Here is a 488,316-nt window from a genome sequence, read left to right as displayed (position 1 = left end):
TGAGGAGGGATGGGGGAGGGTGAGGAGGGGTGAGGAGGGTGAGGAGGGATGGGGGAGGGTGAGGAGGGTGAGGAGGGTGAGGAGGGGTGAGGAGGGTGAGGAGGATGAGGAGGGTGAGGAGGGATGAGGAGGGGTGAGGAGGGGTGAGGAGGGATGAGGAGGGGTGAGGAGGGATGAGGAGGGTGAGGAGGGTGAGGAGGGTGAGGAGGGGTGAGGAGGGTGAGGAGGGGTGAGGAGGGTGAGGAGGGTGAGGAGGGATGAGGAGGGGTGAGGAGGGTGAGGAGGGATGAGGAGGGTGAGGAGGGATGAGGAGGGTGAGGAGGGATGAGGAGGGTGAGGAGGGATGAGGAGGGGTGAGGAGGGTGAGGAGGGGTGAGGAGGGTGAGGAGGGTGAGGAGGGGTGAGGAGGGTGAGGAGGGTGAGGAGGGATGAGGAGGGGTGAGGAGGGGTGAGGAGGGGTGAGGAGGGTGAGGAGGGGTGAGGAGGGTGAGGAGGGTGAGGAGGGTGAGGAGGGATGAGGAGGGGTGAGGAGGGATGAGGAGGGGTGAGGAGGGATGAGGAGGGATGAGGAGGGTGAGGAGGGTGAGGAGGGTGAGGAGGGATGAGGAGGGGTGAGGAGGGTGAGGAGGGGTGAGGAGGGTGAGGAGGGTGAGGAGGGGTGAGGAGAGTGAGGAGGGGTGAGGAGGATGAGGAGGGTGAGGAGGGGTGAGGAGGGATGAGGAGGGGTGAGGAGGGATGGGGGAGGGTGAGGAGGGGTGAGGAGGGTGAGGAGGGATGGGGGAGGGTGAGGAGGGTGAGGAGGGTGAGGAGGGGTGAGGAGGGTGAGGAGGATGAGGAGGGTGAGGAGGGATGAGGAGGGGTGAGGAGGGGTGAGGAGGGGTGAGGAGGGATGAGGAGGGTGAGGAGGGTGAGGAGGGTGAGGAGGGTGAGGAGGGGTGAGGAGGGGTGAGGAGGGTGAGGAGGGGTGAGGAGGGGTGAGGAGGGGTGAGGAGGGGTGAGGAGGGGTGAGGAGGGTTGAGGAGGGTGAGGAGGGTGAGGAGGGATGAGGAGGGTGAGGAGGGATGAGGAGGGTGAGGAGGGATGAGGAGGGTGAGGAGGGATGAGGAGGGGTGAGGAGGGTGAGGAGGGGTGAGGAGGGTGAGGAGGGTGAGGAGGGGTGAGGAGGGTGAGGAGGGTGAGGAGGGATGAGGAGGGTGAGGAGGGGTGAGGAGGGGTGAGGAGGGTGAGGAGGGGTGAGGAGGGTGAGGAGGGTGAGGAGGGTGAGGAGGGGTGAGGAGGGTGAGGAGGGTGAGGAGGGATGAGGAGGGTGAGGAGGGGTGAGGAGGGGTGAGGAGGGGTGAGGAGGGTGAGGAGGGGTGAGGAGGGGTGAGGAGGGGTGAGGAGGGTGAGGAGGGGTGAGGAGGGTGAGGAGGGTGAGGAGGGTGAGGAGGGTGAGGAGGGTGAGGAGGGATGAGGAGGGTGAGGAGGGGTGAGGAGGGTGAGGAGGGTGAGGAGGGTGAGGAGGGTGAGGAGGGTGAGGAGGGATGAGGAGGGTGAGGAGGGTGAGGAGGGTGAGGAGGGTGAGGAGGGTGAGGAGGGTGAGGAGGGTGAGGAGGGGTGAGGAGGGTGAGGAGGGTGAGGAGGGTTGAGCAGGGTGAGGAGGGTGAGGAGGGTGAGGAGGGTGAGGAGGGTGAGGAGGGTGAGGAGGGATGAGGAGGGTGAGGAGGGTTGAGGAGGGTGAGGAGGGTGAGGAGGGATGAGGAGGGTGAGGAGGGTGAGGAGGGATGAGGAGGGTGAGGAGGGTGAGGAGGGGTGAGGAGGGGTGAGGAGGGTGAGGAGGGTGAGGAGGGTGAGGAGGGGTGAGGAGGGTGAGGAGGGTGAGGAGGGGTGAGGAGGGTGAGGAGGGTGAGGAGGGTGAGGAGGGATGAGGAGGGTGAGGAGGGGTGAGGAGGGGTGAGGAGGGGTGAGGAGGGTGAGGAGGGGTGAGGAGGGGTGAGGAGGGTGAGGAGGGTGAGGAGGGGTGAGGAGGGGTGAGGAGGGTGAGGAGGGTGAGGAGGGTGAGGAGGGTGAGGAGGGGTGAGGAGGGTGAGGAGGGGTGAGGAGGGTGAGGAGGGTGAGGAGGGGTGAGGAGGGTGAGGAGGGTGAGGAGGGTGAGGAGGGTGAGGAGGGTGAGGAGGGTTGAGGAGGGATGAGGAGGGTGAGGAGGGTGAGGAGGGTGAGGAGGGTTGAGGAGGGATGAGGAGGGTGAGGAGGGGTGAGGAGGGATGAGGAGGGTGAGGAGGGGTGAGGAGGGATGAGGAGGGTGAGGAGGGGTGAGGAGGGGTGAGGAGGGATGAGGAGGGGTGAGGAGGGTGAGGAGGGTGAGGAGGGGTGAGGAGGGTGAGGAGGGGTGAGGAGGGTGAGGAGGGTGAGGAGGGTGAGGAGGGGTGAGGAGGGATGAGGAGGGATGAGGAGGGTGAGGAGGGGTGAGGAGGGGTGAGGAGGGTGAGGAGGGGTGAGGAGGGATGAGGAGGGGTGAGGAGGGTGAGGAGGGTGAGGAGGGGTGAGGAGGGTGAGGAGGGTGAGGAGGGTGAGGAGGGTGAGGAGGGTGAGGAGGGTTGAGGAGGGATGAGGAGGGTGAGGAGGGTGAGGAGGGTGAGGAGGGATGAGGAGGGTGAGGAGGGTGAGGAGGGTGAGGAGGGGTGAGGAGGGTGAGGAGGGGTGAGGAGGGTGAGGAGGGTGAGGAGGGTGAGGAGGGTGAGGAGGGTTGAGGAGGGATGAGGAGGGTGAGGAGGGGTGAGGAGGGATGAGGAGGGTGAGGAGGGTGAGGAGAGTGAGGAGGGGTGAGGAGGGGTGAGGAGGGGTGAGGAGGGATGAGGAGGGTGAGGAGGGTGAGGAGGGGTGAGGAGGGGTGAGGAGGGGTGAGGAGGGGGTGAGGAGGGTGAGGAGGGGTGAGGAGGGGTGAGGAGGGGTGAGGAGGGATGAGGAGGGTGAGGAGGGTGAGGAGGGGTGAGGAGGGGTGAGGAGGGGTGAGGAGGGTGAGGAGGGGTGAGGAGGGTGAGGAGGGTGAGGAGGGTGAGGAGGGGTGAGGAGGGGTGAGGAGGGTGAGGAGGGATGAGGAGGGTGAGGAGGGTGAGGAGAGTGAGGAGGGGTGAGGAGGGGTGAGGAGGGTGAGGAGGGTGAGGAGGGTGAGGAGGGATGAGGAGGGATGAGGAGGGGTGAGGAGGGGTGAGGGGAGGGGTGAGGAGGGGTGAGGAGGGATGAGGAGCGTGAGGAGGGATGAGGAGGGATGAGGAGGGGTGAGGAGGGGTGAGGGGAGGGGTGAGGAGGGGTGAGGAGGGTGAGGAGGGGTGAGGAGGGGTGAGGAGGGTGAGGAGGGTGAGGAGGGGTGAGGAGGGTGAGGAGGGGTGAGGAGGGGTGAGGAGGGTGAGGAGGGATGAGGAGGGGTGAGGAGGGGTGAGGGGAGGGGTGAGGAGGGGTGAGGAGGGGTGAGGAAGGGTGAGAAGGGATGGGGGAGGGATGAGGAGGGATGAGGGGAGGGGTGAGGAGGAGGGGCGTGGGCAGGCACAGCATGGCAGCGCACCCCATGCACATGGGCCCAGGGTCACTGTAAGTCACTGAGTTCATGTGAAGACAGTGCTGGGAAGTGGGCGGCCGCGGTGGGGGAGGGGAGGGCGGCCCGTGGGGGGAGGGCAGCCCGCGGTGGGGGGAGGGGGAGGGCAGCCCACGGTGGGGGGAGGGAGGGCTTGCACTTGGCTGTGTAGGGATGTGCCCCCTGTGGGCCCTCTCACGGTGAGGCTGAGCCCGGGGGTGGTGGACTTGAGTGAGCACCCTGCCTTAGTTTCCTCTCCTGGAAAGTGTCATGGGGGGGGGGGAGGGCTCCCAGCAGGCCGAGGGGAACAAATGAAGCGTGGCTGCCTGGCTGGGGGTGGCAGCCACGGGAATGTGTGGGTGGGTCCCTGGGGAGGAGCTGAGGGTCAGGCTGCGCTCACCCTGACCTCCTCAGGCAGGGACTGAGAGGAGAGGAGCCCAGGCCCGGTGCCAGGCCAGGGTGCAGCTCACCCACCCACCCACCCACACACACACTACAAATCACAGGGAGAGCACTTAGCTAGATTTGGAGGCTTGGGTCTGAAATCCTAGCGCTTGGGAGGCGGAGGATCCTGAACCCCGGGCAGCTCGGACAGCACAGCAAACCCTCGGGGCAGGGTGGGTGGACAGGCACAGAACGTCCCAGCCAAGGGCAGAGAACCGGCCGTTCTCAGCCGTACACCGACAGGCGCCAGGGGTTCTGTGGTGACTGAAATTACAGAATGTGATCTGGCCCCCACAGATGTAAGACTCCCAGGAACAACACACCTAGGAAAACCCACGTACGCAAACCTCACCACCCGCCTAATTCCACGGAACAAAGCAGCAATGGCAGAGGAAATTTGATATGTCTAAGCTAACCACAGAGAAAACCCTTCTCACAGTGGTGGTGGAAGAGCTGGCACCCGGGTGTTGTTCCGACTATCTACAAGGAAGGAATTTCCCTGTGTAACATACACGTCAGTAAATTCGGCCTGGCTGCGTGTTGGTGGTGGCAGAGAATTGCAAGGCTGTGAGTTCCACACTACGAATGAGTAAATCCTGACTTGTAAAAAGTTTGTTGGAGCCGGGCACTGGTGGCTCACGCCTGTCATCCTCGCTACTCAGGAGGCTGAGATCTGAGGATCACGGTTCAAAGCCAGCCCGGGCAGCAAACTCCGTGAGACTCTTCTCTCCAAGAAACCATCAGAAAACTGGAAGTGGCGCTGTGGCTCCAGTGGTAGAGCACTCGCCTCGAGCTGATGAGCTGAGGGACAGCGCCCAGGCCCAGAGTTCAAGCCCTACAACTGAACAGAAAAAAAAAGGTTGTTGGAAGCAAATAGGGTACAGTGGTACACACTCCTGTAGTCCCAGGCAGGGGGGTTGCTTAAGCCCAGCATGGAGGGAACAGGCCGAATGCCAAGGCCGATCACGGTACACAGTGTAAGCTTATTCCCCCCTATTTTGGGTTGCCAGCTTTCACCCTGGGCCATTCACAAGCCAGGCCCGGACACAGATGGCTATTCCCACGGCCCGGCTGTGTCAGCCACGCTGCCGGATGCCAGTGCCGGCCACCCTGGTCTCCAGCGTATGATCACAAGGTGCCAGCTATAGAATGGATTGTATCCGCTCTAGGATGTTTTCCCTGCCCTGGCTGTCCAAGAGCCCCAGTGTCAGCTCTGACTATGAAGCTTTCCTGCCCCAGTCCTCTTCTGCCTTCCGACTCCAGGCACTCTATCTACCTCCACAGCTGCGAGAGCAGTCCCGCGAGAGACAGCCTGCCAGCCTCTAGCTGACATTAAACCCTTCTTTCTCCTACGTGGCTGTGTGTCCCAGTGGTGTTCTGGGTGGGCGTTTACACAAGGCCTTTACTTCAGGCTGCGGTCCTGGGGTGCGTGCACGGCGAGCTGTGGGAGGTGTCCGGAGCTGGCACACGGCTCCAGTCCCCAGCCGCCACCCCCAGGTGATCTTCCTTGTTGGTTTCCGGGCACCACTGGCTTCCTGTGACCCCCCACCCCACCCCCCTGGGCTGCCAATCTCAGCCCCAGGCTACTGCTGGCCTTTTCACTGTGTGAGGAAACGCACACACACACACACACACACCCTTTATTCTTTGACTTTTCGCATGAGCAGATCTGTTGCTCGCAGGCTACCTGCGGACCTGCTGAGAACTTGGATAAACACTGATTCTGCTTCCGCGCTAATCCGATGAGGCTGGCCTCGGGCAGCAGGGCCACAGCTGCCGATGGCGGCTTCTGCTCTGGCCTCTGCACGCCACCCCCTCCCAGCAAGGAGGCGCAGAGGCCTGTGGGGCTGGGGTGGGCCTTGGAGGGGCCTCTCTCCCTCGGCGGTGGCAGAGTTAGTTTCCGTGACCACCGCGTCCCCAGGGCTGGTCATCTGGTCCACTTCAGGGGCACTGCTGGCCCAGCGGGTACAGAGCCCCACCTCTCCCATCCTCTGGGGTCCCAGGGTGGGGGCCGTGGGCAGGACAGGCCAGGACTCACAGGAAGAGCTGGACAGAGCAGCCGGAGCCCAGGGCAGGAGTCAGCCAGACTCCCTCCCTGTCTCCCTGCGACCAATGAACCACCCTGGGTCCCAACAGAGAGAATCCTGGGAGCTGGGGAGTGGTTGGGAGCCGCCAGGAGAGGCTGTGGGGCATCGCCACAAGAAAGGCGGATGGAGGGGAAAGCCCGGGGCTCTCATGCTCCCCCACGTGGCCTGCCCCCCTCCCCAGGGCCGCACGCACCCTCGGGAGCTGCTAGGGGCAGGCCACGCCACCCAGGCCCCTGCCAGCCTCAAGCTCCCCACACCCAGCGGTCTGTCCTGCGCCCGGCCCCGCCGCCAGCACTGCCCGGTGCTGACTTGTGTGGCCCCGGGGTGTCAGCGAGGACTCAGGGTGTGGGGCAGGGCAGTCCCAGGGGGAGCCACCAGCTTCCGAGGCAGGAAGAGCTGTCCCCGGACCCACCACGCCCTTTCACCGAGTCCCAGGAACAGCGTCCGGGCCGCATGTCAGGCACCCTAGAGCCTTCACCAGAAGCGCCCGTCCCCTGCAGGACTGTGGGGCCACACACATCCCAGGCGGGCACACCCTTGTCCCTACATGGTGCCCAGCCTTGGGGACAGACCGGGGTCCGCAGCCAGCATGCTGCGGCCACCCAGCCAGCTGCCCTGTGTGGCGCGCGGCCGGCTCATTAGCGGCTCACGGCGGCCCGTGCCAGGCCCCCCGGGGCTGTTACCAGGCTTCCGCCTGTTGACAAGATGTGGCGGCCCCAGAGGGAAGACATCGCGCTGATTATGCCACTAATGATGCGTTCATTGCTGGCAGTAATTCCTTCAACGGGTGAAACCTGTCCACGGGCCACCTTCTGTGGGCCGAGTCCCAGCTCTCATGGGGGCTGGGTGGGGGCATGCGGGCACGCATGAGCACACTCACGCACAGGCCGGGGGCCACGTCATTGTGCAAACACACACAAGCCGGCGGCCATGACGTCACGCGTGCACACATAAACACTGATGAACAGCTACGTATGACGTTGCAGGCCCGTAATCCCTGCATGAAAGCCACCCACGCTGTACCGCCCGGGCCACAGAGCAAAGCACTGCTTCAACAATAAGAATGAGGCCAGGCGCCGGTGGCGCACGCCTGTAATCCTAGCTACACAGGAGGCTGAGATCTGAGGATCGTGGTTCAAAGCCAGCCCGGGCAGGAGAGACCGTGAGACTCCTATCTCCAATAAACCACCAGAAAACTGGAAGTGGCGCTGTGGCTTAAGTGGTAGAGCGCTTGCCTTGAGCTGAAGAGCTGAGGGACAGCGCCCAGGCCCAGAGTTCAAGCCCCACGATCGACAAAAGAAAAAAAAAATGATAAGGTCACAAAATGGAGCACATGCACAAAACACATGGAGAGATGAGCGGGCAAAGACAGCTTCGCCTTCAGCAGGGCATGCGGACGTCCCCGCAATGCAGACACACACCGTACACACAGGCGCCGGCCGGTCCCACGCTGCATCCTCACAGCAGCCACTTCCACTGCTGCTGCCCCACAGGCCCACCGCGGCCGTGACGCTCTGGACGCCGACCTCACGCAGGCCGCTGCCTGGCAGAATCCCTGCCTGTGGCGCCCAGGCGGGCACAGCGGCTTGGCCCCGACCCACCTGGTCCCCACCGCCGCTGCGGGCCCCGCAGTGCCTCCCGCAAAGCCCACCTCCTGCATCTGCCCTCCAGGCCCACGGGCACCTGGAACGGGGGCAGCAAGGCTGGGCTGGGTGTCCGAGGCATGCGTCCTGCAGAGCCCCAGGGTACCTTCCCCAGGAAGAGGCTCTCGCTGCAGAACCCCAGGGTGACCTTCCCCAGGAAGAGGCTCTCCCACCAGTGGTCCTCACGGGGTCCTGGGTGGGGTGGCTCTATGTACAACAGCAGGTGTTGTGGGGAGAGGAGCTGGAGCTAGACTGCCCACGTTCAGGACAGGGAGAAACCACTCGCAGGGGAGAGGGGGGACACAGCCCCCCCCCCCCGCAGGGGAGAGGCTATGCACATTCAAACCTCAGAGTTCTGGTCTCCAGAACTGTGGGAACAGATCTCTGTGGTTCCACAAACCCGCACCTGACCCTGTGGCACAGAGGCCTCGGGACGGCGCCCGCAAAGCTGTGGCCAGCCCGGGGAAGGGGCAGTGGCGGGCACCAGGGCCCTGGGTCTGCCACCCAATGGCCCGTGGGTGCTGATGGGCACCTCCAGGAGTCCCAGCAGTGCACAAGGAAGTGAGGCACACGGGGAGCCCCAGAGCACCCCGGGGTCCGTGCGCACAGCCCAGCACCCCCAGCTGACCATGGGGCTGCCCTTCCCCTCACCGATGAGTGCTCTTCCCAGGGTCACGGAAGCGCACAGTAAATACACACTAATGATGATGATGAAACCATTTGCAAATAGAAGCCAGGGGACCCGGAGGTGCAGGGTTGGCACCGGAGCGGAATCTGCAGGGAAATGAGTTAAAGAACCAACCCCAAGGGGTTGAGAAGTTTGGCCCAGAACAGCGGAGAACTTGCTCGGGATGGGGGGGTGTCAAAAACCCCTGGTCCTGTTTTCTGAACTGGTTCTGAGACTGAGGTGCCGCTCAGTGGCAGAGTCACTGCCCAGAACTCAGAAGGCCCAGGGTTCAACTCAGCAACGCAGCAACGCAGCACGTGCACGCGCGCGCGCACACACACACGCACACAGTGTGCACACACCACATACACACACGCATTAGCTCACAAGAGTCCTCCTCTGGGAATGGAAGGTCGGCACGGGCATCTGGTGCTCACTCAGGACACAGAGGGTGAGCTGCAGGTTTCTGGTTCCACTCTGCCCTCGGTGGTTTTATGGAGATACAAACACTGTACCTCCTGTCTGTCAATGCGCACAATCGTATGGGTGTGTTTTTGGCATACAGCTTCTCCCTGACTTTTTGGTACCAGTATGAAGGCTTGAAGTCAAGGCTCCTCATCCACAGCAGGCACCCTACCACCTGAGCCAAGCCCCACACCTGGCTTTTTGTTGGTTGACTGGAGATGAGAGTCTTGGGGATTTTCTGCCCAGACTGGCTTCAGTCCTCGGATGAGCCTGGATGAGCTGGATGAGCCTTCCCCGTTACTCCTCCTACCCACACCCACCATGCAGCTGGGTTTACGCAGGTGACCCCATACCCAGCTTGCTCTCTGAGCTGCAGGCACCCTGACTTTTGGCTCAGGCTGACTTGGAACTGAGCTCCTTCGGGGGCTGGATGATAAATGTGAGCCACTCCCTTTACTTGCGTCCTTTTACTAACAATGAGATTGTTCAGATGGTGGGCACAGTATCTCAGACTCCACTTGGGCACCACCAAGGCAGGCCTGGGCAGTGCCAGATGCCCACTGGCCTGGGGGCTGCCAGAGCTCCAGCTGGGAAGAAAACTAGGCAGGAGGAGGCAGGGGGAGGAGGCAGGGGGAGGCAGGGGGAGGCAGGAGGAGGAGGCAGGGGGAGGCAGGGGGAGGCAAGAGGAGGAGGCAGGGGGAGGAGGCAGGAGGAGGCAGGAGGAGGAGGCAGGAGGAGGCAGGGGGAGGCAGGGGGAGGCAGGGGGAGGCAGGAGGAGGCAGGGGGAGGAGGCAGGAGGAGGAGGCAGGGGGAGGCAGGGGGAGGAGGCAGGAGAAGGCAGGGGGAGGCAGGGGGAGGCAGGGGGAGGAGGCAGGGAGAGGAGGCAGGGGGAGGGGGCAGGGGGAGGCAGGAGGAAGAGGCAGGGGGAGGAGGCAGGGGGAGGAGGCAGGAGGAGGAGGCAGGGAGAGGAGGCAGGGGGAGGCAGGGGGAGGCAGGGAGGAGGCAGGAGGAGGCAGGGGGAGGCAGGGGGAGGCAGGGGGAGGAGGCAGGAGGAGGCAGGGGGAGGCAGGGGGAGGCAGGGGGAGGCAGGGAGGAGGCAGGGGGAGGAGGCAGGAGGAGGCAGGGGGGGAGGCAGGGGGAGGAGGCAGGGAGAGGAGGCAGGGAGAGGAGGCAGGGGGAGGAGGCAGGGGGAGGAGGCAGGAGGAGGCAGGGGGAGGAGGCAGGAGGAGGCAGGGGGAGGAGGCAGGGGGAGGCAGGGGGAGGAGGCAGGGGGAGGAGGCAGGGGGAGGAGGCAGGAGGAGGAGGCAGGGGGAGGCAGGGGGAGGAGGCAGGGGGAGGAGGCAGGGGGAGGAGGCAGGGGGAGGAGGCAGGGGGAGGCAGGGGGAGGAGGCAGGGGGAGGAGGCAGGGGGAGGAGGCAGGGGAAGGAGGCAGGGGGAGGAGGCAGGGGAGGAGGCAGGGGGAGGCAGGGGGAGGAGGCAGGGGGAGGAGGCAGGGGGAGGAGGCAGGGAGAGGAGGCAGGGGGAGGAGGCAGGGGGAGGAGGCAGGGGAAGGAGGCAGGGGGAGGCAGGGGGGAGGAGGCAGGGGGAGGAGGCAGGGGGAGGAGGCAGGGAGAGGAGGCAGGGAGAGGAGGCAGGGAGAGGAGGCAGGGGGAGGAGGCAGGAGGAGGCAGGGGGAGGAGGCAGGGGGAGGAGGCAGGGGGAGGAGGCAGGGGAAGGAGGCAGGGGGAGAAGGCAGGGGGAGGCAGGGGGAGGCAGGGGGAGGCAGGGGGAGGAGGCAGGGGGAGGCAGGGGGAGGAGGCAGGGGGAGGCAGGGGGAGGAGGCAGGAGGAGGAGGCAGGGGGAGGAGGCAGGGGGAGGAGGCAGGGGGAGGCAGGGGGAGGAGGCAGGGGGAGGAGGCAGGGGGAGGCAGGGGGAGGAGGCAGGGGGAGGAGGCAGGGGGAGGCAGGGGGAGGAGGCAGAGGGAGGAGGCAGGGGGAGGCAGGGGGAGGCAGGGGGAGGCAGGGAGGAGGCAGGGGGAGGCAGGGGGAGGAGGCAGAGGGAGGAGGCAGGGGGAGGCAGGGAGGAGGCAGGGGGAGGCAGGGGGAGGCAGGGGGAGGAGGCAGGGGGAGGAGGCAGGGGGAGGCAGGGGGAGGAGGCAGAGGGAGGAGGCAGGGGGAGGCAGGGGGAGGCAGGGGGAGGCAGGGGGAGGAGGCAGGGGGAGGCAGGGGGAGGCAGGGAGGAGTCAGGGGGAGGCAGGGGGAGGCAGGGAGGAGGCAGGGGGAGGAGGCAGGGGGAGGAGGCAGGGGGAGGAGGCAGGGAGGAGGCAGGGGGAGGCAGGGGGAGGCAGGGGGAGGAGGCAGGGGGAGGCAGGGGGAGGCAGGGAGGAGGCAGGGGGAGGCAGGGAGGAGGCGGGGGAGGCAGGGGGAGGCAGGGAGAGGAGGCAGGGGGAGGCAGGGGGAGGCAGGGGGAGGCAGGGAGGAGGCAGGGGGAGGCAGGGAGGAGGCAGGGGGAGGCAGGGAGGAGGCGGGGGAGGCAGGGGGAGGCAGGGGGAGGAGGCAGGGGGAGGAGGCAGGGGGAGGCAGGGGGAGGAGGCAGAGGGAGGAGGCAGGGGGAGGCAGGGGGAGGCAGGGGGAGGCAGGGAGGAGGCAGGGGACGGCAGGGGGAGGAGGCAGGGGGAGGCAGGGGGAGGCAGGGAGGAGGCAGGGGGAGGCAGGGGGAGGCAGGGAGGAGGCAGGGGGAGGAGGCAGGGGAAGGAGGCAGGGGGAGGCAGGGAGGAGGCAGGGGGAGGAGGCAGGGAGAGGAGGCAGGGGGAGGCAGGGGGAGGCAGGGAGGAGGCAGGGGGAGGCAGGGGGAGGCAGGGGGAGGAGGCAGGGAGGAGGCAGGGAGGAGGCAGGGGGAGGAGGCAGGGAGAGGAGGCAGGGGGAGGGGGCAGGGGGAGGCAGGGGGAGGAGGCAGGGGGAGGCAGGGGGAGGAGGCAGGGGGAGGAGGCAGGGGGAGGCAGGGGGAGGAGGCAGGGAGAGGAGGCAGGGGGAGGGGGCAGGGGGAGGCAGGAGGAAGAGGCAGGGGGAGGAGGCAGGGGGAGGAGGCAGGAGGAGGAGGCAGGGAGAGGAGGCAGGGGGAGGCAGGGGGAGGCAGGGAGGAGGCAGGGGGAGGAGGCAGGGGGAGGCAGGGGGAGGAGGCAGGGGGAGGCAGGGGGAGGCAGGGGGAGGAGGCAGGAGGAGGAGGCAGGGGGAGGAGGCACGGGGAGGCAGGGGGAGGAGGCAGGAGGAGGAGGCAGGGGGAGGCAGGGGGAGGAGGCAGGAGGAGGAGGCAGGGGGAGGAGGCAGGGGGAGGAGGCAGGGGGAGGAGGCAGGGAGAGGAGGCAGGGGGAGGAGGCAGGGGGAGGAGGCAGGGGGAGGCAGGGGGAGGCAGGGGGAGGAGGCAGGGGGAGGAGGCAGGGGGAGGCAGGGGGAGGCAGGGGGAGGCAGGGGGAGGCAGGGGGAGGAGGCAGGGAGAGGAGGCAGGGAGAGGAGGCAGGGGGAGGAGGCAGGAGGAGGAGGCAGGGGGAGGCAGGGGGAGGCAGGGGGAGGAGGCAGGGGGAGGAGGCAGGGGGAGGCAGGGGGAGGAGGCAGGAGGAGGAGGCAGGGGGAGGAGGCAGGGGGAGGAGGCAGGGGGAGGAGGCAGGGGGAGGAGGCAGGGGGAGGAGGCAGGGGAAGGAGGCAGGGAGGAGGCAGGGGGAGAAGGCAGGGGGAGGCAGGGGGAGGCAGGGGGAGGAGGCAGGGGGAGGAGGCAGGGGGAGGAGGCAGGGGGAGGAGGCAGGGGGAGGCAGGGGGAGGAGGCAGGGGGAGGCAGGGGGAGGCAGGGGGAGGCAGGGGGAGGAGGCAGGGGGAGGCAGGGGGAGGAGGCAGGGGGAGGCAGGGGGAGGAGGCAGGAGGAGGAGGCAGGGGGAGGAGGCAGGGGGAGGAGGCAGGGGGAGGAGGCAGGGGGAGGAGGCAGGGGGAGGAGGCAGGGGGAGGAGGCAGGGAGAGGAGGCAGGGGGAGGAGGCAGGGGGAGGAGGCAGGGAGAGGAGGCAGGGGGAGGAGGCAGGGGGAGGCAGGGGGAGGAGGCAGGGGGAGGCAGGGGGAGGAGGCAGGAGGAGGAGGCAGGGGGAGGAGGCAGGGGGAGGAGGCAGGGGGAGGAGGCAGGGGGAGGAGGCAGGGGGAGGAGGCAGGGGGAGGCAGGGGGAGGCAGGGGGAGGAGGCAGGGGGAGGAGGCAGGGGGAGGAGGCAGGGGAAGGAGGCAGGGAGGAGGCAGGGGGAGAAGGCAGGGGGAGGCAGGGGGAGGCAGGGGGAGGAGGCAGGGGGAGGAGGCAGGGGGAGGAGGCAGGGGGAGGAGGCAGGGGGAGGAGGCAGGGGGAGGCAGGGGGAGGAGGCAGGGGGAGGCAGGGGGAGGAGGCAGGGGGAGGAGGCAGGGGGAGGAGGCAGGGGAAGGAGGCAGGGAGGAGGCAGGGGGAGAAGGCAGGGGGAGGCAGGGGGAGGAGGCAGGGGGAGGAGGCAGGGGGAGGAGGCAGGGAGGAGGCAGGGGGAGGAGGCAGGGGGAGGAGGCAGGGGGAGGAGGCAGGAGGAGGCAGGGGGAGGAGGCAGGGGAAGGAGGCAGGGAGGAGGCAGGGGGAGAAGGCAGGGGGAGGAGGCAGGGGGAGGCAGGGGGAGGCAGGGGGAGGCAGGGGGAGGAGGCAGGGGGAGGCAGGGGGAGGAGGCAGGGGGAGAAGGCAGGGGAAGGAGGCAGGGAGGAGGCAGGGGGAGGAGGCAGGGGGAGGAGGCAGGGGGAGAAGGCAGGGGGAGGCAGGGGGAGGAGGCAGGAGGAGGCAGGGGGAGGAGGCAGGGGGAGGAGGCAGGGGGAGAAGGCAGGGGGAGGAGGCAGGGGGAGGAGGCAGGGGGAGAAGGCAGGGGGAGGAGGCAGGGGGAGGCAGGGGGAGGAGGCAGGGGGAGGAGGCAGGGGGAGGAGGCAGGGGGAGGCAGGGGGAGGAGGCAGGGGGAGGCAGGGGGAGGCAGGGGGAGGCAGGGGGAGGAGGCAGGGGGAGAAGGCAGGGGGAGGAGGCAGGGGGAGGAGGCAGGGGGAGGCAGGGGGAGGAGGCAGGGGGAGGAGGCAGGGGGAGAAGGCAGGGGGAGGAGGCAGGGGGAGGAGGCAGGGGGAGAAGGCAGGGGGAGGAGGCAGGGGGAGGAGGCAGGGGGAGGAGGCAGGGGGAGGAGGCAGGGGGAGGAGGCAGGGGGAGGAGGCAGGGGGAGGAGGCAGGGAGAGGAGGCAGGGGGAGGAGGCAGGGGGAGGCAGGGGGAGGAGGCAGGGGGAGGAGGCAGGGGGAGAAGGCAGGGGGAGGAGGCAGGGGGAGGAGGCAGGGGGAGAAGGCAGGGGGAGGAGGCAGGGGGAGGCAGGGGGAGGAGGCAGGGGGAGGCAGGGGGAGGAGGCAGGGGGAGGAGGCAGGGGGAGGAGGCAGGGGGAGGCAGGGGGAGGAGGCAGGGGGAGGCAGGGGGAGGCAGGGGGAGGCAGGGGGAGGAGGCAGGGGGAGGCAGGGGGAGGAGGCAGGGGGAGGAGGCAGGGGGAGGAGGCAGGGGGAGGAGGCAGGGGGAGAAGGCAGGGGGAGGAGGCAGGGGGAGGAGGCAGGGGGAGGCAGGGGGAGGAGGCAGGGGGAGGAGGCAGGGGGAGAAGGCAGGGGGAGGAGGCAGGGGGAGGAGGCAGGGGGAGGAGGCAGGAGGAGGCAGGGGGAGAAGGCAGGGGGAGGAGGCAGGGGGAGGCAGGGGGAGGAGGCAGGGGGAGGCAGGGGGAGGAGGCAGGGGGAGGAGGCAGGGGGAGGAGGCAGGGGGAGGCAGGGGGAGGAGGCAGGGGGAGGAGGCAGGGGGAGGCAGGGGGAGAAGGCAGGGGGAGGAGGCAGGGGGAGGCAGGGGGAGGAGGCAGGGGGAGGCAGGGGGAGGAGGCAGGGGGAGGAGGCAGGGGGAGGAGGCAGGGGGAGGCAGGGGGAGGAGGCAGGGGGAGGCAGGGGGAGGCAGGGGGAGGCAGGGGGAGGAGGCAGGAGGAGGCAGGGGGAGGAGGCAGGGGGAGGCAGGGGGAGGAGGCAGGAGGAGGCAGGGGGAGGAGGCAGGGGGAGGAGGCAGGGGGAGAAGGCAGGGGGAGGAGGCAGGGGGAGGAGGCAGGGGGAGGAGGCAGGGGGAGAAGGCAGGGGGAGGAGGCAGGGGGAGGAGGCAGGGGGAGGCAGGGGGAGGAGGCAGGGGGAGGAGGCAGGGGGAGAAGGCAGGGGGAGGAGGCAGGGGGAGGAGGCAGGGGGAGAAGGCAGGGGGAGGAGGCAGGGGGAGGCAGGGGGAGGAGGCAGGGGGAGGCAGGGGGAGGAGGCAGGGGGAGGAGGCAGGGGGAGGAGGCAGGGGGAGGCAGGGGGAGGAGGCAGGGGGAGGCAGGGGGAGGCAGGGGGAGGCAGGGGGAGGAGGCAGGGGGAGGCAGGGGGAGGAGGCAGGGGGAGGAGGCAGGGGGAGGAGGCAGGGAGAGGAGGCAGGGAGAGGAGGCAGGGGGAGGAGGCAGGGGGAGGAGGCAGGGGGAGGAGGCAGGGGGAGGAGGCAGGGGGAGGAGGCAGGGGGAGGAGGCAGGGGAAGGAGGCAGGGAGGAGGCAGGGGGAGAAGGCAGGGGGAGGCAGGGGGAGGCAGGGGGAGGCAGGGGGAGGCAGGGGGAGGAGGCAGGGGGAGGCAGGGAGGAGGCAGGGGGAGGCAGGGGGAGGCAGGGGGAGGCAGGGGGAGGAGGCAGGGGGAGGAGGCAGGGGGAGGAGGCAGGGGGTGGAGGCAGGGGGAGGCAGGGGGAGGAGGCAGGGGGAGGCAGGGGGAGGAGGCAGGGGGAGGCAGGGGGAGGAGGCAGGGGGAGGAGGCAGGGGAAGGAGGCAGGGAGGAGGCAGGGGGAGAAGGCAGGGGGAGGCAGGGGGAGGCAGGGGGAGGAGGCAGGGGGAGGAGGCAGGGGGAGGAGGCAGGGGGAGGAGGCAGGGGGAGGCAGGGGGAGGAGGCAGGGGGAGGCAGGGGGAGGAGGCAGGGGGAGGCAGGGGGAGAAGGCAGGGGGAGGCAGGGGGAGGAGGCAGGGGGAGGCAGGGGGAGGCAGGGGGAGGAGGCAGGGGGAGGAGGCAGGGGGAGGAGGCAGGGGGAGGAGGCAGGGGGAGGCAGGGGGAGGAGGCAGGGGGAGGCAGGGGGAGGAGGCAGGGGGAGGCAGGGGGAGAAGGCAGGGGGAGGCAGGGGGAGGCAGGGGGAGGCAGGGGGAGGAGGCAGGGGGAGGAGGCAGGGGGAGGAGGCAGGGGAAGGAGGCAGGGAGGAGGCAGGGGGAGAAGGCAGGGGGAGGCAGGGGGAGGCAGGGGGAGGAGGCAGGGGGAGGAGGCAGGGGGAGGAGGCAGGGGGAGGAGGCAGGGGGAGGCAGGGGGAGGAGGCAGGGGGAGGCAGGGGGAGGAGGCAGGGGGAGGCAGGGGGAGGAGGCAGGGGGAGGAGGCAGGGGAAGGAGGCAGGGAGGAGGCAGGGGGAGAAGGCAGGGGGAGGCAGGGGGAGGCAGGGGGAGGAGGCAGGGGGAGGAGGCAGGGGGAGGAGGCAGGGGGAGGAGGCAGGGGGAGGCAGGGGGAGGAGGCAGGGGGAGGCAGGGGGAGGAGGCAGGGGGAGGCAGGGGGAGGAGGCAGGGGGAGGAGGCAGGGGGAGGAGGCAGGGGAAGGAGGCAGGGAGGAGGCAGGGGGAGAAGGCAGGGGGAGGAGGCAGGGGGAGGCAGGGGGAGGAGGCAGGGGGAGGCAGGGGGAGGAGGCAGGGGGAGGAGGCAGGGGAAGGAGGCAGGGAGGAGGCAGGGGGAGGAGGCAGGGGGAGGAGGCAGGGGGAGAAGGCAGGGGGAGGCAGGGGGAGGAGGCAGGAGGAGGAGGCAGGGGGAGGAGGCAGGGGGAGGAGGCAGGGGGAGAAGGCAGGGGGAGGAGGCAGGGGGAGGCAGGGGGAGGAGGCAGGGGGAGGCAGGGGGAGGAGGCAGGGGGAGGAGGCAGGGGGAGGAGGCAGGGGGAGGCAGGGGGAGGAGGCAGGGGGAGGCAGGGGGAGGAGGCAGGGGGAGAAGGCAGGGGGAGGCAGGGGGAGGAGGCAGGGGGAGGCAGGGGGAGGCAGGGGGAGGCAGGGGGAGGAGGCAGGGGGAGGCAGGGGGAGGAGGCAGGGGGAGGAGGCAGGGGGAGGAGGCAGGGGGAGGAGGCAGGGGGAGGAGGCAGGGGGAGGAGGCAGGGGGAGGAGGCAGGGGGAGGAGGCAGGGGGAGGAGGCAGGGGGAGGCAGGGGGAGGCAGGGGGAGGCAGGGGGAGGAGGCAGGGGGAGGCAGGGGGAGGAGGCAGGGGGAGGCAGGGGGAGGAGGCAGGAGGAGGAGGCAGGGGGAGGAGGCAGGGGGAGGAGGCAGGGGGAGGAGGCAGGGGGAGGAGGCAGGGGGAGGAGGCAGGGGGAGGAGGCAGGGGGAGGAGGCAGGGGGAGGAGGCAGGGGGAGGAGGCAGGGGGAGGCAGGGGGAGGAGGCAGGGGGAGGCAGGGGGAGGAGGCAGGGGGAGGCAGGGGGAGGAGGCAGGGGGAGGAGGCAGGGGAAGGAGGCAGGGAGGAGGCAGGGGGAGGAGGCAGGGGGAGGAGGCAGGGGGAGAAGGCAGGGGGAGGCAGGGGGAGGAGGCAGGAGGAGGAGGCAGGGGGAGGAGGCAGGGGGAGGAGGCAGGGGGAGAAGGCAGGGGGAGGCAGGGGGAGGAGGCAGGAGGAGGAGGCAGGGGGAGGAGGCAGGGGGAGGAGGCAGGGGGAGAAGGCAGGGGGAGGCAGGGGGAGGCAGGGGGAGGCAGGGGGAGGAGGCAGGGGGAGGCAGGGGGAGGAGGCAGGAGGAGGAGGCAGGGGGAGGAGGCAGGGGGAGGAGGCAGGGGGAGGAGGCAGGGGGAGGAGGCAGGGAGAGGAGGCAGGGGGAGGAGGCAGGGAGAGGAGGCAGGGAGAGGAGGCAGGGGGAGGAGGCAGGGGGAGGCAGGGGGAGGCAGGGGGAGGCAGGGGGAGGAGGCAGGGGGAGGCAGGGGGAGGAGGCAGGGGGAGGCAGGGGGAGGAGGCAGGAGGAGGAGGCAGGGGGAGGAGGCAGGGGGAGGAGGCAGGGGGAGGAGGCAGGGGGAGGAGGCAGGGAGGAGGCAGGGGGAGAAGGCAGGGGAAGGAGGCAGGGAGGAGGCAGGGGGAGGAGGCAGGGGAAGGAGGCAGGGGGAGGCAGGGGGAGGCAGGGGGAGGCAGGGGGAGGAGGCAGGGGGAGGCAGGGGGAGGAGGCAGGAGGAGGCAGGGGGAGGAGGCAGGGGGAGGCAGGGGGAGGAGGCAGGGGGAGGAGGCAGGGGGAGGAGGCAGGGGGAGGAGGCAGGGGGAGGAGGCAGGGAGAGGAGGCAGGGGGAGGAGGCAGGGGGAGGCAGGGGGAGGAGGCAGGGGGAGGCAGGGGGAGGAGGCAGGGGGAGGAGGCAGGGGGAGGCAGGGGGAGGCAGGGAGGAGTCAGGGGGAGGCAGGGGGAGGCAGGGAGGAGGCAGGGGGAGGAGGCAGGGGGAGGAGGCAGGGGGAGGCAGGGGGAGGAGGCAGGGGGAGGCAGGGGGAGGCAGGGGGAGGAGGCAGGGGGAGGAGGCAGGAGGAGGCAGGGGGAGGAGGCAGGGGGAGGCAGGGGGAGGAGGCAGGGGGAGGCAGGGGGAGGAGGCAGGGGGAGGCAGGGGGAGGCAGGGGGAGGAGGCAGGGGGAGGAGGCAGGAGGAGGCAGGGGGAGGAGGCAGGGGGAGGCAGGGGGAGGAGGCAGGGGGAGGAGGCAGGGGGAGGAGGCAGGGGGAGGAGGCAGGGGGAGGAGGCAGGGGGAGGAGGCAGGGAGAGGAGGCAGGGGGAGGAGGCAGGGGGAGGCAGGGGGAGGAGGCAGGGGGAGGCAGGGGGAGGAGGCAGGGGGAGGAGGCAGGGGGAGGCAGGGGGAGGCAGGGAGGAGTCAGGGGGAGGCAGGGGGAGGCAGGGAGGAGGCAGGGGGAGGAGGCAGGGGGAGGAGGCAGGGGGAGGCAGGGGGAGGCAGGGGGAGGAGGCAGGGGGAGGAGGCAGGGGGAGGCAGGGGGAGGCAGGGAGGAGGCAGGGGGAGGCAGGGGGAGGAGGCAGGGGGAGGCAGGGGGAGGAGGCAGGGGGAGGAGGCAGGGGGAGGAGGCAGGGGGAGGAGGCAGGGGGAGGAGGCAGGGGGAGGAGGCAGGGGAAGGAGGCAGGGAGGAGGCAGGGGGAGGAGGCAGGGGGAGGCAGGGGGAGGAGGCAGGGGGAGGAGGCAGGGGGAGGAGGCAGGGGGAGGCAGGGGGAGGCAGGGGGAGGCAGGGGGAGGAGGCAGGGGAAGGAGGCAGGGAGGAGGCAGGGGGAGAAGGCAGGGGGAGGCAGGGGGAGGCAGGGGGAGGAGGCAGGGGGAGGCAGGGGGAGGAGGCAGGGGGAGGCAGGGGGAGGCAGGGGGAGGCAGGGAGGAGGCAGGGGGAGGAGGCAGGGGGAGGAGGCCAGGGGAGGCAGGGGGAGGAGGCAGGGGGAGGCAGGGGGAGGAGGCAGGGGGAGGAGGCAGGGGGAGGAGGCAGGGGGAGGAGGCAGGGGGAGGAGGCAGGGGAAGGAGGCAGGGAGGAGGCAGGGGGAGGAGGCAGGGGGAGGCAGGGGGAGGCAGGGGGAGGAGGCAGGGGGAGGCAGGGGGAGGAGGCAGGGGGAGGCAGGGGGAGGAGGCAGGAGGAGGAGGCAGGGGGAGGAGGCAGGGGGAGGAGGCAGGGGGAGGAGGCAGGGGGAGGAGGCAGGGAGAGGAGGCAGGGGGAGGAGGCAGGGGGAGGCAGGGGGAGGAGGCAGGGGGAGGCAGGGGGAGGAGGCAGGGGGAGGAGTCAGGGGGAGGCAGGGGGAGGCAGGGAGGAGGCAGGGGGAGGAGGCAGGGGGAGGAGGCAGGGGGAGGCAGGGGGAGGAGGCAGGGGGAGGCAGGGGGAGGCAGGGGGAGGAGGCAGGGGGAGGAGGCAGGGGGAGGAGGCAGGGGGAGGCAGGGGGAGGCAGGGGGAGGAGGCAGGGGGAGGAGGCAGGGAGAGGAGGCAGGGGGAGGAGGCAGGGGGAGGAGGCAGGGGGAGGAGGCAGGGGGAGGAGGCAGGGGGAGGAGGCAGGGGGAGGAGGCAGGGGGAGGCAGGGGGAGGAGGCAGGGGGAGGAGGCAGGGGGAGGAGGCAGGGGGAGGAGGCAGGGGGAGGAGGCAGGGGGAGGCAGGGGGAGGAGGCAGGGGGAGGAGGCAGGGGGAGGAGGCAGGGGGAGGCAGGGGGAGGAGGCAGGGGGAGGAGGCAGGGGGAGGAGGCAGGGGGAGGCAGGGGGAGGAGGCAGGGGGAGGAGGCAGGGGGAGGAGGCAGGGGGAGGCAGGGGGAGGAGGCAGGGGGAGGCAGGGGGAGGCAGGGGGAGGCAGGGGGAGGCAGGGGGAGGCAGGGGGAGGCAGGGGGAGGCAGGGGGAGGCAGGGGGAGGCCGGCTGAATCCAGGCCCAGCCCCCAGGACGTGATCAGCCCTGAGCTGATGCCGCTAAGCCAAGGCCGGGCCGGGCCCATAGAGGAGCCAGAGCCCACCGCAGCCCCGAGGCCTGTCCACAGACAGACCCACCGCAGCCCCGAGGCCTGTCCACAGACAGACCCACCGCGGCCCCGAGGCCTCTCCACAGACAGACCCACCGCGGCCCCGAGGCCTCTCCACAGACCCACCGCGGCCCCGAGGCCTGTCCACAGACAGACCCACCGCGGCCCCGAGGCCTCTCCACGGACCCACCGCGGCCCCGAGGCCTCTCCACGGACCCACCGCGGCCCCGAGGCCTCTCCACGGACCCCGCCGTCCACCCGCGCCGGGCAGGGGCGGAGGCGCCGGCCGGCGAGGTCTCCTTCTCCTCAGACGGCGGCGGGAGCCCAGTCTGGGCACAGCTTGGGAGCCGAAGCCAAACGGGGCCCGGCACGCGTGAGGCCCGGGTTCAACGCCGAGAACCGCGCGCGCGCGCACCTGACACGCGGTCCCGCGCTGCTCCCCCCGGGCCGCCGAGCTCCGGGCCGCCGAGCTCCGGGCCGCCGAGCTCCGGGCCGCCGGCGCAGGGCGCCGAGCTCCGGGCCGCCGGCGGAGGGCGCTGAGCTCCGGGCCGCCGAGCTCCGGGCCGCCGGCGGAGGGCGCCGAGCTCCGGGCCGCCGGCGGAGGGCGCTGAGCTCCGGGCCGCCGAGCTCCGGGCCGCCGGCGGAGGGCGCCGAGCTCCGGGCCGCCGGCGGAGGGCGCCGAGCTCCGGGCCGCCGGCGGAGGGCGCCGAGCTCCGGGCCGCCGGCGGAGGGCGCCGAGCTCCCGCCCCCCGGGCCCCGGGCCGCTTTACGGCCGTGCGCCGCTTTCCGGCAGCGTGGCGGAAGAGCCCCGTCGTTTAGCGCCATTGTTTAGCGCCATTTGGCGACACGTGCGCCGGGCGGCGGCGCGGCCGACATGGCGTCGCCCTTCAGCGGGGCGCTGCAGCTGACGGACCTGGACGACTTCATCGGGCCGTCTCAGGTGAGCCGGCCGGGGCGGGCGCGGCGCCGGGGCGGGGGCAGCCGCTCCCAGCTGCGTCTTCCTGGCCGGGGCTTCAGATAGCGCGGCTTCCGTCCTCCTTCCGGGGAAACTGAGGCCGGGCCGGCCGGCCAGGTCGCCGTGCCCCGAGATGCCCCGCGGGGCCCTCGGAGCCGTGGGAGGGCGTGGGGTTCGCAGGCAGGCCCCCGGAGTGGGGGTCCCGCCCCGCCGCGGGGACACCGGTGGGAGGGCGCGGGGGCGGGGCGGGGCCGTCAGCGGGGCGGGGCCGTCAGCGGGGGGCGGGGCCGTCAACGGGGGCGGGGCCGTCAGCGGGGGCGGGGCGGGGCTGTCAGCGGGGCGGGGGCCGTCAGCGGGGGCGTGGCTGCCAGCGGGGCGGGGCCGCCAGCGGGGGCGGGGCCGTGAGCGGGGGCGGGGCTGTCAGCGGGGCGGGGCCGTCAGCGGGGCGGGGCCGTCAGCGGGGGGCGGGGCCGTCAACGGGGGCGGGGCCGTCAGCGGGGGCGGGGCGGGGCTGTCAGCGGGGCGGGGCCGTCAGCGGGGGCGGGGCGGGGCTGTCAGCGGGGCGGGGCCGTCAGCGGGGGGCGTGGCTGCCAGCGGGGCGGGGCCGCCAGCGGGGGCGGGGCCGTCAGCGGGGGCGGGGCTGTGGGGGGGAGGGGGCTGTCAGCGGGGGCGGGGCTGTCAGCGGGGGGCGGGGCTGTGGGGGCGGGGCAGGGCCGTCAGCGGGGGCGGGGCTGTCAGCGGGGCGGGGCTGTGGGGGGAGGAGGGAGGGGCTGTCAGCGGGGGGCGGGGCTGTGGGGGGAGGGGCGGGGCTGTCAGCGGGGGAGGGGCTGTCAGGGGGGAGGAGGGAGGGGGCTGTCAGGGGGGCGGGGGAGGGGGCTGTGGGGGGTTGTTGGGGGCTGTCAGTCGGGCCTGGCCGCCGTTCCCCCCATCCCCCACCCCACCCCCACCCCCGCCCCCTGCCTGCAGAGGTGGAGGGCCGGTGCTGCTGTCCACACTTAGGATGGAGGTCAGGGTAGGCAGTGCTTTGGCAGGCAGGCGGTGTGTAGCCTGGTCCTCAGGCTGACCTGGGCATCCATGGTGGGCAGAGCTTTGGCGGGCAGGCGGTCTGTAGCCTGGTCCTCGGGCTGACCTGGGCATCCGTGGTGGGCAGAGCTTTGGCGGGCAGGCGGTCTGTAGCCTGGCCCTCGGGCTGACCTGAGCATCCGTGGTGGGCAGAGCTTTGGCGGGCAGGCGGTCTGTAGCCTGGCCCTCGGGCTGACCTGGGCATCCGTGGTGGGCAGAGCTTTGGCGGGCAGGTGGTCTGTAGCCTGGCCCTTGGGCTGACCTGGGCATCCGTGGTGGGCAGAGCTTTGGCGGGCAGGCGGTCTGTAGCCTGGCCTTCGGGCTGACCTGGCCTCAGCCCTAGCCTAGGATGGTTTCAGCCGCGGGGGGCGCTCCCTGTTTGCGGCCCTGGGGCCACTGCCTGGTGCCGCCTGGCCTGCACGCAGCCTGCTTGGAGCCCAGCTTCCTCCCTCACAGGCCGGGCCTGGGTCTCTCCCGGCACAGGACTGCATCAAGCCCGTGAAGGTGGATAAGAAGCCGGGAAGTGGCGCGGCTAAGATCCACATTGAAGACGACGGAAGTTACTTCCAAGTGCATGCTGTAAGCTGGGGGATCTGAGACACTTCCAGGACCTCGTCGGGTGACACATGTGACCCTGAGTCTTCTGCTTCCCCCGCCAGTCCCTTCTCCCACCCAGACCTCAGTTCCTGGCCCCTCACTGACCAGGGGTGGGGGCAGGGTAGGGCAGGCAGACCTGTCTGCCGCAGTCCTAGATTTTCTATTCCGGCACCAGGACACCTAGTTCCTTCCTAATTAAACAATCATAAGATCTGGGTGTGACAGTGTTAAAATTCACCCCAACTGTCTTCACATCTGAACTCTAGGACCTTGACTCCAGGGTCTGTTCTGTTCTGTTGAGTCTGACACTACTGTCCACGCCACCCTCTCTCCTCTCTTGTCCACCCTGGCTTGTCCTCTTTTCTCATAGCCTGAGTGCACACCCAGGGGGCTGGACGGCCCCCAGACCCTTGAGTGAGCGAGTCCACTTTTCTGCACTGACTTAATCCACGCCCTCCCTGGTCGCATCACTCAGATATGCTAATGAATGTGACATTGATATGAACACCTAGGATGTAAATTTAACATTTCCATCATAAGTATGAAATTTTTTAAAACATCGAGTCAGGGTTGGGTACACGTGTGAAGTGACAGGCACCTGCCCAGCAGGTAGCAGGCCCTGAGTTCAACCCCTCCTACTATCTTCCACCTCAAAGGAAAAAAAGAAAACGATCGAGTAGCAGGGCTAGGGACTTGGCTCAGTGGCAGCGTGACTTCCTGGCACACATAAGGCCAAGTTCAATCCCTAGCACCCCAAAAGTAGAAATGAAAATGGAGTGGCAAGCAGCTCAGACAGCTGCCGTGGCAGCTGTTTATAAAAGGAAGACAGGTCCTGCTGAGCCCAGGCCTGTGGGCTCTGAGCCCCACACAGGACCTTCCACCCGTGTTCTCCTCCGCAGGATGGTGGGACCCAGAAGCTGGAGAGAGCCAAGGTCTCGCTCAATGACTGCCTGGCGTGCAGCGGCTGTGTCACCTCCGCAGAGACCGTCCTCATCACCCAGCAGAGCCACGAGGAGCTTCGGAAAGTTCTGGATGCTAATAAGGTAAGCCGTGGAGATGGGCCCCCGCAGCCCGCCGTGTTTCCGCCAGGCACCTCGTCCCGGCCGCCCACCCTTTTCCAGGAGACTCGTGGGTCTCCAGGGCACTCCCCTAGCATGTCTGCACGCTCCACCCGTCAGTCCCGGACCCTGAACTTTGGGTTCTGAGTGTACCTTGCTCTCTGGAGCGACGGCGCCCAGCTACGGCAGGCTGGGCACTGGGGATCTGCACCAGGCTTGCGGGGCCAGAGGCCTTCCTCCCTTGCTTTGCAGACAGCAGCGCCCGGTGAGCAGCGGCTGCTGGTGGTGTCAATCTCTCCTCAGTCCACGGCGTCCCTGGCAGTGAGGTTTCAGCTGGATCCCACAGACACTGCCAGGAAATTAACTTCGTTCTTTAAGAAATTAGGTAGGCACAGAATGCTGGGTGCGTCACCGCCACAGAACAAAAGGGCATCTGGGCCGGGGCCTCTTCCCACCGGAGTCACGCATCACTCCCTGTGAACCCCACAGCAGAGACTCGGCTCCAAGTCTGACTTCAGCCTGAAGTTTTGCCTGATGGCTGAGGGCAGGGTCTCGGGAGAAGCCCTCTGCATTCTGGTTTTGTGCTTTGCCTTCCCTGTTGTACTTTGGGGGTTCTCATGTGGTTTGGGAGGTTGTTTTGTTGGCTTTTTTTTTTTTTGTAGTGAAGTTTGAACTCGGGACCTCGTGCTTGCTAGACAGGCACGCTCCCACCTGGGCCAGACCTCCCACCCAGACCTCGGCAGGCACGCTAACTTGGGCCAGACCTCCCACCCAGACCTCGGCAGGCACCCTCCCACCTGGGCCAGACCTCCCACCCAGACCTCGGTTCCCGCCTTTAAGGCAGTTCTGCGGCACTCGGCCTGGGCCGGCCCTGGCTGGCTCTGTGCTGGGTGCTGGGCTGCAGGAGGACGTGGGTGCTGTGAGAGGCGACCCCTGTTCAATGGGCTCCAGTCTTCCAGCCGCCGGCAGCCTGCCCTGGCAAGGGGCCAGGGGCTGGACGTGGCGCTCACAGCCCAACCACAGGACACTGGGCCGTGGGATCCAGCTCCCTCAGGAGCACACTGGTGCTATGGCTGGTCTGGTTTGTGGACTTCACAGTGCTGTGGCCTCACCCAAGTCCCGGGCACCCCAGGGACCCAGACCTGATTCCGATGGTGACAGTGGGTACAGTGTTACCTGGCACGCGAGCTCCGGTGGAGCTGGGGGCAGGGACTCCTCTCTGCACATCCTGTGGGAGCTGCATGTGGCAGCCAGGCTGCGCATGAGCCCAAGGCATCTCAGGGACAGGGCCGTGGGCACCCGGAGTGGGCCGTGTAAGGTAGGCATCTGTGGGAGGAACGTTGTCGCGGGCTGAGCTCACTTCCAGTGACGGGATGCAGAAGAGCCCGTGGGTGGGTGCTGGGGAGCAGGTGAAGCGGGGTCACCGCTGTGCGCAGCGTCTTCTGGTGGCTGCTGGGGAACAGAATCTGCGCCCCACTGTTAACGGTTGTCCTCCTGTGGGAACAGCGTGTCCCACGGTGCCAGCCCCCTGCCCCGCTGGCTCCTGCCACGGCGAGGTGTCAAGCTCCCCCCTCCTTCCACTTCCACTTCCAGGGGTGCACTACGTATTCGACACCGCCTTCTCCAGGAACTTCAGCCTCCTGGAGAGCCAGCGAGAGTTTGTGCGGCGATTCCGACGCCAGGCTGACTCCAAAGAGGCCTTGCCCGTACTGGCTTCTGCCTGCCCAGGTGTGCGTGGGGCGGAGGGTGGAGGTGCCCCAGGGGTCGCCCGCTGTTGCCCGCCCCGCAGTGCCGGCTGCCTGGAGCGGGCGCTGCCTCGTGACAGCGGTGACACTGGGGGAGGGGCCCGCCCCCAGAATGTCAAGTCACTGCCAAGCTGCTAAAAGCCCCCCTGCTGCCCCGCGTCCCCGACACCGCCAACACCCGTTTGCTCCTCTGGCTCAGGTTGGATCTGCTACGCCGAGAAGACGCACGGCAGCCTCGTCCTCCCCTACCTCAGCACGGTGCGCTCTCCCCAGCAGGTCATGGGCGCCCTGGTCAAGGACTTCTTCACGCAGCAGCAGGTAGCGGCCTGGGCCGTGAGCTGGGGGTGGCGGGGCCAGCTGCCAGGGAACCCCACGGTGGCTGCTGTGGACAGTCTTGGTTCTCCGTCACCCCCGCTGCCCAGGTGTCGCCAGGGGCCAGCTCTGAAAAGGAAGTGCTTGTCACTTGCCCAGAGGTGGCCGGAGCCCACACAGGCCGCTGGGTAAATACCGCCTGGCTCTGCCTGAGGTCCTGGCCAGCGGGGGCTGGGAGGGAGCCACTCACGCAGTGCCCATGGCCGTGTGCACAGCTGGCCTTCCGCAGGTCGGCCTCGTGGCATCCACGTGCACAGAACCTTCTGGAAAACTTGGTCTCACAGCTGACATCCTGGGCAGCCATGGGTCCCGCCTCTCCTGTCACGGCCAGGCCGTCCGAGGTGGTGATACCCCCCACTCCCTTGTTCCCGCAGCACCTGACCCCGGACAAGGTCTACCACGTCACGGTGATGCCCTGCTATGACAAAAAGCTGGAAGCATCTAGACCCGACTTCCTCAGCCGGGAGCACCTGGCTCGGGAGGTGGACTGCGTGCTCACCACAGGTGAGCCTCCAGGGCCCGCCCCCGCCAGTGTGTTGCTGGGACGCCCCCAAGGGTCCCGCAGCCCCCCGCTGTGTCTCCTTGTGTGTGTTGGGGGACAGGCAGCAGATCCCTGGGCTCGACCTTCACCCCGCTTCTGAGCTGAGCAGCCTGCATCGCCCGGCAGGGCTGAGGCGGCCCTCCCAGAGTCCAGGGGTCAGCCGGGCTCCCCGGACAGCTTCGCGCTGAGCTGTGCGCTGTGGTTCCGCTGCAGGGGAAGTCTTCCAGCTGCTGGAGGAAGAGGGGGTCTCGCTCTTGGAGCTGGAGCCAGCCGCTCTGGACAGCCTGTGAGTCTATGCAGTCACTGGGAACGTTCACTTCGGCTTCCTAATGGCCTGGGGGCGGGGGGGTTGGGTCCCTGTCCCACCTCTCTGCCTTCGCACACTGTGGCCTGCTTGGGCTAGGCAGGGGCTGCGTCGGGTGTAGCTGAGTCCAGCCTTGTAGCTTCCAGGACCTTGGTGGTGTGGGTGGGTTCTGCCACCCTAGAGCCCCGAGGCTCGACGGGAGGCAAGGCTCAGCCCGGCTCAGCCCAGCGCAGTGGCTGGCGGCTGGAGGGGGGGGTGCACTAACACGCCCTTCCCCCAGGACCGGCGGCACGTGTGAAGAGCCCACCAGCCACCGGGGCGGGGGGTCCGGAGGGTACCTGGAGCACGTGTTCCGCTACGCAGCCCAGGAGCTCTTTGGGATCCACGTGGACGAGGTCACCTACAGACCTCTGAGGTGAGTGCCGCGCGCTGCCCGCCGGCGCCGCCCCAAGGTGGGCGGGGAGACGGACCCCAACCCGAGAGGCCGGGCCGGACCCCGCCTGCTGCACTCCATCGGTGCAGTTAAGGAAGCCAAAAGCCGGATGAGGTTCTGCTGTACCGGATGTGGGGGGAAGCTGCCGGGAGCCAGGGACCCCAGCAGGCCTCCCCAGGGGGCCGGGTACCCGCAGGGGAGGGGGCATGGCGCAAGCCCAGCCTGTGCCACCAGGAACAAGGACTTCCAGGAGGTGGCCCTGGAGAGGGAGGGCCGCGTGCTGCTGCACTTCGCCACGGCCTATGGCTTTCGCAACATCCAGAACCTCGTACAGAAGCTGAAGCGGGGCCGCTGCCCCTACCACTACGTGGAGATCATGGCCTGCCCGTCAGGTAGCCGCCTGGGCACTGATGGATGGCCTTCCACCAGTGCGGGGGGGGGGGGGGGGGGAGGCGGTGTTGGGAATCCCCGCCTGGCACTCTCACTACCCTACCCCTGCTCTGCTCTGCCCCAGGTTGCTTGAACGGCGGGGGCCAGCTCAAGGCTGCGGACACAACCAGCAAGCAGCTTCTCCTGCAGGTGGAGAAAAAGTACAGCATGGTCAGGACACGGGCACCAGAGGACATACCTGAAGTCCAGGAGTTGTACCAGCACTGGCTGCAGGGTGAGGGCTCAGAGCTGGCTGGCCGCCTGCTGCACACTCAGTACCACGCAGTAGAGAGGCCCAGCTCAGGCCTCAGCATCCGGTGGTAGGCGCCTTCCGGTCGGCGAGGCCACACACCCTCAGCCGCGGGGGCCTTCTCCAAAACTCAGAGTGAGCTGCAGGACTGTGCTGGGCCCCGGTGGCGCTCACCAGGGGCCACCTCGCACAGACGGCCTGCACACACAGCCCGTGCACGGATAGCCTCGCTCAGACGGCCCACACACACGGCCCGTGCCTCCGGACTGGCCCTGCTGGGATGGGGCAGCCAAAGGGAGCTTCCAGAACCTCCTTCTCTGGCCAGAACTGACTTGCAAGAGCGCCGACGCCCCACTCCTGGCTGTGATGACCCACTCCTGGTGAACCCCATTCCTGCTCTCCAGGGTCAACCCTGAAGCCGGTGCAGAGGGCCACGGGGCTGGACTGCCCCACATGGGGCCTGGAAGGGAGGGGTGCCTGGCGCCCTCAAACCAGGTGTGTGTGAGGAAGATGGGGGCTGGGCTGTCCCCAGTCTGGCCCTCACCTGGTCCGGCCTTGTCCTAATAAACAGATGGCATTTGGCATGTCACTGAACCAGGCTTTGAGTGCTTTATTTACAGTACAAAGCCCCTCCCTGCACCTGGCGGCCTCCTGGAGCAGCAGGCCAGGGCTGAGCAGCAGCCAGCCGAGCCCAGCAGGAAGTCCCAGGCCAGGGACTGGCAGAGGCCCTTGTCCCTTGCTAGGGGAGGGGAGGACCCAGAGGGGGGTCCTCGGGCTCACTTCTGCCGGAGTGCGCTCAGAAGGCCCCACTGCAGAGCCAGGAGAGCCCGGGCCTGGGGCTGCGGCGGCTCGGACGTGTGCTGGAACTTTGCCCGCTCCCTGCAGAGCACCTCCAGGACCTGGGCCGGGGCCGTCTGGCCTGTGAACTGGCGTACGGGCCCCTCCCTATAAGGGAAAGCAGGTCTGGCTGGATGCCCAGGAGAGCGGGGATGGGCAGGCCAGGGGATGACAATGTGCCTCCCGGTGACAGGGACATTGAGCACCCGCCTAACTACCCCAGTGACTGCCACGGGGGCCCCAAGGACAGCGGGACACCAGCCCTGGCCAGCCCGTGCCGCAGGGAGCCCCGGCGGGCCCCGCCGCAGCCGTACTCACTCAACTCTCAGGAAAGGGTTGTACAGGAGCTCCTCGCCCAGGGTGGAAGGCACAGTGGGCACGTCGTCCTCCTCCCTCTTCTGCAATGACACAGGCCCTCGCCACCACAGGACGCCTCTGACGGCCACGGGCCATCCAGCGCCGCCCAGGACTCCAGCGCTGGGCAGCGAGTCCCAGGCCCACGCCACTACAGCCACTGGTGGCAGTGGTGCCAACCCCTGGGGCTCTGCCCCTGGGTCCCTGAGGTCAAACCAGGGCAGTGCCCCCACAACACCCTCCCAGGGAGAAGGGGACGCAGAGCGGCCATACCTGAGCCCAGGCTAGTTTGGTTCTCACGTGGTCATTGCAGGGCTCCACTTGCTGTGCAAACTCCAGGTTGCTTAGCGTGTGTTCGTGCCCACAAAACACCTTCTGCGGAAAGCGGGTGCTCCATGGCACAGGGATGTCCGAGTGCTCGGGGCCTGGCCGGGGTCCATGCCGGGTCACTGCGTGCAGAAACCTGGTCACAGAACCAGGGCCCACTCACCGTCTCGGGGGGCAGGTTAGCCAGGATGTCTGTCAGGCTTTGGTACATTTGCTGAGCTGTGTCCTCCAAGCGCCAGCCACAGCCAGCCACCGACAGGGCGTCTCCTGGGGAGGAAGATGGGTCAGAGAAGGTGGGCAGTGTGCACGGGAAGGGGTGGCAGGTTCCCGCTCACAGGGCACCTGAAAAGAGGGCAGGTGGATCCAGGCTGTTGTCCTCCCACAGGAAGTAGCTCATGTGGCCCGACGTGTGGCCCGGTGTCAGAAGGCAGCGCACATGTATGGCCCCAAACTGCAGCACCAGAGTAAGGGACGTGAGGGCCTGAGGGTTGGCAAGCAGCCCGGGCAGCCCCTGGGCCCAGGCAGCTCTCTGGCCAGGGCAGCTCCCTGGGGTCCCGGCCTGGACACCTCCCGGCCCTGCGCAGGCTCACCAGCAGCTCCTCGCCGTGGGCCAGCCTGCGGGTGAGCGCGCAGATGCGCTCGTCGGCTCCCAGCACGGCCAGCCCGGGCAGCAGCCGCGCCAGCTCCGCGTTTCCCCGGGCGTGGTCCCTGCGGGGGAGCCCAGCCGGTCACACTGGGCGCGGGCGGCAGCGGCGGCCCCGGGCGCCCGGCCCCACGGCGCTCACCAGTGGTGGTGTGTGGTCAGCACCGTGGTCAGGGACACGCCCTCTCGGCCCGCGATCTCCAGCAGCTGGAAGGAGGGAGTCCGGGTGGGGGGGGCAGCGGGGGGCACGGGTGGGGGCCGGGCCTGGGGGGACCGGGAACCGGGCGCTGGGGGGCCGGGCCTGGGAACCGGGCGCTGGGGGGGCCGGGAACCGGGCGCTGGGGGGCCGGGCCTGGGAACGGGGCGCTGGGGGAGCCGGGAACCGGGCGCTGGGGGGCCGGGCCTGGGAACGGGGCGCTGGGGGGGGCCGGGCCTGGGGGGACAGGCCTGGGGGGGCCGGGAACCAGGCGCTGGGGGGCCGGGCCTGGGAACCGGGCGCTGGGGGGGCCGGGAACCGGGCGCTGGGGGGCCGGGCCTGGGAACCGGGCGCTGGGGGGCCGGGCCTGGGAACGGGGCGCTGGGGGGGGCCGGGCGGCGCGCGCAGGTGCTGGGGCACAGAGGGGCGGGGCGGGGCGGGACCAGGTGGGGTGGGGGGGCCTGGTGGGGTGGGGCGGGGCCTGGTGGGGCGGGGCCTGGTGGGGCGGGGCCTGGTGGGGCGGGGCCTGGTGGGGCGGGGTCTGGCGGGGCAGGGCCGAGCCGAGCAGGGCGGGGCGGGGCCGGGCTGTGGACGGGGCCTGGTGGGGCGGGGCCGAGCCGGGTGGGGCGGGGCCGGGCCAAGCGGGGCGGGGCGGGGCGGGGCCGGGCGGTGGGCGGGGCCTGGTGGGGCGGGGCCGAGCCGGGTGGGGCGGGGCCGGGCCAAGCGGGGCGGGGCCGGGCCAAGCGGGGCGGGGCCGGGCGGTGGGCGGGGCCTGGTGGGGCGGGGCCGAGCCGGGTGGGGCGGGGCCGGGCCAAGCGGGGCGGGGCGGGGCCGGGCGGCGGGCGGGGCCCTCACCCGCGTGGGCACGGCCGCGTCCACGGCCACGGCCTCCCGCGTGCGCTCCTCGATGACCAGGTACATGTAGTTGTCCTCCAGCACCGAGATGACCTTGACCTTCATGTCGCGGGGCTCAGACCCCGGCGCCCCGAGAGGGCGCGCCCCCGCCCGCCGCCCCGGAAGCTCCCGGAAGGACCGCGGCTCCCCGGGCCCGGCCCGCCGCCCGCCGCCCGCCCCCCTCCTCCGGAGGCCCCGCCGGCAGCCCGGCCTCTCCGTTCACCGCACCGGTGCGCAGGCCAGGACGGGCGGGAGACCTGGGCGACGGGGACGGAGGACGAAGGCGGTCACGGCCCCGACGCCGGAGCTGCGCTGGCCGGCCGCTACCCCGCCTCCCGGCCGGAACCTCCGCAGCGGGAGGCAGCGCGCACGCGCGGCAGGGAGCGCGCCGGGCGGGGCGCATGCTCAGACCCTTCCTCGGGCGCCCACAGCCCGGTCCCTCCGCGCGGGACGCCGCGAGCCCCGCCCCCTGAACGCGGGACGCCGCGAGCCCCGCCCCCTGCACCTGGGACTCCCAGAGCCCCGCCCCCTGCACGAGGGATGCCCGGAGCCCCACCCCCTGCGCCTGGGACTCCCAGAGCCCCGCCCCCTGCACCTGGGACTCCCAGAGCCCCGCCTCATCTCCCAGAGCCCCGCCCCCTGCACCTGGGACTCCCAGAGCCCCGCCCCCTGCACGAGGGATGCCCGGAGCCCCACCCCCTGCGCCTGGGACTCCCAGAGCCCCGCCCCCTGCACCTGGGACTCCCAGAGCCCCGCCTCATCTCCCAGAGCCCCGCCCCCTGCACCTGGGACTCCCAGAGCCCCGCCCCCTGCACGAGGGATGCCCGGAGCCCCACCCCCTACGCCTGGGACTCCCAGAGCCCCGCCCCCTGCACCTGGGACTCCCAGAGCCCCGCCTCATCTCCCAGAGCCCCGCCCCCTGCACCTGGGACTTCCAGAGCCCCGCCCCCTGCACGAGCGCTGCCTGGAGTCCCGCCCCTGCACGAGGGATGCCCGGAGCCCCGCCCCCTGCACCTGGGACTCCCAGAGCCCCGCCCCATCTTCCAGAGCCCCGCCCCCTGCACGAGCGCTGCCCGGAGCCCCGCCCCCGCCGTCCACACACACACACACACACACACACACACACACGTGCTCAGGTTGGGTGCGGGGACAGAAGGCCACTAGGAGTGGGTGACCTGGCCCACGGGCACAGGGCACGGAGGGCGGCTGGGCGTTTCCGTGCCCCTCGCTTTCCTCTCGACCTCTGTCCCCCTCAGCTCCCCTCGCCCCCTCCCCCCAGCTCCCCTCGCCCCCCTCCCCCCACCTCCCCTTCCCTCCCCTTCTTCCCCCCTCGCCCCCCCTCCTCCCGCCTCCCCTTCCCTCCCCTTCCCTCCCCTTCTTCCCCCCTCGCCCCCCTCCCCCCGCCTCCCCTTCCCTCCCCTTCCCTCCCCTTCTTTCCCCCTCGCCCCCCCTCCTCCCGCCTCCCCTTCCCTCCCCCCCCCCCACGGCAGCCAGCAGGGAGGGCCTTCACACAGGGGCTCCACCCAGAGCGCCCCCCCAGCCGCTGCCCGGCCACGGCCAGCCCGGGCCTCCTGGGCGGGGCAGGTAGGCCCGAAGACCACAGAGGCCTTGGCAACCAGGCCAGTCAACAGCCACCACCCGGCAGGAGCCGGGCCGCCCTGGGCACAGCTCTAGGAGAGGAGCCGCCTAGAGCCATGGAGAAAGTGAGTCTCCCCAACACCACCCTGGGTCTGGCTCTTTCCCTCAGAGGCCAGGGGGTTGTGCAGGCCCCACTCCTCTCCTGGCCAGGGAAGGGCCGCCTTGGCTGGGTGTCCAGAGCCCAGGCCTCAGACCCACTGGGGCCTGGGGTGCTGCGGCCTCCCCAGGTGCCAGGGGCTGACAGCTGGTTGCTGGGAGAGCCTGGGGACACCCCCGCATGGGCCGGCAGCCTGCAGACGGAGCTTCCGGCCGCCCGGGAGCTGAGTGAGCAGCAGCAGCTGCAGGTGGATGGGGAACCCCGGAGCTCCCAGTTGGGGAGGGCAGCCAGGGGGCCCAGAGGCAGCGCCTTTCAACCTGGCACCCGCAGATCTCCAAGGAGTTGGTTGACCTTCAGATCACCACCCACCGCCTGCAGGAGCAGCACGAGGCTGAAGTCTTCCAGCTGCGGAGGGAGGTGAGCGCCTCCGCCAGGCACCACCTGGGCTGTCCCTTGTGAGCTGTGTGGCCGTGTCTGTGCCCAGATACATGCGTGCCCACGCTGGGCAGTCCAGCAGGCAGCTGCCCTGTTGCCTCCAGGTCCTGCGGCTGGAGAGTCGGGTGCTGGAGCTGGAGCTGCACCACGATCACGCCAGCCACAAAGCCCCAGCAGACTCTCACCAGGGGTGCTGCCCAACACCGGCACAGGAGTTCAGCCACAGAACTCAGGGGCCTGAGCCCCAGGAGCACCAGAGACCCCAGGTCACCGTGAGCACGTGGAGGGCTGGGTGCGGGGTGCTGGTGAGTTCCACGGGGGCGCGGCCAGGTGGAAGCTTGCTCACCCGAGCCTCAGTCCCGTCTGTTCTTCCCTGGGGATGCAGCCCAGGGACACCTGGCTTCTGAGCAAGAGCAAGTCAAACTGGGGAGCAACGGGACCACACAGCCCCTAACGCAGGGCTTCGCTCCTGGGGGGCCGCTGGGGGTTGGGTCTGAACAACCAGCTCTGTGTACCGTACAGCCGCCGGGAGTCGGGGGATACCTGCGGGAAGATGGGACCTGGGTGCAGCAGGCCCTGCAGGAACGAGTGTGAGCAACCCCCCCATCCTGGACCGGGAGGGCCCAGCAGGACAGCACTGATCCTTCACCCTGGCCTGACTGAGCCCCACGCTGTCAGCAGGGCAGCCCTGGACCGGCAGCTGCAGGGAACCCAAGAAGAAGCCAGGGCGGCTGGGCAGCGACTGGCCACACAAGCTATGGTGAGGCTCAGCCCGCCGTACACACGTAAGAGGTCTGGAGGACGGGGCCTAGAAATGCAGCAAAGGTTCCCGTCTTCCCAGGTACTGTCCACCTGCCAGGCCCAGCTCCGCCAGGCCGAGGCCGACAACGCCCGGCTGCAGCTGCGGCTGAAGAGACTGATGGAGGAATATGCCGCACGGCTGCAGCACTGTACGCAGCAGGCGGTGGTGAGCAGCCCTCCTGAGGTCCGGGCAGATGCTGAGCCCTGGCCGCTGGGCACCACCGCAGGCAGAGTACCCAGCTGGCCGGGACAGGGGAAGAGGCGGGGCCCAAGTAAGCTCCGCCCCATCCCCCCAGGAACAGGCCAGTGGTACGGGCCAGGCTTCCCTGCGGACATTCCTGGAAGCCACTCTGGAGGACATCAGGGCAGCGCACCGCAGCCGTGAGCAGCAGCTGGCACAGGCCGCCCGGACCTATCGCAAGCGCCTGGCAGACTTAAGTCGTAGGCACGAGTTGCTGCTGACCACTTGCAGGTAGGCCCCATCCTGGCTCGGGTTCATGGGGTGGGGTGAGCCCCATGTGACCTGGAGTGCGGCTTAGTGTGCAGCAGGAACGGCCCCAGGCACCGACGGACCCCAGCAAGGCACTGGAGACCCCCGGGGCCACCTGTGCTGCCAAGCCTGGCCACCCAAGGGATGATAAGGTGAGACAAGCAAGCCCAGGGCCTCTCCCCGCTGCCCAGCGCTGCCCTGGGACAGAACTCCAGGGCTCGGCAAAGCCCGGGGGCCTCTGCGCGGCCTGCGGAGGGTCCTCGTCATGTCTTACAGTGCCGCAGCCTCGGGACCTCACTTCTGGGCCCAGAGAAAGGACCTGGTGAAGGCTCCCAGGGGACATCACGGCCGCTGTGAGTTGGGCAGGGTGGGGGCAGGAGGAGAATGGAGGAAGAGGCAGAGCACAGAACCCTGCAGCCGCCCGGCCTTCATTTATTCCTGCTACCCCTGCCCTGGCATCTCCTGGGGTGTCTGGGAGACACTAATCACAGGAATAGTGAAGTAGCTGCTCCCGCTAAGCAGCTTGCAGACAAAGAAGAGGGACCTGCTAGAAGGAGGTCAGAGAGAGCCCGCCCGAGGTCAGAGTGGGCGCCGACCGCCTGTGACCAGGCAGGCCCCTGGCTCAGACCTCCCCCTTCCCGGCTGCCCGTGAGCAGGGCCCGTGAGGAAACACCTCTTAGGGTTTGGGGAAACAAGAACCCAATGGGCCTGGGTGGGACCCCCCCGCGGAAACCGCCCTTTTGTCCCTCTGCCAGGGGCCTGGCCACTGTGTCCTGGGCCGAGATCCACCAGAAGCTCCGGGACTTCTCCAGGAACACCCAGGTAGTAGGCAAGGCTGGGCAGGGGCCCCGCCGCACCCCATGCCCTGGCTCACGGTGTGCTTTGCTGCCAGGCGGAGCTGGAGCGTCAGCAGGCCCAGCTGCTGGTCCGGGCCACGGTGGCGGAAGAGCAGCTTGCTGAGTTACAGGAGTACGTAGACCAGCATCTAGGCAGGTGGGCCAGGCATGACCCAAGGATCTCGGCCCCAGAAGAGGGAAGAAAGCCCACCACCAAGCAAGCAACTTCACCCAACCTCTCCTCCAAGGTATAAGCAGGAGATTCTGAGACTGCGGACGCTGGTGGGTTCTGAGGACCCCCAGAATGGAGAGGCCCTACCTCCAGCCAGGCCCCAGCATCCGAGCACACGCAGCACCCGCTAGCCGGTCTCCGAGGGCAGCCGGCGTGGAGGAGCCTCCCCAAACCCCACCCCGGAAAATCAGCCCTTCTCTACCAAACAAGAGTTGGGGTGGGAGCTGCAGAGTCTTTATTGTGTCCAGCCAGCCTGTATGGTGGGGGTCCTGGGGACTGGGGGAGAGCCCAACCCTGGGGTGGCCTCGCTGGGCACTCCCAAGGAGGACACAGCAAACCCAGCGCCAGGGATGTCGTAGGCCCAGACGCAGTCCTGGCCCTCTCCCGCCACGGCCACAGGCTGCCAAGTAGGGAGCGGGAAGCGCCCCGCTACCACGCGAGCCCCAGGGGGCAGCTCTGCCCGAAGCTTGTCCTCCAGCAGGGGCAGCTGTGGGAAAGAGCAGGGGATGGGGCGGGCGGGGTCGGCTGTCAGCGGGCCCAGTACCCGGGCCCAGGCCCCAGGCCGGCCAACGCCGAACACGGCCCGACCTCCCGGCAGAGCAGCAAACCCCCGACCTACCACACTGGGGGCCAGGAACACAGACACGTTGTAGCAGTCCTTCAGGCTCACCTGCGCAAGACCCGAGCGGAGATGAGGGCTAGGGGCGTGCGGGGAGGGCAGCCGAGGCCTGGGGTCCCAGGGCTCCCCAGGTTACCTTCCAGAGATCCTGGCGGTAGTAGTGGACGCGGCCTGCGCAGCCGGCCCTCCACGCGTGCAGGCGTGCGAGCCCCACCAGCCATGGGTTCAGTTCATAGCCCACGGCCGGCCGGAGCCCGCACCGGTGTGCCGCCAGCACCTGCGGGAGTCGCGAGTGTGAGCTGGTGCAGGGGAGGGGTCCGTGGGACACAGGGATGAGCACGTGTGCGCGTGCACACACACTTACAATCCTGCCGTCCCCGGAGCCCAGGTCCACCGTCTTCCCGGGGCGGCCTCGCAGCAGCAACAACACGTGCTCCACCTGCCGCGCACTCGCACCCACGTAGGGCACCTGGAGAGGAGGTGCGGGCGCTGGGACCAGCGGCAGGGAGGCTGGGGGGCTCCCCCGGTCCGGCCCCCCGCGCCCCGCACCTGCAGCCGCAGCGGCACCCCGCGGAAGCCGGGCTGCAGCAGCAGCGCCCACACGGCATAGGCCGCCAGCCCCGAGCCTGCTGCCAGCTGCAGCAGCTCCACCGCCCGCAGCCGCCTGGCGCGCAGCCCCAGGAACGCCTCAGCCGGGTCTTCATGCTCCATGGCTGCGGGGCCAGAGGCCTGGGAAGACTGGAAGGGGCCAGGCCGCCTCTCACCGGGGTTCCGGGTGGTGGCTCTGGCAGGCGGCCGCCAGGCTGTGCCCTGCTCAGGGTTTGTCCGGCCTGACCGCTGCGTCTGGATGCCGGCCTCTGGAGCCAGAAAGGGGGGCAGGGGGCAGGCTCAGGCAGGGCCGGGCAGCGGCCAAGCTGGTGCGACTGGCCCGTACCCCATGTGACCGCCGTCCTCAGGCTCATGGACCCATGTGACCGCTGTCCCCAGGGCTCACCAGCCAGGACTTCCTGGAAAGCTAGCCAAGCCCAGGGCAGGTCCCACAGAGACTCCCTGAAGTCCCTCTCCCCCACCCCCTCCAGGACAATTAGGGGGAGTGGATGCCTGGGAGCCGGTGGGGGTCATGGGAGGGATGATAGGGAGAGACAGATGTTGGCTCTGGAGGGAGAAGCTTCCGGATGTGAGCTTGGCCGCTGGCAGCTGGCCAAACGTGTGTGTGTGGGGGGGGGTAAAACAGCCCAACAACCAAGGAGAACAAAAGGGAAGAGTTGTTCTGGGCAAAGCCCTGGTCCAGGCTGGGCTGACTACTCACGCCGCTGAGGTCTGGCTTGTCTGTGTGGAGAAAGGCCTGTGTCCCCAGCTCCGGCCTCATCCCCTTCGGCCAGCCAGTGCCCATGATCACCACGCCTCCCGGGAGCAAGGGCCCTGCTGGTGCTGGCACACTGGTCCCAGTCTAACCAGTCTAACCGGCAGGCCTTCCACGGGCCACAGGAGAGCCTTCATTTGCTAGGGAGGAGGTAACCTGCCCTCCCAGCTCTGTGTCCAGCCTCCTCAGGGGCTGTAGTTGACCCCCTCCCGGGGCAGGGCGTCAGCAAACTCCAGACAGGAGTGCTTACACACACCTGGTCTCAGGACTCCCAGTGTCCAGAGCACCTGAGGCGCTCAGCAACGTCAGACCAAGGGCACAGGTGGGCCTGTGTGTCTGCACCCCGTGACAGGTTCAGCTGGCCCACAAGAGGCCCCCGGCCCGCCTCCCTTAGCTCCAGACCACACGCTCGCCCACACTTAGCCTGGCTGCCTCGCCTCCCATGCCCCCACCCGTCTGGCCATGTTCTGGGGGTACACGGGGTTCTCTTGGCCCTGCTATCTGCAACCTGCCCTGAGCACAGGCCGAAAGCAGGAGCTGTCTCTGGAAGGCCGTGCATTGGGGTTCTGGCCCTTCCCGGAGCATGTGAGCAGAGCACGTTTAGCAGCCCGGCCTGTTGTGTTCGGGTGGTCTGGGGCTGGTGCTCAGCCAACGGCCATGCCGTGTGGAGGCCAGGCAGTGGGGACCGCTCTTAGGTAGGTTGTGGGGAGCTGGCTAGAGGATCCGGGCAGGTGCCAAAGGGAAGGGTGCTGCTCAGCCCTGGTGGCAAGGCCTGGGAGACCTGTCTGGACCATCTCCCCAAGGTAACTGAGGAGTGGAGACACACAGGGCTCTCTATTCCTGGTGATGCTGGGGTACAGGGTGCTGGAGCCAGGGATGCAAGGGCCTGGCATCCAAGATATGATCCGGGCTGGGGGTGAAAAAGTGAGAGGAGTTGAGAATGTGGTAGAGTGCTCACCTAGCATGCATGAAGCCCTGGGTTAGATTCCTCCGTACCACATACACAGAAAAAGCCAGAAGTGGCGCTGTGGCTCAAGTGATCAAGCACTAGCCTTTAGCAAAAGCAGCTCAGGGACAGTGCCAAGGCCAAGTTCAAGACCCAGGACTGACAAAAAAAAAAAAGTGAGGGGGGGCTGGGAAGGTGGCTCAGTGGTAGAGCGCTTGCCTTGCATGCATGAGGCGCTGGGTTCAATTCCCCAGCACCACATAAGCAAAAAGAAAAAGCCAGAAGTGGCGCCGTGGCTCAAGTGGTAGAGCACCAGCCTTGAGCTGAAGAGCTGAAGGGCAGCGCCCAGGCCCAGAGTTCAGGCCCCAAGACCAGACCCCGCCCCCCCAAAAAAAGTGAGGGTCTGAGCCTGAGCACACAGCCTCCAATGGTTGGAAGTTTAGCTGATGCATGGAAGCAAGGAGCCCAAGGAGCTCCGGGGAAGAAACCTCCGTCCCCACTCAGCCTCATCAGCCCAGCCTAGGGGACACAAGCCAAGTAAAAGTGAATGCCTCTTCCCCTGCTGTAGACGCTTCAGGACAGCCACTAGAGTGACCGAGAGTGCCGGCTCAGGGTGCAGGGTGCCGGCTTGGCATAGGGTGCCGGCTCAGGGCATAGGGTGCCGGCTCAGGGCGTAGGGTGCTGGCTTGGCATAGGATGCTAGCTCAGGACACAGGGTGTCGGCTCAGGAAGTAGGGTGCCGGCTTGGCATAGGGTACTAGCTCAGGGCATAGGGTGCCGGCTTGGGGTGCAGGGTGCCGGCTTGGCATAGGGTGCCGGCTCAGAGTGTAGGGTACCAGCTTGGCATAGGGTACTAGCTCAGGGCATAGGGTGCCGGCTTGGGGTGCAGGGTGCCGGCTTGGCATAGGGTGCCGGCTCAGGGTGTAGGGTACCGGCTTGGCATAGGGTATTGGCTCAGGGCGTAGGGTGCCAGTTTGGCATAGGACGCTAGCTCAGGGCATAGGGTGTCGGCTCAGGAAGTAGGGTGCCGGCTTGGCATAGGGTGCCGGCTCAGGGTGTAGGGTGCTGGTTCAGGGTGTAGGTGCCGGCTCAGGGTGTAGGGTGCTGGTTCAGGGTGTAGGTACCAGCTCGGGGTGTAAGTGCTGGCTCAGGGTGTAGGTGCCGGCTCAGGGTGTAGGTGCTAGCTGAGGGTGTAGGTGCTGGCTGAGGGTGTAGGTGCTAGCTCAGGGAATAGGTGCTGGCTCAGGGTGTAGGGTGTAGGTGCTGGCTCAGGGTGTAGGTGCTGGCTCGGTGTAGGGTGTAGGTGCTGGCTTAGGGTGTAGGGTGTAGGTGCTGGCTCAGGGTGTAGGGTGTAGGTGGTGGCTCAGGGTGTAGGGTGTAGGTGCTAGCTCAGGGAATAGGTGCTGGCTCAGGGTGTAGGGTGTAGGTGCTGGCTCAGGGTGTAGGGTGTAGGTGCTGGCTCAGGGAATAGGTGCTGGCTCAGGGTGTAGGGTGTAGGTGCTGGCTCAGGGTGTAGGGTGTAGGTGCTGGCTCAGGGTGTAGGGTGTAGGTGCTGGCTCAGGGTGTAGGGTGTTGGTGCTGGCTCAGGGTGTAGGGTGTAGGTGCTGGCTCAGGGTGTAGGGTGTAGGTGCAGGCTCAGGGTGTAGGGTGTAGGTACTGGCTCAGGGTGTAGGGTGTAGGCTCAGGGTGTAGGTATAGGCTCAGGGTGTAGGTGTAGGCTCAGGGTGTGGGGTGTAGGGTGTAGGCTCAGGGTGTAGGTGTCGGCTCAGGGTGTAGGGTGTAGGTGCTGGCTCAGGGTGTAGGTGCTGGCTCAGGGTGTAGGTGCTGGCTCAGGGTGTAGGTGCTGGCTCAGGGTGTAGGGTGTAGGTGCTGGCTCAGGGTGTAGGTGCTGGCTCAGGGTGTAGGGTGTAGGTGCTGGCTCAGGGTGTAGGGTGTAGGTGCTGGCTCAGGGTGTAGGGTGTAGGTGCTGGCTCAGGGTGTAGGGTGTAGGTGCTGGCTCAGGGTGTGGGGTGTAGGTGCTGGCTCAGGGTGTGGGGTGTAGGTGCTGGCTCAGGGTGTAGGGTGTAGGTGCTGGCTCAGGGTGTAGGTGCTGGCTCAGGGTGTAGGGTGTAGGTGCTGGCTCAGGGTGTAGGTGCTGGCTCAGGGTGTGGGGTGTAGGTGCTGGCTCACGGTGTAGGTGCTGGCTCAGGGTGTAGGTGCTGGCTCAGGGTGTAGGTGCTGGCTCAGGGTGTAGGGTGTAGGTGCTGGCTCAGGGTGTAGGTGCTGGCTCAGGGTGTAGGGTGTAGGTGCTGGCTCAGGGTGTAGGGTGTAGGTGCTGGCTCAGGGTGTGGGGTGTAGGTGCTGGCTCAGGGTGTAGGTGCTGGCTCAGGGTGTGGGGTGTAGGTGCTGGCTCAGGGTGTAGGTGCTGGCTCAGGGTGTAGGGTGTAGGTGCTGGCTCAGGGTGTAGGTGTTGGCTCAGGGTGTAGGTGCTGGCTCAGGGTGTAGGGTGTAGGTGCTGGCTCAGGGTGTAGGGTGTAGGTGCTGGCTCAGGGTGTAGGGTGTAGGTGCTGGCTCAGGGTGTGGGGTGTAGGTGCTGGCTCAGGGTGTAGGTGCTGGCTCAGGGTGTAGGTGCTGGCTCAGGGTGTAGGGTGTAGGTGCTGGCTCAGGGTGTAGGTGCTGGCTCAGGGTGTAGGTGCTGGCTCAGGGTGTAGGGTGTAGGTGCTGGCTCAGGGTGTAGGGTGTAGGTGCTGGCTCAGGGTGTGGGGTGTAGGTGCTGGCTCAGGGTGTGGGGTGTAGGTGCTGGCTCAGGGTGTAGGTGCTGGCTCAGGGTGTAGGGTGTAGGTGCTGGCTCAGGGTGTAGGTGCTGGCTCAGGGTGTAGGTGCTGGCTCAGGGTGTAGGGTGTAGGTGCTGGCTCAGGGTGTAGGGTGTAGGTGCTGGCTCAGGGTGTAGGGTGTAGGTGCTGGCTCAGGGTGTAGGGTGTAGGTGCTGGCTCAGGGTGTAGGGTGTAGGTGCTGGCTCAGGGTGTGGGGTGTAGGTGCTGGCTCAGGGTGTAGGGTGTAGGTGCTGGCTCAGGGTGTAGGTGCTGGCTCAGGGTGTAGGTGCTGGCTCAGGGTGTAGGGTGTAGGTGCTGGCTCAGGGTGTGGGGTGTAGGTGCTGGCTCAGGGTGTAGGTGCTGGCTCAGGGTGTAGGGTGTAGGTGCTGGCTCAGGGTGTGGGGTGTAGGTGCTGGCTCAGGGTGTGGGGTGTAGGTGCTGGCTCAGGGTGTAGGGTGTAGGTGCTGGCTCAGGGTGTAGGGTGTAGGTGCTGGCTCAGGGTGTAGGTGCTGGCTCAGGGTGTAGGTGCTGGCTCAGGGTGTAGGGTGTAGGTGCTGGCTCAGGGTGTAGGTGCTGGCTCAGGGTGTGGGGTGTAGGTGCTGGCTCACGGTGTAGGTGCTGGCTCAGGGTGTAGGTGCTGGCTCAGGGTGTAGGTGCTGGCTCAGGGTGTAGGGTGTAGGTGCTGGCTCAGGGTGTAGGGTGTAGGTGCTGGCTCAGGGTGTAGGGTGTAGGTGCTGGCTCAGGGTGTGGGGTGTAGGTGCTGGCTCAGGGTGTAGGTGCTGGCTCAGGGTGTGGGGTGTAGGTGCTGGCTCAGGGTGTAGGTGCTGGCTCAGGGTGTAGGGTGTAGGTGCTGGCTCAGGGTGTAGGTGTTGGCTCAGGGTGTAGGTGCTGGCTCAGGGTGTAGGGTGTAGGTGCTGGCTCAGGGTGTAGGGTGTAGGTGCTGGCTCAGGGTGTGGGGTGTAGGTGCTGGCTCAGGGTGTAGGTGCTGGCTCAGGGTGTAGGGTGTAGGTGCTGGCTCAGGGTGTAGGGTGTAGGTGCTGGCTCAGGGTGTAGGTGCTGGCTCAGGGTGTAGGTGCTGGCTCAGGGTGTAGGGTGTAGGTGCTGGCTCAGGGTGTAGGGTGTAGGTGCTGGCTCAGGGTGTGGGGTGTAGGTGCTGGCTCAGGGTGTGGGGTGTAGGTGCTGGCTCAGGGTGTAGGTGCTGGCTCAGGGTGTAGGGTGTAGGTGCTGGCTCAGGGTGTAGGTGCTGGCTCAGGGTGTAGGTGCTGGCTCAGGGTGTAGGGTGTAGGTGCTGGCTCAGGGTGTAGGGTGTAGGTGCTGGCTCAGGGTGTAGGGTGTAGGTGCTGGCTCAGGGTGTAGGGTGTAGGTGCTGGCTCAGGGTGTAGGGTGTAGGTGCTGGCTCAGGGTGTGGGGTGTAGGTGCTGGCTCAGGGTGTGGGGTGTAGGTGCTGGCTCAGGGTGTGGGGTGTAGGTGCTGGCTCAGGGTGTGGGGTGTAGGTGCTGGCTCAGGGTGTGGGGTGTAGGTGCTGGCTCAGGGTGTAGGTGCTGGCTCAGGGTGTAGGTGCCGGCTCAGGGTGTAGGGTGTAGGTGCTGGCTCAGGGTGTGGGGTGTAGGTGCTGGCTCAGGGTGTAGGGTGTAGGTGCTGGCTCAGGGTGTGGGGTGTAGGTGCTGGCTCAGGGTGTAGGGTGTAGGTGCTGGCTCAGGGTGTGGGGTGTAGGCTCAGGGTGTAGGTGCCGGCTCAGGGTGGACACAGCACCGCCAGGCATCATCAGCTGGGTTTGGAGCATGGGCCCTGTGTGTGGTCCTTGTGCACAGCCTTGTCCTCTCCCAGCTTGTCCTGGCCTGAAAGGTGAGGCTTCCACCCATCCTGACAGGGCTTCCACCCCCATTCGTTCTCTTGGTGGTCGGGGAAGGGGGAAAGTCTGTCCTCCTAGGAGCACGGTTTAAATAGTGCAGCAAAAGCACGAGGTCCTGAGTTCAAACCCCAGTATTTGGGGGTTGGGGTGGGGAAAAATAAGGAAGGAAGGAAGGAAGGAAGGAAGGAAGGAAGGAAGGAAAGAAGGAAACCAGTCAGCCGTTGCTGGGCAGCCTGGGATCCCCGGCACCTCAATGCGAGCCCACCAGGCCTTCAGCGTGTCTGGCAGGGCCCCACCGGCTCTTTATGCGGCCAGGAGGCCCAGGAGAAAGGCAGGGACAGTGACAATGGGCCAGTGGCGGGAAACGGCCCTTAGAGATCCCATTGTGTGCCCCTCCTGCCGGATGCAGCCGAGCAGGACCCACAGTGGAGCTCCCACACCCGCGGCGCCTGGCCGCGTCTGCATGCCTGGCACGTCCGAAGGGCCTCTGGACAGAGGGGCCCGTTCTTCCCCAAGGGTGAGACCTGCCCGACGATGGCTCCGGGGCTCACGATGACCACAGAGGAAACGCACCCTGCTGGAGTGCGTCCCCTCCCCTGCCAAGGCCAGCTCGGGGTCTGAGGTGTCCGCTGTCCCTCGCCGGGGCCCGGTGAGGGACCACAGCCACCCCAGGCACCTTTTCCACTCCCACTCTGAGCCCCAGAAAGACTCAAGACAGGGAGGCCGACGGGAGCCGGCCAGAGCAGAGGTCAGGCTAGGGAGCATGGGAGGGACAGCAGAGAGAAGTCAATGCGGGGAGCCCAGTCCAAGCCTGGGCTTGACCCAAGAGACCAGGTCTGCGGGAGTCAGTATGAGCAATGTTCTTATTGGTGCCGCCTGTCAGCTCAGGACGCCTGTCAGCTGGTCCTGACAGCTGGACCTCCAGCCCCCCACCCTCCTGCCCCCTTGCCCAGGAAGGTCCCACTGGCGGTCCCCAGTCCCCTCAGTCCAGTTTCACCTCGCAGGGGTGGGTATGGGCAGCGTGGGCAGCAGCGTAGGCACGTCTGAACTCCTGGGAGCGGGGGGCACAGCCCAGCCAGGCCTGGCCAAAATGGCGCCAGCCCATGAAGAGGAAGGTGCCTGGGCCTGGGCGGACACCGCACTGCAGGGGGGTGTGAATGGAGGCCTGCCCCGGGCCCTCGGCGCTGCCCACTGGCAGCATCGGGCGGAGAACACGCGTGGGCACCACGGTGATGATGGACTCCTGAGACTCCGAGTCGTGGGTGACCCCGTGGATGGTCCCGTTGATCACTGCAGGGAGGTGCGGCGGCAAGGGTGAGGATGTGGAGGGAGAGGCGGGCCCCGGGCTCCCTCTGCTCAGGGGACACTCACGGAAGTCGCTGGTGCACGCCGCCAGGAGGAGCTCCGCGTCGCTGCAGGGTCTGCAGACACCTGTGGAGCAGGGCAGCACGTCAGCCCGTCTCTGCCTCACCCAGGAGCCTGCCCACCGCTCCTCTCAGCAGGAGCCCAAGGAGCAATGGAAACCAGACCCTTCTCCAAAGGGCTGCACCGCGTGTGTGCATGGCCGTGTGGGTCGGGGCCTGCCAGGCACCGACTTGGGGCTGCCTGTTTGGAGCTGGAGTGCCACGCTGCACTCTCGCATGCCCAGCTTACAACTGCACTCCAGTGCTGCGGCCTTCCTGAGCTGCCTCCTGGACCATAGAACAACAGCCGGGCAGGGCGGCAGGGGGGTGGGGGGGGGTCTGGCTGGCCCTGGTTCTAGGGTCCCCAGCCAGAGGTAGCATAGTGACGGTCCCATCTCCGGCAGGGTCAGGCTGGGAGATTCAGGAGAGCCAAGAGCTGGGCCTGCTGCCCTGCACGGGGGGCCGGCTGCTCCTGGTCTCCATGGTGATGAGGCACACTGGACTTTTGTTGGCTGGGCTGGGGGAGGGGAGTGAGGTCACCGCTAGGCCAGGGAGCCCTGGACAGCTTCAGCCACAGCTCTGATTCTGCGCCTCCCTCCCCTTCCCCAACCCTTCTGAGACCACAGCCCCCAGGCTGCCCTGCCGGGCCTACCTGTCTACATTTGCCACGTTTGTCCCCAAGCCTGCTCTTTCTCAAGCCTGCTCTTTCTCTAAGATGAGTTCTGGGTGGGAGGGAGAAGGGAAAGGGCACCCCAGCCGCCACCCTCTGACCTGGTGTGAGCTGCGTTCCTGGCCCCGCATGGCACTGACCAGATAGGCCTCCAGGCCTCAGAGTGCCGAGGCCCGTCTCTAGTTCAGTCATTTTGTCCCACGTGCACACAGATGCTTGTGCACACACGCACATGCATGCACACAGGCACACACTCGTGCAGATGCACACGCGCACACACAGGCATGCACCCGAGCACACACGCATACACAGGCACCCACCTGTGCACAGATGAACATGCATGCACACACAGGCACCCACCCGTGCACACGCACACGCATGCACACAGGCACACACCCGTGCACTCACTCACACACAGGCATGCACCTGTGCACAGATGCACACGTACGCACACGCGCACACACAGGCGTGCACCCGTGCACACACGCACACACAGGCACCCACCCGTGCACACGCACATGCATGCACACAGGCACACACCCGTGCACTCACGCACACGCACACACATGCACACAGGCACACACCCGTGCACTCACGCACACACAGGCATGCACCTGTGCACAGACGCACACGCGCACACACAGGCGTGCACACACGCACACACAGGCACCCACCCGTGCACACGCACATGCATGCACACAGGCACACACCCGTGCACTCACGCACACACACAGGCATGCACCTGTGCACAGACGCACACGCGCGCACACACAGGCACGCACCTATGCACAGATGCACGCGCGCGCACACACACAGAGGCACCCACCCGTGCACACGCACACGGGCACACACTTGTACACAGATGCACACGTGTGCACACACGCGTGCACACACAGGCACGCACCCGTGCACACACACAGGCATGCACCCATGCACACACGCACACACACAGGCACGCACCCATGCACACAAGACCCCGGTCAGGGTCAGCCCGACGCTCACCGTCCACGCCGAGGCCCTGGGCCCGCGGAGGCAGCTCCGGATGCTTGTCTGCTCGAAGCTCAAAGCGGAAGGCGGCCACGCGGCGGCTGATGTCGGGGTGAGGCGTGGCCTGCAGGAAGAGGTCCCGGCGCTGGCCGGGGCCCCAGCGCACGCACCGGCCCCCGGCCCGGCCCGGGCCCTCGGCCAGCAGCAGCTCCAGGGCGCCCCCGGGCCGCTCGGCGAAGACCTGCGCGCCCGCGAAGGGCCGCGCGGGGAGCAGGCAGGCGACGGTGGGCCGCGCGCCCAGCTCGGGGCCGCCCAGGGTCAGGTGCAGCGCCCCGGCCGGGTACAGCCACTCCACGGCGCCCTCGGCGCAGGCCAGGGCCAGGTGCCCGACGCTGCCCGGCTCCTGCGTCAAGCCGCTGGGGACGGGACGAGGCGCTGAGGCGGCGGCGGGCGGAGGCCTGCGCCCAGCCCCCGAGCCCCGGCCGGCTCGGCTGCCCCCAGCCCCCGAGCCCCGGCCGGCTCGGCTGCCCCCAGCCCCCGAGCCCCGGCCGGCTCGGCTGCCCCCAGCCCCCGAGCCCCGGCCGGCTCGGCTGCCCCCAGCCCCCGAGCCCCGGCTGGCGAGGCCTACGCCCAGCCCCCGAGCCCCGGCCGGCGAGGCCTGCCCCCGAGCCCCGGCCGGCGAGGCTGCCCCCAGCCCCCGAGCCCGCGCCGGCGAGGCTGCCCCCAGCCCCCGAGCCCCGGCCGGCGAGGCCTGCCCCCAGCCCCCGAGCCCCGGCCGGCGAGGCTGCCCCCAGCCCCCGAGCCCCGGCCGGCGAGGCTGCCCCCAGCCCCCGAGCCCCGGCCGGCGAGGCTGCCCCCAGCCCCCGAGCCCCGGCCGGCGAGGCTGCCCCCAGCCCCCGAGCCCCGGCCGGCGAGGCCTGCCCCCAGCCCCCGAGCCCCGGCCGGCGAGGCTGCCCCCAGCCCCCGAGCCCCGGCCGGCGAGGCTGCCCCCAGCCCCCAGCCCCCGAGCCCCGGCCGGCGAGGCCTGCCCCCAGCCCCCGAGCCCCCGAGCCCCGGCCGGCGAGGCCTGCGCCCAGCCCCCGAGCCCCGGCCGGCGAGGCTGCCCCCAGCCCCCGAGCCCCCGAGCCCCGGCCGGCGAGGCCTGCGCCCAGCCCCCGAGCCCCGGCCGGCGAGGCTGCCCCCAGCCCCCGAGCCCGCGCCCCTCGCCGCTCCCCCTCCCGCGCCCGCCCGGGCCTCTCGCCGCCCCCCCCCCGTCCCCCGCCTCACGGAGGCCCGCACCTGCCCCGCCAGCCGCAGCCGTCTTCCGAGTAGCCCGCGCGCGCGGACGCGGCCAGGAGGCCGCAGCAGAGGACGCGGAGCAGCGCCCCGGCCGGCATGGCGCAGGAACCCGCCCGCGCCTGGGCTCCGGGCTCGCGGGCGCTGCCCCAGGGCGGGGCGGGGCGGCGGGAGCTGCCCGGGGCGCCGCCGCCGGCCCCGCGCGTCCCCTCCGCCCCGACCGCTCCGCTCGGCCCCCGCCGCGCCAGGGCGGAGGACGGGCCGCCGCTCTCCAGCCAATGGCCGTCGCGGCCGGAACTTTCCGCCAATGGCAGCGGTGCCTGGGGCCTGCCCGGGGCGGGGCGAGGCGTGGGGCGGGGCCTGCCCGGGGCGGGGCGAGGCATGGGGCGGGGCCTGCGCGGGGTGGGGCGGGGCCTGCGCGGGGCGGGGATGTGCGTGGGGGCGGGGCCTGCGCGGGGCGGGGCTTGCCCGGGGCTCGGCGTGCCTGGGGCGGGGCTGTGCGTGGGGGCGGGGCGTGCCCAGGGCGGGGCGGGGCGTGCCCGGGGGCGGGGCGTGTCCGGGGGCGGGGCGGGGCCTGCGCGAGGTGGGGCGGGGCCTGCGCGAGGTGGGGCGGGGCCTGCGCGGGGCGGGGATGTGCGTGGGGGCGGGGCCTGCGCGGGGCGGGGCTTGCCCGGGGCGGGGCTGTGCGTGGGGGCGGGGCGTGCCCAGGGCGGGGCGGGGCGTGCCCGGGGGCGGGGCGTGTCCGGGGGCGGGGCGGGGCCTGCGCGAGGTGGGGCGGGGCCTGCGCGGGGTGGGGCGGGGCGTGCCCGGGGCGGGGCCTGCGCGGGGACGACCCCGGGCCCCAGCGGCTCCTCCTCGTCCGGCCGCTGTTGTCCCCCAGCCCTGGGGACGGGGGTGCGGAGAGGCGCGGGTGGCGCGGCGGGTGCTGTCCTCGTGGAAGACATCCAGGGAGGGGACTGACCTCCCCCCAGGGAGACGGCGCCCCGGGGCCGAGGGTCAGTGCCCTTCCCTCCGGAGGAGCGGGCGGGCGGGGGCGCGGGGCGCGGGGCGCGCGGGCGGGCGGGGGCGCGGGGCCCAGGGCGCGCGGCTGGGCGGCTCCGGCTCCGAGGGGAGCGGCCAGGGCCTCAGCTCCAGCCAGCTCCGTCCACGGGTGGCCGCGCGCGGGGCGGGCCCCGGCCGGAGCCTCGGGCCCCGCGATCCACACCGGCTGAGACTTGAGCCCGGAAGCCCCCAGGTCGGCGGCAGCCCGGAGCAGCGGGGACCGAACGCTCGCCCGGCCCAGAAGCCGGTCCTGGCTGACCAGGGGCCGGCCACCTGCAGGAGCCAGCGCCACCTACTGCGCCCAGCCCTTCCCGAAGCCAGCGCTCTGCCCTGGCCTGGGCCGCCCCAGACAGGAGGCCGGACAGCCCTACGGTGAGAGCCACCGGACCCCGCTGCCTGTCCAAGCGAGACGGTCCAGGACGCTCACAGATGCTCACGCACGTCCCCTTCACAGCCCAAGGGCCTCTCGGGCCAAGAATCAAAACAGTACCAAAATAGCCAGGACACAGAGGCAACCCGCAGTCCTGGGCAGGTGGAAGGATTACAGAGGGTGGTCTACTCACACAATGGGTTATTTAGCATAGAAAATAATGAACTCCGGCTGGGAAGGTGGCTCAGTGGTAGAGTGCTTGCCTTGCATGCTTGAGGGTCTGGGTTCGATTCCTCAGCACCACATAAAGCAGAAAATAAAAAGCCGGAAGTGGTGCTGTGGCTCAAGTGGTAGAGTGCTAGCCTTGAGCTGAAGAGCTGAGGGACAGCGCCCAGGCCCAGAGTTCAGGCCCCATGACCAGACCCCCTCAAAAAAAAATAATAATGAACTCACTGGGGGGCAGAGGTGTGCGGAAGGCCTGCAGGCAGGTGATTATTGAGATCCTTGCTAAAGTGAAATGAGCCGCTCACAAATGATAAAGACGATGTGAGGTCCTCCAGGAGGAGGACCCTAGAGCAATGACATCCACAGAGACAGGGAGTAAAATGAAATCCACAGGAATAGGAACTTTCGGTTACAGTTGAAGTTCCAAACTGACCGCTGGGGAAGAAGACCAGGAGTTAGGGTTTAAATCACTGATTTCAGTCTCGGGAGGTGAAAAACGCTTTAGAGCACGAGACCATGTGCTTACTCCTACTGAGCTATAAGAAAAAAGTTAAAATGGGCTGGAGATTTTGCTCGACGGAGCATATGCCTAGTGTGTGCAGGGCAGTGACTTCAGTCCCCAGAACACACTAACAGCAATAAGCGATAAAACAATCACAAAATATAAAGGGTCCATACCAGTAATCCTAGCTACTTAGGAGGCTGAGATCTGAGGGTCCTGGTTCAAAGCCAGCCCAGGCAGGGAAGTCTGTGAGCCACCAGAAAACCGGAAGTGAGCTGTGACTCCAAGTGGCAGAGCGCTTGCCTTGAACAGGGACAGTGCTCCGGCTTTGAGTTCAAACCCCGTGACCAGCAAAAATTAAACGAAAAGGAAGAGTGTCAGAGCCTGGTGGAAAACTATCAGGTGCTCAAGGCCCTCGAGCACACAGGTCAGCCCCCACAGCCCCGGGGCAGCGGGGCACGTGGGTCAGCCCCCACAGCCTTCCTGGCCAGGGCTGTGGGTGGTCAGCAGGGAAGTGGTCACCAGTCCACTGGGCAGGAGTGGGTTCTGGGCGCCCTCTGGTGGTGGTGAGGCATCACCTGGCAAGCCTCAGGCTCTGACCTCTCTGGGAGGAGTGTTAGGGTTCCCTGAAGACAGGCGCTGGTCCTGAGCTGTCTCCTGGATGCCAGGCCTGCCCTTCTCAGCTTACCTTTTAGCAGCTTCACAATGACACTGGTGCCACAAAGATCTGACAGATGTCACCTCTCACAGCTCTGCATGCCTGCGCGCCACACACCTGGACTCGAGTGCTCAGTCATTACGTGGGAAATGAATGAGCGGATGTCTGACAGCCCAGATCTCGAGCTTCCTGGCTGGCTAAGTTCAATTTGGGGGACCTAGCTCTGGGCTTCCCAATGCCATGATCCCCATTCCACCGGTGTCAGAGGAGAGCAGCAGAAGAGACTTGAGTAAGAAAAAGAAGAGTAGCCTTTGGGGGCCTGGTGTGCAGAAGGCTGCAGCCCCTCTGGGGGTGAGCAGAATGAGAATGGTTGTCTCCCCCCATCCCAAGACTGCTGGGCTCAGACTAACTGGAGGCGGACATCCCAAAGCCCCGTGACCCAAACAGGGCAGCTGGAGAGCCCATCCCGAGGTCCAGCTCCTGTGCTGGGCCTTGAAGGTCCCTCCAGTGCAGGCCTCCGATGCCATCGGGGGTGTGCCCTGGGGCTGCTCACCTCCAGGCTCGGCCCTTCCTCCTGCAGCTGGAGTTCTAGCAGGATGAGGTGCTGCGTCCACGGTGTTGGGTCCTGAGCAGGGCTGGGGCAGGCAGCTCAGGGGAGATAGTGGCAGGGAGGCAGCTAGTCCGAAGGGCAAGTTATGGTGCTGGGGCAGAAGCACTCCCAACCAAGTTAGAGGCTAGGCTAGCGGGAACTCCCAGGAGACACCACCAAGAGCCAGGGATGTTCATGGGAGACCCAGTGCTGAAGACCCCACATGGTAGAACTTTGAGTAAACCTGGACTACAAAAAGTAGATGGTGAGCCGGGCGCTGGTGGCTCACGCCTGTCATCCTAGCTACTCAGGAGGCTGAGATCTGAGGATTTTGGTTCAAAGCCAGCCCGAGGGCTGGGAAGGTGGCTCAGTGGTAGAGCGCTTGCTTTACATGCATGAGGCCCTGGGTTCAATTCCTCAGCACCACATAAGCACAAAAAGCCAGAAGTGGCGCTGGGGCTCAAATGTTAGAGCGCTAGCCTTGAGCTGAAGAGCAGAGGGACAGCGCCCAGGCCCAGAGTTCAGGCCCCATGACCGGACCCAAAAAAAAGGTAGCTGGTGGGTTGTGACCAGGCCCAATGGTCAAGGCTGAGTTTGGGCTCGATAGAACACGCCAGTAAAGAAGCAGAGAGTGCTCAGGTTCCCCCCTTGTCCAGGACCTCCCTACGCGGAACTCAGCGTCTACCAGCATCAGGTGAGCAGCAACGTGGGTGGCTGGTGGTCGTCCCGGCCGCATCCCTGAGCCCGTGGCACCTCCCACTGGCCACATCTGCTACTCAAGCTGGTCCGGAAGAGGCCAGAAGCCTGGGAAGGGGAAGGCGGGTCCTCCGCTAAGGACGGAGCCGCCAGGACGCTCCCAAGCACTGGCCTGGCCACCCTGCTGACTTGGCCTGTGGAGGCCTCAGGCAGGACATGGTCCTGGCTGTGACCTCCACGTGGCCTGCACTTCCTCCGGGTCCCTTCCCACTGCTCCTCCATCTCGGCCCCCGGGCCAAGGTTCCTACCTCTGCTCCTTTTGTCTCTTTGCCTAAGAAGCCCACCCCCACACCTTGTGTCTCTCAAGAAGCCCAAAATGCAGCTGCCGATTGATTTGCAGCTGAGCTAAAAATAGCTGCTGCTCCAGCCAGGGCTGGGAAAATATCCATTGCTAGGAGACGGCCGTTGCTAGGAGACCAGACCGCCATCACTAGGCTACGCGCGTTGCTGCGGTGACAGCTGGGCCCTGAGTCATCCTCAGCCTTGACAGGGGCAGGTCAGGCCGGAGCAAGGGCTGAGGGCGGCGGAAAGCCCCCTCGGCCGTGGTCAGCCGACCACACGCACAGCAGTGGACACCAGTTCTGGTGATGGACAGATCCAGGAAGCCAAACACTCAACCCGGTGTACCACCTGCTGCCCCAGGCTCTGCTCTGGGCAGCGGCAGGGTAGAGTGAGCAGTGGGCCCATCTGGCCCAGGATGAACCACTTTGGTCTTTCCTGTTTTTGCCAGTTGTGGGGCTGGAATACAGGGCCTGAGCGCCGTCCCTGAGCTCTTCAGCAAAAGGCAAGCGCTCTACACCTTGAGCCACAGCACCACTTCTGGCTTTTTCTGTGTATGTAGTACTAAGGAATTGAACCCAGGGCTTCATGCGTGCTAGACAAGTTCTTTACCACTGAGCCACCTTTCCAGCCCTGTTTTTATTATCTGTTGTTGTTACAAAGGGGTTTCAACAAATCTGTGTTGTTGGTTTTTTTGTTTGTTCCAGTTCTGGGGCCTGAACTCAGGGCCTGGGAGCTGTCCTTGAGCTTCTTTTGCTCAAGGCTAGTACTCCACCACTTGAGCCACAGCACCACTTCTGGCTGCTTTTTTTTTTGTCGGTCGTGGGGTTTGAACTCTGGGCCTGGGTGCTGTCCCTCAGCTCTTCAGTTCAATGTGAAAGCTCTACCATTTGAGCCACAGCACCACTTCCGGCTTTTTCTGTTTGTGTGGTACTGAGGGATCAAACCTAGGGCTTCATGCGTGCTTGGCAAGCACTCTACCACTGAGCCACATTCCCAGACCCCACTTTGGTCTTGAAAGGAGCCCCCCCCATAGGGAGCAGACCCACTTCCCAGGATGGGCTCAGCGAGGGGGGATACCTGAGGGCCCCCGAGAGTCCCACCCGGGCACCTGGCTCTGGGCACATATTCTACTCCAGAGTCCCCCCAGACACACTTTCAGTCAGTCCTGTGTCCCCACGACATACACGCCCACGGTATGGGGTGCTGTTTGTTCCCTGATGTGACTGTGTCCCCCTTAAGCCCTCTGTCTCCGCAGGACCAGACCTGGCAGCAGCCCTGGGCCTCCACCATGTCTGTCCTGCAACATGATAGACCAGGACGACTCCTCGGACACGGGGTGCTCCGGGGAAGAGCGCTCTGGGAGGAGCGCTCCATGTGGAGGAGGGCCGGTCCTCCACCTGAGAGGTGCTGCAGCCGTGAGGATGCCACAGGTCAGGGGTGACCTGGTGACGGGCCCTGACTGAGATGCTGCAGCAGCCCCCCCCGCAGGGACGGGGAAGGGAGCCGGGCTGAGCAGCCCCATGTTCCCCAGGGAAGACTGGAACCACACCAGAGCAGCTTCTTGAGGGACATCAGCATTTCTCCGGAGACTCCTTCCCACCCAAGGGGGTCCGGACCGGCTGTGGGCAACCTCTCCTGCTGCCGCACTCCCCACCGATGTGCTGAGGGCCCTGTGTGCCGTGCTGGGCAGCTATGTGCTGCTCAGAGCCGCTGCCCAGCCACGGGTGCAGGCTGGGAAGGACAGGTGTTTGGGGAAGAAATGGTCTTGGTCACAAGACTTTGGCAAGGCCAGGAAGGTGGCTCAGTGGTAGAGCGCTTGCCTCACATGCATGAAGCCCTGGGTTCAACTCAGCACCACAGAAGCAGAAAAACCCAGAAGTGGTGCTGTGGCTCAAGTGGTAGAGCGCTAGCCTTGAGCTGAAGAGCTGAGGGACAGCGCCCAGGCCCAGAGCTCAAACCTATGAAGAAAAAACCAAAGACTCCGGCAGGCATGGCACAGCTGAGCAGGTGCAGCGTGTGAGGCGCTGAGTTCCCTCCAGGTGACAGGGTCTCAGGTGAGGGGTGTGGCCCTGCGGCCCACCGTGCCAGGGACTTCAGACGTCAGGGACAGGGACAGGCTGAGGCCAGGGACCAGGTACCAACGCCAGACGCTTGGGGCTTTGCTGGAGAGTGGGCAGGGCCCGGGGAGAGAGGAGACCCTGCCTGCATCACCCAAAAACTGCTCCCTGGGGGAGGGCGCGAGGGAGGGGAGGTTGGCAGGTGCGGGACGCGGGTGGGGCGGAAGAACAGGACCTCGGAACCCGTTGGCTGTCCTCCTCCAGTGCTGTCCTGGCCCACCCGGGCCCAGGCCTCCGCCCCGGCCCAACCGCAAGCCTGCCTGAGGCTGGCTGAGGCGCTCGCGTCCACACCGGCCGCCCTAAGACCAGCGGAGGTGGGCCAGCCCCGTCCCGCGCGAGCTCTGCGCGGCCGCATCCAGCGCCCGCCGCACAGGGCCGCGCGCTGGCTGTGACAGGCCGGGCCGGCCGCGCACCGCCCCGGCCCCCGGCTCTACCCGCCCGGCCGGGCCCGCGCCCAGCGCTCCGTGCGTCCCGGTCCTCCCGGACCCTGCTCCGGCCTCTGGACCTCGGGTCCCTAACGCGGCTCCCGGGAGACCCCAGACCCCAGACGGGGCCGCCGGGCCCGCGTCCGGCCCCGCGCTCACCGGGAGCCGGACGCGCCGGGACCGCGGGGCCTTTGCGCTCTCCGCCCCAGGCCTCTTCCGCCGCCCGTGGGTTCGGGCCCGGCTCGTCGGGTCCTCGGGTTCCGGCGGCCCGGAGCGCGGGGCCGGCGGTCCGGCCGGGTCGGTCCGGCTCCGCGGGCGCCGGGCGCGCCGGTGGGCGGGGCCGGGCCGCGGCGCCCGCGCGGATTGGGCCGGACGGCGGGAGCGCGCGCGGGGCCGGGCGGCGCGGGCCGCGAGGCGCGCGGGGCGGCGCGCGGGGCGGAGGGCGCGGGGAGGGAGGAGGCGGCGCCGCTCCGCTCCGGCTCCGCGGCCTCATTTATCTGGGCTCGGCCTCCCCGGTGGGAGGCTCGGGCGCCCGGTCCTCTCCCACCGGGGAGCTCCGCTCCGGGCTCGGCCGCGGGGGCCCGGCCAGGCCCGGGCGCTCGGGGCGGGGCGCGGCCGGGCCCTGCTCGCCCGCCCCGCGCCCGGACCGGAGCCGCCTCCGCGCTCCGCGGCGCCCGCGCCGGGCTGCCGGGGACGCGAGGCCGCGCGGCGGACCGCAGGGTATGAGCCAGGAGCCCGCGCCCAGGTGAGGCGCGCGCGGGGCGGCGGCGGGGCGCGGGGAGGCCGCGGGGCGCGGGGAGGCCGCGGGGCGGGCGGCGGGGCGCGGGGAGGCCGCGGGGCGCGGGGAGGCCGCGGGCGGGCGGCGGGGCGCGGGGAGGCCGCGGGGCGGGCGGCGGGGCGCGGGGAGGCCGCGGGGCGCGGGGAGGCCGCGGGGCGGGCGGCGGGGCGCGGGGAGGCCGCGGGGCGCGGGGAGGCCGCTCCGGTCCGGGCGGCGGGGCGCGGGGAGGCCGCTCCGGTCCGGGCGGCGGGGGGCCCGGGCCGCCTTACGTAACCGCAGCCTCCGCCCGGCCCCGGCCCGCCGCCCCCCGCCGCGGGGCCCGGCCTGCGGGTGAGCGCGCGGCCCCCGCGCCCCGCCAGCCGCCGAGCTCCGGGCGCCCCCGGGCGGGGTCCCCGTGGGCTGCGCCGCGCCCGCACGCGGCCCGGGGAGCCCCCGCGGGCAGGCGGGGGAGCAGGCGCGGCGCTCGGGCGGGGCCTAGGCCTCCGGGGAGGTTGGGCGGGCGGCTGAGGGCGAGGAGGATGAGGAGGGTGAGGAGGACGATGAGGAGGAGGAGGAGGGTGAGGATGAGGCGGATGAGGATGAGGAAGATGAGGGTGAGGAGGGTGAGGATGGTGAGGAGGAGGATGAGGGTGAGGAGGAGGATGAGGAGGATGAGGAGGGTGAGGAGGGTGAGGATGAGGCGGATGAGGAAGAGGAAGATGAGGGTGAGGAGGGTGAGGATGGTGAGGAGGAGGAGGAGGAAGATGAGGGTGAGGAGGATGAGGGTGAGGAGGGTGAGGATGAGGAGGGTGAGGAAGATGAGGGTGAGGATGAGGAGGGTGAGGAGGAGGGTGAGGATGAGGGTGAGGAGGAGGGTGAGGAGGAGGATGAGGGTGAGGAGGAGGATGAGGAGGGTGAGGAGGGTGAGGGTGAGGGGGAGGGTGAGGAGGAGGGGGTGAGGATGATGATGGCAAGGAGGAGGAGGACGACAAGGATGGACCCGTCAGCTCTCAGGAGCCCAGTGCCCGGCTGGCCCAGCCGCTGGACAGCGCCACCCCCAGCCCTCCCCTCCCCTCCCCTGCCCCCCTGCGGGCTGCCCTTCCCCACCCTCGGTCCATCCTCAGGCCTCGCCCCCCCCCCCCCCCCCCCGCCCAGCTGTGCACAGGGGGGGGGGTGGGGGGGGAGAAGGGGGGCCCATGCCCTGCCACCCTCACGCCGTGGACTCAGACCCCAGCTGAGGCTCCCCCATTTTGGAGGCTGGAGCCGGTCCTGCCCCCACCCGTGCAGGGCAGCTGGCCGTGGCTGGCGGGGAGCGCCGGCCTGGGTGGAGGGCCGAGAGGAGGCCGCAGCAGAGGCTGCTGCCATTCCAGCCCCCGCCCGGAAGCTGCCCAGGGCCCTGGCACCGGCTGGGCCCCGAGAGCTGGGGTTCAACATCAGGAGGGTGGAGATGAGCCGTGGCATCAACTCCAGTCTCTCTCAAAGACCCCCCCAGCACCCGGGGCCGTGGGCTCCCATCCCGTCACCCCCAGAGCATTCTGGCCGGGGGTGGGAGGATCGCACTGCTTCTGACACTTGCGCGGTGGCCGGGATGTGGATGTGTCTGAGTCTCAGGGCTGTCAGAGTGCGTCTGCCCGTCAGCCCAGCCCCGTTCGCAGCTAGGACCGGTGTCACCGGGTCACTGCCTCAGCAGGCAGGAGGGGCTGGTCAGCCTACAATGCGGACGGGGCATCAGGAACAGGGAGAGAGATCTCAGACTGGTGGCAGAGGGGCAGGGGTGCTAGTGGAGATCTAGCCGCCAGCCTCTGGCAGGAGAGCAGAGGTGCACGGCAGAGACCCCGCTGGGTGAGGCCAGTGAAGAGAGACTAGCCAGAACACAGGGGCCGCCGGGATCCTGGAGACGCAAAGGACAGCGGGAGAGGCAGCATACAGGGCAGGCCAGCTCCGAGCACTGGGCATCTGACAGCCTGGGCGGGCGGCTGGGCCCTGTCGTAGTTTTGTGTGACATGGAAAAATCTCTGTCCACACTTTGCTTTCCCCGCTCCCAGTCAGCCAGGGCAGGAAGGGGAGACCTCCTCCTCCCTGCCTTCCCCTGGTAGTGGGCGGGCAGCCAGCTTGCTTCGCCCTGCAGCTCCGAAGGGGAACTTAGCCGAAGGGGAACTTAGCCAAAGGGAGACGCAGGTGTCTCCACCCCAAGCCCCCAGGGCAGAGCAGTCTTCCCCGTGACGGCACTAACCCAGTCCCAAGCCCAGTAGGTTCCCTCCCCTAGAAACACTGGCCCCTGTCATCCTGAGACTTCAGTGCTTGAGCTGTGCCGTTGACCACACCTCTAAGATGTGGCCTGTCCTGGGGCTCCTCGGCCTGCTGTCTCTCACCCACTGTGCAAGCAGCAGTCAGAACCTCCGTGGTGGCATCTGTTCTCAAGGGGGAACAGAGGAGACCAGGAGAGGCAGACGCTGTCCCGGGGGCTGGCTTCCCAGCAAGGGCCGGAAGGCATGTGCCTAGGGAGGGGTGGGGGCCGGGGACTGGCGGAGTGGGGTCGGCCCTGGGGGTAAGGTTGTGATGCTGGCCCACGTGTGGAGAGTCAGCCCGGAAGCCGTCCTGCTGGGCCAGGGCATCTTCCCTAAGTGACCCTGGTCTCCTACGGGACGGGGCTGACCTTTCTCCCAAAGCCTCAGTCTTGGGCCATTCTGTGCCGCGTGGCAGGGGTTCTCCGGGTGTTAAGTGGTCAGGAGTGACCAGCACGCTGGATGCGAGGTGTGGGAGCAGCAGGGACTGTGGCTCGAACCTAGGGTGTGGGGCTGAGCCGGACATTGCGGCCTCCCCTCCGTGTGCGGGCTGGCCCACAGAGGCCCTGGGTGTCCACGTGCAACCCCCTCCCCGCCGGGCAAGCCACGTGCGCCCCGCTCAGCACCGCTCTTGGATTATTTCTCCCCTGGCGCCGCCTCCGCCACCTCCGAGGATCCTTCTCGGGCTTCTCAGCTCGGCTCCTCTCCCCTCCCCTCCCCGCCGAGCCGCTGTCCTCGGTGCCGCCAGCCCGCGGCCCCCAGCATGCCGCTGTCCATGGTGCTGCGCCCGGCGTGGGGAGGGGGGGGGTCTCTGCTCTGTGGACTGGGGCGGGGGGAGTGTTGAGGCTGGGATCGCCTCTCCATCCCCAGGAGTGTGTGTCTGGGATGTGGGGGTCGCAGGCTTAGCCCTGCTGTTTCTTTTCTTCCCTGGTGCTCAGGGAGCTGGGGTCACCCCTGGCTTCAGCCTCCTCCGCGTTGGGACACAAACTTAAACTCCCCTGAGCCTCAAGCTCGTACCCCACACAGGGCTGTCACAAGGCTGAGCTAGATGGTTTCCCCAAGGCGCGAGGGGTGTGGGTGCCGGCCAGCCGCTGCCTGCGTCCACCAGCGGGCATAGCAGAGGTGCAGCCAAGGTGTGGAAGAGAGAGAGGTAGCACCGAGGGCCTGGCCAGCCTGCGGGGACAAGAGGGCTTGCAGCTGGGGAGTAGAGAAGGACCTTTGGACCCAGGGAGGTCTGACAGCCACGAAGCCCGGTGATCTGCACACGCTCCAGGGCCAGTGTGCTGACAAGGACGGCCTCCCCAGGGCTCAGCCTCTGGGGCCTGGTGGTGGGGAGAGCAGGGCTTGGTCCCTTCTCCCGGTGGCTCCCGCCTCCGTCCCAGCTTGCTGAGCCCTGGGGGCTCAGAGGGAGCCTCAACCGCAAAGGAGACGTGAGCGCCTCTCTTCTGAGGGCCTGCCTATTCCCAGGCCCACGGTAGGGGCTGGGAAGACCTCAGGAGCCTTTCAAGACACCCCTTGGTGGCTGTGTGAGGCCACGGTCCGTAGCCAGAGGAAGGAAGGGAGCCTCTGAAACTCTGGCACGGGAGACCAGGGACCGGAACATGGGCTCCGGCCCAGCCCTGGGAAGGCAGATTCTGCTTTACTCTGGGACACGAGTAACCCCCAGGTCACTTTCCAAGCCAGGCTGTGAGTCAGGCCCCGGTGACCAGCTCTGCCACCAGAGGAGGGAAGTGGCTAGCCAAGGCCACACACTCAACATGAAGCCCTCGTGGGGCCCGAAGTGTGGGGCTTGCGCCTGGGAAGGCTAGACTCCCCCTCTCAGAGCCCTGCCTCCTTCCTGCATGCTGTGGAGAGGTGGAAACAAGGAGATCTAACCGGAAAGGGAGACAGATGGTGCAGGCACCATGGGGCCCACTACCCTCTGTGCGGCCTGCCATCCACGGGCAGGCACCAGACCCAGCCTGGGGGTGCATGGCCCTGCCTGGGGGGACCCCTCTAGCTTCTCGGCCCACGCCTGTCCAACCCTCAGCTCTACCGCTTAGCTGTCTGATCTGATCAGCAATGCACCTGGTGTCCGCCTCCATTTCCTTTTCTGGGCGGTGGGTGCATTTAGCACAGCGCTGCCTGGTGCTGGTGGGAGACTGACGGCGGCGCCCACGGTACCCTTTCTCAGGGTGAGTCCTGAGCCTCTGTGGGTGCCACGGTCCTCGGGAGCTGCCACGTGACTCTCAGACGAGATGCCTGAGCCCCTCCAGGGGGCCAGGGGAGAAGCCAGCGACTGCCGTTGGCCGCTGCCAGGCAGGGTGCATTCGTGCAGCCACAGCGTGTAAGCACGGGCCTGGCCCCTCGCGCGAGGGGCGCCCCGCACCTGGCCGTGGACACTGTGCGGTCAGGAGGGAGTGGCAGGAGCCGTGGGGGGCGGGAGGGGAGCACACAGCTCTCCGCAGCCCCCAGAGACCAGCAGACTCACTTCCCTCTCCCCACCTGTCTACAGAAAGTTCCAGGAAGATGTCCAGCCCGGGTGTCGACGGTGACCCCAAGCCTCCATGCTTGCCTCGAAATGGCCTGGTGAAGCTGCCCGGCCAGCCCAATGGCCTGGGGGCAGCCAGCATCACCAAGGGCACGCCGGCCGCCAAGAACCGCCCTTGCCAGCCGCCCCCTCCCACCCTCCCCCCGCCCAGCCTGGCTGCCCCGCTGTCCCGGGCCGCTCTGGCTGGGGCCCCCCCCGCAGAGCGGCCACCACTGGCCACAGATGAGAAGATCCTCAACAGCCTCTTCTGGTACTTCTCAGCATGCGAGAAGTGTGTGCTAGCTCAGGTGTGCAAGGCCTGGCGACGCGTGCTTTACCAGCCCAAGTTCTGGGCCGGCCTCACACCTGTGCTGCACGCCAAGGAGCTGTACAATGTGCTGCCCGGCGGGGAGAAGGAGTTCGTGAGCCTGCAGGGCTTCGCCGTGCGAGGCTTCGAGGGCTTCTGCCTGGTCGGTGTCTCTGACCTGGACATCTGTGAGTTCATCGACAACTACGCACTCTCCAAGAAGGGGGTGAAGGCCATGAGCCTCAAGCGCTCCACCATCACCGACGCTGGCCTAGAGGTGGGTCTCCAAACCGGCCAGGAGGGCAGGGGGTAAGCCGCAGACGGCAGCCCTGTGTGTGGGGAGGGACGAGGCCCAGCTCAGATGGGTTAAGGAGAAACAGTGGCTTTGGATGGGGAAGCCCGGCTGCCACATGAGATACCTCACACCAAGCTGAAATCCCTGCTCAAAGACGAGTAGGATTTTCAAGGCAGGAATGATACGGCGGGTGGCTCAAACCTATATCCTAGCTACAGAAGTGGCTGAGATCTGAGGATCAAATCAAAGCCAGCCCAGGCAGACAAATCCTCCAGACTCTCCTATCTCCAGTTAATCAGCAAAAAGCCAGAAATGGAAGCATGGCTCAAGCCATAGTGTGCCAGCCTTGAAACTGTATGTGTGCTGCTGTGTGTATGTGCCTGTACTGTGTGTACTGCTGTGTGTATGTGCGTGTACTATGTGTACTGCCGTGTGTATGTGCATGTGCTATGTGTACTGCCGTGTGTATGTTCAGTGTGTAGTGCTGTATATGTGTGTGTGTGTACTGTGTGTACGGCCATACGTATGTGTGCGTACTGTGTATACTGCCATGTGTGTGTGCATGTAGTGTGTGTACTGCCATGTGCATGTGCATGTACTGTGTGTACTGCTGTATATGGGTAAGTACTGCTGTGTGTGTATTGCTGTGTATGTGTGTGCACTGTGTGTATGTACTGCTGTGTGCATGTGCATGGAGTGTGTGTGTGTACTGCTGTACGTGTGTGTGTACTGGGGCTTGAACTCAGGGCCTCACCCTCATGCAGCTTTTTCTGCTTGTGGATGGTGCTCTGTCATTCACTTGAGCTACTTCTGTGTCTGGCGTTTTACTGGTTAACTGGAGGTCTCCCCGTTTTGACTGCGTTGGCTAGTTCCAAACCACAGTCCTCCTATCTCAGCCTCGTGAGTGGCTGGGATGACACGCATGAGCTGCAGGCGTCTGGCTTTGAGCTGTAATTCCAGCATTCAAACCAGCTCCGAACTGGGCCTGGCTTCTGGGCCTCTTGTGCTCCCTCTTCTGGAGCGTTGTTGAAGTACAGCCCTGCAAGCAGCCCTGCAGACCCCTGCCCTCCGGCCTCCCCTGACGGCCTCCCTGGGCCCTGTGAGGGACGTGGGGCAGGGGCGAGCCAACCTGGCGGACTCCTGAACCCCCCCCCCACGCAGGTGATGCTGGAGCAGATGCAGGGAGTGGTGCGCCTGGAGCTGTCCGGCTGCAATGACTTCACGGAGGCGGGCCTGTGGTCCAGCCTCAGCGCGCGCATCACCTCGCTGAGCGTGAGCGACTGCATCAACGTGGCGGACGACGCCATCGCCGCCATCTCCCAGCTGCTGCCCAACCTGGCCGAGCTGAGCCTGCAGGCCTACCATGTGACGGACACGGCGCTGGCCTACTTCACGGCCCGCCAGGGCCACAGCACACACACGCTGCGCCTGCTCTCCTGCTGGGAGATCACCAACCACGGCGTGGTCAACGTGGTGCACAGCCTGCCCAACCTCACCTCCCTCAGCCTCTCGGGCTGCTCCAAGGTCACCGACGACGGCGTGGAGCTCGTTGCGGAGAACCTGCGCAAGCTGCGCAGCCTGGACCTCTCCTGGTGTCCACGCATCACGGACATGGCCCTTGAGTACGTGGCCTGCGACCTGCACCGTCTGGAGGAGCTCGTGCTCGACAGGTGTGTGCTGGGGCCAGGCTGGGGGGGAGGTGCGGGGAGCGTGTCGAGCCGGGAGCCCGGGCCTGGGTACCACCGTCCAGTGTAGAACTCCCAGAGTAGCTCGTCGGCTAAACTCCATCTTGGGGAAGGAGGGAGGCAGCTTGCAGGGCTTGGTTCCTGTGAGGGAAGAGGGGTGGGCGCCAGTGGCTCTCTGGGAAAGGGGGTGGAGGGAGGGATACCAAGTCGGGCAGCTCTCCCCTGGCCCAACCACAGGTGTGTTCGCATCACCGACACCGGCCTCAGCTATCTGTCCACCATGTCGTCCCTCCGAAGCCTTTACCTGCGATGGTGCTGCCAGGTATGGGGGTCGGGGCCAGGCGGCAGGGTGGGGGACGCGGGCAGACAGCCCACAGTCCCGGCCCTGCTCCCACACATCCCCCAAGGGCCCAGGTCCCTCCACACCCAGCAGCCCAGTCCTAACTCACGGGGGCTGGGGAGTCTCACCCAGGGCCGCCTCCTCCCCTCCAGCAGCCCCGCTCACTCACTCCCACCCTCCCCAGGTGCAGGACTTCGGGCTGAAGCACCTCTTGGCTATGAGGAGTTTGCGTCTCTTGTCTCTGGCAGGTGAGACTCAAAGTGCCCCCCCACCCCCGCCCTCGTTGGGGCCCAGCTTCACACCAGGGTGATGGTGATGGCTTGCCTTGTCCCAGGTCCCAGTTAGAGGCAGGCTTTGGGGCGTCCAGACCGGTCCCGCACACGCAGCCCCTGAGCCTGCCCCCGGGCACACCTACACACCACCTGGCCCTGTGCGTGCCCTGCCCCTCACACCCACCCTCTGCAGCTTGGTGCTGAGCGGCTCCTCTGCTCCCACCGGCTGCAGGCTGCCCGCTGCTGACCACCGCAGGGCTATCTGGCCTGGTACAGCTGCAGGAGCTGGAGGAACTGGAGCTGACCAACTGCCCCGGGGCCACACCCGAACTCTTCAAGTACTTCTCCCAACACTTGCCCCGCTGCCTCGTGATCGAGTAGCCCCCGGGAATGCGGCGCACCGTCCAGCCTCTCTCCCAACGCCGCTGGTCCCGCACCTGGCTTGGTGGGGGAGGCGGGCTGAGCCAGGGATGCCCCGCGCCTCCCCCACCCCTCAGCGCCTCTCCCAGCCCCGTTCGGGGCAGGGGGTGGCGGACCCAGCCCCACGCACGCACGCACACACACACACACACACACACACACACTCGGGGACTTTGTGCATGCCCCTCGTGCCCGCACTGCACGCCCGCCTTCCACCATGCCACAGCCGCCGCCATCACTGCCCGCTTCGGCGGGGCGGGGGCATGGCCCTGGGGTGGGGCGGTGTAGCCCGTACCGCCTCCCCCCCACACCCTGCTTCCTGCTGCTCCTCCTTTCCCCCCATCCCGGGCAGGGCCCAGGAGGATGGGGTCTGGGTCTCCTGGGGTCAGAGGTCTACATGAGCCCCAAGGGCTGCCCGCATCTTCCACCGAACCACCCCTGGAGTCCTACCAGGGCGTTGTGAGGTGACACAGGCCACTGCCAAAGCCATGGTCCATGCCCCTTCCCTGGCCGCCCAACCCGAGCGGCCTCCACACCCCTGCCCTCAGCACTGTGTAGGTCAACCCCTCTTCACTCCCCCCCCCCCACTGGCCTATGAAGCACTGGACACAGGCCAGGCTGGGACAGCATCGGACGATGGTAGCCCTGGAAGGGTCAACATTCATCTAGCAGGCCCCAGTCCAGACCTGCGCCCGCGGGACAGTCATCTAAGACAAGCCAGAAATGCCCTGGAATAGCCAGCCAGGTGCCACACCTGGCTGCCCGGCACCAGCTGGGCTCAAGCCTCAGCAGTGCACTGCATGTGCCCTGGTTAGGCCTCAGGTGGAATCTGCAGAGGGGCTTGGCCAAGGGTCAGGTTGGCACTGATCTTTCAGTCCCCAGCACCCTGCACCCCCTTACCCCCCCCCCCCCCCCCCCCCCCCCCCCCCCCCGTGAGCTCTGACATCTGCAAGTCCAGGGGATGCTGGCACACCGTGCACTGCTGAGGAGGGGGCAGGGACCCCTTCCAACCCAACCCTGAGCCCCAGAAGATAATATGCCCACACTCAATCTTGGGATACCCCTATCTGGTTGGAAGAGAGTAACCAGAGAGCCAGAGACTGACAGGGGGGGGAGGGAGGAGAGAGAGAGGAAAAGAGGGAGAGAGGGAGAGAGAGAGAGAGATTGGATGGTGGTGAAGTAGAGGGCAGGCTCGGGCTGAAGTGGTGGGAACCGCTCTTCAGCCCCTCCTCCCACAGCCCCTGACAGGGAGGGGCAGCTGTCTTATTTGCCCAAAGTATTAACGCAACTGAAGCTGTGACACTTCCAATGACTGTCGAGGAAAATTCAAGGGGAGAGAGGAAAACACCAACCAACCCCTAAAGTCATTTTCTTACTGTACATAACGACCTCATTCTCCTGTATATGCGGAAGATATAACCTTATATTTGGTAAGTGTTTCTTGTGCTATTTTATCACGTGACCTGTTTATAAAAATATATATTAAAAAAGTCGTAAAAACGAGAGCGCGATTGCTTCCAGCCCCCGTCCCCAGGCCCCAGCCCCCGTCCCCAGGCCCCCGTCCCCAGGCCCCCGTCCGCCCGGCCCCGCAGGCCCCGTCCCCCGTCCCCAGGCCCCCGTCCGCCCGGCCCCGCAGGCCCCGGCCCCCGTCCCCAGGCCCCCGTCCGCCCGGCCCCCGTCCGCCCGGCCCCCGTCCCCAGGCCCCCGTCCGCCCGGCCCCCGTCCCCAGGCCCCCGTCCGCCCGGCCCCGCAGGCCCCCGTCCCCAGGCCCCCGTCCCCAGGCCCCCATCCCCAGGCCCCGCAGGCCCCCGTCCCCAGGCCCCCGTCCGCCCGGCCCCGCAGGCCCCCGTCCCCAGGCCCCCGTCCCCAGGCCCCCGTCCCCAGGCCCCCGTCCGCCCGGCCCCGCAGGCCCCGGCCCCCGTCCGCCCGGCCTCTCCTCTGCTTTCCCGTCCCACGGCCTGGCTCTGGGCTGCTTCTGCTCCCGGCGGGCGCCCCCCCCCCCCCCCCCCGCGAGCCACCGGCCGCCGGTGCCGGGGCGAGGGCCGAGCCCAGCGCTCCCCGACCCCAACGCCCGGACCGCCAGCGCCGACGGGGGGTGGGTGGGGTGGGGTGGGGGGGGGGCTGAGGACCGGGGGGGGGGGGGAGGCTGAGGACCGGGGCGGAGGGGGGAGGCTGAGGACCGGGGGGAGGAGGTCCTCAGCCTCCCCCCCCCCCCCCCCGCCCCGCCCCGCCCCGCGCCGCCGCCCGCCCCGCCCCGCCCCGCCCCGCGCCGCCCGCCCCGCCCCGCCCCGCGCCGCCGCCCGCCCCGCCCCGCCCCGCCCCGCCCCGCGCCGCCGCCCGCCCCGCCCCGCCCCGCCCCGCCCGCCCCGCCCCGCCCCGCGCCGCCCGCCCCGCCCCGCCCCGCGCCGCCCGCCCCGCCCCGCCCCGCGCCGCCCGCCCCGCCCCGCCCCGCGCCGCCCGCCCCGCCCCGCGCCGCCGCCCGCCCCGCCCCGCCCCGCGCCGCCCGCCCCGCCCCGCCCCGCGCCGCCCGCCCCGCCCCGCCCCGCCCCGCGCCGCCCGCCCCGCCCCGCCCCGCCCCGCCCCGCGCCGCCCCGCCCCGCCCCGCGCCGCCCGCCCCGCCCCGCCCCGCCCCGCGCCGCCCGCCCCGCCCCGCCCCGCCCCGCGCCGCCCGCCCCGCCCCGCCCCGCCCCGCCCCGCCCCGCGCCGCCGCCCGCCCCGCCCCGCGCCGCCGCCCGCCCCGCCCCGCGCCGCCGCCCGCCCCGCCCCGCGCCGCCCGCCCCGCCCCGCCCCGCGCCGCCGCCCGCCCCGCCCCGCGCCGCCGCCCGCCCTCGGAACGGCTGACGTACTTCAAAGCATAAATAAAATCTCGTTTCCCAAACACCCCGGCGCTCGGGGCGGGGCCGGGGGTCGGGGGTCAGGCGCCGGCCGCGGCCCCGCCGCGCACGCGCGCCTCGGCGCCCTATCCGGGTCCTCCCCTCGGGCCCCACCGGCGCAGCTACCTGACCCGGAACCTTCACGGCGTGGCCCAGCGTCGTCCGCTTCCGGCGGGGCGAGAATTAGAGGACGACTTCCGGCGGCGCGCGCGAGCACGCAGACGCCGGGGGCGGGCCCTCGCCGCTCAGTTCCGGTCCCGTGGCGCCGCCGGCCGCTCGCGCCGGTCCCGCTCCGGCTCCGCTCGAGCGCGTTTGCGCCCGCAGGCCCCGGGCGGGCCGGGACGTCCTGCGGGAGCCCCGGGGCAGGCCCGCGGCGGCTGTGAGGTCCGGGAGGCCGGCGGGGCCGGCCCGGCGGCGGGCGCGAGCGCAGGGGCCCCGCGGCCCTGACCCCGCGCCGCCGCCGCGCCGGGGCCATGGAGAAGATGCCGCGGGTGGGCGCGGCCCTGGGCAGCGGCGCCCTGACCGGCCGCACCATGCACTGCCACCTGGACGCGCCGGCCAACGCCGTCAGCGTCTGCCGCGACGCGGCCCAGGTGGCGGTGGCGGGCCGCAGCATCTTCAAGATCTACGCCATCGAGGAGGAGCAGTTCGTGGAGAAGCTGAACCTTCGCGTGGGCCGCAAGCCCTCGCTGAACCTGAGCTGCGCCGACGTGGTCTGGCACCAGATGGACGAGAACCTGCTGGCCACGGCGGCCACCAACGGCGTGGTGGTCACCTGGAACCTGGGCCGGCCATCTCGAAACAAGCAGGACCAGCTGTTCACGGAACACAAGCGCACGGTGAACAAGGTCTGCTTCCACCCCACCGAGGCCCACGTGCTGCTCAGTGGCTCCCAGGACGGCTTTATGAAATGCTTCGACCTCCGCAGGAAGGATTCCGTCAGCACGTTCTCCGGTGAGGCCCACGGGGGGGCCGTGGCACCAGAGGGCCCCAGAGGGTGGACGCAGGCCCTGATGGCAGAGAGGCAGCTGCTGAGACCGGGTGGCCTCCTCAGTCTCAGCCCAGCCGAGTGGTGCCACTTCACTGGAGGAAAAAGCCCACCACTTGCCCCTCCCCGGGTCTCGGTCCAGGGACTTCAAAAGGGGTAGGATACGTTGTCTACCTCCCGCGGGGGCCCCTTTCCTAGAAGGCCCAGCTTCCTAGTGGACAGTCCCGAGCCACCTTGGTGAGGCTCCGTGAAACACGAAGCCCAGCCCTGGGGCCATGGAGAGCTTCAGGACGTGAGGCCCGCCCGCCTGTGTCAGGAAAAGTCTGGACACTGCTCCGTAGCTGTTGTGGTTCTTTAAGGTGGGCCTGGTCTTGGAGCCCTGCAGTCTGTAGGGGCTGGCCAGGCAGCTCTAGCCCAGGGCTGGGCTGCTGTGTCCTAGCTACCTGGAGGTCTCTGGCAAGCCTCAGCTGCCAGGGGAGCTTGAGCCAGACAGCCAGGTGCACTACTCCTACAGCGACCGACCCGTTTCTCCTGAGCTGGATCACAGCTATGCCCAAGGCTGATGCAGTAAGAGCAGCACACAGGGAGGGCTGAGAGCTGGAAGTGTGTGGGAAAACCACCCACTTGACGCCCAGGTGTCACTCATCCTAGACAGACCCCTGAGTACCCCCCCTCTACCCTCTGACCCCCCCCCCCCCCCCGGGCCCTGGCCACAGGCAGGTGTGTGATCTTGTAGTCACCTCACCCCCAGGGCTCCCCAGCCCCAGTGGGCCAGCCCCCCTCACCTGTCTCTGTTACTGCCCTGCCCACAGGCCAGTCCGAGAGCGTGCGGGATGTGCAGTTCAGTATCCGCGATTACTTTACCTTTGCCTCCACCTTTGAGAATGGCAATGTGCAGCTCTGGGACATCCGCCGTCCTGACCGCTGTGAGAGGATGTTCACGGCCCACAATGGGCCGGTCTTCTGCTGCGACTGGCACCCTGAGGACAGGTGTGATGTGGGAGCGTGGGCGAGACTGAAGCTGGGGAGCGCAGGGTCTCCAGGGGAGGGAGGTCACCGAGGTAAGGGCTGGGGTCTCCTCTTCCTCAGGGAAGGTCACCGAGGGCTGGTGGGGCTTTCCTGCAGGGGCTGGCTGGCCACAGGTGGGCGTGACAAAATGGTGAAAGTCTGGGACATGACCACTCACCGTGCCAAGGAGATGCACTGCGTGCAGACCATCGCCTCGGTGGCCCGTGTCAAGTGGAGGCCGGAGTGCCGGCACCACCTTGCTACGTGCTCCATGATGGTGGACCACAACATCTACGTGTGGGACGTGCGCCGGCCCTTCGTGCCGGCTGCTATGTTTGAGGAGCACCGAGACGTCACCACGGGCATTGTCTGGCGCCACCCGCATGACCCTTCCTTTCTGCTCTCTGGCTCCAAGGACAGCACACTGTGCCAACACCTGTTCCGTGATGCCAGCCAGCCTGTTGAGCGCGCTAACCCCGAGGGCCTCTGCTATGGCCTCTTTGGGGACCTGGCCTTTGCTGCCAAGGAGAGCCTGGTGGCTGCCGAATCGGGACGCAAGCCCTGTGCTGGTGACCGGCGCCACACCATCTTCTTCAAGCGCAAGCTGGACTCCGCCGAGCCCTTTTCAGGCCTTGCCTCCAGCGCCCTCAGCGTCTTCGAGACGGAGCCTGGTGGTGGCAGCATGAGCTGGTTTGTGGACACAGCCGAGCGTTATGCTCTTGCCGGCCGGCCGCTGGCTGAGCTCTGTGACCACAATGCAAAGGTGGCTCGGGAGCTTGGCCGCAACCAGGTATGTGGGACCAGAGGTGAGGGGATGACCAGGAGTCGTGACCCTGGGGTAGGGGCTGGCTGCTTTGATTCTGGTCAGCAAAACCACCAGCCCTGGGCTGGGAAGGTGGCTCAGTGGTAGAGCGCTTGCCTTATATGCATGAGGCCCTGGGTTTGATTCCTCAGCCCCACATAAGCAAGAAAAAAGCCGGAAGTGGCGCTGTGGCTCAAGTGGTAGAGCGCTCGCCTTGAGCTGAAGAGCTGAGGGACAGCGCCCAGGCCCAGAGTTCAGGCCCCATAACCAGACCAAAAAAACCCAAAACACATAGAGCACTTGCCTTGAGCTGAAATGCTGAGGGACAGCGCCCAAGCCCCATGAACAGAGTTCAAACCCCATGACCGACAAAAGAAAAAAGAAAAAACTACCAGCCCTTTGCCCCAGTGACAAGCTGTGAAGATCATGCAGGGCAAGGGAGGGCCACGCCCCGGGGCCATCCTCAGAGGAGGGGCCTGGGGCGTGGGCTGTCCTCCTGCCTCACTCTTGGCTTTGAACTTGCCTTCTGCGTCTCTCTGCCATCAGCTGCCTCCCAGTGTAGTTTTCTCTGCACTCTTCCTGGATGGAAGCGGGAACTTTGGTCTCTCTCACAGGCGGCAGTTTACCCAGGGGGTGGGGTTAGGACATTGGGTCCCCAGAGGTACTGAAAGTTGCTACGTGACTCTGACGGGGTGCCTGCCCCCAGGTGGCGCAGACGTGGACCATGCTACGGATCATCTACTGTAGTCCTGGTCCGGTGCCCTCTGCCAACCTCAACCACAGTGTGGGCAAAGGCAGCTCCTGTGGCTTGCCACTCATGAACAGGTAGACGCCTTGGGTCGGCACGCCCCGGAGGTGGACTGCTGGAGGCCATCCGCCAATGAGCCTTTCCCGCCCTCAGTTTCAGCCTGAAGGATATGGCCTCAGGGCTGGGCAGTGAGACACGGCTGGACCGAAGCAAAGGGGACACACGCAGTGACACGGTTCTGCTGGACTCCTCGGCCACCCTCATCACCAATGAAGGTGAGGCGGAGGGTGGGCGGGGACTCTGACAGGAGTAGGTCTAGTGTGAGCCATGCTCAAGTGCCCTCCCTCCCCGTGGACAGATAACGAGGAGACTGAGGGGAGCGACGTACCTGCCGACTACCTGCTGGGCGATGTGGAGGGAGAGGAGGAAGAGCTGTATCCCCTGGACCCAGAACACGTGCACCGTAAGTGGAGCCCCGAGCGGCCCAGCGGTTGAGGCTGAGGCTCCGCATGCATTGGGAACGGGTGGTGGGTGCCCTTTACTCAGGTCTGCCTCTGCTGGGCCCTCACCCTCAGCTGAAGAGCCAGAGTACGTGCTACCACAGGAGGCCTTCCCACTGCGCCACGAGATTGTGGACACGCCGTCGGGGCCTGAGCACCTGCAGGAAAAGGCTGACTCGCCACATGTGAGTGGCAGTGAGGCGGATGTGGCCTCCCTGGCTCCCGCAGACTCCTCCTTCTCCCTCCTCTCCATCTCACACACGCTCTACGACAGCCGTCTGCCAGCAGACTTCTTCAGCGTGCTGGTGTGCGACATGCTGCGCTTCTATGCGGAGCAGGGTGACGTGCAGATGGCTGTGTCTGTCCTCATCGTGCTGGGCGAGAGGGTGCGGAAGGACATCGATGAGCAGACTCAGGTACGCACGGGTGGGAGAGCAGGCCCCGACCCACGCCTGCCTGCTTGAGCCTGGCTCCTCCCCCTGAGCCCGGCAGCCCTAACCTCCTGGACTTCTCCTCCCTATCCCTAGGAGCACTGGTATACATCCTACATCGACCTGCTGCAGCGCTTCTGTCTCTGGAACGTGTCCAACCAGGTGGTGAAGCTGAGCACCAGCCGGGCAGTCAGCTGCCTCAACCAGGCCTCCACCACCCTGCACGTCAACTGCAGCCACTGCAAGCGGCCTATGAGCAGCCGGGGCTGGGTCTGCGACAGGTGGGACCGCAGGGGTGAGAGGCCGGGGCCGGGGGTCCCCCGGGAGACCCCGGCTGAGCCACCCCCCCGCCCGCAGGTGCCACCGCTCCGCCAGCATGTGTGCCGTCTGCCACCACGTGGTGAAGGGCCTGTTCGTGTGGTGTCAGGGCTGCAGTCACGGAGGACATCTGCAGCACATCATGAAGTGGCTGGAGGGCAGCTCCCACTGCCCTGCGGGCTGTGGCCACCTCTGCGAGTACTCCTGACCCGCCCGCGTGGGGCCACCGCTCCTACGCCCGTGAACCCAATAAAAGAGAGCGAACCAAGCGTGCCTGGCCGGCTGGGGTCGGGCTGGGCTCAGGGCGGGCGGCGGGCGGCTCCGGGGGGCCGGGCTCTGCCTTCCGGAAGTGCTCCCTTCGAGGGCGAGGGCGGGGCCGGGGCGGCCAATCACGGGGACGCCCGGCGTTGCCAGGACGACGGGGCCGCCGGCCAATCGCGGCCGGGCCGGCGCGGCGGGCTCATGGCGTGCCGGGCGCTCCGCGGGCTGCTCGCGCTGGCGGCGCCGGGGGCTGGTGAGCGGCGCGGGCGGCGGCGGCGGGGGCGCGGGGCGGGCGCTGACCGCGGGGCCCGGGGGCCGCCGCCGCGGAGCGGGAGGAGGCGCAGGAGCAGCGCTGCACCGTGGAGCGGCGGGCCGGCCTCGCCCTCGCCGAGTTCGTGCAGCGGTATGTGCCCGCCGCCGCCGCCCGGCCGCCCGAGCAACCAACCCTGCCCTCTCCCCGCAGCTACGCCTTCCTCCTGCCGGTCATCCTGCAGGGGCCGCGGACGACTCGGTGAGGGCCCCGCCCCGCCCCTGGCCACGCCCCTGCCGCTCCCGCGGAGCCCCGCCCCTGGCCCCCTCCCGCTGAGCCCTGGCCACGCCCCGTCACTGAGCCCCTCTCCCGCCCAGGAGCCCCGGCCCCGCCCCTGCCGCGGAGCCCCGCCCCTGGCCCCTCCCGCTGAGCCCTGGCCACGCCCCGTCACTGAGCCCCTCCCCGGCCCCGCCCCGCCGCCAAGCCCCTCCCCCGCCCAGGAGCCCCGCCCCTGGCCCCCTCCCGCTGAGCCCTGGCCACGCCCCGCCGCCGAGCCCCTCCCCGGCCCCGCCCCACCGCGGAGCCCCGCCCGCCTCGGCAGCGGTTCCGGGCCCTGTGCTCCCGAGACAGACTGCTGGCCGCCTTCGGGGACAACCGCCAACACCTACTCCTACCGGAAAGGTGAGCCGCCGCCGCCGCCCCGGGCCCCTCCCGCAGTGGACCTGCCCTTGCAGGAGTACGTGGAGCGGCTGCTGCACCCCAGGACCCCGCCTCTCTAGGCACCGGTGAGCCTCACGCGCAGAGGGCCGGGCGCCTGCGAGCCCGGGTGCCGGGACCGCGCCTCTGCGTTCTCGGCCGGCAAACAACTTCACCGAGTGGGAATCGCTGTTTCGGCACTACACCCCGTCTGCTCGGAACTACTGCATACAGCTTTGGAATTGCAGGCAGGCTCCAGGCCAGGGGTCGGCCAGGCCGGCGCAGAGCTAAGTCTGTTACCCCACAATCGCCCACAGGAGCTGGCTCCGGGGTGCCCTTCCACTGGCACGGGCCTGGGTTCTCTGAGGTGATCTACGGCCGCAAGGTCAGTACAGAGCGGGGCTGGGGCTTAGCGCCCACACCGTGGAAGGGTGACTTCTATACTTCTGTTCCCAGTGCTGGTTCCTCTACCCACCTGAGAAGACACCCGAGTTCCATCCCAACAAGACCACCCTGGCCTGGCTGCGGGACACCTACCCGGCCCTGGCCCGGTCGGCACGGCCCCTGGAGTGCACGGTCCAGGCTGGTGAGGTGAGTGGGAGGCAAGAGGGAGCTGAGCCAGGCTGAAGGACCCCAGCTAACCCTCCTCCCCACCCCTCCCCAGGTGCTGTATTTCCCTGGCCGCGGGTGGCATGCCACGCTCAACCTCGACACCAGCGTCTTCATCTCTACCTTTCTTGGCTAGCCGGGACAGACTGCGGCCAGCCCACGACACCAGCACGTGTCCACGTAGTGCTTACAGATTTTATTACAGGACAGTGGCAGCAGAGTAGCCTTAGTCCAACCCACCTCACCAGCATTTCCAGCCTAGAAGGGGGATGGGAGGCTCAAGCCCAGCAAGGTTCTACTGAGAGGAAGAGCCGTCCAGAGCCCACCAGCAGAGCTGGCGGGGCAGACCCAGGGACACAGACTTTGTACAGGGCCTGGGGCCTCTGTCCCAGAACCCTCCTGGGCCAGGGTACCAGGCACAACAGGGCAAAGGGGGTCTCAGTAGTCCTCTACCCAGCCGTTCTCAGAGATGAACGCATCGATGACCTCCTTCATGGCCAGGTTGGGGATGAGCTGTTCCTGGGTCAGAGGGCTCCGGGTCACAGGGTCAAAGTGGCCCACACGCTGCAGCAACAACAGGGTTAGAGACTCAATGGCTAGGTCGACATCTTAGCCTTCCGCAATCCATGGGATCATTTTTATTGTTGTTGGCTGTGGGGCTTGAAGCCTGGGTGCTATTCCTGAGCCTCTTTGGCTCAAGGTTAGTGCTCTACACTTTTGAGCCACAGCTCCACTTCCAGTTTTTGAGAGGTTAATTGGAGATAAGAGTCTCGTGGTGATTTTTTTTTCTGCCCGAGCTGGCTTTGAACCGCAATCCTCAAGTCTCAGCCTCCTAAGTAGCTAGGATGGCAGGCCTGAGCCACTTGGGCCCCGCTCCTGAGGGGTCTTACCTGCAGGTGCTCCTCGATGTCTTTACGGTCATAGGTGATACCACTTGGTGTGATGCAAGGCTCCCGCATCAGCTCAAAGCTGATCTTGCCACACAGGTAATCAGGGATGTCTCGCTTCTGCAGCACAGGGGGGCAGGGTCAGGGACCAGGTAGGGGACGCTGCCAGTCCCTGCCACAAAAAGGCTTCCGGAACAGCTGCTTACCTTTCTCTTCTCGTCCACCTGAGAGAAGAGCTCATCCATGTCTGCCATGAATTTGTCCTACAAAGAGTTGAGCACCACATGTGGGCCACTTAAGTCTACTCTGCACAGACACACACACAACGTGAGCTAGGACACCCGTGTGTCACACAGAGGCCCACAGATCACCATGGGCTGGAGCACCTTCATGCCACACATGCATGCACACAGACCCACAGGCCGGGGGCACCCTCACGTGCTTGGCCTCGATGCAGGCCTGCTGGGCCCGGACACGGCTGTCATCCTCGTCACCTTCGTGGTTCCGCTGACACTCTTCCAGCTCCCTGAGGGGGGGTGACCAGGAGCCAGTCAGATGGCTCTGACCAAAAGATACCAAGAGCCCGCCCTACCTCGGGCCTCTTCCCCCGCAACTTCCCAGGTGCGGTGTTGACCTTAAATAAACACCCGCGCTGGCCACTCAGTGTCGGCCTGGGAGAGGGGCCTGGCAGGGCAGGGACCCACCTCTCGCGCTCTGCTGTGATGAGCCTGGTGAGGTACGAGTGCAGCTCGCTCTCCTGGTGGATGCGCCGCTCCTCGATGCTGTTCCAGCGCTTCTTCTTGGCGATGCGCAAAGCGCTAGGGATGTCATCCCCAAAGTTGAGCCTCTGCTCCTTGGCCAGGCTGTAGGCTGGAGGAGTGGAGACTCGGGGTCACCGGCCGGCACGCCCTGCCGGGCCCGGGCGTCCCGCCACCGGCCGCTCGTCAGCCCACCTCGCTGCAGGTTGGCGATGGCCTCGTCGTAGCTCTCCATCTCCAGCTGGCACTGCCCCAGAAAGAAGTGCGCCTTCACGGACTGCCCGTCCAGCTCCAGGGCCCGCCGGCAGTCGGCCAGCGCCGGCTCGGGCTGCTGCATCTTCAGGTAGCACAGCGCCCGGTTGGTGTAGTACACGGCCACCAGGGGGTTCCGGGTCTGGGGGCCGAGGCGGGCGCGTGAGCGGGGCTCGGCCGCCCCCCCACCCCCCCGCCGCCCGCCCCGGCACTCACGATGGCGCGGCCGTAGCAGGCCGCCGCCTCCGGGTACTTGCGGCCCACGAAGAGCCGGTTGCCCTGCTCCTTGAGCTCCTGCGCGCTCGGGCTCTTCTCGGGGCTGCCGCCGCCGGCGCCCAGCCGCGTGCCGCCCTCCTTCTCCTCCTTGCCCTTCATGGCGCCGCGCGGCACGGCTCGGCTCGGGATCCGCCGCGGGCTCCCCGCCTGGCCGCTCTGCTTCCGCAGCCCGCGCCGAGATCAGCTCGGCCGGGTCCCGCGATCCGCCACCGGAACTTCCGGCGTGGGGCGGGGCCGCGCGGCCGCGGAGCCCGGGGGCGGGACGCCGTGACGCGGCCGCGGCGGCTCTCGGCGGGCCCGGGCCCCGCCCCCGCCGCGCGCGGCCCCGCCCACCGCCGGCCACGCCCCCCGCGCGCCGGGCCGCCCCGCAGACCGCGGCTGCAGGCGTGCCGCCCGCGTGGGCCGCGCCGAGGGACGTCCAGCCCCGCCTCAAGCCGCGGACCGAGCTTGGGATGCGGCGGAACCTGGGCGCCAGGCCCCGGCCGGACGCCAGGCCCGCTGAGCCGCCCCCCCCCCTCCCCGGACGCGGCCCCGGGCCGGCGGAAGCCCTCGGCGCCCCCATGCGGTGCGGCGGGGTCCGCGCGGGGCTCAAGACCAGCCTCCGGAGCCCCGGGACGGCAGCGTCGTGTGACGTGTTTATTCATTCTCCAAAAGGCTCAGACTGCAAGTCCCGGGGGCGGGCGTCTGTCGGGAGGTCCGCGCGCCGGGGCCCGCCGCCCTCCCTACCCCGCGGGGCGGCCGGGGCGCCGCACGGGGCGCCCCGGGCCGGTCAGGGCGGCGGCGGGACGTGGGCGCCCAGCAGGTCGTAGGCAAAGACGTTCCAGAAAATGGCGAAGAGCAGGAAGGTCCCGTAGGCCAGCAGCGCCACCCACCAGCCGCACTGGTCCCGCAGGCGCTCCTCGTAGCTGCGCAGGATGGTGAGGCCCATGCTCACCCCCACCACCGCGCCGGCCAGGTGGGCCATGAAGCTGGGCTGTGGGCCCGAGGCGGGCAGCGGCGGCGAGAAGCGGAGCCACACGGCCCGGCCCACCTCGGAGCTCACTGCAGAGGGAGCGACAGGTGGGAGGCGCCCGTCCACGGCCGGCCCCCAGCCCCGCCCCCGGCCCCCTACTCACTGCACACCAGGGCCAGCACCATCCTCAGCAGCTTGTAGGGGCACCGCATCCCGGCCCAGTTCTTTCGGGGCCGTGCAGAGAGAGGGGGGCGGTGAGGAGAGTCGGGTGGGCCCCCCACGCCCCGCCCAGGGCAGCCCCATTACCATGACGACGTTGGCCAAGTGTGCCGAGCACAGGGCATAGACCCCGCCGGAGCCCCCCACCACGGGGGCCCGCATGTCAGTGATGGAGACCGTCAGGGAGCCTGTGCGGGCAAAGGGAGGGGTGAGGGTGCGGCCGGCCGGCCGGGAGGGCAGGGGCGCCCCCCCCCTCACCTGCCAGCACGCCGGCCAGGTAGAGCAGGCTGATCCGAAGCAGGCCGTGCACCATCTCCAAGGGCACGCCAATCATCAGCTGCAGCAGGGCATTGAACCCCAGCTGCTCCAGCCTGGGCACAGAGGGGCACACAGGCGTGAGGCGCGGGGCCGGCCCCCAGCTCCCCCCCACCCCAGGCTGTGCGTTTTGGAGCCAGGGGGCACGGCTCTGGGGCAGGCTCACCCGACGTGCATGAACATGTAGGTGAGGAAGCGCCAGGCCCGGGCGCGATGCCCAGGGTGGTACACCAGGGGGCTCCTCATGTACTCGGGGTGGTAGGTCTGTAGCACCCACTTGTTGAGGCGCGCTCCGTAGCACAGGAACACGATGATCTGGGGACACGGGAGTTAGGGCCGGCCAAGGCCTGGGCGGTGGGAGCCCCCGGGGCAGCGGACGGGCAGGCCCACCTGGGCAAGGGTGACCGAGGCCATGAACACGGGGGGCGGGCAGCTGCGGTGCCGGTAGAAGTACCAGCGGCGGTCCACCTCGCAGGGCAGGATCTCATAGGCCACGTAGCGAACAAACCGCTTGTAGACTCCCAGGCCCGGCTCGTCCAGCAGGCCATCCTGGGGCAGAGCTCGCTGTCCGTTCGCAATGGCCCGCTTGAAGCTGCTGGAGCGCTTACTGCTGATCTGGGGTGGGGTGGGGTGGGGGCGCAGCTGGGCCACGGCGCGCTCCCCAGGCACCGCGTCCTCATCCTCACGGCCCTTCCCAGCGCAGCCCCCGGCCCCAGCCAGGCCCTGTGCAGGCCCGGGCCCCGCCCTCGCCGCCCTGGCCCCGGGGCACTGACCAGCTCTACCAGCTCCTGGTAGCAGACCTGGCCCCGGTCGTTGCTCTGAGCCAGGGCCACCAGCATGTCCAGCTTGGCTGGGTCCAGGGGCAGCTCATGGCTGTGCACCAGGCCGGCGAAGGTGTCTGCCTCGATGAAGCCTGTGTTCTCAGGGTCCAGCTGCTGGGGTCGGGGAGCCGCGGGTCAAGTCCGGAGGGGCCCCAGCCCGGCCCGCCCTCCCGCGCGCCCGGGGCTCCCAGGCCCAGCTCGCGCGGGTGCGGCGGGCACGCACCTGCTCCTGGATGAGCTGCAGCAGGGAGCTCCTGTCCATAGAGCCGCGCGGCCGGGCCGGCCAGGCCGGGCGGGGGCGGCCGGGCCCGAGGGCTGCTCTGCGGACCTCCGCTCCGCCCCGGCCGGCCCGCTCCGCTCGCTCCGCCCGCCCGCCCGGCGCGCGCCCGGCTCCCGCCGCGTCACGGAGACGCCGCCCCGCACGCGCACGCCCCGCGCAGGCCCGGCCCCGCCCCTCGGCGGCGGAGCTTCCCGGAGGACTGCGCCACGCCCGCGGAGCGGCGGCCGGCGGGGACGGCGGCGGGGGGAGATGGAGAGGACGGCGGGGGGGGGGGGGGGGGAGATGGAGAGGACGGCGGCGGGGGGAGATGGAGAGGACGGCGGGGGGGGGGGGGGGGATGGAGAGGACGGCGGCGGGGGGAGATGGAGAGGACGGCGGGGGGGGGGGGGAGATGGAGAGGACGGCGGGGGGGGGGGGGAGATGGAGAGGACGGCGGGGGGGGGGGAGATGGAGAGGACGGCGGCGGGGGGAGATGGAGAAGACGGCGGGGGGGGGGGGGAGATGGAGAGGACGGCGGGGGGGGGGAGATGGAGAGGACGGCGGGGGGGGGGGGAGATGGAGAGGACGGCGGCGGGGGGAGATGGAGAAGACGGCGGGGGGGGGGGGGAGATGGAGAGGACGGCGGGGGGGGGGGAGATGGAGAGGACGGCGGGGGGGGGGGAGATGGAGAGGACGGCGGCGGGGGGAGATGGAGAAGACGGCGGGGGGGGGGGGGAGATGGAGAGGACGGCGGGGGGGGGGGGAGATGGAGAGGACGGCGGGGGGGGGGGGGAGATGGAGAGGACGGCGGCGGGGGGAGATGGAGAAGACGGCGGGGGGGGGGGGAGATGGAGAGGACGGCGGGGGGGGGGGAGATGGAGAGGACGGCGGGGGGGGGGGAGATGGAGAGGACGGCGGGGGGGGGAGATGGAGAGGACGGCGGCGGGGGGAGATGGAGAGGACGGCGGGGGGGGGGGGAGATGGAGAGGACGGCGGCGGGGGGAGATGGAGAGGACGGCGGGGGGGGGAGATGGAGAGGACGGCCGGGGGGGGGGTGGGGGGAGATGGAGAGGACGGCGGGGGGGGGGAGATGGAGAGGACGGCGGGGGGGGGAGATGGAGAGGACGGCGGGGGGGGGGAGATGGAGAGGACGGCGGCGGGGGGAGATGGAGAGGACGGCCGGGGGGGGGGGTGGGGGGAGATGGAGAGGACGGCGGCGGGGGGAGATGGAGAGGACGGCGGGGGGGGGAGATGGAGAGGACGGCGGGGGGGGGGGGGAGATGGAGAGGACGGCGGGGGGGGGAGATGGAGAGGACGGCGGGGGGGGGAGATGGAGAGGACGGCGGGGGGGGGAGATGGAGAGGACGGCGGGGGGGGGGAGATGGAGAGGGCGGCGGGGGGGGGAGATGGAGAGGGCGGCGGGGGGGGAGATGGAGAGGACGGCGGGGGGGGGGAGATGGAGAGGACGGCGGGGGGGGGGAGATGGAGAGGACGGCGGGGGGGGGAGATGGAGAGGACGGCGGGGGGGGGAGATGGAGAGGACGGCGGGGGGGGGGGGGGGGAGTACGGTGGGGAGGTGGGCTAAGGCAGGAACACCGTGCTGTCGCTTTGGCCGCCACCTGGGGCGGCCTGCCTCCTGCCTGGTGGCCGAGGCTTGCCGAGGGGCGGCCTGCCTCCTGCCTGGGGGCCGAGGCTTGCTGAGGGGCGGCCTGCCTCCTGCCTGGTGGCCGAGGCTTGCCGAGGGGCGGCCTGCCTCCTGCCTGGGGGCAGAGGCTTGCTGAGGGGCGGCCTGCCTCCTGCCTGGGGGCCGAGGCTTGCTGAGGGGCGGCCTGCCTCCTGCCTGGGGGCAGAGGCTTGCTGAGGGGCGGCCTGCCTCGGGCGGGCGCTGAGGCTTGCAGAGGGCCTGTGGACGGTGGGACGGGGAGGCTTTCCTGGTGCACAGGGGCAGCACTGCCTCCCCTCCAGGCATGTGGCCCCAGGGCACCCCCACCATGCCCGCGTCCCGGAGGAGGTGTGGCTGCTCCCCCCCAGAAGCCCAGCCACACGCAGGAAACCCTGGACCTCCTGGGGCAGAGGCATACCAGGGTCATTTCCAAGAAAAGTGGGCCCAAAAACCAAAGTCTGAAGGTAAAGGCAAGTGACGTTTAATTGGGAAACCCAATCTTGAGTGTCTGCGGCGGGCGCAGCAGGCCAGGGTCCGAGGTGGATGGACAGGCGGGCGCTGCCCAGCTCCCCAGCCACTCCCTGCTCAACACAGCCCTCCGTCCCCACACACGCACTGGCCATACCCAACTAGGAGAGGTGGAGCCCTGAGAAGGACAGGTCTGGGGTCACAGTCTCCCCTCACCCGTGACCCCAGACCTCAACACACAACATCCCAAAGGTGAAGCCGCGCCAGCAGCCACGGCTGCCACCCAGAGCTCACGCCCAGCCCCACAGGAGCCGGGGTGGGACGTGGAAAACCGCTCTTGCCTTGGGCAGCTGTCCTTCAGAAGTGCAAGTGAGACAGAAAAAAAGGTGCCCTGGACGGGCACCCACACCAGTGCCCCCGAGTCCTGTGGCCACACTGCCCACCCCCCCACGCGGGCCTCTGCAGGGGCCAGGCCGGGCCCAGGGGGAGCGTAGCGGGGATCACCGACTCTTCACCAGGACCCGGTACAGCGAGACGCTGAGGACGGCAGCCATGGCAGCTCCAACAGCCACCAGCACTCCCTTGAGCCAGACGGGGGTGGGGTGCAGCTCTGTGTGGACCAGGTGCCTGTGGGGACAGGGGTGTTTTAGGGTGTGCGTCTGGATGCTGCAAGCCCCTGCAGCCCCAGTTCCTCCTGATACTGGCTCACCCCACGGCAGGCACTGCCCGACCCGCCCCCTGCCCATGGCACTGGTGTGGTACCCACGGGAAGGTAGCCATGGTGGCAAGCCTGGCGAAGACGTCAGTATGGGGCTGGGCTGGACCCACGCAGGAGAAGGGGGTAGGAGGAGGCAGCCGATGCCGACGGCAGAATTCGGCCGGCGACAGGCCTGCGGGGGGAACGCCTTCGGGCAGGTCGGCCTTAGAGGAGACGAAGAGGCAGGGGGTCTGGCCGTCCATGTAGTGGCGCTGCCGGGCAGAGGCACGTGAGGGCTGAACCACTCTGGCTCCAACCCCACAGCAAGGCTCCCTTGGGGCCCAGGCCCTGCCTTGCCTTGTAGACGCTGATGCAGTGTGCAAAGGACCTGGGGTCACTGCCGTCAAACATCAAGCAGGCAACATCACAGGTGGTGTCTGGAGAGGCGGCCAGCAAGCTATCTGCACTCATTTCACACAGCTACAAGACAGGGTGCACTCAGGGGCCTGCCCCTGGCTGGTCCCCCAAGGGCCACCCTGTTGGAGCAGGACATAGGGTCCCCCAGACCTGCCCTCTGGAACAGGGCACACGCCCTTCAGCACTCACAATCAGGTACTTCTCCTGTCCGTTGACCTGCACTGTGTCGATGACATGAACTGGAGAATCTGCAGGTAACTCCTGGGCTTCCTAACACCAGGGGGGAAGGGGTCCCGCTATGCCTGCCCACAGAGCAACCCCCTCCTCATGTCGTTCCCCCCCCATGTCCACAGAGCAACCCCCTCCTCATGTCATCCCCCCCCGTCCACAGAGCAACCCCCTCCTCATGTCATCCCCCCCCCCGTGTCCACAGAGCAACCCCCTCCTCATGTCATCCCCCCCCGTGTCCACAGAGCAACCCCCTCCTCATGTCGTCCCCCTCCCCCCGTGTCCACAGAGCAACCCCCTCCTCATGTCATCCCCCCCCCCGTGTCCACAGAGCAACCCCCTCCTCATGTCGTCCCCCCTCCCCCCGTGTCCACCCTGTGCTCCCTCCAGTACTCCCTCATGTCCATCATCCCCCCCCTCACGTCCCCAGGCTGAGGTTGGGGCTCTGCAGACGCTCACCCCCAGGTGGTGGCCAAGAAAGGCTCGCAGGAAGGCGGACTTGCCCACGCCCCGGGCGCCCAGCACCTTGCACATGAGGACACTGCGCTGCGTCTGCCCCTTCTCCTGGTCTAGCCTCTTCCTCCGGGTGACTGCAAGAAGGAACTGAGATGAGGCATCTTCGAGAAAAGGCCACCCCAGGGCCCGCAAGGAGTACCCACCTGTGATGGCCTGGGCCTGGGAGTCCTGCTCACAGAGCGTGGGGTAGCCCAGGTAGCCGAGGTGTGCCAGGCAGCTCCGGACGTCCAGGTAGGTCACCAGGCTGGGGGGGGCGGGGGGTGAGGACACGGCGTGGGGGCAGGGGCCAGCGGGCTGGGAGGGAGGTGTGGCTGTGCTTACGTCCACTGGCAGAGGTACCCGTGCAAGGGCAGCTGGCCAGCCTCCGTGCGGACCGTGCGTGGGAGCTCAGGGACCCAGGGGGCCACGGGGAACACACTGTAGAGGCTCTGCAGTTCCACAAGAGAAAGGGCTCCGTCCCGGTCCTGCCAGGAAAGTCACCATGGGTGAGGGGAGCCGGTGGGGGTAGGGAGTGACAGGGAGCCCCGTGGGGGGAGCAGGAGGGGTGACAGGGACCCCGTGGGGGGAGCAGGAGGGGTGAGGGGACCCCGTGGGGGGGAGCAGGAAGGGTGAGGGGAGCCCGTGGGGGGACAGGAGGGGTGAGGGGAGCCCGTGGGGGGGACAGGAGGGGTGAGGGGAGCCCGTGGGGGGAGCAGGAGGGGTGAGGGGAGCCCGTGGGGGGACAGGAGGGGTGAGGGGAGCCCGTGGGGGGACAGGAGGGGTGAGGGGAGCCCGTGGGGGAGCAGGGAAGGGTGAGGGGAGCCCGTGGGGGGACAGGAGGGGTGAGGGGAGCCCGTGGGGGGACAGGAGGGGTGAGGGGAGCCCGTGGGGGGACAGGAGGGGTGAGGGGAGCCCGTGGGGGGACAGGAGGGGTGACGGGAGCCCGTGGGGGAGCAGGAGGGGTGAGGGGAGCCCGTGGGGGGACAGGAGGGGTGAGGGGAGCCCGTGGGGAGCAGGAGGGGTGAGGGGAGCCCGTGGGGGGACAGGAGGGGTGAGGGGAGCCCGTGGGGGGACAGGAGGGGTGAGGGGAGCCCGTGGGGGGAGCAGGAGGGGTGAGGGGAGCCCGTGGGGGGACAGGAGGGGTGAGGGGAGCCCGTGGGGGGACAGGAGGGGTGAGGGGAGCCCGTGGGGGGACAGGAGGGGTGAGGGGAGCCCGTGGGGGGACAGGAGGGGTGAGGGGAGCCCGTGGGGGAGCAGGAGGGGTGAGGGGAGCCCATGGGGGGACAGGAGGGGTGAGGGGAGCCCGTGGGGGAGCAGGAGGGGTGACGGAGCCCGTGGGGGGACAGGAGGGGTGAGGGGAGCCCGTGGGGGAGCAGGAGGGGTGACAGGGAGCCCGTGGGGGGACAGGAGGGGTGAGGGGAGCCCGTGGGGGGACAGGAGGGGTGAGGGGAGCCCGTGGGGGGACAGGAGGGGTGACGGGAGCCCGTGGGGGGACAGGAGGGGTGAGGGGAGCCCATGGGGGGACAGGAAGGGTGACAGGGAGCCCGTGGGGGAGCAGGAAGGGTGACAGGGAGCCCGTGGGGGGACAGGAGGGGTGAGGGGAGCCCGTGGGGGGAGCAGGAGGGGTGAGGGGAGCCCGTGGGGGGACAGGAGGGGTGAGGGGAGCCCGTGGGGGAGCAGGAGGGGTGACAGGGAGCCCGTGGGGGGACAGGAGGGGTGAGGGGAGCCCGTGGGGGGACAGGAGGGGTGAGGGGAGCCCGTGGGGGGACAGGAGGGGTGAGGGGAGCCCATGGGGGGACAGGAAGGGTGAGGGGAGCCCGTGGGGGAGCAGGAGGGGTGAGGGGAGCCCGTGGGGGACAGGAGGGGTGAGGGGAGCCCGTGGGGGAGCAGGAGGGGTGAGGGGAGCCCGTGGGGGGACAGGAGGGGTGAGGGGAGCCCGTGGGGGGACAGGAGGGGTGAGGGGAGCCCGTGGGGGGACAGGAGGGGTGAGGGGAGCCCGTGGGGGAGCAGGAGGGGTGAGGGGAGCCCGTGGGGGGACAGGAGGGGTGAGGGGAGCCCGTGGGGGGACAGGAGGGGTGAGGGGAGCCCGTGGGGGGACAGGAGGGGTGAGGGGAGCCCGTGGGGGGAGCAGGAGGGGTGAGGGGAGCCCGTGGGGGAGCAGGAGGGGTGAGGGGAGCCCGTGGGGGGACAGGAGGGGTGAGGGGAGCCTGTGGGGAGGACGGGGGTGAGGGGAGCCCGTGGGGGGACAGGAGGGGTGAGGGGAGCCCGTGGGGGAGCAGGAGGGGTGAGGGGAGCCCGTGGGGAGGACGGGGGGGTTGAGGGGAGCCCGTGGGGAGGACGGGGGGGACGGGAGCCCGTGGGGAGGACGGGGGGCGCCGGGAGCCCGTGGGGGGAGGGCAGCAGCACTGTGGCACTTACCCGGTCATGTTTCTCAAACACCCGCTGCACAAACTGGTAGCCACGGTGGCTGAGCTCCGTGCTGCAGCCAGGGGGCACGTGGAGCCTGCGGATGCCACAGGCGGCTGCCACACATCCTGCAGTCACCTGCTGTCCCTGTGTCGGCAAGCCCTCCCCTCCCAAGACGGGCCAGACAAGGATGGCCCGGCCAGCCCCTGGCTCTCGAGTGTGGATGGCCACACAGAGGGGCTCTCTGAGGGCCCATCCACTTGCCCAGCACAGTGGAGTGTAGGTGAAGGGGAGCCAGTCCCAGAGAGGTCTGCTGAGCAGAACAACCCCCTGGAGGGAGAGCCCCGCGGCCCTGGGCCTCTTGCCGCCTGCCACTCACGGTGGGAAGAGGTAATCAGCCGTCAGCTCCAGCGCGTCGCTGTAACCGAACCGCCGCAGGATGGTCCATGTGGTCTCGTGCCGGCCACGCTGGATGAAGAGCGTGTTCAAGAAGAGGAAGCCTGTGGCAGGGCAGAGTGGAGCTGGCATCCAGCCCGAGCCAGCCCATGACCCCACATACGCCGGAGCCCGGACCGCGTCTAGCCTCACCCTCCAGGGTCAGCCCGTTGTCACGCACACCGCCTTCCACGTTCTTACACACTACCCTCTTCACGTCCTCCAGGGCCTGTGGGGCCAGAGGGTGGCCAAAGCAAGACTTCTGCCTCCAAGAGGAAGTTGCCTCTCATCAGCCAGCTGCCCCAGACTGCCAGGTCTCACCACTGAGGGTGGCCAGTGCCTAAGGGCGGGTACCTCAGGGGCAGGCACACCTGGAAGGCACTGAGCTCCTCGTCGCTGAGCGTGTGGTCCAGGTCCTGGTCCGAGAGTCTGAAGATGCGCGTGAGGGCCTGGATGCATGCGGGCCGCAGCTGCAGGGGTGGGCAGCAGCTCAGCACCAGGCAGCCTCCACCATCACCGTCCCGATGACACCCATGTGGGCACCAGGAGGGGGGTCTGGGTGGAGATGAGGCCCATAGCTCACCTGCTTGGCTTCTGGGTCATAGAGAGGGGCTGTGGGATGCAGAACAGCCTTCTGGGCGTAGTAAAACAGCTCTGAAATGTTCCTCAGTTGCTTGGCTGAACACTGGGAGAACACGGACAAGCATGGGGAGGCACCCAAGAGAGACCCAGGCATGAGAACCACCCCCCTCCCCCCGGAACTGTCCTCACCAGAGCACCGTCTGCTCTCACGTCTCCTCCCTGACTGCCACTCACCTCCACGCAAGTCTCTATCTCAGGGAACTGGCTCATGATGGGCAGCACGGCCTCCAAGGCACTCCCCAGTCGCAGGTCCGACTTGTTGCCCACCAGAATAATAGGCAACCTTGGAGAGAGGTCCAAGGTCAAGAAAGCAGCCCCGCTGGTGGGCCGAGCCGCCTCCATGCCCCCAAGGCTCTGTTTCTCACCTGGACCCCCTCTCAGTCCTTCCATTCACCAGTGGGATCCACTTGGTTCGGATCTAAAAAGCAAAGACTGGCTGTGGTATGAGGCCGCCCAACCAGCCCACAGGTCCTCCTTAGAGGACCCAGACTACATAGGAGAGGAGAGGAGATCAAGGCAAATGAGGACCAAACTCATGGCCACTAGGAGTGGAGCCGGAGGGAGAAAACAGAGTCCACAGGGCCTTGTCTGATCCCAACAGCAGGCCAAGCCCCAGGAGACTCATCACCTCCCCCTGAGGTCTGGGCTCTACAAGGCTGGTCACAGGCAGGAGAGGGTCCGCTGGACACTCAGGAGCAGTCTGCACTGAGGACAGGCAGTGTCCAGGGGTTCAGAGGGAGCTCCCTGCTGCTCACCTTCTCAATGGTGGTTTCCTCAGACACATCGTACACCACACACACCACATCTGCCTGTGGGAAGAGCACCAAGGCACAGGGTGAGTGAAGGCTGGGCATTCACTGCGCACAGCCAAGGTGCTCACAGGCAGGACGGGATACAGCAGAGGCCTGAAACGCCTACCCTTGTCTGGACAAGCCCCTTCCCTGCCTGCTCCCAGTACAGTGACACCAGGGCTTAGTACTGTGGCTCTGGCCACCGGGGCCCCAGGACCTGAGCTGACTTGTCAGGACAGGCATAATCATACCAGAGGACAAAAAGCTGTACTAGAGACCCAGTCTTGGTCTCAGCCCCTTACTTTGATCTCACTACAAACAACCAAAGTGACGGTGGAAGGGGTCTCCCCTGGGCAGCGGTGGCCAGAGCAGGACTGACATAAAGGACACACCATGGGGGCTGTAGTGCACAGAGGTTCTAACAACAGCTAGGCCTTGGTCAAGACAGGATCCTCTGGGACCTGGGGGCCTCGTACAGACTGGACCACAGAGCAAAGTGGAGGACATGGGGATGTTTAAGGCAGGCTGTGATGGCACGCCCCCCCAGGAACGAGTGCAGAAAAGAGATCCCGGGAAGGTGTACTGGGAGCCAAAGGGTCAAGGCAGAATTAGCAGGCCAAGGACAGCCGGTGGACTTAATTCAGTTCCCCAGTGGAGGAAGCGGATTAGGCCCAGATGGTGGCCAATATCCGACCCTGACTCGGGCTCAGCACCCCCCACGCCTGGCCCCGACTCCGGCTCAGCGCCTCACCCTGTGGATCTCATCCTGGAGCTCCTCCTCCGTCTGCTCCGTTTCTAGGGAAGAGAGGAGGCGAGAGCGAGCTGCAGCCAGGCCCCGCGGCCGGCGGCGCCCGGCACGGGCCTACCTGAGTAATCCACGATGTGCGTGGGCACCTTCTCCGGGGTGACGTCAGCGGGGATGGTGATCTCCTCGGCGCGGGCCGGGACCTGGAAGCAGTCGGGGAGGCCTGACCCCGGCCCGGCCCGCCGGGGCCCCCCCAGTCCCCCGCCCCCCGCCTCGCAGGGGCCCCCGCCCCCCATCCGGGCCCCCCCACCCCCCCCGCCGGGGCCCCCCAGTCCCCCGCCCCCCGCCTCGCAGGGGCCCCCGCCCCCCATCCGGGCCCCCCCAGTCCCCCGCCCCCCCACCCCCCCCGCCGGGGCCCCCAGTCCCCCGCCCCCCCACCCCCCCCGCCGGGGCCCCCAGTCCCCCGCCCCCCCAACCCCCCGCCGGGGCCCCCCGCCCCCCACCGGGGCCCCCCCCAGCCCCGCCCTCGCCCTCACCTCTTCGGGGAACTCCTCGCCCACCAGCGACAAGATCAGCGACGTCTTCCCCACCTGGGCTGCACGGGCGTGCGGTCAGGCGGCCGCGAGGTCGAGGCGCCCGCGACCCCCCCCCCCCCCCCCGCCCGCCCGGAAGGCCCGTGCCTACCCTCGCCCAGCAACAGGATGCGCACGTCCCGCCTCATGGCTGCCGCCCGCAGCGCCGGGGCGCCCTCCGGACCTCGACCCCCGACCCCGCACTTCCGTCCCTCCGCCGCCGAGCGCCCGCCCACACTTCCGGCCCCGCCCCCGCCGGGCCAGAGCGGCCGAGCGGCGCCCCCGCGCGGCCAGGAGGAGGCGGCGCACAGAGGCCGGCGATTATTCAAACTGCGCCCGCCCGCCCCGCCCGCGCGGCCAGGAGGAGGCGGCGCACAGAGGCCGGCGATTATTCAAACTGCGCCCGCCCGCCCCGCCCCGGGCGGCAAGGAGGAGGCGGTGCACAGAGGCCGGCGATTATTCAAACTGCGCCCGCCCGCCCCGCCCGGGCGGCCAGGAGGAGGCGGCGCACAGAGGCCGGCGATTATTCAAACTGCGCCCGCCCGCCCCGCCCGCGCGCCCCGCCCCGGGCGGCAAGGAGGAGGCGGCGCACAGAGGCCGGCGATTATTCAAACTGCGCCCGCCCGCCCCGCCCGCGCGGCAAGGAGGAGGCGGCGCACAGAGGCCGGCGTTTATTCAAACTGCGCCCGCCCCGGGCGGCTACCGAGCCCCGCCCCGGGCCCGCAGTCCTCCCGGGCCGTGACCTCCCACACCAGGATCTCGTTGTGCGCGGCGGTGAAGAGCAGCGTGGCGGACGGCGTGAACCTGCACAGGTGCACCAGGTCGTCGTGGCCGGCGAAGTCGCGGGCGGTGCCCGACACGCAGTCCAGAAGCCGCAGCGTGCGCTCTGCGGGCAGCCGACGGCACAGGTGGGGGGGCGTCACCCCGACCCCCGGACAGCAGGCTGACGTCACCCCGACCCCCCGACAGCAGGCTGATGTCACCCCGACCCCCCGACAGCAGGCTGGCGTCACCCCGACCCCCCGACAGCAGGCTGGCGTCACCCCGACCCCCCGACAGCAGGCTGACGTCACCCCGACCCCCCGACAGCAGGCTGACGTCACCCCGACCCCCCGACAGCAGGCTGACGTCACCCCAACCCCCGACAGCAGGCTGTAGTGGGGGGCCCAGCCGTCCACCCCCGACCCCCCCGGACAGCAGGCTGACGTGGAGAGGAGCCCCTGCCCAAGTCTGTGTCACCAGAACTCACCAGCGAAGCCGACGGCCATCAGGCGTGAGCCCGCGGACAGGCTCAGGGACATGGCGAAGGAGGGCAGCGGCGTCTTCACCACCACCTGCGGGCAGCGGGCAGCGGGCAGCGGGCGTGAGGCCGGGGCTCCGCCCGGGCCCAGCCCAGCAGCCCTGCCTTGCTCAGCTGTGGGCGGCACACGTACCTGTTTCTGGCGGAGGCTGTAGAAGAGTACTTCTGTGTGGGCTCCAAGGCCCACACAGATCAGCAGGGCGCGGTCCCAGGGGCAGAAGGCAGCAAGGGAGGGTGGGGGGGTGCCTGGGGCCTGCAGGGTAGTGCGCTGAGTCAGGTGCCCACCCCGCGTCCCACCCACAGTCCACCCGACTTCTTACCTCCAAAGCGGCAGGAGCTGGAAAACTCAACCAGTCCAGGAGTTCACAGTGGTCCCTGGTCCAGTCGGAAACCCAGACGCTCACCCGCTGGTCCCCACTGGCAGCCAGCCACAGGTCTGTGCCCTCCACCCCTAGCTCTCCATACTGGGGAGGTAAGGGTTAGTCATTGGTGCCTGCTGCCCCTGCCCTACCATCTCCCCAGGCTGCACGTACCAGTGGGGCTGCTTTACCTCTTTACTTGTACTCTGGATGGTAGAGATTGGGGAGCCCTGGTGGTCACTGAGCACACGCAAGCTCATCCCTGTGCAGGGGCGACTCACGACCACAAGGCCATCCTTGTCTCCGGAGAGGACAGTCTGACCTGGGCCAAGGAGAACCAGAGCCGTGTCCATGAGCCAGCGCCCGGCCTAGGAGTGTGGTATGGACTGGAGGGGCCCCAGCTGGCCACCCAGCTCTACCGGCTCCTCACCATCAGCGGAGAAAGCAACGGCGGTCATGGCAGCCCGGTGAGGGTGCATCTTGAGTTCCATGGCGGTCTGGGGGATGCTGAAGACACGCAGTGTGCCATCACTGTAGCCGGCCACCACCTTCTGCTGCTCTGGGCGTCTGCAGGATAGGGGGCTCCACGCAAGGCAGAGGCAGCTCTGCAGCCCAGGGGAGGGAACACCAGCATGCCCCAGGGTGCAGGGTGGAGACAGGAGCACCAGTCTCAAGGGCCAGGCCAGAGCCTCAGGAAGCTGGGAACGCTGCTCAGGGGCGTGCCGGTCCCAAGCAAGCCCCCCAGCTCCCCCACACCCATCACATACCTGATTCAGCACCTGGAACTGGATCACCAGCTCCATGCTGGCCAAGGACCACACCCTGACACTTCCATCCTCACCACAGGTGGCACAGTGTGACTCACTGGGGCTGAAGACCACCTCATTCACCTGTGGGGCCCAGCTCAGCTGAGGGTCACCCGACCGGGCCTTCCCAACCCCAGCCTCCACAACAGGCTACCATGCAGGAGTACATCCACTGCCTAAGCCCTCCTGAACAGGCTACCTCTGCGTGGAGGACAAACACTGTTTTTTGCTTTTGTCGGTCATGGGGCCTGGACTCTGGGCCTGGGCGCTGTCCCTCAGCTCTACAGCTCAAGGCAAGCGCGCTACCACTTGAGCCACAGCGCCACTTCTGGCTTTTTCTGCTTATGTGGTGTTAAGGAATCGAACCCAGGGCCTCATGCATGCATGGCAAGCGCTCTGCCATTGAGCCACCTCCCCAGCCCCTACAAGCACTGTCTGGCTGGGGCATCCTAGGGCGCGCATATGCTTCCTTCCCTAGGAGCCTGCCAGTTGGTGTGATCTGGGATTCCACACACAGTGCTAACAGAAATGAAGTCACAGTAACATGGTTTTTCCCCTCCAGCGGGGCCGCTGACGGGAGGCAAAAGCACCAAAGGAACCCACCCCCACCTTGCTGACTTTGGAGTCACAACACTAGTGGTTTTGGTTTTCCCCAGAGTTGAATGCAGGTCATACCATCCCACAGGAGCACTGAACTGGAGATTGTGGAAAAAGAAGGTACAGAAGCCACACACCAAGGAGGTTCAGTAAAGCACTCGGCATCACAGCTGGTACAGATGTGAGCTCAAGAGATACTCCACTTCAGAAGACAGCTCAGGGCTGGGTGGCTCAGTGGCAGTCCACGGACCCAGCATACCAAGGCCCAAGGGCCAGTCCCAGCTTAGTTCATCTGTGAGTCTGACCATGGCCTCAGCCTAAATACTGAGAGGGGCTGAGCTAGGACCCAGATCTCCACGTTCTGGTGGTCAGTGGAACACATGGTCTGCAAGAATGACAGAAGTACTGACACTTGCTACAGCCAGGAAGAAGCTGGTAAGGCGATGCTCACGGAATCCAGGCACAAGGCCAAACGCTGATGACCCATTCAGATGGACTGCCGTGAGCAAGGACATTCAGACAGGAAGCCCATCAGTGGTTGCTGAGGAGCTGGTGAAGGACTGCCAATGGACATGGGTCTCCTCTTAGGGTAGTGGAAATGCTCTGAAAGTGATTCTATTGGAGAAAAACCCTATTTCCTGAGTGAATGAAATACATGGTCTACAAATTATACTTTCCACACAGGAAAAGAACTTATCCATCTCAGACTGCTATTATCTTCAGATAAATAGACATCAATTTTTTTTTCTTCTTTTTTCTTTTTTTTTTGTCTGGTTGTGGGGCCTGAACTCTGGGCCTGGGCGCTGTCCCTCAGCTCTTCAGCTCAAGGCGAGCGCTCTACCACTTGAGCCACAGCGCCACTTCCGTTTTTTTTTTTTTCTTTTTTGCTTATGTGGTGCTGAGGAATTGAACCCAGGGCCTCATGCATGCAAGGCAAGCGCTCTACCACTGAGCCACCTTCCCAGCCCCCCAATTTTTTTTTTAAGTGGTAGCTGCAGATGAGATGTTGTGATACAAAGAGACCCAGTAGTGTTCCTAAGAGTCTGTTCTCAAAAGCCTTGCTTTTTGCTGGGCTGGAGGTGTGGCTCAAGTGGTAGAGTGCCAGCCTAACAAGCACAAGGTCCTGAGTCCAAGTCCAGTACCAAAGAAACTAAGAAATATATATTGTACTTATAAAACTGGGGCTGGGAAGGTGGTTAGTGGTAGAGTGCTTGCCTAGCATGCATGAACCCCGGGTTCAATTCCTCAGTACCACATACACAGAAAAAGCTGGAAGTGGCACTGTGGCTCGTGGTAGAGCATTAGCCTTGAGCAAAAGCAGTTCAGGGACAGTGCCCAGGCCCTGAATTCAAGCCCCAGGACTGCCCCTCCCCCCCCCACAAAGAAAAAAAAAAAGGTAATAAAAACAAAACCAAAAAAAGGCCCTCAGAGGAAGTGCACTGGCACTGAGTGAAGGACAACGGCTCAATACTCTGAACCTGTTCCAAGGAAGCAAAAGTGGCACCCACCTGTGGCTCTAGCCTGTTCTGGCTGCACCTTAGGGGTGGAGCGAATGAGGCCATGTCCTCCCTCAAGCCTGTGGAAGCCTACATAGGAAACCCACTTCCTGAGACATGCTGGTGGGGGCTCTCTTGCCAGGGGCCAGAGACCAGCAACCCCTGCTACTCTTCCCAGCAGGAGGGGGTGAGCCTGCTATTCTTGGAGTGACAGAACATACTGGCCCTGACCTGGTCTAAACACATCCAAACAGAGCCAACCACAACCTTTCTAGATCTGAGCAGACTTGACCCAGCCCAGACTACAGCATGATTAGACTCAATCAGGCCCAACCAGAATCTGGTCTAGTCCTAACCAGAACTCAGCCCACCTGACCAGAACCTGCCTACCATATCTGACCACAGGACCTGACAGATGCCTGTCGACACCCGAAGAGGACCAACAAGCACCTGACCAGACCTGAGCAGAACCCAGCCAGAATGTGGCCCCTCGCTTCTCACGAGGGATCAACCCCATGGGACAGTGCCAGCAGAGCTGGCAGGGGCGTGGGGCGGAGTTGGACACTGGAGTCTGGCAAGTTGCCCAGCAGGGCTCATCAGGCTTGGGCCTTGTGCGGACTCCCTGGTCACCTTGTGATGTGGCAGCTCAAGAGGCCCCACCTTGTGATTCCTAACAGCTACCTGCAACTTCTCTTGGGAGCAGCAGGGAGGGTGCCAGACGGGCTTGCTGCTGGCTTGTCTAGGGTGGAGCCCTGAGATGTCTTCTCTGCTGTGTGGCCTCACCTTGCCCCTGTGGCCGCTGACGAGGCGCGTGCTGGTGCCCTCGGCCCAGCCGATGTACCAGAGTGTGCCAGCCGTGCTGCCTGCCACTCCAATGTCCATGCTGCTGTCGAAGCTCGCACTCACAACAGCCCCGTCCAGGGTCAGCTCCCGCTCCATGAACACTGAGCTGGACCTACATGGTAGAAAGGGCAGCCGTCCCAAAGCAAAGCCAAGATCCAGGTGGGTCACCCACAGGCACCTCTTGGGCCTGGTTGGATCTTCCTAGGCAGAGTCAGCAAGAGCCTGTGGAGTCTGGGAGCTTTGAGCTTTTCCCTATACTCTGCTTCAGGAAACAGAGGACTGCTGGCACGTGCAACCCATTGTAGACCAAGTTCCCGTGTGGCTAAAACCTGAGGGGAGGGACAGGGCAGAGGCCAGCAGCGACTCACCTGGCGCCTGAGCCTTGGCGCCTCAGCCCGGGCACGGCCCCCACCGCCCACAGACGCAGCCGTCTGGTGTTGCTGCCACTGACCAGCCTGGACCCAGAGCACAGCAGCACTCCTAGGAGGCAAGAAACCAGCTGCTAGGCCCAGCCATGTCCCTCCCTCCCTGCACTGTCGAGGGCTGTGCAAGCTGTCAGACACCTACCAATCTCGCCATCATCTGCCTCCCAAGCCAGGAAACAGCGGCCAGTGCTGGTGTCCCAGACACAGACCTGGCCAGAGCAAGCGCCACAGTAGAGCAGCGGGGCAGCCCCGTAGCAGAGCGAGGTCAGCTCGGCCACCCCCACCTCCTCAGGAACTGGATGTCGGTGCACCTGGAAGGGCAGGAGGAACAGCACGTGGGTCAGAAGTGCGCCAGAATCCCTGCTGGATTAAACTGCTGAAGTGGCCCATGAACCTCAACACCTTAGCCAGCGGCCAGGCACCTGGAGGCTGCTGTCTGCGCCATGCTGGTGCAGGAGCCAGGTGACAGCACCAGCGCCCACACAGGTGAGCTCGCCAGTGTCCCAGGGGCTGAAGGCCACATCGTGCACTGGCTCTGGGAGGCGGGTGGATGACAGCAGCTCATAGGTGTCTGTGCTCCACAGGGTGAGGGTCCGGTCACTGTAATCCCCTGGGAACACATGTCAGGGACACATGTCAGGGACAGCCTAGCCATCCCAGGTGCCCAGGAAGCCCTGCCCCTCTACCCACCTACCTAGTGTCACAAGGAACTTGTCATCGGGAGAGAAGGCCAGGGCCTGCACAGCACTGTCGTGGTGAGAAAGGCACCGCTGGCAAAGGCCCCTGGGTATGTCCCAGATGCGGATCTGGCAGCGGGATGCCCCACTGCCACAGCAGGAGGCAGAGGCCAGAGCCTGGCAGCAAGAGGGCAGGCAGTTAGCAGGCACAGGGCGACTTGGCTGGGTCTGCCCTGGCCGTGAACCTCAGTGTGGACGGGGACAAGGACGGCAGGCACCTGAGCACCATGACTGAGAGCCAGCGTGGAGATCTCCTCTGGGTGGCCAAGCCAGTGCTGCTGGGCACCGGAGTGCAGGTCCTCCACCACCACTACGCGGCCACATGTGTAGGCAAAGAAGCCTGCGGACAGAGAGGTTCCTGTTACTAACACCCACAGGCATGTAGAAATGTGGGTATGACAGGTACGGACATAACCAACCCTTGAAGCCCCCAGATGACAGTGGGTCGAGCCGGACTTACCCGTGTCTGGTCTCCAGACCATGTTGGCCCGTCCATTCCCATTGTAACCCACAACAGCCTTCAGGTGCAGCTGCTCACCACCAGTGGGAGGGAAGAAGACATTCTACAAAGAAACAAATCCAGGACACTGGTTCCTGGCACAGCAGCCTGGGCCCCCAAACCCACACAAGACCTGCTCTGGGGCACACACAGACTGGCCAGACCAGGTGTTGGGATGCAGACAGGCGGGTGGCAAGTGTGGCAGCCACAGGTGCTTGCTGCACCTAGAGGATGGGAAGGCCCAAGGGAGGCAGCGGCTGGGGGAGGTGAGAAGGATGAGGACAGCGGCTGGGGGAGGTGACTGGGACACCACAAGGCCCAGTCTGTGCAGCAGGATGGGCAGTGTGGGGAAGGATGGGGGAAAGGTAACTCCTCCAGAAAGTGCCTGAGGAGTGCCTGGAACCCCGTGTTCACAGGGGAGAAATCCTCAGAGACCACTCCACCCTGCAGAGCCGGGGTGCTGCCAACCTTGGAGGGCAGAGAGGTCTTGTAGCGAGCTGTGAAATGCTTGTAGGAATCCGGGCGGACAGTGTGCCAAGCCCTTCCTTTTCTGAGGTTCTGGGCACCTGAAGGGAAGGAAAGGCCACAGGACATTAAACTACCCACAGTCCTTCAGAGACCCCCTCACCTCACACATAGCATTACAGCCTCCTTGCCACAGGAATCTGTGGCCCCATCTAATCTTCTAAGGAGGAGCACCCTGATGGGCAGGAATAGCTGGGGACACCCCTAGGCCACCTTAAACCCTAAGACACCTCCACCCAGGTCCCTACCCACGTCCACCTGCTTACTAGGCTGGCCGTGGTGATGGGGAGACACAGGGGGTCCCCTTGAGCCCCAGGCAGCCCCCAGGGCTCCATCTCCAGCGCCTCCAAGCTCCCTCTCAACAAGCACAGCAGGGCGTGGAGCCTGGGCAAACCCCTTGGGGCCATGGCTCTCCCCACAGCGTCCTTTCTCATCAGAAGTGAAAGTACCTAGAAGCAGAGAGAAAAGGAAGAGGAACCGTGCTGCCTGCTCATCCTGCTGCCAGCTTCTCCATTCCCAGTAACCACTCTGCCCTCCTCTTCCTGGGCCTCCTGGGGTCTCCTTGCCATCTGTGGAGGCCCCTGGTAGCACACACCTACATCCCTGGTGCCCCAGAGTCAGCACACAGGGGCACATGGGACCACCCACACTCACTGGACCCCTCACCAGCACTGTCCTTCGGGGGCCTGGCTCTGACATCCAGAGGAGGTGGAGATATCTGAGATGGCACAGGCACCTGCTGCCGGGGAAGCCCACTGGCCACTGTGTCCTCCAGATGGCCCACGCTCAGGCCTGGGGATGGAAGGAGCCACACAGTGCTCAGTGCTGGGAGTGGCAGAGTCCGTTGAGGGTGGCAGCTGTGGTGGTGGACACACAGGCCACGGTAGAAGCACCACACCGCCCAGTGCAGGACCACCCAGCATCACCTCCAACACCTGTCAGCCCCCACGCACACCCCTTCCATCAGGCACAGACCACTCACCCGCCTCACAAGCTGCGGGGGGCCTAGGCTTGCTTCTGTCACTGACAAAGAAACAAGGTGTTGGGGGTGGGGCCAGAGGGAGGCCCAGGTAGACATGGTCAAGGATAGACACTTGCCTCTCAGGGGCAGCCACGACATCCCAGAGGAAGATGGCGTCCCCCACACTGAGGACCTGTTGCTGGTCAGGGGTGAAAGCCACAGCCTGCACCGGCTCTGAGTGCCCAATGTACACCTGGAGACAGTGAGTGTTGCTCAAAGGGGCTGTGTGTGGCCAGCAATGCCGTTGTATTCTCAGTACCTAGGCCTGGTGGTGAGCTTCACACCTGACAGGTTGGGGCTCAAAACCCGTGTGGTTTTGGGCCTCAGCAGACACACAAAGCCCGGGGGTGGAGGGAGGGGAGGGAGAAATGTCACCCTCTGTACCCTGGTCCCATCCCTCCTTGCCCCAGAATCACGGTTCTGCTCTTCTTCCACCTTCTGTGTCTGTGGATGCTGAGCACATACCTGGTGCCCAGGGTCAGTGGGTGTCCGGTAACCCTGCACGCTGATAGCTCGGCCAGTGGCTGCCAGCAGGAAGCGAGTACTCTCACTGAGAGCCAGGGAGGAGCAGGCCATGGGGCGGACACTGGACAACTGTAACAGACAGAGCATTCCTGGGAGGGTCCACTTGGTACCCTGGAAACCTCCACCCCTCAGACTGTGGCTGCAATCCCTGCCTGACTGGAAGGACTGCCAGAACCAAGGACAGGAAAGCTGAGTGGTTGCGGTGCCAGAGCTCACCTCCCGGACAGTGCGTCCTGATGTTGTGTCCAGCACCACAATTTTATTGGATGATGTGGACAGCAGTAAGTGATCCGGGGCTGCAGGGTCAAAGCAGATGGCTACAGCCGAGCCCAGGTGGCTGCCAGCGAGGTCCAGTGTGCTGATATCAACCCGCAACAGCTGAGGATACAAGTGGCCACTAGCCTCCAACTCCTGATCAAACAGGCACCACCCAGAGCCAGAGAAGGGTGAAGTCCCGGGGTCCCACCTGGCCCCACCTTTCCCACAGGGCGGGAGAGGCCTAAGGGGGTTGAGACACTGAATTCACTGCATCCATGAGGAGGTGACAGGACCTAGGGCCTACCCCGGACTGTAGGGCCTCTCCCTCACCCTGAGACGCCTCCTACTCTTCACCAGCCAGGGGCAGCCCCTGACCCTCAAGACCCCATAGTTACCTCACCCAGAGAGGCTGACTCCATGACTGTCACCATGCCCTTGGAGGGGCCCACGAAGGCCAGCAGGCGGCTGTCCCCGCTGACAGCCAAAGTGTTGGGGTTCGGGCGGGCATCCTGACATACGACGTTGGCTGTAAGAGTAGAGGGCAGGTAGGTCAGCAGGTGGGAAGTGGCACCACCTTCAGGAAACACAGCTCACTCCACAGCTGTCACAGCACGAGAGCAGGAGAGTGGGAGGTTATTGTGGGCCAGTGCTGAGCAATACGAAGTTATAGAGGCACAGCGGGCAGCAGATGCCTTCTAGCTGGCTCTGACCTTTGTCCAGGCTACCCACGTTCTCCCAGGGCAGGAGGGCAGGGAAGGGCAGAGCAGGGCAAGCACAGCCCCTTGCTGGCTTTTGGCTTTGTGGGGCTGAACTCTCAAACCAAAACCACCCTGGGTGGGAGGCAGACACATGGTGGCATGGGCCTCCCCAGCACCTTGGGACCAGCCTGACCTGCTACACGGAGGACGCGGCACTGGGGGACAGCACAGTCGTATTGGACCAGGGAGCCCTGAGAACAAGAGCTGAACAGGAAGCTGCCATCGGGGGTGACGATCAGGCTGGTGATGGCCCCTCGGTGACGCCTGCACCACACGTAAGGACACTGGGCGGTGCTGTCCTCTGAGCTGGCCATCCCCGTACCACCCCAGCTTCCACTGCAGGACTCCCACGCGGCCAGGCCCCCACCAGGCTCGTCGTTGGCTGGGCACTCACGTGTGTTCCACCAGAACCCCAGCATTCTCCAGGCTGAAAGAGCGCACGGCCCCACTGCTAAAGCCACAGAAGAGAGTAGACCAGGTAGGATGGAAGGCGACAGCACACGGGGCCTCCTCAGACGATGTGAAGTCATAAAGCTGAGGAGGAGGGCCAGAATGAAGGATGCACAGGGCCACCAGAGCCCAAGGAACAAGCGTATTCTAGGTGGCCTAGAACATCAGGTTCTAGGCACCTGATGCAAAGACGAAGGCCCTGCGGCTCTCCTGCCCTCCAACCTTTTGGGGTAGCCTGTCCTGTCTGCTACACAGGCCCTCTTCCACACCTCACCTGCCGTAGGGTGGCCAGGTCCCAGATGCGAACAGTGTGGTCTAGGGACACAGTGGCCAGCTGTCTCCGGCTCCGCTCCATGGAGAAGGCCAGTACTGAGGCCATGTGGGAGCGTGCTAGCACAGTGTACTCCCGGGATGGGATGTCGAGGAAGCCCAGGTGGCCCGAAGAGGTGGTGGAGAGCACACGCAGGCCGCCAGGGCTCGCACAGACAGTGCTGACGGGGCCATCGTGCTCTGTGGGAAAGGCAGTCAGCAACGCCCAGGGCTTTGGAGGCACACTGCTCTGCTCAGACACTGGCGTCCTGAGACACAGAGACCCTTTTCCATGGTGCCAAGTCCCCGGATTGAGACAGGCTGGAGGAGGCAGCTTCTTCAGGACCATCACGTCCTGGGCCAGGCCGTAGAGACCTTCCCCTCTACACACCACCCCAATGCCCTTCTGTGAGGCCATTCTACAGTCCTAGTATCGGTAGATTCCCAAGTTTAAGACACACTCCTTGGCTCCACGACTCCCATTGAGCCCAGGGACAGCACTGCCAAAACCAGAGGCAGAGGACCTGTGAAGAGCCAGCTCTCCTAGTTGGATTGGACACCCAAAGCCTCACCTGCCTCCAAGAGCACTGAGGAGAAGTCCAGGGGCCAGATTCGCAGGTAGCCATCCTCAGAACCCACAGCACATGCAGTCGAGGAGACACTGAGGCTGCTGATGGCAATGCCGGAGCCTGGGGAGCCCAGAGGTCAGAGCCTCAGGGTGAAGCCGCCTCCCCCAGGGTGCAGAGGCCCACTTACCTAAGACGAGGGTCTGCTTCTGGGGAAGGGGGCTACCAGCAGTCCGTGAAGGCAGCAGGCGGCGGGTGCACCGCACAGCCATGCGCTGGTGGTCAATCTCCAGGATGTGACCACTACGGCTGCATACATAACTGTCCCAAAGAGGGGACAGGTGAGGCAGGGTCCCAAAGGTGCTGAGTGGGCTGGGTGGTGGGGAGGGGCTAAGGCAGGGCCTCACAGTGTGCGAGAGGAGGGCACCGGGCAGCTCTCCGGGTTCTGTGCAAAGGCGAGGTCCGTGAGCTCCAGCACACAGTGTTCCCCCAGGTCCACGGGGCAGGAGCGCAGGGTCCGTCCACGCAGCCGCCAGAGCCGCACACTGCCTTGCCCACAGGACGCCATCCTGAAGAGGAAGCATCCGGTAGGGAGTGCTGCTCGGGAGCAGAGCGCCCCAGATGCGGTCCCTGCCCCAGGACCCTCAGGAGCCACATCACCTGGTTTCATCAAAATAGGCAATCTGGAAGGTCTGAATGTCAAAGTCAGTGTGTACCTTGGCGACCACACCCACTTCACCACCAGCATCTACTTGGTCTGTACTCCAAACCACTACCACCTGCAACAAGCCACATTCAACTCTAGACATAGACACACGCCCAACGAACCCCTGTGCAACCCTGCCTCACTGGTTAGGCCAGGCTGAACCCCACCAGAGAGCAGCTTTTCCCTGAGACAGAAATCCGCCTCTAGCCAGGTGCCAGTGGCTCATGCCTGTAATCCTAGCTACAAAGCTGGCCGGGACAGAAAATTCCGTAAGACCTTATTTCCAATTACCAACAAAAAGCTGCAAGTAGAGTGGTGGTTCAAGTGGTAGAGTACTAGCCTTGAGCAAAAGAGCTCAGGGACAGCATCCAGACCCTGAGTTCAAGCCCTAGACCCACAACTGAAAAAAGAAAAAGCCTGACGCACCTTGCAGTGAAACATAGTCACTGTAGGCTGGCTTCAGAGGTGCTGTGTGACATGTCTTACAGCTAAGACAGGACCAAGGAGGGCAAGTCAGTCATCTAAATACTGACCTAAAGGAATATCCATTATCCAGAAGACAGGAACCAAAGCGTAGAATGTGAGATAACCTAGGGATCTTCCTATAGGTAGGTACAAGTATTCTCAGGGCACAAAACTGAGGAATACATTTCTGGACGCTTTAGGAAGGAGAAAGGAGATGTCATTTCCTAAATTGGCCTTTTGCTTTTGGTGGGAGATAATGGCTACGCAGCCCAGGCTGGACTTAAAATTCCTTGACTCAAGAAATTCTACTGCCACAGCCTTCTAAGTGCTAGCATTACTGCACACATTACTAAGCCTGGCTTCAGATTTTTTTTTTTTTTTTTGGTCATGGGGCCTGAACTCTGGGCCTGGGCGCTGTCCCTCAGCTCTTCAGCTCAAGGCTAGCGCTCTACCACTGAGCCATCTTCCCAGCCCCTGTGTGTGTGTTTTTTAATAACATAAAAAACATGTTACTTTAGTAAATGAAAACAAATGCTTAAGAAACAGCCAGTAAGCTGCCATGCAGCTGCTCTACCACTGATCCAGGGCAGGGTCATTACCGTCCTCCCGTGGCGATCCTTGCCCACACCGCAGAGAAGAGTCCCACTGCCAGAGAAGCTGTGGATATGGAAGAGGAAGTCAGCAGTGCCCTGAGTGGAGGCCTGCCCCCACCCGACAGAACAGACCGTATGCACTGGGCCCCCTGCACCCTGTCCTGAGTGGAGGCCTGCACCCACCTTAGAGAACAGACAGTATGCATTGGGCTCCGGAATAGGGAGAGGCACCCCCCTGTCTGGAAGTCCCAGAGCCGCACCATGCTGGGGGGCTGGGCCTGTGCTGATGCCAGCAGTGAGTTACTCCTGTCTAGTGCCAGGGCAGAGACCTGGGGAGGCACAATATGATGTGGGCTCACAGCTCCAGGTGCATACCCCTCCTCACCAGGCCTGGGCAGCACCCACCTTGTCTGTGTGGCCAAGAAAGAAGCGCTGCTCCCCAGTGTCTACCCTCAGGACAACAATGACTGCATGGCAAGGGTAAACAACAGCTGCTCCATCCTTGGTCCACAGGGCCTAGCATGAGGGTCAGGGGTCGAGTCAGCAGTACCCCAGGCCTATCTTAGATGCCTAGAGATTAGCAGGGGTGTCCTGGTACACACTTGGCCACCAAGGACAGGACACTGAGACATGTTCCCCATGTCATAAGCATGAGTAGATGGGATGCATGTGCAGAATGAATAACTAAGATATATGCACATCCTCCAGGCCTTGATTCCAATGCAAGAAACTCGGGGATCTGTGCACCAAAACCCAAGGGGTCTATCCAAACCCCTAAAGACTCTTCCTGCACCAGAAAGGCCTGTCAAGTGCCCAGGGCACTTGAGCAGGAGAGAAATGCCATTCCTCTCTAATTGGGGCGCTTCTCTGCAAGGCCCAACTGAAATACCACAATACATTCCACAGGGTGTGTCTGGGTCACAAAAGATCCCCACCTCCACTCCAGGGGCACAATGATACCAGCCAGAGGACTCTGCCTTTGCAAGCACTTGAACCCAGCACTGCCTACAGGGCTTTGCCAGGTGAGTGGAAGCACCAACAGTTGGAAACCAGTGTGCTGAGACCTGAGTGAACAAATGTGGGCAGGATGGAACACCTGAGGACAGGACAAGAGTCTGGAGGGGCAGGATGGGGGCCAGAGGACAGTCTGCAGGGGTGAAGGGAGTAATGGGGCTGGGCATCTCTGTTCCCGCAAGCATTCACCATACTCAGTGAGACAACCTGGCAACAGCTTCAGGACCCTCACCCATTTGGTGCTGTGGCCACCGAAACCAATGACCCCCTTGAGCCTCAGAATTGGGTCCGGGAGGAAGTGCTGAAACAGGAAAACACACAGTAAGACCTCTGGATGGCACACCATTCCCTGGAACTGCCACCCTCAGGCTGGATCCGCAAGAAAAAGTCACTTGAGACTGGGGATGTGGTTCAATGGTCCAGTGTTACCTAGCATGCTAGAGGCCCAGGGCTCCATCCCCAGCATGTGAAGAAAAAAAAACGGAGGGTGGGCCGGGGACAAATGGCACAAATGATAATGACAACAAAGTCCTGAGTTTAAATCCCGGGAACCACCAAAAAAAAGAGGGATTCTTGCTCAAAGCTACACAAAAAGGGATGGTTAGAGTCTCATCTCAACTCCCTTGACTGCAGCCTTGATAGGACAGCCCTTAACCCATCACGCGCACACACACATGCGTGCGCGCGCACACACACACATTCACACACACACACCCTGCAGCCACCTACCTACTCTGGAGCAGGAACTCACCTTATAAGAGCCAGCATTGTGAAGAGCCACAGGCACCCCAGCTGACTTGTGGGCAAGCACATGGCCACCACAGACCACTGTGCGCACATCAGTAGCCTGCACCCAGGTTGAAGGGTCTCGGCCATGCGTACGTAGGTCACCTCCGCTGGACTCCTCCAAATGCCTGTTGGACAGGCTGACCTCTGGGAGGAGCCTGGGTACAGAGAGGGGCTGGCAGGGCTGTGAGGGAACAAGTGACTATCAGCACCCTAGAACTACTCTTCCCCAGCCCTGCCCCAGGGACACTCACAGCTGTGGGGCTGCATGTCTGGGCCACAGCTGACGTGCTATCCTGCGTGAGTTTGCTGAAGGCCTCTGGATAAAGAAGCTGAGATGCAGATCCCAGGAGGACTGCAACGGAACACAGAGCCCAGTAACTGAGCTGAACAGGAGGATGCCTGGTGAGTGGACCAGCAGAACGGGAGGAGCAGGTGGTTCCCAACGCATCCACTCTCAGAAGCCACACCGCAGCAGCTGGACACTCTTCCTGGGCACCTACTCTTCCAGTTAGAAACCTTGGACCCTGCAGTGCCTTCACACAAATCTCCACAGCAGTCCCGGGAGCTCAGATGGCCTGCCAGCTAGCCCTAGACCCTGTGCCGGTCCACGGGCTGCTCTGGGCACATGCTCGTCAGCTGCTGTCAGCACATACTAGGTCCCCTTTAAAGCTTCCACACACTTACCAGGTTGTATATGTCCTGTGGATTTCCCAGTGGCTCACCTGTCTCAGGAGGGGGACTGATCTTCTGAACCTTTCCAGAAGTCTTCAGACTGTCACTCGGAAACCTCAGTGGGTGGTAAACAGAGATAATCAGCATCTGGGGACCAGGAGGCCATCTGTCCTCCTGATGCCCAGTATTCTCAGCAGGGGCAGAGCTGCTCACCGGATGTGGACATAGTGGTCATGCCAGCTCTCTCCCTTTGGCACCGGGAAGGCCATTTCACGAGGCACAGGAGTCACAGGAAGCTTTGCCCGCCGGGCCTCAGTGATGGTGATAGCTAAGACAACCAGGGTTACTCCAAATCTAGGAAAGTCTGACTAGCCTCCTCTCCCAGCACCAGGTGAGACACAATACCAGACACCCACCAGTGTGTTGCCAGCTCACCAGCCCAGCTGCCCCGTCCCTACCCTGTGCTGCCTCCAGAGCTGAGGAGCCCTGGCTTTCAGCTGCACCAAGCGTTTAGTGTCAAAGATAGCATGACACACAGGCATGAACCTAGGGTGTTAGAGGATCTACACACACAGGGAGGAAGCAGACACGCAGACTAAGGCATGTGGCATGGCCTCACCAGGGTCGAAGCACAAATCACTAGTGTAGAGATTCCTGACTAGCAGGCTGGCACACAGCCTGATACTCTTGAGGTGGCCATAGCGCCGGCTCAGATAGACGAGGAGGATGTCCTGGAGGTCAAGCTGCAGGCAAGTCCAGCGGGCAGCAGGAGGGGCAATGCCTGCCATGTCTGTGTGACAGGTACCCCAGGTCAGCACCCACACTCGGCAGACTACTTCCACGTCTGTGCGCCTGTGACTCTCCCAGCTGTCTTTCAGGCCACACAGCCTGAGCTTTCAGCCAAACTGGGCCTGTACCACCTGGCTCTAGGCATCAGGCTACCCCTCACAGAACAGAACAGAACAGAACTCATCCCACCCCACACATCACCTCTATCAGATGTCCTGGCCTGGAAAACGAAGGGGAACTGAAGCCATGTGGCAGAGGACTTAAACTCTTTAAAGAGGTTAGAGAAAGACACACGGATGACCTGGCCGTCCTGTGTGGCAGAGAGAGGCAGTTAGGAGGGGGCAGCAGTGAACTGAGCGCGCTGGTGCACCGCTAAGAGGGGTGAACTGTGAACTCAGCACATGGGAACCTGCACCTCAGTGGACACGTCCAGGTGGATCACGAAGTGCTTAGTGGGCAGGGGCCTGAAGAGCACATAGAGGTACCGCCCCGTCAGCCCCAGGGACTGTGAACTGGTTCTGGGGAGCTGGATGTAATTGCTGGCGGAGACGGAGCCCCGGATGCGGTACACAGTGCTCTTCAAGACTTTATCCTGGGGAAAGAGAAGAGTTCAAGCCACCACGCAGAGCTAAGGCTCCCAAGCACTGATGGGGTGGTGAAAGAAGGAAGAAACCAGCCAGTACCGTCACCACTGCCACATCGCCTTCCTTGCTGGACCGCTTCCACTCATCCACTCGGAAGTGTCTGAAGACATTGAGGAATGGGTGCTGCCATGCTGCCAAGGGAGGGAGGCGTGGAGGCTGAGCCCTGGGCCTGGCCCCAGAGACCCAGGGGTCCCATAGGAGACACAGAGAGTGGGCTGCGGGCTGGACAGAGGGACTGCACCCCAGGGGAGCCTAAGCACCCCACCTCAGTGGAACCGGGCTGCGGAGACCCCCTCAGGTGGGCCTCACAACAGTACCCCACAACAGTACCTCACCTCACCTCACCTCACCTCAGCACCTCACCTCACCTCACCTCACCTCACCTCACCTCACCTCACCTCAGCACCTCACCTCACCTCACCTCACCTCACCTCACCTCACCTCACCTCACCTCAGCACCTCACCTCACCTCACCTCACCTCAGCACCTCACCTCACCTCACCTCACCTCACCTCACCTCACCTCAGCACCTCACCTCAGCATCTCACCTCACCTCACCTCACCTCACCTCACCTCACCTCACCTCACCTCACCTCAGCACCTCACCTCAGCATCTCACCTCACCTCACCTCACCTCACCTCAGCACCTCACCTCACCTCACCTCACCTCACCTCACCTCACCTCACCTCAGCACCTCACCTCACCTCACCTCACCTCACCTCACCTCAGCACCTCACCTCACCTCACCTCACCTCACCTCACCTCACCTCAGCACCTCACCTCACCTCACCTCACCTCACCTCACCTCACCTCACCTCAGCACCTCACCTCACCTCACCTCACCTCAGCATCTCACCTCACCTCACCTCACCTCACCTCAGCATCTCACCTCACCACCTCACCTCACCTCACCTCACCTCAGCACCTCACCTCACCTCACCTCACCTCACCTCACCTCAGCACCTCACCTCACCTCACCTCACCTCACCTCACCTCACCTCACCTCACCTCAGCACCTCACCTCACCTCACCTCACCTCACCTCACCTCACCTCAGCACCTCACCTCACCTCACCTCACCTCACCTCACCTCAGCACCTCACCTCACCTCACCTCACCTCACCTCACCTCACCTCAGCACCTCACCTCACCTCACCTCACCTCACCTCACCTCACCTCACCTCAGCACCTCACCTCACCTCACCTCACCTCACCTCACCTCAGCACCTCACCTCACCTCACCTCACCTCACCTCACCTCAGCACCTCACCTCACCTCACCTCACCTCACCTCACCTCAGCACCTCACCTCACCTCACCTCACCTCAGCATCTCACCTCACCTCACCTCACCTCACCTCAGCATCTCACCTCACCACCTCACCTCACCTCACCTCACCTCACCTCAGCACCTCACCTCACCTCAGCACCTCACCTCACCTCACCTCAGCACCTCACCTCACCTCACCTCACCTCACCTCACCTCACCTCAGCACCTCACCTCACCTCACCTCACCTCACCTCACCTCACCTCAGCACCTCACCTCACCTCAGCACCTCACCTCACCTCACCTCAGCACCTCACCTCACCTCACCTCAGCACCTCACCTCACCTCACCTCACCTCACCTCACCTCAGCACCTCACCTCACCTCACCTCACCTCACCTCACCTCACCTCACCTCCTCACCTCAGCACCTCACCTCACCTCACCTCACCTCAGCGCCCCATCTTAGGCCCCCAGCTCAGGGGTCTGGCCGGGCCGCCTCGGGTCTCCCAGCGAAGCCGAAGGCGGCGGGGCCTCCGCACCGCAGAGCCCGCGGCGGCCCGGCGCCCGGGCGGGGGTCGGCTTGCAGGCGAGGCCCCGGCCCCTCGGCGTCCGCCCCGGAGCGGACGCTCGCGTCCTCACCTCGCGCCATGGCGTCGCCGCTCGAGCTTCCCGCCCGGCGGACGCGCGCCCCACGCACGGCACGCAGAGCGGCGCTTAGCCGCGGTCTCCTGGCAACGGCGCGTCACTTCCGCCGCCACGGCGGCGCCCGGGGCCCACGTGACCGCCGGCCCCACGTGACCGCCTGGGCCCGAGGCTCCTCCTCCGCGGCCCCGCCCCTGGCCCCGCCCCCAGACGCGCGTCGGCTCCGCCCGCCACGCCCGCCCGGCTCCCCAAGGCCTGGGAGACACCTGCGCCTGCGCACTGCCACCGGGCGGGGGGGGAGGGGGGGGGGGCGGAGGCGTCCCAGCCAGGCCCGGTGCTGCGGACCTGGGCCCAGGCCCGGGCCCGACCCCTCGGGGCCAGCCCTGCAACCCCGCGCCGGTGGAGAGGGCGAGCGCGTGCGGCCCAGTGGCGCCCCCGGCAGCGGGGCCGAGGACGAGCGCTGGGCACGAGGCCCCCACACACCCCATCAAGGCCACTCCAAAGACACTTTCTCAACTTTATTGGCCTGGCGTACGCCCTGTTAGCCAGGGCCGGCCCCTGGCGCAGAGAGGATTGAGGTCAAACAGGTTCAGCCCCTGGCCTTGGCAACTGAGACAGCTGAGCCAAGGGAACAACAGGTGCGAAAGTCCCAACGCTGGCACTTCAGGTGTGGCTGGCATGGCGTCAGGCCACAGGCGCAGGCTGGCAGACACCGTAGGCCTCTTCTGGCAAAGGTCTGCAATGGCAGCATTCCGCCCAGGGCAGCTGCTAGGAACAGTTGGTGATTCTAGCCAGGAACTGCTGCGCCCACCATTCATCCAGGTCAATGGGCACAAAGTCTGCAGGAAGAGCAGAGGACTGGGTGCTGGCGCTGCCTCCTCAGCGCCTCAGCGTCTGCCCTCCGGTACTCAAGCTCAGCAAGCCCAGGAAGAGGTCAGGATGAAGAGCCCCCTCCCCAAACCCTTGGGGTGGAGCCTGGGCAGGCTCGGGTCAGGGTGAGCGGGGTGCAGGGCATGGGGGCTCACTCTGCAGCCGGGGGTCAGGGGTCCTTTCCACATACTGCACAGGCCTTGGCCCACTCTCACCGGCCAGGCCGCCATCCAGCTGTTGCTCCACCTGCTGCCATGCTGTGGGGGATGGGCAGCTGAGCCAGGCCCCTGGCACCTTGTCCCACCCCAGGACCTGGTGGCCACCCTGGAATCCAGCCCAGCACAGGAAGCAGACATAAATGGGCAGAAAACCAAGGAAGAAAACCCAGCCCTGAGGCTGCTGAAAGTCAGCCCACAGTGATAGAATCAAGGACCCTTCCCAGCAGCCTGAGCCACACCCTCCAGCCCCTAATTACCTTCTGACACAAAGCGGACATTCTCCTCGTGTGCTAACGTGTAAGTCTCCTGGGGTACCTCCAAGGATGGAGGAGTGGCAAGGGGCCGCCGGCCATTGACACGGTTGAACACCAACCTTGGCCCTGGACTGTGGGAGGAGGAGGACACAGACCTGAGTGGTGCCTGCCAGATCAAGAGCTACACAGCTAAAGAGCAACCTTGGGCCGTGCCTGCTGCCCTAGACCAGGCCAAGTCTGGCGTCCCCTCATGCCACAGGGCAGCCCTGAGCTCAGACGCTCAGCTCTCGCACAGTACCCAGCTCAAGAGAGGCCAGGGAAGGACTCCCAGATCTGTCCCAGACTCCAGGCAGGCCTGCATCCAGGACCCTCCACACTGCCCTGCTCCCCACTAGCTAAGCCTCCAGCAGCCCAGGTTCTGATCTCACCACCATCAAATCTCTGCTCCAACCCCACCCCTAAGCACAGCTCTTCCCAGTTTTCCACAGATGCATGTCCACCTCGATGACACCCCAGTATGGGAAAACTGACCAAACAAGGGCAAATGGCCTTTGCTCTTCCCGCTCCCCAGCTGCACCCAGGTCCTACAGGGATGAACACGAAATGCCGGGAAGGGAAGGGCAGTCCCCAAGTGGGGAGAGCACAGCCCCAGCCCTCTCCCCACAGCAAAAGACAGACAGGACAAGGCAGGCGAGAGGACCCCGGTGCTGCCGTACTGCATGTATGTCCAGAGGGGTGGCTGGGTCACGTCCAGACCGGCAGGCCCAGAGCAAGGCTCGGCCCCCCCTGGCAGTGGTAACTGGCCCTGCACTCATCAGGCCTGGGCCGGGGCCATGGAGGGAATGGGGCCGCACCTACAGCAGGAGGTGGGAGCCGGGGTCCTAGGCTGCACCTGCCACTCCACCAGGCACTCGCCGTCCCGGCCGGCCTGCTCGCCTTCCTGGGCTCAGTGGCCCCTCGCCGGTCTGGGTTCCTCCTCAGGTGAGAAGGGCACTAAAATAAAGAGGAGGGTCTTGAGGGGCACAGGGTCTTGCCAGCCCTGCGGCCGGCAGGGTCTGGTGGATGCAGAAACCACAGGGGCCACGGGCTCCTCCCAAACCTGCTCTGAGGACATGGAAGCTAACCCCCCCCCCAACACATTGCTTTCAACCCCCTCACCCCTGAAGGCTTTACCTCCAGCAAAGCCTGCAGGTGGACATCAACTTTTTTTTTGTTGGTCCAGAGGCTTGAACTCTGGGCTGGGCTCTGTCCCTGAGCTCTTCAGTTCAAAGCTAGCACTCTATCACTTGATCCACAGCCCCACTTCTGGTTTTCTAGTGGTTAATTGGAGTCTCATGTACTTTCCTACCCAGGCTGGTTTTGAAACGCAATCCTCAGTTCTCAGCCTCCTGAGTAGCTAGGATTACAGGCGTGAGCCACGGATACCCAGCCAACTTTTAAAAAAGAAAGAGATCACAGGTAGGCACTGTGAATTGCAAGGGTTCAGGAAGTGACCCTGGAGCTGAAATGGGGCCCAGTAGGTGTGGCATGGCTCTGCCCTGTCCCTGTTCCAGTCCCACTCACTCCAGCTCAAAGACTGTAGTTATGTAAGGCAAAGCTCTGTGGGAGAAAGGGCACCCGCCCGTGTGTACCTGTACCCTTTACACACACTGTACCCTGTGGCCTAGCTGCACTCTGAACTCCCAGGATACTGCTGCAAGCCAGCTCCAGCTTCGGCCACACTACCCCCTCAAAAAAAAAAAAAATTTTTTTTTTTTTTCAGCCTGGAACCTGGACTATGGGCCTGCCTGTGTCCCATCAGGATTTAGCACTAGTTCTGATATCAAAGCCCATATCCCTAGTACCAGCTCCTCTGACCTGGCCCTGCCGGCCACAGCCCTGCCCTCTCCAAGGCGGCCTCCTCTGACCCTGTGCTGGTGGGGACAGGAGATCACATGGCCCCCGGTTATCTGCCTGTCTCTATCCCACTGGAGATGTATCAGAAGCACAGGCCCAGTTGGGTCTGTTCACAATCACAGGTAGCACCCAGACCCAAGTGACCAGAAGAGGAGCCTGTTGATTCCAGGTCAGGAGCTTTGGGAATCTGCCAAGTCCCAGCAGGAGGACAAACAGAGACCTCTGGGTACACACCCACTCCTCCCAGGGCTGGGGGGCAGGTGCTACCAAGAAAAGGAAGATGGAGGAAGGACCAGCAGGCAGTTTTAGGGTCCCCGAAGAAGCTCCCAATCCAGAGATAGAAGCCCTTGGTGTGGGGGCACAGTCTGTACTGCCCGGGTTGCCTGCTGGAGAGCTCCGGGTGCCCAGGCCACATTGGCTTCCTGCAGGCGGGGGAAGACCCTGGGGACCCCCCTGCACTCCCCAGCCACTGAGGAGACCATCTTTCCTCCTCAAAACCACCCCCGAGTTTGTCACAAAGCGACCCTGGCTGTCCCCGTGGAAGGGGCCTTTGAAAAGAATTAGATTTTGCCACGTAAGATATGGTGAGCAGCTGTGGACTAGCCCCATGCTGCTTGCCTGGGGCTGACCACCTGCTGGTACGTGCCTCCCAGGGAAGGGGGCACAGGCTGGAGTGTGCAGAAGGTCCCTTTTGCTCCCTTCCCAGAGGATCAAGCCCCAGCACACCAGCTCGGCCCTGGAGGAAGACCCCTGCTCTGCCAGAACCAGTCTTCCTGCAGGCCCCTTACACCAGGCCTCTTGAGACCTCCTGAATGGCTGCTGAGAGTGGCCACTCCAACTCCCAGCCACCCTGGAGACCACCTGCCCTCAACTTGGAAACCTGCACCTCACTGCGCGGCTGGTGGCCAGGGCCCCGGGCTCTGCTGACAGAGGCAGGACCAGAGTCCAGCAAAGGAACCACAGAAATAAAACTTCTAGCCCTGGAGGAGCATGCCAGGGCTGAGCCCCCTGGGGGCACTGGGCCCAGGGCAGGTTCCAGAAAGTAGGCCCGGGGCACTGCTGGGAGGGAGGGCGGGCTCTGCAGGCCAGGCCCGGGGCACTGCTGGGAGGGAGGGAGGGAGGGAGGGCGGGCTCGCAGGCCCGGGAGCACGTGCGGCTCTCCCGCAGAGACCTTGTACCCTTGAGCACGGCTGGCGTGGCCGGCGGGTCCGGGCGCGCGGCCCAAGGTCGGGCGGCGGGGGGGGGGGGGGGGGGGGGGGGGCGGGCGCGGGTCCCACCGACCTCCCCAAGGTCACCGTGGGCGGCGCTCACCTCGCCGGCGGCCAGGGCCCGGGCGGCGGCAGCGGCGCCGGCGGCCGGCATTTCAGGAGCTCGCCGAGCCTGCTCTCCACCTGCTGCTGCGGGGGACCTGCGGGCGGGGCGGCGGGTCAGGGTCGGGCCGGGGCCCCGCGTCCACCCCGGGCCCGCGTCAACCCCCGACCCCGCGTCCACCCCGGCCCCGCGTCCACCCCCGGCCCCGCGTCCACCCCCGGCCCCGCGTCCACCCCGGCCCCGCGTCCACCCCCGGCCCGCGTCCACCCCCGGCCCCGCGTCCACCCCCGGCCCCGCGTCCACCCCCGGCCCCGCGTCCACCCCCGGCCCCGCGTCCACCCCGGCCCCCGGCCCGCGTCCACCCCCGGCCCCGCGTCCACCCCCGACCCCGCGTCCACCCCGGCCCCCGGCCCGCGTCCACCCCCGGCCCCGCGTCCACCCCGGCCCCGCGTCCACCCCCGGCCCCGCGTCCACCCCCGACCCCGCGTCCACCCCGGCCCCCGGCCCGCGTCCACCCCCGGCCCCGCGTCCACCCCGGCCCCGCGTCCACCCCCGGCCCGCGTCCAGCCCCGACCCCGCGTCCACCCCCGGCCCCGCGTCCACCCCCGGCCCGCGTCCAGCCCCGACCCCCGGCCCGCGTCCACCCCGGCCCCGCGTCCACCCCCGGCCCGCGCACCCGTGCGGCGCTGCGCCACCAGCTTGCTGGGCCCCTTGGTGATGGTGTACATGGTCCGGCGTCGCGCCCGCCGCCCGCCCCGCCACCACCGGCGCCCGACGCCGGCCCAGCTCCGGCCCAGCTCCGCGGCGCGGCGGGCGCGGCCCCTTTAAGCGCGGCGGAGGGGCGCGGCCGCGCACACGCCCCCTGGCCTTAAAGGGGCCGCGCCGGCCGGGATGGCGCCCCAGACCTGCGCTGGAGCGGGCCGGGGCCGGTGTCCGGGCAGGAGCCCTGCCCTGGGCCGGTGGGCCTGGCCTGGCCCCCCACCCCCACAAACGCTGAGCTCAGAGCCGGGGCCCAGCACCGGACACACCTGAGGAGGAAGAGCCGGGGCTGCGGGTCAGTCCTCAGGCCAGGAGAGGGCAGGGGGGCTGGGCTGGGCTGGGCACATCTTCCTGCCAGATCTAGAAAGAAAAGCACGAAGTCCAGGGCAGGGCAGGCATGGCCCCTGCGGGCAGAGGAGCCTGCTCACCCACCTGCTCTCTCTCCCAGGCTACTCCCGAGACCCCAAGGGAAGCGTCTGCCCTGGCGACCCTGGGCAGAGCTGCAGGACAATGGCCTTCCCTCCCCAGCTGCCCAAAGACCCAGGCCTGTGACCCTGCGAGGAGAGACGGGCTGGTGAGCAATGTGGAGAGGGCCTGCCCTGTCCACGGCCCATTCTGCACCCACGGAGTCAAGGCCTGAGCACATCTCTGGGGAAGAGCTGTTCCCTGGCCCTCCCCCACTAGCACCGGAGGAAGCAGCAGGCCCTCCAAGGCCAGCGTGGTCCTGAGTCATCTGTGTCCCGTGTGGCCTGGCCTTTCCCAGCGTCCTTGAGCATGCTCTTCATCTGCCTGGGAGGCAGGATGCCATGATGGGAGCCTGTGGCTGGAGGGCATATTCCCCAAAGGCTGGCGTCTGAGGGCTGGGGAAGGAGTTGAGGAGAAAGGGAGAGAAGGGGTGTGTTGGGCCCTGGTGATCTGGCCCAGTGGATAAATTCCTGTGGGAAGGTGCCCTCTGCACACACACACCTTCCACCCAGTGTGATCTAAATGAAGTGTGTGTAGGGGTGCCTGCGCTGAGTGTGAGGGACTGGCAGCATGGAAGACGCTCTGAGTTTAGTCAGCATCACACACTCACACGAGGCTGGGCACACACCTGGAATCCCAGCACTTGAAGAAAGACAGATTGTGCCTTTGTTTGGGCTACATAGTTATCCTATCTTTAAAAATACAATATCAAGCCCGATGCGGCCAGTGGCTCACGCCTGTAATGCTAGCTACTCAGGAGGCTGAGATTTGAGGATGGAGGTTCAAAGCCAGCCCAGGCAGGAAAGTCCCTGAGACTCTGATCTCCAATAACCCACCAGAAAACCAGAAGTGGTGCTGTGGCTCAGGCGGTAGAGCGCTGGCCTTGAGCTGAAGAGCGGAGGGACAGCGCCCAGGCCCAGAGTTCAGGCCCCACGACCTGACCCAAAAAAAAACACTTAAAAAAAAAAAGGGGAGAGTGCTAGCCTGCTGCTCAGGGACAGCACTCAGGCCCTGAGTTCAAGCCCCATGACTGACCAAAAAATAAATAAACAAAACACCGGGGAAGGGAGCCAAACTGAGCCCTGACACGATTCCAAGCGCAGCACCGACGGCGGCGCCGGGCCCAGGCTGCCCCCGCGGCGGCCAGCGTCCCGGGCCGGGCTCCGAGGCCGGGTCTGGAGCCCTCTTCCACACCGCTGGGAAGATGGGACTTGGGCCCCGGCCATCGCAGGCCGGGCGGGCGGGGGGCAGCCGGGACGCCCGGGAAGGCGGCAGCGCCCGGCCTGGCCGCACCGGCGCACCGGGCCGGGGCCGTCGGGACGCCGGCCGCCGCCGGCCCAGGTCGGCCCTCGGGCCCCCGGAGGCGCCCTGGGCGCGCCGGCCCGGCCGCGGCCCTCAGCTACCTACCGTGGGGGCGTCCGGGCCGGCGCGGCCCTCCGGAGTCACCGAGAAAGGCCGCGCGTGGCCGGCTGCGGCCGCTGACCCGCGCGGGGCGCCGTCCCCGCGGGCCCCGCCGCCGGCCGCGCCCCCCGGCCCCCGGCCCGCCGGCTCTCCAGCGCTCGCGCCGCCGCCCTCCCTGCGGCCGGGCCGGACCCGCGCTCCCCTCCCCGCGCCTTCCTCTCCGGCCTCGGGCAGCGAGAGGCCCGGCTCCGGCCGGCGGCGCATGCGCGGGGGCCGCCTGCGAGCCCGCTTGCGTCACCACACACCTCTTAGGCTTCTGGAACGGCTCGCGTCCCAACAGCGCCGCTGGTGTAGTGGTATCATGCAAGATTCCCATTCTTGCGACCCGGGTTCGATTCCCGGGCGGCGCAGTCAGCCTTTTAGTTTTCCCACCCCGTGTTGAGTCTAAAGACTTAAACCGACTGTCCGCAACCTGAGAACGGAAGGACGCAAGCCAGCTTCGCAGAGTGCGCGTGAGGAGAGGCGGGCGGGCTGCTGCGGCCGGCGGGGGCGGACGCTCGGCCCCGCCATCCCTGCGCGGCACCGCCTCCAGCTGCTGGGAACCCCTGCAGGAAGGACGGGAGGCCCATCCGGGGCGGCCCACGGCGCCCCACGCGGCGGAGAGGCCTACAATTCCCGACGTGCCCCGCGCCGGGGAGGCCTTCAATTCCCGACGTGCCCCGCGCCGAGGAGGCCCAGGGTTCCTCACGCGCCCCGCGCCGCCGATGGGCCTACAATTCCCGAGGTGCCTGCGCCGGGGAGGCCTACAATTCCCGAGGTGCCCCGCGCCCCGCCGTGCTGTCCAGCAGCCGCGATGCAGGTGTCGGCGGCGGCCGAGCGCAACAAGGAGCCCATCCTGAGCGTGCTGCGGCAGTACGTGGACCCCGGGCGGCCGGCCCGCGTGCTGGAGGTGGCCTCGGGCTCGGGGCAGCACGCCGCGCACTTCGCGCGGGCCTTCCCGCGCGCCGAGTGGCAGCCGTCCGAGGTGGACCCGCGCTGCCTGGACAGGTGCGCGCGCGGCGGCCCCGGCGGGCTGGGCCGGGAGGGTGGGGGCGGCCCGCGCGCCCCCTGCGCCCCGCGCCCCCGTCCTCTGCCCGCCGCCCCCCGCCCGCCGCCCCCCGCCCCCCGCCCGCCGCCCCCCGCCCCCCGCCCCGCGTCCCCGTCCTCTGCCCGCCGCCCCCCGCCCGCCGCCCCCCGCCCGCCGCCCCCCGCCCCGCGTCCCTGTCCTCTGCCCGCCGCCCCCCGCCCGCCGCCCCCCGCCCCGCGTCCCCGTCCTCTGCCCGCCGCCCGCCGCCCCCCGCCCGCCGCCCCCCGCCCCCCGCCGCCCCCCGCCCGCCGCCCCCCGCCCCCCGCCCGCCGCCGCGCGCCCCGCGCCCGCCGCCCCCCGCCCGCCGCCGCCCGCCCGCCGCCCGCCCCGCGCCCTCCGCCCTCCGCCCCGCGCCCTCCGCCCCCCGCCCGCCGTCCCCCGCCCCCCGCCCGCCCCGCGCCCTCCGCCCCCCGCCGCCCGCCGCCCGCCCCCCGCCGCCCGCCGCCCGCCCCGCGCCCTCCGCCCCGCGCCCCACGTCCTCCGCCCCCCGCCCGCCGCCCCCCGCCCCCCGCCGCCCGCCGCCCGCCCCGCGCCCTCCGCCCCGCGCCCCACGTCCTCCGCCCCGCGCCCTACGCCCCCCGCCCGCCGCCCCCCGTCCCCCGACCCCCGCCCCGCGCCCCCCGCCCTCCGCCCCGCGCCCTCCGCGCCTCTCAGCCCGGCCCGCGCTGCCTCCACAGCATTGCGGCCACCACTCGCGCCCAGGGCCTGTCCAACGTGAAGGCCCCGCTGCACCTGGACGTGACCTGGGAGTGGGAGCAGTGGGGCGTGCGGCCGCAGTCGCTGGACCTGCTGCTGTGCATCAACATGGCCCACATCAGCCCCCTGCGCTGCACCAAGGTGGGTGGGCGCCGGCGGGGGGGGGGGGGGGCTGCGCGGGACCCCGCCCCCTCCCTCCCTGCGCGGGACCCCGCCCCCTCCCTTCCTGCGCGGGACCCCGCTCCTCCCTCCCTGCGCGGGACCCCGCCCCCGCCCTCCCTCCCTGCGCGTGACCCCGCCCCCTCCCTCCCTGCGCGGGACCCCGCCCCCTCCCTCCCTGCGCGGGACCCCGCCCCCTCCCTCCCTGCGCGTGACCCCGCACCCTCCCTCCCTGCGCGGGACCCCGCCCCCTCCCTCCCTGCGCGGGACCCCGCCCCCTCCCTCCCTGCGCGGGACCCCGCCCTCCCTCCCTGCGCGGGACCCCGCCCCCCTCCCTCCCTGCGCGGGACCCCGTCCCCGCCCTCCCTGCGCGGGACCCCGTCCCCGCTCTCTCTCCCTGCGCGGGACCCCGCCCCCTCCCTCCCTGCGCGGGACCCCGCCCCTCCCTCCCTGCGCGGGACCCCGCTCCTCCCTCCCTGCGCGGGACCCCGCCCCCTCCCTCCCTGCGCGGGACCCCGCCCCTCCCTCCCTGCGCGGGACCCCCGCTCCTCCCTCCCTGCGCGGGACCCCCGCCCCCTCCCTCCCTGCGCGGGACCCCGCCCCCCTCCCTCCCTGCGCGGGACCCCGCCCCTCCCTCCCTGCGCGGGACCCCCGCCCTCCCTCCCTGCGCGGGACCCCGCCCCCCTCCCTCCCTGCGCGGGACCCCGTCCCCGCCCTCCCTGCGCGGGACCCCGCCCCTCCCTCCCTGCGCGGGACCCCGCTCCTCCCTCCCTGCGCGGGACCCCGCCCCCTCCCTCCCTGCGCGGGACCCCGCCCCCCTCCCTCCCTGCGCGGGACCCCGCCCCCCTCCCTCCCTGCGCGGGACCCCGCTCTCTCTCCCTGCGCGGGACCCCGCCCCCTCCCTCCCTGCGCGGGACCCCGCCCCTCCCTCCCTGCGCGGGACCCCGCTCCTCCCTCCCTGCGCGGGACCCCGCCCCTCCCTCCCTGCGCGGGACCCCGCCCCTCCCTCCCTGCGCGGGACCCCGCCCCCTCCCTCCCTGCGCGGGACCCCGCCCCTCCCTCCCTGCGCGGGACCCCGCCCCCTCCCTCCCTGCGCGGGACCCCGCCCCCGCCCTCCCTGCGCGGGACCCCGCCCCCCTCCCTCCCTGCGCGGGACCCCGCCCCTCCCTCCCTGCGCGGGACCCCGTCCCCGCTCTCTCTCCCTGCGCGGGACCCCGCCCCCTCCCTCCCTGCGCGGGACCCCGCCCCTCCCTCCCTGCGCGGGACCCCCGCCCCCGCCCTCCCTGCGCGGGACCCCGCTCCTCCCTCCCTGCGCGGGACCCCGCCCCTCCCTCCCTGCGCGGGACCCCGCCCCCTCCCTCCCTGCGCGGGACCCCGCCCCCGCCCTCCCTGCGCGGGACCCCCGCCCCCTCCCTCCCTGCGCGGGACCCCGCCCCTCCCTCCCTGCGCGGGACCCCGCTCCTCCCTCCCTGCGCGGGACCCCGCCCCTCCCTCCCTGCGCGGGACCCCGCCCCTCCCTCCCTGCGCGGGACCCCGCCCCCTCCCTCCCTGCGCGGGACCCCGCCCCCGCCCTCCCTGCGCGGGACCCCCGCCCCCCTCCCTCCCTGCGCGGGACCCCGCCCCTCCCTCCCTGCGCGGGACCCCGTCCCCGCTCTCTCTCCCTGCGCGGGACCCCGCCCCCTCCCTCCCTGCGCGGGACCCCGCCCCTCCCTCCCTGCGCGGGACCCCGCCCCTCCCTCCCTGCGCGGGACCCCGCCCCCGCCCTCTCTCCCTGCGCGGGACCCCGCCCCTCCCTCCCTGCGCGCGACCCCGCCCCTCCCTCCCTGCGCGGGACCCCGCCCCTCCCTCCCTGCGCGGGACCCCGCCCCCGCCCTCCCTGCGCGGGACCCCGCCCCTCCCTCCCTGCGCGCGACCCCGCCCCTCCCTCCCTGCGCGTGACCCCGCCCCCGCCCTCTCTCCCTGCGCGGGACCCCGCCCCCGCCCCTCCCTCCCTGCGCGGGACCCCGCCCCTCCCTCCCTGCGCGGGACCCCGCCCCCTCCCTCCCTGCGCGGGACCCCGCTCCTCCCTCCCTGCGCGGGACCCCCGCCCCCGCCCTCCCTGCGCGGGACCCCGCTCCTCCCTCCCTGCGCGGGACCCCCGCCCCCTCCCTCCCTGCGCGGGACCCCGCCCCTCCCTCCCTGCGCGGGACCCCGCCCCCTCCCTCCCTGCGCGGGACCCCGCCCTCTCTCCCTGCGCGGGACCCCCGCCCCGCCCTCCCTGCGCGTGACCCCGCCCCTCCCTCCCTGCGCGGGACCCCGCCCCCGCCCTCTCTCCCTGCGCGGGACCCCGCCCCTCCCTCCCTGCGCGCGACCCCGCCCCTCCCTCCCTGCGCGGGACCCCGCCCCTCCCTCCCTGCGCGGGACCCCGCCCCCGCCCTCCCTGCGCGGGACCCCCGCCCCTCCCTCCCTGCGCGCGACCCCGCCCCTCCCTCCCTGCGCGTGACCCCGCCCCCGCCCTCTCTCCCTGCGCGGGACCCCGCCCCCGCCCCTCCCTCCCTGCGCGGGACCCCGCCCCTCCCTCCCTGCGCGGGACCCCGCCCCCCTCCCTCCCTGCGCGGGACCCCGCTCCTCCCTCCCTGCGCGGGACCCCGCCCCCGCCCTCCCTGCGCGGGACCCCCGCTCCTCCCTCCCTGCGCGGGACCCCGCCCCCTCCCTCCCTGCGCGGGACCCCGCCCCTCCCTCCCTGCGCGGGACCCCGCCCCCTCCCTCCCTGCGCGGGACCCCCGCCCTCTCTCCCTGCGCGGGACCCCGCCCCGCCCTCCCTGCGCGTGACCCCGCCCCCCGCCCTCCCTGCGCGGGACCCCGCCCCTCTCTCCCTGCGCGGGACCCCGCCCCCGCCCTCTCTCCCTGCGCGGGACCCCCGCTCCTCCCTCCCTGCGCGGGACCCCGCCCCCCTCCCTCCCTGCGCGTGACCCCGCCCCCTCCCTCCCAGGGCCTTTTCAGAGCCGCTGGACACCTGCTCAAACCCAGTGCCCTGCTCATCGCCTATGGGGTGAGTTACCCCGCAACTCGGGGCCCCCTCGGGCCCCAGGCAGGCTCCGCACTAGCTGGTCTCTCTGCCCCGCAGGCCCTGGGCCGGCCCTTGCCTTCCCCCTTCTTGGGGGCAGGGAGGGGGTGACCTTTCCCTTCCTAGAAACCCAGCCTGAAAATTGGCCCCACGACCCACTGGGGAATGGTCCCGGGACGTGGGACCCACGGCCGCGCTCACCGCCCCACAGCCCTTTGCAGTCAACGGCCAGATCTTTCCCCAGAGCAATGTGGACTTTGACCAGGCCCTCAGAAGCAGGTGAGGGGGGCGGGAGGGGCCTGCTCAGAGGGAAGGGGGAGTGCCCACCCAACCCCCTTGCTTCTAAGCACCCCCTTCCCACCCCCCTGCAGGAACCCCGAGTGGGGGCTGCGGGACACAGCTGTCTTGGAAGAACTAGGCCAGGCTAATGGCCTGCCTCTGGAGAAGATGGTAGGCAGGGTGGACTGGGGGTGGGGCGGCATCCTCCCTGGACCAAGGGCCACTCCAGCAAAGCATTCCTTCAGGTGGACATGCCAGCCAACAACAAGTGCCTGATTTTCCGGAAAGAGTAACCCTCTCCTTCATCCCGCAGCTCTGCTAAAGGCTCCGTGGGGCATAGACCAGACCCCAGGCTTTGCTCCCCTGGGCCAGGCCTTGGGAATAACCAGCCTCATGTAACCTGGGCTCTTGGCCAGTGGCCCTAGGGCTGCCAAGATCCTGGGCCCAGTAGGCCTTGAATAAAGCATTTCCTGTTGGCCAACGGTAGACATCTACCACACACTGTCTCCAGGCACCCCTTATGGGAGTGGATGGACGGGAGGGTGTGGCCTGTGCAGTCAGGGCTTGCAAGTGTCCCGGCTTTGTTCCTGGGGCAGGAACAACCCAGGGATAGTTACTGAGGCAGAATGGATTTGGTCCCTATCTGTGTCCCTGGAGAGACTGCTGTGGATCTAGTGACCTCAGACAGGAGCCAAAGCTCCAACTGACAACCAGACCCTAGCTGGCTGGGCGTGGAGGCATATGGAAGAGCACCAGCAGACCATGAGTTCCACCAGTGAGGGGTAGGTTTTTATTCAGTAGGAAGAAGGAAAAGAGTAAGGCTGGCAAGCGAGGCTAGTCTTGGAAGCGATTGAGCAGATCACAGGTCCTCTTCTCCAGCAGCTCCATGATCTTCTTGATACGCTTCTCACTGGCAGCACGGACATAGCTGCCAGCATCCAGGACAGCCACACCATCACGCACCTCACCCATAATAACCAGCGGCCCATCACCCACGGTCACATTGGGACAGGGGCAGGACCAGTCCATACCATTCAGGGTCACCTCCAGGTACCTGGTGCCCAGGAACTTGAGACCCATCTTGTCATCCTTGAGCACATCGTCGAGGGCCACGCGGGCGACACCCCCTGTGGCCTCAGGCTCCTCCAGCACCTCCGTGAGCCGCCCCACGATGGCAAAGTCACTGCGGCACAGGCTCAGAGCCAGCTTGCTCTGGAGGCGACAGGCCCTGCAAGGCGGCCTGCGTGGCACCGGGCAGGCTTCCTCACAGCTCTCCCGGCTCTCAAAGTTGTTGCTGTTGCCCTCACACCCACTATACATGAAGGGGTGACACTGCTGCAGCAGTGGACTGTAGGCCCAGCGTGGTTCCCAGCCCTGGCATGGCCCCTGCACGGCGGGCAGCAGGCAGGTGTCTCCAGGGCTGCGGGCACAGGCCTGCTGGCAGGCCTCATACGTCTCAAAGCCCTGCATGGCTCCGTCGCATTCGAGGACCGGGAAGGTCATGCAGCTGCCCCTCAGAGGGTCAAAGTGCCAGAGGACGCGGTGGGGCACGGAGAGGCTGGCGCAGGTCTGCGTGTCGGGCAGGCACTGGGCCGGGGCTGGAACTCCCGGAGCCCGGTCCCTGGCCAGCGCACGCTGCACCACAGAGAGGGGAAAGTTGGCACGCAGCAGCCCGGCCGCGTTGCGTGCGGTGCAGGTATACAGGCCGGCATCCTCCGGCTGGGCGTTGTAGAGAACCAGCTGCCCTATGCTGGTGACCACGACGTTGCCGTACATCTGGTCAGGGTGCATGATGAGGTTCTCCCGCTGGTGGCTCTGCTTCTCCCAGGTCACCGTGGGCGGAGGCTGGCCGCTGACATCACAGAGGAGGCTGGCCGTGCCTCCCACGTGCACCACCTGTGGTAAAGGACTGCTGTACAGGGCAGGTGGCATCAGGGTGGCCTCAGGAGTTGGGCGGGCGGTGGTCCCGGGTGGGCCTGGGCTGCTGGGCGGCCAGCTGAGGACGTGCTTGCAGGGCACCACGTGCAGGCGGAGGCCGTGGAGGCAGGCCTCGGCATCCATGTAGCAGCGGTTGTAGTAGGTGAGGCCGTCCGAGGCGCAGGTGAAGCTGGGGTCCTTCTCGCAGCGGTCTCGGCAGCGGCACACGGGCTGCCCACCCCAGATGTCACAGTCAGCACCCTGCTGTGGGCACTGGAAGCCCTCGCAGGAGGCTGCCACCCGCCGCCGCCGCAGATGCCATGAGGCCACCGTCAGGGAAGCGGGCAGCCACGCAGCTCTGCAGCCCACACACATTGGTACAGCACTTCTCAGAAGCCACGCAGTCCTGGGGGGACGCGGACAGCTCAGCAGACATCCTGACTCCCAGCATGGCCTGGGGCCTGGCCCTGCCCCTTCACCACTGCCCAGCGTGCACGTGCACACACACACACCCACACCCCTTCCGCCATGCCCCTCCCCCTCCCAGCACACACACACACACACACCATGCCCCTCCCCCTCCCAGCACACACACACCCCACCATGCCCCTCCACCTCCCAGCACACACACACACACACACACACACCATGCCCCTCCCCCTCCCAGCACACACACACCCCACCATGCCCCTCCACCTCCCAGCACACACACACACACACACACACACACACACCCCTTCCGCCATGCCCCTCCCCCTCCCAGCGCACACGCACACACACACACACACACCATGCCCCTCCCCCTCCCAGCACACACACACACACCCCTTCTGCCATGCCCCTCCACCTCCCAGCACACACACCCACACCCCACCATGCCCCTCCCCCTCCCAGCACACACACACACACACACCCCTTCCGCCATGCCCCTCCACCTCCCAGCACACACACACACACCCCACCATGCCCCTCCTCCTCCCAGCACACACACACACACACACACACACCATGCCCCTCCACCTCCCAGCACACACACACACACACCCCTTCCGCCATGCCCCTCCCCCTCCCAGCACACACACATACCACCATGCCCCTCCCCCTCCCAGCACACACACACACACCACCATGCCCCTCCACCTCCCAGCACACACACACACACCACCATGCCCCTCCACCTCCCAGCACACACACACACACACCCCACCATGCCCCTCCACCTCCCAGCACACACACACACACCCCTTCCGCCATGCCCCTCCCCCTCCCAGCACACACACACACACACACCCCACCATGCCCCTCCACCTCCCAGCACACACACACACACACCCCTTCCGCCATGCCCCTCCCCCTCCCAGCACACACACACCCCACCATGCCCCTCCACCTCCCAGCACACACACACACACACACCATGCCCCTCCACCTCCCAGCACACACACACACCATGCCCCTCCACCTCCCAGCACACACACACACACCACCATGCCCCTCCCCCTCCCAGCACACACACACACACACACACACCCCTTCCGCCATGCCCCTCCACCTCCCAGCACACACACACACACCCCACCATGCCCCTCCCCCTCCCAGCACACACACACACACACCACCATGCCCCTCCACCTCCCAGCACACACACACACACCCCACCATGCCCCTCCCCCTCCCAGCACACACACACGCACCCCACCATGCCCCTCCACCTCCCAGCACACACACACACACACACCATGCCCCTCCACCTCCCAGCACACACACACACACACACACACCATGCCCCTCCACCTCCCAGCACACACACACACACCCCACCATGCCCCTCCCCCTCCCAGCACACACACACACACACCATGCCCCTCCCCCTCCCAGCACACACACACACACCCCACCATGCCCCTCCACCTCCCAGCACACACACACACACCATGCCCCTCCCCCTCCCAGCACACACACACACACACACACACCATGCCCCTCCCCCTCCCAGCACACACACACACCCCACCATGCCCCTCCACCTCCCAGCACACACACACACACCATGCCCCTCCACCTCCCAGCACACACACACACACCCCACCATGCCCCTCCACCTCCCAGCACACACACATACCATGCCCCTCCACCTCCCAGCACACACACACACACACACCATGCCCCTCCACCTCCCAGCACACACACACACACCCCACCATGCCCCTCCACCTCCCAGCACACACACACACACACACCATGCCCCTCCACCTCCCAGCACACACACACACCCCACCATGCCCCTCCACCTCCCAGCACACACACACACCCCACCATGCCCCTCCCCCTCCCAGCACACACACACACACCCCACCATGCCCCTCCACCTCCCAGCACACACACACACCCCACCATGCCCCTCCACCTCCCAGCACACACACACACACACACACACCATGCCCCTCCCCCTCCCAGCACACACACACACACACACACACCATGCCCCTCCCCCTCCCAGCACACACACACACACACACCCCACCATGCCCCTCCACCTCCCAGCACATACACACACCATGCCCCTCCACCTCCCAGCACACACACACACACCCCACCATGCCCCTCCACCTCCCAGCACACACACACACACACACCCCACCATGCCCCTCCACCTCCCAGCACGTACACACACCATGCCCCTCCACCTCCCAGCACACACACACACACCCCACCATGCCCCTCCACCTCCCAGCACACACACACACCCCACCATGCCCCTCCACCTCCCAGCACACACACACACCCCACCATGCCCCTCCACCTCCCAGCACACACACACACACACACACCATGCCCCTCCACCTCCCAGCACACACACACACCCCACCATGCCCCTCCACCTCCCAGCACACACACACACACACACACACCATGCCCCTCCACCTCCCAGCACACACACACACCATGCCCCTCCACCTCCCAGCACACACACACACACCATGCCCCTCCACCTCCCAGCACACACACACACACCATGCCCCTCCACCTCCCAGCACACACACACACACCCCACCGTGCCCCTCCACCTCCCAGCACACACACACACCATGCCCCTCCACCTCCCAGCACACACACACACACACACACACACACACACGTGTCCCCCTCCCCCCCCCACAGGCCTGGCCATGCCCCTTCTCCAGGTGCACAGATGAGACAGAGGTTAAGACCCTGTCTCGTGGCTGCAACCTGCTGCTGCCTCTTGCCTGGCCTGGAAGCACGGCTTCCTGCTGGGTATGAGCTTCAAGACCACTCCTATTCACCTGGTCAAATCCTCACATCCTAGCATCCCTGGTCACCCCGCAGGATGCATCGTGTCCAAGGCACACAGGCAGGACATCTGGATGCAGGCCTTGGCCACATCACCATTACAGTGTCCACACACCTTCCTCCAGGAGTGTGCTGTCCCCCTGGGAGCAGGGGCGTGGCTCAGGGGCGGCCCGGGCACCATGTACAGGGGCAGGTCAAGGGCTGGTGGTCACTCATCCTCTGAGAGTGAGCGGTGTCAGGCAGGGGAGGGGGAGGTTTGGTCAGAGTGCGGGGTGTCAGGCAGGGGAGGGGGAGGTTTGGTCAGAGTGCGGGGTGTCAGGCAGGGGAGGGGGAGGTTTGGTCAGAGTGTGGGGTGTCAGGCAGGGGAGGGGGTGGTTTGGTGAGAGTGTGGGGTGTCAGGCAGGGAAGGGGGTGGTTTGGTGAGAGTGTGGGGTGTCAGGCAGGGGAGGGGGAGGTTCGGTCAGAGTGAGCGGTGTCAGGCAGTGTCAGGCAGGGGAGGGGGAGGTTTGGTCAGAGTGTGGGGTGTCAGGCAGGGGAGGGGGAGGTTTGGTGAGAGTGCGGGGTGTCAGGCAGGGGAGGGGGAGGTTTGGTGAGAATGAAGGAGCTCCTGTCCTTCAGCTAGGTGGAGGTTGTGTCCTTGTGCCCTTCCTACAGAGCATGTAGAGGTAGGGGGAGACCTGGAGGGAGTGGCCCCTGGGAAGGCCCCGCCCCCGCCAGGGAAGGGCTGGGCGTGAGGCCCGTGCTCACCTGGTCCCCGGTGCACTGGCGCTCACAGGTGCTCTGGGCGTCTACCCACAGGTGGGGGCTGAGCTGGTTGGGGCACACACCAGGGTGGCTCCCAGGCTCTGGCAGCGGCCCGGCCACCGAGGCGGGCCCGGTGATGCCGGTGATGAGCAGCAGAGGCAGGAGCAGCTGCGGGGAGGGCATGGGGACCCCGGGGCAGGGGGTCGGGAGATATGGCTGCTGGCCCCTCAGACCCCACAGACCTGGGACTCCCTGCAGGCATCCACCCTCAGGTCTTGGACGGCTGCCCCAGCCTTGGATGGTCCTCCCTTTCCTCGGATGGCTCAGTTCCTGCTTTAGCCCCCCACCCCCAAGTCTGGGGTTTACAGCAGATGCTCCCTCCTTGCACCCTCAAATGGCAGGATCTAGGGCCAAGAGCTCTCAGAGCCTATCTATCCACGGAGCTGCCTCACTCTCCTCAGCCTGGCCCCTCTCCCAACCACTGGGGGTGGGGTGGCTTCCCAGCCTTGGGCAGCACCAAGGGGAGAGAAAGGAGGGCTGGGGAGGGGCCAGAGGCCCTGAAGCTCAGAGCTACTGGCCACAAGGGTCACCAAGGGGCGGGGAAGGGCCAGCTCTGGCCAGGGAAGGGGGGGTGGAAATGCTGTAACTCGAGCCCCTCCCTCCACAAGCCGGAGCCAGGCAAAGATCAAAGTCTTTTCCACAAAGAGAGGAGGCCGCAGTGGCTGATCTCTGCTAGGATCTTACCCAGTGTGGTGGACAGGCCCCCAAAGCAGTCCCAAGTGACCACTGGTCTGAGCTTTCCCCCCCAAATTAAGAAGCTTAGGGCCATTCTAGGGTAGAAAAAGACGGTTCAGCAAGGGGTCGGGTGCTGGTGGCTCATGCCTGTAATCCTAGCTATTCAGGAGATGTGAGTATTGTAGTTTGAAGCCAACCTGAGCAGGCAAATCTCTTATTGCCAATTAATCACCCTACCGCCCCCCCCCCCAAAAAAAAAACCACCCAAATCCTGCAAGCTAGTTGTGGCTTAAGTGGTAGTGCACTAGCCTTGAGCACAAAAGCTTGGGATAGCGCCCAGACTGAGTTTAAGTCCCAGGACAGAGACAGAGGAGACTGACCACACACACAGATGGCTCCTCATGCTGCCCTGCCATGATGCCCAGCACTCAGACGTGGCAAGCGTGAAGGTCCCAGGAGATGGCCAAGCCAGATGCCCGGGTACATTCGCAAAGGAGCACGCGCCCTAGAATTCTTGGGAACAGGAGTCTTTCCCTGTCTTCCTCGGCCCATCTCCAGCTGGACCAGAGACCACTCCCCTGGGGGGAGGGCAGAGAGGGAGTACAGCTTTCAGCAGAGCTCAAATGATCAAAGCTAGTGGCAGGACAAAGGGCCGGCTGGAATCTGCCCTTCCAAACCATTCTGTGCCTTCTGCGGTCCCAGGGGAGTGTTTTTCTCTGAAACAGGATGGAAAATGTCTGAATGACCCTTCCGCTGACCTCTTGAGGTAATAAGAGCCTGGTCTGGCCAGAGTGGAACCGAGCTATGGCCTCCAGGCACCAGTATCTCCCGCTTTTAAGGGGCTGTGGGTGAGTGGAAGGGTGGGGGTGCTTGGGCAGTGTGCACTGCAGCAGCCGGAGAGCCAGGAGGCCCCGCCTTGTGTTCCCGGGGTGCAAGGTGCAGGTCCTCACTCAGGGACCTGACTTCTGAGCACCATACACACCTTAGCCGAGCCGTACAGAGCCCCCGCGCCCCTCCAAGTGCTTTCCTGCTCTAGGTGCCAACCCCAGGGCTCGCTCACAGGGGTCTGTGACAGTTGCTCAGAACGGGGAGGTGGGCGGCCGGCCTGGCCTAACCAGGCCCACACCCTAAGAAAGGCCGTGTGGCTCCTGACTAGTCTCCACCTCAGCCCCTTTGGTCCTCGGTAGCGATGAGACTCCAGCTGCCGGCCGGCAAAGCCAGCCACAGGACTGAGTCCGCAGGACCTGGGGAGCAGTCTAGCAGGAACGAAGCGGTGCGGCTCCTGTGGCGGAGTGTACCACAAGGTACCCCCCCCCCCCCCCACCACCACACAACACATCACAGACAGGTGAGTCTGAGGCTGATTTATACAAACCAGAGAGGTCACAGCTGAAGTACATTTACTGTACAGAGTCCAGGATCGAGTCCACAGCGGCGGAAGTAGTGTTGATGCGCAGGCATGCCTGTCCAGGTCCTCAGAACAAAGTCTCAGTGATTCTGTTCATGATTCCAGAGAAAAGGGCTCTATTGGCAGCAACAGGACAGGTGGGCTAGGAGTGAGGCCATCTGCGGGGCAGTCTCAATGGTGGGGGCTTGGAGGCGATCTGGGCTCGCCAGGCAGTCCCCACGGCCTTTCCTCCAGTGGTGGCTTGACTCGTCTCCCAGCACCACAGACCAGGGTGCTGCGTGTCAACTGGTGCCCTGCTAGCACTCATGGCAGGCCCACTGCTGGAAATCTGCACTGAGAAGTCCCTAATTGGGTTGTGGCTCCTGCTGTGGCGGGGGGCCCAAGGGCAGGAGGTAGAGTTGAGCACCAGTGTGACCAAGGGCTGCATTACCAGGCCAGGGTGAAGTCAGGGGTGACATTCCCACTGAGGGGGGGCTGCCCCAGGCAGATGGGGACCTGTGGAGGATCGGTACATGGCTTCAAGACGGGCACGGGCGGGCCCTGTGAGCTCCAGCTCAGGGCTGGGCTGGTGGTCCCTGAGGAGGGACTCGGGATGGAACCCTGCGGCCCACAGGGTGGCGGAGGCTGCTGCTCTGGGTGGTGTCAGGCTCCAGTGACAGGTGACAGAAAGGCCACAGCCCACCAGAGACCAGCAGGCTGCACCCCACCAAGTACTTAAGGTCTGCAGATGGCTCTGCACGCTCAGTCTGGAGATGCTGGGCTAATCTGTGTATAGTAAACACCACCAGAAGCATCGGGGAGAAGGGGGCACCAGGAAGGGGCGGAAGTGAGGCTCCAGGGCACACCTTCGCCCTCACTCTCCTGGGAGTTGCTGGAGCTCTGGTGTATGGGGGTGGTATCATCCAGAGAGGGCTGCAGGGGATCCATCTTCCCTGGGCCCAGCACACTTGCCACCTGGGTCAGACTGGAAGCTGAGCTGAGTCTCGGCCACCAGTGTCTGGCCCTTCTATTTCCAGAGGGTCTCTGAGCACCCCAGGAGAGGTGCATGCCAGTCCAAAGAACATCCAGCTTTGGTGCTGACCCCCTCCTTCACTGCTCCAAGCCCCGAGCCCCTGCAGCTGGCGTGGCTGTGCAAGCGCAAGCCCACCTCACGGCTGCGCCCAGGCTTCCCTGACAGGTCTGTAAAAATGTACAAAACGCTGAAATGTTCTCCATATAAATGGGGGAGCCAGGCTTCCTCCCAGCTGGAGCCCAGGTAGCCCTGGAATCCGGGCTAGTTCAGACCTGGGCCCCTGTAGCACCAGCGGCCCCTCTGCCCAGGGTGTGTGGGGGAGGAGGGGGGTGTCATCTCCCATGGGACCGCCCCTTTCACCTGACACAGGTGTGGGAAGCCTGGTGCTTCCTGGGCAGGGCTGTGTGGCCAAGCCTTCCAGCACTCGACCGGGAGTGCCCCAGCACGAGCTCCCAGAGTCTGCACGGGCGGTGCCCACCAGTCCCGCTAGGAGATCTTGCAGTTGCTGCGAGAGCAGTTCTGAGGCGGGCTCTGAGGGGGGCGGGTGGACTTGGACCTCTTGAGGCTGTTGCCTTTGCTGGCGCTGCCCCCAGCCCCGCTGGCCAGGGAGTAGGAGCGGCCGTGCATCATGACGGCGTTCATGCCGTTGGCCATCGAGAAGGACTTGAGGTGGCTCTTGATGGTGACTGGCAGCGGAAGCTTGTCAATGAGGTGGACGGGGGTGCAGGAGACGATGGCACGGCAGCAGAGGTCTTGCAAGCTGAAAACTGTGCGGGAGGTTAGACAGCTGAAGGGGGCGTGGGGGCCAAGAGGCCCGCGTAGAGATGCTAAGGGGTGTACAGCCCTCTGACTACCAGAAGAGAACTCTGAGATGCCCCGGGATGGGACTCCCAGGGGACCTGGATGCCCAGTTATTCTACCTCCTGGGAGGTAGAATATTCTACCTCCTGGGAGGGTCCAGTGGGTGGCTCCCTTCTCCTGCCTTCTTCCTACAGGGGAGCACACTGCAAAGTGCTGCTGGGAGACTACCCACAGAAGACTGGAGGAAAAGGTGGCTCATGAGCTTTTGGAGTCATGTCTGCAGTCATTTACCTCAGTCCAGCCAGCAGTCGCTGGCTGTGGGTGGTCTGCAGAGTGTAGCATGAGCCCTTGTGGACGTGGCAGGCCAGGGATCCCGAGGAGGGACTTAAAACACTTTGTTCTTCGTGTGTGCACATGTGCACACACGTGCCGGTGCTGTGGCTTGGACTCAGGACCTAGGTGCTGTCACTGAACTTTTTCCGCTGACACTCTACCACCAGTTGAGCCATAACTCCACTTTGTGGCTTTTTGGTGGTTAATTGGAGATAAGAGTCTCATGGACTTTCCTACCCAGGACAGCATTGAACCTCAATCCTCAGATCTCAGTCCCCTGTGTAGGTAGGTGAGCCACCACCACCCAGTTCTTTGTGTATGCATGTGTGTATTGCACACATGCGCATGTGCATGTGCACTGGTAGAACCTCAAGGTCAAAAGCACGTTTTCGATTAAGAACCTGCACAGGATATGGTACGATGTCACGTAGGGGCTTCTGTGACCACCCAGCCTAAAACCCTGTCTTTGGAACAAGGAGGAACGTACGCATGTGGAGTGTGGGCTCTCCCTGCACCGTGGAGAGAGCTCACCCCTTACGGCTTAGGGCTTGGCACGGCCCACGGTGCCTGCTGCTTTTCAGGAGCCGTTCTGCTTCCATTATTCCCAACATCCCTCCGGTCTCCACCTTTGTCCCACAGAGCTCAGAGCTCTGCCCCTCTGCACAAGGTGAACCCAGACTCACCTCGATTGGGCCTCCAGATCTTCTCCATGCCATGCCTCATGAGCACAATGCGGGAGAGTTCCGTGAAGGACTCGATGACGTTGAAGTTGCACAGGGGGCTGACTTCAAAGAAGGTCATGCAGTTCTTCTCTGCATAGGCACGGGCCTGCTCTGTTGGAACTTGACGCTTGAAGGCCAGGTGCAGTCGGTTCCCGACCAGGATCCGGGGGACCCCAGGTGCGTGCTTGGGATGGGGTCCAGAACTCATCAGGGATAACCCAGCACCCCCACCCCCGCCCCCAACAGTAGGTAGAGTCCTCTCTGAGCATCCCGGGATGGGACAGAGGGGAGGGCAGTCTGAGCCTCGCACACTGCTGAAGGGGCGCAGGCAGGCCTATGCCAGGTTGCCAAGCATGGCTGGGCCTCGTGCCTTCCCGTGGAGGGCCCAGACCCACACCTACCTCATCAATCTCCTTGATCCACCGGTCAATCCCATCAAAGGACCAGCGGTTAGTGATGTCATACACCAGGAGGATCCCCTGAGGAGAGAGAGGCACAGAGGTCACCCACAGCAGGGTCCTTGGGGGGAACTTGCTAGACACAACAGACCTCAGTTCATGGACAGGGCAGGGAACCTGGCCCAGCAGACCCCATGGGTTAAGAAATTACAGGCAAGGGGCTGGGAAGGTGGCTCAGTGGTAAAGCGCTTGCCTTGCATGCATGAGACCCTGGGTTCAATTCCTCAGCACCACATAAGCAAAAAAAGAAAAAAGCCGGAAGTGGCGCTGTGGCTCAAGTGGTAGAGTGGTTGCCTTGAGCTGAAGAGCTGAGGGACAGTGCCCAGGCCCAGAGTTCAGGCACTACGACCGGACCCCCCCCCCCCAAAAAAAAAGAGAGATTACAGGCAAGTAAGAAATGCACCTGCTACCAATGGTCAGTGGGAAGTGGAGTGAGTGGACCATTCCAGCCCACAAATGCTGCACCTCTCCTCTCCTGAGGACTTAGTAGGGGCAGAACCAACTTTTCAACTTTATTCTCCAGGCTGTCACAGTCATTATTCTGAAATTAGTCAAATACCACACAGCTAAGCAACTCCTACCCAGGTCTGGCTACAGGGCTGTGAGGGGCACGGGAAAGGTGGTAGAGGACAGGAGCCAAGTATCCTGACAGTCAGTCAGTGAACTCGGCCCGGGGGGCACCCCTGAGATTTCTGGCCCCAAACTTGTACTGCAGGGTGTCAAGTCACTCCAGGAGCAGTTTTTGTGAGGCTCCCTGAGCTGGGCTGAGCAGGACCTGCTGTGGGGTTCTTCCTGTCATATCCCCTGGAGACCAATTACTCCACTCTGGGCTGTCTCCATGTGCCCTAGATACTTAGCAGCCACACTGCCACAGCTCTCCAGCCACCCACTGAGAACACTGCCACTAGACAGTGTTACATCAACAGTGTTTGTGGTCTCTCAGCCTACTTCTTCAAAAGTGGCTGAGGGTCAAAATCCACCTAGTGAGCAACACTAGGTCCCACAAATCCCCACACAGCTAAGAGTGGGGGGGGGAGGGCTCTGTACGTCAGTCAGGAAAAGAGGAGTCTTAAAGCCAGTCTCCTAAACACAGCCAGCCAAGGTCAGCCCCCAGGGCCTGCTAATACAAAGGTCAAAATGAACAGGGCACCAGCAGCTCACACCAGTGATCCTAGCTAACGCAGGAGGCTGAGAGCTGAGGAGCACAGTTTAAAGACAGTCTGGGCAGAAGAGCTGAGAGACGCTTATCTCCAATTAGCCACTAAAAAGCTGAAAGCTGAGCTGTAGCTCAAGTGTCAGAGTGCCAGCCTTGAGCCCAAAAGCTCAGAGACAGCACCAATACTCACACACAACAAAAGGTTGAAATTACCTGGACCCTAGACCTATGGTTCTTGCCCTTTGGCCAGCAGTCCTGGCTCATAACAGGACAGCGACTTGGGAGAGGCCAGTAGTGAACCCTACCTGAAGCCAGTCCTCTAAGAAGAGCTGACCAATTTGAACCTGAGTGCCAGGAGCTGGGCAAGCTTTACAACAAATGAATATGCGCCCAGGAATGAGCCCCACTGTTGGACACAGAAGCTCTCCTGCCAGGGGAATTAAGGAAAAACAGGAGAAGGAAGTGCAGGGGCAGTGCCACCTAAAGCATTGAGCACACCCTCTGCACAGCAATCTGCTTCTTTTTTGGGGACGGTCCGGTCGTGGGGCCTGAACTCTGGGCCTGGACGCTGTCCCTCAGCTCTTCAGCTCAAGGCTAGCGCTCTACCACTTGAGCCACAGCGCCACTTCCGGCTTTTTTCTCTTTGCTTATGTGGTGCTGAGGAATCGAACCCAGGGCTTCAGGCATGCAAGGCACGCGCTCTACCACTGAGCCACCTTCCCAGCCCCAGCAATCTGCTTCTGAGGAACACTTGAGGGCGCACCAATCCATCCTCTGTCCACCCCAGCATGTTTGTAAGATCAAAGCACACTCAGTGTCAGAACATTTGCCTAGCGTGCGAGAGGTTCCATCCTCAGCAGGAATCAGGTAAAACATCCTGTGTGGATGACCAAGGTTAAGAAGGAGCTTCGGATGTAGCTTAGAGGCACACCACGTTCCCAGCATAAATGAGACCCTTGGTTCCATCTACAGTACCACAGAGAACAATGTCAGAAGCAAAGTGTACTTTACGAGTGCAGCCAATGACCATAGAAAGAGTCAAAGTGAGCTGTGAGATGAGAAACACAGGTCCCACACATTACGTGCATGGTGACATTTTAAATTAAAAACACATACGACACATTGCACAGGAAGTTTATTTTATACAAACAGCAGACCTTAGGAAAGGCCTGGGTGTTTTTCTTTCTTGCTTATGGTGATAGCTTATGCTAATAGCTGTTTCTTCAGGAACCACCATCATTTACGTCATTTTTTTTTTTCTTGGATGTTGGTCCTGGGGCTTGAATTCTGGGCCTAGGTACTGTCTCTGAGTTTTTGTGTACAAGGCTAGTGCTCTACCACTTGAGCCACAACTCTGCTTAAGCTTTTTGGTGGTTAATTGGAGGTTCGAGTCTCACAGACATTTGTGCCCAGGCTGGCTTTGAACCATGATCCTCAGATCTCAGCCTTCCAAGTTAGCTAGGATTATTTATTTACTATTGGTACTGAGGCTTAAAATCAAGGCCTCACACTCTAGCTTGGCTTTTTTGCTCAAGGCTGGGCTCTATCACTTGAGCCACGCCTCCCTCCACTTCTGGCTCTGGCTTTCATGGGTTATTTGGAGATAAAGAGTTTTTATTGGGCTGGCTCTGAACTGTGATCCTCCGATCTCAACTTTCTGAGTAGCTAGGATTACAGGTATGAGCAGAACAGGGCTCAGCCCTGTTTGTTCTTAAAAAAGGTAGGAGAGGGCTGGGAATGTAGCTCAGTGGTAGAGAGCTTGCCTAGCATGCATGAAGCCCTGGGTTCATATAAACAAAAAAGACTGGAAGTGATGCTGTGGCTCATGGTAGCATGCTAGCCTTGAGCAAAAGCAGCTTAGGGAAAGTGTCCAGGCCCTGAGTTCAAGCCCCAGGACTGGGGGAGGGGGGAGGGTGGAAACAGTAGGAGAGCGACAAAAATGTGACCTGTATAGACAGTTCACACCACCAGGGGGTGCAGAGACACATGGCAGTGGAATGGGTGTCTGTACAAGGCCTTGTTACTCTACGCTCCCATTAGTAACCAGATTATTATTCTAGAAAACTGGAAGTGAAGCTGTGGCTCAAAAAGTGGTAGAGCGTTAGCCTTGAGCAAAGGAGCTCAGGGCCTGAGTTCAAGCCCTATAACCAACCAACCAACCCCCCACCCCGCCCGCCGGTCAAGAAAAGTCTTACAGACTTTCCTACTTGGGCTGGCTTTGAACCTTGACCCTCAGTTCTAATCAGGTATGAGCCACCAGCGCCCAGCTTCACCCTTTGCCCTAGCGCTCCTCACAAGCCCTGTGTCTGTGGGCCACCCAGGTTTTATCCTCTGGCTTTCTCTTAACTCATCCTCACCTCTGGTGTCAGACACAGAGTGGTATGAAGCACTGGTAGAAGGAGAATGAAGAGGAAGAGGAGGAGACAGTCAAAGGCCCAGGAGACCACCCATCAAGTAACTTGTTCCTGATCTGTTCCAATGGTAAAGTAACACAACCCCTCCAGAATACCTCCAGGGACAAAGCTAGAATAATGAGCAGCCAAGCCATACTTTTGACAAGGACTGTTTTAATGTGCTTTTTTTTTTTTTTAATCTCCAGCACCCAGTTCATCCTATTCAACCTGAGGCCAACGTCTGCAACTCTGAAGATGGCTGAAGATGTACTGAAGCTGTATTACCATGGTTGTCATGTACGAAACCTCCTTTCTCTGGCCTTCACGACACGCCTCTTTAGTTGGCACATGGATGTGAGCAGACAGATCAAATGTGCAATCTTTGGGCCTGGGGCCTAAAAACCCCGTTCTGCTGACATATGATACAGTCCTGTCCTCCTCTAAAGAAAGTCACAGCCCCAGCAGGCTCCTAAGTCCACCCATGAGGGTTCTGGGCAGACGCAGGAAAGCCACCTTTGCTTCCTAGTGAAGCGGAGAGATGAGCTGCATTTCTGACAGCTCACAGCCAAACCTGGGGCCGAGCACAGCACTTGTGGCATTGTTAGTGGCCACAGCAGCCATGAGAGCAACGGCCTGTCCAGGGGCTGTGGAGCGGAAGCAGTGCACTGTGGAGTCCAGTGTCCCCGCGCACGGGTCGCCTGGGAGGCCGGGCTCCCAGACCCAGAGCTGGCCACCGGAGGATGGGTCTTCTCACCCAGGAGGGGCTCTCACGTCAAGCTACAGAGAAAGGAGTTAAGTACTTGGAGAATTAGATCGGACAGGAGCACATGTTCAGTAAGAGTCAAGAGAAGCATCCCTTTGAAAAACAACAGAGTGGGGCTGGGAAGGTGGCTCAGTGGTAGAGCGCTTGCCTTGCATGTCTGAGGCCCTGGGTTCGATTCCTCAGCACTACATAAGAAAAAAGCCGGAAGTGGCGCTAGCCTTGAGCTGAAGAGCTGAGGGACAGCGCCCAGGCCCAGAGTTCAGGCCCCATGACCGGACCAAAAAAAAGAAAAAAAGAAAAACAACAGAGTGCTGCTCGACTTACCTGGGCGCCCCTGGAGTAGGACCTGAAGATGGTGCAGAACCTCCCTTGGCCCGACGTGTCCCTGAAACACAGGGAGAGGAGAGGGTCAGGCGGGACTGTGGCTGTGGGACCCTTCCAGAGTGCGAGTGAGAGGCTCAGTTCTGTCCTGTTCTCTTCTTTGTAGCTACTCTGAACACTCTGGAGCGGCCAAGGGAGGCAGGCCACCGCAGGAACTGATGGTTATGCCACAGCTGTGCTGACCACGAGGACCACACCCAGCCAGCACCCGGCCAGCACAAAGACAGGCAGCAAGCCCCAAACATGGGCCCAGGAGCCAGGGACACTGTGGAGAACCCATGTCCTCACTTGAAGCTCTTTTCTTTTCTTTTTTTTTGTCGGTCGTGGGGCTTGAACTCTGGGCCTGAGCACTGTCCCTCAGCTCTCCAGCTCAAGGTGAGTGCTTTACCACTTGAGCTACAGCGCCACTTCTGGGTAAAGAGTTTCACGGATTTTCCTGCCTGGGCTGGCTTTGAACTGCAATCCTCAGATCTCAGCCTCCTGAGTAGCTAGGGTGACAGGAGTGAGCCACCGGTGCCCGACTGAAGCTCTTTTTCCTTTTTGTTCTCCTCATTTTTCTGAGGCAGGGTGTCCCTGTATAGCCCAGGCTGGACTCAAATTTTCACCCCTCCTTCTTCAGTACCCTGAATACTCAGATTTCAGACTCAGGCCACCTCCCCCACGCTACTTAATGTGAAGCCCAGGAACAGGCTGAGAAGGGGAGGGGGGCATGCAAGCACTGGGGGCAAAAAGGAGCAGGCCGTATCAAAAGATGTTTACATCCTATACGTTTTGCTCTTTTCGTCATGGAGCAAAACTCACTTCCTACTTGAGCAGGGTCTGCTCAAATGGCTACTACAAACACAGAGTAAGGAGAAAGCCGTCCTGTCTCCTGGCGTGGCTCCCCGGCTCCATCTCACCACGGACTCACCAGAGCTCCAGCTTGACTCGCCGGCCATCCAGCAATATGGTGGTCGTCTTGTAGTCGATCCCTGTGAGCAAGGGGAGGGTTTGGCATCCGTTAGCAGCCAGACGCCCAGGGGCTCTGCTCCCGGCACTGGCATGGTGATCCCAGAGGAACGCTCAGCTCATGCAGCTCTGGGCTGCACTGCCATAGGCCAGACTAGCCCAGCCCAGCCCACTCCCCATGGTAGCCGCAGGGCAGTGCAGGAGCGCAGGTGAAGATATGCCAGCCTTCCTCAGGGTTCTGAGCCCCGCACACCTGGAGGAAGATAGCTCACCCCTACTCTGACCTACTTCAAAGTTTAACTCTCACTACAGCTCCCAGACATCAACAACTAGAATACACTGGAAACACTATCAAGGGGAGTTAAAAAAAATAGCAGAGCAATACCAGACTGTAAGCATTCACACACAGTGAGAGCAAAGGAGGGGACTCGTAGGGGACGGTCACAAAGGCACAAGGCCTAGCTGCCTCTAATCAGATAATACTTTGCAAAATGAACTCCAGGAAGTGGGAATGAGGTTTTTGTTGTTTTTGTTTTTTGTACTGTTTATCTATCTTTGAGAAAGTAAGGGGGGACACAGAAATGGAGGAAACAAAGGGTAAATGGGCTGGGAAGGTGGCTCAGTGGTAGAGTGCTTGCCTAGCATGCATGAGGCCCTGGGTCAATTCCTCAGTACCACATACACAGAAGAAGCCAGAAGTAGAGCTGTGGCTCAAGTGGCCTTAGCTAAAGAAGCTCAGGGACAGTGCCCAGGCCGAGTTCAAACCCCAGGACCAGCACAAAAAAAAAATGTACTCATTACCTGATTTATGTAACTTTTATGACAATAAAACTTGAAATAAAAAAAGATGGAGCCAAGAAGAGCAGAGTGTGAGGCCTGAAGTTCAAACCCATTACTGGCATCACACACACACACACACACACACACACACACACACACACACACACACACACACACACACACGCACGCACCCTGCTGTGACAAGTGCCAAGGACCTACCGAGCCCCCCACCGGCTGAGTCTGGAACCCTCAGTTCCAGATTCCTCAGCACCACATAAGCAGAAAATGCCAGAAATGGTGCTATGGCTCATGTAGTAGAGTGCTAGCCTTGAGCTGAAGAGCTGAGGGGAAGCACCCAGGCCCAGAGTTCAGGTCCCACGACTGACCAAAAAAGAAAGGAAATTTCCTAATGGCCTTCTTGCTCATCTGACACCAGCAGAGTGCTGCCTCTTTGCAGACCCAAACATAATACACCTAACAAGAAATACAAGCACAGTCACTGTGAGATCGGAGTCAGGGACTCTCAGGCAGGGAGATCAGAACACTTGCTCAACTCAGGACAAACAAAGCCATTAACTAGGGTTACTGATTTTTGTCTACCATACAAGCAACAATTTCTTGTTCAAAAATCCATGAGATGGGCTGGGAAGGTGGCTCAGTGGAAGAGTGCTTGCCTAGCATGCATGAAGCCCTGGGTTTGATTCCTCAGTACCACATACACAGAAAAAGCTGGAGCTATGCCTCAAGTGGTAGAGGGCTAGCTTTGAGCACAGAGAGGCTCAAGGATAGAGCCCAGGTCCAGCAGAAAACAAACAAACAAAAAACCATGGCTCATGCCTGCTGTAAACATAGCTACTCAGGGTCAGTGTCTAGGCCCTGGGTTCAAGACCCAGAACTAGCACATACAATTCACACACACACACACACACACACACACACACACACACACTCATCCCTAAGCCCTGCCCAGCCCCAGGAGCAGTGCAGTCTGATCTCTGATCCTCCTTCAGAAAGGATCTCCTCCTCCTCCTCCAACGGCTCACAGGGCATGGCTACCCAGCGCTCTGAGCCTGCGGTCGATGGACCTGTCTCCTTAGAGCCTTGCTCAGATGCCCTTCTATCTGAACATGGCACCCTTGTGTTCCCCTGCTCCCTGCTCCCCAAGCCTGCCTCCTGTCCCTCATCCTGACAGACTGGCTAGAGTGACCTCTGAGGCAAGCATCGGGTTTCTAATCTTCCCCCATATGTCTTGTCTTTTGGTTCTATTTTATAATCAATGTCCTCAACTTCACTTCTTTAGTCCATCTACTGTATTTTAAAGTATTTTTACTCATTTCTAACTTCTAGAGGCTTTGTGGGCCTGGGTGTCCTTGTTCTTGGACTGGGCATCTGCAGTAATGCCATTAGTTGGATGCCTAGAGCTGTCCTGAGGGTCTTGTCTGCCCACTGCGGTCTTACCTACCCGCTGGGGACCTGAAGCAGCCTCGGGAGGCTGCGGCGCTATCCTGACAGGTGGGAGCTGCTATGCAGCAGTGTGTCTGCGTGCAGCAGTGTGTCTGAAGGCCTCTTCTTTGGGGCTGATGGTTATGCAGAAGAGACACAGCTCCTGCCTTGGACTCCTATCTGCTGACACCAGGACACCCTCATTTAGGAGGGACCTCGCTTGGCCATTGTGAGCTCCTTGCTTCCACTTTCCCCCATGCCCAGTGGTGTCTGGCATCCATGTCTCCATTCTCCTAGAGAATACGCCTCCTGTGTCCTTCGCTTGGCTCATGCAGCCTTCTGAGTACCTGCTCTGAGTACAGTCTGTCTTTCTACTGCCAAATTCAGAGAGCTCCCTGTCGCCTCACTCAGCCATGGCAAAAAAAAAAAAAAAAAATCTGCTTCCTTCGTCATCTATCTCTGACCCTATAGATTAATGTGTGTTTTCAAGTATCTTTATGTTAACAGGGGTCTCTTTAAGGAATGGCAATTCACTTAACCCAAGTATTTAAAAGTATTTTTAAAGTGTACAGCACTGCAGGAGCAGCGTCTCCCACACATCTAGCCAGGTACCATTCACCCACAGCTGTTTAGAACCTGTCAGGAAGCCGGGCTCTGGTGGCTCACGACTGTAATCCTATCTAATCAGGAGGCTGAGATCTGGGGATCATGGCTCAAAGCCAGCCTGGGCAGGAGAGACCGTGAGACTCCTATCTCCAATAAACCAACAGAAAACCAGAAGTGGCGCTGTGGCTCCAGTGGTAGAGCGCTCACCTTGAGCTGAAGAGCTGAGGGACAGCGCCCAGGCCGAGTTTAGGCCCCACCACCGACAAAAAAAAAAACAAAAAAAAAAACCTGTCAGAAGGTGTGGGCCAGTGACACCAGCTGGGCCACCATGGATACAATTTCCTGTACCACAAGAACTTTCCTGAATCTTGCAACTGTGGGAAGGCTGTCAGGTTTTAGGCCGCTCAGATGCTTTACACCGTGACCGGCCAGGACCCAACCATGCACAGATGTCCGATCACAACACTGTTTCCCAGGAATGCCCTGCCACATAGTCACAAGAGGCTGTATCTAGTGTGCTCAGGAGTCTGCCAAGAGTTACTCATCGTTCTGGAGGGAAAAAAAATCCCACCACCCACGTAACACTGGCACCAGATACGCTTCACCTGTCACTCTCTCAGCCTCTCGGAGAGCTGAACTCCAACACTTACATAATAAAGTGAGTTCATCACACATCACAGCCCTTTCTTTCTCCTTTACGTTATAAGCAAGTACTGCTGGTATGTAGGTAGAATATATATTGAGTTTCGTCTTTTTTCAAGACAGTAAAGGGAATGCTTCAAATCCCTGTCTGAAGGGTGTGGTGGGCTGAGGGCCATGTTTGCAGGTGACAGCCTGAAGCCGGTGTCCTAAGCCTCCCAAGCCCCGTCCCTGCGAGGCTGGTAATCGTGTCCTGCCCTTTAGAAGTGGTCAAGGACAACAGACAAGGCAAGGAGGGCAAGCACATGGTGGCTCTGGGACTCCCAGGTGTGGAGGGTGCTCTAGGAGGCCAAACAAGCAAGAACACACAAATTACCTAACCTGCTAACTTAGCGGTTCTCCAAACCGCTGAGTTCTTCATGATGGGGATTCAGAGAATGACAGTGAAGAAGTAATGGACCAAATCACTAAAGTGTGGACTTGGGCTGGGAAGGTGGCTTAGTGGTAGAGTGCTTGCCTTGTATGCACGAGGCTCTGAGTTCAATTCCTCAGCACCGTATGCACAGAAAAAGTCAAAGTGGTGCTGTGGCTCAAGTGGTAGAGCACAAGCCTTGAGCTTAAGAGCTGAAGGGACATCACCCAGGCCCAGAGTTCAAGCCCCACGACTGACAAAAAATAAATAAAATAAAGGGGCTGGGAAGGTGGCTCAGTGGTAGAGTATTTGTTTGCCTTGCATGCCTGAGGCCCTGGGTTCGATTCCTCAGCACCACATAAGCAGAAAAAGCCAGAAGTGGCGCTGTGGCTTCAGGCCCCATGACCGACAACAAACAAACAAATAATAAAAATTTTAAAAATAAAAATAAAATAAAGTGTGGACTTTCTGGAATGTGGTTGTTTAACAGTGAGTTAGAGGATTTTCTATAGTACAGCAGCTCTTGCTCATGAAGACCATTTCTCCAGGCGCTGTAAGCGCAACTGCAGGAGGAAGGCCAGGCGCTGGGCAGCAGAGGGGCCGGCAGGATCTGTTTGGCACATGTACTCAGTCTGCTGAGCACGGTCTGCAGGCAGCCACTTCCCTGCAGAACACCGTGGGCTACGAACCTAGTGTTTTTTTTTGTTGTTTTTTTTTGGGGGGGTCTGGTCATGGGGCCTGAACTCTGGGCCTGAGCGCTGTCCCTCAGCTCTTCAGCTCAAGGCTAGTGCTCTACCACTTGAGCCACAGTGCCACTTCTGGCTTTTTTTTCTTTTTGCTTATGTGGTGCTGAGGACTCAAGCCCAGGGCCTCAGGCATGCAAGGCAAGTGCTCTACCACTGAGCCACCTTCCCAGCCCTGAACCTAGTGTTTTTCCCAGTCATAACTTCCCCCTCTATTTGGCTCTCTTCAAAAGGCCTCACTAAGGCAATCAAGTCTGTGAGAATTGGAACAAGATACCACTAGGAAACTACAAAGTACTGAGGTAAGAAATAATAGACATACACAAAAACGACAACCAAAGACTCCTGCGTATCTTCTTGGCTCTCATCTCTATCACTCACCTTTATTTTGAGTGTGTAAAGTAGAAGGCTGGATTTGTTTTTTTTAGGAACTCGTTAAGAGTAAAGATGCAATATGCACAACCCAGCTATTCTGTTCCAATCTGACATACTTAAGTGTGATACTGGTATTTCCCATGCACTTTGGCCAGACTCAACACAATCCCTGGTGAACCAGACAACCCCCAGCACATACAACACACATACGCTACTGTCTCATTCTATCTGAGGCTCACATCTTTTTTTTGTTTGTTTGTTTTTGGTCAGTCGTGGGGCTTGAACTCTGGGCCTGGGCACTGTCCCTCAGCTCTTCAGCTCAAGGAAAGCGCTCTACCACTTGAGCTATAGCACCACTTCTGAGGCTCACATCTTTTATGTTTTGTTTTGGGGCAGTCCTGGGCTTGAACTCTGGGCCTGGGCGCTGTCCCTCAGCTTTTTAGCTCAAAGAGAGTGCTCTACCACTTGAGCCACAGCGCCACTTCCGGTTTTCTGGAGATAAGAGTCTCAGACTTTCCTGCCCAGGCTGGCTTTGAACTGATATCCTTAGATCTCAGCCTCCTGCGTAGCTGGGATGACAGGTGTGAGTCACTGGCGCCGGCTATGTTTATGTTTTGTGGTACCGGAGTTTGAACTCAAAGCTTCATATTCAGTAAGCAGGTGTACTCTATCACTTGAGACACTCTACTAGTCTCTTATTTTTTTTATTTTTATTTTTTATTTGTTTTGGGTTCAGTCGTGGGGCCTGAACTCTGGGCCTGGGCGCTGTCCCTCAGCTCTTCAGGTTAAGGCTAGCACTCTACCACTTGAGCCACAGCGCCACTTCCGGCTTTTTTCTTTTTGCTTATGTGGTGCTGAGGAATGGAACCCAGGGCCTCAGGCATGCAAGGCAAGTGCTCTACCACTGAGCCACCTTCCCAATCCCTGTTTTTTTTTTTTATTTTTTATTTTTATTTTTTTATTTTTTTTTTGGTTGGTCGTGGGGCTTGAACTCTGGGCCTGGGCGCTGTCCCTCAGCTCTTCAGCTCAAGGCGAGCGCTCTACCACTTGAGCTACAGCCCCACTTCTGGTTTTCTGGTGGTTTATTGGAGATAGGAGTCTCACAGTCTCTCCTGCCCGGGCTGGCTTTGAACAGCGATTCTCAGATCTCAGCCTCCTGAGTAGCTAGGATTACAGGCGTGAGCCACCAGCGCCCGGCTTTTTTTTTTTTTATGGGGTGTGTTTATGTGTGTGTGTGTGTGCGCAAGTGTCTGTGTGTGGTGTGTGAGAAAGAGAGAGAGAGAGAGAGAGAATTGGGGCTTAAACTCAGGGTCTAGGCACTATGTAGCTTAGGTTTTTACTCAAGGCTAGTACTCTACCACTTCAGCCACAGCTCTATTTCTGGCTTTTGGTGGTTAATTGGAGATAATAATCTCATGGATTGGGGCTGGGAAGGTGGCTCAGTGGTAGAGTGCTTGCCTTGCATGCCTGAGGCCCTGGGTTCGATTCCTCAGCACCACATAAGCAAAAAGAAAAAAGCCGGAAGTGGCGCTGTGGCTCAAGTGGTAGAGCGCTAGCCTTGAGCTGAAGAGCTGAGGGACATCGCCCAGGCTCAGAGTTCAGGCCCCACGACCGGACCCAAAAAAAAAAAACCAGAATGGTCTCAGGATGTAGTTCGGCATTAAATACTTGCCAAGTATGTTCAAGGATCTGGTTTTAATCCCCAGCACTGAAAAACCAACAAAAAAAGAAATAGAAAATACTAGTATCTATCCTTCCCAGTATTTCAGAAAAGCTACTGCCACCGGAATGCCCAGTTAATGTCCAGGGAAAGGCATGTTGCCCTTCTCGAGTTCCTCTTGTAGTACAACTCTGCTTTCCTGGACCCTAGAAGCCTCCTGGGTGGATATCCACAAAACACCCCACCCTCACAGAGCAGCAAGTGAGGACTGGTGGTCTCCACACCCTCTAATCCCAGCTGCTGATCTCCTGATCCACTTCATAGAAGCACCGTCAAGCTCAGACTCACGTCCATCAAAGATGCAGCACCACGCAGGACAGCTGCTGCTTTCCCATGTGGTGCTCCTTAGGCAAGGAAACCACTCCGGCTGAACGTCCAGAAATGGAGAAAGCAAGGAGGAATACTGTGGTGTGCCACCAACAGAAACAGGCAGCAGGTCACCAGCAGCTCAGATCAGAGAAGGCCCCTCTGGAGAAGAAGGCCAGATAACCCTTCTTCAAAGGACACCAAGCCCAACCTTCACTGTTCAATCCTGAGGTAAGGCCCTAGAACATACCTCTGCCAAAGAAACTACTTGACTCAAGCATGGGCATGGGGCTGGGAGGGTGGCTCAGGGGTAGAGCGCTTGCCTTGGATGCATGAAGCCCTGGGTTCGATTCCTCAGCACCACATAACAGAAAAAGCCAGAAGTGGCGCTGTGGCTCAAGGGGTAGAGTGCTCGCCTTGAGCAAAAGAGCTCAGGACCACACCACAAACAAAAATCTACCAGAACAAAGCAGCAAAAAGAACCTTCTTGAGGAAGTCCCACGAAAAGTATTCAAAGCATACCCCACGACAGGTAAGCCACAATGGTATTGCTGAGGTCCAGGGCAACAGGCACAGGCCTACCTCCGGGAGAGACGCTAAGGCTAATACTTCTGTTACCACAGACTGACAGGCAGTCAGGGTGTTTCAGTACAGAAAGGAGGCACTCGCTGGCACTACACGGAATGCTGGCTTGGAAGTGTGCCTTTGGGTCAACAAAGCCACAACTTCAGAAATGGGATGGGAAGTGGACACAAGGAGCTCCAGCAACCTAGTGGAAATCACCATCACGGACACCCTTTGAAGAGGCTGGACACGGTATGCAATCCCCACCATGTGGGGCCTGGGTAGGAAGATCATCGTCCAGGCCAGCCTGACCAACAAAAGAACCATGAGACCCTATCGGAAAAGCAACGAAGAGCAAAAGGCACTGGAGGTATGGTTCATGTAGTAGAGTTCATGCCTAGCAAGTGGAAGGCAAACTCTCAATAACCAACACTACACACACACACACACACACACACACACACACACACACACACACACACACACACACACACACACACACACACACACACACACACACACACACACACACACACACACACACACACACACACACACCTAGGACTGGGGCAGGAACAAGGTGCTCAAGCTGAAAACATAACAAAACTTGAGGAGTCATTTTTGACGTTGGTTTGGTTTTGATTTAGAAGGTAACACTACGGCTTGGCACTTTGTTTTCTTTGGTCGGTCTTGGGGCTTGAACTCTGGGCCTGGGCGCTGTCCCTCAGCTCTTCAGCTCAAGGCGAGCGCTCTACCACTTGAGCTACAGTGCCACTTCCGGTTTTCTGGTGGTTTATTGGAGATAAGAGTCTCACGGTCTCTCCTGCCCCGGCTGTCTTTGAACCATGATCCTCAGATCTCAGCCTCCTGAGTAGCTAGGATTACAGGCGTGAGCCACCAGCACCCGGCTCAGTTTGGCCCTTTAACCACTTGAGCCATATCTCTAGCCCAACTTTTTTGCTGGTTATCATTATTCTTTTTTGTCCGTCGTGGGACTTGAACTCTGGGCCTGGGTGCTGTTCCTGTGCTCTTCAGCTCAAGGCGAGTGCTCTACCACTTGAGCAACAGCACCACTTCCGGTTTTCTAGTGGTTTTATTGGAGATAAGAGTCTCACAAACTTTCCTGCCCAGGCTGGCTTTGAACAGCGATCCTCAGATCTCAGCCTCCTGAGTAGCTAGGATTATAGACATGAGCCACCGGCACCCGGCTTGCTGGTTATTTTGGAGATGAGAATGTAGCAAACTGTTCTGCTTGATCTGGACTTGAATCACTGTCTTCTAGAATTCAGCCTTCTGAGTAGCAGGATTTCAGGAATGAGCCCCTGGCACCCAGCCTGTGTGTGCTTGAACTGAGGGCTTCATGTTCTTGCTTGGCTTTTTCATTCAGCGCTGGTGCTCTACCACCTGAGCCCCATTTCCACTTCTGTTTGTACTAGTGCTGGGGGTTGAACTCAGTGACTGGGCACTGTCCCTGAGCTTCTTTTGCTCTAAGCTAGTGTATGACCACTTCAGCCACAGCTCCACTTCCGGCTTCTCTGGGGCTTAACTGGAGATGAGTCTCATGGCCTTTCCTGCCCGGGCTGGCTTTGAACAGCAGCGCTCAGATCTCAGCTGAGTAGGTAGGATGACAGGCCTAAGCCACCAGCACCCTACATGGCACCTAGCTTTGTGGTGTTCTTGAGGACCACACATCAGGTTCCTCTGCTCTTGTTCTCTACTGCCTAAGACAGCATCACATTGCCAGGAGCACCGTGGAAACCATCCCATTTTTGCCATTGCATGGAAGGAAACAAGTACTCTCCAATTTCTTTTCCTGGGTCTTGATAGTGTTTCATTTTGTTGCAAACCTGACTCTGTAGAATTCGTCTGGCAAAGGCCACGTGTGCTCACATTTGCAATTCCAGCTACATGGGAGACTTGCAGTCCAGACTGGAGCTGGCCCTAGACAAAAATGTGAGACTCTATCCAAAAGAATTACTAAAGCAAGAAGGGCAGGGGGCTTGGCCACAGACATTATACACATCCTTCACACCTCCTCTCTGCTGCCAGGCTCCCTGTCCTGCCACCGTTCTGTGGTGGGCCTCACCCTGAGGGAGAGTGCAGGGACACAGGCCAGCCCGATGACCACCCCTCAGAGCAAAGCTGGTGGTGCCAGGGTCAATCCGTAAGTGGCTTTAATTCTCAAACACTTTGGCTCCAGGACCACATCCACTGTGGAGACCGAAGTGGCTCTGCTTCACCCTCATCCAAGACCACAGTCTGCTCCTTCCTGAACCCAGCAGCCCTTCTGTGCTCACAGACTCTCAAGGCAGCTGTTCTCCCCTCTGCTGTAGAACGCCTGGCTCTTGGTGGGCTCTGCCACAGGCATCTGGTCACGCCCACGGTCCTCATACTGATGCCCTCTCCACCTCACCTCACCATGGCCCCCACCCCTCCTCCGCCTCCGCAGGACAATGTCCATAGATCAACACTGTGTCTGCTACGCGGATCTCACCGAAAGAGTCACACACGATGGACCTGAGAACTGCCCGCCACAATCAAGCTGAGGACTGAGGCTCTTCCTTCACCTGTTGACGTTCCAAGTCCAAGTCTGTCTCAGGATTACTCGGCCTACTCTGCCACCGTCTTCTAACTGTGACCTCACCGTGCGGGCCTTGGCTCAAGCGGCTCCTTTCCCCACGGGGGCTGGTCCTTAACACCTCTTTCGGTCTGGAAGTCCAGCCATAGCTTTCTCCCAAACAGGATGCTAGGCACTGAGGATTTTCCTTGATTTTGTTTTTTTTTGTTGTTGTTGGTTGGTTGGTTGCTTGGTCGTGAGGCTTGAACTCAAGGGTCTAGGTACTGTCCCTGAGCTCCTTTTTGCTCAAGGCTAGTACTCTACCACTTTGAGCCACAGTTCTACTTCCGGTTTTCTGGTGGTTCATTGAAGGTAGGAGTCTCACAGACTTTCCTGCCCAGGCTGGCTTTGAACCGAGATCCTTAGATCTCAGCCTCCTGAGTAGGTAGGATTACAGGCGTGAGCCACTGGTGTCCCACTTTCCCTGTGTTCTACATGGCAGAGAGGACCATGCCCTGGCTGATTTGGCTCTGGGGCCTGCCATCCATCCTAGGCACTGCCCACAAGAGGACCCAGGGGCAGCTCCACCCTTTTCTGTGCCTAAGGCACTAGCTGCAGGCTCCAGACCCAGCTTTTCAGGAACCAGCAATTTTGCACCTTCCAACAAAACAGGAGGCAAAAGGACATGCCAAGGGCCAGCTCCTCTCCTTCACGTCCTTCCCTCCCACTTCTTGGCTCCCTGATGTAGCTTCCTTCCTGAAACACTGTTAAATTTAGTTCATCACCCAAGCCACAAACAATCACTGCAATGGAAAAGATGATATTGCACATGCGCAAGACAACAATCCCAACCGGGGCTGCACACCCTGCAGAGCTGGCTGGTCTTGCGGCATGCCTGCTACGTAAGCATTCGTTTTGTCATATGGTAGAGCTTATGGCAATGCCAAAATTGACCAAGGGAACCACTTATAATTAAGTATCATACTTTCAGAACTGTTTACTGAAATTTTAGGAAAGGCCATGCTAGTCTAACCTTACAAAGCAGCACAACCGGGCTGGGAAGGTGGCTCAGTGGTAGAGCACTTGCACCTGCATGAGGCCCTGGGTTCGATTCCTCAGCACTACATAAGCAAAAAGAAAAACAGCCGGAAGTGGCGCTGTGGCTCAAGTGGTAGAGCGCTAGCCTTGAGCTGAAGAGCTGAGGGACAGCACCCAGGCCCAGAGTTCAGGTCCCACGACCAGACCCCCCCCACCAAAGAAAAAAAAAAGCAGCACAACCAGCGTGTTGAACTCAACATGGGCACCTACCCTCACCACCTGTCACCTTCTTAGATGGGGCAGTTAATAGTAAGGTTACCAGGAGAAACCTCACTCCATACAGACAAACCTGTATGTGATTCTGCCAACTTGCTCCTATTATTTGTATCTCTGGGCCCTACTCTGCTGGGAGCAGAGAAAGGGCAAAGTGCAGAGAAAGGGAAAAAAGCCAGCTTGGTCCCATGTTACAATGGAACCTGCTGAAAGAGGCAAACAGAAAGTTCTGTTTGCAATTAAGAATTCTTGCAGGGCTGGGAAGGTGGCTCAGTGGTAGAGTACTTGCATGAGTACATGCATGAGGCCCTTGGTTCGATTGCTCAGCTCCACATAAGCAGAAGTGGGGCTGAGGCTCAAGTAGTAGAGCACTAGTCTACAGCTGAAGAGCTGAGGGACAGCGCCCAGATCCAGAGTTCAGGCCCCACAACTGCCAAAAAAAAAAAAGAATTCTTGCTCAAGGGGGTGCTCAGGAGGCTGAAATCTGAGAATCACTGTTCAAAGCTAGGAAAGGCAGGAAGTTCATGAGACTCTAATTACCCAGCAAAATGTCTGAAGTAGAGGTGTGGTTCAAATAGTAGCGCACCAGAAAAAGCCAGGCAAGAGTGTAAGGCCCTGAGTACAAGCCCCAATACCAACAAATACACACAAAAGAATAAGAATGCTAGCTCAAGAGCAGGGCGCTGGTGGCTCACCCCTTTAATCCTAGCTACTCAGGAAGCTGAGATCTGAGGATCAAGGTTCAAAGCCAGCCAAGGCAAGAAAGTCCATGAGACTCTAATCTCCAACTAACTACCAGAAAACCAGAAGTAGTGCTGTGGCTCAAGTGGTAGAGTGCTCTCCTTGAGCTCAGAGAGAGCGCCCAAGCCCAGAGTTCACACCCCACAACTGACCAAAAAAAAAAAAAACTTGCTCAAATCTGTAATCCTGACTGGGTGGAGTAACACAAATCTTTCATCCCCAGTGACACAAAGAAACACAAGTAGAAAGACTGCAGCTCAGTTCAGCCTATGCAAAATAACCAATGCAAGGCTAGGAAGGTGGCTCAGTGGTAGAATGCTTGCTTCGCATGCATGAGGCCCTGGGTTCGATTCCTCAGAACCACATAAAACAGAAAAAGCCAGATGTGGCGCTGTGGCTCAAGTGGTAGAGCACCAGCCTTGAGCTGAAGACCTGAGGGACAGCGCCCAGGCCCAGAGTTCAGGTGCTATGACCAACCAAGAAAAGAAAAGAAAGAACCAATGCAAAAAGAGGCTGGAGGTGTGGCCCAGTTGGTATAATGCTTGCCTAGGAAGCAGCAGCCTCTGAGTTCAATTCCTACTATCCCGGAAAAACAACTCAAAACCCTACCTCCATCAGTCCGGAACAATACTGCTTGTGACTAACCAGGGTGGCCTCTCCCAATCCCCTCATACAAGTCACCCTCTACTACAACAGGGTGACAAGTGGCCCTCCCAGCTAGAGAGGATCTAGTACCTCAGTGATCTCTAACAGCTCCCATGTTTATGAACTGCTGGCCACACCAGCCAATAATGGCTCATGGCCTATAATTATAGCTATACAGGAGGCTAAGATGTGAGGACTGAAGTTTGAAACAAGCCCAGGTTTAGAAAAGCCCAAGAGAGGGCTGGGATGTAGCTCAGTGGCAAAGCGCTTGCCTAGCAAGTGCAACGTCCTGGGTTTGATCCCCAGTACCAAAAAGAAAAAACAAAAAAATATATATATAGTTAAAGAAAAGCCCAAGAGAAGCCGGGCGCTGGTGGCTCACGCCTGTCATCCTAGCTACTCAGGAGGCTGAGATCTGAGGATCATGGTTCAGCCCAGGCGGGAAAGTCTGTGAGACTCTCATCTCCAATTAACTACCAGAAAACCAGAAGTGGTGCTACGACTCAAGTGGTAGAGCACTCACCTTGAGCTGAAGAGCTGAGGAACCGCGCCCAGGCCCAGAGTTCAAGCCTCATGACCGAGAAAAAAAAAGGAAACCCCAAGAGACTATTTCCAATAAATCAGAAAATTTCTGGACTGGAAGTATGGCTCATGTGGCAATGCTGGCTATTAGTGAAAAAGCTAAATGAGTGCAAGGCTATGAGTTCAAGCCCTGGTACCAGCACGCGCGCGCACACACACACACACACACACACACACACACACACACACACACACACACACACACACACACACACACACACACACACACACACACACACACACACTGCTGGCCTTGCTAACTCCTGCCTACTCCAGGACTCACTTCTTTTATCTTCAATAAACACTTTTTAAAAAGGGCTGGGAAGGTGGCTCAGTGGTAGAGCACTTGCCTTGCATGCATGAGGCCCTGGGTTCAATTCCTCAGCCCCACATAAGCAAAAAGAAAAAAGCCGAAGGTGGCGCTGTGGCTCAAGTGGTAGAGTGCTAGCCTTGAGCTGAAGAACTGAGGGACAGCGCCCAGGCCCAGAGTTCAGGCCCCACGACCTGACCCAAAAAAAAACACTTAAAAAAAAAAAGGGGAGAGTGCTAGCCTGCTGCTCAGGGACAGCACTCAGGCCCTGAGTTCAAGCTCCAGGACCAGCACATATACATACACATATACATGTGCGCACATGCACACACACACACACACATACACACACACACAAAGCTGGGCACAGTAATGTAAGCCTATCATCTCTGCTACACAGAAAGTATATATAGAAGATGGTCCAGGCTGACCCAGGCAAAAAGCAAACAGGGCTACGTGACTCAACTGGCAAAGAGCCTGCCTGCCAAGTGTTAGACCCTAAGTTCAAACCCTAGTAACTTTAAAAAAAATTACACTTAGTTGTTTCCTGTGTGTAAACTCACAAAATGATTGAGACGTACATGGAACATACATGTTACAGGAAAATATAACGCAGAGGAATGAATCACCGTTCTCCTTGAATCTACCATCTGGGAGAGAAACGAATTTGAGTCAGATGAGCAGAAACGCAGGGAGCTAGTGGGTGGAGGGTACACACTCTGGCTGGCTTTTGAGTCACTAATATGACACCCTAGCTCTGATTTCACCAAGGGGTACACAGTATGCCAGGAACAGATACACAGTAGCCTCACACTCTTGGGGGGCAACATCATATGGTCTCACAGACATCTCCGTAACTATTACACTCATGGCCAAGCTCCACCTCTGTTCTGTTTTGTCCACAAGCATGTACCTCCCTTCAAAATCCCTGGGCTCAAAGGACAGAGATGTCACTCAGCAGTTTCTATAACACTGATTCCCAAAGGAACACAGAAAGAAATGAAGCAATATGCATGGACTCAACTCATTAAGGATGTGAATCTTACAGGTGATGGGCATAGAAACTATGACAGACTTTTGTCTGTGGAGGTAAGAAGTCACTCGGTGCCAGGCACCAGTGGCTCAACGTCTGTAATCCTAGCTACTCAGGAGGCTGAGATCTGAGGATCGCGGTTCAAAGCCAGCCGGGGCAGGAACATCCGTGAGACTCTTATCTCCAATAAACCACTACAAAACCGGAAGTGGCATTGTGGCTCAAGCAGTAGAGCGCTTGCCTTGAGCTGAAGAGCGCAGGGACAGCACCCAGGCCCAGAGTTCAAGCCCCACGACCCACAAAAAAAAAAAAATGTCCAGAAGTGGCGCTGTAGCTCAAATGGTAGAGTGCTAGCCTTGAGCTGAATTGCTCAGGGACAGTGCCCAGGCCCAGAGTTCAAGCCCCAAGACTGCCAAAAAAAAAAAAAAAAAAAAGTCCTTCAGTGCCCACAGTATAAAGGGAAACAAGGCCTGTGTGCTGTAGTAGAGATGGTCCCTGGGCTCCAGAACAAGCACTCAGCACTCTGCTGTGGGGCTGACACAGACCCACTACCCTAGGGCCACAACACAGAGCCAGATCCACCAGCAGTGCTTATGAGTAGAAACCCTTCCCAGGACACTTGTGTCCTCTTCTGCCAGGTTTTTTTGCCAATTGTGGGACTTGAACTCAGGGTCTGGGCGCTGTCCGGAGCTTCTTTTGCTCAAGGCTAGCGCTCTACCACTTGAACCACAGCATCACTTCCAGCTTTTTCTGTGTATGTGGTACTGAGGAATCGAACCCAGGGCTTCATGCATGTGACTCTGCCAGCTCTAGAATGAGGAATCCATGATGGATTTGCTCTAGCATAGCCCTCTGGACACCCAGGTGGGAGTTTCACACAAAGTGTCCTGTCTCAGAAAGAGTAGATCGTATCCCTGAAAGTACTGCTGCTGTATAAGCCAATTCCCTGGAGGAAGGTTTCCAAGCCTACAGAGATCTGAAGCCTTGGTGCACATCAGGATCTCCAGACAGGAGAGGTTCCCACAGATGTTGGGCCTTTGGTCACAAGCATCACATTGCCAGTGCTTCAGATTCCAGTGCTAATACAATAACATAAAGGCAGTGTGGATGACTCACACGTTTGTGAAATTGTGGACAGTGAAGTTACTCACACACCTAGACAAGCTAGACAAGGCTTTAAGGCAGATAAATAACCCAGCTATGATCAGGAAAGTCTGGGCCATTCGAGCAATGGGGCCCTCACTACGTGGGGACCTTCCTGTATGTGTTAAGCCCTACAGGTTGTGGCTGAAAACAAAAAACTGTAAACACATATGCTGAGGGATTTATTAACGAGAGAGAGAAATATTCAACTCATCTTTATAAGCGAACAAGCTGATGGTTCATGCCTGCAATCCCATCTACTTAGGATTGGGACCTGAGGATCAAGGATCAAATGAAGTCAGTCCAGGCAAGAATGTCCATGAGGCTCTTACCTCCTATTGGCCACGCAAAAGCCACCAGAAGTGGAGCTGTGGCTCAAGTGGTAAAGCACCAGCCTTGACTGAAAAAAGCCGGAAGAGCATCCAGGCCCTGAGTTCAAGCCCCAGCACGGTCACCAGAAAAAAAGGAGAGGAGAGAGGCGAGAAGGGAGAGAGGGGAGCGTGTCCGGAGGCGGCGGGAGGGGAAGGGCGGCACTCACGGTGCTGGAGTGGAGGATCCAGCCCGTTCCCGGCGTTCTCAGACCTACACCCGGGCCCCGTGGAGAGCGCTCCGCCCGCCGGGCCGCCGGCCCTCGGCACACCTGCGCTCGGCCCGGCCGGGCCTCCGGCCAGGAAGGGTGGGAGGGCCCTGGAAGGGCGAGAGCGGCCGCGGGGCCGGCCGTGCGTGCGCGGGCCGAGCGGGCAGCCGGGCCCGGGCCTCGGCGGCGCCGGGGCGCGCCTCCCGCCCAGCCCCGGCCGCCCCGGAGCCCAGCCCGGCGCCGCCGGCCCGCCCGAGCTCCCAGCGCCGGGCCCGGCCAGCAGGCGCTTGACAGGTCCGTCCGGAAGCCGGAGCGGGGGGCCGGGACCGGCCGGGGAGGCGCCGGGGACCCGAACCCCGCGCTGCTCCCCGCGCGACAGCCCCCGCCCGCCATCGCGGGCGGCCGCGCGAGCCCCGGCGCCTTTCGGCCGTGCACCCGGAAGTCGAGAAGAAAAACAACGTCGCGACGGGGTGTTTTCTCCCGGGGCCGCCGGGCGCCGCGAGCCGGGCCGCCGCCGGCGCAGGCCGGGCCCGGAGGCCGCCCGGGCCGGGCCCGCCGCGCGCCGCGCCCCGCGCCGCCCGGCCTACCGTTGCTGTAGGCGTACGGGGACTCGGCCGCGCCGTCCTGCAGGCTCTCCAGGATCTCGCCCTTGCCCACGTCGCTGTCGCCCACCAGCAGGAACTTGAGCAGGTAGTCGTAGCTCTTCACCGGGCTGCCCTGGGTGCCCATCCTCCCGCCCGCCGCCCTGCGGCCCGCGGACCGAGGCCGGAGCGCAGTGCCAGGGGCCCGACACCGGGCCGCGTCCACGGGCGCCGTCCACGGGCCGCCGCCCCCACCGCGCCCGCGCGGCCGCCCCGTCACCGCCCGCCTCGCCTCCCCGCGGCCGCGCCGCCCGCCCCCGCCCGCCCGCTGGCGCCGCGCGGCCCCGCCCCCCGCCCCGCACGCGGCGCGGTCATTGGCCGCCGGCAGCCGACCCTCCACCGGCCATTGGCCCGGCCGCCTGGCTGTCGCGGCTGCCCCGCCCCGGCGTTTCCCACACACACTCGGCGCCGCGGAGCCTCGAGTGGCTCCGCCCCGTGACCACCCTGCCTCGGGCCGTGCCTATTGGCCGGCCTCCGCTCCGTTTCCCACGGCTGTTAGCCCGTTCGTCCGCCCGTCAAATACGTGCCACCCACCCACACACACACACACGCCGGTTTAACTCAGCGTTACGAACACTACGGACGTGCCCACCTCACCGACGTAGCCCCCGGCCTCCTGCCCCCATCTTCCTGCAACCATTGGTTGCTCTACATGTCTATCAGAGCGCCCGAGCTACCGTAGCCCCGCCCCCTGGCCCACCAGGCAGTCCCCGCCCCCTTCCTAGTGCTCTGGCCAATCAGGAAGCTCTAGGCTGCTGGCACTTGTGCCGGCCGCGTACCAGCGGCGGGGCGGCGGCGGCGCCGCTCTTGGCGGGCGGGTCCACCAGGGCCGGGACTCCAGCAAGCTGAGCCGGCTGTTCCCGCGGAGACCCGGAGGAGTGGCGAGGCGAAACGGCCGTCCGTCGGGGGCGCGCTTCCCCGGGGGTGTGGCGGGCCGGAGGCGGGGCTTTCTCCTGAGCGGCCCGGAAGGCGGGCCTTCCGCCTGCTGGGCGCGGCCGACGGCAGCCTAGTCCCGCCCCGACGCGTGCCCGCGGCGGGGGAAGGGCCGGGGTCGGGGACGCGCGCCCGCGGCGGGGGAAGGGCCGGGGTCGGGGACGCGCGCCCGCGGGGGGGGGGGGAGGGGGGTCGGGGACGCGCGCCCGCGGCGGGGGAAGGGCCGGGGTCGGGGACGCGCGCCCGCGGCGGGGGAAGGGCCGGGGTCGGGGACGCGCGCCCGCGGGGGGGGGAGGGGGGTCGGGGACGCGCGCCCGCGGGGGGGGGGGAGGGGGGTCGGGGACGCGCGCCCGCGGCGGGGGAAGGGGCGTCGGGGTCGGGGACGCGCGCCCGCGGCGGGGGAAGGGCCGGGGTCGGGGACGCGCGCCCGCGGCGGGGGAAGGGCCGGGGTCGGGGACGCGCGCCCGCGGCGGGGGAGGGGTCGGGGACGCGCGCCCGCGGCGGGGGAAGGGCCGGGGTCGGGGACGCGCGCCCGCGAGGGGGGCATCGGGGTTGGGGACGCGCGCCCGCGGGGGGGAGGGGGGTCGGGGACGCGCGCCCGCGGGGGGATGGGGGTCGGGGACGCGCGCCCGCGGGGGGGGGGCGTCGGGGTCGGGGACACGCGCCCGCGGGGGGGAGGGGGGGAGGGGACGCGCGCCCGCGGGGGGCCGGGGGGGGGGCCCTCCCCTCTTTCCCTCTGGGAGGCCGGGCCTGCTCCCCGAGCGAGCGAGGCCGGAGGTGTGTGCCCCGCCTCCCCTGCGGCCACACTGTCTGCCAGGAATGGCCATTGCAGGACGCATACCCACGAGACCCACCGCACCCGAGGGCCGCTCTGGTGTCCAGCCGCGGGGAGCTCTCCGGCGAGGGCCGGGCCCGCGGCCAGGGGGGAGACGCCCGCCGGCCCAAGCGGGTCCAGCCAGGCACAGGAGAGGATGTGAACAGGATGTGTGGCAGCCACGTGCCACTGGGCCTCCGCATCTGGCCGCTGGGAAGCTCCAACCCGAGGCCTCTGGACTTTGTGGGGCCCACCTGGACGGTCTCGTCCCCAGTACCACAGCGAGAGGAGCCCATGGGCAGTCTGCAGGTCTGATGGACACTTGGAAATCCAGACCGAGATGGCGCTCAGGGGCCTCTCTAGTGTCCAAATCCTCCGTAGTCTGGACTGGAGGCAGAAATTCCAGCAGCCCCTAGATGCTTCAGGATACTGAGGTTACCAGTCCAGGGACTGCCTGTCCCACTGCAGATTCTGCATACTCATCAGAGCCAGCAACAGTTAGTACCCTATTTCCCCAAGGTATATCCTATCCCAGAAGTCAGCCCCTTATGCCAGGTGAAGTTGTGATCAGAGGCCCTGCAGCCCTGGTTTACCCACCTGCGCCAGGACACCAAGGATCTAAGGCCTGCTGTAGACCACAAACAGGACACAGTCTGCCAGCCAGAGCACATCCTAGTCCTCTAGGAGGTCTCTATACCCACCCAGCCCAGGTACCATGGGCCTCCCCAGACCAGAGTGCATGCTCCATGGGAAAGGCCAAGCTGGCACTCCAAGCTCATAGCAGGTTTTATTGTGAACATGGTAAAAGTCAGGGTCCAGACCCATCCCCACCAGTGCTGGACCAGGGGCTTTGAGTTGCTGAGGTCTGTGGCAAAGGAGTATGGGAAGAAGACAATCCTGAGGCCTACTGGATGAGCAGGACGCACTGCCCTTCCCCCTACGTGGACACTTCCACACCACTTGGCACTGCACCCTCAGCCTCCTCTCCTCACATGGGATCTGGCGATGGATGGGCAGGTAGCCCAGCCACGATCACCCAGGGCAATTCATACTCTGGGCTGCAGAAGCAGGAAGCCAGTGACAGGAGATGGAAGGTCTTACCAAAGGACCTGTCCCAGGGGGACTGGGCAGGGTGGGCCAGCCAGGTGGGCAGGCATCCAGTTTCCAAATAGGTAGCCTGGGCTACCTCACAAGGCCTGGCTCCACACAAAAAGATAGCCACTGGTCTATCAGCAGCTCTCCACAAAGCGACCTCAGGGGAGCACCAACGAGCCCAGCAAGATTCGGGGTGGGAAGGTCTGGTCCACCAGGCCTGGGGGTCAGCAACTGCTTCAATCCCTCAGATGGAGGCATTCCAGGGAGGCATCTGGAAGGCCCCAGGGCCCGTCTGGCCGGTGACCGCAGGGCCAGGGGGACAGTCACGCAGGGGCTGGGGGCTGCTGGGCCCCGGGATAAGAGTGTGTGCCACGGCAGACCTCCTAGAAGCCAGGTCTCCAGGCAGGCGGTACAGGAGGGTCAGCACAGGCTGGCAGGGCCTTCGGAGAAGCCCAGGAGCCAGGTCAGGGATTCGGGAAGAAGGCCCACTCACACAGAGAACAGGGCCATTCTGGTTGGCCCCTGTGTGGGTCCGCACTGTTCCCAAGACCAGTGCCATCTGGCAGAGAAGGATGGCGGCTGTGACGGCTGCCACCAGCAGAGGGATGACGGCCGTGAGCGGAGACGGGCCGCTCAGTCCTGCTTTTCCCCTCTCTGCCTCCAGGGGTAGATAAGCTCTCCAAAGAACAGCTTGCGGCACAGAGAGCCCCAGGAGTGCTTGGGAGGGCAGCCACAGCTGGGGAGGCGGTAGGTGTGCGCCACGCGACTGTAGGGCAGGGGGTTTATCTGGAAGGACAGGACAGTGGTGAGCAGGTGAGTGGTCAGGGTACTTTGGGGCTAGATAGATCCATCCACCCCAGGATCCACTCAGCAGAGACTGCAAATGCCCAAGCCTCTGGGAGACACCACGCTGGGGCAGGCGTCTGCCCAGGAGGGAACTTAAGTTAGCCTCAACCCTGCCCACTCACCCTCACAGGGACCAAGCACCCAAGACAGTCTAGATGACAGGAAACAACGGCACAGTCACAGGCTTTCGCTAAGTTCGTTTCTTTTGGACCTTGAGCCCTGTGGGGCCCAGGACAGGAGACGGAGAATGGAACCAGGTGGGCAGCCCAGTGTGTCTCTGACTCAGAGCTAGAGCCCCTATCCACGGTGGGCACACATGGGCCGCCAGCGGGTCCTGATACTGAGCCGTGGCTGGCTAACCTCGTGGAACCCAATCCCGCTGGACCTTTTTGCTGACACATAACCCCGGGCTGGCATGCTAACACTCAGGCCCCACAGCAGCTGACCCCCAACTGTCCCACACGGTGGCAAAGCCTGGTAGAGCAGTGAGGGGCACGGGAGACCTTACCTGCATCAGGAGGCAGAGAGGTCTGCCTGCCTTGTGCTCCAGGACTCGGAACTTCACTCCAGCTGCAAAGAGAACAAGGTGCTTAAGTGGTAGGTGCCAGCCTCTATCCCCAGTGCTCCACAGAGTGCCCACAGGTCCTGCCATGTGCTGTGGGTTCCTGTAGGCAGAGAACTCTAATGGGAAAGGCCTTGTCAAGCAGCACCTGGGGGGGGCACCTAGAGAACACAGGCCTGTCTGGCCACTCAGGCCTCGCCTGCTTCCCATCCTGATCTGCCTCTATAGAAAAGCACAGAAGACAGAAGAGTGTCCTGCGAGGGAGAGCTGAGGGGCATGCGGGGCGGGGGGCGGGGGGGGGGGGGGGAGGGGGAGGCCCGCAGGCTGACAGTACGTGGATTGTCCAGCAGCACACAGAGCACGTGGATGGCAGCTGCCCTGCTGACTACTCAGTGTGTTGATCAGCTTGGGGACCTATGACAACACAGGCTTGCAGTTAGGGCTCCAAGTTTAGGAAGTCTCAAGGTGGAAGGTTCTTAAACAGGCTGGGAAGGTGGCTCAGTGGTAGGGTACTTGCCTAGCATGCCTGAAGCCCTGGGTTGGATTCCTCAGTACCACATTCACAGAAAAAGCTGGAAGTGATGCTGTGGTTCTAGTGGTAGAGTGCTCACCTTGAGCAAAAGAAGCTCATAGACAGTGCCTAAGCCATGAGTTCAAGCCCAGGACTGGAAAAAATAACAGGAGTGACTGGGCAATGATGATCCACACCTGTAATCCTAGCTACTCTGAGGTCAGAGTTTAAAGCCAACTTGAGGAGAAGTTTGTGAGACTCGAATTAACCAGTAATAAGTTGGAACTAAAGCTGGGCACCAGTGGCTCACCCCTGTCATCCTAGCTACTCAGGAGGCTGAGATCTGAGGATCACAGTTCAAAGCCAGCCCAAGCAGGAAAGTCCATGAGACTCTTATCTCCAATAAAAACCACTAGAAACCTGGAAGTGACGCTGTGGCTCAAGCAGTAGAGCGCTTGCCTTGAGCTGAAGAGCTGAGAGACAGCGCCCAGACCCAGAGTTCAAGCCCCACAACTGACCAAAAAAAAAAAGGCTGGAACTTGATGCTCACTGGGACCTCCTAGATAGTTCAGGAAATCTGTGGGCTCCCAGAATATGTTCAAAGTCAGAAGAGACAAGCCACAGTCCCAAGCCTTGCAGGGACAGGCTCCCTTCAAGGTATCTGGCCAACCCTCAGCTGGTGTCAGAAAGCAACATGAAGCAGGGGATCCGGGGAAAGCCAGGTGCTGAATACTGAGTGAGGCCTGTGCAAGATGCTTCTATCACACAGGGTGTGGCCAGCCACACCCCTCACACAGCCTGTCCCTTCAATGCTGGGGGCAGACACAGCCCACAGTCAGACCAGCAGGTACTTAACACACGGAAAAGAAAAGACAAGGGCAGGGCACCCACTGGCCACTGAGTGATGCACTGGGACTGATCAGGGGCTGAGAGCCTGAGATCAAGGTTTGACACCAGCCCAGGCAGACAGATCCAAGAGACTTAGATCCCCATTTAACCAGCGAAAAGCTGGAAGGGCTCAGGTGCTGATGGCTCAAACCTACAGTCCTAGCTACTCAGGAGGCTGAGATTTGAAGATCGAGGTTCAAAATCTGCCTGGGCAGGAAAGTCTGTAAGACTCTTATTCCCAAAGATAAGCCATGGCTCCAGTGGTAAAGCACCAACCTTGAACACAAAATCTCAGAAACAGCACCCAGGCCCTGAGTTCATGCCCAAAGACCAGCACACACACAAAAAAGCCAGAAGGGAGATGGAGATGTGGCTCAAGTGATACAGTACCCAAAAATAAATTTATTAATTAAAGAGCAAGGGGGCTGGGAAGTTGGCTCAGTGGTAGAGCGCTAGCCTTGACTGGAGAGCTGTGGGACAGCGCCTAGGCCCAGAGTTCAGGCCCCATGACTGACAAAAAAAAATAAAGAACAAGAGCCACACGTGGACCTCAGGGGACCTCCTGCCCGACCTCCCAGGAGGCAGCTGGCTGGAAGCTGGCCGGGACAGTCTTGACAGAAGCTGGGGACTGGGAGGACCTGCCTTCCTGAAGTACTAGAAGCGGCAGTGCAGGTGTGTGTACCTCACTGCCAATGGCCAGCCACAGAGCACACAGCACTTACCTGCCAGCCGGTAGGGCCGGCAGAGCCGAAGGCCAAGAGAGTAGAGAGGCAGCGAGTTGATGAGGTCCACAAGCAGATGAATCAGGCCCTGCACCGTGACCACGAGGAGCCGGAGCTGCAGAAGGTGACATTCAGGTCGCTGGGCCGGGGCTGCACACAGAGCCTAACTGCCTAACTGATCATGTCCATGAGCAGAGCAGCCCAATAGGGTCCTGGGCCAAAGGGTGGCCCAGGGGCTCAAGGACGAAGTGTGGATGAAGTGGGACTAGCAGTCAGGAGGGAAGGAGCCAGGGGCAGGTCAGTCCCTGGACCAGGACAGGGGCTGCACAACGCCACACTGACAGGCCACCTGGGTGCCAGGCACAGCCCAGCCAGCACCCACCACAGGTGCCGCTCTCCCCTGCGCCCAGCCCCAAGCCCAGCAGGGGAAGGTAGGACCCTCATCTGCCTCAGCCCCAAAGGGCCCACCAGAGCCATGGCCCCGAGGGAAAGCACAGACGGTCTGCCGATGCCCCGCTCGTGGTGGAGCCTGCAGCGAGAGCGCAGCACCGACTCTCACCAGCGTGAACACCAGGTAGTACAGGGCGGTGGTGGGCAGCAAGAAGACGAGGATGGTGAAGAGCAGAGTCCCGATGAAGAGCTGCAGAGGAGACGGGACGGCAGACCTGCTGGGCTGGCCCTCCCCTGTGGCTCTCCGCACGCTCCTGCCCCTCCCCCAGCCAGTCAGGTCACTGCAGCTGGGACTGCCAGTCCTCCCAAGCAGCGCAGGGTGGCCCACGCCTGGTGGCACTGAGCAGTGCCACAGAGCGGTGCCCACCAGCACCGTGCACCCGCCGGAGCGCACGGCCGCACACCACACAGTACCAGACAAAGTGGCCGTCACAGGCATGGGACAAGCCCCCGCCACAGGCCCTGCCGAGGGGGTGCAGAGTTTGAACCCACCTGGGGAAAGTCTGTTGGTCTGATGGCACCCCCCCAGGGCAACCCTGCAATCGGAGTAGGCTGCCCCCGGGTGGCACCCCTCTTTGAGCCTTGCAGGTACCTGGTCCAGGTCATAGGAGCAGGAGTCCACACGCTGGCGCAGAACATTCCACTTCTTCCCCCGGAACAGACGCCAGAGAGCGGACAGGCCGTAGATCTTCAGGCAGTAGAGCCTGCAGGATGGAGGCAGGCACGGTGCAGGGCAGCCAGGGCCCTGAACTTCACCCACCCGCCCTCCCGCCATGGCGCACCGGCTCAGAAGCCTTCACTCTCACCTGGCACCGTAGACGTAGAAGCAGTAGATGTGGAAGGTGAGGAGAGCAACGATGTCTGACAGGATGGACAGGGCGACGGTCAGCCCCAGGCAGGCCGAGAGGCCCACGTGCCACAGGATGCGCTCAATGAAGGGGGACATGAGGTGGATGTAGCCTGCAGGGCGAGGTCAGCCCTGAGAGGCGCCCTGGAAAAGCCCGGCACCCTGAGTTGCTCAGTGGGGACAGAGCCCTGAGACCTGGGAAACAGTGCCTGACTGTGCCCAGCCCGGCAGGCTTCACACACCGGAGGCCGGGAGGGTGGGGCAGAAGGGACGGCCCGACCAGCCTCCCTGCCCTCCACGCGGTCTGGCTGGGCCCCTCACTCCACGTCGGCACTCACTGATCCACAGGTGTATGTGGTACAGGAAGAAGCGGCCTAGCACCTGGTCCAGGGCCCGGTTCATCTTGAGCCCGGCCGGAGCTCCCATCAGCCACTGCAGGAGATGCTGGAGCTCCTCGGCTACATGCTGCAGAACATGGTGAAGGGGACGTGGGCAGGGCAAGGGCGGTTAATACTTCCTTCCTCCAGGGTGCGGGGCATTTCAAACGAGTCTGCAGGGACACCCTCTTCACAGAGACCTGCTGAGAGCCAGCTCTCCATCCTCCCAGCAGGCCGTTCACAGCCTGAGCAGCTGACAGTTGCCCTGGTCCCCGGGGCCTGTCCCAGCCATTCCTCACTGACAGCCATCTCCACCTTACAGTATTCCTCTTTCTCCATTTTACCACTTCAAACCCTGGGTGATGCCTGGACAGGGCCCGCCTCAGGCCTGCAGGAGAACCTGTGAGTCTGTGTCAGTCTTCTGGCAAAGACCCAGCCCACCATCAGAGGCCTGGGGCGCCAGGGCAGTGACAGGGGCCTTCCCATGGGGTTTCAGACCCATCAAGGGCCCAGGCAGCAGGAGAATGCTGGACAACAAGCACCCCTGGACAGCACAAGGCCCCCACAGCGAAGTTCTGGGCACCCAGGGGAGAGCTGTTGTGCGTGTGCAGGTCATGTGGTGATGGGGGTGGGTGAGGAAGGTGAGGCCACAGAAACATCTCTGTGCCCCACCCTATCCATCCCAACCCCTGCTACAGCCTCAGCCCGCTCAGGGCCAGCAAGAGAGGGAAGAAAACATTCTTTATAAATAGAGCTTATTTAATATTTAAAGGATAAAAAAGCTTGGTCGCAGGGAAAAACTTCATTTTGAAATTAAATATTTATATTTTTGAGCAATTCTGTAAAAAAGAGGTCTAAGACAAAGTTGGCCACGCGGCAGAATACAGAAACAGCCACGCTCTCAGCCCCTCCCACAGCCTCCTCCCTGCTTTCCCAAAGCCCGTGGTAAGCCCAGAGTCCTGGCCTGGCCACACAGGCTCACAGAGGCCTTCAGGTAGCTGAATACCAGTGGCTCACGCCTATAAACCTAGCTACTCAGAAAGCTGAGATCTGAGGATCACAGTTCAAAGCCAGCCCTGGCAGGAGTCAATGAGACAGACTCCTATCTCCAACTAACCACCAAAAAGCCAGAAAATAAAATAAAGAAAAAAGAAGAAGAAAAAGCTAAAAGTCCAAAGAGAACACCCTGCCCAGGAAGACACTCTCTTAATGGTAGAGTTAGGGTTTGGGATCCAAGGAAGAGAGAGGTTAAAGACTCAGAGTGGATGAGGAGGGAAGGCCCACCCCCAGCCCTGATATGTTGCACCACGGGCCATGAAGGGAAAGCCAGGCCCAGAAGACAAGCTTGTGCCGCTGGCTGTCAGCGTAGGAAGTATGGACTTAGCCCGGGAGTAGCTGGGCCCTCCAGACACCTCTGGGCACCGGGAGGCTCCTGAGGCTGGTGGAGATGAGAGGTCACCAGAAAGGGAGGCAATGAAGATCTTCAACCCTAGCCACAGGGGCCATCTTTGGGAAGACATGGTGAATACTTGGCGTTGAAATACAAGTCTGTGTCCCCCAGGAACTTTCCCTTTTTTTTGGGGGGGGGGAGGCAGTCCTGGGGCTTGAACTCAGGGCCTGTGCAGTGTCCCTGAGCTTCTTTTGCTCAGGGCTAGCACTCTACAACATGAGCCATAGCACCACTTCCAGCTCTTTCTGTTTATATGGTACTGAGGAATCCAACCCAGTACTTCATGTGTGCTAGGCTAACATTCTACCACTAAACCACATTCCCAGCCCCCAGCCCACCCCCGAACTTTCTCTGGGCCATCTCTAGGATAAGGGCAGAGAAGAGCTGCTTTGGCCTTCTGAGGGGCTGCTGCCCGGGGTTCCCCACCTCCATCTACTCACATCAGCCGCAGGCACGAGGGCATCAGCCAGCTGCCCAATTCGGTTATTGCCGTGGAGCCAAGAGAGCAACAGGAGGCCAAGGATCACATCCATGAGCACAGAGATCAACGTGTTGGCCTTCCTAAAAGGACAGTCAGCAAGAGCTGGACACGTAGGCCACCTCAGAAGGCGTGGCAGGAGGGGCACAGTGCGCTGGTAACAGAGAGGGTGGGCAAGGGGAAAGGGCTGGGGCGTGGCCGTCCCCCTTCCGCCCCCCTCCTCCCCGGGGGCAGGCCCATACCTCATCAGCTCCGAGGGGCTCTGGGCCTTCTCAGTGCTGAAAACAAGCGTGAGTTGCTCCAGTCTGTGCCGGAGCTGCTCGCAGGTGTAGAGTTTGCTCCCAATGAAAGGCAGGGGCCACAGCCTCCACAGCCTGGGGGGCGGGCACAAGGTCGACACTGCATTTTCCATCTCCAGCTCCTCCTCCCTGCAGACCCCTCTTTCCTCACAGGGAAGAAGAGTTAACCCAGCAGGACAGAGGCAGTGCACAAGACCCATGGCCCAGCCAAGCACAGGGAGGGCTGGGCTGTTCTCCAGGGGCCCCTCCGGTATGGCCACCCTTAGCCTCAACAAACCTGGAGCACACAGCCCACCAGGCAGGCAGCACTGAGCACCAAGACGGTCTGGAGCGGGAATCAGGTCACCTCCCACCCACCCAGGACTTGCTCTGCCTGCCAGATGGCAGCCCAGAGGCTTGGTAAGGGTCCCCGGGCTGGCCTGGCTCCCCATCAAGACTCAATCTCTCATGGACAAGGGAGACATGGGGACCCTTCCAGATGTCTGCACACTAAGGGAGGTGGAGACGGTGCTGGTAGCAACTCTGCCACATTCACATGGATGAGAGTGGAGATCAGCAAGGTCGGCCAGGAGCCCGTACCCCTGCCCAGGGGCCCTGTGGATCCAGAGGGAACTAGGGACTTCCGAAAGTGCAGCGCTTCAACTAACCCATGCCAGAACCTATGCCTAGAGCTTTGGAGGAAAATTAATGCTTGCCAGCCACAAAGACTGCTCCTACCACCGGTGCAGTGCTCTAGGACTGCAAACTGGCCCAGCGCAGACCAAGGCCCCACTGCATCCTGGAACTGCTTACGGACGGCACAAAAGGGGCACGAGAGCCCAGAGGGCCCACCCAGCCAGTGACACTGACACTAGCCAGCCAACAGCTGCGCTCTTGCCATGCATCAAGGACTTTCACAAACCCTTTGCCTTTTTTCTTTTTCTTTTTTTTTTGGGTCAGCCACAGGGCTTGAACTCAGGACCTGGGCACTGTCCCTGAGCTCTTTTGCTCAAGGCTAGCACTCTACCACTTTGAGCCACAGCACTATTTCTTGTTTTCTGGTGGTTAGCTGGAGATAAGAGTCTCACAGACGTTCCTGCGGGGCTGGCTCTGAACTGTGATGCTCAGATCTCAGCCTCCTGAGCAGCTGGGATGACAGGCGTGAGCCACCACGCCTGGCTGAGAAGCAATCTTCTGCAGGGAGTGAGGCCTGCAGGGACAAGCGGTCAGGGCACTGGGGAAGTGGGCAGCTTCGCTTCCCTGTGACCTCAGAAGGCAGACGATTCCTAGCCAGGGCAGCCAACGATCATTTGGGAACAATATCTAAGTTATTTTGGGGACTTGGGCCATCTGTAGTTCAACCTGTGCCCCTAGGCAGTGGACCTCATACAACCCAGAAGCTGCTGAAAACAGTGGATCTAACCCAGTCAGGAATAAGACACAAGAGCCACGGCCATCCCCAGTACTTCAAGGATGCTCAGGGTGGGAGGATGGCCAGGGTCCTGGGTAGGGTCCCCATGGGCCTCCAGCCACAGTAGGAGGTGAGCCTAAGGTTCTCAGGGGCCTGGCTCTCTACTGTACCCCGCCCGGGCCCCTGGGCACCTACCAGCAAGTACCGGCAGCAGAGACCAGCGAGAGCAGAGAGGCCAGCAGCAGACAGAGGGGCCCCGAGGCCCACTTTGCCAACTCCACAAGGATGCTGCCTTCCACACCCTCTGACTGCCAATGGCTCAGCCGCACAGGCCCTTCATCGTACCGGTCACCGCAGAAGAGCACCTCACTCTGCGCCACTGTGTCGAAGACAGCAGCCAGACCCCCAGCACTGGCTGTGGCATCTCCGGCCTGCTGATCAGGCAGCACCGCAGGCGGATGCAGCCAGGACAGCAGCACCTTTCGCTGGTCGTAGAAAATGAGCATGACCTGGTCCTCGCTGGGGGTGCCCGGGGTGGCAGGCACCTGATGGTGCGTGGCCCTGCAGCTCCAGGCCCTGCTGCCCTTCTCCCGACAGAGCTGCAACCAGGGCTCATGGGTGAAGATGGCACTCAGGCCCTCCAGGAAGTGGCCCAGGCCTTCCTCAGGCTCTTGCTGGTGGTGACACCAGGTGCCCAGCACGGTCACACCGACCCGGCTGGCCTGCTGCACCTGTGCCAGGAGCCGCTTAACCTGGATGGGGATGAAAGGAAAGTGCACCACAGCCAGGACCACAGCACTGCTTTGTTCTGGAACCCACCGACCCACCAGCAGCCCACTGTCTGCTGAGGCACAGCATGTGGGGAAGAAGGCCTTGAGCATCATACCGGGAGCCCTGGAAGGGAAGGAGAGAGCTGGCTGAGAAGTGCTGCTGCTGCTGTGTGAATGGCAGTAGCGGGGCCGCGGGTGGGGACACGGTCTCTAGAGGGCATGTCCGTGCCCTCCGGGGTGGGTTGCCTAGTGGCGGCTGTGGGCCATGGCCTTCCATCTCACACGGGCAGCCCCCCAAGCCAGACCGAGCACAGCAGCACCACGTGCCTCGGCAGGCCAGTGCTGCCTTCCATTCTGAGACAGGCCTGCCCGGGCATGGAGCTGTGGAGCTTCCTTCTTCCTGTAGGTGCGCAGTGGGCTCAACGTGAACAGGCCGCCTCTAGGACTCCCAACATCCCCTCCCCCCCATAACTAAGCAGGGCAGGCAGCTAGTGAACATGCCCACGGGGAAACCCATGCTGGACCCCAGCCCCAGTCAAATCCCCAGGCAGCACCAAAAGCCAAGTTCTCTTCCTGTCCCTTCCTCCTCCGGAAGGCCAGACGCTGGGCATCAGGATGTTATGACAGCTGTTTGGCAATTCTGCTTGAGAGGAGCCCACTGTGGCCAAAGGAGACCAGCCCAGCCAGCCCAGACCAAGCCTTTCCATCTCAGCCTGTCAGGACAGCCCCGACAGTAGAGACCCACCATGACCCTTTCTGGGGAACACCAGACAGCTGAGGGCTGTGGCTGGGGAAGAGAAACACCCTTGGCCCAGCAGTACGCAGAAGACTGGGGTGGCCACCTGGAACGTTCACCTGGGTGAATTCAATGCAATGTGCCCGCCAACCTTTTGCTTTAAAAGCCAACTTCACAAGAAGTTCCTCCCCCATAAGGGAAGAGAGTGGAGGGCAAAGGTCGGCGTTCTGATCCTCAGGTGATGGGGCGAATTCCCAGCCTGGCGCTCACCTGGGCCTCGGCCGGCTGCGCGGCTCGGGGAGCCTGGGAAGGGTGCAGGCGCGGCTCGGGGAGCCTGGGAAGGGTGCAGGCGCGGCTCGGGGAGCCTGGGAAGGGTGCAGGCGCGGGCAGCCGATGGCAGCGGAGGCGCGGGCCGGCAGCAGCCTGGGCGGATGACGGAGCAACCCGGCCGGGCCGGCGAGAGGGGCAGGGGCCAGGGCAACGCTGCGCCGGAAGAAGAGGAGAAAAGGAGCCAGGAACTGAAGCCCGGCGCGCTAGGCCCGGCCGCCCCCGCGGAACCGAAACACCGGCGCCTCGGGCCGGGCGGCGGGCGAGGGGACGGCGGGCGGGCGGGCGGGGGGACGGCGGGCGGGCGGGCGGGGGGACGGCGGGCGGGCGGGCGGGCGGGCGGGGGGACGGCGGGCGGGCGGGCGGGGGGACGGCGGGCGGGCGGGGGGACGGCGGGGGGGACGGCGGGCGGGCGGGGGGACGGCGGGCGGGCGGGCGGGCGGGGCCCAGCGAGGCTGGCCGGCCACCGGTTCCCACACATCCGCCCCCCCCCGCCCTCCCTCCTGTCCGCCCTCCCGTCTGTCTCCCTCCCCTCCCCTCGCCCTCCCTCCCCTCCCCCCCTCCCTCCCCTCCGCCCTCCCTCCCTCCCCTCCGCCCTCCCTCCCTCCCTCCCCCCCGCCCTCTCGGGCTCCGCCCAGGCGGGGGTCAGGGGCGGCGGGGGTCAGGGGCGGCGGGGGTCAGGGGCGGCGGGGGTCAGGGGCGGCGGGGGTCAGGGGCGGCGGGGGTCAGGGGCGGCGGGGGTCAGGGGCGGCGGGGGTCAGGGGCGCGCGGGGGGCGCCGCCGCCGCTCCTCCCGCCCGCGGGGCGCCCCGGCTCCGGGGACCGGGCGGCCAGGCCTCGCCCCCGGCCCGGGCTCCCCGGCCTCCCGCCCTCCCCGGCGCTCACCGGCTGCTGCCCGGGGCCGCGCCCCGCGTGGCGGGAACCGGGCGGGACGGCGGCGCTCGAGGCCTCGGCCCCTCCGCCGGTGCCGCGGACCCCAATCCCATTTCCGCCCGCTCGCCCCGCGTTGCCGCGCGACGGTCCGGCGCCCAAAGGCGCCCGTGCGGCGCTCGAGCCGCGCCCCAGGGTTCCGCGCGCGCCGCGGCCCCGGCCCCGGCCCCGGCCCCGGCCCCGACCCCGGCCCCGGCCCCGGACCCGGCCCCGACCCGACCCCGACCCCGGACCCGACCCCGACCCGACCCGACCCCGACCCCGGACCCCGGCCCGGCCCGGCCCGGCCCCGACCCGACCCGACCCCGGACCCGGACCCGACCCCGACCCCGGCCCGGCCCCGACCCGACCCGACCCCGGATCCGACCCGACCCGACCCCGGATCCGACCCGACCCCGGACCCGGACCCGACCCCGGACCCGACCCCGGCCCGGCCCGGCCCCGACCCGACCCGACCCGACCCTGGACCCGACCCCGACCCCGACCCCGGCCCGGCCCCGACCCGACCCGACCCGACCCCGGACCCGACCCGACCCGACCCCGGACCCGGACCCGGCCCCGACCCGACCCCGACCCCGGCCCCGACCCGACGCGACCCCGGACCCGACCCCGGCCCGGCCCCGACCCGACCCGACCCCGGACCCGACCCGACCCCGGACCCCGGCCCCGGCCCGGCCCCGACCCGACCCCGGACCCCGACCCCGGCCCGGACCCGACCCGACCCGACCCCGACCCCGGACCCGACCCCGGACCTGGCCCCGACCCCGACCCCGGCCCCGGACCCCGGACCCGGCCCCGACCCCGACCCCGGCCCCGGACCCGACCCGACCCCGGACCCGGCCCCGACCCAACCCGACCCCGGACCCGGCCCCGGCCCCGGCCCCGACCCCGGACCCGACCCGACCCCGGACCCCGGACCCGACCCCGACCCGACCCCGGACCCGACCCCGACCCGACCCCGGACCCGACCCCGACCCCGGCCCGGACCCGACCCCGGCCCGGCCCGGCCCCGACCCGACCCCGACCCCGGCCCCGACCCGACCCGACCCCGGCCCGGACCCGACCCCGGCCCCGGACCCGACCCCGGCCCCGGACCCGACCCGACCCGACCCGACCCCGGACCGGACCCGACCCCGGCCCGGGGCCATCAGGAGCCAGCGCTGGTGGCTCACGCCTGTAATCCTAGCTACTCAGGAGGCTGAGATCTGAGGATCGCGGTTCAACGCCAGCCTGGGCAGGAGAGACCGTAAGACTCCTATCTCCAATAAACCACCAGAAAACCGGAAGTGGCGCTGTGGCTCAAGTGGTAGAGCGCTCACCTTGAACTGAAGAGCTGAGGGACAGCGCCCAGGCCCAGAGTTCAGGCCCCATGACCAAGAAAAAAGGATTGCCAGGAGAGTTCAGAGGCCAGAGCCCCGCACACTCACTCAGGGTCCCGAGTGCCCACAGCACTCACAGGCCCAGGCGTGCAGTGTCCCAAGAACAACACAGAAACAGTGTTTATTGAGTCCATGTGCTTTCTTACCTATGTCAGTTTACCCCCATACATCAAGGCCAGGACCCTGAGAGAACCCCCCTAGGCGTAACAGTTAAATCACAGACTCCCAATTCCAGGTGACAGGCTGAGCACAGCTCAGGCTTGCAGGGCCAGGGCCGGCACCGTTTTGTTTTGTGGTTGTTGATTGTGGGGCTTGAACTCAGCCCCTGGTGCTGTCCCTGAGCTTTTCACTCAAGGGCAGCGCTCTACCACTTTGAGCCACAGCTCCACTTCCAGTTTTCTGGTGGTTCATTGGAGATAAGAGTCTGACAGATTTTCCTGCCTGGGCTGGCCTTGAACCACAGTCCTCAGACCTCAGCCTCTTTAGTGGCTAGGATTATAGGTGTGAGCCACCAGTGCCCAGCTGTTCCTGTCTTCATAAAGCCCCTTTACTGGGGCCCAAATTTAACTAACACCTCCCCCCCACCACACACACACACACACACACACACACACACACACACACACACACTTCCCTTCCAGGCCTTATTTCCCTTCAAACATGGGCAGAAAAGCCATGGCATTACTCTTTTTAAGCAGCAGAAGTCTGTCTTCCATGAAAAACTGCCCAGGACAGGCCCCTGCCACCTACCCAGAGCTCTTATAGCTTTTGAATGGGGAAGAGAATACTGAGACTCTAAACCTAGCTAGACTCTTACCCTACCCCCATCACCTCTGGGCTGCCTCTCTGCTGTGCCTACCCCTTACCTCCACTTGGTCCAGAGAAGCTTCTAGAGGCTCAGGAAGGACTATGGGTGTCTGAGAAGCTGAGGGGGACTAAAGGGCCACATCCCTGCTCCAAGCTGCCCACCCAGCCACACCCTCCTGGCCCCCGCCCTCCCTGCCTGTCTCTGATAAGAGGCTGCAGCCGGCCTGCGTCAGGAGCCCCCGCCTTGATCACTGCTTCCATCCCACCAAGAGTTTCAGGCTCCCAGGCCTCCTGGGACTCAGGCCCTTGGGACTTGGGCGCAGGGCAGGGGTGCACTGAACAGAGGGGTGGAAAGGGCCCAGCTCTAGGCTTGTGGGGGAGGCTCGGGAGGCAGCTGATTCATGTGTGGTTGCCGCAAGTTTGAAGCACTTGCCAAGAGAAACACACGAGTGCAGCCAGGCTCAGGCCCTGCAGCTGCTGGTGGGATGGCGGGTCCAGCCACCCCAGAGCCCACTCCGCTGGAGGTACAGGCTTTGCTCACTGGGGCTCCCCACCAGGCCCCAGGTACTGGTATATCTTGATGCAGTTGTCTCCAGCATCTGCCACGACTAGCTGGCCCTGCGGTGCACAGGCCACGCCCAGGGGCCGCTCCAGCCCCTCTGACAGCAGGCAGATGGGAGGCCCAACGCGGGGAAACAGAGTCACCTGACGCCTCCGTTGATCAGCCACAATGACATTGCCCTCGGAGTCAGAGCACACGCCTGCCGGGCGGCCAAAAGTGTGCCCCGTGAGGGCCCCGAGGGAGCCGAGGGGCTGCCGGGCACTGCCGAACAACCACACACTCCCAAACTCCTCCGTCACAGCCAGGCCCCCGTCAGGTCCTGGGCCCACCCAGCAGGGGCCTTCCAGACCCAGAATCACAGCCGGGGCCAGCAGCTCCCGGGCGGGGCCCAAGGTGAAGCTGTGCACAGACCCACGCAGGTAGTCCGCGACCAGGAAGCGGCCAAGGGCATCCACAGCTAGCCCTCTGGGGGACAGGAACGTGCCCACAGTGGCCCAGTGACCTTGCGGGACTCGTCTGGTGTGCTGGAGCGCGTGGACGGCCCCATGGATGAGGTCGCTGACCACCACCAGCCCCGCGGCCGTCACCGCCACGTCCTCCGGAATGAAGGCCCCAGCGCCCTGCCTGCAGCACGGCAGGTGGCAAAGGGCATGTCCCTCCAGGTCCAGCACGTGGACGAAGGGCCTGGACCCTGCTGTCAGGAAGAGCAGGCCATCCGGGGAGCAGTGTAGGCCCCTGAGCTCCCCTGCAGCGCCCACGGGCACTGGGATGCGCCCAAGCAGCCGGGGCCGCGGGGACCCAGGGGGACCTGAGGGGGGATCCAGAGTGAGCCGCAGGCCAGGCCAGGAAGCCAGAGGGCAGCAGGTCGGCAGCAGCCGTCCGCTCTGCTTTTCTGAAACTGCAGGATGGTTGGGGGCACTGTGTGCCGGGGTGCTCGATGGTCCTGGAGTCCTTTCTGGGGGCAGCGTTGGCATCCTCCTATCACAGAGAGGAGGAGCTGGGGCCTGGGGCCAAGGCTAAAGCTGAGGTGGAAGCTGAGGCTGGGGTTGGGAGGAGGCTGGGAGGAGGCTGGGGCTGGAGGAGGTTGGGGTTGGGAGGAGGCTGGGGCTGGAGGAGGCTGGGGCTGGAGGAGGTTGGGGTTGGGAGGAGGCTGGGGCTGGAGGAGGCTGGGGTTGGGAGGAGGCTGGGGCTGGGAGGAGGCTAGGAGGAGGCTGGGGCTGGAGGAGGCTGGGAAGAGGCTGGGGCTGGGAGGAGGCTGGGAGGAGGCTGGGGCTGGGAGGAGGCCGTTGCTAGAGGGGTCCGAGCTGGATTCAAGCTCAGTTCCTCAGTGCTGAATGCCTCTCGCGGGCCCTTAGGCCCAGCAATCACCGGCTGTCAAGGTGCCTGGAGTCTGGGCAACCTGGCCCACCCCTGAAGGTGGAAGGTTAAAAGTTAAAGTTTTTGTGAGGAGGTGACAGATACGTGGCATTTCTCAAACTCACTGTCTTGGGAATGGTCCAAATTCCTGATGACCCCTCACCGCCCCTGTGCACCAGGCAGGGAGAGCTCTGAGCCCAGGGGGTGATGGGCTTCTTCCAGGGCCCCTCCGGGGAGGCCGGCAGTCTCCCAGCTCAGGCCTCTGTTGTTGGAGACCAGCTGGGGAGGAGTCACCACGCAGGTCCCAGGGAGCAGGAGGAGGACAGGGGAGGGGCGTCTGGGGCAAAGCAGCTCCAGAGCACAAGTGCGTCCCGGGCCCTGCCCTGCCAAGCCTTGGCCCAGGTCTCCTCCTCTCCTGCTGCTCCGGCAGGACGGATGCCGAAGCCCCGCTGCCCTCTCCAGGGGTCCCTGGGCCTCCACACTAGAGGCAGCCTTCAGCCTTCCCACCAACCCAGGCAGGACCGCGGGGAAGGGGTTCTGCCGGCTGGGCCACCCTCCTATCCAGGCAGGATGGTCTCATGAGATGAGGGGCTCTAGCCCTGCCTTGGATCAGCACATCACGTCCTACCCCAGAAGCCTCCAGGTGGAGGGCACCCAGCGGGCACCTGTGAGGCCCAGTCAGACTCAGCACCCCAACCCCAGACACCCAGCGGGCACCTGTGAGGCCCAGTCAGACTCAGCACCCCAACCCCAGACTGCCCTAGCGCGTCACCGTGGGGAGCCTGATGCTATCGCCAGGCTGGGAGGCCCACGGCGCAGCTGAGGTCCGGTTCAGACTGGCCCTAGCCCGGCCAGCCCAGCCCACTCGGGAAACAGAACTTACACTTCAGGGACCATGGAGGGTGAGGCCAGCTCCCCGGGGAGGGAAGCGATGAGCTGTGGCTGCAGGCCACGGGCGGCCTCCCGGCCTGCCGCCCCCACCCAGGGCCAAGTCAGGCTGTACTAGGAAGGGGCAGCCAGCTGTGAAGGCCACTGATGCCTATCATGGCTGCAGGGGCTGGCGGGGACCCAGGGAGGCCACACAGGGTGAGCAGCTCAGCCACAGAAACAGGAGGCAGCGGCAGCCACAGGCAACACCGACAGGAGGGCCCTGAGGAGGCCCATCCACCGCGCCCCACACACGCCTCCCTGCCATTCCTCCCAGGGTCTCTGGCAGGTGCCCCCCCCCAGGAGGGCACCAGAGCCAGAGGTGCCCGGGCAGTGGGCAGGCACCTCCTGTGGGAGAGGTTTTCTCTGGAGTGTCCAGGCTCCCGCACTAGGACGGCAATGGAAGGAGACATGTGAAGGCGGCTTCTAGTTTAATGTCCACAAGTGTGATCAATAAATAACCGTGAGCTCACTATTCCTATGTGACCAGAGGCCAGAGGCTCTGCACGGGCGGGGGCGGGCAGTCCACATGCACACGAGACCGAGACCGGAGAGCCCTGAGCGGGGAGCCCAGGACCGGGAGGGACAGGACGGCCAGCTAAGGGGGCTGCACACCAGCAGCCGCTGCCGGGGGGCTAGGCACTCCCGGGGCGTGTTTAGGAGTCTGGGAGGCCCCAGCCCCGAGCCGGGTGCCCCAGCCCCCGGCAGCGTCCTCGGGGGGCTGAAGGAGGAGGCTGGGGGGTGGCACGCTGGAGTCCGCCTCGCACTTGGTGGTGTGGCCAGGGAAAGGCTCAAGGGCTGCAGGACCCAGCGGGCCGGGGCGCTCTGGGGCCCCCGGGGCCGGCACTGGACCTGGCGGGGGCAGCCCCCAGGCCGTAGGCAGCTCTGGTCCCTTGGTGGGCACCCGCTTCACGGAGAGGTCGAGGGGCGCGTCTGGCAGCCGGGCAGCCTGCTCCAGCGCCTGGTGGATGGTGAGCAGCTCGCGGCGGATCTTGCCCAGCTGCTCCCGCAGAGGCCGGGGGGGCAGGCCCCCCGCTGGGGTCAGCTGCCCCAGGCACTGCTCCACTCTGGCAAAGTCACCCAGGGCCCGGGTCAGGTCTTCACCCACGGGCCCCGGGCTTCCCAGCACTGGGCCTCGTGGCTGCTGGGGGAGGGGGCCCTGTGGGCCTGGGGCCTCCGGGCCACCGGGCTCCTCATTCTCAGGCCAGAGCAGGGTCGCGGGCGGCAGGCTGGGGGTGGATAAGAGCTGGTCAGGAGGCTGCACGGGCCCCGCTGTACCCCAGCCCCTGCCTGTGTCCTCTGCCCAGTGTGTCAACCATGCCCCAGGGAAAAAGAATAACACCACAGTCTAGAGCCGGGGTCCACAACGACAAACGGGAAGCCCTCTGAGCCTGACGTGGTGGCATGCACCTGTAATCCTAGCTTCTTGGGAGAAGGAAGTAATTGGAAGCCAGCCCCAGCAAAACGTTTGTGAAGCCCCATCTCAATGGTGGCCAAGTCTGTTACCCCAGCGGAGCTGTGAGTCTGGCTGAGGGGCATAAACACGAGGTCCTACTCACAATGACTACAGCTAGGCACTGGGGGCTCACACCTGTCATCCTGACTACTCAGGAGGCTGAGATCTGAGGATCACAATTCAAAGCCAGCCTGGGCAGAAAAGTCCATGATCCTCTTATCTCCAACTAACTGCCAAGAAGCTGGAAATGGTGCCATGGCTTAAATGGTAGATTCAGGCTGGAAATGTGGCTCAATGGTAGAGCGCTTGCCTAGCATGCGTGAAGCCCTGGGTTTATTTCCTCAGTGCCACATACACAGAAAAAACTGGAAGGGGAGCTGTGGCTCAAGTGATAGAGTGCTAACCTGGAGCAAAAGAAGCTCAGGGACAGTGTCCAGGCCCAGAGTTCAGGTCACAGGACACACACACACACACACACACACACAGAGCAAAGCAAAAAGGGTTAGGGGCAAGACTTAAGTGGTAGAACACCTGTCTAAAAAAAGCACATGAACCTAGCCAGGCACCAGTGGCTCACGCCTGTCATCCTAGCTACTCAGGAGGCTGAGATCTGAGGATCGCAGTTCAAAGCCAGCCTGGGCAGGAAAGACTGTGAGACTCCTATCTCCAATAAATCACTAGAAAACTGGAAGTGGCGCTGTGGCTCAAGTGGTAGAGTGCTCACCTTGAGCTGAAGAGCGGAGGGACGGCGCCCAGGCCCAGAGTTCAAACCCCACGACAAAAAAAAAAAAAAAAGCACATGAACCTGAATTCTAACCCCAGTATTGAAGACAAAAGGAAAAAGGATGCCCTCTTACGTTAGGTCTGTGGTCAGTAATTTCAAGCCTGGAGCCCCGTCTCCCATCCAGCCTCCCCCAAGCCTTCCCCCGGAACCCGCGGCCCTGACACCCACCTGCCCTGGCGCCCGAGCTCCGCCAGGCTGGAGGAGGCCTTCGGGTGTTCTGGCCTGCTTCCTGGCGCCAGCTGCCTTTGGGGGTCTCTCTGAGCCGCCGATTCCAGTTCTCCTTCCTGCCCTGGGCCCCGAGGGGTGCCATGGGACCAGAACCTCCCCAGCCCTGGGACAACAGGCATCTTCAGTAGCCCAGGAGCCAGAGTCCCCGGGAGCCCCTTGGGGGGCCCGGAGGGCTTGGCCGAGGCAGCCCTGCCTGCCGGCAGCCCAAGGCTGTGCTCCAGCAGCAGTGGGTAGAACAGTCGAGGGGTGAGGGCCGGGCGCTCAGGGGTCTGCGGGGCCGCGAAGGCCGCCGTGGGGGGCAGCAGGGGGCTGGCCGAGGCCAGGAGCGGCACGTGGGCAGCCGCGGCCAGGGAGGGCCCCAGGTAGGAGAAGAGGCCAGGGCTGAGGGGGTAGTTGACGCCTAGCAGTGACAAGTGGAGGCCCTGGGCCTCAGCAAACTCTCCGGGGCCGGGGGGAGGGTAGCAGGGGACACTGCCCCCAGGCCCCCCAGGGGCCCCAGCCGCCACCGTGCTCCTCAGGCCGCTGCCCGGCCCTGGCTTCCATGACTCTGCCAGGAGCTCACCACCAGGGCCAGGACCCTTCAGGACATGCCGAGCCAGGGCCGGCAGGGCCCCTGGGGGCCCCTCTGTCCCAGCCTTGGGGGCATGGGGGGGCCCGTCAGTAGCCACGAGGCTGGACACGGCGGGCTGGCTGTCTGGATCCGGGGGAGCCCGGGGGCCCGCGGGGCTGGGGGCCCGGGGCCTGGGCGAGGGGGTCGCCCGGCGGCACGCCCAGTCTGGTGAGTCTAGCAGCAGGGAGAGGGAGTCCTTGCAGAGACTGTACTTCATGTGGTTGTAGAGGTGAGACTTCTCCAGGCACGTGAAGGGGCACTGGAAGCACTTGTAGTTGTAGGGCTTCCCCCACGGCCGCGGGATGTAGTGCGGCTTCTTGGGCTTTCGGGAGCGCACCCTGGCCCCGGCCCCCAGACGGCAGGAGCCAGCCTCCCGAGACATGGCAGCCGCTAGTGGGCAGGCACGGGCACCAGCATGACCACCTGTGGAGGGGTCCACGGTCAGGCCAGCCGAGGCCTTTCTGCTCCCTACGCCAGGCCCGCCCAGGAATAAGAACCCAGGTCACTCCTGCGTCTGCACCTGCGTCTCCCCCCATTCCTCCCATCCCCCCCAACCCCCCACCGCCCCCATTCCCCCCGTCCCCCCCCACCTTCTCCTTTGGCCTTTGCACCACAGATCCCTCATTCTTTTCTTTTTTCTTTTTCCCAGTCCTAGGGCTTGAACTCGGGGTCTGGGCGCCTTTTGCGCAAAGGTAACACAATACCACTTAAGCCACAGCACGGCTTCTGTGTCTGTAGTACTGAGGAATCGAACTCAGGGCCTCAGGCATGCTAGGCAAGCTCTCTGCCACTGAGCCACCTTCCCGGCCCAGATCACTCATTCTTTTTTTTTTTTTTTTGGGTCCGGTCGTGGGGCCTGAACTCTGGACCTGGGCACTGTCCCTCAGCTCTTCAGCTCAAGGCGAGCGCTCTACCACTTGAGCCACAGCGCCACTTCCAGCATTTTTTTTTCTTTTTGCTTATGTGGTGCTGAGGAATCGAACCCAGGGCCTCAGGCATGCCAGGCAAGCGCGCTACCACTGAGCCACCTTCCCAGCCCCCAGATCACTCATTCTTGACCACCTTCTTTTGCCCCAGTCCAGCAAATGGAAACGTAGGGCATTTGGTCAGAGCTGACCCCGATGTCAGCTGAGTTTCTAGTGCAAGTTTGGTCTGGGCTTACCCAGCAGCCCTACACAGATCCCCCAAACAGGATGGCATCCATAGGCAGATTTCTAGAATAATCCTCTTCCACCTAGCTCCCACCCTTCATGCCAGTCTGGTAAGAGACTGGTCTTGTGTCTCTCCAGAGACCCTGCTCCTGCCCAGCCGCTTGCCCCTGCCGGAGGCCAAGGCAAAGCCACTGAGGTGAAAGCAAGAGGTCTGAGTATCTGGTAATGCTGCCTGTGTGTGAGAGCGTGCATGCACATGCCCATGTGCGCGCGCACACACACACACACATGCCTGGCCTGCCCGCGCAGTGTCAGGTGGGCATGCTGGTGGCGGAGGGGGGTCAGGCTGGGCTGGGGGGGGGACAGACGTCATGGCATGGCCCTGTGGTGCGGCCACCTGCTCAGCCCGGCTCCATCTGGGTGGCTTGAGGCAGGTCAGCGACCAAGCCTGCAGTGGCCACGCTCAGCCAAGACCCTCTTCTCCCCACGCCTTACACACTGGGCCGGAGCTTCTCACTCCATCTGGGCCGCCACCTGGCCTCCCGCTGCCCATCCCTCTCGCCCTCACGGGTGCGTGGTGAGCTTTGGGTGTGTGCACGCAGCGTGCAAGACTCCTGAGTAGCCCTGTTCTGTGCCTGAAGAACAGCGCCTGCCTGGCCGAGCCCACTGGGCTCAGGGTGTGCAGCCCAAGCCCCGTGCTGCGGGCACACGCACCTACCCGCCCCTGCTCACCGCAGACACTGCGGGGCACAGACACCACACGCTGCTGGCTGACAGAACACACCCTCCGCAGTCCTGTGTGTGCACAGACACCACACACACGCTCGCACACACGCGTGCAGACACATGCACGCACACACGCACACTCACATGCATGCACGCACACACACGTGCACACACGCGCACGCACATGCATGCACACACAGCACAATGCACACGCACACACACTGCTGGCTCGCGTGTGCGCGCGCACACAGCATTTGCACGCGTGCGTGCACACTCACGGCCGCGGTCCCCTCACCCCAGGACGCGCCCTTCCCGGGAGCCGGGCGGGAAGGCGGCCGGGTCTGGACCCCGCAGGGACTCCGGTGCGGGGCGCCCGCCCTGCCCGCCCCGCGCGGTGACAGACGCGCGAGCCCGGCCGCGCGGGCATCGATCACGCGGCCCCGGGAGCCGCGCAGCTGTGCGTCCCGCGGGGACCGGCGGGAGGGGCGCCCGCGCCCGGGCGGGGCCGGGGAACCGGGGCTGGGCTCCGGGCTCCGGGGTGGGGGAACCGGGGTCCGGGGAGGGGGAACCGGGGTCCGGGGTCCGGGGTGGGGGAACCGGGGTCCGGGGAGGGGGAACCGGGGTCCGGGGTGGGGGAACCGGGGTCCGGGCAGGACGCCAGCTCCGCCCCGCGGCCCCGCGCAGAGCCCCCGACGCAAAAAGCGCCCCAGACTCGGGCCCCGCGCTCCGGGCTGCGCGGGACGAGGGCGCGCGGCGGCGGGACGCGGCTCGGGGCGGCTTCCGAGGGACCGGACCGTCCCGCTCCCGTCCCGCTCCCCGGCCCCGCGCCCGCCCCGCGCCCCGGCCCCGCGCCCGTCCCGCTCCCCGGCCCCGCGCCCGTCCCGCTCCCCGGCCCCGCGCCCGCCCCGCTCCCCGGCCCCGCTCCCCGGCCCCGCTCCCCGGCCCCGCGCCCGTCCCGCTCCCCGGCCCCGCGCCCGTCCCGCTCCCCGGCCCCGCGCCCGCCCCGCTCCCCGGCCCCGCGCCCGCCCCGCTCCCGTCCCGCTCCCCGGCCCCGCGCCCGCCCCGCTCCCCGGCCCCGCGCCCGCCCCGCTCCCCGGCCCCGCGCCCGCCCCGCTCCCCGGCCCCGCGCCCGCCCCGCTCCCCGGCCCCGCTCCCGTCCCGCTCCCGGCCCCGCTCCCGTCCCGCTCCCCGGCCCCGCTCCCGGCCCCGCGCCCGTCCCGCTCCCCGGCCCCGCGCCCGTCCCGCTCCCGTCCCGCTCCCCGGCCCCGCGCCCGTCCCGCTCCCGTCCCGCTCCTGGCCCCGCTCCCGTCCCGCTCCCCGGCCCCGCGCCCGCCCCGCTCCCCGGCCCCGCGCCCGCCCGTCCCGTCCCTTCCCCGCGCCGGCCTCGCGCTCCCCGCCGCCAACTGGGCGCCCCGGCCCCGCGTCCTTACCGCGTCCGCCGAGCCCGCGCCCGGCCGCGCGCCGCGCGGAGGGCGAACTTCCCGCGGGGAAACTGAGGCGGGCGCGGCCCCCGCCCGGCCGCCGCCCGCGCTGCCCGACGCCGCCGCGGCGCCCGCCCGAGTCGACGGCGAGGCGCGCGTGCGCCGGGCGCGGGTCCGGATCGGCGCCGGCGGGGCGCGGGGCCGGGGCGCGGGAGGCGCCGCCCGCGGCCGCTCCCGGAGCGCAGGGGCGCGGGGCGCGGGCAGCGCGGTCCCGCCCGGGGCCCGCGGGCGCCGCCGGGCAGCGCGGAGCGGCGTCTCCCGCCCCGCAGCGGCGCGCGCCGTCCCCGCCTCCGCCGCGCCCCGAGCCCGGCCCGCGGGGCTGGGCGCGCAGGGAGGGGCCGGGCCTCCACGGGGCCACGCGGTGACCCCGCGACCCCTGCCCCGTGTCACACCCCCCCCCCCGCGACCCCCCTGCCGCACGTCCCACCCCACAGTCCCCCATCCCCGGGTCACACCCCCTCTGCCCCGCCCCGTGTCACAGCCCCATGGCCCCGCTGGACCCAGAAAGCACCTGGGGACCACAGCTCCTGCCCCGCCTGTGCGGCTCTCTGAGGGTCTCGGTGCCCCTCTTGGAGACATTTGGGGTGGTGAGGTGCCCAGGAGGGTCTGGGTCCCCAGGCACACCGCAGACCCCAGGTGGCCTCATCAGCACCTCACGGCCAACACTGCAGTCCCAGGGCCACACTTTCTCAGCCACCTGTCCAGCTGGGCCTGTCCAGCCGTGGACACTGGTGTCGTGGGGCAGGGCCAGATGCGGTCTCTCCTGAGAGCTGGCCTGTGACTGAGGGAAGACACTAACCCAGAGACGCGTTCCGTGGCATTTTAGACTTCAGGCTGTGCAGTGAGAGGAGGCTGGGACCTCCCGGCCTTGGAGACGGCTCAGCTCCAGGCTGTGGAGCGGCCGCGGCCGGTGGGAAACAGCTGTGACACGCAGAGGACCCGCTGGTGACTCGGGTTTCAGGCCTGAGCTGCGGCAGCCAGGGGGCGCACCAGACGCAAAAGGCAGAATTGGTCCTTGTGGATGGATACCCAGGGCCCTCAGGAGCTGCGGCACAGCCCATGCGTCTAGCTCTCTCCATCACCATGCGGGCTTCCTATCTGCCTGCCTGGCCAGGCCTGGGGAGACCTTGGGTGACCCACCATCATGCCAACAGCCTTGTGAAACACTGGGACCAGGAGACAGGGCCCTCATCTTGGGCTCTGGCCGAAGCAGCCAGTGGCCCAGGTCACCCTGAGAGTAGAGCTGGAGACTAGGCTTTGGCTCCTGAACCTCAGGGACAGCTCTGTGCCTACGAGAGTCTGGGAAACCCCAGATCCTAGAGCAGACCAGAGGCCACAGCTGCCGTTCAGAGATGCCCTGGTCCGAGGGAGCCCTCATCTCAGCACACACAGAGTAAACTCACAACACCTTGGGTGAGTACGGAGCTCGTGGTTTGAGGACGACAACTAGAGATGTGTAATGCAGTGCTTCAGGGATGGGGTCTGTAGCCGGAGACCCGGCTGCTGCCCAGGCCAGCTCTGTGGAGACAGAGGGGAGAAAGTCAGGAGCTGACTGTGTTTAATGTGGGAAAAGCAGGAGGGAGCTGGGGCCATTCACCTCCACAGGGATGGGCCTTTGCAAAAGGCTGGGTGACAGAAAGAGGCAATGCCCAAGGGACCCAAGGGACATCACCGGGTCACACGTTGGGCATCTGGGAAGGGTCTGCACAGAGTGGGGGTGAGCAGGACCACCAGATTCGCCTGAGGGGTCTGGAGAGCCCCCTGGAGGTGGCAGTTTCCTGTGGGCCGAGGGGCCTCATCCAGCCCCCATGGCCACTGGGCCTGTGCTCCCCACCATGGGGTGACCTCGGTGACCAGCAGTGGGACCCATGTCTTTGGTGCTTGGCCCCCTGTCCTGCTGTGGGACCCCAGCTCATACTCTCTGAGCCACAGAGCTCTCCTCTCAGAAGCGGGGAAACTGGGTGCCTGTAATCTTAGCTACTCAGGAGGCTGAGATCTGAGGATGTAAGTTCAAAACTAGCCCAGGCAGGAAAGTCTGTGAGACTTGTTTTTTTTTTTTTTTTTTTGTCAGTTATGGGGCTTGAACTCTGGGCCTGGGCTCTGTCCCTCAGCTCTTCAGCTCAATGAGAGTGCTCTACCGCTTGAGCCACAGCGCCACTTCCTGTTTTCTGGTGGTTAATTGCAGATAAGAGTCTCACAGACATGGGCTGGGAAGGTAGCTCAAGTGGTAGAGTGCTAGCCTTAAGCTGAAGAGCTCAGGGACAGTGCCTAGGCCCAGAGTGGAAGATCCACAAACAACAACAACAACAAAAAGTTTCACGGACTTTCCTGCCTGGGATGGATTTGAATCATGATCCTCAGATCTCAGCCTCCTGAGTAGCGAGGATGACAGGCGTGAGCCACCGGTGTCTGGCTGTGAGACTCTTATCTCCACTAAACTACCGAAATATAAAAAAGCCAGAAGCACATCTGTGGCTCAAGTGGTAGAGTGCTAGCCTTGGGCAAAAGAAGGTTAGGGACAGCGCCCAGGCCCTGAGTTCAAGTCCCAGGATGGCACAAAAAAAGGGGAAGAAGGATGGAGAAAGCCACGCCTCAGGCAGCTCCCAGCTCCGTGGGACCCTGGACGAAGACGGAGGCCCAACGCCACTCCTGGGTGCAGGCCTTGCCCCCAGCCAGAGCCTCTTTTCAGCCATTAACCCATTTTGCTCCCGCTGCCCCTGGCTGCTGGGCTGTCACCTCCATTAGTGTTGGGGCTGCGTGGACTGTGGGCTCACAGGCTGCTGAAGAACCAGTCTCAGCACTGTCTCATACCCTTAGTGTCGCAGCCAGGGGACAAGTGTGGGCTGAGCTGCCCGCCAGCCCTGGTGGGCAGAGGGAAGTGTGGTGTTGGGGCCCTGGGCAGGCCTGACGCCCACAGTGGGGCTGTCTGTGCGGCGGGAGAAGCCCTGGGGCCCCTGGGCACTCAGCACGGTTGGCCACACCTGTTCACCCTTGTCCCACAGTATAGGACATGTGGCAGCACCCAGAATGGCCCCCGGGGAGGGGTCCCGCTTGGAGCTTCGCTTCCCTGTCCATTCAAGGTGGCCTCAGAGGTTCCAGATTGGAGGGGGGGAAGACAGGCCCAGAGCTTGGCTGGAGGGGACCGGTCATGCTTCAGGGCCCCACACGGGCCACAGCTGCAGACCCTGTGGCTCCGGAGAACCCCAGCAGGGACACAGAAGAGACATGAATGGAGAGACAGGGCGTGGCCTGAGTGGGCAGGGAGAGCCTGGCTTCAGGAGGGCGCAGCAGGGGTATGGCCCTCACTGCGGGCACACACACACGGCCTGGGAAATCCTGCTGGGATCTGTCTAATGGCCCCTTCTGGACACGCTGAGTCACTGGCCAGCCTGGTGTGGACATGGGGCTTCCCCAAAGGACAGCGGGTAATTGGGATGGTCAAGGGGCCAGAAGGTACTGTGGTGGGGGAAGACCTCATCAGGGGAGCTGGGTGACAGGGGCCTCCTGATCCTGGGTGGGTGGGGGAGGCCTGGGCTCCCGGAGCCCCCACCCCGGTTCCCAGCCCGGCTCTGGCGGAGTGCTTGCCCGCGGCCGACAGCAGCCATATGTTGGGGAGAGAAGCTGTGTGCATTGCTCTCGGCCCCCGGGGCCGGCCTTCCCGAGCCTGTCACAGATAATTTTCACCGCCTGAGTGGCAGGCAGCTGGCGGGTGGGGCACAGGGGGCCTGTGAGCTGGCCCCTGGTCCAGGCCCTCTGCTGGCCCCCACACTGGGACTGCCACCTTGTAGGTTCAAGGTGCTGGTTCTGGAAATAACTCCCCCTCTGCCATTGTGGTCACCCCTGCCAATCTCAACGTGGGGGCCCTGGAGAGACCCCTGGCTGGCCAGCAGTCTGAGCCTTCTTGCTTGGACGTGGGCAGCAGCCAGGGGTGCACACGGAATGGCCCTGTGCCCCAGGCAGGAGGCAGGGGGCCCGGGAGCTGCAGCCGGGTCAGCCCAGTGCCCAGAGCTGTGCGCAGGGAGGCAGAGGCTGCAGCTAATTTGTACACTAAGTACTTCTGACAGGGACGCCTCACAAGTGAGAACAGGCCACCATCCACCTCGGGAAGGCCATCACAGCAGCAGGGCCAAGAGGCTAGGGCAGGGGCGTGGGAGCATGGCATCAACAGGGCCACTTTTTGCAGAGAGCCCGGGCTAGGGTGTAACTCTTGGTAGAGGAGATGGGGAGCGGGCAGCTGTGAGGAGCCCCGGAGGCGGGACGCAGCGGGAGGAGAAGCCTCTGCACCTCTGCACCCCGGGGCCCTTCCCATGCAGGGACTCATCTGTTGCTCACTGGGACTCAGGCCGGCCCGTCCCCTACCAGGCAGGGTCAGGCCCCAGCTGCACTGCAGCATGGCTGAGCCGCCTGCACACCCGCTGATTCAGCGGAGGCCTGCAGACACCGCTGGCCCTGGCCAGCCGGCCACCTCATCCTCCTTAAACTTGTGGAGACTGCTCCCATCACCCGGACCTGCCTCAGGTCCACAGTGGCCACTGGGAGCCCTGGCTTCCCGCCCGCACCAGGCTGGTCTTGCCTGTGCATCTCCAGCCCCTCTCTGGAGGCTCCCTTGCCTGGACCCCCGTGTTGGGACCAAGGGGAGGGTCGGTCTTGGCTGGGGAGGGGGCAGGACGGGAGGCCCTGGGGTCCTGGGCCTCGGGCCTGTGCTGTCCTGAGATTGGAGGTGATGGAGGCCAAAGAAGTGGGGGCTGAATGTGGTGGGTCCAGGACCAAGGAAAAGGGTTTGGGGAGGCAGGAGGGGACCCGAACTGCCCCAGACACCAGGGGTGGAGGAAGCCAGCCCGTGCCAAAGCATGGTGGGAACAGATACCTCACCCCCACCCCAGAAGAGGAGGTCCAGCCTGGCAAGCAGCCGCAGAGGGGCAGGGCCGAGCTGTGGGCGCTGAGGTGAGATACATTGTGGCAGCTGCCCCGCCGCCTGAGGCCCGCCTGGAGCGAACACTGCTGGTGGCTTTAATTGCTTTCACATTCGATGGGCTGGCCTGTGACAGGCCTCTTCCGCTGTACACCCGGCTGGCCCTGCACCCTGGCCTCTGCCCACCCTGGGCCCCCTCCGGCCCCCCAAGGGGCCTGGGCTGCCAGCCAGCTGGGCCCAGGGCTTCAGCATCACCTGTGACACCCGTTTGGACCAGGTCAGGGAGGGGTAAGGCAGGGCGAGAGCAACTCTGGTCCCACGCCGCCCCCGCCCCAGCTCCATCTGCTCCTGTCTGGTGACTGATGGGTTCAGACAGGGCACCAAATGCAGGCAGGGAAAAGCCACACATACATCCTGTCCTGTCAGCCTTGAGGGTCCTTCCTGGCTGCAGGGCCTAGCCACAGCTCTGCCTGCCCTGAACACTTGCTTCTTCCCAGAGAGTGTCTGTCCCCCCCAATGCTCCGCCCCCCCCACCAGCTGAGGCTGGTTGCCTGCCCCCCCCCAGCTGAGGCTGGTCTGAGGCAGGAGTGGCCACTGGATCCCCTAGGCAGCCCCACAGCACTATCGAGGGACGCCAGCCACTGGTTCTTGCGACAGCCACCTTCTTATGGGGCCCTAGAGGGGTGAAGATGGACAGGAGGCTCCCTTACGAAACAAAATGCTTTTATTTGGTCCTTGGAGCCTGAGTGGAAACCGCCCATGGAGTCATCAGAACGGGAAGGGACTGGCAGCTGATAAAATAGTCTCTGTGTCTGAAGAGCTGGCTGTATTTACAGTGTTAAAAATATTCACAGCTCGGAGTAAAAGGGGGCCCAGGGGGAGGGGGACTTCTCTCAGTGTAAAAACACTGCAAGCCCCACGGGGGGGCGGGGGGCAGGCTGCTGCCACGGGGGGGGGGGCATGGGGGGGCGGTGGGCAGGAGACTGACAGAGGGGCAGGAGGCCCAGGAAGCAGGCCTGGACGAGCGGCTGGGGGACGCTGGGCGGGTGGGCAGCTCAGCCTCCTGGTCTGGCTGGGGCCGGGGGAGCAGCTGAGCCCGGCTCAGGCCTGGGATGGGGCTGGGGTCCTTCTGTGGGGCTGGCCCGCCTGACCGTGGTCGGAGGCGTGGAGGACAAAGCACCTCTCCAGGCAGCAGGGCCGGGCCAGGCCTGGCCCCCAGCCCCACACCCGGTCATGGCTTCAGTCCTGGCAGGCATTCCGGGAGTTGCATAGTGTCACCGAGGGGCAGCTGGAGGCCTGTCTGCAAGCCTTGGCCTGTGGCCACTGGAACCTGCTCCTGGAATGCGCTGCCTGTGTGACAGGCTCCAGAGACCCCACTCACCGCGTGAGGGCAGGGAGCTGGGCTGGGTAAACTGAGGCAGGAAGCCATGGACCTCAAGGGGAGTTCCAGCTCTCACTAGATTTGGTTTTGTGAACAGAGACCCTGGCTGCCATGCTGGCGGGGAGGGGCACTGCGGTGTGGCTCCAATGCCCGAAGCGGTCTCCAGGGCCGGCAGGTGGGAGGGGCAGGTGCACGGCCCAGCTGGCTCGAGGTATTCTGCTTGGTGGCTGGGCAGCCTGGCCAGGAGGCTGCTGCGGTGCCCGGGGTGGGGTGGGGGATGGCGGGTGGCCCAGGGAAGCCGTGCCCCACAGCCAGTGGGCCCCCCCCCAGTGGGGTCCTGGCCAAGGGGCTGCAGTGCCCAGGGTGGGGGAGGGGGAGGGGGGGATGGCCCAGGGACGCTGTGCCCCGCAGCCAGCGGCCCCCCCAGTGGGGTCCTGAGATTCTGGTTCAAGCACCCTCCTTCGGGGTCTCCCTCATAAAGTGCATGTGGAGGGGGCAGGGGTGGTTTGCACACAGCCCGCCCCGGGTGTGGCCCTCACAGCGGCCGGGGCCCGTGCAGGCCGGCGACCTCGGGGGTGAGCGGGGGACTGTGGGTGCCCCTGGAGGCCGTCCAGTCGCTGAGGAGGGCCTGGGCGGCCTTGCGGTGTGCCAGGCGGTGGGTGATGGAGAATCCGGCGTTGCCCTCTAGCTGGGACAGGATCACCAGAACCTGCCTGGGGGGAGGGCTGGTTAGGACCGGGCGGGGCTGGGCGGGGCAGGGCGGGGGCCGGGCACCCACCTGTGCAGGGGTGGCACGCTGTCCTGCGTGCGCAGGCTGCCGCGCGTGGACACCACGTTGAAGCTGTCGGTGCAGTCGCACTGCACGTGCAGGTAGGACTTGGGGTGCCGGTTCTCCACTACCACAATCAGGCCCGCCCAGCCGTGCGTCAGGTAGTAGCAGGTCATGCCCTCCCGGCCCTGTGCGGGTACAGGGTGGGTGGGGCTGGTGGGCACAGGGCCCGCCCACCGCACTCCCGCCCCCGGGCGACAGCACACCTACCTCGTGGCGCTCACCGCGGCTCTCTGTGAGCAGGATGATGGCGTCCGCTAGTGTGGTCGGCTGGGCCTCGACTGGCTCCACCATAACCAGCCTGGAGCTGTACACCGCGAGCACATGGCCGGGAGGTGCGCCGGCTGAGGGGCCAGGGGCTGTGGGAGGGTGTGGATGAAGGGGGCAGCAGCCTTCCTGGGGCAGGCTCGGAGCGTCAGGAGGCGGGCGGGGGTGGGTGGCCTGGCTGGGGCTATTACCCTGGGCAGCAGTGGGCGGGCCCGGCGGGGCCAGGCTCCAGTGGTTGAAGGCACAGCACACCACGGCGTATTCCCCGGGCTCCAGCATGACGTCGCAGTTCACAAACTTTTTGACAGCGCGTTTACTGTGGGCCAAGAGGCGGCCCAGGCTCAGACGGCCACCACTGCCGAAGGTGGCGCGGAACACCAGGATGCAAAGGTCCAGCAGGTGGCTGTCCACGGTGTCCGAGCGCCTGCCGGTCAGAGCGCAGGCGGGGCCTTCGTGTGGCTGTGGCGGGGGGTGGGGGTGGGGAGGGGCCGGGAGAAGCACCCCCCTGCCTGCCCACCTGCTGCCCTCCTGGAAGAGCGCAAACTCCAGCGAGGCTCGCTCAAGCACGGTGAGCGCCGTCACCCCCACTGGCCGGCTGGCCGTGCTGGGGAAGCTGCCCTGCACCCGCACCTCCTGCCAGTCCGAGTGGACCTTGCAGATGTCCACGGAGTCAAAGTACCTGGGGGTGAGGACGAGGCCTCTGAGGAGAGCCGCAGCCTCAGACCTCTGCCCGGGGCGGGCCCCACCCTGCGGGCCTCTGCTGCCTGGCTCTGGGCACCCAGCAAGGCCCTCGGCTCACGCTGGGGAAAGGCTCTGCTGGCCTCCCTTGGGAGGTTAAGTGTCCCCTCAGAGCTCAGGTGTGTAAGGATTGTCTCCTGCTGGTGGCGCTATTGAGAAATGGCTTGCTCACAAGAGTGCTGGTGTCCTCAATGGATTAACCCACCAGGGACAGTGAGTTCATGTTGAGTGTGTCTTGTTAGAGGAAGGCTGTACCTCACCTTGGTCCCTTCCTGTCTCTCTGCCTCCTAGCCTCCATATGGTGAGCAACTCTACTTGGCCAGGCCCTGTAGGTCGCCATTTCTTCCTCATTATAAGCCTACAGCAAGGGAGCCAGCTACCTGTGCACTGAGAAACCACAGAAACCTTTCCTCTTTCTGCTCATGTATTATTCTGGTGGTTCTGGTATTTGAACTCAGGCCTCCAGCCCTGCTTTCTTTTTCTTTCTTTTTCAATGGAATCTCATGTGCTTTTCTGCCTGAGCTAGCTTTAACTCCTGCTCCACCAGCTCTAGCTGCTGGAATAGCTAGGATTATAGGCACGAGCCACGGGTGCCTGGCTTCTCTCCGGGACAGCAAGCTGACTGACCCGTCCCCCCAAACAACACCAATATGCAGACCTGGGCTCTGCAGTCAGCCCAGCAGGCGTCCTGCCCAGGTAAGTGGGAGAGGAGGGCTGCAGGACGGGTCAGGGTGTCTGGTACCTGATGAAATCGCTGTACTCCATCCAGAATACACCCTCGCTGCTGCCGTGGGGCATGAGCTCGGCCCGCAGGTGCCCTGGCCAGTGTGGCCACTCATCTGACCAGCTGCCGTTCCAGGAGAAACGGCCCCAGGGGTTCCGGAGCCGCAGGAGCCTGTGGACCGCAGGGCTGAGAGCCACGACGGCACCCTCGGGGCTGGGGACCCACTGGCTCCCCACGGCTCCCACCAGGCAGACCACGGCGCCAGGACCCACGACCACTCCCCATGGCTTCCACCCATGTCCACGGCTTGGCTGCCTGCCACTGGGCCCCTACCTGGAGCCCTGGACATCACGGACGTCCAGGATGGAGTAGGCGTGGCGAGGCCGCAGGCCCAGGCTCTCGTAGGCCGTGTCATCCACCTTCATGTTGCCTCCGCCGCAGGAAGCCCCCATGAGGAACCTGTGCAGGAAAGTGATCTTTGCTGATGGACGGGTGGGGAGCAGGAAGAGGCTCCTCGCTGTCTGGGGGCAAGCCCTCAGGACGGGTTCTGCCCAAGCTCGGGAGGCCTGGACCAGGGCAGGTTGACCGGCTCAGGGCCCAGGGCCAGCCGAGGGTGGGGGTCTTGGCAGCCGGGCCTCCTCTCTCAAGCCTCAGGTGGAGGCAGGTCTCAGAACACACCCCCCACTTCACAGGGCCCTTCCGTGTGCTCATCCTGCCCATTTCTCGATCAGGAGACCCTGAGCTCCGGCCCGGGACGGGATGTGGCCTCCCCGAGGTGGGAATAGCCCTGGCCCCGCTGGGGGCCGAGTTCTGGCCAGGCCTCTCGGTTCTGGCCGGCCCGCGCGGAGCTCTGTGAGGCGCAGTCCGAGGACGCGGCCCCCCGCTTCTCCCACCGCTCCGCCTGCCTCGCCTCCCAACGCCGCGGGCGGTGGCAGCGCCCGCCCCTCTTACCCAGCCTCCTTAGAACTCAGCATTTTGGCCCAGATGAGGTCAGTGTCAACGGGCTCCTCGCGGGGGTTAGTGGAGCTGACCTGCAGCGCCAGGCTCTCGCAGGGGGCGCCGGTGAGCGTGGCCAGGCCTTCGATGGCGCGCCCTGCCTGGAGGGCAAAGTAGGAGCCGTGCAGCTTGGCCAGCGCCTTCTCGATGAGAGCCACCCACAGCTGCTTCCGCTGTGCCTGGGGAGAGGGCGGGGTCAGGCCGGCCCCGCCCCCGCAAGAAGAGGGGGCAGCCGGCCCCGCCCACCAGGCCCCACTCCCCGCGAGAAGAGGGGGCAGCCGGCCCCGCCCCCTGCGAGAAGAGGGGGCAGCCGGCCCCACCCACCAGGCCCCGCCCCCTGCGAGAAGAGGGGGCAGCCGGCCCCGCCCACCAGGCCCTGCCCCCCGCGAGAAGAGGGGGCAGCCGGGCTCATCACAGGGAAGCCGGCCCCGCCCCCTGTGAGAAGAGGGGGCAGCCGGCCCCGCCCCCTGCGAGAAGAGGGGTCAGCCGGCCCCGCCCCCTGCGAGAAGAGGGGTCAGCCGGCCCCGCCCCCTGCGAGAAGAGGGGGCAGCCGGCCCCGCCCCCTGCGAGAAGAGGGGGCAGCCGGCCCCGCCCCCTGCGAGAAGAGGGGTCAGCCGGTCCCGCCCCCTGTGAGAAGAGGGGGCAGCCGGCCCCGCCCCCTGCGAGAAGAGGGGTCAGGCCAGCCCCGCCCACCAAGCCCCGCCCCCTGCGAGAAGAGGGGTCAGGCCAGCCCCGCCCACCAAGCCCCGCCCCCTGCGAGAAGAGGAGTCAGGCCGGACTCATCACAGGGCAGCCGGCCCCGCCCCCGCCCGCCCCCTGCGAGAAGAGGAGGAAGCTGGGTTCATCACAGGGCAGCCGGCCCCGCCCCCGCCAGGCCCCGCCCACCTGGGAGAAGAGGAGGAAGCCGGACTCGTCGCACGGCAGCATGTCGTCCACCAGCACCGTGGTCCACGTGCCGTCCTTGCACAGGCGCACCTGGTAGGCTCCCTCGGCGCACAGGCCGCGCGTGACCATCACGCGCTCCACCAGGTCGGGCCGCTCGGCCAGCACGGCCAGCGCACTCAGGAACCTGCAGGAGGCAGGCCGCCTGACCGGGCGCGCGCCCGCCCGCCCGCGCCCGCCCAGGCCCGCGCCCGCCCCCGTGCCCGCCCGCCCGCCCTCCCTCCCGTGCCCGCCCGCGCCCGCGCCCGCCCGCGCCCGCCCGCCCGCGCCCGCCCAGGCCCGCGCCCGCCCAGGCCCGCGCCCGCCCCGCCCGCCCTCCCTCCCGTGCCCGCCCGCCCCCGTGCCCGCCCGCCTGCCCGCCCGCGCCCGCGCCCGCCCAGGCCCGCGCCCGCCCGCGCCCGCGCCCGCCCAGGCCCGCGCCCGCCCAGGCCCGCGCCCGCCCGCGCCCGCCCACCCGCGCCCGCCCCCGTGCCCGCCCGCCCGCCCTCCCTCCCGTGCCCGCCCGCCCCCGTGCCCGCCCGCCTGCCCGCCCAGGCCCGCGCCCCGCCCGCCCCCCGCCCGCGCCCGCCCACCCTCCCGTGCCCGCCCGCCCGCCCGCCCAGGCCCGCGCCCGCCCGCCCGCCCGCGCCCGCGCCCGCTCGCCCGCCCGCGCCCGCGCCCGCCCGCCCAGGCCCGCGCCCGCCCGCCCGTGCCCGCGCCCGCTCGCCCCGCCCGCGCCCGCGCCCGCTCGCCCGCCCGCGCCCGCGCCCGCTCGCCCGCCCGCGCCCGCGCCCGCCCGCCCAGGCCCGCGCCCGCCCGCCCGTGCCCGCGCGCGCCCCGCCCCGCGCGCGCCCGTCCGCCCGCGCGCGCCCGCCCGCCCTCCCTCCCGCGCCCGCCCGCCGGGACCCGGACCCGGACCCAGCCCACCAACCCCGGCCGGAGAACGCAGCCTCACCAACAGTTCCCTAACAGGCCCTGGAGGATGTCGGAGGGCCGGAGGGTGTGGAAGACCGACCACGGGGTGCCGTGGTCCCTGAAGACGGAGCAGTTGATCTCGTGGGGCCGGAGCCACTGCTTGACGCGCTGCTGGACGCTGTCGCCCACCGGGAAGCCCACCGACGCGGGCCCGGGGGGGAAGCTGTCATCCACAAAACTCACGCTGTTCTGCGGGACCACAGCCAGGCGCTCAGACAGGCGGGGCGGGCGGGGCGTGCCGCCACCTCCCCCGCGGGGGCGGCCTTGCGCGGGTGCGCCGCGGCTCAGAGGGACCCCGGCCCGGGCCCCGGCACAGCGCGGGTGGGGGATCGGCAGTCGGCTCTCACCTCCCGGCAGAAGGCCACGATGTTCTCCCAGAGCGCCTTGGCCTCGCCCTCGTCCGTCTGCCTCCGCTTCTCCACGTGCATGCTCTCCCTGCGCCGCAGAGGCGCGCCGCGGCGCTGGGCCACCAGGACCTGGGGCGTGTGGCAGGCGGCGCAGTGCTTGGCCCGCGGCGCGTTGAGCAGCGTGCAGGCCGGGCAGGCCCACTGGCCGGGCCGCTCTGGGGGCGCGCGGGCGGCCCTGGGCGCGGAGGGCGGGCCGCGCCCGCAGCAGCCGCCGCAGGGGCCGGGCTTGTCCGAGCCGCAGTCCGGGCAGTGCGGGGGAGGCTCGCCGTGCTCCTGGAAGCCGTGCAGCTTGGAGCAGCCGCACGCCGAGCACCGGGGGGCCGCGGTGGGGTTCCTGAGGGTGCACTTGGCACAGGACCAGGTGGTGAAGTCGGGGCTGGAGGGGCTGGCCGGGGTGTAGCGCACGGTGTCTCCGGCCAGGTCAATGGTGTCCCTGCAGGCCTCGCCCTGGCCCTGGCCGGGGCTGCCCTCCGGGGCCTCCTCGTCCAGCGCGCTCAGCCGCTTGCCCGACAGCAGCTCTGCCAGGCGCGAGGCCCCGGCTGCCGCCCGGCCTGGGCCCTGGCTGGTGGGGGGCTGCGGCTGAGCGGCCTCGGGCGCGGGGGGCTGCGGCTGGGGGGGGACCTCCCTGCGGCTCCGGGGCACGGGATTGTTCTGCAGGGTGGGTGAGAAGGGGCCGAAGGGCGGGACCTTGGGGGGCTCCGGGTCCGCGGACGGGGGGTCGGTCTCTGGGCCTCTCCCGAGGAGGTCGGGCTGGGGCGGGGCAGGAGCGGCGTGGAAGCCCGCGGGGGCCACCACCTCGGGGACCACCAGGGCCTCCGGGGGGATGCGGGGCAGCGACAGCTTCCGGGGGCCCCCGCAGGCAGAGCAGGAGCTGGCCACCGGAGTGTTGTGCAGGGTGCAGCGCTGGCAAGCCCAACCGCGCCCGGGCTCGGCCGCGGCCTCCTCACTCTGCGGCTCCTTCCCCGCGTCCCGCGCGCCCGCGGCCGGCTCCGCCTCCTCCGGGCAGCTGCCCTTGGGCTCCGCAGGCGCAGGCGCGGCGCGCGGCCGCGGCAGGACGCCGTTGAGGATGGGGAGCAGGGAGGCCCCGGGCACGGGCTCTGGAGTGAAGCCACACACCTCGCAGGCCTCCTTGCCTAGGAAGTTCCGGAACGTGCAGCGGGCACAGGGCCATTTCTGTTCCTCCACGCTGAGCCGCAGGATGTGGTCGAGGTCGGGCTTGTGCCGGGGGGCCTCGCAGATGGAGCACTGGCGCTGGCCGGCAGGGTTCAGGAAGGTGCAGCGCGCACAGGACCACTCCCCGGCTGTGGCCATAGACCCGGGCGAGTGTGTGTGGCTGCAAGGAAAGGGCTGGTCAGCGGGCGCCACAAGGCCGGGTCACACCGCGCTGAGTCGCCGTCCACAGCCGCGGAGCCAGAGACAAGAAGTGCGGGCCACTGGGGTCAGGCTGAGTTCCGCCCGGAGCTCGGGAGGGCAGGGGTGTTGCCATCAGACAGAGGGTCTAACGCATCTGCCCAGAGCGTCCTTGGCACAGTGACACCCCCGTCCACAGCGGGGCATGGGTGCCCCCGCAGACTTGGCACTCCCGTCACACACTGCCGAGCCGTGTGGAGGCTGCCCAGGGTCGGGCACAAGGTCCCAGCTGCGACGTGCCACACCCTTCCTCCCACAGTGGAGGTGGACGTGGAATGCAGTCCCCAGGGCAGGAGGTGAGGGCCTCGGCCCCACCCGGGTGGGTGGGGAGGGGGTTGGGCCTATGTCAGCTGCCAGGGTGAAAACCACCAAGGCATTTCCAAACTCTAGTCTCAAACCAACGCCCACTACTCTGCTTTGTGGGGAAATCAATTGCTTTTTACATGGAGGTACAAAGCATGTGCCTCTGGCCCTCTTGGTTCAGGAAGAAAGAAAACTGGCCTCTTCAGAAGAATCAGTGAAACAAGTTCGACCAAGCACCACAATTGTTCCCGAAGCTGCCTGGGCTGCTCCTCCCATGGTTCGGGCTGAGTGCGGGCAGGAAGGCAGGCAGTCTTCCTTACCACGGAAGACCCAAAGGGACGAGGGGGCTTTCTAAGAGCCTTGGAGCCGCAGTCTGGTGGCTGCACTAGGCTGGGCTCAGCACCTGAACCAGAGGTGGGTCAGGTCTGACTTGGGCCTTTGTACCCAGAAAAGCCCCAAGCCTCTCACCTCCCCCGTACGGAGACCCATTCTTGGTCAAAGCTCCCTTGGAGTCCATGTTATACAAAAACCTCCACCAACACACACGAGCACCTACAGTGGGCCTCCTCTCAGCACAGCCATGCTGGACACCCCAGGACAGCCCACTCCCCAGGAGACGTCTCCAGAGAGAAGACTTGGGCCCCACGTAGTTTCTAGGAGCTCCTCCCGGGATGTACCCTACTTGTTGGCACAGACCTAGGAAGAGCCTCAAAGACGCTGGCAGCTCATGCCTGCCCCAAGCCACTCAGGAGCCTGGGCAGGAAAAGTCTAAGAGACTCTTACCTCCAATTAACCCATGGGAAAGCCAGAGGTGGCGCTGTGGTTCAAAGTGGTAGAGCACTAGCCTTCAGCAAAAAGAGCTCAGGGACAGTGCCCAGGCCCCATGACTGACAAAAACACACAACAACCAACCAAACACACAGCACTGGAAAGGAGAGTGTGCAGGTCCCTACTGACCCCAGGAGCCAGTCTGTGTGGCCACGGCTTCCCCTGGGCCTAGCTGAACTGGGGCATGGTGCCAGCCCACACCTGGGAGGAGGGGAGGCAGGGCACAAATGATCGAATGATTCCGCATGTGGCATGGGTAGATTTCAACCAAGACAGTACCTGATAAACAAGAAACTGCACGGCACTTGATGGCCTTTTCTGCTGCCAGAGGAGGCCGTCATACTAGGGATTCCTACAGCAGCTGCCTGGCTGGCTTTGAGCTGTGGGCCTCTGGGGTGGGCAGATGGGACAGGACCCAGACCTGAAACTCCTAATGCAGCAGAAGGCAAGGCCTGCAAAGCAAAGCCTGCATCTGGAGCTGAAGGATCAGACCAACCTTTAGATAGGTGGCAAAGGCCTTTTTGAATTCTCCAACCAGAGCTAGGGTGTCATTCCCAGGCAGAGTGCCCACCTAGCACGTGTGAGGCACTGGTTTTGATCCCTAGCACCGGAACTGAAGAAACAAAGTTTAAAGATTCTTTACGATTCTTAACACAAAGTGCCCCTAAATCATGACGCTCGTGGAGTCAGACCTGAGGCACCTGCAGGGCAGGACACAGAAGGAATCCACACTTGTGAGTCAACGAAGGCACTGCAGGAGGTCCGCAGGGCGCAGGGCCCTGCTCTGGTGGGCCCACGTCACCTCCAATTCTCAGGGAGGCCGTGAGCTCCTGGCCTACACATCAAAGCCACCTGAGTACCCGGGGAGGGCCGGAGACCTGTGCGCACGGCAGCCCTGGGGACACCTCCCCCTCTGGGAGGAGCCAGTGAGGGGTGTGGTATCCCCCACAGCACCCGCGCAGGACCCTGGCTGAAGCCCTTTCATCTCCCCTGTGGCCAGACTGGCAGGCCATGCCAGGAGACAGGTGCAGCGCCTGTCCACTGCCCAGCCTTTGTCTGACTCACCGTTCTGGAGGGTGCTGCGTTCAGGTCAGCAGCTGCTCCCCAAGGCAGACTGCACCTGAAGTCTTTTCCCGGTGGAGGGCATGTCTTCCTTCAAGGTCACCTTGGGGTAAGGAAGGCACCAAGCCACTCTCCTGGGTGGGGTGTGCCCTCCTCCCTGCTTGCCGATGAGACACCCAGAAGCGGGGCATCAGACACAGCAGGCTCCCGACAGGAGGGCTGGCTCAGGGGGCTTGGGACCCCTGCCGTGGGGTGGGAGGAGGAGGGGCCTGGGCCCTGCAGCCCTCACAGGTGTGTGGGAGAGGCCGGCAGGGCTCCCACCAGCCCGTCACTGCCTGGTTCCCACAGTGCCCGTGTCCATGTCCCAGGTCCAAGCCTACCCGCCCGTCAGCACAGGTGGGCCCAGCGGGCGGCAGGGGGGGGAGGAGGGCCGCGCCGAGCCTTCCCCTCCCTCACTCCAGAAGGACATGTCTGAGGACCCTAGCTCAGGAGTTAAAAGTCTCCAAGTTCCATTTGTACACGTGAACATAGTAAAAGAGAAAGGGAAAACCATTCACCCATGTGACAAGCGAGCGGCGTGCTGGCTGGTGCGCCTCCTTGCAAGGCGACCTTAGCGCTGGCTGCTGACAGCCAGCCACGCCGGGGCCAGCAAGTCTACTTCTAACAGCTTTTCCTGAGGACAGACATGAATGGAAATAAGAAAACATATAAAGGTGGACAAAAACAGGCAAGCTGCTCAGCACGCCCAGCCAGACCAAGGATGACACCACACACCTCCAGTACCGGGGAACAGACTAAGCCAGGCCATTAGAAGCAGCGTCCAGACAGGGAACAGAAACACTCGGACGTTGCCGGTGGAAACAAAAGCGACACAGCTGCCGGGAAAGCGGCATGCAGCTTCTCTGAATGTTACGTAACTCACCACAAATCCAGCAACCCCAGTTCAGGGACCCATCTAAGACCACGAAAACCTATGTCCACGCGAACATTTAACAGGAAGGGTCAAAGAGCTATTTACAAGCGTCTGTGAGCAGACAGTCAAAGGTGGTCTAGCTTCATCCACAGACAAGGAGTGAAATCCACACACATACATGCAACACACTGCGTTAATTCGTCCACCGGAGGCAGAGGGGTGGTGTGCAGCGAACAGGCTCGTGTGGAAGCCACACCTAGGCTAGACACTGCAACTCCCGTTGTGAGAAGTTTTAGGGAAGGCAGACCTGGAGATGAGAAGCAGGCCAGCAAACTGGTGTAATCTCTGTGGGGTGCAGAGGTGTTACCCACTGGCTTGTGATGTTTGTACAGTTAGGAAATAACTGAAAGTGACTGAACTTATAAGAGGTGAATCTGTTGGTTTTTTTTTTTTTTTGGAGTCCGGTCTTGGGGCCTGAACTCTGTCCCTCAGCTCTTCAGCTCAAGGCTAGCGCTCTACCACTTGAGCCACAGCGCCACTTCCGGCTTTTTTCTTTCTGCTTATCGAACCCAGGGCCTCAGGCATGCAAGGCAAGTGCTCTACCACTGAGCCACCTTCCTAGCCCCCGTGAATCTGATGTTATACAAAGCCATATCTCAAAAAAGCTGTTTAAGACATGGAGGGGATTGGGAAGGTGGCTCAGTGGTAGAGTGCTTGCCTAGCATGCATGAAGCCCTGGGTTCGATTCCTCAGTACTACACAAACAGAAAAAGCTGGTAAAGTGGCATTGTGGCTCAAGTGGCACAGTGCTAGCCTTGAGCAAAAGCAGCTCAGAGACAGTGCCCAGGGCCTGAGTTCAAGACCCAGGACTGGCAAAACAAGTAATAAAAGACATGGTGCTGGGCAAGGTGACTCATGCCTATAAGCTTAGCAACTCAAGAGGCTAAACTGTTAAAATCATGGTTCAAGGCCAGCCTGTGTGAGAAGTTTGGGAGATTTGATCTCAGTCAATAAAAACTGGGTGTGGAGCTTGTGCCTTTCACTATAGCTATATAAGAAGCTAAAGTCCAGGGTGGACTCAAGACCTTATCTCCCAAGAAAGCAAAAGGGCAGAAGTGTGAATCCGTGGCAGAGTGCTTGCCTGTTATGTGGAAGGGAAAGTTCAAACCCTAGTACCACACATACACACCAAGGCATTCCTTGGAGCACTGTGGTACCAATGAGAGAAACTGAAGATTAATTTTTAGTATTCCCTCTTCTGTCTCTCTCACACATGCATGCACACGCGCGTGCGCGCACACACGCACTCACACATGGAACAGAGCCCTGGCATCGCGTGTGCATGCACACGCACACACACACGCACTCACACACACGCGCACTCACACATGGAACAGAGCCCTGGCATCACATTGCACACACACACGCACGCACTCACACACACGCGCACTCACACATGGAACAGAGCCCTGGCATCGCGTGTGCACACACACACGCACACACACATGCACTCACACACACGCGCACTCACACATGGAACAGAGCCCTGGCATCGCGTGTGCACACACACGCACGCACTCACACACACGCGCACTCACACATGGAACAGAGCCCTGGCATCGCGTGTGCATGCACACGCACACACACATGCACTCACACACGCGCACTCACACATGGAACAGAGCCCTGGCATCGCGTGTGCACACACACGCACGCACACACATGCACTCACACACGCGCACTCACACATGGAACAGAGCCCTGGCATCGCGTGTGCACACTCACACACAGAACAGAGCCCTAGCATGGCGTGTGCACACTCACACACATGCACACACACACATGCACTCACACACATGCGCATTCACATGGAACAGAGCCCCTGGCACAGCTGTGAACTCTGAACACCCAATGGCTCCCATCTACGTAAGTAATTCAGTTTCTGGACTTTCCTAAGGACTGTGGCCTCCTCCAGGGCCTTTCGAGCCAGGGGCTCAGACCGCGGTGCCCAAGTACTCCAGGAGGCCCATCTCCCACCTGGCACCTCTATGTCTGCCCTTCCCACACGCAGCAGACGGCAAGGGGCCGGGTGGGCCATCTACAGCAGGGGCAGGCCTGGCACCCAGAAAGCAGAGCTACCTCTGCAGACTCTGCCTGGGGCTCAGGCCTCCTCTCCACAGGAGGGAGCCCGGCTGGTGGAGGTCCCCAAAGCAAATGCAGACTCATGCCGCCCTGCAGGCAGCCATGTGGGAGCAGGGCAGACGCAGCCCAGGAGCAGCAGCCCGGAGGACCTGGGACAGCACACCGGCATTCCGGGGTTCACTGACCACAGGGGCCACCACTGGCAGCCGGTGACCTAAAAGGGTCTCCGGACAGTTTTCAGAGCACCACTGGCCGTGGGAAGCACTGCCCAGCGGCGGGCTACGCAAAGCATCCCAGGACGAGGACAGGGTTCCAGATTTGCTGAGCCAATAGTAGAGATAATCCGTTTCTCAGCTCTACCGTACCTCAGGTGAGGAGCGAACTACCAGAGTGGCTGGCTTGAGAAACAGGAATCCTAATTCGAAGCAAACACTGTGCGTGTATGTCGGGCACGTATGTGCACGCACACGCACCAGTACTAGGGCTCAAACTCAGGGCCTCACTCTCTTGCTTGGCTTTCCCACTCAAGGCTGGCACTATACCAGTTGAGCTACACCTCCATTTCCAGCTTTTTGGTGGTTAACTGGAAGTAAGAGTCTCATGGACTTTTCTGTCCAAGTTGGCTTCAAACTGTGATCCTCAGTCCTCAGCCTCCTGAGGAGCTAGGATGACAGGCGTGAGATTCCAGTGCCTGGATTCTGAGCAAGCACCTTGCCGAGGAGGGACCTGCTGAAAAGGAGCCCTCTGTCCAGAGACAGCCCTTCCCGCCTTCTTACCTTCGGGCCCGGGGGGGACGTGTGTGCTGTCTGGCGACCAGGGCACTCCCCCAGACAGTTCCCCCGGGGCCGCTCCTACACCAGCCAGCTGCTGCAGGGGGCCCCGAGTAGGGGGGCCCCCTGGGGAAGCCGTGGTCCGACTCGGTTTCGGCGGCCAGGGAGGAGGCAGAGCTCCCCATGGCCCCGCTGAGAGTGGCCACGCCGAGAGCCAGGCCTGGTCACCTCTGGCCAACTGCGCGCCAACGGGAGCATGGAGAGGGAAGAGTGCCCACGCCGGAGACAGGCTGCTGGCTGGTCGGTGACACAACAACAGAGATAAACAGAGAGAGAATAGAGAGAAGACAGTGTGATTCACAGACCGAGCCCAGAGGCCCTGGGAGGGTGTCCCAGCCTGCCAAGCCACCAGGGGTGGGCAAAGGGAGCAGGGCAGGGGCAGGGGCTCAGGGCTGACCACGAGGCTCAGGTCACCAGGGGGCAGGGGTTGGAGGCTGAAAGTCAGCATCCTCCACAGCGACAGATGCTTGACCCACAGCACACCCGGGGGCCCGGGACACTGCCCCACCTGTCCCAAGACCCACCAACCTTACCCACCAGCGTGGCCTTAGTACAGAGGGAAGGGACAAGCAAGCATTTAGCCAAAGAAAGGAAAAGTGAGGGAGAAGCGGCAGTCTGGTCAGCCTCAGAGATGCCTGGAGCCGCTGAAGGGAGAGGGAAACCCAGGGGCTCGGGGCTGGGAAGGTGGCTCAGTGGTAGAGTGCTTGCATGCATGAGGCCCTGGCTCGATTCCCCAGCACCACATACACAGAAATAAACCTGAAGTGGCACTGTGGCTCAAGTGGTAGAGTGCTAGCAATGAGCTGAAGAGCTGAGGGACAGCGCCCAGGCCCAGAGTTCAGCCCCCACAACTGACCAAAAGAGGAAGGAAGGAAGGAAGGGAGGGAGGGAGGGAGAAAGGGAGGAAGGGAAGGAGGGAAAGAAAGAGAAAGAAAGAGAGAGAGAGAAACCCAGGGTGTCTGGGGCTAAGCTGAGCCTTCCAGATGGCAGCTGACTATGCCAACTACAGTCCATGGCCTGACCCAGACCCCAGGAAATACAAGGGACCTGAGGCTGCCCATGGCCCTGAGCATGGGCCAGGCCTCTTGGTCTCCCTCCAGGGCCTGGATCTCAGCTGGAGTCTCAGCAGGTGGACTGTGTGTGTCGCAGAAATGGCCATTTCACAAAAGCTGACTGTGAGGAACGAAACCAAGCAAAGCACTGAGTCCCTTCACTGGGACTTGGGAAGCTGGCCCATGGATGGGGATCCTAGGTCACTACGGTTTCCTTCCAGGGCAGTGGGCCAAGGTGGGCGTCTGGGCTGCTCTCCCATGGGTGGGTCAGCACTCTATCAGGCTCTGATCAGAGCGGTCCTCACGCTGCTGTCACTCAGCATCAGCCCCTTCTCTGACTCATGAATAAACACCGGGGACAGTCACGCTGGTATCAAGATGGAGCTAGGAAAGGTAGAAAAGGGGCTGGGAGGTGTCCTTGGTGCACAGCAGGCCTGGGAACGCCAGCTCCGGGTGCCTGAGGGGATCAGTGGCACGAATCCCAGGCCTGCTCAATGTTCCCAGTGCGGGCTGTGGGGTCTCGCCACCTGGCTCCAGTTAGAACCAGCTGGGTGCCCTGGGCAACAGCGAATTCACCTGATGGTTTCCTCACTCAGAGTCCGAGGGGCAACTTCTCCCAAGGAACTGGCCGCGGCTGGCCTAGCAACTCTTTAAGACCCTGGCTGCTCAGCTCCCCCACCGACAGAGCAAGACCCGCATGCTGTGGGGTCTGCTGTGAGGACATGGCCATGACTCCGGGGGCACAGACAAGGCAAGTCGGCAGCAACGCCGCTGTCTTGGAGGTAGGTGTGTGTGTGTGGTACTGTCTTGGAGGTAGGTGTGTGTGTGTGGTACTGTCTTTGAGGTAGGTGTGTGTGTGTGGTACTGTCTTTGAGGTAGGTGTGTGTGTGTGGTACTGTCTTGGAGGTAGGTGTGTGTGTGTGGTACTGTCTTTGAGGTAGGTGTGTGTGTGTGGTACTGTCTTTGAGGTAGGTGTGTGTGTGTGGTACTGTCTTTGAGGTAGGTGTGTGTGTGTGGTACTGTCTTGGAGGTAGGTGTGTGTGTGTGGTACTGTCTTGGAGGTAGGTGTGTGTGTGTGGTACTGTCTTGGAGGTAGGTGTGTGTGTGTGGTACTGTCTTTGAGGTAGGTGTGTGTGTGTGGTACTGTCTTGGAGGTAGGTGTGTGTGTGTGGTACTGTCTTGGAGGTAGGTGTGTGTGTGTGGTACTGTCTTTGAGGTAGGTGTGTGTGTGTGGTACTGTCTTTGAGGTAGGTGTGTGTGTGGTACTGTCTTTGAGGTAGGTGTGTGTGTGTGGTACTGTCTTTGAGGTAGGTGTGTGTGTGTGGTACTGTCTTTGAGGTAGGTGTGTGTGTGTGGTACTGTCTTGGAGGTAGGTGTGTGTGTGTGGTACTGTCTCGGAGGTAGGTGTGTGTGTGTGTGTGGTACTGTCTTTGAGGTAGGTGTGTGTGTGTGGTACTGTCTTTGAGGTAGGTATGTGTGTGTGTGGTACTGTCTTGGAGGTAGGTGTGTGTGTGTGGTACTGTCTTGGAGGCAGGTATGTGTGTGTGGTACTGTCTTGGAGGTAGGTGTGTGTGTGTGTGGTACTGTCTTGGAGGTAGGTGTGTGTGTGTGGTACTGTCTTGGAGGTAGGTGTGTGTGTGTGGTACTGTCTTGGAGGTAGGTGTGTGTGTGTGGTACTGTCTTGGAGGTAGGTGTGTGTGTGTGGTACTGTCTTGGAGGTAGGTGTGTGTGTGTGGTACTGTCTTGGAGGTAGGTGTGTGTGTGTGTGGTACTGTCTTGGAGGTAGGTGTGTGTGTGTGTGGTACTGTCTTTGAGGTAGGTGTGTGTGTGTGGTAGTCTTTTTTTTTTTGGGTCTAGTCATGGGGCCTGAACTCTGGGCCTGGGCGATGTCCCTCAGCTCTTCAGCTCAAGGCTAGCGCTCTACCACTTGAGCCACAGCGCCACTTCCGGCTTTTTTCCTTTTGCTTATGTGGCACTGAGGAACCAAACCCAGGGTTTCATGCATGCAAGGCAAGTGCTCTACCACTGAGCCACCTTCCCAGCCCGACTTTTACATTTTTTTTAATGGCTAGAAAAAAAAAATCAAAAGGTAAAAGTTATTAAATTCAAACTGCAGGGTCTAAACACTTTTGTACAATGTGGCCATGCTTGCTTGCTTACATATGTGGCTACTTTCAGAGATCACGTGACCCAGAGCCAGGCCCTTTACAGAAGGGCTGGCAGGGCTGGAAGCTCGGCCAGGCAGCACAGCACAGGTCCAGGCACAGTGGTACACTCTTGCAATTCGCTGCGCTCAGGGGGCTAAGGCCCTGGGCACTGAGGACTAACGAGTTGAGGCTAGCCTGAACTACACAGTTGTCACTTCCCCTGGGCTTGAACTCGGGAGCTGGGCACTGTCCCTGAGCTCTTTGCTCAAGGCAAGCGCTGTACCACTTTAAGCCACAGCACCACTTCCGATTTTCTGGTGATTCACTGGAGATAAGAGTCTGACGGACTTTCCTGCCTGGGCTGGCTTTGAACCAAGATCCTCAGATCTCAGCCTCCTGAGTGGCTAGCATGACAGGAATGAGCCACTAGGCCTAGCTACAAGAGAATTTTGATGTACTTTGTGTAACCCAATATGTCTGCAATGTGCTCTTTCAGTATGAGCGCATTACAAAGGACATTATTGAGATACTGGGTATCCTTTTACTGGTTAGTTCCTCCTCCTTCCCGCCCCCCCCCCCCCCCCCCCCCGCCTCTGATACAGTCTTGCTCCTCAAACTCTCAATCCTTCTACCTCAGTCTCCTGAGTGCTACAATTACAAGTATGTACCACCACTGCCTAGGGCAGCCCAGCTCTTGGGACGGTCTTCCATCTCGGTGTGGACGTGGTATCTCGTGGGCCTCTGTGCCGGGTGGTATTTAAGCAAGCGCAGCAGTGGGCTCCCATGCACACAGCTGCTGTCCCTGGGAGGTGTCCAGCCAGGCCCCAGTCAGGCACGCCCCAGCTCTCGCCAGCCGACACCAGTGCACAACAACCCTGCACTGCTGAGCTTCCCTTGGGAAATGGGCCAGGGCATCTCTTTTCCTGTGTGCGTGCGTGCACTGCTGCTTGAATTCAGGGCCTTGTGCTCTCATTCAGCCTTTCCACTCATATCCCTTCAGCCACACTTCCCTCCCTGCTTCTTGCTGGTTAATTAGCTATAGCGACTGAAGGAATTTTCTGTCTGGGCCAACCAACTTCAAACTGCAGTGCTCAGATCTCAGCCTCCTGAGTAGCGGGGACTGTGGGCTTGCGCTCCTGCAGCATGCCCATGCTCTCTTCTCCTGCTCCCCTGAACAAACGAGGCTGACGGAAGCAAGCAAGCCCCTGCAGGGCAGAACTGCTCCCGGTGGGGGCTCTGAGCCCAGACTCAAGGGGAAAGCAGGAAGCAAGCACTCTGGGGGCTACCTCGCTGTCCTGCTAGGGGTGTGGGTGTGTCCTGCAGTGTGGTTCCCACAGCCCCACCTGCCCTTCTAGCAGCCCAGAGTAGAGATGAGGGCCTCAGGCTGGCTCCTCCTGGCCTGAGATGCTGGCTCTGTGGCAACAAGGAGCCAAGGCCTGTCGGGGAATGACTGTGCCTCTCCTGGGAGGGCAGGGGTGACAGGTTTCCAGTTCCATTCCACATCTGATTTACCCCTCCGGCCTATCTGCCTCGGCAGAGCAGGGCAGTCCCCGGCCTGGGAGACAGGCCCACGCCACTCCCATGCTGCTCCCCACTCTGCTTCTGTGCTGGTGTACCCAGCCAATGCCCTTCCATCTCTGCCCCAGGCCAGGCAACCCACGATGCTCAGACATGGACTTTCTGGCTGCAGCATGACAGAGAGCACCGCAACCACGCCAGCCTCCGGAGTCAGAGGGAAGGGGCAGGGCATGCTCAAGACAAGACACGTGCTGTGAAGGCTGGGGGGGGGGGGGGGGGCGGGGGCGGGGCGCGCACCTGCTCCATCCCAGGACCACAGGGCAGGCGCTCCTCTGCCTTCATTTGGGAACTTCTGTTCCAATTTTAAATTGGGGGCAGTGACCTAGATCCAGGCTCTGCCAGGACAGGGCCCTGGCCGGGCCACAGTGGGGCGTCTACCCAGGACAAGCCCAGCTCGGGGCTTCCACAGGGCAGGCGGGTGTGCCTGGGCCGGGGGCCAGGCCCTGGCTCTGCCGCCCTCAGCCGCGGAGGATCCCGAGGGAGGGCTGGGCTGGTCTCAAGCCCGTCCTGAGCAGGATTCCCAGCACTGGCCTAGGGTACGTCTCAGGTGTTCGGGGCTGGAGACGGGTAGGCAGGATGCATGGTGCTGCTGAAGGGCTGGACACCCACGGTGGGAGGCCTTCTGCCCTCTGCTCTAGCCAAGGACCTCACAGTACAATAGCCAAGACCGCGGACAGCGCCCGTGAAGGCCGGGGCGGGAGGCTGGCTCCCCCGTCCCGGTGGGCTCCCCCTCTGGAGTGCCGGGGACACGGAACGGCCCCACGGGAAGAACAGAAGGGAGCTCCCACACCAAGGGACGCCTCCGTCACTCCTGCCTTTCGTGGTCAGTTTCACGAAGGGCCATTTCAATACCAGGCCATTGTAGCTGCGGCAAACCCAAGACAACTCCCACGGAGACGAGGAAGGACAGAGCAACAAGGCCCGGCCTGACACCAGAGCCGCCCACCACACCTCAGAACGGTGCCCACCAGACCGGGAGGCCCCAGGCCAGACGTGAGGGCTGAAGTGAGCCTCGGCCGGCTGCAGACGACAAGCCAAGGCCTCCTCCAGAGCAAACAGCGGAGGAGCGCAGCTACTGCCACGGAGGGCAGGGCCGTCCCTACCAGAAGCCAGGCCAGGACCCACCCCGGGGAGGGCTTCAGCGCAGGCAACTCCATGTGCCACGGGAGCGGGCAGGGCGGCATTCCCAGGACAGCTGAGCGTCCTCTTCCGGGCTGGGGCAGCCACCCACCGAGCCAGGGCTCCTGCGGCGTGACAACGGGGAGGGCTGGGGGTCACACACACCAGTCCTGCCCCCCCCCACCAGCCGGGGCCACCGGCAGGGTACAGGGGACACCCCAGGTCTGCCCTCAGTACACCCTGAATGACAGGCCCACAGTGACGTGGGCTTTCCCAGGGAACTCAGGCTGGCAGGGTGTGAACTGGGGATCTTCGGGGGCCTTGGGTTTCTTCTTGTCAGAGTACCCCAACCTTGCTACTCTACCAACAGTTCTGCAGCCCAGATACACCTATAGGCAAGCCACAGCACCGGGCAACCAGCTCACCAGAGGCTGAAAAGTGACAAGCTGCCCGTGTGCCTGGAAAGGGGCCTACAAGCAGGCTGGTCGCTATGGCCTCCACCAAGAGGGCCTGCCTCTCCTGTAAGGGTCTAGACTCTGGTAAATATGGCCACTGGGCACCAGGCTGGACTGCCACATGAGCCAGACTACCGCCGACTACCTGGTGGCATGGGGGGGGGGTGAGGGGCGGGAGTTCAATGTTTCACCTCAGCACTATTACCCAGGGACCCGTTCCTTTAAAACCTACATCTGTTCTGGGGCCTGGACTTCATTCCTAACGTCTGTCCTTTGTTGTTGTTGTTGTGGGGCTTGAACTCTGGGCCTGGGCGCTGTCCCTCAGCTCTTCAGCTCAAGGTGAGTGCTTTACCACTTAAGCCACAGCGCTATATCTGGTTTTCTGGTGGTTTATTGGAGATAAGAGTCTCACGGACTTTCCTACCTAGGCTGGCTTCTAACTTCTATCTTTGAGTGGTGGCTAAAAGACTGGGATTGGGAAGTGCTTGGCAAAAACGAAGAAATCTAAAAATTCAGGATTGAGAGCCAGCCACGTGTTGGTGGCTCACGCCTGTCATCCTCGCTACTCAGGAGGCCGAAACCTGAGCCAGCCCCAGCAGGAAAGTCCATGAGACTCCTCCACTTTACTACCAGAAAACTGGTGGCTCAAAGTGGTAGAGCTCTAGCTTTGAGCAAAAAAGCTGGACAGCGCCCAGGTCCTCCCTGAGTTCAAGATTCATAACAGACCAAAAATAAAAAAAAGGAGACCAGGCCTCCTGAGTCTAACTGGCTACTCGCTGTTCTGATCTAGCACATACTAACCCCCCTTCCACCCAATTCGCCTTGTCCAGCGGCCAGGATGGCAGAGATGGGGACTCTAAAAGTTCTTGTCCTAGCTGGGTACTGGTGGCTCACACTTGTCATCCTAGTTACTCAGGAGGCTGAGATCTGAGGATCAGGGTTCAAAGATAGCCTGGGCAGGAAAGTCTGTGAGACTCTTATCTCCAATAAACCATTCAAAACCTCGAAGTGGGACTGGGAATGAAGCCTGGCAGTAGTGCTTGCCTAGCATGCATGAAGCCCTGCGTTCCATTCCTCAGCACCACATAAACAAAAAGAGCTGGAAGTGGTAGTGTGCTAGCCTTGAGTAAAAGCAACTCAGGAACAGTGCCCAGGCCCTGAGTTCAAGCCCCAGTATTGGCAAAACAAAAAACCAAAAACAAAACAAAATCATACCAAAAAACCCCCCAAGAGCCACCCCAAAACCTGTAAGTGGCACTGTGGCTCAAGTGGCACTAGCCTTAAGCACAGAAAGGCTCAGGGACAGTGCTCAAGGCCCTGAGTTCAAGCCCCACAACTGACCACAAAGCAAACAAAACCCTGTCTTGGCCCCACCTCAAGTCAGCTCTACTACAAAGAACAGAACCTGGGCAAGTGCCACAGGTCACCCTCGCTGGCACACTTCCTGGGACTGCCTGGGAAAGACCCATGTGGGGCAGGGCTCAAGCCAAATGGCTGAACACAGGTCCTGGTATCACTGGCCACTCCAACTGCCCACCGGCAGCCCCTGCTTCAGACTCAGCTCTACTTGTCCTGGCACCTGCTCAGCGTGGCAGGTAATCAGGAGGCTGAGAAGGCCCTCAGGCCCTTTCTGAGCCATCTAAGAAACAACACTCTCCTGATCTCAGCACACCCCTTTTTTTTGGCCAGTACTGGGTACTAGGGCTTGAACCCAGGGCCTTCTATTTGGCTTTTTCACTCAAGAATGGCACTCTAACATTTGGGCCCACACTTGCACGTCTGGCTTTTTGTTAGTAATGTGGAGGTAAGAGTCTGTCGAGGCTGCTCTGAATGGAGCTTCTCAGAGCCCAGCCTCCTGAATAGCTAGGATTATAGATGTGAGCACTGGCAGCTGGCAGTTTCACCCCCTCAGTATGGGAACAGTTCCGGGGACCTGACAAGAGAGGCAGGAGAAGCCGCAGGTTCTATGAACAATAAAAAATGCCCCCTAGCAGAGTACGAGACGCCTTGGGAAACCTGAATCCTTTCGCTCTTTCTCCCAAGCAGGAGCTAGCACCAGAAGAGACAGTTGTTCTGACTCTTGAATTTCAGATTTCTCCATTTCTGAAAAGTATTTCCCAATCCCAATCTTTCAGCCACTCAAAGACAGAAGTTAGTTTCAGCCACTCAAAGACAGAAGTTAGTTAAGGCCAGGCCTCAGAACAGAACTGGGGCTGCAACTGCTGGCCTGTTCAGGGTAGCTCTGAGGCTGGACTCCGGGCATCGCCTTCTATGGCGGGAGGAGATAGGTGCCCTCCGAGGCTCAAGGAAAGCAGTCTGGAGGGAGATCTATCTGCACTCACGCTGGTCCTGCAGCCCCCTCAGCATGGAAGGGTGTGTGTGTGTGTGTGTGTCTACCTGGGCTTCTGTGTCTTTGGAGATACACACCACCTTAACGATACATCACAGAAAAGGCAACTGTTCTTCAAAATGGTATTGTCAGGAAAATAGGAACATACTTGGGATATGTTTTTATTCCAGAAGTTCAGTGTTCAATGGAACATTGTTTTTAACAGAGAAAACGGTATAAGACAAGTACTCTCATTTTTGGCATTTCCATCTTTCTTGGAGGCAGGGGGGATTGTAGCCGCACTCCAGTCCTCTGCAGGCCCCAAAGCAAGGCACAGAGGAAGTTGTAAGAATGGGGTCCTGGCTCCAAAGCAGGCCTCAGGCACTTCCTTCCCCACCGAGCACTGGCCTCTCTACCTTCTAGAGCAGAGGCTCTAGCACCTGCAGAGCTCAAAGTCTTTCCCATGAAGATGGGCAGAAGAATTGAGCAAAGGAAAGACAGTCCAAGAGGTTTAATTTGCCTGAGTGATTCTAACTTCAAAGGGCAACCTTTCAAGAGGAGTGGAGGAGGGTGCAAGGACTTTGCTCTGTAGCAATGCATGTTCCTTCTTCCCGAGAAACAGCTGTACCTTGACTTCACACAGTGGGTATCAACTTGTTTATCTAATGTCCAAAGTCCTATCCAGGCACATTTTCCGGCTTGTCCCCCAGGAGGGGGGGACGGCCGCCCTCCAGAGGGGAGCAGGGTATTAAGTATGAAACAGAGCTGACTGGCATTTGCCAGGATACCTGGGGTGAGGTCTGTGAACTTGTCCCACTTGCTTTCATGACATGGAGACTCAAGTGAGCCCAACCTAGTGTCGGATGAGTGGCTGCAAGGGACAGCCACGTTGCTGGCTTGTACAGAAGAAGGCAAAGGGGTGCTCAGGCTCCAGGCCTCACAGCTCACCTTGAGGGCCTGGCCCTGTGCCTCTTGGATCTCTGTTCTGAGGCAGAGTGCCCTGGTGTTCTTGGAGCTCACTCCACACCCTGTCCTGGCTGCATTCTCTGGACCAATGTCACAGTCTCCATTCAGCCATGCTGTGTCCCATGAATGGCAAGGGGTGTAGCTGAGCTCTAAGCCCATCCCCAACCAGCGCTTCCTGTCTTCTCCCAGTAACATGTAGTCAACAGTCACACTCAGAAACAAGCTAAGGTTAGTGAGGCCACCTCCTATTCCCACAGAGTGGGCAGCACTGCCTCTGTGGACCAAGCTGAAGTAATATTCTCACCCAGAGCAGCCTGCAGCAAGGAGCTACCTTTAGATACTCACTGGCAACCTGCTCAGCATGGGGCTGGGTGGAGTTGGGCATCGGGGCCTTCTGAGGAAGAGAAACAGCCTGCCTTCCAAGTGCCTGCAAGTTTTGTGCAGGAGAACCATGTAGGCTTGAGTGCTACTAGCAGACCCCATGGGAGAAGCCAGCATGATGCTGGAGCCCTCCTCGGCCTACTGGACAGAGGAGGCCTGGGGATCAAGTGGATCTATGCATACAGCTGGGTCCCGAGGGAAGAGGCGGGTGGGAGAGGAGGGTGGCAGAGCCTGCGTTCACTCTGAGGAGCTAGGAAGTGAGTTATAGCTTAGGTGAGGAACAGGAACACGCTGTCCTTCAGAATACTCTTACTTCAGGTGCCACAATGGATGTGGGGTGGGAACGAGAGGGGACAGCCAGGAGGTGTGCTATCCAGACCAGACGGAAAGACAGGGAGGCCCCTTTCAGTGCACTGCTCTGGGTCTGAATCCGGAGCTTCAATATTCCATGAAGAGACTAAAGCCAGGTATGCCTCAAAAACCAGTTCAGCTTCCAAGTGTAGGGTAGGCGTGACATGCCAGGAATACACACCGACAGGACAAGCCATGGCATTCCTGGTTTCTGTAGATGGGTTTTTCTTATCACTTGCCTTCTCAGCACCGATCAGCGCTGCTATACTAGGAGAAGCATCACACAGCTCGACCACGGGCTGCCTTGCCTGCCTTCAAGTGCTTTCCTGACCAGCGTGTGAACAGCGTGTAGTTTCTGAAGGTTTTTAGGACATCAAAACCCTTCTTTCCAACTGCCAGGAATGAGGTAGCAGAAGGAGTTCAGAAAGGCAGGCTGAGTCAAAGACCTGGAACTGCAGCTCCATCTGCCCTTCTCCCGCTAGCAACTGTGGTACCTCAAACTTCAGTTTCCTCATCTGCAAGATGAAGATTGCCAAACTACCATGATTTAATTCTCAGAAGTCAGCTAAGGTCAGCAATGTCACAATCAAGGAAAAGCCTGGCTTCCCCGGGGCAGTGGGTGGCGGGGGCCTCAGCTCCCCCCCAGGGCAGGGTGGAACCTCCAAACTGTGGCAGAGTCGGGGCCAGGCTGCTCCTGCTCTCAGAGGCCCGGGCGGTAAACTCCTATGAAGTTGCGCATCTCTCCAGGTTCCAAACGCTCAGACGCCTGTCCTTAGCAGGGCAGGGCCTCGCAGGAAGCGCACCCGCCGCCCCGGGAGAGCCGGCGGCCGAGCCCGACCTCCGCGCCGGGCCGCGCCGCGCCGCGGGGGCACGCTCCGCGCCGGACGCCCCGAGCGGCGGGCTCCCTCCGCAGCCCCCGAGGACCCCCGCCCCGGAAGGGCCCTCCCGCAGCGCCCGGCGCGGAGCCCGAGGGGAGGGCGCTCAAGGACAGGCAGGTGCTGCGGGCGGCCGGGAGCCCCGCACGGCGATCCGCGCGCGGCCCCGGGCCCCCGCCGCCAGGGACACTCACCTCCGCGAGCCGCGGCGCGACTCCGGCGCCCGCGGCTGGGCGCGGCCCCTCGGGCGGCTGACTGACCCGCCGCTGCTCCGGGAGGCCGGCCGGCCGCGCAGCTCCGACGGCCTCCCGCGCCTCCGCCGCGGCGCGCCCGGCCCCGCGCAGCCTCACGCCGCCGCCGTGCTGCCCGCCGGTCCTGCCCCGCCGACCCAAGCGGCCTTACGCCGCCTCCGTAGCGTGGCGCCCGGCCGGGGCCCGCGGCCAAGGCGCGTCGGGGGCGCACGCGGCGCTGGGTGTCCGGCTCCGACTACGGATCCCACAGCGCAGCGCCGGCCCGCGCGAAGCACGCCGGGAGCTGTAGTCTCTGGCGGTGCCGGTTCTGGACCCGCTTACCCACCTCGACCCACCTCCGAAATCCCGCCTCCCGCGCTATTGGAGACGCCCAGGCACCGGCCTCGGCCGGGCGGGCGGGAAGAGGACGGTCCGGACTACAATTCCCAGAAGGCCCTGCGAAGGGGCCCGGGGGCGGGTCCTCCGGCCATGTTGGTCCGGCTGGGAGGAAGGGCTCGAGTTCGCGCAGGCGCCGCTGGAGCTCACGGTAACGTGGATCGGCTCCGGCCCGGAGCTCGCAGGCCGGGCTCGGCTTGCCTCGCCCGATTGGCGGGCTGGAGCCTCGGGGAGACTCCCGGCCGTCCCCGGCGCCTCGGCCGCGCCTGGTCTGGCTTCTTGGGGGCCTGTCTGCCTCGGGTGCGGCGTCCCGCCGCGGTCGCGGCTGTCCCCGGGGCACTCGGGTCCTCCGGCCCCCCATCTGCCGGGGAAGGGGCCACCCCCGCGGGCCCCGGGCCCAGGCGCTCTTCAAGGCCCTTGCTTCCTTGAGATCATTCGTGTCTTGTTTTCTGCAGCCAAGGGGACACCACGGGGCCACGAAGCCGAACAGCACCAGCAAGAAGCCTGGACGCGGAGGGCAGGCCGGGCAGGGGCAGGGGCAGGCCGGGCAGGGGCAGGGGCAGGCCGGGCAGGGGCCGGGGCAGGCCGGGCAGGGGCAGGGCCAGGCCGGGCAGGGGCAGGCCGGGCAGGGGCAGGGGCAGGCCGGGCAGGGGCAGGGGCAGGCCGGGCAGGGGCAGGGGCAGGCCGGGCAGGGGCAGGGCCAGGCCGGGCAGGGGCAGGGGCAGGCCGGGCAGGGGCAGGGGCAGGGGCAGGCCGGGCAGGGGCAGGCCGGGCAGGGGCAGGGGCAGGGGCAGGCCGGGCAGGGGCAGGCCGGGCAGGGGCAGGCCGGGCAGGGGCAGGGGCAGGCCGGGCAGGGGCAGGGGCAGGCCGGGCAGGGGCAGGGGCAGGGGCAGGGGCAGGCCGGGCAGGGGCAGGGGCAGGCCTGGCAGGGGCAGGGGCAGGGCCAGGCCGGGCAGGGGCAGGCCGGGCAGGGGCAGGGGCAGGCCGGGCAGGGGCAGGGGCAGGGGCAGGCCGGGCAGGGCCAGGGGCAGGCCGGGCAGGGGCAGGGGCAGGGGCAGGCCGGGCTGGGGCAGGGGCAGGCCGGGCAGGGGCAGGCTGGGCAGGGGCAGGCCGGGCTGGGCAGGGGCAAGCCGGCAGGCAGGACAGGCAGGCCGGGCAGGGGCAGGCAAGCTGGGCAGGGGCAGTGCAGGCCTGGGGGCTGGCTGGGCAGGGGCAAGCGGCAGGCAGGACAGGCAGGGTGGGGCAGGGGCAGGGTGGGGCAGGCTTGGCAGGCAGGCTGGGCAGAGGCAGGGCAGGCCAGGCAGGCTGGGCAGGGGCAGGGCAGGCCTGGGGGCTGGCCGGGGCAGAGGCAGGCCAGGCAGGGGCTGGCAGGGGCAGGGCAGGCCTTGGGGCTGGCAGGGGCAGGGCAGGGCAGGTCTGGGGGTTGGCAGCTGAGGATTGCAGACTTGAGCAGTGCTTAATTCTGCAGGCTTCCTGTGTAAAGGGTGCAGCCACTGGCCAGGTGTGGCCACAGGAGAGGACCATGAGGACACTTAGTGGTCTCCCAGACTTGCCTGGAAGTCTCCTGGGGGTACTCGTGAGATCAAGGCTGGTGGCTGGTGTGGCTTCCTGGTTTGGGGCCAGTAGACCAGCCAACAGAGGAGCACAAGAACCTGTGGCCTTCCCGCCTGAGAAGCAGCTGGATTTGAGCCTGTTGATTTGGTAGCTGAGGTTTCTGCTCAGCCACTGTAGGGCGGCCAGCTCCACAGCCGGTTTGCTGAGCCAAGCCCTACGTGGGAAGGAGGAAGCAGACAGCAAGGCCTGTCACGGGCGGGGAGAGGCCCACCCAGAGAGGCCTGGCAGTCTCACAGCTGTTGAGGTGGTTGACTCAGGAGAGAAATGGAAGAAACAGGCAAGACCAGGCTCTTGGTCACTGCGATCATCTCAAGTGTTGTGAGACAGCACATCAGGCTGACCACAGAACAGACTGGGCTTCCCAGGCCATTAGGCCCTGCTCTGTGTGAGTGCAGTACTGGCCTGAGAACACAGCCCTACAGGAGGGGACAGGTGCACGTCAGCAGATGGCCCGCGGGAGCTGGGGACACGGAGGGCCCATAGGGACGGAGCAGTGGCTCAGTGGCCAAGTCTTTACTGAGCCCAGGGAGCCCAACACTCTTCTGTGCTTTAGGGATACAAGAAAACAGAGATGGGAGGGAATGATGGAAAAGGTGATGTTAATTAGGAGCCACTGGAGGCAATCTAACTTGCGGAAGTGAAACTCCTCCGTACGTGTGATACTTCACCACCACCAAGAACCCATCACGGAGCTAAGGTTCTCTTGGGATGGCTACCCGGGGGGAGGTGGAATGCCCAGTATGCCGGACGGACCGGAAGATCTGGTCCAAAGCCCAGGTTTTGGTTACCTGCTGTAGGAAATACATGTGCCTGGGTCAGAAAGAGTAATAACTTGATTTAAAAAAAAATAAAAAGGTAGAAGGGTGAGGCTACTGGCCACCATTTGTGCCCCTCTTTGGGTCTCCTTCTTCAGGCCTCTGAACTGCTAGCAGGAAAAAAAGAGGCTGGGCACCATCTTGGAAGCTCCCCTATGTCCAGCCAGGGGCATGGCGTGGGCTTCCTGCTCAGTTTGCTGAGGAGAACCCTGTTACTGCTCTTGGGTAGAACTCTGCTCAGACAGAATTGATTTTTTGTTGTTGGTGTTGGTCGTGGGGCTTGAACTCTTGAGCTCTTCAGCTCAAGGCTAGCACTCTACCACTAGAGCCACAGCACCACTTCTAACTCAGGCAGAACTGACTGGCAAGACAGTGCCAGCAGTTCTGTACAATGTCAGGAGTCACCCACAGCGGAGGACAGGCCTGCTTGCTGGCCACAGCAGTTGCATGCTGTGGCCAGACCACTACCCCATCAGAGGCCGAGGGGCTCTCGCCGGATGGTGCAGGCCTCCTCGGAACATTCTCCAGGCACTCGTCCAGCTCGCCGGACGCCACCTCTGCGGGAGCCCTTCCTGGGACTTTTCTGCCAATGGCTTTTCATCACATGTCCTTCCTCTCGCTATATCCCAGAGGGCCAACAGTACCCTCCCAAGTCCCTGCTGGCGGGAGGGTGGACTGCGAGCCAGTGTCACATCAAATGCAGAAACTAAAGCTGCCTTAGACAGGCATCGGTGGCTCATGCCTGTGCTCTTAGCTACTCAGGAGGCTGAGATCTGAGGATCACATTTTGAAGCCAGCCAGGGCAGGAAAGTCTGAAACTTTCATCTCCAATTAGTCGCCAGAAAAGCCAGAATTAGAGCTGTGGCTCACATGGTAGAGCACTAGCCCTGAGCAGAAAAAGCTCAGGGACAGCACCCAGGACCCGAGTTAAGCTCCAGGACAGGCATACACAAAATCTGCCTGAGAAGTTGCCAGGCCACAGTGGAGATGCTTTCCTGGCCTAGGTGCCAGGCAGATGCTGATGGATGGTGTGAACTAGGTGGAGGAGCAAATCAAGGTCCTGCAGGCAGAAAACCCAGCCGTCTTACCTATGCTCCCAGATACTTTCCTTGGTTCTACCCAAGAGACCAGGGCTCCTGGGCTTGTTCCTTCCTGAGGCCTTGGTGTAGGCCAGCCTGGGTCCCTCTTGTCATCAGCTCTTGGTCAAGGGGTCAGCAGAGTTGAGTCCCCAGCCTCCCTGGACCTGTGTACCCGTGTGTCCGCGTGACAAGCAAGGTAGTCGTTTGTGTGAGGGGCCCTGGAGATGCCCTCTAAAGCCACAAAGTCACCACTGTGGTACTCTCTGTGCTGGCATCTCCTAAAGGATGCATGGCCTTGCACTCCTCATCCCTGACCACAGGGCAGCTTTTCCCAGGCACTATCCCTGCACAAGGGCCCCAGGCCTGAGACTTCTGATAGTAATAGACGCCTCTGCTGAGCTACTCCTCAATGCCCTCCCAGCACTTCTTGGGATGCTGGAGGTCACAGGGGCCTAGATCCTGCCCAAGGAGTAGCTCAGTGCCACAACTGGCCCTCAGGGAAGCCAGCTGTAATCACTGTCTCCTGTGGTTCAAGCTCAGACAACCGTGCTGCCACCCTGGCTCATAGCCACCCCATCCCACGCACAGCCCCTGTGGAGGAAGGACCCGGCCTCCGTGTGCAGTAACAGCTTTAATGTATAGTGGCCGACACATCAGCCTCCCACCCTCCTGCCCCCAGCGCCCCCTCTTGGGGAGCTGAGGCAGGTGTGCTGAGCAGGTTGGTGGTTGGTGTCACCCAGTACCTTTTCAAAGCCCGTTTATGGTCAGCACTGCGGTACACTCGGCAGGGACAGGCTGCAGCCCATGTCACAGGGTTGGGACATCAGAGCAGACCCGCTGGCCTCCCTCCCTGCCGTCCCCAGGGAGCTGAAGCAGGTGCGATGGGCAGGTTGGGGGCTGGTGTCTCCAGTGTCTCCAGGAGACCTGTTTATGATCAGCACTGAGGACAGTCCGCAAGCACAGGCCGCAAGGCCAGGATGTGGGCACAGAGAGGCAGGCTCCGGTATTTATATATTATACATATACATATATATATATATTTTTTTCATGTGTATACACAGATAGTTTTCTCTCTGGAAAGTATTAAAAAAATTGATCAACCTTCAATCTATAAAAAATACCTACTCTACGTGATAGAAAAATCTCTCCTCCAAGTTTACACTGATTTACACCCAAGGCTTTCCCCAAAATGTACAATATGCGGCAACATCTTAAACTGTAGTGTAGAGGGTGGGTGGGGGCAGTGGAGGGATGCAGGCAGCATGTGTGAGCACACGCACACGCACGCCTGTGTGCACACTCATGCTGGCGTGCACACACTCGCACACAGTGGACAGACAGTCTTTGTGGCGGGATTCCAGCCACCCCGGGGCACTGGGGCTGCCGGCCAGGGCCCAGGCCCAGGCAGGTCGAGCAGCTTGTGGGTGATGCCACTCTGGGGCAGTGCAGGGTAGGGTGGTAAGGGCTCCTCTGTCCCTCGTCTGTGTGCAGTCTCCCAGCCTGCCCTCCTACAAAATATACCCTTATGACTTAGTCAGACACCAAAAGGGAAACCTGGTTCCAGAGGCCTGAGAAGCGTGCCTTCACCCAGGGCAGTGATGGGCACTATGCACTATCGGGTGCTAGGCTCTAGGCGGCCAGAGAAAGTCACATCTCTGCAAAGAAGCAGCACCTGCAACTAGAGGCAGAGGGGTCAGTATGTCCACCCATCCGGGAAGGGAGTTCTCAAGTCCTCTGCTCAGAGCAAAGGCTCCTGATGGGCTCCTGGCCTAGGGCCCCACAGGAGGGGCAGAACCTGAGGGAAGAGCAGCGAGGTTCACGCCATCGGAGTGACTGCAAGGCTCTGGGGCCCTGGTCCAGATGTGGCCTGACGGCCGCCTGGTGGACAACCTGAGCCACTCCCAGCCCGACTCACACGCGCCAGCCTTGCCTGCTGTCCTACCCCCACCGTCATCCCCCGTGAGGGCCCAGGGCTCGCATGCCAGGCGTGGGCGGCACCTGTCAGGAGGCCTGAGTAGAAAGCTGCGGGCTCTTCCCATAGGGCCGCATGGCGGGAAGAGGGTCTGCCACAGAGGAGACACAGGGTGGCTCACCCCAGCCTGAGACTGTCCCCAAGCCCACCACTGCTGAGAAGACACAGGTGACTGTGGGCTGGGTGACGGGGTGAGGGGCCCTGGCTCCCCCGAAGGGCGGAGCCAGCAGCAGGCCCAGCCTCGCTCCTTGTCTGCTACCTGGGCTTCCCTTCCTGGCTTCTTACTACCCTCCACCTTCCGCAGCCCGTCTTCACGTGCCCAGCCCGGCCTTGTGAGGGCCTGTCGGCCCCCGGCTCAGCCGGCTGTGGGGTCTGGGGGCCTTAGCTGGGAGTGGTGAGGCAGGGCCACTCCAGTGTACTCATGGAGCCCTGGACCAGCCCAGGGCTCTGCTGTTCTACTTGACCTCCAGGATGGACGGGTTGGTCTCCATGATGGCCACGATGATCCTGTCGATGTAGTCCTGTAGGCGGAAGTTGATCTCTTCTTGCTTTTGGATTGCTTCCATGAGCTGTGTGAAAGCAGGGAGTCAAGATTGGGGAGAGCAAGGGGTTAGAACACGGAGCACAGAGCTCGGGGATGCAGGTGGTAGGGTGTGCTACCTCATCGCGGGAGACGGAGCTGATCTCTGCAGCCAGGGACTCAGAGAAGGCTGTGGAGAAGAGGCTCTTGGCGCCCTGGATGCTGAGGGTGATGACCTGTCCATTCAGCTCGTCATTCTGCTCCTTCAGGTTGCGGTTGTCCTGCAGGACACACGTCGTCACGTTGGGCCAGGGCCCCTGCTAGGGGCTGGCCTAGGGAAGGACCGGCCAAGGGAGACGGTCAGCTAAGGTCCTTTCCCATTCCAGCCTTCTGGAAGCTTCTGCCGGAGTAAGCACAAGGGGCTGAGCCATACCTGTTTGAGCCTTCGGACCTCCTGCTCCAGTTCACTCTCTCGGGCACGGCTGTTGTACTCCTGCAGACCCTGGCTACTGCTGCGGCCCCGTTTTTGTTCTGTCTCCAGCCTGAGGAGCTGCAGATGCTCTAGCTGCTTCCGGAGGTCCTCAATAAGCTATGAGGCAACCAGAGGACAGGCACCTGCCAGTCAGCCACCCACTGCTGTGAGACTTAGCACCTCACATTTCAGAATGCCACTGGTCTTGCCCAGTAGCCAAAAGAATGAAAGGCTCCTCAAGCCTTCCCTAGGTGCCAGGCTTCATCTAACTGGGCAGGAACATGGGCGGAGCAGGCGGCTCTGCTCACCTCCTGCGTTGCCTCCTTGTCTCTCTGGAACTGGTGCCTCTCATGGCTCAGCCTGTCCCCCATCTTCCTCTTGTTCTCTTGCTCTTCACTGAGCCGCAGTGTCAGCTCTTCAATCTCATCCAGCAACTTCTGCTTCTCCTGCAAAAGCAGACAGCAGTGTGGACACGTGGCCTTGCCTCCTGCAGTGTGCCCAAGTGTGCTCTCCCGGGGTGTCTACTGACACAAACACGGGGGCTCAGAGCCCTGTGGTCTATGCACACATAGGCCATAAGGGCTGTTGTTTTTAGCAGGGAGGGAAGGAGTGTCCTTTGGGCAAGGCCTGACACCTACTACTTGTGGGTCGTTCTAGCCTGGCTCCTCTGATTCACATGAGCTGGAGCCCAGGTGGTCTCGGAACATGCTGGTTTTGAGGTGCCCAAAAGGCACTTTAAAGGAATGAAGAGAGGAGGTCTCTCAGCAAATGACTGGAGCGGGGAGCCCACAGCACTGCCTTTGCTTGCAGTGTCCGAGATCGGGGTTGCCAGTCTGCCCTTCAGGAGCATGTTCCAGTGAATTCAGACAAATGGAGCTGATCCCATGGTGGGTCTCTCTGGACCCTGTGCCAGTTTGTGGGAGATCTGGAAACTGGGAAGGATCCAGTGCCACCAGCAGGACACACTGTTCTGCTCCAGAGGCCTGACTTCATGTCCTTGCTGCTACTTGGAATTTAGAGCAGAGGGTGGGGAAAGCCCTTGCGTGGCAGAGCTCTGCCGACTTCGGACAGCCCAACACACTGCCGGGGGTCCGTGGCTCACCTCCTCCAGACGCTCGATGGCGGCCTTCAGGCAGGGCGTGCAGGACCGCAGCTCACTGTTCTCCTCATCCAGCTGCTGCAGCCTGGGGCACAAAGAGGAGGCTCGGACTGAATCCCCAAAAAGGGGTCAAGATCGGGGGGAGCCCTGGCAGGAAGCTGCACTGTGACCGCCACTTGCTGTGGCCAAGGAAAGCCAAAGCCTTACAGAAAGCTTTGAGTGAGTGTGTGTGTGAGAGAGAGAGAGACAGACAGAGACAGAGCTCAGAGCCTCTCGCTCTCTCATTTGACTTTTTCTGCTGACATGCTACCACTTCCCACTTCCAGCCCTTTTCTGGTTAGAGATAAGAGTCTCATGGACTTTGCTCCCTGAGCTGGCTTCAAACTACAATCTTCAGATCTCAGCCTCCTGAGTAGCTAGGATTACAGGTGTGAGCCACCAGCACCCAGCTCTAGACCAACACTTTTCTGTTAACACCAGACAGATTTTAAGTTCACTTTGGGCTTGGGAATAACTTCAGGTTTATAGGGAAGTCACAGGCTTTCCCAGGGTCCCTGCAGGCTCTCTGGTGCTGCCACGGCTCAGACTGTGTTGTGCCACACTCGGCGGGGAGACACTACTAAACACACTCCATCTACGGATTCCACGGCACCACCCTCACATCCCTTTGTTCCCCAGTCGTCCTTCCTGTGAGCTGGACAGTGCCAAGCGCCCTGGCCGTGTCCTCTGAAGAAGGTACCTCACACTGAGTGTCCAGGTTTCTTTGTGGTGAGATGGGGATGGTAGGTTTGGGGAATTTCACTGAAGACCAAGGCCTTCTCACCATACTTACTTGACACCCAAAGGACTCCTACATCACCAGCTGAGTCCAGTCCCCAGGAGAGGGGACTCTATGCCATTCCTTAAAGGCAAGTCTGCACATTCCATTGGCAGTTGCTCTGAGGGGTAGCCTTGAGCCTTCTCCCCGTCTACCCACTGCTCATCTGTGCTACAAAGGCCCCTGGTTTTGCTCCTAACCACTTCACCTCCATATAAGGTGTACATTTCTGTTATCTGGCACCCCTTGCAGAGTGGCCATTAATGTACAAATGGCCACAGCATCAGTTCCATGGAGCCCAAAAGGAATTCTGTAAATTCCTTAAAAAAAACTTAAAATTTTTAAAAATTTTCTTTTTTAAATTTAGCATCTGGTTCTACTACCCATGCTGGCCTTGAGTTCCTCGGCTTGGGTGAACAGCTGAGGCCACAGGCCCAGGCCGCTGCCTGGCTAAGGCTGCTGTGTCGGTGTGGAACACAGAAGGACAGGCGTCGGTTCAGGGACTTTTAGGAAAGGATTGAGGTTCTGGTCTTTACAAGTCCCCCCTTTGCCACAGCGGGGCTCCTTCCCAGGTTGTGGAGGACCTCCCTCACCTGCCTGGAGCCTCACCCACCTGGCCTGCAGGACCTCCCTCACCTGCTGGAGCCTCACCCACCTGGCCTACAGGACCTCCCTCACCCACCTGGCCTGCAGGACCTCCCTCACCTGCTGGAGCCTCACCCACCTGGCCTATAGGACCTCCCTCACCTGCTGGAGCCTCACCCACCTGGCCTGTAGGACCTCCCTCACCTGCTGGAGCCTCACCCACCTGGCCTGCAGGACCTCCCTCACCCACCTGGCCTGCAGGTTTTCAATCTCGATGCTCTTCTCGCGCTCCATTTTGCACAAGAGCTCCTTCTGCTTCCGGGCCTCTTCCAGGACCATCTCACTGGCTCTCAACTCCTGCTCCTTCAGCTGTTCCTCTAAGGCGTTGGCTCTAAAGGCAAAGTAGGGTTCACATGAACATGCCTGCAAGCCTACATGGTGTCTGTTCCCAGGTCCTGCACACGGACAGTGGTAGCTGCTCCTTGGGCTGTAACACATGGCTGGGTTGTCCGCACACACTGCCTCAGAGGGGCCAGAGCGCACTGGGTCCACGGGGTGCCACCCTCTGCAGCTAACGAATGTGACAGCTGGCCACCAACCTTGCAGCATGCAGAGGCAAGTCTGGGTTTCAGCAATGGTGTGTTAAAGTTATGGCAAAGCTTCTAGCCACATCCAGGCTGAATGTGGGGCCAGCTGCCGGGCACGTGGGAACCCCTATGTCTAATGCTACCAAGAAATATGAGCACCACACTGTGAGAGGAAGACAAAAGTAATTCTCAGAAACTAAAACTATGAGGGAGCTGGGTGCTGGTGGCTGTGATCCTAGCTACTCAGGAGGCTGAGATCTGAGGATCATGGCTCAAACTCAGAAAAAGTCAGAAGTGGTGCTGCCACTCAAGTGGTAGAGCACTAGCCTTAAGCACAAAGAGGCTTAGGGACATCACCCAGACCCTGAGTTCAAGCCTCAGGACCGGCAGAAAATAATGAAACTGTGAGGCTGTGGGTTAGGGGTGTGGCTCAGTGGTAGCCCTTGCTTAGCATGCACAAGACCAAAGGGGCCTTCTTCACAGCGAAGGTGACAGACACGTACCACAAGATCCAGATTATTTGTATTCAGATGAATGTGTGGGAGGGAGTCATACTTTTTGTCTAGGATGGCCTCACACTGAGACTTTCCAAAGGAGCTGGGCTTACAGACACAAGGCACCATACCTAGCAAAAGCTTAATTCAACAGAAGAGTTGGTGAGGGAAACTGAAGATTTATCTATTTTATTTTTTGTCAGTTTTGGGGCTTGAACTCAGTGCTACTTGATTGTTTATGGCTGGTATGCTACCACTTGAGCTGCATTTCTAGTCCTTCTTTTTTGGTAGTTAGTTGGAAATAAGAATCTTGTGAACTTTTCTATCTGGGCTGCCTGGCTAAGACCTGAGAACAGGGACAAAAAGTCAAAATCGGAAATTAGGAAAATGAAATGGGAGGGAAGTTTTAGGTTTATTATGATCAAAAGAATTGAAGAGAGATTGAGTAGAGACCAAAAAGGTTCTAAAACTAGAGAGGTAAGTTTCCTAGAGTTATAGGCTAAACTCTAAGCACTAATCATAGAAAACAGTGAGCCTCAACTCACCACATCTAGGATGGGAAACAGGCCACATAGAGGCTGGAAAGAACCAGCAGTGCAGGCTTCTGCACCTGGATCAGCTAGCAGCGGAGCACAGCTCTAAGCCCCAGGAGCCTTACTTCTAACCTGGCACACTGAGCCCTACTAAGCCAGCACCTGCAGGCAGGGTAGAGTGGGGATGAGCATATCTTTTTTTTTTTTTGTCCGTTGTTGGGCTTGAACTCTGGGTCTGGGCGCTGTCCCGCTGCTCTTCAGCTCAAGGCAAGCGCTCTACCGCTGAGCCACCTTTCTCGCCAATTCATTGGATAATTTTTTTTTTTTTTGTTGGTTGGTCATGAGGCCTGAACTCTGGGCCTGGGCGCTGTCCCTCAGCTCTTCAGCTCAAGGCGAGCGCTCCACTGCTTGAGCCACAGTGCCACTTGGATGAGCACATATTTAGACATGCAGATCTCAAACAACAGAGCTTCTATACACCCTTTTCCAGCATCTCTCTGGGGCTGTCCCCTCTGAAAATGAGTACAAAGAAAAGGAAAATACAGGTTTATAAAGAAAATGGGTGGGGCTGGGAAGATGGCTCAGTGGTAGAGCGCTTGCCTTGCATGCCTGAGGCCCTGAGTTCAATTCCTCAGCACCACATAAGCAAAAAGAAAAAAGCCGGAGGTGGCGCTGTGGCTCAAGTGGTAGAGCGCTAGCCTTGAGCTGAAGAGCTGAGGGACAGCGCCCAGGCCCAGAGTTCAGGCCCCATGACCGGACCCAAAAATAAAAAAACATTAAGAAAATGGGTATGCTACCCAAGAGCAAGCAAGCTCACAGGTCTAAGATGATGGAAAGGGAAGGTCATGCGAAAGGCAAGAGAGCAACTGCTTCCGAGTGGACTTGTGTGCAGAAATGGGAAAGAGGAAAGGCTGCACAACACAATGCCCAAGAAGTAAGAGTCCTGGAGAGTGAGCAGCGCTGCACCTGGGCTGGCCTCTCTCAGGAGAACCTGTGGCTTGCTGGAGTGATACCACCTATTTTGGCTGTCTTGAATGTTGGCCTCACGCATGGTCAGGATGACCTAGCTGTAATCCAAACACTGTCACAGACGAGGAAGCGGGGTCGCAGAGGGACAGAACCCTGTGAGAGCCAGGACCTCAGTGGCCTGCCGGAGGGTCCAGTGAGGACCTGGGTTCAGAGGACAGAGTCCTGCCTGTGATTCTACAAGGGCCTCTGAGAGCAACCCCCTCCTCTGTGGTGCCCTGTGGTGCCCAGCTCCTCCACGGGAACTAACGCCCTGCCCAGCTAGTCTCATCCTGCATAAGAAACATGAGGGCAAATGTAATAGGCCTTGTTTGAGCACTCCAAAATGCAGCATTTCAAGGACCCTAGAGCAGGAGTGGGCGCGCCCTACACAGACACAGCCCCACACCGTGTCCTCCTCACAGCCTGTCCAGTGATGACAGCTCACCAACCTATTACCTTCCTTAGTTCTCTGCCACGAAGCCACTCCCATAGGCTGCAGTGCTCAGGGTGGGCTGTGACCCTGCGCATCAGGGTGGCCTATATGTCTGCCAATACCTCCTTCACTTGTTTCTCTAGCACAGGGCTCTGACCTCTGCCCCAAAGCCCCTGCTGCTTTCTCTGAAGCCTTGGGCAAGGACTCACCTGACCTCCCCATGCCCACTTCCTCGTCCGTCAAACAGCAGCATCTGCCTCCCACGGTGAGAGCAAGGGTGAATGAGATGGTACAGGTGGGAGTGTCTGGGAGCAAAGAGCCTCACCCAGGGAGTAGTGCCACGGCCAGATACTTCCTCAGGGTGGGTTCTCAGAAACGGGCGAACAGTCACAGGTCTCTAATAGTTACTGCTGGGTGTAGGTGAACCCTAGGACTCCCAAGCTCTTCCAAAAATCGACTTGGAGAAGCTCTGGATGCACCCACCGTCCAATGAGGAATAATAACGTGTGTAGAAGTCTGTTTTAAACTCAGGATGCATGCTGAGTCAAACCCCCACACTGCCGTCCTATTTTTATTTTTTGGTCCATGCTGGTGTTTCAGCTCAGGGCCTCTCATTCACTCTTTTTGTTTGCTTGGCTGGTATCACTTTTTCTTTTTCTTTTTTTGCCAGTGCTGGGGCTTGAACTCTGAGCCTGGGCACGGTCCCTAAGCTTCTTTTGCTCAAGGCTAACACTCTACCACTTGAGCCACAGCACCACTTCTGGATTTCTCTGTGTATGTGGTACTGAGGAATGGAACCCAGGGCTTCACGCAAGCTAGACAAGCGCTCTAACACTAGGCTACATTCCCAGTTGTCTGCTATTACTTGAGCCATGCTTCCAGCCCTGCTTTTTGCTGTTACCTTTGTAGACAGGGTCTCAAAAACTTCTGCCTGGGCTGGCCTCAAATCATGATGTCCCAGATCTCAGCCTCCTGAGAGCCACCGGCACCCAGACCCCTGCATTTGCATTCAATGGCTCTCAGTCACGAGAGCCCATCACATCGTGTGGTTAAGACTCTTACTCACCTGTGCACTAGCTGGAGGTTCTCCTGCCTCAGCCGGCCATGTTGCTCCCCAGCAGCCACGCTGTCCTTCTCCAGCTCTGACACCCTCCTCTCCAAGAAGACAACCTCAATAATGAGAGGATGGCTTCAGAAGCAAGTACAGAGAGGCAGAGGGGTCCACACCCCACCCCGCCCCCGAGAACCCTGCTCAGCAACTGTTCTGTAACCACACTGCAGTCACCAGGGTGAACACCAAGGGGCCTCCGAGGTGGTGGGGACCAGGAGCACCTTCTGACTGGTACATGGCCCACTGCGGTCAGCACTGCCACCTATTAGAGCCCTACTCTGCTGGACAAAATACATAGAGGAGGCCCAGGACCTATGGGACAGGAGGGACAAAAACCTCAAGTTTTAGCTCCTCCCTCCCTCAGGAACTCTCAGCATGGGAGACAAATACCTGTACAGGAAGAAGGGAAGAAGAGAAAGGACTTCTCTAGTCTACAGAATGCCAGATGCCACAGAGAAGGGGCTTGCCGCAGAGGGATGGTGGGAACAGAGGGAAGCAGGTTGGTGGCCATCCCCTCCAAGGCTCAGACTGCCCCTGGGGAGTGGTCTGACCACCGAGGCCCACTGCCTCACAGCTGTGACTTGAGCTAAGTCCCCAGGAAAACAGCCATTCCTGATGTTGTGGCTCTGTGCCATTTACAGCCAAGTGGCCTGGCTGCTCTCCAATCCCCAGGTACCTGGTCTTGTCTCCATTGGCCCCGGGCAGATGACTCTCTGTTATCCCATTGATGCTGCCGTCCTGAATGGACTCAAAGGTACACACAGGCACGCAGTCATGCTGGAGATGGGGCACCAGGTTCTGTAGATCCCATGCTCCATCCCGTTCCTTTTGGCTGGCTCTGCCCAGGTGCCACGGAGTGCCCTCTTTGCATCAGGGCCACTGGACCCCTTACAGACCTCACTGAGGAGTATCAGGCTGACCCAGAAGAGCTAACCAGCAACTGATGACGCCATGGCTATCTGAGCTGTCCTGACAGTTTCTCAAGGCCAGGGCAAGGCCAAGTGTCCCCAATGGCTGGCAAGCGTCTCAGAGAAACCACAGGTTCTCAGATGCCAGCAACATTCCCAACACACAGGGTCCTCGGCTCCCGTTTCCCATAGCTTACCTTGTCAGCAATGTCTTCCTCTAGGCCCTCTGCGGGATCTGGGGGAGGGTCCTCCAGGGCCTCCATAGTCAGAGCCCCCGACTGGTGCAGGTACCTATGGAAGAGAGTCCGCAGCAGGGGAAAGAATGGGAAAACCCAAAGGACAAGCTCTTCTAATACCAGCACTTCCAAATCCTCCTCAAAAGTGGTTTGCATTATGACAGGGCAGAGGCCTCTACTCCTGGCTGGGGGGCGGGGAGTCTCCTGAGCAAAGCATTGAACGAGAGGTTCTGCAGGTAAGCTGCCTTTACCAAGGGGCTGGAAGTGAGCAGGCTGCACTCTGGTCAGAGTCCTCCCATTGTTCTTTGGACCCTAACAGTACGACCTCCCTCCCCGTCAGCTAATGGGACAAAGGTACTTTGTACTTGGGCGCAATAAAATACATCATTTCTCAACATGATAGAGGCCCATCAAACATTAATTCAGGATTTTGACTCCTGTACAGGACACCTATAAGGATTTTATTTTATTTATTTATTTTTGGGTGTGGCCGTGGGGCCTGTACTCTGGGCCTGGGCACTGTCCCTCAGCTCTTCAGCTCAAGGCTAGCACTCTACCACTTGAGCCGCAGTGCCACTTCCGGCTTTTTTTTTCTGCTTATGTGGTGCTGAGGAATAGAACCCAGGGCCTCAAGCATGCAAGGCGAGTGCTCTACCACTGAGCCACCTTCCCAGCCCAAGGATTCATTTTAAACACACACACACACATAAAATTTATCTGTTTGTTTATTGGTCATGGGGTATCAACTCTGGGCCTGGGCGCTGTCCCTCAGCTCTTCGGCTCAGGACGAGCGCTCTGCCACTTGAGCCACAGCGCCACTTCCGATTTTCTGGTGGTTTATTGGAGATGAGTCTCATGGACTTTTCTGTCCTGGCTGGCTTTGAACTGTGATCCTCGGATCTCAGCCTGAGTAGCTAGGATGACAGGCGTGAGCCACCAGCGCTTGGCTTACTTTTTTATTTTTTGAGTGAGGGTCTAGCGCATAGCCCAGGGTGGCCTCAAACTCACAATCCTACCTCACTCCTCCTCAGCCACCTGAGGGCTGGAAGTATAGGCATTAACCACTTTGTTGACAAGTGCACCCTTGGGCTGTGACAGTTTTGGGTCCTAAGAGAAGCCGTGGGCCCTAGAAGCCAAGATGCACATGTGCTCTACAGCAACAATATCAGTAGACAGGATTTTGATCTACCCAGGTCAAGACGGAACCCTGACCCTGTAGTCCTGCTAATTCTAAGTATTCCCCTGGGTAGGGGCTACTTCCCAGCTGCTGATGTCTTGGCTAAGTGCCCAAACTAACCTCCTCATGATGTTATGGTGTCTAAACCATAACATGGACATACGAATAACAGCAAAGCTTGCATCTTAGGGTCTTCTCATGCCCTGGAAACTCCAATACTAACCCAGGCCCCAAACCTGACAGTCTGAGTCCAGAGTCGTGTGACCCTCAAAAAGCTCTAGCCCTCTCCGCCTTCCTCTTCCTCTCCCTCAGCAGGGAACTTCCGGCAGCCAGTATGAGGCTGAAACAAGAAGATGTTTGTAGACAGTTTTGCTAAGGATGAAGCCCAGTAAAAGAATTCAACTGCTAGTGATAACTACATGAAAATGTCTACCTCATTAGTGAATAGAAAGGAAGGTGGCACCTTTGTTCCTAGAGCCACAAACCTACATGTGCACACTTGCTAGGGGCACCCAGTGTCCCCGGACCTGCTCTGGGCTCCTCAGACTCTTGAAACGGTGCTTGCTGATGGACACTGTGTGGGCCAGTCATCGCTCCGCACCTCCCAGGACAATCAACTCAATGTGAAGCCACTCTCAGGCAGGGAGCTGCCTAGCTCAGACGCAGAGACCACAGGACAGGGAGAGCACACTGTCCCCAACCACTCAGCATGGTTGCCTAGCAGAAGTGCTTTTTTGTTTTTTTAACCCATGAGGAAAGGAGAATTCTTCACTTATCCTTCCCTAGTGAGGAGGCCAACAGGAAAAGGGATTGTGGGAGGCAGGTAAAGGCTGGCAGAAGGATAATGAGGTGCTGGAACTCCAAGACCAATCTTTTGCCTATGGAGTGTAGCCAGTGGCCCTGCTGGGGTCCAACCGGACCTGATCCGTCAGGTGCCTCATGGAGAGCGCCAGTCCATCTCTACAGACAGTAAAGGAACGGTCAGGTCAGGGAAAGGCACACGTTGGTCAGAGACACAGCTGGCACTGCAAAGGCATCACCTCAGCCACAATGCACCTACAAAGAGATGAACGCTTCTGCAAAGTGGATTGTGGAAAAGCTACTTTGTGTTTCCCAAGAATTCTGGGGCTCTTCCCAGAATTCCCAGAAGGGAAAACCTTGGACAGATTAAAATCTGCACACATGTTTAAATGCATTTATGTTCTGCAGGTACACTACAGAATACGCTTCTGCTCTGTAAATCTCACTGTGAATACCCACAAGTTGGGCCTTTTTATACCAAAGGTGTCTGTAAAGGGAAAAGAAATTCTTGGAGAGTAGTTCAAAAGATGTAGTTTGCCAGGCACCGGAGGCTCACGTCTGTAATCCTAGCTACTCAGGAGGCTGAGGTCTGAGGATCACGGTTCAAAGCCAGCCTGGGCAGAAACGTTCATGAGACTCTTATCTCCAATAAACCACTAGAAAACCGGAAGTGGAGCTGTGGCTCAAGCGGTAGAGCACTCGCCTTGGGCTGAAGAGTGCAGGGACAGCGCCCAGGCCAAGAGTTCAAGCCCCATGACCGACAAAAAAAAAAAAAAAAAAAGATGTAGCTCTCTACCACTCAGATTTGCAGAGCCATGAAGCTCCTCTCCTCTTAGCAGTGCATCTCTAGACACAAAGCCGGCCTGGGCCCCAGAGGCTGGCAGGAGATGGCTGGGCTGGGTTCTTACCTTTCTCAGTCCCACCAGTAGCCATGTGTTTGAGGCAAAAGGCTTTGATATAGTGAGCAGCACAGCAGGCTGTACCATTCTGACCCTGACTTTGGTCCTATTACTAAAAGCACAGTGCGACCCTGGCTTCTGCCCCCTCTAGACATCAGCCCTTGAGCAGGCCGTAAGAGCTGCAGGATATGAAGAGGAATTAGGACAAGCAGACCAGGCATGTCAGATCTGTGGGGAAAGACCCATAGAAATGGACAAAACCAGACTCATTATGATCTTTATGATTATATTTATGGTCTTTTTTTTTGGTCGGTGGTGGGGCTTGAACTCTGGGCCTGGGCGCTGTCCCTGTACTCTTCAGGCTCAAGGCAAGTGCTCTATCACAGCGCCACTTCTGGTTTTCTGAGTGGTTTATTGGCGATAAGAGTCTCATGGACTTTCCCCTGCCGGGCCTGGCTTTGAACTACGTCCCTCAGATCTCAGCCTCTAGTATCTAGGAATACAGGCGCGATCCACAGGCATCTGACTTGTATTTATGGTCTTTAGGGATAAAGAAAACATCTGAAAAGCTTCTACAGTGAGAAAAAGTCACAAAGAAACAAAAATTAGAACACAGTAATTTAAGCCTCTTAGCAACAGTCCTAGACCGGAAACCACAGCAAGGCATTCTTACTCCAGAGCAAAGGGCACAAGCAAAGCCCTGCCCGTGGATGGGCATCAGGAGCAGCTTGCATCAGCTGTCCCAGAGGCAGAGGTTAGGAGATCAAGGTTCAAGACCAGCCCAGTAAAAAGTGATATCTCCACCAGGCTGCGGTGGCTCACACCTGTAATCCCAGCTACTCAGGAGGCTGAGATCTGAGGAACCCTATTCAAAGCCAGCCTGGGCAGAAAAGTCCCTGAGACTCTTATCTCCAATTAACCATTCAAAAACCAGATATGGACCTGTGGCTCCAAGTGGCAGGGCATTAGCCTTGAGTAAAAGAGCTCAGGGACAGTGCCCAGGCTCTGAGTTCAAACTCCACAAAAGGAAAAGAAAAAAAAAGTGACATCGCCATTGCAGCAGCAGCAGCAGCAACAGCAGCAGCAGCCGCCGCCTCTAATCCTATTTACTAGGAGGCAGAAGTAGGAGACTCATTTGTCCATGCCAACCTAGACAAAAATGTGAGAACCTATCCAAAAATAACTAAAGCAAAAAAAGGCTAAGGACATGGCCCAAATGGTAAAGCACCTGATTAGCTGATTGGCAAGCATAGGAGTCTAAGTTAAAAACCCAGCACTAGCCGGGAGCTGGTGGCTCACGCCTGTAATCCTAGCTACTCAGGAGGCTGAGATCTGAGGATCACGGTTCAACGCCAGCCCGGGTAGGAAAGACTGTGAAACTCCTATCTCCAATAAAATACCATAAAACTGGAAGTGGCTCTGTAGCTCAAGTGGTAGAGCGCTCGCCTTGAGCTGAAGAGTGCAGGGACAGCGCCCAGGCCCAGAGTTCAGGCCCCACAACTGCCAGGTGCCGGTGGCTCACACCTGTAATCCTACTGAGGAGGCTGAGATCTGAGGATAATGGTTCAAAGCCAGCTTAGGCAGGAAAAGTCTGTGAAACTCTCCAATAAACTATTAGAAAACTGGAAGTGGTAGAGTACTAGCCTTATGCTGAAGAGCTGAGGGACAGCGCCCACAGCCCAGAGTTCAAGCCCCATGACCAGCAAAAAAACAAAAACAAAAAACAAAAACAGTACAAAAGAAAAAAAAAATCACTTACAAGGTCTCAGGAGTTATCACCTGGTACCTCTTTACTCAAGAATCTACAGAAGATGTGCTGTGCAAATAATGTGAAGGAATAAGTAGGGCAAAACGTGAAAGAAGGCAGAGATTCAACCTTGAAACAGAGGAACTTGCAGGTACTGGGGAGACCCGCCCAAGACCACAGCCACAAAGCTGGGGGTGAGCGGGGACGGGAGGGAATGGTTCCTGGGGGGAAATCTTCAGGCCCTACAGAGGCCTGGGCAGCACTGACTCCAGCAGTAGCTTGGGGAAACACTCCAGCATTTTACAGATCCTGAACGCTGACTTCAATGAAGACTCCACTGGACAGCCCAGGTGCCCTCACCTTCAACCAAAACCCAACAAATAGCTTTAGGACCGCACATCACCTCCGCAGAACAGAAACAGGCTGGGCAGCAAAGCAAGACTGACTGGGCTCTGAGAGGTCAGCCCCTCACTTGGTTGTACCTTATGCACCTGGCTGACAGCAGATACAGGGGACGCAGCACGCACAGGAAATATGTAGTACTAGAAGGTATCAAATCTGCCCTGGAAATCCCTCCCATAACCCAATCCTTCAAGTGAGTTTCCATCCCAAACCAGGTAACTTTTTTTTTTTTTGTTAGTCATAGGACCTGAACTCTGGGCCTGGGCACGTTCCCTCAGCTCTTCAGCTCAAGGCTAGTGCTCTACCACTTGAGCCACAGCGCCACTTCTGGCTTTTTATTTTTCTGCTTATGTGGTGCTGAGGAATCGAACCCAGGGCCTCAGGCATGCAAGGCAAGCCCTCTACCACTGAGCCACCTTCCCAGCCCCTAAGCTTTTGTGCTCAGGTCAGAGCTCTAGCACTTGAGCCACAGCTTCTCTCTAGGCTTTTTGGTGGTTAACTGAAGCAGTCTCATGGATTTTCCTGCCCGGGCTGGCTTCACACTGTGATTCTCAGATCTATCTTCTGAGTTGCTACGATTATAGGTGTGAGTTACCAATACCCAGCTAAAATGTTTATTTCGTTTTTAAAGTATAGCTGTCAATATCATCCAGAACATTCAGTAAAAAAGTCGAGGCTCTGCCTACCTTGCCACCTTCCTGCTGGAGAGCCGCTTGGCTGGGCTGTGCAAAAACCAAACAAACAGGAAAATCGTGTCAGGGAGCAGAGAGAAGGGCAGGAGGAAACAGGAAGCGACAGCGGGTTTAAGCATGCAGTCCTGGGTCCCAGGCAGGGCTCTAGGCACAGAACACACACTCAGCAAGACAGCAAAATTCCAGACGGAAGGTCAGGGCTGGGCCCCAAGCCTCCACGTATCTCATAACAAATGGTTCTCAAGCTACACCATGGCCCACCCATACTTGGCCATCAAAGGTTTCCAGTGAAACAAGACACAGGCTGCCTGTGGCAGGAGAACCTGTCATGGTTGGCCCCAACGCTTCATACTCAAAACACCTATGGGACAAGGGATTCAAGAGACCATTCCTGAAGTCAGTCCAATAACACATACATGTTGTCCATCTAGTTTAGCCAAATGTACCTCTTGTTTCTGGATCCCAGAGTATCACCTCCCTACTGAACCAGCAGAAGTCTGACTTATCTCTGAGCACTGGAGCCATGCCTCACCAGCCTCCTGATCTCTTTTGAGAGCCAAATCTATGCTGCGTTGTAGGGTGCGCCAGTCATAGGTTCAATACCTGTGGCCTTGGGTCAAATTCTTAATATTGGCTCTGGGGAAATACAGTGGCACCAGGGACTCATTTTCTGTTGCAATGTTACGATTTACCAGTAGAGGGCACTGGAGTGACGATGCAACCCTTTTAGTCCACTGGGCTCAGCTCTGCAGATGCTCAGCAGCTCAGGAGACAGGAACACTGAGATTGGCAGCCCAAATAAAGCCTTCTACCAAGTTGTACATGGTAGACCTCAATCCTGAGAGCACAGCAGGTATGATGTCTTTGCCACTCAGTTTCTCAGGGTTTTCCAGGTCTGTAGATGCAGATACTGATCGCATTTCCTAAACAATGCGTGAGGGCAGACTGCAGTATATCTGTCAGCCTCTGCATGGGTATATCTCTGCGTAGAAAACTTCAGTTCCTATAAAATTAATTGTTTCCACAGACATTCTCAAGCATCTGCAGACACAGTCCACTAGACATGACTCCAAAGACTCCAGGGGAGGTTTAGCCTAAGCCCCTTTATCATACATGCAGTGTGGCCATGGAGCTACTGTGAAGTGATCCATGGAGACCAGGACACAGGACTCACACTCCCGTTCCTCATGTGGCCTCACAGTCTGCCCACTTGAGCAGAACCTCGTAGGGTGAAAAGCCCCCAGTGGGCTTGCTGCTTGTGCTAAGCCACACCCACCACCCCACAAGGCCAGGCTCATGCCAAGGCAGGTTCTCAGCAGGGCAAGAGATTATCATCTCCATGTCAAAATCTTTGGAGAGAGCTGAGGGACAGCGTCCAGGCCCCACAACTGACCAAAAAAAAAAAAAGTGTTTGGAGAGCAAGAGGTGAGACACGTTCCTTCTTTTATAACATGCTGCACTCCAACAAAGGAGACATAGTTCCTTGCTTGCCCAGAACAGCACACAAAATGCCTAGCTGAACATGTAATAGGAAAACAGGCTTCTCTAAAATGCAAGCCAGGCCGGGTGCTGGTGGCTCACGCCTGTAATCCTAGCTACTCAGGAGGCTGAGATCTGAGGATCACGGTTCAAAGCCAGCCTGGGCAGGAAAGTCCGTGAGACTCTTATCTCCAATAAACCACTAGAAAACCAGAAGTGGTGCTGTGGCTCAAGCGGTACAGCGTTCGCCTTGAGCTGAAGAGCTGAGGGACAGCGCCCAGGCTCAGAGTTCAAGCCCCATGACCGACCAAAAAAAAAAAAAAAAAAGTTAAAAACAAAAAATAAAAAAATTAAAAACAAAAAACAAAAAACTGCAAGCCAGTAAGTCTTGGAATCACCACCAGATTTCCTCAAGCCTTCCAGGGACACCCCTCGATGAGTTTCTGCTTGTTAAGGTGGCCAAGACCTCACTGTACATCAGGATAGTCTGCACAAACTCTTCCACTAGCTCAAGGCCTCTTCTAGGAGACCATCCTGGGCGGCCGCATGAAGCCCACAGCACAAATGCCCGGTGCCTGGAGCAACTGCACAGAGTACCGTGTGTGGCACACCTCCTCTTCAGCCAGAGGCTCACAGGGCCAACACCCGCCAGTGCTGGTCAGCACTACAAGCTAAACCAACAGCATGCCGGGGCATATCAAAGTAAGTAAATGACCTGAAGATCTCATCCAACAGGGTTGTGAAATTGTAGCTCCCTGGAGTGCTGGTTTGTTTGGGCTTAGAGAGAGAACAAAGGGATGGGATACAAACTACCAGGTAAGAAGAAAAACAGAACTGCCAGGGGAAGAGCAGGCACGGCACCTAGGCGTAGCCTTGAAGGCAGAGTAGCCACCCCAGGCCTGCACTGTGGGCAAACTGCAGCCACCGTACAGAACAGAGGCTCCCACAGCACACACCATCTGGATTAGCCTAGTACTGCAGAAAGCTGCTCACACATCTGCTTCAAAGGATTTTAAATTCCCCACTTCTCCCTAATGTGACTCAGTTAAGGAGATTTTTTTTTTTTTTGGTTGTGGGGCCTGAACTCTGGGCCTGGGCGCTGTCCTTCAGCTCTTCAGCTCAAGGTGAGCGCTCTACCACTTGAGCCACAGCGCCACTTCTGGTTTTCTGGTGATTTTGATAAGAGTCTCATGGCCTTTCCTGCCCAGGCTGCTTTGAACTGCAATCCTCAGATCTCAGCCTCCTGAGTAGCTAGGATTATAGGCGTGAACCACCAGTGCTCAGTTGATTTTTTTTTTTTTATTTTTAACTAAGATGCAAGGCGTGACTTCTTGCACACTGGACTGTTTCTTCCCACAAAGACCATGGCTAGCAAGGCTACCACATGCACAGGGGTACGGAAAAGAGTAACAGGCACAGCTCAGGGCATGCAGGAAGGGGCCAGAATGAAGGAAGAGTCCCACTGTCTGGAACCCTCTTTGGGTTGGGCGTTCAGGCTGGTCTGGGTAATCACAGCCAGAGTACCCTGGGTCAGATCAGCATGGAGGCAGTGACCGCCAAAGTCTCCCTCACCCCTAGAACAAAGCAAGGCCGTGCACTAGTGTTACCTATTCATCTCAAGATCATTCAGGCGGGCAGAAAGGTCCTCAAGGCGGTTGATTTGTTTGTGGCACTGGCTACAGTAAAACTCAAAGGCCTCATCAGTGAGGATGTTGCGCAGCTTTGAAGCAAGTGGGTCGGAACTAGAGAGACAGAGTGTAAGGTCATAAGAGGAAAGGGTTTGTCAGGCTATCTGTGCCATGAGGAGGATGGGACAGGTGCTAGACAAAAGCAGGCTGGAAGAGAAGGAGCTGTGGGAGGCTCCCCTACATCCGTCCAAGGAGCCTGTGGCATCTACCATCCCTGGCAGGGCTCTGCAACACCTGCCCTCACAGGTCAGCAAGAGCCTCGCTAGGAAACAAAAACCTGCCTGACCAGAAGGTAAGGAGCACACAGCATTCTTCTCTGCGTAAGTGGATCTATGTGGCAGCAAAGTGTGCCTCCGGGGAGCACTGTGCTTTTGTTGTGGTTTTGAAGACGCTCTCAATACACAGTCCTGGGTGGCCTTGAACCCCTCATTTTCTTGCCTCAGCCTGTCAAGTGTTGGGATTATAGTAACATGCCACAACTCACTGTAGTATTTTAGTTAACTATCTCAGAAACTATCAAGATCAAGAACAATGTCTAGATGGTACACCATCAGCAGATCTGTGTTAAAAACAAAAATAAAACCTTTAGAAGTTAGCTGGGTGCTGGTGGCTCAATATATGTAATCCTAGCTATTTAACATCTATGAAACTGGGAATGTGGCTTAATGGTAGAAGGCTTGCCTAGCATGCATGAAGCCCTGGGTTCGACTCCCCAGTACCACATACATAGAAAAAGCTGTGGCTCAAGTAGTTGAGCACTAGCCTTGAGCAAAAGAAGCTCAGGGACAGCACCTGGGCCCTGAGTTCAGCCCTAGAACACAAAACAAAAACAAAAGACAACTGGGATTTATCCTCTGCGCTGCTGGTTGGCCTCCTGTGACTTCCTACCAATGGGTTCTTGGTAGCATGAGTGCACAGTGATGTTTCTGGTCTCAGAAACCAAGGTCTAGGAGGCAATGCCATCCCTAAGGCACTGGAAGCCACAGACTGTTGGAAACTAATCTGGAAGTTGATTTAAAGAAGGGTGAGAGGAAAACATAATACGTAACAGGGAAATTCTACTTTAGACAGAGAGTAATGAAAAAAAACTAGACAAGAGATAGATAGGAAGCGTGCCACAGCAGGACAGACAGGGACTCAGAATGCCCGTTTCTGTGGAGGAGCCAATGTTTCCCACCAATGTCTCTTCTCAGAAGGGAGAGCAGGCAGGGATGCCTTAGAGGGCTTGCCCACAGCGAACAGCAGCTTGGAGGAGGCACCCGGGTAGGAAGAGGAAGCCTGGCTCAGTTAGGGGCCGGCCTTCTTGGCACTGGCCTCCACAGCTCTAGCCATGACAACAAACAGCAGCTTTACCGATGCTGAGACTCTGCTGCTGAAGAGGATTTCAGGGCCCAGGAGAAAAAGGGAGAAGCAGCAACACAGATGGTACCTCCAACCAGATCTGGGCTCTACAAAGACCTAGGGGCGGTGCAATGCTGATAAGGGCTGGCGACCCAACGAAGCCAAGTAGACTCTGAATTCTGCTATATCTCCTCAGGCATAGCCCGAAGAGAAAGTGATGGTCTTGTTGACTAGATACCATTCAGCTTATTTATTTTTACATTTTATTTTTTTTTTAAAAAAGGCCTGCACACTGTCTCTGAGCTTTTTTATTCAAAGCTAGCACTTTATCACTGGCTTTTTGGTGGTCAACTGGAGATAAACAGTCTGGCTTGAATCCCAGTCCTAAGTAGCTAGGATAACAGGCATGAGCCACCAGCACCCAGTTCATTTATTTAAACCCAGATCTTCCAGAGAATTTGAAGACGTCAGGTAATTACAAGAATATGAATCCAAAATTGGGAGGGAGGGAGGGAAAGGGCGACACTGTCCAAAAAGAAATCTGTTCATTTCTTGATTTATATAACTAACGGTAACCCCTCAGTACTTCACCTTTATAATAACCATAAAAAAAATTTAAAAATGTGAATACAAAGACTGGCTTGCGATTCTACAACCTCCCTCAAAGTCAGCTGTAGACCATGAAATGACCTATGACCAGCACTCAGAACCCCACAGGCTGAGTTCCAAGCATAGCTCTGAGCTACGTGGAAGCAGAGGTCGGCAGTGACTTGGGCATATGACTGGGTGAAAGGGAATGAAGCCAACCTTCACCCCGGCACAAATCAAAGTTTTGAATGTGGTATGTTTAAGGACATGGCATTGAATAAAGCAAGACTCGTCCTACCAACTTGTGAGCTCAGCAAACTCCCGGTAACTAAGACAGAGTGGGAGAAAGACCAAGCACAGTGCAGGGTATCACCTGGGGGTAAGAAAGGAAGGGTCGCTGCAGTCCCGTTCACCGTTGCACATAGTCTCTGGGGACAGCTCTGCTTCACTGCCCTCACCGTAGTCCTCAAAATGCTCTTCTCCGCCAATCACCATCACAACAGCCTGGCCACACGAGCGCGACCTGCAGAGCACAGAGAAGTGACCCCATCAGGAGCGAACTAGGCCAAGTACAGGCCTCAGTCCTACTTCCCAAGAAGCCCCGCTAAAAACAAACAAACAGGAACAAGTGACATCAATCTTAACAACATGTTGCACCTAGCCCCAAACACAGGAAACGGCCCCTTTTTAAGGTGGTATTCCTTTCAGAAAAGGAAGACCCAGGCACTAGAACAACGGCCCCGTCTAGAAGCAGCCAGCAGGGTCAGAAAAGTCTGAACACTTTGATCCCGACCTTCAGTGTTAAGCAGGGCTGCCAGCTCAGTCTCGTACCATGAGACCGTCCCTGGTGGGCCAGGGTGAAGAGCACCTGCAGCAGCTGGTTTAAAAGTGCGGTGGGATGACGTGTGCTGTCATACTAGTTCCTCTTAACTGCAGATTATTTTCAGTGGTCAGCAAAAGTCCAAGATGTATGTATGTATGATGAATGGGTGTATTTTTGTATCAGTCACGGGGCTTGAACTCAAGGCCTAGGTGCTATCACTGAGCTTTTGTGCACAAGGATAGCACTCTACCACTCAAAGCACAGCTCTACTTTCGGCTTTTTGGTGGTTAACTGGAAATAAAAATCTCACAAAAATGCCAGCACTGGTGGCTCACGCCTATATTCCTAGCTACTCAGGAGGCTGAGATCTGAGGATCAAGATTCAAAGCCAGCCCGGACAGCAAAGTCCATGAGACCCTTATCTCCAATAAACCACTCAGAAAACTGGAAGTGGTGCTGTGGCTCAAGTGGTAGAGCACTCGCCTTGAGCCTTGAGCTGAAGAGCGCCTTGAGCCTTGAGCTGAAGAGCGCAGGGACAGTGCCCAGGCCCTGAATTCAAGCCCCATGACTGACCCCCCCCCTTCAAAAAAAAATCTCACAAAAAGCCAAGCACTGGTAGCTCACACCTGTAATCCTAGCTACTCAGAAGCCTAAGGGATCTAGGGATCATGGTTCAATGCTAACCCAGGCAGGAAAGTCTGTGAGACTCCAATACAATAAACTACTCAGAAAAAGCTAGAAGTGGCACTGGAGTGCTAGCCTTGAGCACAAAGAGACTCAGGGACACCACTCAGGACCTGAGTTCAAGCCCCAGGACCATCAAAAAAAAAATCTCACAGAAGGCCAGTGTTAGTGGTTCATGCTATAATCCTAGCTACTCAAGAGGTTGAGATCTGAGAATCACAGTCCAAAAGCCAGACTAGGCAGAAAAGTCTATTACCTCCAATTAACCACAAGAAAACTAGAAGTGGCTCTGTGGCTCAAAGCAGCAGAATGCTAGCCTTGAGCGAAAAAGCTCAGGTATAACACCTAAGCTCTGAGTTCAAGCCCCACAACGGACCAAAAAAAAACTTAAACACAGATCTTCCCTACAACACAGTCCTACCACTCCTAGGCATCTACTCAAAACATTAAGTCAGCATATGGCAAAGATACTTGCGCACCCACGTTCACCGCAGAACTATTCACAATGGCCAAGAGCCATTGTGGGCATCTGGAAAGAGCCCAGATGTGCTACGATACATGAGTGGCTAAATAAAATGTGGTATGTATACATAATGGAATTTTACTCACCCATTAGAAAAAGATTATGTCATTTAAAGAAAAATCTATGGACCTAGATAAAACCATGTTAAGTGAGATAAACCAAGCTCAGACACAAAGGGTACATGTTTTCTCTTATACATAGAAGTTGGATCTAAAATAAAACTTACACAGTTACATAATAATTTACACAGGACTCGAAGACTACAGGAGGATACCCTTAGTGGAGGAACACAAAGGCAAACTCTTCCTCACATTTGTTGTTGTTGTTCATGGGGCCTGAACTCTAGGCCTCAGCTCTTCAGCTCAAGGCGAGCACTCTTCTACTTGAGCCAGCACACCACTTCCAGCTTTTTCTGCTTATGTGGTGCTGAGGAATCGAACCCAGGGCCTCATGCATGCAAGGCAAGCACTCTTCCACTGAGCCAACTTCCCAGCCCCTCCTCCGAACACTTAAAATACTTTTTTTTTTTTTGGGTCCGGTCGTGGGGCCTGAACTCTGGGCCTGGGCGCTGTCCCTCAGCTCTTCAGCTCAAGGCTAGCGCTCTACCACTTGAGCCACAGCGCCACTTCTGGGTTTTTCTTTTTGCTTATGTGGTGCTGAGGAATCGAACCCAGGGCCTTGAGCATGCAAGGCAAGAGCTCTACCACTGAGCCACCTTCCCAGCCCCTTAAAATACTTTTATCAAAATGAATTCCAAGAAATAGAAACATGGTTTTTTTTTTTGGGTCCGGTCATGGGGCCTGAACTCTGGGCCTGGGCACTGTCCCTCAGCTCTTCAGCTCAAGGCTAGCGCTCTACCACTTGAGCCACAGCACCACTTCCAGCTTTTTTCTGTTTGCTTATGTGGTGCTGAGGAATCGAACCCAGGGCCTCATGCATGCAAAGCAAGCGCTCTACCACTGAGCCATCTTCCCAGCCCAACATGTTTTTTTTTGTTATTTTGGTCACTAGGAGTGGTGGTGTTTTTTGTTTTTTGTTTTTTTTTTTTCTTTTAGGGGGAAAAAAAGGAGCAGAAATGAAGGGAGGAAAGGTGAACAATCACGATCATGCTATTGAGTATAAGCTATGTGAAAAATGAGCGATGCAACTGTGCAGGGACAGGAGGGAGACACTGGGGAAAGCACACAGAAGGGTGACATTCCAAAAAGAAGTGTACGCATCGCCTGACTCATGAAGTGGCAGGCCCTCCGCACAACACCCGGGTAATAACAGTAAAATTACATTTAGAAAAGAGTGCACTGGGCTGGGCTGGGCTCGGTGGCAAAGCACTTCCTAGCAAGAGCAGTGTTCTGGGGTTGATTCCCAGTACCAAAAAAGAAAAGGCAAATACAAAAGTGTACAGGGCCCAAAGATACCATACTGAAGAACAAGCTGGAGGTCCTAGGCCAACATGAATCAGCTCAATGCTGAAATAAAGGAAACAGTGTATGGACCCAAGAATGGACAGAGAACAAAGAACATGCCCTCTCCTGCTACCACCATGACCCACGGACACCCCACACCCACCATGACCCACGGACACCCCCACACACCCACCATGACCCACAGACACCCACACACCCACCAGGACCCACGGACACCTCCACACACCCACCATGACCCACAGACACCCACACACCACCATAACCCACAGACACCCCCACACCCACCATGATCTAGACACCTCCATACACCACCATGACCCACAGACACCTCCACACACCCACCATGACCCACAGACACCCCGACACACCACCATGATCTAGAGACCTCCATACACCACCATGACCCACAGACACCCCCACACACCACCATGATCTAGACACCTCCATACACCACCATGACCCACAGACACCTCCACACACCACCACCATGACCCACGGACACCCACACACACCACCATGACCCACAGACACCCCCACACACCACCATGACCCACAGACACCCCCATACCACCATGACCCACAGACACCCCCACACACCCTGACCCACAGACACCCCCACACCACCATGACCCACAGACACCCACACACACCACCATGACCCACAGACACCTCCACATACCACCACCATGACCCACGGATACCCCACACCCACCATGACCCACAGATACCCCCACACCACCATGACCCACAGACACCTCCACACCCACCATGACCCACAGACACCCCCACACACCACCATGACCCACAGACACCCCCACACACCCACCATGACCCACAGACACCCACACACCACCATAACCCACAGACACCCCCACACACCCTGACCCACAGACACCCCCACACACCACCATGACCCACAGACACCCCCACACCCACCATGACCCACAGATACCCCCACACCACCATGACCCACAGACACCCCCACACACCCTGACCCACAGACACCCCCACACACCACCATGACCTACAGACACCTCCACACACCCACCATGATCTAGACACCTCCACACACCACCATGACCCACAGACACCCCCACACCACCATGACCCACAGACACCCCCACACACCCACCATGACCCACAGACACCTCCACACACCCACCATGACCCACGGACACCTCCACACACCCACCATGACCCACGGACACACCCACACCCACTATGACCCACAAACACTCACACACCCACCACGACCCACAGATACCCCCACACACCCACCATGACCCACAGACACCCCCACACACCCACCATGACCCACAGACACTCACACACCCACTACGACCCACGGACACCCCCACACCCACTATGACCCACAGATACCCCCACACACCCACCATGACCCACAGACACCCCCACACACCCACCATGGCCCACGAACACCTCCACACACTCACCAGGACCCACAGACACCTCCACACACCCACCATGACCCACAGACACCTCCACACACACCACCATAACCCACAGACACCCCCACACACCCACCATGACCCACAGACACCCAAACACAAGGACAAGTCTGTTAGACATCCATCTGGGAAAAAATAGCCTCTATATAACATCACACAGAAAAACCAGTTATGTGAATTGAGTTTGAAACTATTTTAAAGGGATTTCAGATACAAACATTTTTCCAATGAAATACAAAAGCACTACTAAGGGGCTGGGAAGGTGGCTCAGCCGTAGAGCGCTAGCCTTGAGCTGAAGAGCTGAGGGACAGCGCCCAGGCCCAGAGTTCAGGCCCCACGACCGACCAAAAAAAAAAGGCACTACCAATAAAAATAAACTACACAACAGTAAAAAATAAAAAACTAAAAATAAGGGTCTGGGAAGGTGGCTCAGTGGTAGAGTGCTTGCCTTGCATGCCTGAGGCCCTGGGTTCGATTCCTCAGCACCACATAAGCAAAAAGAAAAAAAAGCCGGAAGTGGTGCTGTGGCTCAAGTGGTAGAGCACTAGCCTTGAGCTGAAGAGCTGAGGGACAGCGCCCAGACCCAGAGTTCAGGCCCCACGACTGGACCCAAAAAAAAAAGACACTACAAAGTAAAAAGGAGACTTATAGAGTGTAATTAATACAACTCAACAAACCAGGGCAGGCTGAGCCCTGCCACAATCTGGTACTGTAGACAGCTGGGTTTTTGGATACACCCAGCCAGGTCCCTAGTGGTCTATGGCTGCTTCTACATCTCCACAGCGGAGCTGGGAGCTGGGAGCTGCCAGGAAGAAGAAGCAGAAGCAAGCATGCTACTCTCAATGAGATCCTGCTGTCTTCAGACCAGGGGGGAAAGCCATCCAGGGCAAGCAGTTAGACAAGAACAGATCATCTAGACGGGGTGCAACAAAGACATGAACGTGAGCATCATGTCCTCTAGCCCTGGCTTTAAGAACTAAGTTAACTAGTCAACAGGTAATATAGGTTAAACAAAGCAATTTGGAGGAAAAAGGGGAATAAGAAAGAGAGGAGAGAAAAGATGCAAAATAGAATGAATGCCTAAGCTTAGTACTTACTGCTTTGCAATACTATTCAGCCCCATCTGAATGTAAAAACAGAAACAGGAACTTAATTCAGTTTGTACTGTACTGTACTGTAAAAGGAATCTTAGGGACTGAAAAGAGTTAACGCAAATTCCAAATCATACTAGGTATTCTTTGGTCATGGAAGGTTTGTAATGGTCCTCCAAAATGTCAAGTAAACCCATTATTTTCCTTTCTAAAAAAAAAATGAACTATGTTGACAAAACCCAGAAGACTAAGTTGGTCTTATAACTTCTATAAACCTACTGGCATTTCCCAGGTGCAACATTAAAACCTGAGTTTTCTGCTGTCCAGAGGAGTATTTGTTTCCTATGGGGAGATCAGCTGGAAGAGAAACCACTTACACATCTGCCTCCTCTCTGCAGGGCCTATAGCTCCGTGCAGCTAGTTCTCACTGGCATTTTCCAGGAGACTCAAGATCGAGGGCCTTTTCCTAGTTGATTGCACTATTTAAAAATTTTTTTTGTGGTGCTGGGAAGGTGGCTCAGTGGTAGAGCGCTTGCCTTGCATGTATAAGGCCCTGGGTTCGATTCCCCGGCACCACATAAACAGAAAAAGCCGGAAGTGGGGCTGAGGCTCAAGTGGTAGAGCGCTGGTCTACAGCTGAAGAGCTGGCGGACAGCGCCCAGGCCAAGAGTTCACGCTCCACAACCGACAGAAAAAAAAAAAGGGAAAATTTTTATGCTGGTCCTGGGACTTGCACTCATGACCTGAGCCTTTTTTGCTCAAGGGTAGTGCTCTACCTCTTGGGCCACAGTTTCACTTCTGGCTTGTTGGTGGTTACCTGGAGATAAGACTCTCACAGACTTTCCTGCCCAGGCTGGTTTCCAACTTCCATCCTCAGATCTCAGCTTCCTGAGGAGTTAGAATTACAGGTGTGGGCCACTGCCTTTGAGCTTTTCTTTGGTGAAGTGCCTGTCCAGAGACCACGCAGGCAGGTTCAGTTCTGCACGCAGGTAGCAGGTACAACTCGACAAGGGGATAAGAAGCAAGACAGACACAATGTAGCCGAGATCCACCCACTACCCCAGAGGGTCTCCTCCAGGATGCCCATGGTGGGGAGGGCTGCAGGTACCGACCTTCCCGGGAGCAGCAGCAGCGCCCCGTGGCCCGGCTCCTCCGTGGTGTCCAGGCACTCCGAGGGCACGGCCGAGCCGCCCGCGCTGTCGGCGTCCCCCTCAGGCTGCAGCTCAGGGTGTACCAGGGTGCTGGTGTCCTCGTCTGTGAAGGTCTCACACTCGCTGTAGGTGCTCTCAGAGCCCATATATGCGCTGTCCGTCACCTCGTTGGCCTGAGAGAGACCACCAGTCATCCACAAAGACCACACTACAGTGGGGGCATGGCTCCAGCAGAGGTCCACCCCCGGAGACGGCAGTGTTGGCTCTATGGTGGTAGAGCACTTGCTTAGCAAGCATGAAGGCCCCCAGTTCAAATCCTGAGTACCATCAGAAAAAGAGGAAATCAAAATAGGATCCTATCCACATTTCTATTTTTTATTTTTTCTAATTTTTGTGCTTGTACTGGGGCTTGAACTCAGGGCTCATACTCTCATTTGCCCTTTCTGCACAAGGCTAGCATGCCACCACCTGAGCTACAGCTTCACTTCTTTTCTCTGTTTTTATTTTTTTCTAACTACATTTCTATTTTTTTTGTTTTATTTTGTTTTTGGGTCCGGTCGTGGGGCCTGAACTCTGGGCCTGGGTGCTGTCCCTCAGCTCTTCAGCTCAAGGCTAGCGCTCTACCACTTGAGCCATAGCGCCACTTCCGGCTTTTTTCTTTTTGCTTATGTGGTGCTGAGGAATCGAACCCAGGGCCTCAGGCATGCAAGGCAAGCGCTCTACCACTCAGCCACCTTCCCAGTCCCCCATGATATAGGTACATGTATAAAACCAAACAAAAATATGTGGAGGGCTGGGAAGGTGGCTCAGTGGTAGAGCGCTTGCCTTGCATGCATGAGGCCCTGGGTTCGATTCCCCAGCACCACATAAGCAAAAAGAAAAAAGCCGGAAGTGGCGCTATGGCTCAAGTGGTAGAGCGGCAGCCTTGAGGTGAAGAGCTGAGGGACAGCGCCCAGGCCCAGAGTTCAGGCCCCACGACCGGACCCAAAAAAAAAAAAAAAAAATTAAAAAAAATATGTGGAAACCAGGAGCCTATGGCTCATGCCAGTAATCCTAGATACTCAAGAGGCTGAGATCTGACTATAGTCCCAAGCCAGCCTGGGCAGGAAAGTCTGTGAGACTCTTATCTCCAATAAACTTCTCACAAAAAGCTGGAAGTAGCACTGTGGCAGAAGTGGTAGAATGCTAGACTTGAGCAAAAGAAGCTCAGAGACAGTACCCTGAACCAGCAAAAAAAGAAAATAAATAAAAACTTTTAAAAATGAGCTGAGCATGGTGGCACCTACCTATAATTCCAGCACTCAGGAGGTATGAGGCTGAAATCACAACTCTGAAGTCAGTCTACATAGCAAATTTCAGGCCAGGCTAGGAAACTCTCTCAACACATAAATACAGAATTATTTTTAAAATCAGCTAAATAAATATGCCTAAAAACTGGAAAGCACCCTAACATCAGAAATAATCCTAGCAGACTGGGTACTGGTAGCTCCCACTGGTCACTCTAGCTACTTAGGAGGCTGAGATCTGAGGATCATGGTTCAAAGCCAGCCTGGGCAGGAAAGTCTGTGAGATTCTTTTTTTTTTTTTGGGGGGTCCGGTTGTGGGGCCTGAACTCTGGGCCTGGGCACTGTCCCTCAGCTCTTGAGTTCAAGGCAGGGCTCTACCACTTGATCCACAGCGCCACTTCCGGCTTTTTTCTTTTTGTTTATGTGGTACTGAGGAATTGAATCCAGGGCCTCATGCATGCAAGGCAAGCGCTCTACCACTGAGCCACCTTCCCAGCCCCTGTGAGATTCTTATCTCCATTTAACTACCAGAAAACCAGAAGTGGTCCTGTGGCTCAAAGTGATAGAGTACTAGCCTGAGCAAAAGAGCTCAAAGATAGCTCCCAGGCCCTGAGTTCAAGCTCCATAACTGACAAGAAAAAAGAAAAGAAAAGAAAAGAAAAGAAATAATCCTAGCAAAAAAATTTACAATAGCCTATAAATTCAGCCTATTGCTTTGAAATTCAAAATAAAGGTCTAACTACTAAATCAGTCAGTTATCGAGCCAATTTTGTCAACTAGCTAAATGTCTACCTTCCCAACAAACGTTTTGTTCTTACTCTCGTTTAAGAACAAAGCACCTAGCATAGGGTCTAATATGTCACCATAGACAGACACTTCTGGACTATACAGTAATGTTTGCAGAGCATAGATCTAAAGAATCATTGAACAGAACATTTTTCTATTTAGGAAAAGTAGGCAACATCGCATGCTTATAAGATTCTATGGCTAACGATTTACAAACAAGTAAGATTTCAGAGAAGTCACACGTCTTGCAGGAGAAATGTGCCCTTTGCCCTCTGGGTCTGCTATGCAGACTACGAGGACATCTTGTGCCACTTGAGCTTCCAAGACTCATTTGAAGAGACTCAGACCTGTGGAACATAGCTGAAGAGAAACTAGCTCTACCCGGGCCCACCAGCCATATGACCTAAGGTATGTAGCTCAACCCTAGAGCCTCATCTACAAATGAAGCTAGAAATCCAACCTCCCAGGAGAGCCCCTCATGCAAGCAGGGGATGGCACAGGCAGGTGCTTTTCAGGGCACTGGAACAGGACACATGTGACTGGAAAATCCCCGCCGGCCATGAAGAAGTCAGAAGTCAGGAGAAGTTGGAACAACATGGACTGCAATATTCTGAGTATCTGATCATGTCCCTCAGATTTCCAAATGAAAGCTCAAATGTTACCTAGAATCTATAAAATTCACAAGAACTAATTTCTAATTCACAGAAAGCATCTACTTCAAAATCTGAGGCGAGGGACCCATCTGGGCTCTCTAAGTGGAGAATCTTACTACTCTCTTTCACGGCTTTTCACTTTCAAATAAACATATTCTGTTTATAAAATATCAATGTGAAAAAATCTGAAATTAACAAATATACACAAGAGGTCCAGATCCAATGTTATCTTTCACCCTGGCTGGCGGTCTCTCCTGAGTAAGATGGGCCAGGACACACACCAGGGCAGGGCCAGCTCTGGTCTACTTGTGGAAGACTGAGCCAGAGAGACAAGAAAAACATGCAGATCAGGCATCTATGTGGGGCTAGGATGAAGCCAGCAGCAGGACACAGGACTCAGTGTGGGCTTCTAATGTTATGTAAGAAGAGGCTGCTAACAACCCTAACAGCACTGCACACTCCCACGGAAATGTGCTGCCAGAAAGTTGTAGTTACAAACTCACCCGGGGGCATAAGAAAATCCTCCATAGACTCTAAAGGAGGATCTTGAGTTCAAGGCCAGCTTGGGCAAAAGCAGTAAAATCCTGTTTCAAAAACAAAGATACAAGCCAAGGGCCAGTGGCTCATGCCTATAATCCTAGCTACTCAGGAGGCTGAGATCAGAGGATCAAGGTTCAAAGCCAACCTGAGCAGCAATCTCCAAAGAACCACCAGAAAACCGGAAGTGGCACTGTGGCTCAAGTGGTAGAACACTTGCCTTGAGCTGAAGAGCTCAAGGCCCAGAGTTTAAGCCCCGCCACCAACAAAAAAACAACCAAACAAAAAAACCCACAAAGATACAGCTAGTGTTAATGCCAGTGGCCCACACTAGTAATCTCTTCAATACTTGGGAGGCTGATTGTGCTGGACCAAAAGTTCCAGGTACAGCTGAATGCAACTCTAATCCAGTGTAAGAGAAAGGTAAAAAGGAAGATTGTGATTTACTCCCAACAGGTGTAAATGTAAAACATATTCAGCTGGGTGCCACTGGCTCACGTCTGTAATCCTAGCTACTCAGGAGGCTGAGATCTGAGGAACAAGGTTCAAAGCCAGCATGGGCACAAAAGTCCCTGAGACTCTTATCTCCAATAACCTACTCAGAACCAGCTGGAAGTGGTGCTGTGGCTCAAGTGGTAGAGCGCTAGCCTTGAGCAAAAGAAGCTCAGGGTCAGAGCCCAGGCCTAGAGTTCAAGCCCCAGGCCCAAGGGGGGAAAAAAAAAAAGAATTATTCAGAAAAAATAAAATGGTTGGTGGCATTGCTCAGATGGTACAATACTTGTCTAACTAGTACAAGGACCTACCTGCCTAATACTGCCAAACCCACTACTGCCAAAAGAAAAGAAAAAAATCCTAAAACAAAAAGAAACAACACTGCCCCCAGTACACAGAACAGCCACATGGAGATTCTTCCAGCACTTAATTCTAGAATAACGGGAGCAGACGGTGCCGAAGTGCTAGACCCTCACCAGCAGAGCAGTGAGGTCTTCTTCAAAGACCTTAGAGCAGACTAACAAAACTTGGACCCTGGGCTGGAAAGGCGGTTCAGTGGTAGAGTGCTTGCCTAGCATGCATGAAGACCTGGAATTGATTCCCCAGTACCACATACACAGAAAAATTTGGAAGTGGTACTATGGCTCAAGTGGTAGAGTGCTAGCCTTGAGCAAAAGCAGCTCAGGGACAGTGCCCAGGTCCTGAGTTCAAGCCCCAGCCCCAGGACTGGCAAAAAAAAAAAAAAAAAAAACACCACCCTAGCCCCAAAGCATTGTCAATCACCTTACTTATGGTAGACCTCCACTGCTTCTCCTTGGCCATATAGACTCTGTCTTTCCAAAAACAGCTCAAGCTTTTATAGTAACAAACCAGCCTTTTCATTCCCTCAAGCACAGCTCACACAGCCCAGCAGAGTGCTTTTCTTCCCAAGAAGGAAGGAACTCTACACTAGGGTCTGCTCAACCTGTGTGAAAGGTAGTGTCCTTGTGGGTGAAGTAGCCCTGGAGCTTAGGGCTACTCAGGGTGGGATTAACACTCCTCTAACAGGAGAGGCAAATGTGGTGCCTATACAACTCCCACTGAAAGGAACAGGGAGGGTGTCCCAGCCACATGACTACCTGGGACAGATGCAGAAGGCAGCTGCTGGTCCTACCTTCGACTCCTCATTTCTAAAGAGCTGGCCAGTGGTCTCTCCTGATCTGCTGCCAGGTCTCACTGAGGTGAATACAATTTGCACTTACCCTTTAGCCGCTCCAAACTCTAAACAAACAGGGTCGTGGAAGTCCTGTCCGTTAGCACTCACGCACTCCCTGGTGAGTATAGGGCAGTAAAAAGCCCCTGCTCAAAACCACACATCTCCACGTTGCTCACTCCTTGTAATTTATTGGACACAACCACAAAGACAGAAACTCTGCTAGAGAGCCCCAACCAGTGAAGACGGTATGCACTCAAGTGACAGCATGCTGCCTGCCCTCTTCTGAGCTCATCTGGCTGCCTACTATCGAGCACAACATTCTACATAAATGCTAGTGCGCCAATAAAATTTGTTTTCCTAGGCTCTTTCAAGAGAGGTACAAATTACCCTGGAGCCTGGTATTCAGCCACCGTCCACCCATTACAATTCAAAAACAGTACTCAGCAGCCTTACCCTCAGGTTATATCTGCCAGCCACCCAGAACCCAGCTGTGCCCAAAAGCTGAATCTACGTGACCAATTGGCAAAAATTTTACTAATTAACACCATTCAGATGAACTCGTCAATCAAAACTCATTTAGAGCCCTTGATCGTGTGATTAAATCGCCAGTGGACAGCAAGGCCCATGGCTGGATCCAGGGGTGGCCAGCACTGCCTGATGGCCTCCCCCGCCCAGAGGACGGTGCTTTTGTCCCCAAACCTCTCATCCAGGGAAATCAATCCTGAGCACGCGTGCCTTCACGTCTCCTCTTACCCTCTGACGCCAACGGAGCGCCCTCACAGGCTGGACCACACAAAGGCCCCGGAGAGCACGCTCTGCCGCCAAGACGGCCTCCCTACTTACTGCATACCCGAGCTGACCAGGTGCTGGCTTCTCCCGGCTGACTTACCTCCTATCTGTTCATTGCCTTCCTATTTGTTGGTCACGCTGAGGTTTCTATAAAATCCATGTGACCATCTGAAGGTTAAGCACTGCCTGGGAGAAAGTTTAACTTGCTCCCAGACATGCTCTGTTAGGCCTCCCACTGGTGATGGTCAGGGAAGGAGAGGCAAAGTTCAGGAAGTGTCCTTCCTGGCCTTAATAAACAGCGAGGGCTCTAAACAGAGCAGCTTTGTTTTACATTTTATAATCTTTCTGATTACATTTTTTTACAAAAGACACATTTCTCATCAGTCTTTTCTCCAAACCCCAGAAGTGGGAGGAGCAGAGGCACACTGTCTTATGCTGGTCTGTTCATTCTGTGACTTCCCTACTACCTTCCAGCAATGCTGACAAGCAGGCTCTGTCCCAACCCCTTGGCAGCTGCCCAGAATCTCAGCATTTTTTTTTTTTTTTGGGAGGGGGTCCGGTCATGGGGCCTGAACTCTGGGCCTGGGCACCGTCCCTCAGCTCTTCAGCTCAAGGCTAGCGCTCTACCACTTGAGCCACAGCACCACTTCTGGCTTTTTTCTTTTTTGCTTATGTGGTGCTGAGGAATGGAACCCAGGGCCTCAGGCATGCAAGGCAAGTGCTCTACCACTGAGCCACCTTCCCAGCCCTCTCAGGATTCTTAAATAAATGGTGAGTTTTCTTCTCCCCACCTGTGAGAGTCAGCAGCCGACTTTAACCCAGTCCCCCAACTCTTCCCCTTCTTACTGAGACACCGTTAGCAACTCACCCCTGTGAAGAGCTATAAGCACGAAGTTCTCGCTTTGAGCCATAAAGCTTAGCAGTAACTGTTCACCCACATGGCCACCACAACACCAGGCTCAAACAATGGCGTTCCCAGCCAGAAAACATAGGTGTGACAGGAACCACTTTCAGAAAATCAACAAAGGGCCATTTTTCTTTCAAGATCATTGGTGAAAGGGCTCCAAAAAGTCTCTTAATGGAATAGTCTCCACTCATAAGAGGGCTAGACCTCCTAAAATTACATGGCATGAACAGTTTGCTTTTCTTCTTTTTTTTTATAAAGCTATCTCTCTCTAAGTATCGAGTATCTAGTTCCACTTTCCTGAGCATACCATCTAAAAGCTTAAAATGGAAGACAGAGAAGAAACAAATTCATGTGAACAAGAGAACCAGTGTGGAAAGGACGTATCCTGTGAGAATGACCCCATGGAGAGGCAAACCATAAACTCAGGAGAAGACTGCCAACTACCAGCGGCTTGCAGGCTGAGTGGGGGGGGGGGGGGGGGGGGGGGATCATGCTCTCTCAGGCCGTCATGGATACACACACCCAAGCCAGAGGAATCTCCGAGGAAGCTGAGGATTCCAGTCAATGTTCAACACCACCATCCAGGGTCAATGGCTGGTACCCTTCATCTACAGATACAAATGCTCATCATGGAGGTAGTAGGATGGGGTATATGATGACCTTCCGACATTGTTACTGTGAAGTATATTTTTTCCAAACATAAAAAGAGATGTTGCCAGGCACTGGTGGCTCACGCCTGAGATCTGAGGATCACGGTTCAAAGCCAGACTGGGCAGGAAAGTCCATGAGATTCTTATCTCCAACTAACCACCACAAAACCAGAAGTGGTGCTGTGGCTCAAGTGGTAGAGCGCTCACTTTGAGATGAAGAGCTGAGGGACAGCATCCAGGCCCAGAGTTCAAGCCCCATGACCGACAAAAAAGGAAAGAGAAAAAGATCTAATCATTGGTTCCTGGGTGTAGTTAAGAGTGGCCTGTCTTCTTCAGCTATGACTTTTTTCCTAACTATGGTGACAAGGACCCACAATTAGAGAAGCTATACCATGACAACTCCCACTGTATCTGCGAGCAGGAAGCAAGTATTAGTCAAATGTCCCCAAAGACAGAAAGCAATTTCGAAGTTCATGAAAGGGCTGGGAATGTGGCTAGTGGTAGAGTGCTTGCCTAGCAAGCATGAAGCCCTGAGTTTGATTCCTCAGCACCACATACACAGAAAAGCCAGAAGTAGTGCTGTGGCTCAAGACTCAAGCCTTGAGCAAAAGAAGCTCAGAAACAGTTCCCAGGCCATGAGTTCAAGCCCCAGGACTAGGAAAAAAAAAAAAAGTCATGAAAGGGAACCTTCAGTCTTCTGTCTGTTTGAACCTGGCACACCATGGCAGCAGCATCATACTGCGCCTAACTGTCCATCAACCTCTGCACAACATGCGCCAGGGAAGGCTGCCGAGAAAACAAGGAGCAAGCAGCCTTACACCCCGTCCCCAGACAGGCCCCCAGGAGCAGTAGCCTGTGGGGAGCAGAAGCAGACACCCACTGGTCCATCCCAGTCAAAACACCTCAAGGCCCAGAGCCTGTACCTCAGAGACCCTCGGCAACCTACAGAAGCAGGAGGGTGCGGGGCCTTCCCGCAGGCTGTCTTTGAGGATTCAACTGCAGCATCTCAGGAAGCGGATTGCAGCAGAAAGGAAAAGACGAAGTTCAGACGTGAGGGAAAGCACTTGCCTCATAGGTGACAAAGTCGTCAAACTCGTCCACACAGGCAGTGGGACCCTCATCCTGGGCAGGCTCCACACTGTACAGCTGGCCATCGGGATCTGCAGAGAGAAGACCCAGTGTTCAGCAGACCACCAGAGCTGTCCAGACAGGCTGAGGACGAAGATGTAGGTTGAACTGAGACTCCCTGGGAAGACACTCAGAGCTAAGCGCGGTGGGAGATGTGAAGGCCTGGCAGTTGCTCTAGGCAGGGAGTGAGCACACCAGGACAGGAGCAAGAAATTCAAGGGAAGAAACCAGAGGGTAAGACTCGAAGGCCACATCTTCTAGAGAGCATTATAAAATATAAAGAGGAAGACAGAAATCCCTAACAACTCCAAAGCTCTAGCCACTATGGTAGGATTACAAGCATGAGCCATCAGTGTCCAGCTGGGCCGTCTCAAAAAAAAAAAAAAAAAAAAAAAAAGCCAGGTGCCAGTGGTTTACGCCTATAATCCTAGCTAATCAGGAGGCTGATATCTGAGGATCACCATTCAAAACCACCCAGGCAGGAAAAGTGACTTTTTTGGGTCAATTGTGGGGCTTGAACTCAGGGCCTGTGTGCTGTGTCTAAGCCTCTTTACGTTCAAGGCTAGCGCTCTACTGCTTTAACCACAGTGCTACTTGGTTTTTTGTGTGGTTAATTGGAGATAAGAGTCTCTTGAGGACTTTTCTACCAAGACTGGCTTCAAACTGCGATCCTCAGATCTCAGTCTCCTGAGTAGCTAGGATTATCCGCGCCCTCCTCCCCCGCTCCCCGCGCGAGTTCTGGAGCTTGAACTCAGGGCCTGGGTGCTGTCCCTGAGCCTTGTGCTCAAGGCTGGCTCTCTACTACTTGAGCCACAGTGCCACTTCCATCTGTGAAACTCTTTCTCCAATTAACCACAAAAAGACAGAAATGGAGCTGTGGCTCAAGTGTAGAGCACTAGCATTGAGCAAAAGAGCTCGGCCAGCACCTAGGCCTGGAATTCAAGCCCCAGTACTGGTACAAACAAACAAGCAAACAAATACAGGTCACTAACCTGAGTGACCTCACCATTATAATCCTAGCTGTCCAGGAGGATGAGATCTATGAACTGTGATTTGAAGCCAATCCAGGCAGACAAACCAGAGATTCTTTTTTTTTGTTTGTTTTGTTTTTGTTTTTTTTGTTTTTTTGGGGGGGTCCAGTCGTGGGGCCTGAACTCTGGGCCTGGGCGCTGTCCCTCAGCTCTTCAGCTCAAGGCTAGCACTCTACCACTTGAGCCACAGCGCCACTTCCGGCTTTTTTCTTTTTGCTTATGTGGTGCTGAGGAATCGAACCCAGGTCCTCAGGCATGCAAGGCAAGCGCTCTACCACTGAGCCACCTTCCCAGCCCAAACTAGAGACTCTTCTCTCCAATTAACCAGCAAAAATCTGGAAGTAAAGGCATGGTTCAAGTGGTAGAACACCAGCCATGAGAAACAAGCCAATGAGGAGTTAAGAGACCCGAGTTCAAGCCCTAGCATCAGTTGGTACATGTGCACATGCACATAAAATCCAATCCCAAAACAAGCAAACTTTCAAGTCAGGCTGCTATTCTGTGGCTTGGTGGTAGAGCACGTGCTTGGCATGTACAGGGTCCTGTGTTCAATCTCTAGCACCACAAAAATTAAATACATAAACATCAAGATTTGAAAAGAACCTATGCACCAAATGACTGCCAAGGAGCAAAACCTCTCATGTCTGAGGAGGTGTGTACAGAATGAAGTAACACTGCACAACACTGTCCAGGCAAAGGAAACAAGGTGAGTTGTCCTTTTCCTTAGAAAAAAAAAGTTATGGGGATTGAACCAATAGTCTTGCACATTCAGGGCAAGCAATCTACCACTAAAATACATCCCCAGCACAGACTCCCTTTTGCTGTACTGGGGGGGTTTGAACTCAGGGTCTCAAACTTATTAGGCAGACATTCTATTGCTGACCTATATCTCCAAACATCTTTTTACTATATTTTTTCTTTAAACAAAGGGGAGGGGGGCTTAGGAAGGTGGCTTAGTGGTAGAGCGCTTGCCTTGCATGCATAAGGCCCTAGGTTTGATTCCTCATCACCACATAAGCAGAAAAAGCTGGAAGTGGCGCTGTGGCTCAAGTGGTAGAGCGTTAGCCTTTCACTAAAGAGCTGAGGGACAGTGTCCAGGCCCAGAGTTCAGGCCCCACGACAGACAAAAAAAAAAAAAAAAAAGACTGAACTTGAAGGTAACATCTCTTCACATGGACAGACTAAATTCTGACTGGGTGATAATGCTGTCACTTCTCAAACACTCCAAGCCTGGAACATCTGTCATCTCCCTCGGTGGGAACAGCATCGATCTCCACAGCCTCTATAATGCTGGGCCATCAGCACACACCAAGGGCGGGGCATCAGTGACACCTAAGTGACGCTGTGTTCCCAGCAGCCCCTTATTCATGCACTTACTTGAAATACACAGTACTTACAGAATTTGTTATTTATTGAATATCTTAAATGTAACCAATCTAATGTGAGCCACTTAATTTAAAAAGCCCAAGTAGGGGCTGATAAATATGGCTCAGTGGTAGAGTGCTTCCCTAGCATGCATGAAGCCGTGGGTTCGATTCCTCAGTACCACATACACAGAAAAAGCTGGTAAGTGGTTCTGTGGCTCAAGGACAGAGTGCTAGCCTTGAGCAAAAGAAATTCAGGGACAGTGCCCAAGCCCTGAGTTCAATCCCAGGATTGGCCAAAAAAAAAGCACAAGTAGTAGCCAGGATAGGCAGACAAATCTGAGACACTTTTGTTTTTTCCCCTGGTGCTTGAACTCAGGGCCTGGGCACTGTCTCTGAGCCTCTTCGTGCTCAAAGCTAGTGCTCTACCACTTGAGGCACAGTTCCACTTCCGGCTTTTGAGTAGTTCATTGGAGACAGGAGTCTCACAGGGACTTTTCTGCAGTTTCCAACCAGGATCCTTGGATCACAATCTCCTGAGTAACTAGGATTACAGGCGTGAGCCACGGGTGCCTGGCTTCAAATTTGTAATAACTGTGTTTCTACATATTCTTGTGTATGGCTCCACATCTCTAGAGGCTAATACATGCTATTGGATGGTCATTAGTTCATTTTTGAGTGATACTGCACTTTATGCATATCCCAGTTTATTTGCCTGCTTATGAAAGTGTAGGTTGACTATAGTATGCTGTTTTGAATAAAACTGTTATGAACAATTGTGTATAACTATTTATGTGGACATCTTTTTATTTCTCTTGGGTAAATAAGAATGAAACAACTAAGTTGTATGATAAGTGTTTAACTTGACAAGAAACTGCAGAATAGCAACTTTTGAAGACTAAGTCAAATAGAGACCTTCCCTAGACAACTCCCGGGAAAACCACTTTGGAAATGTCATCACTGGCTTCCTTCAGCTGGGCCACCAGAGGCCAGAGAAGATTCCTAGTGTAATCTGGACCTCATGGGGAGAATACTGTCTTGTCACAGCAGGTTCCAAAGGTCTTCTCCACCAGACCTGGGTAACTGGAGAGAAGACATTGGGAAGTGAGAATGAACATCCAAGGAAATGCATTCACAGGGTACCCAGGGCACCAAGATACCTAGACTGATGTCTAGACTTCTTTCAACTTAAACTGAATGATTTGATAGCTGCACAAATTCAAAAATGTATGCATGTCATAATTCAACATAGCTCTCCTCTGTGGCTTTAAGGATCATGGGTTTCTTGCACAGCTAACTGTGGTGTTCGGAATGTGGCAGAGCATTTGAGTCATGTGAACAGTGGCCTGGAGTGAAGGATCTCAAGTGCAGCCTATCAGGAAGGGCTGCCACCACACTCCACCTCCACATAAGCTGCTGTCCTGCCGTAGGAGCCTGGGCAGGAGTGCTTCTCCTAACGCAGACTAGGCACTACCATGGACAGACATCTTTTGGACTGGATTCTGGACCCAAAGCAGACTCTTCCCAGGGTGGTCAACTGAGCCCCAGTTTTTTAGAGGGCTAGATTGTCCTACCAGTTTTTCCACTGTCAGATGTTAACAGGTTTGTGTTTCTAAAACAAACAATCTGAAACTTTTAAAACGCAGTCAAGCATATTGACATGTGGATGTCTACTCAGACTGTGAAAGTAGGTAACAATCGAACAGCTCTGCTTCATGTGGCACTCAGAGAGAAGACATGAACGTACCTGGTATGTTCACATTCCTGACAGGAGCTAAGCATGAATCTTTTATCAGTCTTCTCTGTAAGAACTATAACAATTTTCCACTAAATGGAATTTTTTGTGCATTTATCTTGTCCTTTCGGAGTTCAGGAGTACCTCAGCTCTGTGAGCTACAGCCATGGCCTATTTGGAACAGCTCTGCTTCATCCTATTCCTGAAATAGGACCTATGACTATGACAGAAAAAATTCTCTTTGCACTTTTCTGCAAACTGGGTCAAGACTTCATGCTTCTTACTATGCCACTCCCTAATGCCAACGAAGTCTGACACGGAAGACAGGCTGCTTGCAGTTACAATGGCACACTGCAGGTAAGACCTAAAAGAAAACCCAGTGCAAATGTAGCTCAGGCCGGGCGCCAGTGGCTCACACCTATAACCCTAGCCACTCAGGAGCCTGAGAACTGATGCTTGCAGCCCAAAATCACCCTCAGCACCCTTGAAACTCTTATGTCCAATTAACCACCAAAAAGCTGAAAGTGGAGCTGAGGCTAAAGTTAGAATGTTAGCCTTGACAAAAAAACTCATGGGCAGCAAGTGCCCAGCCCCTGAGTTCAAGCCACAAGACTGGCACAAAAAAAAAAAAAGCTGGGGCCGGGAAGGTGGCTCAGTGGTAGAGCGCTTGCCTGGCATGCATGAGGCCCTGGGTTCCATTCCACAGTACCACATACACAGAAAAATGCTCAGTGGCACTGTAGCTCAAATGGTAGAGTTCTAGCCTCAAGCAGAAAAAACTCAGGGACAGAGTCCAGGCCCTGAGTTCAAGCCCCAGAACTGAAAAAAAGAAAGAAAGAAAGAAAGAAAAAAGGTTTCTTTTGCTTTCTTCTAAGTGCTGTGAAATAATTTCAAAATCATCTTTCTTTCATCCTACTTTTCACTCTTCCTTCCTAATGAAATGTAAAACCAGAAAAGTAGGCTGGGAAGGTGGCTCACTGGTAGAGTGCTTGCCTAGCATGCATGAAGCCCTGGGTTCGATTCCTCAGTACCACATACACAGAAAAAGCTAGAAGTGGTGCTGTGGCTCAAATGGTAGAGTGTTAGCCTTGAGCTAAAGAAGCTCAGGGACAGTGCCAAGGCCCTGAGTTCAAGCTGCAGGACTGGCAAAAAAAAAAAAATCGTTTCTAAAAACAGAAAAGTAAAGTCACTGCCCTCAGCAACAGCAGGAGAATATCCAATATCCACAGCAGGTCCATTGTCACTTTATTCGAAAGAATATACAGGCTATGTCACGGTCCTGGTGAAGGCTAGCACTGGAGCCACGGTCCTGGTGAATGAAGGCTAGCACTGGAGCCACGGTCCTGGTGAATGAAGGCTAGCACTGGAGCCACGGTCCTGGTGAATGAAGGCTAGCACTGGAGCCATGGTCCTGCTGAAGGCTAGCACTGGAGCCATGGTCCTGGTGAAGGCTAGCACTGGAGCCACGGTCCTGGTGAATGAAGGCTAGCACTGGAGCCACGGTCCTGGTGAAGGCTAGCACTGGAGCCACGGTCCTGGTGAATGAAGGCTAGCACTGGAGCCATGGTCCTGCTGAAGGCTAGCACTGGAGCCACGGTCCTGGTGAAGGCTAGCACTGGAGCCACGGTCCTGGTGAATGAAGGCTAGCACTGGAGCCACGGTCCTGGTGAATGAAGGCTAGCACTGGAGCCACGGTCCTGGTGAATGAAGGCTAGCACTGGAGCCATGGTCCTGGTGAATGAAGGCTAGCACTGGAGCCATGGTCCTGCTGAAGGCTAGCACTGGAGCCACGGTCCTGGTGAATGAAGGCTAGCACTGGAGCCATGGTCCTGCTGAATGAAGGCTAGCACTGGAGCCACGGTCCTGGTGAATGAAGGCTAGCACTGGAGCCATGGTCCTGGCAGGCTAGCACTGGAGCCATAGTCCTGGTGAATGAAGGCTAGCACTGGAGCCACGGTCCTGCTGAATGAAGGCTAGCACTGGAGCCACGGTCCTGGTGAATGAAGGCTAGCACTGGAGCCACGGTCCTGGTGAATGAAGGCTAGCACTGGAGCCACGGTCCTGGTGAAGGCTAGCACTGGAGCCACGGTCCTGCTGAATGAAGGCTAGCACTGGAGCCATGGTCCTGCTGAAGGCTAGCACTGGAGCCACGGTCCTGGTGAATGAAGGCTAGCACTGGAGCCATGGTCCTGCTGAAGGCTAGCACTGGAGCCATAGTCCTGGCAGGCTAGCACTGGAGCCACGGTCCTGGTGAATGAAGGCTAGCACTGGAGCCATGGTCCTGCTGAAGGCTAGCACTGGAGCCACGGTCCTGGTGAAGGCTAGCACTGGAGCCACGGTCCTGGTGAATGAAGGCTAGCACTGGAGCCACGGTCCTGGTGAAGGCTAGCACTGGAGCCACGGTCCTGCTGAAGGCTAGCACTGAGGTTGGGTCCTGGCAGGCTAGCACTGGGGTTGGGTCCCCCCCATCACACAGTCATCCCAAGAGCACTCTGCTGGGCTCGATTCACAGACCTGTGCTCCCATAGGCCAAATCCTCTCACGGTGCCATTAGATCGACTGTGTCTTGGCTACCCACACATCGATCTTCTGACCACACACACACAACACTACCGCTTCTCCGCCCTCCCCCAACTCCTATCTCACTGTCTGTAGTCTGTCCCCCACTAGAAGGCCAGCCCCCAGGGGCAGGGATTGGCTCTTCTTGGTCTCTCCCCAGAGCTTGCACAGTCGAGCCCAACAGGACCCCTACTGACAGTCCCCACAAGTCTCAGCTGGAGCCACCTCCACTAGTTCCCATCATCACAGACCTGCTCCCCAGGGGTCCTGCAGGAGGGCAGACCGCCCGCTGCCCAGGCTGGACCCCTCTCAGTCCCCATGCCCATGGCCCCTCCCTTTCTTTGGTCCACCAGCAGACCATCCTTCAAGCACACAGGTCTGCTCAACGGAAGGAGGGGGTGTCTCCTATGATGCTCTTGCACCCCTCAACATGGTATCAGGCAGAGACACAGACCTGAGATGCTCTTGCTGCTAAAGAAGCACAGTCCCACTCTCTGAATCCCAGCAGGGGGGCTGGGAAGGTGGCTCAGTGGTAGAGTGCTTTCCTGGAATGCATGAAGCCCTGGGTTTGATTCCTCAGTACCACATACACAGAAAAAGCTAGATGTGCTGTGCTAGCCTTGAGCAAAAGATGCTCAGGAACAGGCCCTGAGTTCAAGCCCCAGGACAAAAAAAAAAAAAAAAAAAACCACTAAAACTGGATCCAAACTAACTCTGGGACTTGCTGAGAATGTTTTATCCTTTTTTCTTTTCTTCTTTTTTTTCGGGGTCCAGTCGTGGGGCTGAACTCTGGGCCTGGGCGCTGTCCCCCAGCTCTTCAGCTCAAGGCTAGCGCTCTACCACTTGAGCCACAGCACCACTTCCGGCTTTTTTCTTTTTGCTTATGTGGTGCTGAGGAATCGAACCCAGGGCCTCAGGCATGCAAGGCAAGCGCTCTACCACTGAGCCACCTTCCCAGCCCTGAGAATGTTTTAGTCTTAATTAAATAAGAGTGAAAATACTAACCACAAAGAATGCAAGTCAGGTACCAGTGGTTTATGTCTAATCCTAGCAACTCAGGAGGCTGAGATCTGAGGATCATGGTTCAAAGCCAGAATGAGCAGAATTTTTTTTTTTTGGGGGGGGGGGGTGGTAGGGAGCGTTGATTGTGGGGCTTGAACTCAGGGCCTGGCGCTGTTCCAGCTCTTTCACTCAAGATTAGTGCTCTACCACTTTGAGCTACCACTCTAGTTCCGGTTTTCTAGTGGTTAATTGCAGGTAAGAGTCTCATGGACTTTCCTGTCCGGGCTGGCTTCGAACCATGATTCTCAGATCTCAGCCTCCCGAGTAGCTAGGGTTACAGGTGTGAGCCGCCCAGTACACGGTGTCTGTGTGACTCTTATCTCTAATTAACCACCAAAAGGCTACAAGTGGAGATGTGGCTCAAGTTGTAGAGCGATAGTCTTGGGCAAACAAGTTCAGGGACAACGCTCAGGCTTTGAGGTCAAGCTCCAGTGCTTGCACACACACACACACACACACACACACACGCAAAAGTTAGATTAAATCAACCTCAAACAAGAGGAAAGTAAAGTACCTTTACTAATTGGGGAGGGGGAAATATGTCAGTGAGCTAGGTGCCACAGGGAGGCCCACAGCAGTCCTTCACCCAGGCGGAGGCTGGAGGCCCAGAGCAGTCCTTCACCCAGGTGGAGGCTGGAGGCTGGTGGCCCAGAGCAGTCCTTCACCCAGGCGGAGGCTGGAGGCCCACAGCAGCCCTTCACCCAGGCGGAGACTGGAGGCTGGAGGCCCAGAGCAGTCCTTCACCCAGGTGGAGGCTGGAGGCCCAGTGCAGTCCTTCACCCAGGCGGAGGCTGGAGGCCCACAGCAGCCCTTCACCCAGGCGGAGGCTGGAGGCCCAGAGCAGTCCTTCACCCAGGCGGAGGCTGGAGGCCCACAGAAGTCCTTCACCCAAGCGGAGGCTGGAGGCCGCGAGCTGTCAGTTCTCCCCTCAGATTTGAGACTTAGTCTGACCTCACTAAATGTGCAGTATATAGATGAAGCTACAACACTTTATAAAAACAGGAACTGGGCCGGGTGCCAGCGGCTCACGCCTGTAATCCTAGCTACTCAGGAGGCTGAGATCTGAGGATCACAGTTCAAAGCCAGCCTAGGCAGGAAAGCCTGAGACTCTTATCTGCAACTAACTACCAGAAAATCAGAAATGACTCTGTGGCTCAAGGGGTAGAGAGCAAGTCTTGAGGTGAAGAGCGGAGGGACAGCACCCAGGCCCAGAGTTCAGGCCCCATGACCACAAAAAAGACAAAAAAAAAGTAGAAATGGGGCTGTGGCTCAATTGGTTGAGTATTACCTTTGAGTGGAATAATTAATTAGTTAATTAAAAGATCTCAGGGCCCTCCAGAATGGCACAAAAACAACAACAAAAACACACTTGACAGGGCCTGAAGGAGGGTGGGAGTCTATGGGGCAGCAGCAGGAGGGAGAGGTAGGAACACAGGGAGAGACGCACAGGGCGGCCGCAGGAGGGAGAGGTAGGAACACAGGGAGAGACGCACAGGGCGCTGACCTCCGTTTGTGATGGCCATGATCCCTTGGTGGAAGTCCTCGAAAGTGATCACACCAAGCCCACTTGGATCCAAATACTGGGTTAAGTCCTTTACCTGTAATGTACAATAAAAACATGTTACCAAAGTCTTCCCAAGGGGAAAAACACACACTACATGGGTGCTTTTTTTTTTTTTTTTTTTGGTGGGTTGTGGGGCCTTAACTCAGGGCCTGGGCACTGTCCATCAGCAATTCAGCTCAAGGCTAGCTCTACCACTTGAGCCACAGCACCACTTCCTGCTGATGCTGAGGACCTCATGCATGCAAGGCAAGCACTCTACCACTGAGCCACCTTCCCAGCCCTGCAAGGGCTTTTTTAATCTTTTGATTTCTTATTGTTTTTATGAAGGCGAGGTACAGGGTAAGTTACATTAAGTCAGGGAGTGTCACTCACGCTCCCAGTTTTCCCTCCCATTCTCACGCAAAGTTCATTTTCAACATAGTGCATTGATGCTTTTCACCTAAGGGCAGCAGATGGCTCACATAGTGCAAACTTTAAAAAAAATGTTGATTCTTCTGAGCAAGGAGGGAGAGGCAGCCGTAGAAACTCTAGCCAGGGGGAGGAGTGGAGGGAGGAAAGGGATAGTAGGAGAAAAACAAAGGAGGGGTAACAACACTCAACAAATGTGCTCATTGCCTTACTCATGTAACTGTAACCCCTCTGTACAGCATCTTTACAGTAAAATTAAATTTAAAAAGAAAAAGAAACTCCAGCCAAACGTTCTTGCCTAGAGAGTGAAGAGGAACCTGCCCCAGCAAGAAGCTGCCGTTGAGTCTAAGGACTTTGAGCCACAGGGAGCAGGAGCTGAGCTTCTAGAAATACCATCTCAGTGCCCTGAGCCATGCTAACCTCATACCCGTGTGTCTCCTCTCATCTTCTTTTAAAAAATTTGTTCATTGACGGGCTGGGAAGGTGGCTCAGTGGTAGAGCGCTTGCCTTGCGTGCCCTGGGTTCAATTCCTCAGCACCACATAAGCAGAAAAAGCCAGAAGTGGTGCTGTGGCTCAAGTGGTAGAGCGCTAGCCTTGAGCTGAAGAGCTGAGGGACAGCGCCCAGGCCCAGAGTTCAGGCCCCATGACTGGCAAAAAAAAAAAAAATTTGTTCATTGAGATTAAGTGATTACATAAATTTCACAATACTGTGGGATAGTGATACTTAGCTAAAGCCACAAACCCTCCCTCATCTTGTTGGCAAAGGGGTCAGGTTTTACTTGCCCTCTTCTGGACAGAGCCTCCGTGAGGATCTCTGGTGGCTTACTGCTACATCCTTTGTGCCAGCAGCTCAGCAGAAAGGCAGCAGAGTATAGTTAGTTTTTGTTTTGATTTTTGTTGGTCCTGGGGTTTGAACTCAGGGCCTGGGCACTGTCCTGTGCTTTTTTGCTCAAAGCTAGCACTCTACCACTTTGAACCACAGCGCGACTTCTCATTATCTGGTGGTTAATTGGAGATAAAAAAGTCTTTCCTACATGGGCTGGCTTTGAACCACAATCCTCAGATCTCAGCCTCCTGAGTAGCTAGGATTACAGGCATGAGATACTGGTGCCTTGTTGTACTTAGTTTTAATGTAGTTTAAGATAATATGTTGTCAACATATCAACACCAGTATACCAACTTGTACAACATGATTTTAGTGGCTATTAGTTTTTTTAATATGTGAGTTTTAGCATTTGTTGTGGTTTTAGTTTGGGTTGTTTTGCTTTTTGAGACTTGGTCTTACTATACTGATCCAGGCTGGTCTAGAACTAAGCTAATATTACAAGAAGGTACTAGTATACTTTGCACAACTCTTGTTTCATCTTAAACTGAAAGCTAGGACTTGAAAAAAATTCATAACATTAGATGGGATTTTTATTTATTTATTTTTTTTGGGTCCGGTCGTGGGGCCTGAACTCTGGGCCTGGGCACTGTCCCTCAGCTCTTCAGCTCAAGGCTAGCGCTCTACCACTTGAGCCACAGCGCCACTTCCGGCTTTTTTCTTTTTGCTTATGTGGTGCTGAGGAATCGAACCCAGGGCCTTGAGCATGCAAGGCAAGTGCTCTACCACTGAGCCACCTTCCCAGCCCAGATGGGATTTTTATTTTATCCTTTATCTGTCTGTACTGAGACTTGAACTCAGGGCCTCATGCTCAGCTTTTCTTTTTTTTGTCAGTCGTGGGGCTTGAACTCTGGGCTTGGGCGCTGTCCCTGAGCTCTTCAGCTCAAGGCTAGTGCTCTACCACTTGAGCTACAACACTTCCAGTTTTCTGGTGGTTTATTGGAGAGAAGAGTTTCTCGGACTTTGCTCTCGGGCTGGCTTTGAACTGTGATCCTCAGATCTCAGCCTCCTGAGTAGCTAGGATTACAGGCATGAGCCACCGGCACCCGGCTTTCCTGTGTTATTTTTTAAATGTGCATTTATTTTCCAAGTTTCTTGTTGTTTTATAGAAAAGGTTCAATAGAAAAGGTTCTTGACTGAGAAGGTGGCTTAGTGGTATGGTAGAGTGCTTGCCTAGCATGCATGAAGGCCTGGGTTTGATTCCTCAGTACTACATACACAGAAAAAGCCAGAAGTAGTGCTGTGTCTCAGTGGTAGAGTAGTACCCTTGAGCAAAAGAAGCTCAGGGACATTGCCCAGGCCCTGAGCTCAAGCCCCAGGACTGGCAAAAAGAAAAATAAAAGAGAAAAGATTGATTCAAGCTTTATACGGCTTGATTCTCCCACTAGCAAAACATACCTGACCTTCCTCAGTAAGCATCACAACCCTGGCTCCTTAAAGGTGGCTTAGAAATTAAGGTACTGCCGGGGGCTCACACCTGTAATTCTAGCCACTTAAGAGGCTGCGATCTGAGGACTGCAGTTTGAAGTCAGACCAGGCAGAAAAGTCAGCTGAGGGAAGAAAAGTCCCTGAGAGATTCTTTTTTTTAGGGGGGGGGTCTGGTCGTGGGGCCTGAACTCTGGGCCTGGGCGCTGTCCCTCAGCTCTTCAGCTCAAGGCTAGTGCTCTACCACTTGAGCCACAGCGCCACTTCTGGCTTTTTTCTTTTTGCTTATGTGGTGCTGAGGAATGGAACCCAGGGCTACATGCATGCAAGGCAAGCACTCTACCACTGAGCCACCTTCCCAGCCCCCCCCTCCCCGAGAGACTCTTATCTCCAATTAATCACTCAAAAACCAGAAGTGGGGCTGTGGTTCAAAGTGGCAGAGTGCTAGCCTTGAACAAAAGAGCTCAAGGTCAGTGCTTAGGCCCTGAGTTCAAGCCTGACAACGGACAAAAAAAAAAAAATTAAGGCACCAAGGTTGGCGCTGGTGTCTCACACCTTTAATCCTAGCTACTCAGGAGGCTGAGATATGAGGATTATGAATCAAAGCCAGCCTGGGCATAAAAATCCATAAGACTCTTACCTCCAATCAGCCACCAGAAAACCAGAAGTAGAGCTGTGGCCTCAAAGTGGTAGAGCACTATCCTTGAGTGAAACAGTTCAGGGACATCACCCAGGCCCTGAGTTCAAGCCATACACCCAACCACAAAAGAAAAAAAATTAGCAAAAAGCTGAGCTACAGGTGTGGCTCAAGTAGAAGACTCAAATGTGCAACCAAGCTAAGCAAAAGTTCAAGGTCCTTAGCTCAAACCCCAGTACTGGGTGGGAGAGGCAGAGGAAAGGCTTTTATAAACAAATGAAGAAAATACAAGGGATAAGAAATATATGGGTAGAGGAAGAAAACAAACACTTGCAGAGGTGACTTCTGAATCTCAGGGGAGTGACACCAAGAAGAAAAGACCATCACCATTCTCCTTTGTTTAGAGGCCACCCGATGGAGCAGCAGGTGGAAGCTGAGCTCCTACTCACACAGGCCACAAGCTTTCCCTGAAACCCAAACAGACACCTAATAGCTTCTATAGATTACATCTCTGCCTTGGGGAAACACTGTCACCAACACAGAAAAGCAGTCATCTCTCGCTGACTCTTTGTTTGCTTCTTCCCACTGGAGTAGCCCACAAAAAAATACACAGACATCTGAGTCGCATGGTTGCCCACTGTCTTCCTGTGGTCAATTTTCAACTCCTATGAAATAATCACAACCTTCACCAGAATAAGAGGTCTCAAAGTCAAAGTGTGTGCCGCCACTCATAATGCTGCTAACTCGGTGCTAAAGATGCTTTACAAGGAGTCGGGACAGAGATACACTGCGGCAGAACCCAGCCCAGAAACCTCGACTGGAGTACAATGCTCTACAAATGCTATTCCTAGAGCTGACATATTTGTTCACCACACTTGCTTACAGATCAGCAACGAAGACCTCAATTCCTAGCTTAAAAATCCCAGTCACTCTCTTAGTCTGCAGGCCAGGTCACCCAGAGCAGCAGCCCCAGGTGAAGAACAAGAGGCGTTGAGTCCAACAGGTCTGGAATCAACACAGCCTCTCCTGCCAACTATCTTCCTGGTCTTTTCAGAGCTGCCCCCAAACAAGCCCCCTGGTCACTGAGACTCATAAAAGAGGTGCGTCCAACTCCATTCCATGTTGAAGCACTTCCATTTGAGGAAGAATAAAAGTTTATTTCAGAGCCAAGTTCAGTCTTACAGCTGGATTTTGCTCTCTCGCCTGATCCCACCACCACCAGAGTTTCCTCATAATGGTCCACAGTACACCAGGCTCCTAAAGTCAAGTCGATGATGTCCTCACAGGACTCAGGTGAGAAGTTCTGATTGGCACTACTGAAACAGAAACTTAAAGGTTACACACAGCACTTCTCTTAACAAGCCTACAGGTGGTTGAAGGCCTCTAGGCTTGGCAACTGCTGGCTTAAAAGGCTACGCAGAAGCCCAGGCCTGGGAAGACTTTGTTGCACAAAGGAGCCAATGGCCTTGATTAAATTTCTAGTTCCAGCCAAGCGCCAGTGGCATAGGCCTTTAATCCTAGCTATTCAGGAGGCTGAGACTGAGGATTAAGGTTTAAGGCCAAAGACCTGGAAGGAAAGACCATAAGACTCTTATCTCCAATTAACCACCAAAAAAAGCCAGCAGTGTAGCTGTGGCTCAACTGGCAAAGTGCCAGCCTTGAGCAAAAAAGCTGAGAGACAGTGTCCAGGCCCTGAGTTTAAGTTCCAGTATCAGCACATGTGCACAAGTGTGCACAAGTGCACACACACACACACCCCTGAAAGACAGTGGGCCCAGGGCTGATCACACACACCCCTGAAAGACAGTGGGCCCAGGGCTGATCTTTTGGTTTTGGAGAATGAAAAAGCACATCAAATGCATTCGAGATGCCGAGCCCAACAGTGCCAACTATACAACCAGACTTGACAGTGAAACCCTTTACTCTAGTCCTAAAACAGCAGCCTCAGAAGTGAGCTTCCTACACATCAAAGAATCTGCCTCTTCCAGGTGCTGGCGGCTGGCTAAGCTGTCATCCTAGCTACTCACGAGGCTGAGATCTGAGGATCACAGTTCAAAGCCAGCACAGGAGGCAGGTCCATAAGACTTTTTTTTTTTCCCCAATCGAATTCTTTTATTGATTGCATCATGGAAGTATCTGAAACTGGTCAGGATCTAGGAGTCTCCGAAGATGCGTTAACTTAGATCTTACTCATCAGCCTGTTGAACTGTTCCTTTTTCAGAAACATAGATACCATCCAAAAATTTTCTGATATCCTGTTTTAATTGTTGCTGCTTGGTGAATTAAGCAGCTGAGCTTGAGACAAGCTCTGCCATGTCCTTCAAGGATGGATTCATCTTTCCGGGCTTGAGAGACTGGACAACCAACACCCGTCCTCATCCCAACGCTTCGGATGCGCTTCTCACCCAACAAGTTCTGGATTTCAACTGGAGACGCATTCTCCTGAATAACAATGTTGATGGGGAAGTGAGCATACACAGACCTCATCTTGTAACGAAAGCCGAGAGTAACACCCTTGATCATGTTCTGTACGTGACTGCTGATAGTGTGCACACGGCCAGTTCCTTTATCAACCTGGAGCCTCTTCTTTTTCTTTCAAGGAGGCTGAGTTCTACGTTGAGGTGGGTGAGATCCCACGGCAGGGTTCCTCGGGGACCCTTCCCAATCACCATGCGTCCCTGCAGAGTGACTTCGACATTTGCTGCGATGTCAACAGTCTGATTGCTGAGAATAGTCTTTTTTTTTTTTTCGGGGTCTGGTCGTGGGGTCTGAACTCGGCCTGGGTGCTGTCCCTCAGCTCTTCAGCTCAAGGCTAGCACTCTACCACTTGAGCCACAGCGCCACTTCCGGCTTTTTTCTTTTTTCTTATGTGGTGCTGAGGAATCGAACCCAGGGCCTTGAGCATGCAAGGCAAGCGCTCTACCACTGAGCCACCTTCCCAGCCCGAAAATAGTCTTCATTCTCGCAGTAGATGGGGCAAAGAGAGCCCGTGAGATTCTTAACTCCAATTAACCACCAGAAAACCTGAAATGGCACTGTGGCTCAAGTAGTAGAGCACTTGCCTTGAGCTGAAGAGCTGAGGGATAGCGCCCAGGTCCAGAGTTCAAGCCCACAATCAAACAAAAAAAAAAAAAAAGAAGTGAGCTTCCTACCCATCAAAGACTGTGCCTCTCCTGAATTCTTCTAGGAAAGAAAGATGCACCCTTAAATAGAGGAGACAACAGCAGACAGCCTGGCAGCCAAGTAGTTGGATCTCTTCTCTTTCTGCCAAAAGAAAATCCCTTTGGAAATGGAGGTACCAGCTGGCAGGGCCTAGGGCAACACCCATCACAATACCACTTACTACGGGAGGGACAAAGGGAACAGAAAGGTGACACCTAGGCTTGAGACCACTGGTGCTGGGTGGTAAATCGGAGCTCAAGGCAGCAAACTGGCTTCTCCCTCTGCTTTCTACTTTTTGTAGAAAGTAGTCTGTCCCAGAGCTTTTATAGCTATTTGCAGAGAATCTTTCATAAAAAGAAAAAAAAACACAGACTTACTGTCCAGAAACACTGTAAGCACTTTCCAATTTCTTTATCTATGAACTTACAAGGTCATGTAATAGGTAATTTACCAATGATACAATCACATGACTGTGACAGATGTTTCTGTAGCATGCCTGTCTTTAGAAAAATTGAAGATAATGTTAGGTTTTTGTTGTTGGTGGTGGTGGTGATGTACGTGTGTGCCAGTCCTAGGTCTTGAACTCCAGGACCAGGCGCTGTACCTGAGCATCCTCTCCGGGTTGCTGCTCACTCTCTCCCATCCAGCAGCCTTGGCCATGCTTACAATTCCTAACAAGTTCCCCCCCAAAAAATAAAATAAAAAAAAATAAATAATGCTATTGCTGCTGCTACTACTGTCTGCTCTATTCCCTCTAGTCTTCTCCAAACTGAATCTTCTTTTCAAACCCTACATCTTATTACTGCCTTCTCTACTTAAAACTCTGATGTATTCCAATTGCTTTGGGAATAGACTCAGCCCTGGTGGAGCTGTGCCTCCTCTAGGGTCACTGTCCTAGGTCCTCCATGGAGACCTCTAGCCATACAGCCTCTCAAGGGTGGGCTGCCCCTCCAGAGATTCTTCCCTTCTCACCCTTTACCTTATTAATGCTACTTAGCTACCGCTGTTCAGACATCACCTTCAAAAAGAAAAAAAGGGCTTCCCTAAAGGGAACTCTCCAAAGCAAGCCAAGTTCCATTACCCAACCTCACAACGGGCTCTTCTTTCCTTCCTAGTATTTTTAGCAGTCTACAATACTGAAATACCTGTTCACTGTCTTAAAAACAAGAAATAGATAGTCCTGCTCATTCTATCCTCCCCGCTAGGACACTGCCTGGAATATCAAAATGCTAAGCTGACATTAAAAATTCTGATCAAGACAGGTACCCGTGGCTCACGCCTGTAATCCTAGCTACTCAGGAGGCTGAGATCTGAGGATCGTGGTTCCAAGCCAGCTGGGGCTTGACTATTATCTCCAATTAACCAATAGAACACGAAAAGGAGAGCTGTGACTTAAAGTGGCAGAGTACTAGCCTTGAGCAAAAGAGCTCAGGGACAGTGCCCAGGCCCTTAGTTCAACCCCCACAACCAAAAAATAAAATTCTGAGCAAGCACCAGGGGCTAGTGGCTCACGCCTATAATCCTAGCTTCTTAGAAGGCTGAGCTCTGAGGATCCCAGTTCAAAGCCAGCCCAGGCAGGAAAGTCTGTGAGATGCTTATCTCCAATTAACCACCAAAAAGCTGTAAGCAGAGCTGTGACTCAAGTAGTAGAGCACCAGCCCTGAGCAAAAAAGCTCAGGGACAGCACCCAGGCTGAGTTCAAATCCCAAGACACACACATGACCCTGAAGCAACTAAAGATATCCCTAGGAACTGCCAACTCACAGTAGAAGTGCAGTAATTAAAAGCAGAAGATCCTTGTAAATATCTGTATTCCCTTCCATGGCAGACTTTAGTGCTATAGAGCATTGGCCATGCCTACTGGGGCCGTGACTGAGGGCACTCAAAGCACTACATCAGTAGCTGTTAGGAAGTAAGTGCTTACATGACTGAAACAAAACACACACACACACACACACACACACACACACACAGACACACACACACACACACACACACACACACACACACAGGCTTGCTTTATCATTATAACTGAGTGTTTTCAAAAGCAAATGAAAAGGAGACCAATCCTTCTCAAAACTCAATTAATTTCCAACCTCTATCTTTGTGGTGATAGGTCTGTGGTGACTGCAGAGCCTCAATCTTCCGAAAGTTATTAGAGATACTTGACCACCACTACCACCCTGCCCCAAGCCCATGCCTACTGTCTGGGCATAGCTAATTACAAATTTGTTTCGAGAACCACCCAGGCACTGGTGACTCACTGTAATCCTACTTACTCCAAAAGGCTGAGATCTAACAATCAAGGTTCAAAGTCAGCTTGGGAAGACAAAGACAAGAGACTCTAAGTAGTCAATTAATGGAGTTGTGGCTCAAATGATAGAGTGCCAGCCTTGAGTAAAAAAACCTAAGGGAGAACTCAAAGCTCTGAGTTCAAGCCCCAGTACTGGCACACACACATACACATATATACATGTAAGACCAGAAATCTTCAGTCTGGCTGGTTCTTCCTTTCCTGTGACCATTACAATGGCATACATGATACTACCCCTGATCTGCCACTCATGAGGTAATGAGAACCACACACCATCACGATGCTGGCACTGTGAAAGAAAGGACACAATGGCCCTCTGTATTATAAATGGGAGCTGCTCCTATTAAAAATTCAGATAATCCACTTAAATAATTTAAAATGCTACCTTCATAAACAGGTAACATAAAAGATACTAGCAAGCTACCTTTTAAAATCACACAAAGATCAGCTGAGCAGAATGGCTTACTCCTATAATCCTAGCTACTCAAGAGGTTGAGAGCCAAGGATCGAGATTGGAAGCCATGAAAGTCCTTGAGACTTTTTCCTCAAATTAACCACCAAAAAGCTGGAATGGAGCTGTGGCTTAACTGGTAGAACACTAGCTGGAGCACAAAAGCTCAAAATTGGCAGAAAGATTTTTATTTCCAATTAACCACTAAAATTCTGGAAGTGAAGCTATGTTCAAGTAGTACAGCACAAACCTTGAGCTGAAAAAGTTCAGGGACAGAGCCCAGGCCCTAACTTCTAACTTCAAGCCCTAGTACTGCATAAAAATAAAGATTTTAAAAATTAAAGTTAAAAATCTGACAAAAGTGAAGATAATCTAGTTCCTATCACCATAACAGTAATATGACTGATCTGTAATGTAATCAGGATGTTGAAATCTCAAGCTGGAAAGAAGAAAATCCTATAGTCTCCCCCGCTGTTAAGGATATACGCGAGACCATTTACAGATGAAATGATATAATGTCAAAAATCTGCTTTACAGAGGCCCCAGGTTTGACTGGATATGCCTACAATCCTACCACCTGGACGGGTGAGACGAGACTGTAAGACTGGAATATGTGAGTAATACTTAAGCCTAGCTACACAGTTAAGACCGTGCTTCAAAATAAATAAATAAAATTAATTAATTAAAAAAAGAGAAGGCTGGGAAGGTGGCTCGGTGGTAGAGTGCTTGCCTAGCATGCATGAAGCCCTGGGTTCCATTCCTCAGCACCACATACACAGAAAAGGCCGTCAGTGGCTCAAGTGGTAGAATGCTAGCCTTGAGCCAAAGCAGCTCAGGAACAGTGGTGCCCAGGCCCTGAGTTCAAGCTCCAGGACTGGCAAAATAATAAGAAGATAAATAAACTGGGCACTGGAAACTCACACTTGTAATCCTAGCTACTCAAGAGGCTGAGATCTGAGGATCATGGGTTCAAAGCCAGCCCAGGCAGGAAAGTCCTTGAGACTCCTCCTCCAAGTGATAAAAGTGCTAAGCATGAGCAAAAAAGCTCAGGGACACCATCTAGACCCTGAGTTCAAGTCCCAGAACCAGCACAAAATGTTTTTGGTGCTGGTGTGTCAGGTCTATAATCCTAGTTACTATGTAGGCTGAGATCTGGAGAATTGAGATTTAAAGCCAACCCAAGCAGAAAAGTTTTCAGAACTCCATCTCTAATTAACCAGCAAAAAGCCAACTGAAGATGCGACTCAAGTAGTGGAGCACCAGCCTTGAGCAAGAAAGCTGAGCGTATTAGGCCCTAAGTTCAAGCACTGGCAAAGTTCCAAAATGTTTACCTCTCAATACTCCACTATTAGCAAATATTTATTGCCTTTGCTTCTCCAAAATGTATTCTGACACGGAACTGGAAAACAACAAGCCTGAGTCATAATAAAGACTACCAAAGCTTACACAGACTTAACAACCAACCTTTCATTATCCCTTAAATTACCTACTCCAAAATAGTAACTAAGACAGCTCAAAGAAATCAAAAGCTCTCCTCCACAGTCCCAGAAAGCTAGTCCAAGCCAGCTACGTAACACTGCTTTTTCCTAAGGACAGGCAAGAACCATGACCCAGGAGATTACCCTCCACTCTCCATCTCCAGCCCCCTCTAGTCCTGAGTCATCTAGGCCTCTCCCCAATTCTACCAGCAGCTGTCAGAGCAAAGAAGTCTAACCCATTTCTACTTTGTAATTACAAGAACACTTAGCCCAAATAGCAGTCCAAAAGTTTTTCCCACCATAATCAACTGGAGATTATGACAAAAGATGTTTCTCAAATTAATAGTTTGTTTTTTGTTTTGCGCCAGTCTTGGAGTTTGAACTCAGGAACTGGGCGCTGTCCCAGAGCTTCTTTTGCTCAAGGCTAGTACTCCACCACTTGAGCCACAGCACCACTTCTGGCTTTTTCTGCTTATGTGGTACTGAGGAATGGAAATCAGGGCTTCATGTGTGCTAGGCAAGCACTCTACCAGTAGGCCACATTCCTAGCTCACTTCCGGCTTTTTCTGAGTAGTTTATTGGAGATAAGAGTCTCATGGAGTTTTCTGCCCAGGCTGGCTTCGAACTGCAATCCCCAGATCTCAGACTCCTGAGTAGCTAAGGTAACAGGTGTGAGGCATGATGCCGGCTAAATGAAAAGAATTTTTAAGTTGAAACCTGGCAGATATATTCTGAGCAACAACACCTACAGTCTTCTATAGATGAAGAGCCAAGCACCTAGATTTCTGTTTTAGATATGTAGGGCATTTGGAAAGCTATTTGACCTTTCTGAGTTTCCAACTCCTTAACTGTAAATGGAGATTAATCCTGTAAGCCTAGTTACAGATAGAACAGGGGCAATGATCAATGAAAGTATAATGAGCAGAATCAGGTGATGATAAAGAAAAACAAATGCAGTACTGGCCTGACAGGTCCGACAAGGGTAAGGAGACACTTCTAAGTTTGAAAACATATAGTAAAGGACCACCAAGGACCCTCAAGTCAAGCACCAGTGGCTAATGCCTATAATCCTAGCGACTCCAGAGGCTGAGATCTGAGAATCTTGGTTCAAAACCAGCCTGTACAGAAAAATCCAATAGACTTTTACCTCCAATTAACCAATAAAAAGCCAGACTGGCTAGGTGCCAGGGGCTACCCTGGAGGCTGAGATCTGAGGATTATGGTTTGAAGCCAGCCTGGGCAAGAAATATCCATGAGACTTGTTTTTTTGTTTGGGTTTTTTTGGGGTCCGGTTGTGGGGCCTGAACTCTGGGCCTGGGTGCTGTCCCTCAGCTCTTCAGCTCAAGGCTAGCGCTCTACCACTTGAGCCATGGAGCCACTTCTGGCTTTTTTCTTTTTGCTTATGTGGTACTGAGGAATCGAACCCAGGGCCTCAGGCATGCAAGGCAAGCGCTCTACCACTGAGCCACCTTCCCAGCCCCCATGAGACTTCTTATCTCCAATAAACTACTCAGAAAAAAGCTGGAAGTGGTGCCATGGCTCCAAGTGGTAGAGTGCTACCCTTGAGCAAAAGAAGCTCAGGGATACCATACAGGCCCAGAGTTTAAGCTCCAGGAGGCAGGGAGGTTCCTAAAAAAAACTAAACACCTGTGTGCTGGGGCTCCAAGTGATAGAGGGCTAGCCTTGAGTGAAAGAGCTCGGGACAGCACCCAGACCCTGTTCAAGCCCCCAACTGATAAAACAAAAAACCTGAATCTGTAGTCTAGGGAGCTGCAAGCACCTGTACATCCTCTTGGACATAAATTCCAGGGAGCCTTCAGTGCTTAGAACCCAACTGCTCAAGGTGTTAAACACTCAGTACATGGGTCTGTTTACTGCAGCACTGTTCACAATAGCCAAGATATGGAAACAACCTAGATGTCCCACCACAGACGAATGGATCCAAAAATTGTGGTATCTATACACAGTGGAATATTACGCAGCCATTAGAAATGGCAAAATAATGGCATTGCAGGGAAATGGATGGAGCTAGAAGAAATGTTGAGTGAGGTAAGCCAAGAGCAAAGAGACAAACGGTACATGGTCTCCCTGATAAGTAGATGTTAAATCCAAAATACTAGGTGATGTGACAAAATTAACAGGACTTAAGAAACAAAGGACTTCTACTCATCTGGTCGAATCACTACTAAATAACCCCATGCTGCTGATCACATGTATGGTATATATGTGCACACCGGAGGGAAACCGGGAAGACGACACCGAACTAGAGGGAATCAGGGAAAACATACAACAGCGGGACCCATCGGCTGCACTGGACATTGACCAAAATGACCTAAGCAACTCAACGGCAGTGATGGAAGGGAGGGAACAAGTGGGAAAGAGGGAACAGCTGATGCTATGCAAAACAAAAGAAATGTACACATCACCCAATGTGGAAAAAATAACTATTGCAAAGCTCATAGAATTCATAAATGTTATAGACCATGATAGACAATTTGCTCCAGGAAAGTTAGAATGTGTTTGTGACTTTAACTGAGCATCACTATCCCACAATACTATTAAATTTGGGAAACTATGTAACCAAAAAAAAGAATACATAGCAAAAAAAAAAAAAAAAGGTACATGGGTCCTGTGAGAGTTCTTGAAGTCCTGACATTATAACTAGCAGTATGTCGTTTTACCTCATTCTCTTCTTTCTTTTTTCTATTTTGCCAAAATAGAAACTTGCAGTTCGCCTGCCTGGGCCTCCTCAGTACTGGGAACCACAGGCATTTCCCCCAGCTTAATTCTTAAAGTCCTCTTGCCTCAAACATGCCCATGTACTTGAACACCCACTTAACAAATGTGTGTATGTGTGAAAAATGAATAGCAAATGAAAATGAGCAGATCAGCACGTCAGGGATTCCCTGCTGCTAAGTAACTGGCTTTTATTTATTTTAAATAAATTATCTGACAGTGCACCTTGCAACGTGTGTGCTGTCGGTGACGCCCAGACCCACACACAGGCCGCCGTCACCTCCGCCTGAGCTGTGAGCCCGGGGCCAGGCCCCCGCAGCCCCGCTGCCGGTCGCAGGTGCGAACCGGGACCTCCGCAAGCGGGATCCGGCACCACCCATGCCAGGCCGGCACCGCCGGGGGCAGTGCTCAGGCCCGGCGCCTCCGGCCTGCGGCGGGCGCGGCCCGCGGGAAGGACGCGCCCGGCCCCGGCGGAGGGGCGCCCGCCCGCCGCCCGCCGTCACCTGCTCCGCCCCGTAGACGGTGGCGAACTGGATGAAGTCCTCCATGCGGACGAAGCCGTCCCCATCTCGGTCCAGGGCGTCGAACACCGCGCGCAGGCGAGCGCCGTCCTCCGGGCCCGCGGCCGGCCCGCGGCCCGGCGGCGAGGGCGGGCGGGCGCTCCCGCACGGCGCGCCCGGGGCCCCGGAGCGCGGCCCGGCCGCGGGCCCGCCGCACGGCGCGTCCCGCTCCCCCGGCCGGCGGCGCGGCGCGGCAGGGTCGGGCTCCCCGGGCCAGCGCAGCAGCCCAACCGGGTCCTCCGGCCAGGCGGGCGGCGCGGCGGGCTCCGCGGGCTCCCCCGGCCGGCGGCGCGGCGCGGCGGGCGTCTCGAGGTCTGCGGCCGCAGGCTGGGCCCCGGGCGCCGGCTCGCCGCGGCCCGACGGGGAGTCCGGCGGGCCCGGCTCCATGCTCCGGCGCCGGCCGAGCTAGGGGGACGGCGGGCGGCGCGGGCGGCAGACAAAGGCGCTCAGGGCGCGGCGGCGGGCGCGGGCATCCCCGCGGCGGCGCGGGCGGGCGCGCGCGGGGCGCCCGGGCTGCTCGGGCTGGCGCTCGGGCCCTGCTCCGCCCTCGCCCATCTTTGCGCCACGCTTCAGCGGCCCCCGGCCCGGCGGCGCGGCGGGCGCGGGCCCATGGCAGCGGCGCGGCCCGGGGCGGGCGAAGGCCGGGGGAGCGAGCGGCGGGAGCCGGGCCAGCGGGCGAGGGCGACACCGGAGCTCCGGCGCTGAGGGACCGAGCGAGGGTCGCAGGCGCGGGCCGGCCCTTCGCCGCGTCTGACGTCACCGCGCCGCGCCGCCGCAGGCCACGCCCCCTCGGGCTGCTATAACAGCCGGCGCCGGCGTCGCGCGCCGCGGCCGGAGCGGAGCGTCTGCGGGGACGCCGAGGCCTCGCGCCGGGCACGTCCGCGCCCCGGGCTCGGCGCGTGTGCCGGACCCCGAGGCCCCGCGCCGGGCACGTCCGCGCCCCGGGCTCGGCGCGTGTGCCGGACCCCGAGGCCCCGCGCCGGGCACGTCCGCGCCCCGGGCTCGGCGCGTGTGCCGGACCCCGAGGCCCCGCGCCGGGCACGTCCGCGCCCCGGGCTCGGCGCGTGTGCCGGGACGCCGAGGCCCCGCGCCGGGCACGTCCGCGCCCCGGGTTCGGCGCGTGTGCCGGGACGCCGAGGCCCCGCGCCGGGCTCGGCGCGGACCGGCCGGCTGCAGCTGGGCGTGCAGGAAGCTCCCCGCACCCGCGTCCCCCAGGCCGAGTCTCGGTGAGGAGGAGCCCGCGGGGCCGGGGCCAGCCTGGGGCGGCGGGCGGCCTCGCCTCGCGCCCCTCGCCCGCCTGGCTTGCAGGGCCGGCCCCGGGGAGCCGGGCGGCGGCGCAGGACGGCCGGACGCTTCTGGCCACGCTGGGCGTCAGCCCCTCCCGCCGCCGCCTCCTTGCGCCGTCCTTGCGTGCTGATCCAGTCTGGCTTCGAACCAGGATCCTCGCATCTCAGCCTGTGAGGATTTCGAGCCTGGCTACAGAGGCTTACATTCGACTAAATAAGTAAAAATGTGAGCAAACCAGTTCGGCCTCCGTCCGCGGGCGGCTCACGCCTGTCAGCTACTCTGGAGGCCGCGATCGGAGGATCACGGTTCAAAGCCATCCCGGGCAGGGAAGTCCTGGAGAGACTCCTCTCCAATTAACTACTCAAAACCATAGGTGGTACTGGCTCAAAGTAGAGACCCTGTTTAGGCCCCGAGTTCCAGCCCCACAACAGACCAAAAAAAAAAAAAAAAAGGTTAAGGCCAGCCTGGGCTAAGTAGCAAGACTCTCACTCGAAGTATATATGGGCTAGGAAGGTGGCTCAGTGGTAGAGCGCTTGCCTTGCATGCCTGTGGCCCTGGGTTCGATTCCTCAGCACCACATAAGCAAAAAGAAAAAAGCCGGAAGTGGCGCTGTGGCTCAAGTGGTAGAGTGCTAGCCTTGAGCTGAAGAGCTGAGGGACAGCGCCCAGGCCCAGAGTTCAGGCCCCATGACTGACAAAAAAAAATAAAATATATATGCAAACTCACCTATAGTGACAGAAGATAGACCACAGGTCACTGGGGTTGCAGGAGGGGAGAGGGTGGGATTTGCTGGGCAGGAGGAAGTCCTTGGCAGTTACCAGTACAGTCACAAGACTGACCATGTGAAGGATTCAGGGACCCTGACATAAGACAATTCATCACATTATATAAAGAATACAACTTACCACAGATCAGTCCTGTCTCCTCTGTAAACAAACACTGCCAAATACTTACATTTACAGTTTGGAAAACTAGATTTGGTGTTCAACAAGTAAACTGAGCAAGAAGCCAATTTTAGGTCCAGATCACACACCCAGCAGCCTCGTGTAGTCAGGGGCATAGAGCTTGTCTAGTATTTACTGATATTTTATTCAGTGGGAAGGATTTTGTTCTCACCTTCAAATTTGGTAAAGAACATTTCTCAGAGTAAAAATAGAGCATGAGTTTGTAAGGCACAGTTTAATTCTTCCTGACTCAGCCCCAGGTTTGGATGATTTTCTTATTTTAACATCTCACACTGAGCGCAAGCTGGCACCTACTTCCTATCTCCCTACAATGACAGAGTGTCTCCAGCACCCACATTCCACGCCCACCACGCCTCCTGTGGCCGTACACAGCCTGAGGCTGGTGAAGGGGCCCACAGGAGAGATGTTAGTACACCAGTCTCCTCTTCTTAGCATGTACAGTTCATGTCGCCATCCTCTTCTTTGTCCAAATCATAGGACGTGTGGCAGGCTTCAAAGTTAATTCTTTTTCTTTTGTGCCAGTCTTGGGGCTTGAACTCAGGGCCTGGGCACTGTTTCTAAGGTTTTTTTTCTCAAGGCTAGTGCTCTACCACTTGACTCACAGCTAGCTCGGCTTGTTAGGCATGAGCCACAGGTACCCAGCTGATTTTTATTTTTAAAATTTTTATTGTCAAGATGATGTACAGAGGGGTTACAATTACAGTAAAGTAGTGATCACATTTCTTTTTTTTTTTTTGTGGTCTGGTCGTGGGGCCTGAACTCTGGGCCTGAGCACTGTCCCTCAGCTCTTCAGGTCAAGGCTAGTGCTCTACCACTTGAGCCACAGCACCACTTCTGGCTTTTTCTGCTTATGTGGTGCTAAGGAATTGAACCCAGGGCCTCAGGCATGCAAGGCAAGAGCTCCACCACTGAGCCAACTTCCCAGCCCCGTGATTACATTTCTTGTCTAACCTGTTACCCCTTCTCTCATTTTTCTCCCTTTCCCTCCCCATCTCTCCTTCCCTCAGGTTGTACAGATCATTTCCAACACATTGAGTATCCAGCTTATTTTATTGTGTGTGTTGGTACTGGCACTTGAACTCAAGGCCTCACATTCTTGCTTTTTTACTCAAGACTGGTACTCTATCTCTTGAGCTACATCTCCACTTTCAGATTTTTGCTGGTTAATTGAAGTCAGATTTGTCTGCCCTGGCTGGCTTGGAACTGTGATCCTCAGCTCTCAGCCTCCTGAGTAGCTAGGATGACAGGTGTGAGCCACCAGCGCCCAGCTAATCTTTTTTTATTTTTATTTTTTTTTTAGTCCGGTCGTGGGGCCTGAACTCTGGGCCTGGGCGCTGTCCTTCAGCTCTTCAGCTCAAGGCTAACGCTCTACCCCTTGAGTCACAGTGCCACTTCCAGCTTTTTTCTTTTTGCTTATGTGGTGCTAAGGAATCGAACCCAGGGCCTCAGAGGCATGCAAGGCAAGCGCTCTACCACTGAGCCATCTTCCCAGCCCCCAGCTAATCTTTTTATTTCTGCCATCTCACATTTCCCATTGTCTCTTGGGAATACAGGACATACACACACATTTGCTATACCTCCATCCAACTATAGTGACTGGCTCATGTGAAGCAGGGTCCAGAGGGGGTGGTCTGTGAACAGTTTTCCAGAAAACTCCCCTCTCCAAGCCACAGCTGCAGTGAATACTGCTCCATCAACAAGATCTCCTGACAATGAGTTCACTGAACTAGAGCCAGACACCTGACCCAAACGACGAATGCACACCTTTCCTTGGGAGTGGAACGTGAGACAGGAACACTATCTCTACAGGGCCAGGGCGTGGCCTGCCCGGGTGGCAGCGGAACTGGAGTGACCCTGAAGGCTCAGAGGACTCAGGCTGTGTAGGACCTAGGGTCCTCCCCAAACACTCCTCCAGGGATGTATAGGGCAGGACTCCTACCCAATATGTCCCAAAAAAACATCCTAGTAGCCACTTGTATCCCAGAGCTGGGGGAAGTGCCCCCGTGGCCCAGTGCAGCCTGGGAATTCCTCACCTGAAGTCCACCTGTCCCCTGTCCCAGAAGGATGGTCCTACCCCCTGCATGTGCCCAGCCTTGGCACAGAGCCAGAGCAGACAAGATGCTGCTCACCCCTGCCTAGACGTATGCCTAGACACACATTCCAGGGCTTGACCGCCGCAGGGCTGGCTTGCTCTGTCCTGCAGGATAAGGACAAACCGATGCAGAGGACAGAGAACTGAGGAATATCTGCTGGCCTCAAAATATCACAGCTCATCAGGCTCTCCAGGTCTCATGCTGTCACACCCCCCTGCTTCCACTCGGTCATTGGCTTGTGTGGTCACAGGCAGACAGACAACGGGAAGCAGTGGCCACTGGGAACCCCGACAAACCTCCCCAGCCCACAGGTCTGCCCCTTCGCTGCGGGTTCCCATACTTGATGCAGGCACTGCCTTCTTGGTAGGGGAACAGGTGAGGTCACCCTCAGCCTGACTCCTAGGAGCCAGCGACTTGGACCACACAGCTCTCCAAGCTGGGAAGGCCAGATGGACACCAAGCCTGGGAAAACCCAGTGGGGTTCTGGCAGGTGGCAAGTGGGCATTGGCACCAGGGCTGGTAGGGAAGCATACCAGAGTCAGGCTGCTCCAGGTTACCATGGCAACAGAAGTCAGCCAAGTTAGCACTTGTGGGTTTTTGGGGGTTTTTTTGGTGGGGGGAGGGGAGTGCCATTTTAAGGTTAGCTTTCTATATAGACAAAAATGATCACACCCAGATGCTGTGGCATCCCAAAGATCACCTGTGTGGCTCTCATCGGAGTAAATAAGTTGAGATTTGTTTACTGTTTTCATTCAACAAACACAGCATGCAATGTGCATCTGGGCCAAGTAGGGTTGTATATACCTGTAATCTCAGTTACGCCATAAGTGGAGATGGGACAATTGTGATTCTAGGCCATCCAGGCAATAATAATAATTTTAAAAAAATTATCAAGATTCTATCTCAAAAGACAAGCTGGCTGCCAGGCACCAGTGGCTCACACCTGTCATCCTAGCTACTCAGGAGGCTGAGATCTGAGGATCGTGGTTCAAAGCCAGCCTGGGCAGGGAAGCCTGTGAGATTCTTATCTCCAATTAACCACTAGAAAACCAGCAGTGGTGTTGTAGCTCGCCTTGAGCTGAAGAGCTGAGGGATAGCACCCAGGCCCAGAGTTTAAGCCCCATGACTGAGGGGGAGGGGGGGGAAGCTGGCTGATTTGTTGAATTGAAACCCCTTTCTCCAACTATTTAAAGGTACATTTGTGTGTTTTTTTTTAATGAGCCATGGCTAGGAGCTGGTGGCTCACACTCCAGAGTAGCTAGGATTATTCAGGAGGCTGAGATCTGAGGATAATGGTTCAAAGCCAACCCATGCAAGAAAGTCCATGAAACTCTTACTTACTTGCAATTAACCACTAGAAAACCAGAAGTGTTGGGGCCTGGGAATGTGGCTCAGTGGTAGAGTGCTTGCCTAGCATGCATAAAAAGCCCTGGGTTCAATACCTCAGTACCACTTACACAGAAAAATCCAGAAGTGGTGCTGTGGCTCAAGTGGTAGAGTGCTACCTTGAGTCAAAGAAGCTAAGGGACAGTACCCAGGCCCTGTGTTCAAGCTCCATGACTACCAAAACAGAAAACCAGAAGTGGCACTGTGGCTCGAAGGGGTAGAATGCTAGGCTTGAGCAAAAGGAGCCTCAGGGACAGTGCCCTGGTCCTGAGTTCAAGCCTCACAACTGACAAAAAAAAAAAAAATTGAGCCAGGTGCTGGTGGATCATGACTATAATCGTAGCTACTCAGGAAGCTGTGATCTGAGGATCTCGATTTTCAGGGACAGTGCACAGACCTTGAGTTCAAGCCCTAGGACTGGCATAAAAAAAACAAAGAAAAAGGTACAGTGATAGAAGGGGTGAGGTTGATGAGAAACAATGTGTGCATGCTTAAGAATATCACGAAAAGGGCTGGGCAGGAGGCTCAGGGGTGGAGCGCTTGCCTTGCATGCATGAGGCCCTGGGTTCCATTCCTCAGCACCACATAAGCAGAAAAAGCTGGAAGTGGCACTGTGGCTCAAGTGGTAGAGCACTAGCCTTGAGCTGAGGGACAGCGCCCAGGCCCAGAGTTCAGGCCCCACAACCGACAAAAAAAAAATATATATATCACAAAGAAACACATCTGTGTACAACTAATGTATATACATGGGGAAAGAACATTGAGCTAGGGATGCGGCTCAGCGGTAGTGCTTGCCTAGCATGCCTAGAGTCCTCGGTTTGGTTTGATCCCGAGCCACACTCCACAGAGGGGAAGAGCAGAGAGACAATAATAATTTAGTGAATAAGAAATACATCCATGCATAACTAATGTATGCTATTGTTTTGTTTTTTGTCGGTTGTGGGACTTGAACTCTGGGCCTGGGCGCTGTCCCTCAGCTCTTCAGCTCAAGGCGAGCACTCTACCACTTGAGCTACAGAGCCACTTCCGGTTTTCTGGTGGTTTATTGGAGATAAGAGTCTCACAGTCTCTCCTGCCCGGGCTGGCTTTGAACCGCGATCTTCAGATCTCAGCCTCCTGAGTAGCTAGGATTACAGACGTGAGCCACCAGCGCCCGGCTACTAATGTATGCTATTAAAAACTAATATTTTTAAGCCAGGCATCAGTGTCCTAGCTATTCAGGAGGCTGAGGATGAGGATCGCCATTCAAAGCCAGCCTGGGCAGAAAAGTCCCTGAGACTCTTTTTTTTTTTTTTGGGTCCGGTCCTGGGGCCTGAACTTTGGGCCTGGGCGCTGTCCCTCAGCTCTTCAGCTCAAGGCTAGCACTCTACCACTTGAGCCACAGCGCCACTTCCGGCTTTTTTCTTATGTGGTGCTGAGGAATCCAACCCAGGGCCTTGAGCATGCAAGGCAAGTGCTCTACCACTGAGCCACCTTCCCAGCCCCATCTTCTTCTTTTTTTTTTTTTTGGTTCTGGTTGTGGTTCCTGAACTCTGGGCCTGGGCGCTGTCCCTCAGCTCTTCAGCTCAAGGATTGCGCTCTACCACTTGAGCCACAGTGCCACTTCCGGCTTTTTTCTTTTTGCTTATGTGGTACTAAGGAATCCAACCCAGGGCCTCATGCATGCAAGGCAAGCACTCTACCACTGAGCTACCTTCCCAGCCCCTCCCCGAGACTCTTATCTCCAATGAAACACCAGAAAACCAGAAGTGGTGCTGTGGCTCAAGAGGTAGAGTGCTCGCCTTGAGCTGAAGAGCACTGGGACAGCGCCCAGGCCCAAAGTTCAAGCCCCATGACTGACAAAAAAAAAAAAAAAATTTCAGCAGCTTTCCTACCTGAGCTGGCTTTCAACCTTGATCCTCAGATCTTAGCCTCCTGAGTAGCTAGGACTACAGGCATGAGCCACTGGCTTTTGGTTCAGTTTTTGTCAGTCTTAGGGCTTAAGCTGTGGGCCTGGGCACTGTCCCTAAGCTCTTTTGCTTAGAGCTAGTGCTCTAGCACTTTAAAGCACAGCGCCACTTCCAGTTTTCTGGAGGTTAATTGGAGATAAGAGTTTCTTGAACATTTGCATTAGAACTTTTATTTATTTTTTGTTGGTCGTGAGGCTTGAACTCGGCCTGGGTGCTGTCCCTCAGCTCTTCAGCTCAAGACAAGTGCTCTAACACTTGGGCTACAGCACCACTTCCTGTTTTCTAGTGATTATTGGAAATAGGAGTCTCACATACATTCTTGCCCGGGCTGGCTTTGAACCTCGATCCTCAGATCTCAGCTTCCTGATTAGGTAGGATTACAGGCATGAGCCACTGGCACCCAGCTGAATTAGAACTTTTTTTTTTTTTTTTTTGGAAGGTCGTGGGACTTGAACTCTGGGCCTGGGCGCTGTCCCTCAGCTCTTCAGCTCAAGGCGAGCGCTCTACCACTTGAGCTACAGCGCCACTTCCGGTTTTCTGGTGGTTTATTGGAGATAGGAGTCTCACGGTCTCTCCTGCCCGGGCTGGCTTTGAACCGCGATCCTCAGATCTCAGCCTCCTGAGTAGCTAGGATTACAGCCGTGAGCCACCAGTGCCCGGCTCTGAATTAGAACTTTTAAAGCAATTGATATTTTACATAAATTCAAAACATAAGTCAAGAAGTTATTTTACATTTTAATCTGCTGTGGGAAAAAATTCCGGTCTGATTTATTCAATGGGGGGGTCCCCAAAAAGTATGTCAGAGCAGGAATCACCTTGCCTTCTTGAGAAACAAGTTGAGGGGTTCCTGGTGTGGTTAGGGAATCAGAGGATGCTGCAGAGACAGACGCAGGATCTGGAGAGGTGGTCTCTATCCCTGACAGAAACACAGTGAATCTTTTTAATCATCTTCCTTGTAAAGTCTTCTGTAAAGCCCAACACATACGTATTTTATAGTAGTAGTAATTTTTTTTTTTGGTCGGTCATGGGGCTTGAACTCGGCCTGGGCGCTGTCCCTCAGCCCCTCAGCTCAAGGCCAGTGCTCTATTGCTTGAGCCACAGCACCACTTCCGGTTTTCTGGTGGTTCATTGGAGATAAAAGTCTCACAGACTTTCCTGCCCAGGCTGGCTTTAAACCTCAGATCTCAGCCTCCTGAGTAGCTAGGATGAGAGGCGTGAGCCACCAGTGCCATGCTAGTAACTAAAAAACAAAAAAAGCAAAAATACTTTTTTTTTTTTGGTCAGTCATGGGTCTTGAACTCTGGACCTGGGTGCTGACCCTGAGCTCTTCAGCTCAAGGCTAGCGCTCTACCACTTGAGCCACAGTCCATTTCTGGTATTCTGGTGGTTTACTGGAGATAAGAGTCTCAGGACAGACTTTCCTGCCCAGGCTGGCTTTGAACCGTGATCCACAGATCCCAGCCTCTTGAGTATTTAGGATAATAGGCGTGAGCCACCGGCACCTGGAGAAAAATGCACTTTCTGGCAAAACCCTAGGAACGGGGTTCATACAACTGAATAGAAAAGTTGCAAGCTGGGCTTATTGCTTGGTGATCCCAACCTGGGATGGGGCAAAGGGCATGTGTGGCACTTCAAGGAAGGGTTAGTTTGTGGGGCTGCAAAGTTGGGGTCCAGTGCGCTTGGCTTGACTGTAAGCCACTGGAGGGTGGGGGACAGAAGGCCTTGGACGTGTATTTTCTATCAGTTTTATACCAAACCAGTTGTGGTTTATGCTTGTAATTCCAGCACTTGGGAGGTTGAAGCAGAAGGATCTCAAATTCCAAGTCAGCCTAGGCTACATAGTGAGACACTGTTTAAAAAAAAAAACAAAAACAGTTGTGCCAGGTACCTGTGGCTCATGCCTATAATCCTAGCTACTCAGGAGACTAAAATCTGATGAGCAGGAAAGTCCATGAGGCTCTGATCTCCAATAAACCGGCAAAAAGCCAGAAATGGAGGTGTGGCTCAAGTGGTAGAATGCCATCCTTGAGCAAAAAAGTAAATAGAGATTAGTGAACATTCTGGCCGTGAGTGCAAGCTCCAGTTCCATACACACACACACACAAAGTTGTATTCCTCCAGCACCTGCCTCCAACAGCAGCAGGGTTCAGGGTCACTAGAAAAGACCAGTGTTACCTCGCCCGCCTCCCCGTTCAGCCTGGAGAACTGGCTGTCTACCCCCCAGGCAGCACTTTGACTGTGGCCAAACAGACAGGGCAGAGACCTGCCCACAGGGCCACACCTGGCAGGGTGCTGGCAGGGCTGACCCCAAAGGCAGGAACAGCACCTTACCTAGAGCTTAGCAGCGTGGGATTCAAACTCCACCAGCCCCCGGATGTCATTTGGGAATGTCATCCAGCTCCCCCCATCCACCACGAGCACCGTCCCCGTCACGTAGGAAGCCAGGGGGCTTGCCAGGTAGAGCACACTGTGCGCGATCTCCGTCTTGCTCCCCAGCCTCTTCAGTGGGCTCAAGAGACCAGGAGCATGTAACCTGCCTGGGGAGCCCCCAGGAAAACAGCAGCAGGCTCAGGCCCCATGCACCCTGAACCCCAGGGCCCTACCATCCCAGGCAGCTCCTGAACCACAGTTAGTATCTTCAAGGCAAGTAAGAGTGGCCAGGTATGGAGTAATGGAGATGCGGGACAAGGGGCCTGGGTGCCCACAGGCAGTGAGAGTGCAGGAGCCCTCCAAAGTGGGCCAAGCTACCCAGAGTAAGAGGCCAAAACCCTGAGCGGCAGACGCCAGGCAGGGCTCTTCAAATCCTGCGTGGTTCTGGATGCATTCCGGGCTCCTTACCCAGCCTGCGGAGTCCCTCAGTTCCACTGATGGGGCCGGGGGCCAGGCTGTTGACACGGATGTTCCTGGGACCCCACTCCACAGCCAAGTGCCGTGTCATAGCATCTGGGTGGAAGAAAGGCAGGTAGGAGGCTCTGCGGCCAGAGGGGGCTGAAGGCCAAGGCCAGGCCCCTCTGCTGCCCACAGCTAGACTCAGCCTCCAGGAGACTGCGGGCCTCCAGGGATGGTCGGGAAAAACCAGGCCAAAGGGGTGTCCATACCCACAGCTGCCTTGGCAGTGCCCGCATGCACCTGCAACAGCTGTCCCCGGAAACACAGGGTTGCAGTGATGTTTACAATCACCCCTCCATGGTCCTGCAGCACACAAAGGGTGGGCAGTAAGCAGGCAGCAGGAGGAGGGCACCTTCCGGAAGCAGACCCACCTGGCACCTACCCGGAAGAACTTCTCATAGAGCACTCGAGACACATTGAAGGTGCCGATGGTGTCGATGTCAACCACAGTCTTGAAGGCATTGAAGGACAGTGCACCAGCAGGGCACAGGAAGTTCCCGGCTGCACCTGCAGAGTAGTGGACAGCAGAGGAGCTGACACCCTGGGAAGATGGACTTGGGGGCTGAGCTCCTGGGAAGAGGACCTTCATGCGGTGGTGGCAACTCCCAGGCTAGGCCAAGTCCCATAGGGTAGGCGGTACTTGGACAACTCCTGATTAACAGGAATAAAACAAGATGTTAAGTTATCCTCTAAAGAAGTTGAAGTCCGAGGGCTGGGAAAGTGGCTCAGTGGTAGAGCGCTTGCCTTGCATGCATGAGGCCTTGGGTTCGATTCCTCAGTACCACATAAGAAAAAAGCCAGAGCCGGGCGCTGGTGGTTCACGCCTGTAATCCTAGCTACTCAGGAGGCTGAGATCTGAGGATCTCGGTTCAAAGCCAGCCCGGGCAGGAGAGACTGTGAGACTCCTATCTCCAATAAACCACCAGAAAACCGGAAGTGGCGCTGTAGCTCAAGTGGTAGAGTGCTCGCCTTGAGCTGAAGAGCTGAGGGACAGTGTCCAGGCCCAGAGTTCAAGCCCCACGACCGACAAAAAAAAAAAAAAGAAAAAAGCCAGAAGTGGTGCTTGAGCTGAAGAGCTGAGGGACAGCGCCCAGGCCCAGAGTTCAGGCCCCACAACTGGACCCAAAAAAAAAAAAAAAAAGAAGTTGAAGTCCGAATCTTTGGTATCTATGTATGACTGTGATCTTATTTGGAAATAGATTTTTGCAGATGTTATCAAGATGAGATCATACTGAATCAGAGCGAGCCCTAAATGCCATACATGACTGGTACCCTTATGTAGGTGATGAGAGATGGGGAAGTAGCTCAGTGATAGAGCACTTGTGGTACAAGTAGGTCCCTGAGTTCAATCCCCAGGAAGGAAGGAAGGAAGGGAGGGAGGGAGGGGAGGAGGAGACAGGAGGGGAGGGGAAGAGAGAAGAAAGAAGGGGAGGAGCAAAGAGAGAAACAAAGGAGGGAAAGAAAGCCCAGAGATGCACAGAGGAGCTGGGCACCAAGAGCTCGCCCTTGTCATTCTAGCTACTTAGGCTGAGATTGGGAGGGTTGCTCTTCCAGAATAGCCTGGGCAGAAAAGTCCAGGGCATGCCATCTCAATAAAAGAAGATGGACACGGTGGTCTATACTTGTCATTCTAGCCATATTGGGAACCCTAAAATAGGTGGACAGTGGCCCAGGAGTGTATCTGGGCAAAAAATAAGACCCTATCTTAAAAATAACCAGTGCAGGCTGAGTGCTGGTGGCTCATTCCTATAATCCTAGTTACTCGGGAGGCTGAGACCTGAGGGCCATGGTTCAAAGCCAGCATTGGTAGATAAATATGAGAGACTCTTATCTCTAACTAACCAGCCAGAAGTGGAAGTATGACTCAAATGGTAGAGTGCCAGCCTTGAGTAAAAAGCTAAGAAACCATGTGCTGAGTTCAAGGCTCAGGGCTTTTTTTTTTTTTTTAAGTGGAAATTCCAGGACACAAGGACATTCCTAAATTTGGAGCAGTCATGTTCACAAGGCATCTACATGAGCTGAAGCTGTGCTGACCCCTTACCTAAAAAAAAAGAAATGATAAGTTTCAGGTGCGAGGCCTAGAGCCTAGGCCTTGTTTCAGGAAGATGAAGGGACTGTAGCTGAACCCAGGGCAGGCAGCTAGGCTCTCTGATATGCTCCCTATCCTAGGACAAGAGTTCCAGTGCCTCCAGATAGCACCTCCAGCTTGTTCTAAGTTTATGGCCCCATTCAACATGACTCACAGTTAATAAGGATATCAATTTTGCCAAATTTCTTCAGTGCCTGGTCCACGGCAACCATTACAGCTGGGGGGGAACGAACGTCCATCGACAGAGGGAGGCACTGCTGGCCAGTGGCAGCTGCCAGCTTCTCAGCAGCCTAGACACCGAACAGAAAGAAACGTGGCACAGTCCAGCAGCCTCAGCCCAGAGAAGCAGGTTCCAGAAATTGATGTGGGGACTAGCGGTGTGGCCCAACTGGTAAACCATTGCCTACCAAGTCCGTATGGCCCTGAGTTCATCCCTGTAACCTCCCCCAAAACCAAACAAATGAAAACACCTTTGATACTGGGAGCACTAGTTACTTCATTGCTGGAACGTGGAGAGCAATGGCATGCTGCCCCGCGAAGGCTGTAGACATGAGAGATCTGAGGCTCTAGGCCTCAGGGTCTCCCCCAGCTGGAGGCCAGGGAAGGCTTACTCTGTTTGGGACCCAGGTTTGCTGCTACACACCACTCTGAGAAGATGAAGCCTAAAAGTGGTCAGTCCCTGGGACATGCACCTGATGAATCTTGGTAAGATACCCGTGCCCTCCGCCATTTGAAACTTGTCCCACAACCCTCCCTTTACATCATCCTATCATCCCTGGACAACAGAGCTCCCAGCTGGTTTTTTTTTTTTTTTTCTTTGCTAGTCCTGGGGCTTGAACTCAGGGCCTGGGCAAGGTCCCTGAGCTTCTTTTGCTTCTTTTGCTCGAGGCTAGCACTCTACTACTTGAGCCACAGCACCACTTCTGGCTTTTTCTGTGCATGTGGTACTAAGGAATTGAACCCAGGGCTCCACGTATGCCAGGCAGGCAAGTGCTCTTCCTCGGAGCCTTGTTCCCAGCCCCCCACTGGCTTCTGCCCTCAGCTGAAGACCAGAGGCAGGGCGGTGAGACCTCCTCCCAGGTCCAGCTATCCTCCCCGGGGGCAGGTGATGACCCTGATAATGCTGGCGAGCCCAGGGAGCTCTCCTGAGGCCAGGCTGCCTCCCAGCCTGGGGCCTCACAGGCCCACTGCCTGGACTCTGAGCAGAGGCCACTTCAGAGACTCCACATTTGAGAGGAAACAAGGCTTAGTGTTATCATTCCCTGGACCTAAGGACACTACCCCCTCCCTCAACAGCCCAGGCTCATGGTTGCCTGTGGACAGCCACAGAAGCCCTCTCACCGTGGACACTCTCGGGAAGCTCCTGCTGGCAAGGACTGTGTGGCAGCCATGCCTGCAAAACCAAAGACAGGTCAGAGAGGGACAGCAGCACAGCAGTGCACTCCTCCTCCCAAGGCTGCTCAGGCAGAGGTAGGGCTCAAGGACTAAAGCCTGGCGGGCAGAGGGCACAGGGGTTGAGCCGGGCTGAGTACTTCTGCAGGGACCTCAGCTGGATGGTAGGGTTGCCCACTGCTGGGTTTCTGAGTTGGGATATTTTGCGCCAAATACCATGGCCATGGAAAAGGCCTCCAGGTCTAGACACCCATGTCGGTCCCCTGGTGCAAACTCCCTCACTGGGGTGGGTCGTGGAGGAAAGTGCAGAGATCTTATTTCTGAGGCAGGTGTGCTCCAACACTGTCTCTGGAGAAACTCAGTCCCATGGTGACAATGGGGTTACCACCTATTTAAACAGGTTCCAAAGGAGCTGGGGCATATATAACATGTGGAAAGGCTCTGAGCACCGACGGACTTAGGCTAAGAAGTTCACAAGCACTAAGTCACCAGGCTGGAAGATCAGCCCACCTGCAAGGCTGAGCCTTAAAGTCTCTTCCAGGGGGTAGGATTCATGAGGGGCACTAGAGAAGGGCCTTTCTTCCCACACTCATTCTGACAACTGGGTGGCATGTTGATGTCCCTGACCTGGCCACAGAACGTGTGCACAAGAGACAGTTTGTGAGTCTGACATGGTCCATCCTGTCTCCAGTGGTGTGAGGCCTCAGGAGGCCCTGGGTCAGCGTCTCCAAGAACCAGCAAGATTTCAGAGGTGAAGGACAGCAAGGCCTTCCAAACAGTGCTCACCTCATGAAAATCTCAGCAATCCGGAACCCAATCCCAGAACCACCACCTGTGATAAAGGCCACTTTGTCCCTAGAACAAGAAAAAAAGGGGGCTGGGGATGTGGCTCAGTGGTAGAGCGCTTGAGCACAGGAAGCCGGGGACAGTGCCCAGGCCCTGAGTTCGAGCCCCAGGACTGGGGGGGGGGGGGGAGCGGTGCCAAGCCTGTGGCCCAGGAAGGACTTTGATCCCCGACCTCGGCGCCAGAACCCGGTGTGCTTCTGTGAGAAAAGAAAACGCTGTTGTGCACACAGCTTTTCCTGGACTTTCAGGGTTCTCAGGAAAGGTTCAACCTACAGCTCTGAGGAAGGTCATCAAGAGGCACCTGATGTCCAAACGCTTCCTCCCGCGGGCCCTCACCGCTCCCAAGGCGACGCGAGCCCGCAGGACACTCTTGGGCTAGCCACAAAACCCCAAGCGGACCAACGCTCCAGGGGCAGAGTTCAGGCCCCAGGCCCAGCGGAAACAAGGTTCGGGTCCAGCCGTGGCCAGCGCCCCCCACCCCGTCCCCGCGGACGGCCGGCCCGGCCCCGGCCCCCAGGCGCCCCGCCCGGCGCTCACCGGAGCAGGTCCGGGCAGAAGAGGTGGCGGTACTCGGGGAGACAGTCGTCAGCTTCGACGTCCGGCGACGGCGGGGCCATGGCGCCGGGAGCCAGCAGGTCGGGGTGTCGGGGACTGACTGCGCCCCGCCCCGCGCTCCAGCCCGCCCCGCGCTCCAGCCCGCCCCGCGCTCCAGCCCGCCCCGCGCTCCAGCCCGCCCCGCGCTCCAGCCCGCCCCGCGCTCCAGCCCGCCCCGCGCTCCAGCCCGCCCCGCGCTCCAGCCCGCCCCGCGCTCCAGCCCGCCCTGCGCCCGCCCTGCGCTCCAGCCCGCCCCGCGCTCCAGCCCGCCCTGCACCCGCCCTGCGCCCGCCCCGCGCTCCAGCCCGCCCCGCGCCCGCCCTGCGCTCCAGCCCGCCCCGCGCCCGCCCCGCGCTCCAGCCCGCCCTGCGCCCGCCCTGCGCTCCAGCCCGCCCCGCGCCCGCCCCGCGCTCCAGCCCGCCCCGCGCTCCAGCCCGCCCTGCGCTCCAGCCCGCCCTGCACCCGCCCCGCGCTCCAGCCCGCCCCGCGCTCCAGCCCGCCCTGCGCCCGCCCCGCGCTCCAGCCCGCCCCGCACCCGCCCCGCGCCCGCCCCGCGCTCCAGCCCGCCCTGCGCGCAGCCTGCTGGGACCGCGGGCGGGGGGCGGGGTCGCGCGCGCCCCGCGCAGGCGCACTCTCGTCCCTCTCCCTGGAAGCGCGTGGCGGCGGCGGCGGTCGCGGGAATTGCGGCCCCGCGCGGCCCTTCCCCAGTCGGGCTCCCCCCCCTCCTGGGCTGGGGCCGCGGGCTCAGAGCCGCTGCGCACGCCTCGCGTTCCAGCCGGAGTGGAGCCGAGCTGGTTCGCTCGGGGCGGTGCGTTTTAACCTCTCCCCGCGGGCAGCGTCCACCGGGCGCAGCCCCAGAACTTCTCCGGCGCTGGGACGCGCGAGTCCCGGGCGCCGCTCGGGGGCTCGGGCGCGGTGGGGGGCGGTCGGCCCCGGTGCACGATCGCCGCGGCTCCCCGCCGCCCGTGCGCGCTCCGGCTTGGGGACCGCAGCCGGTCTCTGGGCCCTCGGCGGGGCCGCTGCGTGGACGACGTTTCCCCGACAGGCAGAAGTGAGCGTCGGGCGTCCCCGCCGCGATCCGCGCGGCCCCTGCCTCGGGGCGGGGCGGGGCAGCAAACCGCGCGCCGCCGCCGCCGCCCCGGCCCAGCTTTTAATGTGATTAGACGGCGGGCTGCGGGCGGCCCGGGCCCCGCGGAGTCGGCAGTGGCCGTCTGATGGCGGCGGCAGATAGCCAGGTGCGCGTTTGGAATCTACTTGGCGGACTCGTTCCGGTCCGTGCGGCGGTGGCTCCACCGCCCAGCCTCTTCGGCTTGGCCCGGAGCCCGCCTGCCGGTGTGGGCGCTGAGCCCGCCCCCGGCCGCGTCCGCCACGCCCCTCCAAGCTCTCGCCCCGCCTCTGCCGGGTCCGCCACGCCCTTCCAAGCTCTCGCCACGCCCCCGGCCGCGTCCGCCACGCCCCTCCAAGCTCTCGCCACGCCCCCGGCCGGGTCCGCCACGCCCCTCCAAGCTCTCGCCACGCCCCCGGCCGGGTCCGCCACGCCCCTCCAAGCTCTCGCCCCGCCTCTGCCGGGTCCGCCACGCCCTTCCAAGCTCTCGCCACGCCCCCGGCCGGGTCCGCCACGCCCCTCCAAGCTCTCGCCCCGCCCCTCCAAGCTCTCGCCACGCCCCTCCAAGCTCTCGCCACGCCCCTCCAAGCTCTCGCCACGCCCCCGGCCGGGTCCGCCACGCCCTTCCAAGCTCTCGCCCCGCCCCCGGCCGGGTCCGCCACGCCTCTCCAAGCTCGCCCCGTCCGGGCGCCGGCTCCCCACCCAGACGTTGCCGGCCACTGGGGCTAAAACCCCGAAGAACACTCCGTGGTGCCCGCGAACCCCGCCGGGACTGCGCGGTCTCCGCGGCGGTGTGCGCCGGCCCCAAGTTCGAGCCCGGGCCTGGCGAGAAGGGAAGCGCTGGACGTGGAGGTGCGGGCCGAGGCGCCGGGCGGGGGCCGCCGCGCGGAGCCGGCCCCTCTCCGCGGAACGGGAGCCCCGCGGGGGCGCGAGAGGCCGCCGCCGCCTCCGGCCTTGTGACCGCGGTGCTGCCCGGCGTTGCGGGCGTGGTCGGCGCCCCCGGGCCCGGCCCGCAGGTCGCGGCTGCGGGTGGAGCGCGCTCGGCGGTGGGCGGTCGGAGCCCCGGCGGGGCTTTGAGCCCTGGTCTCCAGGCTCGCCCCGAGCCGCGGGGTTGGAGGCGCAGGTCCGCACCCGGGGGCGGAAGGGCGGCACCACCCCGGGCCGCCTCCGGGCGGAGCGCGTCGGGCGCGCGGGCGCCTTCCGGCGCGGGGCCAGCTTCCCCGCGCGCCTGGTGAGGACTGAGGCCCGGCGGCCCGCGGCGACGCGGGAGCAGCCCCCCCCGGAGGCGGCCAGCGCCTCGAGTTCTCGGAACTGTGCGGGGAGCCCCGCAGCTGCGGAGGGCCACCCGGCCCGCGTCCCTCCTCGGCCTCCTGCCATCCAGGCCGCGCCCTCCCCGCGCCCTTCGCGGCCCTCCGGGACCGGCGCTGGCCAGGCGGCCCTCCGGGGTGGCCGAGTTGGACGCGTGGCTCAGCTGCGGTGTCTGCCCGGCAAGCGTGCGTTCCGGTGTCGTGTCACGCACACAATTCCAGGTGCGCTCCGGCCCCCAAGGCCGCCAGTGTAACCTGCAGGCCAGTGCTTCTAGGACGTTCTGTGACATCACCCCCCCAGCTCTGGAAAGGCCAGGTCCCGCTCCTTCTGTAGCTGCCGCCGCGCACGTGCCGGCCCCGCACGTCCGCTGTGTCACGCGCCGTGGTGCGGCCGGCCGCCAAGGGCTGTGCTCAGCCTCCCGCCGCGTGGCTCGGGAGGACGCGGTGGGACCCGTTAGGGCGGCCTGCGCGTGCAGCCACACCGGAGGGCCCTTCCTCCCGGTGCCCACCTCCCGGCCACCGCTCACGGGGGGGGGGGGGGGGGCATGCGTTTCAAGGCAGAGCTGGGCAGAGCTGGGGACAGAGCTGGGCAGAGCTGGGACAGAGCTGGGCAGAGCTGGGACAGAGCTGGGGACAGAGCTGGGCAGAGCTGGGGACAGAGCTGGGCAGAGCTGGGCAGAGCTGGGGACAGAGCTGGGCAGAGCTGGGCGCTGGGCAGAGCTGGGGACAGAGCTGGGCGCTGGACAGAGCTGGGCAGAGCTGGGGGCAGAGCTGGGCAGAGCTGGGCGCTGGGCAGAGCTGGGGACAGAGCTGGGCAGAGCTGGGGACAGAGCTGGGCAGAGCTGGGACAGAGCTGGGGACAGAGCTGGGCAGAGCTGGGGACAGAGCTGGGCAGAGCTGGGACAGAGCTGGGCGCTGGGCAGAGCTGGGCAGAGCTGGGACAGAGCTGGGGACAGAGCTGGGGACAGAGCTGGGCAGAGCTGGGGACAGCTGGGCAGAGCTGGGTAGAGCTGGGCAGAGCTGGGACAGAGCTGGGGACAGAGCTGGGCAGAGCTGGGACAGAGCTGGGCGCTGGGCAGAGCTGGGGACAGAGCTGGGCAGAGCTGGGGACAGAGCTGGGCAGAGCTGGGGACAGAGCTGGGCAGAGCTGGGCAGAGCTGGGCAGAGCTGGGACAGAGCTGGGCGCTGGGCAGAGCTCGGGACAGAGCTGGGCAGAGCTGGGGACAGAGCTGGGACAGAGCTGGGGACAGAGCTGGGCAGAGCTGGGGACAGAGCTGGGCAGAGCTGGGGACAGCTGGGCAGAGCTGGGGACAGAGCTGGGCAGAGCTGGGACAGAGCTGGGGACAGAGCTGGGCAGAGCTGGGACAGAGCTGGGCAGAGCTGGGCAGAGCAGGCCGAGCGCTCCAGGCCGGGCTGGCCGGGACCCAGCCGGGGAGTTCCAACCCGGGTGGGGACCGTGCTGGGCGCGGCCGCTGGGTGGGCTGCGGGAGGAAGCGGAGCGGGGCGGCCGGGGCGCTTCCGGCTGCTTCTGCTCAAGTGGTGCCGAGGACTCGAACCCGGGGCCTCCTGCAGGCGAGGCGAGCGCTCTACCACTGACCGCCCCCCCCCTGGCGGCCCCGACCCCCGACCCCGGCGCCCCCGCCCCCCCGCCCCCGGTGCCCCCGCCCCCACGACCCCGACCCCGGCGCCCCCGCCCGCCCCCGCAGCCCCGCCCCCGGCGCCCCCCCCGCGGCCCTCCCCCCGACCCCGGCGCCCCGACGCCCCCCCCCCGCGGCCCTCCCCCCGACCCCGGCGCCCCGACGCCCCCCCCCCGCGGCGCTCCCCCCGACCCCGGCGCCCCGCCCCGCCCCCCCCCCCCCCGCGGCCCCGCTCCACGCTTCGTCCCCCCGGGCTCCAGCCCCGCGCGTCCCGAGGGCCCCGTCGGTATCCGGTAGATCCGACCCCCTCTGGGCCGGCGGCCCCTCCGCCCGCGAGGCCCCCGGGGGCTCCGAGCCCGGCCGGCTCCCGGCGGGGCGGGGCCTCGCGGGCGGAAGTGCCCGGGGCGCCGGCGGCCGGTGCGGCCGAGCCAGGGGAGCCTGGGTCCGGGTCCGTGTCCAGGTCCGGGACGGCGGCGCGGGGCCCGGGCGGGTAGCGCCGGCGGAGCCATGGGCCCGGCGGGGACCCGCGGCGCGGCGCGGGCGGCGGTGGCGGGGCCGCTGCTCCCGCTGCTGCTGCTGCTGCTGCTGGCGGCCCGGCACCCGCCCGCCGCCGGCGACGGCTGGAAGAGCGGTGAGCGGCGGGGCGGGATTGTGACTCACCCGGGCGCGGCGCGCTCCCCTGGCCGGGGCCGCGGGGGCGAGGGGCGGCTCCGGGGCCCCCGCGCGTCCTCGCGTCTCCCCGCGGCCCCGGCTCCCCCCCCCGCGCGGCCCCCGGCTCCCCCCCCCCCCCCGCGCGGCCCCGGCTCTCCCCCCCCCCCCGCGCGGCCCCGGCTCCCCCCCCCGCGCGGCCCCGGCCCCCCCCCCCCGCGCGGCCCCGGCTCCCCCCCCCCCCGCGGCCCCGGCTCTCCCCCCCCGCGCGGCCCAGGCTCCCCCCCCCCCGCGCGGCCCCGGCTCCCCCCCCCGCGCGGCCCCGGCTCCCCCCCCCCCCGCGCGGCCCCGGCTCCCCCCCCCCCCCCGCGCGGCCCCGGCTCCCCCCCCCCCGCGCGGCCCCGGCCCCCCCCCCCCGCGCGTACTCTCGTCTCCCCCCCGCCCGCGCGGCCCCGGCCCCCCCCCCCGCGCGGCCCCGGCTCCCCCCCCCCCGCGCGGCCCCGGCCCCCCCCCCGCGCGGCCCCGGCTCCCCCCCCGCGCGGCCCCGGCCCCCCCCCACCGCGGCCCCGGCACCCCCCCCGCGCGGCCCCGGCCCCCCCCCCCGCGCGTACTCTCGTCTCCCCCCCGCCCGCGCGGCCCCGGCCCCCCCCCCCGCGCGGCCCCGGCTCCCCCCCCCCCCGCGCGGCCCCGGCCCCCCCCCCCCGCGCGGCCCCGGCTCCCCCCCCCGCGCGGCCCCGGCCCCCCCCCCCGCGGCCCCGGCACCCCCCCCGCGCGGCCCCGGCTCCCCCCCCCCCGCGCGGCCCCGGCTCCCCCCCCCCCGCGCGGCCCCGGCCCCCCCCCCGCGCGTACTCTCGTCTCCCCCCCCCCCCGCGCGGCCCCGGCTCCCCCCCCCCCCGCGCGGCCCCGGCTCCCCCCCCCCGCGCGGCCCCGGCTCCCCCCCCCCCCCCCGCGCGTACTCTCGTCTCCCCCCCCCCCGCGCGGCCCCGGCTCCCCCCCCCCCGCGCGGCCCCGTCTCCCCCCCCCCCCGCGCGTACTCTCGTCTCCCCCCCCCCCGCGCGTACTCTCGTCTCCCCCCCCCCCGCGCGGCCCCGGCTCCCCCCCCCCCCGCGCGGCCCCGGCTCCCCCCCCCCCCCCCGCGCGCCCTCTCGTCTCCCCCCGCGCGGCCCCGGCTCCCCCCCCCCCCGCGCGTCCTCTCGTCCCCCCCCCCCGCGCGGCCCCGGCTCCCCCCCCCCCCCCCGCGCGTCCTCTCGTCCCCCCCCCGCGCGTCCTCTCGTCCCCCCCCCCCCCGCGCGGCCCCGGCTCCCCCCCCCGCGCGGCCCCGGCTCCCCCCCCCCCCCCGCGCGTCCTCTGTCTCCCCCCCGCGGCCCCGGGGCGTCACGGGCCCGGGCGGTGGGGTCGCCGGGATTCCCGCCGGCCTGTGGGGAAGGACCGGCGGGCCGGGCTGCGCCGGGGCTGGAGCGCCCCGACCTGGGCCCGGGAGCCCGCGCTCCGCGGCTCTGCTCGCAGGCACTGCCGCCCTCGTCCCCGTCCGCGGCGCGGGGCCTGCGCGGTGCTGGGCCTGCGCTGTCCGACCCGCCGGGCCCTCCCCTCGCCCAGGCCCGCCGGGGCGGAGGGGCACCGGCAGCGCCTGTGGGTGCGCAGGGTCGGTCTGTGGGTGCGCGGGGTCGGTCTGTGGGTGCGCGGGGTCGGTCTGTGGGTTCGCGGGGTCAGTCTGTGGGTTCGGTCTGTGGGTTCACAGGGTCGGTCTGTGGGTTCGGTCTGTGGGTTCACAGGGTCGGTCTGTGGGTTCACGGGTTGGTCTGCGGGTTCACAGGGTCGGTCTGCGGGTTCACAGGGTCGGTCTGCGGGTTCACAGGGTCGGTCTGCGGGTTCACAGGGTCGGTCTGCGGGTTCACAGGGTCGGTCTGCGGGTTCACAGGGTCGGTCTGCGGGTTCACGGGTTGGTGTGTGGGTTCACAGAGTCGGTGTGTGGGTTCACAGGGTCGGTCTGCGGGTTCACAGAGTCGGTGTGTGGGTTCGCAGGGTCGGTCTGTGGGTTCGCAGGGTCGGTCTGTGGGTACACGGGTTGGTCTGTGGGTTCACGGATCGGTCTGTGGGTTCACAGGGTCGGTCTCTGGGTACACGGGTTGGTCTGTGGGTACACGGGTTGGTCTGTGGGTACACAGGGTTGGTCTGTGGGTACACAGGGTTGGTCTGTGGGTTCATGGATCGGTCTGTGGGTTCACAGGGTCGGTCTCTGGGTACACGGGTTGGTCTGTGGGTTCACGGGGTTGGTCTGTGGGTACACGGGTTGGTCTGTGGGTACACAGGGTTGGTCTGCAGGAACACAGAGTTGGTGGAGTTTGGAGGGCAAGGGCAGCCTCCTCACACGGCTCCTGGGTAGGCTCAGAGACTCTGTTTCCCCTCCTGATCCTGTGCTGGTGGCACTGAGCCCAGGGGTCTCCCATGGCCAACCTTCCCGGCCCTCCCCCCCCCATTCCCCTGGGATGGCCGCTCAATCCAGCAGCTGGACTGTGGGTGTCCAGCCAGGGAAGGTAGGGCTTCAGACCAGGCCTGCAGGGCCATGTAGCCCTGTGAAGTTGGCACCAGGTATCAGGTACCTCTTACCTCTTATGAGCCTGCAGAGAGACATCACTTTTCCCGAGTTTCTCAGGGACTGGGGGGGGGGGGGGGGGGGGCGGAGGGCTTTCCCCTTAGCAGCAAGCTGCACGCAGAGGAAGAACTTTCCCTGCCCAGCTCCTCAGGCTGGGTGTTTGGGTAGCAAGGTAGAAGGAGTCTACCTTGCCCGGGACCTGCGCCCCCTCCTCCCATTCTCATGTTATCCTGAGGGGCCACAGCCTGGTGAAAGGACCCGGGCCAGCAGATACCGAAAAGCCTGGAATAACTCATTGTGGTGGAACTGGCCCCGTCCCTGCTCCCCAGCACAGTTCCAGGCTGCTCTGAGCGCTCTGGCCCTGCCAGCTGACTGCTGTGTGTACGCCTAGGAGAGCGGGGAGTCACAAGGCTGGCCGGGGAACAGCTACTCACCCGGCTCTCCCTCCCTCTTGGGGCCACCGCTCTTCCAGGGGCCAGAGGAAGGCTTCTAGGTGGAGGGCACTCAGCACAGAGGAGCCCAAAGGCTGTTCTTTTTCTGGATGCTCTTTTCTACTTATTAACCTTGGAAAGTGGACATGCTGTCGGCTTTGGCCTTCCCAGGGAGTCTGACCACTAGAGAGGAACAACATCCAAGGGCACACAGAACACCGGCCTGAGCTGTCCCTGGAGATGGGGGGGAGGTCACAGGACGGGTACGCCTAGGAGATGGGGGGGAGGTGTGGAGTACTGAGCAGTCACAGGACGGGTACGCCTAGGAGATGGGGGGTGGAGTACTGAGCAGCCACAGGACGGGTACGCCTAGGAGATGGGGGGTGGAGTACTGAGCGGCCAAGGACGGGTACGCCTAGGAGATGGGGGTGGAGTACTGAGCAGTCACAGGACGGGTACGCCTAGGAGATGGGGGGTGGAGTACTGAGCAGTCACAGGACGGGTACGCCTAGGAGATGGGGGGTGGAGTACTGAGCGGCCAAGGACGGGTACGCCTAGGAGATGGGGGGTGGAGTACTGAGCAGCCGCAGGACGGGGTACGCCTAGGAGATGGGGGGTGGAGTACTGAGCAGTCACAGGACGGGTACGCCTAGGAGATGGGGGGTGGAGTACTGAGCAGTCACAGGACGGGGTACGCCTAGGAGATGGGGGGTGGAGTACTGAACAGTCACAGGACGGGTACGCCTAGGAGATGGGGGATGGAGTACTGAGCAGTCACAGGACGGGTACGCCTAGGAGATGGGGGGTGGAGTACTGAGCGGCTGAGGACGGGTACGCCTAGGAGATGGGGGGTGGAGTACTGAGCGATCACAGGACGGGGTACGCCTAGGAGATGGGGGGTGGAGTACTGAGCGGCTGAGGACGGGGTACGCCTAGGAGATGGGGGGTGGAGTACTGAGCGGCCAAGGACGGGGTACGCCTAGGAGATGGGGGGTGGAGTACTGAGCGGCTGAGGACGGGGTACGCCTAGGAGATGGGGGGTGGAGTACTGAGCAGTCACAGGACGGGGTACGCCTAGGAGATGGGGGGTGGAGTACTGAGCGGCTGAGGACGGGTACGCCTAGGAGATGGGGGGTGGAGTACTGAGCGGTCACAGGACGGGGTACGCCTAGGAGATGGGGGGTGGAGTACTGAGCGGCTGAGGACGGGTACGCCTAGGAGATGGGGGGTGGAGTACTGAGCGGCCGAGGACGGGGTACGCCTAGGAGATGGGGGTGGAGTACTGAGCGGCCGAGGACGGGGTACGCCTAGGAGATGGGGGGTGGAGTACTGAGCGGCCGAGGACGGGGTACGCCTAGGTAGGCCGTTTGTCCCCCTTGGCCCTTGCTTTGTCCTAGTACCACCATGCTTGGGTGAGAGTCCTGGGAGCCCCTGGCTAGCCAAGCTTCTGGACTGGAGTCTTCTCCCCTATCAAGGTCTTTTTCTAGGTAGAGATCTAGCGATGTCCCTGTTGTCACAGTCTAGGGATCGGCCAGATGCTGGGTCTGAGCCTGCACCTGTTCCGCAGGGCTGCTTTGTGGCCATCATGCTGGGTTTGGGGAAGGGGAGGAGAAATGGAGCATTTGCTGGGTGCAAGTAGGGCAGAACCAATATTTGATGGCCATCTAGGAAGAGGGCTGCTGGGCCCTGGGTGGGCCCCTCTGAAGAACCAGTAGGAGAGACCATGGGGCTTGACTGGAAGCCACCACATGAGAAAGCCAGGTCCCTGGGAGTGGGCTGCGGTCCTCCGCAGGGAAGGAACAGAAATTGCTGCCTCGGGCTGGGAAGGTGGCTCAGTGGTAAGTGCTTGCCTTGCATGCATGAGGCCCTGGGTCCGATTCCTCAGCACCACATAAGCAGAAAAAGCCAGAAGTGGCGCTGTGGCTCAAGTGGTAGAGCGCTAGCCTTGAGCTGAAGAGCTGAGGGACAGTGCCCAGGCCCAGAGTTCAGGCCCTATGACCGGACCCTCTCTCCCCCCCCCCCAAAAAAAGCAACAGCTGCCTCACCAGAGGGGAAAATGACTCAGCCTCCAGGGGTCAGAAGGGAGCTGGACCTGGGCCAAGGTCTGCACACGGAGGGGCCAGGCCTCCAGGCCTTGACTGCATCCCCTCCCTGGGGGGCTCTAAGCGGGGTGCTGTGGGGGTTGGATTGCGTCCCGGAGGCAGTGGCTCCTCCGGCTGACGGCAGCTTCTTTCCACAGAGGCTGGCCTGGTCCCCGAACACTTCTCCCAGGCACCGCAGAAGCTGTCCTTCTACAGCTGGTACGGCAGTGTCCGGCTCTTCCACTTCCGTGTGCCCCCAGACACCGCACGGCTGCACTGGCTGCTACATGCATCCCAGGAGAGCAGCCGCGCATGCCCGGACGTGGAGATCACCGTGTAGGTGCCCAGCCCTTGCACACGCACGCACGCACGTGTGCCATGCCTGCCCGAGCATCACGCGGGGCTCCCGCCTGTCCTCTTCCTCCAGGCACTTCCGGGCCGGGGCCCCTCCTGTCATCAACCCTCTGGGCACCAGCTTCTCCAACACCACCTCCGTGCGGGCCTCCTTCCGCATCAGGACCCTGTTCAGCACCATGCTGCTGGGCAATACTTCCGTCAATATCTCCTACCCGGCTCCTGGGGATTGGTTTGTGGCCGCCCACTTGCCCCCCTCCTCCCAGAAAATTGAGGTGAAGGTGAGAGGCAGGGCCTCCTGTGCTGCTGGCTGGCTTTCTCTGGGCTCCGCCAGCCCACTGTCAGTCCAGCCCCATTACCGTTAGTCCTGATGCTCCAGCCTGCCCCCATCCCTCCTCTCCCAGGACTTTGTTTCCACCTGTGCCTACATCTTCCAGCCTGACATGCTGGTCATGCGCATGGTTGAGGTCTCCATCCTGGAGCCCGACGTGCCCCTTCTGAAGACCCTCCTCTCTCGCCCGACCTACCTCAAGTGAGTGGGGCCCTGGGGAAGGCCTGCCAGCCCTCGGCTGGCCGTGTGGGTGAGGAGGCCAAGGAATCTCGCTGGGAAGCGGAAGATCCACAGAACCTGAGCACGGCAAATCCCCTTGCTGCAGGGTCTTTGTCCCCGAGTACACCCAGGAACTCCGGCTGGAGCTGCAGGGGTGTGCATCCAAAGACGGCCCCGGCTGCCCTGTGCAGCTCACGGTGGGCACAGCCGCTCTGCCCAGAAACTTCCAGAAGGTGCTGACCTGCAGCAGCCTCTCCCCCTCCTGCCACGTTCTGCTGCCCTCACCACCCTGGGGCCGGTGGCTGCAAGTGGTAGCCGAGAGCCTGGCGGAGCCACCACTGTCCGTAGCCTTCAGTGCCGAGGCCACGCTCACAGGTGGGCCACCAGGAGCGGGGTGGAGGGGTCCTGCCCAGACCCCTTGTCTAAGTTCCCCGTCCTCTCATAGCCTGCAGGCCCTGGAGGGTGACTCCACACCGGCTCGGGCAAAACAGTTCAGACCAGAGCAATGACACCTCTGCAGACCAGCTCCCACGCCCCGGGCCGCGGGCCCCGGGCCCCTGTGGCCGAGAGTGCGGTGGCCCCTTGCGCCTCCTGAGCTACCCGCTCCTGAGGGAGGACCTGGACGTGCTGTCCGTGCGCTTCCAGCCCCTGGACGGGGTCACGGTGCTGCTGCGCCCGGACTTGCTCTCTGTGATGCGGCTCCACCTCGACACGGGCATGGACAGCGGGGGCTCCTTCACCGTCACCCTGAGAGCAAACAAGGTACAGGCCTGAACCAGGCTGCCTGTGAGGGGCTCCGTGCGGGCTCAGCGTGCTGGGGGACTGGCTTTGCAGGGAGCCCACAGCAGGCTGGACTTTGAGGCAACGGCAGAATGGCAGTACCGGTCAATCTGAGTACGGATGGTGCCCCTCAGGGCAGCCCTGTCCCTGTACGTGGGTCGTTCGAGGCCAGTGTGCGGGCATCCAGGGAAGTGCCAGCAGAGAGTGGCATCTGCCACTTGAGTTGGTGAACAGCAGGGCTGCCTCTCGGGGGGTGTGTGTAAGGAGCCCACTCTCACACCATTCTCCCTTCTAGACAGAGATCACGAACAGCACCCTGATAGCCGCTTGTGTGAATGCCGCTTCACCCTTCCTCCGCTTCAATGCTTCCCTCAACTGCACCACAGGTACGATGGCGGCAGCATCTGGCAGGGAGGGTGGCAGGACCTCCTGGTCCCCTCTGACACGCTGTCCCCACTCCGTGCAGCCTTCTTCCAGGGCTACCCTTTGTCTCTGAACACTCTATCTCCCACGGTCAGCCTCACCATCCCTTACCCAGAGACAGACAGCTGGTACCTCTCCCTGCAGCTTGTGTGCCCCGAGAGCCCCAGGTATGCAAACCCAGGGCTTACGCGGTACGGGGCTGCCGGCGAGTCCCTGCGTTCAGAATCATGACTGGGTGCCCGGGCCTGGTGTTTGGGAGTGACCCAATGTCCTGCCGCCACCAGGACGTCCCTGCCTTCCGTGTGAGGAGCTCTTCCCTTTCCCTCCTTCTCCCCCTCCCACGGCAGTCCTGACAGAGGGAAAGGCTGAGGTGGAGCGCGGCCGGGGGCGTGTGTGTCTGTAAGCTGCTGGCAGTCCAGCCTTGTGGCCCCTTCTCTGCAGGGACTGTGAGCAGGCCCGGGTCCGCGTGGAGACCACCTTGTACCTGACACCCTGTCTGGATGACTGTGGGCCATACGGCCAGTGCCTCCTACTCCGCAGACACAGCTACGTGTATGCGGGCTGCAGCTGCAAGGCAGGTGAGTCCAGGCAGGGCCGTCTCGGCCGCCTTTGGCGTTCCTGCCCTGCCCCCGCCAGAACCGGACGGAGTGCTCCCACAGCGCAAAGCCAGGACAAATGCCGTCCCCCTCCTCAGGCCTTCCATAGTCCACTCACACAGGGAGACCCGAGTATCCCGAGCGAGCCTCCCAACCTTGGCTTGCATCCGTGGCCAGCCCATGCCCGTACATTGGCCCTCACCTGCCCAGGCCTACGCACACTTGCCCACACGTGGCTCCATCTGTCATCATCTGCTCCCCCGCCCCCTGCCCACGCCTGTTCCCGCCTGCTGCGCCAGGCCTTGTTGCCGGCTGTCCCTTCTGTCCTGGCCTGCTCCCACCTGAGGAAAGGGCTCCAAAGTGTCGCAGCCCCTGCCCGCATGCAGGCCTGGTCCCAGCTGCCCCGCTCAGCACCCTGGCTGTTGCGTGGCCTCCAGGCTGGCGTGGATGGAGCTGCACGGATAACAGCACGGCCCAGACGGTGGCACAGCAGAAGGCGGCGGCACTCCTGCTCACCCTCAGCAACCTCATGTTCCTGGCCCCCATCGCCGTGTCAGTGCACCGTGCTTTCCTGGTGGAAGCCTTCGTCTACTTGTACACCATGTTCTTCTCGACGGTAGGCCTGGTCCACGCCTCCCAGGACCGGAGGGTGGGGAGGTCCGGGCTGCCGCTCACCACCCGCTTTGCAGTTCTACCACGCCTGTGACCAGCCAGGGGAGGCCATGCTGTGCATCCTCAACTATGACACACTGCAGTACTGTGACTTTCTGGGCTCTGGGGCGTCCACCTGGGTCACCATCCTCTGCATGGCCCGGCTGAAGACAGTGTTGAAACACGTGAGTGGCCTCTGGGATGAGCTGAGCTCCCAGGACACAGCCCACAGGCAGCATGGGCGCCAGGGCCGCGGGAGAGGGAACAGGACACGGCCCACACGCAGCACGCCAGGGCCACGGGGGAGGGAACAGGACACGGCCCACACGCAGCACGCCAGGGCCGCGGGGGAGGGAACAGGACACGGATCCCACACGCAGCACGCCAGGGCCGCGGGGGAGGGAACAGGACACAGCCCACACGCAGCACGCCAGGGCCGCGGGGGAGGGAACAGGACACGGATCCCACACGCAGCACGCCAGGGCCGCGGGGGAGGGAACAGGACACGGATCCCACACGCAGCACGCCAGGCCGCGGGGGAGGGAACAGGACACAGCCCACACGCAGCACGCCAGGGCCGCGGGGGAGGGAACAGGACACGGATCCCACACGCAGCACGCCAGGCCACGGGGGAGGGAACAGGACACGGATCCCACACGCAGCATGCCAGGGCCGCGGGGGAGGGAACAGGAAGGGCGTTTGGCTTGAGTCTCCTAACAACCAGCTATTCTGGATGGGTGGAGTAGCTCAAGTAACTGAGGGCCCACCTAGCAGGCTCAAGGACTTCAGCTCAAATCCTAACCTCTTACAAAAAAGAAGAGAGAAGTCACATGGTATGTAGCTGTCACTGGAAAAAACCACCAGTAACTGAAGGAATAGGGCAACAAGGGGACATCAGAAGCACGGTGGTGGGCAGAGGGAGCAAGGCTCTACAAGGCCCTCTCCCGTCTCCTTGAGAAACCCCAGCTACGCTTCTGGAATCCCTGGCCCTAGGACATAACAGGGGCTTAGTGTGGCCAGTGGAAATGCTTTGTGGCACTGGTGGATTGTGTTCTCTTGTCTGCAGGGTCTGTTCTGAACTGCAGGCCAGGTGCTGTCCTGAAGGCACCACTGGAGTGTGTGCTGGTCAGGACCCCGTGGTGATGGGGTTCTAGAACCTTGGGGTCCCAGAAGCACCAAGGCTGTATTCATCTATAAGCCATCAGGGGCTTTTCTCCCAGCCCACAGAGCAGGGCAAAGTTAGCTAGCAGCTCTCCGGAGAGCAGGCAGAAGTGCCAAGGGCCATGGCGGTGCACGGCCACCTGCTCCTGGTGAGTCTTGGGTTGGTATAGAGGACCCCAGCTAAACCTGGGGACACACGGCGGTCGCCATGTCTTTCCAGATCCTGTTTGTCCTGGGCACACTGGTCATGGCCATGTCCTTGCAGCTGGACCGCAGGGGCATCTGGAACTTGATGGGGCCCTGCCTCTTTGCCTTCGTGATCATGTCCTCCATGTGGGTAAGGAGCTAGAAAAGACAGATGCTCTTGCCCAGGTTCTGGGAGAAGAGAGTCAGGACCTTTGTTCCAGCCAGGCCCCTAGTCCTGTGGAGAGGGCTGGGGGGCACAGCACTGGCTGAGGGCTGCTAAGGCCAGTAATGCATCTGAGACCCGGGTTTGAGGACTGAGGATGTGTGGCCATGTGCCCTTGAGCCCCTCACCCCATGCAGCCTACCTCATGGTTCTGGCTGCCCAGACCCAGAGGGGCCCCTGCAACCACTGGGCCTAGACAGGTGGAGGCTGCAGCCAGTCTACAGCAACGGATGTGTGTCTGTCTGCTCCAGGTGTACCGCTGTGGGCATCGGCGCCAATGCTACCCTACCTCGTGGCAGCGCTGGGTCTTCTACCTCTTGCCTGGCATCTCCATGGCCTCCGTGGGCATTGCCATCTACACCTCCATGATGACGAATGACAACTATTACTATACACACAGCATCTGGCACATGCTGCTGGCTGGAGGCGCGGCTTTCCTGCTGCCACCCCGGGAGGAACAGGTTGAGCCCTGGGCCTGCTCACAGAAGCTCCCCTGTCACTATCAGATCTGTAGGAATGATCGAGATGAACTGTACACAGTGACATAGGCGGCCAGCTCAGGGAACTCTGCCGCTTGGATGGACTCTTCAGCCAGGAGCCGTCATAGGAACAATTGGTTCCCCACAGAATAAAATTGTGCTGAGACTGCTTCCTCCTACAGCAGAGAGGGCCGCCAGCTCCCGATGAGGCTCAGCTGTTTCTACCATGGCCTCTGGAGACTACCGACACCACGTGTGGGGTGGAGCCCTGTGCTCCGTGGCCCTGGGGATGGTTAGAAGTGTAGAGGACTCCCTTTGCCTTCACTCTGTGTGAGGCTGTGACATAGGGCCTACTGGGTAAGAGAGGCCTGAGCGCCCGGCCGCCGCCATCCCTGGCCGTGCGCTCCCTGACTGCTGGCCCGCCCAGGCCTGTCTCCCGGGGTCTCCGCCTCCGTCTCTCCGTCTCTCCTCTTCTCCTCTGTGGGAACCATACTCTGTGGGCCTGTGTGGCCCTAACTGTTGGGTTGGTCCGAGGAGCTGGAGGTCGCTCTGCCTCACCACCCATCCCGGACGGCCCGGCCTCTGCGGCCCGGGCTGCGTGCTGGGCTGGGCCGGGTCCGGGGGCTGCGCCCGCGGGGCCGCTGTCGGGGGGCTGCGCCCGCGGGGCCGCTATCGGGGGGCTGCGCCCGCGGGGCCGCTGTCGGGGGCCGCTATCGGGGGGCCGCTGTCGCGGGGCCGCTATCGGGGGGCTGCGCCCGCGGGGCCGCTGTCGGGGGCCGCTATCGGGGGCCGCTATCGGGGGGCTGCGCCCGCGGACCCCGTGGCCCTCGCGTCCCAGATGCCGGTGTCCGCAGCCCCCCGGCACCGCGGCCTGAGTGGAGAAACCGGAGCGTTCACAGGGTGAGGGGATCGGAAGGGGTCGAGGGCCCGCGAACGGGGCGCGGAGCTGGGCGCGGCGCTCGGGCTCGGGCTCGGGCTCGGGTTCAGCTCCGCGGCCCGGGCCGCGCCCGGCTGGGGCGGGGCGGGGCGGGCGGGGCGGAGCGCGGTCCTGCGCCCGGCCCGGCGCCGCGCGCCGGCTCGGGGTGACTGACAGGCTCTGCGGCCCATCCGCCCGGGCGGAAGCGGCCCCGGAGCACTTCCGCTTCCGGCGGGTGCCGCGCGTCCGCCGTCCCCCGTGCGCGCCCCCTGGTGCGCCCCGCCGGCCCCGTGCGCCCCGCCGGCCCCAGCGATGCCCCTGCACAGGTTCCCGCGCCACCTGTGGCCGCGCCTGCGGCTGCGGGACGGCATCTGCTCCCGCCTGCCCGCACACTTCCTGCGCTCGCTGGAGGACGAGCGGCCGCCCGCGCCCGTCCACTACCGACCCCACGGGGCCCGGTTCAAGATCCACCCCCGGAGCGGGCAGCGGGAGCGCGTGCAGGACGTGCCGGTCCCCCTGCACCGGCCGCCCGAGGCGCAGCGCGGGCTGTGGGGCGGCGAGGGCTGGATCCTGGGCTACAGATACGCCAACGACGACAAGGTGAGCGCGGGCCCGGCCTCCCCCGCCCCGGCCGCGGCCTCCCCCGCCCCGGCCCCGGCCTCCCCCGCCCCGGCCCCCCCGGCCTCTCCCCACCTCCGGCCCCGGCCTCCCCCCACCCCCGGCCCCGGCCTTCCCCGCCCCGGCCCCGGCCTCCCCCCGCCCCGGCCGCGGCCCCGGCCTCCCCCCACCCCCGGCCTCCCCCCACCCCCGGCCCCGGCCTCTCCCCACCCCCGGCCCCGGCCTCCCCCCACCCCCGGCCGCGGCCTCCCCCGCCCCGGCCCCCCGGCCTCTCCCCACCCCCGGCCCCGGCCTCCCCCGCCCCGGCCTCTCCCCACCCCGTCTCCCCGGGCTCCGGGCGGCCCCCGGCGTGGCGAACCAGCCGGGCACACCGGTTTGCTACGGCGTCCGGTGCGCCAAGGAGGTGGGGAGGAGAACCGCGCGGAAAACAGGCAAACATGGGCCCCGGGGTGTCCTGAGAGGAGGCTGCCGGGGACAGGCCTGGGCCCGGCCCAGCCCCCGGTGGATGGGAGGAGGCGCTGAGGGCCGCTGAGGCCCGCAGTAGCTTGCGGGCTGGGCTGGGCTGGGCTCCGTCGGTGGGGACAGAACTAGCCAGGCAGGCCCGCGTCAGCGGCTCAGCCCAGACCCGAGGACCACAGTTCAGAGCCAGCCAGCTGGGGCAGAAAAGCCCGTGGGACTATCTCCAGTAACTGTCAAAGAAGCTGGAAGTGGAGCTGGGGCTCCAGTGTAGAACTAGCCTTGATCACAAAAGCTCAGGGACAGGGCCCAGGCCCTGAGTTCAGGCCCCAGGACGGGGACACTCTGTCACTCACTCACACATACACAGACAAGGTAGGAAGGGGCTGGGCACTGGGGCCTGAAACTATAATCCTAGCTGTCTGGGGGACAGATCTGAAGATCAGCCTAGGCAGGCATTCTCGAGACTTTTATCTCTAGTTAGTTAGTACAAAGCCTTAAGTGGAAGTATGAGTCAAGGGGTAGAGCACCAGCCATGAGTGAAAAAGACAAGCAAGATCCCAAAGTCCTGAGTTCAAGCCCCTGTACCCAAACAAAAAGAGAAAAACAAGGAAAGCAGAGACAGCCTTGGCAGGGGCAGAGTCAGCCTCTGGTCTCTCTCCTAAGTCCTAGGAGAGGAGATGGTTGGAGCCCCGCCAGGCTTCCACCTTCCTTTTCATGTGGCCCTTGGGTTGCTTATGTTTCTGTCATCTGAGCACTTGGAACACATATCAGCAGGCTTGGGTCAAGGGAAGGAGAAGCCAGCCCTGAGGTTAGCGGCCAGGGTCAGCCCCAGGTCTAGAATCCCACAGCAGTGCGTATGAGGTAGAGCCTCCAGTGGGAGAAGCATGGGTAAGTGGGAGCCAGTGGCCCAGCCCAGGTCCCGTTTGCCCTGGAAGGGATTTACACTGAGGGAGTCTCTGTTGCACCTTCAGCTCTCAGCAAGAGTGAAGAAGGTGTGGAAGCCCCAGCTGTTCCAGCGGGAGCTGTACAGTGAGATCTTGGATAAGAAGTTCACTGTGACTGTCACCATGCGGACTTTGGATCTCATCGACAAGGCCTATGGGTTCGACTTCTATATCCTCAAGGCAAGGGGGCAGTGCATGTATAACAGGGCCTGCGGTCAGATTCCAGGAAGGCTCAGCATCTGGACACGGGCACATGGTTGGTGTTTGCCGTGGCCAGTACAAAACCGTGACCACATCCCACAGCAGCCCAAATGGGTCTTTGCTGCCCGCAGGAGGGATCTGAGTGAGCACAGCCTTCCGCTTCTGGCCTGCTCTGGGCTGGTGGGTGGGGGTGGTGGGGCACTGGCACAGCCCCTGGCCTTATGTGAGCCCCGTTCCAGACCCCAAAGGAGGACCTGTGCTCCAAGTTTGGGATGGATCTGAAGCGAGGTATGCTATTGAGGCTTGCCCGCCAGGACCCTCAGCTGCACCCGGATGACCCCGAACGGAGGGCAGCCATCTACAACAAGTACAAGGTGAGGGCTTCCCCTTGCCCTCCCTGCTGCTCCTGCCTGTTAGACACTGGGCTTCACTGAGCTCTCCGTTTGCCTGGCCAGGACTTTGCCATTCCAGAGGCGGAGGCCGAGTGGGTTGGCCTGACCATGGAGGAGGCTGTGGAGAAGCAGAGGCTCCTGGAAGAGAAGGTGAGCGCCGGGCTGCTGCCACCTTCCAGGTCAAGGGACAGACGGGTAGAGAGAGCCTGGGCTGGGGAGGGCCACACTTGCTGCTGTGTTTCTGTTCCCAAGAAGGGTCCGGGGCCTGTGGGGGCTGTTGGCTCAGGTAGCTGCCTGTGGCATTGGCAGCTAGCTGCCCACACTCACTCCACTTAGTGTGTATCTGTGACCCCAGGGCAGCCAGAGGCAGGCCTGTGACTCCTGTGTCCTTAAGGGAAGAAAGCCACCTGTGTAGGCGGTGCCTTCCACTGCCACAAGCAACCTCGTGTGACCCTGTCGCTGAGCCTGAGGGGCTCATTGGGCATCGACCCCATATCCACTGAGCAGTGGCCGCCAGCTGGTTCCCGCCTTTGCCAGAGCTCTAGCTGCTCTGGGCAAACGTGAGCCTCACTCCTACCCTCTCTCATCCAGGACCCCGTCCCCCTATTCAAGATCTATGTGGAGGAGCTGGTGGAGCAGCTTCAGCAGCAGGTCCTGTCAGAGCCCGCAGTGGTGCAGAAGATAGCCAGTGGGAAGTGACCACAGGGCTCAGCTTCCTCTCGGCCACATCCTGGAGTGGCCGCGCGGGTTCCTGTGTACTGGCCACACGGGGTAGTCTTTTCAGAGGCCCTAGGGGGCATTGGAGACCTGGAACTAAGCAGTGGCCGTCTAGGTGGGTAGATGGTGGCTGGCAGCATTTATTGTGCCTGTGGGTCTGGAAGTGAGTAAACGGAATCCAGCTGCCTGTGTGCTCTTCCTGGGGCTTCTTTTGGTGTTTGTCTTTTTTCTGTTGGAAAGGGGCCTGCATAATTTATAATTTATAATCTAAGGTGTAGCAGAATGGACTCATTTCTTCCCATTACACATACCTCCCTGTCTGTTCTAGAATGTTCTCCAGAATAGGAGAGGCTGAGGCTTGGCTTGCGCCTAGGAAGGTCCCTGTGGTGTCCTGTACAGAACCGGAGGCAGTGGGGCCCAGTGGTCTTGCAGGGGCTCCCGCCGCTGGCCTCTGCCACGCCCCGCCCTTCGGATCCACTCCTGGGCCTGACCTGCCCTGGCGTATCCCAGCCCTTCCCTGGAGGGGAAGGAGGCCCATTCTGGTCTCAGGAAAACAAGCTGTACGTAGGGGAGGAGGTGCTAATCACATCACAGCTGGTGAAAGGAAGATCCCGAAGGATCACATAGCTTCCCTGCCAGGCAGGGAAGGTTAGTAAGAGTCAGGGCCTGTCTTAGGGTCAGAGCCCAGGGAAACACCCACAGTTACCTGTCCATGTTGGTCTCCCAGCCCCCAAGGTCCCAGTACTTCCACATTCCAGTGCCATGTAACCTCCCTGCCATGTGAACAATTATTTTTTAATTCTTTCTTGGCAGTTGTGGGCTTGAACTCTGGGCTCTTCAGCTCAAGGCGAGCGCTCTACCACTTGAGCCATAGTGCCACTTCCAGTTTTCTGGTGGTTAATAGGACGTAAGAGTCCCACAGACTTTCCTGCCCGGGCTGGCTTTGAACTGCAATCCTCAGATCTCAGCCTCTTTAGTAGCTTAGGTTACAGGCATGAGCCACTGGCGCCAGACTAGACAGTTCTTTTAAAATTGTATCCAAAACACTCAGCTAGCTCTTGATGTGGCTCTGATGGCCCACAGGGGTCTGTTAGTTGTCTAAAAGGGTTGGTGTGGTTCTTAGGCCTTAGCTTCACTCCGTTTGGGGGTGTTTTCTTTCTTTTTTTTATTTTTATTTTTTGCCAGTCTTGGGACTTGAAATCAAGGCCTGGGCACTGTTCCTGTGCTTTTTGCTCAAGGCTAGCACTGTACCACTTGAGCCACAGACCCACTCTTGGCTTTTTCTGTGTATGTGGTACTCAGGAATCGAACCCAGGGCTTCCTGTACTTCAAGCACTCTACCACACTAAGCCACCTTCCAAGCCCCAATGGCTGTCCCATTTTTGCTCAAGGTTGAGCCCTGAGCCCCAGTTCCACTTCTGGATTACAGGTGTGACCCACTAGCATCCAGTATCCATTGTTTTAAATTTAAGCCAGTCTTTCCTACCCTTGGGCTTGAACCCCTGGCTCACTGATGGGCCCGCCTTACCTTCTTCAGAGACAAGGCCTAGTCAAACAGGACTTGGAGGGTTTTGTGGTGTGTGTGTGTATTTTTTAAATCATAGGGTCAGCTAAGCTGGCCTCAAACGATCAATTCTGTCTTAGCCTCCAAAAGTGCTGAGATTACAAGCATGTACCTCAGTGGTTGTCTGGGGCCTGGAGTGTCTCTTTTGTCAGCTTTCCAGGGTCTGGCTTAGAGGGAGGGGCAGTAAGAGTGGGGTAGGGGCCAGGCGGGCTGAGGCTCTTAGGTTGAAGACAAGGGCCTCTTGTCTTCCTTGGGCAGTCCTGCTCTGGGCACGTGTCTGTATCCAGTTCCATGCACTCGGGATTGTGGTCCGGCTCTGGGGTGTGGGGGTTATTGAGAGGTGGCCCAGGCTGCCGATGAGATAATTCGAGTCTAAGCGCAGCGAGTCCCTGCCGCTTGCTTGCCTTGAAGCGTGGCATTGCTCACTCTTCTGCGGGGCAGGCGGGAATCGACCAGGCTCTGTCCCCACGGAGGTCGCATCAGTGTTACCACGCTCTCACACACCCCTGACTCAGTCAACATGATGGAGTTCAGTGAATGGTGGGCTCACAGTGGCCAGGATATAGGTGAGGCCCACTGCACTGCTTCTGTCCAATTTGCTCTGTCCCTGGAGCTGTCTGGAGGAACCTCAGCGTGAGGCAGAGGAGACACAGTGTAGGTGCTCACTGAGCAAGCTCGTGTTCACCTGTGGGACTCGGAACTGAGCCGCAGGCCACTGGAGCTAGCCTAGGACGCGCCCTGTCTGCATTTCCCTGCCGGCCATGTGTCCTGCCCTTTTCCCTCCAGGTCTTGGCCAGTCCAGTTCACTGAGCTGCCCTCATTTCTTCCCTACATGGACCACACCTGAGAGTCTAGCGTGAGGAAGGGTTGTGCCTGCAATGGGGGAGGTGTTGACCAAAGCCAAACCAACAAGCCACTGCTGCCCCTGCTGGCTGTGATGGGAGCTCATGATAGTGGAGACACACCTTGTGTCCCAGGGATTAGTTGAGTCCATACGTGACTGTGACAGCAGTCTGAGGTAGGCTTCAAAGTTAAAAGAAGCCGAACGGGGCGCCGTGGCTCACGCCTGTCATCCTAGCTACCCCGGAGGCTGAGATCTGAGGATCACAGTTCAAAGCCAGCCCGGGCAGGAAAGTCCGTGAAACTCTTTATCTCCAATAAACCACCAGAAAACCCGAAGTGGTGCTGTGGCTCAAGTGGGGTAGAGCACGTGCCTTGAGCTGAAGAGCTGAGGGACAGCACCCAGGCCCAGAGTTCAAGGCCCATGACCGACCAAAAAAAAAAAAAAAAGCAGGTAGCCGAACTGGAAAAGATTAGGGTGAGCTCAAGCCTATAACCCTAGATATTCATAAGGCTGAGATCTGAGGATTGCAGTTCAAAGCCAGCTGGCAGGAAGGTTGGTGAGACTGATTATCCACCAAAAAGTTGGGAAGTAGAGCTGTGGCGCAAGTGGTAGAGTGCCGACCTTGAACAAAAAAGCTAGGAGACAGCATCCCCAGTATGAGGACAAAAAAAGATGAAGGTGGACCATTGCTGGATGCGCCTCTCTTGGGGCTGGTGAGACGAGGCCAAGAAGGTAGGTCCTCTGCCACCCATGGCAGGCGTACAGGACACAATTGGCCCAGGCCAGAGCTCTGTACCTGATGCCTTCACCAAGACCCTCACCTGTTCCTGAGCCCCACTCAGGTACTCAGTTGCTGAGGCCTGGTAGGAGAGGCAGGGCAGTGAGCCTGTGGAGTTATCTGGACGCACCTTTGTCCCCATTCTTCCCCCATTTGATGCGGGTGACCAGGAGTGGCCAGAGGCCCACCTGTATGCCAAGCATACCTGTGCAGGGTGCTTGTCTTCATGCTCTTTAATCCCCTTCTCTGTCTGCTACCCTCACAGCTTGCCCACAGCTCAGACCTGAACTCCCGGCATGAGGGGCCGGTTGTAATGGAGTCCCTGGCTCCCTCCCACCCTCAAGCTGGAAGCCTGGTCTCACTGAACACACTGCAGCATAGGCCGCACACCATTCAGCTCCTCTGTAACTCCCCAGGTTCATCCTGTGCTCCAGGATGACCCTTTCCCTCACTCCTGTAGATAAACTAGGCTACCGCGGCCTCTACCCTCCCTCTGCGTGGATTGTCTGTGGCGGCTTCCATAGTACAGCCAGGAGGCCTTAAAGGCAAGGTGCCCATCCCTGTGAAGGAGGATAGCTCAGGTGGCCATGTCTGGAAGCTGGCGAAGCAGCCCAGCTCTACCCATACCTAGTCCTGACCACCTCCAGCCAGACCTGTCCACAGCCCAGATCTACCCATACACTAGCCCTGACCAGCTCCAGCCAGACCTGTCCACAGCCCAGATCTACCCATACACTAGCCCTGACCAGCTCTAGCCAGACCTGTCCACAGCCCAGATCTACCCATACACTAGTCCTGACCAGCTCCAGCCAGACCTGTCCACAGCCCAGCTCTACCCATATACTAGTCCTGACCAGCTCCAGCCAGACCTGTCCACAGCCCAGATCTACCCATACACTAGCCCTGACCAGCTCCAGCCAGACCTGTCCACAGCTGATTCCTGGGAACTAACCCAGCCGGCCCTGAGTCCACTCCCTTAGGCGAGAGAGATCCTAGACTCACGTTCCTCTCTCTCTCACCCACGTGCACGCATGCACGCAGCACCCCTCACCCCTCTGGCTTGGCAGAGGCCTCCTCACTGACAGGTCTTTCCCCTGAAGCTGAGCTCATGCGTCTTGAAACCCTGAGGCAGCTCTTGGCCACATCCTGCTCAGCAGGTTCAGCCTGGGCTCAGGCTAGAAAGTGGGGTTCAGCCTGCTAGAGCTCGGAAGGGGGCTATTCTTGGCTGTCACAGAAACGAGATGTTTCTGCTGAGATGTCTTGGTGTCTGTAGGGCCTAAGGGGTCAGTCCAAGGGGGAGTGACATGTGGCTCTGCTGCCAAGAACCCCGTCTGGACGACCCCTGACAGGGACATTGGGGAGTGCTTTGCCAGGCTGCTGTGGGCAGGCTCTGCGGGCGCAAGCTCTCTGCACACTAGAGGGCGCAGCAGTCAAGGGAAGGACAGGTGCTAAGTCAGGTGTGTGGCCGAGGGCCAATTTGTCTCCCAACCTGGGAACCAGGCTCCAGAGTCTTGCCAGTAGAGACCTAAGGGCTGCAAGAAAGAGCAACACCATGGCCAGCGCCTCGGGAGGCTCTGGGGAGGAGCCTCTGCCTGGTGTTCAGCCCGCAGTGGCCCACACAAGTGTGGTAGAGTGGTTTATGGTCAGAGATACAGCTACAGGCTCTTTTCCATCTGAAGTAAATTGAGAAGTTGACTGCCCACCTGTGGGGACTTCTCCTTTCCCACCACAGTCCCTGCTCACGGCTTCTCCACCCAACTGGGCCCGGCCTCCATCCCCTGGGGCAAGCCTGACCTGAAGTCCTGTCAGCAGGGCTGCAAAGTTCACTGCTCCTGCCGCGGTCAAGGAGTCAGACAGAGCATGGAACAGCCTCGGACAGGCCTGAGGGGCAGAGACCCCCATACACTGGACATGAAGTACACAAAAACGCCGAACGGCTGGCGTGGGAGTGACTGCCGCCCACCCACACCTGGCTACCCCTCTGAGGGCCTGGCATGGGCCTCCTGGCAGCATTGCCTGCTCCCTCAGCAGTCAGGAGTGGCTGGGGGGGTGGCGGTGTCTAAAGGGGCTGGTTGCCATGGCTACCATAGGGTTTCGAGGCCTGTCATCTGGTCCCTGCCTCAGCCAATCGGCGGCAGGAGCCCGAGCTGCAGCCTAGAGTCACGCTTCTGCCTCCCAGCCACACAGTGGCCAAGAGCAGGGACCCGCTTCCTGGAGTGGCTCAAAGTGTTTGGACAGACGGACGGCCAAGCCCACCATGGCGGACAGCAGGACGGTGGGGCACGAGCAGACACACGGAGCCAGGCAGGTGAGGTAAGCCAGGTGGGTGGACAGATGGATGGACAAATAGGTGGACAGGTAGACTTAGGTGGTCCTAGCACTCCATTGTTCTTGTGGTTATAGCCCTGCCCTCAGCCCACCTTAACCTCATGCGCGCGCGTGCACACACACACACACACATCCGCTCCCCTACACCCTGTATCCACTCCCTGCGTTACCCAAGGAAGGGTCAGGAGAGGAGACAAAGGAACGAGCACGAGGCCGAAGGAAGCCCACCGTACCAAGGACCTGAAAACCGCCCTGGTAGGTCCCCCACATCAGATTTCACACACAGGCCCGTCAAAGACCGCGCCCTCCCCCCACCCCACCCCCCCAACTGCATCTGGTCCTGTGTCTAGGCTGGGTAATATGTCGGCACAATTTGCGGGGCATTTTCTTTTGAGAAAGAAAAAAGAGAAGAAAAAGCAGGAAAAAAAATTAACCTATAATGGGAGTCCAGACAGATCAGAAGCACCAAATCCCATTACTCGGGACTTGAGAGCAGGCCCGCCCCGGCAGCTGCGACTAACAGCTTGTCAATGGGGTCCCCTTTGGAGATCAAAGGAGGGCCTGCATGCTGTGAGTGTGTGTGTGCGCGCGCGCGCGTGTGCACGCGTGCGGGCCGGGACCCATGGTGCCGCCCTCCATGGTGCCCACGTCCTTGCTGCTGTGTGTGGCACGCGCAGACGCAGTGTGCTGGGCCGGGCCAGTGCTCACGCTCTTTGGGAAGTGGTCCTAGACAGGCCTCGTCCTCCCCGCCGCTGCCCCCCACTTGGGCCTTCACCATCCTCTAGTATCTAGCCCCTCATGTTCTGCTCGAGGACCTTGGGGGAGCTGAAAATGCAGACGTGCTCCTTAGCAGCACTGTGTGTGAGAAGGGGCTGTGTACAACCATAGCAAGGTCCCCTGCTGCCCACAGAGGCCTTGAGCTCCCAGCTGACCTAAAAAGTGCATCCTGGGGGTTCAAAGCTGCTGTCCATACAATTGTTAGCTTATTAGGGAACTCTGAGAGGCAAATCTTTTAATCCACTGTGGCTAATCCAGTGTACTTTTGTTTGCCACCATAGATTCTACAGCAACAAAGAGACTATGGGGACCCTGGCATACATAATCACATACTTAGAATTTGGCCACAGTGATGACAGGGCTCCTAGGCAGCTGAGAGCCATCTCAGGTAGCAGCAGAGGACACAGGGAGGAGGCGAGGCCTAGGTGGGCTATGGGGGTGGGCAGCTGGGAAGTACCTTGGCTATCAGGACACTGTCTGCCAGCTTGAGTGGTGGCAGCTGGTCTGTGGATGGGATTGCAGGTTTGAGGAATCTCTGGGCTGAGACAGTTGGAATGTAAAATGGTACAGAAGTACTGGGATCTTAGCAGGACAGAGCCTGGCAGGGTGAAAAAAGCCACCTAGGTTAAGTAACAGAGGGACAAAGGCTCCAAGTTAGTGAGGTGGGCAAGTTGGAAATAAGTGGCCTAGTGTGTAGGGATGCACAACTCTTAACTGCTGAGGCCCACAGGGGTGTCACAGGCCCAGGGCCTGGAGGTGGGGTGACCTGCAGGCTCCTGCCTCTTCCAGTGGCCCTTCTGGACACCAGGCCTGGGTCCTATCCAGCAGGCCCTGACCTGCCACCCATGGCTCAAAGTGGTAGAATGCTAGCCTTGAGCAACAAAGTTCAAGGACAAGAGCCAGATCCTGAGTTCAAGCCCCATGACTGGGGGTGGAGGGGGGTAAGTAGCACGAGAGGATGAGGCCCTGAGTTTAAGCCTTACTGCTGGCACAAGAAACAAAAAAAGAGATAGCCAGGCGCTGGTGGCTCACACCTCTAATCCTAGATACTCAGGAGGCTGAGATGTGAGGATCACGGCTCAAAGCCAGCCAGGGCAGAAAAGTCCTTGAGACTCTTATCTCCAATTAACTGCCAGAAAACCAAAAGCGGCGCTGAGGCTCAAAGTGCTACAGTGCTAGCCTTGAGCAAAAAGAGCTCAGGGACAGCACCTAGGACCCATGGGAAGCAACTGTGTCACCCATTTATGGCCCTCTAGCTTTTCTCCTCAGTGCTGTATCTCATGCATGGCTCCTAGTCCTTTATGGGACACAAACAAACTCTTACCTTCTTCCCTGAGCTCAAAGCTTGTGGAAAAAGAAGAAAGGTTGGTGCTGGTAGCTCATACCTGTGATCCTAGCTACTCAGCAGGCTGGGAATGGGGGATTGAAGTTGGAAACCAGCCTGGGCAGAAAAGTCTGTGAGACTCCAATTAACCACTAAAAAGTTGGAAGTGAAGATATGGCACAAGTGGTAGAACACTAGCCTGCAGTGAAAAAGCCAAGTAAGAGCAAGAATCCCTGAGTTTAAGCCCCAGTACTACATATACACACAAATAGAAGACTCAAGTGAGGGCTACCTGGTGCTGGGTTCATGGCTAGAACCCAAACTGACTGGCAGTGGGGACTGTCTAGACTTTATTTGTCAGGACTGGATCACCCAACTCCTTTCTCCTGGGTCCTTCCTCTGGGCCATTTTGGATCCAGACAATTGCCTAATTCAACAGCCAACTGAATGGCAAATAACCCAGTTAAGACCTGTCCAAGGTCTTCATTTGCTATCTATTGCTATAGCCCACAATTTTTTTTTTTTTGTCACTACATATCAGTCACTCTAAGAAGGCAAAAGTGGCTCAAGTGGTATAGTGCTAGCCTTGAACAAAAAGGCTAAATTGACAGTTCCCAGTCCCCAGTACCTACACAAGAAAAAAAGAAAGTCTCCATTAAGTGGATGAACATATTTAAGGCTTCTAAGTCTATTTTATTTCAAAGTACCCCTTTTTTATCTGCCTTGAAGAAAATAACTTCATTTCTGCTTTTGAGTTTTTTTATGTATCTCCTCTGGCTCCTGGAAAGAGCCGGAACAAATGTCATGAGATTTAGAATCCAAGTATAGTGGCAAACTGTTCCCAGCAAAGGGCTTTCGCATTTTAAAGTTCTCTGTGTATGAAAAGAGGATGCAAACTTTTCAGTTTCCCAATGCTGCCTTCCCTGCCTGCTTCTCCTTAAGAGTCTTCCTTAAGGCCTTGAGTAGAGGCTCCTGCCTCTTTATCCACCTCTTTGGCTCTCCTCCCCAGCACCTACACCACATTACCTTAATAGGGCTGCAGATTTTTTTTTTTTTTTTTGCCAGTCCTGGGGCTTGAACTCAGGGCCTGGGCACTGTCCCTGGACTGCTTCCGCTCAAGGCTAGCACTGTACCTACCACTTGAGCCTCAGCACTACTTCTGGCCTTTTCTGTGTATGTGGTACTGAGGAATTGAACTCCGGGCTTCGTGCATGCAAGGCAAGAACTCTACCACTAAGCCACAGTCCCAGCCCTCTCCAGACTTCTTGACTCACTTTCTTTCCCTTCAGGGCAAGGACTCTGAGGAGCTGGAGGCCCAAGGGTCCTGTTCTGGCCCCAGGGCATGGGGATACACACCGCCATGGGCTAGCAGGAGGGTGGACTCATACTCAACTTCAAGACCCTGGCCTGACCGAAGCAGCAGCTCTACAGAACCAAGGCAAGTGTTGGGGTCTGGGTTTGGGAGTGCGGTGGCAGCACAAAGCCAATACCTGAGGGGTCCTGCCATCTGTCCACTCCACCTGGGACTGCCTCATCCTACAGAGGTCTGCTTTGCCACGAGGGCTATCTACTGCCCACCCAGTAGTCATCTACTGTCTCTTCTGAGGCTGAATTTGCCGCCCACTGTTCTGCAGGGGTCTCCAGTGTGTAGCACGTGGGACTTGGGGCTGTCCTAGCTGGAAGCGGGTGTGTGACTCCTGCTACCAGGATCCAGTGGCCTTGTGCTGGCTTCGCTCTATGCTCTGCGGATAGCCCTTTCCCTGACCCGAGGCATGCTGATGGGCCTGAGAGCATCCCTTGGAAGGTTGGGATGCCCCGGTAGGCTGTGAATATGCTGCTCCTTCCCCTCGCATAGCAACCTTGGGCACTCTATACCGTGTCTCTGTAGGCAGGCTGCAGGGGGCTGCGCACCGGCGGGCAGCTGGGTGGGAGTCCGAGGCCAGGATTGCTGTGCACGCCTTGGAGCTGCGAAGGATGAAGGGCTGGGCTCTGAGGGCGGCAGTGCCCGAGAGCAGGCACAGCAGTGACCTGTTACAGTCAATGGCCATGGGTCTCCAGGGCGGGCGGTGACCGCCAGGAGCTCCGGAGGCCAAGGCGGAGGGCGGGCGAGGCGCCGGCCGGGGTGGGGCCCGTGAGGCCCCAGGAAGCCGGGCTGTCGCGGCGCTCGCGGCCTTCCCGGAGGCCGAGGCCGGGGCGGGCCCCGAGCCGCGCCGCCTCCGACAGGCCGGGCGGGGCGCCGCGGCCCAGGGGCAGGACGGCACTGTGGGCATAGATACAAGGGAACTCTAGTCTGGCCCTTAGCTGGTGCTGGGAGAAACCCAGCGCCCCAGCGCCGCCCGCCGCTCTCGGGAGACCGCGGCTTCCGGCGAACGGCACGGCGGAGCATGCGCCTGCGCGCTGAGGGCCGGCCGGCTGGGAGGGCGGGGCTTCCGCCTGCGCGCTGAGGGCCGGGAGGGCGGGGCCTCCGCCTGCGCGCTGTAGGGCCGGCCGGGAGGGCGGGGCCTCCGCCCGCATGCTGTGGACAGGCCGGGAGGGGCGGGGCCTCCGCCTGCGCGCTGAGAGACTGGCCTGGAGGGCGGGGCCTCGGCCTGCGCGCTGAGAGACTGGCCGGAGGGGCGGAGCCTCGGCCTGCGCGCTGAGGGACTGGCCGGAGGGGCGGGGTCTCGGCCTGCGCGCTGAGAGGCTGGACGGAGGGGCGGGGCCTCGGCCTGCGCGCCTGCTGAGGGGCTGGCCGAAGGGGCGGGGCCTCGGCCTGCGCGCCTGCTGAGGGGCTGGCCGGAGGGGCGGGGCCTCGGCCTGCGCGCCTGCTGAGGCGCTGGCCGGAGGGGCGGGGCCTCGGCCTGCGCGCCTGCTGAGGCGCTGGCCGGAGGGGCGGGGCCTCGGCCTGCGCGCCTGCTGAGGGGCTGGCCGGAGGGGCGGGGCCTCGGCCTGCGCGCCTGCTGAGGGGCTGGCCGGAGGGGCGGGGCCTCGGCCTGCGCGCCTGCTGAGGGGCTGGCCGGAGGGGCGGGCACGGGGGAGCGGTCAAGGGGCCAGGGCCGGACGGCCCAGCCCCCGGCCTGCCCACCGACAGCCCCACTCCTGGGAAATCTGTGCAAGTGACGGAGCCTCCGGTTCACGGTCCGCCAGCCGGGAGCCCGGACCCGCGCACCCCAGGCCGCGGGCTAGGCCTGCGGACACCGGCCTCGCGAGTCCGGGGCTGACGGACGTCCAGGTCGTCCTCCGCGGTGTGCCGCAGAGAAACCCTGCCACTGCCTACCGCACGGCCTCGGTTCGTGGGCACTGTCCGACCGCGCCGCTCCCACGCTCCTCGGTCGGAGCCCGGGCCGGGTCCGCCGCGCTCGGGCGTGGCCGTCTTCCAGCGGCCGCCCGCACGGACGGCCTCCCAGCGTTGCCTGGCCCGCGCAGAGGCCCCGCCCCGCGCAGAGGCCCCGCCCCGCGCAGAGGCCCCGCCCCGCGCAGAGGCCCCGCCCCGCGCAGAGGCCCCGCCCCGCGCTCACCCCGTCCCCTCGCTCCCGCCCGCGGCCCCGCCCTGCGCCCGAGGTCCCGCCCCCGCACTTCCGGGCTGCGCCGGCGGGGGCGCTCGGGTGGGTTAGGGCTGCGGGCTCCGGGAAGCGGCCGCGGCCGTCGCTACCTCTGCCGCAGGGGCCCCACTCCAGTCGGGCCGGAGCCGCGTCCCCGTGGGGCGGGAGGTGAAAGCGGGCGGCCGGGCCTCGGCGGCGCTCCGCGGCCTGCTCCGCGCCGCCTCCGGGCCTCGGGCCGCTGAGCCGCCCGCCGGGATGGGGGCCGCCCCGGGCCGCGCCCCCGCCGGGGCCCGCCCGCCGGGCCGCCGCTGAGCGCATGGGCCGCGCCGCGTCGGGAGCCGGGCCCGGGGCCGCGACGCCGCCGCCGCCGCGCGCCGGTGAGTAGTGCGGGGCCGCCGGGCGCGCTCCTCGGGCGCGAGGGCCCGCCGCCCGCGGCCGCCGGTGTAGGCCGCGCTAGGCCGGCGGACGCAGACCCGGAAGACGGGCGCGCGGGCTGCGGGCCGGAGGCGTGTCAGCGCGGGCCGCGTCGGCCCGGAGCCCGCGGGGCGGGTGCGTGCGGGGCGCGGCCGCGGGGGCCTGGCGTGCCGGCGCGGAGGCCGGCGTGAGGGGCCCCGGCCCGGCCTGCCGGGAAAGGGTCCGGACGTCGGGGCGTGCGACGGGGTGGCGGCCCGGGAGACGCAGGTGTGTGTGTGCGCGTGCGCGCGCGCGCGCCTCCGGGCCCCGGGGACAGAAAGTGTGCGGGCCCGGCCCTCCCTGGAAAAAGTTGGAAGGAGGGAGTGAAATCCCCGGACGGTCCTCTCTGGGTCCAGGCTGTGGGTCCCCTGGCTGGACGCCATTGTTCTGACGTCTGCACCCCTTCAGGTTGGTCCTGTCTCTTGGGGTTCTCCCTCCTCCGTTCTGCCCTTCCCGCACACACCCGCCCCCTCCAGTGAAACTAGAGCTGCACACTTGAGCTGGGCGGTAGACAGCAGAGCAGTGATACATCATCCTCTGGGGAGTCTTCTCAGTGCGTTTCCAAGATAACTTATGAAGGGTTCTCACTGTTCTGTGCACCCCTCCTTTTCGCACCCCTCCTTGTGCTGGTTCTCTGGACTTACAGGTCCTGTCTCAATACCTGGGTTTAGTTTTAGGAACTTGCATTCGAGGCTGGGAAAATAAATAAAGCCATGTTTTCGTTTGAGGTTCAGCGCGTTGACTAGTCAGATTTCTTATTTCAGAGACGCTAGTGTTTGCGGGGAGGATTACATTGGCCATTGAAAATTTTATGTGATGAGCATATGGATTATATGTGAAAGCAGTAACCCAGGCTCTTAAATAATTTAACTGACAGACAGTTGGGGAAAGGTCAGTCATGCTGATATCTCTACACTCAATGTAAATCAGAAGCCTCAAGTTGCACAAGTGAAACACATACATACACATAGCTAGAAAGCATCAAACCTGTGGCCCTGGGCTCCAGAGCTGTATGCTGTATCAGATTTATACATTACCTCTATGGAATCAGTTTACAGGTTGTGGTTATAGGTCCAGATTTGAAGTTGTGGGCATTAGACTCTCACCCACTTAGCTTAGCTATTGTATGTGCGATATGTATATGTGTGCCCTAAATGCAGTTTGTTCTCGTGGCAGCCTAGAGGTGTAGGGAATTGGAGTGCTTCAGTAGTTTATGGAGATGTCCATGTGCTTCCATAGACACCGAAGGCCTTCTGTCAGTTGATAGCCAAAAATAGATGTGAAATAATAGGGCATATTTCCTCTGGGTTCTAAAAACTAGTTTAAAACGATTCTGATAGACTTGATTAGCTTATTAAAATGGGAGTTTTGAAGATAGCTGCAGTTCTATAATCAAGGGCTGCTTCTTGGATTTGCTGCTGTTTCTATAATGCAGTAATTTGGCATCTGTGAAGAGCTCATGTTTGGCATCTAGAACTAGTGTCTTTTTTTCGGGGTGGGGTGGAGGGAGGCAGTCTTGGGGCTTGGACTCAGGGCCTGGGCACTGTCCCTGAGCTGCTTTTTTTTTTTTTTTTTTTGCCTGTCTTGGGCTTGAACTCTAGGTCCGGGCGCTGTCCCTCAGCTCTTCAGCTCAAGGCAAGCACTTGAGCCACAGTGCCACTTCTGGCTTTTGCTTATGTGGTGCTGAGGTATCGAACCCAGGGCCTCATGCATGCAAGGCAAGCACTCTACCACTGAGCCACCTTCCCAGCCCCTGTCCCTGAGCTTCTTTTACTCAAGGCTAGTTAGCACTCTACCGCTTGAGGCATAGCACCATTTCTGGCTTTTTCTGTGTATGTGGTACTCAGGGATCGACCCAGGGCTTCATGCATGCTAGGCAAGCACTCTACCACTAAGCCATATTCCCAGCCCCAAGTGTCTTTTTTTTTTTTTTTTTTTCCATATTTTATTTTATTTTATTTATTTATTTATTTATTTTTGGCCCGGTTGTGGGGCCTGAACTCTGGGCCTGGGCGCTGTCCCTCAGCTCTTCAGCTCAAGGCTAGCGCTCTACCGCCTGAGCCACAGCGCCACTTCCGGCTTTTTTCTTTTTGCTTATGTGGTGCTGAGGAATCGAACCCAGGGCCTCATGCATGCAAGGCAAGCACTCTACCACTGAGCCACCTTCCCAGCCCCTGTCCCTGAGCTTCTTTTACAAGACTAGTTAGCACTCTACCGCTTGAGGCATAGCACCATTTCTGGCTTTTTCTGTGTATGTGGTACTCAGGGATCGACCCAGGGCTTCATGCATGCTAGGCAAGCACTCTACCACTAAGCCATATTCCCAGCCCCAAGTGTCTTTTTTTTTTTTTTTTTGTCCATATTTTAAATATTATGAGTGCCCATTGGTCTCAGGATCTCAAGTGCTGAGGGGATTCCACAGCAGTAATTCCCACAGAAGACATGCATACCTTGGCAAAAGTGACAGTGACTAGCCTCCTGTTTGAACATGCTGTGCTTAGCTGCTTTTCAATTTCCATGCTTTGGTTCTTTCTCAAGGCTAATAATGAGCTGCCTTGTAAGGGTAAGGTCAAGTATTTAGTGCCTGTAATGGAACCCTGAACAAGAAGATGGTAGACTGTGCTGGTGTGGTAGAGTGTGCTGGTGTGGGTCTACAGACATCCGGAGTTCCCGGGAAGTGACTGCCGTTGAAGAGAGTCGTGTTGCCCGTGAGCAGCAGAGGGCCTGCAGCCAAGGGAGGGCCTTGCCCCCTTGCCCTAAGTACAGATCTGGTCCTGCTGAGCCTACCTAAGAAGGCATTAGATGCAGAAATGTCATTTGGGGATGTAATTGTGGACTCACTCTGATTCTGCACTTCAGCCACTAGCAGCTGTTGGCAGGTTAAGTAGGTGCAGTGCAAGAACATAGTTGGGTGTGGATTTCATGGAGACCAGTGCCTGTCAATCTGGAGTCACCATTCCTGTTGGCTTTAGAAATTATTTTGTACCCTTTGTTCAGTGCCCAGGTGTGTGACCTTGGTGCATGCGTGTGTGTGTTTTCTCCTTTTGCTTAGGCCACTTGCACCAGGGCAAGTGGTATTGTAGTCTCCCACTTGGCTAGGGTGAGAGGCCCAGCCAGAGCTTGTGGGCTCTGAGGACTTACATAGGCTATAATAGGAAGGAACAAAGACCATGGACAGCATTCATGCATTCATGTGATCTGGTGGACAGAGCTGTACTTTCCCATCTTCTGAGAGAGTCAGTGTTCTGGTTTTCATTTCACAATTAAAGTATGTAAATTGAACGCTTTTTTTTTTTTTTTTTGCCAGTCCTGGGGCTTGAACTCAGGGCCTGGGCACTCTCCCTGAGCTGCTTTTGCTCAAGGTTAGCACTCTTCCACCTGAGCCACAGCGCCACTTGTGGCTTTTTCTATTTATGTGGTACTGAGGAATCAAACCCAAAGTTTCATGCATGCTAGGCAAGCACTCTACCACTGAGCCACATTTCCAGCCCAGTTATATGCTTCTTCAGCTAAAAGAAATAATTGCATTTTGATTTCATTTTTCTATAATTTCTCTGGCCTGAATTTCTAGGTACTTTTTTTTTTTTTGTCGGTTGTGGGGCTTGAACTCTGGGCCTGGGCGCTGTCCCTCAGCTCTTCAGCTCAAGGCGAGAGCTCTACCACTTGCGCTACAGTGCCACTTCCGGTTTTCTGGTGGTTTATTGGAGATAGGAGTCTCATGGTCTCTCCTGCCCGGGCTGGCTTTGAACCGCAATCCTCAGATCTCAGCCTCCTGAGTAGCTAGGATTACAGGCCTGAGCCACCAGCGCCCGGCTTCTAGGTACTTTCACTATTTGCTCTCTGAAAGGACTCTTCCTGTGAGAAGAGGTGTTAGCAACCAAACTCACACCCTTCTGCATTTCCAGGATTGTCTACGTGGATGTAGAGAAGTGATGTAATGCACACTACACTGATAGACCAATTCCTGTGGATTTGAGCCATGCTCTTCTTTTGCTCCCGCTGTGACGTTGAAGGTGACCCATGCTAGCTGCTCCTGCAGGTGTGTTAAGAGTATGCCGCCTGTTGGCTGTGTGCTAGGCATGAAGTGATTCAGTAGGCAGAAAAGACAGGCTTGGTCATGGGAAAGCCGCCGTCTGCCTAGTGCTCCGTAGTATGCCTGTTCACGTCCCGGCCGGTGGGGTAGCTGCTCTCCCGTGTGATGAGCCGGAGCACCCTCCGTCCTCCCGCCTTCTCACCTTGTGCTTTCATTCCGCTCTTTGGCCACCGTGGATGGCCCTCAGGCCCCTCGGTCTCTGTGGGTTCTCATAAAGGACCCCTGGAGGGGAAGTACCCTTTCATGTTCTGTGCACTCACTCAGCATGAGAGGCTTTCCTGTGTTTACAAGTTTTCATAAGTTGTCTCAATGTAGAACAAATTATGGGGTCAACGTGTCTCTGCTGGAAATCTAAACAGTCTCTCCTCCAAACAGAGTGGGAGGGCTCCACTGCGTGTCTTGAGAGAACCTCTGGGTGCATCCATGGACAACTTTTCCTAATCTTTGTCCTCTTAATGGTTTCAACAGGACAGATTGATTCCCTTTGGAGCTATAAGTACTGATGTATTAGGGTCAGCGCTCATTGTTCATTGAAGCAGAGTCCCAAAATGAATATCCAGGAGCAGGGTTTCCCCTTGGACCTCGGAGCAAGTTTCACCGAAGATGCCCCCCGACCCCCAGTGCCTGGTGAGGAGGGAGACTTGGTGTCCACAGACCCGAGGCCTGTCAGCCACAGTTTCTGCCCTGGGAAAGGTGTCGGCATTAAAGGCGATACCTCCACAGCTACCCCAAGGCGCTCAGATCTGGATCTGGGGTATGAGCCTGAGGGCAGCGCCTCCCCCACCCCACCATACTTGAGGTGGGCAGAGTCACTGCACTCCTTACTGGATGATCAGGATGGGATCAGCCTGTTCAGGACTTTCCTGAAGCAGGAGGGCTGTGCTGACCTGCTGGACTTCTGGTTTGCCTGTACTGGCTTTAGGAAGCTTGAGCCCTGCGATGCAAATGAGGAAAAAAGGCTAAAATTGGCCAGAGCCATCTACCGGAAGTACATCCTGGACAGCAGTGGCATCGTCTCACGGCAAGCTAAACCAGCCACTAAGAGCTTCATAAAGGACTGCGTTATGAAGCAGCACATTGATCCTGCCATGTTTGACCAGGCCCAGACAGAAATCCAGTCTACCATGGAGGAGAATACTTATCCATCCTTCCTCAAGTCTGACATTTACTTGGAATACACAAGGGCAGGCTCAGAGAGCCCGAAGGTCTGCAGTGACCAGAGCTCAGGGTCAGGGACAGGGAAGGGCATATCTGGATACCTGCCCACACTGAATGAAGATGAGGAATGGAAATGTGACCAAGATGCAGATGAGGATGATGGCAGAGACTCTGCTCCTCCCAGTAGGCTCACCCAGAAGCTGCTCCTGGAGACAGCTGCTCCAAGGACCTCAAGTAGACGGTACAGCGAAGGCAAAGAGTTCAGGTGAGTTGGCACAAGGTGTCTGTCCCATTTTCTATACTCACCTGAGAAGGAACAAGGGAAAGGTGCTGGTAACAGGTGGCCTTGTCTTTCAATCCAAACTGAATATACTATTCCTATGGTTGAATTATGGTTATGCTCTCTATGATAACTTCACCTCTGATGGTTTGTTTGTTTGTTTATTTATTTGGGTCCGGTCCTGGGGCCTGAACTCTGGGCCTGGGGGCAGTCTCTCGGCTCTTCAGCTCAAGGCTAGCATTCTACCACTTGAGCCACAGAGCCACTTCCGGCTTTTTTCTTTTTGCTTATGTGGTGCTGAGGAACCAAACCCAGGGCCTCATGTTTGTAAGGCAAGTGCTGTAACACTTAGCCACCTTCCCAGCCCAGGTTTATTTATTTTGTGGTACTGGGAGTTGAACTCAGGGAATATACCACTAGAGCTATGCCTCCAACTGGACTTAAAAAACATTATTTGTAAGCCAGGAGCCAGTGGCTCATGCCTGTAATTCTAGCTACTCTGGAGGCTGAGGTCTGAGGATTTCGGTTCAAAGCCAGCGCTGGGCAGGAAAGTCCATGAAACTCTTAACTCCAATAAACCACCAGAAAACCAGAAGTAGTACTGTAGCTCAAGTGGTAGAGTGCTCGCCTTGAGCTGAAGAGCTGAGGGACAGTGCTCAGGCCCAGAGTTCAAGCTCCACGACCGACAAAAAACAAAAACATATTTGTAGTGTTGAGAATAGTCTTGCTGGGTATGGTGGTACCTGCTTGTAATCCCAGAGACTATGGCAGGAGGATTGCGAGTTTGAGGTCACTCTGGGCAACTTAGCAGGATCCTATCTAAAAATAACAAAATTAAAAGGGGTGGGAGTGTGTCCCAGAGAGCACTGGCCTAGCATGTGAGAGGCCCTGGGTTCAAGGCTCAGTACAGATGAGAAGAATAGACTAAGTATATGGCTTTGCGACTCACTAAGAATGACTCATTAAGAAAGAGTACTCGGGGCTGGGCAGGTGGCTCAGTGGTAGAGCGCTTGCCTTGCATGCCTGAGGCCCTGGGTTCGATTCCTCAGCACCACATAAGCAAAAAGAAAAAAGCCGGAAGTGGCGCTGTGGCTCCAGTGGTAGAGCGCTAGCCTTGAGCTGAAGAGCTGACAGCGCCCAGGCCCACAACCGACAATAAATAAATAAATGAGAACACTCGGTCTGGGTGCTAGTAGCTGACACCTGTCATCCTAGCTACTTAGAAGGCTGAGATCTGAACCAACCCTGGCAGACAATCACCAGAGAGTGATCTCCAGTTAACCACCAAAAAGCCAGCAGTGGAGCTGTGGCTCAGATGGTAGAGTGGAAAGCATTTAAGCCCTGAGTTCAAGGCCCAGGACTGTTGAGTGTGCATGCACACGGGCGTGTGTGTGTGTGTGTGCGTGCGTGCTTGCACACACACAGACACACAAAGAGAATTTCTCAGAAGTTATAATGTGGTTCAAATTTTATTATCTTTTTACATAGAAGATGGATTTACCTGGAGACATAATCCTTTGGGCTCAGGAGGAATAGACTTACAAATGTGTTGAACTTTAGAGAGTTCAGTGATTACTTTTGGTCTTCTGGAGATGCCTCCTGGATGTGTCCAAGCACGCAGAAGACATTGTCAGGATTGTGCTTAAAGTTCCAGGATTGATGTTTTCCCGTTCCAGCCAGGTATTGGGACAGTGATGTAGTTAGTCCAGGGATTGCTTGTTCTAAATTATGAGTGAGTGAAGGAGGACTAGCTACAGCATTGACACCTGTTTCTTCTTTTTTCTTCTTTGGGACCCCATGTGGTTACCGGAGGCTTACATATCTGGCTTCCAGGTTAGCAGCTACTGGACCTGTAAGCGGGAAGCTTGCATTTTCTTTTTCTTATTTTTCAGGGGGCAGAGGGTACTGGGACTTGAACTTCAGGCTAGGATGCTGTCCTTTTGCTCTTATTTTTGTTCAAGGTTGGTGCTCTATACTTGAGTTATAGCTCCACCTCCTGCTTTTTGGTGATTAATTGGAGATAAGAACTGTCACCTTCACATCTCAGCCTCCTGGGGGTAGCCACTGGTACCCTCCAGTAGCAAGTGCTTTAGGAAAGAATGTACCCTAAACTTACCCTGTTAAGGAAACCTGGTTAAAACCTAACCTAGATGGAGGAGCTGCTCATGGGCATTCTGTGCACACTGAGACCTCTTTGGAGTAGCGTTCTCAGGACTCACTGCTCTCAGGCCCTGCGGACATCCCAGCTGTCTGGTCATCCCACAGTATTTCCCATAGCCAGCCTCCCTCAGCCTCCCCAGACATCCTGTCAGCCAGGCTCCTCGGTTGCTGGGAGACCCACCCCTGGCAATGTGACTGCCTTGAATTTGGACCCTTTTTCTCTCTCCTGTACTTGTTTGTGTATGTGTGGATGATAAACTTTCTGAAGATGTTTGAAAAGTAAATAGTTGACTTTTTAAGAACAATAACGTAAAAGCATTCGGGTTTGATTAGGGACATTTTCTTTTATTTATTTATTGTGGTACTAGACATAGAATCCAGGGATTTGTGAATGGTAGCCAAATGCTCTACTAGTGACCTACTTGTCTGCTCCAGTTAGAAACATTGTTAAGATAATACTATAGCAGGGCACCCGTGGCTCAAATCTATCATTGGAAGATGAAGGTTTAAAGCCAGCTTGGACAGAAAGTCCCTGAGACTCTTATCTGCAATTAACCAGCAAAAAGCCAGAAATGGAGGTGTGGCTCAAGTGGTAGTTCTTACCTTGCTCAAAAGAGCTAAGTGAGAACACAGGGTCCTGAGTTCAAGCTCCAGTACTGGCACATGTGCCGAGGCCCTCCCCCACCCCCAACCCCACACACACCCCAAGTAGCCGGGCACCAGTGGCTCATGCCTATGATTGTAGCTACTCAGGAATTTGAGCTTTGAGGATTGTGGGTCGAAGCCAGCGTGGATAGGAAAGTCTGTGAGATTCTCCAGTTAATTACCAAAAAGCTGGAAATGGAGCTATGTCTCAAGTGGTAGAGTGCTAGCCTTGAGTAAAAATGCTCAGGATCAGCACTCAGGACTGACACAAAAGAATAAAAACAATAAAGATGATGCTATGGGGGGCTGGGAAGGTGGCTCAGTGGTAGAGCGCTTGCCTTGTATGCTTGAGGCCCTGGGTTCGATTCCTCAGCACCACATAAGCAAAAAGAAAAAAAAGCCGGAAGTGGCACTGTGGCTCAAGTGGTAGAGCGCTAGCCTTGAGCTGAAAAGCTGAGGGACAGTGCCCAGGCCCAGAGTTCAGGCCCCATGACCAGACCAAAAAGAAAAAGATGATACTACAGGTCCAACCATGGTAGCACAGGCCTATAATCCTAGCAAGGGACAGGAGGGCCACAAAGTCCAGGCTGGACTACATAGGAAGTTCTAAGCCAACCTGAGTTGCATGGTAAGACCTTGTCTCATAAAAATAAAACAAGCTGGGCGCCGGTGGCTCATGCCTCTACTCAGAACACTCACCTTGAGCTGAAGAGCGCAGGGACAGGCCCAAGCCCAGAGTTCAAGTCCCACAACTGACAAAAACAAATAAGTAAAACAAAGAAGGTATCTCTGAACTCTTAGGGGAGGAGTCTGAAGGCACACTATGCTTCTGTGCCTCTGATCATATAAAATAATACCTATTGAAATAACTTAAAACCTCTTTTAAGTTTGAAGGCTGGGCTGCAGGGGAAAAAAATATCTCAGTTCTGATTTCTAATTCTAAAAGCTGCTATTCAGTTCTTGGTCATAATAGCAGCTCTGCTGTGTTTTTGTTTGTTTGTTTTGTTTTTGGTTTGTTCTATTTGTAATAAGCCACCTCTGCCATGAAGTTAAAATTGATTGAGGGCTGGGAAGGTGGCTCAGTGGTAGAGTGCTTGCCTTGCATGCATGAGGCCCTGATTCGATTCCTCAGCACCACATAAGCAGAGAAAGCCAGAAGTGGGGCTGAGGCTCAAGTGGTAGAGCGCTAGTCTACAGCTGAAGAGCTGGGGACAGCGTCCAGGCTCAGAGTTCAGGCCCCACGACGAACAACAACAACAAAAAAGAATGTAGAGGAAGTGGAGCTGTAGCTCAAGTGGTAGAGCACTAGCCTTGAGCTGAAGAGCTGAAGGACAGCGCTCAGGCCCAGAGTTCAAGCTCCATGACCGACCAAAAAAAAAAGGTGAATATGGAGCCCAGTGCTGGTTACTCATACTTGTCATCCTAGCTACTCAGGAGAATCCATGAAATTCTTTATCTCCAGTTAACCACTAAAAAGCACCTGGGCCCTGAATTCTAGCCCCAGAACTGAAACTCGCACGTGCGCGTACACACACACACACACACACACACACACACACGGGCATTGTAGGCTGCTTCAATTGGGTGGTACTTACTCAGCTGTAAGGGCAGTGGATAATTGGAGATGAGTATTACGTACTTTTATGCCAATCTGGCTTTGAACTGTGGTCCTCAGATCTCAGTTTTCTAAGTAGCTAGGATTACAGGTCTAAGCCACTAGCCCCAAGTTTTGTTTCAGTGTAACATTTTTGCCGGGTTAATTGGAGATAATACTTTTGTCAACTTTACGGTCGAGGCTGGATTCGAATCATAATCTTTAGATCTCAGCTTTCTGAGTGGCTAGGATTAGAAATGTACTGTTCACTGTAGGAGCTTTGTTGTCCATGAGTGAACAATATCAGGGCACCCATGGCGCTGTCATACACGAACAGTTACCATCAGAGCACCCATGGCGCTGTCATATGTGAACACATAGCATTAGAGCGACCATGGCACTGTCATACACGAACAGTTACCATCAGAGCACCCATGGCGCTGTCATACACGAACAGTTACCATCAGAGCACCCATGGTGCTGTCCTCTGTGAGCAGACAGCATCAGAGCACCCATGGCCCTGTCCTCTGAGCAGACAGCATCAGAGCACACATGGCCCTGTCCTCTGTGAGCAGACAGCATCAGAGCAGATATGATGCTGTCATCCATGAACAGACAGCATCAGAGCACACATGGCCCTGTCATCTGTGAGCAGACAGCACCAGAGCACACATGGCATTGTCATCTGTGAGCAGACAGCATCAGAGCACCCATGGCGCTGTCATATGTGAACAGACAGCATCAGAACACCATGACGCTGTCATCTGTGAACAGACAGCATCAGAGCACCCATGACGCTGTCATCTGTGAGCAGACAGCATCAGAGCACCCATGACGCTGTCATCCGTGAACAGACAGCATCAGAGCACCCATGGCCCTGTCATCTGTGAGCAGACAGCATCAGAGCACCCATGGCGCTGTCATACGTGAACAGACAGCATCAGAGCACCCATGGCGCTGTCATCTGTGAACAGACAGCATCAGAGCACCCATGGCGCTGTCATCTGTGAGCAGACAGCATCAGAGCACCCATGACGCTGTCATACATGAACAGACAGCATCAGAGCACCCATGGCGCTGTCATACATGAACAGACAGCATCAGAGCACCCGTGGCGCTGTCATCTGTGAACAGACAGCATCAGAGCACCCATGATGCTGTCATCTGTGAACAAACAGCATCAGAGCACCCATGGCGCTGTCATACATGAACAGACGGCATCAGAGCACCCATGGCGCTGTCATACATGAACAGACAGCATCAGAGCACCCATGACGCTGTCATACATGAACAGACAGCATCAGAGCACCCATGACGCTGTCATCTGTGAGCAGACAGCACCAGAGCACCCATGGCACTGTCATCTGTGAGCAGACAGCATCAGAACACCCATGGCGCTGTCATACATGAACAGACAGCATCAGAGCACCCATGGCCCTGTCATACATGAACAGACAGCATCAGAGCACCCATGGCCCTGTCATCTGTGAACAGACAGCATCAGAGCACCCATGGCCCTGTCATCTGTGAACAGACAGCATCAGAGCACCCATGACGCTGTCATACATGAACAGATAGCATCAGAGCACCCATGGCCCTGTCATCTGTGAACAGACAGCATCAGAACACCCATGGCGCTGTCATACATGAACAGATAGCATCAGAACACCCATGGCGCTGTCATCTGTGAGCAGACAGCATCAGAGCACCCATAGCGCTGTCATCTGTGAGCAGACAGCATCAGAGCACCCATGGTCCTGTCATCTGTGAGCAGACAGCATCAGAACACCCATGGCACTGTCATACATGAACAGACAGCATCAGAGCACCCATGGCACTGTCATACATGAACAGACAGCATCAGAGCACCCATGGTGCTGTCATATGTGAACAGACAGCATCAGAGCACCCATGGCGCTGTCATACATGAACAGACGGCATCAGAGCACCCATGACGCTGTCATACATGAACAGACAGCATCAGAGCACCCATGGTGCTGTCATACATGAACACACAGCACCAGAGCACCCAGTTCGCTGTTTTCTGAACAGACAGCATCAGAGCATCCATGGCGCTGTCATACATGAACAGACAGCATCAGAGCACTCATGGCACTGTCATCTTTGAGCAGACAGCATCAGAGCACCCATGACGCTGTCATACATGAGCAGACAGCATCAGAGCACCCATGGTGCTGTCACAATACATGAACAGACAGCATCAGAGCCCACATGGCGCTGTCATACATGAACAGACAGCATCAGAACACCCATGGCCCTGTCACAATACATGAACAGACAGCATCAGAGCCCACATGGCGCTGTCATACATGAGCAGACGGCATCAGAGCACCCATGGCGCTGTCACAATACATGAACAGACAGCATCAGAGCCCACATGGTGCTGTCATACATGAGCAGATGGCATCAGAGCACCGACGGCACTGTCATCCCTGAAGGCACAGTGTCTGAGTGTTCACAGGGCTGTCATCTGTGTATGGATGGCACCACAGCACTGATGGTGCTTTGTCCATGAATGGACAGTCTGATGCCATGGCTCTGTGGTCTGTGAATGGACCATGTCAGAGCATAGTGTGTTCACAAGTGGCCAGTGTCAGAACCCCAATGACGCTGTCACCCAGAAGTGAACAGCATCAGGACACTGTCATGATGACACGCGTTACGCCTGCCATTTTCTCTGCATGAGCTGGGTGTCAGTAAGCACTTTAAGAATTTTCTTATCTTGGTCTGCCAGTGCCTGAGGCTGTACGACCTGAAGATGTGGCCAAATCTTCTCACCTGACCCCTCGGTAGAGCCTAGCTGAGCTTGTGTGGCGAGGTTGGCGTGGGCTCCTGTCCCTGGGTCAGGGAGGGTGAAGGCTGTGGGAAGGACGGTGCTGAACCTGGGGAGAAGCTGTGCTCATTCCCTCCAGGCATGGTCTTGCCTCCTGGCTGTGCTCTTCTGGCATGGTACACATTGGTTCTTTGAGCTAGAAACAGCTGAATTTGGTCTGGACAGCTAGTCTGAGGCTAAAGGTGGGCAGACACAATGACCTACAAGCAGTGGGCTGATGAGCCTGGCCCCTGGCCACCCTGCTTCCTAGCAGCAAGGCTGTTCTGCATGTTGCTTCCATGCCAGCTAAGACTGGCCTCACTGCCGCTACCTCAGCAGAAAGCTGAAGAATGTCTTGGACCAGTAGGCTTTTGTTTTTGTTTTTTGCTAGTCTTGTTTTTAGCTGTCCCTGAGCCTCTTTGTGCTACAGGGCTAGCATCATACCACTTGAGCCACAGCCCCACTTTCAGCGCTTTTGAGTAGTTTATTGGAGATAAAAGTCTCAGGGACTTTGCTGCCCAGGCTGGCTTTGAACCGTGATCCTCAGATCTCGGCCCCCTGAGTAGATGGGATGACAGGTGTGAGCAGCCAGCACCCAGCAACTTCCTGGCTTTTAAGCCATGCTGCGTTAGGGTTCTACTGGGAACCACAGTGCAGCCCTACAGGTGTTTGTTCAGGGCACCCATGGCTCACACCTGTAATCAGGAAGCTGAGATCTGAGGATTGTGGTTCAAAGCCAGCCCAAACAGGAATGTCCTTGAGACTCTTTTTCTTTAACTAACCACCAAAAAACTGGAGGAGGAGTTGTGGCTCAAGTGGTATAGCATTAGCCTTGAGCACAAAAGCTCAAGGACAACACCTTAGCCTTGGGACTGGAACAAACAAAAATTATAGCCAGGCTCCAGTGGCTCAGGCCTGTAATCCTAGCTACCCAAGAGGCTGAAATCTGAAAATCACAGTTTGAAGCCCAGTCAGGAAAGTATGTGAGAAACTTTTTTTTTTTTTTTTGTTGGTCGTGGGGCTTGAACTCTGGGCCTGGGCACTATCCCTCAGCTCTTCAGCTCAAGGCGAGTGCTCTACTGCTTGAGCCATAGCACCACTTCTGGTTTTCTAGTGGTTTATTGGAGATAAGAGTCTCACGGACTTTTCTGCCCAGGCTGGCTTTGAACCGTGATCCTCAGATCTCAGCCTCCTGAGTAGCTAGGATTACAGGCCTGAGCCACTGGCGCCCAGCTTTGTGAGGCTCTTATCTCCAATAAACCAGAAAAAGCCAGGAGTGACACTGTGGCTCAAGTGGTAGAGTGCTAGCCTTGAGCAAAAAGAAGCTGGGGCTGGGAAGGTGGCTTAGTGGTAGAGTGCTTGCCTAGCATTCACGAAGCCCTGGGTTTGATTCCTCAGTGCCACATACACAGAAAGAGCCTGAAGTAGTGCTGTGGCTCAAGTGGGAGAGTGCTAGCCTAAGCAAAAAGAAGCTCAAGAACAGTGCCCAGGCCCTGAGTTCAAGCCCTAGCATAGCAAAAAAAAATAAATAAGTACATTGAAATGGCAGTACGCAATCTGTATGTAAACCTTGCAGTATGTGGATAGTATGTGAATGAATTTGCCCCACATTTTTAGAGTGACTATTTTGTTGTTGTTGTTGTTGGCTTGTGCAAGAAAATCATAGGGAAGAGTACTTGCTGTCCAACAGGGAGAAAGAAAAAGGGAGCAAGGTGCAGGTGGCTCAGATGGAGTGAGTGTGAAGAAAGGGGTGATTTTAAAGGCACTGCAGAGTGACTTGTGTGTGCTGTTAGCGGTCCATTGACGCTCACAGGGGCCTGAGCACCAGCTGGTGTTGGAGCAGGTCAGAGGAGCGCTGGGTGCTAGGGACACAAGGCTGCCTGGGCCATTTGGGTGGACGGGGGCATGGGTCTCACAGGCTTGGAGGTCGTGGTGGCAGGTAGGGTTTGAAGATCGGTTTTGTACAAAGTATGAGACATAGGTTGCGGTTTGTCTTTTGGCCTGTGCGTGTGATTAGTTGTTCCGGCCCCCTGGGAACAGCACATAGTGCTGTTGACGGCCATCCTTAGAGGAGAGCCTGCTACAGCCCCTGTGGAGAGCTAGAGGTCAGTCCAGTCAGCTTACAAGCAGAGCCCAGAGGTAAATTCATGTGTGATGTGGCCGAGAGGGGCATTTAGAGTTACGGATTATTTGTAAATTGAAAAGACTCTTTTCTGCATTGGATTGCTTTTGCACTTTTGTCAAAAATCATTTGGAAAGAAATGAATAATGTTAAAGTAGATTGCTTGCATCTGTGAAAATAGAACAATAAAACCTGTTGCGATTGCTTTGGGAAGTAGATTACAGGAGAGTGGTAGAGTAGTGGGTGAGATTGTGAACATATAAGAGAGATCCCCGTCTAATGTAAGCTAATAAAAAACTTCAAATTTGTGTGGACTCCTGTTGTAGTGTGTGTGTGTGTGTGTGTGTGTGCGTGCGTGCGTGCGTGTGCGTGCACGTGCACGTGTTCACACATGTGCATCCTGGTCCAGAAGTTTGAACTCGGCCTGGGCGCTGTCCCCTGTGCTTTTTGCTCAAGGCTGGTGCTCTACCACTTGAACTACAGTTCTACTTTGAACTTTTTTTTTTTTTGCCAGTTGTGGGGCCTGAACTCTGGGTCTGGGCGCTGTCCCTCAGCTCTTCATCTCAAGGCTAGTGCCCTACCACTTGAGCCACAGCGCTACTTCTGGCTTTTTTTTCTGCTTATGTGGTGCTGAGGAATCAAACCCAGGGCCTCATGCATGCAAGGCAAGTGCTCTACCACTGAGCCAACTTCCTAGCCCCTACTTTGAACTTTTTGATGGTTAATTGGAGATAAAAGTCTCCTGGACTTCCCTGCCTGGGCTGGCTTTGAGCTACCATCCTCAGATCTCGATTTTCTCAACTTTTGAGTAGCTAGGCTTACAGGCATGAGCCACCAGTTCTTGGCTCCCTTTGGTTTTTATTTTTAGAAATTTAAAATGAAATGGCAGAGAAGTTTAAAGAGGAATTAAGTGAGCCACATAATGCTGTTTCTCTTTGTGCTTGTGTGCCTGTGTGAACAGCAGAGATGCATGCACACACTGACAGAGACATGCATTCCTTGTACGCACTCACACCTGTGCTCATGGAACATGCAGAAGCATATCCCACACGCGTTGCTGTCAGGGAAACACATAGGGTCCTTGCTGGTTTTCATTGTCCCTTAGGCAGGGTCCTTTGCTACATGCACAGTATTTCCTCTTTTTTTTTTTCTGGTCATGGGGCTTTAACTCAGGGCTTGTATACTATCCCTGAGCTCTTTTACTTAAGGCTAGTGCTCTACCACGTGAAGCCACAGCTCCACTTCTGGTTTCTGGGGACTTTTCTGCCTGGGTTGGCTTCGAATCATGATCTTCAGATCTCAGCCTCCTGAGTAGCTGATGCACAGGTATGAGCCACCCCCCCCCCCCGCCCATTCTGATACCTCCTCGTACAGTCGTTGGCAGAGCGCTTCTGTCATAGCCAAGTGGAATGTTTTTCAGACACTGGGAGGTTGACTCTAAAGTTGGTAAGCAGGCAAGTGGTAGCTTCCCTCTGCTTTCTTTTCTCTCTTGTGAGTCGTCTTCTTCCCTCCTCTTCTGACCTTGGGGCATCTTCTCTACACAGTAGAGTTTGTTCCACATTAGATCATGTGGATGCATGTGGAAGACACGTGTGCCTGTGAGTGGGCAGGGAGGCAGGATGGACGTGGACTCGGGAGGCTCTGTCCTCCTGCAGGGGTAGTCTTGACGGTGTGAAGAACAGAGGGATAGCACCGGGCCCATCTCTCTGTAGTTTTACTTTTGTTGTTGTTGTTGGTTGTGGGGCTTGAACTCAGGGCCTGGGCACCATCCTTGAGCTTCTTTGTGCTCAAGGCTAGTGTCTGCCACTTGAGCCACAGCTCTGCTTCTAGCTTTTTTGAGTAGCTTATTGGATCTCAGCCTCCTGCGTACCTGGGATTACAGGCATGAGCCATCAGTGCCTGGGTATGGTTTTACCTTTTTAATTAAGTGTTTATAGAAAGTGATCAAAGTTTAATTTTTTTTTTTTTTTTTTTTTGGTCGGTCATGGGGCTTGAACTCTGGGCCTGGGTGCTGTCCCTCAGCTCTTCAGCTCAAGGCAAGCGCTCTACCACTTGAGCTACAGCGCCACTTCTGGTTTTCTGGTGGTTTATTAGAGATAGGAGTCTCATGGTCTCTCTTGCTTGGGCTGGCTTTGAACCGCAATCCTCAGATCTCAGCCTCCTGAGTAGCTAGGATTACAGGTATGAGCCACCAGTGCCCGGCTCTTTTTTTTTTTTTTTGGTCAGTGTGGAGCTTGAACTCTGGGCTTGGACGCTGTCCCTGCGCTCTTCAGCTCAAGGCAAGCGCCCTACCACTTGAGCTATAGCACCACTTCCGGGTTTCTAGTAGTTTATTGGAGATAAGAATCTCATAGACTTTCCTGCCCTGGCTGGCTTCAATCCAAGATCCTCAGATCTCAGCCTCCTGAGTAGCTAGGATTACAGGCGTGAGCCACTGGCGCCCGGCTCTTTTTTTCTTTTTTTGGTGCTGGTCCTAAGGCTTGAACTCAGGGCTTGGGTGCTGCCCCTGAGTTTTTTTTTTGGCTCAAGACTAGAACTGTACTACTTGAGTCACAGCTCCACTTCTGGCTTTTTGGTAGTTAATTGGAGATAAAGTCTCACAGACTCTCTTACCCAACCTGACTTCGAGCCATGATCCTCAGATCTCAGCCTCCTGAGCAGCTAGGTAACTGGTGCCTGGCAATAGTAACGGGCACACTTAAGAATAGCTCATAGCTGGGCACCAATGGCCCACACTTTAATTCTAACTGCTCAGGAGGCTGAGATCTGAAGATTGTGGTTCAAAACCAGTCCAGAAAGGAATGTCCATCAGACCCTTCAATCAACCACCAAATTAATCTCCAGTTGATCACCAAAAAGCTACAAGTGGAGCTGTGGCTCAAGTAATAGAGCACAAAAGCTCAGGGACAGCATCCAAACCCTGAGTTCAAGTCCTAGGATCTGTACAAAAAAAGAGAAAGAAGAATAGCACTTAATATGACAACATTGATTGCCAGTAAGTGTCTGTGGCTGTAACTTTTAAGAAGGAATGACTGTCATTTCAAATACATAGAAAGTATTTCATGATACATAAAGGATATAAAGTGTGTGCTGCAGCGTTGTATCTGTCAGGTGGGGTGGGAGGGCTGTAAACTATGGCCACCGAGATCCCCTTGTTCAGGCTGAAGCCGTTGAATGGTGCCTGGCCTGAAGCAGTAGGCGGTAGGTCAGCAAGACCGTCTGACCGGACTGGGCAGGGAGTCACCTTCAGTGGAGAGGTTTCCCATTTGGTGGCATGGGCTTCTGAGCATCTGCCTCCTGAGCAGCAACCATGTTAGCAGGTGGGCCCTGTCCCACCACCGCAGCTTCCCACGTAACCTCCCACGGAAGAAGTCGAGGAGCGCCAGGCGGTGACGTTCTTACACAAGGCCCACGTCCATGTCTGTGGCCTCAGACACTGGTGTCTGTCGGGTGGCACAGAGGTGAAGGCCTGGATTTGGGTTGAAGGTCTGTCTCCAGCTCTGCTGCCTGGCCCAGCTGTTGTCCAGTGTGTCCTGATGACAAGGGTCTGACATTCCTAGATGCCAGTTCCCTGTTCTGTTTAAGGGCCTTTTCAATGTTAGTGGAATTGGGGCTTCTAGAAGATTCTGTTCATGTACATAGATGGCCACAAGGGAGTTTAACACCTTAGAAACAAACCCCTGTCCCTCTCCTTCGGCATCAAAGACTTCCTGCAGATGGTGTCAGTCAGTGAAGACGGCTGTATGACAGCCGCACACCTGGTCACGTGCTCCTGGGAGGGGCCCTGAGCACCATCACAGACCCAGCCCAGCATCCTCACTACCTCCCAGTTGGCGGAAGAAGCAGATGTGCTGGCCAGGGTCATAATTAGAAGACAGTACCTTGCAGGGGGACAGCAGCTAGAGATCATTCTAGTCGATTAAGATGTAGCACTTATTGATGATTGGATATTTAGTGCTAACAACTATCCATTTTAGTGCTGGGGATGAGCTAGATATTACAGGCACACAGCAATGCAGGTAGATGTGATTTTAAGTATATGCTTATATACTTATGTGTATGCATAGGAAGTCCCTGGAGCTAGAGGCTCACATCTGTAATCCTATTTGGGAGGCTGAGAGCTGAGGATCATGGTTTGAAGCTAGCCCAGGAAGGAAAGTCCGTAAGACTCTTACCTCCAATGAACTTCCAGAAAGTTTTGGCTGAAGTGGTAGAGCACTTGAGCAATGCTTAGGCCCCTGAGTTTAAGCCCCAGGACCAACCCCCTCCCAAAAAAGAAGAGCTTGCCAGGCTCACGCTTGTAATCCTAGCTATTCAGAAGGAGGCTAAGAGCTAAGTATTGGTGTTCAAAGCCAACCCAGGCAGGAAAGTCCAGGAAGTTTCTGCAGTTAGCCACCAAAAAAACATATGTATAGCTGTGACTCAAGTTGTAGAACACTAGCCTTGAGTAAAAAAGCTCAGGGAGGGCTGAGAATGTGGCTCAGTGGTAGAGTACTTGCCTAGCATGCATGAAGCCCTGGGTTCGATTCCTCAGCACCTGTAAACAGAAAAAAACAGAAGTGATGCTGTGGCTCAAGTGGTAGACTGCTAGCTTGAGCAAAAGAAGCTCAAGGACAGTGCCCAGGCCCTGAGTTCAAGACCCAGGACTGACCAAAAAGAAGCTAGGGATACTGCACAGGCCCTCAGTTTGAGCTCCAGGACTGGCACGCACGTGCACACACACACACACACAAAATACACTGAATGTAGTGGAGCTTGAAAAGAAAAGTGGACTATGCTTCTAATTTAGGGTGAGAAAGGTCTGCAAATGGTGGTACACGTGGAGTTTGACTCCTTGAGAGGCTGAGCTAGGTCGATGATAAGTTTGAGGTCAGTGTGGACAGTTTAGTGAGACCTTGTCCCCCCAAACATAATAAAAACAGCTGGAGGTATAGCTCAGCAGTAGAGCACTTCGCATATTTGTGAGGTCCTGATTCTGTCCTTAGCTCCTCAAAAAAGCTATAAAGACTGGAAATTATAATTTCATAGAAAGAAAAAGTTTCGTATGACTCAAGTCACCATTAACAAGGTTAAAAATGAAAACTATATTTAGGGAGAAAGTACTTTCCAGCTGGGTACAGGTCACTCACACCTGTACTCCTGCCTATTTGTGAGGCACAGGTCCAGCTTGGGCAGAAAAGTCCGTGAGTTCGGTAGATTTATTTATTTACGTATGTATGTATTTAGTTGGTCATGGGGCTTGAACTCTGGGCCTGAGCGCTGTCCCCCAGCTCTTCAGCTGTAGACCAGCGCTGAGACCAACCTGAGCCACAGCCCCACTTCCGGCTCTTTCTGATTATGTGGTGCTGAGGAATCGAACCCAGGGCCTCATGCATGAAAGGCAAGCGCTCTACCACTGAGCCACCTTCCCAGCCCCGCCACTTCTGGTTTTTGAGTAGTTAATTGGATATAAGAGTCTCACGGGACTTTTCTGCCCAGGCTGGCTTCATACCTCTATCCTCAGATCTCAGCTTCCTGAGTAGCTAGGATTACAGGTGTGAGCCACTGGCACCCAGCTTTTAAGAGTGCTTTTTAAGGAAAGATAGCTGTTTACATTTACATGTGGGGGGGGAGGGGAACAAACCCACGTGATAATCTATAAATGAAGGCTTAGATGTCTTCCAAATAGCAGAACATAGATTTGGGCTTTAAACCACTCCATTGGGTAAGACAGGGGACAGGGGATGAGCCAGTTCTACATTGAAATCCAGATATGTCTGAAAATAGGGATTAAAACAAGAGGATGTGGGGTTGCAAATGTGGCTCAGTGGTAGAGCGCTTGCCTAACATGCATAAAAAGAAAAAGCTGCAAATGGAGCTGTAGCTCAAGTGGTAGAGTGCTAGCCTTGAGCAAAGAAAGAAGCTCAGGGACAGTGCCCAGGCCCTGAGTTCAAGTCCCAGGACTGGAGGATTTTGATCTGCTGCCACTCATGAGCCTTCTTTGTTTACAGGTATGGATCCTGGCGGGAGCCAGTCAACCCCTACTATGTCAACTCTGGTTATGCCTTGGCCCCAGCTACCAGCACCAATGACAGTGAGCAGCAGAGCCTGTCCAGTGACGCCGACACCCTGTCCCTCACAGACAGCAGTGTGTAAGTCCTGCCCCTCCTGACCACTCACTTCTCTGGTCTGTGCCTATCCCGCTACATGGGCTTGGTTCCCCTAGAACGTAGCTCAAGTGCACTTGAAGCCTAGACAAGCGGCTCTGCAGGTGCCGTCATCAAAACTCAGCTGAGGCATGGGATTCTACCCCAGCACCCAAACCACAAACGATAACACAGTCTGAGCACCAAAGTGTCATCAACCACCACTGTCTGAGGCCACAGCTATCCGGAACCCTTGGGAGAGGAGAATCTGGGGCAAAGCTTAGACCGACCCCAGAGCTGCCCTGCAGGAGAGTCTGGCTTCTGTTTCCTCAGTTTTCATAGTCCGGGGCTCAGTTCGATGGTGGGTCAGCCGCTGGATGCGCCATCTCCACAGTAGGTGCAGGACAGAGAATGCAGACTTGGGAAGGCCGCTTGGTTGCACAGGCCTTTGTGAAACTGGTTGCTGTTCTGAACCGGTCCTTTTGTTGTGGTTGTTGTTGCCAGACCTGAGGCTTGAACTCAGGGCCGAGGCCCTGTCTGTGAGCTTCTTTTGCTCAAGGCTGGCACTCTACCCCTTGAGCCACAGCCCCACTTTTGGCCTTTTCTGTTTATGGGTACTGAGGAATGACCCAGGGCTTCATGCATGCTCCCAACCACTCCACCACTAAGGCGCAGTCCCAGCCCTGAATCCGTTCTCTTCATGGACGGCCCAGGGCCTGAGTTACAGCTGAGCCTTCACGTGCCCTCTGTCAGGACACGGGAGCTTGCCTTACAACGTCACCGTCGCAGGTGTGGGGTGGGCTTGCTCCTTCCTGGCCCTGTGGTGTCCCTCTTACTTGTACTGTCCTGGTCTAAGCGTGTGGGAATGGGGTTGCGGGAGGCCCACGTGCGCCTGGCCATGCACAGTCCTCCCCTGCAGGCTGTCTTGCCCCCCTCCTCGTCCCCTTGTAGATGTTTCCGGTCTGAACACTGCCCCTGGTCTTGGCAGTAATGTGAGGTCACAGCAGGCATTGCCACAAGAGCCAGAGGCTTTGCAACTGCATGCAGCCTCTCGCACATTGTACCTTCCCGTTCTTGAAGTGCCTTCAGGAGTCCTTGGCTTGTAGTTGGTTGATCCCAGGTTACATAGGTAAGGCTTGTACGGCCGGACTTTACCAAAATACCCAATAAAATGCTAGCTAGGCAGGCAAACACTCCATGGCTGTGCTTTGCTGTCCCATACGAGTCGCGTGCATGAGCACGTGCAAGCCCGCACATGTGTGGCATCCCAGGCACCTGTACATGGGTGGCACTGCACCTGAGGTATGGCCACCATGACCGACGAGTCACGTTTCACGCCCCTGGCCCTCACTTCCTGTTGGAGCTAACCCGGCCAACCCCTTCCTCTGCACAGGGATGGGGTCCCCCCGTACAGGACCCGCAAGCAGCACCGGAGGGAGGTGCAGGAGAGCGTCCAGGTCAACGGGAGGGTGCCTCTGCCTCACATCCCCGTAAGTACTGCCCCGCAGCCCCATTGCCTGTCTGTGAGTGGACTTTGGTTCCGCCGCTCAGAATTGGCCACGACCGGGGGCTGGGAAGGTGGCTCCGTGGTAGAGTGTTTGCCTCGCATGCATGGGGCCCTGGGTTCAATTCCTCCTCTAGCACCACATATACAGAAAAAGCGGGAAGTGGTGCTATGGCTCAAGTGGTAAAGCACTAGCCTTGAACTAAAGAGCTGAAAGACAGCACCCAGGCCCAGAGTTTTTGGCCACCATGGTACCCACTAGTGGGCGAGGCATAGCCGGTGATCTGGACCTGGATAATCCTGGAGTAGGAGAATGGCAGGTGATAACTGCCTGTGAAAGTTAGTCCAAAGAGCCCCAGACTACACAGCTACACATTCTTCGTGGGGCTTGAACTCGGGGTCTGGGCGCTGTCCCTCAGCTCTTTTGCTCAAGGCTAGTGCTCTACCACTTTGAGCCACTATGCCACTTCAGTTTCCTCATGGTTTAATTGGACGCTTCTGCCCAGGCTGGCTTTGAGCCGTGATCCTCAGATCTCAGCCTCCTGACAGGCATGAGCCACCAGCGCCCTGGCGGACATACCCTGTTTTGTGGCCTAGTAGTGGATGTGAGCCTGTGAACATCTTGGTGAGCCTGGGCTCAGGACTTCACTCAGGACTTCAGCAGGTCACGTGGAGTGTGACAGCAAGCTCCTCCTGTAAAGTCCTCACTGGTGATGAAGAGAGCAGTTAACGTGTTGTATTTTTGTTTTACTTTTGGCGCTGGTGCTGGCACTTGAACTCAGGGACTAGGTACTGTCCAGGAGCTCTTTGCTGGTGCTCTACCAGTTGAGCCACAGCTCTACTCTGGCTGTTTGGTGGTTCATTGGAAATAAGAGTCTCATGATCTTTCCTGCTCAGTCTGGCTTTCAACCTCAGTCCTCAGATCTCAGCTTCTTGAGTAGCTAGCATTTCAGGTACAAGCCACTGGTGCCCAGCTATCAGCATTTTTTAGTTAGAATCTTAGTGGTTTTTTTTTTATTTTTCCTGGTCCTGGGGCTTGACCTCAGGCCCTGGGCTCTGTCCCTAAGCAAGGCTAGCGCTCTACCTCTTGAGCCATAGCACCACTTCTGGCTTTTTCTGATAGTTTATTGGAGATAGAGAGTCTCACAGATTTCCTGCCTGGTCTGGATTTGAACTGCAGTCCTCAGATCTCAGCTTCCTGAGTAGCTAGGATGACCGGCGCCCAGCTCTTCCAATCATTCTTTGGCACGTATTTGGCTTAATCTTGGCACTGATGTTGTCTACTTATCAAAAATGAGTGGTGCTGTGTGTGTGTGTGTATGACTCTGAGTAATTCGGATTACGGATGTGAATAGCTGGCACCTGTTTGCTGACTGGTTTGTGTGTCTGTGTACTGGTACTGGGGCTGGAACTCAGGGTCTGGGTATTGTCCCTTCGCCTTTTCACTCTAGGCACTATATCATTTGAACTATAGCTCCACTTCTGGCTCTTAGTGGTTAATTGGAGATAAGAGCTGGCTTTGAACCACGATCCTCAGATCTCAGCCTCCTGAGTAGCTAGGATGACAGGCGTGAGCCACGGTGCCCTCTCAGAGATTTTCTTATATACCCAGTTTGGTTCCTGTAACAGTCCATGCTGACTCCCCCCACCTCCACGCCTCCCTGCCCCCACCTCTGCATCCCACATCAGCTGCAGAGGCGCCTCAGCACAAGGCATCCCTCTGTGGTTTCTGACGGGATGCAAGTCCTGAAGGTGCTGTGGGCTTGCACCGCCTCAGAACCCAAAGAGCCCGTGCTGTGCCCACGGTAGCCTTGGTGCTCTTTGGGGGTTTGGGGAGGGTTTTTTTGGTCGGTCATGGGGTTTGAACTCTGGGCCTGGGTGCTGTTCCTGTGCTCTTCAGCTCAAGGTGAGCACTCTACCACTTGAGCCATGCCAACACTTCCGATTTTCTAGTGGTTTATTGGAAATGAGAGTCTCACAGACTTTCCTGCCCGAGCTGGTTTTGAACCGTGATCCTCAGATCTCAGCCTCCTGAGTAGCTAGGATGACAGGCGTGAGCACCGGCGCCCGGCTTGTTTTTTGTTTTTGTTTTTGTTGGTTATGGGGCCTGAACTCTGGGCCTGGGCACTGTCCCTCAGCTCTTCAGATCGAGGCTAGTGCTCTACCACTGGAGCCTCAGCACCACTTCTGGCTTTTTCTGCTTCTGTGGTGCTGAGGAGTTGAACCCAGGGCTTGATGCATGTGAGGCAAGCACTCCACCACTGAGCCACCTTCCCAGCCTGCTCCTTTGTTTTTGTGAACAAGTTGGGAGTCCCTTGGTTCAGGACGCATCCGATGAGACCCTGGTGAGTCGTAACGTGTATGGATCATCTCCTTGCCTACTGAGCCCTGACCATCTCTGACTCTGTCCTGGAGACTGAATGCTTAACCCTCCAGGTTGCTAGTTGTGAGAACCTAGAAGGAAACCATCTCCTCTGGGAGAAGAGGAAGAGTGGTAGGGAAGCTGGCACCCAAGTGCGAAGGGAAGTGTCTTTCAGATGAGCCCTCCATGTTTAGTGCTCTAATAGTGCACTTGCTCCCGGTGTGGGGTGAAATCTGCTAAGAATGGCTGTCTCACTGCAGCGCACTTACCGAATGCCAAAGGAGATTCGTGTGGAGCCACAGAAATTTGCTGAAGAGCTCATCCATCGCTTAGAGGCTGTCCAGCGCACGCGGGAGGCTGAGGAGAGGCTGGAGGAGCGGCTAAAGCGTGTTAGAATGGTGAGTGGGCCGTGCACCAGGGCACGTTCCTGTGGCTAAGAAGTCTTGTGTTTAGGGTAACCTGAAGGGGGCTAGGAAGGGGGCTGAGGGGTAGAGTGCTTGCCTCGCATGCATGAGGCCCTGGGTCTGATTCCTTAGCACCACCTATGCAGAAAAAGCTGAAAGTGGCACTGTAGTTCAAGTTGTAGAGTGGGAGCCTACCACAATAGCCCAGGAATAGCACCCAGACCCTGAGTTCAAGCCCCAGGACCAGCACAAAAAGAGAAAAGAAAACTCTGACAAAATTAAAATAAACTTTGTCCAGACAAAGTAAACCTGTACAGAGCTTCCCCAGTGGCTACAGCTGACACCAGGCCCCTGTCCCCTGTGTGTCTGTCCTCCACTGCTCCCAGGAGTCTTCTGTGCTTTTTGTGGCCCAGCCACATTCTAGACCACAGTACAACTCCTGCACCTGCGTTCTGGGTGCACACAGGACCGGTTCTGACAGTGCTGCTCTGTCTCCACAGGAGGAGGAAGGCGAGGACGGAGACCTGCCCTCTGGGCCCCCCGGGGCCGGTCATAAGCTGCCTTCTGCCCCAGCCTGGCACCACTGCCCTCCCCGCTACGTGGACATGGGCTGTGCCGGGCTGCGCGACGCCCATGAGGAGAACCCTGAGAGCATCCTTGATGAGCATGTGCAGCGGGTCATGAGGACACCTGGCTGCCAGTCACCGGGGCCAGGCCACCGGTCCCCTGACAGTGGGCACACAGCTAAGCTGGCACTGCTAGGGGGCGTGGCCTCAGGGCACGGGAAGCACGTGTCCAAGTCCGGGACAAAGTTGGAGTCTGCCGGCCTGCACCACCACAGGCATGTCCACCACCACGTTCACCATGGTGTGTCCAGGCCTAAGGACCAGGCAGAGGTGGAGGCCACCCGCAGGGTCCAGAGCAGCTTCACCTGGGGCCCGGAGTCACACAGCCACGCCAAGCCCCGCAGCTACTCCGAGACCACAGCTGCCACCCCCAGTTCCGGGGACCTGGCCTTCAGGTGAGTTCTCTACGGCCCTGCCACACACACCTCCTGCCAGTACCGTGGTTATGAGAGCAGCCAGAAGGTGGGCCAGGGCATGAGGCCTTGCTCCTCTGGAAGCTTGATCTTCTGTCAAAGTCACAGGAGTCAGGAACATCCAGCAGGGCCCTGGGAGATGGAAAGTGAAGGACAGGGCCCGATCCCACTATTCCCAGCCGCTAATTCTGCCTAGAAGTTTATCTCTTAAGGGTTTGTCTCCCAGTTTTTTGTTTTTTTTTTAAATTCTGGTGTTGGGGCTTCAATTCTGGAAAGCCTGGGTGCTGTCCCTGAGCTGCTTTTTGCTCAAGGCTAGTGATCTACCACTTGAGCCACAGCACTTCTTTGGGCTTTTTCTAAGTTTATTGGAGATAGAGTCTCACGGCCTTTCCTGACTGCTTTGAACCACAGTCCTCAGATCTCAGCCTCCTGAGTACTGAGGATTATAGGCGTGAGCCACTGGCGCCCAGCTCCTCCCAATGTATGGAAGACAAAACAAACCCTAGTTGCTTTTGTTATTGTTGTTGTTTTGGTCGGTCCTGGTGTTTGAACTCTGGGCCCAGGCGCAGTCTCTGTGCTCTTCAGCTCAAGGCGAGCGCTCTACCCCTTGAGCCACTGTACCACTTCCAGTTTTCTTTAGTGGTTTATTGGAGATAAAGAGTCTCACGGACTTTCCTTCCCCCTTCCTCCGGCTGGCTTTGAACCGAGATTCTCAGATCTCAGCCTCCTGAGTAGCAAGGATGACAGGCGTGAGCCTCCGGCACCGGCTTGTTGTTGTTGTTTTGTCAGTTGTGGTGCCTGAACTCAGGGCCTGGGCACTATTCCTCAGCTCTTCAGCTTAAGACTAGCACTCTGCCACTTGAGCCACAGCGCCACTTCCGGCCTTTAGTCTACTTATGTGATGCTGAGGAATCGAACCCAGGGCCTCATGCATGTGAGGCAAGCACTCTACCACTGAGCCACCTTCCCAGCCCACCCAAGTTTTTGCATGTTCAGAGACAGTGACTTTCACAGTGGGGAGTGGGCCCTTCTGTTGGGGTGTGAGGACTCAGGAGACCAAGCCAAGGTGACCTCTAGGCCCTGCTCTTACAGCGGGAAGGCAGGCACGTCCTCCAAAAGAAGTGCCAAGAAGACAGACTCTGGGAAAAACAGCAGTTCTGAGGTGCCAGGCTCCACAGAAGATGTGGAAAAGAACCAGAAGATCATGCAGTGGATAATTGAGGGGGAGAAGGAGATCAGTAGGCACCGAAAGGCCGGCCATGGGTGAGTGTGCTGTCCAGAGCCTGCCCACTCAGGGTGGGAGAGTGGCACTAACCCCTCCCCTTCCCCCCCCCCCCCCCCCCCCCCCCCCCGGCAGAGCTGGCCACCAGAGCCAGCAGCGGAGGCCCTCATGCTTGTGCTTTTCACACTGCTCTCTCAGGAGGGTATCTCTGGCTTCTGGATCAGGTATTTCCTCCTGAGAGTCTTTTACCTGAAAGTTATATAAGCCAACCTTGGGATTGCCTCATAGCTGCTTTTCCCCTTTCCTGAGAGGCAGAGGCCACTCTGGGTGGTGTGGAGCAAGGGTCCCAGGGTCAACCCTACATAAGGCTCCTCATTTGCCTAAACCTTTGTTGTTGTTGTTGTTGGTCATGGGACTTGAACTCAGTCCTGGGTGCTCTTTGAGCTAGTGCTCTACCACTTTGAGCCACAGTTCCATTTCCTGTTTTTGAGTCAACCGGAGATAAGAATCTCAGGGACTTTCCTGCCCTTGCTGGCTTTGAACCTCAATCCTCAGATCTCAGCCTCCTGAGTAGCTAGGATTACAGCTGTGAGCCACCAGCACCCAGCTGCTGCTTTTCCCTTTTTTGAGACAGTCATAGTCTGCAGCCGAATCTGACCTGGAACTTGCTTTGTAGCCCAGGCTTGCCTTGAACTCTGTCCTTGTGCATCAGCCTCCTGATTGTTGAGATTACATAGATGTCTGTTAACAAATTGGCTTTGTTATCAGGAGTGGTCTTTCCAGATTGTTTCCCTGGAACTAGAGTTTTAGTGGCTGACAGAGGGACAGTGTTCACAGACACCCTGGTGGGGCTCTGCCTTCAGGTGGGCTGCACCTTGAGGGCCTGGGGCACCTGGGGTGATGTCATCACTGGCTCCATCACATGTTGGATGATGGGCAGAGGACATGTTTCAGAGTTTATAATGCAGGAAAGACTGAAATACTATGAGGGAAGGCCAAGGAAGTAGACTTGTTTTTCCATGATTTTTGTTTCCTGCCAGTTTTCTTAAGTTTTTGGGGTTTTTTTTTGGTCAGTCATGGGGCTTGAACTCTGGGCCTGGGCGCTGTCCCTCATCTCTTCAGCTCAAGGCGGGCGCACTCTACCACTTGAGCCACAGCGCCACTTCCAGCTTTTTTCTTTATGTGGTGCTGGGGAATCGAACCCAGGGCCTCATGCATGCAAGGCAAGCGCTCTACCACTGAGCCACCTCCCCAGCCCCAGTACATATTTCTTTAGCCAAACAAAAATACTTAAGAGAAGCTCCGGTGGCTCACAGGAAAATCTGTGAGACTCATCTCCAGTTAACCACTAAAAAGCCAGAAGTGGAGCTGTGGCCAAGTGATAGTACTAGCCTCAGTCCTTGAGCTCAAGTCCCAGAACTGGTACCAAAAAAGAGAGGAAGAGACATGTACATGAGGTCTGAGGAGGCTGATAGGCCTTCTGTGGTCAGATCCAGATGTCTGTGGTTATCAGTGCCTTGTTCTTACTTCTGAAGGTCTTCTGGGACCAGGAAGCAGCAGGCCCATGAGAGCTCCAGGCCCTTGTCCATTGAACGACCCGGGGCCGTGCACCCCTGGGTGAGTGCTCAACTGCGGAACTCCGTTCAGCCCTCTCACCTCTTCATTCAAGACCCCACAATGCCCCCCAACCCAGCCCCCAACCCCCTGACACAGCTGGAGGAGGCCCGCAGGCGTCTAGAGGAGGAGGAGAAGAGATCCAGCAAGCTGCCCTCCAAGCAGAGGTGGGTTGAAGCAGGAGGTTACCTTAGAGGTGGCCCCAAGGCCTGCGATCCACAAGGTTGGCTCCTCTTCCATCTAGAGCCACTGAGAAGCCCTACTGGGAAATAGTGGGGGTGGGAGGTCGACAGAGCATGTCCTCAGCTCATGCCAGGGAGCCCTGTGGTCCCCAGTTTGCCGGGGAAGGGACAGGCAGGCACACAGTCAGGTGGCCAACAGCTGCTGGGCAGCCGGGGCTTGTGGCTTCTTGTCCTCCGTGGGGGATAGCCACACGCGGCACAGCCACAAGAGGGCGCGTGGCGGCGTAGCGCAGCCTCTCCTTCCTTCCTTCAGGGTATCAGTGGTTGGACTCATCGCACTGTAGCTCAGCAAAACCTGTTCTGTCCTCAAGAGGAAATTGTGTCGCCCAGGCCACCGGCACCGGGAGACTCCTCTTTTGGGTGGCAGAGTATTTTGTCCAGGCAAGACTATGGTTTTGAGGCTGTTCTACTGGACTTTGTAGTCCACCAGAATTCTCAACTGTTCCTTCAGAAGTTGCTGGCTTCTCTTATCAGCCTGGTCTTATGTGGCATGGTCCTGGGTCCAAACTCGTTTCTCCAAGTTGCTTCTTACGTAGCTGTGCAACCCTGGTCTGCATTAGTGTCCGCCTGTCCATTCCCTCAGGAAGTGTGCTTGTGTCTCTGGTCTGGATTGGTGTAAGTATGCTTGTGTCCCTTGGTCCTCAGTGGTCCTCATGACTTACATAGGCTCTGAGTCTGTAGCAGCTCTGGGGCCAGAACAAGTCACAGCGATCTCAACCCGAAGGCCAGGCCACCTGTGCTCTGTGCAGGAAATGCCTCCCTTCCCCCGGCTGAGATGGGCACGTGTCTGGGGCCCGTGACCTGGCAGGGTTGCACCCCATGTGATGGACATTGCTATGATTTTCTCCCTTTGGCCAGGGATACCAGCTGAGCTACAAGAGCCACTAAGCCCAAGTCTGGGGGCCTGGGCTCCTGCAGGGTTTCAGCTAGTGCCTCCAGCCTCTCAGTTACTGGTTTGTCTTGTCTGAGGTCAGAAGCTTTTATGAGTAGCTACAGGCTCCTGGGATGGCCCCAGGCAGGTCACAGTAGACACTGTTCAGTGTCCCTGAGTAACACATGCAGGTGTGGAATCTGTACAGACAGGCCTCAGTCACGATAACAGGCCCTGATGTCCACATAGAGCACTGCCATCATCCATCGCTGGGTCCACACTGGCCTTCAGAAGTTGATACCCTGGAACCCCATAGGAAGAGCCTCCCCAGGGCGTGGTTGCAGACGGGTCTCTCCAGGAGGCTCTGCAGTGCGGAGATGTCAGCAGGGGACAGAAAGGCAGCTCCTGGCCCCCAGGTCAGCAGTTCTCCTCAGTGTGTTCCAGGGATCACAGAGAGTAAATGTAGGTGCCCTGACCTGGGTGGTGACGTGCTCCGTGGCCGGGCCCTGACCTGGGTGACGAGGTGCTCCTCTGACCTGGGTGGTGACGTGCTCCGTGGCCGGGCCCTGACCGGGGTGATGAGGTGCTCCGTGGCCAGGCCCTGACCTGGGTGGTGACGTGCTCCGTGGCAGGGCCCTGACCTGGGTGGTGACGTGCTCCGTGGCAGGGCCCTGACCGGGGTGATGAGGTGCTCCGTGGCCAGGCCCTGACCTGGGTGATGACGTGCTCCGTGGCAGGGCCCTGACCTGGGTGGTGACGTGCTCCATGGCCGGGCCCTGACCTGGGTGGTGACGTGCTCCGTGGCAGGGCCCTGACCTGGGTGGTGACGTGCTCTGTGGCAGGGCCCTGACCTGGGTGGTGACGTGCTCCGTGGCAGGGCCCTGACCTGGGTGGTGACGTGCTCCGTGGCAGGGCCCTGACCTGGGTGATGAGGTGCTCCGTGGCCGGGCCCTGACCTGGGTGGTGACATGCTTCGTGGCAGGGCCCTGACCTGGGTGGTAACGTGCTCTGTGGCAGGGGCCTGACCTGGGTAATGAGGTGCTCCGTGGCCGGGCCCTGACCTGGGTGGTGACGTGCTCCGTGGCAGGGCCCTGACCTGGGTGGTGACGTGCTCCGTGGCAGGGCCCTGACCTGGGTGGTGGCAGGGCCCTGACCTGGGTGGTGACGTGCTCCGTGGCAGGGCCCTGACCTGGGTGATGACGTGCTCCGTGGCAGGGCCCTGACCTGGGTGGTGACGTGCTCCGTGGCCGGGCCCTGACCTGGGTGGTGACATGCTCCGTGGCAGGGCCCTGACCTGGGTGGTGACGTGCTCTGTGGCAGGGGCCTGACCTGGGTAATGAGGTGCTCCGTGGCCGGGCCCTGACCTGGGTGATGAGGTGCTCCGTGGCCGGGCCCTGACCTGGGTGGTGACGTGCTCCGTGGCAGGGCCCTGACCTGGGTGGTGGCAGGGCCCTGACCTGGGTGGTGACGTGCTCCGTGGCAGGGCCCTGACCTGGGTGATGACGTGCTCCGTGGCCGGGCCCTGACCTGGGTGATGAGGTGCTCCGTGGCCAGGCCCTGACCTGGGTGGTGACGTGCTCCGTGGCAGGGCCCTGACCTGGGTGGTGACGTGCTCCGTGGCAGGGCCCTGACCTGGGTGGTGACGTGCTCCGTGGCCAGGCCCCGACCTGGGTGGTGACGTGCTCCGTGGCAGGGCCCTGACCTGGGTGGTGACGTGCTCCGTGGCAGGGCCCTGACCTGGGTGGTGACGTGCTCCGTGGCAGGGCCCTGACCTGGGTGATGACGTGCTCCGTGGCCGGGCCCTGACCTGGGTGGTGACGTGCTCTGTGGCAGGGGCCTGACCTGGGTAATGAGGTGCTCCGTGGCCGGGCCCTGACCTGGGTGGTGACGTGCTCCGTGGCAGGGGCCTGACCTGGGTGGTGACGTGCTCCATGGCCGGGCCCTGACCTGGGTGGTGACGTGCTCCGTGGCCGGGCCCTGACCCTGGGTGGTGAGGTGCTCCGTGGCTGGGCCCTGACCTGGGTGATGAGGTGCTCCGTGGCCGGGCCCTGACCTGGGTGGTGAGGTACTCCGTGGCCGGGCCCTGACCTGGGTGGTGAGGTACTCCGTGGCAGGGCCCTGACCTGGGTGGTGAGGTGCTCCGTGGCAGGGCCCTGACCTGTGTGGTGAGGTGCTCCGTGGCAGGGGCCTGACCTGGGTGGTGAGGTGCTCCGTGGCTGGGCCCTGACCTGGGTGATGAGGTGCTCCGTGGCCGGGCCCTGACCTGGGTGATGAGGTGCTCCGTGGCCGGGCCCTGACCTGGGTGGTGAGGTGCTCCGTGGCAGGGGCCTGACCTGGGTGATGACGTGCTCTGTGGCAGGGCCCTGACCTGGGTGGTGAGGTGCTCCGTGGCAGGGCCCTGACCTGGGTGGTGAGGTGCTCCGTGGCAGGGCCCTGACCTGGGTGATGACGTGCTCTGTGGCAGGGCCCTGACCTGGGTGATGAGGTGCTCCGTGGCAGGGCCCTGACCTGGGTGATGAGGTGCTCCGTGTCTCTTACTTCCCACCAGCGGCAGCTCCAGTGGGCGGGCTCTTTTGCTGCTGCTCTCCTTGTCCGCTGCCCAGTGTCCAGCAGTGCTGGCTACGGCCTCCTCCCACTGACGTGGGTTGTTCCCTAGGTATGTGCAGGCGGTCATGCAGCGGGGACGCGCCTGTGTCAGGCCAGTGTGCACGCCGGTGCTGAGCGTGGTGCCAGCCGTGTCGGACTTGGAGCTCTCCGAGACAGAGTACGTGTGACCCAGGGTCCTCCCGGTCCCACCACCCGGCCTGTGTCTGTAGAAGCCCCGAGGCTGGGGAAGGCCTCTCCATCAGGAGAGGTGGTGACCAACTGACCCTAGGCCTGTCCTTCATCTGTCCTCTGCCCTAAGTGCTTCCTAGCCATCCTAGACTTACAGGTCCACAAACCTGCCGTGGTACATTGCTCTTCTTTTTTATTTTATTTAGTCAGTCTTTAGGTGGTTAATTGAAGATAAGGGTCTCACGGATTTTCCTGACTTGGAAATGATCCTCAGATCTCAGCCTCCTGAGTAGAATTACAGGTGTGAGCCACCAGCGCCTGGCCTTAATTTGTTTAATAAGTAGCTGTACAAAGGAGTTTCAGTTCCACAGGTCAGGTTATGAGCACAGTGCGTCTTGATCAGTACCCCCCTTCACTGTTCTCCCCCATCTTCCCCTGATTAATGCCTCTCTTCAGGCACAGTCCTCTTGACGTGGTGCCAGTAGCTTGAGATGCACTGATCTGTCGTGAGGTCTGCCTGCCGCCGCTGTGGCCCCATGTGGGCAGTGTGGTCATTGCTGACCGTTCCCTTCCTGAGCTTCTGCTCGAAGGAGGATTGGATGCCCTGGGGCCTTAGGCTTTGTGAGGCTCACCCAGCCCCGAGTCTATAAGCTCTGACCATGAGCCAGCAGCACACTGTGTGCTCTCTCGTGGCCCCAGTCTGCTGAAGAAATAGCTTCCAGATTGGTGCTGCTCTTGTGGCCTCCGTGATCCTCCAAGGGATGGTCCAAGCAAGCCGGTGCCTGGGAGCCTAGCGTGTGAAGTGGACAGTCGTGTGCCGGGGCAGCTTCCTCCATCTAGACTCAAGAGGGTGCCCAGAGGCTGGACCCATGTAAGCCTAGGGTAGTTCCAGGGTCATGGGAAGAGCAGAAGAGACACTGCCCGTCACCTAACTCAGAGCCACGCTGCACTTTAGGCTGAACCCCAAGTTCTAGCTCCATGCCCATGCTAGAGACCCAGCTAGCCTGTGGACTGAATTTGTAGATCTATGCACAACCCCATTGTCCAGTCCCTACCCTTCCGATGTTTGAAAGCATTGGGAGGTTAGACTTTACGAGAGTGCAGACAGTTGGACTACTAGAGTGGTGGGCCCGGTGTCTGGCGCGGCCACGTGAGCAGCCAGCTCCCTGGGGGGTGCTGAGGGGTGTGCTGCTCATCAGCGAGACCTAAGACTCCACCAGGGGCATCAGGCTGGCTTCCCAGCGAGCATCCCGTGGCACTGGGCACCAGATTGGTAACTGGCCTTCAGAGACACAGTGTGAGTGGCGGGGCCTTGGACACCGTGTTCCTCAGTAGAGCTCACTCTGGCGCTGCCCTGTCCTCTGTCGCAGCTGGGGTCTGGGAAAGTGCCCTTTACCTTGACCGTAGCCCGTGTTTACCACTGTCTGCCATAGGGTGAAATCACAGAGGAAGGCAGGCGGCGGCAGTGCCCAGCCCTGTGACAGCATCGTTGTGGCCTACTACTTCTGCGGTGAGCCCATCCCCTACCGGACCCTCGTGAGGGGCCGTGCCGTCACCCTCGGCCAGTTCAAGGAGCTGCTGACCAAGAAGGGGAGCTACAGGTGAGAGGAGGGGCCGCCACCAGTCCCACCCACCTCTTAACCCACTTCTCCCCACCCAGCTGTTGCCTGCCGCTCCAGGCCGGCTGGGCATGTGGGAGAGAGGCTTCCTTAGAACCCAGGCCCTGCAGGCCCCAAGCCTTCAGGTGGCTTGGGCTCCATTTCAGAGCTAAGGAAATAGACCCAAAAGGGTCGATAACCTGCATGTGCTGACTTCATCTCGGCTGGCCGTGCCCTGCCGTGGTTCCCTGCTGGCAGAGTCAGGTGCTCTACCTGACTCCTCCCCCACGCGTGATAGGCCCGGGACTCCTGGAGCACTGTGGGAAAGCAGGAGGTGCCCTGCGATTCTGCAGAGGCTGCTGAACTGGGCCAGAGCTCATTTGGGGTGGTTTCTTCTGTGAAAAGCATGACCATGAGCGTGGCCTCGGTCTTCTGCTGCTTGCTGGAAGGAAGCTGAGGTGGACAGGGCCCCTCGGAAGCCCAAGGCGGCCCCACACACCCCGCGGGGTGTGCAGCCTTGCCAGCAGACTAGGAGCTCGAGCCCCAAGGCGGGCCTGGCGTTATCTCCCGTGTGGTCACTGCACCAACGGGGACAGAACCTTGCCCTGAGAGCGCGCGCGTGCGCACACACACACACACTCCTCTGAGTGGCTCCCTCACCACTTGCCATGTTCTGTCCCTAGATACTATTTCAAGAAAGTGAGTGACGAGTTTGACTGTGGGGTGGTGTTTGAGGAGGTGCGGGAAGATGAAGCCATCCTGCCCATCTTTGAGGAGAAGATCATTGGCAAGGTGGAGAAGGTGGACTGAGCAGCAGCTGCAGACACAGACACACCACCACTGTGCATCACACTCAGAGCCATGTGACCGTCTCGCACTCAGGAGCTTGTGTGTGGGGACAGCGCGGGGTCGTGTCCGGGGAAGGTGTACCACCCACACCCTGCTCCTCCGGGGTGGGTGGGCCAGGGTCCCTCTGGGCTTCTCTGGCCATTGACGAGGGCTCACCCCCATAGCAATACTATAGCTTCCTCCCCAGCAGGGCAGCCACCCCAGTGACCCCCGGCAGCCCCGTGCTGCTGAGCCCAAGGCCCACCCACGGATGCCTCTCGCTTTGGCCCGCGTGCCAGGTCCACCTCTCCCTCTGGGACACTGACAGACCTGACGGGTCCGGGCCTGTAAGTTGTACACGTCACTGAGTGCCTTCAACACAGCTGTACCCTGCCTGCCACTGTGTGAATCCGGCGGTAGGTGCCATAGGCCCTCCTCTGCCTACCGCCAGCCACTGGCTGGCCAGGTCAGCCTGGCCCCTCCTCTGTAAGGGCCCGTGTAAATAGTGTACATTTCTCAGGCCAGGGCCGGCAGGGGCGGCCTCAAGCCCGTTTTTCATGCAATGACTTGTACAATTATCTTTTCAAAGGTACTTGGATAATTATGAAATAAAAGTCTTTGAACCTCCCTTGGCTGTGCGGTGTGCCTGTCTGCAGTTGCCAGGGCTTGGCTGTCGGGGGCATTGCCCTGATCCAGTCCAGTGGTGAAGAAGGCCATCCTGGCCTCCCACGGGCGGAGCACAGGGTCTGAACTTCACCTCAGGCTCAGGAGCAAAGAGCCCACAGTCAGCCTGAAGGGCCCCACAGGCTGAGGTAGGGCCTAGGCAGGGTCCAGGACCAGCCACAGAAACCAGCAGCCGGCCTCGCTCAGGAAACACACAAAAGAGTGTGGGACTAAGTTTTTATTCACAGCACACAGCTCCCTCTGGCACCAGAGAGGCCGACTGCTCCCCGGGCCTGGCCAGTATGGGAGGGCTTGGCTACAGCTCTTCCTTGGACCCCATGGTAGAGTTGGTCAGTAGCTCCTAGACAGGATGGCAGATGTCCCGCTCAGGGCCCTGCCCCCAGCCCTGCCCCGCCAGGAGCCCATCCAGAGGCTGGGGACCTAGGATGCAGTACCCACCGGGAGGGGGGCCGTGGGCTCCTCCGTGGGCGCCTCCTCAGGCAGCTCACCCCCTCTGTCCAGGAACTTGGAAAAGGTCTCCAGGTCCCTGGCACTTGTATATTCAATTACCTGTGGGGGGGCGGGGGGACAGGAGAGCGTGAGGTCCTGTCCCATCCTCCCAGGCCATGCTGGAAAGGCCCCAGAGGAGTGGCCGCCACCCAGCCCACACCCACCTTCTGGCCTGGCCCTGCAGGAAAGAACTTGAGCGTAGGGAAGCCGTGCACGGTGAAGGCCTCCAGCTCGTTGGCTGTGGCATCCAGCTCCGCAATGACGACGTCTTCACGGTCCTTGTACTTCTCAGCCAGTGCCTCCCAGGCTGGGGCCATTTCCCTGCAGTGGCTGCACCATGGGGCATCTGGGGAAGCGTCAGGGCTGGGCCGGCTGGTCCCTCCCTGCCCTTCCCCTCCCCACCCCACCCCACCTCTGCCTGCCACCTTCAGCACTCACAGAACTTGACAAACACGTTCTTGGTTTCATCAAAAGCCACCTGCTCAAAATTCTTGCCCACCAGGGTCTTGACGGGCCGCTGGTCCCAATCGGGAGGTATCTCCTGGCTCAGGAGGTATGGCTAGGGGAGCAACAGGCTTTGCTGAGGGTCCTCAGCATCAGGCCAGCCCCCCCCCCCAGCCTGTCCCCACCCTGGGCCCACACACCTTGATTTCACCATGGAGGACGGCGTGGCAGAAGGCAGCCACGGAAGCCGAGGTGATGGGCTCCCCGCCTGCCCACGAATACTTCTTGGTAGTCTCTACATTGACCAAGCGCAGAGTGGGGGCCGCCTCAGCCTGGAGGCCGAAGTACTGCAGCACGTGGTCATTGTCTGCGGACACGTCCACCACCACGAAGAGCACCTGCGGCGGGAACCCAGGCTGGCGCTCTGCCGCTCAGCCCCCTCCCCCCACCCCCCAGCGCCACGGTACCTGCCCCCGGAAGCCGGCAGCCGCCTCCCCAAAGCCTGCCAGGAGCTCCCGGTGCGGAGCCAGCGTCTGGTTCACAAACAGCAGCAGATGGTTGAGGATCCTGGCAGCGAAGATCTTGGGAGACGTCTGCAGGAGTGGGGGCTCGTGACTTCGCAGGCCGCCTCCCTGCCCCCACCCCCTGGCACGCAGGTACCCGCAGCCTCACCTGGCGGTTGAACTCTGTGACCAGGCGCATGCTGTGTGTGACCAGGAAGCGGGACAGGTCCCCCACGTCCAGGCCAAGCTCCTCGTCTACCGGGAAGTCAGCCCTTCCCTCGTCGAACTGGACGCCAGGGGTGTCAGCAGGAGCCACAGCTCTGGCCCCACCCCCACCTTGCTCCCCACCCACCTTCTTGAAGAGGACCACAGTGTCCTTGGTGAGGCCAAACGTCTCAAAAAGCTTCGGCTGGTCTGTGAGGCCGAAGGTCATGTCCAGGGCATCCCGGGCCAGGGCCAAGAAGGTGGACACATCGTCGTCCTGCAGGTCCTGAGGGCCGGCCCGTGAGGCTGGCAGGCCTCCACACCTGCTCCCACACGGGGCCCCCCGCCCAGCTTACCTGGAAAAAGCCGATCACAACCACATCCCGGGCATCCCTCAGTGCTTGGGCACCCTCTGCGTCCTCCAGGAGAGTGGCGCTGGGCCCCACCCGGCGCCTCAGCCACTCGGCCATGCTCTCAGCCTCTCTGGGCCCTGTGGGGAGTCCCACGGTCCAGCGCCAGCCCCTGCCCCCGCCCCCACCCCCGCCTGCCCCTGCCCCATGCTTGTCCCACACCTGTGTACTCCTCAGGGTGCGTGCGGTTCCCATCATGGAAGAATTTGAGCGTTGGGTACTCCGTCACGCCAAACTCCTTGGTTAGTTCCGGCTCTGCAGGCCCATCCACCTTGGCCAATGTGGCTGGGGCTGACTCGGCTGCCAGCAGAGCAGCTGCCCTGCTGTACTCGGGGGCCAGTGCCTGGCAGTGACCACACCACGGAGCGTCTGGGGAACGAGGCCAGGAGCTCACCAGGCCTCCCAGGTCCCACCACGCCAGGTCCCTCCTTCCACATCCAGTGGGAGAAAGGGTGTTCTCTTCATACCCTCCTCCTAGTCCTCCACCAGAGCCACACAGAAGAGGTTCTCAAACATCCCAGGCTGGCCAGGTGCTGGTGGCTCATGCCTGTCATGTTAGCTACTCAGGAAGGTGAGATCTGAGGATTGCTGCCCAAAGCCAGCCTGAGCAGCAAAGTTCCTCCTGAGACTCTTATCTCCAATGAACCACTCAAGAACTGGAAGTGGAGCTGTGGCTTAAAGTGGTAGAGCACTAGCCTTGAGCAAAAGAGCTCAGGGACAGCACCCAGGCCCTGAGTTCAAATCCCATGACTGACAAAAAAATAATACAGAAAAAAAAAATCCCAGGATCACAGTAAGGTTTGGGAGATTTGACAAGAGCCTCATTCCAGGGTTCCAGAGGACATGTGGCTGAGGCTCACGGTGGCTTTAAAGAGCCACAGAAGTGCATGCCACAGCGACCACAGCCTGTACCCTGAAGGACATGTCACTAGCCACCTGGAGAAGTGTCTCTGAGGTGGGACATCGGTGTCCAGCCGTAGCTAGCAGGGCCAGGGTGTGGGTTATGCATTATCACCATCTGTGTCCACTCAGACTGAAGCAACCCCTGACTCCCGGCCTCAACGCCAGGCCGGCCCGTCCAGGACCCTCCCGGGAAGCCTCGGGTCAAGAGGACACGGATTGCAAGGACAGTCCCGGGGTCCAGGCTGCAGGAGTTTGAGCCTTCCGGCCCTCAAACCTGTGGCCCAAGCACTTACAGAATTCCACCAGGAGGGCCGGGTGCTCCCGCAGGGCCACACTCAGGGTGTGGTGGCTCAGAACCAAGACCCCATCCTCCTTGGGAATGTCCTCCTCAGGGAGACCCCTGGAGAGGTGGGGGACCGAGGCCCCCAGCAGGAGCAGCAGCAGCAGCACGGGCAGGCACTGAGTGTCCATGGCAGTGCTGGGCCCCTGAAGGCTAGAGTAGATAAGGAGACTGGGGACCAAGCAGCAGCTGCCACGTGGCACCTGGCTAGGTCTCGAGGAAGATAAAGCCATGGGTAGGAGAAGGCAGAAAGAGGCAACACAGGGCAGGGCGCCAGACTGGGGGGAGGGGGGGGTAGATAGCGCGGAGGCTATGGTAGTCTGGGCACTGGGCCGGGGGGCGGGGGGGGCTGGAGGTCCTTGTGCAGCTGACATTAGTGGGAGCCCCAGGTCGGCTCAGTGCTTCCAGTCCCTGCGACCTGGAGGCGCCACTCCCAGGACCTGTGGTCGGTCCTGTCGTCGTCCGTGATGAGGGACCTGACCACGTAGGGGCTCCGCTCCAGCAGGCCCGCAGTGCCTCCTCCACCGGCGTCACAAACTGGCTCCAGGGCCCTGGGGCCTCAGCTGCCCACCATGTGGACGGCCTTGTCCACTGTGGGAGGGGGGATATCAGGGGCCAGTGTGGACCACTGTGGCACTGAAGCTGCCCTCTCCACCTCTGCCCGCTGGCCCACCTCGGCTGCCCCCCGCTCCCCAAGCCTCCCCACCCCTCCCCGTCCCCCTTCCCCCCTCCCCTCACAGCGGCCCTGTAGGTGTGGTGCAGACACCTGAGGCCACTGACCATCTCCCTGTGGACCTAGAGGACCAGAGGGCCTGCAAAAGGCCGCGGCAGGCGGGCGCGGTGACCCCCGGGCAGCGCCCACCCTGAAGGTGACCTTCACCTGGTAGTGGACACCCTCCTTCTGGGTGAACACGCGGGTCTTCAGGGCGGCCAGGTCCCCTGTGGGGTGAGAGCCCTGACGTGGGGGGGGAGGGGGGTCGGTAGAGGGAAGGGGGGTCGGCGGGGGGGGGATGGGGGGGTGTCAGTGGGGATCGGTGGGGGGGTTGTGGGGGGGTCAAAGGGCGATCAGTGGGGGGTGTCAGCGGGGGATTGGTGGGGGGGATTGGTGGGGGGGTCAGCCAGGCTTGGGGTCCGGCGGGGCTCAGGCCACGCAGTTACCCATGGGGTCCATGGTGAGGGGCGCAGGCGCCGGCTCTGACACCAGCGTCAGCTGGGTCACCTGCAGAGGGGGAGAGGGGGGCGTGCACAGGGGGGGCTGGAGCCCTCCGACCCCTCCCCGACCCCAGCCCACGCCCTCCGACCCCTCCCCGACCCCAGCCCACGCCCTCCGACCCCTCCCCGACCCCAGCCCACGCCCTCCGACCCCTCCCCGACCCCAGCCCGTGCCCTCCAACCCTGGGGTAGGGCCACGTGGGTGCCCGCTGGGCCCGGGGCGTTGGCCAGGGTCCCCACAGCCCCTTCTGGCCTCCGTGAGCCGCCCGCGCCGGTGGGGCCAAGGAGGCTCCTGGTGCGGGCGGCGGGTGTGGAGGGACGGAGATCACATCCATTGTCACTGACCCTGAGATCTGAGGATCGCAGTTCGAAGCCAGCGCAGGCAGGAAAGTCCTCCGCACTCTTATCTCCAGTTGATCAGAAAACACCTGTCACACAGAGCGCCTGCCTTGGGCAAAGAGGGGCTGGGGGACAGCGCCCGGCCCTGACCACGCCCGACTAGGGGCTGAGGGACAGCATCCGGCCCCGAGTCCACCCCCGACCAGGGGCTGAGGGACAGCGTCCAGCCCCGAGTCCACCCCCGACCAGGGGCTGAAGGACAGCGCCCGGCCCCGACCATGCCCGACCAGGGGCTGAGGGACAGTGCCCGGCCCCGAGTCCACCCCCGACCAGGGGCTGAGGGACAGCACCCGGCCCTAAGTCCATCCACGCCCCTGATCAGGGGCTGAGGGACAGCACCCAGCCCTAAGTCCATCCACGCCCCTGATCAGGGGCTGAGGGACAGTCCCCTCCAAGGGCGTCCTGGGTGAGCTACCGACGCCAGACTGGGACAGTTCCAGCTGCCAGCGCCTCCATGGCTGCTGGCCCGGCTGTCGGGATGGATATCTGGAATTTAGGGGAGTTGCTCTCCTCCCCCCCAAAGGAACCCAGTTCCCAGTCTCTCTTGGGCCTTGACAGTAATAGGAATGGAACCACAGGGACAATGCTTGGCTTAGTCCAAGGCTGCCCCCGAGTGGGTAAGAAAGAGAATACTCTCCCACGGGGTCTGAAGGCCACAACTGGAGCCTAAGGTGGGGCGACCAGGCTGTTAGCAGAGGGACAAAGAGAGGCAGGTCCCCAGCCTGTGGAGGCCCAGGGCACGCGGGCCGGCGTCTCAGCAGACCAGCCCCGGGTGCCAAGGCCACCGGTCGCGGGCAGCAGGGAGGGGGGCAGAAGGGCAGTGGGGCAGAAGGGCAGTGGGGGGACAGTGGGGGGACAGTGGGGGGGCTGTGGGGACCTCTCCCCAGCTGGGAACACCCGGCAACAGCATCACCCGTGCTCAGCAGCTTCAACCGCACCGAGGTACTGAGCCACGCACAGACAGGTCGTGTGTGCGCACGTGTGTGCGTGTGCGCGCGTGTGTGCGCACGTGTGTGCGCGCGCGTGCGCCGGTGGGTCAGTCCCGAAGGTTAATCCTGCAGGCGGCGCGGGCGGGGCCACTCCGACATCCGCCATGGCCACGGCCGGCCGCGCCTCTCCGGGACGGCGACCCCGCGAGCAGAGGCCGGACCTCAGCAAGGTGGGCCGGGCCGCGGCGGGCGGGCCGGGGGCCGGGAGCGGCCTGGATCCCGTCCCGCGCTGGCCCCAGAACCCGGGCCGGGTGCCCCGCAGAGCGGGCGCTCACGGCCCCTCCACGCAGATGGAGCGCGTGGTCGTGAGCATGCAGGACCCGGACCAGGGCGTGAAGATGCGGAGCCAGCGCCTGCTCATCACCGTCATCCCCCACGCCGTGGCTGGTGACGACGGGGCGGGGCGAGCGCCGGGGCGGGGCTGGGCGCTGAGATGGGCGTGGCGAGCGCTGAGGGGGGCGTGGCGAGCGCTGAGCGGGGACTTGCGCCGGGAGCGAGCGCCGGAGGGGCGTGGCGAGCGCCGGGTGGGCGTGGCGAGCGCCGGGTGGGCGTGGCGAGCGCCGGGTGGGCGTGCGGACGGGGACGCCGTCCCGCTCAGGCCCGCTCGCCTTCTCTCCCCGCCGCTCCTCCCGGTCTCTTCTCTCAGGCAGGGACGTCGCCGAGTGGCTGGTCCGGAAGTTCTGTGTCTCTGAGGAGGGTGAGGGCCAGCGGGGAGTCGCAGGGGAGGCGCTTGGCTGACGCCGCCCCGCCCCGCCTCGGGCACCCCGCACCCGGGCTTGGCTGACGCCGCCCCGCCTCGGGCACCCCGCACCCCGCACCCCGCGCCCCGGCGGGCTTGGCTGACGCCGCCCCGCCTCGGGCACCCCGCACCCCAGGCCCCGCACCCGGGCTTGGCTGACGCCGCCCCGCCTCGGGCACCCCGCACCCCGCACCCCGCACCCGGGCTTGGCTGACGCCGCCCCGCCTCGGGCACCCCGCACCCCGCACCCCGCACCCGGGCTTGGCTGACGCCGCCCCGCCTCGGGCACCCCGCACCCCAGGCCCCGCACCCGGGCTTGGCTGACGCCGCCCCGCCTCGGGCACCCCGCACCCCGCACCCCGCGCCCCGGCGGGCTTGGCTGACGCCGCCCCGCCCCGCCCCGCAGAGGCCTTGCACCTCGGCACCCTCCTGGCCCAGCATGGCTACATCTACCCGCTGCGCGACCCCCGCAGCCTGGCGCTGCGGCCGGACGAGACGCCCTACCGCTTCCAGGTGCGCCCCGGCCGGCCGGGCTGGGGCGGCGCGGGAACGCGGGGCTGAGGCGCGGGCGCAGGCGGGACAGCCCCGCAGCCCCGCAGCCAGTCAGTCTTCTCAGAGAGTGGAGAGGGGAGTGGGGAATCCTCAGACCCCGGAGACCTCTGTCCGGTCCCCCAGACCCCTGTCCTGTCCCCCAGACCCCTGTCCGGTCCCCAGATCCCTGTCCTGTCCCCCCAGACCCCTGCCCTGTCCCCCCAGACCCCTGTCCGGTCCCCCAGACCCCTGCCCTGTCCCCCCGACCCCTGCCCTGTCCCCCCAGACCACTGTCCCGTCCCCCAGACCCCGTACTTCTGGACGAGCACCCTGTGGCCGGCCACAGAGCTGGACTACGGTAAGTGTGAGGACCGGTAACCGGGACAGCCCGGGGCAGGGGCAGAGCTGTCCCTGCACTGTCCCTGTCCTTCCAGCCATCTACCTGGCCAAGAAGAACATCCAGAAACAGGGAGCCTTAGCTGACTATGAGAAGGTAGGCCCCACCCGAGGGCGCAGCCTCACTGTCTGCCCCAGAGCAAACAGCCCAGGCCTCGATAGCGCACACCTGTGCTGGAACCCATCCCACCTCCATCGGGGGCCTTAGGTCTGAGAGCCCCGGCTTCCCGGAGCCTGTTGACCTCTGTTCCGGGCAGAGATGACTCGCACACAGGGCAGGTGCGGGGCCTTGTCCCCGAGCTGGACACGCGGGGCAGGGGACACCCACCGGAGTGCTCGCTGCCCCCAGGAGCAGTATGACCAGCTGCACAAGAAGCTCAACCACACGTGGGACCTGGTGCTGATGCAGGCTCGAGAGCAGCTGCGGTGAGTCCGGCCGGGCCCTGGTGTCCCCACGCCGCGGGCAGCCGGCCCGGTTCCCCCGGCCCGGCCCCGGCGCTCCTCACCGCAGCCTTCCTCCAGGGCAGCTAAGCGGCGCAGGAAGGGCGACAGGCTGGTCATCGCCTGCCAGGAGCAGACGTACTGGCTGGTGAACAGGCCCCCGGTGAGCCCGGCCGGGACCGGGGGAGGGAGCCCCAGCGAGGGAAGCTGACAGCGTTCTGAATTGAGGCGCTCTGGGGTCCGCACCCGGCCGCGAGCTGCCTGCCGGGCCCCGGCGGGGAGAGGCCTGGTCTGACCGTCTGGGACACCGAGGGTCGAGGCCAGAGGGGGAGCGGGCGCGAGGGGCTCAGGACCGGCCGGGCTGCCCTGCGCGCCCTTCGCGCTGCGGAGGCTGCGGGCCGTCGGGCGGGTCCGCGGGCCGAGCGCTCAGCTCCCGTTTCCTCCCAGCCCGGGGCCCGCCATGTTCTGGAGCAGGGTCCGGAGAGGGGCGCCCGCCCGGCCAGCCGCCTGCACACGGTAATCCTGGCTCCCAGACACCGCAGCCACCCTCGGCCCGCGGCGGCGGCGGGCAGCTGAACACCCATGCTTCTGCCCCTCCGCTGCAAGCGCCCGCATGCAGCCCCGTCCACTGCCACCCCGCCCTCTGCCACCCCTCAGCCCCCGCCCACTGCCACCCCTCAGCCCCCGCCCACAACGGCCAGCCCCACCCTTAGCCCCTCCCACTGCCAGCCCCGCCCATTACCACCCCTCCCTCAGCCCCTCCCACTGCCAGCCCCGCCCACTACCACCCCTCCCTCAGCCCCTCCCACTGCCAGTCCCTCCCTCAGCCCCGCCCACTGCCACCCCTCAGCCCCCGCCCACAACGGCCAGCCCCACCCTTAGCCCCTCCCACTGCCAGCCCCGCCCATTACCACCCCTCCCTCAGCCCCTCCCACTGCCAGTCCCTCCCTCAGCCCCGCCCACTGCCACCCCTCCCTCAGCCCCTCTCACTGCCAGCCCCTCCCTCAGCCCCGCCCACTGCCAGTCCCTCCCTCAGCCCCGCCCACTGCCAGTCCCTCCCTCAGCCCCGCCCACTGCCAGCCCCCCTCAGCCCCTCCCACTCCCAGCCCCCCTCAGCCCCTCCCACTCCCAGCCCCCCTCAGCCCCGCCCACTCCCAGCCCCCCTCAGCCCCGCCCACTCCCAGCCCCCCTCAGCCCCTCCCACTCCCAGCCCCCCCAGCCCCTCCCACTCCCAGCCCCCCTCAGCCCCTCCCACTCCCAGCCCCCCCCAGCCCCTCACACTCCCAGCCCCCCCAGCCCCTCACACTCCCAGCCCCCCTCAGCTCCTCCCACTCCCAGCCCCCCTCAGCCCCTCCCACTCCCAGCCCCCCTCAGCTCCTCACACTCCCAGCCCCCCTCAGCTCCTCCCACTCCCAGCCCCCCTCAGCTCCTCCCACTCCCAGCCCCCCCAGCCCCTCACACTCCCAGCCCCCCTCAGCCCCTCCCACTCCCAGCCCCCCTCAGCTCCTCCCACTCCCAGCCCCCTCAGCCCCTCACACTCCCAGCCCCCCTCAGCCCCTCACACTCCCAGCCCCCCCTCAGCCCCTCACACTCCCAGCCCCCCTCAGCCCCGCCCACTCCCAGCCCCCCCTCAGCTCCTCCCACTCCCAGCCCCCCCAGCCCCTCACACTCCCAGCCCCCCTCAGCCCCTCCCACTCCCAGCCCCCCCTCAGCTCCTCCCACTCCCAGCCCCCTCAGCCCCTCACACTCCCAGCCCCCCCTCAGCCCCTCACACTCCCAGCCCCCCTCAGCTCCTCCCACTCCCAGCCCCCCTCAGCCCCTCCCACTCCCAGCCCCCCCTCAGCCCCTCCCACTCCCAGCCCCCTCAGCCCCTCACACTCCCAGCCCCCCCTCAGCCCCTCCCACTCCCAGCCCCCCTCAGCTCCTCCCACTCCCAGCCCCCCTCAGCCCCTCCCACTCCCAGCCCCCCTCAGCCCCTCCCACTCCCAGCCCCCTCAGCCCCGCCCACTCCCAGCCCCCCCAGCCCCTCACACTCCCAGTCCCCCCAGCCCCTCACACTCCCAGCCCCCCCTCAGCTCCTCACACTCCCAGCCCCCCCTCAGCTCCTCCCACTCCCAGCCCCCCCTCAGCCCCTCCCACTCCCAGCCCCCCTCAGCCCCGCCCACTCCCAGCCCCCCCAGCCCCTCACACTCCCAGCCCCCCCTCAGCCCCTCCCACTCCCAGCCCCCCTCAGCCCCTCCCACTCCCAGCCCCCCTCAGCTCCTCACACTCCCAGCCCCCCCTCAGCCCCTCAGCCCCTGGCACTCCCAGCCCCCCTCAGCTCCTCACACTCCCAGCCCCCCCTCAGCCCCTCAGCCCCTGGCACTCCCAGCCCCCCTCTCCCCCCTCCCCTGCCCTGGGCCCCTGCACCTCCACCTGCCCTCCTGGTGCGTGTAAGCGGAAAGGCCCCAGGAGAGGGTGCGGGGCTCTCCCTGGGCTGGACAGTGTCAGAGTACAGGGAGATGGGAGGGTGACCACAGGACGACGGCCCGGGAACCTGGCCCCAGCCCTCTCCCTCCAGGGCTTCTGGTGGCTTCCAAACCAGAGAAGGGATGAAGGCAGACAGATGCTGACACGTCAGCCCCTCAAACCCCATCCACAGCAGATCCTATTTCTTACGGCTAATGTCAGCACCCTAACTTTTCTGTACGCGAAGGCAGCCAAAGAGCTGGGGTAAATGGGAAATCAGCAGCGGCCTCCAGTTCAGCTCCGTCTCAGTGTTGGCTGCGGAGGGTTGGGGCCTGGGGCAGCTAGCCGCGGCCTTCTCACTTCAGCCCAGACTTCAGCCGCTGCCTGGGGGAGCTCTGGAGCTCTGAGTTAGGGGGACTTCACACGTCTGTTTAGAAATACTTCTGAGGACAGCACCTGCCCAGCGAGCCCAAGGCCCTGAGTTCAGGTTCCAATGCTGAGGCCCTGGCTTCCAGAGGCCTTGTAGAGGAGAGGGCTCCGGGGGCGAAGGGTGGAGCCACGCTCCACCACATCCCGGCAGGCTGAGGGCTCAGGCCCCTGGGTGCTGGGTTGGTGGGTTTTCCAGTCCCCCCACACCTGCCTGGTAACTGCGGCCTCTGCCTTTCTAGACCCAGAGCTCGGACTTCTACAAGCGGGAGGTAAGTTCTAAGGCTGGGGAGGAGTGTGGAGAAGGGTCTGTCCATCCTGCCGGTCCAGGTCCCAGCTCTCAACTCGGGTCCCGTGTTGCAGATTGACTACACCAGGAAAGCGCTTGGCAGGACCCGGGTGAAGTCCTCTATCTGTCTTGAGGCGTGAGTGTGGGGTACCCTCCCCCCAACTCTCCAGAGCCTCCTCCCCAAGGCCAGTCTGCACTAGCTACTTGTATGTCCTAGGTACCTTAAGTTCAGCAGCCAGCGCAGTTCACACGACCCAATCATGGCAGGGTGCCTGCCCAGCAACCCCTGGATCACAGACAGTGTGGACTACTGGACCATGAATGCTCCGACGTGAGCTCCAAGTGGGCGGGTGGGTGGGCGGCCACAGAGGGGCACCGCCGGCCTGGGCTGGCAAGAGTTAGCATCCCCACCTCTCCCCCCACCCAGTGTGGCCGCACCTACTAAGCTGCGTGTGGAGCGCTGGGGCTTCAGCTTCTGGGAGCTCCTGGGGGACCCTGTGGGCAGGGCTCACTTCATGGACTTTCTCCAGAAGGAGTTCAGTGGTAAGCAGCTCCTACCCCTGCCCTAGGCCCAAGACGGGGGGTGGGGGTGGGGTGGGGTTGGGAGTGGGGGGCCCCACCCAGCCATTGGTGCCCAGTCGGCTGAGGCTGGGCCCCTGATGTGGTGCTTGGCCTCCAGCGGAGAACCTCAGCTTCTGGGAGGCGTGTGAGGATCTGCGCTTCGGTGGCCAGGCCCAGGTCCCCGGCCTGGTGGACTCGGTGTACCAGTGAGTGGGGGCGGGTGGCCCTGCTCAGCGCGCAGGCAGGCCCCAGCCTGGACCCACTGGGCCGTTCTGCCCCCAGGCAGTTTCTGGCCCCTGGAGCTGCCCGCTGGGTCAACATTGACAGCCGGACGATGGAGCAGACGCTGGAGGGGCTGTCCCAGCCCCACCGCTATGTCCTGGATGACGCGCAGCTGCACATCTACATGCTCATGAAGAAGGTGGGTGGCAGCCTCCGGGTCCCTGCTTCGTGGAGCCTTTCCGGCCTATCTCCAGTATCGGTTTTTGTCAAGAACACCTTCCACTTAACCCAGCTTTGGGTAGACTGCAGTGTGTGAAGTTCCACCTCTCTGTCGCATCTTGGTCTATGGGGGCATCGTCCACACGGCACGCCCCTCTGTGCTCCTCCAGGGGCATCCCTTCCCTTACCATGATCAAGAATGGCTTGAGCGGCGTGGTGCCAGTGGTTCACATCCATAAACCTGGAGGACCATAATTCAAAGCCAGCCTGGGCAGCCTCCTGTGAAATCCCCAGCTGGAGGCATGACTCAAGTGGCAAGCCAGGTAGCACAAGGTACTTGAGTTCAAACCTGTGTACCAGGAAAAAGTATCTGGAGGCTTGACTCAAGTGGTAGAATGTCCACCTTGCAAATCCAAGACCCTGAGTTCAAATCCAGCATGTCTACATAGCATTATCAAAAGAGTGTACACTGTATTTCCAATCCAGATTCAGGTTAGAAATTTTTCTCAACCTCTTTGACCTGGGACCTCCACCCACACTGAAATCCTGTGTTGCTTTTGTTTTGTTTTCCTGTCCTGGGTCTTGAACTTGGGGCCTGAGTGCTGTCCCTAAGCTTGTTTGTGCTTAATGCTAGTGCTCTACCACTTGAGCCATAGCAAGATTTCTAGCATTTTCTGAGTAGTTTATTAGAGATAAGAGTCTCCTGGACTTTCCTACCCCAGCTGTGTCTGAACTGTGCGATCGTGAGATCCCAGCCTCCGGAGTAGCTGGGATTACAGGTGTGAGCCATGGTGCCTGACTTGAAATCCTGGTTTTTGAGGGTGCTGATGCAGCTCCTCCTGTCACCTCCTGTCCAGGTGCAGCACAGCACCTGGAAAACAGTTACTTCTTTTTACATGCATTCAACTGGGGAGTTGCCTTAGACAGCTCTGCTGTTACTTTCCCTGCCTGGGAACTGCTGTACAGGTTACAAGAGATTAACTCAGGGCTTACCTAGCAAGTGCCCATTCTAGCCCTCTGTGTGTGTGTTTCTCTGTGCCAGTCCTGGGACTTGAACTCAGCTTCTTTATTCAAGGCTAACACTGTACCACATGAGCCACAATTCTACTTCCTTTTTTTTGAGATAGGGCTTCTAACTTTTCCTGGATTGTCAGTTGAACTTGTCCAATCTCTACCTCCCAAACAGCTGGGATTATAGGGGTGAGCTGCCACACAGGACCTCACGCTTGCTGGCCTCTTACTTGGATGGCACTCCACCATTTGAGCCATGTCTCCATCTTGTCTCTGCCTTTTTGCTGTTTTTTGTTTTCGTGCTTGAAGTTGGGGTCATGCTATCAGCTTTTCCCAGTCATGGCTGGTGTTCCACCACTTGAGCTATGCCTATTTTGGCTTTTTGCTAGTTTACTGGAGACAAGGTTCTCTCCAAAGCTGGGCGTTGGTGGCTCAGGCCTGTAATCCTAGCTTCTCAGGAGGCTGAGATTGAGGATCACAGTTCAAAGCCAGGGGCTGGGAAGGTGGCTCAGGGGCTGGGAAGGTGGCTCAGGGGCTGGGAAGGTGGCTCAGGGGCTGGGAAGGTGGCTCAGGGGCTGGGAAGGTGGCTCAGGGGCTGGGAAGGTGGCTCAGGGGCTGGGAAGGTGGCTCAGGGGCTGGGAAGGTGGCTCAGGGGCTGGGAAGGTGGCTCAGGGGCTGGGAAGGTGGCTCAGGGGCTGGGAAGGTGGCTCAGGGGCTGGGAAGGTGGCTCAGGGGCTGGGAAGGTGGCTCAGGGGCTGGGAAGGTGGCTCAGGGGCTGGGAAGGTGGCTCAGGGGCTGGGAAGGTGGCTCAGGGGCTGGGAAGGTGGCTCAGGGGCTGGGAAGGTGGCTCAGGGGCTGGGAAGGTGGCTCAGGGGCTGGGAAGGTGGCTCAGGGGCTGGGAAGGTGGCTCAGGGGCTGGGAAGGTGGCTCAGGGGCTGGGAAGGTGGCTCAGGGGCTGGGAAGGTGGCTCAGGGGCTGGGAAGGTGGCTCAGGGGCTGGGAAGGTGGCTCAGGGGCTGGGAAGGTGGCTCAGGGGCTGGGAAGGTGGCTCAGGGGCTGGGAAGGTGGCTCAGGGGCTGGGAAGGTGGCTCAGGGGCTGGGAAGGTGGCTCAGGGGCTGGGAAGGTGGCTCAGGGGCTGGGAAGGTGGCTCAGGGGCTGGGAAGGTGGCTCAGGGGCTGGGAAGGTGGCTCAGGGGCTGGGAAGGTGGCTCAGGGGCTGGGAAGGTGGCTCAGGGGCTGGGAAGGTGGCTCAGGGGCTGGGAAGGTGGCTCAGGGGCTGGGAAGGTGGCTCAGGGGCTGGGAAGGTGGCTCAGGGGCTGGGAAGGTGGCTCAGGGGCTGGGAAGGTGGCTCAGGGGCTGGGAAGGTGGCTCAGGGGCTGGGAAGGTGGCTCAGTGGTAGAGTGCTTGCCTTGCATGCATGAGGCCCTGGGTTCAATTCCTCAGCACCACATAAGCAAAAAGAAAAAAGCCAGAAGTGGGGCTGTGGCTCAAGTGGTAGAGTGCTATCCTTGAGCTGAAGAGCTGAGGGATAGCGCCCAGGCCCAGAGTTCAGGCCCCATGACCAGACCCCCCCCCCAAAAAAAGTCAAGGATTTGTCTGCCCAGACTGGCTTCAAATCGTGTGTGTGTGTGTTGGTCCTAGGGCTTGAACTCAGGGTGTGGGCACTGTTCCTGAGCTCTTGTACTTAAAGGCTAGCACTCTACCTCTTGAGCCACAGCTTCACTTTTGACTTTTTGGTGGTTAATTGGAGATAAGTATCTAATGCACTTTCCTCCCCAGGCTGGCTTGTCAGTCTCGAGTAGACAAGATTATGGGTGTCAGCCACCAGCAACCAGACTTGCTGGTTATTCAGGAAGTGGAGTCTGATGGACTTTCCTGCCTGGGCTGGCTTCATCTTGATCCTCAGGCCTCAGCCTCCTGAGTGGCTAGGAGCACAAGTCTGGGGTAGCTAACCTCAACCTCCACACCCTGGGCTGAGGCAGGGGCAGGGTCCCACAATGCGTGGCCGGATTTGGTTGAAGGGTGAGGAATGGAATGTTGGGAGCCCTGTTGTCTCCTGCAGGACTCCTACCCGCGATTCCTGAAGTCTGACATGTACAAGAGCCTTCTGGTAGACGCTGTGATCCCACCAGAGACCAGGCGAAGGTGAGCTCAGGCAGGGCCTTGTGCCTGCTGGCCGGGAAGGTCCATGCAACTAGGGGACCGGGTCCTTTGGCCACCCACCCTCACCGCAGCCTCTCCCCACCACAGAGTGTTCCCGTTCATGCGGAAGCCCCGGCACTCCAGCCCCAGCCCTGCGCTCCTTCCTGGCTCAGGGGAGTCTGCAGCAGCCTCAGGCGGTGATGAGGCCTAGATGCTCTCCTCCGTCACCTCCGGCCACTCTCCTCTTCACTGCAGGGCTGGCCCAGCTGTGACTCCAGGAGGGGGCTAAGCTCAGCTGCAGCAAGCCCTGTCACTAGAGGGCAGGCCGGCAGAGCCCCTCAGAGCCCCTGCGGCCTGTGTTCTTCAGCTCATCGTTGGATGCCCGTCCAGTCTCCAGAACATTAGGTGAGCCAGTGAGGCACACTTTCCAAAAGATAAGTCGGGGCCTGTCTGTGTGCTTGCACCTGCCCAAGACGGCTCCAGTCTCCCGCTGTGACCCACTGTACACGGCACCCGCTCCCACCAGAGCCCTGGCCTCTCCTACCAGATTGGCGTACACGTGACTCAAACCATGAGGCTCCCACCAAGGTGGCAGTGCTGGTGTCACTTGCGTCACCGGTGTTAAGTGCCCCTATGCCTCTTGTATACCAGAATAGGGCCCCAGACTGGCTCCCTCCACACCACCCCATCCCCAGCACTGGCCCCTAGTCCCGCTGCTGCACAGAAATAAAATTGCTGGTCCTCATGCGTTCTGAACACCTCCCAAGGTCCCGCCTGTGGTGTGCACACATGTGGCATGTGGCAAGCGTGTGCAGCACAGGCCTGTGGTGTGTGATGTGATGGGGAGGTGTGTGGAGTCCTGGGCTGTAGGGCTGATGGAGGAACTGGGCCTTCTGGGCCGGATCTGTCCAGACTGGGGGGGGGGGGGGGGGCTGAGGAGCGCACCTGTGCCCTGCCTCCAAGGAAAGTGGGCTGTGCAGGTGCAGAGGGAGCCCAAGAAGCTGTGTGGGAGGGGCTCTGGCCATGGAACCAGGGTCTCCCATGAAGCCTCACAGACTGCCTGCCCACGGCAACCAGTAAACAACTCTCCAGAGTGCACCCCACCTGTCCCAGGTTCTACCTGTTCTACCAGGGCTGCCATCTTCCTGGGGTGGGGGGCATTCTGTCAGGGCCGCCACCTTCCTGGGGTGGGGGGCATTCTGTCAGGGTCACCATTTTCCTGGGGTGGGGGGGCATTCTGTCAGGGCCTCCATCTTCCTGGGGTGGGGGTCATTCTGTCAGGGCCGCCACCTTCCCGGGGTGGGGGGCATTCTGTCAGGGCCTCCATCTTCCTGGGGTGGGGGGCATTCTGTCAGGGTCACCATTTTCCTGGGGTGGGGGGGCATTCTGTCAGGGCCTCCATCTTCCTGGGGTGGGGGGCATTCTGTCAGGGTCACCATTTTCCCGGGGTGGGGGGGCATTCTGTCAGGGCCGCCATCTTCCCGGGCTCGGGGGGGTGGGGGGGACATTCTGTCAGGGCCGCCATCTTCCCACGGCACAGAAGTCCTCATCCTAGAGAGCCTGTGGATGTGGTGTGGGCGCAGCTGGCACACCTACTGGGTGGATATGGGTGGGCGCTTTGCTGTGTGGCCCCCTGGAGTCCACAGTATGGCCAGCCCGGGCTGGGAAGGTGGCTCAGTGGTAGAGTGCTTGCCTTGCATGCTCGAGGCCCTGGGTTCGATTCCTCAGCACCACATAAGCAAAAAGCCGGAAGTGGTGCTGTGGCTCAAGTGGTAGAGCGCTAGCCTTGAGCTGAAGAGCTGAGGGACAGCGCCCAGGCCCAGAGTTCAGGGCCCATGACCGGACCCAAAAAAAAAAAACACACACAGTATGGCCAGCCCCTCCTGGTCACCACTCCCGGTGCAGGAGCAGGCAGATGGCACAAGACTCACACTTGGCCAGTGACAGTGCAAATCATTTATGCTGTTGTTTTCTGCTATGGCGGAGTCAGAGGGCTACTTTGGCTACAAAGCTCGGGCTCCGGTCCGGTACACGGCTGCCCTTGGGCCTCAGTAGCAACAAGGCACAGAAGTGGGTCCTGCTCAGGTGAGCACTAGGAGTGGAGCAGGAGGTGCTCCCCTCCCCTGGGCACAGGGACCTCCTGAGGGGCAGACTGGACATGCACCTGGGACCTTAAGGGCACCATCCACTGCGGTACAGTCCCTGCTCTCCAGAACTGAGAACCATTCTTTTCCTTCCTCACCCAACACCTTCCATCTGTTCTAGGAGGGGCCGCACAGGCGCCAGTTCCCATGATTCTCCGGGTGCCTCCAGGGCTGGCCGCCCCCCCAGGGTGGGGTTGGTGCAGGAGCAGGAGGAAGGGAACCAGTGCCTGAGCGGGGGCGGGGTGCCTCTCCGCCATGGCCCCTCCCGTGAGGTGAGAGGCTAGTAGTAAGGAGGGCACGGAGATTGGGCGCTGCCCAGTGGTCCAGGGAGACAACAGGGAGGCAGTCTGGCCTTGACCCCTGGCTGTAGGCAAGACTGTGGAGGGCCAGGAGGACAGGTGTGCTGGAGGAGGCCCGGGGTGCCCTCCCACCAACCACCCCACACGTCTAGTAAGGCCACAGCTCCCGAGGAGGCTGTCATGCTGTCCGGAGGGAGGGGCCGGCAGGGCGGCAGCGGGGAGTGGACGGCTCCCTGTGCTCCAGCTGACGCCACCTAGGCCGCACTGAGGTACCTCAGCCGGGAGAAGCGGTCCTTGATGGCCCGGTCGCTCTCTGACCCGCCCTCACCCAGGCGGACCACTCTGCTGCCGGGGACCAGGTCTTGCACCTTGTGCTTGGCCACGGAGACCAGGCCAGGCTCATGGGAGCTTGCAGGGCCTGTCAGGAGCACATAGGCAGCATGGCGATTCGGCTCAAACAGGACCACTGTGGGGGACACGGGAACAGCACCTCTCAGTACCGGCCAGCGCAGAGCTGGGGTGGGGAGCAGCCCCAGGCCTGCGGCTGATGCTGTACTCACCGTCAAAGGCAACAACGTTGGCAGACACATTGGCCAGCTCCAGCAGGACACTGGGCAGGGTGGGGTGGAACATGTACAGGCTGTGCCGGGCATCTCGGGGCTCCTGGGGTGGGGACCAGCAACAGGCCTCACTCCTGCTATTCCTGTCCAAGCCAGACCTGGGTCCCAGCCTCGCCCTGGGCAGTGTTCAGGTCACCCCCCATGGATGGCGCTGTCAAAGCGACCACGCCTAGAGCTCTGTGTCAACCTGGTCCAGCCTAGGGGCTCACAAACAGGTAACTTCCTCTCCATACCTACCTGCAACTCCCTCTTCCCCCAACCTGGGCCTGGTTCTGGTCTTCCTGGTATCCATTAGTGCCTGCCCTAACACAGGCCTTCAGAGTCTCTCGAGCTCCCTCTCACATGCCCCAAGAAGACTTCCTCAGGACACACACCCCCTCCCGCCCCCCATCCTGCACTGGCCCAGTCACGGACAGCCTCCAGGAGGGCCCTGGCCTGGGCTCTGTCCCTGGCTTCTGCAATGATGTTGATAGGATCCCCATACCATCACACTGGTGCCAATCAACTCATGGAGGCCCCAGAAGAAGAAGGCTGAGCGGTGGTCTGTGGTCAGCAGGCTGACAGATGGCGGGGTGCCGGGGAAGCTTGGGAGAGCCTGGCTCCATAGGACAGCCCCAGTGCTGAGGTCCAGAAACAGCATCTGGGGAAGGAGGAGACGCTGAGAGACCATCTGTCAGCCCCAGCGTGTGCCAGCAACACTGCAGGCAGCCATGCTCCGAGGACAGCCAGAACCTCCTCACCGCTTCCGAAGGCAGCACTACCAGGGCCAGAATCCTGTCTTCTTTCACAAAGTTTGTCCTTAGACAAGTTAGACTCTAGAGAAAGCCCAGCCCACCTGTCTGTCAATGCCGGTTCCGTTTTCAATGACCACAGCGAGGGTGTCTGGTTTGTAGTGGCCGAGGATGGGTTTTCTAGAAAGAGAGAGAACAAGAGGTCACAAGGGGTCTCCGTAAGGAGTTCTAAGATAAGGGCAATTCCTGGGACAGGTACGACACTCAGTCTTCTGTGGCTTCATCTAGACAGGCTGGGGCTGCCACATCCAGCCCCAGGACAAGGAGCTGGCCCCCAGACCCGGAGGCCAAGGACAGGTGAGATTCTGCCGGTGGAGGTGCCATCTGCTGTGCCAGCGGGCCCGTGGGCTGGGGACTCTGGAGAGGCTGACCCATGTGTGGTCTGCAACCACTGCCCAGCTCTGGAGAAAAACTCTGTACCTCAGGATCCGGGCTCCACTGACGGTCCACCTGGGGGTCAGCTCCTGCCCATCCAGCAGCACGCAGGCCTCGGAAGTCACAAGGAGCACGTCCTGACCAGCGTTCCCTTGGACATTCATCAGGTGGCGGACTTCTCCAGAGCTGGGTGAGGACAGTGGGAGAAAAGTGCTCAGGGACTTTGGGATAAGCCTCGGCGGCAGAGTGGCTTCCTGTGGGGCCCAACGCCACAGCCTTCCCTCCCCGTCCCTATCCTGAGAGCTGGCAGGGGGATGAGGACGGGAGTCCTGTCAGCACTCCCGCCCCTTTGCGCTACCTGGCTTTTATCTACCCACTTCCTGTGGCTGGAGGCGCCGTGGCCTACATCCAGCAAGGCCCAGTGCCTGCTTGGCTGCCCCATGTCCATACAGATCATACCTGACTGAGGCCCATGGCCTGTAGGACGGAGCTCTCTGTGTCAGACCAACCTGTGCAGAAGCCTCCTGTGTTCAGAGGTATTGAGCATGTTCTCCCAGAGGGGGTCATTCGTAAACGGGCCGTCTCTCCCGGTCACCTTCTCATAAAGACCCTTCACGGAGCAGCCACAGAGAAAGCTCACTATTCAAAACACACAAGAGCTAACGTCATCAGTTGTTCCCACTTCCAGGCTCACGCAGTGCCACATGCACCCCGGACCGCCAGTGTGTGTCGACTCTCAACACAGGCAAGGAGCTATGTGGCGCTGGCTCACACTTGTCACCCTAGCTGATCAAGAGGCTGAGACCTGAGGATTTTAGTTCAAAGCCAACCCAGGCAAAAAAGTCTATATCCAACTGACAAACAACAACAACAAAGCAGGACGTAAAGGTGTGGCTCCCGTAGTAGAGCACCAGTCCTGAGCAAGAATGGCAAGTAAGAGTGGGGGCCCTGAGCACTGACAGAATAAACACACAGAACAGAACAGCAGGAGTAGCCTCCCTCAGAAACAGTTTTCTCCCAAGTGCCTGTTAGGTAAGAACAGCACCACTTGACAACACATATAGGGCTCGATACATTTACACATAAACAGACCAAGTATACTTAGGGGAAGTGTGCAAAGCACGACCCTTCTGAATAACTAATTTACCGTTTATTAAAATGAATACCAGGAAATGGAAACATAGCTTAGGAGGTGGGCAAAGTGTGTGTGTGGGGACACACTGTCTGTGTAAATTATGTAAAAAATTAACTATGTAACCAGGGCAAGAAAAAAGAGGGAGGGAACAAAGGAAGGGGTGACACTAACCAAGAGGCATTATACTCACAATTGGAACCCCTCTGTACAACTACTTAAAAAAAAAAAGACCCGCATGGCTTTGATTATTATTATTATTTTTTGGTCGGTTGTGGGGCCTGAACTCTGGGCCTGGGCACTGTCCCTCAGCTCTTCAGCTCAAGGCTAGCACTCTACCACTTGAGCCACAGCGCCACTTCCGGTTTTTTTTCTTTTTGCTTATGTGGTGCTGAGGAATCGAACCCAGGGCCTCAGGCATGCAAGGCAAGTGCTCTACCACTGAGCCACCTTCCCAGCCCCCCACATGGCTTTGAGAGAAAAGTCTGTCCCAGGTGTGTGGCAGATGACGTACCGCAGGGCAGGAGGATGTAGTGTGCACCTGTCCAGGTGATGTGGAGAAGGGCCCCATGGTCTCCATTCACATCAAGGGCACCTCTGTGGCCAATCTGGTGCCCGGTGTTGAGTGAATAGATGTCTCCGCTGACCTGCAGTGATAAAGGGCAGCAGGGGAGAGATAGACCTGGATCCACAGTGGGGAGAGGGGCATTTTAGGAGCTGTCGAAAAAAGGCATCCAATTCTCTTGGTTTTGGGGGCAAGAATGCCTTGAAATAAGAGCGAGTGACTGGGAGCATCTGTGTTGCATACCCTGCTTAGGAGGTAAAGGGAGGCCCTGGGCTAAATCCCGCCCTACTTTCTGGGAGGGCTCACAGCTGCCTCTAGGGACGGGCAGTCCAGTGTACTGTCTGTACAGAGCCCCAGCTGAATGTCCAGACAAGTGGTCAGACACAAATCATCTCTGGGAGGAAGCGGATGGGCCTGGGCCACCTGGGAGGAGAGCCGTGCTGATCCTCACCTTCTTCCCTTCCTGGGTGAGGAGCAGTAGGTCTGGAACAGCATCGCCATCCACATCAGGCACTTGGAGCAGAGGGCTCAGGACGGAGGTGTTCTCGCTGAGGTTGCTGGGGTGGCTCCACAGGGTGTTCCCTGGAACCAGGCACATCACCATTGCTTGTGGCCCTGAATCCTGTGGCAACTGCATGGCAGATCCACCCACAAGCATGCTGCACGCTCAGAAACAGGGTCATTAGCAAGCACAGCTAACGGTCTTCATTGAGGAAAGACAGATACAATACGCCCGAGTGAAAAGCGACTGAGTGCCCACAAGAAAATGGTAGCTGCTAGTCTCTCCTTATTTCGTGTCTGAGTTTCCTATTAGCAGGTCCTGAGCAAGGTCTGTTACAGGAGACTTGGCCAATGACTGCCTGCCTACTCAGGGGACAGGACTTGACCCTGCCAGGGCTAGAAACCCCCAGGAACCTGCCTTGGTTCCAGACACAGGTACATCCTTTAGCTTCAGGAAGGGGAATGCCCCAAAAAGGGCCTAGGGCTGGGAATGTGGGTTCGATTCCTCAGTACCACATACACAGAAAAAGCTGGAAGTGGCGCTGTGGCTCAAGTGGTAGAGTGTTAGCCTTGAGCTGAAGAGCTGAGGGACAGCACCCAGGCCCAGAGTTCAGGCCCCATGACTGACAAAAAAGAAAAAAAAAAGTCTCACGGCCTTTCCTGCCTGAGCTGGCTTCAAACCATGATCCTCGGATCTCAGCCTAGGATTGTAGGTGTGAGCCACCCAGCCGAGACTTTGGTCTGGATGCGTAGATCAGTGATAGAGTACTTGCTAGCATGGATCCCAGCACCACACACACTTGGGCTAATACATATGTAAGCAAAACAACAGCATGTAAGGGAAATACCAAAATCTATAAATCGAGGCACAGAATGCCTTATGGCTCTGGGCCATCTCCAAGTTACTTCTCACGATGCTTTCTTCCCCTGGTGCTCACATACGGCCTGTTAAGGTTCAGCCAACTTGAGCCCCAGAGTACAAGCACCAACAGGGCCAGATTAGCCATTACGCATCTCCTCTTCACTTGTTTGCCCATGTGGGTGATGCCGATGGCCTCATGTAACTGAAACATGCAAACTGGGCATCGTAAGACACGAGTGTGACATGCCAAGCAGCTGGAGGACCTGAGGTGTGTGAATTCCCAGTAGTCACACCTGGAAGTCTCCCCAGTAAGAACATCTTCCTTGGCAGCATACCTGTGAATAGGTCAACTGCAATGAGAGAACCAGGTCTTCCTACAAAGATGCAGGTAGAAGACGCCTCATTGTTTGATGGCTGCAGCACAGCACACTCCACCAGGGCCACGTCTTGGGCCACAGGCCTCTCCCAGAGGATCTCACCATTGGCCCCAGACACAGCAGCCACAAAGGCACAGGGGGTGGAAAAGCCTAGAAGGAAAACCGCAGTGGCCGGTCAGGCTGGCCTAGCCACACTGTCAGCTCTTGTCCTCACTGACCCTGCCTGGGCCAGCACCCACTTCCCTAATCCTCACCTACCTGGGGTAGTGATGGCCTTGGCCCCGTGGGGTGGGGAGGGGAGCCGGCCATCTCACCTCTGCCAGACCCAAATACCATAGAAGGGAGGGGGACCCTTCCCACAGAGAGTCCCTTGTTCAGATAAAGTAAAAATTACCTTCACCAGCACAGGATCTGGTGAAATTGTTACTGCTGTTGGTGTTTTTATAAAGGAAGAGAACATCTTGAATCCTGTCCCTGTTTATGTCCTCCATGGTCAGAAAGTCGTAGATGACTGAAAAAAAAAAATCCAGAGTGTTGCCGAGGGTATGACTGTCTGCGGGGAAGGCCATGCACCACGCACTTTTGTTCTGGAGTCTGTTGTGCATTGAAACCTGTCACCCAACAAAAGCAGCATATTCCTCACTAGGAAGATACATTTTCCAAAGTTTCTCTTCAGAAGTGCAGCAAATCTTCATGAGGATGAAAATGGGAACATCTTCCTTTCTGTGTGCACGTACATGTGTGTGTGCATAACAGAATCTTGCTCTGTAGGCCAGGCTGGTTGTGAACTCAAGATCCTCATCTCCATTGCCTAAGTGCACTACCAAGGAACAAGACAGACATTCTGGTACCATGAAAAGGTCTTTTGTACACCTTTTGTTAAGGAGAGAGTCCTAGGCCTAAGTGCTTGCTGCTTCCTTTCACCAAAAAGACTTAAATGACCACCTTCTGAGATCAGACAAGATCAGGCATATTGACGCTGGTATGGCTATAGATTAAGATCTTGACTCAAAAATAAAAAAAGGGGGCTGGGAAGGTGGCTCAGTGGTAGAGCGCTTGCCTTGCATGCCTGAGGCCCTGGGTTCGATTCCTCAGCACCACATAAGCAAAAAGAAAAAAGCCGGAAGTGGCGCTGTGGCTCAAGTGGTAGAGCGCTAGCCTTGAGCTGAAGAGCTGAGGGACAGCGCCCAGGCCCAGAGTTCAGGCCCCACGACCGGACCCAAAAAAAAAAGAAAACTAGAAGTGGTGCTGTGGCTCACCTTGAGCTGAAGGACAGTGTCCAGGCAGAGTTCAAGCCCCACAACTGATCCCCCCAACCCCTCCCCACCCCGCCGCCAAAAAAGGGTAAGATAACCCATGACATAGAAGAAAGTATTTACAAATCATATGTAGGACAGGGATCACTCTTTGTGTGTGTGTGTGTGTGTGTGTGTGTGTGTGAGGGAGGGGTGGAGCTCGAACTCTGGGCCTGGGTGCTGTCCCTGAGCTCTTTAGCACAAGGCAAGTGCTCTACCACTTGAGTCATGGTGCCACTTCCAACCCAGAATATCTTAAGGCTATCCTAAACAGCAAATTCAGCTATTCAGTTGAAAACTATGTAAAGGATTTGATAAACATTTCTCCTAAGAAGAGATGCAAAGGCCCAGTAGGACATAAAAAGATGTTCATCATCACTAGTAATTAGGGAAATGAAAAAACCTTAAGATATCTTTTCAGACCCATTATGACTCTGTACTCAGGAAAACAAAAACAAAAGCAGAAAACAAATGTTGTTCTGGGAACTCTTGTGCATTGCTGGTGAGAATGTAAAAAGGTGCAACACCGTAAAGAATGTCTGGCAGCTTCTTAGAAGAGTTAATTAGCATGTGTTCCAGACGCTGCGTTCCTTTGGTTCTTATCTGCCAAAATTCAAAGCAAGGATTCATATGACTTGTGTATAGCAGCGTTATCCACAATGGCCCCAAAGTAGAAACTGTCATGTACATTAATGGATGGATGGATAAGCAAAATGTGGGGGCAGATGGCCCTTTGTGTGACTCCACAGATTCAATCAATTTTTATTTAAAATATTCAGAAAAAGGAAAACAGAGCTAGACATGGTAGCTCATCCTTATAATCCCAGATTTTGAGGTCATGCCAGGCAAAAGTTAGTAAGACCCTATTAAAAATCAGCTGGAAGCTGGGCACCAGTGGCTTCTGCTTTATAATCCTACTACACAGAAGGCTAAGCTCTAGGGATCAAAGAACTAGCCTAGGCAGACAAATCTCTGAGACTCTTATGTCCAATTCACTGGAAAAAGCTGAAAATGGAGGTGTGGTTTAAGTGGTAGAGCCAAAATTAGAGTTCAAGACCCTGAGTTCAAGCCCCAGTAGTGAAAAAAAAAAAAAAAAGCTGGTCATAGGGGTACATGCCTATAATCCTTGCTACTAAGAAGGCCAGAGGTAAGAAGATTGCAGTCTGAGGTAGTTCTGGGCAAAGTCAGCAAGAGTAAAAGCAAAATGGGGAAGGGGAAATATTAGCTCAATTAGTAGAGTACTTGCTCTACTAGTAGTAACAAGCACGAGGCCCTAAGTTTAATTCTTAGTACTGTCCTGTAAAAAAGATTCTCAACTATTGATCTAATGCTTTTCATCCCAGGAACCCAGCATTGGTTCAACAAATGTAAAATCAACTAATACTCCATGTGACAGAATACCACATACCTGTAGACATACAAAAGGCATCTGACAAAATCCAATACCCTTTAATGATAAGAACAATCTCTCTGAACTAATAGTGAAGTCATATTTAATGTTGAAAGATCCATAACCTGCAGCCAGGTCATCTTAGCTACTCAGGAGGCTGAGGTCTGAGGATCCCAGTTCAAAGCCTACCCAGACAGGAAAGTCTGTGAGACTCTTATCTCCAATCAATCACAAAAAGTCAGAAATGGAGCTCTGGCTCAAGTGGTAGAGTACTAGCCTTGAGCACAAAAGCTCAAGGACAGCATCCAAGCCCTCAGTGCAAGTCCTAGAACCAGCACACATAGAAAAAAGAGAATATTCTGATATACATTTAATAAAAGATGAGCAAGATGTACACTAAACACCATCAAGCATTATGAACACTAAAAGTCTAGATAAAAGCCAAGTGTGAAGGCACATGCTTGCTGGTTGAGGCAGGGATAGGTCAGAAATTGGGAGGACTATAATTCAAGGCTAGCCTGGACAAAAAATAGTAAGACCCCATTCCAATAGGGCAAGCATGGCGGTGTGTGCTTGTAACTCTAGCTACTGGCAGGCACAGAGAGGAGATGGCAAGCCGGTCGCTGGTGGCTCATGCCTGCAACCCTAATACTCAGGAGGCTGAAGACTGAGGTTCAAAGCCAGCTCAGGCCAGAAGTGGTGCTGTGCTCAAGTGGTAGAGCGCTGCCTTGAGCACAGAGAGGCTCCAGGACAGAGCCCAGACCCTGAGTTCAAGCCCCAGGACCAGCTTACCCCACCAGAAAAGGGAAAGTGTACAAAGATCTGAAACCTCTTACACTCACCATCAGCTTGACTGGGAACATGCTGTTTCCCAGGAGACCAAGTAAGGCCAATTCAATTGCTTTTCTTTCACAAGCACTGATTTTGGGGAAGAGAAAGGAAGGTGCACTTTGGTGCAGTTTTATATTGGCCAGAGCACATCAACGTAACTGCTGCATGTTTTTCACATGTTACACGGCCATCTCTAAATCCTTAGCCATTTGATTTCTTTCATTGAAATGTGAGCAACAGGCCACTTGTGCTGATTTACCCAACCAAGCAGTACTTCCATTGTACTCAGGCTGCTCCACAGTTCCCTAAGGACTGGGGGTGTGTGGCTTAATACTCTGTACTGCCCCCCCAAATCAACAGCTCTCTTTATAAATCCCAGAATGCCTTGGATACATAGTCACCAGTGACTGAGTGATGAAGTACTGCCTGTCAGACAGATCCTGCTGCCCAGGAGAGTGCTTGGAAGCTGGCAAGAGGAGAGACCCTTTGAGGCTCACCGGCAGCGTTGTAATCAATCCTCCACATCTGAAGTGATGCTGGACATGGGATAAGGAATGAGACCACAAACACTACAGAAAGGCAGATAAACAAGGAGAGGAAGAAGGCCACTGCCCGGCAGCGCGAGAGCCTGGACTGCAGAGGCTTGCTTTTCAAATGGTCTTCATTTTTCAACTGATTTTTCAGATTTTCTTGTGATTTTCTGCCTTCATTCTTCAAGGGGTGGTTCTCAGCTTCTAAATCCTTATTGTCCGTCATCCTGTGCATATTCCAAGCATGAACTAATGATCACTGCATCAATAAAACAAGAGGTGGTTAAGGCCAGCTGCCCCACTGCACAAAGCAGCTCTGAACCATCAGCCCCTCAGACAAAAGCTCTATCAGCGGGGCATGGTGGTGTATTCAAGAGCTGAAAGAAGGATTATGAATTTGAGGCCAGACTTGGTAAAGTTAGTATAACCATACCTCAAATCCAAAATAAAGACAAAGGATTGAAAATACATAGTTCAAATGGTACAGTGTTTACCTAACTACCAAGAAGCCTTGTATTCAGTGACTAAATACCACAAGGAAAATAAAACACTATGTAAATGTGTAGGATGGCAGAATCAACAGATTCTATTTAGGGTCTCTAAGGAACGCAGAAGGAAAGGCAAACCAGTTGTGCAGAGCCAGCAGGAAATACTCTACACCTAGCACACTGGTGTTTCCTGCCGGCTTCATCTACATGTGGTAGTTGCAGCTGACTGCAACTCACACATTAATCATTAACTAAGTCATGCCTGCATCTGCTGGGCACATCTGGCCAGCTTCTCCGCAAAAGGCTACCCAAGTAAGAGTTTGGTAAAACCTACATTCTCACACATGGACTTGACGATCAAGGAATCTTAGTTGAAGATGGGTTCTGAGGTCAAGCTTACCTTTAGCCTGTGTGACCTGGGACTGGGATTTAATTTGTCTTTACCTCTATTTCCTTATCAGTAAAAGGGATACAACATCTACTTTTAAGGATTAAATTAGCATGCATATAAACCACTTACAACAGAATCTAACATACTCTGACACTAGCTTTTCTTACTAATGGTAAAAAAAAAATAAAAGGGGCTGGGAAGGTGGCTCAGTGGTAGAGGGCTTGCCTTGCATGCCTGAGGCCCTGGGTTCGATTCCTCAGCACCACATAAGCAAAAAGAAAAAAGCCGGAAGTGGCGCTGTGGCTCAAGTGGTAGAGCGCTAGCCTTGAGCTGAAGAGCTGAGGGACGGCGCCCAGGCCCAGAGTTCAGGCCCCACGACCGGACCCAAAAAAAAATAAATAAATAAAATAAAAATAAAAGACAAATGACAAACGAAAGTATGTTTAAGCAGCCACGGCATGCAGGAGGAAGGTGGTCAGCCACGTGGGACACATACTCTATCCTGGCCCAGGGCCCGCTTGCCACTGGACTGTGGGTGGCTATGGGAGAGAAAATCAAATAGGAAACAGTGCGTGTGTGTGCGTGTGTGTGTGTGTGCGTGTGTGTGTGTGTGCGCGCGCACATGCACTGCTTTACAAGGGTCTCTCGAACTCACAATCCTCGTATGTGTTGGGGTGACATGCATGCATCACATGGTACATGTCTTTTATCACAATTAAAAATAAACCAGTGTGTACTCTCGAATGCTGAGGCATGAGTTTTAATTACTTGAAGGTTGGGAAAGGTGATCCTATCCAAGGTGATGAAGTGAACACAGGAAAATCAAACAATGAGTCATACCAGGAGCCTCATTAAGCCAGCCCTGAAATGGGAATGGCAAGGTGTGGCAGAGGAGATCTGGACCAGGGGACCAGGGGAAAGGCCAGCAGCTACCAGATCTGAAAGTCCAGGGGAAAGGGCCAGGGCTTGGAGGACAAGAGAGCTCTTTAATCAGCAAATCTAGCTACCCCATGTGCAAAGAAGGGACACTTCAAACAGTTAAAGCATCGATGAGAGCTGAATGAGAAGCCAGAAAGCCATCTGTGAACCACCATTACCTAATAGGCTCTCTGGGCCTTGGCTATCTCCAACTGCCACCATTCAGCGTATCTACAGGCAGAAAGGCAACCGCCCTTCAATTTCACGCACTATGCAAGAACACTGTTCCCCCTCCACCCGCTCAGCCCATTCCCCAGCCTTACCTGGAGCACGTCAGCAGGAGCTCCTGACCAGCTGCTGGCACATCTCGTCACTCGGCAGGGACGGGGATCTGTGTCTTCATACGCCCAGGGGATCTATGGGATCAGAAAGCCATTGGCAAACACACCTCAAGCTGCCAGTGAACGAATACGTCAGGTTGTGCCACAGCCGTGCTGCTTCTCAGCCTCGGCTCTACGCTGGGACAACGCCACATCCCAGACTAACTCAAGAGCCCCTCCGTGGGGGCTGGAGGCCCAGGTGCCATCACAGCTCTCCTGGTGACTCCCAGGAGTAGGTGGGTGGAGTCTGCCCTTGTATTTCATGCCTCATCAGCCCTCAGGGATGACTACAGTTCTGGCTTCCAAACCGGTCAGCCTGAAGGGAAACACAGCAGAGGGAGGACAGGCCACCCCCCCCTTTTTTTTTTGATACGTGGGTTCTGGGGCTACCACTAAGGGTCTGGGCCCTTGAGATTTTGTGCTCAAGGCTACTGTCCTACCACTTGAGTCACAGTTCTACTTCCATACTTTTAGTGGTTAACTGAAGGTAAGTGTCTCATTGACCTTGCTGTCCAGGCTGGCTTTGAACCTGGATCCTCAGATCTCCTCAGATCTCAGCCTGGTAAGTAGCTAGAATTGTAGTGAAGCCGCTGGTAGTGTGCAGCACAGAAGCCCCCCCTTTTTTTGTCGGTCATGGGGCTTGAACTCTGGGCCTGGGTGCTGGGAGAAAAGGAAGAGTGAAACCCCAAGTAGAATCACAGGCTCAAATCAAATCAAATGTCATTTACACCAAAAACATACGAAACAGACGGGCGGTAAGGCTGATTCCTCCCTCATGAAACATGACAGTAAACTGCAACTAGCTTTTCATTTCTCCAAAACACCATCTGAGCTAGACATTTTTTTTTCTTTAAATTTTTTATTGTGATTAGTGGTTACATAATTTCCCAAATTTCACATACATTCTAACTTTCATGGGGCAAATTGTCTATCACGGTCTATAATATTTATGAGTTCTATGAGCTTCAGTTATCTCTTCCACATTGGGTGGTATGTACATTTCTTTTGTTTTGCATAGCATCAGCTGTTCCCTCTTTCCCACTTGTTCCCTCCCTCCCATCGCTGCCATTGTGTTGCTTAGTTCATTTTGGTCCAGTGCAGCTGATGGGTCCCGCTGTTGTATATTTTTCCTGATTTGCTCTAGTTCTGTGTCATCCTCCTGGTTTCCCTCCAGTGTGCACTTATATACCATACATGTGATCAGCAGCATGGGGTTATTTAGTAGTGATTTGACCAGATGAGTGGAAGTCCTTTGTTTCTTAAGTCTTGTTAATTTTGTCGTATCACCTAACATTTTGGATTTAACATCCACTTATCAGGGAGACCATGTGCCATTTGTCTCTTTGCTCGTGGCTTACCTCGCTCAACGTGAGTTCTTCTAGCTGAGCTGGATTTCTAAGAGCAAACCCCTGTGAGGGCTATAGGACAGGTAAGGCAGTACTGTAAGACAGGCAAAGAAGCTGGGCATTGGTGGCTCACATCTGTCCTCCTAGCTACTCAGGAGGCTGAGATCTGAGAATTGTGATTAGAAGCCAGTGATGGCAGAACTTATCTTCATTTAACAAGCAAAAAGCTGGAAGTAGAGCTGTGACTCAGGTGGTAGAGAACCAACCTGGAGTGAAAAAAAAAAAAAAGGCCAAACCAATCATGAGGCCCTGCCCTGAGTTTAAGCCAGAAAAAAAAAGAAAGGCAAGCGGTGAGAACTCAACGTGCCCAGGACTGAAGAAAACGCTTTGCAGTCCAGGATGGGAGCGTGAGGCGTGCTGCGCAGAGCCCTGCTATCTCCACGGGCAGGTCTGCATCTTAACTGTGGTGCTGTCCTCACAGAATCTACCTGAGCTGAAGGGCTGTAGGTGAGACTCAGGCCTGCACAGCCCATGTGAACACTGGAGGCTGGGGGAGTAAGGCTGGCCAGCTCCTGCCTCTTACATGTGAACACTGGAGGCTGGAGGAGTAAGGCCGGCCCAGCTCCTGCGTCTTACATGTGAACACTGGAGGCTGGAGGAGTAAGGCCGGCCCAGCTCCTGCCTCTTACATGTGAACACTGGAGGCTGGAGGAGTAAGGCCGGCCCAGCTCCTGCGTCTTACATGTGAACACTGGAGGCTGGAGGAGTAAGGCCGGCCCGGCTCCTGCGTCTTACATGTGAACACTGGAGGCTGGGGGAGTAAGGCCGGCCTGGCTCCTGCCTCTTACATGAGACGTTACCATCCAGGGACAGAGAAGTTGCAAGTAGCTCTCTACTACTTTTGCAGCATCTTTTCATCCAAACAACACTTACAGTAAAAGAAAGTACAGAAAACCTTTAACAAGGGGAAATGAGGTTAGCGGTTCACACCAAGTTCAAGAGGAAGAACCAATCTCCCCACAGGCAGCTCTGGTCAATTCTTCAAAGCCATCTGGTTCCAAACAGAAGAATTCTTTGTTTTGTTTTGTTTTGTGTATTTGGGGGAGAAAATCAGTAATAGTGGAGTTTTGTGGTAACTTGAAGACATACTGAAAGTGGCCAGACCCCTAAAATGCTCTATTTCAAGATAATTACTGGGTTCCTGAAAACTACTCTTTACAATGATGTCCCTTTCTTGGGGGGCGGGGGGAGGAGGGGGGAGAGGATGGGGGGGAGGAGGGGGGAGAGGACGGGGGGGGAGGGGATGAAGGGAGATACAGCATAACTCATTTTTTTTTTTTTGGTCGGTCGTGGGGCTTGAACTCTGGGCCTGGGCGCTGTCCCTCAGCTCTTCAGCTCAAGGCGAGTGCTCTACCACTTGAGCTACAGCTCCACTTCCAGTTTTCTGGTGGTTTATTGGAGATAGGAGTCTCACGGTCTCTCCTGCCCAGGCTGGCTTTGAACCGCGATCCTCAGATCTCAGCCTCCTGAGTAGCTAGGATTACAGGCATGAGCCACCAGCGCCCGGCAGCATAACTCATTTATAATGGTACCCTCCCTTTCTTGAGGGGGCATGGGAATGAGGGGGAAGGGGATGAGGGGGAAATACAGCATAACTCATTTATAATGGGACCCTAAACAGTGCAAAGCAAATGCCAGAGTACACCAAGGCTCACTCAGGCCACACCACATGGTGGTGACTTCTATCCCAAAAGGACAATACTATTACTGTTAGGCATCCTCCAAGGTCAAAGTGGGGTGCATGAGGACTTAACTCAGAAGAGGAAAGGCTTGGGAAATTAAATAGATGATCATAAATCCCCTAAGGCTTACAGGATGCCAAGGTTAAGACTTTCTTCCTAGAAACTCGACTCAGCTAGTAGAGCATAGGGCAGTTACAAAGGTCTCAAGATCAGCACGGCCACAGCTAGCCATTTCACTTTCACTAAGCTTGCAGCCGGCGCTGGTGGCTCATACCGTAACCCAGCTACTCAGAAGGCTGAGATTTGAGAATCACGGTTCAAAGCCAACCTAGGCAGGAAAGTCTGTGAGACTCTTATCTCCAATGAACCACCAGAAAACTGGATGTGGTGCTGTGGCTCAAAGTGCAGAGTGCTACCCTTGAGCAAAAAAGAGCTCAGGGGACAGCACTCAGGTCCTGAGTGTAAGCCCCATAATGAACCCCCCAAAAAAGACAGGTTTAAGGAATTTGCTCATTCATTATGTTTTACACCTCAAATCTTAGCTATTTGGGAGTCAGAGACAGGAGGATCAAGAGTTTGAGGCCAGCCTTAACCACTTGGTTTGACCCAGAGCAAGACCTTGTGTCCAAAACAAACAACAACAACAAAAAAACCCCAAGAGCACTGGAGATGTGTCTTACCTACTCCCAAGAGCACTTAGGGGGGAAAAAATTAGCTCATCGATGCAAAGAAAGTATTAACATTCTCCAAGTACTAGACAACGCTTCAGGTGGCCCAAGCTACATCCCAGCTCCGTTATGGTAAAAACTGTGATGTGAAGGGTGATTTCTATGTATAGTTTTTTTTTTACTACAGACCTATAGGGAAACCACTGGGTCACTGCTCAGTTCAAGGCTACCAGCACTGGCACACCTGTCCTTCAGGGAGCTCACAGGTTAAGTGTGCAGAGGAACAATAAAATTGTGCAACTCAATAAAATTATGGACCTCAATAAAAGGTACCTCCCTTTTCTCCAAGGGTTCTGAGAATAGTTACTGAAGTAGAGAGAACAGATAGTAAAATCCTCATTCTAATTGTTTTATAGAAAAAGGATAAAACCCCCAGGAGGGCAGAATGAAAACTGTCAGAACAAATAACTAGTAATTCCAAAGGTATCTTGGAAGTAGAGGTTCTTTTCTGAACTACAGAAATTTGGTGAAAGAAGTATTTGTGTTTCGCAGTGCTAGGGGTAAACCATTTCGGGCAAGCTCCCTCCCACACCCCCGTCCCTGGTTCTGAGACCGGGTCTCCCGGTGTGTGCAGCCCCGACAGTCCCCCAACCTGCCACCCTCTTGCCTCTGCTCTTGAGTGCTGGGATCACAGGCTTACACAACCACATCTGGCTAAAAACTACTTTTGCAGAAAGTATCACTTCAGGCTGCTTTAATAGTAAATCTTCTCTCCGTTATTAAATTCTTGTTTTTTGGTTTTAAAAATCTTAAAAATTATAACATTCCTTTGAGCTAATTTATGTTTGTAAAACTCAAGGCCAGCCTGGCCTATATAGCAAGTTCAAGGCCACCTTTGGCTCCATGGTGAGTGAGACTTTGAGCAATAGTAAGTGGTCTGGGCCACTGCCAGTGCTGATCCATGCATTGACAGCAGCTGAACACCAGATGCTTGAGACACCCACAGTAACCAAGTAGGATATTTCAGCTTAGCAAGCAGATATCAGACAGTAACAACTACAGTGTTCAGTTGTTTGCAGTGAATAACTATTTCTGGCCTTCACCAAAAATAATCTCAATACAAAAAAGAAGCCCACAATAATTTTTCAAATGAGAACAAATTTTAAGGTCATGGCTCTCTAGAGCCAAAAGTATCACAGTACATACAGTCAGCACAAAAAAACCTCAACACAGTTCCTTTCCTTTACGTAACTGAGACTTTTTTCTTTTTTTATCAGTTCTGGGGCTTGAACTCAGAGCCTGGGTACTGTCCCTGGCTTCTTTTGTTCAAGGCTAGCATATTACTACTTGAGCCACAGCGCCACTTCCAGCTCTTTCTGTGTATGTGGTACTGAGGAATCAAACCCAGGGCTTCAAGCATGCTAGATATGCACTCTACTGCTAAACCACATTCCCAGGCCTGTAACTGAGACTTTTAAAGTAACCAAGGATGGCATCTCCTCAATATAAGCTGGGAATGAACACTGACTGGCATCCAGACGAGCAGCTATTATCCAAAACAAATTTTATAATTTGTCCATGAATAAGTTTCTTTCCTGAATCTAGGCAGATATCACTTATTGTGATGCTCACACTATCAATGAGTCCTTACATTAGACAGCGGAGGAAAAATCTCTTAAGAAGATAAAGTATAACTCTGACTTGACCACTTTTTTTGGTAGTATTACTATTTGAATTAAGGACTCTGCCACTTAAGGCATATCTCTAGCTCCTTTCCGTTTTTCATATGGGGTCTCCAATTTCTGACTGGGTCAGATACGGATCTCCTAGTTATACTGTTCCATAGTTGGGATTATAGACACATCACCATGCCAGGCTTGTTTATTTAAATGGAGTCTGGATAAATTTTTGCCAGCCTGGGCTTGGTCTTGATCCTCTGAGTGTCTGCCTCCTAAGTAGCTGGGATTTTAGGTGTGTACTATCACACTTGGTCTTTTTTCTCTTTGCGCCACTGGTACCTGGCTCCAGCCTTTGTTGTTGTTGTTGCTGGTTGTGGGGCTTGAACTCTGGGCTTTGTACTTTGCTCAACTTTGTTGCTCATGGCTGGAGCCTTACTACTTAAGCCTTTTTTTTTTTTTTTTTTTTTTGTCAGTCGTGGAGCTTGAACTCTGGGCCTGGGCACTGTCCCTCAGCTCTTCAGCTCAAGGCAACCACTCTACCACTTGAGCCACAGCGCCACTTCTGGCTTTTTCTGTTTATGTGGTGCTGAGGAATTGGACCCAGGGCCTCATGCATGCAAGGCAAGCACTCTACCACTGAGCCACCTTCCCAGCCGCTACTTAAGTCATTTTGCACCATGCCTCCCCCTTGTTTTTTTTTTTTTTTGTCGGTCATGGGGCTTGAACTCTGTGCCTGAGCACTGTCCCTCAGCTCTTCAGCTCAAGGCGAGTGCTCTACCACTTGGGCCACAGCGCCACTTCTGGTTTTCTGGTAGTTTATTAGATAAGAGTGTCATAGCTTTTCCTGCTCGGGCTGGCTTTGAACTGCAATCCTCAGATCTCAGCCTCCTGAATAGCTAGGATTACAGGCGTGAACCACTGGCGCCCGGCACCTCCACCTTTTTTTAAACATCTTGATCATCTAACTTTCATGAAGGATTTTACAAATAAGAATAAGTTTGTGAGTTCTGAATAGAAACCAATTTTGAATAAATGTGAAACATCTAACAGGTCCTGTAGGTTCTAACCCATCTATCTCTTCTACCCAGTCCCTCCTTCCATAGCCATTTTTTTTTTTTTTTGGGTCCGGTTGTGGGGCCTGAACTCTGGGCCTGGGCGCTGTCCCTCAGGTCTTCAGCTCAAGGCTAGCGCTCTACTACTTGAGCCACAGCGCCACTTCTGGCTCTTTTCTTTTTGCTTATGTGGTGCTGAGGAATCGAGCCCAGGGCCTCATGCATGCAAGGCAAGCGCTCTACCACTGAGCCACCTTCCCAGCCCCATAGCCATTGTTTTAAGTCATATTGCTAAACCTTCTTACTAGGATTTCTGGAGCCTTCTCCAATCTTCCAAAAATATCTCCTGGTCATGTTACTGCCTTGTTTACAATTCTGGAATGAGTCAGCCCCACTTCAGAACCAAGCCAACACCTAGGTTAATTCTGGGTCTTATGATCCTAGCATCACAGCTCCTGTCTGCCTCTCCAGAGGCACCCTCTCCAGGCCCAGGCTCACCCCAGGCCTCAGGTCTCAGTCCCGCTACCTCCCCCCCCACCCCATACTGCTGTTCTGCACTCTCCACTTCACTTGGCTTCCTTTCTCTACTTGCTCCTGTCTGCAAAGCCCACTCATGGGCTGGGAAGGTGGCTTAGTGGTAAAGTGCTTGCCTAGCTAGCAAGTATGATACCCTGGCTTTGATTCCTCAGTCCCACATACACAAAAAAGCTGGAAGTAGCACTGTGGCTCAAGTTGTAGAGCACTAGGCTTGAGCAAAAGCAACTTGAGCAAAAGCCAACTCATGCCTGATGTCCACTTCCCCTGATGTCTTATGTTCTTCACACGCTGCCCTAGACTCACCGAGTCTGGTGAGACCTACCCCCAGCCTGTGAGGAACTTAAGAACAGACACTTTTCTTTTTCTTGTAGGTTGTGGGGCTTGAACTCTGGGACTAGGCCCTGTCCCTGAGCTTTTACACTCAAGGCTAGACAGAGCTCTATCACTTTGAGCCACAACGCCACTTCCAGTTTTCTAGTGGTTAATTGGAGATAAGAGTCTCCTGGACCTCCTGCCCAGGCTGGCTTTTAACTATGAACTTCACATCTTAGCCTCCTAAGTAGTTAGGATTACAGGAGGGAGCCACCAGTGCCCAGCCAGGCACTTCTTTTTGCCTTTCCTCCTCAAGGACTAAGCATAGTCACCCTGGCAGAAAATAAACATAAGATTCACATGTCTGAATAAATATCCAAATTCTTGATATGGTCCACTGAATGACTTCTTTTGGAAGTCATTTACTAATGTGTTCACTTAAAAAAAAAAATCCACATGCCAGGTGCGGGTGGCTCACGCCTGTCATCCTAGCTACTCAGGAGGCTGAGATCTGAGGATCTCGGTTCAAAGCCAGGCCGGGCAGGAAGTCTGTGAGAATCTTATCTCTAATAAAGCATTAGAAAACCGGAAGTGGTGCTGTGGCTCAAGTGGTAGAGCGCTCGCCTTGAGCTGAAGACCTGAGGGACAGCACCCAGGCCCAGAGTTCAAGCCCCACAACCGACCAGAACAAAAAGGACATAGTTCAACTGTCTCTATCTGACACCCATGCCTTCTCTCTAGCGAAGAGCACCTTGATTTTCTTTGGGGAAATCTGGTTTCCCACTGGCTCGGGCCGTCAGGGGAAGGCCCTTCCCCAGGCCCCGCTATTTATAATCAGACTCACAGGAACCCTAAATTGACATTAGGCCCAGGGCTTCGGGGGGATGACAGGAGCGGAGCACTCTCCTCCCACAGGGTAGAAATTGCTTTTATCGAGTAACAGCAGGAGCAGAACGTCAGAGGTCCAACCGGGGTCACAAAGGGAGGCCGGTGTCCGCGCACAGGCCGCGCCCAGAGGGAGGGAGGACGGGCGCGGGCGGGCGGGGACGGCGGGACCGCGACGGCGGCGCGGGTCCCAGCGGCGGCGACCGCGGTGACCTCTGACCTGGCACATCAGTAGCCCCCCCAGGCACGGAAAGCGGCTGAGCCCTAGACGACGCCCCACCGTGCCCGGCCCGGCCCCACCCCGCCCGCGGGCCCAGCTGCTCCCTGACTTTCCCTCCGTCCTACGGACCTGCTCCCAGGGTCCCTCAGGCGCGCGGGGCCCGCGCCGCAGCCCGCACGCCCGCAGCGGGCCACGCGGGCCCCCAGCGCCCCCGGCCGCGCCCGCCCCGCGGTCCGAGCGGCCTCGCTCACCGCGCCGACCCGCAGGCCTCGCGGGACGCCGCCCGCGCCGCCCGGCACGCACGCCGGACCCCGCCCGGCCCGCGCGGGGCGCCGGCGATTACCTCAGCAGGCTCCGGACGGGCTCCCACGCGCCTGTGAGATGGGGGTGCGGCACCGCCGGCTCCTCCTCAAATAGCTACGGCGGAAGCGGCTCAGCTGCAGCCCGGGAGCCAGCGATCCACGGCCCAGGGACCCGGGAGCAGAGACCGCGCGAGCGCGGCGGCCTACAGCCGCAGGCCACGCCCCTCCCGCCCGGGCCGCGCCCCTCCCGCCCGGGCCACGCCCCTCCCGCCCGGGCCGCGCCCCTCCCCCTGGGCCACGCCCCTCCCGCCCGAGCCGCGCCGCTCCCGCCCGGGCCGCGCCCCTCCCGCCCGGGCCGCGCCCCTCCCGCCCGGGCCACGCCCCTCCCGCCCGGGAGACGCCCCTCCCCCTGGGCCACGCCCCTCCCACCTGAGCCGCGCGGCTCCGGCGGCCCGCCTCCGCCACGGGCCCGCCCCCTCCCAGGTTAGCCGAGCCCCTCGGGTGGCCCCGCCTCCGCCCCAGGCCACGCCTCCTCCAGCCTCAGCTGTGTCCCTCCCTCCCATGAGGACCCGGCTCTTGCCAGGTTCCGCCTTCCTTATGTCACTTCTGGCCTGCGTGGTCTGAGCGGTTCCGCCCGTCAGCTGACGTAAGTTCCGGAGCAGCCCGGGTTGGGCTTGCGGCTCCGGCGGAGCCGCGGGAGCAGCGCCTTCGGCGGCCTCAGCCGCGCGCGCTCCGGCGGTCCCCTCTCCGGCCCCGCCCGCGTCCCAGGCTGTCCTCGGCGGCGGCCGGCCTCGCTCTGGCTGATCCTCTGTTCCAGGCTGCGCATCGCTCCCAGCACGTCAGTTCTTTATTTTTTGTGGGTCGTGGGCCCGATCGCGGCTGGGCGCTGTCCTCAGCTCTTCAGCTCAAGGTGAGCGCTCTACCATGGAGCCACTGCGCCACCTCCGCGTTCCTGGTGGTCTTCTAGTGGTTCATTGGAGATAAGAGTCTCCTGAGGGCTGGGCAGGAGGCTCAGGGGTAGAGCGCTTGCCTTGCATGCCTGAGGCTCTGGGTTCGATTCCTCAGCACCGCATAAGCAGAAAAAGCAAGAAGTGGCGCTGTGGCTCCAGTGAAGAGCTGAGGGACAGCGCCCAGGCCCAGAGTTGAGCCTCCATCCTCAGATCTCAGCCTCCGGAATAGCTAGGGTGCCCGGCGGGAGCCACCGGCGCCTGGCTTCAGGCACTTTTCACTCATGGTGTCTCCTCACAGAATGTTGGTCTGTGCTTTAAGGGTTGCTTTTCATTTGTTTTTGTGCAGGTTCTAGGACTTGAACTTAGGGCCTTGTCCCTGTCCCTGAACTCTTTTTGGCTGAAGTGGGAAATGGGAAAGCACTTACAACTGCTTGAGCCACAGCACCATTTCCGTTTTTTTAGTGGTTTGTTGGAAATGAGTCTCACGGACTTTCCTACCTGGGCTGGCATTGAACCTGCTGCTCTACTATTTGAGCCATGTTTTCACTTCTGGCTTTTTTTTTTTTTTTTGCCTGAGTACTGTCCCTGAGGCTCTCTGTGCTCAAGTTTAGTGCTCTACCACTTGAGCCACAGGGCCACTTCTGTTTCTTTCTTTTTTTTTTGTAGGTCGTGGGGCTTGAACTCTGGGCCTGGGCACTGTCCCTCAGCTCTTCAGGTCAAGGCAAGCGCTCTACCACTTGAGCCACAGCGCCACTTGTGGTTTTCTGGTGGTTTATTGGAGATGAGAGTCTCACGGACTTTCCTGCCCAGGCTGGCTTTGAACCGCGATCCTCAGATCTCAGCCTCCTGAGTAGCTAGGATTACAGGCATGAGCCACCAGCGCCCAGCTACTTCTGTTTCTTTTCTCTTCGATTCTGAGGAATGGAAGCCAGGGCTTTATGCATGCTAGATAAGCACTCGACCACAAAGCCACATTCCTACTCTCCTGTCATTTTACTGGTTAATTGCAATTAGAAGTCTCAGAGTTATCTGCCTGAGCTGGCTTTGAACCTGATCCGCAAATCTTAATTTTCTGAGTAGCCAGGATTAAAGATGTGAGACACTACTGCCCAACTAAGTCTTAGCTTTTTTGCTCAAGGCTGATGCTTTGCCACTTGAGCTATAGCTTTTTGCTGAAGATGAGTCTCTTGGATTTGTCTTCCAGAGCTGGCTTCAAAACCTGGACCCTAGTCGGGCACCAGTGGCTTCCACCTGTAATCCTAGTTACTCAGGAGGCTGAGATCTAAGGATCACAGTTCAAAGCCAGCCTGGGCAGGAAATTCCCTGATACTCTTATCTCCAACAAACCACTAAAAAACTGGAAACGGTGGTGTGGCTCAAGCAGTAGAGCGCTCGCCTTGAGCTGAAGAGCACAGGAAAAGCACCCAGGCCCAGAGTTCAAGCCCCATAACCAACAAAAAACAGAACCTGGATCCTCTGATCTCAACCTCCTGAGTAGCTATGATTAAAGGCATGACCCACTAGTGTCCTACCTCCTAGTCTTAGAATGTCTTTCTTTTTAAACTTCCAATTTCAATGTAACAAAGATGTTTTAATACCAGAAGTAGCACCTAATGGTCTTATCCAGAGTGGAATCCATAGGAGATATGGTCCCACAGGGACCAGATTTCTTAGAATAATTACCTATAGAAAGGAATTCAAGTCTTATTCTAAGTACAAATGGAAAGACATTCTGTAATTGAGTTTGCATTAAAGAGTTCACATGCCCTGCTTTGTGGAGGCAATATTTGTGTATTTTTGGGGGAGAGAGTTGAAAATGAAAATGGGGAAACTCCCTAGCAAACTTGTTCCTGTCTTCAGGTAAAAGATGAAGGTAATGTGGACGGTACAGTAAGAGCCAGACTAACCCAATTCTGTCAATTAACAGCAATATGCCCAATTTATACACCCAGATGCACATTATAGCTCCATTGCAACATAATATTAATTGTTTTCACATTTCCTTTTACCCTCTAAATGGAAGATCATGAACTTACAGAGGGAGTCATCATAGGATCTAATTTAATTTCATTTGCTCTTGCAAAGTCATGAGAGGCCCAGTTAGCACCCTCATTTTATTATTGGTGCCCCTGGCAAAAAAAACCCTGGTTCAAGGTCCTGTCCCTTGCCTTCACCAAAAAAAGAGGGCATAAAGTATAAAAGCGGGGGGGGGGGGATGTTTTTACAGTTTTAGCCAAAATTGGGAAGAGAAACCTTCTCAATCTCTCTCTGCCTTTCCGCAATAGTGCTACAATTTATAGAAACAAAAGCCAGAAACATACATATTCAGAATCAGCTGTGGGTCCCAGTGAGTTGGGCTGGAACAAGTAAGTCACAAAAGCCCACATTTTATCTTTCCAGATTCCAGTGGCAGAGGCAACTTCGGCTCTCGGCATACTATTTCCATTAGGAGCTGGAATTGAGAAGACGTCTCCCTCCAAGAAAACCCCAAGCCTCCTCAGATGATTTTTGTTTTAAAGACAAAGCAAACACGCAAGTCGGGGTAATTTCATGGCTAGCAAGAAAAAGTTGAAGGCTTTTCTTGTCACCAGGACTGGGGTTTTAGCTCCGCCCCTCGGCCCGCCAGCGCCCCACCCCGAACTACATTTCCCGGCAGGCGCCGCGGCGGCGCCACGCACTTCCTCCCGGCACCCTCCACGGCGAAAAGGCCGAGCGGGCTCGCGGCCGACGCCACCAGGCTCTCGTCGTCGCTGCTGCCGTCGTCCACCTGAGAGACGCTGTTGTGGCCGTTCCCGCCGGCCACCATGTCCGCCCAGGCGCAGATGAGAGCCCTCCTCGACCAGCTCATGGGCACGGCGCGGGACGGTGAGTGGGGGCGGCCGGCCAGGCGCGGGGCTGAGGGCGGGAGTGGGACGAGGCCGCCGGGCGGCCTGCGGCGGGGGCCGCGCCCGAGTGCGCCTGCGCCGACGCCGCTGCCCTCCCGCGCCCCCGCCCGCGGGCGCCGGGCCTTTGTGTGAGCGGGTCCGCCTTCCGGGGCTCCGCGGCCGGGGCACCCTGGCGGGCCCCCTCCCGGAGGCCACGCCGGCCGCGTGGCTCCTGCGACTTGCTCCCGGCCGGCGCCGCGCTCCTCCGCGCGCGGGGAGGCGGTGAAGGGCTGGGAGCGGCCGGGCGGCCGCCGTCGGGCGGCGGAACTCCCCCGGCGTCCTCGGGGAAGAAGCCCCGCCCGAGGGGGCCCAGGGCCTCGACGTCCGGGCGCGCGCGCGCGTTCCCCTGCTGGGGAGCCGCGCGCTGACCTGCTCTCGCGAGGGCTCCCGCAGTGTTCACTCTTCCAGCCCCCGCCCCGGCCCCCAGCCACACAGCAGCGGTTAGGTAGGTTACCGTAGGGAGGAACGCAAGATCGCGATGGCCTCTCAGGAGAAAGCCATTGCACCCTTGGAAAACCTTATACCTGCCGTGGTTTGTGTTTTCTTTCCTACCGAAGTAATGGAGTTGTAATTTCACACTGGCACATTCGCAGGGCTGTGCAGATTCTTTGCACTTTATTTCATAGGTGAATAAGTGCTTTTAGCTTTCTTTGTATATGAGTTGCTTTTGAATTGCTTCCCATATTTTTATTTCATACAAACTGAACAATTGTGGCCCCTCTATTTTATTTATAAAGGTTCAGTGTATCTTTGCCTGCCTACATCAATCTGCAAGGGAGTTGCAGAAAAGCCTCATGTTCATCGAGCCGTGAGTCACAACCAATTTCTAAGCTGTTATAACAAAAAAGTGTTTGCTTTTTTCACAAATAACTTTAAAAGTGTAGTTTAGAAAGAAAAAAAACATTTTCAATAAAAAGACACTACATTAATCCTGGATGCTTGCGAGTCCTGAAATATATTCCTCCTTGACTATTACACAGCTCTGTGTCCTATACACAGATTAGCTTTAAAATTTGTCACATACCACTTTGCCTTTACTTTTATGTATCATTCCCCCTGACTTCCTTACTGCAGGTGTGGGCAAGAAAACTTTTCCTTTAAAACTTTTCAACAGCGGGCATAAAATTCTGCAGCTGAGTTCTTGAAGAATGCAGATGGGTACAGTATGTGTTGGAGCTCACAGTGTGTATTGACTAACCTAGTTCTTTTTTTGCCTTTTTTTTTTTTTTTTTTTTTTTTTTGGTGTTGTCTTGTAAAAAGTGACTCCCAGGTGCCAACTTTTTTAAGGGCGGGAATGAAAGGACAGTAGGAAAAATGAATTAACAGTCAGTGATAGAATTTTAAGGCTTTTTTCTTTGTGTAATTTTAAGCAAGATATTGCCCGTGCATTTGTCCGTAACAGAAAATAGCTTTTGTTGGTGGAAATTGCCAGCTATAGGTCATCAGTGGTGATTCATAGCACTGTGATTACATGGGTTTTAGTATATCAATCCCTACATGTGCATTTTGACTAATGGCCTTTTGGTGCTCAGCCTTTTACTTCTGACTCGACTTGTTTGGCACAGTGATGGAGTCAGATCTCATTAAGGGTGATTCTTCTTGATAAACTTACTATTTTAAAAAAAGTCTGTGTTCCACTGCAGTTGTAAATTATCTTTAGATCAGCTTTTCAGTATATGATGGGGAGAAGAAGTGATAGTCAACAAATCATCCAGGTGAATTTTTGTGCCAGACACTCTAATTTGGTTAACATTATAATACTGTCTTATTTAAAACCATAAATGAATTTCAGGAGACGAAACCAGACAGAGGGTCAAGTTTACAGATGACCGAGTCTGCAAGAGTCACCTTCTGGACTGCTGCCCCCATGACATCCTGGCTGGGACGGTAAGGATGTTTGGGGATCTCTTGGGATACTTGGTGTATAGAATAATTGGTACATTTCTTTTTTTTTTTTTTTTTTGTCGGTCGTGGGGCTTGAACTCTGGGCCTGGGTGCTGTCCCTCAGCTCTTCAGCTCAAGGCGAGCGCTCTACCACTTGAGCTACAGCGCCACTTCGGTTTTCTAGTGGTTTATTGGAGATAGTTTCGCGGTCTTTCCTGCCCTGGCTGGCTTTGAACCGCGATCCTCAGATCTCAGCCACCAGCGCCCGGCTAGTTGGTACATCTCTAAAGATTGAGTTCGTTTGATAAAATTTTATGTTATAGAACATTTTTTTTCACTCATAAAGCTCTGTAAAGGTATCTGGTTGGTAGTAATTTATAGTGAGATTGTTCCAATGAAGTAGTATAGGTCTTCTGATGTAGTGAAAAGTGTACTTTACCTCAGCCTTTGTAGATTTGGGTGGTTTGTTTAATTTCAGTTGATTGTATGCTAGATTTTTCATCTAGCCAAGCGCTAGGCCTCTTTTTTTTTTCCCCCCTTCTTTTCCTTCCCCAACAAGGAGCTCTATTCCTCCTCCCCTCACCACCACCCCCATCCAAGCCAGTCCTGGTCCTTGAACTCAGAGTCTGGGCATTGTCTCTGAGCTTCATTTGCTCAAGGCTAGCACTCGACCACTTGAGCCACATTGCCACTGCGGGCTTTGTCTGCTCATGTGATACTGAGGATTTAAGCCTAGGGCTTCATGCATGCTAGGCAAGCAAGCACTCTACCACTAAGCCACATTCCAGCTCCTAATACCTTTTTTTATTTTTTATTTATTTATTTTTTTGGGTCCGGTCATGGGGCCTGAACTCTGGGCCTGGGTGCTGTCCCTCAGCTCTTCAGCTCAAGGCTAGCGCTCTACCACTTGAGCCACAGTGCCACTTCCGGCTTTTTTCTTTTTGCTTATGTGGTGCTGAGGAATCGAACCCAGGGCCTCATGCATGCAAGGCAAGCGCTCTACCACTGAGCCACCTTCCCAGCCCCATACCTTTTTTTAATGCTGGAACTCAGGCTTAAACTAAGGACCTGATTACTGGCTCTTAGTTTTTGCTCAAGGTTAGTGATATACCAGTGAACCACAGCTCCACTTCTGCCTCCTTTTTGAGGAATTGAAGATAAGCCTCTCATGAATTTTCCTGCCCTGGTTGCCTTCAAACCATAGGCCTCAGAATCTTAGCCAGCATGAGCTACCATTGCCCAGCTTTGTTGGGTATTTGGAGATAGTTTTACAGATTTCATTGAGTTAACCTCAAATTACTGTTCTTTGCCTTAGCCACCTGAGTAGATGGGTACCTGGCCCTTAGTTGTTGTTTGATTTTTTTTCAGGTAGCGTCTCATTTTTTGTGTGTGCTAGCATGGAGGACTTTAATCCCCCTGTCTATACCTCCCAAAGAACTGTGATTACAGGTGTGGACTACTATTCCCAGCTTGTTTGTTGAGATAAAGTCTAGCTAACCTTTTGTCAGGGCTGGCCTTGGAACCATTAATTTCCCAACCTCTGCCTTCCCAAGTAGCTGGGACTGGTCTCCACGTCAGACTAGTGAACTGTTTTAGGTAGACTGGTGAGAAAAAGTGTCTCTGGGACCTTTGATAAGAACTCTGAATAATGAAAAAATAAACAACTGTTAAGTTCAGAGGTGTAGTGTGCTACGGGTTAGAAAGAGAGATCAGAGGAGCAGGAGGATTGCTGTTACTGTATCTGGATTGGTATGAGTAAAGCTATGGGAGCAAGTAAGTGAGGAGCCATGGACTGGATAATATCACTCCCGTCTTTGTAATTGGGTAAATACTCAACTCAGCATAGGCTTGGGGATTTTTTTTTTTTTTTTGGGGGGGGGGTCCGGTTGTGGGGCCTGATCTCTGGGCCTGGGTGCTGTCCCTCAACTCTTCAGCTCAAGGCTAGCACTCTACCACTTGAGCCACAGCGCCACTTCCAGCTTTTTTCTTTTTGCTTATGTGGTGCTGAGGAATCGAACCCAGAGCCTCAGGCATGCAATCAAGCACTCTACCACTGAGCCACCTTCCCAGCCCCTTGGGGATTTTTTTGTATTGGTTTTTTTGTTGTTGTTTTCTATTGTGGTAATACTAGAGTGAACTCAGTTCCTTGTGTGCAAGTGGTTTTCAGGGAAGAGGAAGAGAAAAGGCTAGAAGGGAGGAGGAAACCAGGAGATCTATTTGCAGATGAAGAAAATACTTGGTAAATGTGGGAAATAAACAAGTTTTGGGGTTGCTAATGGTTTTAGGATGAGGATTGGGAATTGAGATAGATAATAGACTGCTGAACAAGCACTTCTGAAGCTTCTCTAATTTGCCTCTAATGTTAATGATGTTTATCATAATGCAGAAGTTTTTTGAGCACAGTAGTTTAAGCTTAAAGTTATTAGAATTCCTGCTTTTGTGAGTCTCTCGTGTGTATACGCGCGTGTGCGTGTGGGTGCTTGCGTACTTGCGTGTGCATGTGTGCGCGCGCGCGCACGCATGCGTGCATGCCTGACAGTTCTGGGGTTGGAACTGAGGGCCTGTCCTTGATCTTTTTTTCTTTGCTCAAGGCTAGTGTTCTACCTCTTGGACCACATTTATGTTTCTGCCTTTTTTGGTAGTTTATTGGAGATAAGAGTTTCACACACTTTTCTGCCTGGACTGGCTTTTGAACCATGATCCTCAAATCTCAGCCTCCTGAGTAGGTAGGAATACAGGTCAGGCCCTACCTTTGTTGGGGGGGGAGGCCGGGGGGTAGTTTTGGGCTTGAACTCAGCCTTTGTACCCCTTTGGCTTGTTTGCTCATGGCTGGTGCTGTACCTCCATACCTCCAGCCAGCTTTTTGCTGGTCAATTAGAGGAACCTGGCGGATTTTTCTGACCCAGGTAGATTCAAACCTTGATCCTCCAGGTCTCAGCCTACTACTGAGTAGCTAAGATTACAGCTGTGTGTGACTTGACATGCACCTCTTTTTGGAGGGGGGGGTCTGTTGTGGGGCCTGAACTCTGGGCCTGAGCACGGTCCCTCAGCTCTTCAGCTCAAGGATAGCGCTCTACCACTTGAGCCACAGCGCCACTTCTGCTATTTCTGCTTATGTGGTGCTGAGGAATCGAACCCAGGGCCTCATGAATGTGAGGCAAGCACTCTACCACTGAGCCACCTTCCCAGCCCGACATGCACCTTTTTTTTGGGGGTCCAGTCGTGGGGCCTGAACTCTGGGCCTGGGCGCTGTCCCTCAGCTCTTCAGCTCAAGGCTAACGCTCTACCACTTGAGCCACAGCGCCACTTCCGGCTTTTTTTTTTTTTTTTTTGCCTACGTGGTGCTGAGGAATAGAACCCAGGGCCTCATGCATGCAAGGCAAGCCCTCTACCACTGAGCCACCTTCCCAGCCCCCCAACATGCACCTTTTTGACTGATACTGTGAATCTCAGTATATTCGCTGTTGTATTGTTTAGCGGACCAGAGCATAAGAATGCTTGGACTCAGTATTTTGACATTGGGGCTGGGAAGGTAGCTCAGTGGTAGAGTGCTTGCCTCACTTGCTTGAGGCCCTGGGTTTGATTCCTCACCATCACATAAATAGAAAAGGCCGGAGTGGCACTGTGGCTCAAGTGGTAGAGTGCTAGCCTTGAGCTGAAGATCTGAGGGACAGTGCCCAGGCCCAGAGTTCGAACTCCCAGACAGGCAAAATAGTAATAATAATATTTTGACATTAACACTCCAGACAGGTGCTGATGATTTACACCTATATAATCCTAGCTAATCAGGAGCCTGACTTCTGAGGCTTGTGGTTTGAAGCCAACCTAGGCAGGAAAGTCCATGAGACATTTATCTTTAAAAAGCTGGAAGTGGCACTGTGGCTCAAGTGGTAGAATGCTTTTTTTTTTTTGGTTGGTCATGGGACTTGAACTCTGGGCCTGGGTGCTGTCCCTCAGCTCTTCAGCTCAAGGCTAGCGCTCTAGCACTTGAGCCACAACACTTTTGGTTTTCTGACTGATTTATTGGAGATAAGAATCTCTTGGACTTTCATGCATGGGCTAGCTTTGAAACTCCATCCTCAGATCTCAGCCTCCTGAGTAAATAGGATTACAGTTGCGAGCCACTGGCGCCCAGCTGCTCACCTTTCTTGACCTGAAGAGCTTGAGGGACACCACCCCCGGCCCTAATCACAAGCCCCAGGACTGGTTTACACAAGTGCATGTTTTTGTTTGTTTTGGGTTGGTCTTAGGGCCTGGATACTGTCCCTCAGCTCTTCAGCTCAAGGCTAGCACTCTACACTGGAGCAATAGCACCACTTCCAGCTTTTTCTGCTTAGATGGTGCTGAGATGTGGAACCCAGGGCCTCATGCCATGCATGCAAGGCACTCTACCACTAATCCACTTTCCCGGCCCACATGTGCATGTTTGTGTGTGCGCGCGCACATTCACACAAACACACACCAATAACACTTCAAATCTGGACCTGGTTGTGCACCACTGTAATACCAGCACTAGGGATGTAGAGGCCGAAGGATCGAAGGTTCAAGGCTAGTAGGGGCTGTGAGACTATGTCTCAGAAAATAAAAGAGGAAGAGATTGTAGTAAATTGTTCTACACTTCCGGCTGGAACGCACACACAGAGTAGTAATTCAAACTGATCTTACTAGTACTATGTCATATTTAGTAATACAGCCTTCTGTTTTTCAAATCAGTCAGTGGGTTTATTGTCTATATATTGTCCAGGGGTATTCATCAGGTAAAGAGATAGCTAGAGCATTTATTTGGGTTCTGAATCAGCCACCTATTCTGCTATTTATTTTTGGTTGATTGTGGGGCTTGAACTTGGGCCTGGGCACTGTCCCTGAGATTTTCAGCTCAAGACAAGCACTCTACCACTTGAGCCACAGCGCCACTTCTGGCTTTTTATGTTTTATGTGGTGCTGAGGAATCGAACCCAGGGCCTCAGCATGCAAGGCAAGCACTACCACTGAGCCACCTTCCCAGCTCTCTGTTTATTTTATTTATTTGTTTTTTTGGGGGGAGGGTCCGGTCATGGGGCCTGAACTCTGGGCCTGGGCGCTGTCCCTCAGCTCAGCTCTTCAGCTCAAGGCTAGTGCTCTACCGCTTGAGCCGCAGTGCCACTTCTGGCTTTTTTCTTTTTGCTTATGTGGTGCTGAGGAATCGAACCCAGTGCCTCATGCATGCAAGGCAAGCGCTCTACCACTGAACCACCTTTCCAGCCCCCTGTGTTTATTTAACTATACAAAGAGCTATACCGAAAGCCAAGCGTTAAGTTCTGTGTTGTGACTGCCAAAACCTGACTTACTTTTTTCATTTCTTTTGTTTTTTCAGTTGTGAGGCTTGAACTCTGGGTTTGGATACTGTCCATGAGCTCTTCAGCTCAAGGCGAGTGCTTTACCACTTGAGCCACAGCGCCACTTTAGTTTTCTGGTGCTTTATTGAAGATAAGAGTCTCATGGACTTTCCTGCCTGGGCTGGCTTAGAACCTCGATCCTCAGATCCTAGCCTCCTGAGTAGCTAGGATTACAGGTGTAAGCCACCGGCAGAGTCTATATAAGCCAGACTGGTCTGGAAATTACGAAGGTTCTGCCTCAGAGTCCTGATGTGTGCTCTATTCCTGGACTGTTTGATCAGAATTTTATTTTATTTCATTTCATTTATTTATTTATTTATTTTGGGTCCGGTCGTGGGCCTGAACTCTGGCCCTGGGCGCTGTCCCTCAGCTCTTAAGCTCAAGGCTAGCCCTCTACCACTTGAACCACAGTGCCACTTCTGGCTTTTTGGTTTTTGCTTATGTGGTGCTGAGGAATCGAACTCAGGGCCTCAGGCATGCAAGGCAAGCGCTCTACCACTGAGCCACCTTCCCAGCCCCTGATGAGAATTTTAGTAAACCATAAATTGGTTAAACTTTTTGTTTAAATTGTGTAAACTTTTTGTTTCCCACAGCGGATGGATTTAGGAGAATGTACCAAAATCCATGATTTGGCCCTCCGTGCAGACTATGAAATCGCAAGTAAAGAAAGAGACCTGTTTTTTGAATTGGACGTAAGTTATATTTGGTGTATGTAAAGAATCTAAAAGTGAACTATCAAGAATAACGTACTATTTATAAATTATAAAGAACAGTAGTAAAATGGAAACTTGTAGTCCTGTCATCACTCAAGCTGAGTGCTAGGCTGTGACAAGTAGCATCTTTGGGTCTGTCAGCATATTACTACCCTGAATTTTACTTTTCCCTTTTTTCTGGTGTGCGCGTGTGTGCTTGTCTCATATGCCCGTGGTTGGGTCCAAACTCAGGGACTGTGCCCTGTGTCTTAGCTTTTTTTTTTTGCTCAAGACATGTTAAAAAAGTGTCTGGGATTTGACTGCCCCTCTGGTTTTGAAACAGGATCATTAAATCTCAGGTGCCCTACTTGACTATTTTGATAGTATCAGGGCTTGAATGCTGGACCTTGAACTTGCTAGGCACATGCTATGCTACTTCAGCCTTGTGACCAATCTTTTGTTTGTTTTTCTTTTTCCTTGTGCTGGTCCGTTTTTCCTTTTTCTTCGTGCTGGTCTTGGGCCCTGTTCCTGAGCTTTTTTGCTCAAGGCTAATACTCTACCATTTCAGCCACAGCTCCCCTTACAACTTTTTTGGTGGTTAACTGGACAGAACAGTCTCACAGACTTTCCTGCCTGGGTTCTCTTCGAATCACTGTGGGTGTGGGTTTGTGTGTGTGCACGTGCGTGCGCACACATGCACATATGTGCACACACATGCATATGTCCATATATAGTGAAATATTTGTGCTGCTGGTGGCTTATGTTGTAATCCGCTACTCAGGAGGCCAAAATCTGAGGATTATGGTCAAAGCCACACAGGTAGGAAAGTTGAAGAGACTATTTTTTCTATTTTTTTTTTGTCGGTTGTGGGGCTTGAACTCCGGGCCTGGGCGCTGTCCCTCAGCTCTTCAGCTCAAGGCGAGCGCTCTACCATTTGAGCTACAGCGCCACTTCCTGAAGAGACTATTTTTTAAATTTATTCTTGTGTATATGATACCAAGGATTCAAACCGTGGGCCTCCTGCATGCTATGCAAGCATTCTACCACTTCCCTAGGTCCCCCCCCCCTTTTGGGGGGGGGGGGAGGTCCAGTTGTGAGGCCTGAACTCTGGGCCTGGGCGCTGTCCCTCAGCTCTTCAGCTCAAGGCTAGCGCTCTACCACTTGAGCCACAGCCCCACTTCCGGCTTTTTGGTTTTTGCTTATGTGGTGCTGAGGAATCGAACCCAGGGCCTCATGCATGCAAGGCAAGCGCTCTACCACTGAGCCACCTTCTTAGCCCCTCCCCTGAGTCTCTCTTATTTCCAGTGAGCTACCAGAAAACTGGAAGTGACTTGTGGCTCAAAGTGGTAGAGCACTAGCCTTGAGCAAAAAAAAGCTCAGGGACAGTGTCTAGACCCTGAGTTCAAGCCCCAATTGACATGTTTTTTAATAAAAAAATAAATTATTTGCAGATCTGTGGCAGAAATTTTTGAATTCCAGAATTACATATGGAGTCTGACTCTGACGCTCTGCATTTCTCTAGTTTCTGAGACACTTTGGACCATCCTAAAGCTTTTTTTCTTGCCTGGCTCTGCTTTCAATTATGCTTTTATATAAGGAAAACAAATCCCTGATTACCTCCTAGCTCTCTAGTATCCTTGTAGTCTTGTGGACTGCCATCTTTTTTGTTTCATTTTGCTTTGCTTTTGACTGTACTAGGGTTCAAACTTGGTTATTGTTTGGTTTTTAAAAAGAGGTGGCCGAGTAAGAACAGCACCATGCACGTGGTATTCAGGTAAGGGATAGGTTTATTCATCGTTCCCGCTGACACCAGACCATCTTGGTCCTCCACGCGGTGGGGAAAGGCCTAGGAAAGAGAGAGCTGAGGAAAAGAGCTAAGAGAGCTAGAAAGGAGAGGAAAGTGCTAGAAAAGAGCAGAGAGCGAGCATCTGGGCCTGGGTTAGGCCTTATCTAGGGTATGGGCGGAGAAAGGTGTGGCCACATCAAGTTCAGATGTGTGACCTCAGCAGATGCAGATGTGACCTCTTCCAGGTGTCCCAGTTGCCTAGGTAACGCAGGTACTGGGTGGAGACTTTGCTGCCAGGAGGGTAGAATCTGCTAGCTATCCAGGAGCGGACCTTACAGTTATCATCATGTTTTTCTTGATAGAGCCATATCCCTATCCTTCCCTTTCTGCCTTTTTTTTTCTTTCTTTTTGCCTGTCTGGATCTTGAACTCAGGGCCTGGGTACTGTCCCTAAGCCTCTTTGTGCTCAAGGCTAAGCTCTACCTCTTGACCTACAGCACTTTTTCTGGCTTTTTCTGAGTAGTTTGTTAGAGATGAGTCTCAGGGACTTTCCTGCCATTATATTTCAGGTAAGGTTGATTTCACATGTTTGGAGGCATGGCTCACATAGCAGGGTTCTAGCTAAGCCTCAGATACAGTGTTTGAGTCCTGGTCTCAAGCAAAAAGAAAAGATGGATTTCTCATGTTTACCCATGGCCAGCCTCCAGACTGATTTTATTAGCTGCATAACTAATTACAGATGTACAACTATCATGTCCATATTTTTTGTTGAGATGGTCTTGGTAACTTTTTTTTTTTTTTTTGGTCGATCATGGGGCCTGAACTCTCTGGGCCTGGGCACTGTCCCTCAGCTCTTCAGCTCAAGGCTAGTGCTCTACCACTTAAGCCACAGCGCCACTTCTACCTTTTTCTGCTTATGTGGTGCTGAGGAATCGAACCTAGGGCCTCATGCATGCAAGGCAAGCACTCTACCACTGAGCCACATTCCCAGCTCCTGGTCTTAGTAACTTTTTGCCTCCTCTTGTATAGCTAAGATTACAGCCCTCTGGTATGCCTTCTGACAACTAACGCACTATGGTGTCTATTTTAGGAGACAGGACACAGATCATCACTCCTTAGTTGTTGTAATTGTTTTTGTCTTTTTATCTATTCCCTAAATTTGTTTATTTTTATGCTTATACTGGGCTTGACTTTGGGCCCTTTGCTCAGCTTTTTCAAAAATTCATGGCTGGTCACTCCCCCTTGAGCTACAGCTCCACTTCCAGCTTTTTGCTGGGAAAAAGAATCAAAGACCCGGGCTGGTAAGTTGGCTCAGTGGTAGAGTGCTTGCCTTGCATGCCTGAAGCCCTGGGTTCGATTCCTCAGCACCACATAAGCAAAAAAAAGCCACAAGTGGTGCTGTGGCTCAAGTGGTAGAGCGCTAGCCTTGAGCTGAAGAGCTGAGGGACAGCGCCCAGGCCCAGAGTTCAGGCCTCACAACCAGACCCCAAAAAAAAAGTGTAGTTGCACATAACTACATCTTAATATAAGAATCAAAGATCCTCCTGGATTTGTTTGCCTGAGCTGGCTCTACACTTCAATTTTCAAATGATAGATAGCTTTGTGTATAATCAGGATTACAGGCCCAAACCAATCGGCACATGGCCTATTTTATCATATTTGAGGTGAAAGAGGCTACTTTGCCCTCAAGATGAGGGAATAATGTTCTGTGGCTTACAAAGACTGAATGCATTTCATACAGCCTTTTAACACTGGCCCTTGTTCAACCTTTTCTCTCCCCAGAGAACTGAGTATAGCCAATGTGTTCATTCTCCTTGAGGTTTCTTGGTAAGATTATTGAGGATAGAAATTGTTTTGAAATTAAAGCTATTTTGAGCCACACATTGCTGCCTCAGGCCTGCAATCCTAGCTATTCAAGAGAATATCAGTTTTAAGCCAGCCTAGGCAGAAAATTCTATGGGACTTTTTTTTTTTTTAATTTTTTTAAATGTCATCTTTATTTTGTATTTTTTTCTCTTTGCTTATGTGGTGCTGAGGAATCAAACCCAGGGCCTCAGGCATGCAAGGCAAGCACTCTACAGCTGAGCCACCTTCCCAGCCCCCCATGAGACTTTTTATCTCCAAGTAACCAGCAAAAATGCCAGAAGTGGAGCTGTGGTTCAAGTGGTAGGGTACTAGCTTTGAGTTTACAAGTTCAGAAGTGGTACTATGGCTCAAAGTGGTAGAGTGCTAGTTCAAGCCCCACAACAGAAAGGTATAAAGAAAAGTAACATTGGGTGTCCGTGGCTCATGCCCATAATCCTAACTACTCAGGAGTTTGAGATCTGAGGATTGTGGTTCAAAGCCAGCCTGGGTATGTAAGTCTCTGAGACTCTTATTTATTTTTTTTTTTGGTCGGTTGTGGGGCTTGAACTCTGGGCCTGGGCGTTGTCCCTCAGCTCTTCAGCTCAAGGCGAGCGCTCTACCACTTGAGCTACAGCGCCACTTCCGGTTTTCTGGTGGTTTATTGGAGATAGGAGTCTCACGGTCTCTCCTGCCCGGGCTGGCTTTGAACCGCGATCCTCAGATCTCAGCCTCCTGAGTAGCTAGGATTACAGGCGTGAGCCACCAGCGCCCGGCAATCTCTCTGAGACTCTTATCTCTAATTAACCTCCAGAAAACCAGAAGTGGTGTTATGGCTTAAAGTGGTAGAGCACTATCCCTGAGCTGAAGAACTCAGGGACAGTGCCCAGGTCCAGAGTTCAAGCCCCATGACTGACAAAAAAGAAATAGATTCTGAGATTGTATAAATAGTTACTAATAGCTCTCTCTATCCCCTGAGCTAGGCAATGGATCATTTGGAGTCCTTCATTGCAGAGTGTGACAGGAGGACTGAGCTTGCCAAGAAACGACTGGCGGAAACACAGGAGGAAATCAGTGCAGAAGTTTCGGCAAAGGTATGTCTGGAAGGAAGGAAGGAGTCATTTGCCAGGTGCCAGTGGCTCAGACCTGTAATCCTAGCTACTCAAGAGGCTGAGAGCTGAGAGTTGAGGATCACGGTTCAAAGCCAGCCTGGCAGGAAAGTCCGTGAGACTTAACTCCAGTAAACCACTAGAAAACCCAAAGTAGTGCTGTGGCTCAAGTGGTGAAGTGTTCACCTTGAGCTGAAGAGCTGAGGGACAGCACCCAGGCCAAAGGTTCAGGCCCTACGACTGACCAAAAAAAAGTCTCATGGACTTACGGACTTTTCCTGCCCAGACTGGCTTTGAACCGCCATCCTCAGACCTCAGCCTCCTGTGTAGCTAGGATTATAGGCATGAGCCAGTAGGGGTTGAACTTGGCTTGGGTGTTGTCCTTGAGCTCCTTCACTCAAGCCTAGCACTTGACCATTTTGAGCTACAGCACTACTTTTCTAGTGGTTTGTTGGAGATAAGAGTCTTTCTTGCCCAGGCTGGCTTCAAACTGCAGTCTTCAGATTTCAGCCTCACTAGGATTATAGGCGTGATTTACCAATGCCCAGTACTAACAGCTTTTTTGCTGGTTAACTTCTTAAGATAAAGAGTTGGGGCTGGCTCCAAACATTAGCTCTCAGATTTCTGCAAGTGATAAAAAAAAACTCATGATATTTAAAATGCACATGTGATTATCTGTGGGTCTTAAGATGTTTGGTTTATTTTCAGTGTTAGCGAAAGAAATATGTTGAACAGAGCATTGGCTTATCAGAGGCATAAATGAAGGATCATGTTTTGAAGCCAGCCCAAGAGCTCCATGGCCTTGAGTTTGAGCCTCAGGAATGTGTTGAGAGAAAAAGTTACTTTCCTTGCATTCAAAACTTGGTTTCTGCTGGGCGCTAGTGGCTCAGGCCTGTAATCCTAGCTACTCAGGAGGCTGAGATCTGTGAATCGCGGTTCAAAGCCAGCCCGGGCAGGAGAGACCGTGAGACTCCTATCTCCAATAAACCACCAGAAAACCGGAAGTGGCGCTGTAGCTCAAGTGGTAGAGCGCTCGCCTTGAGCTGAAGAGCTGAGGGACAGCGCCCAGGCCCAGAGTTCAAGCCCCACAACCGACAAAAAAAAAAAAAAAAACTTGGTTTCTGAGGCTGGAAAGGTGGCTTAAGTGGTAGAGTGCTTGCCTAGCATGCATGAGGCTCCTAGGTTCAATTCCTCAGTCACCACACACAACAGAAAAATCTGGAAGTGGTGCCGTTGCTCAAGTGGTAGAGTGCTAGCTTTGAGCAAAAGAAGCTCAGGGACAGTGCCCAGGCCCTGAGTTCAAGCCCCAGGACTGGCAAAACAAAAAACTTGGTTTCTGCTTATTTGAATCTCTCTTCCCCTCAGGCAGAAAAGGTACATGAATTGAATGAAGAAATAGGAAAACTCCTTGCTAAAGCTGAACAGCTAGGAGCTGAAGGAAATGTGGACGAATCCCAGAAGATTCTTATGGAAGTTGAGAAAGTTCGTGCAAAGAAAAAAGAAGCTGAGGTTGGTGGAAAAGTGTCTTAGGAAAGAGGAATGTTAGTGGCTTGGTGTGGTGGCTGCTGCTGGTTATCTTGGCACTCCGGTGGAGGCTAAAGTAGCAGAGTAGAAAGGTGGGGCACTGATAACGGATTATAACAATTGTGAGTTCAATGATAAGAGCAAGGCAGAGATTTCCCTACCAGCCTCCCTCCCATGTTATCAACATCTCCCGTAAAGTAAAGTAGGTTACCATCAGTGGACCTGTGTTGACTCATCATTTCAATTTAAAGGCCAGTTTAGGTTGGGCTTTAGGTTGGGTTGATGCATATTCTACAGATCTGGGAAAGTATATAATAACCCATATCCATCACTCTAACAATTTACAGAGTACTTGTTATCCCTTCTTTCCCACGTATTGATTTCATGAAGGCAAATGTACCAGAGATGGGGTTATGAGGGTATGAATATCTTCCTTGGCGGTAGTCTCTAGGTAGAATGGGATGATCCTACAAAACCCCTTAGCTAAAACCACCTAACCCCACACACAAACTGAGTTGAGTAAAACAATAGGGGTGGAAAGATGAGCTGGAGAAAAGGGAGATGATATGTATGTTTGCATGCATGTATGTACCTGGCTGGTGTAGACCTGTTTCATTGCCACTCCTGGGGCTTGAACTCAGGGCCTGGGCACTGTCCTTGAACTTCTTTTGCTGAAGGCAACACTGTACCACTTGAGCCACAGCACCACTTCCAGATTTTTCTGTGTAAGTGGGACTGAGGAATTGAACCCAGGGCTTCATACATGCTAGGCAAGCACTCTACCACTCCCAGCCCTCAAGACACTCTTGCTTCTCCTCCAAAGGGCTGGGATTACAGGCATGGTGGCACCACCACTTCTGACTTGTCTAGTTGGTTGGGGTTTTTATTTATTATTACTTTTTTGTTGTTGGTCGAAGGGCTTGAACTCTGGGCCTGAGCGCTGTCTCTGTGCTCTTCAGCTCAAGGCAAGTGGTCTACCACTTGAGCCATAACACCACTTCCAGTTTTCTGGGGGTTAATTGGAGGTAAGTCTCACAAACATTCCTGCCCAGGCTGGCTTTCAACTGTGATCCTCAGCCTTCGAGTTGCTAGGATTTCAGGCATGAGCCACCAGTGCCTGGCTTGTTTTATTTTTGCTTATGTTCTTAGTTACTGGTCCTGGGGCTTCAGTTCACACTTGGGTTGCTGAGACTGGTGGTGCTCTACTAGTTAAGTCACACCTCTACTTCCAACTTTTTGGTGTAATTGGAGATGAGTCTTCACAGACTTTCCTGTGTAGGCTGCGTTCAAACTGTAATCCTCAAATCTCAGCCTCCTAAGTAGCTAGGATTACAAGTGTGAGGCATAGGCAACCAGCTTTTTAAGGTTTTTTGAAAACTCACTTTTACTGCCAAATTATTTCCATTTAAGATGTTGATACTATATAGTGGATTCTGGATGTCACCTTCATATCTCTTTTTCTCCAGGAAGAATACAGAAATTCTATGCCTGCATCCAGTTTTCAGCAGCAAAAGCTCCGTGTCTGTGAAGTCTGTTCAGCCTACCTTGGTCTTCACGACAATGACCGCCGTCTAGCAGACCATTTTGGGGGCAAGTTACATTTGGGATTCATTCAGATCCGAGAGAAGCTTGATCAGTTGAGGGTATGTTAATATAGTCCGTTTCTGGAGAAGCCTGAATAAGAGCTTTATGTTCTGGTGCTGGTGGCTCACACCTATCATCCTGGCTACTCAGGAGGCTAAGATCTGAGGATCATGTCTTTGTTTTTTTGTTTTGTTTTCTTTTCCATTTCTAGGGCTTGAACTTAGGGCCTCAGTACTGTCCAAGCCCTAAGCTTGAGCCCTTGAGTTGCTTTTGCTCAAGGCTAGCACTGTAGCTTTTGAGCCACAGCACTACTTCCATCTTTTATTTATATGGTACTGAGGAATTGGACCTGTGCATGCTAGGCAAGCACTCTACCACTGAGCCACATTACCAGCCCTAGGGATCATGGTTTGAAGCCACCTTGGGCAGGGAAGTCCCGGAGATTTTTTTTTTTTTTTTTTTCTTTCTGTCTGTCATGGGGCCTGAGTTCTGGGCCTGGGCTCTGTCCCTGCACTCTTCAGCTCAAGGCGAACGCTCTGCCACTTGATCCACAGCACCACTTCTGGTCTTTTCTGCTTACATGGTGCTGAGGAGTCAACCCAGGACCTCATGCATGCAAGGCAAGCACTTACCACTGAGCCACTTTCCCAGTCCCCAAGCATTCTTTATCTCCAATTAACCACCAAAAAACTAGTTGTAGAGCTGTACTTCAAGTGGTAGAGTGCTGGCTTTAAGACAATAAAAGCTCAGGGACAGTGTTCAGTCCCTGAGTTTAAGCCCTAAGACCTGAACAAAAGAAAAAAAGAGAGGGCTGGGAAGGTGGCTCAGTGGTAGAGTGCTTGTCTTGCATGCATGAGGCCCTGGGTTCAATTCCTCAGCACGACATAAGCAGGAAAAGCCGGAAGTGGTGCTGTTGCTCAAGTGATATAGTGCTATCCTTGAGCTGAAGAGCTGAGGGACAGCGCCCAGGCCAAGTTCAGGCCCCATGTCCTGTAAAAAAAAAGAGAGAGTATCTTAGCCAGGCACTGGTGGCCCATACCTGTAATCCTAGCTACACAGGAGGCTGAGATCTGAGATCGCGGTTCAAAGCCAGCCTGGGCAGGAAAGTCCATGAGACTTATCTCCATTAAACCACTAGAAAACTGAAAGTGGCATGGTGGCTCAGGCAGTAGAGCACTCACCTTAAGCTGAAGAGCTGAGGGGCAGCACCCAGGTCCAGAGTTGAAGCCTGTAACCAACAAAAAAAAAACATACAAAAAAACAGTAAAAATCAGGAAGTAGTGCTGTGGCTTCAGTGGTAGAATGCTAGATAGCAAAAATATTCAGGAGGTTTAAGCCTCAGGACCAGCCAAGTTTCTCGTGTGTGTGTGTGTGTGTGTGTGCGTGCGTGCGTGCGTGCGTGCGTGCGTGCGTGCGTGCGTTTCTCATGTGTCAGCTGTTGGGCTTGATTTCATGCCCTGAGTGCTGACCCTGAGCTTTTTCTGCTCAAGGAGAGCACTTTACCAATTTGAGCCACAGAATCAATTCTGGTTTTCTGGTGGTTAATAGGAGGTAAGAGCCTAATGGACTTTGCTGACCAGGCAGACTTTGAACTGTGGTCCTCAGATCTCAGCTTCCTGAGTAGCTAGAATTATAGGTGTGAACCTGTGTTGGCCGGCTTGTCTCACTTTTATTTGCTTGTTTTTTTAATTCCTTTAGAAAACAGTGGCTGAAAAGCAAGAAAAAAGAAACCAGGATCGCTTGAGGAGGAGAGAGGAGAGAGAACGAGAGGAGCGGCTGAGCAGGAGGTGAGTGTAGGTGGCCAGTAGCCACCGTCGTCCTCCGGCCTGTCAGCTTCTGCTCTGTCTACTGCCATATTGCTTGAAGGAGTGCAGGAATATATTCAGTCCAGTGAAATATAGCACGTGCCTGCCTGAAAGAGAGGTTCCTCCTCCCCATAAGAACCAGCTCCTTTGATGGCTAGGCACATAAGGAAACTGATCTTCCAGCAGCCAAGGTGCTGGGTTTTTTTTGGGTATTTTTTGTTTTGGGGGGGTTTTTTGTCAGTCATGGGGCTTGATCTCAGGGCTGGTACACTGTTCCCGAACAGTTTAGTTTGCTCAAGGCTAGCGTTCTACCACTTTTGAGCCACAGCACCACTTTTCTGGTGGTTAATTGGAGATAAGGTCTCACAGACTTAACTGCCCAGGCTGGCTTTGAACTACGATCCTCAGATCTCAGCCTCCTGAGTAGCTAGGGTTTACAGGCGTGAGCCACCAGCGCCTGACCCACGTTGCTGTCTTAAGCCCCCATCAGGAAAGGGCTTTTGATGGGCTGTGATAATTATTTACTTTGTGATTTGGGAGTACTGAACAGCTAAATGTGAGGGCTGGGGTTTGGATTCAGGATGCCTTTCCACTTTTTTTTTTTTTTGGTCAGTTGAAGGGCTTGAACTCTGGGTTTGGGCGCTGTACCTGAGCTCTCCAGCTCAAGGCCAGTGCTCTACCACTTGAGCCACAGCGCCACTTCCAGTTTTCTGGTGGTTAATTGGAGATAAGAGTCTCATAGACTGGCTCACTCATGGGCTGGCTTTCATCCACGATCCTTAGATGGCAGCCTCCTGAGTAAGATTGCAAGCATGAGCTCCTGGCGCCCGGCCCCTGCCACTCTTGAGAACAGAGCAATATCTCTGAGGGTAGGAGGGGTTCAGATGAAGTTGGTGGCAGTGTGAATCAGGCAAGGGGCAGATGGGCATCTGGGGTAAAGCATGGTATTTGCTTGTTGACCATGTGAAGTGTGTGAATGAGGAAGGAAGCTGCCTTTGCCATTTCTGGCCTGTGATTGCCACTTACTGGAGCAGGGAGGGAGAATGGAGGAGCCCCGTAAAGGGTAAAATTTAGCTTTGTCCATATTCAATTTCAGATGCCTAAGAAAGTATTAAGTCTCCACCTTACGTTTAGGGCCCCATCCCTGCGTTGGCAGTGAATTATGCTTTAGGGGTGTCAATTTGTCTTTTTTTCCCTTTTTAGGTCTGGCTCAAGAACCAGAGATCGCAGGAGGTAGGTTTCTAGATCCATCACAATGTTTAGTTGAATGTCTTATTTCTGAAAGCACTATTGTGGTTTGCTTTTTTTTTGGTACCCCTACTGGGGCTTGAATTCAGGGCCTGGGTGCTGTCCCTTACTTAGTTTTTTGCTCATGACTGGCACTCTACAACTGAAGCTATACCTCCATTTGTGGCTTTTTTGTTGCTTAGAGATAAAGAGTCTCAATAGCCGGGTGCCAGTGGCTCATGCCTGTAATCCTAGCTACTCAGGAGGCTGAGATCTGAGGATCACAGTTCAAAGCCAGCCCAGGCAGGAAAGTCAGTGAGACTCTTATCTCCAGTAAACCACCAGAAAACTGGAAGTGGTGCTGTGGCTTAAGCGGTAGAGCACTGGCCTTGAGCTGAAGAGTGCAGAGACAGCGCCCAAGCCACACAAACGACCAAAAAAAAAAAAAGTCTCAAACGTTTCTGCCCCAGCTGGTTTCAAACTGTAATCCTCAGATCTCAACTTCCTGAATAGCCAGGATTACAGGTATGAACCACCAGTGCCCTGCAACATTTTTCTTGTCAGTCATGGTGTTTGAACTCTGCTTGGGCCCTGTCCCTCAGATCTTCAGCTCAAGGTGAACACTCTACTACTTGAGTCTCAATGCCACTTCAGGTTTTCTGGTGGTTTGTTTATTGGAGATAAGAGTCTCACGGACTTTGCTGACTAGGCTGGCTTTGAACCATGATCCTTAGATCTCAGCCTCCTGAGTAGCTAGGATTATAGGCATGAGCCACCAGCACCCAGCAACATTTTTCCTTTTTTTGGGGGGGGGGGTCTGGTTGTGGGCCTGAACTCTGGGCCTGGGTGCTGTCCTTCAGCTCAAGGCTAGCGCTCTACCACTTGAGCCACAGCACCACTTCCAGCTTTTTTTTTTTCTGCTTACGTTGTGCTGAGGAATCGAACCCAGGGCCTCATGCATGCAAGGCAAGCGCTCTACCACTGAGCCACCTTCCCAGCCCCCAATATTTTTCTTAATACGTGATGTTTACTACTTTATGACTTTTATCTGGGCTGACTTGAGAAGGACATGCTGGTTGGGGCTCAGCACTATAAGAATTATCTCCAAGCCCCAATTCATTCTGAAAGGGAAGTTTTCAAAGGCCTGCAGGCTGACTAGAAGTACCTGGATCCTTCTTTAGAAGACATCATTCAGAGGAACAGTCAGATTAATCCATGGGACAATCACAAACATTGTGTACATTTGCAAGAGGAAGGGGAAACATAGTAGTTAGTGATGCTGTGGACAGAAAAGGAGCCTGAAAGTTAACCTAGTGGGGTTTGTCTCTCATGGAGCTTGGCCCCCAGCACTTCGATTTTTCTCAGGTCACGCTCCCGAGATCGGGATCGACGTCGGAGACGGTCAAGATCTACCTCGAGAGAACGGCGCAAATCTTCCCGGTCTCGGTCCCGAGACAGCCACCGACGTCATCGCAGCCGTTCCCAGAGCCACAGCCGGGGACACCGCCGGGCTTCCAGGGACATGAGTGCAAAATACAAGTAACTACTCTGACTCAGTACCTGCAGTCAAGAGTGAGCTCTTTGTGTTCCCAGGGTCTTGGGAGACTCTCAGTGGGTCCTTTAGCCACATCTAGTGGCCACACAGTTTGTGGGGACCCTGTCCAAGCAACTGTGGGACGCAGGGCTTGAGACGGTAGGAAGGTGTGAGCAGCTCCTGCCTGTCCCTCTGGGTGGTGTTGCACTGAACCAGGATTCCCCTGGTTCACAGACCATCCTGTCCAAGGCTTTGTGTTGTGACCAGGCTGTTGTTTATTTTGGCCTTTTTTTTCCCATTGTAGTTTTACCTAGTGTTTTATGTTCTATACCCATAATTTTGTTGCATTCTCCTTTTCTGTTTTTCTTATTAAAAATCTTTGTAAAGGTCATTTTTCTGTGGCTGCCTAACATTCCAAGTGGTAGGCAGGTAGCCCTAGGCTCTAGTGGTAGCATGACTGACTAGCCTGGTGTTGCTTCCTGAGTAGCCATCCAGAGGGGACAGCAGCCTCCTCTTAGCCTCTGGTTCCCCTTTCCCAGGTTCTCCAGGGAGCGCACATCGAGAGAGAAGTCCTGGGAGTGCGGACGGAGTGAGCGAGGGTATTCTGACTGGAGGCTGGAGAGCTCCAATGGGAAGACAACTTCTCAGAAGTCAGAGGAGAAGGAGGCTGGAGAGATCTGAACCCTAGTCCTGGAGCTGTAAATAGTCTGACAAAACATTCAACACAGCCTAAAGTTATTCTATATTTGCTGAATCCAACTCATCTTTTGTAGTTTAACATTTCTGTTGTTTGGCGCTAGCTGTGACTTCAAGTTGTACAGTTGCTCCTGTGTGTGGGGTTATATTGTATAGGAATAAATAGACCTAACGGGCTGCCTCTGTCAGCTATGCTAGGGTCTCTCTATGTCTTCTACATGAGGCAGTTCACAGGACCTGACCATATGCCAGGGCACTCCTAGAAAACACCCTTAACTGAGCCACATATGTTTGGTCCTTAGTGCCCCACTTGGCTCATGCTCCACGTCTCAGCTATTTATCCCTTTAGTACAGACTGCTGCGTTGTTGCTGTGGGTTGAGGGTGGTGGCTACACTGCAACCCTTTCCTTTAGAAGGAAGAGGAGGCCGGAGATAGGCCTGTAGACAATATCCACTGGACAGCCAGAGAGTCTTTGTGGGAGGAGATGCAGCCTTGGGGCAAACGTCCTGGGGCATTGTTGTGTGGCCCATGCCATAGGTGGGCTGTCGATTCCTGCTTGTCTCCTGCTGCTGCTCACAGGGGACTCATCCCCTTTTATGAAGTATGACTGACTGACGGAAACTGGACGCCCTGTGTATTGGAGGGTAGTCTGGGAGGACACAGATAGAGGACAAAGGCAGTTGTGGTTACAAGTTCATGACCCAGGTATGAAACTTGGCATGAGACAAGTGGGTAGGCCTTTACCTCTTGCAACACCTGGAACCTGTTAAGGGACAGGGTTGCCGGGGCTGCAGAAAGCCTTCCTGCCTCTTGATTTATCTGGAAAGGAGTGTTTTAAGAAACATTGTTGGGCTGGGGAAATGGTTTAGCAGAGTGCTTGCCTAGCATGCCCTGGGTTCTATTCCTCAGTACCACATACACAGGAAGTAGTGCTGTGCCTCAGATGGTAGAGTGCTAGCCTTGGGCAAGAGGCTCAGGGACCATGCCCGGGACTGGCAAAAAAAAAAAAAATGTGTAGAGCTATGTACTGATGGTGGCTTACACCAGCAATCTTACCTCCCAGATGGCGGAGATCTGAGGATGCTGTTTGAAGCCAGCCAGGGCAGGAGAGTCCTTTTGATACTATCTCCAGTAATCAGAAAGCCAAAGCAGAGGTGTGGCTTGTGGTAAAACACCAACCTTGCGTGAAGAAGCCAAGCAAGAACAAGAGGCCCTGGGTTTACTCTAATACTTGCACCAGAGAGAGAGATGTTGCTGTAATTCCAGTTCTCTTTAATTTCCCATGTTGCTCTGGACGGCCAGGGCACCTGAGGTCAAGCAAGCTTCAGAGCCCAACTGCCCTGCATTTGGGGCAGACAGTAACATGAGAGACAGTGCCACAAGCTCGAGCCCCGGAGGACCGGGTGGGGGTTCAGAACACCGGGTGCACGGCAGGCCGACACACAGCCGCTGAGCACACGGTGCTGCGGTGCTGCGGCTGCTGGGGCTCCTCGGGAGGTGCCTGCGGGGGGCGGGGGGCCGCTGCGGGGCGGACGGCCTCAGCCCCCAGTGGCCGCGGGGCTCTAGTCCGAGGCAGGGCGCCATGCCGTCCTCGGCGGGCCGCCCGCGTGCGAGCACGCGCAGCGCACACACACACCGCGCGCGTGCACTCGCGCCTCGGCAGGGCCGCCGCGCGCCCCCTGGGCTCAGCGGTACTCGGAGACCAGCGCCGCCGTCACCAGCCTCAGGAACTTGTCCAGCGAGGCCTGCATGGCGGGGCTGAAGTCCCCGGGGTAGTGCCGGGCGAGGGTCACCAGCAGGCAGTGGCCCAGGAGCTGCGGAGAGGAGCGCGGCCCCGCCGCGGGTCAGCACGCCCGGGCCCGCCGCGGGTCAGCACGCGCGGCCGCGGGCCCATCCGGAAGGGGGCGGGGCCACGCGGCGCGGATCGCGGGCTCACCTGGAAGTGGGCGGGGTCCACGCGCAGCGCGCGCGCGTGCAGGTCGCTCAGGGCGGACAGCGAGCCCGGCAGGGCGTCCAGGGCGTTCACGGCGAGGGTCAGCGCGGCGCCCACCTTCCGGCCGTGGGCTTGGATCCGGGCGGAGCCGCGGCTCAGGTCCCAGTGCGCGAAGTAGGTCCTGGTGGATGGGAAAGCCAGGAAGGTCCTGCGGGAGGAGGGGGGTGAGTGCCCTGGAGTCGGCCCGCGGGGGCCCGCAGACCTGCGCCCGCCGCTCGCACCGCTCCAAGGCCTCGGCCACGCAGACTCCGACGTTGTCGCCCAGCTTCTTCCACAGCGCGCGCACCATCTCGCCTTCCGCCGCGGACAGAGCCATCCCCGCCGTCTCCGGCGGCCCCGCCGCGCGGCTGCGCGCAGAGGCCTCCAGGGGCGCGGCCCGCCTGGTCCCGCCCCCTGCGGCCCCGCCCACGCGCGGCCCGCCTGGTCCCGCCCCCTGCGGCCCCGCCCACGCGCGGCCCGCCTGGTCCCGCCCCCTGCGGCCCCGCCCACGCGCGGCCCGCCTGGTCCCGCCCTCGCGGCCCCGCCCCGAGCGGCCTCGCCCCGCCCCTCTCCGCGTTATCCCAGCTACTCCATAGGCTGAGATCAGAGGCTCGCGGTTCAAAGCCAGCCCGGGCAGGAAAGGCCGTGAGACTCTGGTCTCCAATGAACTACCAGAAAGGCCGGAAGTGGCGCTGTGGCTCAAGTGGTAGAGCGCTCGCCTTGAGCTGAAGAGCTGAAGAGCCCAGGGACAGCGCCCAGGCCCAGAGTTCTGGCCCCACGACCCACAGTAAAGATCTTTTTCAATCTGTTTGTCATTTGGTAGTTACACAGGCTACACTTCTACGCCAGGTTCCCACTCCAGGGCATCTTGACCAGCACCGCTCTCACCCTCGAGGTCAGGGTTTACATCTGGACACTGGGTGTGATGACTGCATGTCTGTGCGTCCCCATGCGTAACCTCCCTCCCAAACGTGTGTCTGTCCTGGGGCTTGGACTCAGGACCTTTAGTAATTTAGCAGAGAAGAGTCTCACAGACTTCCCTGTCTGGGCTGGCTTCAAGCTGTGATTTCCAGCGCCAGGCTCAGTAGATACTCCATTAAGGACAACTGACCCAGAGCACCTGAGATGTCTCTCCAGCATCATAGTAAACTAAACATCCGTACAGCAGTAACTCAATGCCACCTGTATAGTTTGTGAATTGTGAGGTTCACTGAGCGTAAATTGCATCTTAGTCATCTTAAAATTAACAAGTCCAGAATCTTTCATGTACAGAAAAGTTCCCCACCTCCAGCCCCTGGCAGCCAGTACTGGTCTTTGGTTGCCATGGACTTTACATATAAATGGACTCATACAATGTGCAGCCTGCACTTTTCCTATAAACCGATTCATGCAATATGCAGCCTTCCATGTTGTCTTTCCTCCAATCAGGTATGTCGCCATGCCAGCCACATTTTATGAAAACCTCGTTCTGTGTGTGTGAGTCCCTTTGCTTCCCCTCTCCTCCACGGATGCACACTGGCTGAGGCACCCTCTGCCCTTCCTAGTGGAGTAACAGTGCTGCTTGACCCGGAGCTCAGACTAGTTCAGTCTGCCGGGAGCCTTCTCCTCTTTGTCAATGTGGTCCTACGGCTTGAACTTAGAGCCCGACACTGTCCCTGAGCTTTTGTGCTCAGGCCTTGCAAGCTACCACTTGAGCTACAGGTCCACGCTGGCTTTTGGTGGTTTATTAGAGATGAGGGTCTCAAGGAGCCGGTGGCTTATGCCTGTCACCCTAGCTGCTCAGGAGGCTGAGATCTGAGGATTGGGGTTCAAAGCCAGCCCAGTCAGGAAAGTCCATGAGACTCTTACCTGCAATGAACCCCCAGAAAACTAGAAGTGAAGCTGTGGCTCAAGTGGTAGAGCGCTCGCCTTCAGCAAAAATGCTCAGCGACGGCGCCCAGCGCTGTGAGTTCAAACCCCATGACGGACAACAAGAAAAAGTTTCCTGCCGGGGGCTGGCTTTGAACCACGATCCTCACACCCCAGCCTCCCGAGCAGCTAGGATGACAGGCCTGAGCCACCGGCGCCGGCTCAGCGACCTTTCCCCGTGGTTTCCCAGGGGTCCTCGGCTTGGCTGCGGGGGGACTGGGGGGTCAGGGGGCTGGGGGGTCAGGGGGCTGGGTGGTCAGGGGGCTGGGGCTGGGTGGTCAGGGGGCTGGGGCTGGGTGGTCAGGGGGCTGGGGCTGGGAGGCCTGGGGCTGGGGTGTCAGGGGGCTGGGGCTGGGGGGCCCGGGGCTGGGGTTGGGGGGTCAGGGGGCTGGGGGTTCAGGGGGCTGGGGCTGGGGGTCAGGGGGCTGGGGCTGGGGGGCCCGGGGCTGGAGCTGGGGGGTCAGGGGGTGGGGGGCCCGGGGCTGGGGCTGGGGGTCAGGGAGCTGGGGCACCCAGGGCTGGAGCTGGGGGGCCCGGGGCTGGGGTTGGGGGGTCAGGGGGCTGGGGCGCCCAGGGCTGGAGCTGGGGGGCCCGGGGCTGGGGGGTCAGGGGGTGGGGGGCCCGGGGCTGGGGGTCAGGGGGCTGGAGCTGGGGGTCCCGGGGCTGGAGCTGGGGGACCCGGGGCTGGGGCGCCCAGGGCTGGAGCTGGGGGGCCCGGGGCTGGGGCTGGGGGGTCAGGGGGCTGGGGTTGGGGGGCCCGGGGCTGGGGGGTCAGGGGGCTGGGGGGCCAGGGGCTGGGGCACGGGGGCTCGGGGCTGGTGCTGGGAGGTCAGGGGCTGGGGCTGAGGGGTCAGGGGGTGGGGGGCCTGGGGCTGGGGTTGGGGGGCCCGGGGCTGGGGCTGGGGGTCAGGGGGCTGGGGTTGGGGGGCCCGGGGCTGGGGCTGGGGGGTCAGGGGTCAGGGGGCTGGGGGGTCAGGGGACTGGGGTTGGGGGGTCAGGGGGTGGGGGGCCCGGGGCTGGGGCTGGGGCCCCGGGGCTGAGGGTCAGGGGGCTGGGGCTGGGGGTCCCGGGGCTGGAGCTGGGGGACCCGGGGCTGGGGTTGGGGGTCAGAGGGCTGGGGCGCCCAGGGCTGGAGCTGGGGGTCAGGGAGCTGGGGCGCCCAGGGCTGGAGCTGGGGGGCCCGGGGCTGGGGCTGGGGGGTCAGGGGTCAGGGGGCTGGGGGGTCAGGGGACTGGGGTTGGGGGGTCAGGGGGTGGGGGGCCCGGGGCTGGGGCTGGGGCCCCGGGGCTGAGGGTCAGGGGGCTGGGGCTGGGGGTCCCGGGGCTGGAGCTGGGGGACCCGGGGCTGGGGTTGGGGGTCAGAGGGCTGGGGCGCCCAGGGCTGGAGCTGGGGGTCAGGGAGCTGGGGCGCCCAGGGCTGGAGCTGGGGGTCCCGGGGCTGGGGTTGGGGGGTCAGGGGGCTGGGGCGCCCAGGGCTGGAGCTGGGGGGCCCGGGGCTGGGGCTGGGGGGTCAGGGGTCAAGGGGCTGGGGGGGTCAGGGGACTGGGGTTGGGGGGCCCGGGGCTGGGGGTGGGACTGGGCTGCCCAGCGGCTGCGCCGGGCCCAGCAGCTCCCGGCGTGCAGAGCCAGCAGCTGGGCGCAGGCGAGGCCGTCCCCGCAATGAGGTGCCTGGAGCGGGGCCTGGGGAGGCGCCTCCGTCCGCCCGGGGACACCGAGGGCGGGCCGGGAGGGCGGCGCGCCTGCCCCGCGCCTCCGGTGCCCTCTCTGGGCGGAGCCGGGGGCCGAGCGCGTAGCGGAGGACGCGGGAGCGCGGGGCGGACCTGCGGGTCCGGGGAGACGCCGGCCGGGCGGGCTGAGGGGCTCCGAGCCCCGCGCCCTCCGGCCGCGCTGGGAACCCTGTGGATTCGCCTCGCAGTCGCCGCCCTCCCACCGGGCGCCCGTAAACACCGACAGACAGACAGACAGACTGCCGCCACTCAGACTTTATTCATAAGACCAAGAGGGGGTTTGCGAGGGGCGGGGCGGGGCGGGGCCTGGCCGGGGCCGGGGCGGGCCGGGGCGGGCCGGGGCCTGGCCGGGGCGGGGCCGGGGGCGGGGCCGGGCCGGGGCGGGGCGGGGCGGGCCGCCGGGCCCCCGCTTAACGGTACTTGGAGGTCAGCACGGTGCTCACAGCGGCCAAGAACTTGTCCAGGGAGGCGTGGACCGCGGGGGTGAACTCGCTCGGGTGGTGGTTGGCCAGGGTCACGAGCAGGCAGTGGCTCAGGAGCTGCGGGAGGAGACGGGCGGGTGAGGGGCGGCGTGGTGCGGGGTCCCCCCCCCGCCCCGCTCCCGGGGCCCCGCCGACCTTGAAGTTGACCGGGTCCACGCGCAGCTTGTGCGCGTGCAGGTCGCTGAGCGCGGACAGCGCGCCGGGCAGGTCGTCCAGGTGGCCCACGGCGGTGGTCAGCGCCTCGGCCACTTTCTTCCCGTGGCCCTGGACCTGGGCGGAGCCGTGGCTCAGATCGAAGTGGGGGAAGTAGGTCTTGGTGGTGGGGAAGCCCAGGAACATCCTGCGGGAGAAGAGGGCCGGCGGGGCCGGCGGGGTTGGCGGGGTCCGGGGCCCGGGGCGCGGCGGGGCTGGCGGGGGAGAGGGGGCGGCGGGGCCCGGGGCCGGCGGGGGAGAGGGGGCGGCGGGGCCCGGGGCCGGCGGGGCCGGCGGGGGAGAGGGGGCGGCGGGGGAGAGGGGGCGGCGGGGCCGGCGGGGTTGGCGGGGTCCGGGGCCGGCGGGGTTGGCGGGGGGGAGGGGGCGGCGGGGCCCGGGGCCGGCGGGGGGGCCGACGGGGCCGGCGGGGTCCTCACCTCTCCAGGGCCTCCGCGCCGTAGTCGGCGCCATGGGAGCCAATCTTGTCCCAGGCGGCCTTGATGTTGGCCTTGTCGGCGGCAGACAGCACCATGATGGATCCTTTCTGAGTCTGTGCGAGTCAGAAGTGTGGGGGACCCCGGCCGCGCCCGGCTTTTATGCCCCGCGGCTGGGGACACGCCCGCCGCGGCCGCGCCGATTGGCCGACTCGGGGCGCTGCGCGCGGGGTCGGCCGGGAGGGGGCGCCCGCGAGGCGGGCCCGGGCCCGCACGGCGCCCTGCCCCCGGCACCAGCCTTCGCCGGGCATCGCAGCCCCAGCCTGGGCCCACCGGCCGGGGCGGCCGGCTGTCCTCCTCCTCCGCAGAGCCCACGGGCCTCTCTCCGGACCCGGCGGCCGGCCGGGGAGGCCCCAGGGCCCCCGGGGGCAGCCAGCCTGGGCCTGGGCTCCACAGCGCCGCGGAGCACGGCAGGGAGGGCGGGAAGCTCGGCCCCGCGAGCAGAGGCGCCGAGGAGAAGCCCTCGGGCCCGCGCCCCATCGCCTGGGGCGCGAGAGGCCAGCGGGGCCGGAGAAGGGCCCAGGCCCAGGCGCCCTCACCAGGATGGCAGCAGCCGGCCCTGAGCAGGGCAGGACGCGGCGGGGAGGCCTCGTTCGCCCCCACCCTTTGTCCCTTGTTCCCTAGCTGTGGCCCAGTGGCCCTGGTTCACAGCAACAACCCAGCTGTCCACACTGTGCCTTCCAAAGACTTGTCAGTTCAAACATGGTTAATTGACAAAGCAACGGGCTGAACATTAGGGCCGCAGCCTGCAGTTGGGCTTAGGCAGGTTCACAGAGAGGTGTCGGTCCTGGGAAGGCCGAGTGTGTGGAGGAAGGGCCGGGAGCCCTGGGTTTAACGAGAGAACCTGAGCAGGCTTCCTGGGGAAGATGGGGTGTGTGTGTGTGTGTGTGTGTGTGTGTGTGTGCGTGTGTGCGCGTGCGCGCGCACAGGCACAAGGCCTGGGTCTTGAACTCAAGGACTGGGCACTGTCCCTGAGCTTTATTGTTCAAGGCTAGCATTGCACAGCCAGCTTTTTGGCAATTAATTGGAGATGAGTCTCATGGACTTTCCTGCCTGGGCTGGCTTTGCAATGCAGTCCTCAGATCTCAGCCTCCTGAGTGGCTAGGATCACAGGTGTGAGCCACCAGAACCCAGCTAATTTTTTTTTTTTAGACATGGTCTAGACATGTAATCCACACTGGCCTAGACTCATGATCCCCTTGCCTCATCCACTGATCCTTGGTTTACCTCCATTCATATACCACCAAAGCCTGGCATAGTCAGTCTTTTGTTGTTGTTGTTGTTGTTTGTTTTTTGTCGGTTATGGGGCTTGAACTCTGAGACTGGGCACTGTCCCTGAGCTTCTTTTGCCTCAAGGCTAGTGCTTTTCCACTTGTGCCACAGCACCACTTCCAGGTTTTTTTGTGTATGTGGCACTGAGGAATTGAACCCAGGGCTTCATGCATGCTAGGCAAGCACTCTACTACTAAACCATATTCCCAGCCCTCTTCTCAGCCCTCTGAGTAGCTGGGATCAAGCTGGTAAACATCACCAAATTTGACTTGCATCTTAATGTGTAAAGACCTCTTACGTATGAGTAAGAAAAAGAACAGGGAGCTAGTTGTGATGATACACACCTCCAGGTCTAGATGATGTGGGACTGAGGCAGGAGAAATTCTTGAGCCCATCACTTGGAGACAAGTTTGTGTAAGTAGCAACCCCATCATATAAAAAGAAGTACAAGAGGATCTGGATATATCAACTGTGTATGATTGCCTATCATAGGAACAGTGTTGGGTTCATTCCCTAGTGTCACAAAAGGAAATGACATAAATAAAACACAGCTAAGTGAGTGTCAGTGCAGTTGTGCCCATGATTCTTCAGCTCAAATGGAAACCACTGGGCAATATCCTAAACTTCACTTTGGCTTTTTTCAGGATGGAGAGGTAGAGCAGAGGGATTCCCCCTAGTTGAAATCACACACACACACACACACACACAGAGAGCTTGAAAAAAGGTATATGTGAAAATACAGATCGATTCCAGTGTTTTGTTTATTTAGTTGTGGGTTGTTTCATACTTGTACATGAGCTTGAACTCAGGGTCTCGCACTCTTGGCTTTCTCGCTCCAGCTGACACTCTACCAGCTGAGCCATATCTGCAGTCCAGCATTTTGCTTGTTAATTGGAGACGAGTCTCCTGGACTTTTCTGCCTTGGTGGCGGTGGAGAAGCTAGGATTACAGGTGTGCCTCACCAGACCTGTTCCACTCTCTCAACCCAGTCTGTGTCCAGAAGAGACCTTCAGCTGAGAGTGTGGAGAGACCCGGAGGAGCCGCGCGGAGTCTGGAATGAGCCGCCAGTCCTCAGCCCTGCGACCTCCACCGCGACCGAGGCGACTTCAGAGCTCAGGCCGGCCTCAAGGGTTCAGGCTCGGTGCGAGGCCCAGGGTCTGCCAGATCCTGGCCTCCACCAAGGCCGCCTTCGCCGCGGGCTTGAGAGGCTGGGGAAGAGGCCAGGCGGGGAGGGGAAGGCAGGGGCCGAGGCCGCGCCGGGGTCCCGGCCCGGCCCCGGGGGCCTGTGCTGCCCTGTCCACCACAGGCGGGAGGAGCCCGGCCCGCGGGGGGGGGCGGGGGGGGTGAACCGAGAGCCCGGCCCGCGGGGGGGGGCGGGGGGGGGTGAGCCGAGAGCCCGGCCCGCGGGGGGGGGGGCAGGGGGGGGGTGAGCCGAGAGCCCGGCCCGCGGGGGGGGGGGGGAGGGGGGGGGTGAGCCGAGAGCCCGGCCCGCGGGGGGGGCAGGGGGGGGTGAGCCGAGAGCCCGGCCCGCGGGGGGGGCGGGGGGGGGGGGTGAGCCGAGAGCCCGGCCCGCGGGGGGGGCAGGGGGGGGTGAGCCGAGAGCCCGGCCCGCGGGGGGGGCGGGGGGGGGGTGAGCCGAGAGCCCGGCCCGCGGGGGGGGGGGCAGGGGGGGGTGAGCCGAGAGCCCGGCCCGCGGGGGGGGCGGGGGGGGGGGGTGAGCCGAGAGCCCGGCCCGCGGGGGGGGGGGGCAGGGGGGGGTGAGCCGAGAGCCCGGCCCGCGGGGGGGGGCAGGGGGGGGTGAGCCGAGAGCCCGGCCCGCGGGGGGGGGGGTGAACCGAGAGCCCGGCCCGCGGGGGGGGGCAGGGGGGGGTGAACCGAGAGCCCGGCCCGCGGGGGGGGGCAGGGGGGGTGAGCCGAGAGCCCGGCCCGCGGGGGGGGGGGGGGTGAACCGAGAGCCCGGCCCGCGGGGGGGGCAGGGGGGGGGTGAGCCGAGAGCCCGGCCCGCGGGAGGGGGCAGGGGGGGGGTGAACCGAGAGCCAGGCCCGCGGGAGGGGGCAGGGGGGGGTGAACCGAGAGCCCGGCCCGCGGGGGGGGGGCAGGGGGGGTGAGCCGAGAGCCCGGCCCGCGGGGGGGGGGGGTGAGCCGAGAGCCCGGCCCGCGGGGGGGGGGGGGGTGAGCCGAGAGCCCGGCCCGCGGGGGGGGGGCAGGGGGGGTGAACCGAGAGCCCGGCCCGCGGGGGGGGGGGTGAACCGAGAGCCCGGCCCGCGGGGGGGGGCAGGGGGGGGTGAACCGAGAGCCCGGCCCGCGGGGGGGGGGCAGGGGGGGTGAACCGAGAGCCCGGCCCGCGGGGGGGGGGTGAACCGAGAGCCCGGCCCGCGGGGGGGGGGGGGTGAACCGAGAGCCCGGCCCGCGGGGGGGGGGCAGGGGGGGGTGAACCGAGAGCCCGGACCGCGGGGGGGGGCGGGGGGGGGTGAACCGAGAGCCCGGCCCGCGGGGGGGGGGCAGGGGGGGTGAGCCGAGAGCCCGGCCCGCGGGGGGGGGGACGGCCTGCCTCGGTTTCCCTGACGTGTCGGCCTGCCTCGGTTTCCCTGACGTGTCGGCCTGCCTCGGTTTCCCTGACGTGGCTCCCGCGCCCCGCCTCGCGGGAGGCAAATCCTGGCTTCTAGGAGTTTCCCGAAGGATCCCTGCCGTCCCCGCGGGCGGCGGCGGCGCGGCCCGCCGGCTCTCACCGACGCACGGACCGCGGGCTGCGGCCTGGCCGGCGGGGCGGGGCCGGAAGGCCGTGACCTCCGACCTCCAGGAGCCTCCGGAACCAGCCCGGACACACGGCGCGTGCGCGCGCTGAACGTGCCCCGTGCCGCCTCCTCTCCACGGACTCGCGCGGGAGCCCGGAGACCCCGCCGCCCCCGGCCCGGCCCCGCGCAGCCCCCGTATCCCCGGCCCGGCCCCGCGCAGCCCCCCCCCCGTACCCCCGGCCCGGCCCCCGCGCAGCCCCCCGTACCCCCGGCCCGGCCCCGCGCAGCCCCCCGTACCCCCGGCCCGGCCCCGCGCAGCCCCCCGTACCCCCGGCCCGGCCCCGCGCAGCCCCCCGTACCCCCGGCCCGGCCCCGCGCAGCCCCCCCCCCGTACCCCCGGCCCGGCCCCGCGCAGCCCCTGTACCCCCGGCCCGGCCCCGCGCAGTCCTCCCCCCGTACCCCCGGCCGGGCCCCGCGCAGCCCCCGTACCCCCGGCCCGGCCCCGCGCAGCCCCCCGTACCCCCGGCCCGGCCCCGCGCAGCCCCTGTACCCCCGGCCCGGCCCCGCGCAGTCCTCCCCCCGTACCCCCGGCCCGGCCCCGCGCAGCCCCCCCCGTACCCCCGGCCGGGCCCCGCGCAGCCCCCGTACCCCCGGCCCGGCCCCGCGCAGCCCCCCGTACCCCCGGCCCGGCCCCGCGCAGCCCCTGTACCCCCGGCCCGGCCCCGCGCAGCCCCTGTACCCCCGGCCCGGCCCCGCGCAGTCCTCCCCCCGTATCCCCGGCCCGGCCCCGCGCAGCCCCCCCCCGTACCCCCGGCCCGGCCCCGGAGCTGAGACGCGAAGCTCGAGGAGTTGGACGCGCACCACGCGGAGCCGGAGTCGAGCGGCGGCGCTTCGACGTGTGGGGAAGGTGAGGCCGGCGGGCCCCGGGGTCCGGGCAGGGCCCCGGGGGGGGGGGCAGGGCCCCGGGGGGTGGGCAGGGACCGGGGGGTGGGCAGGGCCCCGGAGGGGGGTGGAGGGCCCCGGGGGGCGGGCAGGGTCCCGGGGGGGGGGGCAGGGCCCCGGGGGGTGGGCAGGGACCCGGGGGGGTGGGCAGGGCCCGGGGGGCCGGGCAGGGACGGGGGGGGGGGGCGGGCAGGGACCCGGGGGGCCGGGCAGGGACCGGGGGGGCGGGCAGGGACCCGGGGGGCCGGGCAGGGACCCGGGGGGCGGGCAGGGCCCGGGGGGCGGGCAGGGACCCGGGGGACGGGCAGGGACGGGGAGGGGGGGCGGGCAGGGCCCCGGGGGGCGGGCAGGGACCGGGGAGGGGGTCCGGGCAGGGCCCCGGGGGGGGGGCAGGGACCGGGGAGGGGGTCCGGGCAGGGACCCGGGGGGCGGGCAGGGACCGGGGAGGGGGAGCGGGCAGGGCCCCGGGGGGGCCTGTCCGGGAACGGGCCCCCGGGAGACCCGGCGCTATGGGAGAACCGTCCTCGGCTCCGGGGCACCGGCGGCGCGCGCTCACGCCCCCCGCGCCCTCGCCTCTCCCCCAACACAGCACGCGGGACGCGCTTGGTTCCGAGCTCAGCCATTTATTGGGGATTCGGGAAAGATCCGCGGGCCCGGCGGAGAGGGGCAGGGCGCGGCCCGTCCAGAGGCCGGCGGGTTCAGCGGTACTTCTCGGTCAGGATGGAGGACAGGATGGACATGAACTTGTCCCAGGCGGCGTGGACCTCAGCCGAGAAGTCGGCGGGGAAGTGCGCGGCCAGGGTGACCAGCAGGCAGTGGGACAGGAGCTGCGGGGCGGCGCGGGGCGGGGCGGGGCGGGGCGGGGCTCAGCGCGGGCTCGACCGGCCGGGCGACCGGCGCCCTCCGCTCCCCGGCCCCGCCCTGCGCGAGGCCCCGCCCACAGGCTTCATTCATCCCTCCCGGCCCCGCCCTGCGCGAGGCCCCGCCCACAGGCTTCATTCACCCCTCCCGGTCCCGCCCCCGCCCCGCCCACCGGCTTCATTCATCCCTCCAGGCCCCGCCCCGCCGGCCCCGCCCACCTTGAAGTTGACGGGGTCCACGCGCAGGATGTAGGCGTGCAGCTCGCTCAGCTTGGTCAGCGCGCTCGGCATGCGGTCGATGTGCTGGACGGCCTCGCCCACGGCGGCCAGCACCTTGGCTCCGTGCGCGCGCAGCTGCGGCGACCCCGGGTGCAGGTCGAAGTGCGGGAAGTAGGTCTTGGTCTGCGGGTAGCTGCAGAAGAGCCTGCGTGCGGAGGGAAGGGTGAGGGTCCCCGCGCGCGAGGGGCGCGGACGCGGGCCTGGAGACGCGTGGCTCCCAGGAGAAAGACGCCTCGGTGGTGCTTAAAACGAAGCGAGCCGGGCGCCGAGGCTCACGCTGCCATCCCGGCCACTCGGACCGCAGTTCGAGGCCGGTCCAGGCAGGAAAGCCTGTGAGGCTCTGATCTCCAAGAAACCGCCAGAAAGTGGAAGCGAGGCTCAAGCGGGTGCAGCCCAGCCGTGAGCTGAAGAGCTGAGGGCCACCCAGGCCCGGCGTTCAGGCCCAGCTAAGCTCCATAAAGACACGACTGGCTGGGTTTCCTATTGCCCCAGGCTCACGTGGGCTTGGCCTCCCCTTCCACAGCCCACCATCCCTTCATCCATCTGTCCGTCCACTGCCCACCATCCCTTCATCCACCCACTGCCCACATCCCTTCATCCATCTGTCTGTCTGTCCACTGGACAGGTTTGTCCAGACCCTTGGCCGGGTTCGGGAGGACCGTGCGATGTCTTCCCTGGTCCTGCCCAGTCCTGCCTGGTCTTGCCCGCCTCCCTGTCCTACTCCGAGGCTCCTTGCCCTCCATGATCCTCACCTGCCCCTTTGGTTAGCTTTCCTGCTCAAGGCTTTTCCTCCTCTCCCCACCCAGCTCTTCAGCTCAAGCTCTACCACTTGAGCCACAGCACCACTTCCAGCTTCTTCTGTTTGTGTGGTACCGAGAAATTGAACCCAGGGCTTCAGGCATGCGAGGCAAGCACTCTGCCACTGAGCCACATCCCAGCCCTCCTGCGCCCTTCTGTGTGAGACCCTCCTCACCACTTCCTCATCGTCCCTCCCGACTGTTCTTCCCCACACCTTGTCACCCTCTCCACCTAATCAGCCCTTTCCCAGGCTATCCCGTTTGGTGCTCACCTCTCCAGAGTTTCGGCGCCAATGGCATCAGCCTGTGAGGAGATCTTGTCCCAAATGGACTTGACGATGGCCCTTTCACTGTTAATCAGAGACATGGTGGTGGTGGTGGGGTGGCTGTGCAGGAGCTCAGTGCTCTCCAGACTAGCCTGCTGGGGTTCACTTCCAGGGTCTCTTATATACACAAAGCAGAGACCCTGACGAGCTGTGGCCACTGACTGGGGGCAGCGAGGGGCCACCAGGGTGCGGTTTGTTATCAGACCTAGGGACAATAGGAGTCGGGGCCTGGTGGGACTTGGGCTGAAGGCTATCACTGTTGCCTGCCCTTTGGCCTTAGAGGGGTGTTGGCCGTAGTCTGACACAATCCAGGACAGATAGGGGCCCACCATCCTAGCAGTTCATTACTGTGTTTGAAGTCTAGCTCTATACTGTACCATGCTACCTGTGCCATCCACTTGTCAGTCTCTGATTCTTGGGTTTCTTCCAAAAAAAAGCAAGTATCCTGTATCCCCAGCATAAGGTCCACCCTAACCATCAGGAACAGGTGGCAGGTCAGCCAAAGAGATTTAGGATCGATATTGCAATCCATGAATTAGGGTTGGGGCTGCAGCAGCCCTCCGTACTGGCCATTGTCTTATGAAACAAATCGTCACTTCATTTTTTTTATATATATATTGTGAGTTGTGAGGCTTGAACTCAAGCCTGGCTGCTGTCCCTGAGCTTTTTCACTGAAGGCTAGTGCTCTACCACTTTGATCCACAGCTCCACTTCCCGTTTTCTGGTGGTTAATTGGAGATAAGAGTCTCATGGACTTTCCTGGCCAGGATGGCTTCGAACTGCGATCCTCAGATTTCAACCTCCTGAGTAGCTAGGATTACAGGAGAGAGCCACTAGTACCCAACAGAGGCTGAGCTCTTAGGATCCCGGTTTAAAGCCCGGGAATAAAAGTCCATGAGACTCTTATTTCTAGTTAACTAGTAAAAAGTCAGAAGTGAAGGTGTGTTTCAAATGGTTGAACACTATCCTTAGAGTGGAAAAAGCCAAGTGAGAGTAAGAGGCCCTGAGTTCAGGCTTCAGTGCCAACACGTGCATGTGTGCGCACACACAAGTGCACATTTAACTTTGTTATAAGGAGTTATCAAATTATTATCTGGTAGTTTTACCATTTTGTATCTCATCATCTTTGTCAGCATTTTTGCATTTTAGCTCTTTTTGCAGATGTGTACTAATATGAGCTTTTTACTTCAAACTGCATTCCCTGAACATTAAGGAAGTGGAGGCTATTGCCATGTGCTTTTTGTCATTCATATATCTTAGTGAAATATATAGTTGGGTATTTTGCTCATTTTTAAATTGTGGTGTCTCTCTTTTTCCCCTCCTTCCCTCTCTCTTTTTTCCAGAATCAAAGTTTGAACTCAGAGTCTTGAGCTTACTAACAGTTTGCTTGATTGGCTGGTGCTCTATCACTTGAGCTAAACCTCTAGCCTAGCTTTTTTATGTGTCTGTTTGTCATGAGACTTGAACTCTGGGCTTTGGTGCTGTCCCTCAGCTTTTCAGCTCAAGGCTAGAGCTCTACCACTCCTGCCACAGTGCCACTTCCAGTTTTCTTTTTTTTTATTATTTATTTTTTATTTATTTATTTTTTAAATTTTTTTTTTTTGGTCCGGTTGTGGGGCCTGAACTCTGGGCCTGGAGCTGTCCCTCAGCTCTTCAGCTCAAGGCTAGCGCTCTACCACTTGAACCACAGCGCCACTTCCGGCTTTTTTCTTTTTGCTTATGTGGTGCTGAGGAATCGAACCCAGGGCCTCAGGCATGCAAGGCAAGCCCTCTACCACTGAGCCACCTCCCCAGCCCATTTCCAGTTTTCTGAGTGGTTTATTGGAGATAAGAGTCTCATGGACTTTCCTGCTTGGGCTGGCTTTGAACCGTGATCCTCAGATCTCAGCCTCCTGCGTAGCTAGGATTCCAGGCATGAGCCACTGGTGCCTAGCCCAGCCTAGCTTTTTGCTGGTTATTTTGGAGGGGAATTTCACGGACTTTCTCTACTGGGCTGCCCTCAAATTTTACTCTTTAGTCTCAGCTACCTGAATAGCTTGGGTTACAAGTATGAGCCACCAGGGGCTGGCTAAGATTTTTTTTTTTTTTTTTTTTGGTTATGGGACTTGAATTCTGGGCCTGGGCGCTGTCCCTCAGCTCTTCAGCTGAAGGCGAGCGCTCTACCGCTTGAGCCACAGCGCCACTTCTGGTTTTCTAGTGGTTTATTGGAGATAAGAGTCTCACAGACTTTTCTGCCTGGGTTGGCTTTGAACTGCGATTCTCAGATCTCAGCCTCCTGAATAGTAGGATTACAGGTGTGAGCCAGCAGTGCCCGGCGTTGGTTTTTGTTTTATGCCAGCCTGGGTGCTGCCCCTGAGCTTTTTGCACAAGGCTAGTCCTCTACCACTTTGATTGTGGTACTGGAAACTCCACTTCTGGTTTTCTAGTGGTTAATTGGAGATAAGAGTCTCACAGACTTCCCTGCCTGTGCTGGCTTTGAACTGCTATCCTCAGATCTCAGCCTACTGAGTATCTAGGATTACAGGTGTGAGCCCCCAGCACCCAGCCAGAATTTTTAATTTTTGAGACAGATTCTTACAATGTAACTGAGGCTGGTCTCAAATTCATGGTATTTCTGTCTTTGCCTTCTGAGTGCTAGAATCGAAGGTGTGCAGCACACTGCCTGGTTGCACTCTGTCCCATTGGTCTGTCCTCAATCCTTCACCACAACCAGAATGTCTTGATGGTGGCAGCTTTAACATAAATCATTCCCATAGGAGAGAAAACATTCAATAATCATATCTGATAACTTATCCAAAACTGGGGGCTGAGCGCAGCTCAGTGGTGGAATACATGCTTAACACAAGTGAGGTCTTGGGTTCAGTCCGTAGCACCAAAAAGAAGGAGAACACGAATTAAAGCCCTAGGAGAAGCCACAGCACGCCCACCACAAAGGCTAAAATGAAAGATCAGGAGACCTACCCTAGCAGATGTTTTGCAGTTTGTAGGGCCAGGAAAATGCAAATGTTCCTAGAAGAAACGTGAGCTAGTCAGCTACTGTGGAAGATAGTCTGATGTTATCTGATAATGTTCTTTTTTTTTTTTTTCTTTTTTGCTAGTCCTGGGGCTTGAACTCAGGGCCTGGGCTCTGTCCCTGAGCCTCTCTGTGCTCAAGGCTAGTGCTCTACCTCTTGAGCCACACCACCACTTCTGGCTTTTCTGTTTATGTACTGAGGAATTGAACCCAGGGCTTCATGCATGCAAGGTGAGCATTCTATCACTGAGCCACATTCCCAGCCCGATGTTCTTTTCTAATTACAATAATTCTTCCTCTTCTTCCTCCTCCTCCTCCTCCTTCTCTTTTTCTTCTCCTTCTCTTCCTTCTCCTCTTCCTCCTCCTCCTCCTCCTCCTTCTTCTTTGTTTGTTAACTGGTTTATTGAATTAAGACATCAAATATTAATTAAACTTGGCTAATACTGAAGGTATAAGTATATTTATACAAATATATAAACGTATAATTATATAAACATCAGCATGTATATATTACTATACATTTGCACAGAGTTTTATAAGTTCATAACTGCTATGTCATTTGGGAAACAAACACCAAAAGAAAAAATAAACACAAAATATTTTTTCTTCCTAATTTGCTTTATTGTTGTTTTAGAGGTGACATGCAATGGCCTGACATGCGTCAGGTAGTGAGTATGTTTCCTTTCACGTAGTGTCCTATATTCCCTCAGAAGCTTTTTTGAAAATTTTTGTTATTTTTAAGTAGTTGTACCAAGGTGTTGCCATTCAACAAAATAGTTTATAAATACAGCGTTTCTTGGTCAATGTCACCCTCTCAACAAGATAGTGAACCTTGAAAACACAATAATAGTTAAAAAAAAAAAAAGAACTGTAGGGGCTGGGAAGGTGGCTCAGTGGTAGAGCGCTTGCCTTGCATGCCTGAGGCCCTGGGTTCGATTCCTCAGCACCACATAAACAAAAAGAAAAAAGCCAGAAGTGGTGCTGTGGCTCAAGTGATAGAGCGCTAGCCTTGAGCTGAAGAGCTGAGGGACAGCACCCAGGCCCAGAGTTCAGGCCCCACGACTGGACCCAAAAAAAAAAAAAAAGAATTGTACTCATTACCTGATTCATGTAACTGTAACCCCTCTGTATATCAATTCTACAATAGCAACAAAAATAAATAAAATCCACAGTGATAAAGGGGGATAAAAGTTAAATACAAAGGCTATATGTTATATGACTTCATATGCGTGACCTATCCCGAAGAGCATGGCTATAGTTGTCAAGGCTGGAGGCTGGAGATAGGGAAGAGGGGAAGTAAGTACTGAGCAAGGGGATTTCCTTTCAGGGGATGGAAATGACCTGGGACTAGACTGGGGCAGTGGTTGTACAATACTGTTACTTACATTATTCATTTATTTATTTGTGATGGTCCTGAGGCTTGATCTCAGCGCCTGGGTGCTGTATGTTAGCTTTGTGCTCAAAGCTGACGCTCTACCGCTTGAGTCACAGCTCTACTTCTGGCTGCTATGGTGGTCAATTGGAGATAAGAGCTTCAGGGACTTTCCTGCCTGAGCTGGCTTTGAACCACGTTTTTTGTTTTTGTTGGTCATAGGGTCTGAACTCTGGGCCTGGGCGCTGTCCCTCTGCTCTTCAGCTCAAGGCTAACACTCTACCACTTGAGCCACAGTGCCACTTCCGGGTTTTTCTGCTTATGTGGTGCTGAGGCCCTGAACCCAGGGCCTCAGGCATGAGAAGGAAGTACTCTACCACTGAGCCACCTTCCTAGCCCCCTGGCTTTGAACCTTGATCCTCAGATCTCAGCCTCTGAGAAGCTGGGATAACAGGTATGAACCACTGGTACCTGGCCTGCTTATTTTTAGTATGAAAATGCTGTTGGGCACTTTTTCCAGCTTTAGGCAAAAAAAGCCAAACAAGAATGTGAGGATCTGAGTTCAAGTCCCAGTATTGGCTCACACACCTGCGCGCGTGCCCACACAGGTTAAAATGTGTGCCTATAAGCCAAGATGAAAAAGACAGCTTTGTTTCACTGTCCTGTGCACTTGGCAATAGTTTACACTGGACCATTTGTGTGGCGTGAGTCCAATACCTATGAGGGGTTCCTAATTTCTGAACACAGCATCAAGCCTCTCCATGCTGCACCCGTGGCTCTTCTGTGAAGGAGGGTTTGTTTTATTGCCATTGGATTTGTAAAGATAAGGAAATGGAGGTCCAAGGAGATTATGAACTATGTCCATGATCTATCTTCCTCCTTCCCTCCCTCCTGCCTTTCCTTCCTTTCTTCCTTCCTTTTTCTTCTTTCCTTCTTTTTTCTCTTTCCCTCCCTCCTTTCCTTCCTTCCTCTATTCCTTCCTTCCTCTCTTCCTTCCTTCCTTTCTCTTTTTTTTGGGTCCGGTCGTGGGGCCTAAACTCTGGGCCTGGGCGCTGTCCCTCAGCTCTTCAGCTCAAGGCTAGCGCTCTACCACTTGAGCCACAGCGCCACTTCTGGCTTTTTTTTCTTTTTCTTTTTGCTTATGTGGTGCTGGTGAATTGAACGCAGGGCCTCATGCATGCAAGGCAAGCACTCTACCACTGAGCCTCCTTCCCAGCCCCATCTTATTCCTTTCTTTCTTTCTCTTTCTTATTCCTTCCCTCCTTACTTCTCTTTCTTCTTTTCTGTCAGTCATGGTGCTTGAACATAGAGCTTGCACACTGTCTCTGAGTTTTTTGCACAAGGTTAGTGTTATACCGCTTGAGCCATAGCTCTACTTCTGGCTTTTTGATAATTAGAGATAAGAATTTCACAGACTTTCCTGCCTGGGCTGGTTTTGATCCACAGTCTTCAGATCTCAGCCTCCCGACTAGCTAGGATTATAGATATGAGCTACCAGTGTCCGTGTGTGTGTGTGTTGAAAAATTTGAAATCAGGGCCTTGGTGCTAGCCTGAGCTTCTTTGCTCAAGGTTAGTGCCCTACCACTTGAGCCATAGTTCCACATCTAGCTTTTTGTTGGGTAATTGGAAAAAAGAGTCTCATGGACTTTCTTTGCATGCTGGCTCCAAACTTCAATCCTCAGGTCTCAGCCACCTGAGTACCTAGGACTATAGGCATGAGCCACTGGCTTCTGGCTTGTGTCCACAAGGAATTAGCCTGATGGTTTGGTGGTGTGGGCTAGATGCCATCTGGGCTTGGACCAGGCTTGGTATCTCTGACAGAAGGATCTTGAGTCTGTGCAGGTCTCTGGGCAAAATTCCAAGCTCCAGGCCCATTTTGAGCCCATGGGTGAGGAACTGTGGGAACTCTAAGCTTTTTTTTTTTTTTTTTCAGAGATTAGGACTTAACTCAGGGCCTTGCGCTCACCAGGCAGGTGCTCTTCTGTTGAGTTAAATCCCCAGCCCCAACTTTTTTTAAAAAACCAGTCCTGGGACTTGAACTCAGGGTCTGGGCTCTGTCCCTGAGCTTCTTTGGCTCAAGGCTAGCACTCTACCACTTGAGCCACAGCTTCACTTCCAGCTTTTTCTGTGTATGTGGTACTGAGGAATCAAACCCAGGGCTTCATGCATGCTGGGCAAGCACTCTACTACCAAGCCATATTTCCAGCCCAAACGCTAACTTTATTTATTATTATTATTATTTTTTTTGCCGGTCATGGGGCCTGAACTGTGGGCCTGGGCGCTGTCCCTCAGCTCTTCAGCTCAAGGCTAGTGCTCTACCACTGGAGCCACAGCACCACTTCCAGCCTTTTCTGTTTATGTGGTGCTGAGGAATCTAACCCAGGGCCTCAATGCTTGCAAGGCAAGCACTCTACCGCTGAACCACCTTCCCAGCCCCCAAACGCTAACTTTTAAAGTACCAGCCTCACTGCTTTAACCTTTGTGAGAAATGTTAACCTTAGGCCACATGTTGGCAGGAGGAAGAATCATCTGTTGCCATTACAGCTCAAGGTATGGAGAATTAGATTATTCTCCTTCTCTCTGGAGGGACAGACCTCTGGAGGGAAGCCAGTCCTAGATAGGGTCTGTGCACCCCACCCAGTCCTCTGGTCCTCCAAGTGACAGGACTGATAAGGCCCAGCGCCCAAGCAGTTTCTGACCCACCCAAGGGATTGCTAGGCAGGAGGGAAGCATGTTTCCGAAAATCCAGTTTCTTAAAAACATCATTTAATAAACCAAGTTATTTTCATTTGAAATCAGGATTTAGGGGTGTGGGGTGTTAGGAGTCTGAGGATGTTCCTGCCGGGTGTAGCAGTTAGTTGATAGTCTTCTGCTACGACTCTGTCCAGGAGACACGGTGAGAGCCTAGGAAGAGCCTAGAGCTAGCACTGCACTTTGAGTCTAAATTCTGCTACTGGTGGGGAAACAGGTGCACAGTGCAGCCTGCAGACCCTCAGACCAGGGTGTGACCATGAGCAGCCAGAGATGTGGACAGGGTTGGGTCTGAGGTGGTGGCACTGAGGGTGGCTCTGGGAGTCTCCAAGGCAGGTACTGAGCCCCACGGATCTCTGAGCATGAGAGCTAACCATCTTCCCATGCTTTGCACCAATTCTAATGCTTATTTCTATTACATAGTCAGAGCCAGGCACCGGTGGCTCACACATACAACCCTAGCCACTCAGGGGGCTGGTATCTGAGGATTGAGGTTCAAAGCCAGCCTGGTCAGAAAAGTCTGTGAGACTCTTATTTTCAATTAATCAGCAAAATACCAGAAAAGGAACTTTGGCTTATGTGGTAGAGCATCTTAAGGGATAGTGCCCAGGCTCTGAGTTTAAGCCCCAGTACCAGCACACACACCCTCATACACACAGACACACACACCACACTCATGCACCTCCACACACTCACACCCCACAGTCAGAAAAGTGAACTGTGAGCCCTCCCGGGAGAGTCACTGGCAGGTGTCAGGCCTGTAAGGTGTCAGGGCAGCCCGGAGGCTGCTCTTTAGCTGGGGTACCCTCAGAACGCCCTGGTGGCAAGGGGAGTCAGACAAGCGGAGCTTGAGTCACACTTTGTCCTCATGTCTGGGCATTACAGACCCCATGCCTCTGCAGGAAGGCCTCCCCACATGACTGCCCATTCTCCAGGGACTGATTTCCTCCCAACCTCTCCTCCTCTTTCTGCACCCCAGTTCCTTTCCTTTTTTGTTGGTCGTGGGGCTCAAACTCTGAGCCTGGGCGCTGTCCCTCAGCTTTTCAGCTCAAGGCAAGTGCATGAGTCTCACAGACTTTTCCTGCCTGGGCTGGCTTTGAACTGTGATCCTCAGATCTCAGCCTCCTGAGTAGCTAGGGTTACTTGCATGAGCCACTGGCGCCCTGCTCTCTCTCTCTTTTTGCCAGTCATGGGGCCTGAACTCTGGGCCTGGGCGCTGTCCCTCAGCTCTTCAGCTCAAGGCGAGCGCTCTACCACTTGAGCCACAGCGCCACTTCTGGCATTTTCTGCTTATGTGGTGCTGAGGAATTGAACCCAGGGCCTCATGCATGCGAGGCAAGCACTCTACCACTGAGCCACCTTCCCAGCCCTCTTTCTCTTCCTTCCTTCCTCTCTCTCTCTTTCTTTCCCTCCCTTCCTTAATTTCTTTCGCTTTCTTTTCTTTCTCTTCCTTCCTTTCCTTCTTTCTCTCTCCTCTCTCTCCTTCCTTTCCCTCTCTCCTCGCTTTCTCACTTCCTTGCGTTGTTTCTTTTCTGCCAGTCCGGGGCTTGTATGCAGGGCCTGGACACTCGACCCAGCCCTTGGCCCTCTCACTTCTGTTGCGTGGACACTGCTGGGAAGTGTGGGAGAACGCACATACCTGCATGTAAGACAGGGATAAAGACTGGCAAAATCTGCGACAGACGGAAGGACTGTGTCCCCACTAGACAACGAGCCAGGAGAGCAATTCTGACACTGGCAAGCGAGCAATGTAACCGTTTCTACACGAGCACCCCATAGACAACACTGATTTCTTCTTGGAGTTTCTGGACATTAACACGGGGGGCGCGGCTCAACAGTAGAGGGCTGTCTAGCACGCAGGGGCCTGGGACTCGAACCCCGGGCCCTCCAAACTGATTCCGTTATGTGCAGCTCAGCCTGTGCGCTGCGCTGCTCTGATCCGCCCTCCAGGTGTGTGTCTACTTGGGCTTGAGCTCTGGGCCCGGGCGCGGGCGCTCCACCCCGGAGCCACGGCGCCCTTCCCGCATTGTCTGCGGAGGTGGCGCTGAGACTCGAACCCAGGGCCGGGCGCCTGCGCGGGGCGCTGTGCCCCTGCCGCCTTCCCGCCCCTCCCGTTCTCCAGTCAGGCGCTGGGCGCCCGCACGCTGGCGAGCAGCTCCGCGGCAGCCGCGGCGGATCGGGCACCGCCCGCGCGGTTTTACTGCACGCAGGCGGTGGTGTGTTCGCTGCCTGGGCTGAACGCGGGACGCTGAGCGAGCGCGGACCGGACCGCGAGCGACGCCGGCCGGCGCCGCACCTGCGCACACGGCCCGGGCGCGAGCGACGCCGGCCGGCGCCGCGCCTGCGCACACGGCCCGGGCGCGAGCGACGCCGGCCGGCGCCGCGCCTGCGCACACGGCCCGGGCGCGAGCGACGCCGGCGCCCGGCACCTCGCCTGCGTGCGCTGCCCCGCCGCGCGCCCGCGCCGCTTCCGGGCCGCAAGGCGAAGGTCTCGCGAGCGTGGCGGGAGCGCGTGGGTTCGGGGACTGAGGGCCGCTCGCCGGGCCTCGCCGCGGGCGCCGCCCGGGCCCCCGCCCGCCCGCGGCATGGGGGACAACACCAGTCCCATCAGCGTGATCCTGGTGAGCTCGGGCAGCCGGGGCAACAAGCTGCTGTTCCGGTACCCGTTCCAGAGGAGCCCGGAGCACCCGGCGTCCCGCACCAGTAAGTGGGGCCGCGGGCCGACCGACGGGCCGACCGACGGGCCGACCGACGGGCCGACCGACGCCCCGCCACGCCCCGCCCCGCCCCGCCCCGCCCCGCCACAGGCCTGGACAGCCGAGACGCTTAGAAACCCGCCCCCCCCCCAGCGCGGCCCCCCCCAGCGCGGCCCCCCCCAGCGCGGCCCCTCCCCCCGAGCGCGGACCCCCCCCCCAGCGCGGACCCCCCCCCCAGCGCGGCCCCCCCCCCCAGCGCGGACCCCCCAGCGCGGCCCCCCCCCCCAGCGCGGCCCCCCCCAGCGCGGACCCCCCCGAGCGCGGACCCCCCAGCGCGGCCCCCCCCCAGCGCGGACCCCCCCCCCAGCGCGGACCCCCCAGCGCGGCCCCCCCCCCAGCGCGGACCCCTACCCCCGAGCGCGGCCCCCCCCCCAGCGCGGCCCCCCCCCAGCGCGGACCCCCCCCCAGCGCGGCCCCCCCCCAGCGCGGCCCCCCCCCAGCGCGGACCCCCCCCAGCGCGGCCCCTCCCCCCCCAGCGCGGACCCCTACCCCCGAGCGCGGACCCCCCAGCGCGGCCCCCCCCCAGCGCGGCCCTCCCCCCCCCGAGCGCAGCCCCCCCCCCAGCGCGGCCCCCCCCCCAGCGCGGCCCCCCCCCCCGAGCGCGGCCCCCCCCAGCGCGGCCCCCCCCCAGCGCGGCCCTCCTCCCCCCGAGCGCGGCCCCCTCCCCCCCCAGCGCGGCCCTCCCCCCCCCGAGCGCGGCCCTCCCCCCGAGCGCGGCCCTCCCCCCGAGCGCGGCCCCCTCCCCCCCGAGTGCGGCCCTCCCCCCGAGCGCGGCCCCCTCCCCCCCGAGCGCGGCCCCCTCCCCCCCGAGCGCGGCCCCCTCCCCCCCGAGTGCGGCCCCCCTCCCCCCGAGTGCGGACCCCCCCCCCGAGCGCGGCCCTCCCCCCCCCCCCCGAGCGCGGCCCCCTCCCCCCCGAGCGCGGCCCCCTCCCCCCAGTGTGTGAGTGTGAGTGTGTGTGTGTTTTAATACATATGAAGTAGTTGTCCTTCTGGTAGGGTTTATTTAATTCAACTGATGTTTTACATTCTTGCATGTTTATTCCTTTTTAGTGAATGAGTAATATTCCATGGTGTGACTAGACAGTGCTTTGAAAGCATCGGTTTGAATAGTTTCACAATGCTCCTGTGTTAGAGACCCTCTTTCTTAGCCCTTCTCCCCTTTCTGCCCTTCCTCAGATAAGCCCCGTAGCAGATACGCTGTTAACAACACAGGTGACCATGCTGATGACCAGGATGGTGACTCCCGGTAAGCACTCTGTCACTATGGGCTGGGTCTGGTTCTGCTAAGTCTGGGCAGAATCACTGTCCTAGGGACTAAACTGTTTGTCCCCTGAGAATTCGGGTGTCCCTTTTCTTCATTCATTGGGTATTTCCACCCCCTCCCTGTGCCTCTCCCTTGCTCTGGATTTGAGGGTTACTCAGAAAGCGCTCTTGTGCAAGGAGTTTCCCAGGAAGGCCAGTAGTACCTACTTCCTGAAGTTGGTTTTCAGAGACTTAATGATGAAATGACCTAAAGGATGTTTTCAAGATAATTAGTTCAGTATTTAATATAATGAAGAAGGAAAACCATGGGGTGCTTCTCTTTAGAGTTTATTTTATTAATGGGCCTGGGAAGGTAGCTCAGTGGTAGAGCGCTTGCCTTGCATGTATGAGGCCCTGGGTTCTGCTACTTCTGAATCCCGAGTCAGTGGATGGTAGAGAGTTTGTTTAGATCGGGTGTGAGCTACTGGTACTGAACCAGTGGCTAGCAGAAGTGTTTGCTGGACTTAACTACCACACTGCGGGTTCCTCACACACATGACAGGCCAAGGGGGAAGTGTGGCTTTTGTAGAAAGCCTGTGGTGCTTCCATCTAAGACTCCGAGAGCGAGCATGCTTTGAGGAAGGAGACCTAGGAACTGCCCATGGGTCCTGAAAGCTCTAGAAAGTCTTCAACAAAATTAATGTTGGAAGATTTGACCATACCCTGACTGTACAAGAGACACAGCAGCCCATTCTGACCAGTCTGGTTTGTTTGTGGGTCCAGGTGCCCTACGATGATTGGAGGATCTTGTCAGGTCTGGAGTAAGGCTGGGAAGCAGCATGAGCCTTCCGGGCCTGGAACACCGAGGCCCTCCACCGGCGTGAGGCCCACTTGGGAAAGTCCACAGCTGCTTCTCTTGCATTTTATCCATGTATCAGTTGACATCATCGGGGTTCTTGCTTCTGACTGCCTCCCTCTTAATTTACTTTTTGTCAGTTGTGGGGCTTGAACTCAGGGCCTGGGTGCTGAGCCTGTCTGTGCTCAAGGCAAACGCTCTACCACTTGAGCCACAGTGCCACTTCCAGTTTTTGAATGGTTAAACGAGGTAAGAGTCTCACAGTGACTTTTCATCCAGAGCTGGCTTTGAACTGCAATCCTCAGATCTCAGCCTCCTGAGTAGCTAGGATTACAGGTGTGAGCCACTGGTACCTGGCTGCCTCCCTTCTTAAAGCCCTATTTAGTACTTGGATATGACCCAATGACCTTCTTCCTAGATTTTTTTTTAACCCTAGTTTATCTTGTGTGTGTGTGTGTGAGAGAGAGACAGAGAGACAGAGACAGACAGAGAGAGAGGGAGGAGAGAGGATGTCAGAGTTTCTGAGGCGTGAACTCAACTCATAGCCTGGGTGCTGTCCCTGAGCTTTTGTGCTCAAGGCTAGTTAAAGGCAGGTAACTAGGATTACAGGACGGGAGTCACTGGTGCCCAGCTTACTGTTTGCAATATTTGAGTGGTGCTACAGCTGCTGTTGAAGTTGATCTTCCTGAGATTGATTATTCATTATGATGAAATTAGTCCCCCCTCCCTCCAGTGGACGGCCTCCAGGAGAGAAGCATACTCTAGGAAAGAAGCAGCACACTGAATATCTGTGTCTCGCTGTCCTTTTCAGGATTGTGGACTAAGTAGATCTCCTTGTCTGGGGCAGAGTATGGCCCTAGGGACACTGGAGCCACTTTCCCCTAGACATGATGCCCTCCTGACCTGGGAATTAGAAATGCTTTCTTTGGTGGATTGGTGAACACAGGTCTTTTCCTTCCAGGCCCAAGTCAGTAACAGTTGGGGGGAGTACACCGAGGTGTCCAGAGCAGAGGCCCCAGTCCTTGGGCTCTTGAGATAAGAGGCAGCCCCACACCCAGTGCTCTGCTCCTGCAGTAGGCTCCCTTATCTGGGTCCCCCAGGCTAGGAGGCCAGGCTTACCAATGGGCAGGCTCACACAGAAGCACCTTGGAAGAGCTGAAGGCCTCCCCATATCCGAGTGGTTCCCACTTCCTCACTGCAGCCGGTTCTGTGCATCCCTCCAGTCCTGCAACAGGGCATGCGTTAAATCTGGAAAGCTTTAAGGGTTTGGGATAAGGGAAAGGCTGGGCAGCTGTGCCCTGAGAAAGGCCTTTCTTTAGCAGTCCACACCCATCACTGAGCACTGTAGGACAGGGCAGAGGTCCTGGAGGTTGAGCCAGAGGTTTAGTCCAGCAGCCTGAGTGTTGTCTGCGAGAGGCTCCTCCCCTGAGGTCAGTACCACATTCAGCTGACCCACCTGTCATGCAAGAGATGGCAGCACGTGCCTCCAGCCTGTGCGTCTCCTGCCTTTTACCTGTAATTCTGGTGATTTTACACCCATAACTTGGGGCTTGCTGCAAGAGAGCGATTGATTTTGAGACCTGCCTGCCCATCAGCACTGGGGCAGAGCAGTGCCACCGAGACCCTCCCATTTAGGGGTGTTGGGTGCTAGCATATGTGGTTAGTTTATTGTCATCCTCTGTTTTAATTTTCAGGTTTTCAGATGTTATTCTAGCAACCATTTTGGCAACCAAGTCTGAAATGTGTGGCCAAAAGTTTGAACTGAAGATCGATAATGTGCGGTTTGTGGGGCACCCAACACTATTGCAGCATGCTTTGGGGCAGGTAGGGCCCTTGGGCAGCTGGGATTGCCTGGCCAGGGAGGGCCTGGCCCTGTCTGGCTCTGGGGGCTTCAAATCTGAGCTCATAAGGGCTCTGGCTCATAAGGGCCAGACCCAGCCAGGGCTTGTTACAACTTCATGGGCCACTGGCTGCACCCCCCCCCCCCCCCCCCCCCCCCAGTGCTGTGATCAAACCTAGGGCTTCCTACATCCTAGGCACGCACTCTCAATGCTCAGCTCCCCTCTGACTCCCTGCCAGCTGCCTTTGCCACTCACATTCTAGGTCTCTATTTACTGTGGCTGTCCCTTTTATACATGGGTGTCTGTCTCCTGAGGAGGACAAGAGAATGAGTTTACCAGCATCTTTCAAACCCCTGAATTTAGGACTGTTTCTATTAAATCATCTATGCATAGCCAGTCTTTTTTTTTTTTTTTGGATCTGGTCACGGGCCTGAACTCTGGGCCTGGGCGCTGTCCCTCAGCTTTTTAGCTCAAAGAGAGTGCTCTACCACTTGAGCCACAGCGCCACTTCCGGTTTTCTGGAGATAAGAGTCTCAGACTTTCCTGCCCAGGCTGGCTTTGAACTGATATCCTTAGATCTCAGCCTCCTGAGTAGCTGGGATGACAGGTGTGAGTCACTGGCGCCGGCTATGTTTATGTTTTGTGGTACCGGAGTTTGAACTCAAAGCTTCATATTCAGTAAGCAGGTGTACTCTATCACTTGAGACACTCTACTAGTCTCTTATTTTTTTTATTTTTTATATTTTTTTGGGTCCGGTCGTGGGGCCTGAACTCTGGGCCTGGGCGCTGTCCCTCAGCTCTTCAGCTCAAGGCTAGCGCTCTACCATTGAGTCACAGCGCCACTTCTGGCTTTTTTCTTTTTGCTTATGTGGTGCTGAGGAATCGAACCCAGGGCCTCATGCATGCAAGGCAAGCGCTCTACCACTGAGCCACCTTCCCAGCCCGCATAGCCAGTCTTACCACTTTGCACTTACTAAGCTTTGGATTTATGTTCTCTGATGGAGAACTGGTACCTGAGGGGTCTGTACACCCCAACCTCCAGTCAGCCCCGCACACAGGCAGGGTCAGTGCCAGCATTACTCAGATTCTGAAGGGTTTCCAGGATACACATACTCACCTGCATTTCTACAATCCAGAAATTGTGTGAGGCTCTGTCCTGTGATTTGCAAGGCTTCTCCACAGTTAAGCTCCTGAAAAGAACCGCTGAGGTGTTTAGATGTGTCTGGCACCTTGGAGCACCTCCCTCCTCACTTGTGGTCAGAGGGGAGGGGAGAATTGGCAGTCACCCTGTAGAACTGGGATGGGTACTTCCTTGGGTGGCCGATAGAACTGAAGGCAGAGCTTTGACGCCTCCTAGTGGCAACACTTGCAGTTGGCTTTGTAGAGCTGTGCCGTGCCCTGCGGCCTGCTGCATTTGAATGCTTTGGTGCCTGTGACCCAAGGTAGCTGGATGCAGAAATTGGGAGCACAGAGTAAGGACTTGGCTCTAGGGAGACTGGCTGTCTCCCTCAGGGATTTCCAGGCCTTTGTTGGCTTTTAGCATTTTCTCATCTCTAGATGGTTCTGAGCAGTGGCCATACCTGGCCAACAGCCTGAGTGCTTGCAAGTGGATTCCAGGAATAGCAACAGGGAATGGGTCTGTGGGCTCCTTTCCAGACCTGTCGTGTCTGGGCTCTGTTGGATTACCCGTCACTCCTGTGCACAAGGCAGTTCCTCTAACAGACACACTGGTCACTTCTCAGAGACCCCAGGTGGTTCTTTCTCAAGTTCTCTGGGGCTCTTTCCCAAGTATACTAGCCCTAGATGCCTGTCTTTGTAAAGTCATGCCTCTCAATTTATTAGGGTTATGTCTCTTTTCCAGGTCTCCAAAACAGATCCATCCCCGAAGAGGGAAGCTCCTACGATGATTCTTTTTAATGTGGTATTTGCACTAAGGGTGAGTCTTTGCACATACCCATTTCAGTGACAATCTCGCTGCCTCAGAGCTCAGGCTGTGATGGGGCCACGGTACTCACCCTTAGTGTTTCCCGTGTGTGTGTGTGTGTGTGTGTGTGTGTGTGCGTGTGTGTGCGTGCGTGTGTGTGCGTGTGCGTGTGTGCGTGTGTGTGTGTGCGTGTGCGCGCGCGCGTGCGCGTGCGTGTGTGGTAGTGGTACTTGAACTCAGGGGCTCTAACTCTCTTACTTGACTTTTCCTCAGAGCTGGCACTCCACCACTTGAGCCACACCTCTACTTCCTGTTTCCCTGTAAAATACATGTAATATGGGTTATAATGTAAATGTTATTTATTATTGTATTGAGGATGGAACCTAGGCTCTCAGGTTAGACAAGTACTCTACCATTGAGCTACAGTAAATATTCGGCCCTGTCTTAATCTTTACTGAAGCCGGTGGTGGTAGCACATGCCTGTGATCCCCGCATTTTGGATCATAGACTGAGACGGGAGGATTGTGAGTTGGAGGCAGCCATCATTACTCATCACCACTGTCTAGATCAGAATGCTTTCCCCCTCTAAAAGAAAGTGCCTGAGAACTCGTTAGCAGTTAGCTATTCCTTATTCTCTCTTTGCCTTTAACCCTGGAGTTCACCCGTCTACTTCCTGTCTCTGGGTTCGTTCTGCGTATTTCTTTTTTTCCTGCTTATTTTTTTGGTACTGGGTTCAAACTCAGAGACCTCGTTCTCACTTGGTTTTCTTGTTTGCTGCTGACATGCTACCATTTGAGCCGTGCCTTCAGTTCAAGCCAATTTTTTTCTTTTTCTTTTATTGCTGATTCTGGGGCTTGAACTCAGGGCCTTGGCACTGGCCCTTAGCTTTTCAGTCAAGGCTGGCACTGTACTACTTGAGCCACAGCTTTACTTCCAGTTTTTTGAAGAACTTTCTCCTGCCTCTGCTGGAGGTCTCAGCCTCAAGAGCTTTCAGCCTCTTGGGTAGCTAGATTATAGGGGTTGAGCCCCCAGTGCTCAGCTCCTCGATATTTCTTAAGATAGTTCTAGCTCTGTCTGAGGTTGTCTTCACTAGTTACAGGAAATGCCTTTCCAATAGGCCTATCAGAGTAGAAAGGATACAAATAAACTGTAGTTGAGTGCCAGTGGCTCTAGCCTAAATTCCTGACTACTCAGAAAGCTGAGATCTGAGGATTAACGTTTGAAACCAGCCCAGGTAAAAAGCCCCTGAGACTGTTTATCTCCAATAAACCTTCAAAAAACTAGAAATGGAGCTGTGGCTCAAGAGGTAATGCACTAGTTTGAGCAAAGAAGCTCAGAGGCAGCACCCAGGCTCTGAGTATAAGCCACAGGGCCAGCATAAAGAAAAAAAGTATATCCAGGGTAAGATTGGTTTATATTATGATGGGACTTTGAAATACATAGTAAATAGTAAATTACTGATTATAAAATAATGGAATGCCTTTGAAATACACTATTTAAAATCAAACTAGTAGCTGGGCATGGTGGCTCATGCCTATAATCCTAGCTACTCAGGAGGCTGAAATCTGAGGATCATGGTTCCAAGCCAGCCCAGGCAGGAAAGGCCATGAGACTCTTATCGCCAATAAACCATTAGAAACTGGAGGTGGCTGTGGCTCAAGTGGTAGAGTGCTCGCTTTGAGCTGAAGAGCTGAGGGACAGCGCCCAGGCCCAGAGTTCAGGCCCCATGACTGACCCAAAAACCCCAAAAATCAACCTAGTAGAGAAAAGCTGCTTTTAAGTGGAACATAGTTGTTAAAACTGGATACCGGGGCTGGGAGTGTGCTCAGTGGTAGACTTCCTGCCTAGCATGCATTAGGCCCTCGGTTTACCTCTTCACTACCACACACACAGAAAGAGCTGGAAGTAGCACTATGCTCAAGTTGTGGAGTGCTAGCCTTGAGCCAAAGAAGCCCAAAGACACAGTGCCAGATCCTGAGTTTAAGCCCTGGTACTAGCAAAAGCAGAATAAAACAAAACAAAAACCCACCAAAACACACAAAACTGATGATAAATAAGGGACCAAAATGAATACCAATGCTTTGTCCTGTCTCAGGGTGTAGTTCAGTGGAGTTTCTCGTCCAGCACTGCAAATAAACAGCCCAATCAGAACGCCTTCTCAAATTTGTTACTGGTGGCTGTCCTTGGCCTGAAGGATCGGATGGTGATCTGCCATTGTGCTTGGTCCTCTCCTGCACCCTCTGTATTTTCACAGTATTCTTATATTTCTTTTTTTTTTAGTTTTTTTGGGTCCGGTCGTGGGGCTTGAACTCTGGGCCTGGGCGCTGTCCCTAGCTCTTCAGCTCAAGGCTAGCGCTCTACCACTTGAGCCACAGCGCCACTTCCGGCTTTCTTCTTTTTGCTTACGTAGTGCTGAGGAATCGAACCCAGGGCCTCATGCATGCAAGGCAAGCGCTCTACCACTGAGCCACCTTCCCAGCCCCATTCTTACATTTCTTATATGATAACAGCATGCATATAGCTCAAAAAAAAAAAAAGGAAAAAACCCGAATGAATAAACATACCATAATGAATGCTACACGCGCGTCTGCGCCTGGCCCGGGGCAGCCAGCGGGCGAGAAGCAGCTGTGGGCCTCCTGGTCGGATTCATGCCGGCTCTGATCTCTGGAAAACAGTACTTGGTAACGGAACATGCAGGCCCTGAGACCGAGCAGTCTACCTCTGGAATATTGTTAAGATGACAAACAGCTTCATGATTATGTAGATTTTTTTTTTTACATTGATATGCCTGTCTCTGAGGACTCATACCCGTTAGCTCTGTCTGTTTCTTTTCCTCTCTATCAAGGCAGGTCCAAAACCTGTCTGTCCATTCTTTTATGCTTCAGAACACATCTGTAACAGAATGTATTTGTATTATGCAGTGATACTTTTTACATGTTTGACAAAACTTACAATAATTGGTGGTACTCATTAGTACCTGATTCATTGGAACTACCTGACTGAGAAAATACTACCCCCCTTGGCCTGTCTGAGGCAAGACACCACATAGCCGGCCTGGTGCGCATGTGTGTATGTGCATGCATGCATGTGCGTGCGTGCGTGTGCGTGCGTGCATGTGTGTGTGTGCATGTGTGCAGGTGCATATGTGCATGCATGCGTACGTGTGCATGAGTGCGTGCGTGGGCTTGTGCTCTCCAGGCTCTCTCCTCCCTTCGTCATGTCACACATTCTGTATCCATTGGGCAGATGGCTCAATTGTATTTGTGTCTGTATATCCTGCACACAGGACGTTATCTTTGAAAGCCTGGTTACATTTAAATACAAATGTGAGGTGTGAGAAAGTCTCAGGAGTAACCTTGGTGTTGCTTCCTGTCATGTGAGTAGCTACGGAGATGCGTGCTTCCTTGATCCACTGTAGGTGTAGAAGGAGTATTGAGGCAGGGACGTGGGCCTGAAGCGTGTCTGTTGAATGCAGGCCGTCCGTGAGTGCAGCAAACTCGGTGATAGCTAGCCTGCTGCAGTGAGGGCATTCTTACACAAACGCTAGTCGTGTGTGCTGTCTCACGGCATCGTCTCTGTCCTGTGAGTGCCTCGGTCGTGGTGAAGGCCGTGCCCTGGACCGAAGGGGAAGCATGGCTGCCTTTTGGCATGTCTGCCTCACGTGAGTTCTGGGTGTGAACTTGGGATCTTCTGAGAATTCTGAACACTTCTTCCACATCCAGGTGAACAAGGTATTTGAGCCTGAAGTCTCGATGTGAACCATGATCAGGCACTGCCCTGCCTGATAAAGGGAAGGCAGCCCCCGGGGTTCTTTCTAATCAGTGGTGCCATTTGCCCCTCTCCCTTCCCCACCCCATCACTGTAGTATGACTCAGCATCCCTGTCGGCCTCCAGAAGTCCTGAGTCATGTGGGTTCTGTTATCTGCTCTCTGGCACATCTTCACAGACCCCACAGTGACAGGCTCTACTCTTGGCCTGGGGAGATACACCTGCCTGCTGACTTTGGCCCCTGATAGATTCTCGAGGGGGAAGGGCCACTCTCGCCTGCTCCTTTGACCTTGTCCCCACTCTGGTGTAGAGGGGGCACAGGGCCAGGGACTGACCGGGGCACACTAACCCTGAGTGTGGATTCCAATCCAGGCCACAGAGCATGGTGCTTCTGTGACTGTACTGTGAGCCTGTGGCAATGTGGCTGTTATGACTGCATTCTTATGTACCACAGGCCACTCACACCCAGCAGTGCTCAGGCCAGGCTGTTCTCAGCACGGTTGGATTAGTTTCCCCAACTCAGTCATTGGTGGTTCTTCCTCAGATTAGGACTTGTGACCCAGGATCCCATAGCTTTGGACCTGTGCCCTGCTTACATGTCTGACATGGTGGAGATGTTTCCCACATGGGGCCCCCACAGGGTCATCTCTACAGCCCCCTGGGCAACGGTTCCCGACTGACACCAGCACTTCTGTGAATGCCTTCAGAGGGCACAGGGAGGTTCCATGCTAGTGGCCTGGAGAGCAGCCTGAGCATGTAGAGTGGAGAGGCTTTCTTCATGTTTTAAGTTACTGTGTGTTAGGTCTTCTTCAGCTCTGTGTCTAGCTGTTTGAGTCTGTGTAGGGCTTCTTCCGCCGGCCGGTGCGGGCCGTCCGTCATTAGCCGTCTGCACAGCCTGCCCAGTGCACTGCCCCTGTGCTTCTTCCGCAGGCCGGTGCGGACCCGTCCGTCATTAGCTGTCTGCACAGCCTGTCGAGGCGCATTGCCACCGTGCTGCAGCATGAGGAGCGCCGCTGCCAGTACCTCACGCGGGAGGCCAAGTTGATCCTGGCGCTCCAGGACGAGGTGTCCACAATGGCGGAGGGTGAGTGCGGTGGTGGCCGAGCACCGTCTGGGCCGGCATGGGCTTTGCGGTGGTGTGGAAATCTTTGGAGTAGAGCCAGGTAGTGGCTCTGGACTCTTAATTTTGAAGAAGCATGAGCATTAAAAGATGGTCCCATGAACTGGCCCTCTGTTTCTAGGAACACTTGTCACAAAGGGTGCCCGAGTCTAGAGAAGCACTGTGCCTCCAGAGACCTCCCCAGGCCACACGGCACAGCCATCAGGGGTGAACTACAGCATTGGAGGAACCTGGGATCAGGGACTGTCCCGATGTGCAGGTTGGAAACTGGGTCAGGAGCTATGTGGTTTTCCTCTTGGACTGATAGTACCCTGCATAGGAAGACTCCCAGAAGCCCAGTTTTAGATCCACTTGCCTGAATTTATGTGCCTAAATTGATTTCCCAACTGGAAACATTCTCCTTCCTCAAAAACTGATGTGTGGTCACATTTTACACAGGACTGGCCCTTCTTACTAGTATAGGTCCTGCTGGACCTGTCCTGGTATAGGGAGACTTGGGAAAGTTGAGGTGGGTGGGTTCCATTCTTGGCTTTTAGCCAAATTCCTGGAGCATCTAACTAGTTATGAAAAATAACCTTTGTTGGTGGATCACTGGACAATGTTTGGCATACCCAAAGGTGCCAGAGTATGGAGGGATCCTGCTAGCTAGCTCTACCCCACTTTACTAAGGCTAGCAGCTCCCTACAGAATAGAAAGTGAGAAACACAACTGAAATCAAACTTTGTAGCTACAGGTAAAAGCAGTGATTGTCATACTCAAATTAGCAGAAAAGAAAGAAGCTGGTGGCTCACATTTATAATCCTAGCTGTGCAGGAGGATGAGATTTGAACCCAGCCTGGGCAGAAGAGAAAGTCTGTAAGATTCCATCTCCAAAATAAGAAGCAAAAAATAGGCTGGAGGTATGGCTCAGCTGATTGAGTGCCAGCTAAACTAGCAAACCAGGCAAGCACCAAACTCCATGACTGCCAAAAACAACTCCCCCTCAAGAAAAATAATAAAAACTGTATAATTCAAGTGCATTTTCAATAAAAATTTACATTTTTGGTTTGAAAATTAAATGTTAAAATTTGTAATGTATGACTGAAAGTAGTAGTAAACTACTTACTTAGCATATTCAATGTTCTGGGTTCAGTCCCCAACACCACACACACATAAAGAGATTTTCTGGGGTTGGAGACATGGCTCATGTGGTATAGAGTACTACTCAATGAGTGAAAGCAAGTTTGAGTCCTGGTCTCAGACAAAAAAGAAAAAAAAGACGGGGCTGGGAAGGTAGCTCAGTGGTAGAGCGCTTGCCTTGCATGCCTGAGGCGCTGGGTTCGATTCCTCAGAACCACATAAGCAAAAAGAAAAAAGCCGGAAGTGGTGCTATGGCTCAAGTGGTAGAGCGCTAGCCTTGAGCTGAAGAGCTGAGGGACAGCACCCAGGCCCAGAGTTCAGGCCCCATGACCAGAACCCCCCCCCCCAAAAAAAATAAGAGGCTTTCTGTTTTGGTCAGTTATTAATTATAATTATGATAATTCATTAAAAAGAAAAGATTCTCTTAAAGCCAGGCACTGGTGGCTCACGCCTGTAATTCTAGCTATTCAGGAGGCTGAGATCTGAGGATCCCAGTTTAAAGCTAGCCCTGGCAGGAAAGTCCATGAGACTCTTAGCCTGCAATTAACCACCAGAAAACCTAAGTGGTGCTGTGGCTCAAAAATGGTAGAGGGCTAGCCTTGAGCAAAAGAAGCCCCTGTTCCCCAGGTTAAGCCCCATGACTGACTGGGGGGGGAAAAATTCTCTTTAGAAGGTGAGACTTTTGGGGGCTGGGAAGGTGGCTCAGTGGAAGAGTGCTTGCTTAGCATGCATGAAGCCCTGGGTTTGATTCCTCAGTACCACATAAGCAGAAAAAAAAAGCCAGAAGTAGCGCTGTGGCTCAAGTGGCCTTAGCAAAAGAAGCTCAGGGACAGTGCCCAGGCCCTGAGTTAGGATCCCAGGACTGGTAAAAAAAAAAAAAAAAAGACTTTTTATCACTGGAAGTGAAAATTTCAGTTGAAGTATAAATTTTTTTGTTAGAGATTGATGGAGAAGGATTAATACAGCACTTCGATCTTTCTCTGTGTGTGCAGGTCCTGGGGCTTGAACTCAGCCCAGGCGCTGTCCCTCAACTATCACTCCACCACTTGAGGAACAGCCCTGCTTCTAGCTTTTTTGGTACTTAACTGGAGACAAGAGTCTCATGAACTTTTTTTTTTCCCCGCTGGCTTTGAACAGGTTTGAGCCACCACCAGTGCTAGGCCAATATTGCCATCTTAAAAATGAATTGCATTATCTTGGCACTAGTGGCTCATACTTGTAATCCTAGCTACTCAGGAGGCTGAGATCGGAAAGCTGTGGTTCAGTACCAGCCTGGGAGACTCTTGTATCCAATTAACCAGCTGAAAGCTGCAAGTGAAGGTATAGCTCAAGTGGTAGAGTGCCAGTCAGTAGAAAGGGCCAAGAGTATGAGGCTCCAAGTTTAAGTCCCAGTACTGGGAAAACAGTACGTTCACATACATATAGGAGGAAGATTGAGGTGTAGCCTGGAAATACTTGATCACTAGGACAGAAGATGGAGTCTCAGACAGTCTGTCTAGAGTGACCGGTGAAATTGCCTACTCCTGTCTGTGAGGTTGTAGGGCCATGTATAGGTGGTCAAACAAATCAGGTTAAGTCTGATTTTAATTCACAGGGATGCACATATTTTGTAAAAGAAATGAGAGTTTCCTATTGTTTGGATTAAAGTCATTCAAACCTTTTTGGAATTGGACTGGATTTAAGGATGGTTTCTGTTGGGGCCTACGCATGTTTCCTTGCTTTGGAAGCTCTCATGTCCTTCTCTGTTGTGATTCTTGCAGGAGATGAAGGTCCTCAGTCTCCGTTCCATCACATCCTGCCCAAGTGCAAGCTGGCCAGGGACCTCAAGGAAGCTTATGACAGGTAAGGCACATGGACGTGCTCATTGAGCCTCTTGCTCCTGGTCCAGTCCCTTATGCTGGGCACTGCTGCAGTGTCTCTCTGCTGTGTAGTGCGGTGATTGGGGTGAGAACAGACCAGACAGGGAGGAACAGCTGTGTGGTCCTTCCAAAGGGAAGTGACCTTGGTATACATTTTTCACATGATAGTTTCCACCTGAAGCATCTCCAGGCCTCCCCTCCCCCTTCCAGCACTTGGGTTTGAACTCAGGGTCTTATGCTTGCTAGGCAAACAGTACCACTTGAGCCACAAGCCAGCCCCAGACTTTTCTTAAAAAAGAAAAATGAACCTTAAGTTGTTTGAGAGCCTGAAAGTATTTTTTCTTTTTTTGTCGGTCATGGGGCTTGAACTCTGGGCCTGGGCGCTGTCCCTCAGCTCTTCAGCTCAAGGCTAGTGCTCTACCACTTGAGCCACAGCGCCACTTCCAGTTTTCTGGTGGTTTATTGGAGCTGTGTGCTCCCCCTCCCCTTTTTTTTTTTTTTTTTTTAACTGACCGATGCTTTTATTGTTGTTCCAGTATCCTCTCTTTGCTGGGTGCTGGTGGCTCACGCCTGTCACCCTAGCTACTCAGGAGGCTGAGATCTGAGCATCACGGTTTGAAGCCAGCTCAGGCAGGAAAGTCCATGGTCTTAGGGACAGCATCTAGGCCTTGAATTCAAGCCCCACAATCAACACAAGAACAGAAGCAGTGACACTTAGTGAGATTGGAGATTAGACAGGGAGATTCCAAAGGAATCCTTTTGAATTTGTTACTTTTATCAAAAGCTGAGTAGAAGGCTGGGAAGGTGGCTCAGTGTAGAGTGCTTCCCCTAGCATGCATGAAGCCCTGGGTTTGATTCCTCAGTGCCACATACACAGAAAAGGCTGGAAGTAGTGCTATGGCTCAAGTGGTAGAGTGCTAACCTTAAGCAAAAGAAGCTCAAGGACAACACCCAGGCCCTGAGTTCAAGCCCCCAAACTGGCAGAAAACACATTTAGTAATTGGTTAGTTAGGTTTGGGAGGGATTAGTTTCTTGAGTTTCCTGTATATACTGGATATTAACCCCTTGTCTGATATATTGCTGGTAAATATTTTTTCCCGGTTAGTTGGTTGTTATAGCTTGGTTGCTATAGCTTTAGCTGTGCAGAAACTTTTTTTTTTTTGTCAGTCGTGGGGCCTGAACTCTGGGCTTGGGCACTGTTCCTGTGCTCTTCAGCTCAAGGCGAGCGCTCTACCGCTTGAGCCACAGCGCCACTTCTGGTTTTCTAGTGGTTTATTGGAGATAAGAGTCTCAGCCCAGGCTGGCTTTGAACCATGATCCTCAGATCTCAGCCTCTTTAGTAGCTAGGATAACAGGCATGAGCCACTGGCGCCCGGCTAGAAACTTTTTATTTTTTAATTTTTTTTTTTTTGTCGGTCGTGGGGCTTGAACTCTGGGCCTGGGCGCTGTCCCTCAGCTCTTCAGCTCAAGGCTAGCACTCTACCACTTGAGCTACAGCGCCACTTCCGGTTTTCTGGTGGTTTATTGGAGATAGGAGTTTCACGGTCTCTCCTGCCCGGGCTGGCTTTGAACCGCGATTCTCAGAACTCAGCCTCCTGAGTAGCTAGGATTACAGGCGTGAGCCACCAGCGCCCGGCCCGGCTAGAAACTTTTTATTTTAAGGTAGTCCCATTTGTCGAGTCTCTCTCCAATTTGTTGTGATCCTGGGACTCTGTTCAGGAAGTTCCTGCCTGTGCCTATAAGTTCAAGTGTCTCTCCTACTCTGTCCTGCAGTAGTTTCAGAGATTTCAGGTTTGATGTTAAGATCTTTAATTCATTTTGAGTTGATGTTGGTGCATGGTGATAGGCTGGGATCCACTTTTGTTGTTGTTGTTGGTCATGGGGCTTGAACTCTGGGCCTGGGCGCTGTCCCTGGGCTCTTCAGCTCAAGATGAGCACTCTACCGCTTGAGCCACAGCACCACTTCCTGTTTTCATGTGGTTTATTGAAGATAAGAGTCTCACTGTCTTTCCTGCCTGGGCTGGCTTTGAACTTCGATCCTCAAATCTCAGCCTCCTGAGTAGGTAGGATTACAGGCGTGAACCACTGGCCCCCGGCATGGGGTCCACTTTTAGTTTTCTGCATGTGGCCTCCCAGTTTTCCCAGCACCAGTAGTTGAAGAGGCTGTGTTTCTTCCCCTGTATGTCTTTGGCTCCTTTGTCAAATATCAGCTGACTGTAGGCATGTGGTTTTCTGGATCTTCTATTCCATTGGTCTTCGGGTCTGTTTTTGTGTCAGTATTATTTGTTATTATGGCTCTATAGTAGAGTTTGAAGTCCAGCTTCGAGATCCCTCCTGTGTTGTCTTTTTTGCCTAGAATTGTTTTGGCTATTCTAGGTCTTTCGTTGTTCCATATGAATTTTTGGACTGTTTTCTGTATTTCAGAAATGTACATCATTGCAATTTGCATTGAATTTGTATGTTAATTTTGGCAGTATTGCCATTTTCACTATATTAAGTCTGCCGATCCAAGAGAATGGAAGGTCTTTCCATTTCTTGGTGTCTTCTGTAATTTCTTCTTTTAAGTTTTCATAGTTTTTGTTAAATAGTTCTTTTACATCTTTGGTTAGATTAATTCCTAAATATTTTATTTTGGGGGGTGTTATTGTGAATGAGGTTGCTTTCTTTATTTCCCTCTCTGCTGTACATTGTCAGTATACAGGTAGGTGTCTGTATGGTATTTTCACAATTAAAAATAAAAGGAAAAAACAACAAAAAAACACCTGCGGGTAAAGTTTTGTTTGTGGCAGTGTATGCCTGTGATTTTAGCACCAGGAGATTGTGAGTTGAGACCAGTCTGGGCTATATAGCAAAGAACTTGTCTCAAAACAAGTTTTGTTTGAAGTTTTGATATAGGCCTTTTGGTCCTACCCCTTCCTCTTAGCCTGGCTCGGTGGAGAGCAGGGCAGAGGGAGGGGGCTGCAGAGGACACATGACCTGCAGGGCAGGTCTGTCCTGCGCAGGCCGGCTCCTGCCTGACACAGGTGGTAGGAAGAGCAATGACCAGAGCTGAGGCCAAAACTCAACTTTGCAGTCAGGTGAGCCATGTCGTTAGGAGAAGGCTGGAGGCTGACGGGTGGAGCGTGGGATAAGCTTGTGCGGCAGCTGTCTGGTGTGGGAGGTTGAACCCCTGCCGTCCGTGCCCAGTCATCCTATCAGGACGCAGGGCTCTGGCAGAAGCGTCTATCTGCTGCTGCAGGTTGGGTTGGGCTTCTCTGGCTGTGCAAGTGTTGGATAAGCCTGGGGGCCAGGATTCCTGCAGAGCTTTTTCAGACCAAACAATGAAGCACTCTATTAATAAATAAAGGCAGAAGCTTAACGGGAAAAATTTCAGGGCATAAACTCTGAGAAAACAAGGACAAACCTTACTTTTCCCTTCCTCTTGACAGATTTAAATGTGGCTTCTGGCTTAACTTCTGACCTTGTGGAAAGTTATGTGGAGTTCATTGTTTTCACAGAGATTGCTACCGCAGTCTGAAGCCTCCTTCCCCTCCCCTTCCCATCTGTGTGTGGGTGCTGTCAAGGGAGCTAGGGACCTTGGTGCCCGGGGCAGATCTCTCATGATCTCTCATGATCGTTGACTCCTGGGAGGTCAGGCAGTTTCTCAGGGTTTGATGCGAGCTTTCTGCCATAAAAATCTTGGCTGCAGAGGGTACAGCTCTGTGGGTCTCTTGTTTTCTCAGTCATACTTAGCATTTAAAAGAAGTGTTTGTTCCAAAATCTTGATAGTCACTGAACTTTCTCGTGTGTTTCTTGGGAACACCCTTCACCTGCGAGCCCTACTCATGGCCCTTCTCCTCAGCAGTTCTGAGTCTTGGGGAGTGGCAGGCATGGATTTTCTAGATATCTCTGAGGAAAAGGTAACAGGGTTGTTTGGAGGGGCACAGATGTGTTACATCCTCTTTGCATATTTCCTTTCCCCATCTCTTGTTCCTGCCTGAGAGTAACTCAGAGCTGGTGTTTAGGGAGCTTCAGGGAAGAGGCTGTAGGAATCATCTCCAGCTAAATGCCAGTGGCTCATTCCTGTACTCAATCGTAGCTACCTAGGAGCCTGAGATCTGGGGATCTCAGCCAGAAAGCCCAGACAGAAAGGTCTGTGAGATTCCATCTCCAACTAACCGGAGACATGCTAGACCGAAGGCATAGATCAGGTTGGTAGAGTCCCAAGTGCAAAATAGCTAAAGGAGCGTGACAGACCCTGAGTTCAAGCCCCTAAGCCAGCACACACACACACAAGAGAAAGGAAGAGATCCAAGAGAATTGTCTTTAGTGGGCACCACTGGGGAGGCAACTCTTTCTCCCACACAGCTCCTTCCTCCTGGCTGCGGTTCCCCTGGGAGCGCCTACAGGGACACATGTCCAGTACGGAACTGTGGTCAAGGAAGGGGCTTCCTGGGCGAGAGCGTGCCCATAGTGCCCAGCACGGTTCTCAGATCCCTCTCCTCCATTTGTAACACTTCTCAGAGCCACCACGTGCCTGCAGGTCTGTTTCTGATGAGCCCGTTGTGGCCAGTGTTGGGCAGGAGTCAGGAGTTGGGATGTGGTGCTTGAGTTGAGGCTCGGGTATCTGAGGATGGGGCAGGAAGTGAGATGGGGAGGCATGGGCAGGTCGTGTAGGGCTGCCCCTGTGTGGCAAAGCCTTGAATGGGCTGCCCAGGTGGGAGCCCTGGGCTGCGAGGAGAGTAGACCCTGAGGTTGCCAGGCGTCAACGCCCAGCGCAGCTCCGGCTAGGCCCGGGGAGGTCTGCCTTCCGGGCATGCCTGCTGGTACAGCCTACAGGGTCTACTCATTGTCTGGCCTGGAATGCGGAAGAAGTGAGGAGCCAGGTGCGGCCTGAACGTAGTCTGGAGTCCGAAAGACCCGAGTCGGCCTCACTGAGAGAACAGGGAACAAGAGGCTCTCTCCGTGGCAGTGGAGTCTTGGGGCTGGGTTGACAGCTGCTTCTGTATCCACGGCTTGGTGTCCACAGGCCTGGCACCAGACGCACAGCCAGCACCTGGAGGGGGTGGGGGTGGCAAGGGCACTTTGTGTCTTGTTTTTTCCTCTTTTCTGGTGCTGGTACTCGTGCTTGAACTCGGGTCCTTCCATTCTTTCTTGGCTTTTTCACTCAATTTTGCTGCTCTCCCACTTGAGCCATACCTCTACTTCCAGCTTTTTTATTTGTGAGTTAAAATTGGAGATAAAGAGTTTCATGGGACTTTTCTTTTTCTTTTCTTTTCTTTTTTTTTTTTTTTTTTGGGGGGGGGGTCCAGTCTTGGGGCCTGAACTCTGGGCCTGGGCACTGTCCCTCAGCTCTTCAGCTCAAGGCTAGTGCTCTACCACTTGAGCCACAGCGCCACTTCTGGCTTTTTTCTTTTTTCTTATGTGGTGCTGAGGAATCGAATCCAGGGGCTCAGGCATGCAAGGCAAGCGCTCTACCACTTGAGCCACCTTCCCAGCCCGTCTTGGGACTTTTCTTACCAGATGGGCTCGGAACCATGATCCTCAGATTTCTGCCTCCTAAATAGTTAATGTTATAGGCATGAGCCATTAATGCCCAGCTCGCTTTTATTGTTTGCTTGTTTGTTTCATACAGTTATAACATTCTAGGGGATTTGACACCCCCCCCCCCCTTGCCCTTACCTGTTCTCTCTTTGGTAACAGACCCTACCCTGCCTGGCTGCCTACGTCAGTGCAGGGTAGGCTGAAGACCTTCACAAGGTGCCCTGTGTCTGCCAGGGCCCCAGGAAGGCAGCCGCTGCTGAATTAAATGCCTGTGCTGCTTTAAGTCTGCAGGAGAGATAGAGGGGCTCTCTTAGAGCTGTGACAGACATGTTGGACTACAATCCCAAGGCTCTCCAGAAATTAATTTGTATGTATGTATTCTTTGCGTGTTTTCGTATCTTCACTGTACTGAGATTTGAAAACATGCTTTCTTGCCCTGATGTGGCCATCTGCAGCGTCCTCCGTTCCTAGAACACTGTACGAGGCAATGCCCTTGAGCCAGTGTAGTGATGTGTGCGTGTTTAGAAAGAGTCCATGTGAATGCGTAGAAGTCTCCTGCAGTGATGGTGTCCACTCTCCAACAGCCTGTGCACGTCCGGTGTGGTGCGGCTCCACATCAACAGCTGGCTGGAGGTGAGCTTCTGCTTGCCCCACAAGATCCACTACACAGCCTCCAGCCTGATTCCCCCCGAGGCCATCGAGCGGAGCCTGAAAGCCATCCGGTAAGAAACCCTCCTCCTGCCTTCTTCTCAAGACTCCACAGCTTCTTCTATCCCTCAGTTCTTCTCTTCTTAATGCAAACAATTGTCAGGAAGTGCTCCACTGTTAATAAAAGCATGTTTTTGTTTTTTGTTTTTATTGGGTCCGGTTGTGGGGCCTGAACTCTGGGCCTGGGCGCTGTCCCTCAGCTCTTCAGCTCAAGGCTAGAGCTCTACCACTTGAGCCACAGCACCACTCCCGGCTTTTTTCTGTTTGCTTATATGGTGCTGAGGAATCGAACCCAGGACCTCATGCATGCAAGGCAAGCGCTCTACCACTGAGCCACCTTCCCAGCCCCAAAAGCATGTTTTTTGTATCTGGTTCTGTCCAGAAATGATCTGTCCTCGGTTTCTCCTGGGCCCTTCCAGACTGCTTTGCTGGGTGAGGCCGCTCCCTGCCAGGGTCTGTACCCCATGCTGGGCTGGGCCACTCAGAAGGCTGTGTGGCGTAGTGTGCTGAAAACCCGGAGCTCTAGTAAGTCAGAATATATCACAGGAAGTGGCACTGTGGCTCAAAGTGGTAGAGCGCTAGCCTTGAGCAAAAGAGTTCAGGGACAGCGCCCAGGCCCTGAGTTCAAGCCCCACAAAAGGGGGGGGGGGGGAGAGCTGGGTTGCCAGCGGCGCAGGCCTGTAATCCCAGCTACTCAGGAGGCTGAGATCTGAGGATCGCAGTTCAGAGCCAGCCCAGGCAGGAAAGCCTACCAGAAAACTGGAAGTTGTGCTGTGGCTTAAGTGGCAGAGCTCTAGCCTTGAGCACAAAGAGGCTCAGGGACAGTGCCCAGGCCCAGAGTTCATGCCCCATGACCAAAAAAAAAAAAAAGAGAAATTATTATTATTACTTTTTTTTAATACCCATCCTGGGCACTGTCCCTGGCCTTTTTTTGCTCAAGGCTAGTGCTCTACCTCTTGAGTTACAGCTCCCCTTCCAGCCGTCTTGGTGGTTAATTGGAGATTTGCGTCTCTTGCGTGCGTGTGCTCACACACATGCACACGCACACGCGTGCGCGCCTGAAGCCAGGGTTGTAGCTCAATGATGGAGCACTCGACTAGCAGGCATGAAACTCTGGTTCCAGTCCCAGTATCTAAAGGAAAAAGAAAGAAATGAGATCCTGGCACATTCTAGAACATTTGGAAATCACAGAAAACAAAGCACTGACAGTTCCCTCCCCACCCCCACAATCAGCTCTCCAGGTCAGATGCTTTTTCTCCCATTCTCCCTGCTCAGCGTATCTGTTTATGTCATTCTGTTCTCAGTCTGTGTAGGGGATTTTGCTCTTCCTGGGTTTGGGACCATTACCTCAGGAGGAAATTCACTCTTCTGCAATTAGCAAACATACTAGTTGATCCCAGGGGTAGGATGCGGAATTGGTGAGGTATTCAGTTCTTCCTCTTGTGTTTTGTTCTAATTTCTTTTCCCTGGGAATAACAGTAATTCTTGTAAATTTTCTTTTAAAAAAGTAGTAGTCAGGTGCTGGTGGCTCACGCCTGTAATCCTAGCTACTGAGGAGGCTGAGATCTGAGGATCGTAGTCCAAAGCCAGCCCAGGCAGGAAAGTCTGTGAGACTGAGCTCCAGTTAACCACCAGAAGAAAAGGAAATGACACTATGGCTCGAAGTGGTAGAGCAGTAACCTTGAGCAAAACTCAGGGACAGCATCTAGGCCCTGAGTTAAAGCCCCAACAACAGTATCAACAAAATTAGCACATATGAGTTGTACAAGGAGGATTTCATTGTGATATTGCGTATGTATAGTTTGTCCAGCTCACACTTACCTCTGTCCCTCTCCTTTATCTGTGTGTGTGTGTTTGTGCGCATGGGCACATGCTGGTATTGGAGCTTGAACTTAGGGCTTGGACACTGCCCCTTAACCTTTGCACTCAGGGATAGCCTTCTACCACTTGAGCCACAGATCCACTTTTTTTTTTTTTTTTTTTTTTTTGGTATGGGCTTAAACTCTGGGCCTGGGCGCTGTCCCTCAGTTCTTCAACTCAAGGTGAGAACTCTACCAGTTGAGCCACAGCACTACTTCTGGTTTTCTGGTGGTTTATTGGAGATAAGAGTCTCACAGAAGCCAGGCACCAGTGGCTCACGCCTGTAATCCTAACCACTCAGGAGGCTGAGATCTGAGGATCACAGTTCAAAGCCAGCCCAGGCAGGAAAGTCCGTGAGACTCTTACCTCCAATAAACCACTAGAAAACCGGAAGTGGCGCTGTGGCTCAAGCGGTAGAGCGCTCGTCTTGAGCTAAAGAGTGCAGGGACAGCGCCGAAGCCCAGAGTTCAAGCCCCACAACCGACCAAAAAAAAAAACTCTCTCGGACTTTCCTGCCCGGGCTGGCTTTGAACCATGATCCTCAGATCTCAGCCTCCTGAGTAGCTAGGATGACAGGTGTAAGTTACTGGTGCCCGGCTTGGCTTTTTCCTTCTGGTTAGTGGGAGATAATGAATCTCACATACTTTCCTGATTAGTCTGGCTTTGAACCTCAATCCTCAGATCCCAGCCTTCTGAGTAGCTGCTAGGATTACAGATGTAAGCCATTGGCACTGCCTACTTCTTTATCTTAAAACAATTCTTTCCTTCTTAAAACAATATAAACAGTTCTTACTGTTCCACTTTCATACATGAAAATAAACTACTCTGACTATATATGTATGTATGTATGTATGTATATGTATTTTTTTTTCCTCCTTCTTTTTGTTGGTCATGGGGCTTGCACTCAGGGCCAGGGCACTGTCCCTGAGCTTTTTCATTCAAGATTAGTTTTCTACCACTTGAGCCACAGCGCCATCTTCTGGTGGTTAATTGGAGATAAAGGTCTCAGGGACTTGCCTTCCCAGGGCTGCTTGGAATCCAAATCCTCAGATCTTAGCTCCTGTACAGCTAGGATGACAGGTGTGAACCACCAGCATCTGCCTCATATTCATTCTTATTCATCCCTGCTCCTGCTGGTACCCACTCCTCAAACAGCCTCTGCAGTTCTCAAGGCTCCTGGACCTAGATAAGCCTCTCTGATTCCTCCCTTAGCCTCTCCCGTCCACCATTCAGAGGCACACACCTGTTGCTGGGATGCCTGTGGTTTCATGGACTTAACTCTGTTTCAGCCCGTACCATGCCTTGCTGCTCCTCAGTGATGAGAAGTCCTTGCTGGCCGATCTCCCTGTTGACTGCTCCCCGGCACTGGTGCGTGTGATCAAGACCACGTCTCCTGTGAAGAACCTGCAGCAGCTCTCACAGGACGCCGATCTGGCCTTGCTGCAGGTAGGCCTCTGGGGCCCTGGATGGGCGGATAAAAGAGGTTCTGGGGCATCGAAGCAGGCAGCCCTCGGGTGAAGTCAGGAGGTATTGGGCATTGAGAAGGCAGGCTGCTAGCCCTGTTGCATGCCCAGGGCCCCTGTCTGGCTGAGAGCTTTTTCGTGGACTGTAGCGAATGAGCGTGGCTCTTGGAGTGAGAGTTAAGTCTGGCCTTGTAAGCCACAGGAACTCACTCCTCTGCTGAGGAGAGGTTAGGCACGCTGGGGGATAAAGGAGAGGGTTGCTTCCACGCTGAGCCTGGAGGAGGGATCCTCAGGCTGGATGGGGTGGGTCGGGAGTGCAGGGCACTTAGGGTATCATAGCTGACTCCCATAGCTCATCCATAGCTCAGGGAGCCTCACAAGTAGCTCGTGGCCAAGCACGTGGCCGGTGAAGTCCCGAAGCTTGCCTCAGTCTGAGCACAGCACTATGCTGTGTGTTCATACCCTGGCTTCGGCTGGCTGTGTAAATGCCTGCTTCTTGCTTTAGTGAAGAGGGAGAGGAGACGCAAAGAAGCTCCATCAGGGGTTGGATTGCTCTGGGGTCATCTGTGCGGGGCTGTGAGCCAGAGCCTGTGGGTGGCCAGACCCACCAGACAGTCACCAGGGGGCAGCAGACCCACCCTGGGACTCGAATGAGGCCACAGCATGGTGCAGGTGCTTGTCCCCTTCTGGTGGTTTCTTGGTGCTGTGTTGGGTCTGAGAGGCGGGTCTGGGAAGGGTGGCATGACCATGGTCTGTGCCTAGCAGACTCTCAAGCTGTTTTTAAATTCCTTCTTTCAGAATAGGCGTTCCCTGCTGGGTGCTGGTGGCTCAGGCTTGTAATCCTGGCTACTCTGGAGGCTGAGATCTGAGACTCAACTCAAGATTCAAAGCCAGCCTGAGCAGAAAAGCACCCAGATTATCTCAGATTAACCAGCAAAAAAAGCCAGAACTGGAGATGTGGCTCCAGCCTTGCGAGTGGGAGCATAGGGCCTGAGGTGGAGCCCAGCACCCGCGCCCAAACAACAGGAAGATGAGGATCCTCTTCCCTTTGAGAGAGAGCAGTTGGCAGATTCTGCCTTTGTGTTGCAGCCTGGCTCCTGGGCTGGCCAGGATCCCCTGAGCAGAGCCTGTCCTGCCTGCTCCAAGGCATCCAGACAGGGCCGTCCCGTACTTGCCACTCAGCACACCTGCGGGGTGAGAGCAGCCTTGTTCTCATGGGGAGGCCACAGGGGAGGCAGCCGTGGGCGTATTCACATTCTATGCCAACACTAGAAAGGGGCTGGCCACTTTTTATACTGTGAGCCTGTCTGATGGGGTCTGTGCTGGGTGTGTGACTGTAAAGTCTCTTTGGACAAAGCGTTGATGTCCTTTGATGTCTCCTTCACTTCTTGGCCTTGGCCTTGCCTGGAGGTGGGGAGAGCTGTTTATTTTTTATTTATTCATTTATTTTTTGTCTGGTCGTGATGGCTTGAACTCTGGGCCTGGGTGCTGTCCCTCAGCTCTTCAGCTCCAGGCAAGCGCTCTACCACTTGAGCCATTGCACCACTTCCGGTTTTCTAGTAGTTTATTGGAGATAAGAGTCTCACGGACTTTCCTGCCTGGGCTGGCTTTGAACCGTGATTCTTAGATCTCAGCCTCCTGTGTAGCTAGGATGACAGGCATGAGCCACCGGCGCCCGGCTTATTGTTTCCTTTCATACCTCCCCCTGCTGAGCTCTGTGCAGTCAGGGTTGGTACTGGGATGGCTGTGTGGAAGTCCCTGGGGCCCAGCCTTGCTGGCTCATCTTGCCAGCCTCTGGGACTGCTGCTTTGCTCGATGTCCCTGTGGGGAGCATGGCCTGGTGGTCCTGGCCTTCTGGGGAACGTCTGTATCAGTTACACATGCCACAAAATGACTTAAAGTTACTCGTGTCCATTTTAATCCAGAGAGTAGCAAAGTGTTGTTGTTACAGTAAGTTCTGATGGGCACCAGATCTCAGGAGGCTGAGATCTGAGGACTACAGTTTGAAGCCAGCCTGGGCAAGAAGGTGAGATTCTTTTCTTGTTTTGGTCAGTCATGGGGCCTGAACTCTGGGCCTGGGCGCTGTCCCTCTTCAGCTTAAGTCCTCTACCACTTGAGTCACAGCCTCACTTCCACCTTTTTCTGCTTCTGTGGTGCCAAGGAATTGAACCCAGGGCCTCATTCATGCAAGGCAAGCACTCTACCACTGAGCCACCTTCACAGTCCCAAAAGTGAGATTTTTTTTTTTTTTGGTCGGTTATGGGGCTTGAACTCTGGGTCTGGGCGCTGTTCCTCAGCTCTTCAGCTCAAGCGAGCGCTCTACCACTTGAGCTACAGCGCCACTTCCAGTTTTCTGGTGGCTCATTGGAGATAAGAGTCTCAAGGGCTTTCCTGCCCTGGTCTGGCTTTTGAACTGCGATCCTCAGATCTCAGCTTCCTGAGTAGCTGGGATTACAGGCCTGGGCCATGACACCCAGCAAGGTCTGGTCTTCTCGGCTTCCCTTTGCCTGTAGGTCTTCCAGCTTGCAGCTCACCTGGTGTACTGGGGCAAGGCTGTCATCATTTACCCACTGTGCGAGAACAACGTCTATGTCCTGTCTCCCAATGCCAGCGTTTGTCTGTGAGTATCACTAGTTTCCAGAGCCTGTAGTTGAGGGTAGGAAGGGATGGACTTGGCAGGGCGGTACCCCTGTGGTCCTGTACCCGAAGCCCAAAGCCCTGAGGCTGGGCTCTCGATTTCACCTTAATGCCCAGCCTTGGACATGCCCACATCTGGATTCCAGACTGGCTCAATGCTACACTGTTACTTGTCAGGATCCCCTTTCCTGGCTGAGATGAGCGGGACTTTGGTGGCTGGTGAAAAGGCAGGGTCTTGCTCTGCCTAGCAGAGGTCTGCCAGGATCCCTCGCTGCATCCTGTCCTCATCCGACCGTCCCGGCCTGCCCACCATCCCGTGATTCTCTGCAGCCCCCTGGGAGCCTGTGTTGAGAGCAGCTCGGGGTCAGCTGCCCACTGCTGTGTTCTTGTCCCAGGTACTCACCACTGGCTGAGCAGTTCTCCCACCAGTTCCCATCCCATGACCTGCCATCTGTTCTGGCCAAGTTTTCCTTGCCAGTCTCCTTGTCGGAGTTCAGGAGTCCTCTGGCCCCGCCAGTACAGGAGGTGAGTGAAGAAAGCTCGGGAGTCGGCCTGCAGCCTGTGAGCTCAGGTACCACCTCCTGACTGTCCTGTCCAAGAGGCCTTTCACACTGCCACCCCTCCTGCCTGGTGCTGGCAGCGTTCTGTGCAGCTGCGTGACCCGAAAGCCAGCTGTCAGGTGGCTGCCTGCACACACTTCACTCGTGACCAGTCTGTGTAGTCCCCTTAAAGGTGGAACTGAGGCTGGGTGCCGGTGGGTCACGCCTGTCATCCTAGCCACTCAGGAGGCTGAGATCTTAGGATCTCGGCTCAAAGCCAGCCTGGGTAGGAAAGTCTGTGAGACTCTGATCTCCAATAAACCACCAGAAAACTGGAAGTGGTGCTGTGGCTCAAGTGGTAGAACACTGGCCTTGAGCTGAAGAGCTGAGGGACAGTGCCGAGGCCCAGAGTTCAGGCCCCACTACCAACCAAAAAAAAAATAGTACTGAGTTAGCCTTGACCAGAGCGCACTAGCCTCTCCTGGTCCGTGCTGCTTTCCCACAGATGGAGGGTGCGATGGGAGCTTTTTCGTCTGAGCCTGGGTCCCACCTCCCAGGAGAGCTTGGCACCAGTCTCCTGGCTCCTTGGGGCTCGGCCTCAGGGCCCAGACTCTCCTTATCCAAAAGGACTTTTCAGTGGACCTTCCTGGGACTGCCCCTGCCCGGTGTGGCAGGGGGTGGAGAGGGGGAGAATGACTTCTGTGGGTGGCTTCCCTGTGCGCTTTAAGGTTCTATTGTACAGCCTCTTCCTTGGTGAGAGGAACCTGCCCCTCCCTTCCACCAACTGCCGGACCAGGGGCAGAGCCAGGTAGGACAGGGGCTGGGGCAAACTGGCTGTTTTCACAGCCTTGTCTCCAAAAACAAGGGATCGTTTTCACAGCCTTGTCTCCAAAAACAAGGCATCGGTTTTAACGTATGCCAGATCTCCTGAACTGAGTACTTAAAATTAAACCCTTTTCTTCTCAAACTGTGAATGAGAAAAAGATCCTGGTTTTTCAGTTAATTTAGACCCCGAGTATGACAGAGCCTTTCATTTCTGGGCGCCCGTGCCAGGTGGTACCAGCTGGATAAAGGCCACACCCTGCATCCGCTCTGTCTCTCCAGCTCCCTGCGGCTCTCGGGAGGGGCCAGCGGTGCTCCTGTCCCAGCACAGACTGCCCAGTTGTCTGGTTCATGTGGGGTGAGCAGTCCAGGCCATGCGTGAGCAGTTCCTTAGACCTTGCTGGGGGCTTGGACGCCCTGGCGTTGGTCCTGCCAACTCCGGGGGATGACGTGCTGTGCCGTGCTTACAAAGCTCCTGGGCCTGCCTCCCTTCCTTCCCTTCTCCCTCTTTCCTTCCTTTCCCTTCGTCCCTTCCTTGCCTCCTTCCTTTCTTCCTTTCCCTTCGTCCCTTCCTTCCTTTCCTTCTCTCCTTTATTAGCATACATTAGTTGTACAAGAGGGACTTCATTGTGACATTTGCACACACACACACACACACACACACAAATATCTATGTATTCTGATCACACTCATTCCCTAATCTCCCTTACCCATCCCCCTTCTTTTTAAAACAATTCTGGCATATTTCATTGCTTTCTTTTCATACAAGCAAATAAAACTACTGCAACTGTATCTACCATTCACTGTTTCCCTTCCCCTCCACTGGTACCTCTGTTCAAGAGAATCTGTTTTGCTCTTCCATTAAGTGTGTATAGTTGTGCCAAGGGTTTTTATCATGTAGTTCAGCCATGCATATGTTGTATTTTGCTCAGAACCATCTCCATGCCTTTCTCTGTCTTCCATCCCCCTATTTACAGTTTCATTGAGACTCCTTATTGCTTTCTTCACACACAGATGCAATACATTTAGAAGTTATTCACCCTCCGTCTTTCTGCTCCCCTCCCCCTAAATCCCGCAGGCAGCGTCATGTTCCGTGTGTTCCGTTACACGTAGATAGTTTGTCACCCTCTGGTTGTCTTGGGTTTGGCCAGGGTTAGTATATGCAGCCTCAACCCCACTCCCTTCTGGGCAGTGACTGGGCAGCGGTTCCTCCTAGACCTGAGGTGAGACCACTGGTGCCCTCCAACCAACCGTGAGGAGCTGGGTTAGATGTCAGCCCCCTGCACGCCTGTGGGAGGGAGGCAGGAGGTCCCTGTCCCTAGTTTTCTTCTGAAACCACCTAGGTGTCCGGGGCTGACTTGAAGGCAGACCCAGAGAGAATCTTCTGCTCATGGGCAGCTGCCTGCACCTTTTTTCTGAGCAGTATCTGGGCTTGTCCAAGAGTGCATTGGGGTCTGGGAGGGAAGCATTGTGGGTGACTGGAGGGGAGGCCAGCTCGGAGAAGTGGTGGGAGTGAGTGGAGGTGGGATCCGGGGGCCCTCCTGGCCCTGCCTTTCCTGAGGCGTGGCCGTGAAGAGCTGGCCAGCGTCCGGTGCTCCTTGGCCAAGGTGAGGGCCTCCTGCTTAGGAGTTGGCACCAGCTGGTTCTACCTTGGACATCGGTTTCCTTGTCCCCAGGAGGGAATTGTGTTGGGGTGAGGAAACTGGCTCAGCCCCCACCTCCTGTTCCTCACGCAGACCCAGCTCATCCAGATGGTGGTGTGGATGCTGCAGCGCCGGCTCCTCATCCAGCTGCACACCTACGTCTGCCTGATGGCCTCGCCCAGCGAGGAGGCGGCCCGCCTGCGAGAGGAGGACGTGCCCTTCCCCGCCAGGGTTGGCGGCCGCAGCCTCAGCACACCCAATGCCCTGAGCTTCGGCTCCCCAAGTAGGGTCCCCTTCAGCCCGAGTCCGGTAGTGAGGGAAGTCTGGGGTGGTGGCCAGGAAGCCTGGATGGGCACCTACCTGTCCTCACGTGTACACGTCCCTGTCTCCCTGTACCACCGTGGCTCTTCCGCAGAGCATGACTGGAGTTAGGAGCAGCCTAACCACCATCACAGACAGTTGAGACCCTCTCCGTCTGCTTTCTCTGAGACCCCGTGTCCACAGACAGCAGTGTTGCCATGACCCAGGCCTTTGGCTTGGGGAAGACGAGGGCCTGGTAGGTGTTTCTTGGCCTGAAGTCTGGTGTTGGGCTTCAGGCTTTATGCAAGACACCTACCTACACAGGGTGCTCTGCTCCCCTGACCCCGCCCTTCTCCCCATGAGGTGCTGGGCTCCACCCAGCATGGCTCTGGGTTAGATGTCAGGCCCCCCCCCCCCCCCCACCTCACAAGTCTAGCTGTGCCTCTGGGAGCCAGGGTCCCTGTCACTAGTTGTCTTCTGAATCGACCTGGCTGAGGCTGCGGAACCCAACCCAACCCTGCCTTGGGTGTAGGATGTGCAGCATGGCTACAGAGGACAGCTCCTTGGGTCCCAGGCCTGCCACATAGGAGGACACACTCCCAGGGATGCAGGTTTCTAGGTGCAGGCAGAAGGTTCAGGTAGAGTAACAGGAATCCTTGCTGTCTGACCTGTATCTCCCCTCCTCACTCCCTCCCCCCCCAGCCAGCAGTGATGACATGACTCTCACCAGTCCCAGCATGGACAACTCTAGTGCAGAGCTGCTCCCCAGTGGGGACTCCCCACTGAACAAGAGAATGACGGAGAACCTGCTGGCCAGTCTGTCAGAGCATGAACGGGCAGCCATCCTCAGTGTGCCCGCAGCCCAGAACCCCGAGGACCTCCGCATGTTTGCCAGGTGGGGGCAGAGGGTGACGGGGGGGGGGGGGGGTTTATGCCCAATTCCAGGGTCCTGAGAAAGCAGAAGGGGACATAGGTACATGTACATTCATGGTGGGGGAGGTGTGTTGAGCGCCCTCCTGGGGCAGAGATCCAGGCTTGGATGTGGAACTGTCACTGGCTAAGAGGCAGCAGCTCTGAGTTCTCACCCACAGGGGTCTTGGGAGCAGTTATAAGCTTAGGATGCCCATATGGTGGCCTAATGGCCTGCGGTCTGTCAGACTCACCCTGCCCAGGAAGGGTCAGGGTGTTGCATGTTGGCCTTCGGAGTGACTATGCCCCAGGCATTATGGACTATCTGCAGCTCTTCCAAACAGCTGGTCCAGGATTTTGTGCCAGCCTTAGCTGCAGAAAGCCCCCTGGAGCAGGGTCCCTGCCACAGCAGCACATAAAAGCCTCTTGCAGCCCCCTGCCTGTCAGGTCGCTGGCGTGGGCCATCCCTGGTGGGAGCAGCAGTGCCTCACGGGTTCATTTCAGGCTCTCCGATCATCCCTGGGACACTACCAAGGCACGGGGACGTACGTGTGTGTGTGTGTGTGCGCGCGCGCACGCGTGTGTGTGTGCGTGTGCGCCTCCACCTCTGCTCAGAGTTGATCCTCACTGGTGGCGGTGGGCCTCCGTGGGGCTGCCTGTGGGCCAGGCTCACGCCACCCTCTCTCCTCCAGGCTCCTTCACTACTTCCGAGGCCGCCACCACCTGGAAGAGATCATGTACAACGAGAACACACGGCGCTCCCAGTTGCTTATGCTCTTTGACAAGTTCCGTAGCGTCCTGGTGGTAACCACCCACGAGGACCCTGTCATTGCTGTCTTCCAGGCACTGCTCACTTGAGACCAGGCAGGGCAGGCAGGGGCTGCACACGTATGTCATGAACTGGCACCTCCATTTGGGGTTCTCTCATTGTGGGACCCTGAACCTGCTTCTCTTAAGGTCTGGCGTTGGATGGACAGCCATCCCTGGCTCTGCTCACTGAAGTCCTCCAGACCCCGGTGTGTCTGCTTCCTTGCTGTGGGCTCCAGTCAGGGTCAGCAGTACTCTTGCAGTCCTTGGGCACCTCAGCATCACTGAATTGGAGGGACACATACACAGAGGCTGCACCTTTCTAACCTTGGCTATCTTTGCTGTCTTTTCACCATCTACCCTGGAGAATGGGAGGAAACATTTGCCCATCCTTGCCCATCGGACAGCCGTGGCAGCATATTAGGTCTGAGCACCAGGCCGATCCAAAGCCAACACCACCTCTGTTCACCACGCACTCCCTTTCTCCCATCTTACCATCAGTCTTTCTTGCCTAGCATCACCACAGCATTACATAAACCACCAGCAGGCTTGCCGAGCTATCTCTGTCCTGGTCATCTGAAGGACAAGGGTGGGCATGGGCTGGCCCAAGTGAGCTTGAGTAGCCCTGTCACTCAAGGTTAGCCTGTGGCGGGGTAGCCTGACTGGGAGCACAGAACCCTGGACCTGGGTGTGTGCGTGTGCACACTGGGGCTTCCTGCAAGCACTGGCTGAAGATACGCTCATCTGTCAGCAGGGGTCTATCTGAAATGTAGGCAAGCGTTCCCTAGAAGCAAATATTTATTTGACATTTAAAAAATTAAAAGAACTTGTCTGAGTAGGCTCTATGTCCTGGCCTGTATGTCCTGCTCAGCCACTTTGTCCACCACACTGACCCAAGGGCAGCCCCGGATATAGAAGCGCAGGGGCTTCTTTGTCCACTCCCCCGCCTGACCAATGCCCACACGGGCTGCTGCCACTACAGCGGGTCCACTGGGCTGCGGGGACCCATACTCCAGCCACAGAGCCCCATCCTGGGCCAGGTCCCGCTGGTCAAAGCTCTTGTCAATGGCCAGGGCCTGGCACAGCTTGGAGGGGCCATTGCAGAGCTCCCGGTCTTTGATGGGGCGGCCGGCAGCACCCTTCCGGCATGTGCCGCGAAGCTGTCTCATGGACTCCAGTCCTTCGAGGGGCTCTAGTGCTCGCAGCAGGACACAAGATCCATCTCCTGTGGGACAGAGACACACCTTGAAAAACAGATTCCCCACACCTCCCTGCGCCAACATGCTTTCAGTTCTGCAAGGGTCATGCAGTGGCCTTTCTGCATGTGTATCTGCACTTGCTGCTTCTGGGTGCACCCTGGCAGGAGGATTTTGGAGACACTGAGCTTTCTTGCTCAAGGCTAGCACTCTACCATTTTGAGCCACATTGCCACTTCTGGTTTTCTGGTGGTTAACTGAAAATGAGAGTCTCACAGACATTCCTGCTCAGGCTGGCTTTGAACTGCAGTCCTCAAATCTCAGCCTCCTGAGGAGCTAGGATATTACAGGTATGAGCCACAGGTGCCCAGCAGGATGTATCTTCTACCTGCCTCCCCTTGTCTCCATATCTGCATTCACAAGGCAGCTGAGCCTTCTCTAAGAGCCTCTGGCAGGCAGCAAGACCTTCCACCATTGCATCATGTAACCAACACTTAGCTGTAGAGACTTAAACACAGTGAGTGCTCAGCAGCAGCCTCTGTAGCTTCCTGCCTTCCCCTGGTCCTGTAATTGCCAGTAGCTATGCCCCAGCAAAAGCTCAGAGAGCAAGGAATGCCCACTTTCCCCTGGCCGGTTCCTGGGGGCTCCCCGCCTGCCACGCCCCTCAACACCCCCCGGCCAAACTGGTTCATGGCAGAGCAGCAGCCAGTGATACATGCTGGGAGAGCCCTATCTGTGATTCTGAGGAGAGGACACATGGCGGCAGGAGGTGCCTTAGGGCCCCAGCTTCCTTGGAGTCTCTTCTGGCCCAACCTTCTATCAGACTGGACTACTTCATGGGCTAGAAATGATGGGCTGACACTCTTGGGCCTAGCGGCCTTACAGTGACAGACACCCCAATTCTTCCTGCCCTGTGTGTCTGGAAAGGCCCTCAGGCTTCCTGGCTGAAGACTGATAGCCTGGGCTCTGGCAGAGCAACCCTGACTCCAGTACAGCTGCTCTCCTGGGACGCTCACTGCCACTGGCCTGTGAGGCTCTGGCTGCCGAGGTCCTGGGAGTCACCTGTTAGTCCCTGCTCTTGGGCCTTGACTACAAGATTGTACCTTGTCCCAGTGCCTGTCCAGGGTGGACAAAGCCATGTTCTCCATCCCAGCTTGCACCTGGCAAACAATAGGTTCTTCTAAGTACATGCCATTCAGCTGGCCAGTTTTCAAATGCAAGACAGAAACGACAGCAAGCAAAGCATGAAGCTCCTGGGCTTTTGGCCTTGCTGCTCTCGGCTTCCCACCTGATTCCCTGTGTGCCCAGTGAGGACTGCAACAGGGGCAGGTCCCAGGCCTGTGAGTGTGCACCTGCCCCTTCTGCCTCCCTGCCCTCCCTGCTCCTGAGCCACCTGGGAATGGGCACAGAGAAAGCTTCACCTTACCAAGCCGTCTCCTGTCCTCTGTAGCCCTCAGTGCTCACGCTCTTAAGTCTTAAGTGGCTCCTGGCCCCCGTGTGTGCTGCTCATACTCCCTGAGCCAAATGGACGCTCCTAGAGCATCTGGTCACATGTTCACATGCCAGACCATGAGCCCCTTGCTGGCATCCCTGAGCATCTGGTTCAACAGGCTGAACGTTCAGCAGACCAACGCTGGGACGGGCCAGCTGGACTTTGCTCCTTCAGCAGGATGCTTTGGCCTCAGACCCCGCCCTGTCTCCTGTACCTGGCACCGAGCTACGTGCTCACTGGGCTCCCCTCTGGAACCGCAAGCACGTGGGTAAGCCCTCACAGGTGCACTGAACCTGTGTCTCCACTCATGATATCCAGAGTCAGAATTCTGCGGTGGCAGCTGTCCTGAGTACTGTGGGGTGGCTGTCGGCACCCTCTATCTCCTAGATGACAGAACCCCCAAACACTGCCGAAGAGAACTGTCCCTGGGTGAGAACTGATGGAGACCTCAAAATAGACTAGCGAAGCTCTGGGGTAAGCTCCCATTCCCTACCACCAGTCCCTTCTGCATTTACACCAGCACTCAGCTCTGCGCTGAGACAAGTGGTAATGTTAAGGGAACAATGCACTCTGGAGCCCCTGACCCCTTGAAATATCCTTGGGCCATAACAAGCAACCAGAGTACCTGGTACTGTGACCTGGCCCTGGAGCGGCACTCCCTGCCTACCTCCTCTTGTCCTCCTCTGGGGGGTCCCTCAGTCCAGTGCCACTAACCTTGGCTGGAGACATTCATGCAGAAGTACATGCCATAGATGATGTACACATATAGAGTCCCCGCTTTCATGAACATGCTGCGGTTGCGGGGGGTCTGCCGGCCACCCCTCGAGTGGGCTGCTTCATCCTCCGGCCCCACGTAGGCCTCTGTCTCCACTATGCGGCCACGAAGCTCCGTGCCATCGGCAAGTCGCCGGACAAGGACCTGTGGGCAGTCCCTCTGTTCAGGGCCATAGGGACAGGGTCTACCCCAGCCCCCAGCTCAGACCCCCTGTAGGCTCAGGATATGTGCCAGGTGTCTAGGCACAGTGGGCCTCCCACCCGTCTTCTCCATGCTGCTACTTGTGCTGGCACTGAGCCTGAAAGCTGCTGAGGCCATCTGTCCCAGTGTCGTCCCCCCCCCCCCCCCCACTGGGCTTGAACGCAGGGCCTTGCTCTCTCACTTGGCTTTTTCACTCAAGGCTGGCACTCTACCCTTTGCCATTTCCAAGGCCACCAATCTGCCTGGCCACCACACTGTAGGTCTTGCTCACCAAGAGTCCTGACCACAGGTTGTCATCTCAAACTTCAGCAAGAGGTTGAAGATTCTTGGAAGTTCATTGTTCACTGATGCCACGCCTACTCCAGTGGAGTCTGCTTAGCATGGGAAACCTGCTTTCAGACCTGAGAATGGGGCTTCACAGAGACCTATCTCTGAAATGGGACTTCACCGAAGTCTACCTCAGAGAATGGGGCTTCACAGAGATCTATCTCTGAGAATGGGACTTCACTCAAGTCTACCTCAGAGAATGGGGCTTCAAACAGGCCTACCTCCTGGGAAGGCTGGCAAACCCCAGGGAAAGATGTGTTTCTTTCCCTGCTTTTCTTTTCCTCACTGTATAGGAGTGCCTATTAATCTTTTACTGTTTCTGCTGCTCATTGTGCTTACTCATGCTCAACGTTCCCTTATTCAAAGCTCTTTCTTGAAAGTGTTGACGACTCCAACATCTGATGAGTGTCTTAAAAATATGACTAACTCACCAGAGTTAAGTGCTACCCTGAAAGCCCCTCTTATGGAGGCTAGTAGACAAGTCATAAGTAAATATAAAAGTATTGGGGGTTTCACAACTCACTTCAGCAGAATGAATTGTTTGTAAGAGATTTACAAGAAGCTGTAGGCTCGGCTAGAACAGAAAGAATGTATGGCAATTGCTGAGATAACTACTTAGGAGAAAGAATTTCCTGTTACTCTCTTTCATTTACTAAGAGACTTGCTAGATCTAGGCCTCCGTGGCGCTCACTATTAAAGAAGGAACAGGAAAGATCTTATGGGACAGTTAAGGCCTCTATAAAAATAGGTAATGGAAGCCGGGCGCTAGTGGCTCACGCCTGTAATCCTAGCTACTCAGGAGGCTGAGATCTGAGGATCGCGGTTCAAAGCCAGCCCGGGCAGGAGAGACCGTGAGACTCCTATCTCCAATAAACCACCAGAAAACCGGAAGTGGTGCTGTAGCTCAAGCGGTAGAGCGCTCGCCTTGAGCTGAAGAGCTGAGGGACGGCGCCCAGGCCCAGAGTTCAAGCCCCACGACCAACAAAAAATAAAATAAAAAATAAAAATAGGTAATGGTTAATTGGTGTCAAACATCGAAACCCATTGTATTTCTTAGAGATAAGCCGGAAACAAGTGCCTATCAGGCGACCAGCTGGTGACCACCCAAAAATGAAGCCATGCAGCAAGATTGTGTAACCTTCTGCCCTTTCTTATGGAGACTTTTTGCTATAAAAGTTTGTTATCCTCTGCATTAAATCGCACTCAGCATCCACTCCTCTTGTGTGTGAGTTGTCTGTTTGCCATCTCCCCACCTATTCCAGTTCCTCCTCTAGGTGTCCTCCATTGTCCCGACAGAGCCGGTCCGCGGCACACTGAGTCTCTACTTTTCCATCTCCTCTCAGGATTCCCTTGAGAACCATGCTCAGCATGAAGCCAGGCAGTGTAGAAGGGACAGGGACCCTACTCAACCACCTAGGGAATTCCCAGTCTGTGTCATGTCCCCAGTCTCTGCTGTGAAAGCAGTCCCAAGCTGGGTGCCAGTGGCTCACGCCTGTCATCCTAGCTACTCAGGAGGCTGAGATCTGAGGATCGCGCTTCAAAGCCAGTCCTGGCAGGAAAGACCATGAGACTCTTACCTCCAGTTATTTACCTGATGGCTCGAGCAGCGGTACAGAGCTAGCCTTGAGCTGAAGAGCTGAGGGACAGTGCCCAGGCCCAGAGTTCAAGCAACCACAACCAACACCAACAAAAAGATAAAGGTGAGCTAGATGGTGGTGGCTCACACCTGTAATCCTAGTAACTGAGAAGGCTGAGATCTGAGGATCATGATTTGAAGCCAGCCTGGGTCTCCAGTTAATCACTAGAAAACTGGAAGTGGAGCAGTGGAGAGCACTAGCCTTGAAGAAAAGGAGCTCGGGAACAGTGCTCAGGCCCTGAGTTCAAGCCCCAGGATCACCAACAACAAACCCAGGCCAGGCAGGAAAGTGTGACACACTTTTATCACCAATTAACCACAAAAAGCCTGAAGTGGACCTGTAGCTCAAGTGGTAGAGTGTTAGCCTTGAGCAAAATGCTCAGGGTTGGGATGCAAGCCCCAGAGCTAGTTAAATAAATAAATGAACGAATGAATGAAAAAGAAGTGGGCCATGAAGGTCAGGCTGTGCTTTGGCACCTATGGCGCTTCAGACAGACCCAGCTAACTCTGGCTGTGTACACAGGCTAACAGGTTGGGCCTTCTCGCTTCCTGTCCACCTGGCATAGCTCAGATCCTCACCCTATACTGAGCTGCCTCTGGGGAAACTGCTTGAGCTGTCCCAAGCAACTCTGATGCTAGCAACACCCTGGCAGCCACCTTCAGTCCCAAGTGCCTGAAATGAGCGCATGGTGTCATGCAGACAGGCCCCAGCCAGGGAACCAGCTGTGTGAGCAGACGACACACAATGGACACGCAATGGACTGCGGCGTCTGCAAGTGGCCTTTCCTGAGGAGGACCCCGGGTGGGAGAGGCTGAGGACGCAGCTTGCTGCCGTCATTGCCAGGGCAGGAGCCATTGCTGTTCTCCTTTTTCTTTCCAGCGACCCCAGATAACTGGGACCCAACTATCCAGGAGCTTTTGCGTGAGCGCTAGTGAGGCGCACCTGGGCAGCGGTCACCCCGGGGCGGATGTTACCTGTCCCAGAAATGCCCGGGCGAGGGGGACTGCTGGCTGGTTGAAAAACTCCGTCCCCAGCCGCACACCACACTCCTTTGGACTGGAGAAGTAGACGCTGCGTTGGAGGCCCGGGGTCCGGGGCGGCCCCCAGCGCGGCGCCCGGGGAGGGGAGGCCCGCAGGGTGTCCGCTGGCGACCGCGGCTCTCCCGCCTCTGCCTGCCGCTGCTGCCTTTTTTGCCGGGTCTTCGGGAAAAGCTAAAACCGGAGGGGAAACGGATCTCTAGGTGCGGAAGGCCCGGGGTGTGCCTCGGTTTCCCCGTCTGCAACGGGCAGCGCCCACGCCACAGGTAGTCACGAAGCCAGGGCACCGCCGCGGGGGTCTGGGCCAGCCCGGGAGGCCCCGCACCCCCCGCCGGCCCCGAGGCCCCGCACCCCCGCCGGCCCCGCGACCCCCGCCGGCCCCGAGGCCCCGCACCCCCGCCGGCCCCGCGCCCCCCGCCGGCCCCGAGGCCCCGCACCCCCGCCGGCCCCGAGGCCCCGCACCCCCGCCGGCCCCGAGGCCCCGCGCCCCCCGCCGGCCCCGAGGCCCCGCGCCCCCCGCCGGCCCCCGAGGCCCCGCGCCCCCCGCCGGCCCCGAGGCCCCGCACCCCCACACCCCCGCCGGCCCCGCGCCCCCCGCCGGCCCCGAGGCCCCGCACCCCCCGCCGGCCCCGAGGCCCCGCACCCCCCGCCGGCCCCCGCACCCCCCGCCGGCCCCGAGGCCCCGCACCCCCCGCCGGCCCCGAGGCCCCGCACCCCCCGCCGGCCCCGCACCCCCCGCCGGCCCCGAGGCCCCGCACCCCCCGCCGGCCCCGAGGCCCCGCACCCCCGCCGGCCCCGAGGCCCCGCACCCCCCGCCGGCCCCGAGGCCCCGCACCCCCCGCCGGCCCCGCACCCCCCGCCGGCCCCGAGGCCCCGCACCCCCACACCCCCGCCGGCCCCGCACCCCCCGCCGGCCCCGAGGCCCCGCACCCCCCGCCGGCCCCGAGGCCCCGCACCCCCCGCCGGCCCCGAGGCCCCGCACCCCCCGCCGGCCCCGAGGCCCCGCACCCCCCGCCGGCCCCGAGGCCCCGCACCCCGCGGGGACCCGGGCCTCACCGACGGCCGCCACCCCCCGGAGGTCCGGACCCGCCAGACCGGAGCGAACGGTGACGTGACCGTGGCCGCGGCCTCTCACCCGGCTCGCTCCCCGTCCGGCCCCGGCGCCTTCCGGGCGGCGCGCTCGTCCCGGACGCGGAGGTCCGTCGGGCGCGGCCTCGGGCGCCGGCTCCCCGCGAGCTCGGGCCGCGCCGTGCGCTCGCATCGGGCCGCTCGGCCAGCGCGTCCCGGCCGCCGGAAGCGCGGGGGCGGGCGGGAGTGGGCGGGGCCGCGCCTGCGCGGAAGGCGCCGGGGAAAGGCGCCACGGCCCCGGGTACGGGATCGGGGAGAGGCTCCGGCCGGGGGGCGTCAGAGCGCACGGGGTGGGGCCGGAGACCGCGCCTCCTGTGTCCGGAGGGCCTGGCCCCGCGGTCCGGCTCTCCGCCGGAGCAAGGGGCGGGCGGGGACTCTGCCCCCGCCGCGCACCACCAACCCGCGCTCCCCGCCGCCCGCCCCCCGACCCGAGCTCCCCGCCGGTCCCCGACCCGAGCGCGCCGCCCGCCCCCCGACCCGAGCGCGCCGCCCGCCCCCCGACCCGAGCGCGCCGCCGGCCCCCGACCCGAGCGCGCCGCCGGTCCCCGACCCGAGCGCGCCGCCCCCCGACCCGACCTCCCCGCCGGCCCCCGACCCGACCTCCCCGCCCGCCCCCCGACCCGACCTCCCCGCCCGCCCCCCGACCCGACCTCCCCGCCCCCCGACCCGACCTCCCCGCCCGCCCGCCGACCCGAGCTCCCCGCCGCCCCCCGACCCGACCTCCCCGCCCGCCCGCCGACCCGAGCGCGCCGCCCCCCGACCCGACCTCCCCGCCGCCCCCCGACCCGACCTCCCCGCCGCCCCCCGACCCGACCTCCCCGCCGCCCCCCGACCCGACCTCCCCGCCGCCCCCCGACCCGACCTCCCCGCCCGCCCGCCGACCCGAGCTCCCCGCCCGCCCGCCGACCCGACCTCCCCGCCCGCCCCCCGACCCGACCTCCCCGCCCGCCCCCCGACCCGACCTCCCCGCCCGCCCCCCGACCCGACCTCCCCGCCCGCCCCCCGACCCGAGCTCCCCGCCCGCCCCCCGACCCGAGCTCCCCGCCCGCCCCCCGACCCGACCTCCCCGCCCCCCGACCCGACCTCCCCGCCGGCCCCCCGACCCGAGCTCCCCGCCGGCCCCCCGACCCGCGCTCCCCGCCCCCCGACCCGACCTCCCCGCCCGCCCCCCCGACCCGAGCGCCCCGCCCGCCCCCCGTGTCCGCGGCCCCTCCGTTGCCCGTGTCCGCGGCCCCTCCGTTGCCCGTGTCCGCGGCCCCTCCGCCCCCCCGTGTCCACGGCCCCTCCGCCCCCCGTGTCCGCGGCCCCTCCGCCCCCCGTGTCCGCGGCCCCTCCGCCCCCCGTGTCCGCGGCCCCTCCGCCCCCCGTGTCCGCGGCCCCTCCGCCCCCCGTGTCCGCAGGGCCCCTCCGCCCCCCGTGTCCACGGCCCCTCCGTTGCCCGTGTCCGCGGCCCCTCCGCTCCCCCCCCCCCGTGTCCGCGGCCCCTCCGCTCCCCCCCCCCGTGTCCACGGCCCCTCCGCTCCCTGTGTCCGCAGGGCCCCTCCGTTCCCCGTTCCCGTGTCCGCAGGCCTCCCCCACACCGTGTCCGCGGCCCCTCCGCTCCCCGTGTCCTCAGGGCCCCTCCGCTCCCCGTGTCCTCAGGGCCCCTCCGCTCCCCGTGTCCTCAGGGCCCCTCCGCTCCCCGTGTCCTCAGGGCCCCTCCGCTCCCCGTGTCCGCAGGCCTCCCCCACACCGTGTCCGCGGCCCCTCCGCCCCCCCCCCGTGTCCGCGGCCCCTCCGCTCCCCGTGTCCGCGGCCCCTCCGCCCCCCGTGTCCGCGGCCCCTCCGTTCCCCGTGTCCGCGGCCCCTCCGCCCCCCGTGTCCGCGGCCCCTCCGTTCCCCGTGTCCGCGGCCCCCTCCGCCCCCCGTGTCCGCGGCCCCTCCGCCCCCCGTGTCCGCGGCCCCTCCGCCCCCCGTGTCCGCGGCCCCTCCGCTCCCCGTGTCCGCAGGGCCCCTCCGCCCTCCGTGTCCGCAGGGCCTCCCGCACACCTTGCAGCCTGTACAAATCCTTGAGGTCCTCCTGAACTGTCCCTGACTGTGTGCCCCCGGCTCAGCCCCACAGCACAGCAGCTGGAGTGGAGTGGACGCCATGGCCACGTGCCTGCCACCCTCCCCTGCCTCGGGCACCTGGCCCCAGGCAGGGCCCTGTTCTGCTGCCTGGCTGACCAGCCGGGGCTAGCCTGTGGCTCAGGCCAGGGCCCAGCGTCCACCCCATCCTGGGGGGGGGCAGGGCACCTCTGCATCCTGAGGAGGGAGAGAGGGCATCTCTGCATCCTGAGGAGGGAGGGAGGGTACCTCTGTGTCCTGGGGAGAGAGGGAGGACACCTCTGTGTCCTGGGGAGAGAGGGAGGGCACCTCTCTGTCCTGGGGAGGGACGGAGGGAGGACACCTCTGAGTCCTGGGGAGGGAGGGAGGACACCTCTGAGTCCTGGGGAGGGAGGGAGGGCACCTCTGTGTCCTGGGGAGGGAGGGAGGGCACCTCTGTGTCCTGGGGAGGGAGGGAGGGAGGACACCTCTCTGTCCTGGGGAGGGAGGGAGGGAGGACACCTCTGAGTCCTGGGGAGGGAGGGAGGGCACCTCTGTGTCCTGGGGAGGGAGGGAGGGAGGGCACCTCTGTGTCCTGGGGAGGGAGGGAGGGAGGGCAGCTCTGTGTCCTGGGGTGGAAGGAGGGAGGGCAGCTCTGTGTCCTGGGGTGGAGGGAGGGAGGGCACCTCTGTGTCCTGTGGGGGGAGGGAGGGAGAGAGGGAGGGCAGCTCTGTGTCCTGGGGAGGGAGGGAGGGCACCTCTCTGTCCTGGGGAGGGAGGGAGGGAGGGCACCTCTGTGTCCTGGGGGTGGAGGGAGGGAGGGCACCTCTGTGTCCTGGGGTGGAGGGAGGGAGGGCACCTCTGTGTCCTGGGGTGGAGGGAGGGAGGGCAGCTGTGTGTCCTGGGGTGGAGGGAGGGAGGGCACCTCTGTGTCCTGGGGGGGAGGGAGGGAGAGAGGGAGGGCAGCTCTGTGTCCTGGGGAGGGAGGGAGGGCACCTCTCTGTCCTGGGGAGGGAGGGAGGGAGGGCAGCTGTGTGTCCTGGGGAGGGAGGGAGGGCACCTCTGTGTCCTGGGGTGGAGGGAGGGAGGGCACCTCTGTGTCCTGGGGGGGAGGGAGGGAGGGAGGGAGGGCAGCTCTGTGTCCTGGGGAGGGAGGGAGGGAGGAGGGCACCCCTTTGCTGCTGTTTGCTGCATGTGCAGGGTAGGGGTAGGGAAACTGTGTTCTAAATCCCCGCTGAAGGTCTGGGAAGGTGGCTCAGTGGTAGAGCGCTTGCCTTGCATGAATGAGACCCTGGATTCAATTCCTCAGCTCTACATAAGCAGAAAAAGCCTGAAGTGGCACTGTGGCTCACATGGTAGAGCACTGGCCTTGAGCTGGAGAGCCGAGGGACAGCGCCCAGGCCCCAACTAAAAACAACATCAGGGGCTGGGAAGGTGGCTCAGTGGTAGAGCGCTTGCCTTGCATGCCTCTGAGGCCCTGGGTTCTATTCCTCAGCACCACAGAAGCAAAAAGAAAAAAGCCGGAAGTGGCGCCGTTGCTCAAGTGGTAGAGCGCTAGCCTTGAGCTGAAGAGCTGAGGGACAGCGCCCAGACCCAGAGTTCAGGCCCCACGACCGGACCCAAAAAAATAAATAAAATAAAAACAACATCAACAAATCCCAGTGGCAGAGGCAGGGAGGTCTGGCTGCCCCCCCCCCCCCAGCCACTCTGCCCAAAGATGACTCCCCTTTTCTGTGGGAACAACGCTCCCTTCCCCCTCCCAGTCTGAGGAGCCAGCACCATACCACAGCCCCTGGTGTGGCATGGGCAGCCTGGCCCTGCCCAGGAGGTGGCTGATGTGAGGGCCTGAGCGAGCGTGGGGAAGTGGTACAATCTCTGTCCCACCCCCACTTCCCCCACCCCCACTTCCGGCTGCAGGCTGGCCTGCGGGCCGGGTCTTCCCATAGTGGTCTGCAGGCAGACTGAAGCCCAGTGGAGGCTGAGAGGAAGGGCTTGTCCCTCCTGTGCCTGGTCATGGCTGGCTGGAGGGAGGCTGGCTGGAGGGTGGCTGGGGGTTGGCTGGGGGCTGGCTGGAGGGAGGCTAGGGGCTGGCTGGAGGGAGGCTGGCTGGAGGGTGGCTGGAGGGTGGCTGGGGGCTGGCTGGAGGGAGGCTGGAGGCTGCCTGGAGGGAGGCTGGGGGCTGGCTGGAGGGAGGCTGGGGGCTGGCTGGAGGGAGGCTGGGGGCTGGCTGGAGGGAGGCTGGGGGCTGGCTGGAGGGAGGCTGGCTGGAGGGAGGCTGGGGGCTGGCTGGAGGGAGGCTGGCTGGAGGAAGGCTGGAGGGAGGCTGGGGGCTGGCTGGAGGGAGGCTGGCTGGAGGGAGGCTAGGGGCTGGCTGGAGGGAGGCTGGGGGCTGGCTGGAGGGAGGCTGGGGGCTGGCTGGAGGGAGGCTGGCTGGAGGGAGGCTGGGGGCTGGTGTTGGGGGGTGGGGGCTGCACCCTGGGGCTGGTGTTGGGGGGTGGGGGCTGCACCCCCGGGCTGGTTTAGGGAGGCTGGCTGGAAGAAGGCTGGGGGCTGGCTGGAGGGAGGTTGGAGGGAGGCTGGGGGCTGGTTGGAGGAGCAAGGCTTCCAGGCTGCAGAGGGTTGAAGCCTCCTGCAGCTATGAATGTGTGGCTGTCAGTCCCCTGGTCCAGCAAACGGCTCTGTGGGGTGGGCTGCTAGCTGCTGAAGCAGGGTCCCAGGCCCATGTTCAGAAGGGATGGGCTGCGGCCGCCCCGTCTGGCCCGGCCCTCTGGGATGACGGGGGTCAGCTGTTTCTTGAGGAGAGAGGGCAGCAGCTGCCTAGCAGGCCCAGGAATGGGGTGGGCTGCCATTTCCCTTCAGAAAGCCTTGGTACCCAGGCCACGAGCCCTGGGCCCAGGAAGCTACTAGGGGCCAGGGGAGGGGCAGCTGCTTCGGATGGTCTGTGGCTTCCGGCGTCTGTCTAGCTGGACCCCTTTCGCCAGCAGCTGGTTCCAGGGCCATCCCTGCACCTGCGTGCGCATCTGCTTCCTAGGTGTGCGCAGAAGGCCCCAAGAAGCCGAGAGCCTTATTCTGGAGTGTTCTGTGGCCGAGAGGCTCTGCTGTGGATGCCAGAGTTGCTGTGGGGGGTCCTCTTCCTGGCTAGGGCTCCTAGTGCTCTCTCAAGCCCTGAAGCCAGGTCCAGCCCCAGACACCCACCTGGCAGCCTCAGGTGTATGAGGAAGCTTCATCCGACTCATTTCTCCACAATAAATGAACCCAGGGACCAAGATTCCCTGTGAGGCTGCTTCTCCCACACCCCAGGTCAGCAAGGTAGGCACGAAGTGGAGAGAGTGTGCTGGGGACATGTGCGTTTGCTCTCCTAGCTCACTCTGCCCCATGTCCTTATTCAGGAGATGCCTGAGGCTGGGACTCGCTGACACCGAGATGGGTTTCCC

At 59.2% G+C, this 488,316-nt stretch overlaps 36 protein-coding genes, 2 long non-coding RNA genes, 2 other non-coding genes and 1 pseudogene across 67 annotated transcripts; 15 read left to right on the top strand and 26 right to left on the bottom strand.

Moving 5' to 3' along the window:
• The first annotated feature begins 20,328 nt into the window (after positions 1-20,328).
• On the top strand, positions 20,329-21,216 carry LOC122098169 (proline-rich protein 2-like). The gene has a single exon (XM_042668665.1). It carries the CDS (start codon positions 20,329-20,331, stop codon positions 21,214-21,216), a length of 888 nt encoding a protein of 295 aa, XP_042524599.1.
• On the top strand, positions 21,217-28,724 carry Ciao3 (cytosolic iron-sulfur assembly component 3). 2 transcript variants are annotated; one of them, XM_042668646.1, is made up of 11 exons: positions 21,217-21,324; positions 22,885-22,980; positions 23,898-24,041; positions 24,309-24,441; positions 25,650-25,784; positions 26,001-26,119; positions 26,548-26,677; positions 26,928-27,000; positions 27,299-27,433; positions 27,686-27,843; positions 27,966-28,724. In XM_042668646.1, exons 1-11 carry the CDS (start codon positions 21,259-21,261, stop codon positions 28,202-28,204), a joined length of 1,428 nt encoding a protein of 475 aa, XP_042524580.1. In that variant the 5' UTR covers positions 21,217-21,258; the 3' UTR covers positions 28,205-28,724. The 2 variants fall into 2 exon arrangements, with proteins under 2 accessions (XP_042524580.1, XP_042524581.1); XM_042668647.1 differs by having other exon boundaries at positions 28,031-28,174.
• On the bottom strand, positions 24,322-26,140 carry LOC122098153. Its single transcript, XR_006145679.1, has 3 exons — positions 26,051-26,140; positions 25,233-25,382; positions 24,322-24,405 (listed from the first exon to the last, which is right to left on the bottom strand). It is a non-coding gene; the product is annotated as an uncharacterized LOC122098153 (long non-coding RNA).
• A 1-nt stretch (position 28,725) lies between the features above and the next one.
• Haghl (hydroxyacylglutathione hydrolase like) lies at positions 28,726-31,521 on the bottom strand. Its single transcript, XM_042668648.1, has 8 exons — positions 31,343-31,521; positions 30,434-30,498; positions 30,239-30,356; positions 29,991-30,099; positions 29,812-29,915; positions 29,595-29,696; positions 29,286-29,365; positions 28,726-29,075 (listed from the first exon to the last, which is right to left on the bottom strand). Exons 1-8 carry the CDS (start codon positions 31,445-31,447, stop codon positions 28,907-28,909), a joined length of 852 nt encoding a protein of 283 aa, XP_042524582.1. The 5' UTR covers positions 31,448-31,521; the 3' UTR covers positions 28,726-28,906.
• Ccdc78 (coiled-coil domain containing 78) lies at positions 31,446-36,063 on the top strand. The gene is made up of 13 exons (XM_042668664.1): positions 31,446-32,409; positions 33,170-33,363; positions 33,447-33,533; positions 33,656-33,817; positions 34,074-34,141; positions 34,233-34,311; positions 34,393-34,518; positions 34,649-34,824; positions 34,892-34,994; positions 35,119-35,195; positions 35,598-35,664; positions 35,735-35,835; positions 35,927-36,063. The coding sequence occupies exons 1-13, from the start codon at positions 31,446-31,448 to the stop codon at positions 36,039-36,041; spliced, it is 2,319 nt and encodes a 772-aa protein (XP_042524598.1). The 3' UTR covers positions 36,042-36,063.
• Positions 36,064-36,128: 65 nt separating this feature from the next.
• Antkmt (adenine nucleotide translocase lysine methyltransferase) lies at positions 36,129-37,404 on the bottom strand. Its single transcript, XM_042668653.1, has 5 exons — positions 37,079-37,404; positions 36,894-36,998; positions 36,666-36,806; positions 36,530-36,580; positions 36,129-36,397 (listed from the first exon to the last, which is right to left on the bottom strand). The coding sequence occupies exons 1-5, from the start codon at positions 37,238-37,240 to the stop codon at positions 36,146-36,148; spliced, it is 711 nt and encodes a 236-aa protein (XP_042524587.1). The 5' UTR covers positions 37,241-37,404; the 3' UTR covers positions 36,129-36,145.
• Positions 37,405-44,328: 6,924 nt separating this feature from the next.
• Positions 44,329-47,991, bottom strand: Metrn (meteorin, glial cell differentiation regulator). The gene is made up of 4 exons (XM_042668649.1): positions 47,821-47,991; positions 46,558-46,958; positions 44,854-44,913; positions 44,329-44,772 (listed from the first exon to the last, which is right to left on the bottom strand). The coding sequence occupies exons 1-4, from the start codon at positions 47,916-47,918 to the stop codon at positions 44,465-44,467; spliced, it is 867 nt and encodes a 288-aa protein (XP_042524583.1). The 5' UTR covers positions 47,919-47,991; the 3' UTR covers positions 44,329-44,464.
• Positions 47,992-55,476: 7,485 nt separating this feature from the next.
• Fbxl16 (F-box and leucine rich repeat protein 16) lies at positions 55,477-63,676 on the top strand. Its single transcript, XM_042668656.1, has 6 exons — positions 55,477-55,527; positions 60,319-60,917; positions 62,097-62,605; positions 62,858-62,942; positions 63,145-63,208; positions 63,465-63,676. Exons 2-6 carry the CDS (start codon positions 60,333-60,335, stop codon positions 63,611-63,613), a joined length of 1,392 nt encoding a protein of 463 aa, XP_042524590.1. The 5' UTR covers positions 55,477-55,527; positions 60,319-60,332; the 3' UTR covers positions 63,614-63,676.
• Positions 63,677-66,993: 3,317 nt separating this feature from the next.
• Positions 66,994-71,582, top strand: Wdr24 (WD repeat domain 24). The gene is made up of 9 exons (XM_042668618.1): positions 66,994-67,479; positions 68,326-68,503; positions 68,639-69,311; positions 70,030-70,148; positions 70,225-70,346; positions 70,430-70,534; positions 70,647-70,987; positions 71,099-71,283; positions 71,360-71,582. Exons 1-9 carry the CDS (start codon positions 66,999-67,001, stop codon positions 71,526-71,528), a joined length of 2,373 nt encoding a protein of 790 aa, XP_042524552.1. The 5' UTR covers positions 66,994-66,998; the 3' UTR covers positions 71,529-71,582.
• Positions 71,583-71,782: 200 nt separating this feature from the next.
• Jmjd8 (jumonji domain containing 8) lies at positions 71,783-73,283 on the top strand. The gene is given in 12 exon segments (XM_042668663.1): positions 71,783-71,830; positions 71,911-71,984; positions 72,045-72,076; positions 72,079-72,092; positions 72,433-72,485; positions 72,487-72,512; positions 72,549-72,600; positions 72,653-72,736; positions 72,738-72,775; positions 72,845-72,912; positions 72,984-73,118; positions 73,192-73,283. Coding segments are annotated over 12 exon segments (705 nt in total). The 3' UTR covers positions 73,273-73,283.
• Positions 73,284-73,317: 34 nt separating this feature from the next.
• Stub1 (STIP1 homology and U-box containing protein 1) lies at positions 73,318-75,526 on the bottom strand. The gene is made up of 7 exons (XM_042668625.1): positions 75,250-75,526; positions 74,977-75,175; positions 74,728-74,893; positions 74,462-74,549; positions 74,230-74,286; positions 74,027-74,143; positions 73,318-73,700 (listed from the first exon to the last, which is right to left on the bottom strand). Exons 1-7 carry the CDS (start codon positions 75,406-75,408, stop codon positions 73,575-73,577), a joined length of 912 nt encoding a protein of 303 aa, XP_042524559.1. The 5' UTR covers positions 75,409-75,526; the 3' UTR covers positions 73,318-73,574.
• Positions 75,527-76,073: 547 nt separating this feature from the next.
• Rhbdl1 (rhomboid like 1) lies at positions 76,074-77,977 on the bottom strand. 2 transcript variants are annotated; one of them, XM_042668623.1, is made up of 8 exons: positions 77,840-77,977; positions 77,569-77,730; positions 77,186-77,410; positions 76,962-77,110; positions 76,739-76,851; positions 76,568-76,668; positions 76,425-76,485; positions 76,074-76,350 (listed from the first exon to the last, which is right to left on the bottom strand). In XM_042668623.1, exons 1-8 carry the CDS (start codon positions 77,876-77,878, stop codon positions 76,079-76,081), a joined length of 1,122 nt encoding a protein of 373 aa, XP_042524557.1. In that variant the 5' UTR covers positions 77,879-77,977; the 3' UTR covers positions 76,074-76,078. The 2 variants fall into 2 exon arrangements, with proteins under 2 accessions (XP_042524557.1, XP_042524558.1); XM_042668624.1 differs by having other exon boundaries at positions 76,078-76,350; positions 77,569-77,727; positions 77,840-77,965.
• A 2,018-nt stretch (positions 77,978-79,995) lies between these two features.
• On the bottom strand, positions 79,996-87,631 carry Rhot2 (ras homolog family member T2). 4 transcript variants are annotated; one of them, XM_042668619.1, is made up of 19 exons: positions 87,547-87,631; positions 87,399-87,457; positions 86,984-87,065; positions 86,869-86,912; positions 86,082-86,135; positions 85,692-85,744; positions 85,501-85,609; positions 85,268-85,369; positions 85,056-85,154; positions 84,838-84,946; positions 84,629-84,749; positions 84,262-84,346; positions 82,186-82,328; positions 82,008-82,108; positions 81,808-81,938; positions 81,310-81,390; positions 81,061-81,183; positions 80,773-80,975; positions 79,996-80,633 (listed from the first exon to the last, which is right to left on the bottom strand). In XM_042668619.1, the coding sequence occupies exons 1-19, from the start codon at positions 87,581-87,583 to the stop codon at positions 80,507-80,509; spliced, it is 1,863 nt and encodes a 620-aa protein (XP_042524553.1). In that variant the 5' UTR covers positions 87,584-87,631; the 3' UTR covers positions 79,996-80,506. The 4 variants fall into 4 exon arrangements, with proteins under 4 accessions (XP_042524553.1, XP_042524554.1, XP_042524555.1 ...); XM_042668620.1 differs by having other exon boundaries at positions 84,838-84,913; XM_042668621.1 differs by lacking the exons at positions 85,501-85,609; positions 85,692-85,744; positions 86,082-86,135; ... (2 more) ...; positions 87,399-87,457; positions 87,547-87,631 and having other exon boundaries at positions 84,838-84,950; positions 85,268-85,368.
• Positions 87,632-88,081: 450 nt separating this feature from the next.
• Positions 88,082-106,530, bottom strand: Wdr90 (WD repeat domain 90). The gene is made up of 42 exons (XM_042668617.1): positions 106,487-106,530; positions 104,620-104,711; positions 104,352-104,528; positions 104,138-104,246; positions 103,767-103,937; positions 103,361-103,475; positions 103,198-103,262; positions 102,727-102,827; positions 102,438-102,656; positions 101,919-101,987; positions 101,078-101,188; positions 100,856-101,001; positions 100,679-100,736; positions 99,569-99,687; positions 99,316-99,477; positions 99,099-99,229; positions 98,915-99,031; positions 98,308-98,543; positions 97,978-98,117; positions 97,717-97,847; positions 97,221-97,351; positions 96,784-96,945; positions 96,508-96,636; positions 96,120-96,235; positions 96,004-96,044; positions 95,688-95,813; positions 95,288-95,470; positions 94,965-95,062; positions 94,458-94,560; positions 94,216-94,337; positions 93,955-94,114; positions 93,683-93,870; positions 93,403-93,571; positions 93,204-93,315; positions 92,776-92,947; positions 89,861-89,983; positions 89,524-89,698; positions 89,285-89,415; positions 89,055-89,198; positions 88,868-88,987; positions 88,684-88,768; positions 88,082-88,320 (listed from the first exon to the last, which is right to left on the bottom strand). Exons 1-42 carry the CDS (start codon positions 106,494-106,496, stop codon positions 88,106-88,108), a joined length of 5,484 nt encoding a protein of 1,827 aa, XP_042524551.1. The 5' UTR covers positions 106,497-106,530; the 3' UTR covers positions 88,082-88,105.
• LOC122098144 lies at positions 99,154-111,143 on the top strand. Its single transcript, XR_006145678.1, has 3 exons — positions 99,154-99,163; positions 108,884-108,889; positions 111,071-111,143. It is a non-coding gene; the product is annotated as an uncharacterized LOC122098144 (long non-coding RNA).
• Positions 106,994-113,754, bottom strand: Mcrip2 (MAPK regulated corepressor interacting protein 2). 4 transcript variants are annotated; one of them, XM_042668628.1, is made up of 7 exons: positions 113,670-113,754; positions 112,485-112,657; positions 112,067-112,157; positions 111,039-111,135; positions 108,724-108,824; positions 107,835-107,962; positions 106,994-107,328 (listed from the first exon to the last, which is right to left on the bottom strand). In XM_042668628.1, the coding sequence occupies exons 2-7, from the start codon at positions 112,528-112,530 to the stop codon at positions 107,258-107,260; spliced, it is 534 nt and encodes a 177-aa protein (XP_042524562.1). In that variant the 5' UTR covers positions 112,531-112,657; positions 113,670-113,754; the 3' UTR covers positions 106,994-107,257. The 4 variants fall into 4 exon arrangements, with proteins under 4 accessions (XP_042524562.1, XP_042524561.1, XP_042524563.1 ...); XM_042668627.1 differs by lacking the exon at positions 113,670-113,754 and adding an exon at positions 107,515-107,616 and having other exon boundaries at positions 112,485-112,925; XM_042668629.1 differs by lacking the exons at positions 108,724-108,824; positions 112,067-112,157; positions 112,485-112,657; positions 113,670-113,754 and adding exons at positions 107,515-107,616; positions 111,715-111,844.
• Positions 113,755-114,002: 248 nt separating this feature from the next.
• On the top strand, positions 114,003-114,073 carry Trnag-ccc. Its single transcript has one exon. It is a non-coding gene; the product is annotated as a tRNA-Gly (tRNA).
• A 443-nt stretch (positions 114,074-114,516) lies between these two features.
• Mettl26 (methyltransferase like 26) lies at positions 114,517-119,455 on the top strand. The gene is made up of 6 exons (XM_042668631.1): positions 114,517-114,710; positions 115,467-115,626; positions 118,616-118,675; positions 118,902-118,969; positions 119,062-119,140; positions 119,215-119,455. The coding sequence occupies exons 1-6, from the start codon at positions 114,517-114,519 to the stop codon at positions 119,260-119,262; spliced, it is 609 nt and encodes a 202-aa protein (XP_042524565.1). The 3' UTR covers positions 119,263-119,455.
• Positions 119,456-119,761: 306 nt separating this feature from the next.
• Positions 119,762-125,630, bottom strand: Wfikkn1 (WAP, follistatin/kazal, immunoglobulin, kunitz and netrin domain containing 1). The gene is given in 3 exon segments (XM_042668654.1): positions 119,762-121,190; positions 121,192-121,292; positions 124,946-125,630. Coding segments are annotated over 3 exon segments (1,668 nt in total). The 5' UTR covers positions 125,126-125,630; the 3' UTR covers positions 119,762-119,803.
• A 1,396-nt stretch (positions 125,631-127,026) lies between these two features.
• Positions 127,027-153,353, bottom strand: Rab40c (RAB40C, member RAS oncogene family). Its single transcript, XM_042668655.1, has 6 exons — positions 153,127-153,353; positions 136,015-136,075; positions 135,048-135,108; positions 130,355-130,432; positions 129,915-130,137; positions 127,027-128,864 (listed from the first exon to the last, which is right to left on the bottom strand). The coding sequence occupies exons 1-6, from the start codon at positions 153,266-153,268 to the stop codon at positions 128,584-128,586; spliced, it is 846 nt and encodes a 281-aa protein (XP_042524589.1). The 5' UTR covers positions 153,269-153,353; the 3' UTR covers positions 127,027-128,583.
• Positions 153,354-155,695: 2,342 nt separating this feature from the next.
• Positions 155,696-169,906, bottom strand: Pigq (phosphatidylinositol glycan anchor biosynthesis class Q). Of its 3 annotated transcripts, none has more exons than XM_042668615.1 (11): positions 169,850-169,906; positions 165,038-165,736; positions 163,396-163,527; positions 163,116-163,236; positions 161,187-161,313; positions 160,808-160,961; positions 160,594-160,705; positions 160,111-160,191; positions 159,552-159,666; positions 157,377-157,438; positions 155,696-156,808 (listed from the first exon to the last, which is right to left on the bottom strand). In XM_042668615.1, the coding sequence occupies exons 2-11, from the start codon at positions 165,724-165,726 to the stop codon at positions 156,656-156,658; spliced, it is 1,746 nt and encodes a 581-aa protein (XP_042524549.1). In that variant the 5' UTR covers positions 165,727-165,736; positions 169,850-169,906; the 3' UTR covers positions 155,696-156,655. The 3 variants fall into 3 exon arrangements, with proteins under 3 accessions (XP_042524549.1, XP_042524547.1, XP_042524546.1); XM_042668613.1 differs by lacking the exon at positions 169,850-169,906 and adding an exon at positions 167,560-167,656; XM_042668612.1 differs by lacking the exon at positions 169,850-169,906 and adding an exon at positions 166,619-166,831.
• A 421-nt stretch (positions 169,907-170,327) lies between these two features.
• Positions 170,328-171,326, bottom strand: Nhlrc4 (NHL repeat containing 4). Its single transcript, XM_042668661.1, has one exon. It carries the CDS (start codon positions 171,324-171,326, stop codon positions 170,328-170,330), a length of 999 nt encoding a protein of 332 aa, XP_042524595.1.
• Positions 171,327-173,146: 1,820 nt separating this feature from the next.
• Prr35 (proline rich 35) lies at positions 173,147-176,109 on the bottom strand. The gene is made up of 2 exons (XM_042668616.1): positions 175,044-176,109; positions 173,147-173,864 (listed from the first exon to the last, which is right to left on the bottom strand). Exons 1-2 carry the CDS (start codon positions 176,093-176,095, stop codon positions 173,234-173,236), a joined length of 1,683 nt encoding a protein of 560 aa, XP_042524550.1. The 5' UTR covers positions 176,096-176,109; the 3' UTR covers positions 173,147-173,233.
• An 8,838-nt stretch (positions 176,110-184,947) lies between these two features.
• Capn15 (calpain 15) lies at positions 184,948-210,453 on the bottom strand. Of its 6 annotated transcripts, none has more exons than XM_042668610.1 (12): positions 210,157-210,453; positions 191,162-192,554; positions 190,795-191,003; positions 189,804-189,987; positions 188,874-189,097; positions 188,256-188,381; positions 187,941-188,093; positions 186,978-187,139; positions 186,652-186,884; positions 186,404-186,552; positions 186,143-186,321; positions 184,948-186,077 (listed from the first exon to the last, which is right to left on the bottom strand). In XM_042668610.1, exons 2-12 carry the CDS (start codon positions 192,530-192,532, stop codon positions 185,900-185,902), a joined length of 3,168 nt encoding a protein of 1,055 aa, XP_042524544.1. In that variant the 5' UTR covers positions 192,533-192,554; positions 210,157-210,453; the 3' UTR covers positions 184,948-185,899. The 6 variants fall into 6 exon arrangements, with proteins under 6 accessions (XP_042524544.1, XP_042524541.1, XP_042524542.1 ...); XM_042668607.1 differs by adding an exon at positions 198,656-198,946 and having other exon boundaries at positions 186,404-186,884; positions 210,157-210,174; XM_042668608.1 differs by lacking the exon at positions 210,157-210,453 and adding an exon at positions 198,656-198,999.
• Positions 210,454-215,102: 4,649 nt separating this feature from the next.
• Rab11fip3 (RAB11 family interacting protein 3) lies at positions 215,103-274,734 on the bottom strand. 7 transcript variants are annotated; one of them, XM_042668638.1, is made up of 15 exons: positions 274,587-274,734; positions 260,529-260,622; positions 251,214-251,305; positions 242,812-243,023; positions 236,059-236,208; positions 233,676-233,810; positions 230,584-230,619; positions 224,833-224,926; positions 223,683-223,786; positions 219,812-219,952; positions 218,163-218,244; positions 217,369-217,506; positions 217,022-217,177; positions 216,729-216,869; positions 215,103-216,637 (listed from the first exon to the last, which is right to left on the bottom strand). In XM_042668638.1, the coding sequence occupies exons 1-15, from the start codon at positions 274,629-274,631 to the stop codon at positions 216,524-216,526; spliced, it is 1,734 nt and encodes a 577-aa protein (XP_042524572.1). In that variant the 5' UTR covers positions 274,632-274,734; the 3' UTR covers positions 215,103-216,523. The 7 variants fall into 7 exon arrangements, with proteins under 7 accessions (XP_042524572.1, XP_042524573.1, XP_042524566.1 ...); XM_042668639.1 differs by lacking the exon at positions 233,676-233,810 and having other exon boundaries at positions 274,587-274,733; XM_042668632.1 differs by lacking the exons at positions 230,584-230,619; positions 233,676-233,810 and having other exon boundaries at positions 274,587-274,711.
• LOC122098147 lies at positions 266,095-267,747 on the bottom strand (annotated as a pseudogene).
• Positions 274,735-282,986: 8,252 nt separating the features above from the next.
• Decr2 (2,4-dienoyl-CoA reductase 2) lies at positions 282,987-304,591 on the bottom strand. Its single transcript, XM_042668652.1, has 11 exons — positions 304,585-304,591; positions 291,859-291,861; positions 290,077-290,194; positions 289,480-289,548; positions 288,643-288,694; positions 287,456-287,591; positions 285,595-285,719; positions 285,422-285,515; positions 285,162-285,266; positions 284,655-284,860; positions 282,987-283,239 (listed from the first exon to the last, which is right to left on the bottom strand). The coding sequence occupies exons 3-10, from the start codon at positions 290,154-290,156 to the stop codon at positions 284,655-284,657; spliced, it is 867 nt and encodes a 288-aa protein (XP_042524586.1). The 5' UTR covers positions 290,157-290,194; positions 291,859-291,861; positions 304,585-304,591; the 3' UTR covers positions 282,987-283,239.
• Pgap6 (post-glycosylphosphatidylinositol attachment to proteins 6) lies at positions 294,690-305,645 on the top strand. The gene is made up of 13 exons (XM_042668660.1): positions 294,690-294,813; positions 300,094-300,271; positions 300,363-300,570; positions 300,694-300,821; positions 300,946-301,214; positions 301,285-301,601; positions 301,915-302,005; positions 302,086-302,209; positions 302,484-302,620; positions 303,076-303,254; positions 303,328-303,474; positions 304,671-304,787; positions 305,111-305,645. The coding sequence occupies exons 1-13, from the start codon at positions 294,690-294,692 to the stop codon at positions 305,405-305,407; spliced, it is 2,316 nt and encodes a 771-aa protein (XP_042524594.1). The 3' UTR covers positions 305,408-305,645.
• Positions 305,646-306,519: 874 nt separating this feature from the next.
• Positions 306,520-309,772, top strand: Mrpl28 (mitochondrial ribosomal protein L28). The gene is made up of 5 exons (XM_042668666.1): positions 306,520-306,854; positions 308,303-308,455; positions 308,716-308,850; positions 308,932-309,018; positions 309,460-309,772. Exons 1-5 carry the CDS (start codon positions 306,567-306,569, stop codon positions 309,565-309,567), a joined length of 771 nt encoding a protein of 256 aa, XP_042524600.1. The 5' UTR covers positions 306,520-306,566; the 3' UTR covers positions 309,568-309,772.
• Positions 309,773-321,023: 11,251 nt separating this feature from the next.
• On the top strand, positions 321,024-357,271 carry Axin1 (axin 1). Of its 4 annotated transcripts, none has more exons than XM_042668642.1 (11): positions 321,024-321,098; positions 325,736-326,690; positions 342,050-342,190; positions 343,578-343,674; positions 346,311-346,448; positions 346,955-347,475; positions 348,586-348,756; positions 350,251-350,496; positions 354,099-354,206; positions 355,651-355,818; positions 356,499-357,271. In XM_042668642.1, the coding sequence occupies exons 2-11, from the start codon at positions 325,816-325,818 to the stop codon at positions 356,623-356,625; spliced, it is 2,592 nt and encodes an 863-aa protein (XP_042524576.1). In that variant the 5' UTR covers positions 321,024-321,098; positions 325,736-325,815; the 3' UTR covers positions 356,626-357,271. The 4 variants fall into 4 exon arrangements, with proteins under 4 accessions (XP_042524576.1, XP_042524575.1, XP_042524578.1 ...); XM_042668641.1 differs by lacking the exon at positions 321,024-321,098 and adding an exon at positions 321,426-321,582; XM_042668643.1 differs by lacking the exon at positions 321,024-321,098 and adding an exon at positions 325,125-325,213.
• Positions 349,899-349,967, bottom strand: Trnaa-ugc. Its single transcript has one exon. It is a non-coding gene; the product is annotated as a tRNA-Ala (tRNA).
• Positions 357,272-357,529: 258 nt separating the features above from the next.
• On the bottom strand, positions 357,530-360,751 carry Pdia2 (protein disulfide isomerase family A member 2). The gene is made up of 11 exons (XM_042668645.1): positions 360,574-360,751; positions 359,540-359,746; positions 359,324-359,457; positions 359,116-359,253; positions 358,933-359,049; positions 358,728-358,853; positions 358,461-358,658; positions 358,255-358,375; positions 357,981-358,162; positions 357,766-357,876; positions 357,530-357,667 (listed from the first exon to the last, which is right to left on the bottom strand). The coding sequence occupies exons 1-11, from the start codon at positions 360,749-360,751 to the stop codon at positions 357,623-357,625; spliced, it is 1,557 nt and encodes a 518-aa protein (XP_042524579.1). The 3' UTR covers positions 357,530-357,622.
• A 242-nt stretch (positions 360,752-360,993) lies between these two features.
• On the bottom strand, positions 360,994-362,167 carry Arhgdig (Rho GDP dissociation inhibitor gamma). Its single transcript, XM_042668659.1, is given in 5 exon segments — positions 360,994-361,213; positions 361,354-361,415; positions 361,483-361,559; positions 361,779-361,839; positions 362,015-362,167. Coding segments are annotated over 5 exon segments (573 nt in total).
• Positions 362,168-363,309: 1,142 nt separating this feature from the next.
• Positions 363,310-372,855, top strand: Rgs11 (regulator of G protein signaling 11). The gene is made up of 17 exons (XM_042668658.1): positions 363,310-363,390; positions 363,511-363,607; positions 363,867-363,917; positions 364,366-364,472; positions 364,797-364,848; positions 364,925-364,983; positions 365,236-365,312; positions 365,409-365,490; positions 365,775-365,843; positions 368,450-368,473; positions 368,565-368,626; positions 368,708-368,821; positions 368,918-369,033; positions 369,170-369,257; positions 369,334-369,472; positions 372,565-372,647; positions 372,753-372,855. Exons 1-17 carry the CDS (start codon positions 363,325-363,327, stop codon positions 372,853-372,855), a joined length of 1,389 nt encoding a protein of 462 aa, XP_042524592.1. The 5' UTR covers positions 363,310-363,324.
• Positions 372,856-374,585: 1,730 nt separating this feature from the next.
• On the bottom strand, positions 374,586-395,485 carry Fam234a (family with sequence similarity 234 member A). Its single transcript, XM_042668601.1, has 13 exons — positions 395,318-395,485; positions 386,477-386,569; positions 384,324-384,615; positions 380,705-380,821; positions 380,269-380,460; positions 379,022-379,152; positions 378,520-378,652; positions 377,383-377,512; positions 376,919-377,059; positions 376,543-376,618; positions 376,192-376,347; positions 375,648-375,750; positions 374,586-375,553 (listed from the first exon to the last, which is right to left on the bottom strand). Exons 3-13 carry the CDS (start codon positions 384,589-384,591, stop codon positions 375,342-375,344), a joined length of 1,659 nt encoding a protein of 552 aa, XP_042524535.1. The 5' UTR covers positions 384,592-384,615; positions 386,477-386,569; positions 395,318-395,485; the 3' UTR covers positions 374,586-375,341.
• A 3,392-nt stretch (positions 395,486-398,877) lies between these two features.
• On the top strand, positions 398,878-420,399 carry Luc7l (LUC7 like). Of its 4 annotated transcripts, XM_042668604.1 has the most exons (11): positions 398,878-399,091; positions 399,888-399,958; positions 400,943-401,037; positions 407,003-407,101; positions 411,712-411,822; positions 413,203-413,346; positions 414,828-415,004; positions 416,644-416,732; positions 417,954-417,983; positions 419,343-419,516; positions 420,051-420,399. In XM_042668604.1, exons 4-11 carry the CDS (start codon positions 407,006-407,008, stop codon positions 420,190-420,192), a joined length of 963 nt encoding a protein of 320 aa, XP_042524538.1. In that variant the 5' UTR covers positions 398,878-399,091; positions 399,888-399,958; positions 400,943-401,037; positions 407,003-407,005; the 3' UTR covers positions 420,193-420,399. The 4 variants fall into 4 exon arrangements, with proteins under 4 accessions (XP_042524538.1, XP_042524539.1, XP_042524536.1 ...); XM_042668605.1 differs by lacking the exon at positions 420,051-420,399 and having other exon boundaries at positions 398,880-399,091; positions 419,343-419,902; XM_042668602.1 differs by lacking the exon at positions 399,888-399,958 and having other exon boundaries at positions 398,930-399,091.
• Positions 420,400-421,893: 1,494 nt separating this feature from the next.
• Positions 421,894-422,519, bottom strand: Hbq1 (hemoglobin subunit theta 1). The gene is made up of 3 exons (XM_042668650.1): positions 422,423-422,519; positions 422,145-422,349; positions 421,894-422,022 (listed from the first exon to the last, which is right to left on the bottom strand). The coding sequence occupies exons 1-3, from the start codon at positions 422,515-422,517 to the stop codon at positions 421,894-421,896; spliced, it is 429 nt and encodes a 142-aa protein (XP_042524584.1). The 5' UTR covers positions 422,518-422,519.
• Positions 422,520-426,185: 3,666 nt separating this feature from the next.
• On the bottom strand, positions 426,186-427,059 carry Hba1 (hemoglobin subunit alpha 1). Its single transcript, XM_042668668.1, has 3 exons — positions 426,926-427,059; positions 426,432-426,636; positions 426,186-426,353 (listed from the first exon to the last, which is right to left on the bottom strand). The coding sequence occupies exons 1-3, from the start codon at positions 427,018-427,020 to the stop codon at positions 426,225-426,227; spliced, it is 429 nt and encodes a 142-aa protein (XP_042524602.1). The 5' UTR covers positions 427,021-427,059; the 3' UTR covers positions 426,186-426,224.
• A 5,497-nt stretch (positions 427,060-432,556) lies between these two features.
• On the bottom strand, positions 432,557-434,234 carry LOC122098173 (hemoglobin subunit zeta-like). The gene is made up of 3 exons (XM_042668669.1): positions 434,140-434,234; positions 433,011-433,215; positions 432,557-432,758 (listed from the first exon to the last, which is right to left on the bottom strand). The coding sequence occupies exons 1-3, from the start codon at positions 434,232-434,234 to the stop codon at positions 432,630-432,632; spliced, it is 429 nt and encodes a 142-aa protein (XP_042524603.1). The 3' UTR covers positions 432,557-432,629.
• A 9,631-nt stretch (positions 434,235-443,865) lies between these two features.
• Nprl3 (NPR3 like, GATOR1 complex subunit) lies at positions 443,866-475,870 on the top strand. Its single transcript, XM_042668667.1, has 13 exons — positions 443,866-444,032; positions 445,262-445,331; positions 447,878-448,007; positions 449,886-449,960; positions 454,647-454,800; positions 457,716-457,797; positions 463,922-464,059; positions 467,195-467,351; positions 469,882-469,988; positions 470,401-470,530; positions 473,103-473,292; positions 474,012-474,204; positions 474,911-475,870. Exons 1-13 carry the CDS (start codon positions 443,915-443,917, stop codon positions 475,074-475,076), a joined length of 1,710 nt encoding a protein of 569 aa, XP_042524601.1. The 5' UTR covers positions 443,866-443,914; the 3' UTR covers positions 475,077-475,870.
• On the bottom strand, positions 475,281-482,951 carry Mpg (N-methylpurine DNA glycosylase). The gene is made up of 4 exons (XM_042668657.1): positions 482,826-482,951; positions 481,628-481,864; positions 478,428-478,632; positions 475,281-476,250 (listed from the first exon to the last, which is right to left on the bottom strand). Exons 1-4 carry the CDS (start codon positions 482,949-482,951, stop codon positions 475,868-475,870), a joined length of 951 nt encoding a protein of 316 aa, XP_042524591.1. The 3' UTR covers positions 475,281-475,867.
• Between the last annotated feature and the right edge of the window lie 5,365 nt (positions 482,952-488,316).

The sequence above is a fragment of the Dipodomys spectabilis genome, unplaced genomic scaffold, assembly GCF_019054845.1.
Source record: "Dipodomys spectabilis isolate Male_0828 unplaced genomic scaffold, ASM1905484v1 ptg000461l, whole genome shotgun sequence".
In the NCBI taxonomy this organism is placed as follows: domain Eukaryota; kingdom Metazoa; phylum Chordata; class Mammalia; order Rodentia; family Heteromyidae; genus Dipodomys; species Dipodomys spectabilis.
Note: the sequence above shows the minus strand (reverse complement) of the source record. Positions and strands in the feature narration are given on the sequence as shown.

Coding starts and splice junctions, on each gene's coding strand:
- LOC122098169 (XM_042668665.1), top strand. CDS start 20,329: ATGCCGCTAAGCCAAGGCCGGGCCGGGCCCATAGAGGAGCCAGAGCCC.
- Ciao3 (XM_042668646.1), top strand. CDS start 21,259: ATGGCGTCGCCCTTCAGCGGGGCGCTGCAGCTGACGGACCTGGACGAC. Junction 21,325..22,884: donor ACTTCATCGGGCCGTCTCAG/GTGAGCCGGCCG, acceptor CTCCCGGCACAG/GACTGCATCAAGCCCGTGAA. Junction 27,001..27,298: donor CCAGCCGCTCTGGACAGCCT/GTGAGTCTATGC, acceptor CCCTTCCCCCAG/GACCGGCGGCACGTGTGAAG.
- Ccdc78 (XM_042668664.1), top strand. CDS start 31,446: ATGTCGCGGGGCTCAGACCCCGGCGCCCCGAGAGGGCGCGCCCCCGCC. Junction 33,364..33,446: donor GTGAGCAGCAGCAGCTGCAG/GTGGATGGGGAA, acceptor TGGCACCCGCAG/ATCTCCAAGGAGTTGGTTGA. Junction 34,825..34,891: donor TTGCTGCTGACCACTTGCAG/GTAGGCCCCATC, acceptor AGTGCGGCTTAG/TGTGCAGCAGGAACGGCCCC.
- Haghl (XM_042668648.1), bottom strand. CDS start 31,447: ATGAAGGTCAAGGTCATCTCGGTGCTGGAGGACAACTACATGTACCTG. Junction 30,357..30,433: donor CTGACCACACACCACCACTG/GTGAGCGCCGTG, acceptor GCTCCCCCGCAG/GGACCACGCCCGGGGAAACG. Junction 30,100..30,238: donor CCCACGGCGAGGAGCTGCTG/GTGAGCCTGCGC, acceptor CTGGTGCTGCAG/TTTGGGGCCATACATGTGCG.
- Antkmt (XM_042668653.1), bottom strand. CDS start 37,240: ATGGAGCATGAAGACCCGGCTGAGGCGTTCCTGGGGCTGCGCGCCAGG. Junction 36,999..37,078: donor GGGTGCCGCTGCGGCTGCAG/GTGCGGGGCGCG, acceptor CCTCCTCTCCAG/GTGCCCTACGTGGGTGCGAG. Junction 36,807..36,893: donor GCTCCGGGGACGGCAGGATT/GTAAGTGTGTGT, acceptor CGACTCCCGCAG/GTGCTGGCGGCACACCGGTG.
- Metrn (XM_042668649.1), bottom strand. CDS start 47,918: ATGCCGGCCGGGGCGCTGCTCCGCGTCCTCTGCTGCGGCCTCCTGGCC. Junction 46,959..47,820: donor GGCTGCGGCTGGCGGGGCAG/GTGCGGGCCTCC, acceptor TCCCGTCCCCAG/CGGCTTGACGCAGGAGCCGG. Junction 44,773..44,853: donor GGCGTGCACCAGCGACTTCC/GTGAGTGTCCCC, acceptor ACCTCCCTGCAG/TGATCAACGGGACCATCCAC.
- Fbxl16 (XM_042668656.1), top strand. CDS start 60,333: ATGTCCAGCCCGGGTGTCGACGGTGACCCCAAGCCTCCATGCTTGCCT. Junction 60,918..62,096: donor TCACCGACGCTGGCCTAGAG/GTGGGTCTCCAA, acceptor CCCCCCACGCAG/GTGATGCTGGAGCAGATGCA. Junction 62,606..62,857: donor GAGGAGCTCGTGCTCGACAG/GTGTGTGCTGGG, acceptor GCCCAACCACAG/GTGTGTTCGCATCACCGACA.
- Wdr24 (XM_042668618.1), top strand. CDS start 66,999: ATGGAGAAGATGCCGCGGGTGGGCGCGGCCCTGGGCAGCGGCGCCCTG. Junction 69,312..70,029: donor GGGAGCTTGGCCGCAACCAG/GTATGTGGGACC, acceptor GCCTGCCCCCAG/GTGGCGCAGACGTGGACCAT. Junction 70,347..70,429: donor CACCCTCATCACCAATGAAG/GTGAGGCGGAGG, acceptor CCCCGTGGACAG/ATAACGAGGAGACTGAGGGG.
- Stub1 (XM_042668625.1), bottom strand. CDS start 75,408: ATGAAGGGCAAGGAGGAGAAGGAGGGCGGCACGCGGCTGGGCGCCGGC. Junction 74,894..74,976: donor CATCGCCAACCTGCAGCGAG/GTGGGCTGACGA, acceptor CCACTCCTCCAG/CCTACAGCCTGGCCAAGGAG. Junction 74,144..74,229: donor AGGTGGACGAGAAGAGAAAG/GTAAGCAGCTGT, acceptor CCTGTGCTGCAG/AAGCGAGACATCCCTGATTA.
- Rhbdl1 (XM_042668623.1), bottom strand. CDS start 77,878: ATGGACAGGAGCTCCCTGCTGCAGCTCATCCAGGAGCAG. Junction 76,669..76,738: donor CCTGGCCGGCGTGCTGGCAG/GTGAGGGGGGGG, acceptor TTGCCCGCACAG/GCTCCCTGACGGTCTCCATC. Junction 76,486..76,567: donor ACTTGGCCAACGTCGTCATG/GTAATGGGGCTG, acceptor CGGCCCCGAAAG/AACTGGGCCGGGATGCGGTG.
- Rhot2 (XM_042668619.1), bottom strand. CDS start 87,583: ATGAGGCGGGACGTGCGCATCCTGTTGCTGGGCGAGG. Junction 85,610..85,691: donor AGGACTGAGAGGGGGTCCAG/GTGAGAAACAGA, acceptor CCTCTCTCCAAG/GTTGCCTATTATTCTGGTGG. Junction 80,634..80,772: donor GCCACCATGGCTACCTTCCC/GTGGGTACCACA, acceptor CTGTCCCCACAG/GCACCTGGTCCACACAGAGC.
- Wdr90 (XM_042668617.1), bottom strand. Junction 102,657..102,726: donor AGACATGCAGCCCCACAGCT/GTGAGTGTCCCT, acceptor GTTCCCTCACAG/CCCTGCCAGCCCCTCTCTGT. Junction 99,230..99,315: donor GTGCCCTCCTCTCGCACACT/GTGAGGCCCTGC, acceptor TCTTTGGGACAG/TTATGTATGCAGCCGTAGTG.
- Mcrip2 (XM_042668627.1), bottom strand. CDS start 112,530: ATGACTCAGGACCACGCTGGCCTTGGAGGGCCTGCTGCTTCCTCCG. Junction 112,158..112,484: donor AGGGCCTGCTGCTTCCTCCG/GTGCTAGTGGGG, acceptor TTTTCTTTCTAG/ATCTGGCAGGAAGATGTGCC. Junction 107,963..108,723: donor AGTGCCTGGTGGAGTGGCAG/GTGCAGCCTAGG, acceptor CTCCTCCCACAG/TCCAGGGCCAAGGTTGGTGT.
- Mettl26 (XM_042668631.1), top strand. CDS start 114,517: ATGCAGGTGTCGGCGGCGGCCGAGCGCAACAAGGAGCCCATCCTGAGC. Junction 115,627..118,615: donor GCCCCCTGCGCTGCACCAAG/GTGGGTGGGCGC, acceptor CCTCCCTCCCAG/GGCCTTTTCAGAGCCGCTGG. Junction 118,676..118,901: donor CCCTGCTCATCGCCTATGGG/GTGAGTTACCCC, acceptor ACCGCCCCACAG/CCCTTTGCAGTCAACGGCCA.
- Rab40c (XM_042668655.1), bottom strand. CDS start 153,268: ATGGGCACCCAGGGCAGCCCGGTGAAGAGCTACGACTACCTGCTCAAG. Junction 135,109..136,014: donor CGAGTCAAGCTGGAGCTCTG/GTGAGTCCGTGG, acceptor CCTGTGTTTCAG/GGACACGTCGGGCCAAGGGA. Junction 128,865..129,914: donor GATCTGGAGGCCCAATCGAG/GTGAGTCTGGGT, acceptor CCTCCCGCACAG/TTTTCAGCTTGCAAGACCTC.
- Pigq (XM_042668615.1), bottom strand. CDS start 165,726: ATGATGCTCAAGGCCTTCTTCCCCACATGCTGTGCCTCAGCAGACAGT. Junction 161,314..163,115: donor CCCTCGTGCCTGCGGCTGAT/GTGAGTAGATGG, acceptor CATGTTCTGCAG/CATGTAGCCGAGGAGCTCCA. Junction 160,192..160,593: donor GCTCCTATGACCTGGACCAG/GTACCTGCAAGG, acceptor TCTCCTCTGCAG/CTCTTCATCGGGACTCTGCT.
- Nhlrc4 (XM_042668661.1), bottom strand. CDS start 171,326: ATGCCAACGCTGCCCCCAGAAAGGACTCCAGGACCATCGAGCACCCCG.
- Prr35 (XM_042668616.1), bottom strand. CDS start 176,095: ATGTCTCGGGAGGCTGGCTCCTGCCGTCTGGGGGCCGGGGCCAGGGTG. Junction 173,865..175,043: donor GAGCTCGGGCGCCAGGGCAG/GTGGGTGTCAGG, acceptor ATCCACCCCCAG/CCTGCCGCCCGCGACCCTGC.
- Capn15 (XM_042668607.1), bottom strand. CDS start 198,834: ATGGGGAGCTCTGCCTCCTCCCTGGCCGCCGAAACCGAGTCGGACCAC. Junction 188,382..188,873: donor CTGAGTTCTAAGGAGGCTGG/GTAAGAGGGGCG, acceptor TTTCCTGCACAG/GTTCCTCATGGGGGCTTCCT. Junction 187,140..187,940: donor GAGTACAGCGATTTCATCAG/GTACCAGACACC, acceptor CCTCACCCCCAG/GTACTTTGACTCCGTGGACA.
- Rab11fip3 (XM_042668638.1), bottom strand. CDS start 274,631: ATGGAGGACTTCATCCAGTTCGCCACCGTCTACGGGGCGGAGCAG. Junction 223,787..224,832: donor AGGAAGACATTGCTGACAAG/GTAAGCTATGGG, acceptor CTCATTATTGAG/GTTGTCTTCTTGGAGAGGAG. Junction 216,870..217,021: donor AGGTCCGAAGGCTCAAACAG/GTATGGCTCAGC, acceptor TGTGTCCTGCAG/GACAACCGCAACCTGAAGGA.
- Decr2 (XM_042668652.1), bottom strand. CDS start 290,156: ATGGCCCCGCCGTCGCCGGACGTCGAAGCTGACGACTGTCTCCCCGAG. Junction 285,720..287,455: donor AATTGATATCCTTATTAACT/GTGAGTCATGTT, acceptor ACTACTCTGCAG/GTGCAGCCGGGAACTTCCTG. Junction 285,267..285,421: donor CACTGCCAAGGCAGCTGTGG/GTATGGACACCC, acceptor TCTTCCACCCAG/ATGCTATGACACGGCACTTG.
- Pgap6 (XM_042668660.1), top strand. CDS start 294,690: ATGGGCCCGGCGGGGACCCGCGGCGCGGCGCGGGCGGCGGTGGCGGGG. Junction 300,571..300,693: donor CCCAGAAAATTGAGGTGAAG/GTGAGAGGCAGG, acceptor CTCCTCTCCCAG/GACTTTGTTTCCACCTGTGC. Junction 304,788..305,110: donor TGATCATGTCCTCCATGTGG/GTAAGGAGCTAG, acceptor TGTCTGCTCCAG/GTGTACCGCTGTGGGCATCG.
- Mrpl28 (XM_042668666.1), top strand. CDS start 306,567: ATGCCCCTGCACAGGTTCCCGCGCCACCTGTGGCCGCGCCTGCGGCTG. Junction 306,855..308,302: donor GATACGCCAACGACGACAAG/GTGAGCGCGGGC, acceptor TTGCACCTTCAG/CTCTCAGCAAGAGTGAAGAA. Junction 308,851..308,931: donor CCATCTACAACAAGTACAAG/GTGAGGGCTTCC, acceptor TTGCCTGGCCAG/GACTTTGCCATTCCAGAGGC.
- Axin1 (XM_042668642.1), top strand. CDS start 325,816: ATGAATATCCAGGAGCAGGGTTTCCCCTTGGACCTCGGAGCAAGTTTC. Junction 346,449..346,954: donor GGCTAAAGCGTGTTAGAATG/GTGAGTGGGCCG, acceptor CTGTCTCCACAG/GAGGAGGAAGGCGAGGACGG. Junction 347,476..348,585: donor TCCGGGGACCTGGCCTTCAG/GTGAGTTCTCTA, acceptor CTGCTCTTACAG/CGGGAAGGCAGGCACGTCCT.
- Pdia2 (XM_042668645.1), bottom strand. CDS start 360,751: ATGGACACTCAGTGCCTGCCCGTGCTGCTGCTGCTGCTCCTGCTGGGG. Junction 358,659..358,727: donor CTGCCGGCTTCCGGGGGCAG/GTACCGTGGCGC, acceptor TTCCCGCCGCAG/GTGCTCTTCGTGGTGGTGGA. Junction 358,163..358,254: donor GAACGTGTTTGTCAAGTTCT/GTGAGTGCTGAA, acceptor ACGCTTCCCCAG/ATGCCCCATGGTGCAGCCAC.
- Rgs11 (XM_042668658.1), top strand. CDS start 363,325: ATGGCCACGGCCGGCCGCGCCTCTCCGGGACGGCGACCCCGCGAGCAG. Junction 363,608..363,866: donor CATCCCCCACGCCGTGGCTG/GTGACGACGGGG, acceptor CTCTTCTCTCAG/GCAGGGACGTCGCCGAGTGG. Junction 364,984..365,235: donor CCTTAGCTGACTATGAGAAG/GTAGGCCCCACC, acceptor CGCTGCCCCCAG/GAGCAGTATGACCAGCTGCA.
- Fam234a (XM_042668601.1), bottom strand. CDS start 384,591: ATGCACAGGATGACGGACAATAAGGATTTAGAAGCTGAGAACCACCCC. Junction 377,060..377,382: donor CACAGGAGGCTTCTGCACAG/GTTGGTCTGACA, acceptor GTCCTCACCCAG/CTCTGGAGAAGTCCGCCACC. Junction 375,751..376,191: donor TGATTGGCACCAGTGTGATG/GTATGGGGATCC, acceptor TCCCCACCCCAG/GAGCCCCGAGATGCCCGGCA.
- Luc7l (XM_042668602.1), top strand. CDS start 399,031: ATGTCCGCCCAGGCGCAGATGAGAGCCCTCCTCGACCAGCTCATGGGC. Junction 415,005..416,643: donor AGAAGCTTGATCAGTTGAGG/GTATGTTAATAT, acceptor TAATTCCTTTAG/AAAACAGTGGCTGAAAAGCA. Junction 417,984..419,342: donor AGAACCAGAGATCGCAGGAG/GTAGGTTTCTAG, acceptor GATTTTTCTCAG/GTCACGCTCCCGAGATCGGG.
- Hbq1 (XM_042668650.1), bottom strand. CDS start 422,517: ATGGCTCTGTCCGCGGCGGAAGGCGAGATGGTGCGCGCGCTGTGGAAG. Junction 422,350..422,422: donor GTGGCCGAGGCCTTGGAGCG/GTGCGAGCGGCG, acceptor CTCCTCCCGCAG/GACCTTCCTGGCTTTCCCAT. Junction 422,023..422,144: donor TGGACCCCGCCCACTTCCAG/GTGAGCCCGCGA, acceptor TCCTCTCCGCAG/CTCCTGGGCCACTGCCTGCT.
- Hba1 (XM_042668668.1), bottom strand. CDS start 427,020: ATGGTGCTGTCTGCCGCCGACAAGGCCAACATCAAGGCCGCCTGGGAC. Junction 426,637..426,925: donor GGCGCGGAGGCCCTGGAGAG/GTGAGGACCCCG, acceptor CTTCTCCCGCAG/GATGTTCCTGGGCTTCCCCA. Junction 426,354..426,431: donor TGGACCCGGTCAACTTCAAG/GTCGGCGGGGCC, acceptor CTCCTCCCGCAG/CTCCTGAGCCACTGCCTGCT.
- LOC122098173 (XM_042668669.1), bottom strand. CDS start 434,234: ATGTCTCTGATTAACAGTGAAAGGGCCATCGTCAAGTCCATTTGGGAC. Junction 433,216..434,139: donor GGCGCCGAAACTCTGGAGAG/GTGAGCACCAAA, acceptor CTCCGCACGCAG/GCTCTTCTGCAGCTACCCGC. Junction 432,759..433,010: donor TGGACCCCGTCAACTTCAAG/GTGGGCGGGGCC, acceptor GCCGCCCCGCAG/CTCCTGTCCCACTGCCTGCT.
- Nprl3 (XM_042668667.1), top strand. CDS start 443,915: ATGGGGGACAACACCAGTCCCATCAGCGTGATCCTGGTGAGCTCGGGC. Junction 454,801..457,715: donor GGTGTCCACAATGGCGGAGG/GTGAGTGCGGTG, acceptor TGATTCTTGCAG/GAGATGAAGGTCCTCAGTCT. Junction 470,531..473,102: donor TGGCCCCGCCAGTACAGGAG/GTGAGTGAAGAA, acceptor TTCCTCACGCAG/ACCCAGCTCATCCAGATGGT.
- Mpg (XM_042668657.1), bottom strand. CDS start 482,951: ATGCGAGCGCACGGCGCGGCCCGAGCTCGCGGGGAGCCGGCGCCCGAG. Junction 481,865..482,825: donor CCGGACGGGGAGCGAGCCGG/GTGAGAGGCCGC, acceptor CTCCGGTTTTAG/CTTTTCCCGAAGACCCGGCA. Junction 478,633..481,627: donor CCCGGGCATTTCTGGGACAG/GTAACATCCGCC, acceptor GACTGCCCACAG/GTCCTTGTCCGGCGACTTGC.